The sequence below is a fragment of the Xenopus laevis genome, chromosome 8L (genome assembly GCF_017654675.1).
Source record: "Xenopus laevis strain J_2021 chromosome 8L, Xenopus_laevis_v10.1, whole genome shotgun sequence".
NCBI classification, from domain to species: Eukaryota; Metazoa; Chordata; class Amphibia; order Anura; family Pipidae; genus Xenopus; species Xenopus laevis.
The window spans coordinates 7,396,756-7,973,471 of NC_054385.1; the positions used below are offsets into that span (position 1 = coordinate 7,396,756).

The window sequence follows — 576,716 nt, forward strand, 5'->3', positions numbered from 1 at the left end:
ATGAGGCGATTTGAGCCATTCGCCTCTGGTTGCCAGTGGTGGTAAAAATGCCACTCCTGATAACTAAGATCCGAATTTCCCGTTTTCAACCCGGAAATTCGGCTCTTATAGTGCACCGCCCCCGACCCCCTCCAGTGCTGAAAAGGTGAGCGACGTGAGGAGGGGTGGGGGCAGCAAAGGAAGGCCACCTCAGGCGGCGAAGAGGCAAGGATCGCTGCTGCCCATCACCCCAAATGCAAACATGCATAAGTGGGAGCACAGGTAGTCCCCATGGCTTTCAGCCTAATTTGCATAAAGTGTTTCCCATCAAAAACAAAATGATTGTTCCTTAATACAAATTCTAAAAGTTCCAAAACAAAATCTGAATGTTGCTGTAAACATGTCCCTCTTGATTCAAGGAAGAACCTGCATGCCTCCAAACCCACTTCATGTATAAGCCCTCCACATTAAAAGAACATAAACAAAAAATGAAAGTGTTTTAAAGTAATGCAAATCTAATGTACTAACGACTACTATAGTTATTTGAACAAGCTGCTGTGTAGTCATGGGGGCAGTCATTCAAAGCTGAAAAAGGAGAAAGGCACAGAGTACACAGCAGATAACATATAAGTTCTGTAGTATACGATGGGATTCTTTAGAACTAATCTGTTATCTACTGTGTATCCTACTGTCTACACAGCAGTTTGTGTATATATGGTTGTGATTCTGATACAAACACATCAGTTTTACCAGGGCAGGGCTACAGTACATCTCCATTTCACGTTCTGCAATTTCCCAATTTTCATTCTCACAAAGTAATTCCAGTAGTGTATTTATTACTAATTGGTCATTGATAGTGCAGTCCAACTCTCTTTCCTTATCACTATCTTCCCTCGATAAAAAATATTTATGTAGAACCAATTTTTGTGTAAAAAGATGCAAATCTTTAATGGCTACAAACGTATCCAACCTGCTGGTGGGGTAATATGACAACCCTTTGGATAGCAGGGAAATATGTGAAGGGTTTAGTTCAAATTTGGACAAGTTTATAACAGCAGATTGCATTATCCTATCTATTTCCAATTAACTTGTTCAGTGGAAAAGCCCACCTGTATGTCTTTCTAAAAAGTGTGCCTTTGTTTGGGGGGTAGGGTTGCTTTTTCTGGAAAAAAATACTGGCCTTCCGATATTATTATCTTTTTTCCCTATTAATAACATTAGGACCAACCTTCATTTTTACCGGCCAGGCCAGTAAAATACTAGCCAGGTGGCAATCCTATTGGGGGGGTCACTCTCTTATGTTTGTTACCATCATTACCCTCCGTCTGACATCACTCCTTGTGAATAATCTGATTGGCTCCTTCTCCATTCCAGATCATACACTCTACCTTCCTTATAACCTTATAAATTTTTTCATCTTTCTACATTTTATCTCACTTTGTAGTTTAACCACAAACATTTCCAATCTGCATTTAATTGTTCAAAATTCCTCTTATTCTTAATCAATTCTACATTTTATTTCTGTAAATCCACTTCCATATCCAATACCTTTCATTTTTCTTTATCAGTATCAGTTATCAGACCCATCAAACTTAACGAACAATCAGTCAGAATATTCTGACATTTCTCTATAAATTCACTACTATTTAATTTTTGAACATTATTGATTGGTGTTTTAAAAATTCTCAAACCACTTGGGACCATTCTGGCTTTCCTGTAGTTTTCCAGACTAGAGATTTCCCATTTCAATTTCAACTGGGGTACCACTAGCCACCTATATTTCTTAAACTAGTTCCTTAAAAAAGAACTGTAACACCAAAAAATAAAAGTGTTTTAAAGTAATTAAAGGACCAGTAACATCAAATTTTTTTTAAAAAAAATTTGTTAGTAAACATCAAAAAATAAACACCAAGACAAATAAAATTTTAAAATTGCAAAGCCTTTATTAAGAAATAACTTACCGAAACTCCACTTCCTGTCCTCTACAGAAAAGGCGAAACGGCGACCATCCATTGTGCGGCGCTGGATTTCTCTTCCTTGGCTCTGTCTCATGCTGTATTGACAGCATGTGAAGCGGCTGCTGCATCAGGAGCGTGGTTTCCATAACCGAGGATTTCTGGCTCATCGGCGCATCTGTAGAGTGGGGAAGATGTTAAGAGAGGAGCTGGGCCACATCGTGGATGTTTGTAGTTCCAGGCTGATCGGAGTTCCCAGTCACTGTCACGTAGCCACTCTCAACATGCGCTGCTTTCCGTATCGAGCGCTTCTTACCGACCCGAATTCAATCCGCTGCTTTCTGTGCTATCTTAAACACGTGTGCTTAGCCAGCAGGGGGATAATGGGATGGAAGGAAACGCTGGGCTTCTCTCTCGTGGACCCTGACACTGAATAGGAACCCGCACTGTGTGTCCGCTTGCAGTTTAGCGCTCGATAGCACGTAGCCACTCTCAGATGTGCTGCTTTCCGTGCACACGTGTTTAAGATAGCACAGAAAGCAGCGCATTGAATTCGGGTCGGTAAGAAGCGCTCGATACGGAAAGCAGCGCATGTTGAGAGTAGCTACGTGACAGTGACTGGGAACTCCGATCAGCCTGGAACTACAAACATCCACGATGTGGCCCAGCTCCTCTCTTAACAGCTTCTCCACTCTACAGATGCGCCGATGAGCCAGCAATCCTCGGTTATGGAAACCACGCTCCCTGATGCAGCAGCCGCTTCACATGCTGTCAATACAGCATGAGACAAAGCCAAGGTGGAGAAATCCAGCGCCACACAATGGATGGTCGACGTGTCGCCTTTTCTGTAGAGGACAGGAAGTGGAGTTTCGGTAAGTTATTTCTTAATAAAGGCTTTGCAATTTTAAAATTTTATTTGTCTTGGTGTTTATTTTTTGATGTTAACTAACGAATTTTTTTTAAAAAAAATTTGATGTTACTGGTCCTTTAAGATATAATGTATTGTTGCACTGCATTAATACAACTAGTGTGTTTGCTTCAACAACTTTAATATAGTTTATATAAACGAGCTGCTGTGTAGCCATGTGGACAGCCATTCACAGCTGAAAAAGGAGAAAAGGCACAGGATACACAGCAGATAACAGATAAGCTCTGTAGTATACAACAGGATTCTTCAGAACGTATCTGTCTACTCTGTATACTGTGCTTAAATGACTGCCCCATGGCTACACAGCAGCTTGTTTATTTAAACTATAGTTGTGTTTCTAAAGCAAACATACGAGATTTATTAGTGAAGAGTAACACTACATTACATTTTCATTCCTTTAAAATGCTTTCATTTTATGGTGTTACTGGTCCTTTTAAACAGGGGCCCCTCCATGTGTTGTAGCACTTTCATTCTCTTTCTGAGATGCAGTGGCGTAACTACCGGGGGAGCAGAGGGTGCGATTGGGCTAGGGCCCGCACCCCCTCAGGGCCCCCTGGCAGCTCGCGCGCTACTTCTTAAGTAATTGTGGCCATTTCCGGGTGTACGGAGGGGGGCAGGGGGGCCCGGCTGCACGTCCCGCACCAGGGCCCGCCCCCCTCTAGTTACGTTACTGCTGAGAAGCGATAAAAGTTTCCGCTATATCAGAATCCCATTCCTCTTCTGAGATTGAGGGGCGACATGCCATCCAGCCACATCCTAATGTGCATTCGGAACACAGAGTTCCCCAGCAAAAGCAAACAGATCAGTTTCAGTATATAATATTTTCATTACTTTAAAACACTTTCATTTTTTGTTGTTACTGTTGCATTAAATTAGAAACATTTCCTTCTCTGTTGAATAAACCTAATGGCAAGACACTGTGAGTCAATATAACTCCCCTGTTCTTTGCGTTAGTACCTTGCATGAAAAAATATTTTCCTCTCCCTTTAATAAATCTAGGACAGTTGCCAGAGTGTCAGTCTCATTATAACTACTTTGCCTGGGAGTTGGCATGTCACTGCAGGTTTCAAGTTCCCCGGCGAATTCTGTATTTGTTAACAGACTCAAACCTGAACCTTCTTACCACAGTTGCTTATCTTTTCTAAAATCTGGAGGAAGTCAGAATACTAATTGTCTGACATAGTGCTAAGAGATTGTTTATGACGAGAGACAGTGGAAAGTCAAGCCAGCCATACACAAATCAATTAAACTTGCTAACTTGGTGCCTCCAGACTGAGTAATCAACTTATTGGTCCTTGTATGAGCAATTTACAGGAGAATTTATGAATTGAAATTTCAAGTGGGTTTAAAAAATCCAGGGTAATGGGAAACAAATGAAAAAGGAAGATATTTGAGATGATTGGAGAACAGGGGCTTTGAGAGCAGAAGAAAAATAGAATGTGTGTGTGTGTGTAGGGACATATTTGCCATAAAGGCACCTGAAGGGTAATGCCTACTTGCTACTAAATATGGCAGCAGAGCTGAGGGTGAGATGGGGAACCTGCCTTTGTGATGATCAGTGTAATGCCAGATCAGTATTATACTGGCATTGTAAAGGGTTAACACCGGAAACTTTTGCTTTTGGGTCCACAGAGATACCCAAAATTAGACACTTCCGCAGGGGGGTTATGCAAAGGTGTTACCCATATCTGAGACAATTTCACAGTCACACCATTTGGGCAAGGAATCTGGGCCAGCAAGTTCTTTTGATCTGTTGATGAAAGAAAGGAGCTGTGAAACTAGAACTGCGGGGGGGGGGGGGTTTGGTGCAATGTATGGATTATAGGAAAGGATCCATATCTCCTCTATCATTGGATTCACATCCTCATAACTCACATATTGGTTATGAGGAGATCACATGCTTCCTAATAATACCAAACTGGGCCAACCTATACCTACCTTGTAGCCTCCCCCAAGTGTCACGTGTGGCCAGGGTCAGACTGGGCTGGATGGACACCTGGAAAAAAACCCTATAGGCATTTTAGGCCCCACCGGCCCAGACCCCCTCCCTGCTCTCCCTCTCCTTACCTCCCTCACAGGATAGCCAAGCCAAATTGTCTACACATGAACTGATTGCCGGGAGTAGGAGGAAGAGTCAATTTGGCACAGAGTGCTGTACTGAGGTGGCTCAGCCGATGCTGACCCCCCTCGCCCAATTTTCATGCGTCATGTGGCCACATTGTTATTGCGTCATCTGCACAAGAAGAGTTGAAATTATCGAAAAATCATTATTTTGGATCTTGAAGTTACCAGGAGTGGATTTTTGTAGCCTCATGGCAGCAGCGCACCTGGTAGATGGTGGGGATTAAATGTGCCCTGTGTGTGTTAAATGAACTGATGGCGTTTTAAACATGTTTCAGTAGACTTTAGGCTCCAAAATATCCCCCGAACCCCTATTCTGGAAATCTCCAGGTCCTACATACCTGTATATTGTTAATTTATTTTATTATTTATCACCTGGTATTTATATAGCACAGACATATTCAGCAGCATATTACAGAGATGATACATTATTCCCATTAGTCCCTGACCCAGTGAGGCTTACAATCTAAGGTAATGACATAACCAGCCCAGAAGCCTCTTAACTTCTTGTGACTGAGGAGAAGTTTTGGTAAAATATGCAGTTACAATGAGGAAGTTATGCAAAGTACAATGAGGAAGAGCAAGAGGAAACCAGATAGCTCCCCAGCTGCACATCTTCTGAATTGTTTTTCACTTAAATGTATTCTTTGTGGCTTTTTGTTTCGTCATCTCTCTGGTTCAGAATTCAAACTGCTGCCTGGTTGCCAGGGACCTGATTAATTATAATAAAGAGCTGTGTAACTTTCTGATGCTGAAAATAGTAAATCCATTGAATACTGAGTATTTATCTAAATGCACCACGTTTTGAAAGGCGTCCTTTGGCATTATTACTTTAATAATAATGATGATGATAATAATGATTACTTACCTAATGATGATTATACACTGAGGCATTAAATCTGCCTACCCACCTACCATTAGATAGCATAAGTGGAAATGAGATTGAGAACCCTACTTTGAACCCAGCAGACACACACCCAAATCCACAATTCATACTTACAAAATACACACAATTTTTGCACGTAACAAACTGGTACCTGACCAGTGGGTTAGCACAAAGGTAGCAGCCTTCTTGTGTTATCTAACAAAAACTGTATGCTCTAATGCAGCATTTTTTTAGTCTTTATTCAATAGAGGCTTGTTAAAACCATGGCTATAAATCGAGGCATGCAGCGGCAGTTTTAGCTTTGCAATTCATATATGCAGGGGTGCTTCGCCAATGAGGCAAGTTGAGGCTGTCGCCTCAGGCAGCAGCACCCCACTAGGTACCAGGGGCGGCAAAAATGCTGCTCCTGGTACTTTAAGAGCGAATTTCCGGGGGAGGGGGGGCAGCAGCAACTTCTGCTGCCTCAGGTGGCGGAGGGGCCAGGATCACCCCTGCATATATGGGTTTGGAAGGAAGAGCCTAAATTGTAACTTGAACCAAAGCCCAGATCACGGACAAACGTATTTACTAGCCACGCATGTTTGGCTGTAGGAAAGGGTGATATAACTATACTGTAACTTTTATTGCTGTGCCAGAAGTATTCCTTGGCCATTCACGGGCCCATAAAAGCTGCCGACAGACCGAGTCGGCAGCTTATTGACCCGTGTGTGCCTCTGATGGGCTTCCTCCGATCGTTATCTGGAGTAGGCCAGATGTCGATTGGGCAGGGGTAAAAATCCTGTCAGATCGCGGACCACATCTGTTCGTTAATACGGTCCCACGATCCGACTGTCCATATTGGCTGCATTATGATCCAATCATTGGGATCTATGGCCCACGATCGGATCAGCCCGATATCGCCCACCTTGAAGGTGGGCATATCGGGGGGGGGACCTGCTCATTTGGCGAAATAACCAAACGAGTGGATCTCTATGTGTATGGCTACCCAGCTAGTTGCTACATGATTTAATAGTACAGGTTTAAAATCTCTGAAATCCGTCCTTTGTTCACTTTGTGTCCTGTATCGGAAACTAGGTGTCACGATCGCCGCCCGGAGCAGGTCCTGGAGCTCCGGGCGGCGCGTCCTCCTCTGCCGGCGTCGCTCCCAAAATGGCGGCACCCATGGCCGCCACGTGGGTAGCGGCGCCGGCGCAATGACGTCAGCGTGCCGACGTCGGCCCAAGGACGTCAATGACGTCACAATGGCGCCAAATTCAAAATAAAAACGCCATCTAGACGCCAGAATGGCGCCCAAGTATAGGAATACTTTCCCTAAGTGTATCCTGGGTTTCCTGTGAGCTTATTTGCTAAATCTTGTTCCTGATTGATATCCTGACCCTTTGCCTGGACTTTGCTGATTTCTGCCTGCCTGATAACTCTTGCCTGGATCCCGACTACTCTTTTGATTAACCCTTTGGACACCGCAACCTTGCTCCCTCAAGAGGGCTTCCTCCTCAATCCTGACTACCTCCCTGGAGGGACCTCCCGGCTCCCTGACTTCATACTTGGGCCATGGATCCTACTGAGGAAGCTACGCCTGATGTCGGACGAGCGCTCCGCGGACTGGCATCCCGCATGGAGGAATATGAAGCCCAGCAGTACCGCATAGGACAGGCACTCGATACCCTTCTCTCCCGAGGGCCTCCAGCGCCTCCTCCTTCCCAAGCGGCTGTAAATCCTCCCATGGCGGATGTCTCGTCTAGCACTGGTGAGCCTCGTATTCCGCCTCCTTCTCCTTCAGTGGGGACCCACAGGCCTGCAGAGGTTTCGCTACACAGTGCCAGATCCAGTTCGAGTTTCAACCCTCGCACTTCCCCAATGAACGTTCCAAGGTGGGGTATGTGATGTCTCGTTTGGTGGGCAAACCGCTTGAGTGGGCAACATCTCTTTGGGAGAAGAATTCTCCACTGACTTTTGATGCCAAGGCTTTACTTCAAGTATTTCGTACTGTGTTTGATGCCCCGGGTCGGGTCACAAATGCCCCTTCTCGTCTTCTGCAACTCCGACAGGGAAACCGCAGTGTCAGTGACTATGCTATTGACTTTAGAACTTTGATGGCTGAGACTTCCTGGAATGACGATGCCTATAAGGCCGTATTCTATCAAGGTCTGTCTATTCGCATTAAAGATGATCTTGTCTCCAGGGAGTTCCCTGATCTGCTGGAAGATCCGATTGCACTATCCATTAAGGTGGACACTCTTCTCAGAGAGCATCAAGTAGAGAGGGAGCGTTGTAAACGATTTCAACCCTTGTTGGCACCTCGCTTCCAGAGACCTCTCTTGCAAACTCCAGCTGCTCAAGCTTCTCCTTCTCCTCCGGAGGAACCGATGCAAGTTGGAAGGGCTCGTCTCTCCGAACAAGAAAGACTCCGTAGACGAATGGCTGGCTTATGTCTGTATTGTGGCGGACAGTCTCATTTTGCGAACTCTTGTCCGGTGAAGCCCACGAGTTCTGTTCCCCGAGGTATATCTAGGGTAACTCATGTAGGGGGCACTACTCCGAAGTCTCAAGAGAACACTCACAGGTTTCTCCTTCCTTTACAGATTCGCCTAGCCACTAAGACCATTGTCGGCTCAGCTTTCATTGACTCTGGAGCTGCTGGGAACTTCATGGACGCTCTTTTCGCCAAACACATGGAAGTTCCCTTATTCCCATTGTCCACTCCGCTTCGTGTCACTGCCATTGAGACAGACCCCTGGAGGCTGAATTTATCTCTAAGACGACTGGGGAATTGCCTGTGCAGGTTGGGACGCTGCATAAAGAAAGACTATTGTTCCTAATTATTTCCTGCCCATCCGTTCCTGTTGTTTTGGGTCTCCCTTGGCTGTGCCTGCATAATCCCACCATTGATTGGTCCGCAGGACAGATTTCCCGTTGGAGCCCATTTTGCCAGCAGCATTGTCTTCCTGCTGAACCCCGAGGGTGAATATCTCTATGTCTGATCTGAAGACTCTATCCTCCTTCTACAGGGAATTCTCTGATGTATTCTGTAAGAAATCCGCAGAATTCCTTCCTCCACATCGACCATACGATTGTCCTGTCGATCTCCTGCCAGGAACCATGCCCCCTAGGGGTCGCACCTATCCTCTTTCTCCGGCTGAGACTTCCGCTATGAAAGACTATATTCAGGAAAATCTCCAGCGGGGGTTTATCCACCCCTCTACTTCTCCTGCCGGGGCAGGTTTCTTCTTCGTGGAAAAGAAGGATGGAGGCCTACGTCCTTGCATTGACTACCGGGGCCTTAATAAGATCACTGTTAAAAAACGGTACCCCTTGCCTTTGATTGCTGAACTCTTTGACCAATTGAAAGGGGCTAAGATTTTCACTAAATTAGATCTCCGTGGGGCGTAAAACCTCATCCGCATCCGTGAAGGGGATGAATGGAAGACGGCATTCAACACTCGGGATGGGCACTATGAATATCTCGTGATGCCCTTTGGCCTCTGTAATGCCCCCGCTGTCTTTCAGGAGCTCGTGAATGACATTTTCCGGGATCTCTTGGGAAAGTCTGTGGTCGTGTACCTGGATGACATCCTAATCTTCTCGAAAGACCTTGAATGTCATCGCTCCCAGGTGAAAGAAGTGCTCTCTCGTTTGAGGAAGAACTCTCTCTTCGCCAAGTTGGAGAAATGTGTCTTTGAGGTGTCTAAGATTCCTTTCTTGGGTTATATCATCTCCCCAGAAGGTTTCGAGATGGATCCCGTTAAGGTGTCAGCAATCCAAGAGTGGCCCCTTCCCTTGAGCACCAAGGCTATTCAAAGGTTCATCGGATTTGCCAACTACTACCGGCAATTCATCAGGGGGTTTTCTTCCCGTATTGCACCTATCCTTACTCTCATCCGAAAAGGGGGTAATATCAGGTCCTGGCCTCCAGTTGCTATAGAAGCTTTTCAGTCCCTAAAAGACGCATTTTCTTCTGCCCCAGTCCTCCGTCATCCGCATCCTAAGTTACCCTTTTGCATTGAGGTGGATGCATCTGAAGTAGGTGCTGGGGCTATTCTATCCCAGAGACATTCTGCAGATGGGAAATTGCACCCCTGTGCCTTTTTCTCCAGAAAGTTTTCCCCTGCAGAACAGAATTACGATGTAGGGAATCGAGAACTTCTGGCAGTCAAACTTGCTCTCAAAGAGTGGCGTCACCTCCTAGAGGGTTCTTCAATCCCGGTCACGATTAACACTGATCATAAGAACTTGGAGTTCATACATTCACTCAAGAGACTGAATCCTCGTCAGGCCAGGTGGGCCCTGTTCTTCTCCCGCTTCAACTTTGTCTTGACTTTTCGCCCTGGCTCCAAGAATCGGAAAGCCGATGCTCTGTCTCGAAGTTTCACTCCGGTGGATCGTACTCCTGAAAGACAAGAGCCTATTATTCCTCCTGTCAAGATCATCGCTTCCTTGTACCCTCAATTCGCTGATCAAATTCTGGCTGGTCAATCTTCTGCTCCTCCTGATACCCCCATTGGGATGGCGTTTGTTCCCTCCTAGTTACGTCTGCCCATTCTTCAACAGACCCACTGTTCCAAGCAAGCAGGACATCCTGGTCCTGAAAAGACTCTTGAACTCCTTCGACGTTTAGTCTGGTGGCCGACTATCCGAAAAGATGTCAAAGACTTTGTTGCTGCTTGTACCGTTTGTGCTACATCCAAACCTAGCCATTCTCGCCCCAGTGGGTTATTACAACCATTGCCTATCCCATCTCGTCCATGGACTCATTTAGCAATGGACTTTATTGTTGAACTTCCCCCCTCTAGTGGTAACACTGTGATTTGGGTGGTGATTGACCGCTTTAGTAAGATGTCCCATTTCATTCCCCTGCGGAAGCTTCCCTCTGCTGTGGAGTTGTCTCAGCTCTTCATCCAGTATATTTTCCGTCTGCATGGTTTTCCTGTGGAAGTGGTCTCTGACAGAGGTTCTCAATTTACTGCTAATTTTGGCGTTCCCTGTGCAAAGATCTGGGTATTACTCTCCAGTTCTCCTCCGCTTATCATCCTAATCATCATAATGGAGCAGCTGAACGAGTAAACCAAGCTTTGGAACAGTTCTTGAGGAATCACGTCTCCCTTTGTCAAGATGACTGGTCTGATCTCCTCCCATGGGCGGAATTTGCTCATAATAATGCATGCCACACTTCCACTGGAAGGTCTCCTTTCATGACGGTGTATGGTCAGCATCCTCAAGCCTTCCCCCAAGACTTTGTGTTGTCTGACGTCCCGGCTGCTGATGACCATGCAGCCCACATGTGTGCTATTTGGGCTGCAACCAAGTCGAACTTAAAGAGCGCTCTGGTTCACAAGACGTTTGCAGATCGTAGACGTAGACCCTCTCCTCCCTACAAGGTTGGTGATAAAGTCTGGTTGTCTTCCAGGAACATTCGGTTGAAGGTGCCATCTCCTAAGTTGGGTCCAAAGTTTGTGGGTCCATTCTCCATCTCGGAGGTGATCAATCCTGTGGCTTTCAGACTTCAGCTTCCCCCTGAGATGCGAATTCCCAACATGTTTCATGTCTCTTTGCTGAAACCCGCTACCTCCAACCGCTTTTCTGTGAACCAGTCTCCCCCTCCTACTATTTCTGTGGATGGTCAACAAGAATATGAGGTGGAGAAGATCCTTGACTCCAGAGTCTCCAGGGGCTCTCTTCAGTACCTCATCAAGTGGAAGGGCTTTGGCCCTGAAGAATGCTCCTGGGAAGGACACTCTGATGTGCATGCTCCTCGTCTTGTGAGGGATTTCCACTCTAAATTTCCCCAGAAGCCAAGTCCTGGTGGTCCAGAGGCCCCCCGTGAGGGGGGGGTACTGTCACGATTGCTGCCCGAAGCAGGTCCTGGAGCTCTGGGCGGCGCGTCCTCCCCTGCCGGCGTCGCTCCCAAAATGGCGGCGCCCATGGCCACCACGTGGGTAGCGGCGCCCATGGCCACCACGTGGGTAGCGGCGCCGGCGTGATGACGTCAGCGCGCCGACGTCGGCGCAAGGACGTCAATGACGTCACAATGGCACCAAATTCAAAATAAAAACGCAATCTAGACGCCAGAATGGCGCCCAAGTATAGGAATACTTTCCCTAAGTGTATCCTGGGTTTCCTGTGAGCTTATTTGCTAAATCTTGTTCCTGATTGATATCCTGACCCTTTGCCTGGACTTTGCTGATTTCTGCCTGCCTGATAACTCTTGCCTGGATCCCGACTACTCTTTTGATTAACCCTTTGGACACCACAACCTTGCTCCCTCAAGAGGGCTTCCTCCTCGGCTCCCTGACTCTAGGTAACTAGAACAGTGACATTACTCCCTCTAGTGGCAACAGTTTACAATATTTAATAATATTCTGTATCAATTTAATTTAATGAAAACATCCCTTATATGATTGTGATGTTTCTTTGTACAGCTGACCATACACTGATTGATCTCAGTTGCTGAATCACAGATTCGGACTGAGAATTAAAATAGGCCCTGGCATTTCAGGTACACAGAGACCAAATCAGCCTACACAGAGGCCCAAACAGCCCCCCACCAGCAAACTAAATACAGACTTTCTATGAGACCTTATAGCAGCCCCTCTGGCATTTGCCAGAACCCACAGATTGCCAGTCTGGGCCTGCTGAATCAGCTCCCTCCACACCCCCCAAGATGTCAGTTTGGAGTCATTGCTGGGCTTCCTCCGATCGATATCTGGCCAGAGTCGGGCAGATGTCGATTGGGCAGGGGTAAAAATCCCGTTGGATCGCGGACCGCATCTGTTCATTAATGTGGTCCCGCAATTCGATTGCCCGTATTTGCTACATTGTGATCCAAACGTTGGGCTCTAGGGCTCACAATCGGATCAGCCCGCTATCGCCCACCTTGAAGGTAGGCATATCGGGGATGGATCCACTTGTTTGGTGAAATAGCCAAATGAGTGGATCTCTATGTGTATGGCTACGTTGCTACATGATGTTACAGTACAGGTTTATCACTTGATATCACTTATCTGCAACTGAAAAACATATTCATGTTATAAAGTCCCTGAAATCCACCCTGTGTTCTCTTTGTGTCCTGTTTCAGAAACTAGGTAACAACTAGAACAGTGACGTTACTCCCTCTAGAAGGTGGGCATATCGGGAGAGATTCGATGTTTTGGAGAAATCATCAAATGAGTGGATTTCTATGTGTATGGCTACCTGGCTAGTGGTTACATGGTGTTATAGTACAGGTTTAGCACTTGATATCAACATATTCAAGCTATAAAATCCCTAAAATCCACCATTTGTTCTCTTTGTGTCCTGTTTCGGAAACTAGGTAACAAATAGAACAGTGCTGTTACTCCCTCTATACCAGTAACGTTACTCCCTCTAGTGGCAACAGTTTACAATATTTAATAATATTCTGTATTCTTTTCATTTAATGAAAACATCCCTTATCTGATTGTGGTTTCTCTGTATAGCTGGCCATACACTGACTGATCTTAGTTGCTGAATCAGCTCCCCCACGATAACAGTTTGGAGTAATTTCTGGTTTACTTTCTCCCATTATCATGATCCCATCCTTGGCCCCCAGACCAAATTACCAGCCACGCCGATAATATGAGTACTAGAGCAAGCAGATTACTCTTATTGCTAACACCATACACAAAACTGAAGGAATTGAATAAATGTTTATATCACTCCATAGCAAATATATTTTAATCTAGAATCACTTCTTCCAGAAGAGGGCTGCCACTTCTGGAAGCAACTTACTTCCAAACATATGGCATATAGAAGTTGAAGGGGTATCTTTCAAGGTATTACATTTTTAACATTTTATTATTATTATTATTATTATTATTATTACTTTCCTCCTTGGCTTCTTTTCATCTTTGTGCTTCTGTTTTTCCCTGGTAGCTAGGGTAAATGGGACCAAGCATCCAGATAACTGCTGAAACTCAAAACTGCTGAAAAAAAGAGAAATCATTCAAAGGCCAAAAAATAATACAAAATCAAGACAAAATGTAAAAATATCATTGTCTGAATCATATTAAAGTTAGAAAGTAAACTGCAGCTTTAAATTAGATACATTTGGAGTGAGTTTTTAGTCGTTAATAGTATAAGGTTTTTGCCAAATGCAGAACAACAGAGCATTCATATGCATATGTAATTTGTTTTTATTTAGTGGTTTAAAATGAGAAAAAAATTTAAAAGCTCATTTAAATGGCTACTGACATATTTTTTAAACTGGAATGTCATTCCAATGATCCAGTTTTCTGAAGATGTCATTTTTTTTCTCAGAAACACCCAATGGCAGTAAGTATGGCTCTCTGTAACTCCAGCTGCCAGATGAGGGAGCAGTAGGAATCATGCTCTAAGGTGACACATGGATAGTGGTGGGGGGTCAAATCCTCCACTCAACACAGCTCTTGAAATCAATGTAGCCCACCTTGAGTACTTTTCTGTTACTGTTTTATTTTAGTTACTTATCTTTTTTCTTCTAGTGTCAATATGTACTTAGATGCATGTTCATTAAAGACAACAGGGTGATTTTTGTTTGTTAGGTTATTCCCTTTAGTTGCCTTTATATGATGGATGAAGATTTAGCAAACACAGAATCCAGAAAACTCTGAGCCATTGTGTAATGTGCCTTTATTGTAACCCTTCTCCGGAAACCTGGTGGTATGAGTTCCCAGTGCATTCCAATGATTTTTATCACTAAAGGCAATATGCTGTGCTCTGTTATTGTACATTTTGGTGCTGCTGAAAGCCATTTGGGGTTCTGTAATCTGGAAGGATGCAGTAAGCTATTACGGGTGCCCCAAACTGCTACGTAGAAGATTTAAGAGAATAGCACAACACCGTGTATGTTGCAGGTGGGGAGCTTACCCCTTTTATTTAAAGTGACCACCTGTGCATCAACGTTTCGGGGGGATTAACCCTCCCTTCATCAGGACGAAGGGAGGGTTAATCCCCCCGAATAGTTGATGCACAGGTGGTCACTTTAAATAAAAGGGGTAAGCTCCCCACCTGCAACATACATGGTGTTGTGCTATTCTCTTAAATCTTCTACATTGTACTGACGAGTGCCGACCGTCTAGACAGATCTGCACCACCAGGGCAGGAAGCATCGTGGAAAGGGTGAGAGGTGCGGTTCATCTACACACAGAGCCCCAAACTACTACAACACAACCAATCAGTTCCCATTTACCTAGGAGTTACCCTTTAAAGAAGCACACTGACAGTCCAGGATGGATTTATAAGGCCTCAGCTTTATTAGCACATTGATCAGTAGCACAATAACTTGTAAGTCAGATAACCAACACAAGAAAGGACTCAACAGGAGTGAACAGGCTGCCCACCATGCCTGCCACCCAGTGCAGAGGTCTTCATCAGGGGCACAAAAATAAAAAAAAAAGGCCCCTGATGAAGACCTCTGTATGTCGAAACGCGTAGGGCGACATGCTGTTGCCATGTGGGGTAACTAGCATGGAATAAACTTCGTTTTTATTTATTTACAGAGTGTGCATTCCTTATTTTTTGTTTTCATGCATGATTTTTTGGAAACTACAGATGGGTAGCCTCCTATAGGATTAGCACCTTGCATATATTTACTTTTTGTAGTTTTTGATTTTTTATTAGGGAGTGTGCGCCTTCTATTTTTGAAGTTTTGCCACCCAATGCAGCTGAACACAGAAGAACATTAAAGGCCAGGTAAGCCTCATTACAGACACCCTACCTCCCAGGACCAATACCCAATGATGTTGTAACTAAACTCCACTAAACAGGTGAACATCAGACCCCTGCAAAACCAGCAAGAGACAAGCATCAACAAGATACTAGGGAGCACTCCAATTTTAAATAACCCAACACCCATGTAAAATAAACAAGCTGGGATGCTGTTTCCATGTTGCTCAACTGAAAAGGATGTGACTTCCAGTGGACCCCTGCTATCAACCCTTTGGTTAAGGTACGCTGCTATATTTATCCATCCCTTATTGCCTTCCTAGACTGGTCAATGCTGCCTTCCCTTACGTCAGGGTAGCTCCATTTATGGTACAGATCAGTAACTATAGTGCCTTCTTCAAAGGAACATCCATAAATCTTAGGGTTTTATCCAATATTTCTGTTGTGAATTTTACTGTGAAGTGTTCTGTATTTTTTACTTAACCGTCCTGTGGAATATTGACACAACCCTTCCCAAATTACTATCATCATCCACTAAACAAATATGCAGCAGCCTATACATGCTAGAGAATTCTCTCTCTAATTTGTGCCCAAATTAGCAAATGAAGAAGCAACCTCCACCCCCATGGTGGAGTAGATTTGGCTAGTAGATTATTGACTGCACCAGGTGCAAGTGCAAGGTACTGTTTTATTGAGAGAAAAAGAAAATCATTTTAAAAAATTAAAAATCATTTGCTCAAAATTGAGTCTCTTGGAGATGGCCTTCCTGTAGTTTGGAGCTTTCTGCATAAAGGATTCTATATAAGGGGTCCCCTAACCTTACTTGCTCTTTCAGTCTTTCACACAGTTCTGTTTTGGTTTATTTTCTAGGTATAGGATCCGTTATCCGGAAACCCGTTATCCAGAAAGCTCTGAATTACAGAAAGGTTGTCTCCCATAGACTTCATTGTATCCAAATAATGCAAATTTTAAAGATTTCCTTTTTCTTTGTAATAATAAAAGAGTAACCTGTATATGATCTAAACTATGATATAATTAATCCTTATTGGAAGCAAAATCAGTCTATTGGGTGCATTTAATGTTTCAATGATTTTCTAGTAGACTTAAGGTATGAAGATCCAAATTATGGAAAGATCCATTATCCGGAAAGCCCCAGGTCCTGAGCATTCTGCTTAATAGGTCCCATACCTGTACTATATATGCCGTTTACAGGCCTGAATGAAAGGAAAAGTAGCATTTGTCCATCCCTGTGTATTACCAATCAAACATTATTATTCCTTTTAGCCTGAAGGTCAATCAGTTGAATAACTTGAAGGAAGGTATAACTCATTGCCGACATTCACATTGTATGATGAGGAAAACCAACACAAGGACAATGCAGAAGCAGAGAACTGTGCGGAAAATGAAGAGGGTTTCCCAGTTGTGCATCTTGTGTCCGTCTGAAACGATAAAATAACTTGATTATAATTACATTTTGGTCAATATAAAAACAGCACATTAATAAATACATCCTTATAATTCAAAAAAATTCCAAGTATAAAATACTCAAAAAGATGAATTTTAAATTCCTACTTTCAAGATTGTATTACAAGACATGCTAACAACAGGCAAGAAATTAAGAAACAATGTCCCCTTGTTTTGTGCTCCTTGCTGGGTAACAAACAAGCAGAACCTCACAACCCTCCTCTACATGGTACCCCATAAGAAGAAAAAAAAACAAAAAACTTTCCCACTATATTTATGCTGTTGAGTGCTAGCAGCAATGGGTCTGCCATCTCTGGGGGATGTTTTAAAGGGGAGATTCACCTTTGAGTTTACTTTTAGTAAACTCTTTTTCATCTTTCAAATGGGGGTCACTGACCCAGTTTGAAAAACAAATGCTCTGTAAAGTTACGCATTTATTGTTATTACTACTTTTTATTACTCGTTCTTTTCAGGCCTTCTCATATTCCAGTCTTATTTAAAGCAATGCATCATTGCTAGGGTAATTTGTACCTTATAGTAACCAGATTGCTGAAATAAGAAACTAGAGAGTTGCTGAATAAAAAGCTAAACAACTCAAAAACCACAAATAATAATGAAAACCAATTGCAAATTGAATATCGCTCTCTACATCATACCAAAGGCGAACAATCCCTTTAACAAAGGTTATCACAGATAAAAGGTTTCATGGTGAGCATCCAGCAATTAATCCTTATGCCCAATGATTAAAATAGCCTTAGAGTGGACAAGCCAATGTATTTTTATTACACTGCTGCCTGGAGATGCCTGTGATTGGTTGAGTACAGTGGCATTACTATATAGTGGACAGATCCTGTGGCTGTGGGGAGGCTGCTGGTGACTTGCAGCATGTGAGAAATTGCAGGTGACTCGAGATCTTACCTCCAACATGTATTACTGTATGTAGTTCAGTGCCTAATAAGTAGGTGATAAGATGCTGAAAGCAAAGCCTGAGGCAACACTACTTGGCCCAGCTCTCACTTTCCATCATATGCCTCAAACTCACTCACCAACCAACCAATCAAGAATTGGGTGCAGACATCAGTCGCATACTGAACACTAAAAACTACGCCAGACAGACCTCTATGCAACTGTGCTAGGCGCAGCATAATTGCATCAAGTACAATGACCCAATGAGATCACAATGACGTTACTAATGTTGAACCAAAAAACATTTATAAAGCGGGATTTATACTCTTTGTACCAGCTGAATACTAATCAAATATGTGCATCAACATGCATATAAATAAAATGGCAATGTTTATTAACAACCGTGCCAGTGAATCACAATATAGATTAAAAACACTTAAGAAAAAAAAAAACAGATGGTGCTGCTAAGTGAGAGAAGGGGCCCCTCCTGTACTAATTTCGATCACTCTAGAAGAATGATTTAGAAAAATACTTATGCATATCAACATATACAATAATACAATAAGAAAAGAAAACAGTTAGATCAACAGGAGTAGTTCAAATTTCAAACATGTGTATCAAAACGACTTTTGTGTCCAGTACCGACTGAATTTTAAAGGTATATTATGATGATTGGCAAGATAATTGATTGCCTTGAGTACAAGGGTCCCATGAAATTCTCTGGTTTCTTTAACTATTAGAGGTCAACTGTGCCTGGCTGAAATGAGCAGTACATGTGTGGTGACTAAGGAGTACTTGTATCACAGCACTAGATATTAGAGGTGGCTGTTGGAGATGAAAGCAAATGTTAAGAATGTTCCAAATTCCATGTATACTAACCAAGTAAATTCCTTGGATACTTACCAAGTATTCTGTCTTAGGTATTATGGAATTGCCGCCAATAATTCAATTATTTGATTTTGAGTTACTAATAGTGACTTACTAATTGTCATGTTACCGCCAGGTAGAGCCTTCTGATCAGGTGTGGCCCTGCTGCCAAAAGTGGGGGCCTGTGATGACGCCTGAGAGGTCGGGGACACTGGAAAAATTGATAAAACAAAACAAATGATAGGAAAAGTGAAAGAGCCAACAAGGTGTTGTTGTTTATTCATATCAGTGGGAGCTGCCATGAGTACTCTGAGGTGGTAACTATATCCCTACACTCTAATCAAACAGTGCCCTCCAGTGGCAAAGGTGTAAAAATGGTTAAGAGTTGCTCAGCTTTAAAGCCAATAACTTCTGAAAAAAAATCCCCATGATACTGCCCCAGCTATGCTTGTTAACCTCTGCCAAAATGTATACTGTATATACTGGAAAGTTCTATCACTTACTGGTTACAGTGAGGTTTATGCAGATACAGCGAGTGAATCCGACCTTAATAATATATATCCCAGACTCGTTCAGCTGTATGTCCCTCAGAATAGCAGACGAGTTCTCATAGACACATTTAGGACATTTCTGTAAGACGTTTCCATTGTGGAACTCAAACATCAAACTACTTTGGGATAATATAAAAAGAATTTCAGATGTTGGTACTTGTGTCCAAATCACAACGTTCTTTCCCACGGGCACAGTATGGATCAGGCAATCCGTGCATTCCAACGTATCTGTAACAAGGAAAAAAATATATCAATTTTATTCAGAATGGACAAAATACTTCAACAAGGTGTTTTTTTATATAAAACTATAGTAGTACAGGTATGGGACCTGTTATCCAGAATGCGCGGGACCTGGGGTTTTCTGGATAATGGATCTTTCAGTAATTTGGGTCTTCATGCCTTAAGTCTACTAGAAATTAATTTAAACATTAAATAAACCCAATAGGATGGTTTTGCTTCCAATAAGGATTAATTATATCTTAGTTGGGATCAAGTACAAGCGACTGTTTTATTATTACAGAGAAAAAGGAAATCATTTTTAAAAATTTGGATTATTTGGATAAAATGGAGTCTATGGGAGACAGCCATTCCGTAATTCGGAGCTTTCTGGATATCAGGTTTCCGGATAAGGGATCCTATACCTGTACTTATCAGTTATCTACTATGTATCATATGCCTGAATGGCTGCCCCCATGGCTACAGAGCAGCTTGTTTATATAAACTATAGTAGTATTTATCTGTAATCTACTGTGTATCCTGTGCTTGAATGGCTGCCCCCATGGCTACACAGCAGCTTATTTATATAAACTATAGTAGCACTTATCTGTTATCTGTGGTGTATCCTATGCCTGAATGGCTGCCCCCATGGCAGAGAGGTTTTGGCCAGAGTGCAATGGTTAAATTATGGCACTAGTGTAGAGAAAACACGCGCACACTGGAAACGTTTGACGCAATAAACATACCAGGGGTAGGACCACGGTTTAATTCGCTCCGTGTGCCAGCCTCTTGTTTCTTTAAATTATGGCACTACACATAATAATACATGTAAATAGCAACTTAACGGTATTTTTCCACCCCTGTAATATTACTACATTCCTCCCAAATAACATATTCTCATTGGTTAGAATGAAAAATATATACTCACCTGGTTGGCCACAGGCCTCCGGCAAGTTGGAAAAAACTAAAGATAATAAATGTCAAAATTAGAAGCCGAAAACAGAAATACATTAATCTAATTTCTGAACACAGTTTACCCTTGTCTGTGAAGGTTCTCTTCATTCATCCAGGCCATGGAATATCTATAGTAATACAGTGCAGCAAGTCCAGTGGATTTGACTTAATACTATAGGTACAGTTTACCCTTCTTTTAAACATTCATAACATCTGTGCTCTGTTATAAAAGTATTCTATATAGATAGAGGGAGAGAGTCGCTGGAAGTGCTAAAAAAATTTATAGTGGTCTATTATTTATAAATGTGTGCAATTACACCCAACTTTTACCATGAAACCTTTCAACCCAGCTCCTTCCTACATAATCTCCTGTGTAGCTCTGTCCTAAGAAAGTACCCCAAGACAGTTCCCATGTTGTCAAATGGAAGTAAATTAACGAAGGAGTACATTAAGGAATCAATATATTTACCTAAAATCAATGTAATGGCCATTGGTATGAAACAGGTAATTTCTTTCATTGCCATCTTCTAAGTGAACAACTATCATATCTTGGAGAGGAAAGAGATGTGATCAGTATTGGACAGGAAGGAACCTGACTAAGACGTCCCATCAGTTCACATACCTACTGCTATTGTATTTTTGAAAAATGTCTACAGCCCTGACCCACTTAGCAACACCACAGTACTCTGCCCGAATTTCCTGCTAGGGGCCTGCATCTGTCTAACTGCACAGACTGGCACCCACACCTGTGACCCACATTTCTCCTGCTCTCACACTCAACACGACACAGGCACGTTTAACTGGCTCCTGATACAACTGCCCCTTTTGTGTGAATGTGATTGGAGCCTTCGACTGTAAGCTCACTGGGCAGGGACTGATGGGAATGTGATATGGACCTTAGATTGTAAGCTCTACTGGGGCAGGGACTGATGGGAATGTGATAGGGACCTTCGATTGTAAACTCCACTGGGGCAGGGACTGATGTAACGTATAATCTCCGTACAGCATTGTGGAATATGTCAGCATTATATAAATAACAGATTTTAATTGGGTTTAGAGTATTAACTGGCAGCACAACAATCCATTCCTCACATGCAAATACCACCATAAATAAAGGATCCAAAACGATGAGCCATGCACACTCCTAACCCACCCTCTCCTAATGTGGCAAACCATCATATACTTTTGTATCCGCTCTCCACCTGCCCACCTCTGGTCTATGAAATAAAGGGAGCGGTTGGCTATGCCACAAAGGGGCAGTATAACAAAAGGGGGCAGAGCTATGGTGTGGTGGTCAATTAAGGGTGGATTATAAAGATATTGTGGAAGAGAAAGTATTTGTTTGGGGCAGATTGGGGTCTTCAGTGAACGGGCCAAGGACTCAAGTCCAACAGTTTCTCTAATTAGTGCTTGGCTTTATGTCCAAAATATTTCTTTTGTGCACACTTTTTTAAAAACTGATGTGTGCAAGCCAGAATAAAAACAAAGAGCACTTGTGTGCATATACTCCTTTTTGAGGGCAGTGCACCCACTAAATTGTGCTGCACACAAAACACCACAATTTAGCGGGTGCATTGCTAGTAAATTTGTAATACGACCTTGGCAAGTGTTTTACCAGCCTAGTCAGGTGCAGGTTTTATGCTTAAAAAAAAAAGAATAAATCCCAGAAATTTGCCTACATCATTTGATGAAAACAGGATTTTTGATACTCACCGTTAAATCTGTTTCTCTGCGGTCGATAGAGGGACACAGGGACCATGGGGTTAAGCTCCACCCTCCAGGAGGCAGGACACTTATTCAAATGAAAAAAGGGGGCGTACCAGTACTGTGGCTTAACCCCAGGCTAGAGCCAATGTAATCAGTTGGTACCAAAGAACTGCTAACAAAAACATACTTAATGCTTATAGAAAAATAGTAACTGCAGAACTGATAACTCAGGAAGACATTCCTCATAGACCAACATGGTCAAAACTCGCATAGGGCGGGAAGCCCTGTGTCCCCCTATCGACCACAGAGAAACAGATTTAACGGTGAGTATCAAAAATCCTGTTTTCTCTGTTGTCTCAAGGGGAACACAGGGACTATGGGGACTTAACAAAGCAGCCCCAGAACAGCAGGGTGGGAGCGAGAAAAAGACACGTTATTGCACCACAGAGTGCAACACCTTGCGGCCAAAAGAGGCCTCCGCAGAGGAAAACGTGTCAAGTTTGTAAAATTTTGTGAAAGTGTGAACTGAGGACCAGGTAGCCGCTCTGCAGATCTGGTCCAAGGAAGCCGATTTGCGCCATGCCCAGGTGGCTCCCACCGACCTTGTGGAATGGGCTTGGATGCCCTCTGGCGGAGATTTACCCTTGGCTAGGTAAGCCTGACGAATGGTCTCTCTTAACCATCGAGCAATGGAGGTCTTGGAGGCTGCCATGCCTCGTCAGGCCCCGGAAGGTATCAGGAAAAGATTTTGAGAGTGCGGAAAATCCTTGGATCTCTGGATATACCAACGAAGAGCCCTGACAACATCCAGGCCATGAAGTTTGCATTCTTTGTCGTTCTTGGGTTCAGGACATAGTGAAGGGAGCACAATCTCCTGATTTATGTGAAAGGATGAATCCACCTTAGGTAGAAAGGACGGTATTGTGCAAAGCACCGCTTTGTCTTTGTGGAAGATAAGAAATGCAGGATCGCAAGATAAGGCACTGATTTGTGATACTCTCCGAGCGGAGGATATTGCCGCGAGGAACACAACTTTCCAGGTAAGCCATTGTTCGGAAATCGTTCCTAGGGTCTCGAAGGGGGGATCCAAAAGAGCATCTAGAACAGTATTGAGATCCCAGCCAGGAATAGGTGGACGGAATGGAGGACTGATGTGTGCTACACCCTGCAGAAAAGTGTGGACGGAATAATCTAGAGCCAAACGAAGAGCTGACACTTGAACCTTCAAGGAGCTGAGTTTAAGACCTAACTGTAGACCCCGTTGGAGAAAGGATAGTACTCTAGGAATGTTACAGTCTGTGAAGGAAGAAGGGCTTGTAATGGTTATTGCAGTTTCATTGCAACAATTCCAATAGTTGCGCCAGACTCTGTGATATGCCTTGGATGATGTGGGTTTGCGTGATTGCAACATAGGAGCAATGATATCCTCCGCTATTCCTTGTCGTTTCCAGATGGCCGTCTCAATAGCGATCCCGTCAAAGCGAAGTGGCCCGGGTTGTGGTGTGATATGGGGCCCTGGCGGAGTAAATCGTTCCTGAGAGCTAAGCGAATGGGCGTTGCTATGGACATCTCTTGGAGATCCGAGAACCACGTTCTTCTGGGCCAAAATGGAGCTATCACGATGACTGTGATGAGGGACTGCTTGATCTTCTTCAGAACTAGTGGTAACATGGGAAGAGGTGGGAAGATGTAGGCCAGATCGAACTGCCAACATTGTGTCATGGCATCCACTCCTGCAGCGAGAGGATCCCGCGAGTGGGCAAAGAAAGTGTTCACTTTGCGGTTGTTCCTGGATGCCATCAGATCGATTTGAGGAAGCCCCCAATGATGAACGAGCTCTGTAAAGGTTTCCGGGTGAAGTTCCCATTCCCCTGGGTCCAGGAGATTGCGGCTGAGGAAGTCCGCTCTGGTGTTGTTTACTTCTGGGATGTGAATGGCTGACAGTCTTACCGCTTTGGCTCTGCCCAATTTAAAATCTGTTGAACTTCCGATTGCGCTGCTCTGCGGCGGGTTCCTCCTTGACGGTTTATATATGCAACTGTGGTGGAATTGTCGCTTTGGACTCGTATTGCTTTTGCCTGGAGATGAGTGGACCAGTGAAGGAGCGACAACTTTACTGCGCAGAGTTCCAAGATGTTTATGGGCAGTTTGGACTCCGCAGGAGACCATAGACCTTGTGCGGATAGAGAGTTGAATGTTGCGCCCCACCCCTGAAGGCTGGCGTCTGTCGTTAGAACTGTCCAATCCGGCGTCGCCCAGGATTGACCCGTGGAAAGATTGCTCGGCTTGAGCCACCACTGGAGAGACAGCTTGGTGGAGGGCAGGAGAGACATCTTCTGTAGTAAGGATCCGCCCTTCCAGGTAGTCAGAATGTTGGACTGAAGGGGGCGTAGGTGTAGTTGAGCAAAGGGTACCGCCTCAATGGTAGATACCATCGATTCTAGTAATTTCATGGCCAGATTAATCGTGGGCCTCTGAGAGTGCAGTAGAATGTTGGTCTGAGCTCATATCTTCTCCTGTTTGTCGAGTGGGAGTAGTACACGTGTTGAACTCGAGAACCAGGAAGGTCATCTGGTGACTGGGGACAAGGTTGGATTTTTTCCAGTTGATGGTCCAACCGAATTCTTGTAGAAGGACAATCGCCCGTCTGAGATCCTCCCCTCTGCTGTGCTGGCCTTGAGGAGCAGATCGTCCAGATAAGGGGTCACGAAATCCCCTGAATCCTTAGCGCTGCAGCCGCCACCGCCATGTGTTTGGTGAACACCCTGGGGGCTGATGATAGACCGAAGTGGAGCGCCACAAACTGGTAATGACGATTCTTGAAGGCGAACCTCAGAAAACGATTATGAGGAGGCCAAATTGGGACGTGAAGGTAAGCATCCTTGATGTCTAGTGACATCAGAAATTCTCCCGACTCCATTCCTCGAATGACTGATCGCAGTGTTTCCATTTTGAAGCGACAAGAAGTTCACCGGCACACAGGTTATGCAAGCAGGTTATACCTTGCTAAGTGTTTATTGCAGCATGCAACGTTTCGGGGGTTACCCCCTTTATCAAGCATCCATTTTGAAGCGAACAGATCAGATGTACTTGTTGAGGAATTTCAGGTCTAGCACAGGCCTGAAGGACCCGTCCTTCTTGGGGACTAGGAATAGGTTGGAGTAAAAGCCTGAGAAAGTCTCTGATGGGGGTACTGGTACGATCACCCCACTTTGTTCCATCTTTTTGATGCAATCTAGAAAGGCTTGGCCCTTGGTAGGACTGGTTGGAATTCTGGACATGAGGAATTTTCTGGGGGAAAAAAGAAAAATCGAGATGATAGTCCTCTGTAACGATCTCGTTGACGCAGGCATCTGAGGAGTGTCGACTCCACACCTCCCGGAATTGCAGAAGTCTGCCCCCTATGGACTGCTGCGGTTCCGGAGGGGATGGCCCTGTCAGCCTGTTACGGGCTTGTCTGAGGAAGATTTGTTCTGGAATTTGTTGTTCTTCCAAGATGGGCGTCCCTTGTCGGATGGTTTGGAGCGAAAATTGGAGCGTCGAGGCGGACTGTATCTTCTTGAAGATCGACCAGATTAGCCTCGAAAAAATTTCCTTTGACGAAAAGAAGAGGTAGATCTAGACTTAGCTTGTGGAAGGAATGTGCTCTTTCCCCCAGTGGAGACAAAAAGGAACACCAAGAGCCCCAATAGTGTAATATGTTTTTACAGGGAGTAATGGTAGAGTAAACAAGTTAATACTCACAAACCAGGGTTACCGATAGGCAACCACTGTATAGGCAGGTGGGGAGATTATCCTGACCCCACTCAGGAATAAAACGTCGCTCTCTGTAGAAAAAGAAAAAGGGGATGATACCCCTCCACTCGGGGTGGACTCGATATAGTAGTAAGACAAAACAGAGGTGCCAAAAGGATAAAAATAGCTAAAAGCACTTAAAAACCCAATGGGTAATTCAGAGGAGGTAGTAATGAACTTACCTCCTCCAAGCAGACACCAACGAAAGTGGTAATCCTATATAATAAAATCCAAGTGTCTCTGCGTCCAGTCCGTCCCTGTGTCCGTGGAAATGCGCTACTGGGCATGTGCAGCACGGACCGTCTCCTAGCAACATAGCAACAGTTCTAGCGCCGCGCAGCCAATAGGAAGCGAGCAAGTCGGTTCTAGGCTAATCCAGTGCTCAGCGCAGGCAGGAGCCGGAGGGAAATGCCTTGGGACGAAATGAGCTCTCTCGCACAGAAGGTGGCCCGGCAGAGTTTTCACAGCAGCGGAGGGGTCGGTCTGGGCCTGTCGGAGGAGAACTTGGGACAGCTGTGGAAAATGAGCCAGGTGCGGGGCGGAAGATGTGGGTCTGGGTCCTGGGAGCGACTCGGCGAGTCGGCTCGGGAGGGAAGGGCCCGCGGCCGCCCATGACTTACATGCGCATCTGTGAGACTTCGTGCTTCGGCATGGGAGTGTTCCTGCTGCGCCCCGGGGACTGTATCCCGCTGCACGACTACCATTGATGCACAGTCAGCTTAACGCGCTCTACGGCAAGTTCCACATTAACGGCTTTGATCGGCTGGAAGCGGCCGGTGCAGCAGGCAAGGGGCCCCTCAAAATTCTCACTTTCACCCCTCCGCTGCTCCCCTTCCAGTGCAGCTCTGTGCGCCTGGTAGCGATGCGCTCCGTGCGAGAGTTCGGGATAACAGCCCGTCCTGCCTGCTAGCTCCACACAGGGGGAACCTGCATCACATCAGCGCATTGGATGGGCCCGCTGCCTTCCTGGTCATCCTGGAATCCCCTACGACACCCAGCGGATGACAGGTATTGTCACTACTACAGCTCGATGATGTCTGGTGTGGGGGGAGCCGGGGGGGGGCCTGGGCACAGGTACAGATTTGGGGCCATATTTAAGGCTGACTGCTGGCACAATTACAGATTTGGGGGCATATTTATGGCTGACTGCTGGCACAGGTACAGATTTGGGGGCATATTTATGGCTGACTGCTGGCACAATTACAGATTTGGGGGCATATTTATGGCTGACTACTGGCACAATTACAGATTTGGGGGCATATTTATGGCTGACTGCTGGCACAAGTACAGATTTGGGGGCAATATTTATATAAATGAAAAGTTTCATCAATGTTTTGTAAGGTTTGTTTATTAAAAAACTGTAATGGTAAGGTGGGAAATGGTAATACAAGATGAGGGGCGCGCTAATTGAAGTCCTTGCCTAGGGTGCCAAACTACCTTGGCCCGGCCCTGCCCCCGTATATGTTCTAGCGCCCGTTAATTTAACGGGCTTAATGTCTAGTTTTCAATAATAGTTTATTCACCAAACAGTATTCACCAAACTGTTTGGTGAATAAACTATTATTGAAAATTACCACTTTCGTTGGTGTCTGCTTGGAGTTCATTACTACCTCCTCTGAATTACCCATTGGGTTTTTAAGTGCTTTTAGCTATTTTTATCCTTTTGGCGCCTCTGTTTTGTCTCTTTCCCCCAGTGGCTTGGGAAATAATTTTCTATAGTTACTCACCGAACAATCTTTGTCCCTTAAATGGTATAGAAGTTAGGGACTTCTTAGAACTGAGGTCAGCAGTCCAATTCTTTAACCAGAGAATTCGCCGAGCGGCTACAGATAGGGCTGACGTCCGTGCGTTTATCTGTGCTGTGTCTAGTGAGGTTTCAGATAGGTAGTCCGAGGCCTCAGCTATGGATTGAACAGATGAAACAAGGTCTGCTCTAGGAACACCCTCCTGGATATCTGTAAGGAGGGAGTCGGCCCATGCTTGAATTGCTCTGGCTACCCAGGCCGACGCTAGGACTGGACGAAGGGTAGAACCGGCTGATGAGTAAACAGCTTTCAGAAAACTTTCGAGGCGTCGGTCAGATGGATCTTTGAATGCAGCCGCGTCTGTTTCTGGTAGTGTAGTTGATTTTGACAAACGAGAAACAGGAGTATCAACTGTAGGGGGCATAGACCATTTGTCCACCAATTCTTTGGAAAAAGGGTAGGACTTTGAGAATTTTCGAGTGGCTTGAAATTTTCGTTCTGGAAAATTCCACTCTTCTTGTATGATAGCCAAGAGCTGATCATGAGATGGGAAAGAGACTGAGGACTTGTGTTGTCTCTTAAACAAGCTGGAGGTTTGAGCCTGTTCCTTTGACTGAGAAACTTTTAATACCTCTGTTACACCTTTGATGATATGCTCAATGTCGTGTTGGACATCGTGGCCTTTAGCCTCATCCTCAAGTTCCTCTTCATCCTCTGAAGACACCTCGGAGGGGAGGAGTTCGCCCTCTGAGTGAGAGGAATCCCCTCCCGCTGTTGAACCATCAGAGGGAGTGTGGACCCCTGTGCGTGGTCTGGAAGTCTCTGATTTCTTGCGTTTTCCGCTGGATCTTTGACCCAGTCTGGTCAAGGCTTTTCCCAAATTATCTGCAAGGGCAGGTCGATTTTGAAGGGAGGCCAGTGACTGTGACAATTGAAGAGCCCATAGAGGAGCAGGGGGTTCTGAAGAGGGCCCGGCTGTGCTGTCTTGAGGCGTGTCGTCCCCTGACGGGGGGCCAGATAGATCTGTGTGAGGGAGAGTGGAACCTCCTGAAACAGGGACAACAGAAGCTCCCTTGGAGCAAGATCTGCAAAGGGGCTCGCCCTGTCCCCCTGGAATTTTGGAGTGGCAATTCTTGCAGGTAAAATAGGTGATTTGTCCTGCTGTTGCTGGTGCTCTGCCCCCCCACCCCGCCCTGGGGAATAGTGCCCCTGACTTACCTTCTGCCATGAGCAGTGTCTGTGGGATCTGCTGAATAACTGTCTGTGCGCACTGAGGGTTATGGCACTGCTGCAAAGGGAGGTCCGCTCAAGAAAGGGCCTCTGGTAGTGGCACTGTGCTGGGTAAGTGACCGACCCCCTAAAGGAAGCTAGAGCTAGTGTGGGGATAAGGCGCGTCCTCAGGAAGGCACTTGAAGCGGTAAATGGCCGCCGCAGTGAGAATAGGCGGGAGATGCGGCGTGAGAGATGGGCTTGGAACGTAGTTCTGCCCCCTCTGCTCGTATGCGTTCCAGGAGAACCGCGCTGAGCTGCTGTCCCGCTAATGGCGCCAAGAAACGGAGTACAGAACCCCTGCATTACCCCCTGAGGCAGCGTGGGTAGTAAGGTAGGGAAGGGAGTTGCACAGACCCTGGAGAGAGAGGGGAAAGATAGAAAGGCAGGTGCCTTGACAAGGAAAAAAACTTCCCCTCTTGCAGCATAATAAATACAAGCTAGCAGCAGCAGATGTGTGAGGAGGGGGGAGAGCAACCACAGAGTGAAGTAAAAGTAACCTTTCTACTCACATTCAGCCGCACTGTAAGGCCCTCTGCTCTCCCTCAAGGATTGCAGGCATGCCTATCCGAGTCTGTATAGCCTACAGGCCAGGGAATGACTCCAGTGGGCATCCCTCGGAGGGGGTGTACTCAACATATACAGGTAGCCCTGATTGTGGTTGCACCCCTGTCTACTTGAAGCTTGAAACTTGCAGGTTGTCCATCGTCCTAGGAAGCAGGACACTTAAAAACTGATTACATTGGCTCTAGCCTGGGGTTAAGCCACAGTACTGGCACGCCCCCTTTTTTCATTTGAATAAGTGTCCTGCCTCCTGGAGGGTGGAGCTTAACCCCATAGTCCCTGTGTCCCCCTTGAGACAACAGAGAAATACCGATCTAACCCATAATCATAACCTATAACATATTTTATAAAAGAATTTGCCCAGGGATGGGTTTTTTTTTTCTCACTGGCCTGTGCATTCCTTAAGGCTGAGGTATTAACTGGGTTACATGGGTCAAGATAGTTTCACAAACTCACAAAGGATGTATCCAGTTACATTTCCAAACAGTCAGACTATGGACCTGGTGATACAAGCCTGAAGTCCAAATGAGCTAAAATGTGGGCTGTGCTGTGACAGACAACCGCATCAATCCATTGGGCAGGGTGAAACAGAGAAAACAGCAGACGAGGCAACTGAAATTTGTTATTTTAATTCATCTTCTGGCACAGGAATAATTATTATTTTGACAGCATGAAAATACAATTTCCTATAAAAATATCATCAAGAAAAGGAATTACAATTAGAAATCCTCTAAAGCAAATGCTTTGGCGTCCTACCCCAGTGCCATAGATAGCTGCAAAAGTATCAGAGTGTAAGCTCCACCAAGGAAGGAAAGTATTTCATATTATATAAAGTGTTGGAATGTGCCAGTGCCATTATAAATATAAATACATTACTAAAATTAAGACATTATATTCCTGAAAAAGGGCACATAACTTAGCAATATATTATGTTCTAAAAATAAACGTTGCACTATTTATATATCAGTTTAGGCTATAACTATCCTATAAACATTGGGGTAACAGTCACCCTGCTATATTTCAGGGGTACCCAGTACAAAAATAAGCACTCACCCCAAATCTCCACCTAACTGACCTTCAGACTGGGCCCCCTTATCTCTTAACTAGGTTACAGATATATAGAAACATTGGAGTTAACAGTCACCCTGCTATAGTTCCAGGGGTAACTAGGGCACAAATAATCACTGGCCTTCAGGCTGGGCCCCTTAGCTCATAGCAAGGTTACAGATATATAGAAACACTGGGGTAACAGTCATAGTCCCTATAAATATATAATACAGGCCTGGGACCTTTTATCCAAAAAAACAATGAACCAAAACACTACAAGTTAAAAGGATGGTCATCTATCACAGAGTAATTCACATTGAGTACCAGAGCAAGTCTCTCACAAATCTACCCACAAGCAGGCAGCAGCAATCACAACACATCAGAGATGATCTTGTACTACTGCTTGGAGAGGTTTGTGTCTAATTCACTGGGCAATTAAATAGTTAATTGCCCCGGGTCTTATATATTGTAGAAAAATAAAGTTCAATTAAATCCTATGTAAAGGAAAAAAAAAACAGTTAAATACCGATAGAACCACTTTATGACATCTGGAGAGCTGGGTTCCAGTCTAGGTATTGACTCCTGTGCCAGCTTGTGTGGCCTTCAGTTCTTAGGTTGTCATACACTGGCCAAGGGCTGAACAGACAGATACCGAAAAAATGACCATAAACAGTTGTAAATACAAAGGGGTGTTGTGGGAGCACCAGCATTGCTAAGTAAAAATATATAGAAGTATAAAGGAAGTGCTACTGGCATATCCAAATGGGTCAGTGCACATTCCCTGGGCCCCTGTCTAAGTATGCATGTGTTAACAAAGACAGGGGTTTTTAGTTACAATGTGCACTGACCCATCTGGATATGCCAGTAGCACTTCCCTTATACTTCTATATATTTTTACTTAGCAATGCGGGGGCTCCCACAACCCCCCTTTTGTATTTGCATAAACAGTTGTAGCCAAATACAATTGTTCTGCTGGGCCTGAAAAATCGGAACAGGAGGATGAAGTGCAACTGCAGTTCTCATTTCCTCATCTGCTAATGCACCATGTAGTTTAGGCAGATAATCTACCATCCAATAGGATCACAGTATTATCTGTTGAATAACGAGTCCTGAGGTGGCTCTCATGCCCATACTATTGTGCAAACTGAGCAGATCTGGGCTTGAATAGGCAGCTTTATATACTTATGTTTATACTGCACCCCAGAAATCTAGCAGGGGTCAGTGCTGGTTGCACCATTGCTCATGGTTATGACAATGTCATCTTGATTCTTGGAATGAAGCAGATCAGTGTCCTCATCTTGTTGTTTTGTTAGGTTGTTGGTGGTAGAAGAGCTTGTTCCCGTTTCTCTCTTTACCCTTCCACTGCGCTAAAAGGTTAAATACACACAGCATTAGTACTGTGAGGAAGAGGATGGGTGTTTTTACTTTACTAAACATTTTTATCTGTATATCACTTTCATTCATGAAGGCAGTTTGTCAAATTCATCTAAAAAACAACACAAAGACTCCCCTCCCATTAATTGCTTCTTTCCTGACAAAATTCAAAGTTCTGGTCGGAGCATGGATTCCTGTGAGTAGTAGGTCACTGACAGTGCCTTTAGGGTGGTGGCACATGGGGAGATTTAGATGCCAGCAATAAATCTTTGCTACTGTGGGCAACAAATCTCCCCAAAATGGGAAGAATGTGAATCCCCGGGAGGATGGCATAAGTGCCGATTTAGTTTTCTGAAGATGCCTCACAAGGAAACTTCAGGCAACTTCGGAAAGAAATATTAGGTGATTTAAAGCCTCCGTGCTCTGGCCACTGTCTTATAACAACTGCACATCATCAAGAATCATCAGACAAGACTATTTACTGTACCTCTCTATATTGCACAGAAAACTCAGAACTTCTTCTTACTGTGATCTTGTGGAACCATGATCGACTTGGTTTCCATTTCTGAAAGAGACAAAACATAATTATTATTATTATTTATCAGGCACCCAAGTTTCGACACCCTAAAGTTGCTGCTCTAGGAACAGGTCCTCAAGTATATGGTAAATACAGCCCAGTCATTGAAATGGAAGTAATACAGGTACAGGACCCGTTATCCAGAATGCTTGAGACCAGGGGTTTTCCGGATAATGAATCTTTCTGTAATTTGGTCTTCATATCTTAGGTCTACTAGAAAATCATGTAAACATTAAAAAACCCCAATAAGCTGATTTTTCTTCCAATAAGGATTAATTATATCTTAGTTGGAATCAAGGTACTGTTTTATTATTACAGAGAAAGGAAATATTTTTTTTATAATTTAGAATATTTAATTATAATGGAGTCTATGGGGTAAATTTACTAAAGGGCGAAGTGACTAACACTGGCGAAAATTCGTCAGCACAACGTCATTTCGGTACATCACTGATTTACTAACGGCCACAGGCATAACTACGCTAATGAAAGAGACTGTCGGTAGGGCAATAACAACTTTATTTTCTTTTATTAAAGGGATACTGTCATGGGAAAAAATTTTTTTTCAAAATGAATCAGTTAAAAGTGCTGCTCCAGCAGAATTCTGCACTGAAATCCATTTCTCAAAAGAGCAAATAGATTTTTTTATATTCAATTTTGAAATCTGACATGGGGCTAGACATATTGTCAATTTCCCAGCTGCCCCAAGTCATGTGACTTGTGCTCTGATAAACTTCAATCACTCTTTACTGCTGTACTGCAAGTTGGAGTGATATCAACCCCCTCCCTTTTCCCCACCCCAGCAGCCAAACAAAAGAACAATGGGAAGGTAACCAGATAACAGCTCCCTAACACAAGATAGCAGCTGCCTGGTAGATCAAAGAACAGCACTCAATAGTAAAAACCCATGTCCCACTGAGACACATTCAGTTACATTGAAAAGGAAAAACAGCAACCTGCCAGAAAGCATTTCTCTCCTAAAGTGCAGGCACAAGTCACATGACCAGGGGCAGCTGGGAAATTGACAAAATGTCTAGCCCCATGTCAGATTTCAAAATTGAATATAAAAAAATCTGTTTGCTCTTTTGAGAAATGGATTTCAGTGCAGAATTCTGCTGGAGCAGCACTATTAACTGATTCATTTTGAAAAAGAAATTTTTTCCCATGACAGTATCCCTTTAAGGTTACCTGGTCTTGTGTAGTGTAATGTATTTGCTGCAACATATACGTCCGTTCAACTTTAAATTCCCGATGTATGCAAATTAGCATACGCTAGCGCAACTTCGCTCAGCTTGCCGAATTAACACTAGCATAACTTCGCCAGTGTTTTGCGCCCTGGTCGCAACTTTGCATGTTAGTTAATTAGCGTTTTCTGAGTGAATTTCCGCCTGGCGAAGTTTTGTGCTGCCTGCAAAGCCGACGCTGATGCATTTTCGCCACTTATTAAGTTTGCCCCTATGGGAGATGGCCTTTCCATAATTCGGAGCTTTCTGGATAATGGGTTTCTGGATAATGGATCCCATACCTTTTACCACATTGGCAAGGTCTTGTACTCACCAAATGGATACATACTGCAACAGCAGCGACGACGACGACGACAGCAACAATGACACCAACAATGATAGCAGCAGAATCAGCAAACCCTTTGGAAAAAGATCAGGAATGATGAAAAAGTCTTTAACTATACAAACCAGAATGGATACTTTTTAGCAAATGCAAAATTTAAAAATATATTTGATCAACACATAGAGTGACATAAAATTGTGGGAGTAGCTACCGTGGGGATCTATAAAATGTCAAAGTGTTTCCACTTGCCACCAGGTCTAGAGTGCTACCTGTCCATTTGGGCGGTTTTTTTTCATGTGGCTTTGCTGGCATGCTTCTGCTTGGCAGATTTTTTTCTGCTGCTGGGCAGTGAGACAAAGTTTATATGAACACTGTTCTCTTCTACAAAAAGTGCAAACAGCAGCAATTTTACTTTTCTTTACTTATTTTCTCCTCCCTTGATCATACAAATGTATTTTCTGCCGTCTCCTGGTATAAAACTAAATGGTTTATTTATAAAGGTATTAGCTTTTTAGGAAACCCAATTGGCATATTTTATGCTATTATTTTTACATCACTTCAGGCCTCATCTTGGACATCAATGTAAAAGGGAAAAATTCAGACCGCAGGTAAATTTAGATGGGAGAGTAGAGGGCTGTTTTTACATAGCATTTACAATGGAAATATAAAGGATTGCATCAATGAAACACATCACCGTTTTACTTACACAGCATAATAAATAGGCCCTTTAGAGTAGCAATCCATAAGGAGTCACATGTGTCCCTATCGGTCACAGTGTGCATCTACCCCACAAAGAATCAGAGCAAAGTGAAATACTGTATCAGTTAGGGTTCATCTCATGCCCCACAGAATCTGTCAGTTAATTAGTGCAGAAGGTAAGCTGGGCTGGTGACTGGCAGATCGGATACACAGAGGAATTAGTAACCTGACAGAGTGAATGCCTGTCAAGGGACAATGGTTATCACTAAGTGAACATTTCTTCTACTCTTGTTGAAAGGCTTGCTGGACATGTATGTATTTTCACTTACTAGTTGAATTTTTAGCAGCTGTTGGATCAGGTGTAGTCCCATTGGGTGGCACCTTCGGATCAGGTGTAGTAGTCGGAAGCACTGTAAAAGGTAAAAAGGCAAAGCACATCATAAAAAAAGTAAAAAGGATGGCAACTAGAGAAAAAAAGACCAGCCTTTCTGCTTACAACCAGGGCCGGATTTACATAGAGGGCACCCCTAGGCCCACTGCCGTCCGTCGCCCCTGTCCCCTCCCCTTTATTCGTGCAAATTTTCATCATCAATGGGAAAATTTAAAAAATGATTGTATCTCCAGCGCATCCCCAGTGTTTTTGAACCAATGTGGGTGTGGTTGGGCAACATGCCGCCCCCCCTAAAATCCTGCCACCCTAGGCCCGGGCCTAGGTGGCCTTTCCACAAATCCGGGCCTGCTTACAGCTTTCTGGTTCATATCAACTTACATACAGTGCCTTGCAAAAGTACTCACCCCCTCCATTTTAACTATTTTGTTACATTCCAACCTGTAATTTAAATGTTTCTTAATCTTATTTTATGTGATGGATTTGCAAAAAATAGTCTAAGTTGGTCAAGTGAAATGAGAAAAATATATATTAAAAAAAAAAAAAAAAAAAAATTGGCATGTGCATATGTATTCACCCCCTTTGCCATGAAGCCCTAAAAAATGCTGGGGCAACAATTGCCTTCAAAAGTCACATAATTAGTGAAATTAAGTCCACCTGTGTGCAATCTAAGTGTCACCTGATCGGTCAGTATATAAACACACCTTTTATCTAATAAGAAGGCATGCTTTGAGTTTGCCAAAGGGCATGTGGGTGACTCCCCATATATATGGAGGAAGGTGATCTGGTCAGATGAGACTAAAATTTTACTTTTCGGCCACAAAGGAAAATGCTATGTCTGGCACAACCCCAACACATCCCATCACCAAAGAACACCATAGCCACAGAGAAACATGGTGGTGGCAGCATCATGCTGTGGGATGTTTTTCAGCAGCAGGGACTGGGAAACGGGTCCAAGTCGAGGAAAAGATGGATGGTGCTAAATACAGGGATATTCTTGAGCAAAAACTGTGTCAGTCTGCCTGTGATTTGAGACTGGGATGGAGGTACACCTTCCAGCAGGACAATGACCAGAAGCATACTGCTAAACTGCAACACTCGAGTGGTTTAAAGGGAAACATTTAAATGTGCCAAAACATTTCGTTTTTTTATTGTAGAATTTTGAAAGATCTCATTTCACTTACCGGTTATATTTATGCAAGTACCAGGTACAAAGCCGTCCTTAATGTAATATACCCCAGATTCATTGAGTTGAATGTTCTTAAGAATTGAAGACGAGTTCACAAAGACGCACTTAAAACAGTTTTTTGTAAGCTTTCCGTCCATAAATTCAAATAAAGGAGAATTGTCTGAGAATATATTAACTATTTCAGCTACTGGTACTTTCTTTGATAAAACAACGTCTTGGCCAACAAAGACTGAAAGATCCTTTTGCTCACTGCATTCAGAAGAAACTGTAATAATGGGAAAAATGAGTAAACCAAAGGATGCAGCATTTCGCCATATACTAGTCCATTGTAGCCATAGGTGAAAGATTATGGCACTGCAAGAGGCCACCACCAGTACTAGTGCCTTCAGGCATTTCCTATTGAAATGAATGGGAGGTGGCATGTGCCATCAGCCTTTAATCTGAAACTATATTTAATGGCCACAAATGAAATCTTAGTGTAATGGCTATCTTATGGGGTTAAATACAATAATACATGTAAACGGCTGCAGGTATTGACTCATCCACGTAATACCCCCACATGCCCGCCAAATAATATTCAAATATTCTCATTGGGTGGAATAAAATATATACTCACCATATTGAGCACGGGCTCCCAGCAAAACTAAAGGTAAAATAAAACAGACTGTTAGAATTAGAAAACAAAAAAAATAATTAACTTTAAAGTATAATGTAGACCAGGGCTGTCCAACTGGCGACCCCACCCCCACTTCTTTGGCCCCCAGATGCTGTGTCTGCTTACCATATGTAAGCTTTAAAAGGTATCACTACAGAGATAAACTGGTCCCTGCATTGTTTAAACCTCAAATTCAGACTAATCCCCTGTATTGTTCACACCTGTGATGCCCCTGCATTGTTCACACTTGTGACACCTCTATTGTTTATATCCTAAAGCCCTGTACTGTTCCACCTGAGACCCAGGCTGAAACTGCCCACATTGTTCACACCTTATTCAAAATGCTAATGGCGCACCAGCACTGTGTCACTGTATGTAGTAAATATTAGACTGAGAGCTTTACTTGTCTCCTGCTCTGTTCTGCCTTCCCTCCCTACAGGGCTGGAACTATGGACAGGCAGAGTAGACGCCCACCTAGGGCGCAATCTTGGGGCGGGGCACACTTTTTAAGGGGAATTTGCTTCTTTTTTTTTTAAACCCTGATTAACTTGGCCTTTAATAGTTTTTCAACTTTATAAACCCCCTGTTCCAGACAGAATCACTCCCAGCTCCCTTTTGGCAGCTGCTGGCACAGGTACATATTTTTGGGCAATATCTTGGCTGCTACTTGCACAGGTAAACAGATGATATGATGGATATTTGGCTGCTGCTGGCACAAGTACATATATGGAGGCAATAGTGTGTATTTTTTGGGTGATGCTGACACAGGTACAGATTGGGAGACATATAAGGGATTGGTTGCTGCTGGCTCAGGTACATGAGGCAATATGATGGCTGCTGGCACAGGTACACAGATGTTTGAGGGCAATATGATGGCTTTTTGGCTACTGCTGGAACAGATACAAATTGGGGCAATATGATGGATTCTTTTGGTTGTCGCTGGCATAGGTACAGATTGGGGGTAAAAATATGATGGATGTTTTGTCTTATGTTGGCACAGGTTGGGGCCTGGGGGCAATCTGAGGGATTGACTGCCATTGGCATAGGTACAAATGGAGGCAATATGATAGGTGCTGGCACAGGTACAAGGGGCTATATGACTGGTAAGGTGGGAAATGGTAATGCAGGACTGGGTGGGGGTCACTGATTGAAGCCTTTGCCTAGGGTGCAAAAATACCTTGTAATTTAGATCAGAAGTCAGCACTCACCCTTAGGGTATGTTAGATGAGGGTGCAAGTCTTAAGTGGCCACTTCCACCTGTTCTGTAAATGAAATTGATGAATAGACAGCATCGCACATGAGATTTATTATTAAAAGGCCTTTATTCCAAAGGGCTTAGTTCAGGACAGAAAACAGCAACCCCTGTTTGTTAGCAAAAATACCTTGGCCCGGCCTCCCTGTGTGTGCCATTCTAGGCTTGCCCAGTGCTGCTTGTGTGTGCCATTCTCTGCTTGCCCTATGCTACCTGTGGAATGTAAGCCTGTTAGGGTTTGTTAGCATTTGGAAATTGTTGTTAAGGGCCCCTAAGGTGTTTAATCATGTGTTGGGGGTTGTTGTATTATCCACAGGGGAGGATGAGGCATATGGATTTAAGGGTATGTTTTTAAAATGACTTAAATTTTTCACATATGAGTGATGAGGGATTTCACTGCAGTGAGCACCAACCATTTGTTTTTTTGGTGTGCTTTATGGTCGATATGGTCTGATGTACCCTAGCAACAAGGCAGTGGTTTTAATGAGAGACAGGTGAATAGAGGTGGTCTGAATAGTCCAGAGATTGTGAGAATCTCTGCTGTAAAAGCAAGGCAGGACAGCTGCTTACAATGGGGATTAGATAGGATCTGTGCAGCCACTGGGACAGAATGCTCTGTTATACAGATAGCTAGAATCTCAGCTGCCATAAAGCAGGACAGGACTGCAGCTTACAATGGGGATCAGATAGGATCTGTGCAGTCACTGGGACAGAATGCTCTGTTATACAGATAGCAGGACAGGACTGCTGCTTACAATGGGGATCAGATAGGATCTGTGCAGCCACTGGGACAGAATGTTCTGTTATACAGATAGCTAGAATCTCAGCTGCCATAAAGCAGGACAGGACTGCTGCTTACAATGGGGATCAGATAGGATCTGTGCAGTCACTGGGACAGAATGCTCTGTTATACAGATAGCTAGAATCTCAGCCATAAAGCAGGGCAAGGCTCCTGCTTACAATGGTCATCAGATAGGATCTGTGCAGCCACTGGGACAGAATGCTCTGTTATACAGATAGCTAGAATCTCAGCTGCCATAAAGCAGGACAGGACTGCTGCTTACAATGGGGATCAGATAGGATCTGTGCAGCCACTGGGACAGAATGTTCTGTTATACACCTGTCCCCCGCCCCCTCCCATTCCGTCTCACAATTCTAATTGACGATGTTCGCGATCGACACACTTCCGGTAACGGGGACTCACCCGTAGCAAGCGCCACAAACAGTTTGTTAAACCACACGCCGCTCCAGAGATCTGACAGTACAGACATACTGTGCCGGTTACAGTTGTGCTGAAGTGCGGAAGTTCAGAATGGGAGACTCGAGCCTAGTCCTCTACTCTCACTTGTAGGCCAATACATCTCCTTAATAATTTTACGCGGGCTTCGTTTGCAGGCTCTGATTGGCTGCCTCGTTTGCAGGCCTCTGATCGGCCTCTGCCCCACGTTTGCTACATTATTATTACTCTAACTTCCCGCTGCCTTCAGTCACAGGTCTATCGTTACGCTGCAGTGCGATGTGGTCTAGTAGTGTACCGAAATCCAGTCAGTGACTAGAAACATTTTTGAGAACGTTACACTGATACAAACTATTTTATTAGAGTACCTAAACCGAAGCAACTTGATTTACGCATACATCAACTTGTTATAGTTTAGACGAGATCATCTTCAATAATACCAGCCTATGAGCTTGTCAATAAGGAGATAATCTCCTGCTTGTGGCATTTTTGGTATCATTTAGTGTGGAAAGTTAATACAGCACGGAGCACAGGTTAGGAATCTCTTTAGGTTACACTGATATGAGCATCCCATAACTAGGCACAGCTAGGGTTTCCACCTTTTCTGATGGCAACCTTAGGCACAGCTGGAAATTCCCGGGGTCCCCCTACCCCCTGAAAACTTTCCTCTGCCTTGACTCAATTGCAGCTCCAGCAAATTCCAAATGGCTGCTGATCCAAGGTGCAATTGCACCCCCACTAGAAACACCACTGAGCATTAGGGGCCCGTTCAATAGAGAGGAGTGGGTTGACCACCTTGTTGGGTGGGTTGAAATTTGGGCAACCATTACAGGTTAGGGTTGGGAGCAAGTGAGACAGAATACAGTCCTCCACTGCTCCCAAATAATGGAAACAGAGGCACTTATAGAGGAAGCATACAGAGGGAGAACAAGCGGGCAAGGACAGGCAAAGCCAGCTGGCACCCTAGGCATCTGGTCAGCTTTGTCTCTCCCCCCTCCCCGAGCATGTGCGAAGGAGTTTGCTCACAATCGCTACCTAGGGGAGTATGAGGTCTTTGTAAAATGAAATGGTACCGGGCTAACGGTAGTTCCGGCCCAAGTGGACACTACAATGGCAACATTATGCAGGTTATCATGGTGATTAAGAATGTGTCAGAATCATGATGATATTATTGCAGAAAATCACAGTGGGTCTTCCTCACAGCTCTGCCCACCTGGCACTCCTTGGGTAATAACTGTCCCACAGCTTTTGGCTGGTGTGTGGAACACAACTGCTGCTGTTTCACTAAGGGCACTGTGTCTCTTACAACTGTCAGCTGCCATGTTAATATTGAAACAGATCATATTATGCACAGCTTCATGCACTGATCCCCAAGGGAGAAGAGGTCAGCTAATGTCCTGTTCCTAGGGCATCACCACATTCTGGGACTTGAAGTCCATTAATATATATATAATATATAATATATTATATATATAATAATTTATATATAATATATATGAATATATATATATACACACACACACACCCCCCCCACCTTTTCTTGAAAAAAATACCGGCCTTCCTATATTTCTATGCATTTCCCCTATTAATAACATAGGGATCAGCGACCTAAAGGGGCCTGCGAGTACCTATATATAAATACAGCCCTGAGTGTATATTACGAGGTACATCTGTTCTTTCAGCTCCAACAGTCTCAAACATACACCATTTGCATGAGACAAATCAGTTTATCTAGTGCTGTGCAGAAGAAACAGAGAGGAAGGAGGACATGAATTGCTGCATAGTGCAAAATCCCAATGGCACATATGTAAAAATAATAGTAAACCCAAAAGAAAAAACTGGTTCAGGAAAGCCACTTCATTTATTCAAATAGGAATTCTTATTTTCCTTAGACATTTACAGTCATCTCAGCATTTGGGCTTGGATGCTCTTATGCCTTGGGCCTTTGTCGCCTCTCCACAAATCTGGGCCTGCATCTCAGCTTGATTTCTAGCTTCAGTACACAATACAAGGCTTCGGTACAGCTTGCCATACATGCCAAGATTTGATTTGTCAATTTGCCTGATTTCAGCCATAATAGTCGACAGTATAGCCTTGCATGTTAGCTTGGCATTCCTGCTGATTTACACTTGTCCTGTCCAAACATTATTTCCTGATGAACCTTGTCAGCAGATTCCTGGTCAGAGGAATTGTAGCTTCCCTTCACTTTCTGTCAGATCTCTTCCAGTGCCCTGTTGGCCCCAAACCATGGAACAATAGCATTTGTTCATCCCTGTGTATGGCTAGTTGTGCAGCATCTGTCCGCTTGTCTTGCAGAGTGACGTTCACATTGTACAATGAGCAAAACGAGTGCAAATGCAATGAAGAAGCAGAGAACTGTGCGGAAAATAAAGAGGGTTTCCCAACTGTGCATGTTGTGTCCATCTGAAATGATAAAATAACTTAATTAGGACTGACATAAAAACAGAGAACAGCCCATCTGGAAATACAGCCTGGTAGTAGTCTCCATTCAAGGGCAGCCCCTGAAGTTTTGGTGATTATTCCCACTAGTAAGATGCTTTTAGAGTTAAAAATTTTACGAAAATGTAAAAAGCTTTGGACAACACTGTACTAAGACCGCACCTGTCTTCCCCGCATAAAAATTCTCAGAGGGTTACGGCATGCACTTCAAACATCAACAGATACCTGCCCCCCTTTCTGCCACCTGCCCAATATCTTGCATGCACCACTGGCTTCTCGCAGGTGTGGCCAGGGAAGGGGGGATTTATTTAAAGCTATAGAGGAAGCCAATCCCATGGTCTGACAGGGTCTGTTTCCTAAGATCCAAGTATAGGAGAAGGAAGAGGAACTCCAGCAGTATTACTGCAAAGAACTTTTTATTCCAGGCAGTGGTAAACACAACACATGTTTCGGGTACAATACCCTTTATCAAGTCATTCACTTGATAAAGGGTATTGTACCCGAAACATGTTGTGTTTACCACTGCCTGGAATAAAAAGTTCTTTGCAGTAATACTGCTGGAGTTCCTCTTCCTTCTCCTATACTTGGATCATTTGCAGCAGTTGCAGCACAGAGCAACTATTATGGAATTGGATGCATATCATTTGGAAAAGCTATTAGGGTCTGCTTCCTCTATAATTAAGCCACTGGGTTTGGGAATGCACCTACCTGAAGATATAGTAGTCTCAGTTATTGTCACACTAATTTGCTTTTCAGTAATGTTTTCAGCAGTCGTGAGTATAACTTGATAACTGGCAGTATCATTCAGCTGCAGATCCCAGAGAACGAGGGAACCGTTGAGCCTGAAGAACTGAACTCGGTCTTTGTACTTGGGAAATACTGTCACCTCTCCATTTTCCCATGTAGGACTTCCTTGTGGATCAGTGGTGCTGTTTGTTACTCTATAATACAGAATGGTCCAGTCGCTTGTTTCCCATTGGATAGTATAACTGGCAAACTGCTGGTTCAGCCTGTAGGAGATGGGCAGGAGCACAGACTTGCCTATGGTGCCCGTTGTACAATTCTTGTGAGTGATCAGTTCATGTCCTGCTGTGCCCCCTGTAATGACAATATCAAAGGGATACTGGTTTCAAAATAGTAATTTTCATTTATCTAATTAGTGAAGTGATGTCAGCAAACAATTATATTGTGAAAAATTACAGTCACTGTATATGGTTATAAACGTGTTCATCATCCTAGCGCCTGCCATGTGCCCTAAAATTTCACCGCCCTAGGCCCGGGCCTTGTTGCCTTGCCACAAATCCGGGCCAGGTGATCATATCATTCCTGGGGCTAACCTTCCTTTCATTTTAGAAATAGCTGCCCTAAATATAAACTAAGGGCCAGACCTAAAGTCTTACAAGAGACAAAACAGCAGTGTTGGACTGGGATGCCAGGGGCCCACCAGAAAACCTTAGTCCATGGGCCCATTCTCCAAACTATTTCTCCTCTTCCTTACATCACTCAACCTCTATTCTTCAAGTCTCTTTTTTTTCTATTCTATTATTTGTTATTTTATCTATTTAGCCCTCTGTTCCCATACAGAAGTAGGTATTGACCATGAAACAGGTAAAATGGTTAGAAGCAAGAGGGCCTACTGACATTTGGGCCCACCAGGAGTTTTCCTGGTATCCCGGTGGGCCAGTCCAACATCGCAGAGCAGCATTTATTACCCCTTATCCAAAGGCCCATTTACATTTATTAACAAAACTACTACACTGGTGAGATTTAGTTATGAGGTTGGAAAAAAATAAAACTCAGCTGATGCACAGAATAAAAAGCCACTCAATTAAACAGTTTGGTTTTCACTGTTAAGATTTTTTTTAATCCGACTTTCAGTTTTGTTGTTAAGGTCACTGACCCTGGCAACCAGAGAGGAGATTCATTCTGCAACCAAGTTTGTGAAGTTTTAGTTTTTTATCCCTTTTATTTGCTCTTCTATTAATTTTTTGGTTTGCCTCGAGTAAGTGGATGGAATTTAAAATGCTCAATTCAGAAACCACAAAGACGAGAAAAAATAAACTGTTGGTGCTAGAATACCAAGTAGAACTGCCACTTTACATGGCCAAGTTGTGTCTGTCAGATTTGCAGATAAAGAAGTGTAAATCAGAAAAGTATCCAAAGTAGGAAGAGAAGGGGAACTCAAATTAGATGCTGGTGCATCCCGCACTGCAAGAGGCATCAGATTAGATGCTGGTGCGTTCCCCACTGCATGACCTGCCAGTGGCAAATAAAGTAATCTATGAGTAAGAGAGCAAATAAATATTAAGTTTTATAATAGATAGATAGATAGATAGATAGATAGATAGATAGATAGATAGATAGACAAATAGAAAATGGACAGATAGCTAGACAGATTGACCCATAAGCTTCTAGCAGTGTCACTTCAAATTTTACCCACAAATTCTAAACATGTGGTAAAAACCTTCACAGTTCCAAAGTTCAAAAAAATTTAAAAGGGTACTCTGCTCAAAAAATTAAAGATATAATTCTACGCAACGCCCAATATTCTCTTTGGGTTTCTAATTGTATGCAGTGCTGGGCCAAGCCAGTTGCACACACTGGGCAATGAGCTGGTGGTGGAGGGAGGAGGACCCAAACTAGGGATAGGCAGAAGAGCTATAGTATGTGCCTAGTGCCCCCACTACAGCCTAGGCACATGCCATCTTTGTCTACAGCTGATTCTGCCCGGTTATGTGTAAATGTCGTTGCTATTGACAGCAGTGTCTGTCTGTTTATATGATATGCACTGCTGGTTATGACTCCTGAAGCAATGTTGCAAGCCAGAAAATAGAAACTGATCAATTGACCTAGAGGAGTCCTGACTCCTGTTACATTGTCAGGCCAGAGAACAGAAAGCGACTGCAATTGATAACAATAACATTTCCCCATAACTTTAAAATTATTGGATATTTTTAATGAAAGTATATGTGTTTAGGGTAAAACAAAGAAAATAGTAAGATATTTACCTAAAATCACAATTAAATAAGCGGTGTGTAAGATGTAGGTGCATTCTTTCTTTGCCATCTTCAAGTGAGACTAAATAATCTGACAGGAAACACTCGTGTGGTCAGTGCAGGACAGGAAGTACCGGCTGCATTTGTTCCTATAGAATAACATATGTGGGTGGCTTACAGTTATTATTATTTATGGAAAGTAACAAACTGGGATGTTTATGAAAGACAAAGGGTACTCCAGCTAAATGACAGCGTAGGACCAATTATCATTTATGATTCGATGCAGGGTCAGACTGGAGGCTTTGGGGGCCCACTGGGGCTGCAAAGCAAGGGCCCTCCTGGCAGTTTGCCTCCTGGCAAATGCAGCATGCGCATGCATGCGTGTCTTATGAGGCAGCCAGGGAAGCAGGTCTGGGCCAACCCTGATTCAATGCTGCATTAATGGGCACAGAATTGCCACTTGCATTTAAGCTTTTCCTCTAGATTTTATTGCTCTATTAGTGATTTCATTAGGTGGTGGCTGATTTATCAATGGTTGGATTTTAGAAGATTTTTGAAACCACGACTAAACTCATCTTCGAATGTAACAAAATGTATTTAAAAATCTGAATTAAAATAGTAAGAACGAGAACTACAATGTTTTCGTATTGTCACACAAACAGCGTCAATAGATATCCAAAAACCACTAAAACCACGAATCTAAGAAAGATTTTCCAGTAGTAAAAGGGATATCTGCCATTGACTTCTACATGTTTTCGACAAATTTTAGCTGGAGTATTTTTGTATTCAGAATTGTCACAGTTTTGTTGCATAATTAATCCCAGAAAGGTTGCACTTTTTTCCCCACGACTTTTTCTAATATTGATATCTTTATAAGATGTATGTGCATAGTCCCCATAGTCATGTTTAATGATATTTGCTTATTATGGAATACTTTTTTGATCTGGGTTTGGGTTTTTTGTTATTTATTCATTTTCTTGCATTTTTATGTACGTGCTTACATTGTTTCATAATGTCATTGGTTGATATAGCATCATGTTTGGTGCCAAGATGCTTTGACTCCTAATATTATAGTATTTATATTATTAACACTGTTAATTGGCACTAGATCACGAAATATGGAGAGGATGAACTCTAACCCTGCAAGTAAGGGGTGGGATTTCAACAGGATATGTTTTAAAAGGTCACTTTGTTTCCATTTTGTTACACTTGATAAAGGGCGTTTGAGGCCCGAAACATGTTGTGTGTTTGTAGCTGCCAATAACTCACATTGTTGCAGATATTCTGCCTTGGATTGCTCTCCTCACTCTTCTACTTTTGATATATGTTAAAGACTTGCGGTAAAGTCTTTGAGGAAAGAAGCACCGTTGCATTTAATACTGGGCTGTGCGCTGAAGTAATTCTTTATTTTGATGCTTTGACTCCCTCTGATATTCTGCAGGATGCTTTGGTGCCAGCCGTGTCACCCCAGAATAGCGAAATCATGAAATATGCTAGGAATTATTTTTATTTTGGATTCATGATTTTTCTGTGATTCTGCTCAACTGATTTATGAGTATATTACTTTTGTGTTTCTTGGCTTAAATAAACATTGTCATGGTATATTTCTGTAGTTTGTATCACCCACTATCTAGGAGGGCAGATAGGACCCACTAATCTTGACCAGAGTGCTTATTGATAACACACTTAATAACGATTTCAGCATCTTGTAAGCAGCCACTGTACCCACATAGGGTCCCTCATTTCCTTTCTAACACACTACTTTTCTATATATGGTTTTGCTGCTCAGCCATTGTTACCACCCTTTCCCTCTGCGTTACATGTGTTTATTCAACCACTTCCTCCACTATTTCTTATGCTTATCCCAAGCACAGGGCAAAGTCTACTCTATACCTGGCATGATCTATTGTGAATTTGGGAAGGTAATGAAATTGATTGATTCCTAGAATTAATGAATTATGATAATTTGAGCCATCTGTAGCAATCACTATAAATATGGCCTCTTCTCATTGTGACATTTATAGCGCTTATAATAGGGCTCTTAATACAGTCAGACAATTGTTGTAACCCCGCAAAAAGGAAAGATGAACATAAGAAAAAATGTTCAAATAAATATCTTTTATTTCAAGTTATATCTCACCATAGTGAGACAAGGAGCAAGAGAGCCTGGACTAGGGGTCAGCAGAAGAAGTTCCTGCCCAACTGATGATGTCAGGTCAGTATGTGTGTATGTATATATATATATATATATATATATATATATATATATATATATATATATATATATATATATATATATATATATATATATATATATATATATATAATATATATATATACTATATATATATATATATGTATATGTGTGTGTACTCTGGACCTTCAAAGCAATGACTTTGGTTTCTTCAGATGCCGCAAAGTCCTCTTCATTACTCAAATGCTTAATATATGGCATCTTAATAACTTCATAACCAAAGAACCCTGTAATTTATACCAGGATATAACTTGTATCAACTACAGGGCATTAAGGGTATCTACAGCACCCTATGTCTGTGGCCCCATCCTGTAATTACCTTGTTCATTTTACAAAATTTGGTATTTTATGAAAGTATGAACACATTTCTATGGTTTTCATGTGTTATTACAGTTTTGCTAATGAAGGTGAATTGCCCTTTAAGCTGTGAGTCTTCGTTCTTATCTTATCTAAAACTGTTACAAAAGTATCTTAAGTATGTGTTCTGGGCTCTCTGCCACGAGCTTATTAAGTTAGAAACGGTGTATCTTTTTCTGGCTGTTCAGTGCAGCAGATCAAAGAGAAACTAGGGAAATATCAGTAAAAAAAAAACATTACTGCGGGTTGAGCTGTCAAAAGCGGGACTGTCCCACTCCAAACAGGACAGTTGGAGGTATGTTAAATAGCATCTAGAAAGTCACTTGTGTCAATGAGCTTTGAGAAAACGTATTCACAAATGGGGTTTAATTTCATTTTTCTTCAGTCATTCATAAAAAAACCCTTGCGTCCAGAAACCCCAATTGCAAGCTAAGAAACTCACTTTTTCTTTTTCAGCTTCTTCTCTTGGGATAATAATCTATAAATGAAAATGTAGTTCAAGCTGAGAAACTCACTTATCTCTGTCTGCTCTTCTTCATCCTCCTCGGATTTAGGCCTATACAAAGAAAATTACAAAAAATTTAACTTTTCTGATTGAATGTTGTAAGGCAAGAAAAAATTTGCATTAATTATCTCAACTGTTAATATTTCAGTTTAATATTAATTTATCAAAAATCTTATGCCCCAACAATATACTAAAACAAAGACATATTAGCTGATATAAAAACTTACAATGGCAGTAGGTACATGCAGAAAGTTACATTTTCTTAGATTACACGTTTATTAGATTTCCAGGAAGATTTTTTGGAAGGCTGGGGTTTCTTGGCAGTTCTTCTTTGTCATCCTACTCCTTTATGTCTACAACATTTATTTCCTTAGCAGCTTTCTTCACTTTCTCTGGTTTAGTTCTGCACAGGTAAAATAAATATACAAAATGTAACTTTCTGCATGTACTTACTGCCATTGTCAATTTACAGGTGGGGTTTGGGGTAATTTCCCTATAAACATTACCCAGCTATTACAAGCTTAGAAACTTACTTCTTCTTCTTTTCCTTTTTCTCTGGCTCAGTCTCGCTCTCCTCCATCTGAGAGGTTTATGACCTGAAAAAATAAAATACACAATGAATATGAAAACTCCCAAAGATTAATGCTGTTTGAAAATCACTAAAGTGACCATTATTGCCTGGACCCAGGCAATTATTAAATAGATGCATGGTTGGGCTTTTCTTCAATTTGCATTTTAAACAAACTGGTAGCTAGGGTTTAAATTGCCCTAGCAACTGTGCATTAATTTGAATAAGAGACTACAATATGAATAGAAGAGGCCTGAATAGAAAGATGAGAAATAAATATTAGCAAATAGCAATACATTTGTAACCTTACAGAGCATTTGTTTTTTAGAAAACTGGAAAGAGTCCAAAGAAAAAGGCAAATAATGGTAAAACTATAATAAATAGGTAATGGAAACCAATTAAAAAGTTGCTTAGAATTGGCCATTCTATAACATACTAAAAGTTAAAATAAAGGTGAATCACCCATTTAAGGCATTCAGTAAAGGTGAGCTTTCCCTTTAACTATGACTCAACCTGATGCTGAACTACAACTCCCTGTATCCAGTGACAGAAATGGTGGGATCTGATTCTAATAAAACTCATATGATGGCAGCCTTGACAATGAGATTTATTAATTACTCCTACATCAAATTAACCTAGCTGCTTCAGTTACTCTTTTGGAGTTCCTTGCTCATTGTTTTGGCTTGAGCCTGTCCCTATAATCTCTTTTCCACATACAGTAGAACCCCCATTTTACGTTTTTCAGGGGACCAGAAAAAAATTATGTAAAATCCAGGAAAATGTAAAATCAGGGTAATGTATTATGCATAATATATAGGTAGGGCTACAAAATAACAACGTAAAATGAGGCGAAACTTAAAATCAGGGGATGTAAAATGTGGGTTCTACTGTATAACTGCCCACTTCTCAAGTCTGTCTGTGCCTCAGCATATTTTCCCGCTCTTTTTTGGACAAGCCAAGGCTGCATTTACAAAGCCTCCCACATTTATTGAATCAAACCTGCAATTCAAAAGACAGGGCATTTAGGCCTATAGTTATTGGGCTTTAAGAGCACTTAGCTGCAAATTCTATTGTGTCTGTTACTGGACAGTGCTGATATCACTGTGTCTGTGACCCAGAGTTACTGGGCTCTAGTTAGTGCTGGGCAATACTGTACCTTACTCAATCTCCACACAATCTGTAACCATGCGTGCATGAGGAGGGGAGTTCTGTGTTGTGTACTGGTGTACTTGTGTGTATCACTGTATGTGAGTAGACTATGGCTGCGTAGGAGTTGTACTGTGCAGTCTTGTAAATCTGAGTCTATAGGATATATAGGACTCACTCAGGTCATTCAGGGAGGAACTGAAAGTAAGTGAGGGACATAATGCTCCTAGGCCAAATCCTTCTGCCCGGCCGAACCAAATCCTAATTTGCATATGCAAATTAGGACTGGGGAGGAAAATCGCGTGACTTTTCGTCACAAAACAAGGAAGTTAAATTTTTCCCTTCCCACCCCTAATTTGCATATGCGAATTAGGGTTCGGATTCGGTTCGGTATTCGGGCGAATCTTTCACAAAGGATTCGGGGGTTCGGCCGAATCCAAAATAGTGGATTCGGAGCATCCCTAATTCACTGTGCATTTTCGCATTTCACCACCTGCCAATTTTTTTCGCAGAATTATTCAGAATTTCACAAATTTTTTGGTGAAGCAAAACTGGATAGATTCATCCATTACTAGTTACCACCTCAGCCTTTAAAACCGAACACATATGGAATACAAAGCCTGCATGGCTAATTAGCAAATAATTTAGATGCATGCTGCATGACTGCACATAAATCAGTTCAGTCTGCAGCATGCATCTAAATGAATTGCTAATTAGCCATGCAGGCTTTGTATTCCATATTATGTATGGTTTTAAAGGAGTGAGGTAGCAACCCTAGGTAGTTTAGTAAAGTCAGAGGAAAGGGCAATGGTAAATGCCAAGAATTGTCAGGAGCTTCTAAATCGCAGGTGAGAGGAGCTGCCAATGACACTGAGAACGGTTACACAGAGATGGACGAAGCCATCAATCATTTGATTCCTCATTTATATGATTGTTGTTGTTAACACATATAAAGGAGCAGCATTTTCCATTGTGCTGTACAATTGGTGTATAGATATAAATACACAACCGATACAAGATGTAAAGTGGGCTCAGGCCAAAAGAGCTTGCAATTGACATAATAGTGATATGACAAGCCATGGGAAAAAGTTGAGTTGTCTAAACTGTATGTTTGAGGGGAGTTTTCCCTCCATATCTGCCAATTTAAAAGAAAAATGGCTGCTAATATCAGGGTCTGTGAGTGGGGCACAGGCCAAATAACGTGATTTGTGGATTAGAAATGGAATGTTGTAAAATGTAAAAAAAAAAAAAATATTTACATTTGAATAAAAAATCTTTCCATTTTTTTTATACCTTTTATACCTAAAATGTGGGTCATTATCTAAGTATTATAACGCCAGCGCTGCTGAGGATGCCTGTGTGGTAGTTTAGTAAAGTCAGAGGAAAGGGCAATGGTAAATTCCTGTCACAAGCTCTGCTCTCCTCATGTCACTGTGCAGCTTTGGGCCCGCCTTCTTCTGTGATGTAGGAGTGATTAATAAATATCATTGTCAAGGATGCCCCCACTTCATTTACTCTTTTGGAGTTTTTGGCTCATTGTTTTGGCTTCAGCCTGTCCTTACTGTATAATCTCTTTTCTTTATAAACCTGCTTAGCCCCCTTCTTGATCTTTCTGTGCCTCAGCAGTTTTTCCCGCTCTTTTTTGGACCAGCTAAGGCTGCAATTAAAAGCCTCCCACATTTATTGAATCAAACCAAGTCTGTGGGTCAAAGGGCAAGGCATTTGGGCCTATAGTTATTGGGCTTTAGATACAAATTCTGTTGTTTCTGTTACTGGACAGTGCTGATATCACTGTGACCCAGAGTTACTGGGCTCTGGTTAGTGCTGGGCTGTGCTACTGTGCCTTACTCAATCTCCACACAATCTGTAACTGTGCATGCATGAGGAGGGGAGTTCTGTGTTGTGTACTGGTATACTTGTGTGTATCACTATGTGTTATATAAAGTGAGTAGACTATGGCTGCGTAGGAGTTGTGTTATGTTTTGGTAGCCGAGGATGAGCAGAGTATAACAGTACTTTATTAGCAGGTTCATGCAGCCATTACACTTCAATAGTAACCTACAGGCCATTTCTATAAACACCACAAGTTGTACTGTGCAGTCTTGTAAATCTGAGGAAGGAGAGTCTATAGGATATATAGGCCTCACGCAGTTCACTCAGGGAGGAGCTGAAAGTAAGTGAGAGACATAATGCTCCTTGGAGTTATATATGACATTGATTTAGGGACTAAACTAGCTTTTGTGTCAAGCTGAAAATGTGGGTCATTATAGAAGTATTATAAAGGCAGCGCTGCAGGTGTGGTAGTTTTAGGGTTGCCACTAGTGATGGGCAAATTTATTTGCCAGGTATGGATTCGTTGCAAATTTCCGCATTTCATCGGCGCAACAAAAAAAAATTGGGGCCGGTAAAAAATTGTTTAGATGCCCATTGACATCAATGCATTTGGACAAAAATTGTGTCAAAATTGTCGTGCATCAATATTATTTTGACATCCATTGTCATTAATTTGTTGCTGGAATTTTTCAGTGATTAGCAAATTTTTTTCAGAGTTTTGTAAATTTTTCTGCGAAACAGGGCAGATTCGCCCATCACTAGTTGCCACCTCACCCCTTTAAAACCGAACAGATATGGAATACACAACCTGCATGGCTAATTAGCAATTCATTTAGATGCATGGCTGCACATAAATCAGTTCAGTCTGCAGCATGCATCTAAATGAATTGCTAATTGGCCATGCAGGTTGTGTATTCCATATGTGTTCAGTTTTAAAGGAGTGAGATGGCAACCCTAGGTAGTTTAGTAAAGTCACAGGAAAGGGCAATGGTAAATGCCAAGAATTCTCAGGAGCTTCGTTTAGGACTGTCACCGGCGTCCAAAAAATTTTGACGCCGGCGAAATTTTGCAGAAAAGTATCGGATTTATTTGCCAGTGGTGAAACGTGGAGATTCATCGTGAATTTGCGCCTGGTGAATAAATTCGCCCATCACTACTTCTGCTTATACATCGCTGGTGAGAGGAGCTGCCAATGACACTGCCAACTGTTACACAGATTCCTGCTTTTATTTATATGATTATTGTTATTAACACATATAAAGCAGCAACATATTCCATTGTGCTGTACAATTGGTGTATACATACACAACCAATACAAGATGTAAAGCGGGCTCTGGCTAAAAGAGCTTGCAATTGACATAATGGAGATATCATAACAAGCCATGGGAAAAAGTTGTGTTATCTAAACTCTATGTTTGTGGGGAATTTTCCCCCATATCTGCCAATTTAAAAAAAAAATGCCTGCTGAAATGTTCTGTGAGTGGGTTGCATCAATATTGAATCCAAGTGCATTAGGCCATGCCTTGATTAACACTGTGTGACAGAAGTGACACCATTCCAAGAGCAGGGTAAATAGCATGTGATTTGTGGATTAGAAATGGAATTAAGAATGTTGTAAAATATAAAAAATAAACATAAAATAAAAAATATTTACATTTGAATAAAAAATATTCCCATTTTAGCCTTTTATACCTAAAATGCGGGTCATTATCTAAGTATTATAACGGCAGCGCTGCTGAAAATGCCTGTGTGGTAGTTTAGTAAAGTCAGAGGAAAGAGCAATGGTAAATTCCTGTCACAAGCTCTGCTCTCCTCATGTCACTGTGCAGCTTTGGGCCCGCCTTCTTCTGTGATGTAGGAGTGATTAATAAATATCATTGTCAAGGCTGCCCCCACTTCATTTACTCTTTGGAGTTCCTTGCTCATTGTTTTGGCTTCAGCCTGTCCTTACTGTATAATCTCTTTTCTTCATACACCTGCTTAGCCCCCTTCTCAATCTTTCTGTGCCTCAGCAGTTTTTCCCGCTCTTTTTTGGACAAGCCAAGGCTGCAATTAAAAGCCTCCCACATTTATTGAATCAAACCAAGTCTGTGGGTCAAAGGGCAGGGCATTTGGGCCTATATTTATTGGGCTTTAAGAACACTTAGCTACAAATTCAATTGTGTCTGTTACTGAGCAGTGCTGAAATCATTGTGACCCACAGTTACTGGGCTCTGGTTAGCTAATGTGCCTTGGCTCAATCTCTACAATGAGTATATGAGGAAGGAAGTTCTGTGTTGTGCACTGGTGTACTTGTGTGTATCACTATGTGAGTAGACTATGGCTGCGTAGGAGTTGTACTGTGCAGTCTTGTAAATTTGAGGAAGGAGAGTCTATGGGATATATAGGCCTCACTCAGGGGCCACAGTGTTCCATATATATATATATATATATATATATATATATATATATATATATATATAAAATAAATATATATTATAAACAGGGCTTAACTATGGGACAAACCCCGGTCAGTGACATTGATTTAGGGACTAGCTTTTGTGTCAGGCTGAAAAAGTATAAATTATTATAGGTATTACAAAGGCAGTGCTGCTGGGGATCCCTGTGTACCAGTTTAGTAAAATGAGAGGTAAGGGCAGTGGCACCCTGTGAAAAAGAACGTAAATTAGAATGTAATTTGTTCATATAGAATAAAAAAGATGGCTTCACAGAGATACTGTATAGTTTCCCATATCATGTGAAGTGTGCCTAAGATTAGATTCATGGGGGGGGGTGCATAACCAATTTGCTCCCCATTTTCTTTATCCCCATCACCATGGTGTGATCTAGCCCTGTGCCACACAGCTGAACAATGATTGGAGTTAGGGTATTTCTTGGACAGGTAGAGTTTTTTTTTGTATCCATGTCACCCCACCAAAAATGTAAATTTACCCAACAAAATCTGCCATCTCTTCCCATTTCAATTTCGATATCTGCATTTTTTCACTTCTGCAGTCATCCAACCTGCAAATAGTCCAGAATAGTCAGAAAATTGTCATCATTATATCACATAAACCACAACTCTGAACTGGCCCTATGCTGGAGCAATAAGCTTTACAATAATTCACCCAACACTGGTGCAATGAGCATTATAATTCCTCACCCTATGTTGGTGCAACCAGCATTACAATAACTTATCCGATGCTGGTGCAATCAGCATTTTAATAACTCACCTATGCTGGTGCAATCCTCATTATAATCCTCACCCTATGCTGGTGCAATCAACATTACAATAACTCACCCTAAACTGGTGCAATCATCATTATAATTCCTCACGCTATGCTGGTTCAATCAGCATTATAATTCCTCACGCTATGAGGGTGCAATCAGCATTATAATAACTCATCCTAAACTGGTGCAATCATCATTATAATTCCTCACCCTATGCTGGTGCAATCAACATTACAATAACTCACCCTAATCTGGTGCATTATATGAGCATTATAATTCCTCACCCTATGTTGGTGCAACCAGCATTACAATAACTTATCCGATGCTGGTGCAATCAGCATTTTAATAACTCACCTATGCTGGTGCAATCAGCATTACAATAACTCACCCTATCATCATCATTTATTTATATAGCGCTGTCAAGATACGCAGTGCTTATCAGCATTATAATAACACATCTATATGGGTGCAATCAGCATTACTGATTGCTGGTACAATTAATGCTACAATGCCTCATCCTATCCTGGTACAATAAGCATTACAAATGATATCATATTTTGATACAGTTTTGACTGGTTGGAGATTTCGCAATGTCCAGACTCACCATTTAATCATATGTATTCTTATAATGCAAGCAGTAGCTCCTTTCAAAACGTTAACTTCGTTATTCATTCTCAGCAGCAAGATGTAGGCCCTTAGAAGAAAAGAAAACTCAGAGGCAGGGCAGATACAACAAAATATGCACAGATTAATCATTAATCAGTAAGGTTTAGCACCTTTGCCACACCTTTCTGTAGAATCAGTTTTACCTTAAAGGGGTGGTTCGCCTTTAAGTTAACCTTTAGCATCTTTTAGAACGGCCAATTATAAGCAACTTTTCAATTGGTCTTTTATTTATTTATTTATAGTTTTTGAATTATTTGCAGATTTCAAAAGGGGTCACTCACCCCATATAAAAAAATATATATATTGTTATTGTTACTTTTTATTAATCATCTTTATATTCAGGCCCCCTCTCTCATTAAAATCAGTGGGTGGTTGCTAGGTTAATTTGGACCCTAGCAATCAGATGCTGAATAAAAAGCTACATAACTCAAAAGCCACAGCCAATAAAAAATGAAAACCAATTGCAAATTGTCTTAGAATATCACTCTCTACATCAGGGATCCCCAACCTTTTAAATCTGTGAGCAAAATTCAGAAGAAAAAGGAGTTGGGGAGCAACACAAGCATGAGAAATGTTTTCGGGTGCCAAATAAGTCCTGTGATTGACCATCTGGTAGCCCCTATGTGGATTGTCAACCTACATTAAGGCTCTGTTTGGCAGTGCACCTGGTTTTTATACAACTAAAACTTGCCTCCAAGGCTGGAAAATAATCACCTACTTTAAGGCCACTGGGAGCAACATCCAAAGGGTCGGAGAGCAACATGTTGCTCACAAGCTACTGGTTGGGGATCACTTCTCTACGTCATACTAACAGTTAATTTAAAGGTGAACAACGCCTTTAAATGCAGGGGGATGATCTAAATAGGGGGGAGGAGCTGGGAATCTGTAAGCACATGTATTGTTAAGTTCTCACACATCCACCCGAGGACTCAGGACACTGAAGCATGGCTACTCCACTCATTTGACGGACTTTGATTCAAAAGAATAAGCATCATATAAATCCCTTTAAGAGTCAGAATCAGAAACGTTACAATATAAATTCTTCTCACCATGTTGATTTACACTTTGAATAATTTCTGTTCTGGACGACTTCCTCCACTTGGAACCAGCGTATATCTGAGTACAGGTTCCGCTTAGCGATGGTATCCTTTGTCCCTTTGCCTGATTTGATAAAAAACTGTTTCGCTGCATTAATTAAGCTGTTCATCTCCTCTGCACTCCACTTCCTATTTCGGATAAAATATAAAAATAACTAAATAACTATGCTTGTAATACCCTTTCACCAATCGCACTTAAATCTGAGAAGCTGGATGGCAAAGTGTGTGGAATATGGGACATTTCTTTACCAGAAGCTATAGGCCAATGGAGAAACACTAAAAGTGCCATTAGCCTGAGAGCTCAAAATCCTGCAGCATTGTAAACAGTATTTTTCAGATAGGATCTCTGCTCACCAGATATTTAAATAGACAACCTTATCTGCTTAAATTAACCAACTTGATACTTTGTTATAAGTCTCAAGGATAAGCTGATAACACCAGGTTATATGAATTGTGAAAATTACAATGTTGCTTATTGTTGAGATAAAGTAAGTTCAGCTTAACCCAGCTGTATAATAATAAGGTTGTCTATTTAAACTTATACAATATATATAAACTAAGTAACCATTATCATTGTGACAAATATTAAGGGAAGTGTGTTTTAAATACAAGAGGTCTGATGAATCTGATACAGTCACAAACAAGATTTTTTTTTTCTTTCTTTTTAATTGAATAACACTCCTTGGGTGGCTGTAGAGTCTGAGTATTTATTTATTTTAAGAGTTAATTTTCTTTTATTAAATAAAATCTAGATGAACCTGATGAAGGAAGTGGAGCCGTGTGTCTGTCCTTTTTGTTTGTCTGAAGGATTTCCAATACGTCTACAGTCAGGTCTAGTTCTCTGCTAGTCAAGCTGGTTGGAGAATCAGCAAGATTTGTCACCTCCTCCAACCCAGGGGGATGTTTGCTTTTCTTTTTGGATGGGGTATGGGGCCTCTCCGTTAGCTCATTTGGCACAGTCCCTGTATCAACTGTCTCACTCTCCACTAGCTCAGTGTTCTGTTCTTGGCCTCTTTTTCTCTTTGTCACAGAGGCTGCCACAACTTTTCCAGTAATATGTTGGTCATTCTCATTCTCCTCTTGCATGTTTTGTTTCAATGAATCAAGTGGTGTCTCTTCCACCAAAGAATCCCCAGCCCCTTGGATTCTGTCACCATCTTTGAGCTTTTTTCTATTCTTCTTCTTCTTGAAGATTATGGAGTTTTCTGCATCATCATCTTCAGCTAAGGAGACGCCCCTTAGAAAAGTTCTACAAGTCAATAGGTTATTTTCCTCTTTAACATGACATGTCACTTTGATAAAGAAACACAAAACCTGTTATGCAAGTTCCATAATATAAAATAGTTATCAGTGCCGTTCAAAAATATATGGTCGGGGCTAAATATTTCTTTTTATAGACTTTCATTATGCACAATGACCTTGCCATCTCAAAGCAATGTTTCATAACACAGTCAGTCTGGCTTACACATAAATTATAGTGGAGGCTATTTATTCAGTAGCCCAGTTGATAATAAAATTATGGCATACAACTGAGTCTCTTGGCTGGATGGGGCTGTACCAACGGGCCTGTAGTTGGATAGTACTGGCCTAATACTTTTGGTTACAGTCCGTTTACATTCAATGGACTTTATAAAGCATTCTCTATACAACTCCATACATCTATTTAAGGATTACAAAATGCATTAGTGTTAACAGATGCTTCTCTTACCCTCATCCGGTACTTTAAAAACAATACAATGTTTTAATTGTTTTCTGTATCAGTCTGATAATGAGGTGCCCCCTACAAAAAAAATAAGACCTATGCATCAGTCTGTTAACCAGGAAATAAATATATATATATATATATATATATATATATATATATATATATATATATATATATATATATATATATATATATAGAATGGTCACTTAAAGTGGTTGTTCACCTAAACTTTAACTTTCAGAATAATGTAGAGGGTGCTATTCTGATAAAACTATCAAAATGGTCTTTAATTTTTTTCAATATTTGTGCTTTCTAAATTATTTAGCTTTTTGTTGAAGACCTAGACATTTTAATTTCTATACCTGGTTTGGAATGGGTGCAGATGCTATCCTATCACCAATAGCTATACATATGCATGCATGCTGATAAGTTACAGAACATGGCAAATATGTGAAAAACACGTGATGACAATTGCTCAGGTTGGTGTGACACGCATGGCCCATAAAGTAATCCAGGGCAGCCAAGCCAATTGATACATTTTACTTTAGGTATTAAATAAACTGTAAAGATTATAATACACAAATTCCATTACTGGTGTGGGATATTACGTACTATAGTGAAATATAGTTGCCCTCTGTTCTCTTTAAATCTGGACGTGTCAAATCTGCATCTTTAATGGCTAAGCAGAAAATGTAAATGTATACTGAATACTGCACAGTTTCTGGGCTGCACAGATACATAGCATGGCAGATGCATGCAGCTAGACCCCATAGTCCTGCTTCCAAACTACATCTCTCAGTATCCTTGGCATGGAGCTGGGCCTTGCTTGGCAGAGGCATGCAACTGAGCCTTGTGGTGCTGTTTCTATACTACAACTCCCAGTATCCTTTGCATGGCAGATGCATGCAGCTGAGCCTTGTGGTGCTGTTTCTATACTACAACTCCCAGTATCCTTTGCATGGCAGATGCATGCAGCTGAGCCTTGTGGTGCTGTTTCTATACTACAACTCCCAGTATCCTTTGCATGGCAGATGCATGCAGCTGAGCCTTGTGGTGCTGTTTCTATACTACAACTCCCAGTATCCTTTGCATAGAACAGCTGGATCATCTACAGCAGTGAGTATACAGGTGGGCAATCAGGCTGCAGGCTTTGTTACTGCCCTTGAAGCATCAAAGTAACTACCCCTTTCGACCAGCCCTCCTGGATCTATAGCATTGCTGCCACATCTTTCTATAACCCCCTCTCCGGGCTTTGGGGCAAAGAAAATGTACAATAAAATCCAGCACTCACTTCCAAGCATTTCCTGCTTCTAACCCACGTGTTAAATTCACTTGTCGGAAGTGAGCATGTGACCACGCCCACGGGTGCTATGGAAACAGAACTCTTGGGCATTTCCTTCCTCAATGAACTTTATTGGTAAGACAAAATAGTGACAGCGGCCATAGGCAGCCATTAGGAAGTGAATTAGCAATACTCGTCCTCATTTTACTTATCTCTAAACACATATGAAGGAATTATATGCTTTTTTTTATATTTGTCATGGCAGTACTTTGTGGTATTGGAGTCTGTATGTGTTATCTCATCTGTGCAAATGATTATTCGTCAGTAGATGCCTCTCCAGCACTCAGAGGGTTAATTAAACTCCTGACCACTGTTTTCTCTTTGATAAAATTATTCATCCGATCCTTGTTTTCACTGGGTTCATAGATATGTGTCATTGGCTGTTTCTATTCTCTGCACTGCTGGTTCTGACTCCTGAAACATAGGAGCAAAAGCCGTCAGGATTAGTAGACCTGCAGGGGAACTGGTGTGTGCTACATCAGTTCCCAACTCTAGAAACAAAGATCAGAAAGCAAACGCTGCTCTCAGTTGTGATGTGCTGGCGCCTGGCTGGTCTGATACCCGCAGGAACTAATGGGTTTATCTGCGGGTAGGGTTGCCACCTTTTCTGGAAAAAAATACCGGCCTTCTTATATATTTATCTTTTTCCCCATTAATAACATTGGGATCAACCATCATTTTTACCCTAACCCTAGTTGCCACCTGGCCATTATTTCACCGGCCTGGCCTGTAAAAATGATGCTTGATAGCAATGTTATTAATAGGAAAAAATGGCAAAAATATAGGAAGGCCAGTATTTTTTTGCAGAAAAGGTGGCAACCCTACCTGCAGGTCAGACGGGTTCAGGCCGACTTCAACACACAATTTGATTCTCAGTACAGACCTGCCCATTTTGTAGTATCCAGTGGTGTAACTAGATGTTACTGGGCCCCAAAGCAAACTATTTTTCAGGCCCCCAAAATGTCTAGAGGTTGACCAACTTTAATTGAAATTGTATACAAATTAGGGCGTTGTTGGGCCCCTATACCTCCTAGGTCCCCTTGCAGCCACAGGGTCTGCTTCCTCTGTAGTTACACCCCTAGTAGTATCCCTTACCTGAGCTGGAAGAGTCTCTTGGAACCTAGATAGGTCAGATCTAGTAACTGGTAGGCTGTACTCTTTAATAGGTCATTGACAAATTGATTATGGCTATTGATCCAAGTAGCCTACTGATAGTATTAGTGGGACTATAAATCCCAGGCATACTACTGCCCAGAAGTAGGGAACTAAATGAACAGACTCAGGGACTAGAAAGGTATCCCTGGGTTCCCCTTGGGATAGGGTTGCCACCTGGCCGTTATTTTACAGGCCTGTCTGGTAAAAATGTTGCATGATGCCAATGTTATTTATCGGGAAAAAACATAAAAATATAGGAAGGTTGGTATTTTTTTCCAGAAAAGGTGGCAACCCTACCTTGGGATAAGGCCTGAAAGCCAAGAGCTCCTCTTTATAAGCTGCTCTGTTCTCATTGCTTACACTGCAGGGATAAGTGCTGAACATTGTTGGTGCTGTGAGTAAATGCCTAACCACCATATTGTACTTTTTTGCATTATTCTGTTAAACTCCTTTGTGGATCTTGTTTAATAAATCTGTTCTTGTCATCCATTTACTGTGTAGTTCAACAAAACTCTTCCTCCGGTACATTTGGCAGCCCCAGTTAGTCCCATTTTACTATAGCCTTACATACTGATTAACCAGGCAGTGTCATACAATAAACAATGCAAAACCAAATATGCTAACTACCACAACAATTCACACCTCTCTATTGTCTGTTTCTCTGTGTAATGAAAATAAATGTAAGGTAAATCCTGCTTTAAACAATATATAATATAAATAAAGGCTAATAATTATAATAATACTGTAACGATAATATTATTATAGAGCATCCATGGGATGCATTATACATAGCAGCCACGTGGTGGCACTATGGTCCATCATTACTGAAAAACAAAAGAAAATGCACTGCTGTGAGCAAAATAATGTGATTTTTGTGTCCAATCTCCTCATTCAGAGCTGAACAAAAGTAAACTTGTTCCCTTCTTTTGTCTTTCAGGATATGGGAAGGATTGTCAGTCACATGGAATTCCGGCACAAACACGGTGGCAACCCTGGTTGCTAAGGAACAGGCTGGGGATCACTGCCAAGGATACTCTCAACCAGCATCTCTTTAGTAGAAGCTCTGAATTCTCCTTGTTCTGGGTCAGTTCGACCAGAATCTGTGGCTTGCTCTGTTCTGAGGATAGCAAGTAGTCACTGTAGCATGTAACTATACCTAGTTATATATTTCATATTAATCCTCATTTTCAGGACCCTCATCCCCAGAGCACCCAGAGTCAGGTCCGGACTGAGAATTAAAATAGGCCCTGGCATTTCAGGTACACAGAGGCCCAATCAGCCCACAGAGAGGCCCAAACAGACCCCACCAGCCTACTAAATACTGACTTTCTATGGCATCTTATAGCAGCCCCTCTGGCATTTGCCACAGATTGCCAGTCCGGGCCTGCCCAGAGTATTAGCACAGTGCCCACATGGACCTTCTTGGCACTGGGCCCAGCAATAATTTTGGTATCACTTTTTTGTGTATTTCTAGGTGTGACATTTAATATGGCCATGGCAGAATAAGCAGTATGGCAACGCCCACACTACACAGATATTACTAAACATTTACAAGGAATAGGAGTGAAAGTCAACTGTGAGTATACATAGGGTATGTTTTCACTTTAAACAACAGCCCCAGGGACCCAGGGGAATGATGAGTCCTTTCCATGCGGCTGAAGACTGAGCTGATACAGTCTGACAGCTAAAAGGTCATTAGATCTCCCACTCTGCATTGTCTCGCTTCTTGCCAAGTCCTATTTGTGGCCCCCACAGCTCCCAGGCCTTCTTAAATAGGCCAGCATGCCACCCTGCCTGATCTTTGTACAGGGGTGAGCAGCTATGTATTTGAATCTGGAGACATGAGTTGTACTGGGTTAGACAGTATAGTATGAGGGTATAGCTTATTGTGTGCCCAGAACATTCCTTCTCTGTATAGTTGTATTTATACATATGGGATGAGGAGGTGACATATTGATTCCCTTAGACAGTACAGTATGAGGGTATAGCTTATTGTGTGACCAGAACATTCCTTCTCTGTATATTTGTATTTATACATATGGGAGGAGGGAGGTGACATATTGATTCCCTTAGACAGTACAGTATGAGGGTATAGCTTATTGTGTGACCAGAACATTCCATCTCTGTATATTTGTATTTATACATATGGGATGAGGTGCCATATTGATTCCCTTAGACAGTACAGTATGAGGGTATAGCTTATTGTGTGCCCAGAACATTCCTTCTCTGTATATTTGTATTTATACATATGGGAGGAGGTGCCATATTGATTTCCTTAGATAGTACAGTATGAGAGTATAGCTTATTTGTACTGATATATCTATATGGGAGGGAGCCGACATATGTTTTCTCTTCGGGCATGTAGGTAAGTGAAAGCAGAAGTTTTACCAGACATTTAGGCTGCTCCGCCTCTGGAGTAGCTTGGGGTAGCCCTAAAGCGCACTAATTTAGGTCACGATTACGTTTGCACTTTCATTGTCTTATCCCCTCCCCCCTAGAGTGATTCCACCCTCACTGTGGGAATGATTGCAATTAAGGGAACTGTAATTGCAATCAATGTTATGTTTCAGCTCAGCAAAGGTATTTTTGGCTGTTGGGGAATTAAAAAAAGAGAGAAAATCCTCCACCCCCCTCAGTTCGTTCCCTCCTCCATCTCTTCTCTTTGAGGACTCTGTAGAGCAATCACAATAGCCCAGAGGAAGGAGCACAGAGAGTAACAGTTAATCTAGCCGTCGCCATGGGAACGGCTCCAGAGACTGCGCGTGGTATAGCAATGGGGCTTCCAGCTTCTGATTCAGCCAGTCCAAGGATGGGCCACGTGACTGAGCCCTCCCACGTTTGACTCTTAGCAAGATATCCCACAGGTTCTGATCCTGATGGATTTACCTTTCCAAGACCCTTTATTACTCCATTAGCCAGACAATAGGTGTCCTTTAAATTTGATTATCAGACTTCCCCTTTCATGAGAGTCACTTGTATACACTGCACAGTGCAGAGCTCATTTGTGTACAGTGTAATCATAGCATATTAACCTCTTCTTGATTACCCACTGTGTGTGCATGGATGTATATGTATTGTACCATCAGTTACATATATCCCTTTATTAAATGGTGCTTAGTGATGTCATCACTTATTATAAGGGATGCACATAATACCAGATTCAATTAAATCCAAATTGAAAAGGCAAAATTAAGTCTGAACCATAAAATCAAATGAATTTAGGTCACATGATCAAGGAAATTACAACAATTTTCCTATGCAGTTTTGCATATGCAAATTAGGATTGGGATTCGATATACTTGTGTCACAGGACTAATCAACTTGAAATGATGATGAGTATAGGATTCATTATTTGTAATATAGTTTAAAAGGGTAGTTTAAAGGGCTCCTCCACCCAACCACAGATCTGGGCCCACCGGAGCTGCCACCTCATGGGACCCCCAACCCTGTTGTGACCCTCCTTGCCCCAGTCATGAGCTCCTCCACCCAATCCCACCACGTACCTTTTTACAAAAAACACAATTTGTTCTTACGCTCAGCCGTGCAGGGGTTAATTCCTCAATGCTTCGATCCTCAGCAAAGGATTACTGCAATCCTATGTAGACTCAAAATTCTGCAGTATAGAGGAGAGCGCTCAAATAGCAGTTACTGCTAGAAAAGTATTTTATTGACTACAAATCACATGACATGTTTCCGGCTTAGCCCTTCTGAGAAAGGGCTAAGCCCGAAACATGTCATGTTATTTGTAGTCAATAAAATACTTTTCTAGCAGTAACGTACCTTTTTACCTTTGGCAGCCGCAATGAAAGGAGCAAGGGGAGTGCCCACAGTTCTCAGTGGGGGTCAGGCCTGGGTAGCGGTGGGGCCCACCAGATTTTTTCCAGTGTCCCGCCAGCCCAGTCTGACCCTGTGGCACTTGAATATACAGCCCATTAGGGCACCTGTTATATTACAATGAGTTATATCATTGAGTTACTCAAAGGAAAACTATACCCGTCAAACAATGTAGGGCTACCTATAATTTCAAACAATGTAGGTCTCTATAAAAAGATATTGCTTAAAATAGCTCATGTGTAAAACCTGCTTCATGTAAATAAACCATTTCCATAATAATATACTTTTTAGTAGTAAGTGCCATTGGGTAATCATAAATAGAACATTTCCATTTTAAAATGAGCGAATTAAGAGACAGAGTTCTGTCTTTTGCTTCCACATTTCTTCCTGTTACAGTTAGAGCTGCAGTATTTCTGGTCAGGTGATCTCTGGGGCAGCACACAGACCATCATGAAATGATGGTTCAAGGCAAGAGATGTAAAAGGGCAATATTTACTTTATATATTCCAGTTTGATAAGATTATTTAATATGCAACTTAATTTGATATAAACTGTTACTTAAATATTCATTTTGGGGGTAAAGTTTTCCTTTAATATAATTCTGCCAAAATAGCCATATATATGTGTGTATTTATATATAGATATTAAGCAGAAGCAGCAGGAAGGCCATATGCAGCTGACTATATTTAGCAGTCTGACCTAACACTACTAGTCATGTAATATTCATGGGGTTTCTCTCTATTTCCCAGACTCTCTCTGCTCATATCTCATATATAAATGATTGCACAGAGGGAGATTATTTCTCCTTACCAATTGCTGCAGTTTCCATGGATACACAGAGGGGCCTTACAATGGTTTCCCCAAATGCTATAGGTTCTTCTTGGATTTCCAAACATCTGTCAACCAAGCGTGGTCTGTTCTTGCACATCCATCCAGTTAGACCAAAGGTGCCTAATATCAGCCTTCGGGGGCCCTTGGGAGAGCATCAATAACTCACGCTTTGTGACAGGTGCTGTGCTATTGAGAGAGCTGCTTGTGGTCAGATAGGGGAGGTACCAACCATTGAACCAGCTTTTAGAAAGTCTATTTTTACAAATCCTAGGTGGCAGTTTAGGTAATGTGGCATGGGTGGACCCTGGCCCTGTTAGGCCCCACAACCATGGGCATTTTAGGGGGGTTATAAGTGGCTGATGGTGGTGCTGGGGGAGTAGTAATAGGAGTATTAACAGTGGGCTCTGGGTAAACCAATCCGACACTGGGCACAGGACCTCTGTTCTCCTGCTGAATGGGCGATGCAAGTAAATGCCACTGGTGTGCCTCCACACTGTAAGTGTATCCCCTTAATCCTCACACAAAGTATCTAATCATATAAAGCCCACCCAGCCCTCTGCTTATTCGATTAGCCATGATTGCAATAGCAAAAAAATCCGTGTGTGATTCAGCAGGCACATTCGGAACCCCCTCCTTAGGTTTCCAGCCATTACTCAGCTTAAACTGAGCTGCACGGCTAATGGCACTGAGCATCTGTCAGACTTTTCTGCACCCCCGTGGGAATTCTTATCCTGTGCTTCTCCTCTCTGTGTGGGGGGTGTAGCTATAGAGAAAGCAGATTATGTGACTGCTGGGGACCCAGAAATTATAGGCAGCCCAGGGGGCACTGGCGAAGAAGCAGTTTTTATTGTGTTTTTATTTGAAATACTTAATCCTTACGTTTAGGTGGCCATAAAATGATTTTTCTATAGGACCCGGTAACTTCTAGTTTAGAAATTGTTGCTTGGATTTGTCCATTTGTTGGGTGCTGGGTAACAAGAGAAATGGCTCACACAGCATCCTCAATCCTCAAGCAGGTAACCATACAAGGGAAGGATTCTTGGTATGGTCTATCTTGGCAGAGGTGGCCATAGAAGCTCCAACAAGTGTTCCTCCAGAAATGTCTTGCAAGGCACTGCCCCCTCCCAGAATCCTCAACCAGTTAGCCATAGAGGTAATGGGTTTTGTGTATGATCTTGGAAGAGGTAGCCATGGTGAGTAACTCTGATAAGTGTTTCACACCTAGCTTTCTCCCAGAATCTTGCACTAATAGGCCATAGAAGTAATGAATTCTGAGTATGGTCTATCTTGGAAGAGGTGGGCATAGTGAGTATCTCCAGCAAGCTCTCCACACTTAGCTTCCTCCCAAAATCTTGCACCAATGGGCCATAGGTGTAAAGGATTCTTTCTACAGTCTATCTTGGACCAGCAAGTGTGCCACATCTAGCTTCCTTCAAGAATCCTGCACCAAGGAGCTATACAAGTGGTATGGTCTATCTGTTCATAAGTAGCCATTGTAATTAACTCCAAAAAGTAGAGTATGAAGGCCAGCAGTGGGGAGCTGTGTGGATCCTTCCTTATCTATGGTGTGCCCAAGATACCCCTGATATATATACCAGTGTACCTTTTTCTGGAGGCAGCTGTACATCTATGGCTGGGGAAATTGCACCAGGCACAGTCTAGGATTAGACCTTAAGCACAATATTCAGTTTGGTACATAATGACACTGAGCCTTATTACACCTATGGGATCAAGACATTTTACAACATCAGAAACCTTTTTTCCCTGTTGAATTCTAATAAAGAGCCATATACCTCCTTGTGGGTTCTATGAATGAGCCCTGTAATACCCAGCAGGTTTGGGACTGAGCTGTATTTAACCTTGAGGGTTCCTTAGGGGGTCTGTATTATGCCTGGAACATTCTTGGGTTGAAGCCATAGTATAGGTTGATATTTTAGCAGGATGAATATTATATATATAAACACACACATTATTGATTATTAGCCAGTTACTTATACTATACACAGACGAGGTTCTTTGCTCAGTAATTGGCACTCCAGGCATATATGCAGGCTCTTTACTCTCCCCAGGGGCCCCTTGGTATTTGTACCCATGGTATTGCTTGTAAAAGGGTGGGGGAGAGTTTCTCCCTTAAACAGAGTGATTTCTGGATGGAGGAGGGAGTATATTAGGATATTGAATACTGCCAATTAAAGGAGACACTCCCTTGTGCCTGCCCTTTTTCCCCTCTTGCCTTTGCAGTGTGTGCTGAGCCATAAAATCTCATTTATATATCTGCGCCTACCTATATATCCACAACTGGACACAATGCTGCTCATGGGGCTCTGCTGCTAGGCTCATTGATTGCATTGTAAGGTGCGATTTACAGGACATGCACTGCTATGTGTCTCTGCCATTGGGTTTCTGCAGATGTTATTGGTTTCTCTCCAGCTTCCCCCCTCCTTCCTCCTGCTTCTCCCCTCCCTGCTTACATGGATTTTGTAGTTGCACAGCAATGTGCCTGCCTGTGACCTAAACACTTGGATTCTTTCCCTGTCGCTGTCCGTCACAATCCCACCAAGAGCCTGTAACTGAGACAGCAGCCCCATTTAGAACCCAGACCCCTCTGTTACTCGGCACAAATTACATGGATGATCCTTTACCCATAGATCACAGAGGTCATTTGTGAATTGGAGATGGCTGGCCAGTTGTATCTAGCCCCCCTCCCATCCTCCTTAAGGTGATACAAGGACAGCTGAGTCCATCAGCACCAGCTCTACTGGAGGCCACACAATGGAGAAGATGGCAGAGTTATCACTGAGCCCTTTAATCACTGCTTCTTTCTAATGAGTGGATTTGGTTCCTGCTGATGCTGCTGGTGCTTCTCTCTCTATAGCAGAGTCTCCTGTTGGTTCCTCCTACTCCCCCAGGTTCCATGTTCTCTTCTTTTCCGGATTTGTGGATGGTGCCTTCTGTCATGCCCGTTCCTCAGCACTGGCTGTGGATATGCATTTGAATAGCCGGCGTGCTAGTGCTTGGAATCTGCCATTGCCACCTGCTAGCGTTTGTGTGGTCCCCCAGCATTCAAAGAAATTAGCCCTTCAGCATCCAGTGTCGGAATGGAACTCAGGCCGACGGAACACCCTATGGAGTATTTGCTGCTGGGAGAAGCCTGTTAGTGAAACGTGCAGGGATTAAAGATTGAGGACGCCAGCTTCTGGCACCCACCAGTACAGGATCATTTCTCAGGGTGCAGAGAGGGATGTTGCACACAGTATAATGATGATGATTGATACTCAGGTAAGATCCATTGTATATCTACAAATACCAAAACTGGTCAGGTTTCCCTTTGTTGTAGGAATGAGCTGTATCTTTGCTTTGCAGAACTGCTTGGTGCCATATATATACTGTATATATCCTTATTCTATAGGTGTATCTCATCTGCTTATGTTTCCCGTCTGTCTTTCTGTCTTATCTATGTGTCTATCTATAAATCCCTCTGTATTTATAGATCTATCTATCATCATCTGTCCATCCATCTATCTGTCCATGTATGCATATTTCTCTCTCTCACTCTCTATATATAGAGACTGTCTATTTGTCTATCTAGCCATATCTCTGCCTATTTGTATTTATAGGGCTGTCTATTATCTGTCTCTCTATCTGCTTATGTGAGTATATAGTTCTACATGTCTATAGCTATCTATCTGTATGTCAGTCTGTGTCTGTCCCTCCATCTGTCTGTATCTTTGCATCTGTCTGATCTATCTCTCCATCTGGCTATTTGTGTCATTCTATCAGTCTTTCCAACCTCCCTCTCTGTTAACTATTTATAACTTTGCCCCACCGGCTACAGTGCATCTGTAATTCCCAGCGTTTTCCCAGCTCGCAGGAATGCTGGGAATTTTACTGCTATAACAGCTGTGGTGCAGCAGGTTTTCTGGGAGTTCCAGGGTGTTCAACCATAGGCCTAGTGCCTGTTAGTGACCCCTATACTGATTTCAATGGCGGCAACAATCTTGTCTACAGTGCTTACAATCTCTTTTTGTAATTTAAAACAGTGTTCTATATATAGAGAGCGAAAGAAAAGGTGGCAGTCTGTACCCCAGGTGCATCACAGAAATAGACTTTTTATGTTTTGGTCCCTGCTCTGATGTCATAGCGTGACTTCATTATTTCAGTGTATCCTGGCAGGCGTTAAACCTTATAAGTGACTCTGTTATGGATGATGGATGGTGCACCTGTGTTTGGAGGCAGTTACTTATGCTACGTGCTAAAAAGTAGCTTTCCTCCTGAATGCCAATAAAACTAAGTGCGTAGAACGTGTTCTTACATAATAACACACACCCCCTCCCCGTCAGTCTGTGCCAAGTCTGCCATTGATCGTCAGCTCCATTTATCCCTAAGCGCTGTAATCACAATGTACACTATATACTGGATGAACTGCTGCCTAGAAGTATTTGGCACAGTGTTACCTGTCTCAGTGGGGCAGAGCTATTTGGGAAGTGTGGGAGGGGTTTGGAGGGGCAGTATGATGCAAGGCTTATGGGAACTAAATAAAAAATATGTATAAAATCTGCACTTATGAACAATATTATATAAAACAAATAATTAATTCGTTAGGTTATGGGAACTAACCCATCCCAGTATCTCACCTATGTATTGGTTCCTTATTATGCCCACTCGCTAGAAATATTGCCCCCTATAAAACTAGACACATGTTGCATACCCATACCCAACCCAAAAGCCATGTATCCATGTATTGCACCCCATACAAGGAGCACTTGCACCTGTTAGATTTCCAGAAAAGCAGAGTTTGTAGTTGCACCTTGTTTGTACATCTTAATGATGCTCCATCTAGGGGACACCCAAATACCACATACCCCTTATGAATACATTGCATGCTGAAAGTGCAAAGAGTTGTCTCTTTTGGGTGTTCTTTACTCTCGTTTTGCAATTAGTAAATGTGTCCTATTGTAGCTGGTTTGAAAGGGGCAGGGCCATTTTTAGGCTTCTGTAACGGAAGCTTCAGGGTCAAAGGTGAGTAACAGATCCGGTTCCACCTGCTGTTGTATGTCATGGCATTTGCCTTCTGTTGGACTGTCTAAACAGTGAATCATTTATAGACACTGTAAAGGTGATCTTTAAACTGTAACTCTTCAGCAACTCCCAGCACCTGAGAGATGACCCCATATATAGTGCTTGTATTCCAAAAAAGGGTTTATCTTTATACACAGAGAGTACAGCATGGCCATTTATATAAATGAACCGGGAAGTGCTGCACTGTAACCTAGAGAAGCTTTCATAGACTGAAGCTAAGACAGCTTAGCAGAAGCAGAGCAAACAAAACTACCATATTCATAGAATCCACATCCCCTGCATGCCACATGGTAGAAGAGCATGATTTAAGAGCAAATACACATTTTAATGGAATAAAAAAGGCCAAGCGACATAATATATTTATTAAATACCATCAGAAGCAATTGCATCCTTCCCTTTTTTATCACCCCCATTTCTGAAAAGTCTACAGAAGGCATAATAGAAATTCAGATTAGATCATCGGCCTTGTGCGCCAGAGCCTACGCCGCTGTCTTTCCAGGCACGTTTCCCTTGAATGTGTCGTAACGCCTTAGTGTTTGTGCCCATTTCAGTACAGCACAAAGCTCAGTTATTCTGAGAGTGTTAGAGAGTACGGGGGAGATGAATGCCTGCAGCTGTCAGCTGGAACTGTCGTTTTGAGGGTTGCACAGCAGGTGGCGCCAAAATATTGAAAACTGAATGGAAAGGCCTAAGATAGTTCCCAGCAGCTTTCCCCCTGGCAGCTTGGACTCCCTAGAATATAAATGCACATATACATGCCTGGTGCCCATTGTAATCATACCTTAGGGGCATATGAAACAAGTGCCAACTGGCTGGTATTTTCCTACTCTGGCCTATCAAAATGATGCTTGATGCCAATGTTATTAATAGAGGAAAAGAATTACAGTGATGGGAAGGGATTCTGTATTTAATAGTATTGGGCACACATTAGTCCACTGTCTAGGCAGCAGTCCTTTCTTGCTTTGTGGCAGGCATTTCTAGTCTTTGATTTGTGCGTGAAAGCTAGAAAAGAAGAAAGCTATGTAAGGCAGAGCCAACAAAACCACTGCACTTTTGAAACAAGTAAAAAATAGGTTCCCTTTTACTAATGTCCCTTTCATAGATGTCTATAATACAAAAAAAAGGAGAGGGGTATCCAAAAAGCAAATTAACATACAAGCATGCTGCCATTTTTTTCATTGATAATGTGACCACAAGAGGGCGGTAGAGGCTTTGCAGTAGGTTTACTCTCCTGAGCAATTATGGCTGCCCCCACCAATCTGAATAAACACAAATATACTGACTTATATGTATAATAGCAGTGGCGTAACTAGATGTTACTGGGCCCAACAGCAGATTCATTTTAGGGGCCCCCAACATATTCAGAGATTGTCCTGTTTTACAAATATTTGTTAAAATTGATCATTATTTGGGCCTCGTGGGGCCCCCTATACGTCCTGGGCCCCCCTGCAGCCGCAGGGTCTGCTTCCTCTGTAGTTACGCCCCTGTATAATAGACAAATAAATTGGATAATTATTGTATTAAAAAATATATATTTTCCCTTAAAAGATAGGTATTGTCAAGCCTAAAGCAAGAATGGGACAGCAATCTATTTATAGGGGAAGGTCACATTAACTTTTAGTTAGCTATAGACAATCCCATTCTAAACAACTTTTCAGTTGGTTTTTATTATTTTCTTTCATTTTAGCCTTCCTTTTCTGGCCTATTCCAGCCTACAACTAAAAATTAAATCTGGTTTTCAGGATGAGGGAGTCACTGACCCCAGCAACCAGTAAATATATTGGCTGCAAGATCTCTGTTTATTGTCTCTTTTATTTCCCTTACCATGTCTACTAAGGCAATATATCCCTAGCAACCACTTGAATGACACCCTAAGAAATGAAAACTGTTTAAGGCAAAAAGAGATTATTTCCTATCTTGCTTTTATATTTATTTTTCTAAAAGATCTTTTGATTTCCAATACAAAAGAAGTGATATTTGATTCCCCGAAACATTTGTATGACGCACATAAACGCTGTCAGCTGCATGATTTTTATTCCCTTTTCCTGCCTGTTCGGGCAATTGAAGGGTTAATTTCTCCCAGCGTCAAGTTACAGCTCTGATGGGAAAGGTCTTGGCTCTGCAGAAAGTAGGTCACAAGTTAGAAAGGGCTTGTTGGAGCAATAGAAAGAGCTTCTTCTTCTTGTCTGCAAAATGTATTCCTTTACTCAGAGTTTTGAGACACGGACTCAATCATTAAAGAGAAATCAACTCAGCTGTGCCCTGAAACAATGTGCAATGATTAAAAAATTAGTAAAATGCATGAAAAAATTGTAATATAAACTAAATGTAGTCATAATGTCCTGTCTTGCTTTACTGCAGCTGAGATTCTAGCCATCTGAATAACAAAGCATTCTGTCCCAGTTGCTGCACAGATCCTATCTGATCCCCACTGTATGCAGCAGTCCTGTCCTGCTTTATGGCACCTGAGATTCTAGCTATCTGTATAACAGAGCATTCTGTCCCAGTGGCTGCACAGATCCTATCTGATCCCCATTGTAAGCAGCAGTCCTGCCCTGCTTTATGGCACCTGAGATTCTAGCCATCTGTATAACAGAGCATTCTGTCTCAGTGGCTGCACAGATCCTATCTGATCCCCATTGTAAGCAGCAGTCCTGTCCTGCTTTATGGCAGCTGAGATTCTAGCCATCTGTATAACAGAGCATTCTGTCTCAGTGGCTGCACAGATCCTATCTGATCCCCATTGTAAGCAGCAGTCCTGTCCTGCTTTATGGCAGCTGAGATTCTAGCTATCTGTATAACAGAGCATTCTGTCCCAGTTGCTGCACAGATCCTATCTGATCCCCACTGTATGCAGCAGTCCTGCCCTGCTTTATGGCACCTGAGATTCTAGCCATCTGTATAACAGAGCATTCTGTCTCAGTGGCTGCACAGATCCTATCTGATCCCCATTGGAAGCAGCAGTCCTGCCCTGCTTTATGGCAGCTGAGATTCTAACTATCTGTATAACAGAGCATTTATTATATAATAAATGAATTATTCTTAATTATGTGTACCCCCACCCGCCCGCCCTCTGCTCACTAGTGGGAGACAGTTTCACCCCAAACATTCATTTTTTCTTATCTCCTGTGGATAAATCAAGCTCTTCCCCTGATCTGTAGCTCAAAAAAATTGTTAAAAGAGTACAATTCATTTCACTCCTTTATCCTTGTTATATCAAAGGAACACCTCCCCTTCGAATCCCTATGGACTGGTCCTTCCTGTTATTGTGAGGCAGGAAGTGAAATGAATAAATCAGCGCCAAATATAAAAGGAGGGGGGGGGCAGAGTAGCTAAATCTCTTCATAGAGAGAATTAAAGTGCAAGCATTATATTTGTAACTGACCTTGCTTTTCTGCTTTCATATTTCACTCTTCAAAGCAAAGGGGAAACTTTCACCTTTCTGCAAGATGTTTTCACATCAGAGAGATTTAATTAACATAAGGATGCAAAGACTTGTGTGCAATGTCAGAGCTTCAACTGGAACAGGGGTTACCAATAACAGATTGAAAAGAAATTAGTTTTAGAATAGGCTAAATAAATGGGTTTTCCTTGCATACATATGGACAGACAAGACCCGTGAGTGATGTCAGCATACCTCAATCCACATGAACGATAACAGCAGTGTCACTTGAGTGTAGTTTCCTCTCCCAGTGTTATTGTTGGTGCCTAACCTTGTCCTTTTGCCTCTTCTTGTGCGTTTTGTGGTGCCTGTCGCCACAACTTTCCCGTGCAATGCGGCGGATGCAGAGTTTCCTGAGAGGTGGGAGAGTCAAGGGAGACAGTTAAGTTATTTATTGTATGTGCGTCCTGCTACATTTTTATTTTTACCAAAGGAAACTGTCAGATATCAAGTCCATAGATCAGGAAGGATCTGTCACAAACAAGGCCCAAATTTGTACAGTTCACCTAAGATGGTTTTAGTAGGGGGTGCAAATAAGGGCAACTGCACAGAGACCTGCAGAGCAACAGGGAAAGTCTGAGATAGAATGATAAGATGGAGACAGTAGGACAATATGCAGCCTGTAGGGTAAGATAGAAATAGTAGGGCAAGACAGAGATAGTAGGACAATATGGAGTCTGTAGGGCAAAACTGAGACAGCAGGACAATATGGAGACAGTGCAACAAGATGGAAACAGTAGGACAGTATGGAGACTGTAGGGTAAGTTGGTGACAATATGGAGACAGTATAGCAAGATGGAAACAGTAGGACAATATGGAGACAGTAGGGCAAGATGGTGACAATATATAGACAGTAAAGCAAGATGGAAACAGTAGGACAGTATGGAGTCTGTAGGTGTTTTCATTTCTTTAATGCACAGCAAATCATATTGATACCAAGGAAAATAAAAGGTCAGGTTATGGTTTGTCCTATAATCACTGTTGTGAGGTGTAAGCGACTGGTAACAATAAATGTGGAAAGAGTGAAGAGGTAAAAGGACAGCCAAGAATAGAACATCCCATGATGACTGAGTGTGATTACCTGGTGTAGCCAAAATATGTACAAAGCGTAAGTGGAATGTGAATGTTACAGATCAGTAATAAAGCTGAATGGGTTCTGGCCAAACCTAGTTACACAACTTCCTAACTCTGCCTCCAAGACTGATCATGTGCCTGTATGATCTCATAAGTGTGTAGGTTCTGATGTATTATATTTGACCCACCCATACACAGCCAAACCATTCATCTGCTCTATAGAGGACACGTGGTATGCAAAGAATTTCTGCCCTTGGATGCACAGCAGAAAGATCAGGTCACAGGAATGGTGACGTGAGTCTCAGGTACATTGATGATGTTCCCCACACCCTTAGTATTAGCTGAGGCTCAAGGCAGTTGTATTCTATTGTAAGTGTCTTTTTTTGTAACAATGCCAGTCATAAATAGCAATCTGAGGGAGGAAGAGACATCCAACTGCAGCCTGAGGCTTTTCCAGCCAGAGGGGCCATTACTTTTAATTGTTCTTTTAAGTGACAGTGTCCTTTATACTGTACACCTTGTACTTTGTCTGGACAGGCCTTTAAGGACTATCGGGTATCAAATGACCTAACAGAGGTCATTTTTTATATCTTTATATGGCAGAGATCCTCTGATCTCCATTGTAAGTAGCAGTCCTGCCCTGCTTTATTGCTGAGAAAATTCTATGTGATATCCATTGTAAGCAGCAGTCCTGCCCTGCCTTATGGCTGAGATTCTAGCTATCCTTATACCAGAGCATTTAACTTTTTTCTATACAGCTGCCAGGATTCTTTGCTCCCTATTTCGTAACCTCCCCTGATGTTGGAGAACTACAACTTCCACCATGACCCTTGATTTCACATTGGAGGATGGTGAGAGTTGTAGGCATCTGGTCCTATGGCTGTTAGGGGTGCTAGGAGTGGTAGGGCTGGGGCAGGTAGTTTACAGTCACAAGTCACGTTCCCTTGCTGACTAGTCAGGTGCTTGGAGTGTTTATTTGGTTGTCAGGTTAAGTGTTTCCAAGTGTGTTTCTCACTGCTCCTGGGCAAGGGCTGAGTCAGTAAGACACGTGTACGTTAAGGAATCCCAGCTATTTCCATTCTTACCAAGCTTATGCCAACTGGGAGGATTGCTAGCAATGCCGTGATATTTCCTAACGCAGCAGGAGACTGAAGTAGACAGCCAGGGTGATGGTTGGAGCCCCCTCTCCTTCTATTGGCACAGTATTTTATTGTAAGCACCACTTACAATAAAAGGACATTATAGACAAATATCACTTTTTAACCATAAAGTGGATCACCGTACCAGAGGCCTCCCCTTTAGACTAGAAGAAAAGATCTTTCATTTGAAGCAACGTAGGGGGTTCTTCACAGTCAGGACAGTGAGGTTGTGGAATGCACTGCCGGGTGATGTTGTGATGCTGATTCAGTTAATGCCTTTAAGAATGGCTTGGATGATTTTTTGGACAGACACAATATCAAAGGCTATTGTGATACTAAACTATATAGTTAGTAAAGGTATGGGTATATAGAATTTATGTAAAGTTAGGGAGGGTTGTGTGTATGGGGCTGGGTTTTCATTTGGAGGGGTTGATCTGGATGGACTTTGTCTTTTTCCAACCCAATTTAACTATGTAACTATATGTAACTATGTAACTAGGGCCTTGCCTGGAAGCGGGACATCTCAATATTGCTGCTGGGCCTCCAGGGTCCCCTACAATTGGGGTCCTCACCTGACCTCCAGACTTATTAAGCCCCAGAATTTGGCAGAGACTTCTTTTTAAAAGGGGTGAGTTGGCAAACAGGGCACCCCAGGCAGTTATTCTTGCTTGCAGTCCTCTCTAGTTATTGATCCACTCATATTGTAATCCATATACAGAACTGTTTGCATTAAGATATCAATGACTTTCGATGGCTGTGTGCAATATGAAGCTCAGGGTATTGTAGTAATGGGCACAATGTGCTTCGGGTCTAGTAACCCACAGCAACCAATTTTGTTTGCTTAGCAGTGAATATTGACTCGGATTGATTACTCAGGTTAATTAGCCTTGGCAGTACTATTACCTTAAACACTGAGACTCCTAATTCTGCATTGTACCCTACCAATGGCACATTGTGGCACGTGTGGAATACAAATGATATTGTTTTTTTTCTATCTAATAGGCCCCCCGGTACTCGAGTGACATCACTTAATATCCTAAACTGCCACCAATATAAGAACAGAAAACACAGGCATTAAATTCCAAAAATGTAATACTCTTTATATATACTGTTTTTGAGAAAACCCACTTTCCTTTTTTCCCCACCAGCCTGTTGTATGCTAAGTAAATGTTATTCAGTAGAGACTATTTTTAACCTTCCATGCGGTTTAGCAGGCTGCTCATAAAACAATGGAGAATGGTGACACCGTTAATCGGCATGTAATTGTTCTCAATGCAGGAGATTTGGGAGGGGTAAACAACAAATTGGCTCTATAGCCAATGGCAAACAATAGTGGGGGTCCCATACATATGGTCTTCGTCTTCTAGCAGTCCAACCACAAATGTAACCACTCTGCTGTAGAGACTATTCAGCTTTAACCCAGCAGAGGCAGCTCCCACTCTTATGTTTAAATGTCTTAAAGGGATCCTGTCATTGGAAAACATGTTTTTTTCAAAACGCATCAGTTAATAGTGCTACTCCATCAGAATTATGCACTGAAATCCATTTCTCAAAAGACCAAACAGATTTTTTTATATTCAATTTTGACATATGACATGGGGCTAGACATTTTGTCAATTTCCCAGCTGCCTCTGGTCATGTGACTTGTGCCTGCACTTTAGGAGAGAAATGCTTTTTGGCAGGCTGCTGTTTTTCCTTCTCACTGTAACTGAATGTGTCTCAGTGGGACATGGGTTTTTACTATTGAGTGCTGTTCTTAGATCTACCAGGCAGCTGTTATCTTGTGTTAGGGAGCTGTTATCTGATTACCTTCCCATTGTTCTTTTGTTTGGCTGCTGGGAGGGAAAGGGAGGGGATGATATCACTCTAACTTGCAGTACAGCAGTAAAGAGTGATTGAAGTTTAGCAGAGCACAAGTCACATGACTTGGGGCAGCTGGGAAATTGACAATATGTCTAGCCCCATGTCAGATTTCAAAATTGAATATAAAAAAATCTGTTTGCTCTTTTGAGAAATGGATTTCAGTGCAGAATTCTGCTGGAGCAGCACTATTAATTGATTCATTTTGAAAAAATGTTTTTTTCCAATGACAGTATCCTTTTAAGGTAATGAGTCTAGTATAGGAAAGAAGTTAATTAGTGTGGGGGAGAGCTATACATCTTTATTTCTGCAGACTAATATCCATGATTTTGATTAAAGAGGTGACTGTGCTATGTACAGTATTTAGATTATGTATTAATAATAGCCATGGGGGAAGAAAATTTCCACTGCACTTTCCACTTCCTGTCTTATGATTCAGCCGGAACTTGCACATCCAAGATTAATGGCTTCCCCCAGCTATACATATTCCCTTTGGCCATATCCCCTATATTAATCACTGAGTTATATATATCATGCCCAGATGGATTGGCATTTGGTTGTTGCTCTCCCTTTAACCCCCACATATTGGCACCTGTGGCCGTACAGTTTGTACCAACAGAGCTGCATTGCAGTCTACCCAGCAGCCAGCAGGTTAAGTGACTCAGCTGCTTCTGGGCGCAGTTGTGATTTCCATCCCTCCCCAGAACTCCCTGTATCCAGCTCTGGAAATAATCAGCATGGCCCAACTAGCAAGCTGTGACTGCAGGCATACAGCACAGATTGACTGCTCTATGTCTGCGGCATGCAGATGAGATTTGCCTTCCCCTGACGCATTTCTCCTGCTTGTTGTTGCACGTTGATAGGGTGGGAACATTCCTGTCTTGGAGGGAAGGGAGAAACAACTCTGTGATCACTGGAAAAGGAAGTGTCACCTGTTACCCCTCTCTGGTGCCTTCTTACAAGGCTTTGGGGGACTGGATAATGATGATTGTTGGGGGCTGAGAGAGCGAACCCCTCCCAGAGCCAGGATTGCTGAAGCAGAAGAAAGGAAGACTTGGAGGAGGAGGAAGAAGAAGCAGGAAAATCTGTCAAAGATGGAGTTGAAGCCGGTGTTTACGTTGCAGAAAGCCCTACTGCAGCCGGTGAAGATGTGCATGTTGGACATGCCGCTGTCTGTGCACGACCAGGAAGTGAGTAGATGGCCTCATGGCTGTGTGCATACATTAATGGGGATGGGACGGGATCCTCCCTTGTTGGGTCAGGGAACCCTGTTGCATGGCACAGCTGGCATTAGGAAAGGGAGACAAATCACAGCAGGCTCTTGCTGCTTGATTACTGCTAAATTGTGTGGTTGTTGGACATGGGCTCAGATCTTTAACTCTGTGTGTCCTGCAGTGGAGAGGTTGGGATGTAATAGTATTAAATGGTGTGGTTACCCTGGCTGGGGTAACATTTGACGTAAGAGTTTACTTGTTGCAATGTCTTTAAATAAGGGGTATCAGACAAACAATCTATATTGTTTTAGCTGCTGTTGAAGTATGACTCCAGCACCCGCTGACTACCTTCATTGATTTAAAATGTTACTCTTAACATTTAGTTTTGCTGTCTTCAACTAGACCTACCAATGCCTGCAGGCGCTACTTTCACCATTCTACCCCATTCTTCTTATTTTGCTAACACATTGCCCTACAGTAGTCATTGTGCTATTTTCTCTCCATTTTTCTTACCGTCGCTACAGTCTCAATGCTACTTTACTGTCGTTATCTTGCCCTAATGTCTTCATTTACCCATACAATCTCAATCTTTACTTACTCTCTCCTTATTCCTTCTACTCCTGTCCCTGTTTTTCTGTGTTGAGTCCTTCTTGATCTACTGTCTCCATATTGCCCTACTGTCTCCATCGTGCACTACTGTTTCATCTCAACCTATTGTTTTAATCTTGTCCTGCCATTCGATTGTGCCCCACTGTCTCCAACTTCTGTTCCATCATGACCTACTGTCTCTATCTTACTGTACTGTTTACATATTCCCCTGCTGTTTTCCTATTGTCCTACCATTCCATTGTGACCTACTGCCTCCATTTTGCTCTTCTGTTTCAATGTGGCCTATTATTTTCATTTTGTCCTACTGTTCCATCATTACCTACTGGTTCCATATTTCCCTACTGTCTACATCTTATATTAATGTTTCATCTTGCCCTGCTGTCTTCATATTGCCCTACTGTCTCCATCATGACCAACTCTGTTTAGCTTACCTATACTGGTCCATCTTATCCTACTGTACCCATCTTGTCAGACCAAACATTGAACATAAATTGTCAGGGGGCCTTGAATGCAAACATTCAAAAAAGCTGGGGGATAGGATGTGGCTGAAAGTGCTCATCATTGATCCATTGTGACCTACTGTCTCCATTTTGCTTTTTCATCATGGTCTACTATCTTTGTGTTGTCCTATTATTCCATCATGACCCACTGTCTCCAGTGTACCCTACTGTTTATATCGTATCTTAATGTTTCATCATGAACTAATGTTTCCATATTGCCCTACTGTATCCATCGTGGCCTACTATATCCATCATGACCTACTCTCTCGCTAGCTTACCTACTGTGGTCCATCTAATTCTACTGTATCCTTCTTGTCCACAAAGACAACTCTACAGACCAAATGTTAAACAAAAATTGTCCTTGAATGGAAACGTTTAGAGATGATGAGGGTTAGGAGGTGGCTGGAAGTGCTCATAATTGATCCAGAGAAAGTGAAGAGTTAACTGTGTTGTAGCTTGTGAGGAACTCAGCACCTGTTGCAGTGCCACTCTGTGTTGATTATGCAGATTAAGGATTTAAAAAAATAGGTGTTAAGAGAGGAATTCCCATCAGAAATCACAGATTAATAAAAAGACAGGATCTATTTAATCCCTGCAAAGCTTTTGTGATTGTGTTCTGCATAGAGCCTTTTTTCATATACGTGGCTAGGCAGTAGATAGACTAAGCAGGCTTGCAGAGGATTCTGGGAGCAGCAGTATAGCCTTATCTGTAGCACAATTCCCTATTCAATACTGTTTACTTGCTAAGATACCACTCTGGGAAAAGTCACCCAAATATACAGACTAATTAAATAGGAGTAGAACCCAGAACCCTAACTACTGCCCCACCATGCTGCACATTTTATTTATTCTAATTCAAATGACTTCTGTTTGCTTGGTGTGGGTTATTGCAGTGGGATATTCTTGCACCTAGGGGGGAGTAATGTTGCACCAACAGGCCACCCAGCAAAGTATATTTCTAGGTTTCACTGCCATCCCATGCTCAAAAGGTGTTAACCTAAGGCCTAGGGGTGCAGTCAGGAAAGAGGAGCAGGGACATTGTGGGACTTAACCACAGGTTTTTGGGTGTGATCAGCAATGGTTGCACCACTGTTTGCACGTATGTTTGTAAATAATCTTCACCATAACCTAAGGCTGTGTGAATTGCATTCCTGATTCTATGGCTTCTCTGCTGACTTGTGATGGTAAATTGACACCAAAGAATATCCGAATTGCGTACATTATGCGTGTCAGGTAACACCTTCCCTTGCAGGCTACATATTTCTACTCAAGTGGGTCATGCCAAAAAATATATCTGCTGATTATTCAGCTGAACACATTATAAAGGCTGGACTTTGAATTGACTTAACGTTGACCTGCTTAGAAACACTGGAAAACCCCTAATATTCCTTCCACCATCACTTCCATCCTCATAGAGCTTGTGGAATCATTTCTAGCAAATTAGGTTAAGATTCATTCAAACTTTGCTCAATATTTAGTAGGATATAGAGCTGCTGCCTATCTGTAGGTAGCCCTCTGTGGATTTTTATGGCCCCTGGGACTGCCCTTAGGCATTACAGACATGTCATAAACCGCAGGTCCTGAAGGTTTGGTTTACCGTGAGTGATAACCTACAATGCAATAGCATGGTTTTTAGCACTGTATACATTTAACTGAGAATTGGTCCTTGATGCCAAGTTATTTGGTGAGGCCAAGTCCACACACCAACCCTGCCCCCCCCACCACCGCAGCTTGTTCCTCCTGCTACTGTCCACTTGTTCACCCCCTTTTGAATTGTACCCTAACCATCAAATGCACCCAAAGCACATGCCTCTCTAACTCATATTTCCAGCTCTGAGATCATAATAAAGAATTAATTCAGAAACAGTAGGACATTATGGAAACAATATGGATAGAAGAGACAGCATAGCATTATGGAGATAATATGGGTAAAGAAGACAGTAGAGCATTAGAGAGATAGTAGTGTTAGATGAGACAGTAGGTCTTCAGGGTGGTAGTTAGGCAAAATGAAGACCAGTTGACCACAGAAGGACAAGATGGAAACAGAAGAGCAAGATGGAGACAGTAATACAAGAAGGAGACACTTGTGAAGCATAAAGATGGTAGAGTAAGGTTAGACAGTAGATGGTGGTAGTCAGGCATAATTTAGATGAGATGGTGATGGTAGGCCAAAGCGGACAGTAGTATAAGAAACAGTAGAATAAGATGGAGACAGTAGAGCAAGAAGGAGACGGTAGAGTAAGATAGAAACAGTAGAGTAAGATGATGGGTAAAAGGAAAACAGTACGATAAGACCCAGACAGCACAGAAAGAGGAACACAGTAGGATAAGAGGAAGATTGTAGGGTAAGAGGAAAATATTAAAGTAAGATGAAAACAGCAGGATAAGATGAAGATCATAGGGTAAAAGTAAGGCAGTAGGGCAACACAGGGACAGTAGAAATAGAGGAAGACAGTATGGTTAGACAGAGGCAATTCAATTCTCAGTACCCACCAAGTCCATTTTCCCACAAACCCCACTACAAGGAAAGAGAAAGATAATGTGCAATAAGGGGGACATCTGAAGTGACAATGATGAATACCAATAAACCCAACACTGGGCTGACTGCTTGAGAACTAACTGCTTTAAGACAATGCACCATCCCCACCAAGAATATTGGACACGTTTTATTCACAAGCTGTGACTGGCCAAAGCTCTTTATTGTCCCATACTCTTCCATATAAGAGTAAGAGTTTATATGTATAAAACATCTCTTCAAAGTCATTTAATCAATCTGAAAAGATCCTGAAGGATATTAAAATAAATGCATTGGTGGCCATGTCCCCATCCATATATCACTTGAAATTGCCCCGAGAGCCATTGCCCTTAGACTCAGATCTATTTTTCTTTTGCAAATACTTTTTTTGTCAAAATCTTCAGTTCTGTTGCTAAAAATAACTGCAGAAAGCCACAATCTCAGTTTCTGTGATACTCAGTGCATATTTCCCCCACAGCCACCTGAAAGGCTTCCTCTATTCACATATGTTGCGGTGTTGTTTTGGGGTCAGGGCGACTTCTGAGAAACGGATGTTATTATTATTGTACGGCCCCCTCCTGAATTTATACTGTTTGCAGTTTGTACAGCAGTGTCATTACTTGATTGTTAGTGAATTGGATCCTTTCTTTAATTACTGTCATTTAATTGTTACATACAGGTAAAACCACATTCTTAACAGCAGACTCATAACTCTAGTAGGCTGTATAATGAATGAACCACTGGGCAGGATATCTGTGGTTCCTCATTCTGTATGTGCCCCTCACCTTCCCCTCTGTCCGGTAGGGTCCATCTATGGTTCCTTATTCTGTTTATACCCCTCACCTTCCCCCTCTATCTGGTAGGATCCATCTATAGTGCCTTATTCTGTATATACCCCACACCTTTCCCTGTGTCTGGTAGGATCCATCTATGGTGTCTTATTCTGTATATACCCCTCACCTTCCGCTCTATCTGGTAGGATCTATCTATGGTTCCTTATTCTGTATATACCCCTCATCTTTCCCTCTGTCTAGTAGGATCTTGTCCTTTCTCTGGCCAGGGCACATGCCTGGTTGGTCGTTCTGTAGGCACCACTCACCTGTCTGGGCAGTTACTCATTCCATATATATATATATATATATATATATATATATATATATATATATATATATATATACACACCAGTGACTTTTCTTCCAGGAGTTTGGATAGTACTGAGTCAGTGGGCTGGCCTAGAAATAAAAAATGGTGACTTACCCTGCCTTTAGAAAGCAACATAAAAAAAGACAATAACTTAGAAGCACAATGTTTGCTGAAAGATTACATAGTCTTAGAAAACAATTGACTAATTTCCCCTTTAAAGAAGGCAGAAGTCGATATGTGTGAACGGCCCTTATCACAAGTACACCCAGTCTACTAACAATACTCAGGGTTTAAATGGAATTATTTCCACATTGGCAGCTGGAAGGTTTCCTGAGGACAGGCATTGGGGACTGCGGGCTTTGCCCGCTTTGTGTAACACAAACCGTAACATGCCATAATTCAGTCTGGACCTTTGTACAAACAGAAGTATATAATCCCACTAATCTGTCTGTAAGCAGGAAGCCCAGAGGAACACACACAGTGAATAATACAGGCATGTAAATACTGTATTCACACCTTGCAAGACACTCATCTTGCCCACTAATGGGACCACCAACAAGTTCATGCACACCTTCTTTACCTGAATTGTGCCACCCACTACAGTAGGTGACATGACTAGAGAGTGGAGCAGCATGTGTCCAGACTGAATTTTCCCTTGCGAACATTCATGATTTTACCATGGAGAAACAGGAAAAACTCCCAGGGTTAGAGATTAATAAGTGGGATACTGGTGCCTTTTTTTTTTTTTTTTTTAACTTGTTTTTATTAAAGGTTGGTCATGTACATCAATGAAAAACATTTGGACCTACCAGAGGTCCCAAATAGTAAGTAGAGCAACATAGAATAGTAAGTACATGTGTCATAAATTTAAGGAGTAGGTAAAGAGTAAAATAAAAAAAATAAAAAAAAATAAAAATTGAAGAATAAACATATAAACAGAAACTATTTGCTCTGATATAGCAAGTTACAGAGTACGGAACATTTCCATAGGTCAAGATCAATTACCAAAAGCCTGTTAGTTCGCTGAGTCCTGGGGGGCGATCCTGGAGCTGTCACATTGCCATAAAGAATATTTTGAATATATTGAAAGGTTTCTAGTAATAGTGGGTTATCTCTAAGAGTTTCCAAGTCATACCAAGTTGTATTATGAAATGTATGCGTGGTCAGATATTTAAGTGAATGTGGGAGGCTATTGATATATGTGTGCCAAACAGAGAAAAATGTATCTTCCTGCTGTTCTTTTTTGACTGTGGCTTCCAGCCAGTCCATATGGAAGATATAGTGTAATTTTTGTTTAGTGAGTAGAAGGGACAGGCTGTCTTTAGAGAGCCATTGATGCAGGATTGCCTTTCTGGATGCTGCTGCCAACCGGATCGCTAAGTGTTTCTCTTCTCTAGTTAAAACTGGTGCCAATCTTATCCTCCACTTGGAAGTGGTATAATGTTGCTTGGGCAAAAGACCAAACCATGTCCACCAGGCTCCCACTACTTCCTTGTTTAGAGATCAGCAGACCACCCAACAGCCTATTATCCATGTAGATCATCACAAATGGAAGATAACATTCTCATGTTGTGTAGACTCCGTGGTAATTACGAACATGACTCCCCGCAAATATTATACCCCTCAGGCATGAGGTAACCAGGACCCCACACATAGGCTACACAATAGCAGCAGCAGATTTTTCCCTGTAGGAACATGTGACTATTGTAGCATCAACAAGTGCCTCAGCCTAGAGATGATGTCACTGTGGGCATCTTTACCTGCCCAGTGTAATTTCAGAATAACCATTGACTAGGAAGCTTTTTAGGTAGGCAGAAAGAAGACTGGCAGCAAATAATATCAGCAGTAATGCCCCCATCTGTCTAGAACCACTTATAAAATAATATCAGCAGTAATGCCCCCATCTGTCTAGAACCACTTGGGTGAACTGTTAAGTCTCAACAGGAAATTTGCCCAGTAGGACATCAGACTTAATGGTTCAGGTAATGATGAGAGTTTTAAGCAAATAGAATATTCCCATTTGTTAGATTTTCTCACAGCAGGAGGGGCAGGCCGAGCAGATCTCATTTATTTATGCCTCTCTTTAATCTGCATATTTTAATTAATAATATTACCCTTGAGATTATTGAGATATGTGCTTACAGATACAACTCCGCAGTCTCAAATTCTCATAATAATAAATCAGATCACAAATTCTCAGCTGAGCCTTGTGGGAGGAGGGGGCATTTATCCAACATAGAGCCAATTGTTCAGGACATTCTGGGGGGTCCAAGCATGGGAAACTGCCATGGACCCCACACAGAGCACAACCCAGTGGCTGGCTGAGTTGAATCTGTAGGTACAATGAGTATGGAAAATATACTAATAGGGAGAGATGGTGCCTATAGTAGCAGTGGGATAATAGTCTCTGGGAAGGGAGCGTGCCTGTGGGATAGCAGGTATAGTAGGGAGAGCTGGTGCCTATAGTAACAGTGTGATAATGGTCTCTGGGAAGGGAGTGTGACTGTGGGATAGCAGGTATAGTAGGGAGAGATGGTGCCTATAGTAACAGTGGGATAATAGTCTCTGGGAAGGGACTGTGGCTGTGGGATAGCAGGTATAGTAGGGAGAGATGGTGCCTATAGTAACAGTGGGATAATAGTCTCTGGGAAGGGACTGTGGCTGTGGGATAGCAGGTATAGTAGGGAGAGATGGTGCCTATAGTAACAGTGGGATAATAGTCTCTGGGAAGGGACTGTGGCTGTGGGATAGCAGGTATAGTAGGGAGAGATGGTGCCTATAGTAGCAGTGGGATAATAGTCTCTGGGAAGGGAGTGTGGCTGTGGGATAGCAGGTATAGTAATGAAAGATGGTGCATATAGTAACAGTGGCATAATAGTCTCTGGGAAGGGACTGTGGCTGTGGGATAGCACTGCTATCCCACAGCCACAGTCCCTTCCCAGAGACTATTATGCCACTGTTACTATATGCACCATCTTTCATTACTATACCTGCTATCCCACAGCCACACTCCCTTCCCAGAGACTATTATCCACTGTTACTATAGGCACCATCTCTCCCTACTATACCTGCTATCATAGCAGGTATAGTAGGGAGAGATGGTGCCTATAGTAACAGTGGATAATAGTCTCTGGGAAGGGAGTGTGGCTGTGGGATAGCAGGTATAGCAGGGAGTGATGGTGCCTATAGTAACAGTGGATAATAGTCTCTGGGAAGGGAGTGTGACTGTGGGATAGCAGGTATAGTAGGGAGAGATGGTGTCTATAGTAACAGTGGATAATAGTCTCTGGGAAGGGACTGTGACTGTGGGATAGCAGGTATAGTAGGGAGAGATGGTGCCTATAGTAACAGTGGGATAATAGTCTCTGTAGAGGGAGTATGACTGTGGGATAGCAGGTATAGTAGGGAGAGATGGTGCCTATAGTAACAGTGGCATAATAGTCTCTGGGAAGGGAGTGTGACTGTGGGATAGCAGGTATAGTAGGGGCAGATGGTGTCTATAGTTACAGTGGGATAATAGTCTCTGGGAAGGGAGTGTGACTGTGGGATAGCAGGTATAGTAGGGAGAGATGGTGCCTATAGTAACAGTGGGATAATAGTCTCTGGGAAGGGAATGTGACTGTGGGATAGCAGGTATAGTAGGGAGAGATGGTGCCTATAGTAACAGTCTTTGGGAAGGGATTAATGCAGACACATAGGAAAATCAGAGAGATGAATGTTGCAGTAATCCAAGAGCATACCTCTCAACTGTCCCGCTTTTAGAGGGACAGTCTCCTGCAGTCCCTCATTTGTACTGGAAAGTCCACTTTTCTCTGCACTGAACAGCCAGAAAAAGAAACAATGTTTCTAACTTAATTGGCTTTTGCCAGAGAGCCCAGAACAGCCACAGCCACATTTCTAGATAAGCAAATAAGTAATTGTAACAATATAAGATAACAGGTCCCTTGGGAAAAGTTAGACTCACAGCTTAAAGGACAATTCATCTTTATTGATGCAAAACTGTAATAACTGAAAATAACCACAGAAATATGTTTAAACTTTCATAACCTGGCAAATTTAGTAAAATTAATATGGTAATTAGGGGGTGTGGCCACAAAAATGTGTGTGGTCAATGTTGGGAGGTATGCAAGCAGCCAGGAATGTGGGCATTATTAGGACATGACCAACACAGCTGTAACCAGGGCGAGAACTAGGGATAGGCAGAAGAGGCACGTGCCTAGGGTGCAAAGCTTGGGGGGCGCCAGGCAAGTACCTCACATGCAGCCTACCCATAGTCCGGTAATTGTTACCTCAGAGAAAAGTGGGTGCGCTTTCTGAAGTCAAAGTGCTTTGCGCACTACCGCACTCTACTGCGCGTGGTCCCTGGTTGCGCATGGTTATGCACGTGCATACTTGATGTCACACTGCTGAGGCGGGGGCCGAAATGGCCGGCCGGGTTGCCTACAGCGCCCGGCTGGCCTGGCCCTGCGCTGCAGCTGTTTAGTCTTTTTAACAAATAATTTATTATCTGGAGATCATGGCAACAGGTATGAAAATAGATGCACTGTTACCAGTGAGGGAGTTGAGCGCCTATGTCCTACACATGTAACATTTCAAGCAATCAGGGGCCCCTGTAGCTAAATTGTCTGCTGAGAGTAATTAGCAGGGGGATGACAAGTCGAGTATGTGGGCGGCAGATAGATCTGTGAGAGTAAATGGAACACCAAGCAACACAGTGTAAATAAATAGTTAAAAAATATTTTAAAAGGTAACATGACACATGCAAATATATTTACTCTGGTGTAAACTGCTTTGAGGTTGCTAAGGTGAGTAAGCTTAGCAACCATACAACTCTTGAAATTCTCAGACACCAGAGATTGAATTTCTAAAACTGCTTAAAGTACGCTTCCCCTTTAATGCCCTGTAACAAAGCCACATTGTCTATAGGAGGTGTATGAGCCCAATAAGGCAGTGTTGATAAACTGAGCTAAATAATAGGATTATGGTGCAATCATCTTCCCAGCATCGGCTGCTTACTTTACTGCTTCAGTGCCAAAAATGAATGAGTCACAAACCTCAACCCTGCCCCCCCCACACATTCCAATTTGTCTCACCCTCCTTCCCAGAGAGACACAGCAAGGACACCATTGGCCATGCCAAGATACTTCTGCTCCTCACATGACATGACAAAGCGTTGGCTGCTCATTTATCTGTCCCACTTCACTTTCTCTCAATGGAACGCCAAGTTCTGCTGCTTTTTTATTCTTTTCTAGTGAAAAATTCACAGCTCATTTTCCAGAAAGAGGCGGATAGGAAGAACATTCAGCTTAGACAAAACAGTATTATGGTTTGGCTTATCGTATGTCAGTCAATTCGAGTTCTGACTATTGAAACAATGTAGCAGAAGTCGAGTCAGTTGTCCTTGAGTTCTGCTAATCAGCTGGTTTCTGCTACAGTATTTCAGGAGTCAGAATATAAAACAGATTTTCAATGGAAGATAACTTTAAATATTAGGACGGACCTTACTCTGCAGAACTGGATTCTGGGGAAGAAGGATTGCGTCAGTGAATTTGGTTTTCCAATGAACATTCCATCACTCTGGCAGGATCATTTGACTTGTGTTTGGCCCGGGGAAGGATGGAACAGTGTGTCAGTGAGTTCAGTGAGAGGAGAATCATCTGGGGGTAGTTACATACACAGCCTTACACGGGGACTGGAGCTGAATAGCTTGTCGTCCGGTTCCGTCTGCACTGAATCCAATCATTCAGTGATTAAAGGTGGCCGTCCTTTAGACCGATTCGGCAACTTGTCTGCCCATGTGTGGGGGCTCCCGACGGGTTCTCCCGATCGATATCAGGCCAAAAATCGGGCCGATATCGATCGGTCAAGTTTGATTTATTGTACGATCCAGGACCGCGTTGGCTAGTTGATGAGGTCCTTCGACCCCTCGGAGCCCATTTGTAGCATTGTAATCCGATTGTTCGGCCCCAGGGCCGAACTTTCAGATTCATCCGATATTGCCCAGCCATTAGTGGGCATATCGGGTTAAGATCCGCTTGTTTGGCGACCTTGTCAAATGAGCGGATCTTATAGTGTATGGCCACCTTAAGACTCTGTAACCATAGGTGTTTATTGTGTGTGGAGTGCATCCATTGCATGTGTTCCATAGCAGGGTGGTGCTTGTGTTATCTGATGTGTAGGGTGGGAATATGTCCTGATCTATAACAGAGGAATGTACAACCCACAGTGTTCCAGTGGTCCAAATACACAACCCACAGTGTCCCAGTGGTACAAATACACAACCCACGGTGTCCCATTGGTACAAACACACAACCCACAGTGTTCCAGCAGTACAAATGCACAACCAACAGTGTCCCAGTGGTACAAATACACAACCCACAGTGTTCCAGCGAAACAAATGCACAACCCAAAGTGCCCCAGGAGGACAAATGTACAACACAATCCATCCTGGCAATACCAATGCACAACCAACAATGTACCAGCAGTACTAATGCACGATCCATAGTGTCCCACCAGTACAAATTCACAACCCCAATAAATATTGCCAGCCAACAATGTCCAACCATTGACAAAGGACCGGAGACTCACTAGGCCCTAGTGTTGCCACCTCACCCCTTTAAAACTGAACACATATGGAATCCACAGCCTGCATGGCTATTCATTTAGATGCATGTTGCAGACTGAACCGATTAAGGACTGAACTCCACGGCGCTCTGTTGTCTGACAAGTCGCCATGCGATGACATGCATGCAACATGGCGGATGTGCAGAAGACAATGGAAAGAACTGTGAAATTGCAGGTACAGAATACATGTATCCTACTGTAGGATGCGAATGCCGCATGCTGCGTCTTCATCCGACAGTCGGATACATGTAGTTTGTACCTTCAATTTCACTTGCAGTTCCATTCTCTTCTGCACATCCGACATGTAGCATCCGTCATCGCATGGCGATGTGTTGGAAAACAGCGTGCCGTGGAGTTCATTGCTGTCTGAGTCTCGCCATGTGCTGGGTGCATCTTGTTTCTGCACTTGTTTCAGAGCTGGGTAATATATAAAATGCACAGTGGTTGTGACATTGCTACACTGGCATTTGGGCCACACATGAGACATCTTTAATCCTTTCCTACTTCTGCCTCCCCAGTCTGTAAGAAGTGAAAATATTAGTCTAGAAATGTTCTTAATTATTGCCTCTCTCCCTAAACTCTATTGGTGAATCACGAGCGCCATAATTCCTATTTAGGTGAACACACACACCTCTGCTAACAAGTTTCCTCCTCCTGTCAGCTGACCAGCATCAAATGAACTATAAATTAAAGGCATTTAAAGGGGCTGTTCACCTTTAAATTAACTTTTAGTATGATGTAGAGAGTGATATTTGCCAATGTCTTCATTTTTTATTATTTGTGCTCTTTGAATTAAACTCTTTGTTCTGCTGCTCTTCAGTAGCTTTAAATTAACCTAGCAACCAGTCAGTGGTTTGAATGCAAAACTGGAATATGAATAGTAGACAATAACAATACCATTAAAATTGTAACCTCTCAAAACAACAGTTAAAGGGCTGCTGGGGTCAGTGACCCCCCCCCCCCTATTTGAAAGCTGGAAGGAGCTTCTATATCTGACAGCCCTTTTGCTCTAATTTCTAATGAATTGATTATTAGTTAGCAGTTTAGTCAGAAGACTAGCACTCTTGGAAATGATCCCTCATATCTGTGAGTGCATTCAGAGTGCTGCTTTTGACTAATATCTTCTAATAGGGCAGATTTTGCTCTGGGTCAGAATAGAAACCTCCTCCTTCAGCATTTCTTCAATGAAGAACTGGAGCCCTGATGTGATTACCAAGGCACTTTTTGGTTCCCAGATCTCAGACCTTTCAGTTTCCTTTCCTCTCTCGTCTGGGCTTATAGGAACTGCAAAATCACTTAAATATTTATAGCTGTCTCTTTATACAACTATACCCTGTTCCTTATTGTGTTGTCAATTATGTATTTACATATTGATACACTGATTAAGATATCTTTATAACAACCCATTGTAAGCAGCAGTCATGTCCTGCTTTATGGCAGCTGAGATTCTAGCTATCTGTATAACAGAGCATTATTTTCCAGTGGCTGCACAGATCCAATCTGATCCCCATTGGAAGCAGCAGTCCTGCCCTGCTTTATGGCAGCTGAGATTCTAGCCATTTCTATAACAGCATTCTGTTACACAGTCAATTTTATATTACAATGTTGCAGATGGGGGCTATAGAATTATATCATGTTGCTTTGCTCTGGAATGTATATTTTGTGTTGTTCCTGTTATATAAATACAAATTAGTAGAGTTTGGTGGAGCATATTGTAACAATCACACTTTATGGATCCCACGCAGTGGAGTAAATATAGGGTGGAGTTGGTCTGGTTTGCATTAAATATGCTGATTAGTAAATATTTAGGTAAATGTTGCATAGCAGCTTGATAAAGTGCAGTCTGCATCTGTATTGTATTGCAGTGTATATGTGCTGTAAATTAAACAGGACATACTCATTTGGCAAGGTTGCTACCCTCTAAATCCAGGTGGCACCGTAACCCAGAAATTAATATGTTCTGCTTTTTTTTTCCTGCAGCCGTATACTTTCTCCCTTTCCGGGAAAGCTTCCCCCCACCCCTGGGACTGAGCTCTGTGACTCCTAAGAACATACAATTGACAGATCTGTTTTTCTGCTCACTAAATTGGACATGAACTGACGTGACTCATGAAGCCCAGATAACAAAAGTCAGCACACCTCACAGTGCCGGCCACGCCAAGGATAATGGTTTCTGATACAGGAAAATGTAACGTATCCGGATGCTGTGTGTCCCTGCAAGCTGACACTCCACTCCGGCAGATGGGAAAGGCCATCATAAGAATAATCAGTACTGTAGTCGGGAAATCTCTGTTGAATATATGAGATCAGTGTTACAGGTGCTGGTGACAGATAGATGCTATTTGATCTTTCCTGTACGGGGGAAATTATGTGGAAATGCAGTTTGTTCTGACACAAAAGAGTGTTTTGACATCCACTGATGTGCAGGTGTCTGTATCAAAACAGAGCATCACTTACATGCAATATACCGGCAATGTCAGCTAACACAACTGGAATCTGATGCTACTGGGTCTCTGATCTCCAGTTTTGCATGATGATAAAAAATCTAATTCTTAGTGATTTGTAGCAGGAGCCAAATAATTAACAGACCTAGAGGATAACTGGCTACTGCTAAATAGTTTCAAGGGTCAGAACTAAAAAGAAAAAAGGCTGGAGCAGTTTCAGAAGAGTAATCACTCCATGTGCCTTATTGATGATATGTAATCGGTTGATGTAAGAATTGCTTGGACAATGCAGTCTAAATAGACCTCATTAGCTCACAATGTATTCACACTGCATTATTCCGGCTGCAGCCCAGCCTCTTCCCAGCAGTGTGGGGATGGTTGGTACAAGAAGTAGAAGAGAGTGGGTAGGCTTAGCTCATGAGCCTTCTTGTCACTGTCTGTTACCATCACGTACACCCTGATTAGCAGCTTTGCAGGGTTTATGGGTGATGTCATCCCCTACCCTGCAGCTGTCTATGGGGTGGGATGGTCCAAGCAAGTCAACTACCCTGCAGAGCAGCAGTGTGTGCATGTAAAATAACACTCCTGTAGCAGCTGGGGTTATAGCTCTGGTGCTGTGATTGTGGGATAGCAGGTATAGTAGCGAGAGATAGTGCCTATAGTTACAGTGGAGATAATAGTCTCTGGGAAGGGAGTGTGACTGTGGTATAGCAGGTATAGTAGCGAGAGATAGTGCCTATAGTAACAGTGGATAATAGTCTCTCGGAAGGGAGTGTGACTGTGGGATAGCAGGTATAGTAGGGAGAGATGGTGCCTATAGTAACAGTGGATAATAGTCTCTGGGAAGGGAGTGTGGCTGTAGGATAGCAGGTATAGTAGGGAGAGATGGTGCCTATAGTAGCACTAGGGATAATAGTCTCTGGGAGAAACTTTGGCTGTGCGATAGCAGGTATAGTAGGGAGTGATGGTGCCTATAGTAACAGTGGGATAATAGTCTCTGGGAAGGGAGTGTGACTGTGGGATAGCAGGTATAGTAGGGAGAGATGGTGTCTATAGTAACAGTGGGATAATAGTCTCTGGGAAGGGAGTGTGACTGTGGGATAGCAGGTATAGTAGGGAGAGATGGTGCCTATAGTAACAGTGGATAATAGTCTCTGGGAAGGGAGTGTGACTGTGGGATAGCAGGTATAGTAGGGAGAGATGGTGCCTATAGTAACAGTGGATAATAGTCTCTGGGAAGGGAGTGTGACTGTGGGATAGCAGGTATAGTAGAGAGAGATGGTGCCTATAGTAACAGTGGGATTATAGTCTCTGGGAAGGGACTTTGGCTGTAATATAGCAGGTATAGTAGGGAGAGATGGTGCCTAAAGTAGCAAACAGGATAATAGTCTCTGAGAACAGACTGTGAGATTCAGATAAACCTATTTGTAATATTTGCCTGAGTGTTGAAGTGGTGTTGGCATGTGTAGTTCAATAGTAACTGCAGTCCCATAGGCTGGGAAGTACTCTGATTTGTCTGTTTTTCCCAGGCCCCACTACCACTAAAGACCACCCTGGCCTTTCTAGGCCTCTCTCATTCAGTCACCATTACACAGAGCAGCTTTATCCCACACCTGTAGATGAACACGCTAGTTTGGAGGCCTCATATGCATAATAAAAGAGCACAGCTAGTGCTGTTGTCTGGGCCAAAGTCAGTCTCTGTAAGCTATGCCTATTCCAACTTTCCAGTTTAGTCTCCTTGGACAAAGCCCCAAAGACAGCAGACTGAAAATAATCTCTGGCCTAGCAGTGTTTCTAACTGCCTTTTTATTTGTAATTACATGCCTGATTGCTAACCCTGCTGGTATGAGGGACATATCCCAGTTATCTCTACCAAATGTTACATAATGCGTGAAGTTCTGAATGAGAGAAAGATGAAGAAGAAAAGGGTGCCAGAAACACACACCATGGCATGGTTGATTGTGCTAAAATATCTAATTCTGTGGAAAAAAAGTTACCTTTCTCCAAAACCTATAAATGTGAAATGTTTCCATTTAATGTGGCTTAGGGCATGTGGTTCCACCTCTCTCATTCCCTCTTCATGCACCATCTCTTTCTTTTACTATAATTTTATCTTTCATGGGTTGTGTGTATGGCCAGCTATATCTACTCCTTCTCCTCTATACCCTTATGGGTTCCTAGACCTCTTCGACCTTATCCTCTCTTCTTCACCCTTACTCACAGTTCTCTTTTGCCTGCCTATAAATCAGTAGTTAGAATTATATAGTTATGGTGGCTTCTTTAACTTCAATACAGAATAGAATAGAAAACTGGGTTACCCCCAGCTCAGAAGTGCACCACTCTGTGATGGGACTGGAGGTCAAGCTTTGGAACACTTACAGTAGTTTTGGGAATGTGGCAAACATTGGAAATCTAGGGTTCTGGTAGGGATTTAGGTTGGTTGGATTAGAGGAACCACAGAAGCGTGTGCCTACTCAATAATCTCCACAATGTACTTCATTGCATTCCATAGGATAAAGATGACCTCAGAGCTCAAGTCATAGAGGTGAATATTTTTTCTGTAATGAGCATCTAATGAATGTGCAATTACAACACCCTGATCTGCTATGAATTTCATTACGTGAGGGTTTCTTCATTACTCTCATTATAATATGCACTAGGCTGCCCTATTTATAGTGTCTCATGGCAGGAGATAGATTCCGAACAGTTCCCTGTTATTAACACAATTGTTTTAATCATAACCTTACATAATGATGGGATTTTCTTTTCTTTCTAAGGATGGGGTCAGACAGTTCTTCTATGTTGCTGCCTATAGTATGGAGCATAACCAGGTTGCCAAATGGGTCCCTCCCCTAACCCCCCACGGATTGCACAGATAGACTGAATTCTGCCTTCTCTTTGCCTTCTGCAGTCTGATCCCCATTTGGTCAAGCTGCTGGATATGGTCATACTTAGTCTAAGCCAGGCAACATGGTTGATTACATTACCTACTCTGGCCCAGTCTAATGTGGCTAAAGTAGCAAAACATTGTATTATGACATATAAAATTTGAAGGTTGTACATTTTGGCCATGAAAACAATATTAAGAACCAGGACTGGACTGGGATTTAAAAGAGGCCCTGCTCTTCCTACTACACAGAGGCCCAAACAGCCCCACCCGCCCACTTAATAGTCACTTTCTATGGCAATTTACAGCAACCCCTCTGGCATTTGCCAGAACCCACCGAATGCCAGTCTGGGCCTGTTAAGAACTGTCTATCATGTTTGTCCTCTGAAGTTGGTCCTCTCATGTCTGACTGACCCTAGAGTTATAATTGAATTTGTTATGGTGGCAACATTAAGCAACACAGAATACTATGATGATTTGACAGGAGCTCAGCACGCTGTGATTGGACAGGAAACACAACTCTGAAGCCCCAATGGGCATTTATAGCTGAAACCAGTGGTAAAGCAGAAGGGGGACAACCCTGTCCTTTGCAATCAGTGTTGCTGGACATGTGCCTGCTGCAGGGGTCAAGTCTGTATCTTTTGTCCTCCTTTTCACTCCTACACCCAGGATAGTGGTTTATCAGTTAAGGTGGCCATACACAGGCCGATAAAAGCTGCCGACAGACCAAGTCGGTAGTTTATTGGCCATGCATGGGGCCCTCTGACGGGCTTCCCTGATCGATATCTGGCTGAAAGTCTGCCAGATCTCGATCTGACAGGACTGAAAATCCCGTCGGATCCCGGGTGCAACTCCCGCGATCTGACTGCCCATTACCCTTCCATATGATCTGATTGTTTGGCCCTAGGGCCCACGATCAGATCAGCCCGATATCACCCACCTCAAGGTAGGCATATAGGGGAGAGATCCGCTTGTTTGGCGACATTGCGGCAACATTAATATAAACACTTTGTGTCCTGGCTTAGTATAACAAATGCATCTCTTTAAGAGAAGTGCCACATCTATATTCCAGGAATTCCAAGCTTTATTTACTTTACTAACCTCTAGAATGAAGTGGAACCCTTACTCATGCTGGCTATCCTCGTGAGGCAACTTCAGGCGACTTCGGAAAACAAAGAGTTCTGAGTGCCATCCTGCCATCCAAATTGCACAGATATAACTTGGGCAGGTTTGAAAATCCTGTCCTATGTGGTCCTCTCCTCACAGGTCTCCATAGGCATCGTTTAAGATTGTCATTGGCATGGGGGCCAGCTTGGGCAATACAGATACAGCTGCCATCTTGCTCTGCTATCACCATATCGCCCTACTGCTGCCATATTACCCTACTCGTACCACTGTCTTCATCTTCCTTTTCCCTAGTGTCTCTGTTTGTTCCTGCTATGACTATCTTCCTCTGCCATAGCGCCCCATTGTTTCTATCTTGCTTTAAAAAAAAAAAACATATTATTTTACCATCTCCATCTTGCCCTCCATCTTGCCACTTACCACCTCCATCTTGCCCTACTATATCTATCTTACTCTGATGAAGTTATAGTCCAAAGCCATCTACATCTTTCCCTACTACCTCCTTCTTGTCCTACTATCTTTATCTTGCTCTTCTGAAGCCATAGATCCTCTATCATCTCTTATTTCTCTAATATCTTCATCTTGCCCTACTATCTCTATCTTGCTCTACTGATGTCCAGTGATTCAATTAAAGATATGCAGGCTTAGGTGCAGTATTTGCACCCCTCCATTGTTCCCTCGCACCCTCTGGATGCATGGCTGCATGCATACTTTTAACGTCAGTCCTTCATCTGTCTTCTATCCTTGCAACACATGTCTCTGACAGGCACCATGGGGTGTGGTTCCAGGGGTAATTACACCTCCTGCACCCGCAGTAGTTATGCCGCTGCTGAAGTCTTAGTTCTCTACTATCTCCATTTGCACTACTATCTCTATCTTGCTCTGCAGATGATATAGCACCTACCATCTCCATTGCACCTAAATGAAGCGATCCATACATACCTTATTTTCTATCCCCACCTATCCCTTTCTACAGCTGTGGTTCTACAGGGCTCTATATCCCTGAGCCCTCCAGTGGTCTGGTGTCTGTATTATTAGATGGCCAATTTAGTGGTAATCAAAAAGCAGAGAATTGCTGCAGGTTTCCCTGCACAGTTGAACTTTTTCTTAAACAATGGAGTATTTTCTGCTATAGGAAAGCCGGCTGATATGCCCTATTGTTTTAAGGAAATGTTCATTTGTGAATAATTGGCTAAATTAGCACATTATTCACACCTGGGAATGAGGCGATACTAATGACTTTAACTAATCAAGGCCTTGAGCTACAGAGCTGTATCCTATAGGAAAAGGCCTTGCACATAAGCAAAGGAGAGAACAATTGATGACTGGACTAGCTGATGTCTTCATTAAATTAGAAACCTCCCTGAAACTTCAACAGCAGGACTCAACCTGAACAAGTGACATTTAGCATGAGGTTGTCTTGTATATTGGTGCTAAAAGCATGTGGTTAGTATTCTTTATTGACTTGAGCTAACTCATCTAAACAGGGGTGCGGGCCTGGTTAATGGTAAAGCAGAAGAGGTCTTGGGAGTAGACCATTACTGGGCTGTCTAACCTGCACATCATACTGAACCACAAGCCCCTGTACTGGGGTGGGGGGGTACTGAGATTTTTAGATAGAACCCCTGAATTATGTGTTTCTACAAGCGGCTTCTCCTTCATAATTACAGGCCTGGGTGCAATTATCCAAACCACCAACCTTGTTGGGCCACAGTGGCTTCCTTTATGGGCCTATGTTGAACAGGTCGGGCAGGCAGCTAAAGCAACAACACTTAAAAAGGGGCCACCGGCACACTGGTGCATATCCTCCCGGCCAAGAATGATAAAGCGGAGGCGTTTGGAATGGCTCCTGTTGAAATTTCATTCTGTTCTTTCCTTTCTGACTTCCTTCTGGCTGGTCTCTGCTGTGTAGACCTTGTGGGGCTTTTGGCTTACGGCCCACTTAAATGTGACCATGTTCCAGATGGAATATAAGCAGCACTGCAATCGGTCCTTGATTTTTGTATGTGTGTTCTTTTGCAGGGCTCAGAGTGGGTTAAAGCATGTGTCAGCATGGCCTTCTGACAATGGCTCACTGGACCTGCCCGTTCTCTCCATGTGCCAGGCTGTAGCCAACTCAAAACAGGGCGCTATTGTTTCATTGCTATCCTCCCCCCCACCCAGTGAAAGCCAGAATTTGCAACAAAACATTCCTACACAATGACAGGTTCTGTGCACAACAATCTGTAGGAACAAACTGCTGTGTGTGTGAGCGCTGTGCCTACCACAGTCCGTGCCTGCGGAAAGGGCATCACTGCACCAGCGGGAAACGCACCCCCTCCTGCAAACATGGTAGTAGAAAAATTGATTTTTGTTGGCCAGTGATTGACGGGACTATTTGTTCAGGTTCAGTGAGGACATTAATTAACCCGCCCTGCAAATGAACTACACGGGGAGGCAGCACAGTTATGTAAAAAGGTGCCCATAGTGGCTGCTGATTCTGCATTTATTAACCAAACTGGCAGCTTATCAGTCATAGGACCAACATTGTATTTCAGTCTGAACACACTGTGATGGTCTGCTCTCAATCTGTCCAGACTATGTACACAATCCACTATGACTGTCAAGGAATATGGGGGGCATAACACTAGGGGGCACAATCGCTGTAGGGGCCAATTTTGTCTGTGGACTGTTTCTCTTAAAGTGGTAATACATTGATTGCTTACATTGATGCAGTTTTCGCCAATGGATCTTTGTATGCCCCAATGGATGATGAGATCATTGACCCTAGAGGCAACACTCGGATCCGATTGATTTGCCACACAATGTGGATTTGGCCCAGATCTGCTAATTTAGTGAGGTCTCGCAGCGTATGGTCACCTTGAGTACAGACCGAGTCAGATATCTGCTCGGCTGGCTTGAAACTCCACTTGGGCAATGACCACTTTGGGCAGTATATATAGTACTCTTACCAATTATTCTGCTTGTGATCCCGTGCGGTCCAATCAATCAATCAATTAAACCTGAATTGACCCACCGTATGATTGACTTATGGAACAACCTAGTAATTCCTTAGGAAGGATCATTTCGCCCTTTCCATAGTCTACTCAACCACCCCAACACACCAAAGGGTTTCGTACCCTCTGTACAGTCCCATGTACAATCTAATGTACAGTCCAATGTACAGCCTTGTGTGCAGCCTCATGCACAGCCTTATGTACATTCTAATGTAAAGCTTCATGTACAGTCTCATGTACAGCTTCATGTATAGTCTCATGTAAAGCCTCATAACTAGGGCGGTAGGATTTTAGGGGGCGGCATGCTGCCCAACTACACCAACATTGGTTCAGAAACACTGGGGATGCACAGGTGATACAATAGTTAAATTTCCGTGTGCCAATCCCCATTGCTGGGGTCCTGATGATGAAGATTTGAGCGAATAAAAGGGAGGGGATGGGGGCGATGAACGCCTGGCCTCATGTACAGTCTTATGTACAGCCTCATGTACAGTCTTATGTACAGCCTCATGTACAGCTTCATGTACAGTCTTATGTACAGCCTCATGTACAGTCTTATGTACAACCTCATGTACAGCTTCATGTATAGTCTTATGTACAGCCTCATGTACAGCCTCATGTACAGTCTTATGTACAGTCTCATGTACAGCCTCATGCACAGTCTATTGTACAGTCTCAGTACAGCTTTATGTACAGCCTCATGTACAGCCTTATGTACAGTCTCATGTCCAGTCTCATGTCCAGTCTCATGTACAATATGGGAGCAGAGCATTACAGTACAGACTGAACAAAGAGACGAGGCTTGTGGTCAGATAGTTGGGTTTGTGAAGATTATAACATATATACACGTGTGTGATAAATGCCAAACAATCTCCTTCCTTGCTTGTGAAATAGGATACCCCAACAGACATAGCTACAGAACATAGGGTTCTCATTGTGATCTGAAAGATAAAGATGCCTCAGCCCCAAGCAATGTACGGATTGTGACAGGCAGGGTGCTAATATGCCTAGAATGCATAACATGTGCTATATAGAGCTGGGGGTGCTTGGGTGACAGAGGGCACGACATGGGCTGTGACTAGTGACACACGTAGACAGGTGCCCCGCTGAGCCACAGGCAAAGCCGTGGAATTTCCCCGGGGGTGGAATTTTGTCTTTTTTCTTTTAAGCAGTGGCGTTCATCTAATAATCACATTCCGGGAACTCTGATCGCTGACACCAGTTCAGATGAAGGGTGTGATCATAGCCACCGGGGAGAGGGGGTGCTTATTATCATTGCAGGAACAAATTAATTGTGTGGGTGTTATCTGTGACCCAGAACTCGGAATATGCAACGCTGCATGGCAAGGCCTTATGGTGCATGGATTTTTGGCAAAGGGGAAACATTAAAGGGGTTGTTCACCTTTGAGTTAACTTTTAGTATGATGTAGAGAGTGATATTCTGAGACAATTTGCAATTGTTTTTTATTTTTTATTATTTGTGCTTTTTGAGTTATTTAGCTTTTTTTTAAGCAGCTGTCTTGTTTACAACTTCAGAAATCTGGTTGCTAGGGGCCAAATTACACATATACAGTCAGTTTGGATGCACCACTGTCAGTAACATGAGACCTGTGTGTATTTAGTCTAATTACTCTGTATCTCTTGTCTTACAATCAGCTCAGCATATTTACTTACCTCTGTGTTTCAATGGGTTATCATTTCTCCAGCGAGTGGGGCGACTTACTCTTTTTAGAGACCCTATTATAGGAAGAAGATATATATATATCCTGCCTGGCCTAAATGATAATGCTTCATGAGTTTTGGAATAATTATTGAAAAAAATTAGGATAATTATTCAAAAGTTCAGGAAGGCCTAAGATGATCCGGGGCCAAATAACTGCTAGTTACCTAACTTAAAAGGGTGGTTCACCTTTAAGTTAACTTTTAGCATGTTATGGAATGGCGAATTCTTATCTACTTTTCAATTGGCCTTCATTTTTTCTTTTTTTTTTTGTAGTTTTTTAATTATTTTGACTCTTTCCAGCTTTCAAATGGGGGTCACTGGCCCCATCTAAAAAACAAATGCTCTGTAAGGCTACAAATTTTTATTTAATGCTACTTTTTATTACTCAGCTTTCTATTCAGACCTCTCCTGTTCATATTCCGGTCTCTTATTCAAATCAATGCAACCAGATTGCTGAAATTGCAAACTGGAGAGCTGCTGAATAAAAAGTTAAATAACTCAAAAACCACAAATTATGAAAAGTCAAAACCAATTGCAAATTATCTCAGAATATCACATGTTACATCATATTGAAAATCTCACTAGAGCACCTTGGGGACACAGCTAAATCCCCTAAACACCTTGTTAGAGTCCGATCCCACTCCAGTGACTCCCCAAGTGCACCCCCAGTTGTTACACCACTGCATGTAGGAAAGAGAAGTGTACTGAAAGAACAAATAGGCTAAGTAAGGGGAGAGATGAACAGATAAAAATGCAGGTAACCAGAAACAGATGAGTGTATGGCGGCTTTATCTTACACCCATCTGTAAACGGAACCCTGTGTAACCTAAGAAAGAGTGTAAGTGAGAGTGGGCGATAGCTTTCCCGTGTGCAGCTTCTCATTAAAGGTTTATTATTACAGAGTACTGGGAAACCCCATTTACTAACAATATATGTTATATGCCGATTAACCTCTCTGTATGTTTTGGCGTATGGGAGAAGGAATCTGGAGTAAAACCATGGCTGGAATCGAACCCAGGACTGTACAGCCTCAGTGCTAATCAAAGCAACGTATGGAGCTATGAATTATCTTTAAGAAAGAGAAGATTTATTTGCATGTGTGCGTTGCTTATAAGGTCTCCCTTCATATCTCCTTGAAACTAGTAAATGGAATTTATTAGAAGGATAACGAGGAAGTGAAATCGAATTTCTATCTAGAGCACAGATATCGTGCACAACTGAGATTCTATTCCCAGGGAAGGGCAATCGGGTGCTTTTTGTTGCTGACGTGGTTATTCTGGGTTGCTGCGTCGCCAGTTTTTATTCACTTACTGTAGATAATATAATTACTGGTGCAAATGAGGACAATTTATGTCAGAAGCAAGAGGGCTTATTAGCTAACGCTCTTCACAGGGTCTCAATGATGTGGCTGACGACATAAGGACCGGATAGTGTGACATTTGGTGGCACAGGACTGGACTTAATTAATACAGTTGCTGGCACAGCTGCTTCAGCGGTGTGATTGACCTAAATCTTTTGGGGCCCACAGAACAGTGGTGGAAAAATGAGAACTGAAGGAAAGTGTGTGTATCATAAGATTAGATGGTGTCTGGGGAATAGTGTGTATTATAAGGCAAGATGATGCCAAGGAGCATTATTTCAAATGACACAGGTTGAGCAACTGTGGTTACTGTTACCATATTGGGTAAAAAGTTGTCATCTCGCCTTTATGTCCTCCTACTGTCTCCATCTTGTTCTACTCTCATAATCTTACCCTTATATTTTCTATATTGCCTACTGTCTCCATTTTGCCAGTTTCCTTCTTCCTCTACTGGCTCCATATTGCCCTACTGTGTTTATCATCCCATACTGTCTCCATCTTCCACTACTGTCTTCATATTGTACACAGTCTTCAACATCCTGTACAGTCTCCATCGTCCACCACTGACTCCATTGTCCACCACTGTCTCCATCTTCCACCACTGTCCCCATATTCCCCTACTGTCTCCATCTTCCCCTACTGTCTCCTTCTTCCAGTATAGTCTTTATATTGTCCTAATGTCGCCATCATCCCACACTGACACCATCTTTCACCACATTCTCCATCTTTCACCACTGTCCCCATCTTTCACCACTGTCGCCATCTTCCCCTACTGACTCCATATTCCCTTATGGTAGAGACCTGTACGGGTCTGTTTTTTAAAACCCACACCCAACCTGTACCCACTGTCCCCGAGCCTAACCCGGCCGAAATTACCCGCCTTTGCAACCCCATGGATTTTCACCCGACCTGCTCCCTGCAGTGTTCACCGTGCTGACCAGAAGTGCCATCATGTTGACCAAGGGTACCCGACCCGAAGCAGGACTCTACCTTATGGTCTCCATCTTACTCTACTGTCTTCATCTTTCCTTCTGTATCCATCTTGTCTTACTGACCAGTCTCCATTGTCCCCTGCTGTTTCCATCTTCCTTTACAGTCTCCATCTTTTCTACTATCACCAACTTGTCCTATTATAACAACTGTACCCCAGTTTTCCAATCTACAGCTGTGGCCCTACTGGACCCCCCTAAACAGTTTTACCTATATACCAAAGTGTTTCTAAACCCAAGTTATAAAAATTATACACTATGAGCCTTATTATGGTGTAATTATTATTACCCTTATTATGTTGAAATCTTTATTTTTATGACTGGGAGCAGGCCATGTGATGCCGGGGGTGCCTGCACTTGCAAAATCTGCCTACTTGAAAAGAAAAACCACAAGCTGAGTGTTATTATTGCACATTTCCTAACAAACCATGATAACCTCTCTGCCTCCAGTAATAAAGCCTGAGTAGAACTCTATGCCCAGCACAGAGGTTAACATTGCTGCCTTACAGGCCCCAACTGGGAATATTTAGATTTTGGCAATGCCAGAGGGATTACTGTAAAATGCCATAGGCAGTCACTATTAATTGGGCTGGTGGGTTTTTTTTCTTGAACTTGAAAAGACAGGACCTATATTGAATCTCAGTCTAGTGCTACTGCCTTTTAGCACAAGGGTCCTAGATTTGATCCCAGCCAGAGCACTAGCTGTTAGGAGGTTATATGTTCTCCCCATGTCTGTGGTGGTTCCCTCTGGGTACATCAAACTCCTTTTCAAAATCATACAGGCAGGTTAATTAGCTCTCGAGATAACTGCTCCTACTGTGTGCGTGTCTGTGCTAAGGACCTTAGATTGTGAGCTCCAATGGGGCAGGGGCTGATGGGAATGATTTATAATCTCTGTGCAGTGCTGTGAAAAGTCTGATTGGCTGCTCCAATGCCAGTCATAGCCAGCCAATCATATGGATTAGTATGTGATGTGTAAGCACCTGAGCACTAACCTTTATGACTTGCCCTGTAGGAGAGTTTAATGCTAAATACTCTGTAGGTTATTTAGGGGGAATGAAAATGAATTCATCCCTTACACAGAACCAGGGAAAGATTCTCTCTAATAGGTATATATACCCAGAATTCCTAGTGGCTTAACCTCATTGTGTGACGCTGTCAGGAATTACTTGATTCATCTCCATTGTTAGATAATTATATCTGCTGTTGTTCTACCTAATGTATGTATGTATAACAGCATGCCTAACATTCCTATTGGCTTTGCTGGCTTCCAGGCATTGCACTCTCTGGATCGGGTTGTTATGTAAAAGGGAATATTCCAGGAGTTTATAGGACAGGGCAGAACATTGGCTCAAGCGCATGACATGTATCAATTGTCCCATAATGTTGTCCCTGTCATGGAATAATCTGTCAGGGCTAGGGAGGGATCACTGATTTTGTAGCAATTGGTCTTCATTATTTATTTTTTAAAGTTTTTTTAATTATTTGCCTACTTCTTTTTATAAAAAAAAAAACACACTGTAAAGCTACAAATGTATTGTTATTGCTACTTGTTATTACTTGTTATTACTCCTGTTCATATTCCAGTCTCTTATTCAAAGCAATGCATAGTTGCTGGTGTAAACTGGATACTAGCAACCAGATTGTTGAAATGGCAAACGTGTGGTTGTTCAATAAAAAGCTAAACAACTCAAAAACCTACAAATAAAACAAACAATTGCAAATTGCCTCAGAATATCACTCTCTACATATTAAAAAAGGTTAACTCAAAGGTGAACATCCCCTTTAAACTTTCTCAAAAAGTTAGGATTTAAGCACAATCCAGAGATGCCTTTTGGGAAGGTCTAGAGGCAACAGACTTAACCCCTGCCTGTAGGCCCACTGTCAGAAATCACAGGACCATGTACTAAGGTTCTCCCTACCAAGGGGTCCCAAGTTATTAACCACTGGTCACCTGGACCCCTGGGTGGAGGGCCCTGCCAAAAGTAGGATGGGGTCCAATGAAAACTATTAAAGAAAAATGCTTGATGCATAGCCATGCTCCAGATCCACTCCGGGCATCCCTATTATACTAAAACCCACCCACTCTTCTTTAAGTCCCACCCCACACAATTTTTATATTGATTACTCTTGGGGTCCCTCTTTCACAATCCTGACAATTAATAAGAGTATAAACGTGGCTGTGACTACTACATGGTATTTCCCTAGTAAGGTTAATTCATTGGTTGCCATGGAAATTATGTTTTTTACATGTGTAGGATTGTAGGTGATTTTCCCCTTTTCTACAGTGTGGGTGCAAGGTGGCCTGGGGAAATACAGCTTTTATTCTCTGCTCTCAGACATACGTAGTGCTGGAGATAAGACTGGGGGGAGCTGAGGAGTTGCTGGGGGAGGATTGATCTATGGATCTTATCTGTGCAACATGAACAATTACAGTAAGGGGTGAGCTGTGCAATCTGAGAATAGAGATTCTGACTCACTACTGCTGAAATTCCTCTGCCTCCCTTGGTGAGTCCATGGGTAATTAGCACCCCTACGCCATGTACAGTATGCACAGTCAAATAATACAACATTTCAGGGGTGATGTTTATCTTTTTTAAATTTCCTCCTTTTTTCAGTGTGGTTTCAGCCTTGCCAAGGCTCTAAAGGTGGCCATAGACGTAGAGATCCACTCACCAAATGAGTGGATCTCTGCCCGATATGCCCACATTGAAGTGGGTGATATCGGCTGATCGGATCATAATGCAGGAGAAAGGGCAGTTGGATCGCGGGACCACATACACGCAGAGATGCGGCCACGATTCAACGGGATTTTTTAACCTGCCCCATCAAGATCTGGCCGACTTTTGGACAGATATCGATTGGATGGCCCCACACACGGGCCAATAAACTGCCGACTCGGTCTGTCGGCAGCTTTTATCTACCCTTGTATGGGGGCCTTTAGGCTGCCTGGATACAACTTTCCTATAGCCCTCCTGTTGTGTTACAATCCCAGGATAAGACGACAGAAGGAGGCATGATTTAGGAATAAAGGCATGGTTGCAGTTTCCAACCAGTTGGGCTCTTATTGGGTAACTCAGTGCAGTTGTGAGTTTCCCAAGTGGCATACTGCTGGGTGTTTACCCACTATGGTGCATTATAAAGTGCAAGTGCCGCTGTTTGTTTAGTGTGAAAGTGGTCTCAGGCCGGACCCTTGTGCCCAATCACTTCCAGCTGTTCCTCCCTTTGTTGTGCATATGTGACAATAAGAAAACAATCAGGCCATGGTGGGGTTTGGCTTTAGTGTGTAAATATGGGACTGGGTTTGTTTGCTTGTGTATTCCTGAGCATGTTAACCTGGGTGCCACTGGGCGATCTGGGACTCCAGTCTGACTCACTAATAAGAGACAGGCAGCTAGGCAGGAGAGGGAGGCAGGAGCTGTGTGTGATGGCCACAAGGGTCAATTATAAATTATATATAAAATATAAATTATGTATTGCAAATCTCTGAATCGACGTGTATGCCATCCTACCGGCGATTCACATTCTTGCTGGTGGGAAGGCATTTCGGGGGAAATTAGTCACCTGTAGTAGCCAAGATTTATCACAGACGACTGATCTCCCCGTGTGCCATCACCCTAAGGGGGCCCCATCACATAGGCAGTTTCTATGTATTAAAGAGGTGGTTCACCTTAATTTAACTTTTAGTTATAGAATGGCTTATTCTAAGCAATTTTTCAATTCACCTTCATTTTTTTATTTGTTATAGTTTTTTTTAATTATTTCCCTTCTTCTGACTCTTTCCAGCTTTCAAATGACCCCATCTAAAAACAAATGCTCTGTAAGGCTACAAATGTATTGTTATTGCTACTTGTTATTACTCATCTTTCTATTCATGCCTCTCCTATTCATATCCCATTCTCATATTCAAATCATTGCATGGTTGCTAGGGGAATTTGGACGCTAGCAATCTGATGCAAACTGCTGCTGAATAAAAAGCTAAATAATTCAAAAACCACCAATAATAAATAATGAAAAACAATTGCAAATTCTTTCAGAATACCACTCTTTATATTATACCGAGTTAAGATAAAGGGGAACAACGTCTTTAAGAGGAATAATATGTAATATTCCCATTTTAATGGAAGGGGCCTAAAATGATTTTGCTGGGGCCCAGTAACTCCTATTTAGGCCACACAGTGGGGCAAATAAATAGATACACTACAGAGCAGACCCCTTGACTAAGGTTGGGAGGGGTACCAGGAACATGAGTGCCCCACACACCCTTCCTCCTGCTTACACCACTTGATGCATCAGTGCCAGGTAAGGATTTTGGGAGTAACGTTGACCACCTGCACCCGCATCCATCCCTCATTTCTGAAACTGAACCAACCAATTCATCTGAGCTGGGGGGTAGAAGGGGTTCACAAATAACACTGGTGTGATGGAGAGCCCCAAAAGTCACTGATTTCTTATAAGGCCACTTATGTAGTACCTTGTCCCAGGTGGCACTTAATGTTATGGCCCCGAGGAGACAGTAAGGCCCTGAAAGCATAATTTTTACCCGCCAGGTGGCAACCCTATCTGTGCAGGAGGGCTGCACTACCTCTGGGGGGTAACTGAGGCCAGAAAAAAACACCCATTTCATTGTTATGCCAAAGCACATGTATAATTCCGCACTCACCAATGCAATTAGCCAGTCTCTTTAATGAACCCCCACTCCATGTAATAGAGCAGACACAGACTGAGGTGCCGCACATCCCAAAAACAGGAATGATAGCAGCTCAGAATGATGAACCAGCACAAGTCAACCACATCTGCACTGGCGTCTGCTCCCTGGTTTCCTGTTTTCCCCCAAATTCCAGCGAGGAACGCCGCGGCATGACCAGATCAGCACTTCTGGGAAATATCAGGAGAGTCAGGTTAAAAGCAAAAATCATTATTGTTTCTGGCTCTGGGCTTGTGTGACTTTTGTGACTCTGCCGGCACCGCAGGAAAGTGCCGAAAACAAGATGTTTTATTTAGGAAAAAAATTGTATTTTCAAGGTTAGTTATCTGTAAACATCCCTGGCGAAAAAGAACACGCTGCACTCGAGGGGGGATTTTGTAATGTTCAGTTATTTATTTACATTTTCATGTGTTTGTGGAATGGGGCATGTTTAAAGGGAAACTAAGCCTCAGCCATAGGAATTTCTTTATAAAGCGTGGTACAGAGTCAGAATCAGTCTCTTCCCCTTGGAGCTTACAATCTAAGTTTCAATCACAGTCACACACACACACTCGGGCAATTTTATCAGGTGCCAGTTAACCTGCCTTTGTGTTTTGGGGCTGTGGAAGAAAACAGGGGTGCCCATCCTTAATAACAAGTCCTTATAACCATTTTATAGACCCCAGTACATATACAATGAAAGAGCTCACGGCTGCCGCAGCCTGCGATTTGATCTGCCAGTTCTGTGTTTGGATCAATCCCAAGAGAATCTGAGGCTATAATAAATAAATAGGAGGAAATAAAGGCAAGGAAAATAATCTCACAGCTGGCAGGAAACCTCTCTACCAACCAAACTGCCCCCCTCCCTCTCATTATTATCATTAGTATTACTTTGGGAACCCACTTACTAAGCAGGTTCTTTACAGGGAAAATATACAGTGCGGAGAAGTGACTACATGGCAGCTAAGGTTGAAAAATTACACATTTCTATCGGTTTCAGCCTTTTGCTCACATGCACCTGTGACACCACAAAGCTGGGTGATTGTTACCCCAATGTTTCTATATATCTGTAACCTTGTTATGAGCTAAGGGGGCCCAATCTGAAGGCCAGTTAGGGGGAGATTTGGGGTGAGTGTTTATTTGTACCCTGGGTACCGCTGGAACTATAGCAGGGTGACTGTTACCCCAATGTTTCTATATATCTGTAACCTTGTTATAAACTAAGGGGGCCCCAGTCTAAAGACCAGTTAGGGGGAGATTTTGGGGGTGAGTGCTTATTTGTGCCCTGGGTACCCCTGGAACTACAGCAGGGTGACTGTTACCCCAATGTTTCTATATATCTGTAACCTTGTTATCAGTTAAGGGGGCCAGTCTGAAGACCAGTTAGGGGGAGATTTGGGGTGAGTGTTTATTTGTACCCTGGGTACCCCTGAAACTATAGCAGGGTGACTGTTACCCCAATGTTTCTATATATCTGTAACCTTGTTATGAGCTAAGGGGGCCCAGTCTGAAGATCAGTTAGGGGGAGATTAGGGGTGAGTTCTTATTTGTGCCCTGGGTACCCCTGGAACTATAGCAGGGTGACTGTTACCCCAATGTTTCTATATATCTGTAACCTTGTAATGAGCTAAGTGGGCCCAGTCTGAAGGCCAGTTGGGGAGAGATTTGGGGTGAGTGTATATTTGTACCATGGGCACCTCTGAAACTATATCAGGGTGACTGTTACCCCAATGTTTCTATATATATCTGTAACCTTGTTATGAGCTAAGGGGCCCAGTCTGAAGGTCAGTTAGGGAGAGATTTGGGGTGAGTGTTTATTTGTACCCAGTGGCGGAACTACCAGGGGAGCAGGGGGTGCGAGCGAGCTAGGGCCCTCACCCCCTCAGGGCCCCCCAGCAGTCCATTCGCCGCTGAAAATGCGGCCATACGGAGAGGGCGGGGCCAGGCTGCGAGCACCAGGGCCTGCCCCCCTCTAGGATCACTACTGCTTGTACCCTGGGTACCCCTGAAACTATAGCAGGGTGACTGTTACCCCAATGTTTCTATATATCTGTAACCTTGTTATGAGCTAAGGGTGCCCAGTCTGAAGGTCAGTTAGGGGGAGATTTGGGGTGAGTACTTATTTGTGCCCTGGGTACCCCTGAAACTATAGCAGGGTGACTGTTACCCAAATGTTTCTATATATCTGTCACCTTGTTATGAGCTAAGGAGGGCCAGTCTGAAGGTCAGTTAGGGGGAGATTTGGGGTGAGTGTTTATTTGTACCCTGGGTACCCCTGGAACTATAGCAGGGTGACTGTTACCCCAATGTTTCTATATATCTGTAACCTTGTTATGAGCTAAGGGGGCCCAGCCTGAAGGTCAGTTAGGGGGAGATTTGGGGTGAGTGTTTATTTGTACCCTGGGTACCCCTGGAACTATAGCAGGGTGACACCCCAATGTTTCTATATATCTGTAACCTTGTTATGAGCTAAGGGGGCCCAGTCTGAAGGCCAGTTAGGGGGAGATTTGGGGTGAGTGTTTATTTGTACCCTGGGTACCCCTGGAACTATAGCAGGGTGACACCCCAATGTTTCTATATATCTGTAACCTTGTTATAAGGGGGCCCAGTTATAAGGGGGCCCAGTCTGAAGGTCAGTTAGGGGGAGATTTGGGGTGAGTGCTTATTTGTGCAGGGTGACTGTTACCCCATTGTTTCTCTGTAACCTTGTTGGGTTAGAAGGTTTCGCATGTAAGGCTCTGATTGATATATATAAAGCCGTTAGTGCTGCTATTGATATCACCAGTTACATGTAGTCAGTAGATATGTCATTATCATTTAGTGATGTCACATAACACATAATAAGAAAGTGGATATAAAATAAATAGTGCTTTTTTCCAGTTCCGACTGCTCTTTAAGAGTTGGAGTCACTTTCCCTTCTGCGATTTCACCTGAAATAAACAGAAAGGGAAAATGAAAAGTGAATTTATTGAATCCAATTCTGCATCCAGGCAATTCCCAGGATTATAAATAAAACCCGTCCCATTGTAGCGGTCTGATCACGTGAGATCCAGTGCTGGTTTTCGCTCTGCCTTGTTTTGGTGACATCAGGGGAAGTGGGCGGTCCCCAGGGCGCAGTGAATGGAAATGAGCGAGTCGCGGAGATCCCACAGTAGAAAGACATCGCGCAGCAGAGTAGCAGGAGATTCCCCACAGCGGAACGTTCCATTCTACTCGGCAGCTCGGGAGGCGCCCGCACGGATATAGGGGGTGAACTCCATGGATACACTGAGCTGATACCCCCCATTTCTCCCCATGATTTTCCTGATGTTGCTGGAGCCCCAACATGACAAGCCATGCACCCCGGAGAAGATGTTTGAGTGCACCGCCAGGAAGATGAGGAGCCTCTGGGATGGTGTCAGGTTGGAAGTGGCCGGGGAGAACAGCCCCGTGGTGCTCAGCAGCTTCACCCAGCTGGACCCCGACCTGCCCCCTCTAGAGGTGAGATCTTGTTGCTCCCTAATTGCCCTCCTCTGCTGCCCTTTCCTGTGATCCCTTTAACTCTATTAGTCTCTCATACATAGGATGCTGGGAGCTGTAGTCCTAGCCTCCCCTCTATTACTGTTGTATTACAGCTCCCAGCATTCTCTGAGAGCCTAATAGACCTTTCAGCAAGGGATGAGTTAAAGTGGCAGGAGCCATGTTTTGGTTGGCATTGGGATATTGATACAACGTATCCTTAGGCTATACACAGGAAGTATCTAACGTAAATATATAGCTACAGTTGGTATGTAGCAAGAGTTGGGCCAATTAGGGGGCCCTCCAGCTGTCATTAAACTGTTGCCCAGCATCGGGGATTGGTTACTGGTCTGTATGCTTGTATCATTCTTGTCTGTGTTTATATGTTTGCAAACCGCTGGCCTATTGAGTGTATCACATGAAATGCTTACAGGGATTTACAGAAGAAACTGGCATTCACTTGACAATCACTTCTTGAATGTAATCTCTATATACTCATCTAATGTACAGCGCTAGTCCTAGGCTACTGGCGTATTGAGTGTAACAAATCTAATGGCTACAGGGAACAGGCTTATTGTGATGGTGTGCCTGCACAGAACTGGCAGAAAATAAAACGATTGCAAGGAGCAGGGATGTTGACTGTTGCCATTGGAATGCCCAAGGAACTGGTCTATTGAGTGTAGCAAATGGCTGCATAACACAGACAGCTTGGTTTGCTGGCAGGATATAAAACAGATTCGTTGGCACCTGTCATATGGCTGCAGGGAAGAGATATGCTGCGTTGGCGGCAGCAGGAATGTTAATCGCCAGTGGATTATAGTCGGGTTCATACCCCTCTGTTTATTGGAGCTGGTCTTTCGTTTCTGTGGCCCCTGACTGTAAAAGAGATTAGCCGATCAAAGGCCGCAGAGAGCAGACGCTTTTGTGTGCCAAGGTATAGTATCAGCGGCGTATCCATTTCCATTATAATAACAGGGTATTTGTACCCGCTGTACCAACCTTCCGAGGTGCCAGGGGGTTGCATTTACAAATCAATGTATTAAGGGGTTTTTTATTTCCCCATGTAAACAAACACCTGCAGACACTGGTTTGGGGGTTCCCATCAGTAAATATCCATAGGTGCTCCACTGCCCGATCTCTCTGGGTTTATTTAATCTCTTATTTACATTATTGATGGCTAGGGGGACTCCTGTAATTGGCTCTGGTAGAATATTCATTAGCCAATAGGGATCAGAGTTCTCACTTTCATTTAATTATTAAGGGTTGTAATTGGCAAACGCAGGTCTTTTTTCAATCTCAGCTGCTTGGATAATGTGCCCATTCCATCAGTGGATTGCACTGGGCTATAATAGAATGGAGAAGGGGAGGGGGGTAGTCTGAAAGCCTATACATAGAATAGGATCCCTGCAATTACACAATGGTCTCTCCTAAATTACTCTCATATAATGGGTCCTGAGTTTGATTCCAGCCAGGGCATCTGAAAGTAGGTTTCTCTGGGAAGGATATATAATCTCTGTGATGCGATGGCCAATATGTCAGCGCTATATAAATAAAGGCTAATAATAGTATTGTCCCTTATGGGCACAATCGACGAGGTCAACATTATTGCTTGCCCTTAGGCTGTCATTTCCTTTGTATAAAGGCCAAGCAATACCACCATAAAGACCACAAAGTTGTATGGGTTTTTTTTTTTTTAATTTATTGTTCTGCAACCCCCGAGGGGGAGAGAATTCCACTTATTTTTGTGCTGTCAATTGGGACGATGTCATTCGGAGTGACAGGATTGTTCCGCTGACAATTGGTCTCCTACTGACCAAATAATTTCGTGGGAGTGTTGGTATTCACAAATGGTTGCTTCCGAAGCATAGAGACTCAACAATTACGCCTTATTCTTCACTGCTGATCTTGCATATATCTATGTTTTCTATACACTATAGCCATTTAGTCATATGCTGTTGTCAAAATAAAACATGTTTCCTTGTACTTAGGCAGTAGTTCCCTTTTACATCAACTTTTGGTATGATGTAGATAGTAATATTCTGAGGTGGCTTCTAATTGATGTGTTTTATTGTGGTTTTATGTAGCATTTTGTTTTTAGCAGGTATCTGGTTGCTATGGGTCCCATTTCCCCTAGCAACCAGGCTGTCACATGAATGAGAGACTGATAAGGGGAGGAATAGAAAGATAAGGAATATAAAGTATCAATAAATGTGTAGCCTCAGAGAACATTAGGTTTTTTTTGGCTGCCAGGGTCAGCGGCTCCCAACAACCAGATAAGTAAGCTCGTCTGAAGAAGAGCAAACAAAACCTTTTTCCTTTTTTAGAATCCATAAATAAATGAAATCAGAGTATCTCCGGCAACAGAAAAGAATCCAGGACTAGTTAAGTTAATTTAATTAAATTCTGGACTTCTTTCAGTCCTCGTCTTTTATCAGGGGATCTGAATTGGTGAGCTGCACAGTCAGAGTGTCCCCTTGTTTTATCTCTGTCCCTATATCAGATCTTTCCCTGAGGATTTGATTGATCTGGTCAATGGCTTTTGTCACTTTAGTTTAGAGGAATTTCTGACCTAAATCTGTACTGTGTAAATCGCCTCACAGCACTGGGGTCTGGGAGACAGGACACTATCCACACCCCAAAAACATACAAGAAGGTTAATTGGCTCCTGAAAATACTACCTAGTGTGTGTGACTAGGATAGGGATTGATGGGAATGTGATGGGGACCTTAGATTGTAAGATCATGGGCAGGGACAGATGGGAATGTGATAGGTACCTTAGATTGTAAGCTCACTGGAGTAGGGACTGATGGGAATGTGATGGGGAGTTTAGATTGTAAGCTCACTGGGATAGGGACTGATGGGAATGTGATAGGGACCATAGATTGTAATTTCACCCAGACAGGGATTGATGGGGATGTGACAGGGACCTGAGATTGTAAAATCACAGGGATAGGGACTGATAGGAATGTGATAGGAACATTAGACTGTAAGCTCCAATGGAGCAGGGACTGAAGGGAATGTGATACTGGCCTTAGATTGTAAGCTCCACTGGAACAGGGGCTGATGGAAACGATGGATAATCTCGGTGCTATATAAAAACATATAATTACCCCAAAACGTCCTGTGTGCCAATACACTCAAATGCCTGTTTACTTCCCCTTTAAGTTGATGTTTTTTGGACCTACTCAAAGTTTTTTTTTGTTGTTGTTCCATAACGAGGGAGATGGATTAATAGCTTGAACTCTGTAATTAAAAAGATAAAAGCAACTGTGCCTAGAGCATTCCCCATCCATTTATGAGTGCGCAGGCGCCTGCTATTGACTGGCATGTTGTGACCTGGGCTGATCACAGCTTATAGAGGACAGACAATCGCTCTTTCCATCTCCCTAACAGTCTGCAAATGTGGCTGGTCAGGTGTGTTGTCTTTTTCGAGCAGAGCTACTATGTCTGATGCCCATCTAAGCACTGAAAGAAGAGCGACCCCCCCAATTCTACCCAAACTCCAGGGCAAGCCGTCATGGCTCTTGTAATGTTTATACGACAGAGTTCAAAAGTAGGGGCATAGGATTTGTGTCTCTAACAACCCCCCTTCCCTTAGCCCCTCTCTCCGCCTCCCCCCCCCCCACCTACCCCAACCACAAATCACATGGCTGCGCTAATGCCTTGCAGATGCTGCCTGGCTGCTTTCATCTCCCTCTCTAAATTCCTCTGCATCCTCTGTCTTTCTGGGATACAGGGATGGAGGGGGGGAGCTTGCTCCCAGGATAATTAGGGGGGTTAGCTGTGAGGGCTAAGGCAGCAGCATCACATGCATCAGATTTAACAGTACTTGCAGCTATTTTGGGGTGTACCTACCTCTGCAACTGAAAGCCTTACTGTGCACCCATAGCTGCACCCTCCTCCCATATATCTGTGCTTGACTTTACTCTGCAAGCTACCAATTGTTTGCCCCGTCTACCCAGGTCTGGGTCCCCAATTTGTACCCCCTAAAGACCTACTGGCCGCACTGCAGTAAGCCACAAATTCGCAATAAAGTATTGCAGCCTGCACGGAGTGCAATCTGGCATTTTAGCTGTGTTTAACAGAAGGGCTAAAACACTAAAAACATTTTGGTTTTGCCAGTAGCCTCCCTTCCTTATCCGAGTTGCCATCAGGTCAGCGTCCTTAGAAAGCAGCTCGGTAGGAGAGCACTGACTGCAGGAAATGTCTCCTCGGATTTCAGCTCCAGGAACAATTTTGATAGTTGAGAGATTTTGCTGAATATGCAGATCCCCGCTTTACTATTGGCTCACAGCAAGGAAAGGAGGGACAGCACAGCACAGCCCTGGGCACAGTCAAACGAAATTCCCAGCATCCTTCACAAGTTGAAAAAGTCAGGCCGGATGCTGGTCGAATGATACCAGTACAATGTGTTTTGTATCAATCCATGTGTTTGTGTTTATATGCAGTCAGTGATGTCACCTATATAGATGATATCACAATTGAGTGTGGATACTGCAGCTCATTTTTATACAAGACCGAGAGGGGGGAATCTTGTTATGTTGTTGCACCCTTTATTCTGCAACCAGGAGATACAATATTTGCTTTCAGATAGGGCGAGACAATGCTTACTTAGTAAGCTGATCTTATTGGCCTCTCACTGAGCTCTTTGTTCTGCGGGTGATGAAAGGAAATTGGAAATTCTGATTGTTGTGTTATGTTATGATGTCAGCTCTTTCCCAGGGTGCCCTTTGCTGTATGTATCAACATAGCATGCAAGTGAATCCACATAACCCAGGATCCCTGAAACACTGCTGCCCCTGGCCACCTGTTGGGAAGCTATTCTAAAGCTCAGCAGGACACTGCTCTGAGAGCAAATGGCAGAAACACAGCACGAATTGGCATCTTTGTTATTATGGCTGGGGAGAGAAAGTATTGATGTAAAAAAAAACATGTCAATTAATAACCTAGAAAGGGAATGTTGTTTTTGTTGGCATGGGGGCTGGGAAGACTTTATAGGTAATGTTAAATAAATTGGATATGCAAAGGCTCTGTAGTGTAGCATAGCAGGGGATTCTAGGAGATGTAGTACAGCCACAGTGTGCAGGCTAACACTGACAGCTCTCTATAATGATTGAAACAGGGGCTTTCTTTAATATTTGTCTCATTTACCCTTTAGCCTGATGCTGCTGTTTCCATAGGTAGCCTGGACAGTTCAGATGATCAGTTATTGGGGGAAGTTCCCCTTTAACTATACATGTGTCAGAGTAATATCAGATGCCTGTTATGTTTAGTTCCCCTTTAATATGCATTCCGGCCCCACGGGGTATTCTGTTTCAGCGGGATACTGCTGGAGAGCCAATTCTGCTGCCTTGCAGGAGGGAAATGTTATGGAACCAGATGATGCGGCTGGAATGCGGCTTATTTTCATTGGCCGTGCTTGCGTTGCTCCAGCTGCACAGCCGTGTGTCTCTCCGGGAAGGCTCAACCCTGCTGGGAGCCTAGTCCTCACAAGAACCTGGAGGGATAGGTTTATTTTAATGAACATGGCACTGTTATTATGCAGCTTCGTTAGGAAGTGTTTGACTATTGAGCTTAGGCCTTTGATTATCTGTGCAGTGCTGACCTGTCTCACTTCTAGTACTTCCATTGTATGTGTATGTGTGTGTGTGTATATATATATATGTGTATATATACCATAAGGAGTCATGGGGTTCCCTGCTTCCCAACTTAAGGCTGCCCCCAGGGGGACTGGCTTTTTAATTCACAGCCTGTGAGGGCCCCCAAGTTAAATGGGGCCCCAATAAACAAAAAAGAAAGGAAAAAAAAAACCTAGGTGTCTTATCTTGAAATAAGAAAGGGTTGGCTATCATTGACTTGGGGCCACTAGGGGACCCCCTGGTAGGACATTGCACCATTGGACTGGGCCCTGGAGAGGATCTCCCCACCCCTGGATATAGATGGTCCTTATCTTTATCTTTTCCATGGGACAATTGCCATTCCAACTGGAGTCAAGCAAAGAAAACCAGGACCCAACCTCATTTTAATATATTTGTCCCTGCTTAGGGTAGCTTTCTTAGGGACCAACCTCATCTGCCTTTATAGAAAAAAAAACCCCTCTCCCCCCAGCTTGCCATCGGACGCTTGTGGCTAAATCCATTGGTGGAGATTAAGGGGAAGTGGGGTACCCCTCTTTTCTGTGATTGGTGCACCTGTGCCAATCAGAGAGGGGGCAGAGAGATAGAGGGCTATTGATACTGTCTGAGACAGCTGGGTCCAGTGCTAGACAATCCACTAATGTTCTTGCAGCCTTCAGCTTTTCTTTTTTTGTCTGCAATTTGATTGATTGTAGTCTGTCGGGTCCAGGATCTGTCCAACTGCGTCGGATTTGATATTGTGCCATAGGACTCCATAAGACATTGCCCATATTCCTGACTTATTTAGGTCCAGCTTGGGAGTTCAGAAAAAATTACCTGCCTACGCACATTGTAGACATGAGTCTGACTGCAGCAGGCTGGCATCATAATGGGTGCAGCTTTCACCAGAGTCTGTCGGGTCCAAGTTTTCAGCAGTGTCTAATTGGAGCTGACGTTCAGTCGCTGGCGTGTTCATTACATTTACAAAACAAGCATTCATATATCTGACTGTCTTCCATGCCAGCGTGGGATTCGGACGGAAAAGTCACCTACCTACGCACACTGCGCATCTGACTCAACCAGTGTGTAGGTGCCGACGAGTTCCGACTGCGTGTTCTAAGAACAAACTTTAAGACCTGATCAGCACATTGTTATTATCTGTAATGGGTTCATAAATATGATGTGGAACCAAACCCGGTCAAGCTTTGATAGTTTGGGCAGGGAAGTGATCATATCAAGAAATGAAACTAAGATGGGGGCTTAAAACTTCAGACAAAAATAGGTCTCTTAATGCTTGGTGCTTGCCTATAAAGGGAGTCTCTGGCTCTTTATAGTCTCTGTACTGCTGGTTCTTACTTCTGAAACAATTTTGCTTACAATTCCATTTTCTTTCATTACAGGTAGAGATGCCATTTAAGTGATATCACAGCTACTATGCTACCTCCCGTTCTGTTTAACATCTGAGTTACTCAACTCTCGCTTAAGAAACCATCAGGATAGATTATGACTGTGTGTGTCAATCTATTTGTGGCACCTCACGCTAAAATCTTAGAAACAGAAATACAGAAGTGGAGATTTTAGGTGTTTTCCGAAGAGCATCGAAACTACCACCAGCCCTTTAGTGTGTCTTTTAATGCAAAGTAATTATAGGAAATAGATTTTTATCCTTTACTACCTCGTTGTGTCTGAGTTTTTGCAAACAGACGGTGCCTATAGTAGCAGTAGTACAATAGTCTCCGGGAAGAGACTGTGGCTGTGGGATAGCGGGTATAGTAGGGAGAGATGGTGCCTATTGTAACAGTGGGATAATAGTCTCTGGGAAGGGACTGTGACTGTGGGATAGCAGGTATAGAAGGGAGAGATGGTGCCCATGTAGCGTGATAAAAGAGGCTGGAATGGGGCTGTATAATTATAGTAAATGCTTCCTGTAGTACTATATTGGGGAAAGTCCTATGTTATATAATTGATAAAGCCTACAAAGTCTGTTTTTGTCCCATCTCACCCTTAAAGGAGAACTAAGGCTTAACTAAAGAAGTAGCTAGAAATGTTGTGCATTATGTTTGGGGCTTCTGTACCAGCCCAAGGCGACCACAGCCCTTCAGCAGTAAAGATCTGTGTCTCCAAAGATGCCCCAGTAGCTCCCCATCTTCTTTTCTGCTGATTCACTGCACATGCTCTGTACTGCTGACACTTACTGAACTTAGGGGCCCACTTACAATATACAGTGCACATAGAATAGAAATGTCACAATATAAGACTGATTAGTAATGAATACAGATAATTACTACATGGCAGCACAGAAACCAGTGCAACTAGCATCAGCATTTAATAATCAGCCCTGTAGCATCAGCTTATATTGCAGACAAACCTCATTTTCTGCTGGATAACAACAGGTGCTCAGAGCCCCCTGAGCATGTGAGGGTTGCAGAGTGCAGCCACTTTCCAAGATGGTGAACCCCTGTGACAAGTTTAAAGTCCTGGATCATTGCTGCTATTGACAAGCTGAAACTTTAGGTTGGTACAATAAGTTTAGTATATAAAATATGGCATTTTTAGCCATATTAGTTTTTAGGGTTTGGTTCTCCTTTAAGATGGTTATTTAATAATGCAGAAATTAGATTAACCTGATGGATGTTCATTGCATGACTATTGCCATACAGTATATTTGTTATAGGAAAAACAGTTGATATTTACACTCGCAATCCATTTGTAGTCAGCTGTTCCCATTGTTTCCTCTTGATGTTCCATGATAAATAATAACATTTTCTCAAGTCCTACCTGCAGTGGCGCCAGCTGCAGTTCAAATGCTTAAAACAAGATGATGTTCAGTAGGTTTTTTTTCTTTTCCTTTCAGAGGCCTGGCCATAAATACTTTTTGCTGTACACAAATGTATAACTTATATTTACTACCACATTTTGGCATGCTGGAGATGTTCTTTAGATAAGGTCAACCTCATCCGTCTCGGTGTGTCAGACACTGACTTGGCTAAGGGTTGGTTGTCAAGACAAGGCCTAATGAAATATTCTGTTGGACTTGGTGTCGGTCATTAAGTGGTTGTAGTGTTATTAACAGAATGCGAGGGAAACCTACAAAGTCAAGTTTGTTTTTTAGATCTCACTGGTCCTCTATTAGAATAGTGCTTGTTTAATTTTTTCTGAATAAGGGTGAGATTGGGTTGACTCTCCAAGGGGACCTTTTAGGGAATTTAGGTGGATCTAGGAGAGCAAATCTCCCCCACAGTACCCTTGGCGGTAGCCCACTGCTCTAGGTCCCTGGTGGGGAAACAGCTTCACAGTTGGGAAGCCATTGCATTAGAACATACTAGGGATGCCCTTGGATGACCATTGATGGTCATGTAGAAGCTCAATACAGTGCTCTGGGTTCCTCTTTTGAGGCCTAGGCTTTCCAAATGTAATGTTTCTCGTGTTTCCATAGATATCATAAAAATGTTTTTTTTAAATCTGTTCTAATTTATGGAGAAATCATTAGTGGCATTTTGATGCTTCTAGTTCCTCATTGTAGCAGCTTTCAGAATATGCATGCAAAACCACTTCTGACTTTTAAATATTTTCCCTTTCATTTCCTCCTACTTTGTTTAACAAAAAAACAAAAAATAAAAACAAATGGGCAAGTGGAAGAGGGTGGGCTTCACACCTAATAATAAATCCAAGAAGCCAACAAGTATGAAGCTCTAGTAGTGCTAATAATAGGCCTGGGCATTGAGGCTGATGTTTACCAACACAAACATGAAAGCAAATGCTAGAACAGGAAAAGTCAACTTTTGCTTCCAGCATCCCCTGGGAATCAAGTTCCTGAACCCCAACAGTTGTCTTTCGCTCCAGCAAAATGTAGTCTTTCTGGCATTTTGCTACAAAACCTTCTGAGATTGCAACATCTTAATGTCCCCCTTCCTTCTGCAAAATGAGAGGAATAGCAGGCATTGCTAAGGAAACTGCATATGGTAGTATTTTCAGTATTTTGAGTGGGATGGAATTGTAGGAGGCCTTGCTACTCTCCAAGGGACTGTTAGCATTCCAGAAACTCTGTGTTGATTCCTTCTCATTCTTGTATTAGGTCACATGAAAAGGTCAATGCATTGTTCTTTGATAGACCCCCATCCTTTGTCACTGTTCTCTTTAAACTGAGTCTTGAATAACTCCGTGCAGGTCTCAGTTCCTTCTGAAATGTTCTGAGAATTTTATATTATACTGTTTTTTTTGGAGCAGAAAATTCTGGAAACCTGTATTGATAATACGTTTCTCTATTTTGTCTAGGGATGCACTGAATCCAGGATTTGGTGTGGGATTCGGCCAAGATCTGGCCTTTTTCAGCAGGATTCCGATTCAGAGAATCCAAGTGCCTGCCCGAACCAAATCCGAATCCAAAAAAAACACGTGACTTTTCACACAAACAAGCAATTTGAAAATTTCTCAACCGCGAGCTGCTTATGTGGTTCTCTTTTCTCCCTTTCCCCCTAATTTACACATGCAAATTAGGGGTTGGATTCAATATTCGGGTGAATCTTTCACGAAGGATTTGGTATTCGGCTGAATCCTAAAATCGTGGATTTGGTGCATCCCTAATAGAGTCTAGGGGACCTTTTCTGTGTGAGCAAGTGTCACTGCCTCGTTCTTGTCTGGATTTTCTTCTTGCTCACTATAAACATATATAAATATTTTTGGCATGAAGATATATATATATATATATTCTCTGTGTCGTCATTCATCATGCCCATTATGTTTAAAAACATCACCTTCGTTCTGTAGCTGGTTTTTCTGAATAATTGAATGTAAGCCTCACTCGTGCTCTTGCAGGAGCTCTTTAATCCTCAAGCTGCTCTTAAGGATGTCCGCTCCTAAGGCCCACCCACATCACTTACTATTCCTCCTGTTCCAGGATCTACAGTGGAGTGAAGTTAAAAAAATTGTTAGTTTGCAATGTAGCAAGCATTTGAGTTGGTCTTAATTCACCTGCAGTTTACTGGGTGTGGATTTTCTTCTATTATGTAATAAGTAAATAAACCTTTTATAAAATATTTGTACAGGCAAGTCCCAGACACAAATCTCTAAGTTCAACTCTGGTTTTTATATGTATAGCACATTGTGTCCTATGTATTGCCTTACTGTAATCTGTACAACCCAGGTGTCTTGTGAAGAAAGGAGAGCTTTTCTATTAAATGAATCCGAGGTTGAGCAGGTTTCTTAAACAGGAGCACTTCCTGCATGGTGTACATTCTTTTGCAGTGGTTCATGTACAGAGAAAAATAGATCTGTACCATACTATCAAAATATTGTGTCTTCTTATTTTAATCTACTTAAAAAAAATTTTTGTTTACGAAAAATTGCTGTCATTTTTCTCCTACTCCCTGTGCATGGGAAACCGATATAATCCATAAAACTTTTGTGACGTCACAATGTGGTAGTCTGTTTAAGTAGAACATGTACCCCATTGCTTCTTGTGTTATGTTATATTGGTTGAATACCACTGCTTTCTCCTTATGACCTTGTGTCATTCATCCTCCCTGTGCCTCTGACACCCATTAGACTGTAATTTTCAGCCACGCCTGAAAAATCCTGCATTTGTTGGCTCTTTTATAGCAGCTAATAATAAATATAGTGTAGGGTCTTCTTCAGAGAGCAGAAATCTGGCCTTCCAGCCACAAAAGGAACCTTCTCCTTAGTGACAAGTCACTTTCTTGATTGCTCTGGACAGGAAATCTGTACCAGTGGGAGAGAAGGTCTCCAAACAGGGAATTCAGCCAGATATCCATTGTTGCTGGTATAATCGGTCACAGGCTACTGAACCATGTAATAAAGAGCTTTTATTGCCTTAAGGTGGCCATAGACGCAAAGACCCGCTCGTTTGGCAACATCACCAAAGAGCCGCTGTTTCTCAGATATGCCACTAACGGGCATGGCTATATCGGGGGTAATCTAAACATTCGTCCCTATAGCCGAACAATCAGATTACGATGAGAGTGCAATGGGCTCCGGCAGGACAGTCGGGACAAAATCAAACCTGTCCGATGGACCGAACGACCAATCTCCGCCGGACGAAAAATATCTCTACATATGGCCCGAAAATTGTACGAACCCTCGATTCATACGATAGGATCTTTGCTTCTATGGCCACCTTTACTGGGTCGCTTTAACTGTGGGCTGCCGTTGCCAGGTGATTCTGGGAAAGGTGGTTTCTTTCACACACAGAGCTTTATCATCTATTTATTAATCCATATTTGTCAATCACATTTAAAAGGGAAATTCTGTACAAGGCCTCCATTGCTTGACTCCCTTAGTCCAAAAAATGAATTATTCTGTCCCAGGGATCTCCTTGTCAGACTGAGTTTGAATTGAGGTGTCACAGAGGTGTTTGGAAAAATAGTAAACACAGGGACACGGAAAATTGTATTATTGACTTTTTTTTCCCCTGCTGGGAACCATCTGTAAGGAACAGGTTTTGGTGGCAGGTACCTTTTTGAAGAGACAAAATAGGCCGAGCAAAACTGCTGTTGCTGTTATCGCACATGCATTCACGAGGTATGTAAATAGCCTCCACCATTTTGTTACTTAATAAAAACACCTCACTCGCAGGGTAAAACCACCAGATTTAGGCCTTACGAGCCCTAGTAGCAGGTCTTCGGGTTAAGAACTTTGCTGCCTGTCTAGTAGGCTGCAATATTTTGATTACAAACTACCCAGTTGTCAGTAAAAATTGTTTCTTCCTCTAAAGTCAATTTCCACAGATTGCCCTACTGTAAAAGAAAATGGATTACTCGCCCTTGCTGTCAGTGAAAATGTTTTCCACAGGTTCCCCTAAAGTTAGACAAAAAATGTTTCCATGGAGACCCCTAAAATTAAAAGTCATACAAAATGTGGTTTCCTCAGGTTCCCCTAAAGAAAAATGGCTGCCACAGACTCCCCCATCATCCATGAAAATGATTGCCGCCGGTTCCTGTGAAAAAAAAAACGACTTTCTGATTGAAATTTAGATTGGATCTACCTGTTGTATAGCAGCTTTGGGCATAATGCTTGTTTCTGACACTTTGGATGGGTTTGTTGGCGAGGCCGCTGCCTGTAGGGAGACCTTTTCCTGTTGCTGCAAAGGTTTGAGTTTAGTATTGTTTTATCTAGTGAATTGCAGGAGATTTTCATCTCTGGGTGTGGCACATTATGTATGGGGAACAGTGGCCACTCCAAAGGTTCTTGGCTGGCGCTAATAAATAGTTCCTAATCTATTGTTCTTAGCAGGAATGAGATATTGCGTTCACTTAGTGCTGTGAGGGTTAAGTGTAATGTAAACCCATGGACTTGTTTTCCAGCCGGCTTTGCGGCATACAAAAAAAGGATTCATTTTTTCTTTCCGACAGTGGGAACGCTCTGTATCCTGCCTTAGAACATAAGAGGTTTACTGGCTCAGCCGCCAACCCTGCACTTTTATTGTGCCTTGTCACAAGACCAGCGAGTAATGTGTGTCTCTCTCTGGAGAAATAGATAGTCGGACAGTTCTAGTCAACAATGGCAGCTAAAATATAGGTTCTGGCTACTAGTTCTTTAAAGGGGTGGTTCGCCTTAAAGTTAACTTATAGTATGTTATAGAATGGCTCATTTTAAGCAAATTTTTAATTGGTCTTATTTTTTTATAGCTTCTGAATTATTTGCTTTCTTCTTCTGACTCTAAAAAACAAATACTCTGTAAGGTTACAAATATATCATTATTGCTCCTCTTTCTATTCAGGCCTCTCATATTCATATTCCAGTCTCTTATTCAAATCAATGCATGGTTGCTAGGGGAATTTGGACCCTAGCAAACAGATTGCTGGAATTGCAAATTAAAGAGCTGCTGAATAAAAAGCTAAATAACTTAAAAAACACACATAATAAAATATAAAAAACAAATTCAAATTGTCTCAGGATATCACTCTCTACATCATACTAAAAGTTAATTCAAAGGTGAATAACCCCTTTAAGATACTTTTAGGATTGGTCAGAGGCCAAATATTGATCATTAATACAATGGATTCTGGGTACTACCCAGAATTCCACTACAAGAACAGTCTCCTGGAGCTGAGGTCTGTGTCCCAAACACACGTAACAACAACAAAAACACACCAGGTGTGGGTTTTGTTTCCTGCTGTCTCTAAGTTTCATTGTAGTGAGTGACTAATGCTTGAGGCAACGTAACCATAAAAACTTCTTCAGTGTCTGATGGGCGGATTTCATTTTGAGTCACTGGATTTTTATTTTGATATATTTTGCATTGCAGTCTGGGGTGCAATTTTTGTCACCCGAGGCATATTTTATTTTAATTCTGCAGGAATAGCCCCCTAAGTTTGCTCATAGTCTGTAAAGAAAGATACCATAAAACTATGGCAGCATAGGTATTCCCCTGTACTAAGCACAATTCAGCAGGAACAGCCCCTATGTTTGCTCATGGTCTGTACAGAGAGATCCTATAAAACTATGGCAGCATAGGTATTCCCCTGTACTAAGCACAATTCAGCAGGAACAGCCCCTATGTTTGCTCATGGTCTGTACAGAGAGATCCTATAAAACTATGGCAGCATAGGTATTCCCCTGTACTAAGCACAATTCAGCAGGAACAGTCCCCTAATTTTGCTCATAGTCTGTACAGAGAGATCCCATTAAACTATGGCAGCATAGGTATTCCCCTGTACTAAGCACAATTCAGCAGGAACAGCCCCCTAAACTTTGTAGGGAAATTTTAGGTTGCAGTGACCCGCTACAATATATGCCTTGTATTAGATTTCATTCAGTATATCTGTAATCTCAGCACCCACCTTGGCTTCCTGACACGGTATGTTTTACACCTCGGTACAGAAGCATTTTAACCGAATGGAACGCATGTCCTGACACCCATATGTTTGTAAAGGTTTTTATTGGTTTGGCCCACCCTAGGAGACCAACACTGTGATGTTTGCTGCTGGTGCTGTCACTCACTGTATGCTTTGTGAGTATGTCAAGCAGTCATATTGCAAGAGGTGCTGCAGCAGCTAGATCTTCTGGTAAGGCGCTGTAACTGTGGGAGTGTGGTCGAGTATGTGTATAATAAGGCACAGTGCTGTAATCGAGAGGTGTGTATAGTAAGGCTGCACAGTGTCGTGGAAGGGCCTGTAATTGTGTTGGTGTGTGTAGGGCGGCTGTTATATAACTATGTCTATTCCTTAAAAATCTGCCTGTCCCATTGGATCACAGAGAATGTATTTCTTGAAACAGGAATCTGCGAGCAGTCACTTGTGGGTAACCCCTTGGCTCTACACGGTATGTGCAGTGTCAGCAACAGCCCGAGACGACTACTGCAGAATTTTCTCTGCCTGGATCCTATTTACATGCACTGTTGGGCAGGCTAATAAGCCGTACCCCTGGGAAATCCCAGCACTCTCCCTAAGTGTTTTGTTTTATTTGCCCTTTAAATAGCCTCTTCGTGTTTTATCCCTGCCTGCAAACACCTTCTGGATCTGTAGCTGTTGCTTTATGTTCAAGATACGAAACAAGATTGTTAGCTCTTGTAAACAGAACCTTGGCTCCTACGGGGACCTGTTTTTATTTATCATCCGTTCTCATGGAACAAGTCTCTCTATAAATAAACGATAATAACTAGGAGCCCTCAGCGTTCGCGTCAGCGAAACCATGGCAGTGAAGGGATGTTATGTCATGAAAGTAAACCGTAGGGCAGCTCCTTGTATTGTACATCGGCAGGAGGATGCCTGCCCTGATGCAATAATCAATAGCAACCAATCAGGAATAAGCTTTTAACATTCGTACTGCTCCAGCCAGTTAAAAGCTGGTTTCTGATTGGGTGATATTTCTCCATTCATCCTGTACATAGATTGTGGTCTAATGCTGACCTTCCAGGGAGCTCGGAAGGAAAATAAATGTAAAGAAAATGCATTTTTTTTCCTCTTTCTTTTCTTATTACCATCGGTTTGGTATGCAAAACAGGATATTCCTCAGCTAGGGGACGCCAGAAACCTTTCATTTATTTTTCTTTTCCTTTTTTTTTTTTCCTCTCTTCCTCACCGACATCTGCTTTTGTGTTTTGCATTTTGGGTTCCCCCCTCCCGGTTTGACATTCAGGGAAGTCACGTGACCCTTTAGAATAAGAGAAAAGGGAAATCAGTCTTAGCTGCCCGATGCTGAGCTTCCTTGTCCTGTTACCCCACCTGACACCAGGAGCCCATAGAACCCCCAAATCTGTAGCTTTAATGGAAACATTTTTAAAGATATGTTAAATGTCGTTTTCTATTGAAAATAGTTCCAGGCTACGCTGCTGAAACAATGCAGCAGAAGCCAGAGCTGGGCCTGGAATGGCCAATCAGTGGAATTAATAGGCAAGTAAATAATATATGGCCAGAGAAATATTTTTTTTGTTTGTTGGCGCTGTCAGCATTTCATTCCCATGATTTCCTTCCTGTTTCCTGAACAATCATGGCTGAGCTGGGTTTGTGGTTTGTCCCTGATTTCCCTTCTGCCCTTAGTCACGTTCCACTGCATCTCATGAGTACAGGACAATAAATCTGCTTAGAGCAATAGAATTGTCATTGCAATAGTGAAGTGTCAGCTTGTAAAAAAGCAGAAACTGCCCTGTGTCCAATAATAATGTTTGTTCAAAAAAAGAAATCTTATAGGGGAACTAAATATAATCAGATTGAGTATTCTAACTCAACCTGTAGCCTCAGTGACTTATAGTATCCTTATCATATACAGTAGGGAGTACATTATACCTTATAATACATGAGTGATACTCAGAGTTCCCTGTATAACTCAGCCTGCAGCCTTGTGCCTTTATATGGTCACAGAACCCCTCAGTGACTTTGAATATCCTTATGATTTACAGTAGGGGTACATTATCCCTTAAAATTAGGGATGCACCGAATCCACTATTTTGGATTCGCCCAAACCCCCGAATCCTTCTTGAAAGATTTGGCCGAATACCGAACTAATCCGAATACTAATTTGCATATGCAAATATGCAAATTAGGGGTGGGAAGGGGAAACCATTTTTTACTTCCTTGTTTTGTGACCAAAAGTCATGCGATTTCCCTCCCTGTCCCTAATTATGCAAATTAGGATTCGGATTTAGTTCGGCCGGGCAGAAGGATTCAGCCGAATCCTGGATTCGGTGCATCCCTACTTTTAAAACATGAGTGATACTCTGATTTTCCTGTATAACTTATCCTGTAGCCTTGTGCTGGTCAAAGAACCCCTCTGTGACTTCTAATATCCTTATCATTTACAATAGGGGGTACATTATACATACCTCCCAACTGTCCCTTTTTCGGAGGGACAGTCCCTCTTTTGACAGCTCAACCCGCAGTCCCTCATTTGTACTGGAAAGTCCCTCTTTTCTAATGCACTGAACAGCCAGAAAAAGAAACAAAGTTTCTCACTTAATTGGCTTTAAGCAGAGAGCCCAGAACAGGTAACAGGTGCAAATAAGATACTTTGTAACAATTTTGAGACACAAAAACACAGTTTAGATAAGGAGAAATATTTTCAAACTTTCATAACCTGCCAAATTTTGTAAAACAAACATGGTAATTAGGGTGTGTGGCCACAGAAAGGGGTGTGGTCAAAAAATTGCGGCGCTACGTGCGGAAAAATTTTTTTTGTCTCTCTTTTTACTTCCAAAATGTTGGGAGGTATGCATTATATTACACACAAGACCTGTCCCCCTTTTCTGTGGCTTTTCAGAACTGTAGATGTTAATACTTGAAGTGCTAAAAAACACTGCACTTCACACTGTATGTGACTACAGAGTTAAACTACATCCTATGGTGGAGGTGGGAGATATAGTTTACGGGAAGCTTAAGGACTGATTTAATGAAGTTTTATGTTTGTGTACTTTCCTCTGAATATTTATTTTCGGCATGTTTCTGTGCTAATTATAAAATGTTGCATAAAAAGGGAAGTTTTGCAGATTTTTCTTCAATGTACAGAAGGTCTCAGAACAGGGAAGGAAGAACATGCTTATAATTTAACCCCTTTCCTGCCAGAACCGCGTGACCCAATCCCCCCCCCTTCTGCGGGGATGGTGAAACTAGCCAAGCCGGCTGCTCCCGTTGCCCTGAAACCCTTTCTGTTTGTTCTGCACCTTTTCACTAGCAACTATTGCAAAGGAACACAGTGTAAATAAATAGAAGGTGCACGGTAGGGTGACACTTGTATGTGCAGGTGCAGCGTTGCTCAGACTCCCTGTTATAGAGCTGTGACTGGCAGTGGATGCTGGGATATGTAGTTTAGACATCTCTTGGCTTTCACCAGTTCCTGAATCAACACCATTTATACTTAGAAACAGCTGAACTGGCAGCTGCTTATCTTTGAGTGAAACACAACTCCCAATCCGGAGATCTGGTTCCACTTGGTCTCCAGAGCTTCCCATTCCCAGTGCCATATGTTACTGTCCCTTTAACAGATTATCTAATTGCTCTCACTGAACAGTAAAAAGGGGTAAAGTTCATATGACAGCCTCTGTGGCTGCATGGAAAGTGTGGAATGCATTGGGTTGTATATTGTACAGAAAAAAAATAACATTTCCCTTCAATGTAGGGCCTGCAACCTGAAACAAAAGCTCCATCAGAGGTTTATTTATGTAATTAGAATTCCCTTAAAGCAGGACTGCTGCTTTCAATGGGGATCAGATAGAATCTGTGCAGCCACTGGGACAGAATGCTCTGTTATACAGATAGCTAGAATCTCAGCTGCCATAAAGCAGGGCAGGACTGTTGCTTACAGTGGGGATCAGATAGGATCTGTGCAGCCACTGGGACAGAATGTTCTGTTATACAGATAGCTAGAATCTCAGCTGCCATAAAGCAGGGCAGGACTGTTGCTTATAATGGGGATCAGATAGGATCTGTGCAGCCACTGGGACAGAAGGCTCTGTTATACAGATAGCTAGAATCTCAGCTGCCATAAAGCAGGACAGGACTGCTGCTTACAATGGGGATCAGATAAGATCTGTGCAGCCACTGGGATAGAATGCTCTGTTATACAGATAGCTAGAATCTCAGCTGCCATAAAGCAGGACAGGACTGCTGCTTACAAAGGGGATCAGATAAGATCTGTGCGGCCACTGGGACAGAATGTTCTGTTATACAGATAGCTAAAATCTCAGCTGCCATAAAGCAGGACAGGACTACTGCTTACAATGGGGATCAGATAGGATCTGTGCAGCCACTGGGAAAGAATGCTCTGTTATACAGTTAGCTAGAATCTCAGCTGCCATAAAGCAGGACAGGACTGCTGCTTACAATGGGGATCAGATGAGATCTGTGCAGCCACTGGGACAGAATGCTCTGTTATACAGATAGCTAGAATCTCAGCTGCCATTAAGCAGGGCAATACTGCTGCTTACAATTTGAATCAGATGGGATATAGCTGGAGCTTACAGATGAATCGTTTGCACTTGGTATTTATACCACTGGAAGCACAAGGCAGGTGGCTCTGGTTATCATGGCTGTAGCAAATGTCCTTTAATCCTTTAATGGGGTTTATAATGTAATCTTATTTAGTTTATTAATGAATGTGCCTTTGCTGGACCACATGGCATTTGACATCTGCAAGGGATGCCCCAGGGGGACTTTGTATGGATTAGGTTACAGTGCCAGCGGGGAATTATACTGCACAGTTCTTAGAAAGGAAGACCCTGGACTGGGATCAGAGTGCAATAATTCTGCTGAAATCCAAGTATTTTACATGGAGGTAGTAATATACAAGGTGATTGGTCTGTGCACATGTTGAGGGTACCCCATAAACAAGGACATACATATATTCCTATTGCATGACCTACCCCAGTGTTCCCGCCAGTAACCCTTTCCATTCCTATCTTTCAGAGCTCCACGCAGGAGATTGGAGAAGAGCTGGATGACGGAGTTATCTACAGTATCTCCCTGCGCAAAGTGCAGCTCCATCACACCGCCAACAAGGGGCAGCGATGGCTGGGGGTAAGCAGAGTTCCATCTCCCATGGGCTGTGCGGACGGCGGGCTTGCTGGACTCCGGGATACCACGGTGAGGAAGGCAGGGAGAGTGGGTTGCTTGGGAGGGAATGTGGGCTACATATTTTGGACACATTTTATATTAACAATTGTGCCCCTTTAAATAGTAGAGAGTTAATGCCAAGTATACAGGTCCATAAATGTTGGCATTGCCACAAAGGGGTTAACTGAGGTGGACACCTTGTGGTTTTAAAGAAGGGGGCCAAAATGTGCCACAAGGAGGGGCAAATATGTGAGCAGGGTAGCCAGCGCCTTACTGAAAGCCTTTGCCCGATGCAGGGAGTTTTAAATTCACCCCCCTTCCCTTGTGCCTCACGCCCGTCCCCGGGGAATCCGGTGCAGTTTATAGAACTGAGAAACGGAAGGGCAGATGTTACATTAAGAGCCTCTCTGAGAGGGAAGAGAAAACATTTAATAAATACCTTTCCAGCCAGGCAGAATAGATATAATAATAGGCCAGCCAACCTTTGGCCCATAGCAGCTTATGTGTTACTTACAGCATGAAATCAGGAAGGAAGGCATAGCTTTGCTATTGTAATCTGTAATATAGCCTAAACATGGCAAAGAAATTCCCGCCACTCCAGCACAGACTCACAAACCTCCACTTTTTAGATTCTGTGAACTAGCCAGCATAGTGCAAGGAAGATCCACCTTAGCTATGGAGAACTGAAGTGCCCAGCATCATGCAAGAACCTTGCCCCAGCCCAGCATAACGCAAGGAACTTTATCCGTCTTAGCAATGGTTAACTTAAGTGCCCAGCATTGGGAGAGACACTTGCTCATCTTAACTATAGTGTCCTGCAGTGCCAAGCATAGTGCAAAGAACTTGTTTCACCATAGCTATGGTGAACTGAGGTGTCCTGCACAGTGCAACACATCCACTGCTTTTATGAATTAGTGGTCATACCATAGGGAGACAATCTAACTAGAGTGAGCATAAACGGGGATGGGATACTGACACTATTTCTGCTTTTATGTTTCCTGCATAGGGAGGGAAATTTTTGTGAAGCTTTTGTGAACTCCTATTACTAGCATGCTAGGTTTTGTTGGCGATTATGGACGCCTTTAAGCGGAGCATGGCAGAGCCAGATGTGACCTGTGCTCCTCTCCCTTTCCCCACAGGTCGAGAATGATTCAGGCTTGAGCTTGTACGAGACATGCAAGGTGAGGTCCATCAAGGCTGGAACCCTTGAAAAGTTGGTGGAATATCTGGTCTCTGCTTTCAAAGGCAACGACTCCACCTACGTTACCATCTTCCTGTGCACTTATCGGGCCTTTGCCACCACCAAGCAAGTGCTGGATCTTCTCCTGAACAGGTACGTAACTTTTGAGACCACTAAACCAAACCTGAGGGGATTCCATCTGCTTCATCCTACTGAGATATCCTTTTCCAACAGATTTGGGCGCTTGCACCCACAGCTAAATGGAGAACATTCTCACAGCACGGTGGACGATCGTCTTGAGTTAAAAAAGTAGGTGATCCAACCGATATGTAGTCAGTTGTACTGTATGGTCCAATAGAAATAACATTCCAGCACCCACCCATTGTATGAACTTGCCCGACACTCGCATTTTAAAGTTCCTTTAACTTCCCAGCCAGCTGTCTCCCTAGTGTAGACACCCCTCCCCAGACTGTGCCCCGGCCATCCCTTTCTCCACTTGGCTTACGGCCAAATCTTGTCTGGCTACCTGATCCTGCCAGGTTCAGACTGAAAAATGGTTTCTACACAGTCTGGTGGGTGTCAGAGTAAGAGTGTCTTTGCTTTCGGTGAAACCAATGGTATTAAATCTCTCAAATTATGCCTTCTACTAACGACCGCAGCACAAAGCTGTGTGTGACACTAAAATTCCATTTTTTTTTCTCCCTGGCAGCACCATCTCCTCTATCCTGGGTGCCTGGTTGGATCAGTACTCTGAGGACTTCCGGCAAGCCCCGGATTACATGTGCTTGAAGCAGCTCATTACATACGTGAGGCACAATATCCCTGGCTCAGACTTGGAGAGAAGAGCTTGCAATCTCTTGACCCAGTTTAAGAGGCAGCAAATCTGTGCGTTGGAATCAGATGGTGAGTTTCAATTTAAAATGGTTTAATGTTCACTAGAAAGCTGCTATAATGGGCACCCAGTGAGCAGATGTCTAGTAGATCTGGATGGCAACCTCTGGGTGCTCCAGATATTTGAAAAAAATGAAAAAGATTGGTTCACAATGCCAAAAAATGTGCCATTATTAATCAAAAAGAAAAGTATCCAAAATAATGAGAGGAGAAAAGATACTCGCAGTTCACCCCAGTCCATGGGTGCAAAAATCCAAAACAAAAAAAAAAAGTTTTCAGTTTTCATTAGGCGGTCATCACTATGTCCTAATAAATGACTTGAATTTTTACTCATAACCTTGGTCTTTACTTTTTGGATAAAACACTCGAGTTTTTGCTGCTCCAGATATTTGGCCAACTGTTGAAACTTGTGGGGGGGGGCTGTAGAGTCATGATTCATAGACACTTTCCAGTGGGAATTTTATGCCTGGCCTTACCAAGTCTAACCAACTCAGATTTGATGTGGACAAAAGGGTTCAACGTGCCACAATTCATTTCAGAAAATGAAAAATGAGGATCTGGTAATATTGATAACATTTTTGCGTCATCTTGTTGTCCTTGTTTGGATTGTTTAAGAAAATGGATCAACCCAGAAGTAGGCCATGGTCTCCTAGTTATTATCTGAGGTACAGGTATCAAAGAACACATGGGCACTCCAAAATTCATGGTGGACCATGCCCAACCCTTCTAGGAGTATAATCTAGTCCTAGTTCTTCTTGACTGCTCTTCATCAATGAGGAATCCATCATGTTTTGTCTTGCAGTTTTGGATCACTCAAGTTGCACATTGCGTCTGGTGGAAGAGCCTTTGTTGTCGGACGGGAAACCCGACTTCTTGTCCTTCCGGCAGGATATGTTGGCTGAACAGTTTACAGTTATGGACGCTGTAAGTACTGTATGTTGAGCCTTACCTTTTGGTTCCTTTCTGTCTTGATGGAACCAAGAGTATCAGATCTCTCATACTCTGACCTTTTCCCACCATAGGAACTCTTTAAGAAGGTGGTGCCGTATCATTGCCTGGGTTGCATCTGGTCTCAAAGGGACAAGAAGGGCAAGGAACATTTGGCGCCAACCATTCGTGCCACCGTCTCCCAGTTCAACAGCGTCACTAACTGTGTCATATCTTCATGCCTGTGTGACCGTTCTCTGAAGCCTCAGCAGAGGGCCAAGGTGATAGAGCGGTGGATTGAAGTGGCAAGGGTAAGTACAACCACAATTACTTTTCAGTTCACCAATCCGCAGCTTGGTTTTCTTTTTGTGACTTATAATTCTGTTCTAATAGGAGTGTCGCATCCTAAAAAACTTCTCGTCGTTACGGGCCATCTTGTCGGCTCTGCAGTGCAATGCTGTCCACCGGCTTAAGAAGACGTGGGATGAGGTGTCCAGGTGAGCAAAAACATTAAAACAGAGGGGTAACATGCACTGCTGTGCCCAAAGTGTGGGGTTAGCTCCTGACTATTAAATGAATAATATTGGGAGAACGTCCTGTTGTGTTTGAGGATAACTGGGGTTTTTTTCGTTTCAGGGAGTGTTACCGAATATTCATGGAACTTTCGGAAATCTTTTCTGACGAGAACAATCATTCTTTAAGCCGTGAACTGTTGATTAAGGTAACTATGTAACTAATGGTGTGGTGGCCTAGAAATTCTCGACCCCCAACTGGCCCAGCCTGCTGTTCCCCCTCTATGTATAGACCCGCCCCACAGTGACATCACGAAAGGGGCAGGGGCGGGAGCAAATATAAATTTAGGGGCCGGAAGCTGCCAGTGTTAGGTCGCTAGTGGGGGAGAGCAGAAGAGCTCAACCCGGACTCGCCCCCGAAGTTGTGTGCATGAGCTGGCCTGCTTATCACTAGATTTAACCACTATAAAACAACCCTTCCCTCTCCCTTCATATATGGGGAGGAAGCAGTATCTCTTTGCACTACTGACTCTGAAGGGAAAATCCTCCCAAAACAAGAACTGTGCCAATGCTTAGTATTGGCACAGTTCTTGTTTTGAGATAATTTTCCTTTTGGAGTCAGGAACACCCACTTCTTGTTCTCATTGTTAAAGGGCTGACTATCTGATAAGAGCCAATATTTTTCCACCCAGGTCACCCACCAACGCAGTTTTATGGGTGTGAGCATACGTGTCAGGCAGGCCTTGCTCATAAGCATTTTCTCTTCACATTTGCTTATGTTATCACCCTTATCAAGAAGAGGGAACCCCTGCCATGCCACACCCAGCCAAATGCATGCAACGTGTGTCAGCAGGCACAGGATTCCTTCCTATGTTGCACATCTCGGAAACTTAAGGGATTCCCTTCTCCTTATCTCCCCCTGCCAGCCACAGACATGCACAAGCGTAGGCCCCTGATCCACTTTCAACTCCACTCCTAGTTTTGACCCCTTTACTGCAAGGGAAAGTAAAATTCTGTTTACAACCAAGTTGTCCATAAACAGACACGTGAAATTTATAGTGTCGGCTATAAATACCTATAGTGAATCAGTATGGCATCCAACCCAGCTAAACCAGTAAATGCAATCTAGTTGACTTGTTTGTATTGGTATAAAGGCAGCTATAACATCCGTTTAAATGAATCATTACTATGTCCAACATGACTAAGCCAATTCATAGACAATATTATTATAATATATTATTATTGTCTTGACTAAGCCAATTCATAGACAATATTATTATAATATATTATTATTATCTTACAATACCTTATTTGCAATGAATGCCAGAGACTTTCTCTCAAAGGATTCTGGGAGCCACTGTGTCCTGCTGTGATGCTGCTCATTAGCTTCGGGCTTAATTCCTTGCTAATAGACTAATGAATAGCAGCCCTGTATGTTTATGTCTGTGCCAGGGATGGGATTAGTCTGGAACCACAAAGCTATTGCTCAGGAATAGTTGGAATTGCACAGAGATTTGTGGTGCATTGTCAGAAGGGCAATGCACTGGACGGGTGGGGTCCCTGGTTTTATTTAATTTTTTATTGGAAGCAAATTCCATTTATGTCATAGTACAATACTTTGGGGATATAATAACTGCCAAAAATAAAAAGGTTTAAATAAATTTGTATGTTTGGGGTTCATTCAAACCTTTGTTTCATTTTCCTGCCTTTAGGAGGGGACGTCCAAATTTGCCACCCTGGATATTAACCCCAAAAGGGCGCAGAAGCGGCAGCAGCAGCAAAGAGAGATGGTACGTGCAGAGCAATGGGGGGGGGGGGGGAGTTGTTAAATGTCTTTCCAGAATGCTTGTACTTTGTTTGCCCCCTACTGGTAGTAGAGAGTATTGCTGATATATTTTTGTTTTCTATTTGCAGGGAGTGATGCAAGGCACTATTCCTTACTTGGGCACTTTCCTGACGGACCTGGTGATGTTGGACACAGCAATGAAGGACTATCTGGAGGTGTGTGTGTATATATAATATTTTATGCTCTTGAATGTGTACAAGAACTAGATTAGAGTTGTCATTTTCTTGCTAGTTTGATGCTCACACCTGTGTTTTTCCCTTTACAGAGTGGCCTCATCAACTTTGAGAAACGGCGAAAGGTGAGCCATAATCGCCATTTCCAATACCTTATGTCTGTTGTACTTATTAGTCACCTTGTTGCATTTTATCAATGGAACTGACCACAGCCTCTCTTTGCTGTTGCAGGAATTTGAGGTCATAGCCCAAATCAAGTTGCTGCAGTCGGCCTGTAACAACTATAGCTTTCTACCCGACGAGTACTTTGTGGAATGGTTCCACAGTGTGGAACGGCTCACAGAGGCAGAAAGGTGAGTTTGGAATCCCGCTTATACAGCAGAACTACAACTCCCACCAGATCCTGACATGCCATAAGCTGTTGGTTGGTATTGAGAATCATGGTGCATAATAAGGACAGGATAGATATGATTAATCTAATGCTTTGTTCTGGCTGAGCAATTATTTTGGCACTACCTATAGGCATTTGTAACATAATGGGATCCAGTTCCAAAAAGAAGGGCTAAGTGGTATAGGGATTATGCCAAACATGTCTGTGATGCAGAAGGGTCTGGGTTTGATTCCCATTGGGCTATTCCAGTACCTCGGGTATCGGAGCTGACTTGGTGGGACCGCAGGAGTAGCAGAACAAGATGGAGACAGCTCTGCAGTGTCCATTATGGCTGTGTACGGAAGTAAATGAAGATCTGTTGTTGTGTTTCAGTTATAGCCTGTCCTGTGAGATTGAGCCCCTTTCCGAATCTGCCAGCAACACTCTGAAAGCCAAGAAAAACACAGGGATTATCAAGAGATGGAGCGAGTAAGTGTTTGAATAACTTGCATTAAATTACCAGGACATCTACTGCTGCTGCTACAGACAGGTTCTAGACTGGTTCTAAAACTGGTTAAACACCAGAAGCACACTGAGGGTGCCAGGTGATCTACTCATCCTAAAACTAGGCTTACACAGGAAAATATGCTCATTTAGGGAGGTCACTAAATGACCATATCTGTGCCGATTTCATCACTCGCATTCTGGGCCAAGCTGGGCCCCAATTTGGTGTTCTGGATACTCCTAATACCAGACTATGTTTAAATAACAACCTTGGAGGGGCTTGACCTAATTTGGGGACATAAATGGACTTGTACTTAGAGGTTGTTATATAGAATTAACCCATAGCAGCCATGTTTGCTTTCCATGCTACATGTATGCAGTTTTTATTACATTGCCCTGAAGAATCCTGAAAGCTCTCCCTGACCTGTGTGCCATTTCTCTTCCAGTCGGCAACCGCCAAGCACGGAACCCTGTGCCAGTGTCAGTTCCCACTCCAAGTCTTTTGACCAGCTCAAGTGCAGCCCCCATCTGTACGGAGGGGACACCACGGACTCACTTAGCGTCACCTCAGCTGGCTCCAGCAGCTCGGACGTGGATGAGATCAACATCAGCTTCGTCCCCGAATCCCCGGACTGTCAGGAGAAGAAGGTACGGGAGGTACCATCCCAAGCACGGCCGATACAGCCAGCGGAACCCTGCGTTCCTGAGGGGGTCAGTCCCTGCTCTCTCTCTGTGCTTTGCTGTGTGGGAAGGGAAAACTAAATGCATGTGCTATATAAATCCACTAACACTGCCCATTGATACATTCAAATTGTAACCATGGTTCTCTTCTCGCTAGTTCTGGGAGTCAACCTCTCTTTCTTCGCTTGATACGTCCGGAATTGGCTCCGGTTCCAGTAGCGCTTCCTCCTCCTCTGTTTCCTCCACCCCTGTTTCCGCCTCTCGGACGCACAAGCGTTCTGTCTCGGGGATCTCCAGCTACTCATCCTTGTCCCTTCCCCTGTACAACCAGCAGATAGACGATTGCTGTATCATACGGGTCAGCTTGGACGTAGACAACGGCAATATGTACAAAAGCATTCTGGTAAGTGCACTTGGGTTCCTAGTAAAATATAATGAGCACAGTCCTTGCTGCACTGTTTACTGTCAAAGCGTAGTGCTTTTTGGTTGCTATGTGTTACAAGACTGGGGCAAACTTATCCCATGTTATCACACCTTGAGTAATCTATTGCCTTTTCTCACTCTCCCATCCCCTGCCCCTACAGGTAACAAGCCAGGACAAAACACCCGTGGTGATTCGAAAAGCCATGGCCAAACACAATATTGACGGTGAGCGTGCGGAGGACTATGAGCTGGTGCAGATCATATCTGAAGAGAGAGGTATGTGCCAGTAGAGTTTAATTGACTCCGCCAGCCAGCCAGCAGAGAGTCCATAAATTCCCTCAGCAAATACATTAACTGGAGAGACTCGTCCGAACACTTCCTAGCAGGTTTCTCGTATTCCAATAGAGAAAGGGAAAGCAAAGGGGTCAGAAGTTGATGGGTGGAGGAATGGTTGGCCAGTAATTTGTGGGAAAGGGTCAAGATGAGAATGGGATGCTGGTGGAAGGAAGTGGCCCTGGGCAAGGTTGTAACTGGCCATGAAAAGTACAGTCCAGAGGGAAATGGGTAAGTGATTATGGGACAGTGGTGCAGTCGAATAAAAGGGATAACCAGGGCGAATAAAAGTATAGGGGTGCAGGAAAGAGAATGGAGGTTAGAGGTGCAGGATATTGAATAGAATGGAAGGTATAGGAGAAGAAAAGTAGAGGTGCAGGAGAGTAAATTGAGTCTAAAGACATACAGCAGTGAGAGATACTGGGACTCCTTTATAAACATGGGGCAAATTTGCACCTGGGCAGTAACCCATAGCAACCAATCAGGGATTAGGTTTTTTTTCAGCCAGCTGCGGTTTGAGTGCTAAAAGCTATTGTCTGATTGGTTGCCATGGGTTACAGCCCAGGAGCAAATTTGCCTACTCTTTATAAATGACCCTCACTGAGATGTTAGTAAGAACTAAATTGCTTTACTCTTTTAGCACCAACTCCATCTCTCTGTATCCCCATATAGCTAAACTTTCTCCTCCCCTCCTATTGGCCGGAGGCCAGCTCTATAAACAGTGCGGTTGCATTGTATATTTTCACTGTGAATTCTGATTTTGCAGCAGCTACACACTACTTATATACAACAGAACGTGGCTCCGTTCAGTAAATATAAGGGGAAAGCATGTCCCATGTTTGTACTTGGAAGGTAGCGGGAGGTATAGTAAAGCTACCATTCCAATGACTAATGAATTCCCCCTTCTCTTCTACAGAGCTGAAGATCCCTGACAACGCCAACGTGTTTTATGCCATGAACTCAGGCGCCAACTATGACTTTGTACTGAAGAAACGCGGCTTCTCCAAAGGTGTGAAGATAAAACAGGGCTCCAGTTCTACACTACCGCGCATGAAGCAGAAGGGACTCAAGATAGCCAAAGGCATCTTCTGACACATGCAAGGTGGTCAAAAATGGCCTTGTTGTAGCCCCCCGACAGGACAATGGTGGGACCAGTGCCCCCAAAAGGACAGCACTTAGAGCTCCAGTCCAGCTGAGGACTTCTTGGTTCAGATGGGAGCGGTCATAGGGCTTAGACCAACCCTCAGCTTCCTCTTGTTGACCATGTGGAGAGAGGAAGACCGTTAACGAGTGCTGCTGGGCTTGTAAAAGTGGATGATGCGTGAACTTGCCCACCAACAGGACTCGATAAAATCCGCCTCCATGCCTTAGGTGCCTTCAAGAGAAAGGTGGGTGGGGGGGACTTAGGATTGTGAGATGTTGTCCAGCTTGTGCAGTCCTGAGGGCTTCAGTATTAACTTGAGACGTTGGCTGTAGAACGCAACACCCAAAGGATCTCTGTGCTGTGTCGGCGCCTTGTGGTGTTGCCCTTTCAATGAGGAAGACTATTATTGGGACCCGCTTTTTCCTTTATAAAAAGGGACTTCCGCTGAGGGTTTTTTCTTACCAACATAAAGCACTTTCCAAAAAAACAATGAACCTTTTAAACCCTGAAAGCCCCAGAAGGATATTTCCGGCCTCTAACGTGAACATGAAGGAAGCCATGAAAAACGAAGGCTCGTCTAGGAGGAGACTGACACCCCCCAGTTCCATCCTCTCTCTCCCCCATCATCCAGTGCAGCATTTCAAACCACACCAAAGATGAATTGCCCCCCCCCCCACACACACCCCTTCCTCTGTAAGCCTTTCTCTGCCCATTGGTCAATAGTCCTTACCAGCCGTTTGGAGAAAGGTGCAAAGTACTAAACCCCCTTAAACATGTACAGTTTTTTCTTGTAAATATTCACTTTAGTTTTGTTTTTTTGTTGTTTTTTTTCAAAACACGGGGCCAAATTTGACATTTGTAACCAATCTCCAGCAACGGCGATGGAGTGGGTCAGTACTGTGGATTAACCTTCCTTTTTCGTGTGCGTGTAAAAAATATCCCCCTCCCTTTTTTTAAAAAAAAAAAATATTTATTGGTTGTAAATAGACAGGGGACAAATGAAAAACTTTAACTCCCGTGCCATCTGTTTCACCGAATGCTTGGCGCCTTTTGGTAACTGTAAATATTATGGACTGTGTGATTAACGTTTGTACACTTAAATGCTCGATACCTTTGCAACGCCTTAGCCAATTTCATGCTAAACAGCAGTTAAGTGGTTAAGTCTTATTTTGGGTTTTTTTCTTCTTTAAACATTTTTTTCCTTTATCTACTAACTTGGCCAACAGCGATTGGTTTGGGTTTGTAGTGATGTCATCTGGGTGGTTTATAATGGCTGCCAGCGTTCTATTTGAAATGAAAGCCGAATGTCAGTGTTGGCGGCCTGACCCAAACTGCAGTGGATCTGGTATGTGGTATCCGGGCACCCAGCGCAACTGGTTCTGTTGCATTGTTCAGATCACGGTGTTCTAGGTCCTTAACACTTAGATTTGGAAACTAAATTGGGCTGTTGGAGAGCAGAGGGGGGTAAAGCTTGTTAATCAAGTGACTTACCACTAGAGGGCTTCACAGTTTAAATTGACTTCCTCAAAAGCCCTGGAACTACATGCTCATTAAGGCTGTCAGTGGCCTCTTATTCAATGTTCCTTAATTGTAATTGTGCCCAGTTTCACTGCAATTGCATCATTATAATGATTATTTTAGGGTCCTTTCATGCTGAAGGGCTTTTTGGTTGCTAGGCTCTCATTGACTGGCAACCTGCTCTCAAAGCACTTCTGCAGACATAACTGACTGTAACCTACAGCAGCCAGAGATCCAAAACTGCATATAGCCAAAGTCCATTCGAAAGGCAGCAAGCCCCACTGCTGGGTTTTGCTGCAGGCCATTGTTATTGGAGTAGTTTGCTATGGATACTGGGAGTTGTAGTTCACAGGGGTTATATGAAATGTTTGGCTCAACTGATGCAGAATGTTATAAAATGCAGCTGCTGTCCCTTTAAGCATGGTTTAAGATCTAAGCAGCTCCTAGTTAACTCTAAATTGGTGATCCAAATATTTACAGTTCCTTCCCAAGATTTACTAAGCAAAGCAGGGGATATACGTCCCTTTCTCCTTGCTAGAACGAAAATAGCATATAGCATGAAAATAAAAACCTTCAGGGCAGTGAATGGCTGGACTGCAAATCCCAGAATGCTTAGTGTGGAATTTTTCAACCTCTTGCGCCTTATTGCCTCCTGAGATGCATTGTTCATTTTTCTTACTTGGAGACTGCGCTTGCTGCATGAGCCTATCTCTAGATTGTGAACAGACATGGAGGTGAGCTTATATAGTTTACAGAGAATTAAAGGGACACTGATGCCCAATGAAAACGAAGTGATAGGACTCATGGTGTTCACTCAAATGGACATAGTTAAAATGCCAGAAATCACAATTTATAAGGCAGGTGGTTTCTTTTCTTGTAGGCTGGGGGAAGCCATTTTCACCGGCCTTACTTCCTGTTTGTATCACACACACTTGGGAAGTTTTAGGGCGCAAGTACTAATGGCTTCCTCTGTCCTCTTGCAAAACACTAGTCTAGGAATCTTTTCTAATGTATGTTCTATGAGTTGTCAGTGTCCCTTTAAGACATCAACGATTCTTTCTGCCATAGCTTGGAGTTTAACTCCGTCCTCACAAGTGCCAATCAGCCCTTCAGGGAAATGAGGTTTAAAAAAAAAAGTGTGTGCCGTGAATTCTGGGATTTGTAGTTTAGTGGGTGTTCCAGGGAGTCTTCAGAACCCAGTGGTGATGCTTTAGGACTAATACTGTGGCAGGAACTGCAGCTCTCTCTAGAGGTGACGGTTAGCTTAGTAGCTTGGTGCACCATTAATACTGTATTTTGGAATCATAACCACGTTTATAAGTAAAGTGGAGTGACTATTCCCCGTCACCACCGCTAATGACCTGTAAATGTGTTACACCCCTCACCAATGGAGCACGGATAAGTTACACAATGGTGTAAACACTAATTTGGGGTGGATTTATGTTTCTTACCGCCACCAAATCCCCCCTTTCCCCCTCTTCTTCTATTCTTCTAAAAGTGCAATCTTTTTTTGGTGTATAAATCCCTGTGTGTATGTGGGTGTGTGCGTGCCCCCTCCCCAGCGCAGATGTTTACACTTGTTTCTTACTGTCTGGTTGTACGATGTGTTATTTTGTAAACACGACTGAAAAAAACAATTGAGCAGACTGTTCTAAAGAGCTGACTGTCACTGAGAAATAATACTTGTAATATAGTCTTTGCAATAAATGCCAACTTATGTGAAGCTGCCTGAGTGTGCTGTTATTTGTATTATAGTTCAACTACATTCAAGGTGAACAAACAGGTACGTTATCCTTTATTTGTGTATCGCCAACATATTCCATAGCGCATACATGGCAATCCTTTCAGGTTGTGAAATAGATTTGGGTTACGCGTTGGCCATATTACGGTAGGTTTGGGCCCAGAATTTGACATAAGGGGATCGGAGGCTCTGCTTTACGGATTGGTAAGACATCTTGTCGTTGATTTCCAGGTACTGGCCAAGGCGAGTGGTATAAGGCAGCCAAGTGGTGGGGACTTTGGAGGGTCCTTGGCTGGGGTCACTGTAAAAGAAAAGAATATACAGATTACAGAAGGGACAAAAACTGAGCTCTCAAGCTTTGATTATTGCATTCTCACTTCTAGGAGCCTACCTGATGCATTTCATGCTACATTCATTGGTCACATTCCTCGCTGGCATCACAAATTGAAGGGGTCATTTATGAAGACCCCTGGCAGAAGTGCAAGAGCGTGCCCCTTATCGCCCAAGTGAGCAATAAGGGGCACGCTCTTGCACTTCTGCCAGGGGTCTTCGTAAATTTAAAAATTGAATGTGAGGTGTAGAGTGCACCGTTAGTGGGTGCAGACCAACTTTTCCATAGGACAGGTGGTAAGTACAGGGCTCCGTTGTAGCCTGCATCCACCCCTGCTCCCTATGTTGCACGTCTGAATGATGCACAAGTTAAGGGGTAAGGACAGGGGCTGCCTAGATGCCTCCCTCCCCTCATAAATACACCAGTTCCAAATGCAGGCCGCACTGTATTCATGAGGGTAGCTTGCTAGATAGACACGACAGCAGTCGCACGTCTAAGATAATCCCTTTAGAAACTTGGGTAACTATAGTTAAAGTACAAGCAAATGATTCATATTTTACTCCTTACCCAGTTGCAGCAAAGTTGGTCCAATAGGCAATCATGGTAGCAGAGACATCTCTGTCCTTGGGTCTGTAAGCCAATGGTGTCTGGAAGGGTTTCCCAAACACATACTGCAAGTCGTCGGCATGATCGGCTCCCACCCAGTTGGGGTAAATGGGCATACGGGTCGGCAAAGAGAAAACGTAGTTGTAAGTCCGGCCACTTCTGGGGTTAAGAAAGCACAATTGGACTCAGAGCTAAGAAATCTTAAAGGGGCAGCTGACAACCAAAAGCATTGTGTTGTTTTTTTTTTCTGCTTGCATGGAGTACTTCCTGCTAGTCATGCAACATATACATCCTTTGTAGAGTGTTGATATATCAGGAAGTCATTAATCAGTAGAACTAAACTTTAAGAATTATTTTACCAATATGGGGCCTGGCAGTATCTACCCTGGCATTAGTATCTATCTGGAAGCACTTACCGGGCATTCATGGAGTGAAGTGCCAGTGCCTCTTGGGTTGGGACCAAGAAGAGATAATCCGTCTCCAAGTCTATGACTGTTCTTTTCATATTCTCCTGCTCAGGGTTGGGACCCCAGTTAGCCGTGTAAAGGTTGTAGGCAGTTTCCAAGGCACTGGAGATTTTAGTAAGGGTCAAATCCTGCACCAGATTATAGATGTCGGCCCTAGAGATACAAATCAGCATTAGGCCCTTGAAGAATAAGTCTAGGGCCCCAACTCCTCCGGATATCAGAAAAGAACAGAAGGTGGGGATACATGCTGCTAAACAAGGGTGTATCTGGTTTATTTTCCCTTTGTGGCTGGGAGCTGCCATGTTGCTTGTCCTGGGAAATTTATAACAGGCCTGTGAGATACAGAATAGTTACACTTGGCAGGTACTTACTCAGAAATCTTCTGAAGAGGCTTATTGATAACTGGCAAATCGATGCCTGCGAACAAATGTGCGTCCATATTGTTCACGCCCGCCATATAATCCACATCAGCCGCATTGGCAAAGAGATTTCTCGGTTCATCCGGAATGAAATCGCCGTCGATGACCGGGGAGATTCCCAAGTAGTAAACTGCTGGATCTGCGGGGATAAATGGGGCATCACAAACTGATTGGAATCAATATGTATATTATCAGTGTGCTGATTTTAATTTAATTAACTGAATTAGTATTATAAAGGGATCAGGCATATGGAATGTACCACTGCACTGGTATATCCATACTTTTTCATCTCTCTGCACCCCCTGCCTTTATAATTGTCCCTGTAGTCCCATGTCTGAAATGTTCCATCTCACCCTGATCATACTTAGCTCTTGTTTTAACTCCCTGCCAAGCTCACACTTACACTCCATGACAGCCGGGTCCAGTGTGTAGGCTAAAGTGACAGCCTTAGGGTCTGAAATCCGTAAGCAGTTCGCCATAGCCGCTGTGTCGTGCACAGGACATCCAACTTTCTCAGCCACCTGAAACAGGAAAATGTTAAAGGGCTGGTTCACCTTTAAATTAACTTTTAGTATGTTACAGAACGGCTACTTCTAAGCAACTTTTCAATTGGTCTTCATTATTCATTTTAAATAGTTTTTTAATTGTTCTTCTGACTCTTTCCAGCTTTGAAATGGGGGTCACCGACCCCATCTAAAAAAAACAAATGTTCTATAAAGCTACAAATGTATCGTTTTTGCTACTTTTGATGAAATCTATCTTTTCAGGCCTCTCCAATTCATATTCCAGTCTTTTTTTCAAATCAGTGCATGGTTGCTAGGATAATTTGGACCCTAGCAACCAGATGCCTGAAATTGCAAACTGGAGAGCTGCTGAATAAAAAGCTAAATAACTCAAAAACCACAAATCATAAAAAATGGAAACTTGCGAATTGTCTCTGAATGTCATTCTAAAAGTTAATTCCAAGATGAACAACCCTTTTAATTACCATAGAGGCTACAGGCTCATTACTGGGGGCAACTTATCTTGTAAAATGTAGGATTCAGGGTAGAATTAGAATGGGTGTTAGAAAATATTTTCCAAAGCTAAGGGGCGCCATGTCCTGTTTTGGGAGAAATGCCTCCCACCAGAATCTAATAGTCGTATAACACAGAATCGTGCCCTCAAGCTGTTAGGCCAAGGACCAGGAAAGATATTATTCCCTGATACCTTGTTACTAAAAAGGGTGAATATACTAGGGAAAAATGGCATGCATCAAAACACAAGGTTAGTACAGGTTCCAGCACTGCCCCAGTGATAAATGCCCCTCTGCATGCAATGAAGGAGCCTCTAACTCTGCAGTGGGGCAGCTGCTACAAGAGATAAAGCTCATGGCATGTATTACCTTTGTAGTCCAGAAAAGTGGGTTGCTCTGAAGTGCCCAAGGGGACATGCCCACCCCACTCTGGCTGATGGCTCGTTTGATCAGTCCTTTGTTATACGGAGACAGGGTCTGCAAATTACAAATAAAAAATCAAGATGGGTCACACAAGCGAGTCTGGAAATCTAAGCCATAAAGCAGGACAGGACTGCTGTTTACAATGAGGATTGGATAGGATTTGTGCAGCTACTGGGACAGAATGTTCTGTTATACAGATAGCTAGAATCTCAGCTGCCATAAAGCAGGGCAGGACTGCTGCTTACAATGGGGATCAGATAGGATCTGTGCAGCCACTGGGACAGAATGATCTGTTATACAGATAGCTAGAATCTCAGCTGCCATAAAGCAGGACAGGGCTGCTGTTTCCAATGAGCATCAGATAGAATTTATGCAGCCACTGGGGCAGAATGCTCTGTTATACAGATAGATAGAATCTCACCCATAAATCAGGACAGGACTGCTGCTTTGTAAGCCCATTTAACTACACTTCTCTATGAAAGCTTAAAACTACAGCTAGCCTTAATCAACCCTTAATAGTTTATGAATTTAAAAGGAAGCTTGAGCTACTACTGCTAGAATCCTCTGACATAAAATGCTTGGAATTAGCGGTTAACAAGTAGCTAATGAGCTGTGACTCCTAAAGTGAATTAGGTATCATAGGCAATGCTCTGTACCTGAGCTGTGACTCCTAAAGTGAATTAGGTATCATAGGCAATGCTCTGTACCTGAAGAGAGACACTGGCGCCTCCAGCAGACTCCCCAAATATGGTGATGTTATCGGGGTTCCCACCAAACGCGGCAATGTTCCTTTTCACCCAGGCAATGGCCATGTGTTGATCCCACAGTCCATAGTTGCCTGCCCAAGATCAAAGTCATCAGTGCCACCCACATCAAAACCATATATGCCCCATACACCTTCCTTATAGAACCAATATGGGGCTGAATTGTCTTTAACCTATGGTGAACCCTTACCAGGAAGGTTGGAGTCTCCAGTACTCAGAAAGCCCAATGGTCCCAGTCTATAGTTCAAGGTGACCACAATGACATTGCCACGCAGAGCAAGCTCCTCTCCATCGTACAGATAGTTATCTAACACATTGGCCCCCTGAGATGAACCGAGCAAGAAGGCCCCGCCGTAGATCCAAACCATGACTGGTAGGTTGGTGGACACTGGATACAAAAGTCACCCCATATTAGTGTTCTTGGAGCTCATTCCAGCGTAGAAGATTGTACATCTAAAATTCTATAAGGACTGACCTGACGAGCGGGACTGAGGAACCCAGATGTTCAGGTAGAGGCAGTCTAATTCACCACGGACATCTTTTTGGGTTAAGGTGGATTGCAAGCACCGTGGCTTAAAATCTTTGGTCTTTAATGTACCTGAAACATTTAGAACATACAAATCCCTTCTGGCATCAGTTTAATGACATGCCTTCAATTATTAACCATTATTATCCAGTGGAGCTTACAATTTAAGGTCCCTATCACAGTCATACACACTAGTTGCCAAAGAACCTACCCATATATTTTTGGCACGTGGAAGGAACCCGGGGTACTTAAGGGCATTACCTGACCAGCCTGGGTGCTCTTCTGCCTTCTCAAAGGCTTTTGGTGGAGCTGCGAAGGGGATCCCCTTAAAAACATCAATGTAATCTGGGAAGAGGATCCCAATTTTCTTGCTGGTACCTTCTACAAATCCACCCTCCGTGTAAACCACTCCCAGCTGCAAAAGCAAAAGAGATGTTACCAGTAATATAAATCCAAAACCTAAGCAGGGTATGGGCTTTTCAGGAGGTTCTAATACACTGTATTGTACATTAATTGTATACTCAGAACATTCCTCCTCTGTATAAGTGTATTTATACAGAATTATGTTTTTAAATCACCGATATACAAAGACAGAATATGCTTTGTAAGCTATACCTACTCTCTATGGCACCTCCCTCCTGCTATATGTATAAATACAAATATACAGAGAAAAAATGTTCTGGGCACACAATAAGCTAAACCATCATACTGTACTGTCTAAGGGAATCAATATGACACCTCCCTCCTCCCATATGTATAAATACAAATATACAGAGAAGGAATGTTCTGGGCACACAATAAGTTAGACGCTCATACTGTACTGTCTAAGGGAATCAATATGGCACCTCCCACTCCCAGTGCAGAAAAGAGATGGAAACTCCATGCCCTCATGCTTTAGGTTTTCATATATAAATACATTATAGGAGACAAGGTCTCAATGTATTAGCATTCCAATTCTGCAACAGTCATTCAGTGTGACCTCTGGATCAGTTGAAAACATGCATTCTTAAACCAATTCCATTACTGATCTCTAGATATCTCTCATTATAGATCAGTTTGTGGGAAATAAAAAACTAAAATCCTAAAAAGCAACTTGGTTAATCCAGCGCCCTCTGAACTTACTGACGCAGCCTGGGACACTGCCACCAGACTGGCACAAACCAAGGCAAGAGAAGCCCAAAAAGCCATTCTGGTACTGTTCCTGCTCCTAGAGCTCTCCCTAGCCTTGGGAGCACAGATCGAAGTGGGTATATATACTACATATATACATGCCTACAGACAGATCCAGACCAACCCAAGCCAGAACCGCCCATTGAGGCCTTAGCTCTGTGGCAGAAGTAAACAATCACAAGTCTGGCCTTTGCACCAGGCAGGAGAGAAATTTGCAATGAGATATTCAATGGTGGGACCCATTCCATGTGCTCTTTCCCACATGCACACATCTTATCTGGCCCGTGGACTTATCATAGCTAAAATGAGCCTCTGTTTAAAGATCAGAAGCAGCTGTCAACAATGTATGGAGCCCATTTGTATATATATATATATATATATATATATATATATATATATATATATATATATATATATATGAATACAACCAAGCAACAGAATGATGGAAGGGCATCCAACAGCATGGATCTACATCTGGCCTTTTCTAGGAGTCTTGCATGACTATATAGTTTCATTCAGTGGTCCTTGTTGGATTTACTATCCTAATCTTAAATATGAGGAGTGTTCTAGTTAGCCACCCAAGGACAGATCAGCCCTTTTGTGATGTGATACAGAGTAAAATGGGTGCACCATCTTTGTAGAGGCAATATATGTTGTATGATTTTCTACTGAAAATGTGGTCTACTGACAAGTAGACTTGACTGCTACTTGTAGCTTCACACTGGACTTTAGGGACAAGCCAGTTTCAAGGGGTTAGGCTGGATAAAAAACATAATAGATTTGGAAAGGTGAAGGCTGGTTAGTGGTGCCCCTTAGTCCTTAGGTACATTAGTAGCAGATTTTATTTGTTTTTTTTTTTCTGTAGAGCAGGTTAAAGAAATATTTGTATTATTATATACAGGATTGGCTTGAATACTTTCTGAAAGCACAGGCAGCACAAAGCAAGAGGGAGGCGTTCCTTTAGAATACAGAGCACGTGAGAGAATGGTACAATTACTGCCAATGTCAGGCCACAATAAGGGACTGTGGTGGAATGATTTCCACTCTGTCTATCAATCAAAGGGGAACTGACCCAACTTTACCGTCATTGAATTTCTCCTTAAAAAGGAGAATGTAACTCAGACTTACTGGGGGTATGTTAATTTGTTAAAATACACCCAGGGGTCCAAATCACTACTTTTCTACACTAAGCCAGTGCTGCTTTTATCATTCTCCCAGGGGACCCCACATGACACCCCAAGCTGGCACATGCAACCAATAATACAGTTGGAAATTATACAGCAAATGTGACTAGAGTGGTACAGGAGATCCCTGGGAGAGTAAAAGTAGAGGGTGGCATGAGGCTCTGATGGAAATTACCCCTGTCAGTGTGTTTTTGGAGGGGAACTGGTCGGGGGGTAGACACACCACAGTGACTGAGTTTGCTTGTCCTTTACGTTCCCAATATCCATGGTCTATATATGAACCAATAAAACCAATGAAACACAGCTACTGTACGTGTATCAGTTATTATTTAATGATACTTCAACTGCCAACTGTGCTGGGAAACAACTGCCAAACCGATTCATCTCATCCTAATCATGTGCGGAGAAAGATTGAATATTCATTCAAACAAAATTGCAAATTCCTTCATTTCAGCCTGGCGGTGCATGAATAATATGCACATTTATTACCTAAAACATTCACATATTCAGCCGTGAAAGGGATTGCGGGCAAATCGTATTTAACATGAGGGCAGTTTGTAAGAGGGATCTGTCGACTGTAGCATATTCATCAGTTTTCAAAAGGAAGTAAATAGTTTCCAATAGTTGCCAATAAACCATCCATTAACCAACATGGTGCATTGGCAGATAAAACCTCTCCCGTTCCAGAACAAGCTTGAATATACAATAGGCCGGGCATGGCACGGGATCATATACCTAGTACAACAATCTTTGCTTCATACAATATGAATATTACTGCCAGCTTTAGATGGCAATTTGTTTCAATGAAAGCAGGCAGTCATCTCCTGCAACTTCTAAACGTCATAGATAAAAACACTGGATAAAAGCCACCAAAAAATATCTTTAATAAGCAGCCAATGTAACCAGTTATGCATTTGGCAAATCTATATACGTTTGCGCCCAGAATTTGACATAAGAAGAACGCAGGCTCTGCTTCATGGATTGGTAGTTTATCTTGTTGTTGATTTCCAGGTATTGCCCATTCTCAGTTGAGTAGGCGAGCCAGGGGGTAGGGACACTGGATTCGCCTGTATTGGGGTCTCTGTAAAGCAGAGATGGGGAGAACAAGGTGTTATGGTGGTGGGATAATGAAACTTCACAACTGTATTTGAAATTGTATTTGTTATTTCTAAACATTCATACCGCTTCCCATCTGTTCTGAGCACTTCCTGTTACTCCTTACCCAAAATGTACTCCTTACCCAGAATTGACTCTTTACTCGGAATTTACACTGTACACAGAATTTACTCCTTACCCAGTGGCGGCAAAGTTGGTCCAATAAGCGATCATGTACTGGGCCACATCTCTGTCTTTGGGTCTGTAAGCCAGCGGAGTGGAGAATGGTTTCCCAAACATATACTGAAGATCTTCTGCATGGTCAGCTCCCACCCAGTTGGGGTAAACGGGCATGCGGGTTGGGTGGTTAAACAAATAGCTGTAGGTCTTGGCGCCCCTGTGTGTAGCAAAAGTAGTAATGTAGGTACATAGACATTGATAAGGATGGTAAACTGCGCCCATTGGGTTGGTCACTTACTTGGAGTTCTGGAAGTGCAGGGCCAGAGCCTCTTGAGTGGCAGCCAGGAAGATATAGTCAGTTTCCACTTCAACAACCGTCCTCTTCATATCCTCTTGACTGGGACTGGCCCCCCAGCCAGCGGTGTAAAGATTGTATGCAATATCTAGTGCCGGTAACCCTTTGGATAGGGTCAAGCCCTGCACCACTTTCTGTACCTGTTCACTGTGACCCAAAAGTCCCAGTCGGTTAGAATGTCCATACATTATAATGCATTAAAGGGAAGGGAAGACATCAATGCACTTACACACTGATTTTGTGGAGAGGCTGGTTTATAGCAGGCAAATCAATGCCGGCAAATAAATGTCCATCCATGTTGTTTACTCCTGCGATGTAGTCGACCCCAGCTGCATTGGAGAAGAGGTTCCTCGGCTCGTCTGGGATGAAATCTCCGTCTATGACCGGTGAGTAGGCCAAGTAATGGACTAAAGGATCTACAAGGAGAAAAAGGACAAGGTCTTAAACTGCATCTCCAAGTTCATCTCTCTCAGAGGTCAGAGACTCAGAGCCAAGACCCCTGTAATCAAGACATCAATGAGACTTGTATTTTCCAAAATACTATAGCAATATAGAATAAAATACTACAGAGATACAATAAAACTATGGCAGCATGGGTATTTCCCTGTACTAAGCACAATTCAGCAGGAACAGTCCCCTAAGTTTGCTCATAGTCTGTCCAGAGAGATCCCATAAAGCTATGACAGCTTAGGTATTCCCTGTACTAAGCACAATTCAGCAGGAACAGCCCTTACGTTTGCTCATAGTCTGTACAGAGAGATACAATAAAACTATAGCAGCATAGATATTTCCCTGTACTAAGCACAATTCAGCAGGAACAGTCCCCTAATTTTGCTTATATTCTGTACACAGAGATCCCTTAAAACTAAGGCAGCATAGGTATTCCACTGTACTAAGCACAATTCAGCAGGAACAGTCCCCTAAGTTTGCTTATAGTTTGTACACAGAGATCCCATAAAAATATGGCAGCATAGGTATTCCTCTGTACTAAGCACAATTCAGCAGGAACAGCCCCTAAGTTTGCTTATAGTCTGTACAGAGAGATCCCATGAAACTATGGCATCATAGGTGTTCCCCTGTACTAAGCACAATTCTGCAGGAACATCAAAATTTTTCTTCCACATTATATGAACAAGCACTGTGTTATTAAATTGTACTTACATTCAAGATTGACCAGTTGCAGATGATAGGCTAAGGTGAGGGCTCCCGGGTCTGTGTTTCGCAAGCAGGTTGCCAGCTCTGCCGTATTATTCACAGGGCACCCAACCTTTGATGCCAGCTGCAACAGAGAGGGATTGGTTGTTGGGTTGACAGCTTTAAAAAAAACAGCAAATGAACTTTTTCCCAGCATGCCTAGTGCTTTTACTTGACCACAGGACAAATGTTGTACTATATATTCTGTAAAACAAACGGGATTGCAAGCTCTACAACCAGGGGAGATGAAAACATCAATTGCTTAACAATTAAAATGGAGCAATAGTTACCACTTTGGCCCACCGGAGAGGGTCCCGCTGAATGGCCCATGGGCACAGTCCTACGCCACTCTGGCTGATAGCCCGCTTAATCAGTCCCACGTTGTAAGGTGTCAAAGTCTGCAGTGTACAAAGGAAACACAACATGAGAATATATCATGACCATATATCATGGCACGGTATTCAGACATAACATATAACCTGGTTTTAAAAACTGTAGTTTCCATCAATCAATTTTTTCCTATATGAAGAAGAATAGATTATTCTTTTAGCCCCAGAATTCTTTTTATTTGATGGTTGCAGATCAGACTGGGGTGTATGTGAGGCCCACCAGGCTGGTACCCCAGGAGCCCCCACTGGGGCCCAAGCAAACCATTTCCCCACCTATGTGCCCTTTCTACTTCTTTTGCAGTGATTGGGGGAGGGTAGGTGTGTAGCGGCAGGGACCTCCGGTTTTTAGCCCAGTGTCCTGCCGGCCTAGGCCGACCCTGGATGGAGGCAAATATCTCCAGAAATGTGGAACAGAAATGGATGCTAAATTAGCCTCAGAATATATGGTATAGTAGGACTACATACATATACATATTGCATATAATTGCATATAATTTTTTTGAATTTTTGATAAATGTTTCTCTTATTTGAATGATAATTAGTGTAATCTGAACTGTGCATCTGATATTTCACTTTTGGACCCTCTCAGGCTCAGCAAACAAATGGGTTATATACCTGCAGAGAAACGCTGGCAGCTCCCGCGGACTCTCCAAATATGGTCATGTTGTTTGGGTCCCCACCAAATGCTGCAATGTTCCTCTTTACCCAGGCGATGGCCATGTGCTGATCCCACAGTCCATAGTTACCTTTTTTAAAATGAGCAATAATTAAAGTTGTGATTGCTGCAAATACATATTAAGGGTGCCTTCGGCCCACCACCAGTTCTTGAAGCTGAACAGGGCTGTAAAGGGAATAAACCTATACAAGCACGGGTACTCCCCTGTACTAAGAGCTATAACCAATGCACATAATAAATGCTGGCATTTAAACATAAATAGTACCTGGGGCATTGGAGTCGCCAGTGCTGAGAAATCCCAAAGGTCCAACTCGGTAATTGAAGGTGACTACAATGACCTTGCCCCGCATGGCAACTTCTTCACCGTCATACAGATAGTTGTCCAAAAAGTTGGCTCCTTGACCACTGCCAAGTAAAAATCCCCCTCCGAAGATCCAGATCATGACGGGGAGATTTGTGGACACTAAAAGAAAAAGAAAATACTTTCAAGAAAGGCTTGGGTGTACACTACAATGTTGATCCAGGCGGAGTCTGACCACCAAGGAGGCAGTTGGGATCAGGTTCTTTGCTGGCCCTCAGTCCAACATTAAACAATTAGACTTCTAAAGATCCCAAAATCTTAAATGTTTTTATGTTTCGGTTTGTGCGTAGTGAAAGCCCATAACAGTAAGTTAACCCCAAAATAACATTTATTTAGAATGTACATATCTAAAGTATAGCATATTACAACCACATTTTGTAGCAGAGTAAAAACTCAAAAACCCTACTGCCACACTAATTACCTGCAGAGCGGGTCTGAGGTACCCAGATGTTCAGATAGAGACAATCAACACTTCCAAAAACATTGTCTTGGGTGATGGTGGCTTGCAAACAGCGCGGCTTGTAGTCTTTTGCCTTCAGGGTACCTGAGTAAGGGAAGCAGTATGTAACACTAATGATTATTTGCATTCACTTGCTACTGGAACACCGGCTTAGTGTTCCCTGCTTGAGATAGTGTTACCCTAATATGTTAAATAATATTACCTGACCATCCCGGATGCTTCTCTGCTTTTTCAAAGGTCTTGGGTGGAGCAGCAAAAGGGATCCCTTTGAAAATATCAATGTAGTCAGGGAAGAGAGTCCCAATCTTCTTATTGGTTCCTTCAACAAATCCGCCCTCGGTGTGAACGATGCCAAGCTGCAAAAAAACAAAACAAATAATAATAAAGACATTGGGAAGTATCAAGGAGTAGATCAGTAGATTTCAGACCTATGATTGGCTGTTTGTGATGGCCTCCTCCCAATAGATATTGTCCAATGTGCCTACCCAAATGGAGGAGCCAGAACAAGGGAATCTTGAAAGAAGAAAGATAGAGCTATGAGTTCCCTCTGCCGTAGGACAGGATACCTGGAAGAGAGGGAACTCATAGCTCTATGCATTAAAAGTGGTGTCAGCAGGCCAAGGTAGTTGGTCAAGCAGCAATGCTGAAACTGGACCACCATGTAATTGGTAAATACAACTCTACTGAGCCCTTGAGTAACACAAGATCCATAGTTTGGCTGGAGGGGATGGATTCCAACCTTACCGTTTTAGCATGTGCCACTACCAGGCACATGAATGCCAGGGTGAGAGTTGCCCACAACGCCATTGCTTCTGCTTTTGGATCTCCAGTACACCAGTGCTTTTTTACCTGTATATATACATGGGACTGGTCTTTGGCAGCAATCCTATTGCTAGGGATGCATCTGTGCCAGGAACAAGATAAATATGGTCCTTAGCCCTGCCAAAGCAGTGCCAAACTAGCTGATGTGGCAGTGGGAAGCTCCACAGCTGTACTCACTTCACAGATGGACAAGTGGCCATGAAAATAATGACCATGCAGCAATGTCCTTATGTTATCTTGATCATATCAGGCAAGTAAATGAGCCTGTGTGGATCTTGCATCAAAGTCTTGTAAAGTTTTATGCCCCCCAGGTTACTTGCAGCACAAGTAGTTTCATTATTAGTACCATGGGTGTAAGTATTGTGGACTCCCTACATAGCCCAAGAGGGGTGGTTGAGCAGAGCTCAATAAATGTATTCTCTATAGAGATATAAACCTTTATTTAGGTAATGATGTGTAAGGAACAAACTGCTGGTGACTGGGGGAAATGGGATTTAAGGTAAGAAATGGATGGCTAAATTTGGCCCTGGGGTAATGTTTCTGAAGACCTCACTAAGAACAATACCAGCTTATTGGATTTTTACAGGTGGGGGTGTCAATCTGGCATCACATGAGACTTGTAGTTTGGCTTTAGAAGATAATTTTCTCTCCACTTTGCACAAGAAAGACAAGACTGATAGGGAGTCAACATGTACTTTAAACAGATGGACCCATCTCTGGGGAAAGATCTGCCCTTTAAGGGATCAAAAGTTTGGTCTTAGGACCTCTCATTTCCAAGGGAAGTGCAGGTGATATGAAGACATCAATTGAAATTGCAGGAAAGGTTCCAATATCAGCACAGAAGCGCCCGCCATGTTAAGGAATGAACAACAGGATCGAGTCATTCATTATTTTTTTTACCGTTTTCCTTCTTCTTCTGACTCATTTCAGCTTTCAAATGGGGGTCACTGACCCCATCTAAAAAAAATGCTCTGTAAGGCTACAAATGTATTGTTATTGCTACATTTTATTCCTCATCTTTCTATTCAGGCCTCTCCTATTCCTATTCCAGTCTCTTATTAAAATCAGTGCATGGTTGCTAGGGGAATTTGTACCCTAGCAACCAGATTGCTGAAATTGCAAACTGGCGAGCTGCTGAATAAAAAGCTAAATAACTCAAAAACCTCAAATAATAAAAAGTGAAAACCAATTACAAATTGTCTCAGAATATCCCTCTCTACATCATACTAACAGTTAATTTGAAGGTGAACAATCCATTTAATTGATAGAAGGCCTGCTGGGGGTATTGCTTGCATCATTCTGGGTTAACACACCTGATATTGGGAATTCTTACAGCCCCATGGGATATAATATGACATTCTAGAACACAATGTCCCTGGCTGGGCCACATGGGCATCCACAGATAGGGGCAAGGATAAAGGATATTCTCCTGCCATATGTAAATATATTGTTTTGTTCTTTTTTACATGAACACATTTCTTAAAATTACCATTAAAAACCTGAAATACATTTATAAAAGGCTTACATGTAATGGTCCGCACCCCTTCAAATAATGGACCGTCCCAATGCCTGTTCTACAGCTCAGAGCAGCAGTCTGGTTTAGTCCTGCCCCTTCTTCTATGAGAAGCTTCCTGTTCCTCACCTCTGTGAGGAATTAGTTCTGCCTCTTCCTTCTGTGAGAAGCTTCCTGTTCCTCAACTGTGTGAGGAATGAGAGAATCTTCTCCTGATGAAGCAGCTTGTTTCCCAGAGTGTAAATCTGTCAGGTGTGTTTAGCTTAGAGTGTGAGTGCCAGTGTGTACAGTATGTGTGTGTCAGTGCCAGTGTCTGTGTGTGTCTGTGTGTAAGAACGTGTGACAGACTGTGTGTGAGTTATAGAGACTATAATGAGCCTGTGTATAGCTGTGTAACTACATTCATTATTCAGTCTTATAGGTACAGGTTGTCTGTGGGTTTGGCCTACAACCATTTGTCACACAGCACATTAACCCCTACAGTTCTTTGCCCCTGCTGCTCCATGGAATCCCCCACCTATCCATGTCATACCTCCCAACATTTTGGAAATAAAAAGAGGGACAAAGAGATTCGATCGTGCTGAAATGGGCTTGACCACGCACATTTTTGTGGCCACTCCCCCTAATTACCATGTTCATTTTACAAAATTTGGCAGGTTATGAAAGTTTGAACATATTTCTGTGATTTTTATGTGTTATTACAGTTTTGCTAATGAAGGTGAATTGCCCTATAATAAGCTGCAAGTCACAGTTTCCCTAAAGCTGGCCATAGATGCAAAGATCCGATCGTACGAATCATCGTACGATCGGACTTTCCCATCTCCCGACCCGCCACTAACCATTCAGATCAAAGTCTTACCAGTCAGATTAGTTAAAGAACAGATCAGCCGATGTTCTGCCCCTGACAGCAATCGTACGATATCTATGTCCAACCAAAGCTGGTGACAGTCTCCCACTGAAAATTGTACGATCGGCAATACACGCAGAGATATTATCGGCAGCCGACAGAAATTTTCTAACCTGTCCGATCGACCAAATGACCGATCTCCGCCGGACGAAAAATGTCGGGACTCTCTACACACGTTCCGAAAATCGTACGAATCGAGGATTCGTACGATCAGATCTTTGCGTCTATGGCCAGCTTTAGAGACCTGCTAAATTGTTACAATTGTTACTCTGCTAATCTTAAATTGCTACAAATGTATCAAAGTGCACCTGCCACGTATTCTGGGCTCTCTGCCAAAAGCCAATTTCATTTCTGAAACTTTGTATCTTTTTCTGGCTGTTCAGTGCAGGGAACAAAGCAGCTTTCCCCTAGACTGAAATGGAATGTATAAAAATATATTCTATGCTAGTGACATTGTGTTGTGCACAATCCTTCCTGCTCTTGTTACTCTACTTTATGTACAGTACAACCCACATTTTTAATTTTTTCAGCGGACCAGAAAAAATGGTGTAAAGTCAGGGAAATGTGTTATGCATTATATATTGGTGGGACCACAAAAAATGGTATAACATACAGAAAAAGTTAAAATGAGGGTATGTAAAATGGAGGCATCACTGTATGTATCCAGCTGTAACTAGGACTCTAGAGGGAATAACATTCGACAAACCACTGGCTAATAATTGTGCTTAGAGAAAGTAGAAAAGACCGACAAGTGCTGTCCTGGCAAACAACGAGTTTGTGTCACTAACAGAATGGCAATGCTATACATGTGCAACACTTACTACTTTATGTATTTATAGAAAAGCTGTTGTTAGGTTTGTGTGGAAACCAAAATATGGGTATAAGTAATTTATGTAATAATGTTTCTTCCTTGCCCCCCTATGCAGGGCCATTCCAGGAATAATAATAATAATAAAAACCTTGATTAAATCTGACCAAGTGCAAGGGCAGCGAGTTTGCTGAGCCGATAGGAGCCAAGGCTAAAGCTCACAGCAGTTCAGTACACACAGGTTATCCTGTAGCTCACACACCTGTTCCAGTACATTCTGCTTCCTGGGATGCAACAGATGGGAAGGAGTTGGCTTTGGGGGGGGGGGTTGTAAACAATATCTGGGTTTATTTAAAGGGACCCTAAGGGGTTTTTCTGTAAATATAACAAATGGCCATTTTTTTATCTGCATTTATGGGGGTCAGCGCCGGATTTACATAGTAGACGCCCGTAGGCCTGCTGTAGTTCGTCACCACCGTTCCCTACCCTTTATTCATGCAAATTTCTCTTCCAGGTGTCTGTGGGACACAGGGGCCAGATGTAATCAAACCAAGTCTAGTATGACAGGGATACCATATTGAGTTTACATCCACCCCTCCTCCTCGCTTCTTCATGTCCAGGGTTCCAATCGAACCTCAGAAGTAGAGAGCCTATCTCACAGTAGTTGCCAATCTGAAAGAGAAAGTTATCACCCCTGTACCACAAAAAGAAAGATTTCGAGGGTTCTACTCAAACATTTTTATTGTACCAAAGAAAGACGGATCCTATCGACCAATATTGGACCTAAAACAGCTCAATACATTCATCAGACCCGTAAGGTTCAAAATGGAATCTCTACAATCTGTCATCACAGGGATGAAACACAACGAATTACTGGCCTCTCTAGACATTCGAGATGCATACTTACACAGCCCGATTTTTAAGGTTTGCCTTCGGCAGACAACATTTCCAGTTTGAGACCCTTCCATTTGGCCTGACATCAGCACCTTGAGTGTTTACAAAAGGTGATGACAGCAGCAGTGGCGATACTCAGAATACATGGTATATCGATCACTCCATACCTCGACGATATACTCCTAAAGGCACCATCCATACAGGAAGCCCACACCACAGTCACAGTATCCCAGACATTACTCATCTTGGACAACCTGGGTTGGCTCATCAACAAAAGGAATTCCGACCTCATTCCAAGTCCACGCCTTACCTTCCTAGGCATGATATTCGATACCACTCTCCAAAGAGTATTCCTACCTCAGGACAGGATAACCAACATCCAAAAGTTGACAAGACAACTCTTGAACGAAAAACGCATCCCAGTCCGCTTTGCCATGAAAGTACTAGGGTCCATGGTAGCATCTATGGAGGCGGTTCCCTTTGCTCAATACCACCTCAGGGAACTACAGTGGAACATCCTGTCACAATGGAACTGCACCAACCTCTCCCAGAGGATAGTACTCTCCCCACAGACAAGGGTATCCCTAACTTGGTGGTTACGCCTCTCCAATCTATCCAAGGGACGATCCCTCAAAGAACCGCAATGGCTAATTCTCACCACGGATGCCAGCCTAAAGGGCTGGGGAGCGGTATGGCAGTCCCAGACAACTCAAGGACTTTGGTCTCAAACAGAAGCTCGTCTCCACATAAATGTCCTGGAACTGAGAGCTGTGAGACTAGCCTTACTCCACTGGCATTTGCAGATGAAGGATCGAGACATAAGAGTACAATCCGACAACGCCATCACAGTAGCTTATCTCAATCATCAAGGGGGCACTCGCAGCTGCCAAGCCCTTCAGGAAGTTGGGTACATCTCCTCTTGGGTGGAGAAAATCAACACTTGCCTATCAGCAGTCTACATACCAGGTCTAGACAACTGGCAGGCAGACTTCCTCAGTCGACAGACTCTAGACCCGGGCGAGAGGTACATAAGGATGTCTTTCTAGCTATCACCTAAAAGTGGGGCATGCTGGAAATAGACCTGATGGCATCACGCTCAAACAGACAAGTTCCAAGATTCATGGCTCGTTACAGAGACCCTCTTGCTCTGACTGCCGACGTGTTCACGGCACCCTGGACGTTCTAGCTAGGGTATGTGTTCCCTCTGATTCCTCTTCTACCAATAGTAATAAGAAAAATTCAAAGAGAAAAGTGTACAGTAATTCTCATAGCACCACATTGACCACGCAGAGCGTGGTTCTCAGAGCTGATCAACCTAGCAAGAGACAACCTGTGGACCTTGCCCACACGACCGGATGTCCAATCCAGGAATGTTGAATTTGACGGCATGGATGTTGAAACCCTAGTCCTACGGAATAAGGGAAGTCCCTCAACTGCTTCAATTTCTGCAAGAGGGCCTAGACAATGGGCTCACACCAGGTTCACTAAAAGTATCCACCCTGTCCATCATTTTCCAAAGAAAACTTGCTAATCTCCCAGATATCCATACCTTCTTACAAGGAGCCATACATATTGCTCCACCATATCGAGAACCACTTCCCCCATGGGACCTCAACTTGATACTTCGAGCATTACAAGGGCCACCCTTCGAACCACTGGCATCAATACCGCTTCCGTGGCTAACTTGGAAGGTGGTTTTTCTCAAAGCTTTCTCTTCAGCACGCAGAGTATCTGAACTGGGAGCCCTCTCCTGCCAATCTCCATTCCTGGTTTTTCACTCGGACAGAGCAGTACTCCGTACAAACCTTTCCTTCATTCCAAAAGTGGTTTCCGAATTCCACATCAACCAAGACATTACCATTCACTCCTTTTGCCCACACCCACAATCATCACGGGAGAGGGCACTTCATTCCCTGGATCCAGTAAGAGCACTCAAATTCTACCTAGATCACACGGAAAGTCCTCCATCTTATTTGTGTTGCTATCTGGAGCACACAAGGGATCTCCAGCGTCAAAGACCACAATCTCTAGGTGGATTCAAGAGACCATTCGCAAAACTTATGTGGCAGAGGGAAGAACTCATTTATTGCTATTGTTGCTTTTTATTACTTCTCTTTCTATTCTGCCCCTTTCCTATTCATATTCCAGTCTCTTATTCAAAGCAATGCATGGTTACTATCAAAGTCAAAACCACAAATAATAACAAATGAAAACCAATTGCAAATTGCCTTAGAATATCACTGTCTACATCATACTATAAGTTAATTTAAAGACGAACAACCGGAGTAGCAACCTAAAATAATACAGAATTGGGGTGGACTAGTACAAGAGCTTCTGGGATGTCACAGCGAATATGTTAAGTTAATTTTAATTGGATGTCGGCTTGGAAGATGTTATTCAATGATAATGTTGGAATTGTCATATTTACATAAGGAAAGAATTTAATTATTAGGTTGTTCAATCAGTCAGTAATTCTGACATTTCTCACTGTATGTTTGGCCATTAGAGGCAGCTGACAGCACACATAGTCTGATCATTGCTACACACAAGAGGGGCTCAGCCCCTAGTGAATTTGGTATAATTAACATGATCATGTTTGCCTTCAGAGTAATCCTTCTTGTTATATAAATGCAAATGTCTTCACACCTTTCATTCCAAGCTAGAGAAGAACACGCTTGAATATTAACATTGAAAATTAGAAAGTTATGTGATTTTGGGGGGGAAAACCTGAAGCTTCTGCAGGCCACAACAGTAAAGAGATAGCTATCAACAATTATTAGACAGGGTTCGGCTGCTTGAATCCAGATGGGTTTCCAGTATCCAAAATAGCAGATGGGGTTAAGCAAGTGGGATAAAGAAGAACTTTCACAGGGTGAAACTGAGCCATGTCATAAGGTCTCTGCCAGTCAGGATATTATTATTAATATTATTTCGACCCTAGCTGTGAGGGCAGATAGTGTGTTGAGACAATATGATCTAAGGGTAAAGGTTACCGCTCTAATTCTGTATGCTGTACACCTGCCTATGTGTGCTGTACATAGGGGACACAGTTAATGTACACTCTGGGAAATCAAGACTAAAGTTGCAGGTAGATGCTTGCCAAATGACTGGTTGCAAATGAAAAAAATTATAATGCATTATTTACCCTTTTACCCAGAGCCTTCTCGATCTGTAGCAACTGAAGACACCTTCACAAATGATTTCATAGAGCTGCAGTACATCCTGGTATCAAGCAGGAGGCGCTCCAACTCTTCTAGAATACAGCTGCACTAAAACTCACCTAATGTTGGTCACAGACAAAACCCAATCCTATTTAGAAGAGGCTGCAAGGCTCAGCAACCACACAAGGGGAAAAGCACTTTATTATCTGCTAGAAAATAATTTTGGGAGGTTATGAAAGTTTGAACACATTTCTGTGTTTTTTATGTGTTATTACAGTTTTGCTAATAAAAGTGAATTGCTCTGTAAGTCACAGTTTCCCCAAGAGACCTGCTTATCTTAAATTGTTACAATTGTTTCTTAGCTTATCTTAAATTGTTACAATTGTTTCTTTTTGTTTACCTTAAATTGTTACAATTGTTTCTTCGCTTATCTTAAATTGTTACAATTGTTTCTTTGCTTGTCTTAAATTGTTACAAAAGTATCTAAGTGTACCTGCCATGTATTTTGGGCTCTCTGCCAAAAGCCAATTAAGTTAGAAACTTTGTATATTTTTCTGGCTGTTCAGTGCAGGAGGTCAAAGAGAAAGTCGGGACATTTCAGTAAGAATCCAGGACTATGGGTTGAGCTGTCAAAATTAGGACTGGCCCATGAAAAACAGTACATGGTTGGAAGGAAAAGCCTCTCAATAGGAATAAAAATGTATAATAATAATAATAATAATAATAATAAGCATCATCCTTATGGAAAGGTAAAAGGCCAATTCTACCCTGGGCTGTGTCTCGGCTATGCACATCCCCTCCACTCATACCTGCTGTCTAATTTATTGGCACCCATAGTTTTATGGTATCTATCTGTACAGACTATGAGCACACGTAGGGACTGTTCCTGCTGAATTGTACTTAGTACATGGGAATACCTATGCTGCCATAGTTTTATGGTATCTCTCTGTACAGACTATGAGCAAACTTAGGGGACTGTTCCTGCTGAATTGTGCTTAGTACAGGGGAATACCTGTGCTGCCATAGTTTTATGGGATCTCTCTGTACAGACTATGAGCAAACTTAGGGGCTGTTCCTGCTGAATTGTGCTTAGTACAGGGAATACCTATGCTGCCATAGTTTTATGGTATCTCTCTATACAGACTATGAGCAAACTTAGGGACTGTTCCTGCTGAATTGTGCTTAGTACAGGGAATACCTATGCTGCCATAGTTTTATGGGATCTCTCAGTAGAGACTATGCGCAAACGTAGGGGGCTGTTCCTGCTGAATTGTGCGTAGTACAGGGGAAAATAAATTAGAAATCATTGATAGGTTTTCACTCGTGATTTACTTAAATAGGTTATTTAAATCCATTGTAGAATGCTTCAGAATATGCTGGCTCTAAATATTTGAAAAAAAAAAGCACCATTTGTCCAGTAGATGGCGGTATAGCCCTGCGGAACAGGGTGATTATATGGCAGTGTATATAGCACAAGGCAAAGGTGAACTTTAACTTCAGTTTTTTTGCATGACAATAAAAGTGTAATTAAAGCTAGAGGAGAAAAAAAACATCTGTAGTAGGGGTCCCGTGTAATAGAACTTAGAAACATTCCAGCCATTCTCCTTGATTCTCATATTTGGTCTCAAAACCATTTGGGTTGATTTTTGAACATTGGGCGAATTGTAGCACTAACAGGAGACTAATGAGACTTGTGCATTCCAGCTCTTGTATAGAGAGCCCAGTAGAGGTTATGATTGATGCAAAATGTCAGTGTATGTGTAAGAAACCGAACATCTTCCCCCTAATGTTTAGGGACGTGGGGGTCCTAAAAAATGGGATCTGGAGCTGTGCCCATTGTTTTTACTGGTGGTGGGGGGATTATTATTGTATTGGGTCAGTATCTGGACAACTATAGTATAGGTAATGTAGTTTGGTTAAATGATTTGTGTGCAGGGCATGACAGACGGACCCAGCAACTGTTGGGTGCTCAGGATTATAGAGGTGATAGGGGGGTTCCTGACTGATATGCAGTTTCAGCAATGTTTTCACAGATCCGCTCACGCTCAATTTTCTGCAGTTGGGGAGCTTACCCCTTTTATTATATCACCAAAGTCATAACATTAAAGGAGTTGTTCACCTTTAAATTAACTTTTAATATGATGTAGAGAGTGATATTCTGAGACTATTTGCTATTATTTTTAATTTTTTATTATTTATGGTATTTGAGTTATTCAGCAGCTCTCTAGTTTGTTATTTCAGCAATCTGGCTGCTAGGGCCCATGTTACCCTAGCAACCATGTATTGATTTGAATAAGAGACTGGAATATGAATAGGAGAGGACCTGAATAGAAAGATGAGTAATACAAATTAGCAATAAAAATACATTTTTTTAGATGTGGTCAGTGACTAAAAATAAATAATGAAGACCAACTGTTTGCTTAAGTTGCTTAGAATTTGCCATTCTATAACATACTTAAACTTAAAGGTGAACCACCCCTTTAACCCATGATATGCTGTTTCAACACTGGAAAACAGTTTTTCTCAGATGACCCCATAACTTCGAATTATACCCCCCCCCATAATATTTCTTACTGTCAGGGCACACAGGCAGATTCGGGGAGATTAATCACCCAGTGACATATCTTCTCTTTTTCGGGGCGACTAATTTCCCCAAACTGCCTTCCCACCGGCTAAAATGTAAATCGACTACGGGATGGCACTCGCGCGATTCGTTTTCTGAAGTCGCCCGAAGTTGCCTGACGAGGAAACTTCGGGCACCTTCACAAAACAAAGCTGGGGAGGCAGTTCGGGGAGATTAGTCGCCGGGCAACAAATCTCCCCAAATCTGCCTGTGTGCCCTGACCCTTAAACTAATAAAAGTATCCACCATCCTTATTTCCCCTTTGTATCAGCAGATAATTTGACTGGTAACTGCAGACAGTGAGACAGGATTGGAAGCACAGTGAATTATAAAACTCCAGTCTCCTAAATTGTCTGTCTTTCTTTCTGGTCTAGATTACTGCAACGTGTCAAGTCGGTGAAAAGGAAAACGAGTTGTTTGCTGACAAACCTGAGACAGATGGATCAAACCGCTCTGCATTATCACCACTTTGCAGTGTCCTAAAAGGAGTCACCACCCTCTCCTCTCCCAGTGAATCAGCACATTCTTCCCTCTGCTTGACTAAAATATGATTAAGGAAATCAGTCAGTGTCTTCTTCCCGTGCACCCACAAACTGAAACAAGAATCGGGTAACTAAGAGCGTTTAATGGAGTTATTTCATGTATTATAGGAGACAGCAAGATGGATAAGGATGGGATCTATTATTCAGAAACCCGTTATCCAGAAAGCTCTGAATTACGGGAAGGCTGTCTCCCATAGACTCCATTTTAACCCAATAATAATATTGGGTTTATTTAATGTTTACATGATTTTCTAGTAGACCTAAGGTATGAAGATCCTAATTACAAAAAGATCAGTTGTCCAGAAAACCCCAGGTCCCGAGCATTCTGGATAACAGGTCCCATACCTGTACTTGATCCCAACTAAGATATAATTATTCCTTATTGGAGGCAAAGCCAGCCTATTTATATGATTTTCTAGTAGACTTAAGGGGTGTTTCACCTTTAAATAAACTTTAAGTATGTTACAGAATGATCAGTTCTAAGCAACTTTTCCATTTGGTTTTCATTATTTATTTTTTACAGTTTTATAATTATTTGCATTTTTCCTCTGATTCTTTCCAGCTTTCAAATGGGCGTCACTGATCCCATCTAAAAAGCAATTTCTCTGCAAGGCTACACATTTATTGATATTGCTAATTTGTATTACTCATCTTTCTAGCAAGGTCGTCTCCTATTCATATTCCAGTCTTTTATTCAAATCAATGCATTGTTGCTAGGGTAAGTTGGACCCTAGTTACTAGATTGCTTACAATGCAAATTGAAGAGCTGCTGAATAAAAAGCCAAATAACTCAAAAACCTTAAATAGTAAAAAAATGAAAACCAATTGCAAATTGTCTCAGAATATCACTCTCTACATCATACTAAAAGTTAACTCATAAGTGAACAACCCCTTTCAGGTATGAAGACAGAAGGATCTGTTTTCCGGAAAAAAACCCAGGTCCTGAGAAATCTGGATAACAGGTCTCCTACCTGTACTAAAAACATCTTGCACTCTGCAATGCTTATAACTTTGCAAAGAGTTCTCAGCAAGATTTCAAGATTAGAAAAATTAGCAGCGAGGTTTCCTTAATTCCTTATTGTCCTGTTAACCTTTAAGAAAATATTAGCTTCAAAATATTTGGCATCTGGCTTAGAGTGCAGAACTGGAGGCAGCCAGCGTTATCACAAGACTTGGCCGGGTTAGTGGACAACTTCAAGGCCCTGCGAGGGCTGTATAACCAGAAGTTTTACTGTCTTGGATTTTAATGGGATTGATCAAAGGGAACGCAATAAAAAATGCACTTTGTTCTGGACTCTAGAGCTTTCCATCTAATTGTTCTCTCCCTTAATACCATTATAATGATATACTGTGTCTGAGAGTATGAACGAGTGTTAATTTTTTTAACAAAGCACTACTTCACTCACTTGTAGAACAAATATGAAAACTCTACTGTATTGTATATACTACTGTATATAAAGGGCCAATACTAAAGATTAAGCAGATCTTGTGACCTGTGAAAACCTAAAATGATTTTGCTGTTGGGCCCACTAACTGGTAAATCATCACCAATAATGCTTCTCAATACCTTGCGGCCTTTCTCATCCGTTTAAAGATGTCTGTTGTTTGCACATGGACCATCTACGTTCACTAACCAGTCACACGGGAAAACTCTGTGTATGTCATTGACATGTGGCTGCCTGAATGAGCTTGGACTGATATTGGGGCCCGCGTCTATTATTTATAGCACTATCAGGCCTGGACTGGGAGTCAAAATAGGCCCTGCCATTCCAAGTATGCAGAGGCCCAAACAGCCCACTCTATGGTAACTTTCTATGGAACCATACAGCAGCCCCTCTGGCATTTGCCAGAACCCACAGATTGCCAGTCCTGGCCTGAGCACTATCCCCCAAAACACATTTTACATTAAAGGGGTGGTTCACCTTTACGGTAACTTTTATTATGTTATAGAATGGCCAGTTCTAAGCAACTTTACAATTGGTCTTCATTATTAATTTTTTTATAGTTATTTGCCTTTTTCTTCTGACCCTTTTGTAGCTTTCATATGCAGGATTCGGTTCGGTATTTGGCCGAATCTTTTGCGAAGGATTCGGGGGTTCGGCCGAATCCAAAATAGTAGGTTCGGTGCATCCCTAATTCTTTCCCGGTAGAGAGCTGATTATGCTACATTGCTTTTCTTTTATAGGTAGTCAGGAAAAGCAGTGCAGAGAATAAAATGGAAAGATATTGCTTTCAACAGCAATTACATTTTCAAATAGCGTTAAAATCATTGCTGTTTGTAATTCATGTAAATTTGGAAGTTGCTTCCAATTAGATTTTCTTTCATTAAGCAAAATTCTTTTTTTTTTTTTTATTATTTGGGTGGAGTTCCCCTTTAAGTTTGTCCTCCCTACCTCCCTGACAGTCAATCCAGTCAATCATAAAAAATAAATAAACCTCTCAAGCCTATTTCTGGACTCATCGTTTGCCTGTGACTCTCCTTGGCTTCAGATGAACACAAGAGATAAGTTAAAAGAAGCACAGGGTTTGACCACAGCTTGGAATCCTTCAAGCCACGTCCGGACAGGACACGGTGCAAGGAGTGATAACCCTGTTTATTTTTGCTTCACCCCCTCTTTGGTAGATGAACTAAAGGGATTTTCTATATAAGCTTTCAGAAAAAAGAAGAAGTGTAGTGACTAGTGGTGGCTCATATGCAAACGTTACTGTTTTCAACCTTACACGGTTCCATGAATATTTATGACAGCAAATGAGTGTTTCCACAAAATCTCCCTCTAACTGACCTTCAAGCTGGACTTTAGTAGTAAAGAAGGGAGAAAATAGGAAATCTAAACAAATCTCGTCAAACTAGGCCCCCACGGGGGGGGGCAGCCCCACAGTTTGCTAACCGCTGCTGTTGTACAGAGCGGAGTAAAGTGGATCATCTAGCTCAAATACTATTATTATTATTACAATTGGACATAATGGATTCTTTGCAAAGTACTGCTAGAAAATCAGTTTTAACAAAGTGCCCTACAAGGGTGGGATATTCCGTGCAGGTGCATTATGGCTTCTGTTCTTTGTGTTGTCAGACCATACCAATTTAGGTGGGCTGTGTAATAAACTGCATGAATAGTCAGATATTTCTGATGTTTAATCTGATTTTTTTTGTAAACTTTCTTTTTTGTGTGTTTGTTCTAGGCCTACAGTACTCCTAGTGTTCAAGGATTCTCCTGCTGTTGTAAGTAAGTCGTATTGTTACCTGCCTTCTCCTATGACGTCTCCTTATTAACTGCAGCCATTACTCAGAGGCTTTAGGGCTCTTACACATGGCTGTTTTTTTGGTATGGGGGGTTAGTTCTCCTTTAAAGTTATACAGTCAGTTGTACTGGCGTAATATATGATTGGTGAGTATAAGTGAAGCAGGTCAAGCATCTACAGTAGGTTGGGGCTGTAATATGCATCATGCGGCCTTCATATAGTCTTGCCGTTTTTTCCTATTAATAACATTGGCATCAAGCATCATTTTTACCGGCCAGGCCGGTAAATACCAGCCAGGTGGCAACCCCAGAGGCAGTCCCAGTCAACCCAACAAGTTGACTGGGACTGTTAATTGGCTGTCTGTATGGAAACAGACCACACTGGTTTATTTAATGGCTTTAGGTTACAGAACTATGGCAGAGTTTAAACATGCTACTACATAACCCATTTTTATTTTATTTTTATGTCAGTGCCTCCATTATTTTTGTACTTACCCATATATTAGTAAATGGCACCAAGCCTTGATTTGTGGGGTAGCTTAATCTATCTAAAAGTTGTTCTGGTTGTCATTTGCCTTGTGGTTCTTACTTTTTGTTTTGTTCCCCTTTACGGCAATCTGCTTAGTGAGATGAAACGCTGTAGAGCAATTACAAAACTGCCACCCTGCTTCTTTTTTTGTTTCAAGCTTCAGATAAACTGTGGCTTGCCCGATGTATTATGGTCCTGAATCTGCCCCTCCTCCCTTTTCAAGCTGGCTTCCCAGCCCATGACAGTTAGCAAGGCGCGTGGGGAGATAAAACTATCAAAAGTCACCCACGCCTTGATGTCTTCCCTTCTCCGCCCATCCCCAGATTTGTCTTATTCCTTCACTTAAATGTATAATTTCTTATAACACGATCCTCTCTCAGTTAATCCTGTAACATTAATGAGAAACGGGTATATGTAGCAAAATGTTTGTTTTTTAGGAAATAAGCAATACCAATCGGCACAGGTAGATAGGAATATTCTAAAGTACAATGTGTTGATATGGGGGTACTACATACCTCCCAACTGTCCCTTTTTCAGAGGGACAGTCCCTCTTTTGACAGTCCAACCTGCAGTCCCTCATTTGTACTGGAAAGTCCCTATTTTCTCTGCACTGAACAGCCAGATACATATACATATTATGGTATATGTATATGAGAAAGGTCCCCAGGTGGGACCGAAACGTCGGATATAATGCTGTGTTACCAATAAAACACCTTATTCACTTCTACGAGTGTGCTGATCCATGACTACTGCATATTATGAATATTGATTGTGCACCTCTACCTGAGATCGAGTGCGGACACCCAGAGCATTCCTATATATATATTTTATATATATATATATATATATATATATATATATATATATATATATATATATATATATATATATATACTGTTCAAGAGGGACCAGCACACCGGTTTTCTTTAAAGTCACCAAAATCTTTATTATAACATCACTGTGCAATAATATATATAAAAAGAGATGAGAGAGATTTCTAAAAGAAAAAGGCCCATAACACAAAGTTGACTGTGGGTGTTTTCTCCAACCTGTCTCCCTCTGGCAGTAACATTTAACTTTCAGTGTAATATTTGCCAAACAAACATGTATGTCTTGATTCATTTTCCTCTTCAGGGCAGAGCAATTATAAAAACAAGCCGTGACTGACAGAACAGAATTGCCCTGATGTACAAACAAACTCGACCAGGCCTCTCCTCTGAATTTAAATTTTCTCACTAAAAAAATGTCCTTGGACGAATATTCCCAACAAGAAAACTCGAATTGAATTTGACTAAACTCGATTTGAGTTTTTTCTCTGAAAAAAACTTGAATGTCAGGAAGGCTACTAACGTCCAAATTGGTCCCTGCATCTCTCCCATTGACTTTGCCTGAACTCGGCAGATTTTAGGTGGCAAATAGTGAAATTTGAGTTCTTAAAGGGCCAGAGTGTGATAAATCTAGAAATTTCGAATTAAAACTGGAATTGAGTTTGGATAATTCACAATTCGAATTTGAGAGTTTTGACCATAAAAATAATTGAAAATTCTAATTTTCAATTCGACCCTTAATAAATCTGCCTGAAGTGTTTACCTGCACCTGATACCATCTTACCTTACTGAACATGTACCATCACACAGTCACAGCCTTTTCCTGCATGATTTTATATATCACCCCATAGTTACTGTGCCCATTCCTGACACTGCCTTCCTTACTATAAACATTATGCAAGAGCTGCAATTTCTTAAAGCCGCCATACACGGGCCGATAAAAGCTGCAGACAGACCGAGTTTGCATATTCTTGACCTGTGTGTGGGGCCATCTGATGGGCTTTCCTGATCGATATCTCGATTGGGCAGGTTAAAAAATCCTGTCGGATAGCAGCCACATCTGTGCGCTTTTGCAGTCGCACGATCCAACCGCCCATATCGAATGCATTATGATCCGATCACTATCGGATCAGCCTGATATGCCCACGTCGCCAAACGAGCGGATCTCTACATCTATGGCCACCTTTACCAGAAAGGTGTTAACAGGCAGGTCCGGACTGAGAATTAAAATCAGCCCACACAGAGGCCCAAACAGATCCCACCAGCCCACTAAATAGTGTCTTTCTATGGGACCTTATAGCAGCCCCTTTGGCATTTGCCAGAACCCACAGATTGCCAGTCGGGGCCTGTTAACAGGAACATCTTTTAATGTTGGAGTAGAGTGGGGGACATAAAAATCCTTTAGAGGGCCACACCAGACCTATAGGCCTCTCATTAGATCATCCTGTAATATAAGGTGGCAATACACGCACCAATATTATTACAGGAATCTCATTTTTGTACAATATTCGGAGAGTGTAATGTGGGAGACGAGCCGACCAATATCAGCAGAGGTCTTGGATATCGGTCGGCTCATCGATAGGCCCAAGCGGGAAATTTTGATTGGCCACTTTTGAAGGCATCCGAACAATGACCACTGTTTAGTGCTGAATTGTCACATACAGGTAGAATTCTACTGTTTCTATCTGTGTATTTGACAATTCAGCTCTACACATGTGTATTGAAACGAATGATCTTTCTTGGAAAGATCTTTTACCAGGAAAGATCATAATTGTAATGTCTATGGCCACTATCTGGCAGTGAAAAGAGTAATCTGATCTGTGAAACAAATGAAAGGGATGCTGTATTGAATGAACAAAAGGCCTCTTTACTTGTTTCCAAACTATGCAAAGTAGTCTGGGGGTTTTATTAACCAGGCTTTGCTCTTGTGTAAACAAGAAATCCTCATATATGGCTCATTATATGACTCAGATAAAACATAGCATTGGCTATGCAACTTCCACTTGTGATGGAACACCTACAATTCCCTACCTAATTAGCTGTTCTCAAATATTGCTAATGTTGCTAATATACATATTAAGCCATACAGCAGCCCTGTGCACTAAGAAGACTGTATACATTAAGAAATAAGAGCAAAGGTGTATTTATAATCCATTTCCAGCAAAAAAACTAGACAGGATTTGTGCAATGGAGAACAATATTGATTTATTCATATTTTTTTAACATAGAGAGCATTAAGAAAATAATATATACAAATCAGTTTTATTATCAAATATACAAAAGCTATTTTTAAGGCACACTATGGCTCAGTAGGTGTATATGTGCTCAAACTACCAATCACATTCAGTCAGGCGATGGTTGCGTAACCCAGTTCATATTCTTCATTGTTGCTTTATTGTGTTTCTGATTGGTTGAAAAGTGTGGTGGCTTTTGTCTATAACAAAGATCCTCCAAGTCAGCTGCAGAAACTCTTGGCATGGACAGCTTTAAATCACAGGCCTTTCACAAAGCATCATATTGAGATGTATTCTTAAAAACATCTCCGGTCCACTGACATCGGTATAGGCAGAGATGTATGAAAATAAATCGTCATCATCATTTCAATCCATGCTGGTTTTCTCGGTGTCGTCGTAGATCCACTTTGCGTTGGAATCCTTTACAGCACAAGTCACAGCTGAAAGGCTTGAAGCCGGTGTGCTTGCGGCTGTGGGTGATAAGGTTGGAGCTCTGGCTGAAAGCCTTTCCACAAACTTGGCATTTGTGAGGTTTCTCACCTGAATGGGAAGAAGAAAAAAGAGTCAGACAAGATTTATTTTCAACCACCCAAAACTGCCATGGGTATAGGTAATTCCTGAAATTATTTTCTCTTCAGTATGTTGTCTCCAAAGTTGCACCTAGAGGGTAAAACTGGCTTAATTAATGCAGCCGCAGTAGGCGAAGAGATTGCTACTGCAAACTGGAGGCTTTTGGAAAAATTAACATGGCATACCAGCTTGGAGAGCTCAACGCTTGACCACTGGAGTGTGTGAAAAATGAGCTAAATTATTAGAAATATTGGAAAACATAAAATAAAGGAAGTGAAGACGGAAAAAGAAGCTAAAGCAAGGGTATGAGAAGGAGATAAGACAATTGGACCAGAAGAAGGGACTGGAACAAGAACAGAATTGGAGAGCAGAAACAGAGAGGTAGAGGAGTGCAGAAGAAGAAGGAGAGCAGAAAGGAAGTGCTTAAGAAAGATGGACTGTATATATATATATATATATATATATATATATATATGTGTGTGTATGTATGTATATATAAATAAGGGTAGAAGAGGGACATAAAGCCAGAAAAAGAAAGAAGGAGAGAACTGGAGGGAAATTAGCAAAAAAAGAAAAGTGGTTCAATTGGGAGGGAAAAGGGAGACAGTATCAAAGAAAATGCTTATGGGGTAATTACACGATAAAAGAAAGCTGGGAAAGGAGAAAGCCAAACGAGCTGGGAGAAGAAGGAAAGTGGAGGGAAGTCGGAAAACTGACTGCAGCATGAGGAGTGTGGAGCTGAAAGTCACACAGTATTTACATTGTACACACAGTGTACAGTCCACTGCTCACCTGTATGGATATAAGTATGCTTCTTCATGTCAGACTTCTGGTGGAATCTCTTCCCGCAAAACTGGCAGGGGTATGGCCGTGTGTCTGAGTGGATGAGGAGGTGGGTAGACAATGTGGAGGAACGTTTAAAAGTCTTTCCACACATTTTGCACTCAAAACTTCTCTCCTGGGAAAGCAATAGGGAGTTAACGCTATAGTTAATCTGCTCAAATTATTACAGAACCAAAAATTAAGAATAATTCAGTTCATTAGGTGTATGTTCCTCACCTGGGAGTGGACATTTAGATGCTGTTCCAAGCTGACTGCGTGCCCAAAGGATTTCCCACAGATGTTACACACAAATGGTCGCATTCCACTGTGAGATCTTCGAACATGAACCTCCAAGCCATGTGAAGTGGAGAACACCTGAAACAAACAGACGTGCATGAGATTTTCTTCCAACGATATTATCGGAAAGAATAACGAGTGTTCCAAATCCTTGTGAAGTGACCTACCAACGCACCAACTTGAATTTTAAAGGCCATATTCAAAACAAGAATCTATGCAAAGGGAGTGCAAAGCTGTAGATTAAGACGAATTGTAAACTATAACATAATAATTATGTTATAAAAGAGGTCTATAAAGATATTGGCTGTGCTGAGGGCCATTAAAATGTTTTGGTGTTTTGGAGGGATACATGTGACCCATGAGCCTCCAGTTGGACAACCCAGTACTAGAACAACTAGCTTTTCCAACACAGAAGACAACTTACTTTGCTACACTTCACACAGTGGTAGGTATCCATTTTTGGAGAGTAACTCATGCTATAATTGATAGGATGGTCTGAGTCTGAGTCCACTCTTGGGGGACAGCTATACAAGTTGATGGAGTTCTGGAGCATGGAGGGGTGTATGTGGGATGGTATCTGCTTGAAGCCATAAGTGGAGTGCAGAGCATCCCAGGAGAAGTTCTGTGTGTAGAAGGCAGACAGAGGGCTGTGGTCATAGTGTTTTAAAGGTCTCATTGAAGACAGGGCTATTCCTGGAGATGACAGTGAAAAAAATACATTGTAAAATATTGTAAAATAAAGGAAAACCAAAAGGATTTGTATATTCATGAAACATTTTGTGGTGTCCACCTTGGAATGAATTTGGGGAGATGCTTCTACTTAAGAATGGGATCTTCTCTCTTGGATCTCCTGGATCACTTCTCGCCTCCTCTGTTATGACATTTTCAGGCGTATGCTGTTTTTCGGTAAGGTCAGTGCTAAAAGCCGGGGATTCCGCTGGACATTCCGTGCAATGAGCTGAGGAAAAGAGATGGATGGAATCAAAAGTAGCAATGTTTTATTGATTCTAAGAGTTATAGATGCTACAATACACACTTTCAAATTTAATTTATTTGCTTTATCAATACTTTCTCAAAGCTGAAGAGGAAGCACTGAACCTTCTCTACGGCACATAGGGAGGATTTGTCCGCCATGTTTCTTTGGCCCATAGCCAAATGCCATAGCCCTACGATCAAGAACATATATGTTTATGTCGGTATTTTATGTACAAGCATATCTAACTTATATGTTTATGTCGGTATTTTATGTACAAGCATATCTAACTTATGATGCCCTGCAGTTAAAAAGATCAAAAACGTATGCCGTCAGAATGATTTGGGTTCAACACTAAAGGTGTTTTCTTTTTGAAGATTTGTGAGCGGCTTTGAACAAGTATACATATATATATATGTATGGCATGTTTGACACTAACCTGCCCCAGGCAGAACATTTAATGAGTCAGTTTAAATAATTCATGCACGTGTAAACATGACAGAGATCTTGTATCCCAGTAGCTTAAAACTAAAAACTGATAACCAGTGTAACTTCACATTTTTGGGCCCTCTTCGAAAAAATTTTGGGACCACGTTATTATTTCTCACACCCATAGGCAACTAGATCAGATGACTCTGCAGCAGGAAGAAGGGAGGGTGCCAGGAAAGATGCTGTTCTGGGGCCCCCTGTTCCCACAGTGGTTGAGGGTCTGTTGCTATCCCATAAAAACAATGGGAGTGTGACCATTGGGACTTGATGTCTGTGCTGCTCGTTTACTTCTGAAAGACACTGGAGGGAACAGAGAAACAAAAATGCAAAAGCTTGGTTTTTATGTGGGAGTTGGGTCTGAAAAGAGAGGATTCTATTCCTGGGAAAACAGTTATAGTGACGGATAGATTAGCCAGAGTACACAGTACATATTTGAATAAATTTGAATGTACCTCGGGGCTTGAGAAGACCTGTTGGCATGCGACAGTTCTAACAATGAGCCGCACCTTGTAGCACGGACTGACAAACTCATTCACAGCTTCACATCCTTTGATTTGTGTGAATATTACATTGTTTTAAGCATGAAATTGACTTATTAGCAAATGTAGTATGACCTTGAGAAGAATCAATGCCATTTCAGGTATGACACACATTTACTTCTCTAGAGATGACGCATAGCCCACTATAATCAAAGTTAGTGAGCAAATGTAACTATAAAAATGGCATCAGTCAGGTTGCCAACTGAGATTGAATCTTTGCCTCATTTTCGTAAATTATTTTTTACTAAATTTGTAAAATAAATCCAGGGGTACAGAAAAGAAAAAGGGGGGGTGCAGTAAAAGCAGTGCATGCCATTAATACATTGTATTAGTCTTGAACCACGAACATCAGCATAAAAATCCACAGCAAATAGTTTGAAGTACTAATCTATGTAGGCACAGCAATTCAATACAAGAGATATAAGAATGGATAATCATGTCAAAAGGGAAGGGACTAGGAATGCCTAGTCTAGGAGAGGGGTCTCTTGTAAATGTATGTTGTTATTTCAGGAGTTAAATGAGTGTGTTATGGGCTTACTAATTGTTTGTATTCAGACGAATCTTTATACAGGAACCATCGGAGCCAAGTGTCCCTATACTTTGAGTAGTGATTGCCGGAGACTGTAGAAAGTTCCTCAAACTTGGCAATTTCGTTAACTTTATCTATCCAATTTTTAGTAGTTGGAGGAGTGGAGGATTTCCACATCCTAGGGATAAGAATTTTGGCCGCATTAAGTAAATGTCTTTCCAGTACGAAGTCCGGGACCCCTTCCTTGGTTTCCTCATCCCAGAAAAGCAGCGTGCGTGCCGGAGAGGCTGGTACATCTCTGCCTAGGATCTGGGAGCAAGCATGTATGATTGCTGACCAAAAGCTTGAGAGGTCAGGGCAGCTCCAAAAAGTGTGCATTAGCGTTCCTACTTCCCTTTTGCATCTCCAGCATATATTGCTTGTAGCTGGATATATCTTGTGTAGTCGGGCTGGAGTGTAATACCATCTGCTCAAGATTTTATAATTAAGCTCCTGTATCTTGCAACATCGTGAGCTATATATCATGTTTCTAATCAGATCTTTGTATGAGTTTTCTGGTATTTCTATATCTAAGTCATGTTCCCAGGCTAGTAGAAAGGTTAATTGATCTTTCTTGTTATCACTGTCAAGCATATTGTATAGGGCAGATATAATATGTTTTGGTGGTGTTGCACTACTACAAATCCTTTCAAACGGGGTGAGAGGCCTACCCAACTTATTAGTTCCGCCTAAATACCCGTAGAAGTGTCGTATCTGGCAATATTGGTAATCCTGTAAAACTGCCGTAGGTCTAGCCTTCCGGAGAAGTGGTAAATCAGCTAATCGCCCATTGTCGAGTAGATGGAAAAACTGTAGATGTCCATCCACAAGCCACTCCTTGATCTTTGCCTCATTTTGACCCATGAATAGATGGTGGATCAAATAGGGGTGAAACAATCATTTAATTTGATCCATAAAACAAGGAAAGCCTATTTACAGTAGACCATATCCATTGCTCTGTGTGGTCCCTTAGTGATAGTATTTGGCCTCAGCCCAGTTAATATTTGACTATTGAAAATACCAAGAAGGTCATCTTTGGTTCACACACAGGCCATTTGGTTGCCATCTCAGTAAAGAAGAACCAAGTGAATAGCTAATACCAAGTCCAAATATGGACTAGAAAATTATAGATAAGGCTTGTTGTAGAGATATAATGTCTCACTTATTCCCCATACTTGGCACCAGCACCCAATCTTAGGTGCAGTTGGAGGGGGAACACGCAGTGGTTGATGTGGTATGTGAACTAAGCAGTTGGGGTCTGTATGAGAGAGCAGATGGGAGGTGACAGGCTGGACTCCAGGCCAAGTTGTATTGTCTTGGGTGCCAATGCTACTTGGAGGTGGTAATGGGTGTTTTTCAGTTTTCCAGTTGCCATCAGCCTTTCAGCAAGTAGTATAGTCTAGACTGCCCTTTGGGGGTAATAAGCAGTCACCCTGAAGTGGGTGTTATATGAATAAGCCCAGGAGTTTTAATACTATGCAATGTTTACTATTCCAGTAGATATTCTATGTGACATACTAAATACAAACCTGCTGCATAAGGTCTTTAAATAAATCCATCATTTGAATTCTTCTATTTCAACACATTTTATTGAGTTCAAAGTAGATTAACAGATAGTTTTGGTATGCACAGAGGCTCTGCAAGAGCTGAGATAATTCAAGGGATTTGGTAACCTGTTGGTGCCGCCATTAGTAAAATCACGCCACTCAAGCAAGTTATAATTTTTGTCTCCATAGGCTCTCTAGAATAAGGTTGAAAAAGGACATTTTGCAAAGCAGGATTTCCTGCCTCCACCATCAGGATTAAGCCTTGGAGAACGTGAATGATATATTTGTTCTTTTAAATTAGGGGTCATCATTGTCAGCCCTGTGGGACATTCGACAGGCTGGGATTTCTGAAAACTCCGAAAATCAGTACTCCCACTGCCTACTCGGAGGCCTGGGGCAGTTGCAGAATATTAGCATATTTTATATGCCCTCAGCTAAAATAGCAGGTGTAACTTTAGTTTACAGAGTAGTTCAGAGCAATAATGTCCTTTACACGACACACGTAACACTTGGGGGCACATTTACTTAGCTCGATTGAAGGAATAGGAATTTCTAAGTGTTTTTTTGGCTACTTCGACCATCGAATTGGCTATTTCGACCTTCGACTTCGATTCGAACTAAAAGGTGTTCGACTATTCGACCATTCGATAATCGAAGTACTGTCTCTTTTAAAAAAACTTCGACCCCCCTACTTCGCCACCTAAAACCTACCGAGCATCAATGTTAGCCTATGGGGAAGGTCCCCATAGGCTTTCTAGCAAATTTCTGATCGAAGGAATTTCGTTCGATCGATGGATTAAAATCCTTCGAATCGTTTGATTCAAAGGATTAAATCGTTCGATCGAACGAATATTCCTTCGGTCGTTTGATCGAACGAATATGTGAGCGCTGTGCTCACATTACCAGAAGGCGATTTGTTGCAGGCAGATTGTCTCACTGACTAAATGTTGAAACAAACCAGTTGAGCAATGGAACAAATGTTTTCAACAGCACTAAGATGTGCGCCCCTCCAATGACTGCGCCCTAGGCAGGTGCCTACCCTGCCTTCCCCTAGTTCCGGCCCTGCTTCATTCTCCCATCATCATTTATCCCACTTACCATGGTAGACTGTTGCCACTAGGTCGACGCCAGTGACTGGCTGCTCTTCTACATAGCGATGCTGGTTGTATGTGTGCGTTTTTTTACTTTTTACCAAAAAAGATCGCGGCATTTTCTGTAAAAATAAAAATATAGGCTTTAGTCAACAGATAACACAAAAGCTGATATTGGCTGGACTTTCTACACCATGAGGATCCCTATTATGAAGAAAGACCTTTATGGAGGACACAAGGGCTGTTTCTAGAGGCTATTCTCCTCTTGTAGCATTTCTACTGGCAGATAGATCATTGCAAGAAAGGGAGGGGTGCCTTTGTAGCCAGTAAGAAAACAAATCTACGGAATTATGAATTATTATAATATATACATATTATTATTATTATAATATTATATATTATTATGAATTATTATTGCCCAATTTTAATCCAGGGACTGGACTGATTGCCTATTTTGGGGAAGGATCTGCAAAGTTGCCAAAACACAACAAGCATTGTGCTCATTTTAATTCAATGCAAGTCTATAGGGAGACTTTTGAACTGACAAAATCCTATTTTGATTGCTAAATAATGCTGGAAAATATTTGCAAATCAGAAATTGATCAATGTTTGATTGTAACCAAAACATAAAAATATGTTGTAAATCTGTCCCTACTTGTATATGTTTTAGACCTGTTCTAGACCTATTTTTTCACAATACATATTATATAATTGGAGAGGCTTCAGATGGGTTTTTTTTGCCTTCCTTTGGATCAACTAGCAGTTAGGCGGGTCCAAAGGTTGAACTTGATGGACGTGTGTCTTTTTTCAACCTAACTTACTATGTTTCTTACTATGTTACTATAAACAACATGGGGCATTCGGTTGCATCCAAGAAATAATATGCGATTGAGGAGCCGGTAAAAAAATCTCAAAAACCAGAATAATAAAAATGAATTATAACTATAACAAACATCCTAAACAACTGTGCAAAAATAAGAAAGAATAATAAGCAGACAATATGGGGATAGTGCTTGATAAAGATTGTTTTTCATGCTGTTAGTGTAACTTTTATTGGATTTTTATTGTCAATTTATCTGTGCTTTCAAAGTGGCATACCTTCTCCATTAGATACTGTACTATCTAAAAGATAGCATGGCAGCTCCCTCCTCCCATATGTATAAATGCAAATATACAGAGAAGGAATGTTCTGGGCACACAATAAGCTATACCCTAACACTGTACTGTCTAAGGGAATCAATATGGCACCTCCCATCTACCATATGTATAAATACAAATATACAGAGAAGGAATGTTCTGGGCACACAATAAGCTATACCCTCATACTGTACTGTCTAAGGGAATCAATATGGCACCTCCCTCCTCCCATATGTATAAATACAAATATACAGAGAAGGAATGTTCTGGGCACACAATAAGCTATACCCTCATACTGTACTGTCTAAGGGAAACAATATGGCAGCTCCCACCCATATTTATAAATACAAATAGGGATCTAAATAATTATATAATTAAGATTTTATAATATAGTGGTTAGTAAAGTAAACATAATCCTGCTTTATTTTTTTGAATCTGGTGTATGATAAAATATGTGCAATAGTGCTAACTGGACACTGTAACTTATTGTTACCATCAATGAACTTTTCCTGGGGCATTCCTACAGAAATTTGCATAAACACTGCCCTTTCTCCCTATTTGCATCTGGTCTGGAGAAGTCTAGGGGCAAGGGCAGCAAACAAAGACTTGATGCTAATAAATAGGGCTGGGGAGGGGGTAAAGGTTACGTGATTTTGCATTGTTTATACACAAAAAATGTAACAAAATTTCCCTTTAAACCAGGCCTGGGGCAAACAGATTTTGGGGGTTATGTAATAAAAAGCACTAGGTTTGCCCAGGTGCAGAAACCCACAGCAATCAATCAGCAGGTAGCATTTACTGGTAACCTGTTTAAAAGCAAAAATCTTATTGGTTGTTATGGGTTACTACTCCTGGGCAAACTTAGTGACTTTTATTTTATATGGGGGTTTGTGGGTTATGGTTATTTATATAAATGTCCAAACTGTGGACTTATGTTGAACTACATTTTGACACTTGTTGAAGTGGTTGTTGGCTGTCCTACTTCAGCATTAGCTGAGAGTTTAGTGATGAGTCCCGTGCTGTCATTACTAATATACCAGCACCCGTTCTGCCCCTGTCTGATGTCACTGGTGGGAGCTGGGTGGAGCAGGTACAACATATAGGTAAAGCAATGGGAGATGGATGCAGGAAAGCAAGAGTGTTGCACCAGCTAAACCCTATTGTTACAAGTCTTGTGGACTTTTGGGCCAGCCTGCCTGACACTACTGAGGGTCCACAAGTTGGAAATTCACAGATATAAAGTGTTGCCAACTTGGTGTACAGTGCCCAACTTGCCCTATTGTCCTCTTATACTATCCTTGCTTTCCCCTTACCTACAACTGCTGCTCTTCATGTAGTGCCTAGGACAGAAGCACCTCTTATTCTCTTTACACCTCTCGTCAAAGACAAATAAGCAAAAGAATGTCCACTGAAGAGCTACCTAAATTTTGGCCCATAAATGTATTATAAGTAGTGAGCTTTTTATATTTTGCATACGTCTTTGTGACATATTGTCCAAGTGCACAATCTCGGGGTAAAGTGTCCCGTACCTGGCACAAAACCTGCTTCTAGTGGCACCTTATTTGTATCTCATTTGCATCTCTCCCTGAAGGATTGAAGCATGATCCCAGGTAAAGGGACAATCCATTATTTATCTGGACTGGCACCCTTCCAAAAAACAAATATAGGTGTTACTCTAGCAAGCGCTAAAAAATATGTTATGAAAATGTCTAATCCTGCAGATCGGAGATGGGTGATATGTGCCAAAGGAGGGACTTTTTTTGCCTGGAGTGGATATTTACTTTAGAGAAAAGGGAATATACTGTAATATGATTGTATGCTAGACGCCCCTAGAGAGGGGTGTTACTACAAACACGGTCCCCCAATATTTCCTTCATTGTTGGATATTTTTTAGGGCATGATTGTATAATTTTTCAGATGTAAAACTACAACATCCAGCACCTAACTGCCAACTGTATTCCTTATAGAAGCAAAAAGTGAGATACAATTGGGAGTTTGGGGGGCTGTTCCACTGAAAAATAAATTTCAACCCCAGTTTTAGATCCTGAGACAGAGTTAAAAAAAAAAAATGGTCAGTATACCTTTAATGCAGCTAAATCTTCTTATATTGAGGTGGAAAAGCTGCCATACTAGTTGATCTGCTTCGTTTCAATTAATTATTTCACAGTTATCATTAAAGGGCAGATTTATAAACATTTAAATATGAGCTTTTTACATCAATTCAAGATGATTGCAGCAAAAAGTGCAAAATAATCTCAAATTAAAAAAGTTTCAGTTCAGGTTAGAAGTCAATGGGAATTGTATTTCCATTTCTGAGGTTTTGAGACAAATTTGAGAGATTTGTTGAAAAGGAATGGTACAATGTGATTTTGCTGTGCTCAAGTTGTTTTTCTCACATTTTTAAAAGGTTGTTTTCATCAACAAGTGCACATTTTTGATTCAAGAAAAACGAAAACTTTGGAATTTTGGTAAAGCTGCAATAACATTGAACCGCCCAGCTTTCGGACAGGGGAGTGTTCAACGAGTTAATCCATGAATAATGTTAGCATACCTTTAGCGTAAAGGGAAAGGGGACAACATTAAAATGTATTAAGGGAATTAACACACTTCAGGAGGGAGAAAAGAAACATGAGGAGAACAATGATCTGTTGGGTGGAAAACTGACATAAAGATGTTTTCTTTGTAGGATGATACACAAAAGGAATATTCTCCCAGCAAGTATGGTATGTACTAATATGCACATGAACTGTAGATCACAGATACCACAGGTATACAGGTATTCAACCTGTTATCCAGAATGCTCGGGATCTCGGCTTTTCCGGATAACAAGTCTTTCCGTAATATAGATCTTCATACCTGAAGTCTACAAGAAAATCAAGTAATCATTAAATAAACCCAATAGGCTGGTTTTGCTTCCAATAAGGATTTATTATATCTTAGTTGGGATCAAGTACAAGCTACTGTTTTATTATTACAGGTATGAGACCTGTTATCCAGAATGCTCTGGACCTGGGGTTTTCCGGATAATGGATCTTTCTGTAATTTGGATCTTCATACCTTAAGTCTACTAGAAAATCATGTAAACATTAAATACACCCAATAGGGTGGTTTTGCTTCCAATAAGGATTAATTATATCTTAGTTGGGATCAAGTACAAACTACTGTTTTATTATTACACAGTATAAGGAAATTATTTTTAAAAATTTGCATTATTTGAGTATTATGGTGTCTATAGGAGAAGGCCTTCCGTAATTTGGAATTTTCTGGATAACTGGTATCCGGATAACGTGTACCTGTATATGGAAAGTTCCAATTATACATCTATCAATAGATAATAATAATTTACACAACTCTATTGCCTTTTAAATGTAGATATATACATAAAAGTTTTTTGCTGTCCAGTTCTGTGTTTGTTCCTTTTCCAATAACGATTGAATATAGAAATATTATTTGAATAATAATATTCCAGCAAAAAATAATGTAAGAATATTTATTTCTATGTGTCTGAATCCGGATAAAATATCCCAATGACTTAATTGATTTACAGGCAACTGTGACAGATTTAGCTTATTAAAATATTTCATTACTTTCCAAACAGAATAATTTTTCCATGTAATATGCATTAAAAAAAACAAAGCTCAAAACAAAATTTACAAATTAAATTTACGTTAAACTAAGCCAAAAATAAACTTCACCAAAACCACATCATGCAGACACATTTAAAATAATAAATTCAATTTAAAGGAAACATTTGTTAGAACACAAGAGAAAATTGTTGGAATACTTTTTCATGTTCACTATTAAACTTATAGCAGCACACACAGACTTAGAAATACTTTGGTATTAAAGGTTCATAAGGGGGATGAAAACCTAAAAATAAGATTTTGCCTAATGAAAAAAAAAACACATTTTAATCATCTTTCCAATATGCATTCATTCAGTTTTTCGTTATTTTAAAATGAATTTACAAAGTCAATTATTAAAAAGCAGTATTCTGTTCTCTGGTTGTGACAATATATCTAACGAATATATATTGGGTAGTTGCTTCGAATGACAGTTTGTTTTATTTTGTTATTCGTTTTTGGGTGTATCTCCCCTTTCATTTTCGAAACTGAGAAGTGTACACTGTGTAAAGATAAACATTACTAAATGATAAGAGATTTGAGATTTATTTTTCCTGTGTGTGATTAGGGTTAAGATAGGGATGATAGTATTTATATATATATATATATATATATATATATATATATATATATATATATATATATATATATATATATATATATATATATTACAATCAGTAGTAGTTGAGACACAGTACCTCAGTTCAGCAGAGTAGGGTAGTGAGTGCTGTCTGTCTGTCTGCTCCTTGGCTGGCAGTTGCTACACTGATGCTGAGTTCATGTGTCCTGATCTCTGTCGCTCTCCCTTTGGCCTCACGGCTTTTTTCCCCCCGCCCTGATTTTTCAATCTGATTACTTGTGTCAAAATCTGGAGAAGCTGCAGCCAATAGGGAAGCACCAGGCTCTGGCAATATTTGCTTATCAAAACCCTGGCAGGCTCCAGGCTAGAACCCAACTTATTTCTATGTATGAACCTGATAAATCTATATTCAAGTTAGTTTTTTTTTTTTTAGTTCATTTATGTGTCTCTCTGGCTTATCACTGTCCACCAAATGTCTGTTGTTATTGCCCCGAGCTGGTGGTTTTGCTGAAATTTCCTTGACAACTTTTGAGTTTGTTTTTGGTTAACTTGCTTTGAAATCTTAAATGTGTATTTCTAATTCCAAAAGAAACAAATGTGTGCCTTTGGCACTTGGACTTTTAGGAAAATGTGTATTTATACAGGTTTTTTATACAGATTTTATATTGATTCTCTTAGACAGTACAGTATGAGGGTATAGCTTATTGTGTGCTCAGAACATTCCTTCTCTGTATACTGTATTTGTATTTATACATATGGGAGGAGGTGCCATATTGATTCCCTTAGACAGTACAGTATGAGGGTATAGCTTATTGTGTGCCCAGATCATTCCTTCTCTGTATATTTGTATTTATACATATGGGAGGAGGGAGGTGCCATATTGATTCCCTTAGACAGTACAGTATGAGGGTATAGCTTATTGTGTGCCAGAACATTCCTTCTCTGTATATTTGTATTTATACATATGGGAGGAGGTGCCATATTGATTCCCTTAGACAGTACAGTATGAGGGTATAGCTTATTGTGTGCCCAGAACATTCCTTCTCTGTATATTTGTATTTATACATATCGGAGGAGGGAGGTGCCATATTGATTCCCTTAGACAGTACAGTATGAGGGTATAGCTTATTGTGTGCCCAGAACATTCCTTCTCTGTATATTTGTATTTATACATATGGGAGGAGGGAGGTGCCATATTGATTCCCTTAGACAGTACAGTATGAGGGTATAGCTTATTGTGTGCCCAGAACATTCCTTCTCTGTATATTTGTATTTATACATATGGGAGGAGGGAGGTGCCATTTTGTTTCCCTTAGACAGTACAGTATGAGCTTTTTATTCAGTAGCTCTCCAGTTTGTAATTTCAGCAATCTGGTTGCTAGGGTCCAAATTACTATAGCAACCATGCATTGCTTGGAATATGAATAGGAGAGGCCTGAATAGAAAGATGAGTAATAAAAATTAGCAATAACAATACATTTGTAGCCTTACAGAGCATTTTTTGGGGGATCAGCGACCCCCAATTCTGGAAAGAGAAGGCAAATAATTCAAAAACTAAAAAAAAAGAAACAATGAGGGTGCAAATTATCATAGCAACCCCACACTTTTTTGAAAGACTGGAATATAGGAGAAGGGCTGAATAAAAAAATGAATAATACAATTTAGCAATGTGTAGCCTTACAGAGCATTTGTTTTAAGATGGGGTCAGTGACCCAATTTGAAAGCTGGAAAGAGTCAGAAGAAGAAGGCAAATCATTCAAATAATTTAAAAAACGATAAAATGAAGACTAATGGAAAATTTGCTTAGAACTGGCCATTCTATAACATACTGAAAGTTCATTTAAAGGGGTTGTTCACCTTCCAAACACTTTTATCAGTTCAGTTCTTTTTAGATTGTTACCCAGAAATAAAAACTTGTTTCAGTTACTTTCCATTTTATATTATTTACAAGTTTTCCAAAAAGTGTAAGTTTAAAGTGTAATGTTCCTGTTTGTGGTGTTTCAGTCTGGCAGCTCAGTAATTCAGGTGCAAATACAATTTTGCAACATTTAGTCGATGCATTTCTCAGCAGCATCTCTGGAATATTACCAACTTTTATATCCAGGGCCACCATCATGCATGAAGGATGGCCTGGCAGTGCCGAACTTTTCGAAAGAGCCGGGCCCCCTTGACGCACAAGCCGTTCAGCCCTTCCGACGTCCTGAACAGCCGAACCGCAGAAGTGCTGAAAAGCCGAAGTCCAGAAGCGGCGAAAAGAACCAAAGTGGCAAAAATAGCAGAAGTCCTGAAGCGGCGAAAAGAAGTCATGAACACAAACAAAATTGAAGTCCTGAAGCGGCAAAAAGACCCAAAGTCACAAAAACAGCCAAAATTGAAGTCCTGAAGCTGCGGAAAGACCCAAAGTGACGAAAATAAACGAAATTGAAATCCTGAAGATGCGAAAACACCCGAACTGACTAAAACAATTGAAATTGAAGTCCTGAAGTGGCGAAAAGACCCGAAATCACGAAAACTGCCGAAATTCAAGACCTGAAGCAGCGAAAAGACCCAAAGTCACAAAAAACAGCCGAAATTGAAGCGGCAAAAAGACCCGAAATGATGAAAACAGCCGAAATCGAAGTCCTGAAACGGCGAAAAGACCCAAAGCCACAAAAAAAGCCGAAATTTAAGTCCTGAAGCGGCAAAAAGACTAGAAGTCACGAAAACAGCCGAAATTTAAGTCCTGAAGCAGCAAAAAGAACCAAAGTCACGATAGGAAGGCGAAGTTGAAGTCCAGAAGCCATGAGGCAAACTTGCTTACCTTTGAAGTTGTGCCAGCATTGGCTTCACCGCACTTTGCCAGGTGAAGTTTTGCCAGGGCACATCTAATTCACTAAAATCTGAAGTTGCACCTGGTCTGAGGTGGTGAAGACAAGTCTGGCACAATAGGTAACGTTCAGTAAAATCCGCAAATTAGTTAATTAGCATAGTTACGTCCCTTCGCCATAGCGCAACTTTGCTTGGCGTAAGGGTGCGAAGTAGCGCTAGAGTAGGTCCACTTCGCTAGCAAATTTACGCCAGCACACGTTAGTAAATCAGCAAAGTAATGAAATGACGTCACAATGGCGAATATTTGCTAGCGTTAGCCACATCGCCCTTTAGTAAATTTGCCCCCATTCACGAGTTTGTGAGTTTTAATCCCCTGGACACCAATGTATTATTTTAATACTCTATAGGCCCCTGCCAGCAATGTTTTTTTTAAAAATATTCTCTGGGGCCCCAATTTTTTTTAACTTGTAAGGGGGGCCCTGGCACCAATATTTTTTTAAAGCTGCTTTAGAAGGTGAGAAAGGACACTTTAATATTATTAAAATGGTCACACATAGAAAATAGAAAGTAATTGGAAAAGGTCTTTATTTCTGGTGAACTATCTGAAACCAACTGAACTGAAAAAAGTGTTGGAAGGTGAACAACCCCTTTAATGGCGGTTCTGTGGAGCCTTGGTTCCCTGGATGTTTTGGCTGGACATCACCATTAGGATTCCTAAAGGAATTACTATGGCAGCATAAGTATCTGCTGTTCAGCAGGAACAGCCCCCTAAACGTTTCTTGTATGCTTTATGTAGAGTTACCCCAAAACTGTGCCAGCATAGGTATTCCTCTAATACTCTGTGCTCAGCATAGCTGTATAGGAAATGTGGGGTGGTCCATTAAAGGAGAACTATTGCAAAAGAAAACATATATATTATTAAGAAAACATATATTAGATATAGATCTAATTTGACTCAACATGGGACTGAAGCAGTGCATGTCCTATGTCTGGGTGCCTAACTAACTGGCACCCCCAGGTAGGGGAGTTGCTTTTGGACATAGTGTATCATTACAGCAGTTCTTCTGCAACCCTGTGAATCCCTGCACTCGGGAGCTTACAATCTGCTGTGAGATATTACAGCCATAGCTAGATAAGGGCCTTTGCCGGGGTCACATTTAGATAATATTGAAGGCAGTGACTTGCACATAACCACAACACTGACTATGCTTCCAGCCACACACCCTGATTAAAGATAATCTTCACTTTATCACTCAGCTCACATAGCAGCAGCGCTGCATACAAACCCCTGTGATGGAAACAGGGCAGCTATTTTGCCCTGTAGAAGGAAGCCAAATAGAAGGACGTTGTGTTTAGTAGGGCTCTCGAGATGCTGTGTTCTAAGGTTATTGCTGGCTTAAAGGAGTGGTTCACCTTTAAGTTAGCTTTTAGTATGTTATACAACGGCTAATTCTAAGCAACCTTTCAATTAGTCTTCATTATTTATTTTTTTATAGTTTTTTAATTATTTGCCTCCTTATTGTGACTCTTTCCACCTTTCAAATGGGGGTCACTGACCCCATCTAAAATACAAATGCTCTGTAAGGCTACAAATGTATTATTACTTTTTATTACTCATCTTTCTATTCAGACCCTCTCCTATTCATATTCCAGTCTTTCATTTAAATCAATGCATGGTTGCTAGGGTTTTTTGGACCCTAGCAACCAGATTGCTGAAACTGCAAACTGGAGAGCTGCTGAATAAAAAGCTAAATTGCTCAAAAACCATAAAAATTAAAGCTGGTTGCAAATTGTTTCAGAATATCACTCTCTACATCACATTAAAAGTTAATCTAAAGACACCAAGGGTGCCTTATGACACTGAGGGTGCTGTTTCATTAGAGTCTGGATATGAGAACAGAGCAAATTAGACTGTACAATAATGTTCCGTCCTTTGGGTGCTCACACAAGCTATAACCCCAGAGCGCACAAAGATTCATATATCAAGCAGGGTGTAAAGTGTCATGTTCTTTGCACCCTGCCACATAGTTGCCACCTGATAGCTCAACTCTTTTCCCAATGCCTACCCGCACATCACTATTGCACTGGGCTCCCATTTATATAAAGTAAAGGGGTTGTTCATCTTTAAATTAACTTTTAGTATGCTGTAAAGAGTGATATTCTGAGGCAATTGCTTTTCACTTGTGGTTTTTGAGTTTTTAACTTTTTATTCAGCAGCTCTCCAGTTTGCAATTCCAGCAGTCTGGTTGCTAGGGTACAAATTACCCTAGCAGCATACACTGATTTGAATATTATGATTTTTTATTATTTATGTTTTTTTTAGTTATTTAGCTTTCTATTCAGCAAATCTCGTGTTTTCAATTTCAGCAATTCAGTCCATATTCCCCTAGCAATCATGCCCTGAGTGGAATAAGAGACTGGAATATGAATAGGAGAGGCCTAAATAGAAAGATGAGGAATAAAAAGTAGCAATAACAATACATTTCTAGCCTTACAGAATATTTTTTTTTTTTAGAATGGGTCAGTGACCACTATTTAAAAGCTAGAAAGTCAGTACAAGAAGTCAAATAACTATAAAAAAGAATAGAAGGCCTAGATAGAAAAAAATAGTAATAAAAAGTAGCAATAATAATACATTTGTAGCCTTACATTTGTTTTTTAGATGGGGTGTTTTTTTTGTAGTCTTTAGATCATTTGTTTTTTAGATGGGGGTCGGTGACCCCAATTTGAAGAATGGAAAGAATCAGAAGAAGATGGCTAATAATTCAAAATGTATAAAAAAGAAAAAATCAAGAACAATTGAAAAATTATCCATTCTATAATATACTAAAAGTTAATGTAAAGGGGAACCAACCCTTTAATATATGGACAGGTAAAAACTTTAGATGCCAACATATTGCCCTGTGTATAGGCCCATGCCAAAGCCTGCAGGCCAAAAATCCAAAAAGGACCACATCTGTGCAGTCCATTCCCAGCTGGTCAATATTTGCCCCACAAACATGTCTTCTTTGGGTTAGGGGACTGAATGAGGTGTATTTAGCTCTGGTCATAAAATACCCCAATATGTCATTGCCATAACTGACACAAAAATGAGGAGCAGAATGCAGCCCCCCAATTCCAAGCAAGGCTGATGGGATCTCTCTCCCTGCTGCGGATTGAAGCCCATCACAATCAGATATCTTTACACAGGGACGGAGCTGCTTTGCATGAAAGAAACGGTGTGCAGTGCTATTTCCCAGCTACTTTGCATAGGACTCACTACTTCTGGTTCCAGGCCTGGCTACAATAAATCTATTGTTATGGATCCTGTGCAGGAAAGTGGTTCAAAAAGAACTGGAAAACTTCCACTTTACACACATATTTACTTCTATAACTCTTTAGGAGACACAAAGAACGGTGGAAAATCACTGATTCACCTGAATTTTGATTTAACAGCAAGGGATTATATTAAATGTTATACCATGATCTGTATAGTATGGGGCGACTAACTGCCATGCCCAAGGCACAAAAGGGCTATTTTGCATATACCACCTACTACCATTCCCTAGCTTCAGGCTACAATCCTGTATAGTTTGTATCTGGTGTAGAAGTCTAGTTTCTCACTGGGTGTGACTTCACTTTCATAGTGGAAACAGTGGGGCTCATTTATAAACACTGGGCAATTTTGCACCTGGGCAGTAACCCATAGCAACTAATCAAATGCTTGCTTTCAGTATTCAACCTGCAGCTGGCTAAAAAAAAGCTAATCACTGATTGGTTGCTATGGGTTACTGCCCAGGTGCAAATTTGCCCAGTGTTTATTTGGGATGCACCGAATCCACTATTTTGGATTCGGCCAAACCCCCGAATCCTTTGTGAAAGATTCGGCCGAATACCAAACGGAATCCAAATCCTAATTTGCATATGCAAATTAAGGATGGGAAGGGGAACATTTTTTACTTTTGTTTTATGACAAAAATTCACACGATTTCCCTTTTGCCCCTAATTTGCATATGCCGTCAAATCCGAATCCTGCTGAAAAAGGCCAAACCCTGAGCCGAATCCTGGAATTAGTGCATTCCTAGTGTTTATAAATGATCCCCACATCTTCATTTTCAGCTCTATTTTAAAGGGCTGATTCACCTTTACCTTAACTTTTGGTATGTTATAGACTGGCTAATTCTAAGCAACTTTTCACCATTTATTTTTTAATAAGGCTATTGCTGGGTTAAAGGGGTGGTTCACCTTTAAGTTATCTTTTAGTATGTTATAGAATGGCCAATTCTAAGCAACTTTTCAATTGGTCTTCATTATTTATATTTTTAAAGTTTTTTAATTATTTGCCTTCTTCTTCTGACTCTTTCCAGCTTTTAAATGGTGGTCACTGACCCTATCTAAAAACAAATGCTCTCTATACAGCGGCATATGTATTGTTATTGCTGCATTTTTATTGCTTGTCTCTCTATTCAGGCCTCTCCTACTCATATTCCAGTCTCGTATTCAAATCGATGCATGGCTGCTAGGGTAATTTGGACCGTAGCAACCAGATTGCTGAAATTGCAAACTGGAGAACTGCTGAATAAAAAGCTAAATAAGTCAAAAACCACAAATGATAAAAAATGAAAACCAAATGCAAATTGTCTCAGAATATCACTCTCTGCATTATACTAAAAGTCATCTTCAAGGTGAAGATTTTAAGAGAGGAATGGGTAATTTTTTCCCTTATGCTTTGCCTGCATAGGTATTCCATCATAGGTATTCCCCTGTATTAAACACAATCCAGCAGGAACAGCCCCCTACATTTGCTCATAGTCTGTACAGAGAGATCCCATAAAACTATGGCAGCATAGGTATTCCCCTGTACTAAGCACAATTCAGCAGGAACAGCCCCCTACATTTGCTCATAGCCTGTACAGAGAAATCCCATAAAACTATGGCAGCATAGATATTCCCCTGTACTAAGCACAATTCAGCAGGAACAGCCCCCTACATTTGCTCATAGTCTGTACAGAGAGATCCCATAAAACTATGGCAGCATAGGTATTCCCCTGTACTAAGCACAATTCAGCAGGAACAGCCCCTAAGTTTGCTCATAGTCTGTACAAATAGATCCCATAAAACTATGGCAGCATAGGTATTCCTCTGTACTAAGCACAATTCAGCAGGAACAGTCCCTAAGGGGCAAATTTACTAAAGGGTTAAGTGGCTAACACTAGCAGAAATTGGCCAGCGTGACGTCATTTCGTTACTGTGCCAATTGTGCAATGTGCAACGGGTGCTGGCGTAAATTCACTAGCGAAGTGGGCCTACTCTAGCACTACTTCGCACCCTTACGCCAGATGAAGTTGTGCTATGGCGAAGGGACGTAACTACGCTAATTCACTAACTTGCGCATTTTACTGAACGTTACCTCTTGCGCCAGACTTGCCTTCGCCACCTCAGACCAGGTGAAGTGCAATAGAGTAGATTGGGCTTGCTTCAAAAAATAATTTCCGAAGTCCCAAAAAACGCTGGCGTCTTTTATTTTTTTAATGGTGATAGGCTGAAAAAGATAGTAAATTTTTTTTGGGGTAGCCTCCTTCCCCCCTACATTTCCTAACATATGGCACCTAAACTATACAGTGGGCACATGTATAGGGCAAAATAACTCTATTTTATTTTATGAAACTTTCCCAGACTTGTGTAGTGTAATGTATTTGCTGCCACATATACGTCAATTGTACTTTAACTTGGCACCGTATGCAAATTAGGCATTGCTAGCGTAACTTCGCTTTGCTTGATGAATTAACGCTAGCGCAGCTTCGTTACCTTTCGCCTCCCTGAGCGCAACTTCGGATTTTAGTGAATTAGCGGCGCCCTGGCGAAACTTCGCATGGCGAAATACGGCAAAGCCAACGCTGGCGCAACATTGAAGGTAAGTAAATTTGACTGTACAGAGAGATCCCATAAAACTATGGCAACATAGGTATTCCCCTGTACTAAGCACAATTCAGCAGGAACAGTCCCCTAAGTTTGTTCATAGTCTGTACAGAGAGATCCCATAAAACTATGGCAGCATAGGTATTCCGCTGTACTAAGCACAATTCAGCAGGAACAGCCCCCTACATTTGCTCATAGCCTGTACAGAGAAATCCCATAAAACTATGGCAGCATAGGTATTCCCTGTACTAAGCACAATTCAGCAGGAACAGTCCAGTCCCTAAGTTTGCTCATCGTCTGTACAGAGAGATCCCATAAAACTATGGCAGCATAGGTATTCCTCTGTACTAAGCACAATTCAGCAGGAACAGTCCCTAAGTTTGCTCATAGTCTGTACAGAGAGATCCCATAAAACTATGGCAACATAGGTATTCCCCTGTACTAAGCACAATTCAGCAGGAACAGTCCCTAAGTTTGCTCATAGTCTGTACAGAGAGATACCATAAAACTATGGCAGCATAGGTATTCCCCTGTTCTAAGCACAATCCAGCAGGAACAGCCCCCTAAGTTTGCTCATAGTCTGTAAAGAGATCCCATAAAACTATGGCAGCATAGGTATTCCTCTGTACCAGGGGTCCCCAACCTTTTTTTTACCCGTGAGCCACATTCAAATGTAAAAAGAGATGGAGAGCAACACAAGCATAAAATAGTCCCTTGGGGTGCCAAATAAGGGCTGTGATTGGCCATTTGGTTGCCCCTATGTGGACTGGAAGCCTACAAGAGGCTCTACTTGGTACTATACTTAATTTTTATGCAATTAAAACTTGCTTCCAAGCCTGGAATTCAAAAATAAGCATCTGCTCTGAGGACACAGAGAGCAACATTCAAGGGGTTGGAGAGCAACATGTTGCTCGCGAGCTACTGGTTGGGGATCACTGCACTAAGCACAATTCAGCAGGAACATAGCCATTCCCTGTTCTTTGCACCACATACCATCCATAAGGTGTTCCTATTTCAAAGGATTTAAATGATAAATTGTAGGGATATTAATTGTTTCAGGCCAGCACAAGGAAGGAAAAGATCGCTCTGTACCTGGCATAACGACTTTTAAACAGTTTACACTTGCATTTAGTCCAGGTGTTTGTTTTGGTAACAGTCTGCGGGCAGCTTTTGGCATTCGTGGGCACTGAGAGTTGCAAACTGTAGTGATTGCTTTTCAGCCTTGATTGCTGTATTCACAAGTCAGATTTCTCTCTGCAAATAGGCAGGGCTCAGGGAACAAGGAAGCTGCACCAGGAGAAAGAACTTTCTGCTATTTAATACAAAAATTGTGTGTTGAATTCTTTCCGATGAGCCCTTGTTTGTTTATATTGGAGATGGAATTTAGGCCAATAATTATTTTTTATTTTAAGGACTCCCTATACATAGTTCTATTGGGTTTAATGAATTTTTAAGGGGGACTGTTCCTGCTGAATTGTGCTTAGTACAGGGGAATATCTATGCTGCCATAGTGTTATGAGATCTCTCTGTACAGTCTATGAGCAAACGTAGGGGGCTGTTCCTGCTGAATTGTGCTTAGTGCAGGCGAATACTTATGTTGCCATAGTTTTATGGTAGCTCTCTGTACAGACTATGACCAAACTTAGGGGACTGTTCCTGCTGAATTGTGCTTAGTACAGGGGAATACCTATTCTGCCATAGTTTTATTGTAGCTCTCTGTACAGACTATGACCAAACTTAGGGGACTGTTCCTGCTGAATTGTGCTTAGTACAGGGGAATACCTATGCTGCCATAGTTTTATGGGATCTCTCTGTACAGACTATGAGCAAATTTAGGGGACTGTTTCTGCTGAATTGTGCTTAGTACAGAGAATACCTATGCTGCCATAGTTTTATGGGATCTCTCTGTACAGATTATGAGCAAATTTAAGGGCTGTTCCTGCTGAATTGTGCTTAGTACAGGGTAATACCTATGCCATAGTCTTCTTGAATGGAAGACTAGAGGGATCATTTAGTTATGCCCCTGATGCAGACGGGAGCAACATTATGTCAAAAAGTGCTGCTTGTCAGAGTACTTGCAGCAGGGGCATATTTACCTTGCACTGAATCAGTAAGGAGGTTATAATGAAGCCCATTATCTGTATGCTGTAGGCAGGGCCGGCCTTAGGCCAATTGGACCAATTGGGCCCAATTGGGCCCCGCACCTCTGGGGGCCCCGCACTGCCCCTTTCCTTTCTATTTTGTGCCTGTATGCCCTTATTTTCCTAAATACTTACTGTGTCAGTAGCCAGCAACACTTTGTCTAGGGGCCCCGCCAACATGGTCCCAATTGGGCCCCACATTTGATAGGACCAGCCCTGGCTGTAGGGCAAGTAGTAGAGACAGGGAGCCATACTGTGAAGTGCCCTCTGGGGGTCCCTATGAATAAACATCTGAACACTCTTTGCCACCCCTAGTAACTTGCCCCACACACTTTTAACCTTGTCTCATGGAAAAGCGGCACTGCCCCCAGGAGCCCCAACAAACTCGGCATCTGACATCCATATTTGTAAAGATGGGACTATTTTCAGCAGCTGCTTAGTGTCTGCATGTAACATAGCATCATAATGATATATCTATATAAATGACACTGTCCTGATTAAACAACTGAGCCCTATTTCCCAAGACACCGGGCACAGACTAAGAAGGGTGGTTCTTATCTCCCGTCCATGTCCCTGTGTGCTGGCCCTGCGCCTGCATAATCGTCTGTCTCACACCTGTTCTAACACTTTTGCAGGTTCCCTTATATTTGCCGTCACGCAGCGGTGCCTGTATAAACACAATGAAATCTTGAACTGTTTGAAATGGCCAGAAGTACCACGTTTTCCCAGGAAAGAAAGGGATAATGAAATAGCAACATAGTCTTGTAAATATATTTGCCCAAATACCGTATTAAAGGGGTTGTTCCCCTTTAAATTAACTTGTAGTGTGATGTAGAGAGGGATATTTTTAGACAATTTCCAATTGATTTTCTTTTTTTATTATTTGTGGTTTTCAAGTTATTCAGCTTTTTATTCAGCAGCTCTCTATTGTGTAATTTCAGGAGTCTGGTTGCTAGGGTCCAAATTACCCTAGCAACCATGCACTGACGTGAATAAGAGACTGGAACATGATTAGGAGAAGCCTAATTAGAAAGACAAGTAATAACAAGAAGCAATAACAATGTTATAGCCTTACAGATCATTTCTTTTTTAGATGGGGGTCAGTGACCCCCATTTGAAATCTGGAAAGAGTCAGAAGAAGAAGGTAAATAATTCAATAACTATACAATAAAAAAAAAATGAAGAGCAGTTGAAAAGTTGCTTAGGATTCGTAATTCTATAACATACTAAAAGTTCACTTAAATGTGAAACACCCCCCACAATTCACATGATTATGTCAGAGGGGAAGTGACAAGTCCTTTAGGGGTTCCATGTCTTCCAGAGGGGAGAGGGTGCAATATTACTAATAATACTAAGAAACAATGGGGATCAAACCTTAATATGCAAATGTGGATTTAGTGCAATCTAAAAATGACTGATTTGGTCCATCCCTAAATTGATATATTTACAGTATGTCAGAGAGACCAATAGGGAGGCCAAAACTGGATGACTTCCTAAAAATTCAGATGAGTGCTCCTCACAACATTCCTATGTACTGTATATAGCAATGCTTATGGAATATGTTTTGTATATGGCTGTGTTAAAATCTCTACAACCACTAACATATCTATGGGGTAGCAAACCATGTGACTACCATATATAGTGCAACTCCACTCCATTACATAGAAGAGATCCGGGACCTACAGATGTTGGTGGCCTGCAAGTGTGAATAGCAGTGATTGCTGGGGTGGTCCATAGTTGGGTCCTGAGTTACACCCCTGTCTACAGCCCCCCACATTAGCGGTACAAGGGGTACAAAGATTCCCCTTTATATTGTCACACAAACTAGGGATTCCATATGTAAGTGCTGTGTTCTCTTGTCAGACGAGGGGCTACACCCAATAGGTTTCCCATCCTGCACTGCAGTAAAAGGCTGCAAAACAAAGCTTTGGCAAGTAGGGATTCTGCAGTCCTTTCTAACACTGCTGGTATTTTGTATTGACTTCAGAGAGGTCTTTGTTCTCAGCAGAAAAACATGTTGCAGTGAGGGGGCTGGCCTCTGGATGGAGCTATTGTGCTGGAATGCATTACAGTGGGGAGACCTGTTTACCAGTTCCAGGCAAAGTACAGTTTGCAGCACACACACCCTCCTGATATGGTTGGCTGAGATCAGGCAGTGTATTTTGGGGATAAATAAGTGCACATATGTGTGCAGGAATAGTTTGCTTTGGGTGGGAGGGGGGACTGTATCTTGAAACAACAGCAAAGAATAAAATGTGTGGGCTCCATTGATAAATATATTGATAGTGATACATTTATTTCTATCCATTATTGATACATTTGTTTTTCTTTAATTAAAAATAGAGCCAGACCAATTTGTATTGGCCCACAATGCACAAGGACATCAGTCGCCCATCCAACCCCACTCACCAGCAGCCTACTCGCCCATCCGACCCCACTCACCAGCCACCTGCTTGCCCATCTGATTTCACTCACCAGCTGCCTGCTTGCCCTTGTGATCCCACTCACCAGCTGCCTGCTTGCCCATCTGACCCCATTTACCGGCCGCCTGCTTGCCCATCTGACCCCTTTTATCAGCCGCCTGCTTGCCCATCTGACCCCTCTCAACAGCCGCCTGTCCAACCCTATTCACCAGCCGCCTACTCAACCATCCGACCCCACTCACCGGCCACCTGCTTGCCCATCTGACCTCACTCACCGGCCACTTATCTGACCCCACTCACTGGCCACCCATCCAACCCCACCAGCCGCCTGCTGTACCAATGCCAGAATAATTTCAGGAACACAGAGTAAGCCAACTAATAGCCCCCCCAGTTCTGCTTTATGGCACCAATATAAAATCTAAAATGTGTCCCTTTTGAGTAGTCAGGGGCCAAATGCCCCTGACATCTTAATAGTTGCTTCTGTCTGCCCTTGACAGTGACATCAGACCCACTAACCTTGCCATTTTTCAGGAGTGCTATATACCCCTGGTGGAGACACAGAGGGAGGAGTTTGGGGTGACTAAACTGGCAGCCAGTGAATGGAGTACAGTGGGTGGCGAGTGAGACTGTAGTGTCACAAAGCAGCCATGATTGTTACAGCAGTAGAGGACACATTCTGTCCCCTGTTTGGTGCACTCAACAAGGCTTCAAATGCAGCCTGAGATCCACTCTGCTTCTGGCTTTGGGTGGGAAATTTCTGTTCTTCCAGTGCTGCCCTAGGCAGGGTCCAACCTGTGAGCCCCCAGATCCACTCCCAGGCTGAGACTTGTTTGTGCTGCTCCTGGCCTCCCCCAGCCCCAGTCACAGCTGCAAGAAGAATACAAAGTACTCATGATGGGGAAGAATCCCCAGACCCCCTATTCCAATAGTCTATGCTTTTTATAAGCCACTGGGGGAAACAATTATCCGCTGCACAAATAAAGTGCTACTGAAAGGAACAATGTTCAACACATAATCAGTCCCCAGTGTTTAAGAAAAAACTATACCAACACTGAAAAACCTGTCCTATAAACGTAAATGTTCTTTTTCTGGCAGGAGAATAGTGTAGGCTTAGCAGCACTTTAACTCTATGCTCCTGTCAGGCGCTTCACAGCTCTGACACTGTCATTAATCACGTGGCACGGCCTCCCTCACGCCCCTTTCTGGAGACCTTCCAGTTCTGTCAATGACGTCATCTTTCCCCATAACGAAGTCCCGGCTCCTTCAGTCACGAGTCTTACAAAAGTGTTTTTAATATCCTTCCGCCTGACTGGGGTTGGGAGAGATTACCTACAACATGGAAAGGTTATGGGACAAATAGACGTCATAGTCCAAACAACTTTACCCCAAAATCACAAAGGGTGGATTAACCAAGAGCTGTGGTAGCGCGGGCCGAGCTCGAAGCTTCCGCACTTAATTTTTAGCAGGGGCGGATGGAGAAGGGTCGTGCTGCGACGTAAGATGGCGGCGCCCTGAGGAACTGAGAGGTAAACAGGCTGTGTGCTGGGGCAGCGCTTATTCTACCAGTACAATCAGGGTGTTGTGCCTGTCAGCGAGCTGTGAGCTTGTTGGGAGACGAGAAAGCAACTGGGGGATGGGGAATTCGGCAGAAAGGTAACTGGACAGCAGGCTGCAGTGAGTAATTAGCCTGGGGATGTGGGACCTATTGGGTTATAAGTACTGCATGGAGCACGGGGCTGCCTGGAGCTCACCCCAACTTTCTGGAGCTCACCCCAACTTTCAGCTCATAGGCAAATGCGGGGAATGCTATTTTATTGGTCCAAATGAACTCATTGGTCTCACCTTTCTGAAGGGATTCTATGAAATGTGGGTTTCAGTGTTTGCACTGTTACAGCCAGGCACCCCTAAATCTTCACTCAAGGCTTTAGCTCTGCATCATTGCAGCTGAGACACGTGTATAAAGATCTAGTGAAGGAATATGGGGGTTAAATAATACCCTGTCAGCCCCTCTCGGGTATAAGTTACATTTGCTACTATGGGGGTCTCTTAGAGTCAGGTGACTAGGGGGTAAGTTACTTCTTAGCTGTCATGTCTTCAGCTGGTCTGATCACCCCCCTCTTACATGTAGGTCACCTTAAATCACAGCACCAGAGGAAAAGGTTTCAGATCGTTCACCAGTAACATACTTTTTTCCAATTACTTTCTATTTTGTATTTCTGACCATTTTCCTAATATTGAAGTGTAAAGTTTCATTTTTCGCCTTCTAAAGCAGCTCTGGGAGCCGGGAGGGGGCGCGGTCACTCACTCTTTAGGGCAGAGACTCACACATATTCAGGGAGATTAGTTGCGCGGCGACATATCTCCTCTTCTTTGGGGCGGCTAATCTTTCTGAACTGCCTTCCCATTGGCTAGAATGAAAATCGCCGGCGGGATGCCACTCTGAGTGCTTCATTTTCCGAAGTCGTCAGGGGGACTTTGAATCGCTCTTCATTCTAGCCGGCGGGAAGGCAGTTCGGGGAGATTAGTCGCCCAGAATAAGGGGAGATTTGTCGCTGGGCGACTAATCTCCCCAAATCTGACCTCTGCCCTTAACTGTTATAAATTGATACATTTACTGCCCTTAACTGTTCTAAATTGATACATTTAGTTGATACATTTCTTATCTTTCTGCCTGCTGAACAGAATCTTTGAGCTTCATGAAAGATACTGCTGAGAAATGTATCAACTAAATGTAGTAACTTGTAACAGTTCAGATGCTCCTGGATCACTGAGCTGCCAGACTGAAACACTATAATTTCAATAAGTTTTTATTGGGGTTTTTTCAAGTTAAATTACAGCTTTTGGTAAAAGCCTAATATATACTTTAAGTAAAAGTTTTTACATTAACACATAATGACATTAATAAGACTGAAACACTATTTTAAATTTAATTTTGGGAAAACCGTAAAAAATAAAAGATGAAAAGCAATTGAAAAAAAGCCTTTGTTTATGTTGAACAATCTGAAAACAACCGAACTGAAAAAGTGTTTGAAAGTTGAACAACCTTTAAGATAACTTTTAATATGATAAAGAGTGATATTCTGAGATAATTTGTAATTTTTTTTCATTTTTTGTTATTGAAGGTGTTTGTTATTTCGCTTTTTATTCAGCTGCTCTTCAACTTGCATTTTAAGCAATCTGCTAACTAGGGCCTAAATTCCCCTAGCAACCCTGCATTGATTTGAATAAGAGACTGGAATATTAATAGGAGACAGTCTGGATAGAAGGATCAGTAACAAAAGGTGGCAATAACAATACATTAGTGGCCTTACAGAGCTTTTGTTTTTTAGAAGGAGTCAGTGTTCCCCATTTGAAAGCTGCAAAGAATCAGAAGAAAAAGGCAAATAACTATAAAACTATAAGAAAGAAATAATGAAAACAAATTGAAAAATTGCTAAGAATTGGTCGCTCTATAACATAATAAAAGTTACCTTAAAGGTGAACCACCCCTTTAATAGGAAAAATGAAAAATATATAGGAAGGCCAGTGTTTTTTTCCAAAAAAGGTGGCAACCCTAGCCAATGGTTGCCTTTTATTTCTTTTCTTTTCTTTTTTTGGATTTCAGGCCATATTGGTTGTCTATAATGGCCTGCCTTTTTTACATACAACAATACAGCTCTATCCATCTGTCATCGCTCTTCATGCTGTTGAATGTTTAGCCCCCTGTTGGACTGTACGGAGGGAGGACAAATAGACTCTAGTGAGCATTTTGGTGTTGAGATCCACCTGTCCTCACTCTGTGTGTATCGAAAATCAGTATTAAGAGCAATGCCCAGCAGGACTGTCTAGATCATGCTAAATGCTAGATGAATTGCCTCACTGCTATTATAGGAAGTAATAATGCTTATTAATAATATGGGTTTATGCTATCTGCTGGTGAGCACTGTGTAAGGGTCCAAAAATGCTTACATGCTCAAAATTCCGAAACATGCGCAATAACTCACTTCAAACATTTATTTGTGCAAATTCACTAAAGACAATTAAATCAGTATAATACAATTTACAGTAATATAGGAAGTAATATGCCCCCAAGATAGCCAGCAGTTATGTAACTAGCAGGGGGCGGCTCGGGTGCGGAAATGAACAGTAACAATTTAAAGTTCTAAAATAATACAAATAAAATACAGTTTTGCCCTGCACTGGTAAAACTGTTGTTTGCTTCAGAAACGCTACTATTGTTTATATAAAAAGCTGCTCTGTAGCCATGGGGGCAGCCATTCAAAGGAGAAAAGGCTCAGTTTACGCAGCAGATAAGCTCTGTAGAGCATAATGGTATTATCTGTTATCCACTATATAACCTGTGCCATATAGTCTTTCCGCCATTTCTACACAGCAACTTGTTTATATGAACTATAGATGTGTTTCTGAAGCAAACCGATCCGTTTCAGTACATGATATTTTCATTACTTTAAAACACTTTAATTTGTTGGTGTTACTGTTCTTTTAACTTGTTTCCATTTACTCGGGTGTCTACCCCACACTAAGGGCCCTTACTCACGGGCGTTAGAAGCTGCACTCCCCTGCGTTCTGTTTTCATGCGTTCAGCCACAGGGGAGCACAGGAGTAGACGCGCTGAACTCTTTTCAAAAGCAGCTGTACTCACACAGACGCATGTAAGTGCCAAACGCAGGTAAAATGCAACATGCTGCGTTCCAACCTGCATTCGGCACTTGCTTGCGTCTGTGCGAGTACAGCTGCATTGAAAAGAATTCAGCGCGTTTACTGCTGCGCTCCCCGGCGGCCGAACGCATAAAACCAGAACGCAGGAGTGTGCAGCTTCAAACGGACATGAGTAAGGGCCCTTACGGATAAAGTAGTGTTGATATCTCTAAGCTAATTCAGCCAGTTTGTTCCATTGTCTCCTTGAAGAAAGGAACTAAGATACCAAGCTTTTTTTATGTTATGAGCCACTTCTCCACTATTTCACATGTTTCATAACAATACGGACCCCAAACATGTCGTACAAAGAGGTTGATGGGTGGGGACAGGACCGCCATCAGAAATCGCAGGGCCCCATACAACAAAATATCCTGGGCCCCATGGGCTGCGCCCACCGCAAGCCCCACCTACAGGTCCGCCCTCCCCACCCCACAGGTCCGCCCCCCACCACACAGTAACAAAAAAAATATTGGCGGCTAGGGTTCCCACATGTTAATAAAAAGATATTGGTGGTCAGGGTCCCCCATAAAAAAAAAATTGTGGCCAGCGTCCCCCATTTAAAAATATTGGTGGCTAGGACCCCACATGAGAAAAAAAAATTGGTGGCCTAAATTGGTGTCCAGGGCCCCTTAAACGTCCATGCCTTCCCAAAGTCAGCAGCCGCCCCCCTTACCCTTGGGGCCCCCTACAACTCTCCCCCCTGTCCCCCCCCTGATGGCGGCCCTGGGTGGGGATATATATATGTTTTACAGGCTTTCTCTACTAAATTGTTTAAGTGCCTTGCAATCGTTGTGCATGTCCGTTCGTCTTGCTTGCTGGAGAGCCGTGTATGCACTGAGATACTAATGATATTGGAAGTTTAGTGTTTTGCATATGATTTCTACATGAATCAAGATGGACTTATACATAAAGATCCACTTCTTTGGCCAGTATGTCGAGTGATTAGATCTCATATACAGAAGAAGGGGTGGGATGTTGTTCAGCTCCATTGGACCCTGACACCTACCCACCCCTGTGTAATCAGAACAATTGTATTATTCCAATTTGGCCCTCTTCTTTGGGTGGACAACAAAGGCACTTTACCAAGCTTTTCATATACTTGCCCACTATTCATTGATTTTGACATTCCCTTTAGAACCCTGAAATCTCCCAGCCTGGTCCACTAAAGTAGTTTATGGGTCGCAGATATCTGCTGAAAACAACGTTGCTTTTTCTCCAGTGCTAATCTTAGTCTGTGGGCTACTCACACCACTTCCAGATACAAAGCTCTGCATACCGTCAGCCTTAATGAGGCCTAAAGATCTTGGGCTGATGAGATTAGCAGCTTTATTTCTTAGCTATCACCTCACCTTTTATATTGGCAGTAATAGTTACACATTGAGAAATACTGTAGTGATAGTGGCACCTGCTCTACTTGTTAATTTGGCAAATCTGTTGTGCATGAATAATTTTAAAGGGCGATGTTTACCTTGCAGTTAGTTTTTTGTATGATCTTTTTTTTTTCTTGTTTGTAACTTGTACATAGAGACACCATAGAACTATAACAGAATAGGTATTCCCCTGTATTTAGCACAATTCAACAGGAACAGTCCCCTAAATTTGCTCATAGTCTGTACAGAGAGATACCACAAAACAATATCAGCATAGTTATTCCCTGTACTAAGCACAATTCAGCAGTAATGGTCTGTTTTCCCAGGCTCCTATCCCTGAAAAGTACTTACAGAATTGATTTCAGTATAACTGCAGTATAACCAAATGATTAAAACTGCAGCACTCAAATATCCCAAAAGATCTACGGGTGCCACTCCCTAACTTCCCAATTAACAAGTGCTGGTGAGTCTGTTTTACCATCCGTGTCTTCCCTTGTACAAAGATTAATTAATGAGTTGTGTAGCTGCTTAGGGAATACTCGCATAGTGGCTATTGGAAAGGGGACCCTTGTCTCCATCACTATTTTGATCCTTGTAAAATTCTAGGAAACCTATAGTTAGCAAAGGCAATCTGATGCAGCGCTGAGCAGTCTGTCAGATAATGCAATTTACAGTTTGTTGTCCTCTTATTTTCAGTCACAGTAACAGATCTGTTTGATTTATGTACATGTATCACTGTGTTTTGGGCAACATTTCATTACACACAGCATAGAGTAGTAAACATTTAAAGTAATTATTTCCCATAAGGCTCCTGCACTTGCATTCTGAATGCTACAGTATATATAACACTGACCTGTTATTTGTGATATTATTGTGCCCTGGGTACCCCTGGAACTATAGCAGGGTGACTGTTACCCCAATGTTTCTATATATCTGTAATCTTGTTATGAGCTAAGGGGGCTCAGCCTGAAGGTCAGTTAGGGGGAGATTTGGGGTGAGTGCTTATTTGTACCCTGGGTACCCCTGGAACTATAGCAGGGTGACTGTTACCCCAATGTTTCTATATATCTGTAATCTTGTTATGAGCTAAGGGGGCTCAGCCTGAAGGTCAGTTAGGGGGGGATTAGGGGTGAGTGCTTAATTGTGCCCTGGGTACCCCTATATACTATAGCAGAATCATTATTATACAATTCTATTACTTTATCAGTAACCTTATTATGATTTAAGGATGTATCTGGCAAAAATTGGACCTTCAAAGGGGTCTTGTAGTCTGCTACTGACACTACCAGGCCTGTAAAGGAGACTCTCTACTATGCTGGTGCTGTGCAGCATGTATGCAGTATTCTCAGAGCCAGTCTACTCTGAGAATAAGTATTGCTTTGACTGTTCAACCAGAGCCATATTTTATTTCTAGCACATTGCTCTATGTAAGCAAAAAAACAGCCGGTGCCAAAAGCACTACCTAAGTAAATAGAGTTATAGTGGAGCAAAACATTAATAAAGAGGGAGGATATACTCATAGCTCATCCAAGTCCACGGGTGCATATTCATAGAAAAAGAACAATAGTTTTGAGTCCCTCCAAAAATTAGTCAATAGGCACGCAACGAGTTAGGCCGTTGTTTACTATTTCCTAATAAACTTTTTGTATTTTTTAGTCTACTGTAAATCGGTCAGGAAATGTTTTCTACTGCTGAAAATTGAATTACTGTGCTGCCTTTTATCCTTGCATGTGGCCCTCAACTGACCCTCAACTTTTTTTTCCGCACGTAGCGCAGCAATTTTTTGACCACACCCCTTTCTGTGTCCACACCCCCTAATTACCATGTTTGGCAGGTTATGAAAGTTTGAAAATATTTCTCCTTATCTAAACTGTGTTTTTGTGTCTCAAAATTGTTACAAAGTATCTTATTTGCATCTGTTAGGTGTTCTGGGCTCTCTGCTAAAAGTCAATTAAGTGAGAAACTTTGTTTCTTTTTCTGGCTGTTCAGTGCAGAGAAAATAGGGACTTTCCAGTACAAATGAGGGACTGCGGGTTGAGCTGTCAAAAGAGGGACTGTCCCTCCGAAAAAGGGACAGTTGGGAGGTATGCATAAACCTAGGACTACTGTGTTTCACCAGAAGGGATGCAGAGACCAGATTTGAATTGCGCTTTTTTTTTTTTTTTTTTTCTCTCTCGAATATCTTGTATATTGTGAGCTGCTACAAAGTAAAATACATGTATTTAGTTTTATAATGACTTAAGCTGGCCATAGATGTAGAGATTTTTAAAAAATCTTTTCGTTATCGTGAGACTAAGATTATCTTGAAATGATCGTTTAAATGTACGATTTGTCCATCAACTAAAAATACCATTTCAAGCGATATTGTCTAGTTGAAGCCTGGAAAACCGAGGGTAGCTGCCTGCTTGGCCCTGCAAACATAGATAGATTTCACTGTGACTGATGAAAATATTTTTCTAAAATCGGTCGTTCACCAAAGAAAAATCTTTGCGTCTATGGAGACCTTTATATAGATCACTGATTTAGGTTTTAATACCTGCACTCCTGCCTTGAGTATCTTGTACATTATAGCAGTTTTAATTGGTCTATAGCATAAATATAATTTAACCCCTATTGTAAAATATGAGGATATTTCACAGAACTCCATAGTGACTTCTGATACCCTTATCATTTACAGTAGGGGGTACATTATCCCTTATAATACATGAGTGATACTCAGAGTTCCCTGTATAACTCAGCCTGCAGCCTTGTGCCTTTATATGGTCACAGAACAACCCCTCTGACTTCTAATATCCTTATCATTTACAGTAGGGGGTACATTATCCCTTATATAATATGAGTGATACTCAGAGTTCCCTGTATAACTCAGCCTGCAGCCTTGTGTCTTTATATGGTCACAGAACAACCCCTCAGTGACTTCTAATATCCTTATCATTTACAGTAGGGGGTACATTATCCCTTATAATACATGAGTGATACTCAGAGTTCCCTGTATAACTCAGCCTGCAGCCTTGGCCTTTATATGGTCACAGAACCCCTCAGTGACTTCTAATATCCTTATCATTTACAGTAAAGGGTACATTATCTCTTATAATACGAGTGATACTCCCTGTATAACTCGGCCTGCAGCCTTGTGCCTTTATATGGTCACAGAACAACCCCTCAGTGACTTCCAATATCCTTATCATTTACAGTAGGGGGTACATTATCCCTTATAATACATGAGTGATACTCAGAGTTCCCTGTATAACTCAGCCTGCAGCCTTGTGCCTTTATATGGTCACAGAACAACCCCTCAGTGACTTCTAATATCCTTATCATTTACAGTAAGGGGTACATTATCTCTTATAATACGAGTGATACTCCCTGTATAACTCGGCCTGCAGCCTTGTGCCTTTATATGGTCACAGAACAACCCCTCAGTGACTTCCAATATCCTTATCATTTACAGTAGGGGGGGTACATTATCCCTTATAATACATGAGTGATACATTATAATACATGGGTGCCAGTGTTATACAGAGAGCAGGAGTCCAATGTGCTGCATGAGTCCTGGAAAGTTCAGTCTCTCTCCCCAGCTGTCTCTTTCCATCATTAGCTGTACCAACGTGTGGTGCCCGTCACATGAGAAAGCGAGGAGCTATTAGCTTGTGTTCAACTGGCAGCGAGACTGTGATCCGATATTATGGTTGGATCCTTCACTCATTTGTGAACATTAAAGGAGAAGGAAAGGTTAAAACTAAGTAAGCTTTATCAGAAAGGTCCACCTGAATACACCAGTAAACCCTCAAAGTAATGCTGCTCTGAGTCGCTTGCAAAAGAAACACCACATTTCTTTCCTTCTATTGTGTACACAATGGCTTCTGTATCAGACTTCCTGTTTTCAGCTTAAACCTCCTTGCCCTGGGCATGAGCATGATCAGTTTGCTCCTCTACTCCCCTCCCTCCCTTCTCTGCTGTAATCTGAGCCCAGAGCTATAAGTGAGCAGGGAGAGACTCAGGCAGGAAGTGATGTCACACCAAGCTAATACTGCAGCTGCTATCCTAAACAAACAGAGAGCTTCTAGAGCTTTTTACTCAGGTATGGTAAAACATTCTACAGAATAAATATAGCATTTTAGTTTGCACTATTGTGGCTAATCTATTGGCAATGAAATGCCTCCGTAGCTTTCCTTCTCCTTTAACGTTTTAGTTGATTACTAACCAAATTGCACTTAAAGGGGTAACTACCTTTCTTAAAGGGTTCTTCACTGTCCTTGGGTGTTATGATGACATCACATGGTGGGAGCCACAGCAAAGTCTTGTGTTTGAGACAGACAGAGAGAGCTTGTGTAGTTGTAAGAAATACACTTCTATTTCTTACTGCAGCCTTACAACTGGAGGCCAGAAGCAGGTGAACACAAAGGCAGAGGTAGCACATAAATACCCCTGCCTTTTTTTATGCATAATTACTAATGAAATAAAGTAAATAAATGAGAAGTGATGATTTCTCAGCCCAGGAATCTCTTTGGCTTGGACTCGTTCATTGAATTCATGGGCAGGCGCGCTAATTAGTGTTACACCAGCAGGTTAATATATTCTGCCTCATATATCTTTAAATTTACTGTGCCGTGTAGTAGTGAAGCCCTGGGTACTTTGCTTTAATGCATGTAAGTTCAGGGATCTAAACTGTGTAACATGAGGTTTTAATCTCTTTTAATTGCATTTTATATGTGAAGTACTGGCACTGCAAAGGTCTCTGCAATTTAATGTGATTAAGTACAATGAACACTGGGTATGAACTACAAGCAACTTGGATTAACTTTGTCTGTCTTCTGTCATTCTGGACACCCCACTGTCCCATGTCTGATGGCGGCCCTGAGTACAATTAACCATAGCAAGCAATCAGTTTTTTATTGGTCAACTAACAGTTTGAAAATGAAGGTAACTAGCTCATTGGTTGCCATGGGAAACTAGTGTGTTAGGATTTTAGTCCTATTTTAGTAAATCTTAGTCCTAATTCCTTTTAAAGTGGCACAGATCCAGTCTGATAGTCGTAAGCAGCAGCCCTGCTCTGCTTTGTGGAAATTAGACTGGATCTCTGTCCCTGTGATAGAATTCTCTGTTATACAGAGAGAGAATCTCAGCCATAAAGCAGGGTAGGACTGCTGCTTAGAATGTGGATCTGTGCAGCCACTGGGACAGAATGCTCTGTTATACAGATAGCTACAGTCTCAGCTGCCATAAAGCAGGACAGGACTGCTGCTTACAATGGGATAAGATAGGATCTGTGCAGCCGCTGGAACAGAATGTTCTGTTGTACAGATAGTTACAACCTCAGCTGCCCTAAAGCAGTGCAGGACTGCAAGCGTCTGTTAGCATGTATCTTTGACATTGTGTTCCCCTTTTATTTTCCCAGGTTGGAGGAGGCACAGATGATGATCCTGCTGTGACCTTGAGCCTCCAGTCAGCAGCAGGCCCAGTGGTACGGAAGCATGGCCCAGCAAACCACTGTGTGGGAGCACCTGTATCTGCTGGAATCTTCAGACCTGCAGCAACTGGATCAGATCCATACACTCATCAGAGAACACCTTATCGCAGGTGCTTTACCGACTGGGTGCAGGTTTTTTTTTTTTTATATCATGTCTTATATTTAACTTTTAATCAATATGGGTTGTGAATATGCCAACATGCTTTTTTTATTGACATGATGTTGCCCTATTTCCCCTTTAGACTGGACACTCTGTATAATATTTCATGATTTTTTTTTTATCTGCAGATCGCTCCCCCATTCTGGTCAACAACCTGGTGGATCATTATGTGGAAACTGGCTCAGAACAAGCAATGCTCATCCTTTCGATGGTCCAGGAACCTCATGACAAGGTAGCCCTTATATCTCTGAAGCCATGACTAATATACTGTATACGGACACACATACGCTTAGGTAATTTGTCATGGTATGGCTGAGTTTGATGGCATGAAATTGGCTGTTGTTACAGCATGTGACCATAAGGGGGAAACACCTGTTGGGTTTGCTACAGGTATGGAATCCAGTACAGGTATTTGACCTGTTATATTCCAAAAGTTCCTCCAAAAATAATAATGAACCAATGAATCAAAAAATACAAAATGTTTATTATGACATATTGGACAAAGACCTATCGCGTTTCGTGCCTGTTGGGGCACTTATTGGTCTCTGTCCAATATGTCCTAATAATCATTGTATTTTTTGATTCATTGGTTCATTATTATTTTTGGAGGAACTCACACTTTTTGGAATATTACTGTGAATTTGCACCCTGAGACTGGGGTGAACTGTGAGTATGTCCTCCTGTGTTTATTGATTTTTTTGCTTTAATTTTTCCTTTATATATTTTTTTTTTTTTGGTAGTACCATTATTATTCTTTTGGTATGAGCACCATTAATTTTTTTACATATGTGACCTGTTATCCAGAATTCTAGGGACCTGGGGTTTTCCAGATAAGGGATCTTTCCATAATTTGGATCTTCATATCTTAAGCCTACTAAAAATCCCATCGGATCGCGGCCGCATCTGTTCGTTGATGCGGTCCCGAGATCCGACCACACGTTACCCATTGTTAGGATCCGATCGTTGGGCCCTAGGGCCCACTATCGGATCAGCACGATATTGCCCACCTTGTCGCCAAACGAGCGGATCTCTCCGTGTATGGCCACCTTTACTCGTTAAATATCCATTAGCTTTGTTTTTTTTAAGCTTTGCCAATTATAAACTGGTTTATAATTGATATGCAACTCATTTTAATAGCCGTTCACGAGTTTGTATTAAAGGGGGATCAAGGAGACCCAACCTAAACAGCATAGAGACCAACCTCTACGTTCCGAATTCTTGCTCTAGCTTGGCCGAGTGTCTATAGATTGTGTAATATTTACAGGGTAGGCTCCATAATGAAAGTCAAGCTGCAGTAACTGAGACATTTTATTTTCCACGTGTAACCCGATTAGCATAGTCTGCGTTCGTACACAAGAACTCGTTACCCATCTGTATGTTCTAGTTACGAAATCCTATTCTCCAAATACAGACTTCTATTTGCTTTCTAGCTGGGATTTATGTCAATTCTCACGCCCTTTCAATGTCTGTGTTGGCATGGAGGTCACGGGCGAATTAGCTTGTTACTGTTTAACCTTTGATTTTTCTGCTGCTGGCTACACAGTGTGGCAAAAGCTTAAAGGCGTGCCAACATCTTGCGCTACTCCGTTTAGAGCAATGTTTACCTGGTTTTTAATATTATATGAACTTTTACATGGGTATCTGGCTTTGTGTTTTATAATTGAGGATTCTGCAATTTCGTGATAGGACCTGTGTTTTAGCACTTGCTATGCATAAGTGGAGCAGTGTGTTTCCTCGTACTCGGGTGCTTGTTCAGTTTGGAATCTCGGCTATTTGGTTGCTAGGGTTCAGATTATCCTAGCAACCAGGCAGTGGTTTCAATAAGAGTCTGGAAGATGAATAAGAGAGGGCCTGCATTTGTAAGATAATTAATAAAAAGTAACCATAACGGTAAAATTGTGGCTACACAGAGCAATTTTTTCCCAGCTGGTGTCAGTGACCCTATCTGAATGGACTGGCAGAAAGTTGAATATGACAGACTATGCGCACCCCCACCAAATCAAATCAAACTTTATTTTCCTGGTACTTTATTGCATTGCAACACACCTCCATGTATTTTCTAAGATTAGATAGAATCTCAGCTGCCATAAAGCAGGACAGGACTGCTGCTTTCAATGGGGATCAGATAGGATCTGTGCAGCCGCTGGGACAGAATGCTCTGTTATGCAGATAGCTAGAATCTCAGCCATAAAGCAGGGTAGAACTGCTGCTTCCAATGGGGATCAGATAGGATCTGTGCAGCCACAGGGACAGAATGCTCTGTTATACAGATAGCTAGAATCTCAGGACTGCTGCTTCCAGTGGGGATCAGTTAGGATTTTATAACTATATATAACTATTTATAACTATAAGCTGTAAATATTTTTTGTGTTTTGCCTTTTAACAGCACCTTTTGGATAAGATAAATGAGTATTTGGTTAAAGCTGCTAGCCGTTTGCCAACGCTAACGCTGTTAGGCCATGTGATCCGTCGGCAGCCATCTTGGAAGCACAAACTCTCCCAGGCGCCCGTCCTTCAGTCTCTGCTCAAGTGTCTCAAGGTTGGTACAGAAGCACATCTTTGAATTTCAAAACGTACATTTATAGCATAGCATTATATGTACTGTAGATATAAAAAGAGCTACAATTTCACGATACACTCGATCAACTCCGGTTTTTAAAACATTTCACCCCCCAATGATTTCAGAGATAGGACGGCTTTGGCTGGTTACATAGATTCCGATTGAACATGACCCGACAGCCATATTGTATATGTAATTATCATTTCATGTTACAGGTAGACAATGATGTTGTCGTCCTCACCACGGGAGTCCTAGTTTTAATTACTGTGCTGCCAATGATTCCACAGTCCGGCAAACAGCATCTCTACGAGTTCTTTGACATATTTGGACGCCTGGCAATTTGGTGCTTAAAGAACCCTGGTACGGGCAACGGGCTTCATTCTTCCTCTCTTAAACCCTTTCCACCCATTTTCTATATGTTTTTCTTATGGCCCGTGCTTATCTGATGCTTATCCATGTACAGTGTGCCTTCTATCTTACACTATTCCTTTGGTGCAACCAACTTACCCATCTTATCTCAGAAATAAGACTTATTTACACCAGAAGGGAGCATACTTATGTCTGTTCCACTGGAAACCAGATAAGACCAGCCTCGGTGTACTGTAAGAGGTCTGCCGACATTTTTGTATGGCATTGTTTTATAGACGGCTGATTTTAGTTGCTGGTTGTAGTTTCACCTTTGCGTATCTACCCACTGTAGTGTAATCTAGAATATGATGCTGCTTTTCTTACACTGTTATTTGGACTTTCCTATCGGCAATATCCCTTTTCTTAGGTTGTGTAGCAGAGATGTGTCTCGTCCATCTTCACGCCAGCGTTTATGCCCTCTTCCATCGGCTTTATGGGATGTATCCGTGCAATTTTGTATCGTTCCTGCGCTCCCATTACAGTATGAAGGAAAACCTGGAGACCTTTGAGGAAATAGTCAAGGTAAAAGCAAGGCATATGTAAACCTTCAGGATTGAACCAAAGTACAGGCCAACATAAGGGGAGGGGCAGGTCTTGGTGGAAAGTGAGTGGTTTTATAGGTGTAGACAGACAGCTGAAGTCTAGGTTTATTTTAGGGATGCGCTGAATCCAGGATTCGGCCTCTTTCAGCAGGATTCATTTTCGGCCAAATCAAAGTGCCTATTCGAACCTAATGCAAATCCAAAAAAATCACGTGCCTTTCCATCATATGAACAAGGAAGTCAAATTCGGGTTCAGATTTAGTTTGGTATTCAGCCGAACCTTTCACAAAGGATTCCGTATTCATCCCAATCCAAAAATAGTGGAGTCGGTGCATCCCTAATTTTATTTTCATGGTTATCTCAAAAAGAGGTCCTTTTTTTTAGGATGCAGATTAAGATATACATTTCAGAGTGTTTCTTTTTCTTACTCTACAGCCAATGATGGAGCATGTGCGAATTCACCCAGAGCTTGTAACTGGCTCAAAAGACCATGAAGTGGACCCAAGCAGGTATCTTGGTGTTCACTATTGTGTCCGACTGTAAAGTCATTTTGTAACCAAATGCAAGTGCAAACAACTAAAAGTAATCTCTTGTAATACACATTTCTTCCCACACGCTGCTGAGGTTTCAGGTGTAGCTGTTTTGGAACTATAGCTAGCATCTCAGTAGAGCTGTTCTCAATTCTATTATGTATTCTGTTGTATACATAAACCCTTGATAAAGTGAAACGCTGTCCAACTCTCCTATAGAATAACATTCTTTTTATATATTTGGCTTCCATATACCACGATGCACAGACCAGTAAGGTCATAAGTGAATTTGTTGGATATTGTTGCATTTTTCTCTCTTTTTCTTGGTCTCAGGTGGAAGAGGTTAGAAACACATGACATTGTTGTAGAATGTGCCAAAATATCTCTGGACCCCAGTGAAGCTTCCTATGAAGAAGGATATTCCCCCCTTTCCAATCGCCTGCGACAGAGGCAACATGACGCCACGTCCAGCCCCTATACCGAAATTGGAAGTAATTATGGTAATCCTCTCTCCGTCCCTTTAATTACTACTTATTACTGGCCTACCATAAAAACATAGATATTCCCCTGTACAAATGCTAGTTCTGCAGGACCAAGCCAGTAAATTTACTTAAAGGGTTTTTATAGGGCTTGTGCTGAACATACTGTTTGCCTATTGTTTTAATTAAGGCCCAGGGAGAGAGAAGTGATGACTAGCTTAAAGAACTTTGGAATGTTATAGGACCATATTTGACAGGTCAAATTTAAGGGAGCACTTGGACATTCAATATGATATAACTGACAAAGGAGAGAGTGTCAAAACTAGAGACAGCTTAGGCAGCTATACTATGCACAGTTCCACAGAAACATTTTGGGCTACTAGTTGATTTAATGTATATATGTGTTTCTGCTATATATATATAGTATGTGTGTATTTATTTATAGCTAGATAGAAATTAGGAACATGTATTTACAATTATGGGATCTGTAATCCAGAAAGCACCAATTACTGGAAGGCCATCTCCCACAGTACTAATCCTTATTGGAGGCAAAACAATCCAATGTTGTTTTATTTAATGCTACAAATTATGGAAAGATCCCTTATCTGGAGAACCCCAGGTCCTGCGCATTCTGGATGATCAGTCCCGTACCTACATGCGTTGTATATTTTGTATATTTGTATATTTTCCCTGCTTTTATATTGTTCTCTTTGATGTTTAGGAAGCAATGCCTCCACTCCTCGAAAGTTTACACAGAGTGCGCCACTTCACACTGGAGGCATTGAGCTACTGCAGGTAATTCTCTCTCTTTCCAGGTTATCTGCCATATGTGGGGGCGTTACGCACGCACACACACAGCATATACAGTATACATATGTGGCAAACTTTGCCTTCATGGCTGGTGCCTTTCATTATCCCGTGTGCTTGTTTATTTGATTAGGATAGCATCTGGAGCCCGTCCATCGTTTGTGGAATGACCACACCACCTAACTCGCCTGCCAATGTGCTTGCAGATGCGCCTCATTCCTCCTCTCGTCCCCCTAGCAAAGTTCTCTACACACCCGGTAACTCTCAAACTGGAAATTCTTGTTCATTTGTCTGGGAAAGTGTAATGTCAACAAATATACGGAGCTGATTTTAGCCCAGTTAACATCTTAACCTAACACAGACTAAAGCTGGTCTTAGACGCAAAGGTACGAAACAAAGATTTGTTCGATTTTCAAACTGAGTGTGGAGTGTCCCAACATTTTTTTTGAACCTTGGTGATGGCCATTCAGTTGATGGGACAGGTTAAAAGATTTATGTCGGCTACCGTTAAGATCTCTGCATGTCTAACAATATCTATGATTAAGTGTTGAAGACACAAAACTAGGGATGCACCGAATCCAGGATTCGGTTCGGGATTCAGCCTTTTTCAACAGGATTCGGACAAATCCTTCTGCCCGGCCGAACTGAATCTGAATCTTAATTTGCATATGCAAATTAGGGGCGGGGAGGGAAGTCGCATGACTTTTTGTCACTAAACAAGGAAGTAAAAAGCTTTTTTTCACCTTTTCCTTTCCTGCCTCTTATTTGCATATGCAAAATAGGATTCGGTTCGGTATTCGGCCGAATCTTTCACGAAGGATTCGGCCAAATCAAAAATAATGGATTCGGTGCATCCCTACACAAAACGCGTAAGGCGTAGGACACAATAAACTTTGCTTTGCTTTGACTATTTGATGGAAGACTGCCTTCATTTGAGTGCCTGCTCCAGATTTATCCTTTTTGTATTGCCTGTCTGACAATATCCATGGGAGATTCACTACTATCTGTCAGACATAACTTTTGTGCGATTGCTGGCTGTCAATAAATGTCCAGAGAATCGTTTGATTTTTTTTCACTTTACTACTTAATAATATTATCTGAATGGTTAGTTGCAGGTTGGAAGATTGCCACGGACAATCGTTCATCCGTCTTTAGGCTGTAGTCTGCACATCCATGGCCATCTTAAGATAGGAATAAGGGAGGAAACTTACAGCCACCAGTAAAAATGTTTCTTTTAAAAGTCTTACTGTAACAATCAACGCTATATGATTGTTTTCAGTAGGGTATAATTTATTCTGGGTTTGTTGTGAAACAGCCCTGTATTTGTACTGAACAGAGACCTTTTATTCTCCATTTTGTAGGGGGAAAAGCAACACCTCTTGGAACACCAGCAACCTCCCCACCTCCAACCAGCAACTCTGAGGAATGTACACCAGTCACAGGTGCTCCGCTAACACTGACACCCCACAAGAAGGCAAGCAGAAACTGACTTATAACTGTTACTGCCCCTTCTCATTATGTCTGTGCATGTTATTGAATTATGTTACTCTTGCAGAATGAATTCTCTGATCCGGGGAGGCAGCTGCTCAGCAAGGGAGATAAGAGCACTGGTAAGATGCTCTGTTGTCATCTTTCGCGTATTACTATGCAGTGTTTACCATTTTGGGGGATTTGCAAACATCTGCAGATTAAAATTAGGACTGCTAGTACTGTTTTACACATCTGTGTAGTTTCTGTTGCTCAGGCTGTTTGCCACTAGAGGCCCCTAGTTACCTTCTGATCAGCCAGCAGTTTCACTGTATTCCATTGAGCTCCAAGAACCCTTAGGGATGTACATACACTGTGTATATTTTAAAGACCCATGCACAATTAACAGTGCAGCACATGATATTGCTCAAGAAAAGTATGATAATAGTAACCATATAAAACGTACGTTTTTTTTCGTAGAGTTGATATACCATAAGGCACATACTGTGTGAAACCTGACCTCTGTTTTTCTTGCATTAAGACGAATCACCAAAGACGCAGAAGACCGTGTATTTGAGTGAGCTTCCAGATATTATTGGTGATTTTGCGGCAGACCACAATAGCACTGAGGAAGGTTAGGTTTGGATGCTTAGTATTTTATTATATATGATAATGAAGATCCACACTGTGCTGATTAATAGGTTGATATGGAAATATATGTGCTTAGTTTTAAAGAGAACATGTGCCCAATGCTTGATTTTAGCAGTACTTTCACTGCTGCTCTCATATTGAGCCCCAGGAGATGCTTTCGGTAATAGTAACAGAACAAGATATAAGCACCTATAAAACATTCATGATATGAACATTTTAAAAACTGTTAATAAAATAAAAGATACATTTACTGCAAAAATTCTCAGAAATCCAAATTTACATTACGTTATGTGGGAAAGTATGTGTTGCCTTTACTAAATTCACAATCCATTGTTCTGGGCACTTTTGACAAATTAAGGGTCAGGGCACACTTTCAGATTCAGGGAGATTAGTCGCCCGGCGACTAATCTTCCCGAGCTACCTCCCGCCAGCTAGAATGTAAATCTCCGGCGAGATGGCACTTGGAGCAACTCACCCTAAGAATTAGATGTTTTCCCAAACTAACTTGTTAGAAATTCACCCCTCCTACAGTTGGTACTTAAACTATTGGCACACAATGTCCCATTGATGTAGCTGAGATAAACTTTCTGGCAGACTGTGGCAGGTAAAACAGCAGTAGACGCTGTGTGCCATGGGTCTGTTTTGGTTGCCCATGTGTCTTATTTTTTGTCTCCCATTTCAGAAATAAAGAAAAATGGTCACGGTAGGTTTTTGTTTTTAACACTCCACTGGAGAGAGGTAAAGTTGGATAAAAGGCTAGGGACCACAGGTTTTGCCCACATGGTGATGGATGGGGTGGGAACAACACTTGAAAATGAACATCTCCTTTTTCTGATACTTCCAAGTGCTTATTGCAATTAGATGCTAAAGGGACCTTCTAATTCATTTAATGAGAATAAAGAAATCCTTATTCCTACGTAAGACCCACATGCAGGAGCCGAGAGGCAACTTTAAAAGCTTTCCCATTTGGTTGTTTAGTAGACTTGCACATGACAGCGTCCTGGTTCGACAAGCATTACTTCTTTTAATTACAATATAGATGCTCAACAAATAATTGCAATATACCCTAGATGATATAATACAGTAATTATTATAGATTATTCTATTTTGAACTGGCATAATGTTCATTTTCGAACATAGCTGACAAAAGATTTATTCTTTTTCACCTGGTGCACACTTCTCTTCAATATGCTTTTATTCCATGTGTTTATAAAGAGGAAATGTGTCCATTAAGCAGGGTGTCAAGTTTATCATCTTGTAAACATTTTAGGTTACCAGGTGCACAGACTGTTCTTTCTTTGCATATTTGTATTCATGTCCATGAATGGGAACTACTCAGAAACAACCATGATGGCTGCATCTGCAAGATTCCGCTCCGTATGTACAAATGCAGATTTATATAATGCATAATTGCACTGCTGTGTTCTCTCTTTACAGCTGCTATATGCCAGGAGCTGTCTCAGATCACCATGCCTGACCCTGAGCCTACCGTGCTAAGAGGAGGTTTTGATTCCCCTTTCTCTCTCCGCTGTGACAGTCAGCCCGGCTCTCAGAAAAAGCTTACCTCCTATAGTGTTGGCCACATCTCTGAACATTCAGCCACCGACAAGCTCCAGTATAATGTGTCCCACGACAACTCCAAACAGGCGTTCACTCCCATTGAACCACCCAATGGCACAGACATTGCAACAGACTCAGGGAAGCCGTCATCTAACAACTCTTTGCCCAGCGCTCTGGACATCTTCACACCTCAGGTTCAAAAAAATTCATCATGTTTCAGCTTGGCTCCCTATGAGCATCTCTTTGAGCTGGCGTTGCCCAAAACCGCTAACATGTTCGTCTGCAAGAAGACAGAGGAGCTGTGCAGGAGAGGCAAGGGAAACCTTGAGGAGTTTGCCTTTTCCATTTCTCCAGCGGAGGTGCTTGACCGACTCATTCAATTGGGAGCAGATGCCCACACAAAAGAGCTAAGCAAGTAAGGAAAGTGCTTGTTACTGCTCCCACCTATGTGCCTGAAAGGGCATTATGTAATAAAAAGTTCTGTAAGTCGGCCTCCAATCAGCAGGCAGAATTTACTGGTCTCTTCTTTTAAAGCAAAAAACTTATTACTCACCAAGGCTGCTGCATTGGGGCAAACATTGTGCCTATTGTTACATATGGGGGCATGTATTTATTCTACTTCTTCAATAATCCCTACTAGGCTCTTGGGTAAAACCATAAACTGCTTTAATACTGGATGACAGCAGCGTTACCCTGTACATTACTCTATAGCAGTAACTGTGCACATACCTGGGCACAGTTACTCTATAGCAGTAACTGTGCCCAGGTATGTTCTGCTTTTCCTGGTTTTCCAGTGATGCAATGGTTTGGGATGCAGTATCCCTAACTATGCATGTGGCAGGTGCAACACAAGCCACGTAGCACCTATCAGTATGAGAATGACACTCGTACTGATCCTAAAGCCTAAACTTTTGTTAAGAATGTTTTATTATCCTCCTTCCATTCCATTGCTGTTTCTAACACTGAAATTCTTTCAGCAGGTTGTCTTTACCCAGCAAAGCCGCTGACTGGACTCACTTTGGTGGTAAGTTTTTCCATGCAAGCAACTAGAGACCTACAACCTGTTGGTCTCTTGCTGAGCTACACATCATCCTATTGCTTGTTGGTGGGATGATGCCAATTCAGTTGGAGATCCACAGGTTACAGTGCAAATCTTGAAACAAATTTATATAGTGCAGACACCTTTCAGCAGCACTTTACAGAGTTTATACAGCATTCTGGTCAGTTCCTGCCCCAGTTGAGCTTACAACTAAGGTCCCTATCACATTACCATCAGTGCCTGCCCCAGCGAGTTTACAATCTATTACATCCCCATCAGTCACTGCCCCCATGGAGCTTACAGTCTAAAGTACCTATCGCATTTACACACACTAGGGGCATGTTTAGCCATGGCCAGTAAACCTGCCTGTATGCTTTTGGAGTGTGGGAGGAAACACTCACGCAGACATGACAAGAGCATACACACCTATTTAGAGAAATAGAAAGAATATAAAACGCTGCTTAAATAGTATAAAGAAGTTCTACACCCCCTTGATAATGGCAGGATCCCCGCCAACGGATGAGATTCATGTTCTTCGCAACCAGTTGGTTCTACTTCACAACCAGCTTTTGTATGAAAGGTTCAAAAGGCAGCAGCACGCCCAGCGCAACCGCCGCCTGCTGCGAAAAGTGATCAAGGTGACTTCACTGGAGGAACAGAATGCTGCTATGGTGAGCTTGGAAGGCATTTTGGGAGAATATTTAGGTTTTGGACTGTTCACTCTTTGCTACAATGCTTTTTGCCCCGTAGAAAAACCAGTTAAAGCTGCAGGAGGTGGATATGCACTCTATCAAACAGAGCCTCTTCCAGGAACAGACACGCTACCGGCAGCTTCAGGAAGAGCGCGACTCTGTGGCCACTCAACTGCGCAGCCAGATCCGTCAGCTCCAGCACGACCGAGATCTCTTCTATAACCAGAGCCAGGAACTGCAGGTGGGTAACTGCTCCCATCTAGTCATAGCAATCAGGCTTGAATTTGGTGCAAATAGGAAATGGTATGGGATCTGCTATACACAATACCTGGGTCATGGCGTTTTCCACCACAAAGGATTTAACACCAGAATAGATTTATGCAGCTTAGTCACCATCAAATTCAAGGTACTGTAACATGTTACAGAGAAAAAGGAAATATATATATATATATATATATATATATATATATATATATATATATATATATATATATATATATATATATATATATATATATATATATATTTGTATAATTCTATTACAATGCACTATATACTATTTCGGAGATGTCCTTGCCATTATTCAGAGCTTTCTAGATATCCAGTTTCCAGATGAGAGATCCCATACCTGAGTATGTCCATATGACAGGCCAGTTCTGTTGACTGTGAGATACTTGCAATAATGTTTGCTTTCTTTGGTCGTGCTTTGCACAGGAGCAGTATCTATGCTGTTCGGTGTCGGCCAGTAAAATCTCAACTCTCTGCCTTTGTATCAGACCAAGCTGGAGGATTGCCGCACCACCATTGCAGATTTACGTCTGGAGGTGAAACAAGCCAATAATAAAGTGTGCCATACGGAGCTCCGTCTGAGCCAGGTTTCTCAAAAGGTGAGCAAACCTCATCCCCTTTTCCTTTAGCCTTACACCAATTCCATTGTCATGTTCCCATTGCTTACACTATATCTTGCCTTCAGCTCTCCAACAGTGAGTCTGTGCAGCATCAGATGGAGTTTCTGAACCGTCAGCTCCTGGTTCTGGGAGAGGTGAATGAGTTGTATGTGGAGCAGTTGCAGCAAAAGCAGACAAATAGCACAAAGGTATGGGGTGCTGGTACTTGCAGCATTAGTCCTTTTACACCCCACTGCATTTTAATAATGGTGGAAAATAATGTAATTTTATCTGGGCAGGAAGTAGAGATGTTGCAGACTTCATTTAAAAAGGACCTGGAGAAGGCCCGATTGAATGTTGTGCAGCTGTGTCAGAGGCTAGAGTGCACCCAGAAACGTATAGTGGAGCTGGAAGCTCAGCTGGCCAAGAAAGAATCCCTGTTTCAAGAACAGAAAAAATTCTTGGAGCATGTTAAAGGGAAGAGCAGGTAAGTGGTTTTCATATAACAGTTTGCAGTATGTTTCAGATCACTGTCTTTTCTGTCACTTCCATCTTGCTTTATGGCAGTTTGAAAATTAGTTTTGCAAGGTCAGACCATTTTTTCTTTATGGGAAAGGCTACTTGAAATTTACAGCACTGCTCTCTAGGGGCAATTTAGTGAAAGCAAAAAGATAGGTTAAAAGTACTTGGATTTTACAACCAGCACATTGGAATTCCTGTATAAGGAGCATCAGACTTTTTTTTTTAATTGGGTGGAGAAGAGAAACTACTGGTTGTGTACTGTGGCTAGTTTGCATACATCAAGGTACCTACATCCTGCCAGTTCTAATAGAACAGAATTATAATTCCCAGCATCCCATTTTGTAGGTTATACTTGATCAGTAGTGAGAAAAGATACAGGTCACTGATCGAGGCACATTTCACCCCTGTTATATAACTTATAACAATGTTCTGTACTCAGAGGCCAGCTGCAAGCAGCGGAGAGCCGATACCTTGCTCAGAAGAGGATAAGCCAGGTCTTTGAAGTCAAAATCCTCAGTCTGTACAACAGGTTGGAGAAGGAAGGGCTTTTGAAAAGTCAAAGTGAAGAGAAGGCGGAGACGGCAGAAGCTGCAGAAGAAAGGTAAGATGCTTGAAGAAATGCAGACTATGTTAACAAATAATATTTTTCAGTTATGGGTTGTGTAAAAAAGAAATACATTTTGAGATCCATGCACTGTTTGGTCACCTACAACCTGGACCCAATCTGACTTATCCAATCTTTGTTCTGGTCAATGGAGACCTGTCCAGCTAGGACTGCTTTAGCTCTCTAGTATGGTTCTCGTTTGACTGGATTTTCCCAACATTGACAATTCTCAGGCAGATTCATTAGGCAGGTCGCCTGGAAGCCCCATACATGGACTTAATCTATAACTGCAGTTATATCTTCAGACCAGCAGAGGGAGTATAGGAGCCTCATCAAAACAGTCCAGTTTCCTGTTGAACACTGCACAGTGCATAATTATACTTCTATACTGATCATGGTTATATATTGCATGCACCAATGTGGCTGGCCACCATGCAATATGTAGAGAGACAGTCCCCATTTGGCTGATAACCCCACACTGGGATTTTCATGGAGTTATTTGTTGGTTTTCTCTTTTGGTTAGTAACTTATTGGTGCTTTAACTTGACAAGTTAATTGGTCAAATCATCCCATGTGTGGAAGACTTAACTGTGCTGAACAGATATCAGTAGAGTTGGCCCATCATTTGTGGCTCGTACACTGGCAGCTATGCCGTAAAGATAACTGATAAATGTGTCTCCTCCTCCAGGTGTGACCTCAACATTGCAAGTGTTTACAGTCCTGATGTTGGCGTTATAGAAGAAGTCAATGGTAGTAGTGAAAATAATTTGCCTGCCAACCGCACAAGCTCGTCTAGTAGCCCGAGCAGCAGCACCCTCTCCACCCCAGAAAAAGGCACAAATTTGCAGCTCAGCCGTCGGCAGTTACTAGAGATCCCTTCCAGTGGCCACTTGACTATCGGCTCATACCCCAACGCCAAAAGTTTCCTCGGCATCCGGGCTCGCGAGCTGTTCCGCAACAAGAGCGAGAGCCACTGCGACGAGGAAAGCATCAGCAGCCTCTCGGAGATTCTGAAAACTGAACTCTGCCAGGAGCTTATCCCAGAGACGAACGTGGGCGACTCCCCCCAAAATCCAGATTGTGTGAGGGATCTTCAGATCATGGACTATGACTAATCCTCCAGCCCCGTCATGACCCTGAGTTGGGAGGCAAGCAATCAGTGTTAAAAAGTCCTTCTGGCTCCTGGCTTTAAGGTGGTCTGGACCCTGTTAATAAAACCAATCTCACTACTTCTGCAGTGCAATGGTAGCAGACTTTCCAAACTGGAAGGTAACGTCACAAATGACAATTTTCTTTTGTTACCATCATCTCAGTCTTTTTTTCCCCATTCCCTATTCATTTCCTCCCATATGCAGGTATTGATGTGAGAAACTCGACACTTTGTAGACTCTGCCTAATCAGCAGGACAGTATATGCTATTTACCCTCTCCCATTCCCTCCATAAACATGGTCATTTTTTTTGAGAGCACTTTCTGGCTTGTAACAAGTAGACCTAGTACTACATTTTCTTTTTGTTGTTTTCTCTAATCATAACCGGCTCCCTGACACATCATTTGGCTATAGATTGACCAACAGTAAAATTCCAGCTTTAAATAATTTTTTTTTAAATGACCCCTTTTAGCACTGAAATATGGCAGCTCCAGCATGTGGTTCGTTTAAAAGTGACCTTACCAATAACAATAGCAGGATGCCAAATAATAAGGGACCAAGTTAGGGGCTTTCCTTATTCAGTGAAAGACTTGCACCGGTCTCATAATAACCCTCAGCTCTGGCTGCGCCACTGCCTTCAGATCCTCGCAATTTCACAACCTGTTGGTAACGAAGGGTTTTATTATGGATCCTTCCCTCTCAGCGGAGGTTAGATATACAGGACAGGAAGGGGTTGATTTCTAATGATGACATTTTGCACTTTGAGAGAACCCATTCTTAGGAAACACTAGAGCGTATCCTGTGAACCTTTATATACCACAGTATCATGTTCATATTTATATAGAAGGCACACGCAAATGCTGGCATCATGAGCAGCCCTCGACTTGCAAGGCTTAACAACGTCAAAAAATCTGACTCCGGTAAATCTGTATAATTTATTTAGAATAGCAGGCGGTTTTTTTTCCCTTTTAGTTTGTGTATAGTCATAAAGTACCTTTTTTTTTTTTTGTAGATAACACACTTAATTTTAAAATGTTTGATGTAATGATATACATCCATGTATTACATGAGACCCGAGTTGCGTTAAGCCCCCCTGTGGACGCGTCGGGCGTGTTTGATTTAACATTAAAACTAAGACAGAATCTTTGACATACAAACGTGAGCACCAACCGCTGCTAAACGCTTGACACGCTTGTAATCGATCTCATTTACAGAATGACATTGGTTTATTTAACCTATGAAGATTGCCAAAGAGCGATTGGACACCATCCTGTTCCAATGTTGCCTTTAAAGTCGAAGACTAACAATGTTTAGTGTTTGCTCTTTCTTTATCGCGGTCATTCACATGAAGTTCTCATTTCCTTCTTTCTGACATCTACCTTTAAACTGCCCCCCAATAGTGTATGGTCGTGATCTGGGCAGCTCCCGCATTACCGTTTCTTTTGCTTCCTCCCTCCAAGCCAGCAGTTTGTGCCCCATGGTTGCCACCCCACGTTTCATGGTATGCTAGCCAGAATTTCATGATTGCTACGAGTCAGGTCACAGGATGAAAAAAAAAGTGGGATGCTAAGACTCAATGCTGTCTTCGCCAGGATGCCCAGAAATGTTTAAGACTATTAGCTTGTGTTTAACTGTGAACAAATAAAACAAACCATTGTTTTGCACTATTACCTGAGTTTTTTTGGATTTCAATTTCACAGAAGTATCGGTTTTTCGGGGCTTGGAAAGCCTGAGCTGTGGCAAAATACAATCTGACTACATAGACCCCCAGCAGCCAAAATCTATTCCTCAGTGAGACTCCAGTTTAATGTTATTGTTACTATTTTATTTCATATCTTTCTCTTTAAGCCCTTTCCTCTCGTTTGTGCAGTTTCTTATTCACATCACTGCCTGGTTGCTAGGTTAAATTGTACCCTAGCTACCGCATTCTGAAATTCCAAGCTGGAGAGCTGCTAAATAATTCTAACTGTGGATTACCCTTTTAAGAATTCCCTAATAGAATGTGGATTGATACTTATTCTACAATTAACAGAGCGGGACACACTACTTAGGGCTCTCCTGCACATTGTTTAATGAAGGAATGATGGACTTCCACTGCAAAACAGGAGTTTTCACATGTAATGGTAACCTAAAAAGACAAAGAGAGAATGATAGGATTTAAGAATAGTCGCAATCCACAGTCATTATGCCTTATAATACATGAGTGATGCTCAGAGTTCCCTGTATAATTTAGCTTGCAGCCTTGTGCCTTTATATGGTAACAGAACCCCTTAATTACTTCTGATATCCTTATCATTTACAGTAGGGGGTACATTACCCCTTATAATACATGAGTGATACTCGGAGTTCCCTGTATAACTCAGCCTGCAGCCTTGTGCCTTTATATGGTCACAGAACAACCCCTCAGTGACTTCTAATATCCTTATCATTTACAGTTGGGAGTACTTTAACCCCCCCCAAAGCAAAAAAAAAAGTCCATGCACCCGGCAAACAATTTCTTGTTTCCTTTTCTACTTCCTTTTTAAAGCCAAACCATGCCAGCTAAGATAAGTTGTATTTCAATCACATTGGCTATATTTGTTTTTTTAATACTTTTTTTTTTTTTTTCCTTTGGAAAGGTGCAGAATTTTTCCAAACCAGCGTTCAACAAATAGGCATTATTATCCAAGTATTCTTCTCCTAGACTGGTGATGTAATGATGTAAGGGTCTATTACTCTTACATCAGAACTTCATTATCTGTGTATTTCCATTGATACAGAACTATTACATGCCTTGGAAGAAGTATTCTGCATCTATACCAACAGATTTGTAACCATAAGATGTTGCTGTTTAGTTTAAAGTCTTTATTTATAAACACCCCCACTTTACAAACCAAGCAAATGCATAGGACAGTAATGTGCAAATACAGATATACAAAAAACAAAACAAGTGTTGTGCACACACAATATACTATACATTCTTGAAAAGACATTATACATTAATTTAACAGAGGGCATATACAAGGACAGTTATCATCAGGTCCCACATTTATATTTTTGATTGGGGGTTCACAAAAGCAGAAAAGAAAGTCTACAATTAGTGAGGGACCTAATAACTTGACTCCCTCCATGAGTTTAAGCTTCCTTGTCCTGTAAGGTACAAAGCTGGCATTTTAATTACACCAAATAATCACCATCTTTTAATAAATCCTACCCCATCTGTCCTAGTATAGTCCCATCAAAGCACACCAGGGTTCGGCACAGTTTCTAAGCCTAATGATGAAACAAGCCTGGTGAAATTGGGATCAGGTGCTACCAAGTGGAGGGATCATTATTCAAGAAGTGTAGAACCTTCCTGTTGGTCTCCAGGCTGGTTTCAGTGACTCCATATAGGATTTCTTTTTGGTGGCTCTAGTTTGCTGTCTGGCCACAGTCTGAACCCCGGTGGCTTCTTTATCATTGGCAGCCTTAGTTTCATTATGTTCTAAGTGTTTCTGACCACTTCCTGGGCGATGCGTTTGTGGCCCTGGCTTGTCCAGCTCTGCTGCGGCTTCCTTGAGTTTGTCTAGGACTATGGGAATCAAGCTGATGACGCCACCGTAGAAGTTTCTTGCCTCGTCACAACTGAGGTGGTTAATGACATCATGGGGGTATCTGCACAAGCAAAGGCACATGGTGAAAAGTGGGGGAGGGAGATTTACGTGAAACAGTAAACAACATAATCATGATAAATTCCAGGATGTTATTATTATTATGCATTGTGTTAATTATACCATGTTCTACAAATTCCTTGTAGATAGCGTCCTGCCTGGAATCAAACAAAGGACTGCAGTGCTAGGGGTCCTAGGTTCGATTCCGGGTTGGACACTATCTGCAACGAGTTTATACATTCTCTCCATAGCTATGGTTTTCCTCCTACACCCCTGAATTATGCTGGCCATAATAATATAGTAATATTGCCTATAGCAATACCACTGTACTGTGCTTTCTATGGAAAACAATATGGCAGCTACCACCCATACATATGAACAGAGAAGGAATATTCTATGAGCACAGTTTCATATGCAGGCTGCAATATAATTACATACTTGGCTCTCAGACCGGATAAGTCATTGGATGGGCTCAGCAGATCCACACAAGCATGCAGGAGAGCTGTTGCTGCCGCATTCTCGGGCTGCAGTTCATGCAGCTTCGTGCACATATCTACCAGATCCGAGCAGATGTCCAGGAACAACGTGAGAACGCGCCTATCGGTGCTGTTGTTGCAAGAAACGTCCAGGTATTTGCGGACCTAGTGACCCAAAATTGTACATGAGAAAAGTTTACTCCGGGCCACCAATCATTTTTGCGTAAATCTTATGATATCAGATGGTTTATAAGCTTCCTGTAATGAATAGAAAGGTGTTGAGCTTTGTTATAAATACTTTGTTATAAAGACAGCCTTATGCTTCTCAGTAGCAGCCCAGATCACACTGAGCATGTTCAGTGCCGCTGACACACAAAAGAGACCTAACAAGATCCAAGATGGGGAGCTGCTGGGGTCACCTTTGATGTCCTGGATCATTAGTGTTATAAAGCTGCTGAACTTTTGTGCTGGTACAGTAAGTTCAGTATATAAAATACAACATTTGTAGCTAGGTTTATATGCAAGCTTTAGTGCTCCTTTAAATTGTAACTTGGGATAGAATTTAAAAGATAAGGCTTGTTTCTTAAAAAAAAAAAAAAAAGATGATACAGGGAAATTCCAAATGAAATTACCTGGGCCAGAGTTCTCACAGGGTGGATCCTGTCGAGGGCGCTTTCACGGCAGCGCTCCAGAGCGGTTGTGAATGTGACTTGTTGCTGTTGGAAGAGCTTGTAGCGCTGCTGCAGGATTTTGAGAGCCTGTTTCGCCTCATTCATTCTGCTATCCATGTTTTTTTACAATCCTGGGGACAAAGGGAATAAAAAGTCAAAACACAGGCCAGGAAAAATGTATCTGCCAGATGATATAAACCTGCAATTGTTGCTAGAAAAACGTTTCTTCTGTGCATTGTAAGCAGCGGTCCTGTCCTGCTTTATGGCTGAGATTCTAGCTATCTGAATAACAGAGCATTCTGTCCCAGTGACTGCACAGATCCTATCTGATCCCCATTGTAAGCAGCAGTCCTGTCCTGCTTTATGGCAGCTGAGATTCTAGCTATCTGTATAACAGAGCATTCTGTCCCAGTGGCTGCACAGATCCTATCTAATCCCCATTGTAAGCAGAAGTCCTGCCCTGCTTTATGGCAGCTGAGATTCTAGCTATCTGTATAACAGAACATTCTGTCCCAGTGGCTGCACAGATCCTATCTGATCCCCATTGTAAGCAGCAGTCCTGTCCTGCTTTATGGCAGCTGAGATTCTAGATATCTGTATAACAGAACATTCTGTCCCAGTGGCTGCACAGATCCTATCTGATCCCCATTGTAAGCAGCAGCCCTGCCCTGCTTTATGGCTGACCCACTAAGCTCACAATTTAGTAGTTAGGCAAGAGAAGGCTGACGGAATGCCTATTGTGATCTTACCTTTTAAGCGCCCTGAGCAACGTTCCTTCTCCCCCTGCCTGTGTGTGTTTATTTGGAGTGTGAGCATGTTGGTGTCATTGCTTTGGCTGTTTCCTAGAGATGGGGACACCCCCAGCAACCCATACGCTTTGTTAGCAACCAGTTTGTGGTATGCACATGGTTCATGCTTCCACAATCCTCATTTAATGTTGTACAGCAGGGAGAGGTCAGACTGCTGTGTTATCTGTTTAACCCTTTGTCTACCAATAATGGACAGTAACAGGTCTGACATGATCTTTCGGCAGTTGTACTTCAAAATCAAATATAGGGACACACCTCTGCTCTCTACTTTCCCATTATTGCCCTACTGTTTTGGCTCTACTTCTGCCATCCTGTTATTCTGCGTGCACCATGACCTTATGCTGCTATATTGTCCTACTGTCTCCATCTTGCTCTTCTGCGTCCATCTTATCCTACTGTCTCCATCTTGATCTTCTGCTTCCATCTTGCCCTACTGTCTCCATCTTGATCTTCTGCTTCCATCTTGCCACACTGTCTTCATTATGCTCTTATGCTTCCATCTTGCCCGGCAGTCTCCATCTTGATCTTTTGCTTCCAACTTACCACACTGTCTTCATCTTGATCTTCCGCTTCCATCTTGCCACACTGTCTTCATTATGCTCTTATGCTTCCATCTTGCCCGGCTGTCTCCATCTTGATCTTTTGCTTCCATCTTGCCACACTGTCTTCATTTTGATCTTCTGCTTTCATCTTGCCATACTGTCTTCATTATGCTCTTCTGCTTCCATCTTGCCATACTGTCTTCATTGTGCTCTTATGTTTCCATCTTGCCATACTCTCTCCATCTTGATCTTCTGCTTCCATCTTGCCCTACTGTCTCCATCTTGATCTTCTGCTTTCATATTGCCCTACTGTCTTCATTATGCTTCCATCTTGCCCTATTGTCTCCATCTTGATCTTATGCTTCCATCTTGCCATACTCTTTCTGTCTTGATCTCATGCTTCCATTTTGCCATACTGTCTCTATCTTGAGCTTCTGCTTCCATCTTGCCCTACTGTCTCCATCTTGATCTTTCACTTCCATCTTACCCTACTCTCTCCATCTTGCTCTTCTGTGTCCATCTTGCCCTACTGTCTCCATATTGCTCGTCTTTTCTTCCTGCCCTATCTCCGTATTGCTCTTCTGCTTCCACCTTGCCCTGCTGTCACTATCTTGTTCTTTTCTTTCCATCTTGCCCTACGGTCTCCATTTTGCTCTTCTGCTTCTATCTTGCCTTACAGTCGCCATCTTGCCCCACTCTTAATATCATTGGTCTCCTAGGCTATGAGCTGTCAACCTGACAACTCTACCAATATTATCAACCCATCAATAATAACAGGTACAAGACTTTGAGTCTTCTTTACCAGTAATTTTGATAAGTTATTCTATTTATCACCCTTTGGGGCTCTAAGTATGTCTGTGGCCCTATCCCACCCAGGCTCATTAACATTGGTTCCCAGGTTGCCCTGCAGCCACACAGCCTTTGTTATATGAATAAATGTAATGTTCCTGCTTATGCGCCTAATGCAGAAACAGCGCCTTTGTTCTGCTACTTCTGATCCTCACAGACTTGTGTTACACCAGTATAGACACCAGGCAGTCGGCTTTGATGGGGGGAATAAGAAGAGCTGTGGGTTTTTGAACTCTTTCAAAGTCTGGATATCAAACAATTTCACAGGCTAAATGTGTCTTGCACGTGAGCAGAAGAAAAGCAGCTCTCATAGAGTCTCTTTTCTCAACGAGAGGAAGGGCTGTATCTGAAAACAAACCGGGATGGAAACACCGACTTTGTTTTGCTGCTGGACGTTGCTATTTACTGACTGTACAGAAGGTGTTGTGCAATGGGATCTCATGTGTTTATGAATGGGGCTATTGACTTTACAGTATTTACAAAGCGTAATTAACAGGAAGATGGGAGGAATTTATTGCAACTGAAACTATAGAGGGGGGAAAATATTCACTTTTAACGCTTGTGCAACAGTACATTCCTAAATTAAAGGCATAGCAACACCTGATCTAGTCATCTGCCCCCCAGCAAAGGATCAAACCACATAGGGAGGCCTGACATTCAAACAACACTGGTTTCTAGGGTAAGTGGAACCCTAGCAACCAGACAGTTTAAACCCCGAACTGAAAAACTGCAGAAAAATATATTAATTCAAAAACCACAAAAGACTACACAAAGGAAAGATTAATTTGTGCAAGAATTCCACTGCTTACAGGTATGTGATCTGTTATCTGGAAACCTGTTATCCAGAAAGCTCCAAATTACAGGAAGGCCGTATCCCATAGACTCCTCAAATAAGGCAGATTTTTTAATACTGATTTCCTTTTTCTCTGTAACAATAAAACAGTAGCTTGTACTTGGTCCCAACTAAGATATAATTAATCCTAATTGGAAGCAAAACCAGCCTATTGGGTTTATTTAATATTTAAATTATTTTTAAGTAGACTTAAGGTACGAAGATCCAAATAAAGGTATCTGGAAAAACTCCAGGTGCCAAGCATTCTGGATAACAGGTATGGGACAAACTTGATCCCATCCCTGCATATAATGAAAAGATATTAGAGGGAAACAAATAATCCACCAAACTGGAAAACAGAAAAGATAAAGCAGGTAACTCAGAGACCACAAATAAATTAACTACAGTTACACATTTGCCTACTGTCAGGAGCATGAACTTACTTGCAAGGGATCAGCCTTCGGGGGATTTTCCTGTTTTCTTTCGCTAGAAAGTTGGTATTTTCAGTTATGTGGACTGAACCATCCTTCCATTATAATAGGAGAGCAAAGTACAAGGATGATATTCAGATTAGGCAAGAGGAGGTACCTTCTGGGTCTAATTGAGTAGAATGGACCCAAACCCTGCAAACTGCACTCACAGGTTTAACCACTGACACTTACTACTGATCCTCTACCTCTGTAGGCAGCGTCAGACTGGGCCAGCAGGACACTGGGGAAAAACCTGGTGGGCCTCACCGGCCCAGACGCGCTCCACAGAGCCTGATCTTCCCCCCGCCCAATCGCGTAAAGATGATACACTGGAGAAGGGCACACAAGAGGGGGGTTTGTTGCGACTAGTGAAGGGGGCCTGTGGGGGGGTGTTGGACCCTGATGCGGCAGCCCAGTTGGGCCCTGACCCCCCAGTCCCACTCTGTCTATAGGTTCTAATCTGGGCCACTAAGATACCAGAAAAACTCTTGGTGGGCCCTCCTGCTTCTAACCATTTAGCCTATTTCATGGTCATTCCTTATTTCTGTAGGCTAAATAGATGGAAGGATAGTGTATTGCATGTAAAGAAAAAAAAGATTATGAGAATAAAGAGTTTGAGCGAGTAGAGGAGGAATAATTTTTTGGACACTGAGGTAATGGTTTAATGTTTTCTGGTAGGCCCCTGGCATCCCAGTCTGATGCTGGCTGTAACCTTTGTGCCAGTCAGGAGGACGGGTCCCCTGAAACAGTCAAGAAACACTTCACTAGCGGTGCGGTGGTATTTTTTTCGGGAAAAGGTGGCAACGCTAGGTACAGGGAGTCCTGGTGGAGCCTTGTTACCCCACCTCTGCTCCACATAGTAGAACTCCCAGAAACCCCACCCATTCAGTACTAAAACCCTAAAATAATCCACTAGGGGCAACTCAGACAGAGGAGCCAAATAAAACTAATTTCCAGAGATATTCAAATAAAACTAATTTCCAGGGATTTTCAATTTCAACCCCTTCCCTTTTCCCAGTGAAAGTATAGTTGCCAGTGCTGCCTGACTTAAAGTTAAACTGATGCCAATGGTATTAAAAGGCAAAGGAGAATAAAATATAGGCAGGCTGGTATTTTTGTTTTATTGTTTTCATAAGTGACCAACTGCATGGAAGCTGCTCCGTGATATCATGTGAAGTATATATAATATATATTTTATTATTATAGAAACCAATTATTTTCTTTTGTGACTCGTTTTATTTAATTATAAAAACTTTAATGCCAGAAATTGATGGGTCACATTCAAGGGAACATGGTACAGTTCATTATCTGCGGCGCATGCGCCGTGAGAGCGCGCTGGCAACGGTCCCGGAGTGATGACGTAGAGCGAGTCCTTAGGAACGCGGGTTGCCTAGGGGACCGCCACTCGTGGGAGGTTGCTAGGTAGTTGCTGCACTACACGGGGGCCTACAGCCTGGGAATTCCATAGAAGCAAAAGAGCGGACATGGACGCCACAAGGAAACCTCTGCGAATTCCCCCAGCTATGGCGGTGTATGCGGAGGAGCACGGGGTGTTTGATATTATTCAGGTGAGGGGGAGAGACCTGCTCATATAAAGTAAGCAGTGTAGGGACTACAGCTCATTACTCCACTGGGAATGCTGGGAGCTGTAGTTTTATTTATAGCTGGAAAACGTATTGTTATATTCTGCCTTATTTGTGTGTTAGGTATTCTCATCAAATACATGAGTGGCCTGTAGCCTGTGCCAGCTGTTGTTTGTACAATGCTGGGAGTTGTAACATTAGCTGCAGATGGTACATCCCTAATTAAAGGGGCTGTTCTCCTCCCAACACTTTTTCCAACACTGCTTTCAGACCGTTCCCCAGAAATAAAGACTTTTTCCAATTACTTTCTATTTTCTGTGTGTGACTGTTTTTCTATTATTGAAGTGTAAAGTTTTATTTTTCACCTTCTGAAGCAGCTCTGGGAGCGGGGGGTCACCGACTCTTTAAACTGTTCTAAACTGATACATTCAGTTGTTACATTTCTTATGTTTGTCCCTTCTGAGCAGAGTCCCTGGGTTTCATTAGAGGCAGCTGTTAGAACTGATAAAATGCTTGTTGATATTCCAGAGATGCTGCTGAGAAATGGATCAACTAATGGAGCAAACTGTAAGGCTGGAACTACACGATGCGTCTTCATCAGATCCGACGCGCTGAGAGGAAACGGATGTGACAACGCGGATGCGACAAAAATAAGGTAATAGAAATGTCGGACCTTGTCCCTGCGTGCATCCGACACGACTGTCATAAAAGAAGCAATGTGCAGCGTTTGCATCTGACAGTTGTGTCGGATGCATGCAGGGACAAGGTTCGACATTTCTATTACCTTATTTTTGTCGCATCCGCATTGTCACATCCGTTCCCTCTCAGCGGGTCGGATCTGATGAAGACGCATCGTGTAGTTCCAGCCTTACAGTTTAGAGTCTGCACCTGAATTACTGAGCTGCCTGACTCAAACACCAGAGACAGGAACATTAAAGGAGAAGGAAAGGTTAAAACGAAGTAAGCGTTATCAGAAAGTTCCACCTAAATACACCAGTAAGCCCTCAAAGTAATGTTGCTCTGAGTCCTCTGTCAAAAGAAACACCACATTTCTTTCCTTCTATTGTGTACTCATGCGCTTCTGTATCAGACTTCCTGTTTTCATCTTAAACCTCCAGGGCTAGGGCTTGAGCATGCTCAGTTTGATCCTCTCTCCCCCTCCCTTCTGTGCTGTAATTTGAGCCCAGAGCAATAAGTGAGCAGGGAAAGACTCGGGCAGGAAGTGATGTCACAACAAGCTAATATGGCAGCTGCTATCCTAAACAAACCGCTTTTAGTGCTTTTTTTACTCAGGTATGGTAAAACATTCTACAGAATAAATATGGTGTTATAGCTTGCACTATTGCAGCTAATCTATTGGCAATAAAATGCCTCCATAGCTTTCCTTCTCCTTTAAACTTTAAATGTTGTTTTTGGGAAAACGGTATAGAATAAAAGATGGAAAGTAATTAAAAAAGGTCTTTGTTTATGGGGAAAATCTGAAACTAAACTGACAAAAAGTGTTTGGAAGGTTAACAACCTCTTTAATGTATATAATCCCTGAGATGGGGCCCTGCATGTCTTGCATTGGCAGCTTCCTTCGCTCCAGCCCAGTGGCCCCTGCAGCTAGTGATGTAACTATAGGAACAGCAGACCCTGTGACTGATGGGGGGGGCAGGACTTTTAGGGGCCCCACTAATAAGCAGTTATTATTGCCAAACTTTTGGGCACCCTGTATTCACTTTGCTGTGGGGCCCAGTGAGTTATCATTGGCCTCATTGAGATCTCAGTGACTGATTGTTCACTTCAAAAAAACAAAAGTGTTCTTATTGGGTCTTGAAGGGAGTGTGCCGTCATAGGTGGGGTTTTGTCATTATGGGAGTGGTCAGGGTGTGTCACATGGGCCAGGGCATTTTTGATTTGGAGATGTAGATTATTATGTTAGATTATTAACACTTAGCTGCTCTTTCTTACCAGAAAATGGTGGAGAAGGTTCTAGTGGACAGACCCGAAGACCCAATCCAGTACATGATTGATCATTTATCCAACGATAATGATGATGGTAAGGTTACTCTCTAGCAAACCAGCAAAATTCACTCGTATACAACTTCATTACAAAGGATACAGTGATAAGGGTGGTCAGCAGAATTTGGCATCACAATGAGTAGTGTTGTTTTTATGAAACTGCAAACATATTACTCAGCGCTGTTCCATGAAAGGGCCTCCTTATCGCATGACAAGGTTATAGATATCGGAAAGAATTGGTATGGGATCCATTATCCAGAAGCCCGTTATCCAGAAAGCTCGGAATTATGGAAAGACCGTCTCCCATAGACTCCATTATAATCAAATGATCCAAATTTTTAAAAATAATTTATTTTTCTCTGTAATAATAAAACAGTAGCTTGAACTTGATCCCAACTAAGATATAATTAATCCTTATTGGAAGCAAAACCAGCCTATTGGGTTTATTTAATATTTTCATGATTTTCTAGTAGACTAAAGGTATGAAAATCCAAATTACAGAAAGATCTGTTATCTGGAATACCCAGGTCCCTATCTATCTATATTTCTGTCTATCTACAGGCCCTTGGACACCTAAAAAAAATATGGCCCTGGAAAATGTATGTACAATATTTGTGCGTACTGTATATCCTGATGATATTTTGCATCGGTTCCAATTAAGCATGAGACGGAAAACAGAGATCTGGGTACATTTAGAGTTTTGCTGTTCAGGAATTAAGGATATGCCAAGGGTGGAGATGTTGGGAGCTATGAATGTTTAATGCATCCCAGTCCCCATGTGAATGGCTGTCTTGCTTTAAGCCCTAGTAATGATGGCTCACTTCCTGCCCTCGCTGCTCACTTCCCATGTAGCTGGTATCTGTGGGTTAGTAAGTGGCTGGATTACATTTAACGAATTCCATACTCAGCAGCAGTTCGGATAAAAGCCTGGCAGGTGTGCCTTGTTTACTACATGCAGAATGCTGAATATATCGGCAACACCGAGTCCAGGGTTTAGGGATCTGTTGTTTAATATAGTTCAGTGGCTGCAAAAACCTTCCCAAATCTGACCCCAGTTAACCTTAAAGAAAGGTTGTCAGGGTTTCCTGAGAGTAAATAAACATATATATATTTTCAATCTCATTCATGTGACCTTCTGGCTGGAACCTCCGAAATCCTCTAAGGAGACAGCTTGGGAGCCATTGTCTTATAGCTTAAAAGGATTCTGTCATGATTTTTATATGGTGTCGTCTTTATTTCTCAATTACACAGTTTACATGGCAAATAATTCACTCTACAATATAAAATTTTATTCCTGAACCAACAAGTGTATTTTTTTTAGTTGTAATATTGGTGTGTAGGTGCATCTCAGGTCATTTTGCCTGGTCATGTGCTTTCAGAAAGAGCCAGCACTTTAGGATGGAACTGCTTTCTAGCAGGCTGTTCTTTCTCCTACTCAATGTAACTGAATGTGTCGCAGTGGGACCTGGATTTTACGATTGAGTGCTGTTCTTAGATCTACCAGGCAGCTGTTATCTTGTGTTAGGGAGCTGCTATTTGATTACATTCCCATTGTTCTGTTGTTAGGCTGCTGGAGGCGAAATTGCAGTACAAATTGCAGTACAGCAGTAAAGAGTGATTCAAGTTTATCAGAGCACAAGTCACATGACAGGGGCAGGTGGAAAAATGACAATATGTCTAGCTCCATGTCAGAAATTTAAAATTAAATATAAAAAAATCTGTTTGCTCTTTTGAGAAACGGATTTTAGAGCAGAATTCTGCTGGAGCAGCACTTTTAACTTTAACTTTTAAAATTTCCCATGACAGTATCCCTTTAAATCTTAAGGTGACCACGCAATGGCCGATACTCTTCTATATCTTATGGATTGGTCATACCATTCCATTCATTCCAGCCAACAGCTCAGATGACTGGAAGTGAAGAGGAGCTGCTACTCTTCACTATGGTCGACCCAACTATGGAGATGCCCAAATCCAGCCATGTATAAAATGCCTAATCTGATGAATAAAGCCTCAATAGAGAGCAGGCTATTCCCAGCAGAGTATGATTCTGGGGAGCATAAGCTGATATGACATCTCTGCTGATGTTTTTAGAGCACTCACTTTAGAGTTGCACTTCGGGTTACCACCTGCTCCGGTGTAGCAAGACCAGCCAAGTCGGTATTAAAAATTATCCATGTTTGTAAATGTCTAATTCCCTATCATGCTGCTCCCAATCAACCCCAATACCTGCTTTCATCTTATCTAGGAACCCCTGTAATCCATGCTCAGCCTGACCCTTTATGTCATTGACCTTGCCCTATTTTTTTCCTTACCACCCCCTTTACTTCCAACCCCATTTCCTTGCCTGGTGTGCCAAGTTTGGGGATAAATACAAACTTTTGACTACACCGTAAACATCAAGTTCCTTGAAAAAGGTCCCCAGGTGGGACCGAAACGTCGGATAAAAATGTGTTTTGCTTGAAATAAACACTATTACTTCACATTCAAAACAGTGTGTGCTGATCCATCGTGCTACACACACATATATATATATATATAGATATATATCACTGCCAGGGGTCAGACTGGTATAAAGTGGTGTTGTTTTCCTTTAAAGGCAGATAAAAAAAACACTCACGCCTATTGATTCTATTTATCGGAGTGATGTCATCAGTGATGTCATCATTCTGCACTGCAGGGCTGGCCTACAAACTTCTCTCTGCTCATGTTTGGACAGATACAGTTGTACATATCACAGCGTCCTACCATGCCCACTGTTCTTTATGACTTACACTGGGTAAGGTATGTGTCTGTCCAACACACAATGATGATGTCACAGGGTCAATACAGTTCTGTGATGTCAGGGGACATTTTATTGCAACCCCCATCCTTCTGTCTTTTTACTCATATTTAAAGGGAACCTGTTACTCTAAGAAATAATTCCAAATTTTATGTAGTTTTCGATAGGGATGCACCGAATCCACTATTTTGAATTTGGCCAAACCCCTGTATCCGTCACGAAAGATTTGTCCGAATACCGAACCGCATATGCAAATTAGGGGTGGGAAGGGGAAAACCTTTATTACTTACTTGTTTTGTGACAAAAAGTCACGCAACTTCCCTCCCAGCCCCTAATTTGCATATGCAAATTAGGATTTGGTTGGGCTGGCAGAAGGATTCGGCCACATCTGAATCCTGCTGACAAAGGCCAAATCCTGGTGAATCCCGAACCGAATCCTGGACTCAGTGCTTTCGAATTATTTGCTTTCCTCTTCTGACTCTTTCCAGCTTTTAAATGGGGGTCACTGACCCGGACAACCGAAACATTATTGCTCTTTGAGAATACAATTTTATTGTTATTTTTTTTATTACTTTTCTCATTATTCAGTCCCCCTCCTATTCCTATTCTAGTTTCTCGTTTAAACCACTGCCTGGTTGCTAGAGTAATTTGGACACTAGCAACCAGATAGCTGCTTAAATTGCAAATAGGGATGCACCGAATCCAGTATTCGGTTTGGGATTCGGCCAGGATTCTCCCTTTTTCAGCAGGATTTGAATTCAGCCGAATCCTTCTGCCCAGCTGAACGAATCCTAATTTGCATATGCAAGTTAATGGTGGGGAGGGAAATTTGTGGGACTTTTTGTCACAAAACAAGGAAGTTAAAAATGTTTTCCCCTCTCGTTTGTGTATGCAAATTAGGATTTGGTTCAGTATTCGGTACAATCTTTCATGAAGGAGTCGGGGGGTTCGGCCTAATCCAAAATAGTAGATTCGGTGCATCCCTAATTGCAAACTAGAGAGCTGCTAAATAATTAAAAAAATAAATAAATAATACAAAATGAAGACCAAATTGCAGATTGACTTGGAACAGCACTCTCTGCAACATACTAAATGGGAATTTAAAGGGGAACAACCCCCAAAAGTAGAAGGATTACTGCTACATTAAACCATTTCTGTGTCCGTCTGTCTATTTATTGCCAGACAAGGCACATTGTGAAATTGGAAAGAGTTAATCGAGGTTTCCATTCACGGTATTACAGGTATAGTACTCGTAAGTGAGATCCAGCATCTGGCGATAATTGCAAATATGTCCCTGCCCATCGCCATCCAATGAGAATGGGGGGGGGAGAAAAAAAAGCCAGATTTGGTACAAAGTGAACATTTACAGTAGCCCAAGGCGATATTAAAGAATGACTCTCGGTGTATAATAGTCTCTTTCCTATTTTATCAAACGTTTGTCCAAAAAAAAGCCTACGCATAAAAGATCCAATACCTTCAGGGTTTCCTTGTGAATATTAAATCGCTTCCCTCGTTAAAACCTCAAAAGGAGATGTGGTTGGAGAGGTTTCTTGATTTCCCTTTGAAGTGCCGCACAGAAGTTGATTAATCTTGGCAACAGAGCACTTCTTTCATGGATCCGTTCATAAATTATTTCTGTGTGCCAGTCGCCGTTTCAAGGTGCGAGGAGTTTGTAAAAAAAAAAAAAAAAGGGGGGGGTTTATGTTTTTATTAAAGAGTCCGCTATCTGTATGAGGTGTTTTATCAGTGTACTTACGTTACTGGGTAATTAATAGCTGGGGTTAGCTTTAACACAAACGCTGATCTGATTAAAGGGGAACTAAACCCTAAAAACATATCTACCAAGAACTTCAGCCCTATAACAGGCCTTTAAATTTGTCCCCAGCAGCTCCCCATCTTGCATTTTGTGTGTCAGTGGCACTGCACATGCTCAGTGGGCTGCGGTTGAGAAGCTACGTTTCTGACCCAGTGTCTGTCTGACCCTTGTTGGTTCTGTCTCTTGAAACAGTGTCGTTTACGTTTCCTTTTTGGGGAAGGTGTAATACTTTATGCTATTAAATATAATTATTTTTGTTTCCAACAGTACCTAGAGTTTTCATTTTGGGCCCTCCAGCATCAGGAAAGCACACTATGGTATGTACAGCTTTTCTTTGATATCCTAATTTTGTCAGTAGATCCCTTGTACACATTCATATGAAACTTGTATTTATTCTATATCAATTAATGTTTTTTTCCTTCTTTATGTGGAAAATATATAAGAAAATATTTAATATCTTCCTCTAATTGCCCCATTGATTCTGTGCATATTTATATAGGTATGGGACCTGTTATCCAGAATGCTCAGGACCTGGTGTTTTCTGGATAACAGATCTTTCTGTAATTTAGATCTTTATACTATAAGTCTACTTAAGTTAGAATTAATTATATCTTGGTTTGGATCAAGTACAAGCTACTGTTTTATTATTACAGAGAGAAAGGAAATCACTTTTAAAAATGTGGATTATTTGGATAAAATGGAGTCTATGAGAGATGGCCATCCCGTAATTTGGAGCTTTCTGGATAATGAGTTTCTGGATAACTGATCCCATACCTATATTCATATGTAAATGAGGGCACTGCCACTTGTCGGCCTCAACGTTGCAACATATGTTTGCTCTACTGCACCCCACAGCAAAATCATTTCAGAGACCCCTAAAGTTTGGGAATGCTCCAACAATGTAAATCTCCCACCTCAGCGTCTGGAGCAATTCACCCCTCTGTGTTTTTACAGATTATATAATAGGTCAGATAAGGAAAGATTCACTTCCTTTCTATTGGGCCCATTCAGCATAGGTCAGGTACATAAGGAGAATTCTGTAAAGGGGGGTTTAACTGAATTCAGACACAAAAGCACAAGTTCTGTAAATACCCACTTGGGTAGACTTAAAGGAAACACATATGGCTGTGATTCTTAAACTATGGAATTAGGACCCAAAACTGGGTGCCCCACTTTCCGCTGATACATTTCCTTGTACAACCAGCCAATAATAATTAAGTGGAGATAGGTCATTACTTGTATTTTTCAGCTTGGATGCCAAGTCCTATCCCACATGTAAAGCACACGGAAAGATAAAGATAGTTGGGCCGGAACCCCACTTTATGAAAATTGCCGTGACCAGGAACAGTTTATAGCAGACTGGGTAGCCAATCATTTTCCCACTATTCCATATCAGGCTTGGCACATACCCAGAACAAAAAAGTTCCAAGCCTGACCTAATGCTGAGGATTGCTGGAAAACAATGGCTGCCATCTGCCCGGCCATAAACTATCCTGTCAAATTTAACTCTCCTTGTTTTTTAATCTCGGGTTCCAGTTAAAGAAAGGTTAAGAAAGCCATAGGGGCAGCAGTGTTAGGGTCACACTGAAAGTCGGTACCAGTTTACAAAAAGGTCAGACATATGGGCAGCAGTGTGAGGGTTTGGGTCACACTGAAAGTCTAAACTCTGAAGTCAGGTTGGGTCCAGAGCTCTGTGGCCCTGGGCTGTGCACATGCAAAGTGGAGAAAAAGTTTTTATTATTTTTTACTGTACTGCACATGTGCACAGCCCAAATTAGGGATCCCTGGGACAGGTGACAATATGGCAGCATGACACTCACTAGAATAGTACCCCAGGCCAGGGATAGTGCCGGACCCCAGCCCTAGGGACTTAAGAAGCGATCATTGGAGGGTGCGTAACAAATTGTCACCCCTCACTGATTCAGCTTTTCCTTGGCTTTATACAATATTGTGACATTTCTATTCTATGTGTACTGTATATTTTGAGTGGGTCCCTAAGCTCAGTAAGTGACAGCAGCACAGAGCATGTGCAGTGAATCAGCAGAAAAGAAGATGGGGAGCTACTGTGCAACATATCTACCTAAAGCTGGCCATATACTGAAAGATCCACTTATCTAGTGAGGTTACCAGATCTTTCCCCGATATGAACACCTAGGGGCGGGTGATTTAGGGCACCAGGTAAACTGGCAGATAAACTTCTAACTCTGTTTGAAGGGGCTGAAGTATCAGCTTAAGTCTATCTATGCTCGCTGTAACTCTTTATTAATCTTTCAGCTCTCATTTAAGGGTGATTGTCGGAAAACCCTACCCCTAAAGTGCTGACTATCTGCTCAAGATAGCAAAAGCAAACAATGGAGTGTGAAGAGCGAGCTGCAGAATGATGATGTGATTATTAGAATCCAAAGGTTTATTTTATCCTCCTCCGTGTGGTGTGCAGTTGTGACATTTGTACACGGCAGCCCCTTGTAGTGTCACACAGCCCGTGAATCTGGGTGCAGGCAAACTTCCCCGCACAACAACACAGGAGCTCGGCTGTGTTTAAACATACATTTGTTCACAGATCATTTATTTAAAGCGCTAGCTGCAAGGAGGCAGTGGTTCGCTTGGCATGAAAAAAACCCAGGGCCTTTGAAACCTCGATTTCTTTTGCAAAAAGTTGGACTTTTCTTTCTCCTCTCCCCGCAGGCGAAGCTGCTATGTAAGCGTCTGAATGCCACTCACCTCACTCCAGAGAATGTCTTGTCAAGTGATGTGTCTTTGCTGGTGAAGGAAGCACAGTCGTACAGAGATAAAGGCCAGGTACTGATACTGGTACACATGCATTATTTCCACAGCCCAGAGACTGTCATTTTTATATTTGCAGGGGTCCTTGAAAGGATCACATTTCTCTAAATTTCACTAACGAGCTTACTTTTCTTAAAGGGGGTCTAACCCCCCCTCAAAAATGAAAGATCTCCTCTGAGCTCTTTTGCATTATACATTCATAATCTGTCTTTAAGTGGTTTCTGAGTTATTAGCAGTTTTAGACGGTTTTAGGCTGCTAATACCAGGTATTGGCAGTCTAAATATGCAAATACACAAAGAGCCGCTAAAAATAGAAAATTGATGTAAACCGCACAAGTGCTCAGAAAAGCATTCATGTGCACAGAGGCCCAAACAGACCCTCTCAGAACAGGCCCAATAAACAGGGGTGGTCTATGGCATCTCACTGCAGCCCCTCTGTCTTTAGACAAAAGCTATAGATTCTGAATTGTGCCAAATGAGCAGAGTTGTAGTCACTAGTTCACACACCCCCACCCAGTGAATCAAACTTATCCTACAAAATGGCAACCTCAAATGCTTTCACCTAATACAAGTATGGGATCCATTACCCAGAAAGCTCCAAATTACAGGAACGCCATCTCCCATAATAAGGAAAATTAAAAAAAAAAGAATTTTCTTTTTCTCTTTAAAAATTAAACAGTATCTTGTGCTAGGATATAATAATTATGATAATTATTAGTTCAAAAGAATACTACAGGTATGGAATCGGTTATCCGAAAACCCGTTATCCAGAAAGCTTCAAATTACGAAAAGGCCGTCTCCCATAGACTCCGTTTTATCCAAATTATCCAAATTCCTAAAGATTTTCTCTGTAATAATAAAACAGCGTGTAGAACAAGTAGCTTGTATTGATCCCAACTATGATATAATTAATCCTTATTGGAGGCAAAACCAGTCTATTTGGTTTATTTAATGTTTATATGATTTTCTAGTAGACTTAAGGTACGAAGATCCTTTATCGGGAAAGCCCCAGGTTACGAGCATTCTGGATAACAGGTCACATACCTGTATTGGGTTTATTTCATGTTTATATAATTTTTTAGTATCTTAAATTACACTTGGTCTTTAGGTAATTGCATAAATAGGTTTTCCCCAAATACGACCCTAACTGACCTTTAACATTGACCTTTAGATAATCTCCCCCTTCTTACCCTAACTGGCATTCAGGTGGCTCCAAGCCCCACCGATGCACGGCAGTTTATCAGAATATTCAAAGGCAAAGGCAAACCTTGCTCATGTGACAACGGCCTTAAATTTCAATCCAAACCTGAGATGAGCAGTTTGTTATGTGAGCGACTGAGGCCTTGCACCCTCCACCGCTTCCCTGCTCTCATCCCGGCCGACACGTCTTTGCTCCGGCACATACATCTGGAAGGGAAGGAGGGCAATTAGCAGGATTCATTGAAAAACCTCTTTGTTAAGCTGCAGGGGTCGTACAAAATCTTCAGAACAGATTAGTGGCTCTGTATGGCATCACCGCCTCGGCTATATATCTTTAGTCTGTTAATCCTGCCATGATCAGCCACGGGGATTTGCATTCGCTCTTAATGAGGGACAATGGGTTTTTGTCCTTAATATCATTTATTTAGCCCGTCTCAGTCGCTGGTCCTGCCTCCATTTCTATTCTGGAGTATCAGAATAACATTACACAAGGCCATGGACAGAGACCAGATTTATTTACTGTATAATGATATATATAAGGCTTATACTCAACAAAATAAGCTTTAATTACAAAAAAAGCCTTTAGCTGCCATTGATATTGTGAGCAGGAAAAAAGGGCAAGTTCAGCAGTATGTTGAGTTGATTCTAAGCAACGTATCAGTTGGTCTTCATTATTTATCACTTTTTTTTTTTTAATTATGAAGTCTTCATATTTTGAGTGTTACCAGTCTGGCTGGCAAACAAAAAAAAAAACTTCTCAGTGCCTGTTCCACAGATACAGTGAAACCTTGATTGCTTGAATTACAACAGAAAAAAGCCTTTAGCTGCCATTGATAGTATGAGCAGGAAAAAAGGGCACGTTCACCAGTATGTTGGGCCGATTCTAAGCAACGTGTATCACATTTTTTTCCCTTCTATTGATAAATTTTCTATTGGGCTGTTGGGTCCGCTGACCCTGGCAAACACAAAAAAAAACTTTTCAGTACCTGTCCTACATATACAGTGAAACCTCCATTTTAAGTTTCCCCGTATTTTACATTGTTTTGTGGTCCCACCAATTTATAATGTATTTCAATGGATGCATTTCCCTGATTTTAAGTTATGTTTTCCCGGAGTTTCCTCGTAAGGCAACTTCGGTTGACTTCGGAAAATGAAGCGCTCCGAGTGCCATCCCGCCGGCGATTTACATTCTAGCCGACGGGAGGCAGTTCGGGGAAATAAGTCGCACCGAAGAAGAGGAGATTTGTCCTGCACCAATCACATATTGCTTTAGGTTGTGTATGTGACTGACAGAGAGTCTTGCAAATGCCCCCCATATTAACACTGCAATGCTTAAACCTTGTTAACACACTAAATATTGTATCTCAAAGTAAAACTGACTCCTGTGCTTATATCCTTTCAATACTTGAAGAAAAGGTTTATTTAACACATTTCCCTGATTTTATATTTTCCTGGATTTTACATCATTTTTTCCTGGCCCCTGAAAAACGTAAAATGCGGGTTCTACTGTATTCTGACTCCCAGAGTGCTACCCAGACAAAACAGGTTTTGGGTGAAGTTGCCCTTTAAAATGTGTTTTTTTTTGCGTGTGTCCAGTCTGATGCTATGTGTCATATGTGTGAACCTAAGAGAATTAAATGAAATATATAGATGAATAAAGCATCTTAGTTGGCACAGAGCAAAGTAAAGTGCCATGAGAAGACCCAAACAGGGAGGCCTGGGAGCCCAGTTCTGCGGTGCTGAGACCCTGTGCAATTGCTCCTTTTCTTTCCTCTCTTCTGTTTGTTAAATTGGTGGCGCTGTGCAGGCTGGTACCCCTGGTACACGCTCGTCTGATATTTTGACATGACACATGAAAGAAGCGCAGCAGACACCCGGGCTGCCTACGAGCAGCGTGACGCACCTTTGGAAGGCGAAATGCTCAAAGCCACAAATTTGCTCTCCAGCAGCGCCAGGTTCTGACACACCACCCACAGGGACCTGATGACTGAAGACAGGACGCTTACGTTATTTTATTATTTTATTTTTTTTTTTATCCTGTCTCCTAAAGGGCGTGTGTGCGTTATTATTTTATCATTCGGTCCTATAGAAGGGAATGCATAAGCAGATGTTTGTGTGCCTGTGTCTGAACTCTGTGGGTCGGCCCCACTTCTTTGCCATTCACACTGTTGATTTTTATTTATTCTTAACAATTTGTGTTTCCTTAGGAAGTCCCAGATGAACTGTGGGCCAAGCTAATGCGAGAGCGATTGTCACAAGTGGACTGCATTAAACGAGTAAGCAGGGGGAGATAAACAAAATAAATTCATTATAGGATAAAGCACAACCAGATGGTGCTTGTTCTTGGGGGCTTTTTTGTTGTTGTTGTTGTTGTTGCTGCACATATTCGCTCTTTGTCTCTGACCTGATCTACTAAAAGAACACATCTGATTGCCATGCACTTAAATGGGGCAAATGATGTGCATAGACCATATATTTACCCAAAGTGACAAAAAATGTAGCATAGCGGCGATACTATCATGATATTATCTGTGTTTGAAAACAATGTGTAATGTTATACAATGTATAATAATGTTAATTTGTTCTCCTTCCTTTTACTCACGTTGTAGCATAACAGTCCAGCCCTGCTTTATGGCAGCTGAGATTCTAGCTATCTGCATAACAGAGAACTCTGTCCCAGTGGCTGCACAGATCCTATCTGATTCTCTATCTGTATAACAGAACATTCTGTCCCAGTGGCTGCACAGATCCTATCTGATCCCCATTGTAAGCAGCCGTCCTGTCCTGCCTTATGGCAGCTAAGATTCTAGCTATCTGTATAACAGAGCATTCTGTCCCAGTGGCTGCACAGATCCTATCTGATCCCCATTGTAAGCAGCAGTCCTGTCCTGCTTTATGGCAGCTGAGATTCTAGCTATCTGTATAACATCGCATTCTGTCAGAATAATTAAATCAAAGTTATATCACCTCGTTCCTTCAGACATAGCATATTGATATGTCCATGTTACTGGGGAAGCATACATCATTCATTCATTCATTTCATTTATTATAGAGTGAAAAACTGAATGTGAATCATGGATACTGTAAAAAAAGGGGGACAAATGATTGTCCCTGTAGTGCGAATGTGACGATTTTGCAAATGCACAGATCTTATTATTGTAAATAGTACTTACTATGTATATACATCTGCATGACAGTGACTGTATAATAGCTATGAACCACTTACACATATCTCATCTTAAAGGTCTCATTGCTTCCATATTTACATTTAGTGACCGAGTATATCAAGGCATGGCCTATATATTGAATACTTATCATGTTACTTAAGATGCCATGTTAAGATGGGGAAATATTTAACTACTCGGACTGCAGTGCTCTGGAACCCATTTTTCTGTCCTTATTACAGTTAATTAGAAGAGTGATTTAAGTAAGAGAGCTTAGCAAGGCAAAGGAAACAACATCAGCAAACTGCCATCCCTTACAGCAGTGATCCCCAACCAGTAGCTCATGAGCAACATGTTGCTCTCCAACCCCTTGGATGTTGCTCTCAGTGTCCTCAAAGCAGGTGCTTATTTTTGTATTCCAGGCTTGGAAGCAAGTTTTAATTGCATAAAAACTAAGTATAGTGCCAAGAAGAGTCTCCTGTAGGCTGCCAGTCCACATAGGAGTTACCAAATAACCAATTATAGCCTTTATTTGGCACCTTGAGGGGACTTTTCATGCTTGTGTCACTCCCAAACTCTTTTTATATTTGAATGTGGCTCACGGGTAAAAAAAAGTTGGGGGACCCCTGTCTTACAGGGTCGCTGGGCCATGTTTTAAAGGGTAAGCAAACCCACCACTACTGTATGTCTACTTTAATATATAACTTGTATCCTCAGTGATGTAAAAATAAAGTACCAGACCATTCCTTCTTCTTGGGTGACATGCAGGTCGGAGTCTGCCCCACTAGACCCGGGCACAGCCCCTAGGCAAGGGCACTTTATTTCCTTCTAGCTGGCTGTTCTAGTACAGGAATGTGTAACATGCAGATGAATGTCTATTAGGAGAATAAAGTTGCTAATGAATGCATGCATATGCTAATTGCAGAGCTCACAGGAGATCAAAGGCAGAACAAGGAGAGCTTTGTTGATTGCCTGGGGCAGGTGGCAGAGATAAAAAGCAGTCCAAGCCCACAGCACAAAATTGTGAGCGTCAGCAGAGTAGCGGAGCCTTTTAGCGCATATGCTCAGCATTATGAGCCATTAGCTATCGTGTCACCTGACAGCCATTCAGTTTTACACATTCAATATGGCCCAAAGCAGCCGCATGTACTGCTGTTATACAGAGTCAGGTTTCCATGCCACTCACATACTAAGCTCATTGGATCATGTTTTACAGGGTTTATCTGCTCTTTTAGGCTTTGCAGTGGTTTGTCTTCCTGGTGGCCATGGACAGATGTAGGGAGGGTATAAACTCAGCACAAGAGTAAAAACTCCCAACATTCCTAATTCATAGATTTCACTGACTCTACCAGTTTACCCAAAAGTGGATGGGGTGTAGGTCTTGGCTTAAATGGGCATAGCTTAGAAATGTTGTATACACATTACTAGGCAAGAGAGAGTTTGTACACCATAATAGGTTGGGATTGACCTCACATCTACAGCCCCCTGTGCTCTGTTTAACTTTCAGTCCTCAGTGAGTTAATATTCCACTGAACTCTATATTTTTTTTTCTTCTCCAAGCCCAAGCGTCGTAATCTCTTGTAATCAGCACGTTGTGATCCAGAACTAAAAAGTCCAGACAGGAAGGAATAAATGAGGAAAGGGATTCGTTGCGCTCCGCTGCCGAAACTTGTATGCTATAATCAATAATGCAGCTCCTCCCTTTGAATTTACACGGCAGAATTAAGGGGTTTTTTTTGCAATGCAAAACTCTGCACTTTAATTATTTGTAGCTACTGAGCACCCTCGCTGCTCTGCTGGGCCGAGATGTTTCAATTTATTACTTTAATAACTAGCAATCAGGGCTCTTTTTTTATATGGCTTTGCCAGAGAACGTGGCTATATATATATATATATATATACAGTGGTGTGAAAAACTATTTGCCCCCTTCCTGATTTCTTATTCTTTTGCATGTTTATCACACAAAATGTTTCTGATCATCAAACACATTTAACTATTAGTCAAAGATAACACAAGTAAACACAAAATGCAGTTTTTAAATGAGGGTTTTTATTATTTAGGGAGAAAAGAAATCCAAACCTGTGTGAAAAAGTAATTGCCCCCTGAACCTAATAACTGGTTGGGCCACCCTTAGCAGCAATAACTGCAATCAAGCGTTTGCGATAACTTGCAACGAGTCTTTTACAGCGCTCTGGAGGAATTTTGGCCCACTCATCTTTGCAGAATTGTTGTAATTCAGCTTTATTTGAGGGTTTTCTAGCATGAACCGCCTTTTTAAGGTCATGCCACAACATCTCAATAGGATTCAGGTCAGGACTTTGACTAGGCCACTCCAAAGTCTTCATTTTGTTTTTCTTCAGCCATTCGGAGGTGGATTTGCTGGTGTGTTTTGGGTCATTGTCCTGCTGCAGCACCCAAGATCGCTTCAGCTTGAGTTGACGAACAGATGGCCGGACATTCTCCTTCAGGATTTTTTGGTAGACAGTAGAATTCATGGTTCCATTTATCACAGCAAGTCTTCCAGGTCCTGAAGCAGCAAAACAACCCCAGACCATCACACTACCACCACCATATTTTACTGTTGGTATGATGTTCTTTTTCTGAAATTCTGTGTTACTTTTACGCCAGATGTAACGGCACGCGCACCTTCCAAAAAGTTCAACTTTTGTCTCGTCGGTCCACAAGGTATTTTCCCAAAAGTCTTGGCAATCATTGAGATGTTTTTTTAGCAAAATTGAGACGAGCCTTAATGTTCTTTTTGCTTAAAAGTGGTTTGCGCCTTGGAAATCTGCCATGCAGTCCGTTTTTGCCCAGTCTCTTTCTTATGGTGGAGTCGTGAACACTGACCTTAATTGAGGCAAGTGAGGCCTGCAGTTCTTTAGATGTTGTCCTGGGGTCTTTTGTGGCCTCTCGGATGAGTTGTCTCTGCGCTCTTGGAGTCATTTTGGTCGGCCGGCCACTCCTGGCAAGGTTCACCACTGTTCCATGTTTTTGCCATTTGTGGATAATGGCTCTCACTGTGGTTCGCTGGAGTCCCAAAGCTTTAGAAATGGCTTTATAACCTTTGAAATTGAACTCAGGTGTGATAAACCACAGTTAAGTTATTTTTTAATAAGGGGGGCAATCACTTTTTCACACAGGCCCATGTAGATTTGGAGTTTTTTTTCTCCCTTAATAACGTAAACCTTCATTTAAAAACTGCATTTTGTGTTCAATTATGTTATCTTTGACTCATAGTTAACAGTTTTTGATGAGCAGAAACATTTAAGTGTGACAAACATGCAAAAGAATAAGAAATCAGGAAGGGGGCAAATAGTTTTTCACACCACTGTATATATATATATATATATATATATATATATATATATATATATATATATATATATATATATATATATATATATATATTTATATTGTTACAGTTAGAGCTGCAGTATTTCACAGCACACAGACCATCACAAAATGCTGGTTCAAGGCAAAAGATGTAAAAGGGCATTATTTACTTAAATATATATACCCGTTTGGTAAGATTATTTAATATGCCACTTAATTTGATATAAACTGTTGCTTAAGTATTTATTTTGGAGGTATAGTTTTCCTTTAATGGGAGACTAACGTTTTCTTTATCAAAGTGAAAAACAAGGAAGCAGAAGTGTCTAATAAACACCAAAAGGAAAGAAAGTGCAGGGCGTGACGTCATAACACGTAATCATAGAAGGACAGGAATGAACGAGGCTTAAAATAAGTATAATAATGAAAACAAAGTAACAACGAAAACACATCACAGTGCATAATTTCCAAAGATAAAGCAGGGAACAATGTAATATATTGGTAGAGTGAGAATCAGAGGTCTGGATCTTGATGCTGTTGATGCTGTATGATTAACAGCAGCAACACGATCCAGACTTCTGAGTTATACAGGGAACTCGGAGTATCACTTGTGTATTATAAGGGATAATATACCCCCTACTGTAAATGATAAGGATATTAGAAGTCACTGAGGGGTTGTTCTGTGACCATATAAAGGCACAAGGCTGCAGGCTGAGTTATACAGGGAACTCTGAGTATCACTTATGTATTATAAGGGATAATGTACCCCCTACTGTAAATTATAAGGATATTAGAAGTCACTGAGGGGGTTCTATGACCATATAAAGGCACAAGACTGCAGGCGGAGTTATACAGGGAAATCTTGAGCATCACTTATGTATTATTGGGGATAATGTACGAGAGAATCACCAGCGGCAAACCTGCACCTAGTGCTGCCCTGAGGCAGCCTAGTGATGCTACTCCTAGGGTTGCCACCCGGACGGTATTTTACCGGCCTAGCTGGTAAAACACCTGCCAAGGCCGGGGCCGGTATTACAAATTTACCGGCAATGTAGCTGCCGGCAAATTTGTAAAACCCTTAAAAAGACCCCCTCGGCCAGCCCCCAATCCCCTGTAAACTTACCTTGTCCTTCAGTTCTTTTCCTGGCTGCGCAGTGGCCGCGCCCCTTTTCAGCATAACCTGTCCCCTTTGACGTCACACCACGCCCCCTTTTTGTACCCGCCCCCACCAGCCGGAATTTTTTTGGGGAAAAGGTGGCAACCCTAGCTACTCCCGCTTATATTTTTTGCGCCAAGGCGGGTCGAGGGGGGCCTCATTGCTAGTGCAGAGAGTGCACAATCTGCACTGGAAGAGCTGAGATTCTGATTTAAAACTGGAATTTGCTAGGGCACTGCCACCTAAGACGAGTTTCTCAACTCTCGACATAGCAGCAGCACCCTTGAGTATCACTCATGTACCCCATGCTGTAAATTATAAGGATATTAGACGTCACCTTGGAGTTCCACGACCATATAAAAGCTTCTATACAGATAATGGAAGTCCAAAGTGACTTCTAATATCCTTATATTTTGCAACAGGTGTTTCAGTGAGCTATGTCACACAGATGACATCACTAAGCAACAGTTATAACTGATGGCATAACTAAGCACTGTTTATATAGTGAATAAAGTACCCCCTCTTGTAAAATATAAGGATATTATAGTTACTGAGGAGTTTCATGACCATAGAAAAACACGAGGCCGAGGTAACTTATAATATCCTCATATTTTGCAACTAGGGGTACTTTATTTATAATAATACACAAATTTCAATGAGTCATGAGACATAAATGACATCAGACCTCACCGTTTATAACTGATGACATCAGAACTCGTTTATAAGGATATAATTTACAAGATATTCATAGCTTTTGTGTACTATAAGAATATAACTTACATGGTATCCATGGCTCTTGCTTATTTTATATTTATTTATACAGCAATCTAATATGAGACCTTAGAATCTTCTTGCAGGTTACTGGAAGCTATGAAATTGGGCCAGCTATAGTTCCATACCATATTTTATGAGCAAAGATGGTTTTTGCCACAGCCATACTCAAGTCCTCTTCTACTTTATGACTGCACCAAGCCCTGATCCCCTTTGATGATTCATGTATGGGAGGAATCCGCCAACAAAGGGGAGGGGTCAGCGCTATTACATCACCAAAGTAAAGGATCCTACTTTGAAGTTTGACCTACACCTAGGGTTGCCACCAGGCCAGTAAAAATGATGGTTGATCCCAATGTTATTTATAGGTAAAAAGATAAATATATAGGAAGGCTGGTATTTTTTACAGAAAACGTGGCAACCCTAGTCACACCTGAGGCTTATTTTCCTGGCTGAACCTGGTGTTTGGGGGTCACTTCCAAAGTTGGCCATATACTCGTCCTATATCTGGACTATATCTGTCCAACCAATAAGACTTGGTCAGTAACACCTTCATAGAAGCAGAGAGACAGTAGAAACAAACAAGATGTTTACTTCCCAGCAACCCGAAAATCTCAGCACTCCAGAGACATATAACGACATATTCACGGCCCATATCTCTTGACTTATAACAATATGGCCGGCCATGAGTTTGTTTACTTAGAATTTCATATCCAACTTTTCGCTCCAGACTCCTAACAACAAACTGCTACCCAAATAATGTTAAAAAGAGGAAAAACTGTATGGAGGAGATTTCTGTTTGTCCAATTTATGCTCTTATGCTGACAGCGGGAGCCAACTACACCCCCCTCCCTCCATTTCTCCTGTAGACTGTAAATGCTAACATATTGGAAAAATATTCAGCCCTGGCCTGGCAGCTGCATGTTTTATTTCTCCGTGCTGTGTCGTTGCATTGGCATTAATTGCTCCGTTCCTATCCGCTGACAGCAGAGAGGGCAGAAATTTCTCTCTCGTTTCCTGACACTCCCCGGTTTAAAGATGTCAAGCTCAGCCTCGGAGGAGAATGGGTTTTATTGATCAACAAGCCTGCCGAGACTTCACGCCGAGTGCTAAATCTCATCTAAATGTAGTTAGGCGTCCGGGGGGGAATAGGCTGCCAGGTATTACAGCAGAAAGTGGGGGAACTTATTGCAGACATAGTGTAAGAAGGCAGGGCTGTTTGATGACTTGTCACCCCACTGAGGCTCATAGCGAGCAGGTAATATCCCACTGAATTCTCAGCCAAGCACTCTCACCCCACACAAGACGACTTGGGGGAGAGCCTGGGGGAAAATCTCACTCTTCCAACCGCTTGTTTGCAAGCAAACTTAGATCTGTATAGCCTGGCTCCAGCAGTGAATTACAGCTATTTATTGCATTATAGCCTTTGTAAGCCTGCCACAACATGATGGATCTGGTCATCGGCTCCCAACACCGTCTATTATTGCCATAAGCGATTTATATGGTGCCTTAATCACTTGAATTGCTGCTCCGAATTGTCTGTGCAATGGGTCCCACGTCTCCACTTGGACGTGTCCAACACAACTCTGAACTTTAAGGTCCTGCCGCCTTTATTGTTGTCCACTTATTGTAGCACTGCTAAGAGGTACTTTTGTAGGAACATGGACACATAGGGGCTTTAACAACTGATGCCATAGTTTTATGGTATGTCCAGGGGCTTTTCTATTCCATTATTAGCTATATTCAACTAAATCTCCCCAACTATCTTATTGTCTTCCAGCATCTCTTCTAACTTCCATTCCTATGGGAAGAAGGTTTGGAGTCAAAGGAGTCTAAAGGTAGCCATACATGATCTGCTCGTTTGGCAGGGCAAAGGCATGGTGATATCGAGTTAATCTGATTGTTCGGCCCTAGGGCCAAATGATTGGATTACAACAAAAGAAATGGGCACCGACAGAACAAGGACCACATCAACTAGCCAATGCGGTCCTTGATCTGCAAAAAAAAAATTTTTGGCCCGATATCGATCGGGGAGACCCGTCGGAACGCCCCCCCCACATGGGCAGATAATCTGCCCATGTATGGCCACCCTTATGCGAGGCTGAAACTGCAAAACATATCGGTAGTCATTATACAGCTGCCTGTTTATATTTCTATTAGACAAAGGTAAAATTAGAATAACAATGATTATGACAGTACATCTTGCTAACGGCATCTTGAGTTTTATTGAGTTACAATAAACGTATAGCAAAGGTAACATGAAACGCCTGCCGTGTAATTGTCTAACCCTTAGCACTCGCTAGGATAGTCTGTTTGTAAGTCAGGTCTTGTCTGGCCATGCTTTCCCAACTGGTTAATGCTTGCATCTCTGTACCCCTGTGACTGTCCATATATATATAAATATATATTTATAAGCAATAGAATTTCTTTTTTATCTGTGACATCTGCTAGAATCTTGTCCCTCCTGTGATCCCATGCTCCGTGCAGCTGTTCAGACCTCCAGCTTGGAGCTGTGCTCAGGGTGTGCTGAGCAGACGGCTTTTTTGATGTGTGATAAAACAGAACCAAACCACTGGGGGTATTAAGCCGGTGCCAGCAAGACAAGGAGAGCACATCAGAATATCAATTAACCTGTTCCCAACAAAGCACACCGCTCTGTGGTGGAATAGACATTTCACTGATGTGTCAAGGCGCCAGATAATATATTCTAATTAAAGGATTGATTGATTTCCCCCCTTTATTTGCATGCTGGCGTACTTGTGGATTTCCGAGACCCTTGGAAATAGCTGAAAACAACCAAATAACGAAACAGTTTCTCACAGAGTTTAATGTACAGTATGTTTTAGGGTGCTGAGTTTCATTCCCGCAAACAAAATCCACGTAAAACTCTATCTGCTATGAGACTTTATCCTGTTGAATGGGAATTAGCTATATAGCTGAAAGAATGGTAAAAAAAAAATATGTAAGTGCCAACACTTTAGAAGACTAAAGGCATAAAGTCTAACCACCGGTCTGGCCTTCAGAGGATAACAGATTCCATAGAGTTAATATAATCAGTCAGAAGGACTATAGTTCTTGCCACTGATCAATTATTCAAAGAATGGCTGCAGTACCGACATGTTTGGCGTCTTAAAAATATGCTTTTTAGTAGGTTGATATGGAGTTTGTAATAGTTCAAAAATATCTTTTGTAGAGTTCGACATGTCATATCTTTTTATCTTGTAAATGTTTACAATTGGGTCATCAGTTCCTGTGAATCAGCCACCTTTGGGCAACATAATGGTGGCCTTAAGGTCCCATACACTCTCCGATTTTTTTACGGTTTCTCATATTTGGTTTGTAAACATGTTTGGTTTTATAAAAAAAAAAAATTTGGTTTTATGCTCTTGTCTCCTATAAGGGCAGGGGTACACGAAGATACTGGGGGAGATTAGTCACCCAGCGACAAATCGCTTCTTCTTTGGGCGACTAATCCCCCCCTGAACTGCCTCCCCGCTGGCTAGAATCTAAATCGCCAGCAGTATAGCATTCTGAGCTCTTCGTTTGCCTCACACGGAAACTTTGTAAAACAAAGTGCTCCGAGTGCCATCTACCTGCGATTTCGATTCTAGCAGTTCAAGGACATTAGTCGCCCGAAGAAGAAGCGATTTGTCGCTGGGCGACTAATCTCCCCCAGTAGCTTTGTGTGCCCCTGCCCTAATAACTTCTTCTTCTTTTCCCACCAATGACAAGACCTTCTTCTTTGGCTTTTTTTTAGGGCTGGGTTTTGGAGGGGTTCCCCAAAACACGAGACCAGGCGTTAATGCTGCAGATGGCTGGAGTATGCCCTGGCCATTTAGGTAAGCTGAGATCAGTCCAAACTGTACCAAAGTAGCAAGAGCAATCAAAAAGAAGTTTGTTTATATATCTTCTTCAAAGGAAGTGGTGCATAAGATGGCTTCTCTTATTGGTGGTAGAGTTACTATATGAAATAGAAGGACCCAAGGAAAGTCAAGTATTGTAGATGTCTAGCTCCCAATCTCATTATTGGTGGCACCAGCTCATAATTTACTGGTAGATCACAATCTATATTGGTTTTATGGGATATGAGTGGCACACTTCCCTTTCTTCCTGGGTCCATTAGTCGAACCACATACTTCTTTTGTGGATATTTGATTTGTATATAATTTTCTCCATTTTAATATGAATATTTCCTCTGGTTCTAGTTGTGCTGGATGCTCCAGATATTGTTCTGATTGAGAGAAATATGGGAAAAAGGATTGATATCACAGATGGAGGTAGGCGCTTAATTGTAGCACTAAACTGAAAGTTCCTATATTTATCTATAGACTGGTGCCTGCACTGTTGTGCTGCTTGGCACTCGGAGTAAGTAACTTACACTTGCCATTGAAACAGAAATTTCCTATGGTATTCTAATCCTGGAAAGCTATGGAGGGGTCCACAGTTGGCTACACGTGCCTAGAGATAAAATTACTAAGGAATTCATCTGTATCATGTTCATGGTTGGTGAGGGCAACTTGAGGGTCATCTGCTTCTCTTTGCTTTCTCTTTTCTCTATGCTACCATATTGTAAATATAAAGAAGCTTCACAGAGATATCAAATGGTTGAAAGCAAATTGTCCAATACCTTGTTTAATGGCTAATGAGAAAAAGTGGGTGGCATCTGCTCTGCATATTTAAAAGCATGGCTGATGAATGGATCTGTGTGGCTTTAGAGGTCTATCACACCACCTTCGACTGGCCCAGTGACCCCGCAGTGCAGAGAAACTTGGTGGAACCAGAGGGAATCTCTGAGGAGGAAACTGGACAAAGGCTCCTAGAGTTCCACAGAAATATCCCAGGCCTATTGCGGACTTACTCAAAGGTGTCCAAGAAGATAAATGTGGACCAGCCATACATGGATGTCTTCTCACAAGGTAAGGAAGGGGAATATTAACATTTAAACATTGAACAAAGGATAAAAAACACCAGCTGGGGGGAAGACAATCCCATTGCATGTGGTCATCGGATTCCTCAAAAAAAGTTGGACAGCCCTGGATTATCTTATTAGTAATGTGTAAGTAATATAAAAATGACTGCCAGCTTTGGTTAGTTTTAGGTTTTTATGGCATAGGTCAACATCCAGAGCCAGAATGGAGCCAACTGTGCTACCATGTAGACACCAGGGGGTGGCACCACCATGCTCTACTGAGAGTTGCAAAGCAGTTTAGCACCAAAGTCAATGAGGCTGTTGTTGCTCTATGTGTGCCATTGGTCAAGCCTAGCATTTGAAATTGTCCACATTGCCTTCTATGTGAACAGGGTTGGGTTGGTCTGACAAAGATCCAGAGGTGGACATAGGCCTTAGAAGTCCCCAGCCAAGGTCCATCCCCACCTCCAATCCTATCTCTCTTTTATTTCCACCATGGGCATATACAGTATCTATGGTGAAAAGATCTGTGACATTTAGCATAGGCTCTGGATATCAGCTTCGCTTCTGGGCCCTAGAAGCCCAGTCTGACAATGTTTATTAATGACTGGAAGCTTTTTTTCAGTCTCTTATCAGTCAGCTGTTGCTTTGAAAGCCAACAGACTTGTGTGTGACCCTCATAATCCCATAATGTATGGGTATCATCCCAGGTTTGATATAGGCCCAAACATCCCCCCACCAGTCCAATGAATAGTGTCTGTCTATGGCATCTTACAGCAGCCCCTCTGACATCCCATTGCCACCCTGTTACCATTACAGTCAAGATATGCCTCCTTGAACACTAGTCAGATGAAAATGACCAAAAAAGGGTTCATGCATGCACTGCTGCAGCTCTTATAGATAACAGAATATTATTCCTGTATAAGTATTCCCCACTACTAAGTTAGTTCTGCTAAAAAATAAATAAAGGGAAAGTTCACCTTTAAATAAAATGTTACCATGTTATAGATGGCCCCATTCTAAGCAACTATGTGTTTAGCTAGTTTTACTGTGTTTTAATTCTATTCCTGCCCTTTCCAACTAGGGTTGCCACCTGGTTGGTATTTTACTGGCCTAGCTGGTAAAAATTTTGGTTGATCCCAATGTTATTAATATGGAAAAATGATAAATGTATAGGAAGGCTGGTATTTTTTTCCGGAAAAGGTGGCAAACCTATTTCCAACCTGCATCTGAATATGCTATTAAAACAGTAAATAAAGAAAATAAATAAAGAATTGACTATACTGCTGTCAACATCATACTAGAGCTTAATTTTAAACGTGCACTACCCTTTTAAAGGAACAGTAGCATTTAGGTGATCCAGTTAAGCAACAGCCACGTGTCGCTATAACAAATGCAAATAGCCCGATTTTTATTCGGAAATTGACATCAGCCCCGACGATGTGCCCCATACATTTCTCAGAGGGGGGTTTGTGTTACACTTTTAATTGAATTGTTGCTGGTATCCCGACCCGCCGGCATCAGGTTGTGTATAACACAAAAGAATGGCCTTTTAGAAGTAAATTGAATCATTGTCCCTCTCCTTCCCATTGCAAATTAATTAGTTTCCAAATTGCTTAATTACATCTAAAAGTTGGTATCAGCTTTCATGAAGAATTCATGCCTCAAACAGTAAATAAAGATGTGGGCGCTTGAATATTAATTATTACTAATTAATAATGCAAAGAGATAAATTAGGGCCCTGGAAAGGGGGGAAAAAACAGAGGAATAAAATGCGCATATATAGAAGGCAAATCCTCTGTAGATTTTTCCCTACAACACGTCAGGCTTAAAAAATCCTTTTTTTATTCAAGATAATTAGTCAAAGCGCCTATCTGGGGGATTATTACTCCTAATTAACTTACAGTTATTTACTGAAAATTAGCTCCATTTGTAAGCAGCCATTTCTGCCTGTTGCCGGTCGGAGGAAATTACAGAGAACGAGGCATTAGAAGGCTAAGGGTGGATTTAATGGAATTCTCTTTCTAATGCAAGATCTATCCTTCTAAACTCCCCTCCGACACCCTAAACAGAATAACGGGATGGCAAAAATTTTTATGACTTGTGCTATTGCTGTTACCTCAATCTTTGTCTATATACTGTAACAGTAATGGCACTTATGTCCAGTAGGGGTGCTGTTGCTACTGCCATTTACAGAGCCTTCAGTCTGCTTAATATTATATCCTCTTTTCTTTTCCTTCTCAGTGCTGACATTTGTCTTGAGCAAACAAAGGTCCTTGGCACCTCACACCCCTCGAATACTGCTGTATGGACCCCCGGGCAGTGGGAGGAGCCTCCAGGCATCATTGCTTGCACAGAAGTATGGTATTATCAACAGTAAGTGGTTTGTAGTACTCTTCAGTCTTTGTATTGAGGGACAGTAAAGACAAAAAAAAAACAAGAAAAGGGAACACTAACAAGTGCCAGCAGTAGACAGAGAGGAATTGGGAAGGACAGCAAAGACAGACAGCATGGAGCAACTGGCATAGGCAGAATATAGGCAGTTGAGGAAGAACTAACTTACATTTTGTATTGTTTCTATTTTCCTTGCAATCATCTCCATTTAATATACTGTCTCTGTGTGGTTTCAGTTTGCTGTGGCCAAGTGCTGAAAGAAGCGGTCGCTGACCAGACTAAACTTGGAGAGCTCATCCAGCCTTACATTGAGAATGACCAACAAGGTGGGACGCTCCATTCCTTGATAGTCTCCGACGTGTGTGCTAACTTGTTTGCACTAGTGCCCAGAACTCGGAACTGTCTCCATATTGTAAAACACATAGCAGCCATGTTTGTACTAGAGTGGGGGTCCCCAACCGTTTTAACCAGTGAGCCACATTCAAATGTAAAAAGAATTGAGGAGCACAAGCATGAACAAATGTTCCTGGGTGGTGCAAAATAAGTGTGATTGGCCATTTGGTAGCCCCTATGTGGACTGGCAGCCTATAGGAGGCTTTGTTTGGCAGTACACCAGGTTATTATGCAACCAAATCTTGCCTGGAATTCAAAAATAAGCCCTGTTTTGAGGCCACTGAGAGCAACGTCCAAGGGGTTGGGGAGCAACATGTTGCTCCAGAGCCACTGGTTGGGTATCACTGTTCTAGAACATGCATGTTCTGCATTGTTAGTAACAGCACTTTACCTTTCATTTTTTACTCTCCAGTTTGGAATCTAAAGGGCAAGTAAATCCTGCAGAATGTATCATATTAAGTGTTATAGTTGTGGGAAGTGTCGCAGAAGCCCTATGACAGTTTAGGTAGAACTGCTTACTATCTCGGCTGTTGCCTTTTTCTCGGATACCCATATAGAGCTCATCTGTACTACGCCCTTAATGAAAAGGCAGAGCAGGGCTGTGCAGGAGGAACCCATTGGGTAAGTGGTGGTTGGCAAGCATGTAGGCTATGTGCTGCTGCCCTTTGCTATGAGACCAATAAGGCCAACTAGATGTTTTGCTACCAATACTACTTACCTATAGAAAGACTGTTTGGTTGCTAAAAACCCTCAGAAACCACATAGCATTTCAAATACCAAACTGGAGGGCAGCAGAAGAGATAATTTCACTTAGGTGCCTTAGAATATCACCGACTAAAGGTGTAGTTCAGCCACAGCCGGAAAGTCACAGATAGGATCATTATATAAAAAGTTAAGTCCAAGCTAAACTTCCCTAACTAAGTGTTGGCATACACTTACACGGTACACCGCAGCGATGTTGCCCCACTGTACACATTAGCCTGGACAGACGTTATTTTATTTTCCCGACCTGTACTTCTGCTTAATGGAGATATGGGAGTTGCTAACGGCCCATTATCTATTGGTATTAAGATTAATTTTCTCCCTTGCCAAAAACAAGGCCTGTCTGCACATTCACTCGCAGCCCCAGCAGCTCCCCGAAAACATCCTCAGCTGCCTTTTGACCTTGCAGAGATGCACCAAGAAAGACAGAATTCCCCCAGCGCCTCGGATGGAAATATTTTTTAGGGGGGGGGCAGTCAGGCAGGACGGAAGGCAAGGACGAAAGAATAGAAGAAAAGAGAGAAGAGAATTCGGGAAAGGGGGGTGGGAGAGGAGAGAGTGAGCGATTCAGCTGGGAATATTTGCACGCTGCGTTCCAGAAAAGCCTTTGCAGTTGGTGTATTACCAATAGCGGCAAACAACACTCGGCTGTGTAAATAATTTACTAGTTGATTAATAGACTCACATGGGTATAATTAGGAGAGGTAGAGACAGCAGCTTCAGTAACGGGTACAGCGCTTGGGGGAACAAGAGACTTTATTCCTTATTTTTTTCACACTTTATTTTCCCTTATTTTTTTTTTTTATTTGGAAACTTTCTAAGGAGCCAGGGCGTTTGAAGATGTGTTGGGAAGAGCTTGCTTGCTTCTTCTCGTTTGAAGTGGAAATAGGGCAGTTTGAATCTGTTGAATTTAATTTTTCACAAGCTTTCAGAGCCCTGCAGAGCAACTCCCTCTTTTTCTATTGCATGTTTTTTTTTAATGTTTTAGTCTGCATTTTTCCACTCCATCACCTTCGTTTTGGAAAACCCTTTCCTTGCCGGATGCAATTACTTTTATAGGTTTGTTGGAGGGGCTTTTATACTGTTTTTGCAAAGCAGATAGTGTATGTAATACTGAGTAAGACACGGCTACTCTCACGTCTCATGGCTACTCTTAAAGTTATTTCTCAGTACATCACATCCAAATGTTATCATGTTTCTTGCCCAGCAGAGGTCACTGTTTTATTAGAGTATGCAGATAGGTCACCTCATCTGAGCAATCATGGCTGCTCCCACTGAAATGAATAAACACAAATAGGCACCCTATACAGAATAACCTATACTTAACATTTATAGGTAGTTAACACTGGGTAAATACAGCAGTAATAAGCCAGTGGCAGCTACCTATTAATGTAGTACTGGGTTTCTGAGTTCAGTGCTGCTGCACACATCCCTGTTCTAATCTAGTCTAATATGTACTGGGTTATTGAACATTACCACACTTTTTCCACTTACAGGCGCTGGTCCTGTATTCCAGTGTATTAGTGCACAAACATAAATGCACCGAATCCACTATTTTGGTTCCGGCCGAACCACTGAATCGGCCGAATACCGATCCGAATCCTAAAGCTGGCCATAGACGCAAAGATCTGATCGTACGAATCGAGGATTCGTACGATTTTCGAACTGTGTGTGGAGAGTCCCGACATTTTTCGTCCGGCGGAGATCAGTCGTTTGGTCGATCGGACAGGTTAGAAAATTTCTGTCGGCTGCCGATAATATCTCTGCGTGTATTGCCGATCGTACGGTTTTCAGTGGGAGACTGTCACTAGCTTTGGTTGGACATAGATATCGTACGATTACTGTCAGGGGCAAAACATTGCTGATCTGTTCTTTAACTAATCTGACTGGTAAGACTTTGATCTGAATGGTTAGTGGCGGGTCGGGAGATGGGAAAGTCCGATCGTACGATGATTGCATCTATGGCCAGCTTAATTTACATATGCAAATTAGGGGTGGGAAGGGGAAAACATTTTTTACTTTCTTGTTTTGTGACAAAAAGTCACACAATTTCCCTCCCGCCCCTAATTTGCATATGCAAGGCAGAAGGATTCGGCCGAATACGAATCCTGCTGAAAAAGGCCGAATCCCGAACCAAATCCTGGATTCGGTGCATCCCTAATTAAAGGGATGGTTCACCTTTAAGTTATGTTATAGAATGGCTTATTCCAAGCAACTTTTCAATTGGTAGTCATAATTTATTTTCTATAGTTTTTGAATTATTTGCCTTCTTCTTCTGATTCGTTCCAGCTTCTGACTCGTTTACAGATTTATTGTTATTGCTACTTTTTATTACTCATTTTTCTATTCAGGCCTCTCCTATTCATATTCCAGTCTCTTATTCAAATCATTGCATGGTTGATAATAATTGGACCCTAGCAACCAGATTGCTGAAATTGCAAGCTAGAGAGCTGCTGAATAAAAAGCTAAATAACTCAAACCCCACAAATAATAAAAAATGAAAACCATTTTTTATATCACTCTCTACATCATACTAAAAGTTAACTCAAAGGCGAACAACCCCTTTACAAAATAAATAACAGTTATAAACAGTCTTGGAATATCTAGTATAGGTAAATTTAAAACAACTGGACTTGCTGAGTAATCAATGAAGACGCTTCTCAAGATTAATCAGCAAGTCCAGTTGTTTTAAATGTACCTATACTAGATATACCATGACCTGGATGAATGAAAATCTTCATAGTCAGTCTTAGAATACATTAATTTACATTCTTCTAAAGGCAGAACATTTCCATTCATCGCAATGCCCTTCAACAGAATTTCATCATTTCTCTAGTGAGCTGGTAAACATGCAATTCATGCAGTTTTCCTTTAGATGGCAGTAAACAATAAACAAACACTTGCCTGTCATGTTTATACAATCTTCCAACCTGTTTTATTGTATTAAATGAATATTATGCTGGTCAGTAAAGGGTTCTGAAACAGTAGAAGTTAGGTAGGGCTTCTCTTACTAGGTACCCCCATGTCTACATTGCTTGAAGACCATGAACTGGCCAACCTTTGTAGGCTCCAAGTTCAAAGCTTAATCTTTATCTGCCTTCCCTTCCACACACTCTTAGACACATTCAACTGGAGGCCCCAACGATTTTCTGCTCCCTGCAAAATAAACCCACAATCTCCATAGACCTCTTTGTATAACATCATTGTTGTATTATAATCAGCCCCCCAAACAAGTGAAACAGAGCATAATTAGCCCACGGCATGGAAAATCTTGGACAGTTTTAGTTCCTTAAATCTTTTCATTTATTTAAAGGCTTCTGTCAGTATCCCATTTCTTACTCCCCTCCGAGCTATACATGTTCAGCATCAGCCCTCTGGGTTTATCATTCACAGCTTGCCTTGATTTTAATTGCAAGTGCATCGTATCTACACGGGGGAGAGGCTTCCATAATCTGCACCCAGTTAGGCAGCTGTAGCCTTACTAATAACACTGCACACACACACACATAGAACACAGTGTTAGCGTACAATCCAAACCCTCCAGGATCTAAGGGAAAGTACCTTGGGGGCAGATGCTACCAGATGTGCCTTGGGGTGTCCAAGCAGGGGCAACTGCCTTGGGCAGTGAATATAGAGGGACAGCATAGATAGGAAAACTTAAAGGGGCTTTGCCAATTGCTGATCTGGTGGAAATCTTTTTTAATACACCAACGTTTATATCTAATTAAATATTGTGTAATAAAGGGCATGTGCGATAGCAAGTATAGTAGGGAGAGATGGTGCCTATAGTAACAGTGGATAATAGTCTCTGGGAAGGGAGTGTGACTGTGGGATAGCAGGTATAGTAGGGAGAGATGGTGCCTATAGTAGCACTAGGGATAATAGTCTCTGGGAAGGGAGTGTGACTGTGGGATAGCAGGTATAGTAGGGAGAGATGGTGCCTATAGTAACAGTGGATAATAGTCTCTGGGAAGGGAGTGTGACTGTGGGATAGCAGGTATAGTAGTTAGAGATGGTGCCTATAGTAACAGTGGATAATAGTCTCTGGGAAGGGAGTGTGACTGTGGGATAGCAGGTATAGTAGGGAGAGATGGTGCCTATAGTAACAGTGGATAATAGTCTCTGGAAGGGAGTGTGACTGTGGGATAGCAGGTATAGTAGGGAGAGATGGTGCCTATAGTAACAGTGGAATAATAGTCTCTGGGAAGGGATGTGTGACTGTGGGATAGCAGGTATAGTAGGGAGAGATGGTGTCTATATAACAGTGGATAATAGTCTCTGGAAGGGGAGTGTGACTGTGGGATAGCAGGTATAGTAGGGAGAGATGTGTCTATAGTAACAGTGGGGATAATAGTCTCTGGGAAATGAGTGTGACTGTGGGATAGCAGGTATAGTAGGGAGAGATGGTGCCTATAGTAACAGTGGATAATAGTCTCTGGAAGGGGAGTGTGACTGTGGGATAGCAGGTATAGTAGGGAGAGATGGTGCCTATAGTAACAGTGATAATAGTCTCTGGGAGGGAGTGTGACTGTGGGATAGCAGGTATAGTAGGGAGAGATGGTGTCTATAGTAACAGTGGGATAATAGTCTCTGGGAAGGGAGTGTGACTGTGGGATAGCAGGTATAGTAGGGAGAGATGGTGTCTATAGTAACAGTGGGATAATAGTCTCTGGGAAGGGAGTGTGACTGTGGGATAGCAGGTATAGTAGGGAGAGATGGTGCCTATAGTAACAGTGGATAATAGTCTCTGGGAAGGGAGTGTGACTGTGGGATAGCAGGTATAGTAGGGAGAGATGGTGTCTATAGTAACAGTGGATAATAGTCTCTGGGAAGGGAGTGTGACTGTGGGATAGCAGGTATAGTAGGGAGAGATGGTGTCTATAGTAACAGTGGGATAATAGTCTCTGGGAAGGGAGTGTGACTGTGGGATAGCAGGTATAGTAGGAGAGATGGTGCCTATAGTAACAGTGGGATAATAGTCTCTGGGAAGGGAGTGTGACTGTGGGATAGCAGGTATAGAAGGGAGAGATGGTGCCTATAGTAACAGTGGATAATAGTCTCTGGGAAGGGAGTGTGACTGTGGGATAGCAGGTATAGTAGGGAGAGATGGTGCCTATAGTAACAGTGGATAATAGTCTCTGGGAAGGGAGTGTGACTGTGGGATAGCAGGTATAGTAGGGAGAGATGGTGCCTATAGTAACAGTGGATAATAGTCTCTGGGAAGGGAGTGTGACTGTGGGATAGCAGGTATAGTAGGGAGAGATGGTGCCTATAGTAACAGTGGATAATAGTCTCTGGAAGGGAGTGTGACTGTGGGATAGCAGGTATAGTAGGGAGAGATGGTGCCTATAGTAACAGTGGATAATAGTCTCTGGGAAGGGAGTGGGACTGTGGGATAGCAGATATAGTAGGGAGAGATGGTGTCTATAGTAACAGTGGGATAATAGTCTCTGGGAAGGGAGTGTGACTGTGGGATAGCAGGTATAGTAGGGAGAGATGGTGTCTATAGTAACAGTGGATAATAGTCTCTGGGAAGGGAGTGTGACTGTGGGATGGGATAGCAGGTATAGTAGGGAGAGATGGTGCCTATAGTAACAGTGGATAATAGTCTCTGGGAAGGGAGTGTGACTGTGGGATAGCAGGTATAGTAGGGTTAATTGTGCCCTGGCTCCTAGGTATTTCATTGAGTGCTTATTTACTCCTGTGAGTATTGGTTTATACCAAAGCTGAGGGTCTGGGGCTGGTGCACCTGGGCCACCTGTTCTACGTGGTGAGTGATTCATACTTTGTATCCTTTCAATTTGTTTTATTACCCCTGGAATTATAACAATTGATTTCAATGAGCCAAGGGAAGAGTTGTTGGACCAAAACGTTGGTGCTAGTATACATGTAGTTGTTTCTGATTGATGTTTCCTATTTATTACCAAATACCTTCTTTTTATTTAGTGCCAGATAACTTTGTCTTGAAGATCCTTACTGATCACCTCAGTAGCCTGGAGTCTGCCAAACATGGATGGGTTCTACATGGATTCCCACAAGACACTGACCAGGCAGCTCTGCTGAAAGATGCAGGTTTCATGCCCAACAGGTGAGTTCAACACTTGAATAAATCATGAATAAATTGAGCTCTACTACAAGTAGTAGTAGTTAGCAAATATATCAGATCAAAGGGGATATTAGAAGTCACTGAGGGGTTCTGTGACCATATAAAGGCACAAGGCTGCAGGCTGAGTTATACAGGGAACTCTGAGTATGACTCGTATTATAAGGGATAATGTACTCCTGCTGTAAATTATAAGGATATAAGAAGTCACTGTGTAAATGTAAGTATGATACTGTGTACACTGAGTTATACAGGAAAGGGAATTCATTTACATTTTTACAAATAAGTGAGACCTTTCTGCTTGCTGCACTCTTTTAATGTCTTGTCTATTGAGGGACAATAGGGCAGTTCACAATAAATTAAAGACCAATATACAGAGAAGGAATATTCTATGCAGTCAGTAAGTTATACCAGGGAACTGCACTGTCTAAGTGAAACAGTATGAAAATCCATTGTGTTGTAATTTTTCACATCCTTTGTCATGCATTGTCCTGTTATCTGACTCATGAAGGACCATTCAGGATTATTAGAGCTCAGGTCATAGCCAATAGATCGAGGGGGTGGATTAAGCATGACAAAATGATATCATATGAGCAAAATAGTCCTACGCTGCTTTTTCAATTTCCATGGTTTCCTTAGACTCTAAACCTCTCGGCTGCTTCAATGCACGCACAGCCTTATGTCCCAGAGGGAAAGGGACGGATGTTCCGTGGCACTTGTGTACAACAAGAGAACAGATGTTAGAGCACGGTGCCCATCTTCCCTGAGAAAAGCCAAGGGAACAATAGCTAGCCCAGCAGCCCCTCTAGAAACCTTCCAGGTTCAGACGAACTGTAAGAAGAACCGATTAAGGAAATGATGGTTTCTGATTTTGAAGCACAATGGGGGCAGATCAAAAGGAACAGAATGAAAGCCGGGATTACATCCCGATGACTATTGTTATAGGATCTAGATTATATGGCCGCCTTTCCCTGTATGTTCCTTTTTAGCCATACAATAGAACACTAACTGAAACTCGCCAGTAGCTTTAGTCCCAATCTTAAATGCAGAAGGGCCTTTATTTATTTTGTTTTGATGCTCTAGGTTTTCTTTTTTTTTCTTTCCTCCCGATGAGGCATTAGCATCACCCACCGCTGATTCCCAAGCGGATTAAACACAATAAACAGCCTATTAATGAAACCTTGAACCAAGGAATGAGGCTGGAATCTGCTGCGAAATCCAGTGCCTGGTGAAGGTTAATAACTGCATTACTAGCGGCTCAATTCTCTGTGCTTTTGAAGAGCTTGCTGTAAGCCTTCTCTTACTCCTCGTTAATTGAGCTAATAAAACCTTGGTGACCCATCCGCAGTGGCATTATCAGAGAGTTTACTAAGACTGGACTAGAATATTTATTTTGGGATATGGATTCCACCCGTTCGGCTCTTTTCTCTCGTGCAAGGTGGGACGGGTTGTTGGTAGAGGAGAGGGGGGAAGGAGGCTAGCAGAGAAGGATAATTTATCATGGTCTAACTGCCCTTATCCTGTTACTCAACCTTGAGCATGTGACAGTTGGACAAAATCGGACCAAAATAGTATTTGCTTGTTGCACTTATGTCATAATCCTTTGCAACTCTAGAAAGATCATGGGTTCCTCAAAGTATGAACATTGAATGGGTCCCTCTACCAGAAACAGACTGAAAATTTGCTGCAAAAAAAGCACCAAGGCTTTCTCAGATTGTGTATGTTAAGTAGGTCTTTCTACCCTGAATGACATATCATGGTGTTCCCCAACCATACAAGCAGCATGTCACCAACCCCATGGATGTTGCTCTCAATGTTCTCAAATAAGGTGTTTATTTTTGAATTCCTGGAAAGTCTTAATTGCATAAAAACCAGGTATATTGCCAAACAGAGACTCTGTAGGCTGCTAGTTCATATAGGGATGGCCAAATAGCCAATCACAACCCTGATTTGGCATCCCTAGGGATATTTTTAATGCTTGTGTTGCTTCCCAACTCTTTTTACATTTGGTTGTTGCTCATGAGTAACCCTAACTTATCACATCCTTAGTATTTCAACTTCCCAAGTCAACCAGTAATCCTTTGCTGTGCTAGATGTGGCATGGCTACTTCAGACTGTGTACACAGAATTTTTTGCATCCCTGTTATACAACTTTTAAACCCATAATCATTTGTTGCTCTAGACCTGCCATAGCTTCCTAAAAGTAAGACCATTGTATGTTTGCTTCTATGTCAGAACTTCTTATATTGCTAAAGTATGACTTTATATTCATTAATTCTTTGCTGCACTAGATGTAACATGACTTTCTCAGAGATATGGACCTTCTACCACACATCGACTTTTCGTTTTCCTAGAATATTAAATTTCAGCCCCTAATCATTTGCTGCACTAGGTGTATCGTGGCTTCCTCAGACATGTGGACCTTTTCTCAAAAATAGACTTCCTTAGAATGTGTCTTTTCAGCCCCTAATCATTTGCTGCAGTAAATGTATCATGGCTTCCTCAGACAATTGTCGTTCTCCCCAAATAGACTTGTCAAATCCCAAGAGTGCACCTTTTTAGCCCATAATCCTTTGCTGCACTTGAAATGTCATGGCTTCCTAAATTTTTGTACATTTAATGGGTTATTGTGCCACAGGTAGACTTCTTCACACTTCAGGAATACAAATTTTCAACCCAGAATTTTTGTTTTGCACTGCACAGTGGCCTGACTAGTGCTAGTCCAGACCAATCGATTGACCTCCAAGCCAACAGCTGTCCCAGTAGAGAGATGACCACATCAGTGGCCTGCTTAGGTCCATGACTGACTGGACTTTCAAGGCTGCCTAGTTTGTCTAATCCCCATCAGATGTCAGTGGTTTGCCAGTTGCTTGTATTATGGGGAGAGTCTCATTCCCCATGCAGTGGAGGAGGCCAGAATTATTCTATCCTCCTCAGGGGACTGGGACCATAAAGTTATACTCCTGATATCAGCCCTTGGAATGATAGCTTCTGTAATCCCCTTTCCTTTTGCAAACCTCCACTTACACAAATAGCTCACCCAAACAGGTTGGTGACATTTTCCCTGCAAGGCCATATAAAGGTGAATTGAGTGCCTCGACAGATGTCCCTAGCTTGTAATGGGAAATCAGCACACTCATTGGAAAGGTCAGGTCACTAAATTGTGTTGATGGGGAAAACACCAGCCATATCACACCTAACGGCTGGGGCCTTTGAGAAATAAAGAGCCTAAAAACTTGGCGGAAAATGAACTTTTTTTGTATTCAAGCAGACATCTCCCCTCTGACCTCCTAGCATTTCCATCAGACGGCGAGATCTGCAGGCAATAGGAGGCTGGCTTTGAAGCCTTCGTGCTCGAAAGAGCCTGGTGAATTCCATTTGGGAAACAAATCACGGGGGTCACCTCTACCTCCCCTCGGGTTAAAACTTAGTTTATGAGAGTCTGTTACTCGGTTTGCAGGCAGTCTCGCCAGAGACCGGGAGCAATTACTTTTGAAGCAGGCCCATCTAAAATGTACACTGCCTTTTGAACCTCCAGTCTCTCTGCCCCCTACCATCAGCTGCCTATGGGGGTGGCAGTGAATGGACTTACTGTGTTTGAACAGAGATTGCCTTGTGAAAACAAGCTTAGGACCCATCACTTTCATTTGCTGACGGTACTTTCTTCCATAAATCGTATAGATTTTGGGGTGCCCCTTTAACCTCATGCTGTGGTGCTGCTGGGAAACTGATAAGATAGAGATAAACATCAGCTCAATGCAATGCTTTTCAGATAAGGGAAGAGTTAATTCTTCCATGGTACAAGATCTATCATTGTGGAAATATACACTTGTGCGCATTTAGCTTATTGTGTTCCCAGAGCATTCCTTCTCTGTATATTTATACATATGGGAAGAGGTGCCATATTGATTCCCTTAGAGCTTAGACAGTACAGTATGAGGGTATAGCTTATTGTGTTCCCAGAACATTCCTTCTCTGTATATTTGTATTTATACAATATGGGAGGGGTGCCATATTGATTCCATTAGACAGTACAGTATGAGGGTATAGCCTGTATTGTGTGCCCCAGAACATTCCTTCTCTGTATATTTGTATTTATAACATATGGAGGAAGAGGTGCCATATTGAATTCCCTTAGACAGTACAGTAATGAGGGTATGAGCTTATTGTTGTTCCCCAGAACATTCCTTCTCTGTATATTTGTATTATACATATGGGAGGGAGGCCGCCCATAATTGATTCCCCTTAGGACCAGGGATCCCCACCTTTAAACCCGGTGAGCAACATTCAGAAGTAAAAGGGTTGGGGAGCAACCACCAAGCATGAAAATGTTCCTGTGGGGTGCCAAGAAACCAGGTGCACTGCCAAACAGAGCCTTAATGTAGGTTGACAATCTACATAGGGGCTGCAATGGCCAATCACAGCACTTATATGGCACCCCAAGAACATTTTTCTTGCTTGTGTTGCTCCCCAACTCCTTTTACTTTTGAATGTTGCTCACTGGTTGAAAAGGTTGGGGATCCCTGGCTTAGACATTACAGTATGAGGGTATAGCTTATTGTGTTCCCAGAACATTCCTTCTCTGTATATTTGTATTTATACATATGAGAAAAGGTGCCATATTGATTCCCTTAGACAGTACAGTATGAGGGTATAGCTTATTGTGTGACCAAACATTCCTTCTCTGTAATTTGTATTTATACATATGGGAGGAGGTGCCATATTGATTCCCTTAGACAGGTACAGTATGAGGGTATAGCTTATTGTGTGCCCAGAACATTCCTTCTCTGTATATTTGTATTTATACATATGGGAGGAGGTGCCATATTGATTCCCTTAGACAGTACAGTATGAGGGTATAGCTTATTGTGTGCCCAGAACATTCCTTCTCTGTATATTTGTATTTATACATATGGAGGAGGGAGGTTCCATATTGATTCCCTTAGACAGTACAGTATGAGGGTATAGCTTATTGTGTGCCCAGAACATTCCTTCTCTGTGTATTTGTATTAATATATATGGGTGGGAGATGCCATATTGTTTTTCAGTACAGTATGAGGGTATTGCGGCTTCTGTGCCCAGAGCATTCATTCTGTCTGTGTATATATGGTTGTGTGTTCTTGCAGTTATTATGTTTTTAAAATGAAATAATTTTCTCCCAGAGTCCTATGTAATTTTGCCTGTAGTTGGATTTCAGTAGTCACTCTGGCCAGTGTTTATTTTACCCAAAGAGGCCGCAAGGACACATTCTGAGGTTAAGGGCTATCCTCTCTATCAGGGCTGGGCCTCCTCTAAATCAACAGTTTTGTTTTGAAGATCCATTTTCTCCACCAAAGTGGAACAGCAAGAAATATTTGCCCTTGAAATTGATATTGACAAAGTTGAATAAAAACTATTCAGTTCAGGAATATATTCCAGCCCCTAGAGAGAGACTGACACAGTACAATATGTTTGGGGGGGGGGCAGCAAGCAACCCCACCTCCGAATTATTCACATTTGGAACTCAGAGGGAGACGTGGACATGACTGAATTGCTCTCTTATGGTCTACATGCAAAAACTAAGATCCGGCAGTCGGAAATCCTTTAGGGGGGTGACCTTGGTCGTGTATAACATTACAGTGCGGGGTGTTTGCATTCCGAGGGAGTTGTTTATCCAGAATATCTAATGGCTCCTTCTTCCATTGATGATGTGGAGTGTATATCCAGTGCAACCAGCTGCCCCTAGCCATACGCAGCCCCGGGATCCGTCCCCTCGTTCCCATCAACAATAATTAGCCGTGTAAGACTAATGGAAAAAGTCATGTCTAATTACCCAGTTGAAGCCCCAATTATGCCATTAACGTTTGTGGGCTTGAAGCTAATAACGAAGGAGCCGTCTCATTTGCATAGCATTAAGTTAATTGAGTTGGAAGCTCCGGGACGGATCGTGGCACTGATAGAGGGATTCCGTTACGGAATGGATAATGATGACTGGACTCGGGAACGTTGAGCTGGCAGTTTTATTAATTAACAGCTATCTCGTTACCTGACGTGTCAGACCTTTCTATAAAAGGTTTTTTTTTTCTTCCTTTAAATGAAAACTGAGCGATCTTTGCTAATTGCGTCCTGTAATTAATTATAAAGTGGCTTCTGCTCTTCTAATCTAGATTAGCCTTCCTTCGAGATAGGGTTATAGAAGCGCGCTGTCACTCTCATTCCAACACTCGCCGTGGGTCCTTAGAGCCCTTCGTCTGTAGGGTTAGTAATTAGGGAGTTCATTAATTATCACAGTCATTTTTATCTTAGTCATAACAAAATACCAGGGTTAAGTGACATTTAAAGGGGCAGCATACCCTGAGTGCTGTATATAGGCCTGTGTTCAAAAATATCTATGGTTTTTGCCATTTGTTGCAATAAAAAAGCGCAGAACAGTGGAACTGAAATTACTTTTACACTTGATCCCACCACCTCAGTTATTCAGAGCAACTGTGACAGGAGGAGAAGACAGTCCGTTAATTACCTTTCCCACTTGATCCCCTGATATAATGAACTCTTCCTTAACAGTAAAGTGGTCATACAGACATTGGCAATGGCAGGGATTTTCAACTTATTGGGACCCTGTCCTGTTAGGGGTGGGTTTCAGTTATCCCCTTAGTAACGTAACATTTAATGGAGCTAAAGTTTGGGGGCATATATAAACAGGCTGAGTACATTGAAAGTCATTGGTGTCTGTAGAAAGGTCAGAGACACTGGAGTTACTGATGCCACTTAATAATACAGAGAACTGTTACTGAGATTTTCTAGAACTTGAGACTTGCTCTAACTACGCTGAAATTGGACCACAGTGCATTCCATTAAACTGGGAGCAGGCACAAGTCTATCAGTCTGTCTGGGGATACCCACATGTTGGTCCTGTAACTAACTAGGGAAGTTTCAAGTATATAATTTATCTTGAAGACACTCATTTGTTAGTCCATTGGTTCGTTGGAGAAGTTACCACTATGACAGGGATCCTGAAGATAACCACTATTTCGACCTTTAGCTACCTGGAGAGGTTACCACTATGACAGGGACCCTGAAGATACCCACTAGTTGGTCCCAGGGGTGTAACTACAGAGGAAGCAGACCCTGTTGCTGACGGGGGCTCAGGAGGTATAGGGGACCCCATGAGGCCCAAATAAAGAGCAATTTCAACATATATTGGGAAAACAGGACATCTGCTGGATATGTTGTAGAGACACTGTTGGTCCTATAACTAGTTGGAGAGGTTACCACTATCAAGGGGATCCTAAAGATACCCACTAGTTGGTCCTGTAGCTAGTTGGAGAGGTTACCACTATTGTGGTTGAGGTGATCAGCATGCCAGGAACAGCTTCAGTGACTGATTGTTGAGGCTGCCACCAATGTCCGTGATTCTGAAGAAAGCTGTTAGTTGATTCATTGGCTGGTTGGTGAGATTACTAGCAGGTCACTGATCCTGAAGATACCTAATAGCTGGTTCATTGGCTGGTTGGTGAGGTTTCTAGAAGGGCACTTATTCTGGAGATACCTAATAGTTGGTTCAGTGGCTAGTTGGTGAGGTTACTAGCAGTCTACTGACCCTGGAGACACCTAATAGTTGGTTCAGTGGCTGGTTGGTGAGGCTACTAGCAGGTCACTTATTATGGAGATACCCAATAGTTGGTTCAGTGGCTGGCTGCTGAGGTTGCTAGCAGGTCACTAACCCTGGAGATACCTAATATTTGGTTCAGTGGCTGGTTAGTGAGGTTACTAGCAGCCCACTAACCCTGCAGATACCTAAAAGTTGGTTCAGTGGCTGGTTGAGGATGTTACTAGCAGCCACTGACCCTGGAGATACCTAGTTGTTGTTAAAGGTTCCTGTTGTACAGTGCTAGGGTCTTGTGTTCAGTTCCCACTAGGGCACCATTGGTGTGTTGTTAGCCTATGTGAATATTCTCCTGGTGCTCCATTCTCCCACAGTCCAAAACTATCATAGTAGATTAATTATCTACTGCTTAAACTAACTAACTAATTAGATGTTGTTGATTGTAAGCTCCACTGGGCAAAGACTAAGGTTAAAGCACCAGTCTAATATGTCAGTGGTTCATAAATAAAAGATGAGGATAACTGTATATCTTCCTGTTCCATCACAGGTGGCTTATTCACTATTAGGGACCTGCCCATTAACTAATGTGTGTTGTCAAGTAGAAAAATCTCTACGAGCTGCGCGGAATGTAGCCACCCGGCCCTGGGACCCAGTCCCACCCTGCACACTGGGGAAATTAAGGAACCACAGATAAAGCTAAAGCTCTGCTGAGCAGAAAATTAAACCCAGTATTAATGAAGTCTAAGCTTAAAGCAGCAAAGAAGGAGAGCAGATGGTCTATCGATTCCTATCTGTCATATGTTTACATGTCAAACGCTCCGGTAAGTCAGTCCACTAGAAGGTGTTTGTTACTCACTTCACCCAGCTATCCTGCCGGCCCAATGGCTTTAAACAAAGATACTAAAGATGCGCTGAATTGTACAAAAGATCTGGGTGATGATCAGGCCCCCTAATTTGCATATTCACATTTTAGCAAGAACAAGGCTGCAGTTGCCCATGCAAAAAAGCTACATGGGTAGGGTCCATAGCATATTGGGTGAATCCTCAGTCAGTGCAAGGCACTGCTGCAAAATACACATTCATGTTCTTTAAGTGTTGGCACCGTATGAACTTTATTGACAAGATGTGGAATCCAAGATCTAGAACCTACGGTGTTGGCATGATGGTACCATTTGCTAACATTAATAGTTTAAATGTACTGGAAATGGGAAATCTGTGACACACATAGGGCTATGGCATTCATGGGGCGGGGGCGGTTGTCTACCACTGCCAGAAAAATCCTAATACTAGTACAGGTATGGGATCTGTTATCCGAAAAGCTCAGAATTACAGAAAAGCCATCTCCCTTAGACACCATTTTATCCAAATAAACCAAAATTTTAAAAACTATTTCCTTTTTTTCTGTAATAATAAAACAGTAGCTTGTACTTGATCCCAACTAAGATATGATTCATTCTTATTGGAAGCAAAACCAGCCTTTTGTCTTTATTCAATGTTTCCATGATTTTCTAGTAGACATAAGGTATGAAGATCTAAACTAAAGAAAGATCTGTTATTTGGAAAACCCCATGTCCCGAGCTTTCAGGATTACAGGTCCCATAACTGTAAATAAAAACACTCAATTGAACACTGATGGGTGATCAGTTTACAGGCTTGAGCATTTTGGTGGCAACTAATGTGTAGGTTAACGAATTGTTGACAGATACCCAATCCTAATGCTATTTGCACCCGTCCTGCCCCTGCTCTGACAGATTATGGAAAGTTTAAACACATTTCTGGGGGTTTTAGGGACAGGTTTTATGTGGTATTACAGTTTTGCTAATGAAGGTGAAATTGCCCTTTAAAGGAGAAGGAAAGGTTAAAACTAAGTAAGCCTTATCAGAAAGGTCCATCTAAATATACCAGTAAACCCCCAAAGTGGTGCTGCTCTGGGTCCCCTGTCAAAAGAAACACTGCATTTCTTTCCTTCTATTGTGTACTCATGGGCTTCTGTATCAGACTTCCTGCCTTCAGCTTAAACCTCATTGCCCTGGGCAAGAGCATGCTCCATTTGCTCCTCTCCCCCCACCCCTCCCTTCTCTACTGTAATCTGAACCCAGAGCAGAGAGAGACTCAGACAGGAAGTGATGTCACACCATGTTACTACTGCAGCTCCTATCCTAAACAAACAGAGAGTTTCTAGAGCTTTTTACTCAGGTATGGTAAAACGTTCTACAGAATAAATATAGCATTCTAGCTTGCACTATTGCAGCTAATCTATTGGCAATAAAATGCCTCCGTAACTTTCCTTCTCCTTTAAAGGAGAAGGAAAGGCCTATTTAATTGGGGGTGCCAACAGTTAGCCACCCCAAGTGATTATATATATACACAGAACTTACTTCACACTCGAGGCCGGTGCTCCTATCAAGAGATAACTGGGGTTCTTCCAGCGAGCACCACGGGGTATCGGCTTCCTTCTTCTTCTTTCTTCAAATTTCCCGGGGCAAACGAAATAGCAACTTCTTCGTTAAAGTTCGGCTTTTCACTCTACTGCACATGCGCACATGCGCACCTGCGTGAGGAAAGAAGAAGCTGGAAGCCAATGGCTCCATGGTGCTCGCTGGAAGAAGGGGTGTGAGGTAAGTAGATACCATCACTTGGGGTGTCTAACTTTTGGCATCCCCAAGGTAAGAGTGGATTTCCTTCTACTTTAAGCAGTTTCCCCAAGAGACCTGCTTATCTTAAATAGTTACAATTGTATCTTTGCTTTTAAATTGTTACAAATGTATCTAAGTGCACCTGCCAAGTATTCCGGGCTCTCTGCCAAAATGCCTCTTATTGAATTAAGTTTTAGAAACTTTGTATCGTTTTCTGGCTGTTCAGTGCAGGAGATTAAAGAGAAACTAGGGACATTTCAGTAAGAATCCGGTATTGCGGTCAAAATAGGGACTGCGAAAAACGGGACAGTTGGGAGGTATGCCCGGCAGGCCCGGATTTGTTGGGAGGCCACCAAGGCCGGGGCCTAGGGTGGAAGGATTTAGTGGGGGGCATGCTGCCCAATCAGACCCACATTGGTTCAGAAACACTGAGGATGCGCAGGAGATATGATAGTTTTCTAAATTTCCAGTGCACCAGTCGCCATTGCTCCAGTCCCGATGATGGAAATTTGAGAGAATAAAAGGGAGGAGACGGGCGCAGAATGACCACGGGCCTAGGGGTGTCCACTATATAATCTGGCCCTGATGCCCTGGAGCCTATAGGACCAGTGGGCAGGTTGGGGTGTTTTACCTGCTGTTTGCCATTACTCCAGTCTGCCATAGGGTCATTATCAGGGAGCAGGCCCGGACTAGCACTCTGTAGATTCTGCTAAAATCCCAGAAGGGCCACTGTAAGATTCTATAGACAGTCACTATTTATTAGTTGTTTGGGCCTCAGCGTACTTTAAATTCCAGGGCCTAGTTTGAAAGTCAGTCAGGACCTGATTGGGGCCATATACCAGTCAGGGGCCTGTGAGACACACTAAGTCCTGATTCTGTTATGAAATATAAACAAGAAAGGGCAACTTGTGAGCCAGATGAAGTGAGCTTCTTAAGCCCCCCATACATGGGCCGATAAAAGCTGCTTACAGACCGAGTCTGAGCCATCCGACAGGCTTTCCCTATCAATATCTGGCCGAAAGTCAGGCAGATCTCGATCAGGCCGGTTAAAAAATCCCTTTGGATCGTGGCTGCATCTATGCGTGTATGCATTCCCGGGATCCGACCGCCCGTATCGGATCCATTATGATCCAATCGTTGGGCCGTAGGGCCCATGATCAGATCAGCCCGATATCGCCCACTTCAATGTGGGCATATCGGGGAGAGATCGCCAAACGAGCGGATCTCTATGTCTATGGACACCTTTATTATGATCTCAGTTCCCCTTTAACGATTTAGTCTCGCAAGCTCCGTGTGAAGAAGCCATTGGCGTGCAATGAGTGTCAGCGAGATGTAAAACAAAAGACGATCGTATGCCGCTGCCTTTTAATCATGTAATTGCAGAGCGACATTTAACACGGCGGGTTTTGCGTTACCCCCACCCAGTTTGGAGAAAAGGGAGGAGGCTCTTGAAGCACCCAGCACCCCATCCCTCCTCCCTCGCCCTGTGCTGGGAGCACTTTAACTAAACTCAACTTTGGCTCGGCTTCTACATATTACAGCAGCGACACGGACGCACACAATTGAAGTCTTTGAGAGCGATGAAATATGCATGGGGTATCGGTGACAACCCCATAAAGTCAAGCAATTAGCCGCGTAATCCGAGAGGCCGGCGAGAGAGCGGATCGCAGGGAAGCCGGGGTTCTCGAATTAGTTAAATGCATTTTGTAGCTCCTCATTCCATCAAATCAACTAACACTTCCTTTAATTGGCTGCTAAATTATACAGCCGCGGCACATTATCATTTAATAACCCGTAAACATTGCGAGGGCCCCGCTCTCAAGTCTCCATCGCTCTCATTAATTCCTTAATTCCGGCTGATGGCAGGGGAGACAGGAGAGGCAGCTTGAACAGTGAGCCTCGGGCAATAAAATAAGGGAAAGAACTCCGCAAGGTGTATGGGGGGGTATTAAGGCCTTTTTTTATTTTTATTTTTTTTACCACTGCTGTCGGAAATTCAATCTGCGAGCTGTCAACAATCGCACTGTACCCCCCCTCCCCGCACAAAGGGTGACTGACAGATTCCTGCAGAGCCTTGTCAAGCTATCTTTAAACATCAAGCCAACCAGTAAACAGAGCCCGATGTATATTAAATCTCCTTCCGCGCCCTCCCCTTCTCATTTTTGATTCTGCCGCCCCCATCGCTCTCTCCCCTTCCTACACACTCTGTCTCCATGAATATTTCATGCCGCCGTCATAAATATTAATTCTAATAGCCGGGCATAGTCGTTATTATTGCTGTTATGTGACAAACAGACATTAAATATTCAGGGGCCTCTTTATATATATAAAATAAATTACATTGACGCACTTGATTGGGCATCTTTTTTTTTTTTTTTTACCACTTCCCCTTTGGAATAATTATAATTCTAGCAATTAAAAGGGCAAATGAAAAAAAAGAAAATTTTCACTGATAAAAAAAATTTCATATTTAGTCACTTTCATAAATAAAAAGTGTCATTTTTTAAATAAGTTTTTATTTAACATTTTCAATTAAACATTACATAACTGGGTTGTAAAGTAAAAAAATTAAGAAAAGGCAAGGAAAGGGGAAGAGCCCATTTGGTCTTAGTAAATCCATTCCCTAGAGGCGCTGGTAACCATTCAGGCTCTGGAGTATTATGTTTTAGCCAGTGACCCCATATCCCTTCAAATTTTCCAGGGCACCCACATCAAAAGTGTCTATATTTGATAAAAAAATACTTCCCCATTTGCTGTCATGCAAGTGGGGGAAGTATTTTACCAGGCACTACTGACTTCCTGTAGTTTTTCTACCTATGCTTTTTAAATGATTTTTCTTCCTCTTTTGCTGCTTTTCATATTTCATGAGTGGCCTCTGTGCTATAATTTTATAATTATTTCCTTTCTATTTACTTTCTCTCCTATTCATCATTCAAAGCACTGCCTGGTTGCTATGGTAAACTGGACCCTAGCAACCAGATAGCCGCTGAACAAAAAGCAAAATCATTAAAAAGCAATGGACAAGCAACCCTATCGTGGGCACACCTTTTTTGGGCATAAGTTGCATCATTGGACCAGTGAGTGGGGCATGTAACAAGTAATTAACAGGAGGTGGTCCTCATATATAGGTTAGAACTAAGTGACTGTTGTATTGGCATATGGGTTTCATTAATGTTTGGGTGCCTGTTCCATTGATATGTTGGCTGTTCTGATGGCATATAGGTGCCTATTCAATTGGTGTACAGGTGCCCATTCTGATGATGTATGGGTGTCTGTTCCATTGGTGTATGGGTGCATCATAGAATGTTGTTTTCTTCCCACTCCATACTTATTCGTCTTCGCAGCCCCAGGAGATTGCACTGCGCCCGTCTCCACCATTATTTTTTTCTTAACAGCCTTTAAACATCCTGTATTATTAAAGAGATATAAATTATTATAGGCCTGATACATTTTTAAAATGTGCAGCATCACTTGGCATCAGTTTCATTTTTCTGCTTGCCACCCTGCTGCTTTGTTAAACTTCTCCTTCACCCCAGTGGCACTCGGGAAGGGAACTGAACAGACATCCATCTCCCGGCACATTAAATCATTCTGTGACATCATATCTGGTCCTGGTTTTGCCAAGTCAGACACTGCCATTATCCTCTGGCACCTTTATATTGTGTATTTAGGGGTCTGTTCCTGCTGAATTGTGCTTAGTACAGGGAATACCTATGCTGCCATAGTTTTATGGGATCTCTCTGTACAGACTATGAGCAAACTTAGGGGACTGTTCCTGCTGAATTGTGCTTAGTACAGGGAATACCTATGCTGCCATAGTTTTATGGGATCTCTCTGTACAGACTATGATCAAACTTAGGGGGCTGTTCCTGCTAAATTGAGCTTAGTACAGGGGGATACCTATGCTGCCATAGTTTATTGTACAATTGTTTATGCAGAGTTATGAGTTATTGCCAGCGCTGCAGTGCAAAATGGTTTCAGCTTCAGCCCAGCCTGTTATTTCCATTCTATGATTCAGTGCAACAAAGACAATAACCATTTTCCTTCTTGTCTTCCCCGGCAGGGTCTTCTCTCTGGATCTCTCAGACGATGTTGTTATAGAGCGTCTGTCTTTGTGTATGACAGATCCGGTCTCTGGAGAGAGGTTGGTACTGACAGTTATTGGTTTTAGGATGATCTGGTCACATCAGCTCACGCGCAGCAACATTCGGACAGATTATAATGAGTCTGAACATAACCTGATGCTGGCGCACATTCAGCTCAGGCAAGCAGCAGCAAATTTAGGTTAATGTTTATACAACAGCTGCCTGCCACATTCTACATGCGCCCTCTAAATATAGCACATCACTATACACTGAATGATTCAGGCACAATCATTATATGCCCTTTAAGCCCTGGAGATGAAGCAGATTTGTTTTCATTTTAACAGACAGTACAGAATAAGGGTAGCACATCCCTTCACTGTATATTTCTATTTATACCTATGGGTGGGAGCTGTGATATTGATTCCCTTAGACAGTACAGTATGAGGGTATAGCTTATTGCGTGCCCAGAACATTCCTTCGCTGTATATTTGTATTTATACATATGGGAGGAGGTGCCATATTGATTCCCTTAGCCAGTATAGTATGAGGGTATAGCTTATTGCGTGCCCAGAACATTCCTTCTCTGTATATTTATATTTATACATATGGGAGGAGGGAGGTGCCATATTGATTCCCTTAGACAGTACAGTATGAGGGTATAGCTTATTGTGTGCCCAGAACATTCCTTCTCTGTATATTTGTATTTATACATATGGGAGGAGGTGCCATATTGATTCCCTTAGACAGTACAGTATGAGGGTATAGCTTATTGTGTGCCCAGAACATTCCTTCTCTGTATATTTGTATTTATACATATGGGAGGAGGTGCCATATTGATTCCCTTAGACAGTACAGTATGAGGGTATAGCTTATTGTGTGCCCAGAACATTCCTTCTCTGTATAGTTGTATTTATACATATCTGAGGATATATAGGATACATATTGATTCCTATATATTGTCCATATGTTTCCTTCTAGACAAGTGCTGAGGGGCAGTCTATGGGTTCTGGCAAATGCCAGAGTGGCTGATATAAGATGCCATAGACAGTCAGTAGATATTAGGCTTGTGGGGTTGGCTGGCTGAGTCTCAGTGTACTTGAATGCCAGGGCCTATATTGAATCCCAGCCAGACCTGCTCAGGGGGCCCAAATTAACTAGGTAGGACTGTGTGACCCAAAAATTGGTTTGAAACCAGTTTTGCAGCTTATTTAACTGGCGTACTCTTGCAAGTCAGCCCAGTTTTATAGACTATTCACTAATTGCGTTTAAAAACTGCTTGCCATTGCGTTTATAAACTGCCATTAGTGCTCTGATCAAGCCCCTGTCCCTTGCCCTGTAAATTGCTGTCAGAATGTTTTAGTTCCACCCACTGCTTGAGTCACAGACTCTGAGTCCCTTTCCCTCCTTGGCATGAGGTCCCACCATTCAGCAGACTGGGGAGGGGGGTTATTTCAGTAACAGTGGGAGGGTGAATGGTAAATATATTTATTAGAGTATCTAATTGTATATATACTACAATTACAGTGATTTCATTGTTTTTATGCCCACCCCTTCCCATTTACTCTATGCTGCAGGTACCACAGCATATACAAGCCGGCACCCAGATCGGAGGTACAAGAGCGTCTGCAGCAGAACCCAAAGTATTCTGAGGAGAAGGTTCAGGCGAGGCTAGACGCGTACCACGCTAATGCCGACGAGCTGGAGGAGTTTTATCAGGATGTCATTCACATTAATGCTGATCAAGACCCATACACGGTGTTTGAGTTCATCGAAAGCTACATTGTCAGCCCCCTGCCCAAATCTCTCCCCGAGGAGCCCACATCTCCCTAATGACTTGCAGCACATACACTATTAATATTGCCTTAACTGGCTGTATCACAGGGAGGCGAGATTGGGCCCTTCTCCTCCTGTTAGTCCCTTTGCTGTTTCACACAGACACCTGAAATTGCCCCCCACCTCCAGTTGGCTTCCTGATGTGGGATCCAGAATAAATAAACCAACATAAAATAATTTCCCAATAGTCACCCTGGCATTTGCTAAAATGAGTTCCCTTCCTGGAGCGGTTGTACTGGCAGATACAGTAGATATAATTAATGGAAGGGATGGATGCCTTTTTGCAGACGAGGAAATACAAAACGGCTCAGATTAGGACTCTCAGTACAGCGCTGCTCCAGGGACTGGTCCCATTGCAGTTAGGAAGAGTTTGTACCCATTCTGGGGCAAATAAGACACCTACAGATGGGGTTTTTATTCCTTTTTTTCTTTCAGCTAAATATAAGTTTGGAGGTGTGATGTTTTCTCACACTTAAAGGAATGGTTCACCTTTAGTATGTTATAGAATGATCAATTCTAAGCAACTTTTCAGTTGGCCTTCATGTTTTCTTTTTTTATAGCTATTTGCCTTCTTCTTCTGACTCTTTCCAGCTTTCAAATTGGGGGGGGGGGGGTCACAGACCCCATTTAAATAACAAATGCTCTGTAAGGCTACAGCTGTATTGTTATTGCTACTTTTTATTATGCCTTTTTCTATTCAGGCTTTTTCTATTCATATTCCAGTCTCTTATTCAAATCAAAGCATGGTTGCTAGGGTCATTTGGACATTAGCAACCAGACTGTTAATATTGCAAACTGAAGAGCTGCTGGATATAAAGCTAAATAACTCAAAAACCACAAATAATAAAAAATCTCTCTCTTCATCATACTAAAAGCTAATTTAAAGGTGAACAACCCCTTTAAAGGAAAACTAACCCCCCAACTATTAAATGTTCTCTGACCAGTGTCTAGCTCTCTTGCTAGATGTCTCCATTCCTAGGCTGTAAAATAATTGTCCTCGGTGCATTTAAGGGCAGAGACACACCCTCAGATTCGGGGAGATAAGTCGCCCTGTGACAAATCTCCTCTTCTTCTGGGCGACTAATCTTCCCAAACTGCCTCCAGCCGGCTAGAATTGTAATCGCCGGTGGGATGGCAATCAGTGCACTTCCTTTTCTGAAGTCACAAAATTGCCTCAAGAGGTTGCTGGGCAACTTTGAAAGATGAAGTGCTCCGAGTGCTATCCGGCTGGCGATTTAGATTCTAGTCAGCGGGAGACAGTTCGTAGAGATTACTCGCCCCGAAGAAGTGGCAATTTATTTCCGAGCGACTAAATCTCCCTGAATCTGAGCATGTATCTCTGCCCTAAAGAGAGCTGTGCGATTCTCTTGCTGCAGAGGCTGCTGTGGAAGATACATTAGATATCTTTAAGGAAGGGGTGGATGCTTTTTTAGCAGGAGAGTAATCAAAAGGTAGCTACTGTGTATTTGGACTATGCTGATGCAGAAACCAGTGTTTATCATCTCCAGAATCTGCTTGGAGCTTATGCCGGTTTATCTGAATGCAGATCAGCTGCACAGCTCCTGTTTCATGCGGCATGTGGGAGTTGTAGGAAGGCTGCAGCCTGTCAGTTGTATGTTGGTATCTGTGGTCACATGTCCCTTCCCCTGCGCTTCTGCACACTGTGCCTCATTTATTTTGCTGATTAATATTCTCATTCCGCACGTATCTCTGCTCGCTCTATTAGTTCCCCTTGAGTGGCTCGCTGGATAATGTGAGCATTGTCTCATTGACATGCATTCATTCCGGCTCTGCTTGTAGCCCAGGGTCAGGGGTCGGCTCCCCAAGGGGGTTGTAGCATGGCCCACGGAAGGAGCAGAAGCTTTAGCAGAACATGTTAATACACTTGTCTGATTCTCCCTGTGCAGCACCACTATCACTCGCCGCCAGTCTAATTATCACAAACAAATGCCACTCATTGCATCACTTTACATTGACTTAAGTCAGATAAAAAGGAGGCAGATGCGTATCCTTAAAGCCCCTGATCATGTTACCCCTTCTTGTAGGTTATTAATACAACTTTTATCTGATGAGAGTAAGTCAGTGAATAGAGGCTAGGGTGGGGGCAGGTATGCCAAATGAATATATAACATGCAGTCTCCCCTCCTAAGACTCACTATAGCATCTACAGACATCAAGGGCCCACTCTACTAGCAATTACATGCAGACATATAGGAAAAAAGCTGATGCCAATGTTCCCTTTCCTTGGCTTTATTAAGGACCCACCTTCCCTATAATTAAAGGGTTAACTTGTAAAACCTTTACCAATTCATTTAAATGCTGCATGGCTGCACATAAATCAGTTCAGTCTGCAGCATGCATCTAAATGAATTGCTAATTGGTCATGCAGGTGGTGTATTCCATATGAGTTTGTTTTTACTACACAATGCTCTTACCTCTGTTCCGACGCGAGGAAGCGCAGTCGTCACGTCGGATACGCCGAATAGAAGTCATGACTGTCGGATGAAGTCGGAACATGCAGCGTTCGCATCCGACAGTCGCGTTGTGACGGATGAAATTAGCTTCTACACGCGACATTTCTATTTCTTACATTAGATGTGGCGCATCCAACGTGATGCCTGCGCTTCCTCGCGTCTGAGTGGAGGTAAGCGCATTGTGTAGTTCTACCCTTAAAGGGATACCCTATTTGCATTAACTTTAACACTGTTGAGATAACTTTTAGTATGATATAGAGCGTAATATTTGTGGTTTTTGAGTTATTTAGCAGCTCTCCAGTTTGCAGTTTCAGCAATCTAGTTTCTAGGGGTCCAACCATGCACTGATTTTGAATTAGAAACTGGAATATAAATAGGAGAGGGGCTGAATAGAAAGATGAGTAATAAAAAGTAGCAATAACAACAAATATGTACAGAACATTGTTTTTCAGATGGGGTCACTGACCCCCCCCCCCTTTGAAAGCTGTAAGAGTCAGAAGAAAAAGGCAAATGATTAAAAAAAACTATAAATCATGAAGACCTATTTAAGTTGCTTGGAATTGGCCATTCTCTAACATTCTAAAAGTTAACTCAAAGGTGAAGCGCCCCTTTAAATGGTTGCTATTACGAATGCCCAAATATGGAAGTATTAAAGAGCAGGCCCGGACTGGCAATCTGTGGGTTCTGGCAAATGCCAGAGGGGCTGCTATAAGGTCCCATAGAAAGTCAGTATTTAGTGGGCTGGTGGGGGATGTTTGGGCCTCTGTGTACCTGAAATGCCAGGGCCTATTTTAATTCTCAGTCCAGACCTGTTAAAGAGTATTACCCCATCAGCGCCTGAGCATTCATTATAATAACCAGCAATGTAGCTTTAATAGATTCTGGGCCTCATAGCAAAATCTGTTTAAGCAGAGACCTACATTTTGTTGGTCAGCTGATATCCCAGAGCCCTCTGGGTGTTGGAACCCATGCTACTTATAATTAAAACAAAAATACATATATAACACCCCGATCCACTCTTTCCATGCCCCATTGCTTTCAAACACCTACATTCCATTCTAGACCCACAGATTGGACTGCTTCATCTGTCCCTGCCTGCTACTGCCATGGGACTCCCCTATATTTCTTTCCTGCTGGTGACCCTGCAAATATATAGTGATATATATATATATATTTCAGCTACTGCTGCCCTATGTCCAATGCTTATGGTTTCAAAGACTACAACTCCCAGCATCCTCAACCTGCCAAAAATCAAATGACTATTCCAGAACAGAGTATTTTTAAGCTAACCGTAGGCATAACAAGAATATCCATCAATATGTAAATATGTGCCATAGTGATTTCTCATCCACTGCTGTGGCTCCGTCCCTTGTAGATACCACGCTGTGGAATGTGTTGGTGCCAGAAGGTGAATGAAGCTCATATGAAATAGGCTGCTGTGTTGGGAAGCAACTGGTTGGATTCCCCGAGTCTTTCAATACAGAGATATGAGCAAGTGCACTGTTGTTGGAAGCGGCAACATGAAAGTAGGTGGGAGCGGAACGTGTGAGATGCACCACTTGCTCTGCCATCTCTTACACCCAGGCATATGCTGATCTTCTGTCAGACATCTGCATCAGCCGGCTTTTATGTGGAAATGTTCCTCGGAAGTCCTGCTGGATAACTTGATGCAGCCCCCCACCCAATTCACCCCAAGAAAGAATGGATTTCTTTTATGTGAGAGATTCTGAGTGTCTCAGTTGTTATTGTTCTGCATCTCCAGTTGGTACAGACATATCTGTGCATGGCGGCTTGTTTTCCTTTGGAGTGTTACTCTGTATATACATATCTACATAACACAAGTGCCGCTTACTTGTATGCAACAAACATGGATTAGTCATGCCTTCATCCTCAGGTTGGATAGTCTTTACTCATAATGTGCAACGGAAGTTGCCATATTTTAAACACTAAATTCTGTACCTGTGCCAAAGATATATGGAAGTTGCATCTATACAGACTATGAGCAAACTTAGGGGGCTGTTCCTGCTGAATTGTGCTTAGTACAGGAGAATACTTATGCTGTCATAGTTTTATGGGATCTCTCTGTACAGACTATGAGCAAACTTAGGGGACTGTTCCTGCTGAATTGTGCTTAGTACAGAGGAATACCTATGCTGCTATAGTTTTATGGTATCTCTCTGTACAGACTATGAGCAAACTTAGGGGACTGTTCCTGCTGAATTGTGCTTAGTACAGGGGAATGCCTATGCTGCCATAGTTTTATGATATCTCTCTCTGCGGACTATGAGCACATTTAGGGGCTGTTCCTGCTGAATTGTGCTTAGTATAGAGGAATATCTATGCTGCCATAGTTTTATGGGATCTCTCTGTACAGACTATGAGCAAATTTAGGGGCTGTTCCTGTTGAATTGTCTTTAGTACAGGGGAATACCTATGCTGCCATAGTTCTATGGTATCTCTCTGTTCAGACTATGAGCAAACTTAAGGGACTGTTCCTGCTGAATTGTGCTTAGTACAGAGGAATACCTTTGCTGCCATAGTTTTATGGGATCTCTCTGTACAGACTATGAGCAAACTTACGGGCTGTTCCTGCTGAATTGTGCTTAGTACAGGTAATACCAATGCTGCCATAGTTTTATGGGATCTCTCTGTACAGACTATGAGCAAACTTAGGGACTGTTCCTGCTGAATTTTGCTTAGTACAGGGAATACCTATGCTGTCATAGTTTTATGGGATCTCTTTGTACAGACTATGAGCAAATTTAGGGGGCTGTTCCTGCTGAATTGTGCTTAGTACAGGGGAATACCTATGCTGCCATTGTTTTATGGTATCTCTCTGTACAGACTATGAGCAAACTTAGGGGACTGTTCCTGCTGAATTGTGCTTAGTACAGGGAATACCTATGCTGATATGGTTTTATGGGATCTCTCTGTACAGACTATGAGCAAATTAAGGGGGCTGTTCCTGCTGAATTGTGCTTAGTACAGGGGAATATCTATTGGGATAACTTTATGAGTTCTCTTTGTGCAGATTGTGAGCAAATTTAGTGGATTGTTTTTATTAAATTTTATAAAAGTTGGCAACAAAAGGCAGTCCAACCATACAGGCGTATAGTCACCTTTGTGTTGTTCTGTTTGTTCAGTTTGAATGGTAAGAACAGTAGGAAGTCCAGAATGCTCAGAAACTGGGATTTTCCAGATAACAGAACTCTCCGTAATTTGGGTCTTTATATCACATTACAGAGAAAAAGGAAATCATTTTGAAAAATGTGGATTATTTTTATAAAATTGAGTCTAATGGAGAAGGCCTTTCCTTAATCCAGGAGTGTCTGGATAATGGATCCCATACCTGTACAGAGAAGCTGCTGAGAGCTATAATTATCAATCCACCAGGATAGAAGTAGCATTGGTCTGAATGGCACCTTGTGGGCCCAGATTGTCAGGCAGTATGGTAGAAACCAGCCAAATCCCATTATTGCGCCATGCACCCTGGTATGTGTATAGGATATAACATGTGTATAGTGCAAGGAATAGGCAGAACACAAGGTTTCCAAGTTTGTATATATTCTCCTTCCAAAGTGTCTACTGATATACTGGCTAGAAATCTCTTTCAGGTGAGTTATCCCAGTATAGAGACAGAGAATGAGTTGTTCAGGCCAGTATACTGGTCATTTTGGAGCCATGAGCCCAACACACCTCCCCGTAAATAAACACAAGGCTGTATTTAGATTAAGGAAACATTGGGAATTATTCTGATTGGATTATGATATCACAGTCCGATTGGATGATGATATCACAGTCCGATTGGATGATGATATCACAGTCCGATTGGATGATGATATCACAGTCCGATTGGATGATTGGTGCCACACTGTGCCAGAACTTGGAATATTTTTGTCCTGATCAACGTGCTGAATTATTTAGTACTGTGCATGGATTCCTGAGTTCAGTTTTGCTGTGCCTCATTCGTATATGTAAATACTTTCCCCTTTGCCATTATAAACAGAGCAATTTGTCCTTATCTGTCTTTGAAAACACAAACTTCTATCTTCCCCTAAGCTCCAGTCTTTGAGCAGCTCATTATCAGGAGCATGTCAGTGGACTGGTAAGTAGTTTTATCAGTTCTTCTCTGCTGCCAACGTATTTCCTTTTCTTATTTAGTGTAAGAAATAACCTAAAACATAGAGCTTTTTTTTTAATTTGAACAGGCAAAAGGGGTATGTTCAGCACAATCCTTTCAGCGAGCTCAGGGGTGTAATGCAGTGCCTTTAAAGGAGAACTAAACCCTAAAAATGATTGGATTTTCTTAAAAGGTTAACTTTGAGGTTGTCGCAATTTAGCAGGCAAACAACATCTTGCATAGAAGCTGATCTTACAGGGCTAATTAATACATTCTGATGCAGACTGCACTAATTTCAGAGCTACCATGTAATACATCTGAATTACTAATCAGCCTTGTATATTGTGTGTGTAAATACAGTATATGGTAAGTGACAGCAGCCCAGCTAAAAGGAAGAAATAAGTAACAGGAAAAGGCAACAGGAGACACTTTTGTTACTTATTCCATTTTTTTCCCCCCTCTCTCTGTTGCCCTTCTCTGTTAGATGTTACCCTTCAACCTCCTCCCTGAATAAATTCCCTGCCTCATTTCCTTTATCAACCCAAAGCAGTGACCTATCTGTGGATACGCCGGTGGGGGGTAAAATAATTTCAGGGCTGGACAGGATTACAAAACATATTTAATTTACAAAAAAGAGTTACATAGCTTGAGTCAGTGGAACAAAGTGAAAAAACTTCAATATTCCCTTTGCTCCCTAGGAATTGGGGTAACAGTAATGGAGGGGATCTCTCATTATTGCTATTAAAGTGCAACAGTTAAGGTACGTAGCCCTATGGTGTTTCAGGCACCAGATCTATACAGTCCTTCTGGCAGTTTTTACATGGACCATCCATTCTGCACTGAAGCTGCCCAGACATAGTTCTAGAAGACAGGAGAGTCACACAGAATGCATGGATAATTCAACAGCTTCTTCATCCATTCTGGATCTATACACGAGAAAGGAAATGGTCAGCGTGTTAAGATTATTATTATAGGCATGATTGCCCTTTATAATATGGGATTTTATAATGGTAATGAAAAAGTGAATCTGCTGTGGCATTACCTCCTGGTGCTGGATGTCTGGCAATACTATCGTGCAGAAAGCACCTCCGATACAGAAGGCTCTGACAGGCCTGGTACGTGAGGAAACATCTGTAGAATGAAAAAAATAAATATTAAAGGCACAGCGTGTCAACTGCAAAGCTGTGTGGAGCACGTTGATTCATAAGCACCTGCAACAATATGGCAGGCCACATGGATAAGCAACAGCCACAATTTCAAGATGAAGAGCCAGCAGCTTTAACTCTGATCAGGGGGCAGTTGAACAAGTCCAGATATAATGGATCCATATTGCATTAGAGATATTCCCTGTGTTCTTCAGCTGAGTGATAGAGGCTGGTGTAAGTGTAAATGTACCAACTAGAGCATTGTAGGGGAAATCTTCACCTGGGCAGCAACCAATCAGATGTTAGATCGCCGACTGGTTGCTATTGGGTTACTGCCCAGGTGCAAATTTGCCCAGTGTTTATAAAGGAGTCCTTCTGTGTATGCTGAAAGGGGCAGGTAGCAAAAAGAGACAAGCCCATTTCAATATAGGTCAGGGCACCTGTTCCTAGGGCGGTAGCTAAAGGTGATGAAAAAGCTGAGAGGGTATCTGCTTTTTCGGTGATTGTGCATGTAATGGACAGACTGGCTGCCTGCACTTGTGCCAACCATATGGGTGGACTGATGTCCAGTGCCTAGAGCAGCAGCAGACTTTGAAGGGGTGGTTCCCCTTTAAATTAACGAAGACCAAAATGAACTTTTAGTATGTTATGGAATGGCCAATTCTTTTTCATTTCGTCATTATTATTTATTTTTTTATAGTTTGAGTTATTTGCCATTTCCTTCTGACTCTTTCCAGCTTTCAGATGGGGGTCACTGACCCCAACTAAATACAAATACTCTGTAAGGCTACAAATGTATTGGTATTGCTACTTTTTATTACTCATCTTTCTATTCATCCAGTCCCTCTCCCAGTCATATTCCAGTCTCTTATTCAAATCAATTCATGGTTGCTAGGGAAATTTGGACTTAAGCAACCAGGTTGCTGAAATTACCAACTGGAGAGGGGCTGAATAAAAAGCAAATAATAAAAAATGAAAACCAATTGTAAACTGTCTCAGAACATTACCATCTACAACATAATACAAGTAAACTCAAAGGTGAACAACCCCTTTCATACAGCCCTGAAGTAGGTAGATTGCAAGGTGGATTTCAGCTCATTGGGATGCGGTTCCTCCGCACATATACAGCAGGGTTAAACCACTAAAGATATTCCAACTGCCTCATCGGATATCCAAATAGAGTAAACCTGCACAGATACAGAGATATTTCCTAAGCCCTAGAATGTGTATATAATACCAAGGCTTGGGGAAATATTGTCTGTTGTAACCCTCTCTTCTCACCTGGGCCATATATGTCCGTTAGGGCAGAGTGCCTGCTTTGCGTCAGTAAAAGGTAACACTTCTTTACACAGGATGCAGTGCTCGGGGAACATCTGCTTGTTCATCTTATTCTCGAGGTGTCCGATGATCACCTGTAAAGCCATAGGATTAAATTCAGTTTCCCAAGAGGTATCAAGGACCCTACTATTGTACAATACATATATTGTAGGTGTCAGCTTTTACTTCTCTTTCTATTTGGCTCCTATTTTAGGAATATTCCAGCCTCTCGTTTAAATCACTGGCTGGTTGTTAGGGTAATTTGTACCCTAGCAACCAGATGGAATTCCAAACTGAAGAGCTGCCAAACAAAAAGCTAAATGATTCAAAAACCACTGCAAATAAAAAGTGAAAACCCAATAGCAGATTGTCTTAGAATGTTAATCTCTACATCATACTAAAATTTAATTTGAAGATGTTTGACTCCTTTAAAGGGGAAGTATATCCACTCATACAACATGAGTGCAATGAATGAATAGAGCTTGTGCTGACCCTTAAAGGGGGAGTATACTCCACACCATCCAACATGAGTGCAATGAATAGGGCTTGTGCTTAACACACTTTGTGTGTACTGGTTTATTCACAAAAAAATATGTTTTTTTGTTATTTATTGAGCTGAACAGGGAAATGGAAGCTACTCCATGTTTGGTCCTTGCAAGGTAGATAACTGGGGAGAGGGGTAAAAGGAGTAATAAGGCACCTGGACTGCTCTGTCATCAGAGTCTTTAGACGTCAGATAGTCACAGATACCCCTAGTAGGAACACTAGTATTTTCAGTAATCCGCGTGTGTAGATAAACTTCCCCCAAGACTTGTTTCATGTGTTCTCGTACTAAGTGCCACTCCACAGCCCCAATCTTTTCCTGGATCTCAAGTAAGCCATCTTCTGCCGTTCCACAGTCTGCCTCTGGGTTGTCCCTGGTAACATCAGCAGGGCTGTTCTCGCCGGTTTCCTTTGTAGGACTTTCCGGCCCAGCATCTTTCTGATCATCTTTTTCATTGGTTACCGTTGCATCATCAAGCTTTGCGGCTTTCTCTTCTTTGGATGGAGGTTTCCATATTAATTCATTAGTAACCTTTTTAAGTGACTGGTACCAAACCCTAAGCAAGAACAGGCGGAACCGCCAGAAATACATGGAGCCACCTTCGATCTTTTTGTCCAACGCCTCTTGCAGAAACTGAGGGATGACTTTATCTTTCAGGATCTTCCACCGCACCAGGTCTGTTAGATCCATCTGATGGTAGAGGTTTTGGCTGGAACATTCTAAAAGCTGTGCCACGGCCTCTTCGAAACTCTTGAGAGCGACAAAATGAACAAGATAGGTCTTGGTCACCGGATGAATCCGATTGTCGATGCCTTCGGTGGTAATGCAAGCCAGATAGGCGCCGCAAGGACTGACGGTAATGGCATGAGACTTGACAGGGCCAAACATGTCCGACAACTTTATCAACTGGTGCTCGAATTTTAAAGCAACGTCTGTAAAAATAGGAATGAGCTGCTGGACTTTTCCATCAACGGAGCAAGTATAAATAGTGCCGTTCTGTTTATCCACCGACATGGATATGATTGGTAAAGAGTGAAGTCCTGTCACGTGGGAATTGTGAACGTTCAAACCGGCTTTGGATATGAGCAGCAAACACCAAAATAAATAACACCCCCGTGCAGCAACGATAAGGCTGCAGCTGCACTTCTGGTATGGGTGATAAAGCGCTATGCACTTGATGCTGTGTACAGGCAACTGGTCGGCTTCCTGCCAAAGGATCACAGGTTGTCGGAGAGTGAAGTAACCCTTGACTGCCTTTAGGTTCACTGGGAGTATTTTGATGGGGCCCAAACGGCTCCCTACGATGAGACCGCTCATTTTACGATTGCTGTGCTCATATTCCCACCATGCCAAAACACTTGGAGAAGATATCCCAGATACAATGGTGTTGCAAGAAGCAATGGATTCCTTGCCCAGAAAGGGAAGCTGGAGCTGCCACACTGCAATGTCTCCATTCTCGAAGAGTACTGCCAGCAGTACCGTGCTCTGATCTTTGCACTCATTGTTCTCCATGACCTGCTGAGTGATGCAGATCCCCGACCACTCCATTCTCACTGGTGTCTGCATGCTATGCCGTCGCTTGAACTCGGCAAAGTCATCTAAGTCTGCGTGGGGGGTCTCGTCTCCGCTTACTCTGTAGTTGGCCTCAAACAGATGCTGCCCGTACATTTCGGTTAAATCAACCAGCTGTCTCCAGTGTAGCCTGTTAACATTGGCGTGAATGGTCAGCCTGTTGTCTAAAGTGAGGGCGGCCACAAGGCATCGTCCATTGGCATCGCAGCCATAAGGAGACCAGCTGGCATATTTAAATCTTTGGAAAGAAGGTAAAAACTTCCCTTCAGGGTTAAACACTCGATCCAGCATAAATGACTGGCTGATTGTCAGCTGCTTTGACCTCGCAAACATCTCCCTGCAATCTTCAACTTCCTTCTCTTTGCCGACCTGCAATGGGGAAAAAATAAAATGACTGAAATGTTTATATAATCGTTCGCATCTCCATAAGAACATTGGGATAATCATATTTGTATTCATATTATATATAATTCATATTCGTCGGTCAGCAGTCTGACATTTTGGCGCACAAAAACCTTTGAATAGAGCTCTGAGTGGAGGAATGTCGGTGTCCCCTACCAGCCCCTAATGTAAGTAATATGGGCTTCACCAATTAGAAGCATTAATCAGACATATAGATGTGATTGGGCAGTTCTGCTGATCTTATCTGCCTATGACTTTTCAATGGTAAATGGATAAAGCACTGGTAGATACCTTTTGCTTCCAGGCAGATCTGCTTGTTTGGGCCATCTGAGACTCCATGGAGGACAAAACCAACCAACCAGCTCACCGTCCTGACACCATAGTTGGCCCATGTATGCCCCAATTGAAAGCGAATGGCACCCAGGGCCATCCAGTGGAAAACAGCAGATGCCAATACACCTGCCACTCTTACAAGGTACTTTGATGTAAGTGGCCCTGACTGATGCACAGGGGAGTGTGTCCATTAAATAACAGTTGTAATGGTGGGGTTTATATATCGGACATAATCTCACTGCTGATATACAGTTTGAGCAGTGCTACTCTAAATGTGCCTTACTTAAAGTCCAGTGCAAATAACTCCAGGACACTGATAACAAACATGTGGCCCCTGCAGATGTTGCCTAGTGACCATAGTTACCTTAAGGCTGCAGCTGGTGAGAGGGGCTGACACGCAGGTGCGGTGCAACGTGAGCTCCTGGGCGCAGCCATTGAGATCACAGAACAGTTCCAGGAGGCAGAGGCTGTTACCGGTGCACACAGACAGGCGGTGATCCTCTGACCAAGCCAAAGGCTCCACCCCTGTAACAGAGTGCAGGAGCTTCACCGCCGGTTCCCGCTTAGTCACAGTCAGCCGAAAACTGGGACTGGGCTCCTCATCCTCTGCAGCAGTTCCCTTCTCTTCTCCAGCCATCATCTTAGCGGCAACGTCATCAGCTGCGACTCGGGGACGTAGGACCCTGCACTGCTAGGCAACCGGGCTGTCCGCGGCGCGCCTGCGTGTTAACTTTAATTTACACATTTGTCCCGGTTTAGTCATAGGTATTTACATTCCTATGTTCGTGTGTATATTATTAATACTGTATTCAGTGAGATTCAGTGTAAATTGGGCAGACTCACTCTCTTGGAACACTAAAATGATCCCAATCAGGCGCTGTATAGACGGCTTACACAGGGGTCCTTCATATTGGCGCAAGGCTCACGTGTTCTCTCACAGGAGGAATAGGAGAGCTTCCAGCGTTTGGGGAAGCCCTTAGGTCAGTCATGGGGGATGAAAATTTAATTCTTAATATCACTCAGGCTCCTGTTCCCAATTCCTTCCAGAGGGGTAACAACAAGTCCCACAAACACCCAGGGAAGTGGGTGAGTACTTCGTATTACTGCTTCGTACTTGCAGCTTTGTCAGTCATTTCCAGCAGAGACATTTCCCAGAGGGACCATAATGTGCCCTACCTAGACTGTAAGCTCTGTGGCACAGGCAATGGCACAAGCATTTTGTTTGGAAGGAAACTAACTGCCTCTATAGGTGGGGCGGAGCACATGCAGAGACACAGGGAGAGGGACAGCTGCACAGACAGGGGCACAGGGAGAGGGAAAGGGGCACAGGGAGAGGGACAGGGGCACAGGGAGAGGGACAGGGGCACAGACAGGGGCAGAGGGATAGAGGCACAGGTAGGTGGAGAGGGGGACAGGGGCACGGGTAGAGGGACAGTGGCAGAGGGACAGGGGCACAGGCAGAGGGACGGGCACAGGCAGAGGGGGACAGGGAGAGGGACAGGGGCACAGGCAGGTGGGGGAGAGGGGCACAGGGAGAGGGACAGGGGCACAGGGAGAGGGACAGGGGCACAGGGAGAGGGACAGGGGCACAGGGAGAGGGACAGGGGCACAGGTAGAGGGGCAGAGGGAGAGGGGCACAGGGGCAGAGGGAGAGGGGCACAGGGGCAGAGGGATAGAGGCACAGGTAGAGGGACAGGCAAGTCTTTATCAAATGTGCAGCCCGAAGGGGACCTGGGAAAGTTATCCAGTCTATTAACCGCAAGCAAGGGGTGTCTGTCCCTTTTTGCCAACTTTGGTTTGGGGAGGGGACTGCAATAATTTTGTATCTTTCTAAGGAACTACAAAACTCTCAAAATCTCACACGTTAACGTAACATGAGCAGTAGAGGGGTGGTTGCCTTTCTGTAAATTTTTGGTATGTTTTAAAATGTCTAATTCAAAGCAACCTTTCAATTGGTCATCTTTTTTTTATAGTTTCTGCATTATTTGCCTTCTTCTGACTCTTTCCAGCTTTCAAATGGGGAAGACACCTATTTCTTTGATTCTATCCCTCTGCTCGTCAGTATAAAATAGGAAATCAAACCATTCAGCAGTGATTAAAGTGCACATTCCAGACTTTCATTTAGGGCTCTTACACGTGGCCGTTTTTGCCTGCGTTGCAATTTCTTCCGTTCAGTCGCAGGGGAGTGCAGAAGTAGACGCACTTGATTATTGTAAAGGGGGCTGTACTAAAACAGATGCATGTGTGCGCCAAACGCAGGTGAAATGCAACATGCTGCGTCCCACCTGCATTACATGCATCTGTGTGAGTACAACCCCCTTCACAATAATCGAGTGCGTCTATTCCTGCGCTCCCCTGCGGCTGAACGGAAGAAATCGAAACGCAGGGGAGCAAAGGCAAATATGGCCATGTGTAAGAACCTTTAAGGTTATTTGCATCTGTTTCAGTTTCACCAGGTAGAAATGACAAGTCTATTTATACACAGTCCCCCCTCATTTCAGAGCAGCATCATGTTTTTGACAATTAGAGTGACAGCTGTTAGTGATTACTCAGGTGTGTTGCATTGATTCATTAGATACACAGGCTTCATTGTACCATGTGCAGTCTGTACTGGACTTGTCATTGCTCTACATGAGGAGAAAAGCTGTGCCAATGAAAGTCAAGGAAACTACTGTATTATGTGGCTGAAAAACAACAAACAAACAGAGACTGAGATCAGTCAAACCTTGAACCAAAATCTGGAATATTGTTAAAGGAGTTGTTCACTTTTGAGTTAACTTGTAGTATGATGTAGAGATTGATATTCTGAGACAATTTGAAATTGTTTTTCATTTTTCATCATTTGTGGTTTTTGAGTTATTTAGCTTTTTATTCAGCAGTTCTCCAGTTTGCAATTTCAGCAATTAAGTTGCTAGGGTCCACACTCCCCTAGCAACCATGCACTGATTTGAATAAGAGACTGGAATATGAATAGCAGAGGGGATGAATAGAAAGAAGAGTAATTAAAAGTAGCAATAACAAAACATTTGTAGCCTTACATAGTGTATTTTTAGATGGGGTCAGTGACCCCTATTTGATAGCTGTTTGAGCAGGCACTGGCAATTGAATTTTAGCCATTTTTAAAAGTGGTTCACTTTTATGATTAACTTTAATATGCTATAGAATCCTATTGCTAGCAACTTTGCAATTGGTCTTAATTATTTTTTTAGATTTTTTTTTTAATTGTCTTGCAGAACTGCTAGCTCTGCAAGGCTGCAATGACATCATTATTCTTATTTGTATCACTTCCTCTACAGTCCCTCTCCTAATAATATTCCAGTCTCTAATTTAAACCGCTGCCTGGTTGCTAGGGCAAATACGACACTAGCAACCATATAGCTGCTGAGATTCCAAACTGGAGAGCCGCTGAACAGAAAGCTAAAAAAAAGATATGCATTGACGGTGTTGTAGCATTTTGATAAATGCAGAACATTTGCTGTTTGCATTCTGAGAGTTGTTATTGGATTTAAACTCCCAGATGCCCGAACAGCCGTTTTGTTCTGTGAATGGTTGGTCCCAAAAACATAAAAGTATTTATCCCCACTCCTTGTCTCATAACCTCTCCTCCTTTTAGATTGTAAGCTCTATTGAGCAGGGCCACCCTTACCTCCTGTATCAATCAGTTCTTGCATGCACATACACATTAAACCTACTTCTTTTATGCACCTCTGCAGAATACGATGGTGCTTTATAAATATGCATTTTTGCTTAATAAATGGAGGATTGAAATGTTGCTTTTGCCCTGTTTCTGTAACCTTTTTTATTATCAGGACATGCTTCTCTGTTAGTATGATGTAGAGAGTGATATTCTGAGACAATTTGCAATTGGTTTTCCTTTTTTATTATGTGTGTTTTTTTTAGTTATTTAGATTTTTATTTAGCAGCTCTCCTGTCTGCAATTTCATGTGGTTGTTAGGATACAAATTCCCCTAGCAACCATGCACAGATTTGCACAATAGACTGGAATATGAATAGGAGAGGCCTGAATAGAAAGACAAGTAATAAAAAGTAGCAATAATAATACATTTGTAACCTTACAGAGCTTTTGTATTTTAGATGGGGTCAGTGACCCCCTTTTGAAATCTGGAAAGAGCCAGAAGATGAAAGGCAATAACTCAGAAACTATAGCGAATAAATGATGAAGACCAATCGAAAAGTTGCTTAGAACATGCAAAACAAGTTAACTTAAAGATGAACCACCCTTTAATTAACCAAATACAATAACTGGGAGGTGTCCTCTATAAAAAAAAAAAAAAAATGCTAATTATTTTGTGCAAATGAACTGCATTTTCTCCCCAAGTTAGGGCTCTTACACGCGGGCGTTTTTTTCTACGCTCCCCTGCGTTGCGATTTCTTCCGTTCCGCCGCAGGGGGCCCTGGAGTAGACATTCAATTATTGTGAAGGGGACTGTACTCATACAGCCGCATATATGCGCCAAACGCAGGTGGGACACAGCATGTTGCATTTCACCTGTGTTCGGCGCTTACATGCGTCTGTGTGAGTACAGTCCCCTTCACAATAATTGACTGCATCTACTCCTGCGCTCCCCTGCGGCTGAACGGAAAAAGCGAAACTCAGGGGAGCGCAGGAAAAACCGCCCGTGTGTAAGAGCCCTAAATGGCTCGGAGATTATTATGAGCTGTTAGGAAACAAGGTTCTTTGTCTCCTCAAGGTAATGATCAAGCTGTACCTGGGTATTATTATTATTTTCATACAGCCCCCTCCAAAATGTCTGGGACAAAGACACCTATTTGTTTGATTCACCCCTCAGCTCCTCAGCGTAAAATATTAAATCAAACCATTCAGCCTGGATTAAAGCGCACATTCCAGACTTTCATTTAAAGTTCTTTGCATCAGTTTCACCAGGTAGAAATGACAAGTCTATTTATACACAGTCCCCCCTCATTTCAGAGCAGCATCATGTTTGGGACAATTAGAGTGACAGCTGTTAGTGATTACTCAGGTGTGTTGCATTGATTCATTAGATACACAGGCTTCATTGTACCATGTGCAGTCTGTACTGGACTTGTCATTGCTCTACATGAGGAGAAAAGCTGTGCCAATGAAAGTCAAGGAAACTACTGTATTATGTGGCTGAAAAACAACGAAAAAAACAGAGACTAAAACCTAGAAACCTAGAAGCAAAATCAACTGTCTGGAATATCGTTAAAGGAGTTTGTTCACCTTTGAGTTAACTGTTAGTATGACATAGAGACTGATATTCTGAGACAATTTGCAATTGATTTTCATTTTTTATTATTTGTGGTTTTTGACTTATTTAGCTTTTTATTCAGCAGCTCTCCAGTTTGCAAATTTTAGGAACTTGGTTGCTGGGTCCAAATTACATTAGCAACCATACATTGATTTGAGCGAAAGACTGAAATATAAATAGGAGAGGCCAGAGTAAAGGTTGTTCACCTTTGAATTAATTTAGTATGATTTAGATAATATTTTAGGACAATTTGCATTTGTTTTATTTTTTAGTATTTGTGGTTTTTGAGTTATTTAGCAGCTCTCCCGTTTGCAATGCCAGCAGTTCTGTTGCTAGGGTCCAAATTCCCCTAGCAACCATGCATTGATTTGTTCAAGAGACTGGAATATGAATAGGAGAGGCCTGAATAGAAAGATGAGTAAACCGCCCGTGTGTAAGAGCCCTAAATGGCTCGGAGCTGAGAGTCAAGGAAGGAGTTAACCTTTGAGGTAACTGTTAGTATGATGTAGAGAGGGATATTTTGAGGCAATTTGCAGTTGATTTTCATTTTTATTTGTGTTTTTTTAGTTATTTAGCTTTTTCTAAGCAACTTTTCAATTGGTCTTCATTATATATATTTTTTAATACTTGCCTTCTTCTTCAGACTTTTTCCAGCTTTCAAATGGGGGAAGGGGTTAAGTGACCCCACCTAAAAACAAATTCTCTTTAAATCTATAAATGTATTATTGCTACTTATTACTCATCTTTCTATTCAGGCCTCTCCTATTCATATTCCAGTCTCTTATGCAATCAATGCATGGTCGCTAGGGATTTTTGGACCCTAGCAACAGGATTGCTGACATTGCAAACTGGAGAGCTGCTGAATAAAAAGCTAAATACTCAAAAACCACAAATACTAAAAAAATAAAACCCAAATTCAAATTGTCTTAAAATATCATTCTCTGAATCATACTAAATTAATTTAAAGGTAAACAACCTTTACTCAGGCCTCTCCTATTCCTATTTCAGTCTCTCGTTCAAATCAATGTATGGTTGCTAATGTAATTTGGACCCAGCAACCAAGTTCCTAAAATTTGCAAACTGGAGAGCTGCTGAATAAAAAGTGAAATAATTCTTAATTCAAATCAATGCATAGTTGCTATGGTAATTTGGACCCTAGCAACAGAAGTGCTGACACTGCAAACTGGAGAGTTGCTGAATAAAAAGCTAAATAACTCTTAAAACCAAATGCAAATTGTCCTTAAATATCACTATCTGTATCATACTAAATTAATTTAAAGGTGAGCAACACCTTTAAGACCTATAGTTACTTGGGATGCACCGAATCCAGGATTCGGCCTTTTTCAGCAGGATTCGGCCGAATCCTTGTGCCTGGCCGAACAGAATCCGAAGCCTAATTTGCATATGTAAATTGGGGCGGGTAGGGAAATCACGTAATTTTTCGTCACAAATTATTTTTTTCCTTTCCTTCCCCATATGCAAATTAGGATTCTGATTCGGTTCGGTATTCGGCCGAATCCCAAATAGTGGATTCGGTGCATCCCTAATAGTTACACTCCTGTGCGCCACGTTCTCTTATTAACGACTTCGTATTTCTTTATACACTTTTCCGTTCCTACCAAGGGGCATTCAAGTCAACACCTTTATCTATAACTCCTAAAAAAAAAACTCTATCAAAAGGCTGGTTCACCTTTAAGTTAACTTTTAATTTGTTATAGAATGGCTAATTCTAAGCAACTATTATATTGGTCTTCATTATTTATAGTTTTTGAATGATTTACCTTTTTCTTCTGACTCTTTTCAGCTTTCAAAAGGGGGTCGCTGACCCCATCTAAAAAACAAATGCTCTGTAAAGCTACAAATGTATTGTTATTGCTACTTGTTATTACTCCTCTTTCTATTCAGGCCTCTCCTGTTCATATTCCTGTCTCAGTGCCTGGTTGCTAGGATAATTTGGACCCTAGCAACCAGATTGCTGAAATTGCAAACTGGAGAACTGCTGAATAAAAAAAAAACAGTCAAAAACCACAAATAATAAAAAATGAATACCAATCGCAAATTGTCTCAGAATATCACTCTGCATCATACTAAAATTCAATTTAAAGATTAACAATCCCTTTAACTAAGCTAAGCTTTTGTTTCCAGAATTCCTGTTGCTCACAAATTTTCTCTTTTTTACTAATTCTTTCCCTAACAGCAGCCGAAATCTAAAGCTGTAAAGAGAAAATGTCAAGAGCCCAGTGAGGAGCCCTCCCCGAAGCGCCGGCTCCCACCACCTCACCAGAAAAAGCAGCGCAATGCCGTGGATGAAAAGCCCTATAAGAAACATGAAGCCCCTTCTGAGAAGATCCTTGATGGAAAGAAGGAGGAGAATCCAAAAGGACGACCCGCCGTAAAGACCTCTTCCCTCTTCAAGAACAACCCCGAGGTTCCAGACATCGACAGGTCAGTTCTGTTCCCTTGCCAGCGTGTTACTGTGTAATTAGATATTTTATTTTTGGGTTGATATTCCCTTTAACATTACATTGTATAATGTGTATGAATATTGTATATCATGGTATATGTTATTATTGTGGTTTATTATCCTTTTGTTGTGCTGCTCCAAAGTTTTTGAATTTAAACTGCTGGTCAGTTCCTCCTTGTGATTATTTATCCTTATGTCTTCATCACACAGACCTGCAGTGAAGCAGTTAAAGGAAAAGGTGTTTTCTGCTGACTCCTTCTCTGATCTGGACCTTCACCCTCACCTGGTAAGTGAATATTTTGTAATGTCTAAGAACAGTATGGCAGCTCCCACCAATCGTTATACAGAATACAGAGAAGGAATGTTCTGATCACACAATAAGCTATACCCTTATACTGTACTGTCTAAGGGAATCAATATGGCACCTCCTCCCATATGTATAAATACAAATATACAGAGAAGGAATGTTCTGGGCACACAATAAGCTATACCCTCATACTGTACTGTCTAAGGGAAACAACATGGCATCTCCCTCCTCCCATATGTATAAATACAAATATACAGAGAAGGAATGTTCTGGGCACACAATAAGCTATACCCTCATAATGTACTGTCTAAGGGAATCAATATGGCACCTCCCTCCTCCCATATGTATAAATACAAATATACAGAGAAGGAATGTTCTGGGCACACAATAAGCTATACCCTCATACTGTACTGTCTAAGGGAATCAATATGGCACCTCCCTACTCCCATATGTATAAATACAAATATACAGCAATGGAATAAGCTTTAATGTAACTCTGTAACTCTTTCAGGTTGCAACTATAAAGACAGTTATGAATATGCCAAATATGACAAGGTACGTGGCAGCAGTAACATATGATATATGCATTTATATAAACCTATATGTAATATTCACAACATTGCATAAAAGTGGGAACTTTAAGAAACTTTCCAATACACATGTAGTGCTTCCATATTATTTAGTTAATAATTAATTAAATAGCTAATTGCTATTGGAAGCAGTATCTGGCTGTTTACATTTTGTGCACTGCAGGCTCTGACTTTTGAAACAGTGTAGCTGAAACCAGTTCCTTAACACCCCTAGAAGAGGACTGACTGCTACATTGTTTCGAAGGAATAAACATATTCTGCTTTTAATAGCAATTACGTGTATAATGTTTAGGGATGCACCGAATCTACTATTTTGGATTCGGCCGAACCCCGGAATACTTCGCAAAAGATTTGGCCGAATACGGAACCAAATCTGAATCCTAATTTGCATATGCAAATTAGGGGTGGGAAAGGGAAAACATTTTTTTACTTCCTTGACACGCGATTTCCCTCTCTGCCCCTAATTTGCATGTGCAAATTAGGATACTGATTCAGTTCGGCCGAATCCTGCTTAAAAAGGCTGAATCCTGGATTCGAAGCATCCCTAATCATTTTAAATCCAGTAAAAACGTGAAGGCAACATGTATTGGGAAATTGCTTGAAATGTTATATTTTTTTGTAGCCTTACAAAAGGAAGCCAGACCAGTTAGTATGCTATACAACAGAAGCAGTATGTTTGCTGTAGGAACATTACTATTTTCTCAGGCGCTTTTTCATTCATGTCATCCGGTCCATTGCAAAATGTAATCCACTATTATTTTTGTTTTTATTAAGTGTTCAGAAACTGACCATCCCAGCCCTCCTTGCAGGCAGAGATGTCCTGGTACGATCACAGACGGGATCTGGTAAGCTTTGTGCCGGTTCATTATATCAGTGCCATTTCTGTAATGCGCTAAAGAGCTGACCCTGGTAATGTTAAAAGCTGAATTTCTGGTTATTGATCCAGACCTTCTGCTTTATTTTTGAGAGAAGAGCCCACTTGATCTTTCTGGAGTTGAGGATTGAGCCCTTGGTTGCCTTAGGTTGCAGCAGATCCAGAAACCAGTGGACCCTCGCAACCTGATAGCTTCTCAAATTCCAAACCGGAGAGCTGCTGAATGAAACAACCGTGCCCCTTTTTGAAACAGTAGCCCCCCTTGCTCAGGTTGCCCATTCCAGCTGCATCAACTGTGCTCGCATTCCTTTTCCCCCCGGGCCTGTAGTGCAAATGCCACAAGGTTCCTCTACTTTTTACTGCACAAGATGTAATATTATTGTTGCTGTTGAATTAAAGTATGTGGAGGAGACTTTTGAAGTATTTTAGGGTATGTAAAGGCAAAAAAAAAATCGAATTTTTACTTTCTTTAATGAAAAAGAAACCTATCTCCAATAAACTGTAATAAAAAAAAATGTGTACCGTTTTTATAAGAAACCAGATATGCAGTGAAATTCTCCCTTCATTTACTGCTGTGGATACGAATTGTCAGACGGTCCCTAATTGCTGGTCAGGGAAACTTATGAACAGCAGGGGGAGCCCCAGCCTTACTTCCCAGCCATGCAGAACTCACAGCTTTGTTTGTTTCCCGGTAGAGCAGTCGGTGACTGTGTAGAGATTTGTATTGGATTTTATTTTTGCCTTTACTTCCCTTTTACTCTTTCCAACTTCAGCTGCTGGGACAGAGATCATGGAGCCAGATTTAAACAGATAAACTGGGATTCTATTTGGAGGATTATTTAGCTACAGCCACTGGTTCTGCAGAGTTGGAGAAAGTTTATAATAAACAATACAAAAACTATAAAAATTAGATTACATGACAACACAGGAGCCAGTGCAGTGTGTATATTCTGATTATTAATCAGTCTTGTTGTATCGGCTTCTGGCAGATATTATTTGACTTGTGCTGTTTTGATAATTAATGACGATCCCTAAGCAGCCCAGACCACATTGAGCATGTGCACAGTCTTGGTTTTGCAAAGATGTATAACAAAGTTACAAGATGGTGACCCCCTGTGGCCAACTTTGAAAGCATAAATCATTTGTTTTACTAGGCTTGTGGTGCAGTAAGTTTATGTTTATTATACAAAGTACAACATTTCTAGCCTTATTCTATTTTAGACTTCCCCTTTAAGGTGTCCTAATTTTTTTTTTATTTAAATTGGCCTTTTATACTTTATGGGTTCATATTTATTTTATCTAATAATCAGAACATATCAATATAGTATATTCTACCCAAGGAGCTTTATTCATCAGCAAACCAAATTCATATTTGAGGCGGCAGCCATGATTGCTCTGATGAGGTAAGTATAAATGGTATAACGCATGACCAGCATGGAATAACTATATCTAATGAATGTCTGCAATGAGGGTAGTCTTTGTTTTACATTTTTTTAATACTAATTTTAATTTGTACTTCAATGCGGTTAGTGTTTCAGCTCATGTGACCACTCTCTCCTTTCTTGCAGGGAAAACAATGGCCTATGGGGTTCCACTTGTTCAGGCGCTTCAAGGGGTGACTCCCAAGATCCAGGTATTAAATGCACTGGAATTCCTTCCATTTAAATAGTTGTATTCACTTGTTTGAATGATGTTTAATTGCATTAAATGCTTTTATTGACACCCCCGTGACTGTGTTGTTGCTTCTGATCCAAATGTCCTAGTTTTCTGGCTTTTCTGTATTATTATATGAACCTACTGATTATTATGCTTTAGTATCTAAAACTTTATTACTGTATGAACAGACGCTTGCTAACACGGATATTCTGTTTCCACCCCCAGCGCAGTGACGGCCCATATGCCCTCGTGTTAGTACCCACTAGAGAGGTAAGAAATCTTTTTCATACTGACTGCATTTAAATTTTTATTTTTTAGAATGACCATGATTGACGCCAATTATTCAGAATAGCTCTTAGGGATAATAGGTTGAAATTAAATGTTCAATGGAGCATACTGTCAAACATTACTCTTCTGGAGGAACTTTTAGATTATTATTATTATTACAGTGCTGATATAAGGTTCCTCATTAGAGCAACAAGTTCATCTGTATCTGGAGACTGCAGTGAAACACTGACCCCCACTGGCCCAATGGTCATGAACCAGTGCAGAATGACCTGACCAAACCTTAATTTACTTAGGAAAACATTTTTTTTCTTTTTGGTTTTGATTTTTTAATTAGAAGATCAGAATTACGTCCACCCACTTTTTAATTGTTCATATGATTATCAACCTCTCACTAATCTGCTTCCCCCCCCCAGCTTGCTCTGCAAAGTTTCAACACTATCCAGAAGCTGCTCAAGGTCAGTAAATTCAGGGATAGGATCCTTTCAGTTTTTAAATCGTGCTGAGGGTTAATTTGGACTTGATTCCTTTATCCGTCTTTTGCAGCCCTTCACCTGGATTGTGCCGGGAGTTCTTATGGGAGGAGAGAAGAGGAAGTCGGAAAAGGCCAGGTAACACCACCATCAGAGAAAAGGAACAAATTTGTCTGTGTAGTATCATAGATATTTTTAGCCGGTAGCAAGACAACTTTAGAGGCATGGCCTTTAAGATATAAAGGTGAAGGAATGGTAAAATTACTTGGGGGTTGCAAGTTTTTCTACCCCCACCAGTTATTCTATCAATTTACCTGCTACCCCTGAGGTGCCGAGAGCATTCCATAATTCGGAGCTTTCTGGATAGCGGGTTTCCGGATAGCGGCTCCAATACCTGTACTTGGCAAACAATACTGTCTCCAGCAGCTAGCAGGTGCCTTGCAACTTGGCGTCCCCCCAGTGATTTTACTTTTCTTTCTCTTTTAAATTTTTATTGGCGGCAGGAGTCCTTATAAAGTTTACTTTGACAGCAAACCATGTACAATATTTGCCCACTATTCCTTTGTAATTCTCAGATACTTCTTGTTCTCCACAGCTTAGAGTATTTTAATCTGTGTCCCGGTCATTAGCAAAAATAAATAAAGACCAACTGCAGCATCGCTGAGCTTAACACAAGTCATGTTTCTAGATGAATTTACCCTTTAACTGAGGTTTTCTGTCTAATGTGTCCTTGCCATATTCACCCAGATCTTATTTTGTCTTTCTCAAAAGGCTCCGTAAGGGAATCAACATTCTCATATCCACGCCGGGCAGGCTGCTTGACCACATCAAGTCCACCAAAAGCATTCACTTTACGCGGGCCCGCTGGCTGATTGTGGATGAAGCTGATAGGTAACTGGGCCGTTAGGGAGCAAGGTTATTGCTGCATTTGGGGGATGTACTGTATGTAACATTTGTTATTGCACTTAACATTAGTACCTGTCTCTCTGTTATTTCTCTGCACTTCTGCTTCTGAATCGGTTCAGCAGAAGCCTGGTAATTAATAACTGTTTTAGGAGCCAGAACCAGAGAACTGAATGGGATAAACAAATACTGCTTTCAATAGCAGTTCCATTTACACATAACTTGGAATCCATTCAAATTCTTTCACCCGTGTGTATTGGAAAGTTGATAGGATTTTAGATTTTCTTTCAGTAGGCAAATAAACTGCTTTTGGGTAGAGTTTATGGTAAAAGATATTTTAATCCATTTATCAGAAGTGGAACACTCTGTATAATTCTCTTCCATGGTACTGGGCTGATACTGTTGTGTTCCTTGCAGGATTCTGGATATGGGCTTTGAAAAGGATGTCACGGCTATATTAAATGCATTGAACAGCCAGTGCCAGCACAGACAAAATGTCTTGCTCTCTGCCACCCTCAGCCCAGGTAAGTCTTGTTTGTATTTGCCCAGTGCACTTTCAGGGGTTCTGGGAAAGTCCTGTGTATATCAAGGTGTATAGTTAGGTTTTGCCTTGACTTATTCAGTTATACGGTGGCACCTAAGGAGGTGCACATATGTAGATCCTCCTCTTCTCTGATTCAGATGTACACAGATATCATGGAGACCGGTGCCTTGCATGAAGTAGTTATTCTCTGCCCATGTCTATGTGTGTTTTCTCTGCTTCTCCAGTTGCTTCAAACATCTCTTTAAGCCTCTTATACCTCTTCTACCTTCTTACAACACTGTTTTTAAAGGGGAACAAATCCTAAATTGCTGTGGGTGATGTTACCGGTTGGCTTTGACCCTGGTATCCTCTGCAGTATAGAAAGCTGCCATGTAAGATAGTGGTATAGTGGTGGACACTCTACAGTAAAGTCCCAAGAGACAAAGCATTTGTTAAGCACTCCTTTTTTTGTACTTCAACCATAGGACAACAAAATATTGCATGTTCCAAATAATATACAGATTGGCCCCAGAAAGATTTAGATTACTGTGAACAGGATTTTCTATTGTACACTAGTAAAGATGTGCAATTGTTTTGCCTCTAGGAGTCACCAGATTGGCTGATATCAGCTTAAATGATCCTTTCAATGTGACCATTGCAGAAGATAATAGCAGGGAAGCCAAACATGGCGGGAAAGCTAAAGAGGACAAGAAAGATTCAGAATCCTCCTGCTTTGCTATGCCAGAGAAGCTCCACCAGCATGCGGTGGTGGCCCCCAGCAAGCTTAAATTGGTCACATTGGCTACCTTTATACTGGGGAAATGGAAGGTAAGAGGTAGACTGAGTGAAGGCAAGCTAGTCTCTTCAGGTATTGCGAATGCATGCCAGTGGTCCCAATCCTTGTCGTTTGAAATTATCAGATTAACAATCCCTGATCTACGGAGTTAGGGCCACTAATTTGTTATAGTTAACATCCCAACTGTCTGATCTATGGAGTTAGGGTCACTAATTTGGTATATTTTTACATCCCAACTGCCTGATCTATGGAGTTAGGCGACGAATTCGGTATAGTTTACATCCCAACTGCCTATGGAGTTGGGGGACACTAATTTGGTATAGTTTACATCCCAACTGCCTGATCTATGCAGTTAGGGCCACTAATTTGGTATAGTTTACATCCCAACTGCCTGATCTATGGCGTTAGGAAGCCAAATTTGTTATAGTTTACATCCCAACTACCTGATCTATGTAGTTAGGGTCACTAATTTGGTATATTTTTACATCTTAACTGCCTGATCTATGCAATAGGGCTACGAATTTGATATTGTTTACATCCCAACTGCCTGATCTATGCAATTAGGGCTACGAATTTGATATAGTTTACATCCCAACTGCCTGATCTATGCAGTTAGGGCCACTAATTTGGTATAGTTTACATCCCAACTGCCTGATCTATGCAGTTAGGGCCACTAATTTGGTATAGTTTACATCCCTTGTAAAGAGGGGATGAATAAAATGCATTTTAGTATTGGTATGCGCAGTGTCATAACGAGAAGTTACCAGGCCCACTCTAATCTTATTGTATACGGTATTTTTATAAACCTATATTGAAAGTAATCATCAGTCATTGCTGCACTGCCCCCCCCCCATGTATTTCCCGGGTTCCCCAGCAGCAGTTTCAGGGTCTGCTGCTTCTGTAGTGCCAAACTAGTACAGTTCAGTCTTTTTATGAAAACTCCCCAGTATGAATGCTGGATATAGGATGTAACACTCTGCTTTGTGCTTCTCTAGTGTGAGAGGAAAGCGAAGATGATTGTGTTCTTTCCGAGCTGTGAATTGGTTGAATTCTACCACACTCTGCTCAGCAAAGTCCTCACTGTTGGAGACTCTGCAATGGGTTCCGACGACTTCCTGCGCCTTCACGGAAACATGGAGCAGGAGGTGAGTCCCCAGATATATCCTATAGATCTGTGCTCTGCCAGGCGCCGTTGAGTTACACACACACATGCTGAATGCATTGCGGTATACGTTGCTTACATGTTGTCTCTGGGCACACAATAAGTTAAGGGGGCAGCAGCAGATTTTGTGGTTTGGGCCGGCTGCTAGCAAGTATCGGGCTCTTTCCTGCTCACCACCTGAGAGCTTTTGTTTGGCCTAATCCTGCCCTGACCAGCTGTTAGCCAAAACAGAAGCGCCCTTCCTAGCAGCCGCCCATAGTGTACTGGGATTGGGGACAATTAGTTCCTGATGTCCTCCCATTAGGATCATTAGTGGGAATAAACAGCAGCTCCCAGATGGTGGCACTCTGTCTCACATTTGTAGCAAAGTGATAGTATCCCACTCCCCATCCCTCTCGCCACCACATCCACAGGGCCTATAAGGGACACGGCTGTTTCTGTGCTTTGTCCCAAACAAGGGATGTAACTGGATCCCCTTAATCTTCCCAGCAGGACACGTGCAGCAGTTTGGCAGAGGGTAACCGTACAGGCTGTTGGGAGAAGGCGGAGGAGAAATATTCCTTTTAACTATTTAGTAGCCTCACCCAGGCCCACACACATGTACCTGAACAAGTTAAAATTGTTAGTTGACTGGGTATTCTGGCAGTGTTAGGGTTGCCACCTTTTCTGGAAAAAAATACCTACCTTCCAATATTGCCGGTTTTTTTTTCCTATTAATAACATTGGCATCAAGCATCATTTTTACCGGCCAGGCCTGTAAAATATCGGCCAGCTGGCAACCCTAGTTGCTGTTCATTGGTTGCTACAAATCAGCTTCTTCGTTATCCACTTACTGATGAGCCCAGTGTAAGCTGAATTTGGATTCCATAAAGTTTGTATTATTATCAATACTGCATCAGAATTCTCTGACTAAGGTGGTGTTAGAGGGTGGTATTCTGAGACAATTTGCAATTGGTTTTAATGTTTTATTATTTGTGGGTTTTGACTTATTTAGCTGCTCTCCAGTCTGCAGTTTCAACAGTTTCTGGTTGCTACGTTCCACATTACCCTAGAAACCATGCATTGATTTGAATAGGAAAAATCTTGAATAGAAAGATGAGTAATAAAATAGCAATACATGTATAGCCTTTACAGAACATTTGTCCAGTTTTCAAATGGGTCACTGACCCCACCTAAACAACAGTCAGAATAAGGCATATAATTATACTATAAAAAGTATATAATGACGACCAACTGAAACGTTGCTTCGAACCGGCCATTCTATTCTTTTGTAGATTAAGGGTAAGGGCACATGCTGCAATTTAGGGAGATAAGTTGCCCAGCGACAAATCGCTTCTTTTTTAGCCGACTAATCTCCCCGAACTGCCTTACTGTCGGCTAGAATGTAAATCACCTGCAGGATGGCAGTCGGAGTGATTCGTTTTGCAAAATCAACTTACGAGGAAACTTCGGGCGACTTTGGAAATCCAAAGCGACCCGACTGCCATCCTGCTGGCGAACATTCTAGCCTGCGGGAAAGCAGTTTGGGGAGACTAGTCACCCGAAGAAGAAGCAATTTGTCGCTGGGCGACTAATCTCCCTAAATAGCAGAGTGTGCCCTGGCCCTTAAAGGGATCACCTTAAAGTGTCTTTTGAGCCAGTGATGATGATCTGAAATCTTATGAAATTTGCCAGTTTTTGACTTTTTTTTCCCCCCCTCATCCTACAGGAAAGGACAGAGGTTTTCCAACAGTTCACCAATTGCCAGGCTGGCATTCTCCTGTGTACGGTAAGTTTATTTACATGTGCCCACAACCCACTGATGCTTCGGCTTACAATCCAACTGTATTCCTATATATATGTTTATATGCTAAATGGGACAATTTTTGGGCAGATATCTGTCAGGCAGGCCTGAGGGTCAACATCTTAAATTTGCTTGTATATGGCCATTACCTACAGCAGCCAATTGGGGACCTTTGTTTACTCTTTTAGACGGTGCATGTTCAACAGCTTAAGCTGGCCATACAAATGAAGATCCGGATCTATCCCCAATATGCCCACCTTGAGGTGGAGCGATATCGGGCTAATCCAATCATGGGCCTAGGGATCATAAGGAGGAGAAAATGGGCGGTCAGATTGAGGACCACATAGACAAACTGATGCAGTCCTCAATCCGATGGGATTTTTAAGCCCAACAGATCTTGCATCTGGATGACTTTCCGACAGATACCGATCGAGGAAGCAGGTCGGAGGGCCCCATATACTGGGCTTAATCTGTCTGCAGCTTATATTTGCCCATGTATGGGAGCTGGTTGTGGCTTAATTGTCTGGGGCATACTTCCAATGTGCTGCCTGCACCTATAGATGTGAATGAAGTCCAAGGCTAAACACACAGGTGCAAGTGAGCTCTCTACTTCTGGTATGTAAATGTATTCCTGCATCATCCCATCTGTGTTGCAAGTAAGCAATTGCGTGAAAACTTGGCCTCTGTTACAGGGCTGCCATCAGAAATCACGGGGCCCCGCCCACCCCAAACCACAGTAAAAAGGACACACAGACGTTAAATCCCCCTTCACCCCCACACACAAGTTATAAAAAGTCAATGGTGATCAGGACCCCATTAAAAGTTAAAAAAAAAAAATAAATAAATTGGTGACCAGGGTCCCACATAAAAGTTCTTAAAAAAAAAAAACAAACAAAAAACATTAGTGGTCAGGTCTCCCCTACAAGTTAAAAAAAAAAATAATGCTTTGGGTCTTTTCACAGATTTGGGCCTTTCATGGCTTCAGGTCTTTTTGCAGCTTCAGGACTTCAACTTCTGGTCTTCGCAGCTTTGGGTCTTTTAGCGACCTTGGCTTCATTCCCGACTTCCCGACTTCTGCACTTTTTGAATTAGCTGGGCCCCCCTTTAGACCCAGGTACAGATGTACCCCTTGTGCCCCCCTGATGGTGGCCCTGCCCTGTTATTACTTTTACTGACTTGATGGCAGTGACTGGGCAGGCTTTGCTGGTGTGTGTGTGCCCCTCAGTCTTGCAGTCTCAAGAGGAGACCGTGCAATTCAGTAATGGAGAATATCTGTGAATATTTGTGTTATTAAAGGAGAAGGAAAGGTTAAAACTAAGTAAGCCTTATCAGAAAGTTCCACCTAAATATACCAGTAAACCCTCAAAGTAATGCTGCTCTGAGTCCTCTGTTAAAAGAAACACCACATTTCTTTCCTTCTATTGTGTACTCATGGGCTTCTGTATCAGACTTCCTGTTTTCAGCTTAAACCTCCAGGGCTAGGGCTTGAGCATGCTCAGTTTGCTCCTCTCTTCCCCCCCCCCCCCCATCTCTGCTGTAATCTGAGCCCAGAGCTATAAGTGAGCAGGGAGAGACTCAGGCAGGAAGTGATGTCACCCAAGCTAATACTGCAGCTGCTATCCTAAACAAACGCAGAGAGCTTCTAGAGCTTTTTACTCAGGTATGGCAAAGTGTTCTACAGAATAAATACAACATTCTAGTTTGCACTAATGCAGCTAATCTTTTGGCAATAAAATGTCTCCGTAGCTTTCCTCCTCCTTTAAATGTGCACCCGTCTCCTGTTCCTTGTATGCCCTTCATCTCCCCTCCACTGGCAGGAGATGGGAAAGTTTAATATCTCTTGCCGGCGACTCTGGCATGCTTCCGCCACGGCCAGTTTGTGGCCACAATCTGACGGCAGAGAGCCCGCTGAATGCTACAGAAGGCTACACAATTACCTCTCTAATAGTGGCAGCTGTTGATCGGGGAACGTGTGACTCTTGGAGCATCCTACCAACCACCAACCTGTAAATTACAGCTATCTGGAGTAATTAGAGGCGAAAACAGCTTAGCCGACTGCAGACAGGAGGCGGAGCCCGGCTTAACTCTTTGGCTTCCAGATTGAACTAAAACTTTGGCAAAGTCATCACCTGGCTGAGCAGTAGGTGCTGTATAAGGGACACTAGTGAAATTGTTTCCAGGCCATCCATTGGCCTTCACAGCACAAAGGTGGTCGGGTACATTTGCTGGTGTTAAATATACAGACGCAGAATGCGTGAGATGACTTCCCCTTTAAAGTTACACCATACAAACCTGCATTCAGTATCACTTTAGGATCTGCTCAGTGCCAGCCCCATTTCCTCTTTGCAAATCTGATCCCTGGAACGCACAGATGGGAGCCAGCTTGCTCACGTGCCCAACTGTCAGTCGGATTAAAATGACTCATTTATTTACCCCAGAAGCTCACCAAGCATGGCATCTAGCAGGGCAAGCGGAAAGAAGAAGGAGGGGAGGCTTCAGTATGTCCATGCCAGATAGTTGAAGGCAAGTGTTCCCGCCTTTCTCAGCCTGCCAAAAGTCATTATTTTCTGAGAACGGAGACTTATCAGTGGGTATGTATCCCGTCGTCACGGCAACAGATTGGGCTGCGTAATCAAGGCAGGCTGAGCCCAACACAGGAGGCCAGGACTCTTGGCTGGTAGCACCAGAAAGTGGCAAGTCGAGTTAGTGTGGCTGAGTAAACAGCAAAACATTTTCTAAATGACCTTTTTGCTTTTCCCTCTCCCTCCTCCCCCCTGGCACCCTCTAGAATGATGAGCTCTGCCAGGGACGGGCAAGGTGGCTGTCGAAATTACTCCTGCAGCCGCTGATGATATCACGCTAGTTCATAACATGATCTTTCCGGTCTGCTTAAAGCCCTGTTTGTTTTTCTAGTTTAACCTTTCCAGCTCAAGGTGGGCATAAAATGTCTGCTATAATGCCCTTCAGATAATCTTTGTGCCAGGGCAACCCTACGCCCCGATAGCTGCTTTCAGCTCTGTTCCAAAAATGTCCTTGCAATTCTAAATTCTTCTTCTGCTCACACTTCAATTCAGATACAGTGACTGTTTACAGTGCAAGTGCAACATTAGCATCACTTGCAGTACCACTTTCTTACCTGCTGCTGGCAGCAGATTCCTCCCAGAGGCAGCAAAGGGAACAGTGCCACTCTGCCTCCGCTATAGAATGAAACTGATATGTAGAATGGAAATAAGAATTTGGCATTGTATGTACTGTTTCAGCCCTATATTGGTAAGGATCCAGGCCTTCAGTGATGGATCGTGTTAGGTCAGTGGCACTGCACATGCTCAGTGTGCTCTGGGCCGCTGTTGAGAAGCAAAGCTTATGGGTTGTGGGAAATTACCAAAACGTTTGCAGAAACTGATGTCATAGAAGCTGGGGGGAAGCAACAGAGAATTGTTACTTAATTTCCAATAGGAACAGACTCCTTCATTCATGTATTACTCTCATCAGACTCTTTCAAAATGGGGAGTAAATTATACGATTCCTGCCCCCGGTGCAGACTTTTTCTGCTTATAGGAGCACCGACCCGGGTTTTCAGATAAGTAAATACATTCACTTGGGGGTGCCTAACATTTGCACCCCAAGTGCACGAAGCCTTTCCTTCTCCTTTGATGTTCTGGCCAGCGATCTAGATTTCCCGCACATAGTATAGGCCAAAATATGCCTTCTGAGTATTCTGTATGGTATCATTCCCACTGACTATGCTTGTAACCGGCACCGGCGATGCGCTGGATGAACACAACCCTACCCAATATTCCCTCCTGGCAAAAACTAGTCCACAATGCAATAACTTCAGAGGCCAGGGGTACCCAAATTAAGTTTGAATTCATCAGGACCCCACCGCTAGATCTAGGGTTGCACTGATGATGTAATACATCAATCCATATCAAATATTGAAATATTACAATTGACTTTATAATAATTTCTTTTTGTATATGTAACAAAATAAAAAAAGTTGACCTAAAAAGAAATCATGGGGCATCCTACTTCTTTGTGGGCTTCACACCCCAGGGGGCTCAGGTTCTGGGCCTGTAGCAAGGTCTCTTGAGTGGCTGATCCTACAGCTAAATTACTATGGGGCTCTCTGATGCATTCTACATCATATCTAACCTCACCTGATCCACCCAGTCTCTGCCCCATTCTGTATCAATACACCTTCAATCACCCTATCCAGGACTGGACTGAGAATGAAAATAGGCCCTGGCATTTCAGGTACACAGAGGCCCAACCAGCTCACTAAATACTGACTTTCTCTGGCACCTTACAGCAGCCCCTCTGGCATTTTCCAGAACCCACTGATTGCCAGTCCGGGCCTGACCCTATCCCACCCATTCTTGGCTAAGCCCCACCCCAATACTGTACTCCACACATGACTTTTACGTTTTTCCTTGCCCTGATTATAATGGGCCCTCTTACTAGACTTCTACCTGTCCTGCCCTGATAGTTGCCCTGCTTAACTGAATTAAGTACTAATGAGACTTCTCTGATGATTTTGATAATATATATATATATATATATATATATATATATACATATATACACACACACACAATATGCACTGTTTATTTGGGTTCTCAGGTAAGTGACTGTGAAAAGCTCAGAGCTTGTGCTGTGAATCAGCAGAAAATAAGATGGGTGGCTACTGGGGGGTGTCTTCAGAGGTACAGATCTGCCCTGCTAAAGGGACTTAGGGGCCTTGGGCTGGTACAGAACCCCAAAACATACAGGCAAGTTAAATCTGAATCACGTATTAAAGAACTCAAATTTATATTGTCTTTTTTTCTATTCTGCTTATGCCCAGGATGTAGCAGCAAGAGGGTTGGACCTTCCTCAGGTCACATGGATAGTGCAGGTAAGATCCACCTCCAACTCGAACTATAGTAATGTCCTGCTTTATGGCAGCTGAGATTCTAGCTATCTGTATAACAGAACATTCTGTCCCAGTGGCTGCACAGATTCTATCTGATCCCCATTGTAAGCAGCAGTCCTGTCCTGCTTTATGGCAGCTGAGATTCTAGATATCTGTATAACAGAACATTCTGTCCCAGTGGCTGCACAGATCCTATCTGATCCCCATTGTAAGCAGCAGTCCTGCTCTGCTTTATGGCAGATGAGATTCTAGCTATCTGTATAACAGAACATTCTGTCCCTGTGGCTGCACAGATCCTATCTGATCCCCATTGTAAGCAGCAGTCCTGTCCTGCTTTATGGCAGCTGAGATTCTAGCTATCTGTATAACAGAGCTGTCCCAGTGGCTGCACAGATCCTATCTGATCCCAATTGTAAGCAGCAGTCCTGTCCTGCTTTATGGCAGCTGAGATTCTAGCTATCTGTATAACAGAGCATTCTGTCCCAGTGGCTGCACAGATCCTATCTAATCCCCATTGTAAGCAGCAGTCCTGTCCTGCTTTATGGCAGCTGAGATTCTAGCTATCTGTATAACAGAACATTCTGTCCCAGTGGCTGCACACATCCTATCTGATCCCCATTGTAAGCAGCAGTCCTGTCCTGCTTTATGGCAGCTGAGATTCTATCTATCTGTATAACTGATGTTGCTTAAACAGTTCCCTTCTGCATATGGTAAAATGTTCTTGAATTTTAAATGTTACCTTTAAAACGGGGCAGATGATCTCTGAAGTCTGGATGAATTGTACTTGGCAGGAGTGCAAAGCTGTGTGCATGTTGCATTGTGTATATAAACAGTTGGGAGGTATATTAGCCTAGGCTGGGCCCTAATCAAGAGCAAGGATACAGAGCTAGCCTTCCTGGTGTCACTTCCCTGTTTGGGCTCCTCGTTGGAATGGCTCAGAATAGATACAGGCAGGCTAACGAGAAGACAGGGAGCGGGGTGAAAGCGGCGGACAGACAGAATCCTGCGAGACGTGCCCCATTATCTCCATATCCAGCAGGTGTTTTGTCTTTACATGTCACACAGCAGCGCTCCCCTGACAGTCACATCTGAGCGGCGCTCCCCTCTCTAATGCTAAGGAGCTGATGGATTTCTCATGGCTGCCTGGAAAGGCCAGAATAGATTTCAGATAAGGGACTTATCATCGGGGTAATTAGGGGGTTTCTAGAATTCCTCTGTCACTCACTGTGTGCTTGTCTCTTTGTCACTGCTCCTCTCTTTTGGGTTATTGTGTTCCCAGAGCTGAGTTTTTTAGGAAAGAGTTAACGCAGGGGAATGATTGAATTTGGGCAGATTTGTAATCTATTGTGACAGATTAAAAACATGCTCCACTGAAAGATCTAACTGCCTGCAACCAAGCTACCCCACGTATGGGGATAATTCTACTGGTCTAGTAACCCTTAGCAACCAATGATCAGGTAGTAGTTACTGTTTAAAACATCTGATAGTTGCTATGGGATACTAGACCTGGTCATGGTAGGGCTACTTTATTTATTTTTTTGTCAACAAAATTTCTTTCTGTGTATATTTGTATTTCTTCATATGGGAGGAGGGAGGTGCCATATTGTTTCCCTTAGACAGTACAGTATGAGGGTATAGCTTATTGTGTGCCCAGAACATTCCTTCTCTGTATATTTGTATTTATACATATGGGAGGAGGTGCCATATTGATTCCCTTAGACAGTACAGTATGAGGGTATAGCTTATTATGTGCCCAGAACATTCCTTCTCTGTATATTTGTATTTATACATATGGGAGGAGGTGCCATATTGATTCCCTTAGACAGTACAGTATGAGGGTATAGCTTATTGTGTGCCCAGAACATTCCTTCTCTGTATATTTGTATTTATACATATGGGAGGAGGGAGGTGCCATATTGATTCTCTTAGACAATACAGTATGAGGATATAGCTTATTGTGTGCCCAGAACATTCCTTCTCTGTATATTTGTATTTATACATATGGGAGGAGGTGCCATATTGATTCCCTTAGACAGTACAGTATGAGGGTATAGCTTATTGTGTGCCCAGAACATTCCTTCTCTGTATATTTGTATTTATACATATGGGAGGAGGAGGTGCCATATTGATTCCCTTAGACAGTACAGTATGAGGGTATAGCTTATTGTGTGCCCAGAACATTCCTTCTCTGTATATTTGTATTTATACATATGGGAGGAGGAGGTGCCATATTGATTCCCTTAGACAGTACAGTATGAGGGTATAGATTGCACAAAGCCTCCCTTTTCCCAGGTTTTGCAGTCCCAGTTAATTATTATTGTTACAATTTACCCACCAGTACGGCGCTCCAGCCTCAGCTGCAGAATACATTCACCGCGTGGGTCGCACGGCAAGGCTCGGTGCTCAGGGAAGTAGCCTGCTCATTCTCATACCATCTGAAGCTGCATACCTACAGACCCTGGCAGAGCATAAGATCAGGTAAGAAAGGAAGCAGATTAACATGATTAACAGGGCAGTGTTCCCTTTTGCAGGTACAATAAGTGACTAGAAGTGTACAAAGTAAAGCTGGTGGGAGTTGTAGTTCTGCAGCATCTAGTATTGATAAAGTAGCCTTGCCCTGCTCTAACGATTGCTCAGCTGCATTGTCAACATGTATTGGGGAATTCTGGGAATTGTATCTGAACAGCATCTTGAGTGCTTCTAACAAGTCTGTCTGCATTGCACTGTCCTGTCTGAGATGTATATGTAAATACCAACTCCTTCTCTCGTCTCTGCACAGTGTCTCAGAAATGAAGATGGAGGATATTTTATCCAACCTTCTCATGGAAGATTTCCTAAAAATCAAGCGCGCAGGAGGCAAGGTGAGACTTGCTTTAAAATACTGTAAATAGTTGCTGCAGCTGAAACATACTTTTTATCCCTTCACATGTATTACAGAATTGGGCATAACTATCATTAACATGCGCTCTGGTTTATTCCTATATTGTCTGTACAGGCTAAAAGCTGTTCCTGCTGAATTTCTGCTTAGTACAGGGGAATACCTATGCTGCCATAGTTTTATGGGATCTCTCTGTACAGACTATGAGCAAACTTAGGGGACTGTTCCTGCTGAATTGTGCTTAGTACAGGGAATACCTATGCTGCCATAGTTTTATGGGATCTCTCTGTACAGACTATGAGCAAATTTAGGGGACTGTTCCTGCTGAATTATGCTTAGTACATGGGAATACCTATACTGATATAGTTTTATGGGATCTCTCTGTACAGACTATGAGCAAACTTAGGGGACTGTTCCTGCTGAATTGTGCTTAGTACAGGGAATACCTATACTGATATAGTTTTATGGGATCTCTCTGTACAGACTATGAGCAAACTTAGGGACTGTTCCTGCTGAATTGTGCTTAGTACAGGGAATACCTATGCTGCCATAGTTTTATGGGATCTCTCTGGACAGACTATGAGCAAACTTAGGGGACTGTTCCTGCTGAGTTGTGCTTAGTACAGGGAATACCTATGCTGCCATAGTTTTATGGGATCTCTCTGTTCAGACTATGAGCAAACTTAGGGGGCTGTTCCTGCTGAATTGTGCTTAGTACAGAGGAATACCTATGCTACCATAGTTTTATGGGATCTCTCTGTACAGACTATGAGCAAATTTAGGGGGCTGTTGCTGCTGAATTGTGCTTAGTATGGGGGAATATCTATGCTCAAGAAGTCATTCCTATTATAAAGGAGAGTTAATTATCTGGTCATTTGGCCACATCTCCACTGCCGAGACTCAACAAAACCTTGGATGTGCTTTGCCAGTTTGTGGCTAAAGACACGGGTGCTGCTTGGCTCTATTTTAATTACATTACCTGTAAAGTTTGGTTCATGTTTCATTTTATAATATGCATGGTTTCAGGAAGTTTTTCAGCCCCGGGAACTTATTTATGTGCCTATTTATAATCATAAGTGTAGGAGCTGCCATACTGTTCCTCATCAGAGACTGTAGCTATACAGTGGCCTCTGGTGTCCATATCATGATGGAAAATAAAATAATTAAGTTTATTTATATAGCACTTAACATCCATCAGTCCCTTCCCCAGTGGAGCTTACAGTCTAAGGTCCCTATCACAATCACACATACTAGAAGCTGTTTATTTCGGGAGCCAGTCAAGCTATGTATGTGTGTACACAAAAGCCATGAATATCCTGTAAATTATATCCTTATAAACGGTGAGTTCTGATGTCATCAGTTATAAACGGTGAGTTCTGATGTCATTTCTGTCACATGACTCACTGAAACTTGTGTATTATAATAAATAAAGTACCCCCAGTTGCAAAATATGAGGATATTAGAAGTTACCTCGGAGTTTCATGACCTGTATAAAAACACTCGGCCTTGTGTTTTTATATGGTCATGAAACTCCTCGGAAACTTATAATATCCTTATATTTTACAAGAGGGGGTACTTTATTCACTATATTATAAGTCACGGAGGAGTTCCATGACCATATAAGAGCACTAAGGCCAGAGGTCATGGAACTGCGAGGTGACCTCTAATACCCTCATATTTTGCAACAGGGGATACTTTCTTTATTATATATAATACACACATTTCAGTAAGTCATGTGACAGAAATCACTAAGCTCTGATTATAACCGATGTCGTCACTAAGCACCGTTTATAACTGATGACATCACTAGTCACTGTTTATATAGTGAACAAAATACCCCCTCTTGTAAAATATAAGGATATTATAAGTCACGAGGAGTTTCATGACCATAAAGGTCATCCGAGGTAACTTCTAATATCCTCATATTTTGCAACTGGGGGTACTTTATTTATTATAATACACAAATTTCAGTGAGTCGTGACAGAAATGACATCAGAACTCACCGTTTAGAACTGATGACATCAGAACTCACCGTTTACAGGATATTCATGGCTTTTGTGTATTATAAGGATATAACTCACTGGCTATTGATGACTCTTGTGTATTATATTATATATAGCTGTATGGTGGTGTGTGTGTATAAGGTGACTCTGAATTGGCGGGCGCCTATAACAGGCAGTGAGGAAGGAGCAGGTGGCAGAGAGGGACAGACGGAAGAGCTGGGATGGATGTTACATAAGGAGAGCTGCACGCTGAAGAAGGCTTATTCTCCCCTCCCTTTGTAATATATTGCCATATTATCACTAATCCCCTGGCAGTTGTGACATTGAGACAAGTCATCTGTCACTTAAGATTGAGCGCTCTTTAATTTTCTCCCGCAACTCGCAGCAGGGTCTTCTTCAATTTGAGATCTTTATTGGAATTGTGAAGCCTCCGTTGCCTCTCGGCGGATCTCAGATCTATTCTGAGGCCTGTTACACAGAGAGTATACAGTAACCAGGATTCAGCCTCTGTTTATTTAACGCTTTGCAGGGATTTCTTTGTACTTAACCAAGCCTTGGACGCCCGTGCTTTCCAATATTACTTTAACAACAACTCCTCTGTCTCACGCCCGCTCCCATCTCTGCTGCTTCTCATTAAATTGAAGGAGTTAAGGGGAGCCGGGGGTGGAAGGGAGAGAAGAGACGGGGGGGCGAGCGTTTCGGCAGTGTGTGGAAGGCTTGAGAATTCCAAATAGAAAGAGTTTTTTTTTATTTTTCTTAAACCCCCCCTGTTTTTTTTTTTTTCATTATCAAAGTGCTTTAGTTTTAATAAGAGCGGATTGTGTCCACCTGGGGAATGTGTAACCGCGGTAATTTTGCATTCATATTAAAAATAATAATAAAGTTTCCGAGAGCGTCGGAAAGTAAGGCTTAAAGATACAGAACCTCATTTACAAACAGCAGGCACAGGACCAGGAGCAAAAGATATGGGCGGATTTGCATCCATATACAGTAAACCCCATCTCGGTAGATATTCTGCCATGTAGCGGCACTATTGTAGCATAGTGGGAATCTATACCTGCCGTTAAAGGCGACTGAAAGGTTAAAACTCAGTAAGCCTTATTAGAAAGTTCCACCTAAATATACCAGTAAACCCTCAAAGTAATGCTGCTCCTCGGTCAAAAAAAACACCACATTTCTTTCCTTCTATTGTGAACATATGGACTTCTGTATCAGACTTCCTGTTTTCAGCTTAAACCTCCAGGGCTAGGGCTTGAGCATGCTCAGTTTGCTCCTCTCCCTTCTTTGCTGTAATCTGAGCCCAGAGCTATAATATGGCAGCTGCTATCCTAACAAACAGAGAGCTTCTAGAGCTTTTTACTCAGGTATTGTAAAACATTCTACATAATAAATATAGCATTCTGGCTTGCACTATTGCAGCTAATCTATTGGCAATAAAATGCCTCTGTAGCTTTACTTCTCCTTTAAAGGAAAACCATACCCCTCTCCCAAACAATGTAGGTCTCTATAAAATATATTGCATGAAACAGGTCACATGTAAAACTCTGCTTCATGTAAATAAACCATAGTAGTATGTGCCATTGGGTAATCATAAAAAAATAAGGGCCGCCCCCTGGGATCCTAGGATTCACGGTGTACACAAACAAACCATACATGTTAGGTCACATGAGCCAATTAACACTGTCTTTTGCTTCCACACTTCTTCCTGTTAGAGCTGCAGTATTTCTGGTCACGTGATCTGAGACAGCACACAGACCATCATGAAATGTGGGTTCAAGGCAAGAGATGTAAAAGGGCAATATTTACTTAAATATATATATATATATATATATATATATATATATATTTATCAGTTTGGTCAGATATTTAATATGTCACTTAATATGATATAATCTGTTGCTGAAGTATTCATTTTGGGGGGGTATAGTTTTCCTTTAAGCAACCTGTTCTACTTGCACTCTCCTTCCGCCAGCTCATTAGCAAAAAAAATGGAGGCTGTGTGTGAGAGTTTCCCCTGTATCGACGTGCTGACATTATAAGGGGGTGCAAGAGTTGCACTTATATCACTTGTGCCTACCAGCAGATGCACTGATATTGCTATTAATGTGAAAAAATGCTGCATTGTGGGTAAAAGATGGCAACTTCAGCCTAGTTTTGCATCTTAACACAAACCAATCGGGACGAAAACTAACCTGGTGGTCCAGTTGTTGGCGGCCGCAAGTCTTCTGCCTGAGGGGCGCGTGCAGAGAGCACTTTGTGATCTGTGTGCGCATTGACGCTGGCGTGTTTACATCGGCGCGCAAAGTTTGAACAGTATTTAAAGGGACCTTTGTCCTGTATTCCTTGCCCATTGTTAGGTTCTTTTCTTAGAGTTCCAGGGTGCTATTTCGTCTGGTCTTGTTATCTGAATCCTGTTTTGACCCCTGCCTGCCTGACTAATCTGAATTCTGTGATCCTGACCTTGGCCTGTTACCCGACTATTCTGAAATCCGTAATCCGACCCGTGCCTGACTCTTCTGATTGATCTTCTGGATTTGACCCTTGCCTGTCCAACTTTGCTTGTATTCTGCCTGCATCGACCCAGCCTGATTAGATTACTCTTTTGTCTGTGACCTTCTACCCAAAAAGACTTTAACGATCATGCCCCTCTGCCAGTCCAGAACTTTTAGCTTGGCTCCTCTCTTAATAAGACCTGGTGGCATCCGATTAGCCGAGGGCTCCTCCTGAGGTGAAAGGCGGCTGTTAAAGGCGGAAGCAAGAGCCGAGACCAGGGAGCCTAGCATTGGTTCTGGATTCTGGGTGCCAATCGTGACACCATTATGGAGGTGGGTTTCAATACCTAAGGGCAGTACAGGTATGGGATCCATTATCTGGAAAATAATTATCCAGAAATTTCTGAATTACGGAAAGGCTGCCTCCCATAGACTCCATTATAATCAAATAATCCAAAGTGATTTTTCTCTTTTTCTCTGTAATAATAAAACAGTAGCTTGTACTTGATCCCAACAAAGATATAATTAATCCTTATTGGGAGCAAATCCAGCCTATTGGGTTTAAATGATTTTCTAGTAGACTTAAGGTATGTAGATCCAAATTACAGAAATATCTATTATCTGGCAATTTCCAGGCCCCAAGCATTCTTGATAACAGGTCCCATACCTGTATACAATGCTGGACCGTGCTATTCTGAAGGTACAGACCTCTCGGTGAGTTTAGATGCCCTTTCAGTACTATTGTATATTGAATAGATAACTAAAGGGATTTCATTGGGCAGCCGCAGTGATATTGGAATTAATGGGAAGCAAATTTATTTTGCATCTTGGCACAAACCATTATGGAGATGGGTTTAAATACCCTAAGGGCAGTATACAGTGCTGGCTGATTATATTCTGATGGCATAGACCTCCAGGGGGTTTAGATTTCCTTTCAGTACTATATTGATTTGAGGAATAAAGGGATTTCATTGGGCCGCTGCATGTAACTGGTCAGTAGTCACACTGTTGTTGCCTAAACAAGGTTGGCACAGTTCTATAAATGCTCACATCCTACACATCCTATGTGGATTCTGCCACACCACAAGCCCAGTAGGGCAGGATAGGGTAGCGGCCTGTCCAAAAGCTGTTCTGCAGGGTGAGAGGGTGTAAGTGTAAAATCTAGACTCATTTATAATCTCATCATCTGAGGGACACTGCACCATTCTCTCTCCTGCCAAAGCAGCCTGCTCTCCTCCAAGCGCCAGCCTTATATATTTACTACTAGCCTGGTTATATTTATCCACTCTCCTGCTGCGTCTGTGTCAGAGTAGCTTACAAGCTTTTGCCCTCAAGCTGCCCAAGAGTTGGCTACTGGCTGTGCCCACAAATGTTATTGGGGCCAACTGCCAAGCTTCATGCACTCAGACTTTAGAGCATTACCAGCACATAATGCATGGGCTGTTATTCTTCATAGCGTGCATATTCTATTATGTGGCTCCTTGCTGACTTCTAATATCCGGACCTTATCATTTACAGTAGGGGGTACATTATCCCTTATAATACATGAGTGATACTCAGAGTTCCCTGTATAACTCAGCCTTCAGCCTTGGGCCTTTATATGGTCACAGAACCCCTCAGTGACTTCTAATATCCTTATCATTTACAGTAGGGGGGTACATTATCCCTTATAATACATGAGTTATACTCAGAGTTCCCTGTATAACTCAGCCTGCAGCCTTGTGCCTTTATATGGTCACAGAACAACCCCTCAGTGACTTCTCATATCCTTATCATTTACAGTAGGGGGTACATTATCCCTTATAATACATGAGTGATACTCAGAGATACATGTATAACTCAGCCTGCAGCCTTGTGCCTTTATATGGTCACAGAACAACCCCTCAGTGACTTCTAATATCCTTATCATTTACAGTAGTGGATACAATATCCCTTATAATACATGAGTGATAATCAGAGTTCCCTGTATAACTCAGCCTGCAGCCTTGTGTCTTTATATGGTCACAGAACAACCCCTCAGTGACTTCTAATATCCTTATCATTTACAGTAGGGGGTACATTATCCCTTATAATACATGAGTGATACTCAGAGTTCCCTGTATAACTCAGCCTGCAGCCTTGTGCCTTTATATGGTCACAGAACAACCCCTCAGTGACTTCTAATATCCTTATCATTTACAGTAGGGGTACATTATCCCTTATAATACATGAGTGATACTCAGAGTTCCCTGTATAACTCAGCCTGCAGCCTTGTGTCTTTATATGGTCACAGAACAACCCCTCAGTGACTTCTAATATCCTTATCATTTACAGTAGGGGGTATATTATCCCTTATAATACATGAGTGATACTCAGAGTTCCCTGTATAACTCAGCCTGCAACCTTGTGTCTTTATATGGTCACAGAACAACCCCTCAGTGACTTCTAATATCCTTATCATTTACAGTAGGGGGTACATTATCCCTTATAATACATGAGTGATACTCAGAGCCCCCTGTATAACTCAGCCTTCAGCCTTGTGCCTTTATATGGTCACAGAACAACCCCTCAGTGACGTCTAATATCCTTATCATTTACAGTAGGGGGTACATTATCCCTTATAATACATGAGCGATACTCAGAGTTCCCTGTATAACTCAGCCTGCAGCCTGTGCCTTTATATGGTCATAGAACCCCTCGGTGACTTCTAATATCCTTATCATTAACAACAGGGGGTAATATTGTATTAATTAGGTGGGGTGAACTGTTTTTGAAGCACCAACTGGAAGACTGATACAGCTAAATTTTCATTATTACGTTGCTGGCAGCGACAGAAGGTCCTGACCAAATATTGAAATTCAAAGTGGTTCCAAAAAATAGCACAGATGTATATATGGAGTGTTTCCGTAGAGACTTTGTGTTTGCTGGCAGATCGCTGTAGTAAGAATGATGGGAAGTGCAAGCATACGTTCATTCCACCCATCCACCTCTTCCCTGCTATCCAGGTCTTATCTCTTTCTCTCCCTCAACACTTTTATTACAATGTAATTTCTCTACTTTTACCATTAATATTGGAAGGATTACCCTTGCTGGCCCTGGAGGGGTTTGCTGTGTCATTTTACTGTTATTAAATCTATTCTAAACTGCTTTATTATTCAGTGCCTTATGCCGAGTCTTTTAATTTAATCTCGCCATGCCTCCTCCCTGATTGCACCCCCTCCTGTTATTCTCCTGCCTCCCTAGTACTCACTGCCCACTACCGATCTCTCTTTCCGTACAGAAATCAGATGTTGCCGACCCCCAGACTGTAAGGGAACGAGCTACAGTCTTGCAGACCAAGTTCGAAGACTATGTTCATGCCAGCGCAGATACGGCTCTGTGGGCAAAGAAAGGTGAGGAACCCCCCCCAAATTGAACTGATATAAAAGTAATAATAATAACACATAAAAATAAGCTATACGTCTTACTGTACTGTCTAAGGGAATCAATATGGCACCTTCTCCCATATGTATGAATACAAATATACAGAGAAGGAATGTTCTGGGCTCACAATAAGCTATACCCTCATACTGTACTGTCTAAGGGAATCAATATGGCACCTCCTCCCATATGTATAAATACAAATAAACAGAGAAGGAATGTTCTGGGTACACAAACTATATCCTCATACTGTACTGTCTAAGGGAAACAATATGGCACCTCCCTCCTCCCATATGTATAAATACAAATATGGAAAGTGGAGGAGTTTTATGTCCATATAAAGACACAAGGCTGCAGGCTGAGTTATACAGGGAGCTCTGAGTATCACTCATGTATTATAAGGGATAATGTACCCCCTACTGTAAATGATAAGGATATTAGAAGTCACTGAGGGGTTGTTCTGTGGTGACTTTTTATATTCTTATATATTAATCTGAATATCGATAATAAAGCGTGACATCACTAAGCATGCTTACAAGGACGTATTTCACAGGCTATTTATGGCTATGTATTATGCTTGAAGTATCTTCAGCTTGTTTCATTTACTACCCTGCATGGATGAGCTGTTCATTGCTAGAAGCTCCATTACCTGCTTAGTGCATTCATATAGCAGCAGGCTGGAGTGAGTCCTCGTGTAGTTAATAGACTTGGGATCATGCACCTTTCCCTGTAAGAACAATATTGAGAGAGAGGGTTTAGCACTAACGCTCCTTCACACATTCCCAGGGACCTTGCTACCAGCAGCCTCCAAAATGACACTTTTTACCTTCATTACTGTTCATAAATGCGGATATCCAAGCGCAGCATCAGGGGATTACTATTGAGCCTCAAGTAAAGCCCTGCCTGCCTGCTAGCATGAGGAGGGGAGCTGGGTTATTGCACACAGATATGGTCACACACTTGGTCTGGTGATGGCAGCACTGTTCAGTCTTCTATAAAGAGACTGAACTGTATAAGGTTATACCTAACACTGTGCCCAGAGCATTCCTTCTCTGTATATTTGTATTTATACATATGGGAGGAGGGAGGTGCCATATTGATTCCCTGAGACAGTACAGTATGAGGGTTTAGCTTATTGTGTGTCCAGAACATTCCTTCTCTCTATATTTGTATTTATACATATGGGAGGAGGGAGGTGCCATATTGATTCCCTTAGACAATACAGTATGAGGTTATACCTAACACTGTGCCCAGAGCATTCCTTCTCTGTATATTTGTAATTATACTTATGGGAGGAGGTGCCATATTGGTTCCCTTAGACAGTACAGTATGAGTGTACAGCTTATTGTGTGCCCAGAACATTCCTTCTCTGTATATTTGTATTTATACATATGGGAGGAGGGAGGTGCCATATTGATTCCCTTAGACAATACAGTATGAGGGTATACTTAACACTGTGCCCAGAGCATTCCTTCTCTGTATATTTGTATTTATACATATGGGAGGAGGGAGGTGCCATATTGATTCCCTTAGACAATACAGTATGAGGTTATACCTAACACTGTGCCCAGAGCATTCCTTCTCTGTATATTTGTATTCATACATATGGGAGGAGGAGGTGCCATATTGATTCCCTTAGACAGTACAGTATGAGGGTATAGCTTATTGTGTGCCCAGAACATTCCTTCTCTGTATATTTGTATTTATACATATGGGAGGAGGGAGGTGCCATATTGATTCCCTTAGACAGTACAGTATGAGGGTATAGCTTATTGTGTGCCCAGAACATTCCTTCTCTGTATATTTGTATTTATACATATGGGATATGTGATATTGATCCTTCAGGCAGTATGGCATGAGTGTACAGCTTAAGATTACCAGTGTAGCACTGGGGTATAGTAACATCATGTTTAGATTGCTGTTATTTAGTTTGCAGTTTAATTTATCTCATTGGGTTAGTATTACTGTTTCAATGATTCCCCCCCCCCATGTTTCATTCTCATTTCTCTTGCTTTCCAGCACTGCAGTCTTACATCCGGTCATATGCCACCTACCCGAAAAACCTTAAACACATCTTCCACATCCGCTCCCTGCACCTGGGACATGTGGCTAAGAGTTTCGGCCTGCGAGACGCCCCCCACAACCTCAGCCGACAATTATCAGGGAGCCTCAATAAGCAAAGCAAAGGCAAACAGAAGAGGTAAGATTTGGCACGTCCCTGGGGATGCAGCCTTGATGTTGATGTATATTGCACCCACTAAAATGCCGTACTCATCTGGACAATTGCTTTGTTACTGTACCGTAAGTAAAGGGCTCAATTTGCATATTGCACCAGTTGAATTACACAGAAGTGTTTGTCAGACACGTTAAATCCGTGTGGTACCCCTTTCCTCGCAGGCAGAAATTGCCCCCTATTGGCACACGATTTATTGACTGTTAGAAGTCTTTCCAGGTGCTGAGATTACCCTGAAATTCAAGGAAAGAATGCTGCATTGTGGGTACAAAGGGTACTTCATTTAGTAAGTGGCCCTGCAAGGAGTTTAGGTATATACACAATCGGTATAGTAGGGGCACCACTTGTTTTCCAATGCATTTCACGTTCCTTTGGGGCTCTTTTAAGGTTTTCTTAAAATGCATGTGGGCAGATGGGAGCTGGGCTCACACCCCCACCTTTCCCTGAATTCCCAGTGACTAGAGGGATTTAACTGGGGCTTTATTTCGGGAAGAATAGCCCGATTAGGAGATACCATGCAATGGGGCTTTGAGTCCTGCACGGCTCAGAGAGATCGGGGAGAGGTGTAACATGCGATTAGGGCGGAGGGGCACGGAATCCATCTCTCTCTCAACCCCCCTCATTCCTTTATGTACATGAGAAATAGAACAGAGAACGCTGGGATTGGGAACTCCTGGGGAGCACGAGAGTATTAAATTTGTTCCCATGTTTCACACTACAAAGGATCATTTAAAGATCATCAAAGAATCGTTAAATGGACATTCTCTCCCTTTTCTTTTTTCTTTTTTTTTTTTTTTTTTAATGCTGTATCCTGTGTTTCTGAACCCCCTTAATACAAGCAGAGAAGGAGGCTTACATGAAATAGATCCGGTGGCGTATTGGCTTTTTCTTTCATTAGTAAACTAGTTCCAAAGGATTTTATTGAATATACACTCCATTCTGCCCTCCTTCACTTCTGTGTTCTGAGTCAACTCCTACTGCCACATCACTTAGACATGGTGACAGATACATTTCCATTGTTCACACCGAGGGTTGGTGGGCACCAGAATGGCAGGTAAGCACAAAGGTGAAAACAAAAAAGCATCCAGAAGCACTGATATAAAGATCCATGGGGCATTCTTTCCCTTTATTTGCCCTATGTCTCATTTGCAATTCAGTTTACCTTCCTTGCATTGACTTTCTTTGGTGTTAAAGCTTACCTAACTGCATGGCATGTACTGCCACCTTAAAGGCGATCCATTTTTGATTCACGTCCTTGATCAGTCAAGCTCTCTGGTTGCAAAATGTAACTTACTAATGCCCCTTTTTGGCACACGTATCACTGCCCGATCAGAAACAGAGCAGCGCCCTTTTGCCATGTGTTTTCTGAGCATTTGGATAACAGATGTGGCTTCTCTTTGTCTTGTGAGACTATTACTCTGTTATTAACAGATTAGCATCACTGGGCCGCTGTCCTATAGAGACAAACCCCAAGCTCTGCGCTGTTCTACTTTACATAGACATAAAACCCGTATTATTTTGAAGATAATATTTTAAGGTATTCCTGCCCATTTCCTGCTGTCTGTTTTTAGCTCCATTTAAGTTTTTGTAAGCAGGGGAAAGGGATTGTGTCTGGAATTATGCCGACCCTGTTGCCGCACACACAATAGCCCCAGAACAGCTCCATCAGTCCCCTGCAATAAGCTTGTTTCATACCTTGTCACGCCTGAAAGGGAAACAGCTAAAACCCCAATTAAAAAGCTACTGGGTGTCATGTGGGCGGGGGAATAAGCTGAAACGTTTTGTTGGTAATGACTCTCTGATCCCTTTGAGCGTAACGGCCCGGGATATGTACGTGGAAAGGGGCAGCAGGCCAGTGAGTCTGTCTCCCCCTGAGGGAATCACAAGTTGTGCCGTTGTGTCTGGGCATGTTGTCCTGTCAGTCGGCAGATGTCCGGTTAGCTTTGCATACTCACACCGTATAATTACCAGCGAGCTTCTTGGACATGCCTCGGCCCCCTGCACCACTGGGAATATGTCGGAAGGATTGGGCCACAGGATTGGGCTGATGATGCTTGTTTGTAGGAGATTAAACAGCTACTAATATAATTAGCCAGTGATTAGAGAAAGGGCATAGGTGTCCTTCAGACCCTGCATTTAATTTTCTTATTTTTTTTCTTTGAAAAAGCATCTTGGGGAAAAAAATGTGTTGGCCCCACTGTCAAGGCCGTCATACACGGGCCGATAAAAGTCGGTCCTGCGATCCGACCGCCTGTATTAGATGCATTATGATCTGATCGTTGGGCCCTAGAGCCCACGATCGGATAAGCCTGATATCGCCCACCTGAATGTGGGCATATCGGGGAGAGATTGCCAAACAAGCCGATCTCTACATCTATGGCCACCTTTAGTTTGTGTACTGTAAGCACTGCTGTCTGAAAGGCACCTGGGATCATATGTTTTTCAAGATAGCTGCACGTGCCTGTTATAAGTGCATGGGCCTAAAGTACCAACAAGAGTTTTCAGCAGCCTGATCCACAACTCAACAAGAACCACATAATGACAGGGATGTGCAGTTCCATATTCATCAAAGCTTGAGCAATGATTCTGGGAGGAGTCCCCACTGGACCGAGCATTGTAAGGTTTTCAACTAATTATACACACTGTACCCAAAGGTAAAGCAGACCGTGGCCTTGTCTAAAGTACATCCGATTCGGCCCTGTCAGACTGATTTGGCAGATTTTCAGCGCACGGGTGGGGCCCTCCTTACCACCCACCCAAATGATAGCCTGGGTTTGATGTGGATCAAATCAGTGTGTGGATGTGGTTCTTTTCCCAACAAGTCTCCCTAGACAATCAGATCATCCGATTTTGTGCAGTGTGCTTCCAAATTGACTAAAGATCATTTGGCGACCTGATCAAACAAGCGGACGTTTAAGGTTTAGGACACATTATGTGGTTGATCCTCTTTGTTCTGTATGCAGATCGAGAAACACGGATCTGATTTTTTTGTGCAGCTCCACTGAGTGGCATGCTGTCAGCCTTTGTGCAACTACACAGAGTAGATTTTGGCTCCAAGATGCCAAACTATACATTTACACATGCACCGGTGGAGCTGCACAAAGAGGATGGGAGGGGATCTACTTGTTTCAGGCTGAGGGCCACACAGGACCGAAATCATCCCACTGAAATACACAGTCCGATTTCAGCCCAGCCTATGAGTAAGTGCCCACCCTTGGCACAAAACCGTCAGGCTTAATTATGTCCCAAATAAAGATTTTCTACTTTTTATACATCGTCTGGGCTCCTCTGTTTCAAGCAACAGTAAAGGTGGCCATACACTATAAGATCCACTTGTTTGGCAAGGTCGCCAAATGAGTGGATCTTAACCAGATATGCCCACTAACGGCTGGGCGATATCGGGTGAATCTGAACCTTCGGCCCTGGAGCAGAACGATTGGATTGCAATGCTGCGAACTTGACTGATATCTGGACGATTTTTGGCCTGATATCTATCGGGAGGACCCGTCGGGAGCCCCCACACGTCACACATATATCTGCAGCTTTAATCTGCCCGTGTATGGCCACCTTAAGTCTCTCCCAACTTCTGCTTTTTGAAACTACCATGGCCAGTAGCCTCCTTTTTCTTTCACATCCAGAACCATTGTGTCAAGTCCGACACAAACACACACTGCAGACTTTGTTGCAAAATACAAAGTCTTATGTCTCATCGCTGAAATCCACTGAGTGTGTTCGTGCCGTAGTCAAGACCTGGTTCCAGGTGTGAAAGAAATAGGCTACTGCCCATGGAAGGAGCTGTTTGTCTTTTGATCGTTTTATTACTTTCCTGCATGAAAGCTGTGAGTTCTGTCAAGTGTCAGTGTTGGTAGGTCTGGGGGCAACAAAAAGCCAACAGACAGAGTCCTTTTCTGTGGCCCCTATAATAATGTCTTTAAAGAGCCCCTGTGCAGGTTTTTGGCCAAACACCTGAGTGATGCAACAGAACAGGTTCTTTCTCAGCCACTCGATCAGCATCCTGATCTTGTAATTACTGGGAGATTAGCACCGCCTGATGAGGCCAATTCTGCCTATGCCCCCTGCCGTGTGGCCCCCAGCTACAACAACTTGTCTCTGTCTCCAGGTTACTTCTTATTAAGCACCTACTGCCTCCAATTTCACTTCTGCTCACACTGCTGGCTGCATGTTTGTATTTATATCTTCATTTTCTCCCCCCCCCAGTCAAGGCTCAGTCTTATTAAAGCCACTGGCTCATTAAATGCACAAGGATGTAGGTAATTTCATGACCGATCCTGTCCAGTTTTATCCTATTAGTCAGTTTAAGACAAATTTCTGTGTCAGTTGAACATGTACCCCCTACTGTAAATGATAAGGATATTAGATGTCATTGAGGTGTTGCTCTGTGACCATATAAAGGCACAAGGCTGCAGGCTGAGTTATACAGGGAACTCTGAGTATCACTCATGTATTATAAGGGATAATGTACCCCCTACTGTAAATGATAAGGATATTAGAAGTCACTGAGGGGTTGTTCTGTGACCATATAAAGGCACAAGGCTGCAGGCTGAGTTATACAGGGAACTCTGAGTATCACTCATGTATTATAAGGGATAATGTACCCCCTACTGTAAATGATAAGGTTATTAGAAGTCACTGAGGGGTTGTTCTGTGACCATATAAAGGCACAAGGCTGCAGGCTGAGTTATACAGGGAACTCTGAGTATTACTCATGTATTATAAGGGATAATGTACCCTCTACTGTAAATGATAAGGATATTAGAAGTCACTCAGGGGTTGTTCTGTGACCATATAAAGGCACAAGGCTACAGGCTGAGTTATACAGGGAACTCTGAGTATCACTCATGTATTATAAGGGATAATATAGCCCCTACTGTAAATGATAAGGATATTAGAAGTCACTGAGGGGTTGCTCTGTGACCATATAAAGGCACAAGGCTGCAGGCTGAGTTATACAGGGAACTCTGATTATCACTCATGTATTATAAGGGATAATATAGCTCCTACTGTAAATGATAAGGATATTAGAAGTCACTGAGGGGTTGTTCTGTGACCATATAAAGGCACAAGGCTGCAGGCTGAGTTATACAGGGAACTCTGATTATCACTCATGTATTATAAGGGATAATATAGCTCCTACTGTAAATGATAAGGATATTAGAAGTCACTGAGGGGTTGCTCTGTGACCATATAAAGGCACAAGGCTGCAGGCTGAGTTATACAGGGAACATGTATTATAACTGGTAATGTATCTCTTTTATATACAAGTTATGGAATTTCAAGGTGAGATTTAAGATGGGCGTATTTTTTTTTTTAGTTTCGTTTCATTGAGTCATGTGACACAAATTATATCATGAAGCTCCATTTATAACTGACAACGCCATTAATCACTATTTATATGGATGCCTCTCCTGTATTTTATAAAGATCTCTTGCTTGTGGAAGGGAGTGGAGTTTTTGACAGACTCATATTAACCCAGCCTTGGACTAACCCCCCCCCCTCCTGCCGCAGGAAATTAAGGCTTCCTAACGAGCAACTAATGGAAATCTGTCCAGATTTGGTTTACATATCTAGTTGTTAGTGTTACAATGCACTGTGTTTATTTAGGAACAGCTCCACGTAATGACCTGTTTAATTGTGGCCCTTGGGGACACCCAGCAGAGCAGTTTTGTACCTGACAAGGGAACTGGTGCCGGTCATTAGCGCAGGTGAATGCAGCTTAATGGCTCCACTAATTATCCCATCTGTGCTCATCCAAAAGAAACAGGGGCCCTGTGCGCAGTTGGAACAAAGCTCATACACCTGTATTGGACATGGGGGTCCTCCTGTGTTTCATAGAGCATCCCTCTTTAACTCTGGGACCCTTTAATACAAACTTCTTGTGCAGACCCCAGTGGTTCTTGGAGGCCTTTATGACCTGATATTTACAAGGAATTATTATTACTGTATTTTTCTCATCCAATGGCCCAGACTACAAGTCACCAATATTAGCGACGTCCGTAAGGTCTAGGCCAGCCTGGCCAGCAAAGCAACACTGAGAACTTCAGCATAGTCCAGTGGACACCACCAACAATAGATAACAGGGATATGACCCCTCTCACCCATTGTATAATAAAGCAAAGATGCTATTGGTCAACAGTAGACTTGTACTGCCTGTATGGCTTTAGGTTTGTGGGGGACCTCCTGGTGACCTGAGTGCCCCTTATGTTATACAGGTACGGGACCCATTATCCAGAATGCTCAGGACCTGGAGTTTTCCCGATAATGGCTCTTTCTGTAATTTGGATCTTCATACCTTAAGTCTACTGGAAAATAATGTAAACATTAAATAAACCCAATAGGGTGATTTTGCTTCCAATAAGAATTAATTATATCTTAGTTGGGATCAAGTACAAGCGACTTTTATTATTACACAGAATAAGGAAATCCATTTTTAAAATTTGGATTGTTTGGATAAAATGGAGTCTAAGGGAGACGGCCTTTCTGTAATGCAGAGCTTTTTGGATAATGGTTTTCCAGATAACGGATCCTATACCTGTATTGAGCTTAAATCTGCATTTAGGTGGAACTAAACTGTCTGCTGTTGCTATTCAGACCCTTTAGCTGTTTGATCCAACAGGCGTCCTCTTCCTCCTGGGCTCCCCATGTTTGTATTTGGAAGTGCCAGAGTATCTTCACTAAACAAAGTGTCTCTTTGATATCCCATCTGCTGTCTACAACAATGAACTTGGTACAAGGCACATTTCAATTAGGCCAATGTACGACATCCTTAATTTACTCCTTTGGGCCCTAATGTCTGTTTCATCCCATCCCTATAAATACATTTACCCCTCACTCAGTGGATCTGTTCTTCGGAGTCTGTTTTCCTTGGTTTAAAAAATAAAAATAAACTGTCAGATCTTTGATCCAGGATGTTGTATTTATAAAGGAATAAAATCACTAAGTAAATCATTCTCTGCATGAGACGAGACAACCAGCAATTTGTGTCTCTGAACACTCTGCTCTGATTAACTCTACAGAAAGGAGGGGTTTCTCCACTTAAACGAATGTCACTCTTTCATTACTGTGTGAATTTGTTATTAGTGCTGAGGAATTTTCTGTTATTAAATTTATCTAGAAAATCTCAGCCATAAAGCAGGACAGGACTGCTGCTTACAATGGGGATCAGATAGGACCTGTGCAGCCACTGGGACAGCTCTGTTATACAGATAGCTAGAATCTCAGCTGCCATAAAGCAGGACAGGACTGCTGCTTACAATGGGGATCAGATAGGATCTGTGCAGCCACTGGAACAGAATGTTCTGTTATACAGATAGCTAGAATCTCAGCTGCCATAAAGCAGGACAGGACTGCTGCTTACAATGGGGATCAGATAGGATCTGTGCAGCCACTGGGACAGAATGTTCTGTTATACAGATAGCTAGAATCTCAGCTGCCATAAAGCAGGACAGGACTGCTGCTTACAATGGGGATCAGATAGGATCTGTGCAGCCACTGGGACAGAATGCTCTGTTATACAGATAGCTAGAATCTCAGCTGCCATAAAGCAGGACAGGACTGCTGCTTACAATGGGGATCAGATAGGATCTGTGCAGCCACTGGGACAGCTCTGTTATACAGATAGCTAGAATCTCAGCTGCCATAAAGCAGGACAGGACTGCTGCTTACAATGGGGATCAGATAGGATCTGTGCAGCCACTGGGACAGAATGCTCTGTTATACAGATAGCTAGAATCTCAGCTGCCATAAAGCAGGACAGGACTGCTGCTTACAATGGGGATCAGATAGGATCTGTGCAGCCACTGGGACAGAATGCTCTGTTATACAGATAGCTAGAATCTCCACTATGTACCCTTTGGAGAACAATATGAATATGTTTTGGTCCATATTTTCTTTGGTGTATCAAGGCCCGGACCCCGGAACACACACACAAAGGCTCGTTCATGTAGAGCTCATTACGAAATGTGTAATCATGATCTTGAAACCCCATGCACTAAAAAGTTGCATCTTGCAATTCCAAAAAAAAGTCTGCCGTTGCTCTCTGTCCCATGTGATGAATTGGAAATGTGGCATTAGGTGCAGAACAGGTCAGCGAGGCGCATTAATGTAAATCTACCATAAGCAAGTGATAAGAACTGCACTGTCAAGCACCTTGCTGCCTCTGGAGCAACCAAGAGTGGATACAGTTGCACCTTGGGGTAAAGGGGCAGTAGTGGAAAGAAACATAGAACTTAGTTTGCCAACTCTACCATTGCATCTATCATTGCATATTCAAATTTGAGTTAAGTCTTGGTGAAACCAACCTGTAGTGCGCTGGAGTCTTCAAAGGGAAAGACCAACTTGTATCCAAGATCATCCAAGCAGTGACTGCTCTAAACCAGCCTGTAGCCAGCCAATCACAGCTTCACAGGGCTAGTGCATCCGGTGTCTTATGGGGGCAGTAGAATGTCTAAAGTCTGACGGTAGCAACCACACCAAGAGAATGCTCCCGGCACCAGAGCTGACCCCCAAATTATAAGTGTGAAACGTGGCTTTAAATCCGAGAGATTGTGTCATTGCAGCAGCCGAGTGTCACAGCAGATATATAAATCAGATTGTTTGGTTATTTTTACAGGGCTGACACCAACAAAAGGAGGCCCAAGCAGAGCTTCTCGGACTTGCTGCGTTCCGAATATGCCAGTGGGTTGGTTTCTAAGCCCAAGAAGGCCGTGAAACCCGGTACTGAGGAGGTGCAAACATGAAAACGCCCCATCATGGGAGGCTTGGAATAAAGAAGAATATGAGGGGTGAACAGAAATACAGAATATTCCAGGAGAAACCCATCGGCTGTGAGGGCAACTGGAACACTGGCACATAAACCACTTTATGGCCTTTTTGACTTTTGACCTCCAAGCACCCGTCCATGTAATAGAGGATACACCTGTGCATGGCTGCACAATCCTTTTTATGAGCAGGAGCTGCCTTGCTGCTTGCCTAAACGGAGACCCCCGTCTGTGTGTTGTTATAGAGTGCAGCTTAGCCTACAGTTATTTCTATGTCTGTATGGCAGCTCCCACTCCCATGTTCAAAAGCCAAATCTGTAATCGTTTTATTGATTGAATTAAAAAAATGTTTTCTCTGTCCGGCAATTGCTTATTCTATATCCTATTAAAGCTGCATTTCCATTCCCCCCTAGGTAAAGTCTTGTTTTCTCGATGTCTCGCTAGGGCCAAGCTGTGACTCTCCCCGGGTGATACCATGTTGGACTCTTCACTAGGCAGTTAATTAAAAGTGTTTGTTCAAGATCTGAACAAGAATGAGCCCACAGTGCCTCTGATCTGTGCATTGTCCGTATGGACATCCAGGCCTTGCTGAGCTGCTAATCCTTTCTTTTTCTGCCTTCCCTCCCCTGCTGGACGCCATTGTTCCACCCTGAACCCCACACTGGGACATGGACACGGGACATCAACTGGTTTTTTTTGTTCCCAACTTGAAGAACTAAAGAGGCTCATAAAGATGTCACTGGGGTCGTGGGGATCTTGATTTTCCCTTACAGCCTGTTGTTTATCAACACGAGCCATATAGCAATGCAGTTTTGCTCTGCCACCAATACGTCACTTTTTCCCACAGCCTCTGCTCCCATCTGTGAGTGACCCAATCAGCTCAGTCGCTCTCTGAGAGTTGCACAAGGTGATTAGCTGCTTGTGATTTATTTGCAAGTGACCTAGCACAAGGCAAACAATGCTTATGTTCCTCCACCTCCCTACTGATTTCCAGCCACATATAATAGGGTGATTGGACAGAACCTATGTCCAGCGTCATTGTCTGACTTTGGCAGCTTCCTTGACTTTAACAAATGCAGTTTTGGATCTGGCACAGTAAATAAAACCCTAGTAGTATCTATGGGGAACAATATGGCACCACCCTCCTCCCATATGTCTTAATACAAATATACAGAGAAGGAATGTTCTGGGCACACAATAAGCTATACCCTCGTACTGTCTAAGGGAATCAATATGGCACCTCCCTCCTCCCATATGTATAAATAAAATATACAGAGAAGGAATGTTCTGGGCACACAATAAGCTATTCCCTCATACTGTACTGTCTAAGGGAATCAATATGGCACCTCCCTCCTCCCATATGTATAAATACAAATATACAGAGAAGGAATGTTCTGGGCACACAAAAAGCTATACCCTCATACTGTACTGTCTAAGGGAAACAATATGGCACCTCCTCCCATATGTATAAATACAAATATACAGAGAAGGAATGTTCTGGGCACACAATAAGCTATACCCTCATACTGTACTGTCTAAGTAATATAGTATCTATTGAACCTTTTAGTTCTCCTTTAATGTTTTGGGTGCCCAAATTTGTTGCTCGTCTTGTCAATATCTCGTGGCAAGTCTCTGCGACATACAAGGAAGATTAAATATTAGAGTATTCCCCACTATTTTTATGATTTCCATTTTGTCTGTGCAAATGTGAACGTCCCCCTTCCCATACCCCCAGTGTGTGAGCAGCACGCCGCTCCTCTCCGTCAACTTGTCCTTTGATAGATTTTTAATATGATTTTAAAGAGAGTTTTGTTTGTGGCTCATTCTTATTCAATGAGATTAATTTAAAGCACTTATCCCTTGGGTTTAAGTCAATCCGTGTTGGATTTTCTTGCCTTCTTTTTCTCCTCCCCCCCCCCCTTTCTTTATGGCGTTGTTGTTCTCAGTGAGCTGCCATAGACACAGAGGCCTTTTCTCCACTTCATTAACCCTGATCTGGGGACAATCCCGCTGCCGACCAGATCCACAGCGAAGGATTTGCAGGGCCCCATTCACATGCAAATATATCCCCCTGTAACAAAGAGGAGCTCCTTATTGACTTAATTAGTCGCTGTGCACTTTGCAAAAGTTGTATTAGATCATTAATGAAAAGCACAAACCTGGGTTAATAGAATTGGTAAACAACCCACCCCTTGAAAAGAGAAGCCGATTTTTAAATAGGAGTAATTGGGGCTTCTTTTTTTTTTTTTCCATAGATTTTTATTGTGAATAAATATTTTTTTCACATTCCTGATATATTTTAATCTGGTCTTTTTGCTGGTGCCTGAAGACCTCCAATGGCTGCTTTCTGTATTGAGTTGGTAGATGAGTGAAGGCTGCTTTTCTCCTATCAAAGTTTCCCTCTGTGGCATCAAAGTTGTCTGGTCTGGGCCACCACTAAGGTGTAAGGCTAGTGGGCTATGGAGCACAGGGGGCCCATACTGCACAAAAATCCCCCCTTTGCACTCACTTGTATATAAAAAATGTGGGTGGGGAACAGGGCTTGTGTATGCGGCAGGCCCTTCCGAATTTTGTTTTTGCAACTGCTTGTTAGGCAATTAATGAAGACACACAGGGCTACTAGTAGCAGCTACTTGTCATGGCTACAAAATAGACACTAGTGATAATTGCCTCTGCTAAAACACACTACGGGCCTATTTATCATACAGTGTAAAAAAGTGGAGCGAAGGATTACCGGTGATGTTGCCCAGAGCAATTATTAGCAATTCGATTTCATCAGTTCGAAAAACAAAAGTAAAGATCTGATTGGTTGCTATGAGCAACATCACCGGTAACGCTTCACTCCACTTTTTACACAGCATGATAAATAGGCCTGTATTGTGTTTTAGCAGAGGCAGTTACCAGTATGTGTCTATGGCAAGGTATTTTTTGAGCATTTCGTAGCCGTAACAGGTAGCTGCTACTAGTAGCCGAACTGGGTTGGCCTACTATGATGTCAGGTTATAAGGGAAGGGCTTGGTACATCAAGTAATTCGTGGTACTCTAGAACACTCTGATGGAACGGGCCAGAATTCTGTTCTAGTCTGCCCTGCTGGCCAAGTTATAGACTACCTACTCTTTCCACAGTAAGCTCAGAGGGTTCTAGTCCCACCCACTGTTTCAGTTACAAACCCCCTAATCCTCTCCCTGTAAGCTTCCAGCTGTATTCTAGTCCCACCCAAACCCCACAACCCTCTACCTGTGAGTAGCCTCAGTGTTCTAGTTCCACACACTACTTGAGTTACAGACCCCCTCAACCCTTCCCCTGTAAGCATCCATCAGAGTGCTATAGTCACACCCAATTCTTGTGTTACAGCCCCCCTCTTATAAACTTCCATCAGAGTGTTCTACTCCAGCCCACTGCATGCATTATACTCTGATGGAAGCCTGCAAGTGGACGGTCAGGGAGTCTGTGACTCAAGTAGTGGGTTGGACTAGAACACTCTGATGGAAGCCTGCAGGGAGAGGGACTGGGAGTTTGTGTCTCAAGTAGTATGTGGGACTAGAACACTCTGGCAGCTTGAAGGGGGGAGTCTGTGATTCAAGCAGTGGCTGAGACTGAACTTTGAATTTAGAAATAAAAGATTGGATAAAATAACATTGGCCAATATACTGTCCTGAACCTAAGGGCTTTGTATTATCTGTATTACAAAAATTGTCTTGGGCTGTTTAAAAGGTTCTTACTCTCGTACTTGTGTTGGCCTGATAATCCTCAAAGATAATTGGCCCAACTCAAGAAATAAAATTACACTTGACAAACATTTTACCTCCATGCAAGGACTGGATCAATTCACCCAATCACAACGGTCCCCCCGAACTCCATCTGTAGCCCAGTGCTGTCCTTTTCCTTCCACTCAGACATTCTCATTTAATGTCATTTTGTACTGGGCACAAACACAGTGTCAGGAGCCTCTGCGGGGCTTATGTATTAGCTGAGATTATGGGGCACAGCCTTGTGCTTTAATTACTTTCTTGCAGCCCAAACCTCGTGATTTTGCCCCTTGGCCGTAGCTCAAAGGGGTTGGTCACCTTCAAGTTAACATTTAGTATGACGTAGAGAGCGATATTCTGAGACAATTTGCAATTAGTTTTTATTTTTTTTATTACTTGTGGTTTTTGAGTTATTTATGCAGCAGCTCTCCAGTTTGAGATTTCAGTAGTCTGGTTGCTAAAGTCCAAATCACGCTAGCAACACCCCCCTCCAGCTGAAAGCTGGAAAGTGTCAGATTAGAAGCCAAATAATTAAAAACTATAATAAAGATAATGAAGACCAATTGAAAAGTTGCTTACAATTGGCCATTTTGTAACATCCTAAAAGTTAACTTAAAGGATAACCACCTCTTTAAACGGGACATTTCGGTTCAAAGTTATTAGTTATTAGTTACCCATCTATTTTATTTCTCTTCTTCATTTAACAACCAATTATTTATCCCCTCTGCTAAAGGTTCTGTCTTCCTGCACGGATACCAACCATTCAGCTCTTGCACCCGACCATAGAAATCCATGGTGAGTAACACAATTTGTACCTAATTTCTCTGCCATAAATGACTTACTGATGTCTGTTGTACATTGTTAAAGTAAAGTGTTGTTCTTGTACAGTCCCATAACCAATAGAGTGTCTGCATTGTTGTCTACAACTACAAGGGCAATGGCATATGGGGAAAAACCTGAAATACAGAGCCACTGCTACAGGTATGGGACCCGTTATTCAGAAACCCGTTATTTAGTAAGCTCCGAATTACAAAAAGGCCGTCTCCCATAGACTCCATTTTATCCAAATAATTCACATTTTTAAAAATGATTTCCTTTTTCTCTGTAATAATAAAACAGAAGCTTGTACTTGATCCCAACTAAGATATAATTAATCCTTATTGGAAGCAAAACCAGCCTATTGGCTTTATTTAACGTTTACATGATTTTCTAGTGGGCTGAAGATCCAAATTACGGAAAGATCCGTTATCTGGAAAACCCCAGCATTCTGAATAGCAGGACTGTACAGGTATGGGACCTGTTATCCAGAATGCTCGGGACCTGGGGGTTTATGGATATGGGATCTTTCCTTAATTTGGATCGTCATGCCTTAAGTCTACTAGAAAATCATATAAATATTAAATAAACCCAATAGGCTGGTTTTGCGTCCAATAAGGATTAATTATATCTTAGTTGGGATCAAGTACAAGCGACTGTTTTATTATTACACAGAAAAAGGAAATCGTTTTTAAAAATTGGGATTATTTAATTATAATGGGGGACATCCTTTCGATAATTCAGGTCTTTCTGGATAATGGGTTTCTGGATAACAGATCCCATACCTGTCCTGGTATAGACTGTGCCATACATAGAGGTTTGAGGAGCACATCCAGGCCGTGACTCATTCCAGTTTGGCTTAATGCCGGGAAAGTGCAAAGTTAGTGGGCAACTTTTGTTTCCGGGCCAGCTCAGCAATCCATTTGCCTTCTGGCTCTCAGGCCTTTGTGTGAGTGACCAGAGCAGGGGACACGCTGTGCCGTCACCATGAGCCAAAGGACAGTCACAATAGGAGGGCAAAGAGGTTCCTTTAGAGAAGTCTAAATGGACATGCTGTTAAGTCTTGACATGTTCAACTCAAAGGCTGGCTTTGTGTCTGGCCCAACGGGTGTGTATTAAACAGGCAGATCTGAGGGGTCATTCAGGGCTGGCAAACAAAGGAGATGGCCCATGCCCTGTATAAGAGAGGAGAAGGGGGGTGCTTACCGGTGTGTCGTATTAGGCTCCAAAATGAAGTAGGGCTAAGCCTCGCAGTCCATCTGTTGGCTGCCTGAACTGCTCGTCGCTTGCAGTCTGTCCCGGCCACCAGCTGTCTGTCACAAAGCCAGCCACACTTTAAAGGGGGAAAGCCATCCATCCCGCAAAGCGATCATTTAAGGCTCTTAAGCAATTTTACACTTACGATTAGCATCAATAATGCGGGGTGGTTCCCGCTATCAATACAGGGAATTTAGCAGGGGGACCCTAGTAAAGGCCGAGCAGGTCACCGACAGTGTGTGACGTCCATTGTTCCTAAATGCCAGCACTTTATCAGCTAAGAACAATCCAGATTTGGGACCCCAGGAGTGACTATGAGCTGAGTAGAGTTTGCTGTAACCCTTCCCTAGTGCTCCCAGTTGAGTAGCTTGAAGTTCAGCTGTTCCCGAGTGTTGGCTTGAATTGTTGCCTTGAATTATTAGGGCATTAAACTGTCAGTGATCCTTTGCATGTATAAATATGTAAGCTGACCTATTGCTTAGCCTTTGCAGAGTAAAACAGCACTGTTGTAATGGGCTGGAAGAGTTCGTCTCCGTAACTGTCCAACCCGTTGTTTACAGTTTGTTGACCCATTGGCTGCACTCTATCATTTCCACAACAAGATGTGCTTGTTTAGGGAATTCACTTATGATTGGTCCTTTGCCCAAGCTAAAAAAAAATAGGTTACTGTTAAAATCTGGTCCCAAGGTCAATGATCAGATCATAATGGAGGCTTGTAGAGGTCCACTTAAAGAGGACTACATCAGTGTGCCAAAGTGGTCCTAGTCTCATGCTATGGTACAACCTACCAACTATAAATCACTGTCACAGGATTCGGAGTGCTGCAGCGTGTGTTTCTCTCAATAACCTGCCCAATAGATATCTGGTGGATTTCAGCCACATCTTGACTGGGCATTTGTCCAAAATAGGGCAGTTACACAGCGATACAATGGAAATAAAAGGTGGGTCAACACAGTAGCGCCATGGAGAGATGGTGGAGAAACATTGGACTAGGCTAGAGAGGGATAAACTGTAAATGTTATTTTCTATAAGAGACTGCAGGGCTTGGGCTCATGGGTCAATTCAGTGGCACCGTGGAGAGGTGGGGGTGAAGATTGGCCTCCGGAGGCATAAATAGTAAATCAATCACTGGGCAACCACACCTTTGGAAACTAGCTAATAGGACCACCATTCTAAATGCAAGAAGGTACACCTTTAATTAGATGGTACTTATTTAGTGATGTGTGGGTCAGAAAAAACCTAACTTGTACCCAAACCTTACCCACAAAACCTTAAACTGCACCCAACTCACAATATGTTGCCATTGTAACATTTTGTGTTACAACCCGTACCCGCCTCTTTTCGTTCTGTACACTACTTTTGTACTTTTGCGTTCCAAGACAGGGAATCTTTGGAAGTAGTGGAAGAATATACATCCCCAGGCTGACCCCGTACCCAAATTTCTACCCAAATTTCTACCTGACCAACCAGTGGTCAACTCACAGGTCAATGGTTTCATCAGAGAACGTTCAAGGGCTGCTCTCTCAGCAAGTAGGCAGAGCTATAGGTGTTATATTATCATATGGGCCTCTGGTTGTTATAAGAAATAGGTTCTGAGATCTGGTCTTGACTGTGGAGATCCTTGAGTCCAACCTTGGGAGACATGGGTCCTTTTGACTTCTTTGTTCTTGTGCGTTGGAGTTCAGCAGGAGATACCAGTACCTGTGCCGTGTTCCTTTATTTCTCATACACCCAGTGAGATGTGAAAGTGACACCACAAGGCAGAGCATTAGCCTCATGACAAGGATTCCACACATTTATGTGATGCCGCTTGTTTTCATGCCCTTGTACTTAACGGCCTTTCAATGCCCCACGTTCCAGTCCAAAGCATTTCCCCTTTGCTCATTAGAGGAGCTGTAGCAGTGGATTTATATAAGTGCAGGGCTTGCACTAATTCACAGGCTTCGTTCTACTTATTCAAAGTCAGTCCCCGGGGCTCCCGGCAGCATCAATTTTAAGGATCCGCTCCCAGAATCCTAATGATAAAGTCACCTCTGATTATAATCTCTTCCCCTAACTTCTCCTTTAACTGAATCTAAACCTGCAGTTTCTTAAACCCCCTCAACCTGCTATAACTCTGCCACTCTCTGCCCATATACCCAGCAGTGCCCACGTCATAGTAAATCATTCACTCAAGTCTGCCGCTTGGGATTTCATGTCTTTATTACAAGTCGCACGTGGAAAAGGTAATGGGGTCATTTTGTTTTTCTTTCTTTAAACGTCTTTTTGTGTTCTGCAGCATCAAGCAGATAGTTCCTAAAATAAAAGAAGTTTCCTCCCAAGCAAATAAATAATATATCCGTCTATTTACAGGGTTAAGTACAAAGTTTGGATGACTTCCTCGGAGCGAAGGCTTGCGTCCTGTAGTAAGAAACGTTTTTTCCCCCCGTGGTTTACTCGCACCAGATTAGTCCCATACATTTCAGAGCAAGCTGGTTTGGCACTAAAGGGTTAAAACGCATACGTTCACCCCCACAAAGCTGCCATTCATCTATGATGTAGAGTAGACAATGGTGACGTTTACATCTTTTTGTTTGTCTGGTTGCCATGGTCAGTGACCCTATCAACCGGAAGTTTATATTTTATTCTATTCAGCCTATTTCTCCTTTCAACCTTATTGCCAACTTAGCGGGAGAAGGAATCTCTCCAAACCAGCAAACAATGTTCAATATTGTGAATATTAAAAAGCAGGACAATGCCCAATCATGTCCCCAATCAGCCAGGAGCTCCACCCACTTCATGGCCGCCCCATCTAAATATGGAGATAATATCAAACTAACTTCAGGTTCCCCATTAAGGGTGCTCAGGGGATCCCTGTAACTTTAGGGACTTGGTACACAAAGTGTGGAAATAATTACAACAGTGTCAGAATTCTAGAACCTTTAACCCTCTGTGTTCCATGAAATGTACATGTGAAGCCAGCTCCCTCCGCCATTGCATATCTTTGCGCCAACGCCTCTGCTTTAAGGACTCATATACCCAAATGTATATATTATCCTTCTTTATATATTTATATGTATTTCTATTTACACCAGTGTCACTAATATTGATCATTATAACATAGAGTAAACTTGCTGGCTCAGTGGCAATCTGTATAAACAGGGAGGGATTGGCGTGGATACTGTACAAGGATAATACACACCATTGTAACGAAACCTGCCCATGCTTATTTCTCAGAAATTAAATATGTCGGAGAACAAAAACTTTCAATGGGCTAAAAATAAATAGATTAGTTGGGTCACTAAATGCACTATTTCTTTATTGAACTTAGACTTGTGTATATATCTCCTATATATTCTGTTTCTATATATCTGTAACCTTGTTCTTAGCTAAGGGGGCCCAGTCTGAAGGTCAGTTAGGGGGAGATTTGGGGTGAGTGTTTATTTGTGCCCTGGGTACCCCTGGAACTATAGCAGAGTGACTGTTACCCCAATGTTTCTATATATCTGTAACCTTGTTATAAGCTAAGGGGGCCCAGCCTGAAGGTCAGTTAGGGGGAGATTTGGGGTGAGTGCTTATTTGTACTCTGGGTACCCCTGGAACTATAGCAGGGTGACTGTTACCCCAATGTTTCTATATATCTGTAACATTGTTATGAGCTAAGGGGGCCCAGTCTGAAGGTCAGTTAGGGGGAGATTTGGGGTGAGTGTTTATTTGTACCCTGGGTACCCCTGGAACTATAGCAGAGTGACTGTTACCCCAATGTTTCTATATATCTGTAACCTTGTTATAAGCTAAGGGGGCCCAGCCTGAAGGTCAGTTAGGGGGAGATTTGGGGTGAGTGCTTATTTGTACTCTGGGTACCCCTGGAACTATAGCAGGGTGACTGTTACCCCAATGTTTCTATATATCTGTAACCTTGTTATGAGCTAAGGGGGCCCAGTCTGAAGGTCAGTTAGGGTGAGATTTGGGGTGAGTGCTTATTTGTACTCTGGGTACCCCTGGAACTATAGCAGGGTGACTGTTACTCCAATGTTTCTATATATCTGTAACCTTGTTATGACCTAAGGGGCCCAGTCTGAAGGTCAGTTAGGGGGAGATTTGGGGTGAGTGTTTATTTGTACCCTGGGTATCCCTGGAACTATAGCAGGGTGACACCCCAATGTTTCTATATATCTGTAACCTTGTTATGAGCTAAGGGGGCCCAGTCTGAAGGTCAGTTAGGGTGAGATTTGGGGTGAGTGCTTATTTGTACTCTGGGTACCCCTGGAACTATAGCAGGGTGACTGTTACTCCAATGTTTCTATATATCTGTAACCTTGTTATGACCTAAGGGGCCCAGTCTGAAGGTCAGTTAGGGGGAGATTTGGGGTGAGTGTTTATTTGTACCCTGGGTATCCCTGGAACTATAGCAGGGTGACACCCCAATGTTTCTATATATCTGTAACCTTGTTATGAGCTAAGGGGGCCCAGTCTGAAGGTCAGTTAGGGGGAGATTTGGGGTGAGTGCTTATTTGTGCCCTGGGTACCCCTGGAACTATAGCAGGGTGACACCCCAATGTTTCTATATATCTGTAACCTTGTTATGAGCTAAGGGGGCCCAGCCTGAAGGCCAGTTAGGGGGAGATTTGTGGTGAAAATGTATTTGCTGCCCTAGAAATTGTTTTATGTATATATTATATGCTTAAATAATTGCTACAATTCTTGGGTCTATAAACTGTAACCGACCTCCAATAGAGACGAATTGAAAAAGCCCAACAAATGCTACTCTGTAGCCACACATGCCATTCAAATGTCTGTTTTCTACTTCTGAGAAATAAGCAGTAGGTTGGAAACATAGGATCTTCTTCCGTTTTCTCAGGAGACGTTTCCCAATGGTCTCTATTAGAGGATAGAAGGTCACTTTAAAACCAAGTCTTTGTTGGGTTTGTCTTTCCCAACGAGCTCTTCTCTATGTACAGTCCTTCCTGGTACTGAGTTCACCTTTGTGTTGGTTGTTGTGCTCTAGTCCATCCTATTGGCACCTTCAAACGTTGTCGAGGGCACTTAAGCTTTGTTCATCGGGGTTGCGCTGCCCTGGGTAGAACCCCTGTAAGAGGGGGCAGTGCTGGTGGGGGTTCGCTTCCCCCTTGAAGTCCATGAATGAGAATCCTGGGGACCAGAGGTCTCTGCAATGCTGGGGGAGGTGCAGTGGGTCCTCGATAGAGATACAAGGCAGCTCCTGGATCCAAATTGGACATGAGGCTTTGTGGATAGAAATACGGGGAAGGAAACATCCTCTGGAGGGCGGAGTAATTCCCCGCCTCGGCCAGCAGTTCAAGTCCAACAGCCGTCTGCCTCTTCCACTTTGTCCTATAAAGAGAAGAAAAGATTGTTCATCAGCCTTTCCGCTCGCCATCTCTACTGACTCAAGCTTCCAACCAGCTATTCACTTTCATCATACTGCCACAAGCTAGAAAATGAAAGCAAAGACCTGATTGGTTGCTCTTGGCAGCTGCACATGTAAATTAGTAAATAAGTGTTCTTATTGGTTGCTCCCACCCATATGGGAGGATCTGTGTACTTGAAATTCCAGGGCCTATTTTAAATCCCAGTCTCAGGCCTGTGGGTATAGTAGATATGTATTGGTGATACCAGACTGTGGAACAGACCTGTCCAACCAGTAGCAGGACTGGAAGTAGAACTGAAGAGGTTGAGTAGCTCAGATCCACAGTAACATGATATAGACATGGTCATTTCTAATATCTGTCTATGGGGTTTATTTTTTTTATTTCTCATCGCTCCCCACTGGAAACATAGGAAAATATTGTGACTATGACAAATGCTGTTGGTGGCAAAGTGAGTGTAGCACACCTACCCCTAATAGTAGTTACCATAAGTACAACGTTTTGCATTCTTCTTTGACCACTGGGGTTTTTACAGTTCCACAGCCATACTGCACAACTGGTGTCACTGTTTGAAAGTATATATTTTGATATATCCTTTGATGTGTGTATGACTTTAATTTATTATACGTGATCTAATGCCCCCTACTGTAAATAAGGATATTAGAAGTCACCGAGGGGTTGTTCTGTGACCATATAAAGGCACAAGGCTGAGTTATACAGGGAACTCTGAGTATCACTCATGTATTATAAGGTATAATGTACCCCTACTGTAAATAAGGATATTAGAAGTCACCGAGGGGTTGTTCTGTGACCATATAAAGGCACAAGGCACAAGGCTGAGTTATACAGGGAACTCTGAGTATCACTCATGTATTATAAGGGATAATGTACCCCCTACTGTAAATGATAAGGATATTAGAAGTCACTGAGGGGTTGTTCTGTGACCATATAAAGGCACAAGGCTGCAGGCTGAGTTATACAGGGAACTCTGAGTATCACTCATGTATTATAAGGGATAATGTACCCCCTACTGTAAATGATAAGGATATTAGAAGTCACTGAGGGGTTGTTCTGTGACCAAATAAAGGCACAAGGCTGAAGGCTGAGTTCTACAGGGAACTCTGAGTATCACTCATGTATTATAAGGGATAATGTACCCCCTACTGTAAATGATAAGGATATAAGAAGTCACTGAGGGGTTGTTCTGTGACCATATAAAGGCACAAGGCTGCAGACTGAGTTATACAGGGAATACCATTGTGGATTTTGGAGTAAGGGATATATAACATGCTTTTGGAATGTAATTAGGGTTTGATGTGGGGGATTTAGGACTAATAAACCTTGACTTTTCACTTTATTTGCAAAGTCCTGTTGTGTGTGTGTGTATTTATATACTATTATGTCACTATGAGAACTTTTAGATAGCACCTGGGCATTCATCTAATACCTTTGAGTATATAATAATTTTTTTGAGCAATATTGTGGCCTGATTTCTCTCTGTATACATTCTGTTACCCAATTCTCTGTATTATAGTTAGTGTTCACGCCTTCCTTTCTTTTTCTCCCTCAATTCAGTTCTGTCCACTTTATATTGCCCTATAGTATACTCTCCCTATCCAAACTCTTTGTTCTCTTTCCCTTTATTCTCCCTCTGTGCAGCATTATAGTTTTCTATATTCTCTCTCCAGTCTGTCCTCTGTGACCCTGAATATTCACCTTTCTCCCATTATCCCTGTACACATTCTCCACATTCTCTAAATTCCAATATATATATAATTATATTGTGCATTGTATTCCCAGTTTGTCTACATGTACCCAACTTTCTCTTGTTATATTTCTTTCTTTATCTGTTCTCCCCTGTCTGTATTCTCTCTCTCTGCTTCTTATTGCAGAAGGACCTCTAACCCCAAGCAGCCCCTGTCCCTCATTACTTCTATTAGATCAGTGAGGGGAGAAAGGGAATCGTTTAAATCCCGGTATTTCCATACATTTCCATTAATAGCAGCCGCATTTGCTGTACAGATCGCCCATTACCTCGTGTGTGGGGAAATCGTGCGATTAGAAAGACTTTCCTTGGGATAATGCGGCTGAGGGGAATTATCTTCCTGAGCCACAAGATCATTATCTCCCCCCATTGACTGCCGCTTCTGATCCCATCAATAGGATTATCTCAATGTCTCTCTGGATAAAGGGATCGCACCGATGTTTTATCTGCGCTTTTTTAATGCGATGAAATCTGATTTATCAATTTACATCTACACATTTAATTCAAACTAAATTAGGATGAAACATGAATGATAAACGGGATTCATTTTAAATTAAACGTTGTAATACACGAAAAAAATCATTGATGAACTGATAAAATGCTTTTAAAATGTAGCTAACACCTCCCCTCAATGTAAAAAAAAACAACCCCAAAATCAAAATTTTAATGTCAATTTTATGCTGGAACTAAATCTTATTTAACGAATCCACAGACACATAGAAATGAGACATCCCCGAATTCGTAAGATGAATTCATTTTAAAGTGATATTTATATTATTTTCCACCTCTTACCTTGTAATATTTCACACACAAGACACCTGCTTAAATTATCCTCAAACGAATTCCGACTTTTTAATCACTTCATTATCTTACTCAAATTAAAGATAAACCTATAAAATATCTTCTGTATTCGTTTGATGATAATTAAAATTTTCGTGTCAAGAAACCGATTTAGCGAAGAGTTAAAAATGATGAAGTGGATAGAGGATTATATTTAAATAGATCAAGGTAAAAATAAAGAAGTGTAAAACACGAGTGAATGTCTAATAATATTCTCTTTTTCTAAGGCAGTCGATCCCCTTAGGATACACCTTGCTGGGGATGTCAGAATCTATTGTACCTGCTCTATAATAAATCAATTTAATTTGCTACCGAGTTTTCCAGCTCGGATCCATCTATTTATCCTAAGAAATTGTCCTATTTACGGGTCTAAATAATTCATAATTATAATAATTGTGTAATTACTGCAACGGGTTGTTAATTATTGATGCCCGAAGCCGTAATTGAAATGTATTATTAATTAGCCAATGTGTTTGACTATTGTGTTTATTTACAGTATTTCTTTTGGGTTGGGGGGTTCAGTACTTTAAATTAAATATATAAGAAACGGCAGAGAAAATGGACTTGTTTTATTGTTTTGTATTTCGTTTATAAATAATTGGATAAGGAATTCGTTTAGTAGAAAACTTTAGGCGGCTGATAGGAAGTAATAGATATTTTTCTTTTCAATTGATCAGTTATGAGTCAAGTAGAAAGTCATTTCTAATTTATTTTTCATTTTGTTTGAATTTTATTTTTGTTTGTTTTGTAGCTGCAACTACCAAATAGTAGAATGCCAGGACACCTGGTAAACGAGGTTTTCCTATTTAAATGGCAAATATATATTTTTGTATCCTGGCGATGCTACAAGAAAGGGTTAAAAGTTAAATGTGACAGTAAAGTGAGAATGATATGTTGATAGTTGTAGAGTATTTTGCCAAGCACCATTGCCCTGTACTTTAGAGAGAGGGTACATCCCCAATAATCCTACCAGTGTACTGATGGGAAAGCTTTAGTCCATTCATTTGGACATGCTTCCCAATATTCTATTGGGGGTAACATTCTGGGGGCTGAGCAGAGCTGAGTTCGATTTTTGGGTTGTTTTTAATTTAAAAAATGGAGGTTTGTAGAACTCCCCCATTTCTCCCTTTCTACCTCCATGTAATAATCTTCCCTAATTTCCACTTCTTCTTACACTACTCATTTACCCCTCAATACATAGGTCACCATTCCATTAGTCTTACTCTAACACTAACTCTGTAAGTGTCTCATCCCTCCATTCACTCTCAATCTGGTATCTTTCTACATGTTACTGATTTCTTTTGGGCATGTTACTGCCCAATATACCCCTCCATGTTACTGCCCAATATACCCCTCTATGTTACTGCCCAATATACCCCTCCATGTTACTGCCCAATATAATGTTATTGCCCAATATACTCCTCCATGTTACTGCCCAATATACCCTGTGTTCCGAGGCTGTATGGATATAGATGACCAGCTGGGGCTAAAGGAATGAAGTTGTTACCCCGAAACCATTTGGTTCATTAGTGACTAATAACAATAACTGCTTCGGAATTCTGGACCATTGGGTGCGAACTGTCTGGCTGTTCATGATTAATGGTTATTGGAGTCCTAATTCATGCTGTACTGATATCAGTCATGGGATATATATATATATATATATATGACTTCTAGTCCACTGGGCAGCTCTGGGTTTTTGGGACACTGGCATGAATTAGGTGTTTGGGTAGTTGGAGAGACTTTTACGCATCTTTGGACTTTTACGCATCTCTGGGCTCCACTGGTTTCTCTAATTTCTAAGAAATTTCGTCCTCCCTGTGCCCAGTGGGGTTAACTTTCCTTTTGTGGTTATTTGTTGTATACTATAGCCTCAGCTATGGGGGGAACATTATCTTATTGTAACTGGGAGCCCCTACAGGTTTATTAGATGCCCAGGGTGCAATATACTTAGAGGCTGTTTGGGGACCAACCTTCCTGCCTGGGGTATGCGATGCCCTGGTCTCTATCTCTCAGCTGGCAGGTCATGGGCAGTACAGACATTTTATTGTATCTCTCAGCAGTGCAGAGATTTTATAGAGAGGTCATTTACCTTCTGTTCTGGTACCAGGTCTTGACTTGGGTGTCGGTGAGGTTGAGAGAGGCTGCCAGCTCCATCCTGTCCTGCACACTCAGGTACTTCTGCCGCTCAAAGCTCCTCTCCAGCTGCGCCAACTGATGGTCTGTGAATGCGGTGCGGGCTTTCCGGGGCTTCTTCAGCCTTACTGGGGGGCTGTCCCTGGAACTGGAGATCTCCCGATCCCCCTCTTCTTTCACTGCAAACAGGAGATACACAGATCACTATCTGACACCCCAATCCCTACTTTTCTATTTATTCAAACAGTGAGGAAGATCTCTCCTGGGGCAGAAACGTTGCCTAAATGACCCCAATCACCGTTTCCTACATACCAATAAAATCGTTCTATTTCTCTTACAAATATAAATACTATTTAATTTCCATCAGAACGTAATATATTTGTTTAAAGAAATAAATCAAACATATTTTCCTAAAACAATTTCCTCCTAAATACTCATTTACTACCAATTTCTTTTGCCTAAATGTCACTACTTTCAGGTTACATCCACCCAGTGAAATGTACATGTATTATGTGTATATATAAAGAGATACGATGTGTGTGTGTTGTTGTGTGTCGGGATATAATATTTCAGATAAATGTATTAGAGTTCGTTGGGCAGCAGTTGCTGGACACAAGTAAAATTCGAGCAAAAAAAAAGTAATTTATTAAGTATTTATCTCTGTCAGAAAATGGGCAGATAAGGGTAATGTGTCCGTGCTAGTAAGACTGAATTGTGTACCCAGTAGTGCCAAAGAGCTGACACTCTAATGTCCTATTTTCACTCTATTTAGAACGAACGGTGTGTAATACAGTTCATACTGTCCCAATGGATCGTATAACTCCTTTAACAACCTGATATAGAGCCTGCCCCCTTATATCCCCTTACTGATTAGTGGAGTTATTATGTGGCATTATTTGGTGCAATTATTAGGCGGCATCTGCAGATGAATAGTGGGAAGCCGAAGAATCATAACTCAGGAAAAAAATATAATATTCCTTAGTACTGATTAGTAGGGGGCAAGTATAGAAGTGTAACAGTACATCGTGTACCCAAGAGCTCGCAATCGCTTCTATGCCTAGAATATAGCCACTGTCAGTTGTATATTTTATATATTCTAGTTCTATTTTATCTATATATTGCTCCTATCCCAAACATATTGTTATACTGTGCTCATGAATATGTGTGTGTATGTATGTATGTATATATATATATATATATATATATATATATATATATATATATATATATATATATATATATATATATATATATACATACACACACATTCATGGGTACAGTATAACAATATACAATATGTTTGAGATAGGAGCAATATATATACTGTACTAAACGACCCATGTATATAGAGAGAGAGGGAGCTGGTAGGGAGGAGCAGTGTCTGGTATGAGATGATGAGATTGGCTGCATTGTGCTGTTAGCTCACTGGCCCATTCCCTTCTATCAGGTTTTACAAGTGACAGGAGAAAAGTTGATTCCCCTCCGTAGAAAGACAATAATCCGCTTAATTGAGCCACCAGGGAGCCGAGGCTTTCATACTGAAATGCAGAACATAACCAAGCAGAGAGTGAGATTGGGGCAAAGCACTGATCACTGCCACTGCCCCCCTCTTCTGCCTTTTCCAGGGGCTTCCGAACCTAAATGCACCCCTATTTACTGAGAGACTTCAGGGAAGCCACCCAGTTTCCCGGGCCACCCAATATTCCAGGCCACCCAAGCCTGCCTGAAAAAAGAAAAAGTTACACTAATGCAGGTTTCTGGGGATCAGCCCTTATTTAATATATAATATTATATATATAATATATATATATATAATATTAAATAAATAAATAAATAAATATACATCTAATTAAATAATGTACATAGTGCGTGAGATTGTAGCCCAGAACGTGTGTGTGTGTGTGTATATATATATATATATATATATATATATATATATATATATATATATATATATATATATATATATATATATATATATATATACTTTAAAGCCTTTAGAGTGCTCCCACAACCCCCTGTTTTGATATTATATATATATATATGTGTGTGTATGTGTGTGTGTGGGGGGGTGTAAACAGACAGTACACAAGTCCCATACAAAACACATTAGCCGCTATGTACAATGAGCTGTGATTATAACGATCTCTTTATGTCTCATGTACAAACACTATGTACTGAACTGTCAGCTTCGCTTCCTATATCTCAATAAATACCCAGCACCGGCCACATTCAATTATTATTCCTTCTGACAGAACGAAATGTCTTTCATTGGAAACTTTTATTCGCGAGGATTTATTTTTTCTTGACTATTTTTTATCAATTCTATTCAGCTGCAGAATGTCATGTAATATTAATTGGGTGAATCTATTTAGTATCTCAGTCATGTAATATTCATCTTAAACATTAGGGCTGGAATATTTCTTTCACATACGTATATACTCGCAGATTATATTAATAAAATGGATATAATTATTGCCTATTCTCGCATTGCAAAAGGACTGGCTGCTCCCAGCTACATTTTAAAATAAATTCGCAGTCTGATAGATTATTAATTCGCGATTAAGTTTATAGTTTGAGCAGTTGCCATCAGCTCGGTAATTGTTTTTTTTTTTAATGTGGTATTTGGGAGTTTTTTTTGGTATTTTTATAAATAAATTGTTTATAAAATTCTGCCTCTCCTCCTTTTTTCCCAGTTTTCCCCTGAACCAACTGTATTTTTCAGAATTTAAAAATCTGTCTCTCCATCTCTCTCTCTCTCTGTCTATATGGGATGTTTGTTTTTGCTCCTGACGAAGATCCCTGTGGGGGATCGAAACGTTGAGGCTTAATAATAAAACATTTTTTGTTTTTTCACTAAAACCCTGAGAGTGCCGCAATCCTTTTTCACTGCTTATTTCCCATGCTGGCACCCAGGTATTAATTTTGTCTACGGAGTGCACCATTCCTTTGGTTATATATATATATATATATATATATATATATATATATATATATATATATATATATATATATATATATATATATATATATATAGTGTATCCATCTCATTTCTTTCTTTCTTTCTTTCTCTTTCTTTTTGTCTATATCTATCTATCTATCTATTCATCTATCTATCTCTATTTATCCATCTCATCTTTTTCTTTCTTTCTTTCTTTCTTTCTTTCTTTCTTTCTTTCTTTCTTTCTTTCTTTCTTTCTTTCTTTCTCTCTTCTCTCTTTCTCTCTTTCTTTCTTTTTCTCTCTCTATCTCTCTCTCCCTCTCTCTCTCTCTCTCTCTCTCTCTCTCTCTATATATATATATATATATATATATATATATATATATATATACAAAAACAAAAAATGCAGCTCATCCATGTGTTGCAATTAAAATCAGTCTGGTGCATGGGTGTGTGGCTTATATCATATACTGAACTAAACAAATTAACCCAGCACTATCATTATACAACTTTAAGGAACAATTGGATTAAAGAGAACTTATCTGAATTTGGCAAAAAGAGACACTTTATATATATATATATATATATATATATATATATATATATATATATATATATATATATATATATATATATATATATATATATATAATCTATCTCTATTTATCCATCTCATCTTTGTCTTTCTTTCTTTTTCTTTCTTTTTCTTTCTTTCTCTCTCTCTCTCTCTCTCTCTCTCTCTCTCTCTCTCTCTTTATATATATATATATATATATATCGCTATCTATCTATCTATCTATCTATCTATCTATCTATCTATCTATCTATCTATCTATCTATCTCTCTATCCTCTATGTGCTAGCTGCCCTGTGCTTCTCCTAATTGCATAGTAATAGTAAGATCCGACTTGTATGACTAATTTAGAAATCCTTTATGTTAATTCGCTACATATTTATTCCTAATATTTGTATCAGATAATGAGGCCTCTACGGGGGTCTCTGGGATCCCTGCTCATTATTTGTCCTGCTCTTTATTCTAGAAGGTTTCTGTATTTTAGTTTTTTTATTATTTGTTTAATTTTGAGTACATTTTGTTATTTTGTTTTATCCTATGAAATTGTATCGAGTCTCCCTATACTAAAGATCCACCTACATCTAATTTTTATATTACATTTTTTGGGAGCATATTTATAAAAATCAATTTTTTTAGTAAAATTCCTCACTAACTACCCCGCCTCTATATATATATATATATATATATATATATATATATATATATATATATATATATATATATATATATATATATATATATATATATATATATATATATATATATATATATATATATATATATATATATATATATATGAATTTGGGTTGGCAGTATACGTTTTAATTAATTCGTATTTTCATCCTTTATTTATTTATTAAGCCTCCTATAATGTAATAGGTTTGTTACTGCAGCTTGGGGGGAGCTAAACATAAACATTTGTCCTGGTTAAAATATTGTTTCCTAAAAACACGAAACAGTTTAGGAGAAAACTAATGACACTATAAAATGTTAGAATATTTACTGCGAATTTAGATGTAAAGAAGTATAAATAAAAATATTTTCAGAAATCTCAGAAAGAGCAGAGACAAGAAAGACAGATGCAAATAAAGAAATTCGTTTCTTGCCTGAGCCCTTAATGTATAGAAGGAGCATTTGGGTTACCCTGTATTAGATTATTATGTGTATTATGTGTATTATATTATTATGTGTATTATATTATTATGTGTATTATATTATTATATGTATTATACTAGTATGTGTATTATATTATTATGTGTAAGATTGTTAGGTCATTATGTGTATTATATTATTATGTGTATTATATTATTATGTGTAATAGATTATTATGTGTAATAGATTATTATGTGTTATTATTAGGTCATTATGTGTATTAGGTCATTATGTGCAGATGGAGAAGCCCCATCTTGGAACTCACCTTTACCTTTATATTCGGATTCTGAAGAGGTGGAGCTGCTGCTCTTGTCCAGTTTGTCCCTGAAGTCGTCGGTGGCTTTGCTGGCCAAGCAGTGGGCCAAGTCGTGGGCTGGTAGCCCGTTGCTGGAGTAGGGGGCACAAGTAGCTAGGGGCTTGCAGTCAGCCAGAATGTCCCTGATCAAGAAGGAAGATGTCACTGTTCTGGACTGGGAGGCAGCGGAGATCTGGACTCCAGGCTGGAGATGGGATTCCAAGGACAGGTTGACCCCTTGTCTGCCGGCGACCCCCTCTAAGCAGCCCCTGGCCGGGGAAGGAGGAGAAGAAGAGCAGACGCTGCTGACTTCAGAGCTGGGACTCAGTTCCAGGGGTGACCTGCTCTCCCCCATCAGTGTGTCCCCCTGAATCAGCCCTGGGCTCCCCGCTCTGTGAGACAGAATCGTGTCAATCCCAAATCCGTTGGCCCCTTCCATGGCAAAGCCTTGTCCGACTCTAATACAATGGCATTGATCCCCCGACCCCGAACGTGGAGGAGCTTCAGTCGCTTACAGAGATCTGGGCAACTGCCACCTGGTCCCCATCCGAGGAAATCCCCAAACTTTCCCCTGGCAGTCGCGTTTATTTGGGCTGTTTTTTCTCCTTTGCTCGTCTGACGCACGTGTAGAAATCGAATATCAGCACTTTTACAACACAGTCCTATGATGGTGAAATCGATGAGTGTTGGAGAAGTCGCGGCGATTGTTTGGCTGCAGATCAGCGACTGAGGCTCAGATCAGCCGGGCGAGGGGTCAGGCTCTGTCCCATGAGGAGAAGCGATTTCAGCACCTCGGAGAGCGACACATCCTCGGATTCCTCCAGTACTTGCGGCAGAGTCGCACCGGCCGCTAATGACTGAGGCTGCAGCACTTCTGTCTCTTCCCCCAAATGATCCAGACTCTGTTCCTTCCTTCACCCGAGAGCCCTGTCCTCTCACTCACACCCGGACTGGGGAGGAAAGATCTCAGATCTGCCGCTGACTCGTCCCCTTCCCTCTCTACAACTTCTGTCACTTTGCCTCTTAATGTGCCGACACTGACTGTCAGCTCACGCTCTGCTCCCATTGGCTGCCCGAGCCCCGATGCTTTGGCTGATGTCACCGCCACATGGAACCTGAGATCCTTTTAGTTTCATTAAAAGAGACAGTGAATTAATTACAGCAGCGCCCTGCCCCGGCTTTTATACGTCATTCCAGTTTGTTTGCGCTCCTCCTGCGCCCCAGCAGCACCCTATATCCCCCAGCAGCACCCCTGTCCCCCAGTAGCACCCCTTGTCCCCCAGCAGCACCCCTTGTCCCCCAGCAGCACCCCCTGTCCTCCCACCCCCTCTAATAAGTGTCCCCAGTAGTCAACCCACCACAATACTTCCCTTGGCCAAATTCTAGGCAATTTAATCTCACTATTTTATTAATAATATTATAGAAATATTTCTCTGCATCGATGAGCACTGTGTCTGTGTGTATATGTGTGTGTGTGTGTGTATATATATATATGTATATATGTATATGTGTGTGTGTATATGTGTGTATATATATATTTGTGTGTGTGTGTATGTGTGTGTCCATCAGCAATTTATAACTGGCTCCAGACAGACATGTAGATAAAAATTGATTATTTAAAAATAAATAATATAATATACCTCTATTTATCTATCTCTATCATCTGTCCGTCTATAACTATTTATATCTATCTGTGTGTCTATCTATTTATTTATCTGTCTATCTCTCTCTCTATCTAATATTTATCTCTGTATTTAACGAATATCTATCCATCTCTCTCTCTCTCTCTCACTCCCTCACTCTGTCTGTCTAATATTTATCTCTGTATTTAACGAATATCTATCTGTCTAATATTTATCTCTGTATTTAACGAATATCTATCTATCTGTCTGTCTGTCTCTATCTATTTATCTCTATCTATCTGTCTATCTATCTATCTATCTATCTATCTATCTATCTATCTATCTATCTATCTATCTATCTATCTATCTATCTATCTATCTATCTATCTATCATCTATCTATCTATCTATCTATCTATCTATCTATCTATCTATCTATCTATCTATCTATCTATCTATCTATCTCCTGAGTCCAAGTTAGCCTCCTGTGTATGATACCCCCAAATACTAGGGAGAGGTGTGTATGTGCGTGTCTCAGTGGCAATAATGATATTACACACAAACACAAATATTTGGTTGAAACAAGGAGTCGATACCTGGGTTATTTAGGGAATTTCCAGCAAACACAGCTAAATGAATGGCACATTTGCCTGTCCCTATAGTGACACTTGTCCTTTATTTACACACAAAGACACATAGGGGCCATTATGACCCCCAAGCGCAGTTGTGTTTTTATAAATTGCTCTCCAGTCAGTTGTGTGTAAAACCCTGTCTGTTAAATGGGTGGTTCATCTTTCAGTTAACTTTGGTATATTATAGAATGGCCAAGTCTAAGCTACTTTCCAATTGGTCTTCATTGATTTTAGTTCTTTCAGTACTTGCCTTCTTCTTATGGCTCTTTCCAGCTTTCAAAAGGGGATCACTGACCCCATCTAAAAACAAATGCTCTGTAAGACTACACATTTATGATTATTGCTACTTTTTATTCCTCATCTTTCTATTCAGGCCTCTCCTATTCATATTCCAGTCTCTTATTTACACCAATGCATGGTTGCTAGGGGAATTTGAACCCTAGCAACCAGATTGCTGAAATTACAAACTGGAGAGCTGCTGAATAAAAAGTTAAATAAGTCAAAAACCACACATAATAAAAAATGAAAACCAATTGCAAATAGTCTCAGAATATCCCTCTGTACATCATACTAACAGTTCACCAGTGCCCCCAGTCACCAGCTCCCCCAGTGTCCCGCATCAACAGCCACAGTGAACTTCAGTTTATAAGGAATGTGTCCGTTGCATTTGATCTGCCATGAATTGCGAGCACAGTTGCATTATTTTTGATTGTGGGGGAAAAACAAGTTTGCACTTTGCACTTGACTGCGCTGACCCTTATTATATGTACCAGTAATGTTGTTGAGTCAATCAGCTCTTTCCCATTTATTCTTTATTTTGATGAAATCAGTGATTGTTTTATGATCTATTGATTCCTGGCCGCACCATAAAAGGCAAACTTCACCCATCACCTGGTCTATTAAAGGGTAACTAAACCTGCACATGGCCCGGCAGAGGTGAAGGATGTCTGTCTGTCTGTCTGTGGCTATTTAAAATCCCATGTCCATTCTTCACTTTAGTGTTGCTTTCTTTAATCCCTCGCAGCTACATCACCAGAACGTGAGGCTTTTGCTTCTGTCGCCTGCTGAGAATTCTCACTCACAACTGGATCAATAAATTCTGATGTGGGAACAATGGCTACAAGTGGTGGAATGTGCTTTGTGCTGAAGAACAAGGGGTAGGAATTGGGGGGTGCCCCTGCCAGCATCTGTCGTCTGCAATGCACCAAGGTAGGTCCTACATGTCTGTGATTGATTGATCATTCATATATAATAGTCTAAACAATGCCTATAGCAATCTGTATTGACCCCTGGGGATGCTGGGAATTGTAGTTTACCACCATGCAGACATGACAGCTTTGCAATCTGGATTTGGCATGCAAGCTGCTGCCTGTCTGGAAATAGCACTCCCAGAATTTGACCCGTTTAGTTTCGCCAAAAATTCGCCCCCGGCAAAATGTCGCCGACGCCCATTAATGTCCATGGCCGTCAAATTTTTTTTTGATGCGCGTCTTTTTTTTTTTTTGACGCACGACGCCATACAAGTCTATAGGTGTCATTTTCATGGCGAAACAAGGCGGAAAAATTTGCCCATCCATAATGCCAAGTAGAATTTGCACCAAGGCCATGCACCCATCTTGCCTGCCCACCGTCTGCTGACACTCACTTACTTATGTTTCATCAGAACTGTACCCCTCCTTAGTGCATCCTAGGCACTGTACCCCTAATTCCAGCCCTTGATTTACTCATTGGCCTGCTGTCCTTCCTGACCACCCAATCACCCACCTGCTTCCCATACCACCCCCCCAATTGGATTTGTGCCTAGTTTTGGCTCCAGGGCCCCCATGTTGCTGCGGTGGGCACTAAACCTGAAATATTGAACACCCGGACATGCAATACATAATAAAACTGCCCTTATGTGTTGGGGGGGTGCTGGGTGCTGTAGTTCAACAACATCTGGGGATCCAGAAGAAGATCAATGTGAGTCAGGGGCGTAACTACAGAGGAAGCAGACCCTGCGGCTGCAGAGGGGGCCCTGGAGTCCCAAATAATCAACATATATTGGTAAAGCAGGACAATCTCTGGACATGTTAGTGGGCCCTAAAATGTATTTGCTGTGGGGCCCAGTAACATCTAGTTACACCACTGATGTGAGTACAACAAGCCCCAGTCACTCCCAGGGTTGGTGCCTGATTTCCCAAAGTGTTTGATCAATGTCATTGGCAGGATTTTCACTTATGAATAAACAATATCCAATCAGATCGCTCAGAGTAATCTGGGCCACACAAGGTACAATGGGATCACATGTTTGTAGCACGACACACTGGTTTCACTATAAATGTCTTTTCCCCCAAATGTTAGGGGCCCTAAAGGGATTTTGCTGTGGGGCCCATTATGTTTTAGCTAAAGCCCCGGCTCTTGGTTCTGATTCTTCATGGAACTGGTCGGCATTTCCCATTGGCAGTAACAGGGGTCCGCGCACTTTCCAGATTAAAGGAGAAACGGAGTCGGGGGTGGAAGTGAGAGAAATTTGTAAAGCAGCAGAAGTTTAGTCCGACCCCTCCCTCCTGTCTCCCAGCAGATTGCAAGCGGTCAGCTCAGAGTGACGGCCCCCGGCAGTTCCCAGAGGGAGAGTAGCCCTGTTTGCAAGCTGTCATATGGGTGGGGGCCAGTCCAGCCTCTCCCCCCGGTCAGCTCTCGGGTTTCCCTCCAACCCTGAGTTACTTGCCAACACCTCGGCCCCATTCATAAAGGGATCAGCTGATGAATAATTTAAGGGCAAAGCAGCAAGGTGCAAAATTGCTCTCTGCCAACTGACAAAGGAGCCGAGGGCATTTACCCACACCACCACCTTGTACGAGTGTGATAGGGACTGGAGATTGTAAGCTCTTCAGGGACAGATTCCTTTGATTTCATTTAATATTCCAACTTTATAGAGAGTTTTAACCCTGGACCATGGGGGTAGGGGTGTAAGTGTCCATGAGGTTAACCCATGACTGTCAGGCCACTTATGACTACACAGAAACCTGCAAGTTTAGCCAAAGCAGTACCCATTCTGTATGGACCCCTCGTCTGTCCTTCTGTCTGGGCAGGTTCCATCTGTGGTTCCTCATTCTGTATATACCCCTCAACTTCCCCTCTGTCTGGGCAGGTTCCATCTGTGGTGTCTTATTCTGTATATACCCCTCACCTTCCCCTCTGTCTGGTAGGATCTATCTATGGTTCCTTATTCTGTATATACCCCTCATCTTTCCCCTCTGTCTGGTAGGGTCCATCTATGGTGCCATATTCTGTATATACCCTCACCTTCCCCTCTGTCTGGGCAGGTTCCATCTATGGTGTCTTATTCTGTATATACCCCTCACCTTCCCCTCTGTCTGGTAGGGTCCATCTATGGTGCCTTATTCTGTATATACCCCTCACCTTCCCCTCTGTCTGGACAGGGTCCATCTGTGGCTCTTAATTCTGTATGTACCCCTCAGAGAGTTAGAGAGAGAAGGAGGAAGGGAAATAGAGAGAGACTGCCGATCTCTTTGATAAATGCAGTAGAATTTTAGAAGTTGCTTGTGCCCCAGTTTCCCTGGCAGGAGACCTTTGTAAATAACTCCCTGCGTGCTGCACATTTCATTTGGCAATTATTAACAAAATTAGGTTTATGAATTAATAGGAGGTATTAACCCTTTTCTCACTGCCGGGCCACAAGCTCTTTATTTAAAGACACAGTATAGAGACCAATGATGGAGGTATGTGCTGTGAAGGGGCCTGAGGAACTCAAAGCTGTGGTGCTTGCTGGTACATTGGAGAGTGACCGCTGTGTGGCAGAGTCCATATAATAATAATCACTGCTGATGGCAAAGCTTGTCATATCTCAGATGGTCAGGTGGTGGCAGTGCAATACACATGCCGGACGATGTCCTTTAGCCAGAGTTGCCACACTTGTTGCTAAGCACGCTTTCTCATTCCAGCGCCAACTGCTGAGACCATACCCAGTGCTGCCAGGCTCCGGCTCCTTGTAAGAATAATGAACATGACTGGGCAGCATGACACTAATGAGGGAATAAGAGGGCACCGATGTTGGCAACAACCCAGACTTCCATTATCCTATTAAGGTAAGTGCTGTATAATAATGGTACTGGTTCCCTGTGCGGATACTCAAGGCCACTTTAACAACAGGGAAAATAGGTATCTGCCCAGGACCTAATTATTTTGGGGCGCACTAACTGTGCAATGTTTTATTTAAAAATAAAAATCTGTCATACAGAATCAAACTACCAATCACATGCCTGATCACTGCCTGTACCTTTGAAAAGTTGAACAGCCAATTCCAGTTCAGACAAGAAACAATTTCTGTGCCATCCTGCTATGAGTTCTGGGGTATTTATACATGAAATAATCTCTGTGCCATCCTGCTATGATTTATGGTGTTTATTATACATGAAATAATTATGCCATTCTACTATGAGTTCTGGTGTTAATTATACATGAAATAATCTCTGAGCCACCCTGCTAGGAGTTCTGGAGGATTTATACATGAAATAGTCTCTGTGCCATCCACTATGTGTTTGGGTTTTTATTATACATGAAATAATCTCTATGCCATCCTGCTATGAGTTCTGGTATTTATTATACATGAAATAATCTATGAGCCATCCTGCTATGAGTTCTGGTGTTTATTATACATGAAATAACCACTGTGCCATCCTGCTATGAATTCTGGTGTTTATTGTATATGAAATAATCGCTATGCCATTCTGCTATGAGTTTTGGCATTTATTATACATGAAATAACATCTGTGCCATCCTGCTATGAGTTCTGGTTTTTATTATACACAAAATAATCTCTATGACATCCTGCTATGAGTTCTGGTGTTTACTATACATGAAATAATCTCTGTGCCATCCTTCTATGAGTTCTGGGGTATTTATGCATGAAATAATCTCTGTGCCATCCTTCTATGAGTTCTGGTGTTTATTATATTTAAAATAATCACTGTGCCATCCTGCTGAGTTCTGGTTTTTATTATACATGAAATAATCTCTGTGCCATCCTGCTATGAGTTCTGGTGTTTATTATACATGAAATAATCTCTGTGCCATCCTCCTATGAGTTCTGGTTTTTATTATACATGAAATAATCTCTGTGCCATCCTCCTATGAGTTCTGGTGTTTATTATACATGAAATAATCTCTGTGCCATCCTGCTATGAGTTCTGGTGTTTATTATACATGAAATAATCACTGTGCCATCCTCCTATGAGTTCTGGTTTTTATTATACATGAAATAATCTCTGTGCCATCCTCCTATGAGTTCTGGTGTTTATTATACATGAAATAATCTCTATGCCATTCTGCTATGAGTTTTGGTATTTATTATACATGAAATAATCTCTGTGCCATCCTGCTATGAGTTCTGGTGTTTATTATACATGAAATAATTTCGGTGCCATCCTGCTATGAGTTATGGGGTATTTATGCATGAAATAATCTCTATGCCATCCTGCGTTTTGGTATTTATTATACATGAAATAACCTCTGTGCCATCCTGCTATGAGTTCTGGTGTTTAATATACATGAAACAATCTCTATGCCATCCTGCTATGAGTTCTGGTGTTTATTATACATGAAATAATCTCTATGCCATCCTGCTATGAGTTTTGGTGTTTATTATACATGAAATAACCTCTGTGCCATCCTGCTATGAGTTCTGGTGTTTATTATACATGAAATAATCTCTATGCCATCCTGCTATGAGTTCTGGTGTTTATTATACATGAAATAATCTCTGTGCCATCCTTCTATGAGTTCTGGTGTTTATTATACATGAAATAATCTCTATGCCATCCTGCTATGAGTTCTGGTGTTTATTATACATGAAATATTTTCTATGCCATCCTGCTATGAGTTCTGGTGTTTAATATACATGAAATAATCTCTATGCCATCCTGCTATGAGTTCTGGTGTTTATTATACATGAAATAATATCTATGCCATCCTGCTATGAGTTCTGGTGTTTATTATTCATGAAATAATCTCTATGCCATCCTTCTATGAGTTCTGGTGTTTATTATACATGAAATAATTTCGGTGCCATCCTGCTATGAGTTATGGAGTGTTTATGCATAAAATAATCTCTGTGCGCTCCTTCTATGAGTTCTATGCCATCCTGCTATAAATTCTGGTGTTTATTATATTTGAAATAATCTCTGTGCCATCTTGCTATGAGTTCTGGTGTTTAATATACATGAAACAATCTCTATGCCATCCTGCTATGAGTTCTGGTGTTTATTATACATGAAATAACCTCTGTGCCATCCTGCTATGAGTTCTCGTGTTTATTATACATGAAATAATCTCTGTGCCATCCTGCTATGAGTTCTGGTGTTTAATATACATGAAACAATCTCTATGCCATCCTGCTATGAGTTTTGGTGTTTATTATACATGAAATAACCTCTGTGCCATCCTGCTATGAGTTCTGGTGTTTATTATACATGAAATAATCTCTGTGCATCCTTCTATGAGTTCTGGTGTATTACTTATACATGAAATAATCTCATGTGCCATCCTTCTATGAGTTCTGGGTGTTTATTATTCATGAATATCTCTTATGCCATCCTGCTATGAGTTTGGTGTTTATTTATACATGAAAACTTATTATACAGTGGTGTTTATTATACATGATAATCTCTTGCCATCCTGCTATGAGTTCTGGTGTTTATTATGAAAAATCTCTATGCCATCCTGCTATGGTTCTGGTGTTTATTATATGAAATCAGAAATTATACATGAAATAATCTCATACATGAAATATCTCTATGCCATCTGTTTTATATATACATGTCTCTGCTATGAGTTCTGGTGTTTATTATACATGAAATATATTCTATGCCATCCTCTGGTGTTTATTATACATGAAATAATCTCTGCACCATCCTGCTATGAGTTCCGGTGTTTACTATACATGAAATAATCTCTGCGCCATCCATCTTTGAGTTCTAATGTATATTATACATGAAATAATCTTTGTCATCCTGCTATGAGGTCTGAGGTATTTAAACATAAAATAAATTCTGTGCCATCCACCTATGAGTTCTGGGGTAATTATACATGAATTAATTTCTGTGCCATCCTGCTATGATTTCTGGGGTTACAGGAAATAATCGCTGTGCCATCCTGCTATGAGTTCTGGTGTTTATTATTTATGAAGTAATCACTGTGCCATTCTTCTTTGAGTTAAAAACTAAAACATAAAACTATGACAGCATAGGTATTCCCCTGTACTAAGCACAATTCAGCAGGAACAGTCCCCTAAATTTGCTCATAGTCTGTACAGAGAGATCCCATAAAACTATGGCAGCATAGGTATTCCCTGTACTAAGCACAATTCAGCAGGAACAGTCCCTAAGTTTGCTCATAGTCTGTAAAGAGAGATCCCATAAAACTATGGCAGCATAGGTATTCCCTGTACTAAGCACAATTCAGCAGGAACAGTCTCTAAGTTTGCTCATAGTCTGTACAGAGAGATCCCATAAAACTATGGCAGCATAGGTATTCCCTGTACTAAGCACAATTCAGCAGGAACAGTCCCCTAAGTTTGCTCATAGTCTGTACAGAGAGATCCCATAAAATTATAAACCGGGAAGTTGCTTAGAATGACATAATAGTTCATTATGCAGAACTGGCCCAGTTTGGTTTGAGAGGTTAGTAAATAAAGGCCTGATTGGGTGGTTGAGTCTTATGTTCCCAGATAACCTTTCTCATGCCGGATTGGTTCTTGTAGTCGTGTTCTGTAGGAAAAGAGCTCAAGTCATTTGGGAGAGGCTGGGTAATGCGGCTCAGTGGCGAGAAATAAATAGGCAGCAATTGCTTTCAATGGGACTCCTTATCTTTAATAAAGAGAGTCCAGCGCCGGGCGCAGCTCCTCGTCCCAGTTTTGTGGCCCTGGAGGATTGAATAAATAGAGCCCCAGGACTTGGCTATAAGACTGATTTGCCTCTTTATATAGACGTCTCCTCGGCTCCTGCTCAATGAAATCCCCCAAGCTCTGACTGCAATACGTCACAGGCGCTGCAGGGCCCTTCAGGCACCCAAAGGGCAGACAAATAACTTCATAATCCGCTGGGTTTGCAAATCACAACTCAAGAGAGGAAAGTTGGGGGCTCAGCGACTGAAACGCTCTCCGTGCGCCGCTCGTGGCAACAATAAGCCGCACCTTTGATGTCGGGAGAAAGCGTTTTTGATTTTCTAAAATTAACCGAAGTCACTTCATTCACTCTCACAGGCGCATTGTCTGCATTTAATGCAGACTTGTCATGTGTTACAAACACTTGCCCTTTAATCTGCCATCAGAACATAGTCAGCAGGGGCAGCTGATTGGGGGATACAAGAGTTTCAGTTCCAGGAGCCTAAAAAAACTGCACTACATCACAAGGGGCTCCAAATATTAACCTTGTACATTAACCAGAGTGGTTTAGTCCCGCCCACCGTTTACGTTAGACTTCCTGTTTAGCGCTCCCGCTGTAAGCTGCCATCAGAGTGGTCTAGTCCCGCCCACTGCTTGAGTTAGACTTCCTGTTAGAGGAGTACCTGGAACAGGAAGTCTAACTCAAGAAGTGGGCAGGACTAGACCACTCTGATGGAACAGGAAGTCTTACTCAAGAAGTGGGCGGGGCTAGACCACTCTGATGGCGGCTTACAGTGGGAGCTCGAAACAGGAAGTCTAAATCATGCAGTGGGTGGGACTATGTCATTTAAAGAGGACGGAGAATCTTCTAAAGGGGTTGTTCACCTTTGAGTTAACTGTTAGTATGATGTAGAGAGGGATATTCTGAGATAATTTGCAGTTGGTTTTCATTTTTTACTACTTGTGTTTTTTGAGTTATTTAGCTTTTCATTCAGCAGCTCTCTGTCTGCAGTTTTAGCAACCTGGTTGCTAGTGTCCAAATTCCCCTAGCAACCATGCATTGATTTAGATAAAAGACTGGAATATGAATAGGAGAGGCCTGAATAGAAAGACGAGTAATAAAAAGTAGCAATACAGAGCTTTACAGAGCTTTTGGTTTTAGATGGGGTGAGTGACCCCCATTTGAAAGCTGGAAAGAGTCAGAAGAATAAGTCAATAAAACTATAAAAAAATAAATAATGAAACCAATTAAAATGCTGCTTAGAATTGTCCATTCTATAAAATACTACAAATTAAGTTAAAGGTGAACCTCCCTTTTAAGGCGGGCATCTACACAGACACCTTTATCTATTGTATAACCACTGAAATGAAATAAGTCTGAGGTTTTTTTTGTGCATTGAATAATTTATTTGAAATGTTTTTATCATGAAAAGACCATCTGCAATAGATTTTAACAACATGTGCTTTATTTTTTGTCTTCCAGTGGTGGTGCTCTCTCAGCTGATGCTGTAAATGCCCAATCCCTGGAGACCTCTGAGAGCTACGCCATCAGAATTGTGGGCACTGAAGGCTTTCTGGTGCATCTCTGGGGTCTGGAATGTGTCAAGGTGAGGGCCGACCTAAAACAAGAGTGGCACTAGGTATCACTGTTTAAATAGCAAATACATTAGGCTTCTGCCATTGTGTGCCCAGAACATTCCTTCTCTGTATATTTGTATTTATACATATGGGAGGAGGAGGTGCCATATTGATTCCCTTAGACAGTACAGTATGAGGGTATAGCTTATTGTGTGCCCAGAACATTCCTTCTCTGTATATTTGTATTTATACATATGGGAGGAGGTGCCATATTGATTCCCTTAGACAGTACAGTATGAGGGTATAGCTTATTGTGTGCCCAGAACATTCCTTCTCTGTATATTTGTATTTATACATATGGGAGGAGGAGGTGCCATATTGATTCCCTTAGACAGTACAGTATGAGGGTATAGCTTATTGTGTGACCAGAACATTCCTTCTCTGTATATTTGTATTTATACATATGGGAGGAGGTGCCATATTGATTCCCTTAGACAGTACAGTATGAGGGTATAGCTTATTGTGTGCCCAGAACATTCCTTCTCTGTATATTTGTATTTATACATATGGGAGGAGGAGGTGCCATATTGATACCCTTAGACAGTACAGTATGAGGGTATAGCTAATTGTGTGCCCAGAACATTCCTTCTCTGTATATTTGTATTTATACATATGGGAGGAGGTGCCATATTGATTCCCTTAGACAGTACAGTATGAGGGTATAGCTTATTGTGTGCCCAGAACATTCCTTCTCTGTATATTTGTATTTATACATATGGGAGGAGGAGGTGCCATATTGATACCCTTAGACAGTACAGTATGAGGGTATAGCTAATTGTGTGCCCAGAACATTCCTTCTCTGTATATTTGTATTTATACATATGGGAGGAGCTGCCATATTGTTTCCCCTGGACAGAATGCCACAGCCTGGCACCTTCAAGACATATTGGTATATTCCAGGAACAACCTGATTGGTAAAATCCCACAGTGTCCCCCAGAAAGCCACACAGGGGCCCCAGCAGTAGCAGGAGGAGCCCCACAAACAGACAGACAGTGAGATGCAAATGACGGGACGGAAGCCATTACTATAAGACTTGACAGAAAATAATGAGAATCACTAAATCTTTTATGAGGTCAATACGGTGCTTGTGCCGAGCAGCTGTCAGACAAGAAAGAATTTAGCGCCGAGCTCAGAAAGTTCCATCACCTCATTAAACCCGACAGGCTCGGACCGCGCGTCTCCGCCATCAATACGCCGGGCGTTTTGTGTCAGTAATTTGCGCTGAGCAGAAGAAGGAGAAGCAGGAGAAGAAGGAGAAGCAGGAGCGGGTGGATGGGGGGAGAGAAAGACGTGGGGCCCGCGGGGCGGCAGGGGAATTGCAGCGGCGCTGGGAGAAGCTCTGCTCCTAATTGGAAGCGTTGGGCATTATCAAGCGAGGATTTTCTGCGGCTCCTGACAGCTCTCGCTGGCGAATGATTGGCCACTTGTCACTGTAAAAGGCTATTAAAAACAAACAATTTTGATTTAATTGGAGGTGTGAGCAGGGGCCCCTCCTCCTCCTTCTTCTCTCCCCACTTCTCACAACCAAAAGGGGAGACGCTCGCCCGTTATGTGTCACCTACTGACGCAGTGACAAGTCTATGGGGGGGGAGATAAGTGTTCAACCCCCCCAGCAATGGGCAACGATGGGGACAACCGAAGAGCTTGCACTCTCCTGGTGCATCTGAGGACACAGCTCACGCACACATATATATATATATATATATACCTTATCATACAGTATAGAGGCAATTAATATGGCAGCTCCCACTCATATATATATAAATACAAATAGAGAAGGAATGTTCTGGGCACTGAGAAGATCATGTAGGTTTTGGCCACCAGTATTGTGGCTTTTATTTAAAATGTAAAACATATACTCTACACTGACTCCTTGTTGTTTTTCCTATTCTTATAACTAAGCTCTGAATCTCAGCCTTTTCATGTTACTAAAGTCATTTCATGTTTCCCAAAGATTCAATGGGAATCTGATTTCCCAATATCCATTTATTCTTCATTCTCACTGGCAACTGCCATGGTCTGTCTCTATCCCTATAACCTTTCTCATATCTGCACTGCTGCTTCTGACTCTTAAGTTAGTGTATCTAGTGAAACCCAGTGAGAATGAGGAATGAATGGATATTGGGAAGTTGTATCAGGAGTCGGAGGCAGCAGTGCAGAGAAGAGAAAGGGACAGACACAATGACAGTTACACAGAACTATAAACCCAGTGAGAATGAGGAATGAATGGATATTGGGAAGTTGTATCAGGAGTCGGAGGCAGCAGTGCAGAGAAGAGAAAGGGACAGACACAATGACAGTTACACAGAACTATAAACCCAGTGAGAATGAGGAGTGAATGGATATTGGGAAGTTGTATCAGGAGTCAGAGGCAGCAGTGCAGAGAAAGGGACAGACACAATGACAGTTACACAGAACTATAAACCCAGTGAGAATGAGGAATGAATGAATATTGGGAAGTTGTATCAGGAGTCAGAGGCAGCAGTGCAGAGAAGAGAAAGGGACAGACACAATGACAGTTACACAGAACTATAAACCCAGTGAGAATGAGGAATGAATGGATATTGGGAAGTTGTATCAGGAGTCAGAGGCAGCAGTGCAGAGAAAGGGACAGACACAATGACAGTTACACAGATCTATAAACCCAGTGAGAATGAGGAATGAATGAATATTGGGAAGTTGTATCAGGAGTCAGAGGCAGCAGTGCAGAGAAAGGGACAGACACAGTGACACCTGAATGGGCAGAGCTGGGCAGTGAGTGTGGGGCTGAGTGTCCCAGGGAATAAAACTGATGCTCCAATGGGAAATGTAACAAGTCTTTGGCCCTTGTATTGGGCACATCCCATGTGATCAGATTGTGTGGGAATTGGTCAGTGTGTGGCCAGAGTTCCAGTAACAATGGACCCATTACATACACATCCCATTGCTCAGGAGACTTTCTGCATTCACATGTCCAACATATAGAGACTTAGTGTGTCATCTGATACAGCTCCCCCTGAACCCACCCGTGTGTCACTGAACTCTCCCCACTGAACTCTCCCACTAAACTCTCCCACTAAACTCTCCCCACTGAACTCTCCCACTAAACTCTCCCCACTGAACTCTCCCCACTGAAATCTCCCCACTGAAGCCTCCCACTAAACTCTCCCCACTGATCTCTCCCCACTGAACTCTCCCCACTGAACTCTCCCACTAAACTCTCCCCATTGAACTCTCCCACTGAACTCTCCCCACTGAAATCTCCCACTGAACTCTCCCCACTGTACTCTCCCCACTGAACTCTCCCCACTGTACTCTCCCCACTGAACTCTCCCCACTGTACTCTCCCCACTGAACTCTCCCACTGAACTCTCCCCACTGAAATCTCCCACTGAACTCTCCCATTGAACTCTCCCCACTGAACTCTCCCCACTGAACTCTCCCACTAAACTCTCCCCACTGAACTCTCCCCACTGAACTCTCCCATTGAACTCTCCCCACTGAACTCTCCCCACTGAACTCTCCCCACTGAAATCCCTGCCCCCCCAGTCACATGGATGAGACCCTCCAGCTCGGCCCATGGAGTCCTTGGAGTTTTATTGGTGGAGCTGGAGGATTTGGCTCATTCCCGGGGGCACATAAGATGTCTATATATCAGTATAAATAAATGGTAGTGGCCCACATAGCTGACAATCCATCCGTCTCACAAATACACACAGGGGCCCTGATACAACAGCCGCTCACTCAACGTTTACTCCTGGGACCCACAGAGGCCGGTGTTACTCCCGGGTGTCGCTGCTCAATGACCATTTTATTTCTGGGACACAGTGAGTGACACGAGTTCTGCAGCAGCAACTCACAAGAGTCAAACTCAATCCTCGTATGTAAGTAGTAAGTGAGTGTGAGTAGTAAGGTGAATGTGAGTAAAAACTCAGGGTGCTGTCAGCACAGAAGGAAAGCATTGTGGGTGCAGAGGTCAGTTTTTTCCATTTTTATCCAACTTCTGTTTCTATGTCTCGCTCTCTCTCAACCCTATCTCTCTCTCTACCTTTCTCTAACACTTCCTCTCTCTACCTCAATCTTTTAACCCCATCTCTCTTTCTCAATCTCTCTACCCCATCTCTCTCTCTCTACCCCAATCTCTCTCTCTACCCCATCTCTCTCTTTCTACCTCAATCTCTGTACCCTATCTCTCTCTCTGTCTACCCCATCTCTCTCTCTCTCTCTCTCTCTCTCTCTCTCTCTGTCTACCTCAATCTCTCTTCGCCATCTCTCTTTTTCTACCTCAATCTCTCAACCCCATCTCTCTCTCTCTACCCCATCTCTCTCTTTCTACCTCAATCTCTCTACCCCATCTCTCTCTCTCTCTACCCCATCTCTCTCTCTCTCAACCTCATCTCTCTATCTCTCTCTACCCTATCTCTCTCTTTCTACCTCAATCTCTCAACCCCATCTCTCTCTCTCTCTACCCCATCTTTCTCTCTCTACCCCATCTCTCTCTCTCTCTCTCTACCTCAATCTCTCAACCCCATCTTTCTCTACCTCAATCTCTCTACTCCATCTCTCTCTCTCTCTCTCTACATCAATCTCTCTACCCCATCTCACTCTCTCTACCCCATCTCTCTCTCTCTCTCTCCACCTCAATCTCTCAACCCCATCTCTCTCATTCTCCCTCAATCTCTCAACCCCATTTCTCTCTCTACCTCAATCTCTCTACCCCATCTCTCTCTCTCTACCTCATCTCTCTTTACCTCAATCTTTCTACCACATCTCTTTCTCTCTCTCTCTTTCTACCTCAACCTCTACCCCATCTCTCTCTCTACCTCAATCTCTCTCTACCCCATCTCTCTCTCTCTCTCTCTCTACCTCATCTCTCTCTTTCTACCTCAATCTCTCAACCCCATCTCTCTCTCTACCCCATCTTTCTCTCTCTACCCCATCTTTCTCTCTCTCTCTCTCTACCTCAATCTCTCAACCCCATCTTTCTCTACCTCTCTCCACCTCAATCTCTCTACCCCATCTCTCTCTCTCTCTCTACCCCATCTCTCTCTTTCTACCTCAATCTCTCTACCCCATCTCTCTCTACCCCATCTCTCTCTCTCTCTCTCTACCTCATCTCTCTCTTTCTACCTCAATCTCTCAACCCCATCTCTCTCTCTACCCCATCTTTCTCTCTCAACCCCATCTCTCTTTCTCTCTCTCTACCTCAATCTCTCTTTTTCTACCTCAATCTTTCTACCCCATCTCTCTCTCTACCTCAATCTCTCAACCCCATCTCTGTCTATTCCTCAATCTCTCTACCCCATCTCTCGCTCTCTCTACCTCAATTTCTCTACCCCATCTCTCTTTTTCTACCTCAATCTTTCTACCCCATCTCTCTCTCTACCTCAATCTTTTACCCCATCTCTCTCTCTACCTCAATCTCTCTACCCCATCTCTCTCTCTACCTCAATCTCTCTACCCCATCTCTCTCAACCCCATCTCTCTCTCTACCCCATCTCTCTTTCTACCTCAATCTCTCTACCCCAACACTCTCTCTCTACCTCAATCTCTCTACCCCATCTCTCTCTCTACCTCATTTCTCTTTTTCTAACTCAATCTTTCTACCCCATCTCTCTCTCTCCCTCAATCTCTCTATCCCATCTCTCTCTCTCTACCTCAATCTCTCAACCCCATCTCCCTCTCTCTCTACACCATCTCTCTTTTTCTACCTCAATCTTTCTACCCCATCTCTCTCTCTACCTTAATCTTTCTACCCCATCTCTCTCTCTACCTCAATCTCTCTACCCCATCTCTCTCTTTACCTCAATCTCTCTACACCATCTCTCTCAACCCCATCTCTCTCTCTACCCCATCTCTCTTTCTACCTCAATCTCTCTACCCCAACACTCTCTCTCTACCTCAATCTCTCTACCCCATCTCTCTCTCTCTACCTCAATCTCTCTACCCCATCTCTTTCTCGCTCTTTTTCTACCTCAACCTCTACCCCATCTCTCTCTCTACCTCAATCTCTCTACCCCATCTCTCTCTACCTCAATCTCTCAACCCCATCTCTCTCTCTACCCCATCTCTCTCTTTCTACCTCAATCTCTCTCTCTCTCTCTCTACCCAATCAATCTCTCAACCCAATCTTTCTCTACCTCAATCTCTCTACCCCATCTCTCTCTCTACCTCATCTCTCTTTTTCTAACTCAATCTTTCTACACCATCTCTCTCTCACTCAATCTCTCAATCCCATCTCTCTCTCTCTACCTCAATCTCTCAACCCCATCTCCCTCTCTCTCTACACCATCTCTCTCTTTCTACCTCAATCTCTCTACCCCAAACACTCTCTCTTTCTACCTCAATCTCTCTACCCCAAACACTCTCTCTCTACGTCAATCTCTCAACCCCATCTCTCTCTCTACCCCATCTCTCTCTTTCTACTTCAATTTCTCAACCCAATCTCTCTCTCTACCTCAATCTCTCAACCCCATCTCTCTCTCTACCTCAATCTCTCTACCCCATCTCTCTCTCTCTACCTCAATCTCTATCCAATCTCTCTCTCTCTACCCCATCTCTCTCTCTCTACCCCATCTCTCTCTTTCTACCTCAATCTCTCAACCCCATCTCTCTCTCTCTACCTCAATCTCTCAACCCCAATCTCTCTCTTTCTACCCCATCTCTCTCTCTACCCCATCTCTCTCTCTACCTCAATCTCTCAACCCCATCTCTCTCTCTACCTCAATCTCTCAACCCCATCTCTCTCTCTCTACCCCATCTCTCTCTCTCTACCTCAATCTCTCTACCCAATCTCTCTTTATCTACCTCAATCTTTCTACCCCATCTCTCTCTCTACCCCATCTCTCTCTTTCTACCTCAATCTCTCAACCCCATCTCTCTCTCTCTCTCTCTCTCTCTACCTCAATCTCTCAACCCCATATCTCTCTCTCTACCTCATCTCTCTCTACCTCAATCTCTCTACCCCATCTCTCTCTCTCTACCTCAATCTCTCTAACCCATCTCTCTCTCTACCTCACTCTCAACCCCATCTCTCTCTCCCTTTCTACCTCAATCTCTCAACCCCATCTCTCTCTTTCTACCTCAATCTCTCAACCCCATCTCTCTCTACCTCAATCTCTCTACCCCATCTCTCTCTCTCTACCTCAATCGCTCTAACCCATTCTCTCTCTACCTCAATCTCTCTACCCCCTCTCTCTCTCTACCTCAATCTCTCAACCCCATCTCTCTCTCTCTACCTCAATCTCTCAACCCCATCTCTCTCTACCTCAATCTCTCAACCCCATCTCTCTCTCTCTACCCCATCTCTCTCTACCTCATCTCTCTCTACCTCAATCTCTCTACCCCATCTCTCTCTCTCTACCTCAATCTCTCAACCCCATCTCTCTCTCTCTACCCCATCTCTCTCTCTCTCTACCTCAATCTCTCTACCCCATCCCTCTCTCTACCTCAATCGCTCTAACCCATTCTCTCTCTCTACCCCATCTCTCTCTCTCTCTACCTCAATCTCTGCTACTCCATCTCGTCTACCTCAAGCGCTAACCCCAATCTCTCTCTCTACCCCATCATGTCTCTTTCTACCCATCTCATCTCTCGCTTTCTACCTCAATCTCTCTACCCATCCTCTCTCTACCTCAATCTCTCTAACCCCCATCTCTCTTTCTGTCTCTACATCAATCTACCCCATCTTCTCTCTTTCTACCTCAAATCTCTCTACCCAATCTCTCTTTCTACCTCAACTCCTACCCATCTCTCTCTCTCTACCTCAATCCTCTCAACCCCAGCTCTCTCTACCCAATCTCTCAACCCCATCTCTCTCTACTTCAATTCCTCTCTACCCATCTTCTCTCTCATCTACATCAATCTCTCAACCCATTCTCTCATCTCTCTACCCATCTCTCTCTCTCTCTACCTCAAGCCTCGCTACCCCATCCCCTTCTCTCGTACCTCATCGCTCTAACTCATTCTCTCTCTCTACCCATCTCTCTCTCTCGTCTACCCTCATCTCGTCGTACCTCAATCTCTTAACCCCATCTCTCTCTCTACCCATCTGTCTCTTTTCTACCTAATCTCTCTACCCCATCTCTCTCTCTACCTCAACTCTATACCCCATCTCTCTTTATCTACCTCATTTGTTCTACCCATCTCTCTCTCTACCTCAATCTCTCACCCATCTCTCTCTTTCTAACCTCAAGTCTCTCAACCCATCGCTCTCTCTCTACCTCATCTCTCCTACCTCAATCTCTCTACCCATCTCCTTCCTCTACCTCAAAATCTCTCTACCCCAATCTCTCTCTTTCACCTCAAATCTCTCAACCCCATATCTCTTCTCTCTACCTTCATCTCTCTCTACCTCAATCTCTCTACCCCATCTCTCTCCTCTCGACCTCAATCTTCTCTAACCCATCTCTCTCTCTAACCTCATCTCTCCTCACCTCACTCTCAAACCCCATCTCTCTCTCCCTTTCTACTCAAGCTCTCAACCCCATCTCTCTCTTTCTACCTCAAATCTCTCAACCCCATCTCTCTCGTACCTCAAATCGCCTCTAACCCATTCTCTCTCGATACCTTCCAAATCTCTCTACCCCCTCTCTCTCTCTACCTCAATTCTCAAGCCCCATCTCTCTCTCTCTACCGGGCAATCTCCACCCATCTCTCTCTACCCAAGTCTCTCAACGCCCATCTCTCTCTCTCTACCCCATCTTCTCTCTACCTCATCTCTCTCTACCCCATCTCTCCCTTCTCTCTACCTCAATCCTCTCAACCCCATCCTCTCTCCTCTCTACCCATCATCTCTCTCTCTCTATTGCCTCAATCTCTCTACCCTTCCCTCTCTCTACCTCAAATCTCTCTAACCCATTCTCCACTCTACCCCATCTCTTCTCTCTCTCTACCTCAATCTCTCTACCATCTCTTCTAACCTCAATCTCTTAAACCCCATCTCTCTCTCTACCCCATCTGTCTCTTTCTACCTTCCATCGCAATCTCTCTCTTTCTACCTCAATCTCTCTACCCCATCTCTTCTCTTCTACCTCAATCTCGTCTACCCCATCTCTCTTTCTGTCTGCTACATCAATCTCTACCCCATCTCTCTCTTTCCGACCTCAATCTCTCTACCCAATCTCTCTTTCTACCTCAATCTCTCTACCCCATCTCTCTCTCTCTACCTCAATTCTCTCAACCACCATCTCTCTCTACCTCAATCTCTCAACCCCATTCTCTCTCTACCTCAATCTCCATCATACCTCAATTCTCTACCCCATCGTCTCTCCTCTACCTCAATCTCTCAACCCCATTCTCTCTCTCTCTACCCCATCTCTCTCTCTCTCTACCTCATCTCTCTACCATCCCTCTCTCTACCTCAATCGCTCTAACTCCATCTTCTCTCTCTACCCATCTCTCTCTCTCATCTACCTCATCTCTCTACCTCAATCTCTGTAACCCCAATCTCGCTCTCTACCCCATCTGTCTCTTCTTCTACCTCAATCCTCTACCCCATCTCTCTCCCTTCTACCTCAATCATCTATACCCCATCTCTCTATCTGTCTTACTCAATCTCTACCCCATCCTCTTCTTTCTACCGCAATCTCTCGACCCCAATCTCTCTTCTACCTCAATTATCTCTCTACCCCATCTGCTCTCGTTTCTATCTCAATTCTCTCTACCCCATCTCTCTCTCTCTACCCCATCTCTCTCTTTCTACCTCATCTCTCTCTTTACCTCAAACTCTCTTTCTTCTAACCTCAATCTCTACCCCATCTTCTCTTTCTACCTCCCAATCTCTCAACCCCATCTCTCTCTTACCTCAATCTCTCAACCCCATCTCTCTCTACCTCAATCTCTCTCTACCTCAATCTCTCTACGCCCCATCTCTCTCCATCGTACCTCAATTCTCTCAACCCCATTCTTCTCTCACCCATCTCTCTCTCTCTCTCTACCTCAATCCTCTAACCCATCCTCTCATCTACCTCAATGCGCTCTAAACTCAATTCTCTCTCTCTACCCATCTCTCCTCTCACATCATCGTTACCCTCAATCTCTTAACCCCATCTCTCTCTCTACCCCCATCTGTTTCTTTCACCTCAATCTCTCTACCCCATCTCTCTTCTCTACCCAAGTCCTCTATACCCACTCTCTTTTATCTACCTCAGATCGTTCTACCCCATCTCTCTCTTCTACCTCAATCTCTCCTACCCCATCTCTCTCTTATTTCTACCCAATCTCTCAAACCCAATCTCTCTCTCTCTCTCTCTCTACTCACTCTCAACCCCATAATCTCTCTCTCTACCTCATCTCCTCTACCTGTCAATTCTCTCGTACCCATCTCTCCTCTACCTCCAATCTCTCTTAACCATCTCGCTACCTCATCTCTCTCTCTACCTCACTCTCAAGCCCCATCCTCTCTCCCTTTCTACCTCAATCTCTCAAACCCCATCTCTCCTTTCTACCTCCAATCTCTCAACCCATCTCCTCTACCTCAATCGCTCTACCCATTCTCCTCTCTACCTCCAATCCTCTACCCCCTCCTCTCTCATCACCTCAATCTTCTCAAACCCCATTCTCTCTCTCTCTACCTCAATCTCTCAACCTCCATCTCTCTCTCTCTACCTCAATCTTCAACCCCATCTCTCTCTACCTCCAACTCTATCCGACCATCTCTCCTCTCTCTACCTCAATCTCTAACCCATCCCTCTCTCTACCTCAATCGCTCTTAACCCATTCATCTCTCTCATACCCCAATCTCCTCTCTCTCTACCTCAATCTCTCTACCCATCTTCTCACCTCAATCTAAAAATTAACCCCATCTCTCGTCTCTACCCCATCTGTCTCTTTTCTACCTCAATCTCATCTCTCTCTTTCTACCTCAATCTCTCTACCCCATCTCGTCTCCTACCTCAATCTCTCCTACCCCATCCTCGTCGTCTGTCTCTACATTCAATCTGGTACCCCGTCTCTCCTCTTTTCTACCTCAATCTCCTACCCAATCTCCTTTCTACCTCAATCTCTCTACCCCATCTCTCTCTCTCTACCTCCAAATCTCTCAACCCCATCCTCTCTCTACCTCAATCTCTCAAACCCCATCTCTCGCGACCTTCCAATCTCTCTCTACCTCAATCTCTCTACCCCATCTCTCTCTCCTCTCTACCTCAATCTCTCAACCCCCATCTCTCTCTCTCTACCCCATCTCTCTCTCTCCTACGTCAATCTCTCTACCCCACCCCTCTCTCTACCTCAATCGCTCTAACTTCATTCCTCTCTCTACCCCATCCCTTCTCTCTACCTCATCTCTCTACCTCAATCGCTTAACCCATCTCTCTAATCTACCCCAATCTGTCTCTTTCTTACCCAATTCCTCTACCCCATCTCTCTCTCTACCTCCAATCCTTATTAACCCCATCTCTCTTTATCTACCTCAATCTTTCTACACCCATCTCTCTCTCACCTCAATCTCTCTACCCCATCCTCTCTCTACTCTCAATCTCTCTACCCCATCTCTCTCAACACCCCATCTCCCTCACCACATCTCTCTTTCTACCTCAATTCTCTCACCCCAACCTCTCTCTCTACCTCAATCTCTCTACCCCATCTCATCTCTCTAACCTCATTTTCTCTTTTCTAACTCAATCTATTCTCTACCCCATCTCTCTCTCTCCTCAATCTCTCATCCCATCTCTCTCTCTCTACCTCATCTCTTCCAACCCCACTCCCTCTCCTCTCTACACCATCTCTCTTTTTCTACCTCCAACTCTTTCTTACCCCATTCTCTCTCTCTACCCTCAATCTTTCTACCCCATCTCATCTCTCTACCTCAATCTCTCTACCCCAGCTCTCTCTTTACCTCAAATCTCTTTACACTAATCTCTTCTCAACCCCATCTCTCTCTCTACCCCAGCCTCTTCGACCTCAATCTCTCACCCCAACACTCTCTTCTACCTCAATCCTCTACCATTCTTCTCTCTCTACCTCCAATCTCTTCACCCCCATCTTTTCTCCGCTCTTTTTCTACCTCAACCTCTACCCCATCTCTCTCTCTTACCTCAATCTCTCTACCCCATCTCTCTCTACCTCAATCTCTCAACCCCTTCTCTCTTCTCTACCCCATCTTCTCTCTTCATAACCTCAAATCTCTCTCTCTCTCTCTCTACCCAATCTAATCTCTCAAACCCAATCTTCTCACCTCAAGTTCCTCTCCCCCATCTCTCTCTCTAACCCTTCATCTCTCTTTCTAACTCAATCTTCTACACCATCTCTCTCTCCACTCAATCTCTCAATCCCATCTCCTCTCTCTCTACCTCAATCTCTCAACCCCCATCTCCCTCTCTCTCTACAACCATCTCTCTCTTTCTACCTCAATCTCTCACCACCAAACACTCTCTCTTTCACCTCAATCTCTCTACCCCAAACACTCTCTCTCTACTGTTCAATCTCTCAACCCCATCTCTCTCTCACCCAATCTCTCTCTTTCTACTTCAATTTCTCAACCAAATCTCTCTCTCTACTCAATCTCTCAAACCCCATCTCTCTCGTCTACCTCAATCTCTCTACCCATCCTCTCTCTCTACCTCAAGCTCCTATCCAACTCTCTCTCTCTCTACCCCCATCTCTCCTCTCAGCTTACCCATCGCTCTCTTTTTCTACCTCAATCTCTCAAAACCATCTCTCTCTCTCTACCTCAATCTCTCAAACCCCAATCTCTCTTTTTCTACCCCCATCTCTCTTCTACCCCATCTCTCTCGTCTACCCTCAATCTTCAACCCCATCTCTCTCTCTACCTCAATCTCTCAACCCCATCTCTTCTCTCTTTTTTTTTTTTTTAACCCCCCCCCCCCCCCATTCCTCTCTTTCCCCTCCCTTTTGTCTACCCCCCTCAAAAAATCCCTCTTTTCTACAAAATTCTCTTTAATCTACCCAAGTCTTTCTTACCCCATCTCTCTCTCACCCCGCTCTCTCTTTCTACCTCAATCTCTCAACCCCATCCTCTCTCTCTCCTCTCTCTCTCTCTCTACCTCAATCTCTCAACCCCATATCCTCTCTCTAAACCTCATCTCTCTTCTACCTCAATCTCTCTACCCCATTCTCTCTCTCCTCTACCTCAATCTCTCTAACCCATCTCCTTCTCTACCTCACTCTCAACCCCATCTCTCTCTCCCTTTCTACCTCAATCTCTCAACCCCATCTCTCTCTTTCTACCTCAATCTCTCAACCCCATCTCTCTCTACCTCAATCTCTCTACCCCATCTCTCTCTCTCTACCTCAATCGCTCTAACCCATTCTCTCTCTACCTCAATCTCTCTACCCCCTCTCTCTCTCTACCTCAATCTCTCAACCCCATCTCTCTCTCTCTACCTCAATCTCTCAACCCCATCTCTCTCTACCTCAATCTCTCAACCCCATCTCTCTCTCTCTACCCCATCTCTCTCTACCTCATCTCTCTCTACCTCAATCTCTTCTACACCCTCTCTCTCTCTCTACCTCAATCTCTCAACCCCATCTCTCTCTCTTCTACCCCATTCTCTCTTCTCTCTACCTCAATCTCTCTAACCCCATCCACTCTCTCTACCTCAATCGCTCTAACCCATTCTCTCTCTCTACCCCAATCGCTCTCTCTCTCTACCTCAATCTCTCTACTCCATCTCTCTACCTCAATCTCTTAACCCCATCTCTCTCTCTACCCCATCTGTCTCTTTCTACCTCAATCTCATCTCTCTCTTTCTACCTCAATCTCTCTACCCCATCTCTCTCTCTACCTCAATCTCTCTACCCCATCTCTCTTTCTGTCTCTACATCAATCTCTACCCCATCTCTCTCTTTCTACCTCAATCTCTCTACCCAATCTCTCTTTCTACCTCAATCTCTCTACCCCATCTCTCTCTCTCTACCTCAATCTCTCAACCCCATCTCTCTCTACCTCAATCTCTCAACCCCATCTCTCTCTACTTCAATCTCTCTACCCCATCTCTCTCTCTCTACCTCAATCTCTCAACCCCATCTCTCTCTCTCTACCCCATCTCTCTCTCTCTCTCTACCTCAAGCTCTCTACCCCATCCCTCTCTCTACCTCAATCGCTCTAACTCATTCTCTCTCTCTACCCCATCTCTCTCTCTCTCTACCTCATCTCTCTACCTCAATCTCTTAACCCCATCTCTCTCTCTACCCCATCTGTCTCTTTCTACCTCAATCTCTCTACCCCATCTCTCTCTCTACCTCAATCTCTATACCCCATCTCTCTTTATCTACCTCAATCTTTCTACCCCATCTCTCTCTCTACCTCAATCTCTCTACCCCATCTCTCTCTTTCTACCTCAATCTCTCAACCCCATCTCTCTCTCTCTACCTCATCTCTCTCTACCTCAATCTCTCTACCCCATCTCTCTCTCTACCTCAATCTCTCTACCCCATCTCTCTCTTTCTACCTCAATCTCTCAACCCCATATCTCTCTCTCTACCTCATCTCTCTCTACCTCAATCTCTCTACCCCATCTCTCTCTCTCTACCTCAATCTCTCTAACCCATCTCTCTCTCTACCTCATCTCTCTCTACCTCACTCTCAACCCCATCTCTCTCTCCCTTTCTACCTCAATCTCTCAACCCCATCTCTCTCTTTCTACCTCAATCTCTCAACCCCATCTCTCTCTACCTCAATCGCTCTAACCCATTCTCTCTCTACCTCAATCTCTCTACCCCCTCTCTCTCTCTACCTCAATCTCTCAACCCCATCTCTCTCTCTCTACCTCAATCTCTCAACCCCATCTCTCTCTACCTCAATCTCTCAACCCCATCTCTCTCTCTCTACCCCATCTCTCTCTACCTCATCTCTCTCTACCCCATCTCTCTCTCTCTACCTCAATCTCTCAACCCCATCTCTCTCTCTCTCTACCCCATCTCTCTCTCTCTCTACCTCAATCTCTCTACCCCATCCCTCTCTCTACCTCAATCTCTCTAACCCATTCTCTCTCTCTACCCCATCTCTCTCTCTCTCTACCTCAATCTCTCTACTCCATCTCTCTACCTCAATCTCTTAACCCCATCTCTCTCTCTACCCCATCTGTCTCTTTCTACCTCAATCTCATCTCTCTCTTTCTACCTCAATCTCTCTACCCCATCTCTCTCTCTACCTCAATCTCTCTACCCCATCTCTCTTTCTGTCTCTACATCAATCTCTACCCCATCTCTCTCTTTCTACCTCAATCTCTCTACCCAATCTCTCTTTCTACCTCAATCTCTCTACCCCATCTCTCTCTCTCTACCTCAATCTCTCAACCCCATCTCTCTCTACCTCAATCTCTCAACCCCATCTCTCTCTACCTCAATCTCTCTCTACCTCAATCTCTCTACCCCATCTCTCTCTCTCTACCTCAATCTCTCAACCCCATCTCTCTCTCTCTACCCCATCTCTCTCTCTCTCTACCTCAATCTCTCTACCCCATCCCTCTCTCTACCTCAATCGCTCTAACTCATTCTCTCTCTCTACCCCATCTCTCTCTCTCTCTACCTCATCTCTCTACCTCAATCTCTTAACCCCATCTCTCTCTCTACCCCATCTGTCTCTTTCTACCTCAATCTCTCTACCCCATCTCTCTCTCTACCTCAATCTCTATACCCCATCTCTCTTTCTGTCTCTACATCAATCTCTACCCCATCTCTCTCTTTCTACCTCAATCTCTCTACCCAATCTCTCTTTCTACCTCAATCTCTCTACCCCATCTCTCTCTTTCTATCTCAATCTCTCTACCCCATCTCTCTCTCTCTACCCCATCTCTCTCTTTCTACCTCATCTCTCTCTTTCTACCTCAACTCTCTTTCTCTACCTCAATCTCTACCCCATCTATCTCTTTCTACCTCAATCTCTCAACCCCATCTCTCTCTACCTCAATCTCTCAACCCCATCTCTCTCTACCTCAATCTCTCTCTACCTCAATCTCTCTACCCCATCTCTCTCTCTCTACCTCAATCTCTCAACCCCATCTCTCTCTCTCTACCCCATCTCTCTCTCTCTCTCTACCTCAATCTCTCTACCCCATCCCTCTCTCTACCTCAATCGCTCTAACTCATTCTCTCTCTCTACCCCATCTCTCTCTCTCTACCTCATCTCTTTACCTCAATCTCTTAACCCCATCTCTCTCTCTACCCCATCTGTTTCTTTCTACCTCAATCTCTCTACCCCATCTCTCTCTCTACCTCAATCTCTATACCCCATCTCTCTTTATCTACCTCAATCTTTCTACCCCATCTCTCTCTCTACCTCAATCTCTCTACCCCATCTCTCTCTTTCTACCTCAATCTCTCAACCCCATCTCTCTCTCTCTCTCTCTACCTCAATCTCTCAACCCCATATCTCTCTCTCTACCTCATCTCTCTCTACCTCAATCTCTCTACCCCATCTCTCTCTCTCTACCTCAATCTCTCTAACCCATCTCTCTACCTCATCTCTCTCTCTACCTCACTCTCAACCCCATCTCTCTCTCCCTTTCTACCTCAATCTCTCAACCCCATCTCTCTCTTTCTACCTCAATCTCTCAACCCCATCTCTCTCTACCTCAATCGCTCTAACCCATTCTCTCTCTACCTCAATCTCTCTACCCCCTCTCTCTCTCTACCTCAATCTCTCAACCCCATCTCTCTCTCTCTACCTCAATCTCTCAACCCCATCTCTCTCTCTCTACCTCAATCTCTCAACCCCATCTCTCTCTACCTCAATCTCTCTCTACCCCATCTCTCTCTCTCTACCTCAATCTCTCAACCCCATCCCTCTCTCTACCTCAATCGCTCTAACCCATTCTCTCTCTCTACCCCATCTCTCTCTCTCTCTACCTCAATCTCTCTACTCCATCTCTCTACCTCAATCTCTTAACCCCATCTCTCTCTCTACCCCATCTGTCTCTTTCTACCTCAATCTCATCTCTCTCTTTCTACCTCAATCTCTCTACCCCATCTCTCTCTCTACCTCAATCTCTCTACCCCATCTCTCTTTCTGTCTCTACATCAATCTGTACCCCGTCTCTCTCTTTCTACCTCAATCTCTCTACCCAATCTCTCTTTCTACCTCAATCTCTCTACCCCATCTCTCTCTCTCTACCTCAATCTCTCAACCCCATCTCTCTCTACCTCAATCTCTCAACCCCATCTCTCTCTACCTCAATCTCTCTCTACCTCAATCTCTCTACCCCATCTCTCTCTCTCTCTACCTCAATCTCTCAACCCCATCTCTCTCTCTCTACCCCATCTCTCTCTCTCTCTACCTCAATCTCTCTACCCCATCCCTCTCTCTACCTCAATCGCTCTAAACTCATTCTCTCTCTCTACCCCATCTCTCTCTCTCTCTTACCTCATCTCTCTACCTCAATCTCTTAACCCCATCTCTCTCTCTACCCCATCTGTCTCTTTCTACCTCAATCTCTCTACCCCATCTCTCTCTCTACCTCAATCTCTATACCCCATCTCTCTTTCTGTCTCTACATCAATCTCTACCCCATCTCTCTCTTTCTACCTCAATCTCTCTTTCTACCTCAATCTCTCTACCCCATCTCTCTCTTTCTATCTCAATCTCTCTACCCCATCTCTCTCTCTCTACCCCATCTCTCTCTTTCTACCTCATCTCTCTCTTTCTACCTCAACTCTCTTTCTCTACCTCAATCTCTACCCCATCTATCTCTTTCTACTTCAATCTCTCTACCCAATCTCTCTCTCTCTCTCTACCCAATCTCTCTACCCCATCTCTCTCTCTTTCTACCTCAATCTCTCTACCCCATCTCTCTCTCTCTCTCTACACAATCTCTCTCTACCATCTCTCTTTCTACCTCAATCTCTCTACCCCATCTCTCTCTTTCTACTTCAATCTCTCTACCCCATCTCTCTTTACCCGATCTCTCTCTCTACCCCATCTCTCTCTCTCTCTCTACCCCATCTCTCTCTCTACCATCTCTCTCTCTACCCCATCTATCTCTCTCTCTACCATCTCTCTCTCTACTCCATCTCTCTCTTTCTACCTCAACCTCTCTCTACCCCATCTCTCTCTTTCTACCCCATCTCTTTCTCTCTACCCAATCTCTCTACCATCTCTCTCTCTCCCTCTACTCCATTTCTCTCTTTCTACCTCAATCTCTTTACCCCATCTCTCTCTTTCTACCCCATCTCTCTCTTTCTACCTCAATCTCTCTACCCCATCTCTCTTTACCCAATCTCTCTCTCTACCCCATCTCTCTCTTTCTACCTCAATCTCTCTACCCCATCTCTCTCTACCTCAATCTCTCTACTCTATCGCATCTCTCTCTCTCTACCCCATCTCGCTCTTGTGCTCTCTCTCCCTCTCTCTATGTTTCTTTAACTTTCTCTAATTCTACCTTCTCTCTCTTTATATATCTACTATAGATATAGATTTATTAATATAGGGGACGTGTGTGTGGGAGAAGGAAAAACAAAGCACTCAATGCATATTTCAGAAAAAGTCTTTACTTACTTTACTTTACATAAAAAGCAGCACAGACATCAATATGTTTTGATCCTCTGGGGACCGTTGTCAGGATGTGAATAGACAAATCAAATATCTCACAATCCCAGTCATCACTTCCACAAGTAAAACATATGGTTTGTATCAGATTCCACTATATAAAATTACTAACATGCATTTTGCAAAAACAATAGAATATGTATTTTAGTTAAAACTCAATTCCTTCCCAGAGTTTTCCCACTGTACTATAGCCCCATCTCTCCACAACTATTACATAGTCACACTTTTATTATCTTAACTACCCACCAGATTTCACCACAGTCACACTTTCCCAGAGACTATTTATCCACTTGTACTGACACGAACACCATCTCATCCGATATTATACCTGCTAATCCACAGTGCCCACTGTTACTGATCAGGCACCAGCATGCCACAACAAGCCCCACAGTCACCAATCTCTCCCTACTGATACCTGCAATCCCAACAGTCGAGACTATCATCCCACTGTTACTAATAGACACATCTCTCCCTACTATACCTGCTACCTACCAGTCACAGTCCCCTCCCAGAACTATTATCCACTGTTACTATAGACCACCAGCTCTCACCATACTAATACCTGCTATCCACAAGTCACACTCCCTTCCATAGATCACTACATTATTCCCACTGACTAGTTACTATTCGTCACACTACTATAATACACTGTCCCACTCACCTTCAGAGAGAATTATTCCATATTACGATACCACAATCATCATACCTTATCTTCCCAGAGACTATTATCCACTTATACTATATACTGCTATCCCACAGCACACTCCTTCCACAGAACTATCACCATCACTCTACTATTGACACCTCCACACTTTACCCACCGAGACTATTATCCACTGGTACATATAGGCACCATCCTCTACCCTAATATACCTGCTATCCCACATGAGACTATTATCCCACTGTTAATATAAACCATCTCTCCATGCACACAGGTCACAGAGACATATCCCACTGTACTAAGACACATCGACTCCCTAATACCTGCTATTTCCCACAGTCACACTCCCTTTCCCAGGACTATTATCCCACTGTTACTATAGGCACACCATCTCTCCCTCACTATACCTGCTATCAAGTCACACTACCCTCCCACAGAGACGTATTATCCACTGTACTCATAGACACCATCTCTCCCTACTATACCTGCTATCCACAAGTCACACTCCCTCCCAGAGACTATTATCCATGTTACTATAGGCACCATCTCTCCCTACTATACCTGCTATCCACACCACACTCCCTTCCAGAGACTATTATCCCACTGTTACTATAGGCACCATCTCTCCCACATATACCTGCTATCCCAGCCAGCCGACACTATCCTCTCCCAAAGACTATCAATCCACTTACTAAGACACCAGTCTCTCCCTACTATACCTGCTACCCACAGTCACACTTCCCAGAGAACTATAATTCCACTGCTTACTATAGGCACCATTCACCTACTATACCGTCTATAACAGTCACACTCCTCCCAGAGACTATTATCCACTGTTACTATAGGCACCATCTTCCCTACTATACCTGCTATCCCACAGTCACACTCCCTTCCCAGAGACTATTATCCCACTGTTACTATAGGCACCATCCCTCCCTACTATACCTGCTATCCCACAGTCACACTCCCTTCCCAGAGACTATTATCCACTGTTACTATAGGCACCATCTCTCCCTACTATACCTGCTATCCCACAGTCACACTCCTTCCCAGAGACTATTATCCACTGTTACTATAGGCACCATCTCTCCCTACTATACCTGCTATCCCACAGTCACACTCCCTTCCCAGAGACTATTATCCACTGTTACTATAGACACCATCTCTCCCTACTATACCTGCTATCCCACAGTCACACTCCCTTCCCAGAGACTATTATCCACTGTTACTATAGGCACCATCTCTCCCTACTATACCTGCTATCCCACAGTCACACTTCCTTCCCAGAGACTATTATCCACTGTTACTATAGGCACCATCTCTCCCTACTATACCTGCTATCCCACAGTCACACTCCCTTCCCAGAGACTATTATCCCACTGTTACTATAGGCACCATCCCTCCCTACTATATCTGTTATTCCACAGTCACACTCCCTTCCCAGAGACTATTATCTCACTGTTACTATAGACACCATCTCTCCCTACTACATCTGCTATCCCACAGTCACACTCCCTTCCCAGAGACTATTATCCACTGTTACTAAAGACACCATCTCTCCTTACTATACCTGCTATCCCACAGTCAGACTCCCTTCCCAGAGACTATTATCCCACTGTTACTATAGACACCATCTCTCCCTACTATACCTGCTATCCCACAGTCACACTCCCTTCCCAGAGACTATTACCCAGTTACTATAGGCACCATCTCTCCCTACTATACCTGCTATCCTACAGTCACAGTCCCTTCCCAGAGACTATTATCCACTGTTACTATAGGCACCATCTCTCCCTACTATACCTGCTATCCCACAGCCACACTCCCTTCCTAGAGACTATTATCCCACTGTTACTATAGGCACCATCTCTCCCTACTATACCTGCTATCCCACAGTCACACTCCCTTCCCAGAGACTATTATCCACTGTTACTATAGACACCATCTCTCCCTACTATACCTGCTATCCCACAGTCACACTCCCTTCCCAGAGACTATTATCCACTGTTACTATAGGCACAATCTCTCCCTACTATACCTGCTATCCCACAGTCACACTCCCTTCCCAGAGACTATTATCCACTGTTACTATATGCACCATCTCTCCCTACTATACCTGCTATCCCACAGTCACACTCCCTTCCCAGAGACTATTATCCCACTGTTACTATAGGCACCATCCCTCCCTACTATACCTGCTATCCCACAGTCACACTCCCTTCCCAGAGACTATTATCCACTGTTACTATAGGCACCATCTCTCCCTACTATACCTGCTATCCCACAGTCACACTCCCTTCCCAGAGACTATTATCCACTGTTACTATAGGCACCATCTCTCCCTACTATACCTGCTATCCCACAGTCACACTCCCTTCCCAGAGGACTATTATCCACTGTTACTATAGACACCATCTCTCCCTACTATACCTGCTATCCCACAGTCACACTCCCTTCCCAGAGACTATTATCCACTGTTACTATAGGCACCATCTCTCCCTACTATACCTGCTATCCCACAGTCACACTTCCTTCCCAGAGACTATTATCCACTGTTACTATAGGCACCATCTCTCCCTACTATACCTGCTATCCCACAGTCACACTCCCTTCCCAGAGACTATTATCCCACTGTTACTATAGGCACCATCCCTCCCTACTATATCTGTTATTCCACAGTCACACTCCCTTCCCAGAGACTATTATCTCACTGTTACTATAGACACCATCTCTCCCTACTACATCTGCTATCCCACAGTCACACTCCCTTCCCAGAGACTATTATCCACTGTTACTAAAGACACCATCTCTCCTTACTATACCTGCTATCCCACAGTCAGACTCCCTTCCCAGAGACTATTATCCCACTGTTACTATAGACACCATCTCTCCCTACTATACCTGCTATCCCACAGTCACACTCCCTTCCCAGAGACTATTACCCAGTTTCTATAGGCACCATCTCTCCCTACTATACCTGCTATCCTACAGTCACAGTCCCTTCCCAGAGACTATTATCCACTGTTACTATAGGCACCATCTCTCCCTACTATACCTGCTATCCCACAGCCACACTCCCTTCCCAGAGACTATTATCCCACTGTTACTATAGACACCATCTCTCCCTACTATATCTGCTATCCCACAGTCACACTCCCTTCCCAGAGACTATTATCTCACTGTTACTATAGACACCATCTCTCCCTACTACATCTGCTATCCCACAGTCACACTCCCTTCCCAGAGACTATTATCCACTGTTACTAAAGACACCATCTCTCCTTACTATACCTGCTATCCCAGTCAGACTCCCTTCCCAGAGACTATTATCCCACTGTTACTATAGGCACCATCTCTCCCTACTATACCTGCTATCCTACAGTCACAGTCCCTTCCCAGAGACTATTATCCACTGTTACTATAGGCACCATCTCTCCCTACTATACCTGCTATCCCACAGCCACACTCCCTTCCCAGAGACTATTATCCACTGTTACTATAGACACCATCTCTCCCTACTATATCTGCTATCCCACAGTCACACTCCCTTCCCAGAGACTATTATCTCACTGTTACTATAGACACCATCTCTCCCTACTACATCTGCTATCCCACAGTCACACTCCCTTCCCAGAGACTATTATCCACTGTTACTAAAGACACCATCTCTCCTTACTATACCTGCTATCCCACAGTCAGACTCCCTTCCCAGAGACTATTATCCCACTGTTACTATAGACACCATCTCTCCCTACTATACCTGCTATCCCACAGTCACACTCCCTTCCCAGAGACTATTACCCAGTTTCTATAGGCACCATCTTTCCCTACTATACCTGCTATCCTACAGTCACAGTCCCTTCCCAGAGACTATTATCCACTGTTACTATAGGCACCATCTCTCCCTACTATACCTGCTATCCCACAGCCACACTCCCTTCCCAGAGACTATTATCCCACTGTTACTATAGACACCATCTCTCCCTACTATATCTGCTATCCCACAGTCACACTCCCTTCCCAGAGACTATTATCTCACTGTTACTATAGACACCATCTCTCCCTACTACATCTGCTATCCCACAGTCACACTCCCTTCCCAGAGACTATTATCCACTGTTACTAAAGACACCATCTCTCCTTACTATACCTGCTATCCCAGTCAGACTCCCTTCCCAGAGACTATTATCCCACTGTTACTATAGGCACCATCTCTCCCTACTATACCTGCTATCCTACAGTCACAGTCCCTTCCCAGAGACTATTATCCACTGTTACTATAGGCACCATCTCTCCCTACTATACCTGCTATCCCACAGCCACACTCCCTTCCCAGAGACTATTATCCCACTGTTACTATAGACACCATCTCTCCCTACTATATCTGCTATCCCACAGTCACACTCCCTTCCCAGAGACTATTATCTCACTGTTACTATAGACACCATCTCTCCCTACTACATCTGCTATCCCACAGTCACACTCCCTTCCCAGAGACTATTATCCACTGTTACTATAGGCACCATCTCTCCCTACTATACCTGCTATCCCACAGTCACACTCCCTTCCCAGAGACTATTATCCCACTGTTACTATAGACACCATCTCTCCCTACTATACCTGCTATACCAAGTCCCATAGATTTGCTTCAGGTATCAAGCTCGGACTGATGTGCAACAGGGATTCGAGGCCTAAGACAGTAACTCCCTTTCTGGCCCAAAGTTACAGACCGATGTGTAAACGACAGATTATAACACCATTTAAAGACAGTGCCCTACAGCAGAAATATAGATTTCCCTTCCCAATGTCATATTAGTGCTACTGAGGTTGCGGGTGCCAAGCTGTAGCCTGTGTGTATATATTTATATATATATATATAGTGAAGCAGATGGACACATTATTGTCTCAGTCTGACAGCTCTCAGTCCCTTCCCACCTCTCTATCCTTCAGTGCAGAGAAAGCCAAGTGTCTGTATCTTAGCTCTTGCCTGAAGCCAAATCTTGGTCTCCCCACTCGGGCCGACCTTTCCTCCTCAGTGGGAGACACTTGGCTTTTTCACATGTCACAGCTGCTGGTTGGTACAAAGGAGATGCCCTCGCTGTAGGGCCTGACTCAGAGCAGCAGTCAGACTGAGCGCCGCCTCATGCCCATGACGGGCAGATGTATGAGAGAGAGGTGAGTATATGTCTTGCTCTGACATCTCCCCAACTTACTCAATCTGTTCCCTGCTGGCCACCTCTGTGTTCCGAGCATCTCGTGGGCAAGTAAATGATCACTGACATATGTTAATGTACGTGGGAAACGGGCACTGAGCTTTATCAACGAGAGCGCCGCTGTCATATCCACCTTCACTTGCACCGAGTGGAGAGAAAAAACTGCCAGCTCCGTAGAAATGGGGGGAATAAAGTCACATCCCGCGGGGATAGGAAATGTGGGCGCAGGTGCGTGATCGATAGTCTCCTCTGCAGCGGATTGGCTGAAGGAGCGGCAAGGTCATTTCCCACACACAATGTCTGTAGCTATTCCCAACACTTGAAATCACAAGGAGGACAATTGGGGGAAAGAAGGAGTAACAGTCTGATGCCAACTTACCTCTGACTTTCCTCCAACTTACCTCCGACTCACCTTCGACTTACCTCCGACTTACCTCCGACTTACAGCCTCTTCTTGCTGATGTATAGTCATCATCATCCGGTGGGAATGTTAAAGGTGTTGGTCACCTACAAGTTAATTGTTAGTACGATGCAGAGAGATATCCCTCTCCGAGACAATTTGCAATTGGTTTTCATTTTTTATTATTTGTAGTTTTTGAGTAATTTCGCCTTTTATTCAGCAGATCTCCAGTTTGCAATATTAGCAATTTGGTTGCTAGGGTCCAAATTCCCCTAGCAACCATGCACTGATTTGAATAAGAGACTGGAATATGAATAGGAGAGGCCTGAATAGAAGACGAGTAATAAAAAGCAGCAATAACAACACATTTGTAGCTTTACAGAGCATTTGTTTTTTAGATGGGGTCAGTGACTCCCATTTGAAAGCTGAAAAGAGTCAGAAGAATAAGGCAAATAATTCAACAACTATAAATAAAAAAAAACTATTTAAAAGTTTCTTAGAATTGTCCAATTTATAACATACTAAAGTCAACCTAAAGGTGAACCACCCCTGTAAAGGGGCCACAACTCCCTTCAGAGTGTTTGGGGAACTGACTAAGAAGCACATGGGAGCTAATGGTCTTTCAAGCTAATATGGTTCCAAACGGAAGCACAAGTGCTGCTTGCCTTTGAGTATAATGCAAACTCCTGTCACTGCTGGTTCAGACTCTGTGCAGTTTTTAGCTTGGAAAAGCAGTGACTTGGCATTTTCCATTCCGCACTGGCGGTTTTGGCTGTTTCTCTGCTGCATTAAACCCTGTGTCCAAATGTCACCCATTATAATCCCTCATTTTTATTTTGGCAGTGTACCTTCTGGAAGCGTGGCAGGTGCCAAAGAGGAGCCGGGTATCCGGGAGGCTGATACCTGCGCAGCAGCGACGTCCGTGTGCTCTGCACTTTGCTTTATTTGATCTGCGGAAGATTCAGCTTGTGGTTATTAAATTGCACATTTCTAGGTATGGAGTCTCCCCATTGGCTCTCAAGTTGTAGTTAAACTAGAGGCTAAAAATGAATCTGCACTGTTTTATATACAGGCCGTATAACAGTTGTTAGGCATCTTTTGTGTGTCGGCGACTCTGCACATGCTCAGTGGGCTCTGGGGCTACCGCTGAGAATTTAAGTTTAGGGGTTGTGGGAAATCATCCAGCAAAACAAGTACTTGCAGTCATTTGAATTTATACAGTTGCTGCGTCATCCACGGGGGAGACAATTTCCCAAGGGTGACAAAACCAGTACAGACACCCCAAACAGAATATGCAGCTTTTCTAGTTGACTTCTGTTAAGCTTAACTTCTCCTTTACTCCAGTTGTGCTGCTGAGGGCACGTTGCATGGCACCTACAACTGTTGCAGTTATTCCCTATTGTCCAAATGTATTTCATAGATATATATATATATATATATATATATATATATATATATATATATATATATATATCCTCTCTTGTCCCCCCATTAAACTGCAGATCTTCCCCCTTACACAAGCCTCGGCTCTGTTACTTCTCGCAGTGGATTGTGCCCTTACATTCTATAGTATCACCAGCGGACGTCAGGGAGTGGTGTATAAATACGGCGCGGGGAGGAAAGAGAGAGTTAATTTGTCATTAACACTCAAACTTTGTTCATGAAGCACTTCCAGCCCGGCACACACTCACTCATGGAAACCTTTCAGCACATCAAGCTCACGTCACCCTAGTGCTCCATTCTCTCTTACTAAATCATTATACTCCTCATCTGACAGTTGCACCCCGTCTGTGTGACTCCCTAAACCTGCCACCTCCTGTTCCCTATAAATGAAAATCCCACGCAATCAGACACTTCTCTTTCCTTCAGTAACTCACATTCTCACGCTCACCTGTCACTCTGCACTGGACACCCCCCGATACGTTAGTCACCCCAGTTTCATTTCATCCACAGTAACAGAGAAAATCACTATTTCATTTTATGTCTGTATAATATAGTCCCGTCCCTACTGGACCCCCAGCATCTGTACCACTGAAACAATGTAGCAGAACCAGCAGTTAACAAGTTAACTTTCAGTATGTTATAGAATGGCCAATTCTAAGCAACTTTTCAATTGGTCTTTGTCATTTTTTCTTTTTTTTTTATAGTTTTTGAATTATTTGCCTTCTTCTGACTCTTTCCAGCTTTCAAATTGGGGTCACTGACCCCCATCTAAGCAAGACTACAATTGTATTGTTATTGATACTTTTTAGAGAAAGGGACAGACACAGAACTATAAACCCAGTGAGAATGAGGAATGAATGGATATTGGGAAGTTGTATCAGGAGTCAGAGGCAGCAGTGCAGAGAAGAGAAAGGGACAGACACAATGACAGTTACACAGAACTATAAACCCAGTGAGAATGAGGAATGAATGGATATTGGGAAGTTGTATCAGGAGTCAGAGGCAGCAGTGCAGAGAAGAGAAAGGGACAGACACAATGACAGTTACACAGAACTATAAACCCAGTGAGAATGAGGAATGAATGGATATTGGGAAGTTGTATCAGGAGTCAGAGGCAGCAGTGCAGAGAAGAGAAAGGGACAGACACAATGACAGTTACACAGAACTATAAACCCAGTGAGAATGAGGAATGAATGGATATTGGGAAGTTGTATCAGGAGTCAGAAGCAGCAGTGCAGAGAAAGGGACAGACACAATGACAGTTACACAGAACTATAAACCCAGTGAGAATGAGGAATGAATGGATATTGGGAAGTTGTATCAGGAGTCAGAGGCAGCAGTGCAGAGAATGAGGAATGAATGGATATTGGGAAGTTGCTTAGAATTAGATTTTCTTTCGTTGGGCAAAACACTGTTTTTGGGTAGATTTCCTCTTTACAAGTGAGATTCAGTTCTAAGTCTTTTTTACTTCATTTTTTTATTGTAGTTTTCCGCCAAGAATTCTATTAACACATACTCATGTGAACAAAGACCGAGTAGATAAGAAGAAAAGCAAAGAAAAAGAAACTTCAGTAATAGATAAATATTATATCCGAGTCCCCCCTGTTAATAATGAATAAAGCTCTTATAGATCTCACTTGTTTTGTGTAGATTTCCTTTTCTGCTCGGTTCCAAGTGCTGATTCTAAGTCTAAATCTGAACATACCTCCTTTATAACCTGTGAGAGGGTGGGTAACTAGTACAAGTTAACTAGCGGTGATCATGTAAAACTATTTCAAATGAAGGGCAGATAAAGGTTTAATAACAGATTCTGAGTGATTCTGCCAGGAGTAGATTCTGGGTAGTTTCTATATTTTAAGCATAGTACTTGGTACTACTCTACTACTCCGGTGAGGCTAATGTCAGACATGGTGGTTTCTGGGCCTGCGGCTAATCATAGGATGAGAATCGTCCCCTGCCTTGTGCCTGGAAACACTGCGTTGGCTTGGGTACCACCCTTCTACTCCATTATTGCAAAGTGAAGCCTACGGCCCAATAGAAGAATGGTACCGGGAACAAAGCTAAACTCTCCCCAGTGGTGCTCCAGTCAGTAGGCTTTCCTTCTCCTTTAAATGACATGCAAACCCCCTTCACGAGTGAACAGTGATCAGCCTCTTTAGACACCTGCCACTCTGGTTGTTAAAAGGTTAACAGTCAGGCTGCAGAACCCCCTTAATCACTTAGAAATCCTTCCCCTCCTCTAACCCACTCAACTCTCTCCCTCAGAAATTTGCTTTGGTTGTTGACTTTTGAGCATGCTCAGTTCTTCTCAGCTCAGATTACTAAACACACCCTCCAGTCTAACAGCCAATGAAGAGAGAGCACTGCTGGTTCCCATAGAAACTCTAGCTGTCTGATCCTATTTTTTTCTCCTAACCCCCTCTCCTGAGCTCAGATTAACCATTAGGGCAGAAACACACGGTCAGATTCGGGGGGAGATTAGTCGCCCAGCGACAAATCTCCTCTTCTTCAGGGCGATCGCTTCATTTTCCAAAGTCACCCAAAGTTGCCTTACAAGGAAACTTTGGGCGACTTCGGAAAATGAAGCGCTCAGAGTGTCATTTCCGCTGGCGATTTACATTCTACCCGGCAGGAAGGCAGTTTGGGGAGATTAGTCACCCCGAAGAAGAGATTTGTCGCTGCGCGACTAATCTCCCCGAATCTGAGCGTGTGTCTCTACCCTTACAGTGCTCAACCCCAGCAGAACATTTTATCTAAGTATGTTGTGCCTGTGTAACCTGCATTCTGCATTGCATGAACTTTACAGTACACGTGTCTCAATGTTACAGATTATGTGTCAGAGGGAAAGCTGCTATTTGTTTTAGGAAAATGTGATGGTGCTGGTAAATGGAGCAGGTATATGCAGTACAAATGATGTGGCTTGGGTGGGGAAGATATGTCCAACTTATATACGTGGTAGGAAAATGTAGGCTTTACATGTCCTTTAATGGATTGATAGTAGGGCCACACTGTGACCCCCGAATTGAGGAGGAGTTTAGAGAGGTGTTCCATTAAAACAGACAGCTGTAATAGGCGGCAGTTGCACTTTAAAGCACTCGAGTGCCTGCTGATGGATGGGCACGGCGCTTATTTAGAATGCCACTCAAATTTAATGACATGACTTTGTGAATAGGTAATCAGAGCGGAGGGAACAGATTGGGAAGTGACAGGTGTATTTATGCCAACGCGCCCCTAACACGCCATTAACAGAAGGGGCTTATACGCACGCAGCGGGGGGCTTTGTTCCCTCCTGGGGGGGTGAGATAAAGACTGAGTCAGTGGGAGTCGGGGGGATGAGCTGTGCTACTTCCAGCAATAAACATCTTCTCCCATAAGAGAGACGGATGCACAACTGTGTTTGGTGCATTTTATGCCACCGTGATGTACACACATATATAATACACACACGTATAATACACACACGTATAATACACACACATATAATACACACACATATAATACACACACATATAATACACACACACATATAATACACACACATAATACACAGATACACTCACACACGCTGCCCATAGGTGCCCAGATTTGGTCAGGCAGTTTGGTGGATTTCAGCAAAACCCTCCTGTGACCCTGTCAGACTCAAGATGATCTAAAAATGTCTTTGTTGATGCCAGCTGTTGGCAAATGGGTTCATTCCCCCTAGTGTTGTCATACTGTCCTAATTTTGCCCAATCCTCTCCATCCCTCCTGCCCAACCCTCTCCATCGCCCTTCTGCCCTACCTTCTCCATCCTGCCATAATTTTGCCTTACCCTCTCCATCCCTCCTGCCCAACCCTCTCCATCCCTCCTGCCCTACCTTCTCCATCACCCTTCTGCCCTGCCTTCCCATCCCTCCTCCATAACCCTCTCCATCACCCTTCTGCCCTACCTTCTCCATCCTGCAATCATTTTGTCCTATCCTTTCCATCTTGTTTTACCTTCCATATTTGGGGGCAGGTCAGCATAGTGTGGGGCACATACTGTATAGAAAGGCAAGCTGGAGAAAGCAGGACAATAGAACAAGATGGAGATCGAGTATATAGTGCCCCTGCGGAGTCCCATTTCCCAACCATACCATCTACACCTCTGTGCCCCCATACCGGAGCAGAAAACGTAGTAGGGCTGATTGCCTGCGACCACGTCCCTTCTGTTCCCTGAATTTTTGCATAATGAAAGGAAAACCAGTACCTGTCTGGCTGTGTATTTTCTCTGCACTGCTGGTTCTGACTCTAGAAGCCTAATTGTAGCTAAAAGTAGGAAATAACAAGCCACTGCCTGTAAATATCAAACACGGGGGCTACTTTGAGCTTTCGGATAGGAATCTCTCCCAGACACAGGCCTCCCCATTATATCACTCCCTTGTCACAATAAAACAACAAATCTGCACATTTCGCGGGGGCAGTAAGTCATTGGGTAGAACACGCACTATAAATTAGCCGCTAATTACACAAACTTGGTGTTAGTGCACTTAAACCATAAAACACTGCAGGCTCAGGCCATAAAGCCGCTTGGAAATTGGTCATTACCATATTAACGCGTCTCTCCCCGAAGCCATTATCATATAAACCAGTCATTGGCTGCCGGTAAACGCTATTTAAATATTACTTGGGATCGTTAATGGTTTTGCAATTAAAGAACACAAAAAAATTATGTTGACATTTCCTCCAAAATCGCAATTTTTTTGTAAATAAAATCCATTGTTTCACCTTTTTTTCCCCAGCCTTGATGACTGATGCCCCCACAATGTCACGGCCCTGGGAGCCCAAGAAGACTCATTTTGGGCCACTCCAACTGGTGCAGGTGATTGGGGGCACAAGCCAACGTACCCCATGTTTGTGCGCCCCTGTGTTCTGCTGCCAACCCCTCTAATAGGCGCAGGGTGAGTTCCTGCAATACTTACACCACTGCATGTTTGTATATCCACCACCTTGTATCTACATCTTACTCGCTGCTCTAGTGGTGATGGACCAGGACCTGCTACTTCTCAACCCGCACCTTAAGGGCAGAAACACATGTGGAAGGGATTAGTCGCCCGGCAACAAATTGCCTCTTCTTCGGGCGACAAATCTCCCCCAAACTGCCTTCCAGGAGGTACTTAGAGCGATTCATTTTCCAAAGTCGTCCGAAGTTGCCTCATGAGGAAACTTCGGGTGACTTCAGAAAACGAAGCCATCCCGTCAGCGATTTAGATTCTAGCCGGCGGGAAGGCAGTTCGGGGAAGATTAGTCGCCCAAAGAAGAGGCGATTTGTTGCCGGGCGACTGAATCTCCACCTGTGTCTCTGCAATGGCACACCAGGAGATAATCTCCAGCCATAAATATCAGCTTCTACGGGCGACTAATCTCCTGTAAAAGATTTCCCGTAGGCAATAATGTGAATTGCTGGTGGTAAAACCCACGTGTCGCTTCAGTCTCTTAAAAGTTTCCTCTTGAGACAAACGAGTGATATTATGAGCCAATTTGCAATTGGTTTTCATTTTTTTATTATTTGTGGTTTTTGAGTTATTTAGGTTATTCAGCAGCTCTCCAGTTTGCCGGCAATCTGGTTGCTAGGGTCCAAATTCCCCTAGTAACCATGCACGGATTTGAACAAGAGACTGGAATATGAATAGGAGAGGCCTGAATAGTAAGAGGAGTAGCGATACATTTATAGCCTTACAGAGCGTTTTTTTAGACGGGGTCAGTGACCCCCATTTGAAAGCTGGAAAGAGTCAGATGAAAAAGGCAAATAATTAAAAATAAAAAATAAATAAAGACCAATTGAAAAGTTGCTTAGCAATGGCCATACAATAACGTACTAAAAGGGCGAACCATCAACCTGCACCTGCTGCTCCCGCCTTGGCCCAAATCCACCAACTTGCAGGTAAAGCAACTGGTCCCGTGGGATTTGGATCAACCTGCTCCTCACTACTGGGCCCTCGCTTACTTACCCATCATTATGTACATGTATCACATGGTGTAACATAAAGGCAAAACACACTGGTGTAAATGATTTATTACAGGCCACTCCCACTTACCCATCATTCTCTGTCAGTGAAGTTAAAGCACACACTGGGGCTCATTTATCAACACTGAGCAAATTTGCCGGTGGGCAGTTACCCATAGTAACCAATCAGTGACCAGCTTTATAAAGCCAGATGCAGGTAGAACAATGAATGCCGCCATTTTGGTTACTGCCCATGGGCAAACGTGCCCAGTGTTGATAAATGAGCCCCACTGTGTCTCTCTTACCCTCTCCTTGGACTTGAGGATCTCCTGAGCGACTCTCTGCTGTTCCTCACACAGGCGCTGGTATCCTTGTTCCACGAGATCCCCAATGGGAGCGGACGGCCTGGAACCGAAGAAGAAGAAGAAGATTATTATTCCATGGAAACAGAGACAGTCGGCACCGGAAACAGTCATCTTGTAAGTTTTGCAGTTCTATAAAGCATTTGTAATAAATAATCACTCTGCAAATTCCTGTGCTGTCAATCATTGATTCCTCAGCCAATCAGAAAACAGCCCTGCAGGTAAATCTGTGGGATAGGGAGCACTGCTGTGACTATAGGGTGCACTTTATTTTTATTCTGACAGTTGGGCCAATGTGTCAGAAGGAAATGCAGGAGACAGAGAGCTGCTCTATTATGGGCTCTACATTGCAGGGGCCACACAACAACACATATCTATACTTTATTGCAACTCAAGCTGACCTGCACAATTCTAAACACAAAGAGGAGAAATTCTGTGTTTGGTTTCTTACTGCACATACATTTTCCCTATATATAAATATATTCTCTCGTTGCACCCCCTGTTCCCCCGGCTCATACAGAGTGGCTCCCCTCAATCCTTGGCTGTGAGAGGTGAAGGTGCAATTGTAAGCGCAGCTGTTGGATGGGGAGGCGCATGCAGATATCAGACTCGCAGCTTCATTAGCCCCTGCAGTGACTTTTATTACATAATTATTGCACTCCACATGCAGCGCAGGCAGCCTTGTCTCTGGCGCAGTTCTACTAATGATGCGACGAGGAAAGAGCAGGGTGGGGAGGTTTGGGGGATCCCTGTGTTCTCATCACTAAACTCTGCTGCTGCTACTGGAGTCTCTAAACCTCTAATGCCTTCCATCTAACAACTGCCACCTACAGCCAACTGCCTCCTGATTACTGATACACAATCTTTCTCTGTGTCCATGCAAATAGTAGGGCAGCACTGATGTTGTACTACAACTCCCAGCATCCCACTGAAAGAAAAAAAAATAACGGGTGTCCCCTAATGTGTATGAAGGTGCAAGGGACACAAGATATAAAATGCCTCTCTAATGACTCATGTATTATAAAGTATAATGTAACCCCTAGTGTAAATTATAAGGATATAATAAGTGATACTCAGAGTTCCCTGTATAACTCAGCCTGCAGCCCTGTGCCTTTATATGGTCACAGAACAGCCCCTCAGTGACTTCTAATATCCTTATCATTTACAGTAGGGGGTACATTATCCCTTATAATACATGAGTGATATTTAGAGTTCCCTGTATAACTCAGCCTGCAGCCTTGTGCCTTTATATGGTCACAGAACAACCCCTCAGTGACTTCTAATATCCTTATCATTTACAGTAGGGGGACACTTTTTCTTTAGATAGAGACCCAGTTATATCCTGTAAGCTCTACCTCCTATGCCTGACAACTTCTCCTCTAAAACCTGAGCTCTATATCTTTGCAGAAAGGGGTAAAAAACCCTCAGTAAGTAGAAAGTGGCGGCGCTTTAGATCACGTCGACATCTGAAAATCTAGACCAGAGTGTTCAGTACAGAGATATATATATATATAAATTGAGAGAGAACTGGGGAGGGATAGTATTTAATGTGCTGAAATAGACTGGTGCCTCGGTGCAGAGCCAATCAATGTATGAAAGTGTCGTGCCTTTTGCAGAATTTGAAGGTAATTACAAATACGGCAGCGACTGCGTCTGTTTACGTTTTTTTATGGTACCGTCAGATAACTGGAAGCCCCTGTTTGAGTCTATACAAATAATGGTACAATTTCCCACCCTGCCTTTACTTCCAACCCCCCAAAAAATTGTACTTAAACTCAGGCAGCTGTCAGAACTTCTCGAAGAGACGCGGCACCGATCCGAATTCCCAGAATAGCAACCGGTTGCTTCCCATTATTGTCAATGAGACTCAGGCGGCTTATGGCAGACGGAAGTGGCACTTGCTGACAGACTAGTTGGCAGTTTGGAGGGTTCATTTGTTCCAGAGACTTATAGAAACGCCATTAATTGCAGGAGGCGAAGGCAAATTTCCCAGCAATATGTGCCCCCGACCCTGGAGAGAAATGTGCCAGGAGGACACTCGTATCCGGCGAACACCAAAGTAGAAGTTACCGCATTAACATAATCTAATGTCACATGATTTAACTGGTTTGGATTCGGTTTGGTTGGGTATTTGGATTTGGCTGAATCCCAAACCGATTCTTATAACTGGTCAGTGCCCTTCACTCTGTACATGTGTGTGTGTGTGTGTATATATATATATATTAAAGGAGAAGGAAAGGCTAAAACTAAGTAAGCTTTATGAGAAAGGTCTATATAAAAACACCAGTAAAACCTCAAAGTAATGTTGCTCTGAGTCCTCTGTCAAAAGAAACCCCACATTTCTTTCCTTCTATTGTGAACTCATGGGCTTCTGTATCAGACTTCCTGTTTTCAGCTTAAACCTCCAGGGCTAGGGCTTGAGCATGCTCAGTTTGCTCCTCTCCCTGCTGTAATCTGAGCCCAGAGTGAGCAGGGAGAGACTCAGGCAGGAAGTGATGTCACACCAAGCTAATATGGCAGCTGCTATCCTAAACAAACAGAGAGGTTCTAGAGCCGTTTACTCAGATATGGTAAAACATTCTGCAGGATAAATATAGTCTTATAACTTGCACTATTGTGGCTAATCTATTGGCAATAAACTGCTTTGCTAGTTTTTCTTCCCCTTTAATCCATATAGTTACTGATTAATAATCACATCCCATTGAAATGTCAAGGAAGAAACTAGGAAAGAAATGTGACATTGTACAAATGAACATTTCATGATAATATACAGGCTAATAACCCCCAAATGTACATTATAAGGCCACAAGAAGTCACAGAGGAGTTCCATGACTATATAAATAGCATAAGGCTGCAGGCTAGCCTCCCCCAGCCTGTTGTCCAGCAACATAAATTTAGATTGTAAGCTCCAAGGTTAGTGCACTCAGCACATCCTCCTTACGAGCTACAGACTTACAAGCTATTTAGTGGGCTGGCAGGGGCCTTTGTGTACTTGAAATGCCAGGGCTTATTTTGAATTTCAACCTGGGGCCACTTGTACACTGGTAAATTTAATTGGGGTGAGTACAAACCCTGGGTACCCCTGGAACTATAGCAGGGTGACACCCCAATGTTTCTATATATCTGTAACCTTGTTATGAGCTAAGGGGGCCCAGTCTGAAGGTCAGTTAGGGGGAGATTTGGGGTGAGTGCTTATTTGTACCCTGGGTACCCCTGAAACTATAGCAGGGTGACTGTTACCCCAATGTTTCTATATATCTGTAACCTTGTTATGAGCTAAGGGGGCCCAGTCTGAAGGCCAGTTAGGGGGAGATTTGGGGTGAGTGATTATTTGTACCCTGGGTACCCCTGGAACTATAGCAGGGTGACTGTTACCCCAATGTTTCTATATATCTGTAACCTTGTTATGAGCTAAGGGGGCCCAGTCTGAAGGTCAGTTAGGGGGAGATTTGGGGTGAGTGTTTATTTATACCCTGGGTACCCCTGAAACTATAGCAGGGTGACTGTTACCCCAATGTTTCTATATATCTGTAACCTTGTTATGAGCTAAGGGGGCCCAGTCTGAAGGCCAGTTAGGGGGAGATTTGGGGTGAGTGATTATCTGTACCCTGGGTACCCCTGGAACTATAGCAGGGTGACTGTTACCCCAATGTTTCTATATATCTGTAACCTTGTTATGAGCTAAGGGGGCCCAGTCTGAAGGTCAGTTAGGGGGAGATTTGGGGTGAGTGCCTATTTGTACCCTGGGTACCCCTGGAACTATAGCAGGGTGACACCCCAATGTTTCTATATATTTGTAACCTTGTTTTGAGCTAAGGGGGCCCAGCCTGAAGGCCAGTTAGGGGGAGATTTGGGGTGAGTGCTTATTTGTGCCCTGGGTACGCCTGGAACTATAGCAGGGTGACACCCCAATGTTTCTATATATCTGTAACCTTGTTATGAGCTAAGGGGCCCAGTCTGAAGGTCAGTTAGGGGGAGATTTGGGGTGAGTGCTTATTTGTGCCCTGGGTACCCCTGGAACTATAGCAGGGTGACTGTTACCCCAATGTTTCTATATATCTGTAACCTTGTTATGAGCTAAGGGGGCCCAGCCTGAAGGCCAGTTAGGGGGAGATTTGGGGTGAGTGATTATTTGTGCCCTGGGTACCCCCGAAGACTAATTAGGATGAGCCAAATCTTTTTCGGAAGAATCCACTAACCTGCCATTCAGTGCATTTCTTGCCCTTTAAGAGAGTGAAAGCCATATTATGGGTAGCATCCAGCGGAATTGTGCTGTGAGATAAAAAAGCACCAGAGACCGACCATAAAATGGAAATTCTAATCCGGGGGAATATAAAGGGAAAAATGGCATTAAACTGACACTTTCCTTGCAAGGAGCGGCGCACGTGTGCATGAAAGCTGACACTTTGGATTTGTGTGCTACCTGCCTCCTTGCCAAATAAAGCCCCGTCGAGAATAGAAAGGGCCTCCTTTAATGGCAGGTCATCATCATACCCGCCAGCTCATTAAAACTTTCCCAGAAAAAGGGGGGAAAAAAAGAAAAAAAGCAGAAAGTTCCGGAGAGGCAGAGAGCCCATCAGAGACTTCACACGGGGATGGATACACGCGCCTTGAAAGGTGTTTGAGAAGCAAAGCCTTGGGTCTGACAAACTGGATTTTTAGTATGCCTCTCCGTTCACTGTGGGCAAAAATAATTGGTCATCAGTGACTACTAATTCGGTTCAGTAGCCAGAGGCAAATTTTTTCTTGCGAGGAAATCAATGACAGCAGTGAGGCCTATTTCAGCGTGATTCAGCTCCAGCGCAGTCCTTATTTAGCTCTTGATAAGCCTCCCCGTTCCAGACAGCTATTTTGTTAAAATAACATTCAAATATCTATATATACGGGAAGCAGAGGAGATACAGGAGTTTTTATTTCGCCTCTGGTGCAGCGAGTGACACGTGGGCTTATGAGAGTGCGGCCACCAGCAATGATCCCACTGTCTGCGCCTGAGCAAAGTCACGTAATTAGTCCAACGTACGGTTCTGCCTGGTCCAAAAGAGTCGCATTGTACCAAGTCCCCCAACATTACAGCTCCACTCTGATTACTCTTCTACTACTGACATGTGCCTCCACCTGCAACCAGAGCATTTCTTTTATATCTAAAGGGGAAGTAAAATCTGAAATCTTCTATTGAGAGATGCATTTTTATTAGGGCCACTTACTGTAAGCAATTTCCTACATATATATATATTATATATATATATATATATATATATATATATATATATATATATATATATATATATATGTACCCCTGGAACTATAGCAGGGTGACTGTTACCCCAATGTTTCTATATATCTGTAACCTTGTTATGAGCTAAGGGGGCCCAGTCTGAAGGTCAGTTAGGGGGAGATTTGGGGTGAGTGTTTATTTGTACCCTGGGTACCCCTGGAACTATAGCAGGGTGACACCCCAATGTTTCTATATATCTGTAACCTTGTTATGAGCTAAGGGGGCCCAGTCTGAAGGTCAGTTAGGGGGAGATTTGGGGTGAGTGATTATTTGTGCCCTGGGTACCCCTGGAACTATAGCAGGGTGACTGTTACCCCAATGTTTCTATATATCTGTAACCTTGTTATGAGCTAAGGGGGCCCAGCCTGAAGGTCAGTTAGGGTGAGATTTGGGGTGAGTGCTTATTTGTGCCCTGGGTACCCCTGGAACTATAGCAGGGTGACTGTTACCCCAAAGTTTCTATATATCTGTAACCTTGTTATGAGCTAAGGGGGCCCAGCCTGAAGGTCAGTTAGGGGGAGATTTGGGGTGAGTGTTTATTTGTGCCCTGGGTACCCCTGGAACTATAGCAGGGTGACAGTTACCCCAAAGTTTCTATATATCTGTAACCTTGTTATGAGCTAAGGGGGCCCAGCCTGAAGGTCAGTTAGGGGGAGATTTGGGGTGAGTGATTATTTGTACCCTGGGTACCTCTGGAACTATAGCAGGGTGTCTGTGTTAATTTGGCCCTGACCAAATGGTGGACAGAGGGTTATATTTGGGGTGGAGAGAGAGACAGAAACTGAACAGAAGAGCACGTGCTGTGACAGAATGGCTGATAATCCTACTCTGTGATGTGGCTTTTCCCCGCTCCCCTGGCTCGTGTATAAGTGGCACCTAGTTGTTATTAATGACAATGAGACACCTGCCGTGCATCGTGCCTTTCTTTAACTCAGCAGGAAAGCTGTAGGTTGATTATAGTCCAGGTAACGGCCGTCTTTATCCACCTACACAGCCCACTTGCCCCATGGCTTAATTGTTCCCTTCTGGCGGGGGCTCTGCTGGGTGAGACAAAGGCGAGTGTGGGATGTCAGGCAACTCCTGGAGTCAATTAGCAAAGGAAACCATTGGGTTTGTGTTGCTGCTTGAGCTTCTTTGCTCCCCTAATAATTGTTTGAGGTTTTGTGTATAAAAGAAACCCAATGACAGGGAAGGGAGGAGCGTTTAGCTGAGATGGCTCTGCTTCCGAATTAGTTGCGAGAGGTCATTTGCAATGTGTTCAGGTGTTCCCTGGGTTCCACATTAATTAATCTTAATAAGCCCGGTGATGTGGGAGCGGGCTGATTGGAGGAGGATATTAGAGATGTTTGCACAGTATATATATTTAACTGAGCCAAGATAAATGGTGGCCATTTTTTACAAGCCATCAAAAGATATTCACATCAAAGCTGGAGGTAACTCTTGGTTTTGGGAATAATCTGATGCTTTTAAGCTTTATTTGTTAATGTAACTGCAGCTGAAAGCCGCGTCATGCGTCGGAACTGTTACTGTAGTGGATTCCAGGGGAAGGATAAAATGCTCTGGGTAACAGGCCCGAGATTAGTTGGAGCCTTAAGGTGGCCATACACGGGCCGATAAAAGCTGCCGACATACCCGGCAGCTTATTGGCCCGTGTATGGGGCCCCCCGATGGGCTTCACCGATCGAGATCTGTCCGAAAGTCGGCCAGATCTCGATCGGATGGGACAAAAAATCCCGTCGGATCGCGGCCGCATCTATTCGTTGATGCGGTCCCGCAATCCGCCCGCCCGTTAGGCATCACCAAACGAGCGGATCTCTCCATGTATGGCCACCTTAAGATGGCATTAAGTAAAGGGTGGCAGATGGAATGCAGAGGGTTACACAGTTGCACTATAAATTGGGGTTACAGTGAAGCAGGACGATGCATTGGCCACAAATAAACACCATGGTTCATAAAGTGACCTATGACCATAGCTCTTCATAGAACATAAAGAGAATCATAATAATAAATGTGTCTCTGGGCCCATACAGAGGGAAATGACTATAAAGGTACAGTGGCCCTTTAAAAAGAAGTGCTGCAAGCAATTAGGCAGCAGGAAGATGATCGGAATGACAGCGGAACGTGTCAGGAAACTTGTCAGACGTCTCACAGACACTTCATTCCTTCCAACGCCCCCATTAGGAACCCGCTTACTGTGAGAGGCACAGGCTAAATGCATCGCTCTTCTGTGCCCAGCGTAAGCCATAGTGCAGTACAAGAAGAAAGTCCCATCCAAGGCCCTTATATTGTAAGTGAGCTGAGTGCAGAATATGGAAGTTCAGGATCTGTGGTGGAAAAGCAGATGAATTGGACAAGGTCCAGGCCATTTGGTTGCACTAAGGAAACACAGACGGTCGGTGCTTATATAGAAACAGAAATCAGGGGCCACGGTCACCTTGATCATAGGCCTAGTCCGGCTGACCTGATTGGTTGACCCCCAAGTGGCGACTGAATGACTTTAGGGGTCTGTGCAGACATAATAGGAAAAGACTGCATCCACCATCCCCTACACAGTCTTTACTCAACAGGAATTTCAAGGCAGCCCACTCAAGATCTGGCCAAGTTTTGACCTATATTGGTTAGGGACAGGGCCACCATCATATAATACCCACCCCAGGGGTCCAGGTTATTAACCCATCACCCACCTGGATGCTAGAGTCTAGAACATGGCCCAATGAACTGCACTGCTGACCATGTCCCTGATTTGCCACAGCCATGCCCAAACCCCACCCACTTCTCCATAACATGCCCTGATAATTGGATTATTTCATCTCTTAATGCCCCCCTCCCCTGCCATGAGGCCCTTTCCTTTTTGTTGTTGTTGTTGCAGCACTAATGCAGCATTTTTCCCAGAATTCTGGAGCCCAACCTGCTATGTAGCATCTACTAGAACTTGAGCCGATATGGACGCATGTTTTTTTTATAGTTGGGATGACGTTGCTTCTGTCCCACCAATGTGCTTTAATTCAGCATTAGTGTCGGATTTGCTAAATGCCCCAGAATAACACAAGGCTCCAGCATTGCACCAATTCCAGGGTTCCCCTGCTTCAATGTTGAGAGCCGGCTGAATGTACTCGCCCTATGTTGAAAGAGCCGATGATAAAGGGTATTGATGTTGGCTCCATTTTGTTTCCATTTTGGATACAGCATATAGATAGAATATTGTCACTTGCAGTACCTTTTCTCACCTGTTTTCCCAGTAGTGAAATCTTTCCCATAGACTTCTAGAGAACAGCGCCACCAGCTCTTATGTTGTTCCCCCAAATTGAATGCAGATTAAGAGCTGCTTTATTCTGAGCATTCATTTGCCCATTTAAAGGTCGAACGCTTCCTCTCTGACTGTAGCGCAGAATAACAAGCCTGTCTCGTTTATATCGGGATATTCAGTGCAACTGGGTTACCAGCCGACGTGCTGACACAGGAGGAGCCGAGGGCCCTGCCCAGGAGGCTGCCCGATCTAGAGGGATTCTTTTAATTAAACTGTTACACTAAAAGTGCAGCCAATTTGGTAACACAATGGAAGATCGGGCCGGCAGTTGAATGCGCCTGACAAATCCCATGGAGTAAGGCCGAGAAGACAACCAGTTAGTGATTAAACAGCCGCCGAGCTCATGTTCTCCGTTCTCTGTCCATGAAAGCTTCTGTAGCACGAGGTACCCCCTTATACGGATCAGGCGCAGAAGAAAAAACAAATTTGAGGTGGCTGATTGGAGCATTCCCCATGGGGGGGAACCGGAACACTGGCACACGCTCGTTAGTGTTGACCTTGGCATTGGTGCCGGTGCTGATGGATAGGGTACCCGGCCGGACTAAGCTCTAGGGACCCCTCATCCTATCCATTATTGTCCCATCAGCACCTCCCATGACCCCTCCCCAACTCGCAATGCCACCGGCATCAGGAAGAGTATAAATCTATGTCTGACGGAGGAGGAGGAGAGGGGGGAAGATAAAGGAATGAAAAATGTCCTTTTTATGACTCTTTTATAACAAAGCAGATTGGCGCAGGCAGCCCCTTCCCCGGCACCAGAGGTAGAGAAAGAGAGAAAAGAGGTTAGTTCATATGGAACTTGGGCACCACCAGACCTAACCGGTATGGCAGCTCCCTCCCATATGTATAAATACAAATATACAGAGAAGGAATGTTCTGGGCACACAATAAGCTATACCCTCATACTGTACTGTCTAAGGGAATCAATATGGCACCTCCTCCCATATGTATAAATACAAATATACAGAGAAGGAATGTTCTGGGCACACAATAAGCTATACCCTCATACTGTACTGTCTAAGGGAATCAATATGGCACCTCCCTCCTCCCATATGTATAAATACAAATATACAGAGAAGGAATGTTCTGGGCACACAATAAGTTATACCCTCATACTGTACTGTCTAAGGGAATCAATATGGCACCTCCTCCTCCCATATGTATAAATACAAATATACAGAGAAGGAATGTTCTGGGCACACAATAAGTTATACCCTCATACTGTACTGTCTAAGGGAAACAATATGGCACCTTCCTCCGTTTCTATAGATCTGTAACCTTGTTATGAGCCAAGGGGGCCCAGTCTGAAGGTCAGTTAGGGGGAGATTTGGGGTGAGTGTTTATTTGTGCCCTGGGTACCCCTGGAACTATAGCAGGGTGACTGTTACCCCAATGTTTCTATATATCTGTAACCTTGTTATGAGCTAAGGGGGCCCAGCCTGAAGTCCAGTTAGGGAGAGATTTGGGATGAGTGATTATTTGTGCCCTGGGTACCCCTGGAACTATAGCAGGGTGACTGTTACCCCAATGTTTCTATATATCTGTAACCTTGTTATGAGCTAAGGGGGCCCAGTCTGAAGGTCAGTTAGGGGGAGATTTGGGGTGAGTGCTTATTTGTGCCCTGGGTACCCCTGGAACTATAGCAGGGTGACTGTTACCCCAATGTTTCTATATATCTGTAACCTTGTTATGAGCTAAGGGGACCCAGTCTGAAGGTCAGTTAGGAGGAGATTTGGGGTGAGTCCTTATTTGTACCCTGGGTACCCCTGGAACTATAGCAGGCCAGTTAGGGGGAGATTTGAGTGCTTGTTATGAAATCTAGGAGTGCTTGAACCAAACAATACAATAACACTTTCTTTTAACGTGTTTGGTTATTGTTGGCCCATTCCGGCTGTTGCTTTAAAATCTCCTAATAGTCTTCTGTGTTGTCCCCCCCCCCCCCCAAGGCCTGACACTTTGCACTAAACTTGCTGAATCGCAGCCAGCTCGCTGCTGTAGCCATTTAACCTCCATTTAGAAAGAAATAAAGCAAAATTGATGTTGATTTGGGCCTGCTTGGGGGATACTTTTCATCCATAAAAGGCCTTTTTGCTTTCCATTTGCAGCGCGGCGCTGTCACATTGCCGAGGCGAGGGCCTGATAATGATGGAGCTTTATGGGCCGGCGTGTTTGTGGCGAAATGCAAAGTAATGTAACATTTTCATTTGCTCGCAATTATTGTTAAAGCCGGCTATGAAAACCGTCATTAAATACCATTTTAAAATCCATTCAATTTACATACGGAAACCCCATTTGTGATCAGGTGAAATACGCCCAGAGCTGCTTCCTGTCTTCTGATTGGAGACGTTTACTGCTTCTGCCCATTTCCAGTGAAATAATTCTAATTAGAAAATAGATTCGGTGATTAACCCTGCCACTTATGGAAAAGCATTGGAACAGGACCCTTTGTCTCACTTAAATTAGAGAGGCTGAGCCTGAATAAAGGGCCACAGACTGAACCCTGGGGGAGCCCCTGGTGCAAACAGGCAGAATACAGTGGGGATTCTAAGTTCAGTTTGGTTGATATTGGGGAGTACACTCTCCTACATATACCTGAAAACCCACTTTAAAGGGCAAATAGAGGAAGTGTGATTTGGAGTGTTAGGGGCCCATTCACTAAACTCGAGTGAAGGATTAGAGGAAAATAGAGGGTAAAAAATTTGATTTTCGAATGTTTTTTTTGGCTACTTCGACCATCGAATTGGCTACTTCGACCTTCGAATCGAACGATTCGAACTAAAAATCGTTTATTTCGATAATCGAAATACTGTCTCTTTAAAAATTTCTGTCTCTTTAAAAATATCTTCGACCCCCTAGTTCGCCACCTAAAACCTACCGAGGACAATCTTAGCCTATGGGGAAGGTCCCCATCGATGGATTAAAATCCTTCGATTCGAAGGATTTAATCGTTCGATCAAACGATTATTCCATCGATTGTTCGAAAGAACGAATTACGCAAAATCCTTAGACTTCGAAATCGAAGGATTTTAATTCGGCAGACGAATATCGAGGGTTAATTAACCCTCGATATTCGACCCTTGATACATCTGCCCCTAAATGTTATTTGTTTCCTAGATCATCTTGATACAGAGGTTGAATGACTGATAGACCAGTGTGTATGCGCTAAGGGGGGCCCTGCACAAAGTTTGGACCTCCAAAGAGGGGCCTGAACTGAAAAAGTCTTGACAACCACTTTGGTTAAAGAACGGGCATAACCCCATTCAGCCAAGAGCATTAGTGAGGTTGGGCACTGATGTGGATTCCAGTTCATCCCACAGTTGGGTTGAGACAAGGGCCTCTCGAAGGTTATTTACATCTCAGCAGACCCATTCTGTAGGACCTGGCTTTGTGCATGGGGACATTATTGCACTGAAACGGGACAGAGCATTCCCTAAACAAAGTAAAAAACGCGGCATTGTCAGGAATGGCACTGTATGATCTAGTGGCCCAACGGGGGAAAAATAATGGGAAGGAATTTGCTAATGCTTGTGAGGAAATACATTATTGGAGACCACTCGGTTCACTGAACAGTCCTCTGTAAAACTGGACTGGGTTTGGCAACCTTAAAGGAAAACTAAACCCTAAAAATTAATTCTGGCTAAAAATGGCATGTTTTATATAGTGAACTTATTGCACGAGGCTAAAGTTTGAGCTTGTCAATAGCAGCAATGATCCAGGACTTCAAACTTGTCACAGGGGGTCACCATCTTGGAAAGTGTCTGTGACACTCACATGCTCAGTGGGCTCTGATTGGCTGTTGAGAAGCTAAGCTTAGGGCTCGTCACTAATTATCCAGCAGAAAATGAGCTTCCCCTGTAATATAAGCTGATGCAAAGTTGCAATTGTATATCAACTTTGAAAATGCACCTATCAGCTCCACTACTATTTCCCAAACTGCCCCTTTGGGCAATTCACACCTTGCACATCTCCAATATATTCACAACATTGTATTCTGGCCGATCCAGGGCCTCAAATACCTAGTCGATTTATTAAAGAATTCACTTTAACCAACTATAAGCAACTATCCTCTACAGATACTTCCAACTCCAACATGCATTTCAGGCCCAATGTTCTACCTTTTCTCCACACTCACTAGCCTAAAGGTGGTCATAAATGCCCCGATAGTAATATACAAAACTAATTTTTGTATGATATTCAGTGCGTGTATGATGGGAGACGAGCCGACTGATATCGGCAGAAGACTTGGATATCGGTCGGCTCGTCGATTGGGCTGGTTGTAAAATTTAGATTGGGTGTCTTTGAAGGAACCCGAACATCGCCCATTGTTAGTGCTGAATTGTCAGATACAGGTAGAATTCTATTGTTTCTATATGTATATCTGACAATTCAGCTCTACACGTGTTTTTTGACACAAACTATCTTTGTTATTGTAACGTCTATGGCCACATACAGAACATACACCACCCTCCACCGAGGTCCCCAAATTGGTCTCTCAACTCTACCAATTTGTCCTCTCCAAGAAACCTAGACCCTTTGAAATGGCCAAATCCCGATGGCTTGCTGACATTCCTCAACTGACCTCAGAGGACTGGGAGGAAGCCACCACTAATTGTTACAACTACCTAATATGGACCCCTACAATACAAGATTATGCAACAACTACACATTAGGCCAAGTAAAATCTACACCCCACGGGGAAGAGACCTGACCCCTCCTGCCCCAGATGTAACAACTCCCCACTCATCTGATAGATCTTGTCCTATCATAACCAGATACTGGTCTAAGATTCTCAAGGTAATAGTTGACAACCCGGCCTTTCCCTTGGTTCTCTCCCCAACCCTCATCTGGGAATCCTGGATGGCCTCTTAAGCTGGCCATAGACGCAAAGATTTGATCATACGAATCTCCGTTTTGTGTGGTTTTCAGGGCCGTGTGTGGAGTGTCCCGACATTTTTCGTGAGATGGCGATTGGTCGTTCAGTTGATCGGACAGGTTTGAAAATCTCTGTCGCCTACCGATAATCTCTCTGCACGATATCAGTGGGAGACCACCCCTGATCACCAGTTTTGTCGGACATAACTATCGTAAGATTGCTGCCAGGGGCAGAACATCGTCTGATCTGTTATTTTACTACTTTATTTGATCTGAATGGTTAGTGGCAGGTCGGGAGATGGCACAGAAGTTCGTTCAACCGATGTGAAGGTAAATCTGCAGATTTCAAGCTTTACTTTTCTGTGCAAGGAAAGATATTGCCATGCACTGGATGGGTCTCCACCTGCCCGTTAACCCGCTGGTTAATAAAGCAATTCCTCTAATTAAACTCATATCGGAAGTAAGAGGGACATGGGTGAAATTTGATTTGGGTTCCATGGTTTGACGCGGGACTGGATTTAAAAAACTCACTCAAACGTCTCTCTGGACCAGTGATCCCCAACCAGTAGCTCACGAGCTACACGATGCTCACCAACCCCTTGGATGTTGTTCCCAGTGGCCTCAAAGCAGGTGCTTCTTTTTGAATTCCAGGCTTGGAGGCAAGTTTTGGTTTTGGTTGTATAGTTTTTGCATGCCAGTGTTGCTTCCCAACTCACTTTATTTTTTAATGTGCCTCACGGGTAAAAAAAGGTTGTGGACCCCTGCTCTAGACGTTTGGATATCTAAACTGACTCACTTGTAATATGAACGTTGCTAGACTACACTCTATAAGCAGCATTTTTTGTCTACCCAAGGCATAATTCACAGGTTTGGCATAATGGTATGTTTGTCGGATTATTAAAATTAATAAAAATGATACTAACAAATACTATAAAAAATACTTTTAGTAAGCAAAAAAAGAACACTTGTGTCTTTCAACAAAATATTGCATTTCTTGGGATAAGTTCAAAAGATAACGTCAGGTGTTTTTACGGTTCACCTGGGGAACATTTTCTATAAATGCAATAAAGTCACCTTAAATCTCACTGCTGTCTCTGTCCTGCCTCGTCACATGATCAAGAGTGGGCTCAATTCAGCAGAGAGGGAACATATACAACGTTGAGATTTTAAATGTCCCCCTTGGTTTTCTAAAAAGGAAACCCCAGCAGCACTTGCCATTTTTGGAGCCATTTGGTCTCAACTCTCACTGCGCCCCCGACACACTGTTGTGTCACGGATATATTTTTGCTCTTTAACGAGAGCGATTTGCGGGTCCTTAATGAGCCATTCGTTCAGTTCCCTATTGGGAGTAACAGTCCCAGCGCTGGGGCTCTTTGCTTAAGTGCAGGCCCATCTTCTGAGAATGGGATCACCGCTGGACGGTGCAGTTACTTTTACCCACACAAGGAATTAGAGGGATTTGGGAAACGGCAGGGGCAAAAGAAAGTTGGTCTCTTCCCTGGGGAGAAGCACTTTAACAAGTTGTATGAACCCTGATCTGTGTCGTCTCAGGCATTCAGAGGCTTTCAACAAAACCAAGGGGGCCGCTATACCTTTGGATTCGTCAAATGGGAAATATTTTTCTCTTAAAGGGGTTGTTCACCTTCGAGTTCACTTTTATAAGTGATAATCTAAGGCAACTTGCAATTGGTTTTCATTTTTTATTATTTGGGGGTTTTGACTTATTTAGCTTTTCATGCAACAGCTCCAATTCCGGTTTCCGTTTTCAGCCAATTTGCACTAAATAAGAGACTGGAATGTGACTAGGAGAGGCCGGAATAGAAAGAGGAGTGATAAAAAGTAGCAATACATATGGCACATAATTAAAAAAAACTATAAAAAATAATGACCAACTGAAATGTTGCTTAGAATTGGCAATCCTATAACATACAAAAAGTTAAGTTAAAGGTGAAACACCCCTTTAAGGAAGCTGTACATATTGTCACTCTATCATGATGGGGAAACTATAAGGCAAGGGGGTCAATCTTTAGTGCAGCTGTGCCCCAAGTTTAACATTTCTGGACAGTTTTGGTTGATCAATTATCCAAGGGGAAAAAGGCCTCACAGTTTGACACTCACTGGCCTATAGTCACGTGACTGAAACTGCAGCAGCCACTTGCCTATGGGGCTCAGTGTAGACTATAACACTGTATCTAATAACATTCTGATATGCCAGGTCCTACCTTGTGCTTATCTCAAAGGTCATGTTAGTGGGCAAGTTGAGACCCTGAGCTTTAGCGCATTCTTCAGGTAGGGGGCGCCACATCTGGTGGTGGTTGCGGTACACCTGTTGCATGTGAGCGGTGACTAGGCCGGATCTTACTGCCTCGGCTGCAGGCCGATATAATCACACTCCAGTTTCCTTGGGCGACTTTAAGCCTTAATGGCGTTCCACTGGCCCAGAGCTGCAGGAACAACAGAGAAGCAGTGGGTCCAGAGTTACATACGTTATTACACACAAGGGAGATCCCTCTTTATATGAGTTGTTAAACAAAGAGTGTATTCTACTGATACAAAGAAGGGGGGATCCCTAGTTATAGACATTGATACAGAGAAGGGGGATCCCTAGTTATAGACACTGATACAGAGAAGGGGGGATCCCTAGTTATAGACATTGATACAGAGAAGGGGGGATCCCTAGTTATAGACATTGATACAGAGAAGGGGGGATCCCTAGTTATAGACATTCATACAGAGAAGGGGGATCCCTAGTTATAGACATTGATACATAGAAGAGGGGATCCCTAGTTATAGACATTGATACAGAGAAGAGGGGATCCCTAGTTATAGACATTGATACAGAGAAAAGGGGATCCCTAGTTATAGACATTGATACAGAGAAGAGGGGATCCCTAGTTATAGACATTGATACAGAGAAGGGGGGATCCCTAGTTATAGACATTGATACAGAGAAGGGGGGATCCCTAGTTATAGACACTGATACAGAGAAAAGGGGATCCCTAGTTATAGACATTGATACAGAGAAGAGGGGATCCCTAGTTATAGACATTGATACAGAGAAGAGGGGATCCCTAGTTATAGACATTGATACAGAGAAGGGGGGATCCCTAGTTATAGACATTGATACAGAGAAGGGGGGATCCCTAGTTATAGACACTGATACAGAGAAGGGGGATCCCTAGTTATAGACATTAATACAGAGAAGAGGGGATCCCTAGTTATAGACATTGATACAGAGAAGGGTGATCCCTAGTTATAGACATTGATACAGAGAAGGGGGATCCCTAGTTATAGACATTGATACAGAGAAGGGGGGATCCTAGTGAATACGATTTGATTGGGTACTAAGGTGCCAGTAACATACCTAAGGCCACGCCTTTATCTTTAATAGAGGAGTTTACTCCATGAGTGAAATTGGGCCCTGGCAGAGGGTAAGTGGTTGGCCGAGTCTTGCCAAGTTCAGCCTGCAGAGGAAAGAATAATGATAAATAATGCAGTAAAAGGAAATTTAATAAGGAATTATTACATTGCTCTTACATATACAGTCACTGAAGCAGATCACAGGCAGTAGTTTAGCTGGAGGCCCCCAGTGATCATTTGCCTTCAAAATGCTGCAATGTAAAAGTTATGAGAAGTCCTGAGTGGAGTTTATATTACCCAGAACCCTCTGATATTACCCAGAACCCTCTGATATTACCCAGAACCCTCTGATACACATGCCCTTTTACTGTCTCCTTATCTGCCGTAGGCGATGGCTGCTGAGAGTTCTAGTTCACCCAAAGCCCAAGCAACACTGTGTAGCTACAGCCATACTAAATATGAAATATACTAAATATGAAACTTAAAAGCGTTCCCTGAGCCGGTGCCATTGTCTGACTGGCTCTAGATGAGCGGAGGAGATGCCGCTCCAGATCTGCTATTATACCTGTAAAGTGCTGCGTTTGATGCCCCTAATTAGGTAAAACTGTGGGCTTCCAGGACGAGTGTTATTTTAAATAGGCCCAATTAGTGTTCCCTGTAAGAGCCGTAGCCGTGTAATATATGCACCGACTGTCACATGCCCAGGAGAGACTCGGCAGCCTCACAGGGAATCAGCTTCTTACTTACAGATCAGGAGGTTGTTCTTTCCTTCCCATCAACTGGAACAATAAGTAGCAAAGCAGAGAGTTACTGCCAGACACTGGCTTGTTAGACTGTAAGCTTTGCAGCATACTGGTCACTGTATATAAATACAAATATACAGAGAAGGAATGTTCTGGGCACACAATAAGCTATACCCTCATACTGTACTGTCTAAGGGAATCAATATGGCACCTCCTCCTCCCATATGTATAAATACAAATATACAGAGAAGGAATGTTCTGGGCACACAATAAGCTATACCCTCATGCTGTTCTGTCTAAGGGAATCAATATGGCACCTCGTCCTCCCATATGTATAAATACAAATATACAGAGAAGGAATGTTCTGGGCACACAATAAGCTATACCCTCATACTGTACTGTCTAAGGGAATCAATATGGCACCTCCCTCCTCCCATATGTATAAATACAAATATACAGAGAAGGAATGTTCTGGGCACACAATAAGCTATACCCTCATACTGTACTGTCTAATGGAATCAATATGGCACCTCCTCCTCCAATATGTATAAATACAAATATACAGAGAAGGAATGTTCTGGGCACACAATAAGCTATACCCTCATACTGTACTGTCTAAGGGAATCAATATGGCACCTCCTCCCATATGTATAAATACAACTATACAGAGAAGGAATGTTCTGGGCACACAATAAGCTATACCCTCATACTGTACTGTCTAAGGGAATCAATATGGCTCCTCCCTCCTCCCATATGTATAAATACAAATATTCAGAGAAGGAATGTTCTGGGCACACAATAAGCTATACCCTCAAACTGTACTGGGAATCAATATGGCACCTCCCACCTAAATGCATAAATAGAAATAAGCAGAAAAGGAATGTTCTGGGCACACAATAAACAATACCTTCGCTCTTAAAGGGAGATCATTCACAGTCAACAGTTGTGTCCTGTTAAAGGACAAGATAAAATGTGCTCTTTCATGTAGCGACTCAATGAAAGTGCAGATTCTGAAACTCAATGAAAGTGCAGTAAATGCAGCACATAATAAAGAGTAAATGGGAGGCAAATTGAGTGCAAGCATGTGGGTGATCTAATGCTCCGTGGGAGCACCCAATAATCCGCTACTGATCAATGGCACATTAGCACCCAATCTCCCCGCGCTGCTGTTTGAAGACTAAAAATCTCCAAAGTAAACGAGCACGACAAGGACACAATCATTGCACTGCTTTGTGTGTGTAGTTGTGAGATGAACTGCTCTTTGTGTGTCGGGCTTGTGTTCTGTCGGTAGGATTAAAGGGCAACTCTTCCCTTTGCTGTCTTTACACTAGATCTCCATGGTGAGACCTTTAAGGGATAAGCATTGTCCCTGGACCATACGGGACGCATCATGTCTTTCTCCTTTCATGTTGAAAACGCGTGAGGCTCAGTGGCCGAATTGCTGGAGATTTTCCCCAGCTTGGGATCGGATGAATTAATAATGGCCTGGCTTGATTTAATGAGTCAACCTCTAAAGAGTTCTGTGAAGGCTTTGATGTCCCCCACCATTGGGTGAGACTCCTTTGCTAAATGAGTGTGGCTTTGCAGAAACCCTCTCTGGGATCTGTGCCATTCAACACTTACGTCAAAACGCGTCGCCCTCATTTATTATTCATCCCGGGGGGGGGGAAGAAAATGCATAAAGATCTTTCATAAAATCACTCTCCCGCCTATGATAATTTGCTGGCGCAGAACATTTATTTAAAGGGATGATAATGTTAAACTATCAAAACTGTCTGATGTTAAGTCAGTTGGAAGAATATTTGAGATAAAGTGATTTAGTTACATTTCCAAAAGTTAACTTCACTTCTATGCTTATATATTATACTTATATAACAGAGTACAGATCCTATCTGATCCCCATTGTAAGCAGCAGTCCTGTCCTGCTTTATGGCAGCTGAGATTCTAGCTATCTGTATAACAGAACATTCTGTCCCAGTGGCTGCACAGATCCTATCTGATCCCGATTGTAAGCAGCAGTCCTGTCCTGCTTTATGGCAGCTGAGATTCTAGCTATCTGTATAACAGAGCATTCTGTCCCAGTGGCTGCACAGATCCTATCTGATCCCCACTGTAAGCAGCAGTCCTGTCCTGCTTTATGGCAGCTGAGATTCTAGCTATCTGTATAACAGAGCATTCTGTCCCAGTGGCTGCACAGATCCTATCTGATCCCCATTGTAAGCAGCAGCCCTGTCCTGCTTTATGGCAGCTGAGATTCTAGCTATCTGTATAACAGAACATTCTGTCCCAGTGGCTGCACAGATCCTATCTGATCCCCATTGGAAGAAGCAGTCCTGTCCTGCTTTATGGCAGCTGAGATTCTAGCTATCTGTATAACAGAGCATTACATTATATTACATAGTAATTTCGGCAGAAAAATGACGTGTCAAGTTCAACCTTTTTTTTGCACTTAAATACCCTGTGTCATTATTGTGGGCTACAGAAGATATAATTACTTCCCCTTTAAATAGGAAGGAGGGGGTCGGCTGGCAGTTAATTTGGCTTCCACAAGCCAAGAATCTGCCATCCCTGGGTATTCGTAATTAAAGAAGATAAGAAACTATTATCCCATGTAATGGTAATAAGGCCTTAGGGGAGCGCAAGCACAAACACAAGTTGCTCTGTTATGGAAAAGTCTGTTTAGTGTCTTAATAATTTATTCATAAAAGTGCAAATATTTGAATAGCAGCATTAGAAATAGGGAGGAAAAACAGGCACAAATATATAATTAGCTACTTTTACAGAACCTTTGAGATATATATATATATATATATATATATATATATACAATGTGTTTTTTACTATAAACTTGGAGATGGGGGGGGAGTCCATTTCTTGTGCACCGTACACGGAGATAAACTGCTTCCTGACAGAAAGTAAAGTGTGCACAGAAAAACAGCTTCCCCCCAGCAGCATTTATACTGTTCTTTACCCTCCGTTGCATTAGTGTTTGGCCTGATGTTACAGTAACTTCTACAACTTTAATATTTGGGTTCTTTAAATATATACATACGCTTAATGATATCATTATAAAGCAATGTTTAATTACATAAAAAGTCACCCTAATAAGGGAGAAATTTGGCTCCTTTCATGGCTGCTGGTCTTTTAGGGGCTTCAGCTACGGCTCCTTTCATGGCTTTGGGGCTTCAGCTTCGGCTCCTTTCATGGCTTCGGGTCTTTTCGGGGCTTCAGCTTCGGCTCCTTTCATGGCTCTGGGTCTTTTCTGGGCTTCAGCTTCGGCTCCTTTCATGGCTCTGGGTCTTTTCGGGGCTTCAGCTTCGGCTCCTTTCATGGCTTCGGGTCTTTTCGGGGCTTCAGCTTCGGCTCCTTTCATGACTCTGGGTCTTTTCGGGGCTTCAGCTTCGGCTCCTTTCATGGCTGCGGGTCTTTTCGGGGCTTCGGCTCCTTTCATGGCTTCGGATCTTTACGGGCTTCAGCTTCAGCTCCTTTCATGGCTGGGGGTCTTTTCGGGGTTCCGGCTCCTTTCATGGCTTCGGGTCATTACGGGGCTTCAGCTTCGGCTCCTTTCATGGATGCCGGTCTTTTCTAGGCTTCAGCTTTGGCTCCTTTCATGGCTGCGGGTCTTTTCGGGGCTTCGGCTCCTTTCATGGCTGCGGGTCTTTTCGGGGCTTCGGCTCCTTTCATGGCTTCGGATCTTTACGGGGCATCAACTTCGGCTCCTTTCCATGGCTTCGGGTATTTTCGGGGTTTCGCCTCCTTTCATGGCTTTGGGTCTTTACGGGGCTTCAGCTTCGGCTCCTTTCATGGCTTCGGTCTTTTCGTGGCTTCGGGACTTTAACTTCAGGTCTTCCCGTTGCTTCGGTTCTTTTTGCAGCTTTGGGTCTTTTCGTGGCTTCAACTCCATTCGCGTCTTTGGGGGTTTCCTCCCACACTCTAAATACATTAGGGCAGGTTGACTGATAAAACTACCCCAAGTGTGTGTAACTGTGATTGGGACATTTGATTGTAAGCTCCATTGGGACAGAGGCTGATGGGAATGATGTATAAGCTCTGTAATGCACTGCAGTATATATTGGTGCTAAATATAACAATGATGCGCCTTTTTCCCTAGTGGATTGGGAACAGACTTCTTAGCAGAGTCATTTGCTGCTACTTTACAACAGGAAACCTGGAGCAGCTTCCTGGTGTGCACAACAGCAAAACAATAATTTTGACATCTCTCGACAACCAGCTATTTGGGTGGAATACAAGAGCAGTATGACATCTGTCTCCATAAACACACAGCTTTATTATACCTCATTAAAATGTCATCTTTGTGCTCCCCTCCCTCGTAGCTCTAATTAAAGCCAGCTTGCTTCACCTTTCTCTATACACTTATTGCAATCACCACACTCTGATGAAGGGCTAAAGCACACTGTGTATTTGGAATGCTGGTCTTTATTATTGACTGCTACCAGTTGGAAAAGTGTTGTAGAGTATTTAGTATGCTGTGGCTGACACCCAATAATCCATAATAGTGCCCTACACAAGCTGCAATCTGATCCCCATTGTAAGCAGCAGTCCTGTCCTGCTTTATGGCAGATGAGATTCTAGCTATCTGTATAACAGAGCATTCTGTCCCAGTGGCTGCACAGATCCTATCTGATCCCCATTGTAAGCAGCAGTCCTGTCCTGCTTTATGGCAGCTGAGATTCTAGCTATCTGTATAACAGAACATTCTGTCCCAGTGACTGCACAGATCCTATCTGATCCCCATTGTAAGCAGCAGTCCTGTCCTGCTTTATGGCAGCTGAGATTCTAGCTCTCTGTATAACAGAACATTCTGTCCCAGTGGCTGCACAGATCCTATCTGATCCCCATTGTAAGCAGCAGTCCTGTCCTGCTTTATGGCAGCTGAGATTCTAGCTATCTGTATAACAGAACATTCTGTCCCAGTGGCTGCACAGATCCTATCTGATCCCCATTGGAAGCAGCAGTCCTGTCCTGCTTTATGGCAGCTGAGATTCTAGCTATCTGTATAACAGAACATTCTGTCCCAGTGGCTGCACAGATCCTATCTGATCCCCATTGGAAGCAGCAGTCCTGTCCTGCTTTATGGCTGAGATTCTCATCTGTAGAGTGGGATCCCACATCACTGCAAGATTTTAAACTCATTAGGATTAATTACCAGAATATGAAAGCTTAGCAAAGCATGTAAAAGCAGATATATAATAGAAACCTTATTGAGATTATATAGGGGTGTAAATAACAAACACTTATATAGGATGATGCTGGAGGCAATTCAGTGAGTACAGGTGACTATGCTGTTCCAGATACTGAAGCCTTATGGGAATGTATTGGCTGTATGATAATGATAATAATAATAATAATAAAAGGCTGATGAAAGTAACGGGGGCCTCTGCTGCCAAGTTTGCAGATTTCCAGTGATTTGAGGGGAAGAGGCATTGTGCTGCCAGTGCCCGGCCATCTTTCCTCCCACGACAGCTTGAAATCAAGCTCTTCATTTGCATTTACATGATCCTGTCGAGGCGCACATCCGATGGGGAGATTTATTTGCCACTTAGCTTCAAGTTTGATTATTCTCAGCTAAGAACAGGAATAAGGTACAAACATGAACGAGCTGGGTAGGTAGAGGGGGCACTAGATTGTACCAAGCTCAGACGGGGGGATCTGTAGAGCTTTGTGTAGTTTGTCAGGCAGGAGACTAAAGACCTGCTTTTTGGAATCGTAGAACATGGAGCTGGGTGCTCATAATTTTAGTAGAAAAGACACAATGTCCTGATTGGAGGATCTTGCTTGCATATATTAAAGAGCCATAGTGAATGCACTCTATTTTTCAATCACAAGTATATGATCCCCCCAGATGCCCCAAGTAAGACTCGAAAGTAATAGTATGGAATAAATGAGAACAACCCCGTTAAGATGAGGTGACAGTCACATGCGCTAGGTGGCAGTCACAAGGAAACGGCTTGATTTCCATAGGAATAAATAGCTAAATATTACGCTGGCATTTAGGAAGGGAAAAACAACACAATGCTTCTTCCCTCCTCGGGTTGTATCTCATTAAATGAAAGCTCCTCGCTAAAGGCTGTTTAATTACGGCAAATGAAAACGCGGCTGGATTTGGAGAGAAAAGTTTTGCCGAGAGGTTCAGAGGCTGAAAGGGTTCCTTTAGGTTCTACAGCAAAAAGTTGTTTCACCGTCAGTCTGTTTCAACCCCGCAGCCGGTTTTGGACTGTTTGGAAACTGGAGGAGCTGGTCAGAACTGGGCAGAAATGCTAACCAGTGTGCCTCCATCAACACCACCTGCCACAGCAAAATGGTACAGGTATGGGACCTGTTATCCACAATGCTTGGGACCTGGGGTTTTCCGGATAATGGATCTTACTGTTATTTGGGTCTTCATACCTTAAAGGGATACTGTCATGGGAAAACGTGTTTTTTTCAAAAAGCATCAGTTAATAGTCCAGCAGAATTCTGCACTGAAATCCATTTTTCAAAAGATATTTCAAAAGAATATTTGTTATATTCAATTTTGAAATCTGACATGGGGCTAGACATACTGTCAGTTTCCCAGCTGCCCCAGTCATGTGACTTGTGCCAGCACTTGGAACTACTTTCTGGCAGGCTGTTATTTCTCATACTTAATGTAACTGAATGTGTCTCAGTGGGACCTGGATTTTACTGTTGAGTGTTGTTTTTAGATCTACCAGGCAGCTGTTATCTTGTGTTAGGGAGCTGTTATCTGGTTACCTTCCCATTGTTCTGTTGTTAGACTGCTGGGGGGGGGAAGGGAGAGGGTGATATCACTCCAACTTGCAGTGCAAGTCATATGACTGGGGGCAGCTGTGAAACTGACAATATGTCTAGCCCCATGTCAGATTTCCCAATTGAATATAAAAATAATCTGTTTGTTCTTCTGAAAAATGGATTTCAGTGCAGAATTCTGCTGGAGCAGCGCTATTCACTGATGTGTTTTGAAAAAAACATTTTCCCATGACAGTATCCCTTTAAGTCTACTAGAAGATCACGTAAACATTAAATAAACCCAATAGGCTGGTTATATTTCCAATAAGGATTAATTATATCTTAGTTGGGATCACTTACAAGCTACTGTTTTATTATTAGAGTAAAAAGGAAATCGTTTTCAAAAAATTTAAATTATATGGATCCAATGGAGTCTATAGGAGACAGCCTTTCCATAATGCGGAGCTTTCTGGAAAATAGGTTTCCGAATAACGGATCCCATACCTGTACTGTTTTATTATTACAGAAAAAAAAGAAATCGATTTTAAAAATATAGATTATTTGGATAAAATGGAGCCTACGGGGGACAGCATTCCCCTAATTCGGAGCTTTTCGGGTAACAGAACCTATTCCTTTACAGGAGGAGATGATCCCTTCTGTCCTAGGGTGTTTCTGAGCAGGGGATTTAAATGTATGGCACCTGTATTGCCCCTGTAGGGGAGGAGAGAAGAGGTCTCTTAGCTCAAGCTTTTCGGTTACTTTTCCCTAGAACCAGCCAGGTCCCCTTTTCCCTGTTATTCATTCCTATAGTAAAAAGAGTGCACAGTCTGGCTAGGCCCGACCACATTCTAGAAAGCTACTTTCACAACCCCAAAGTTAGGACTATGCTAAAACCCGGCAGGGGATTCAAATATTGCAGTATATTGTTACCCCCACTAGTGACACTGAACCACAGAGGGGTCCCCTAAACTGAGCCCTTGCTGATCCTCATTGGTCTAAATAGAAGAAACGCGGAGGGCGGATAATGATGGCTGATCCCCTCTAAATCTGATTCAGTAAATAATTTGGTTACTTTTCCGTACCCGTACATAAGCAAACCTAGGCTCATGAGCCCCAGCCTAATAACTTGCCAGTGATTACAACTGTACTTTTTCTATTAAGCAGGATCCAGGCTGGATAAAAACACCAAGCCCTGAGAGGTGACAACACACCTCACCTATTCCCCAAAGAAATCAACTCTAATCCCCTCTAAGAGGCTTACAATAATTTGGAGCTGCCATATTGACTTAAAAATGCATCTTATAAAAAAAGGAGATCGGCTGGCAATGCTCATTAAGAGAAAGGAACATTAAGGATAAACAAGAGATGACTGACAGACAAATAAATGAATAAAGGGTGGGAGGGGCCTGTACCAATTCTGTATTATGATGTTTTCCTATTTGTAGGTGTGTTTTGCCTTTACAGATTCAGCTATATCATGTGACACCTGCACTTACAATGATGGGTAAATGAGAAGGGCACAGAGCACCTATCAGAAGCCCAGTTTTATGTGAAAGGGGTGGGGCTGAGCACACCAGGGGCCCATGGAAATGCGCCATTATAATAAAAATCTATTATGGGATACAATGCGTTTTGGGTAAAAAGAAAAGTAACCCCATTTGTGGATTTTGCACTGCCATAGTCATAAAAGACTGACTCATTTACAGAGATCGGTGCTAAACTGCAAGCGGCAGCCAATCAGCAATGAGCTCTGAACAGTCCACTATATGTTGGACATTGTCCGAGGGTTTAAATAAAGACGGAGAGAGATCAATGGCTTTAATGCTGGACAGACAGGGACGATGGGTTTAGTCTCCGTGCCATTAACCTTCTGTCTGTCTGCACCCACTCACCATTCAGCTCACTAATGATTGACTGAACAGGCAGATAGTCTGTCACTGTCAGTTCTGGGGGCTGCTCCTGTGGTTTAACAACCTTGTTTTGTCCTGCCCTTTGACACCTCCATGCAGGAGCGACATTACCAGGGCTGGGTGTGCAGTTTGGGAACTATCCATAATGCTTGTCCCCCCATTGGAGCTGCCATAGTCCCTAGAGAGGTGACACGGTTATGTGACAAATGTCTCCTCCAGCTAAATTCATAATGGACATGTAGATTGGTCTGATTCTGTTCATGGTCTTCTGGTATCCGTAATACTAAATGGAACTGGCAGGATGGCACCCAAAATAAAGTGGTCCAATTATGAATATTAGGGTTCTACATGGCTGCATGGAGACTAGGCATGGGGTTCAGACTCCTTGTAAACACCTAGATATACAGTAGTCATCTACAGTACACTGGAAGCAGGCCTTGTGTTTGACATCACACTGCAAATATATAGAGACGCTATACCATAATACTGTCTAATAGAAACAATATGGCATCTCCTCCCATTTGTATTAATACAAATATACAGAGAAGGAATGTTCTGGGCACACAATAAGCTATACCCTCATACTGTACTGTCTAAGGGAATCAATATGGCACCTCCTCCCATATGTATAAATACAAATATACAGAGAAGGAATGTTCTGGGCACACAATAAGCTATACCCTCATACTGTACTGTCTAAGGGAAACAAGGATAATTAAATAATGCATATTTGTCAGAAGCCTCTCTTTCCCTAACCGAGGGCCCATATCACTGCCTAGAGATCACTCAGTAGTAAGTGTTCTGTGGCTGCCTTCCCTGCCATGTACTGAAGGGAGGCAAAGATAAAAATAAGCCTCCAGATATGTTTTATTTTACCTGTAGACTTAAAGACGGCACATAAAATGCTGAATATTCTGGTCCCTGTCAGCGGCTCAGCTGCTGTGATATTTCCCTTCATTACTGAGCTGCCTGGGACTCTAAACCTCTCTAATTTCCTACATCGCAGCTATTTATTTAAATGCTAACTCGCATTATGAAGTGATAATCCTCATGCACGGGAGATAATTTATGAGGCATTTAAATTAAGAGGAGCAACTAATTGGGAGCATGTGTCTTGGTAAACCCTGCAAATGCTCAGCAACTACAAATGAGCAAAGAATTGGAAGATTTTCAGGGTATTTTTTTTTTATCCTTTCCCTTTTCCCATCGCTGGGGAATCTCGGGCTCACTTCCAACTGGTACAGATATATTTCAGAACCAAACCAACTGAAAGAGGGATTTTATTTTTACACAATAAGCATAATTTTAATTTATTAACATTGACTTTTTTTGATGGCTAGAGTTTTTTCTAGGGCTCATTATTTAATTAGGGGATAAGTGCAGGGGTTATTTAAGGATTCAATATAAGATTTAGCCAAACCCTTGGAACCTATAAGACTCTGTTTATCATGAATTCGGTTTTTCCAAAGGTTTGTGTATTATTTACATGTAAATCATTTTCTAAATATAATTCATTTCAAATGTAAGGAGAACTAAAGCCTAGAAAGAATCTGGTTCTATCTTATATACTGTACAGAGGCCAGAGGTTCAGCTGCCCTGTAACAGTAATGATCCAGCCCTTTAAATCTTGGATCTTGTGTGTGTCAGCGGCACTGCACATGCTCAGTGAGCTCGGCTGAGAAGTTAAGCTTAGGAGTTGCAGGAAATTTAGGTTACATCATTCTTGTTTCCAGCAGATTGGATACAAAAGTATCTCTTTCAAGGTTATAGTTTCAAAATCTAATACTATGTAGCACTTATGTGGACACTTGTGCTTTATGGACACTGTTTCATTTATGTGAACAATCTGTCACAAAGATTTCTTGTTATATTTTGTTAAAAGAAAGTTACTTTGTGGATTAAAGACTTTCTTTATTTCCGTTGGACAATTTCCCTATGTAATGGACTCTTGCATAATACATCGATTTGTGACTGAGGGATAGCAGGTATAGTAGGGAGAGATGGTGCCTATAGTAACAGTGGGATAATAGTCTCTGGGAAGGGAGTGTGACTGTGGGATAGCAGGTATAGTAAGGAGAGATGGTGCCTATAGTAACAGTGGATAATAGTCTCTGGAAAGGGAGTGTGACTGTGGGATAGCAGGTATAGTAGGGAGAGATGGTGTCTATAGTAACAGTGGATAATAGTCTCTGGGAAGGGAGTGTGACTGTGGGATAGCAGGTATAGTAGGGAGAGATGGTGTCTATAGTAACAGTGGATAATAGTCTCTGGGAAGGGAGTGTGACTGTGGGATAGCAGGTATAGTAGGGAGAGATGGTGCCTATAGTAACAGTGGGATAATAGTCTCTGGGAAGGGAGTGTGACTGTGGGATAGCAGGTATAGTAGGGAGAGATGTGTCTATAGTAACAGTGGGATAATAGTCTCTGGGAAGGGAGTGTGACTGTGGGATAGCAGGTATAGTAAGGAGAGATGGTGCCTATAGTAACAGTGGATAATAGTCTCTGGAAAGGGAGTGTGACTGTGGGATAGCAGGTATAGTAGGGAGAGATGGTGTCTATAGTAACAGTGGATAATAGTCTCTGGGAAGGGAGTGTGACTGTGGGATAGCAGGTATAGTAGGGAGAGATGGTGCCTATAGTAACAGTGGGATAATAGTCTCTGGGAAGGGAGTGTGACTGTGGGATAGCAGGTATAGTAGGGAGAGATGGTGTCTATAGTAACAGTGGGATAATAGTCTCTGGGAAGGGAGTGTGACTGTGGGATAGCAGGTATAGTAGGGAGAGATGGTGTCTATAGTAACAGTGGATAATAGTCTCTGGGAAGGGAGTGTGACTGTGGGATAGCAGGTATAGTAGGGAGAGATGGTGTCTATAGTAACAGTGGATAATAGTCTCTGGGAAGGGAGTGTAACTGTGGGATATCAGGAATAGTAGGGTGGGATTATGTTTGTAGCCCCTGTCCCTGCCACCGCTAAAGACAGCCCATTCTGCTATTTATCATATCTCGAATAGCGCAATAAAAACCATATAATAAATATAATAATAATGCATCACCTGGATTAAGACAAAGTGTAAAACCCAGGAACACTGACAATATGTGGGCAGGATTTTACACCTCCTATAGTCCACTTGCACCCCCTCCCTGCTCGCTCCTCTACGCCACTTGTGTTGGCCTTGCAGCAGAAGAAGTGAAATATTAGAGAGTAGTTTGAGAGCTCCCAGAGGTTCCAAGTCTCAGAGCACGTGTGCCGATTTATACAAAAACAAAAAAAAAAAACCCAAGACTATCAGTAACCTGTCGCCACGGTCAGCTCTGAGCATAGAGTTTTCCTCCCTGCTGGGGCTGTTACCTGCAATAGATTTCTCCCTGCACTAAGCACCATGTAGCATGGACTAACATTATAATGATTTATAAACCCCATTTCTGCAGTGAAACTCATACATCAACACGAGGAGAGAAAGGGAGGCATAACCAGCTGGGGAAAGATACTGAAGAATAAGAGAATAAAAATAAAAGGGAAAAAAAAAAAGATTACAAATGAGCGGAATGTTACAAATAAAAAAAAAAAACATTTTAATTCATAAAGTTAATATTTTATGAGAGAGGCTCTCCCGGCCGTCGGCCATAGAGGAAAAGTTCGCAGACTGGGACGACTTTGCAGACAAAGGAAACTGCAGTGCGGTGAAATGCGTCGAGAGCAGCGCGGCCAAGATGCGGTTAAACAACACACCACAGTCTTGGATTTTAAAGGCACAGCATTAATAAACCCAGAATGATGTTGTATTGGGAAACAGTTTGGGGTAGAGTTGCCCCTTGGCTGGAATTTTACTGGTATACTTCCTTTTTGGAGGGGGTAAGAATCACAGCAGCCCTTTCTTGCTTTATGGTAACCAATTTTTTTGGGGGTTCAGTGGAATACAGTACCAAATCCAAACCCTGATCTGTTTATTTATACTTCAGAATCCTCCCAAAAATGCTGCCTGGAGATACCCTGGAAATCCCCATTGTGGCTTCTCTTCACTTAACTTTAGCCATTCATCAGATATTCTCTATGCACTAGGATTGTAGAATTCTAAAGCCTAAATGACTGCTTGACTTGTCATGCATGTGAGAGAGAATAAAATTCTGTGTATGCAGATACCCCCAAAGTCCCCCTGATTTGGAAGGATTCTGTTTTTAAGTTTAGGCTTGGTCACTAGTACCCTGGCCTTGAGGCAGAGCCACCTGCTTGGCTCTAAGAGCAGTTCTTTGTTTTTCTGTGCTCTAAAGAGATATCCTTATCCTCTCTCACTAGTAACTCCCTTCTTTTAAAGTCTATCGTCTATCCTAATCTGTTTATTTATATTTCAGAATATAAAAACTGCTGCCTGGAGATCCCCATTGCGGCTACTCTTCACTTCGTCAGACATTTTCTATGCACTAGAATTCTAAATCCATAATTACTTATAGACTTGTCATGCGAAAGAGAATATGATTCTGTGCATGCAGAATCCCCCCGGAGCTCCCCTGACTTGGACAAATTTTGTTTTCAATCTAGCCTTGGTCACTAGTACCCTGGCCTTGACGCAGAGCCACCTGCTTGGCTCTATGAGCAGTTTTTCTGTGCTGGTAACTTGCTTTTTTTACAAGTCTATAAAAACTCTGCGATTCCTTTGTTCGGGGTTCTGACACTTGTGAGTTCAGAATCCACGAAGCCCGTGTCAAATAAATGTTGTCTTTCACCCTCAAGTGGTCTCCATTAACGACCCATGCCCACACGGTCCTGTAGTATGGTCTAACTACCTGCCGTATCTGGACATGTTTAGCCAGCTTTGGGAATTTATAGCAGGCTTTGAGGACTAGAGTAATATAAACTTATCAGAGACAGACCAGGCTCCTTCTATCATTTGACCACGTCTCTCCCACCCTATTAGCTGAGAAACTCCTGCTGGTGGAGAAACTCCTGTCACCACTCAAGCTTACGGCCATTGAAGTGCATGTCATGGCTGCCACTTACTTCAATGGCAGGCAGCATGATCAGAGATGGCCACTTCTCTGCTGGCCGAGCAAAGTCTATGTTGCCATTGTCTTTAAATTGGATTATAAAACGGGATGATGATTGTGGTGGTGGAAGGGAGATCATTAAGCAAGGACAGCATCTCCGTATCAAACCATAAAACATATCCAAGCTGCCACTTGCGTTCAACCTGCTGATCCCTCCATGTTACAACCACGGCACAACAAAGGTTGAGGGTTGACAGAACGCTAACGGGAGTGCACCGTTCCCCTTTACCTCCTCTTTCATCAGCTTCACACTCGGATGAGAAATGAAGGAGGACGTTTGTGTAAACAAGGCCGGCGGAACCCGTCCAAAACAATAAAAAAAAAAATTGGAAAGCGCGAGGAGATATCTGAGATGGTACATTTAAGGTCTCATCACTTGCCGTATTAATAATGCTTTGGGTCAAGACTTGTTAGAGAAGGAGGGGGTGAAAATTATTCTTCTTTTTTATTATGATTTTTTTTCCGCCTTCAAAAGGGCCTGTGCTCAGCGTTCCAGAAATACTACTGATTCCCCAGGTGGCCTAATTTGTTATCTTCTGGGTTGTTAAATGCCAGAACAATAAAGCAAAGTCTATTGTTAGCTCTAAAGAGCCAGGTGATTTGCATCTGGTCATGGGTTACAGTTTGGCTGCTGCGTTCATTTAGGCTGAGCAAGCTGCATGATCCTTCCCAAAGATTCCCTTCCCTCCCTTGGGTAATTGGGGAGAAAAACCCTACCAAGTGTCTCACAGAAAATCATAGGTAATTCCTCCCCCCCCCCCCGAACCCATAAAACAGCTGCACTCGGCTAAATTGGTTTGCAATGTAAAAAAAAAAATTTGATAATTTATTATACCTCTTAATTCGCATAAACTTACACGTATATTATTTTATTCGCTCTTCGGCGGAGGAGATGCTGCCGGTTCCTTCTTCTATAACCTACTTATTAGCAGTGTAATTTATGAGCGTGTTCTGCTGCCTGAAGATGGGGGCTGGTGGGGGAGAGGTAGGTATATAGCAAGCCAAAAAGCAAAACTACAAGGATAATATTTCAGCTAGGCACATGCATTCATGTGAAGAGGGGTGGACAGTCCTCTGTAAATAAAAACGTTGCTTTACATGACCTGAATTGGGTGGTGAGCCCAAGCCGGGACCTCAGAGAAGGTCTGGAATAAGGAAACTTGAATTCATTGTATTTGTTAAACATATGTAGATTTTATATTGTATAGGGCAGTGGCCATTGGACATTTTTGGAGCTCCCTTAGCTCATAACACGGAACAGATAACAGATGAATAACCATTCAGCCTGCAATATCTAGTGTTCATCTTATTTGGACTTCTAACTGGGCTTTTAGGGGTATCTAGAAGAGCCATTATAACCAAATCTCAACCAAACTTTCCTTCAGGCTGAACCCCTTCCTACAACTTCTCCCCATGGATAGTCCTAGTCTGGGAAGCACTGGTATAAAATGAGCAGGTGTGTTTTGACTAGGGATGCACCAAATCGATCCTGGAGTCCACAGAAAATTCAGCCAAATCCCAACCCTTAATTGCATATTCAAACTTAAGAAAAAGTCTAAAAACAAAAAAAAAAAATAGTCCCATTCAGTTGTCTAGAGCTTTAAAGTGACTTTAAGAGCAGTTTACAAAACTGTCCAAACACAATCCTGGATTTGGTACAACCCTAGTTTTGACTAGGAGCCTAACAGACAGAATAGTGTGTAAGTATTTGGGGCCCAGGGGGAGATTTTTAAGGGGGATGTAAAGGTAAAAAAATAAAATCCCATTTTTACTTCCGTAAATGAAAAAGAAACCTATCTTCAATAGACTTTAATTAAAAAATTTCTACCATTTTTATAAGAAACCTGACTGTACGCAGTGAAATTCCCCCTTCATTTACTTGCTCTGACTGCTGTGGATAGGAAACTTCAGACGGTCCCTAACTACTCTGCAGGGAAAGGATCATACTTACAACTAGCAGGGGGAGGGACTTCCTAGTACTCAAGCATCTTTGTTTGTTTCACTGTAGAGCAGCCTGCTCATATCTGCAGCAGTCAGAGCAGCTGAACTATAAAATCCACATAAGACAGGACCCAGTGCAGTCTGCCTTTTTTAATTATTAATCAGTCTTGCTGTATCTGCATCTATGGCAGATATTATTTGACTTGTGCTGTTTTGATAATTTATGACGATCCTTAAGTATCCCAGACCACACTGAGCATGTGCACAGTCTTGGTCTTGCAAAGTTAGATGGTGACCCCCCTGTGGCCAACTTTTATTAGGCTTGTGGTGCAGTAAGTTCGTGTTTATGTTCAGTATACAAAATACAGCATTTCTAGCCTTATTCTATTTTAGACTTTAGTTTCCCTTTAAATCCTGTATGGTGAGTGGATTCTTTTTGGGGAGGCTTACGCCTTCCTAAAACGCAATTGTTTTCCACCTCGGATGGAGCTTCTAACAAGTAGGTTATACAAGAGGTTCCTTATATTTTGAGGTGTTTTGCAGACACAAAGTTATATGTTTCACGCTCATCCCTAAATGTGTCACATGGTATATAACCAGATGTCCCTCATACCTAGTGGACTTCTACTTTACCCATCAATGACCAAGACAACGGTTTTCAAAGCATTTCTCGAGGACAGAGCAACGGTATCTTCTCGGGATATTCGCAAAGGACTGATCGTGGATCAATAAGCGGGTGGGAAATTCTGACAGATTCACTTGTGTTTCTTATTGATCTGCTCTCGGATATCAAGAAAACATGCACCACCGGTGGGTCAGGAGCTTTAAAAGTTCATGAGTGACCATGGCTTTCTCTGGGGCTTTCACATATTTAATTTAACCCTAGATTTGTGTCTACTCGAATGCTATGATTTTCTAAGTCAGGGACCTAATAATATGATAATTATATATGACGGAAACTCCAGTTTAATGTTAAAGGGAAAATTTAATTGAATTTAAAGTTGATATAAAATAAACTACAATTTCAGGCTATAGAGTTACTACCTATTACCTACTAATAGGAATGAGCGAAATATTTGAGAAAAAAATGCCCATAGATTATAGTTAAAAAATTGTTTCGCCATGTGAAAAACTTCCATTCGCTTCTATGTGTTTTTTTTTTTTTTGGCTTTTTGCAAATTTCTGGCAAAGTGAAACAGGTCAGATTCTCCCATCACTACCTATTAATTTATAGATAATTATATTACAAACCTGCCAACCCTTCCAGAGTCACTTCTAGTTATACACCAGGAGGATATCAACACATTTTCAAACGAATTTTTCAGATTTTCCTCACAAAAACTCTTTTTCGGATTTTTGCCCGAAAAGCACAAAATCTTCGGATTATTGCACGAAACCCAGTGCAGATAAAGATATCTTCCGGACTTCTCCCATTGACTTATATGCAACTTCGGAAGTTCTGAGATGCGGGATTTTCCGATTCAGACTTTTTTCATCCTCGGTGTATAATAAATCCATAATAATTTGAATTTTTTTTCCCCCACTAAAAATTCGGATTTTATAGTAAAAAAAAAACTTGAATTTTTTGGGTTTTTGGCATTCGGACTTTAATAAATAACCCCCTATAAGTTGCCAAGTCACCCTTAAAGGAGAAACAAACCCTTTACCAAAAAAACCCTACCCCCACCCCACGATATCCAAGTCTTTTGCCGATATTGGTCAGCTTGTCTCCCACCATACAAGTGCCGAATGTCGTATGAAATTTAGTTTCATACGATATTATCCGTGCGTCTGTGGCCACCTTTAGAGATATTGCCACCTTTTAAAGTTTTACAGGGATGGACCTACTTTATGGCCCTTTGCCATCTCTGCTTTTCCATTAAACGTGTCCTTTTCAACCCCTTTTGTGATTTATAACACAGAATCTACAGATTCTGTCTTTTTTTAAAAAAAAACATTTGGGTTAAACTAGGGAGAGTGAAACACGTCTTGAAAATCGGCTGAAAAAAACCTCAGAAAAAAAAAATCATTCAGCAAAGTCAGCAAAGTTGCCTTTAAATCAAAGGGCGCGTCATTGTTTGTCTGAATAGAACTTCTGAAATAGAATCGTTGTGAATTCTCAACTCTTTTACCATCAAAGTCAATGGGTGGGAACCTTGCACAATGGCCACTTCTCTCACTCGAGAAAATTCATGCGACAAATGATAAATACCCAAGAACGAAATTATCAAAGAAAAGCTACTCAGCAAAACACAAAAAAAAAAACACAGATGGAGTTTAATTTGACCCAAGAACAGGATAAATGCAGTAGCGATGTTACGTATAATACCACAGAACCCATGACAAGAACAAATGTTACCATATTATTTGCCCTTAAATGTAGAACAGTGCTCGTTAGAAAATATCTCAGAAGCTACTCTATGTGTTTTTAAAAACCCCAGCCCATGATCTTACTGTGTTCTATATCCAGAGAGTAATAAAACACCGCTATTCAAGGCAAGCGGCATCCTGCAAAGATAAATATTTATGAATACCCTTAAAATGTACTGTATAAAATCCACTAAAACAAAGATTTTGCCTCCACAGTAGGGACATTCGGTTTTATGTTTCCCTACCTGGCTGTCCACCCTCATGACATCATAAACTCCGATTGGTCATTAATGACACTCTTCTGGATTATGAGAATAACCACGCAGATGAACCATACATATGGAAAAATAACAAAGAAAAAACCGTTCCTAGGATATCTGCATACGTACACTTTCCATCCATGAGCCATACCATTTTTGTTGGCTATGGGGGTGCGTTAATTACCCAACACAAATCTGAAACCTAAAGAATGATTCATTTTTATGGAACGCTCTTAATATTTTACGGCTCTGTTGGCAACTGATTGTAAATCTCGGCTTAATTGAAAGGGAAACGGATTCCATGCACGTTCACGGTGGCCAAATTAAGAACTTCTGCCTTGGAAAAATACTCGGGAATGCAAAGGAAATAAAGAATGAGAGGGGATGAAAAAAAAAAACAAGGTCACCGCACACAGATATTAATGTTCTTGACCTAATTTTGGTTTATATCTCAGCCTTGTGCAAGCAGCGATATACTAATTAGTTTTCTTCCTTTTCCATAATTTCCCATGCTGACTCTGGAACAGAAGGATGGGCGAGGAGGTAGTCATTGTTCAAAGTGACTGGACAGGGGGTTATGGAGAGACACCGCAAAAAGAGTGATACTACACTGGGTCATTCTGTTTGCCGGCAAAATGCAATATTTATTATAAGGCTGACATTCAAGAGCCAGGCAGTGACACGCTATAGTATAAATATTGCACTTTAATAGGCCACTACGACCTAAGATCTCTAAATAGCATCAAGCGTCCGCCGGTGATAGTGGCATCATCCAAACTCAACCCTCGAGGTGAAAAAGACATTAATATTGGACCCTTGGAGTCTTCAAAACCGTACGGCGAGATGAGTTTCAAATCTCTCTGATCATCCTTTTGTTGCCAGTCCCTGTGATTTGTGGAGCGGATGGCGAGGAAAGCTATTATACAATCTGCAATAAAAACAAGTCACGGCTACGAGATGGAGAAACAGAAGATCGGGGGATTTACAACAAAAACAAATAAGCGCCGGAGAAGAGAAAAAGAAATGTGTAGGTGTAATAAAATAAAAAAAAAGAATTAATTGAAAAAAGGAGATTATTCATGATCTCCAAAATAATGTTGGTTTGTGGGCTACCTCACTGTAACCCCTTGCACACAAAGTAGACATCTAATCTATAGGGGTGGTTTTGTTATTGAAACTTTGGTGGTCATTATATCAGCGAATTACCCTTAGGCTGCCCCAGAATATAAGCAGTGAATTTTCTGGAACAATGTTACCTGCCCAAGGCAAAAACTAAGCCTTAAGCTTCATTCATTTGACAAAGGGGCAAACCTATGGAGAACCTTCAAAAGAAGACCACATCAACGAGCCATTACAGTCCCCATCCAATAGGATTTCCGTTGGGTCATATTGCAAACCTATGGAGAACCGTCAGAAGAAGACCACATCAACGAGCCATTACAGTCCCCATCCAATAGGTTTTCCGTTGGGTCATATTGCAAACCTATGGAGAAATGTCAGAAGAAGACCACATCAACGAGCCATTACTGTCCCCATCCAATAGGATTTCCGTCAGGTCGTATTGCAAACCTATGGAGAACCGTCAGAAGAAGACCACATCAACGAGCCATTACAGTCCCCATCCAATAGGATTTCCGTCGGGTCATATAGCAAACCTATGGAGAACCGTCAGAAGACCACATCAACGAGCCATTACAGTCCCCATCCAATAGGATTTCCATTGGGTCATATTGCAAACCTATGGAGAACCATCAGAAGAAGACCACATCAACGAGCCATTACAGTCCCCATCCAATAGGATTTCCATTGGGTCCTATTGCAAACCAATGGAGAACCTTCAGAAGAAGACCACATCAACGAGCCATTACAGTCCCCATCCAATAGGATTTCCGTTGGGTCATATTGCAAACCTATGGAGGACCGTCAGGAGAAGACCACATCAAAGCAGCATTGCAGTCCCCATCCAATAAGATATCCAAATCTGCCCAATAGATATTGGTTGGGTAGACAGATCGGAGGGCCTTACACTGAAGTCTAAAGGTGGCCATACATGGATAGATCCGCTCGTTTGGCGATGTCGCCAAACGAGCGGATCTCCCTCCGATATGCCCACCTTGAGGTGGGCAATATCGGGCAGATCCGATCATGGGCCCTAGGGCCCAACGATCGGATCCTAGCATTCGCAAACGGGTGGTCGGATCGCGGGACCGCATCAACGAACAGATGTGCCCGCAATCCGATGGGATTTTTAATCCCATCCGATCGAGATCTGGCCGACTTTCGGCCAGATCTCGATCGGGGAAGCCCGTCGGGGGCCCCCATACACGGGCCAATAAGCTGCCGACTCGGTCTGTCGGCAGCTTTTATCGGCCCGTGTATGGTCACCTTAAGAGGCCCATTAATCAAAGTCCGAATTTATCTCCTTATTTTCTGAAAACTACTCTGACCAAATCCGCACTGTTTTTTTCCCCTTCTTTATCAGTACATTTTCACAAATTTTTCAGATTTTCCTCAGGAAAACTCAAGACTTTTTCGGATTTTTGCTTCTCCCATTGACTTATATGCAACCTCGGAAGTTCTGAGATGGCGGATTTTCAGATTCTGACTTTTTCAATCCTCGGGTATAATAAATTCATAATAATTTGAGGTTTTTTTTTTTTTTGTTTCCCACTAAAAATTCAGCTTTTATAGTAAAAAAAAAAAAACATGATTTTTTGGGGGTTTTGGCATTCGTACTTTAATAAATAACCCCCTATAAGTTGCCAACTTGATCAGGAGGGGTTCCCCTATGGCCACCTTAAGTTTCACTTATGCATGGTCAGTTCTTTACGGTCTCATGCGTCTGATAATGGATATTGCCAAGTTTATTATTGGTGTATCTGCAGCTGAAAATTTCTAACCTGCAGAATGTCGGCCAGTGCATGTTGCATCTGCAGAAGAAGACGTGAAGAGGAGCCGAATTTTGGGCTGTTGGTCCCTCGGTGGTCACACTGGATAGGCTGCTGCCAGTTCTATAGGACTTAAGGTGGCCATACATAGGCCAACTGGTGAAATCTGCCTGTTAGCTGAACTATGATAAGTATAAATCCTCAGTTAAACTTATGAAAGAGAGTCAGGGTCAGAACTAGGGGTAGAAAGAAGAGGTTTGTGCCTAGGGTGCACCAGTGGGGGGCGCCAGACATGTATCTCATATATAGGTCTAGTTTGGGCTCTTGTCGCCTCAGCGCCTGCAAGGTGTTTAACTTACCAACCCAACTGTGCGTGGACCAGGTCCGGACTGAGAATTAAAATAGGCCCTGACATTTCAGGTACACAGAGGCCCAATCAGCCCACATAGAGGCCCAAACAGCCCCTGCCAGCCCACTAAATAGTGACTTTCTATGGGACCTTATAGCAGCCCCTCTGGCATTTGCCAGAACTCACAGATTGCCAGTCCGGGCCTGGCGTGGACTTTCGTGTGCGTGGGTGGTGTCTGACCAGCTTGGCCTGACGCTTAAGGGAGCTGCCATATTGTTTTCTCTTGTCCGAGGCATTCTTCAAAGCAACATCACCATCTAGTGGTCAAGGGCTGGAGTGGATGTTGGTGCATATAAAATAAATTCCATCATGTTACGTGATTATTGAAAAATAAAAATATTAAAAAATAAAAAATTAAAATAGAAAAATTCAATCCCAACACCCGTCTGCCTTTTCTTTAACCCATTAACAGCCAAACCTTAAACCTGCAATGATTACCTTTCCTTCTAACAATTAGTTAAGCCGGACAACAGAAATACCCGAAGTGGGGAATCAAAGATTAACATTAAAAAAAAAAAGAAAAAAAAAGGACAATTCGAACCCAACGGCAACTGTTTCATTAACACCCCTCTCTCATTAGCAGTCACACGGCGAGAAAGGATTGCTTTAATTAGCGCACTTGTAAAGGTTTATCTAGTACAATGGGCCCTCCTGCTGCTGCTCTATAGATGACCGTATTGGCTTATTAATACAATGCTGAATTGTCAGACCATGCAAACAAGGCCGGTGGGGTGAGACCTCTACAGAAAGAAAAATCCACTATTCGGGTGTACTTCTCAACCCCTCTCTGCGTTTAATCACTCCATTCTCTTGTAATTGAAGCATAACATTGAGATGTGTTCGACAAGTCAGTGTCCCCCTCCCCTCGTTCCTTTATTTTCTTTTTTTCTGAACCTTCTTTTCTCTCTTTACAACACACGTTCACGGTGCGACGGAGAAGGACAAGAGGGAAAGTGACAGGGATCTGGTAGAACAGAAGGAGATCAACTTACTGGAAAAGATTAGAATTCAGAACTCTCCAAGCATGAAACAAATACTTAGCTTCTTCAATAATGCGGCTATGGGAGGCGTAAGGTTTCTGTAGGGTCTTCCAACCCGGGGGCTTCGATATAACATGCTAAATCACATAAATATTATATATTATAGGTCAGAGAACTCTGAGTAACAAACATGTATCATAAAGGATAATGTACTGAGTTATACAGGGAACTGTGAGTATCACTCATGTATTATAAGGGATAATGTAGCCCCTACTGTAAATGATAAGGATATTAGAAGTCACTGAGGGGTTGTTCTGTGACCATATAAAGACACAAGGCTGCAGGCTGAGTTATACAGGGAACTCTGAGTATCACTCATGTATTATAAGGGATAATGTACCCCCTACTGTAAATGATAAGGATATTAGAAGTCACTGAGGGGTTCTGTGACCATATAAAGGCACAAGGCTGCAGGCTGAGTTATACAGGGAACTCTGAGTATTACTCATGTATTATAAGGGATAATGTACCCCCTACTGTAAATGATAAGGATATTAGAAGTCACTGAGGGGTTGTTCTGTGACCATATAAAGACACAAGGCTGCAGGCTGAGTTATACAGGGAACTCTGAGTATCACTCATGTATTATAAGGGATAATGTACCCCCTACTGTAAATGATAAGGATATTAGAAGTCACTGAGGGGTTCTGTGACCATATAAAGGCACAAGTTTTACAGGGAACTATTAGTATAAGATTTAATATAAAGATCTTAAAAAGGTTGAAATTCCCAACTGAAATGTCAATTTTCAGTGGAGTACACATTTTTAAAAATGTTATTTTATTATATATATATATATATATAAATATAGATGTTAAATTAACGTGTCCTTGAAACAGTGTAAGGACATTAAAATGGCATTATGTCCTGTGATGACTTTGGCAAGTAATTACCAGTAGCCTTTCAGTACAGCTGCTCTGCCATTAAATGGCAATACTGTTGGCAAACGTTCATGATTGAATACACTTAAATAAACTTCCAAAAGGGAAACTGATCCCCAATAAAATTTTTGTATTTCATTTGTAAATGGCTTTTAATACGTAGCAAATAAAATGTATGGAGATGAGATGCGCATTATTTAACAGTCACATTTTTTTCCCTGCGTGTACAGAGAAAAAGTGCTGCCAAGTTTGATGGCATTTCAACGGATAATATTATTTCTAGGATTTCAGTGAATCTAGAATTTGGCCAATCAGACGCAACCGTGACAGCGTTCTAAATCAGGGCTGTTACAAGAGATTTGGGTGATACCATCATGTTAATGTCATTTGGCCCCTGAATATGTTGTGTAGTTAATAAATGGCCCTTCTATGTGTAAATGGTTGAACATAGCTGTTCAACATCAAAAACCCTCACGTTTCCATCCTCTGGGGTATAATCATGAGTAGTAAGGAGATAGTAGAACCTCCAAACACAAGTATTAAGTGATTGTGGGACAACTAGGTTGAATGGGAGACTTGTAAGTCACTTCCTTTGTCAGGTCAGGCTGTGGCTACAACTGTCAACTTTACTGGATTTTCAGTTCCACGTTTCTTGTTTCTTTGGGCCCATTACACTTTTATTGCAAATTGTTACCATTGGAATTAAAATTCTGACCATTATTCTTTTGATTCATAATTTAAGGCATCCTACGATATTCTCAATTACTAATATTCGCCTATAAAAATTCCCGTGTGCAGTATTTTCAAGATGGGGTCTCTACAAGCTGTAGATTTTTTTGTAATCCTATGCACAATGGGCATCAAAGTGCTGGGGAAATTCAAATTTTAGTAAGATTTCAATTTGTACCCAGGAACTTGTGGAAAATGTAGCAATTATTTGCAGTTTGATGGTTAGGTGTAGATATACCTCTTTACCCAGTTTAAATCATTAGATCAGTGGTGGAACTACCGGGGGAGCGATTGTACCAGGGCCCGCACCCCTGATTTGCCTGCACCCAGGCTTGAATCTGCCGAGTTACGTTACTGCATTAGAGCCTGAACCCGTATTGTTTTCTGTCGTTAATTTACTGGTCTTTATGACACATAGTTAAATAGTTAAATTGGGTTGAAAAAAAGACCAAAATACATCAAGTTCAACCCCTCCAAATAAAAACTCAGCATCCATACACTCACACTAATTAAATATATATATATATATATATATATATATATATATATATATATATATATATATATACACACACACACAATAACTATAGATCTTAGTATCACAATAGCCTTGGAAATCATCCAAGCCACTAATAGGGCAGAGACACACGCTCAGATTTGGGGAGACTAGTTGCCCAGCGACAAATCGACTATTCTTTGGGGCGACTAATCTCCCCAAACTGCCTCCCGCCGAGCTACAATGTAAATCGCCGGCGGGTGGCAATCAGGGTACTTCGTTTTCCGAAGTCGTCTGAAGTTGCGTCACAAAGAAACTTCGGAAAACAAAACGATCCGAGTGCCATCCCGGGCTGGAGGCAGTTCAGGGAGATTAGTCGATCCAAGGAAGAGGCGATTTATCACTGGGCGACTAAATCACCCCCGAATCAGAGAGTGTGTCTCTGCCCTTAAAGGAGAAGGAAACCCTGTAGAAAAAAACCCCTACCCCACAGACCCCCCTCCCCCCAGGCTAACTGCCCTCCGTGGAAATGCCCCACACTTACCCCTCGTTGCAGATACTGGCAGCAGACTTCACGGCATCCATCCTCCGGGTCCTCGGTAAGCTGACTGGGAGATTGGTATGTCGGCGCATGTGCAGTTGGAGCAATTTGGTGTTTGCGACAACTGCACATGCGCCGAAAATGACGGAGATTGCCGATCTCTTGCCACTCAGCTTACCAAAGACCCGGAAGATGGATGCCGTGAAGTCCGCTGCTAGAATCTGCGCCGTCTATAATGTCCTCTAATGTACTTGTAAAGTGTAATCATGTCCCCTCGCAAGCGCCTTTTTTCCAGAGTCTACCCTCACAATAGTCTTCCATGCCTCTAACCAGTTTGGTTGCACTAAAGGTAACCATAGATGGGCCAATAAAAGCTGCCAACAGACCAAGTCCACAGCTTATTGGCCCGTGAGTGGGGCCCTCCGACGGGTTTCCCGAACGTTATCTCGATCGGGCAGGTTAAAAAATTCCGTTGGATCGCGGGCGCATTTGTTTGGTGATGCTGTCCCATGATCCGACTGCCCCGTAGTCCTTTATTATGATCCGAACCTTGGACCCTAGGGCCCACGATCGGATCAGTTCAATATCGCCCCCTCAAGGTGGGGATATCGGGGAGAGATTCACTCGTTCGGCGACATGGCGGATCTCACCTTTAGTCTCTGCACTATAAAATCCAGGCAGCACATAAGCCTCAAAGGGCAAGACACATACAAAAATCAGAGCACTTGTAAGAGTCAAGCTGTTTATTCACCACCGATCATCAAATCCAATAACTTCTGACCAGAGTTTTTTTAAACATCCACTTTGGGGGTGGGAGGAGTAGAAACCCTAAGGCTTATTTCCTACATGGCATTTAATCCACCACTGCAACGGATGTATAAATACTAATAAAAAGTGTATCTACCCTTTAACGTATCCCCATACAACTTACTCTTGCTCCAAATTGTGAGCTGGAAAGTCAAATCAATACCCGAGTTCCTCTATCCTCCTGTTGTCCTCCCACAGCAGCCGCTGGGTCTGCCGTTTCTGTTGTTGTAGAAAACGGTGGCAAACTTTAAATGAGGTGTCAGGCTATTGCTAAACAAGAGCCTGTGAAATGCGTGGGGCTCTTTATTTGCAGCTGGCGCCATTGTCTTGACTTCAGTGCCGGCAGTAGATCTTGATAAAAAAAAAAACAATTCTCTTTTACGCCCGTTCCCCAACACCGAGAGGTAATTTGACATCCAAAAAACAAAACAGTAAACAACTCCCGTGACAAACAAATCATGGGCTGCTTTTTTTTTTTTTTCTTTTGCGGTTTGATTATTTTTTGCTATTTTCTACGCGTCTCGGGTAAAAATAAAGATTTTTTTTAATCTCCGCGCAAAGAAAAAAAAACACACACACAAGCCTGTCCCATAAATGATGACTGCTCATCGTGCTGATAAATGGCTTCATCTCGCTGCTCCGATACGTTATGAGGAATTGTCCTCAACGAATGAACATCACATTCTCACATCATTTTGTTCCTCACTCCTGACACCACGAGAGATCATTTTGGTTGTGTGTGTGGCGGGTATGTAAAACAGAGCAGATGAGAAGATGGTGACTGACAAAAAGAATGAAATAAATGCATGGGCTTTTTGTTCTCATTTCCTTTAGAAAACAGGGAAAATCTATCAGGTAAGGCTTGTGCGAGAGCTATAAATAAGCAGCCTCTCCTGCTGAAACCCTCTGAGCTGACACAATCTGGGATCTGGAGGGATTATTATAAGAAAGTGTGAACTAAAAGACTTTGGATGGCCACGACAGATACCCTAACTTGTCCAGGACCCCGAATATCAGAGGGGAGAACTTACTTTCCCTGGGGAATAATAGAAGAGTAGATATTATGGTGGTACAGGTATAGGCTCCGTTATCTGGAATTAAGCTCCGAATTAAAGAAAGGCCGTCTACCATAGACTCCATTTTATCCAAATAATCCAAATTTTAAAAAATATTTCCTTTTTCTGTGTAATAATAAAACAGTCACTTGTACTTGATCCCAACTAAGATACAATTAATCCTTATTGGAAGCAAAACCAGCCTATTGGGTTTATTTAATGTTTACATGATTTTCTAGTAGACTTAAAGTATGAAGATCCAATTTACCTAAAGATCCATTATCTGGAAAACCCCAGGTCTTGAGCATTTTGGATAACAGGTCCCATACCTGTAATAATAAAGCAGTCGCTTGTACTTCATCCCAACTAAGATATAATTAATCCTTATTGGAAGCAAAACCAGCCTATTGGGTTTATTTAATGTTTATATGATTTTCTAGTAGACTTAAGGTATGAAGATCCTAATTTCCGGAAAGATTCTTCATCCAGTAAACCGCATTCTGGATAACAGGTCGCATACCTGTAATAATTAAACAGTCGCTTGTACTTGATCCCAACTAAGATATAATTAATCCTTATTGGAAGCAAAACCAGCCTATTGGGTTTATTTAATGTTTACATGATTTTCTAGTAGACTTAAGGTATGAAGATCCAAATTCCGGAAAGATTCGTTATCCAGTAAACCCCATTCTGGATAACAGGTCGCATACCTGTAATAATAAAACAGGAGCTTGTACTTGATCCAAACTAAGATACAATTAATTCTAATTGGAAGCAAAACCAGCCTATTGGGTTTATTTAATATTAAATGATTTTCTAGTAGACAAAGTATGGAGATCCAATTTACCTAAAGATCCGTTATCTTGAGCATTCTGGATAACTGGTCCCATACCTGTAGTAATAAAACAGTAACTTGTACTTGATCCCAACTAAGATATAATTAATCCTTATTGGAAGCAAAACCAGTCTATTTGCTTTATTTAATGTTTACATGATTTTCTAGTAGATTTACCGTAAGATATTTAGATCCAAATTACTGAAAGATCAGTTATCCAGGAAAACCCAGGTCCCGAGCATTCTGGATAACAGGTCCCATACCTGTACTCACGGCCTTAACCAGCATAAAGATGAGTAGATGGTACTTTAAGTATTAAATTCCGTAGAAATGTTAATACTAAGGATGCACCAAATCCACTATTTGGGATTTGGCCGAATCCTTTGTGAATACGGAACCGAATCTGAATCCTGATTTACATTTGCAAATTACGTACAAAAAAGGAAAAAGTGGAAAAAATTCTTCTTCTTCTTGTGACGAAAAAGTCATGTGATTTCATTACCCGCCCCTAATTTACATATGCAAATTATGATTCGGATTAGATTCGGATTAGGTTCGGCTAGGCTGAAAAAGGGCCAAATCCTTAACCGAATTCTGGATTGGGTGCATCCCTAGTTAATACCCCTGAGTACTATCTGCTGTTCTATAAATTGGCTACAGAATGTGAAATCCTTGATGACTATCCACTCTTTCATATACTGGCCAGGCAATTTTAATACCATGAGTCCATTCTACTGTCTAGAGAATGGCTACAGACTCGTTATGTCCTGAGCACCATCTATTCATCTTTATGCCTTGGTGCCTAGTTACCATCTACTACAGGAATGGGACCTGTTATCCAGAATGCTCGGGACCTGGGGTTTTCCAGATAAGGGATCTTTATGTAATTTGGATCTTCATACCTCAAGTCTACTAGAAAATCGTATAAAATATTAAATAAACCAAAAAGGCTGGTTTTATTTCCAATAAGGATTAATTACATCTTAGTTTAGTACAAAGTATTGTTTTAATATTACAGAGAAAAAGGAAATCTTTTTTTAAAAGTTTGGAGGATTTGATTAAAATTGACTCTGTGGGAGATGGCCTTCCCGCAATCTGGATAACAGGTTTCCGGATAACGGATCCCCCACCTGCATTCCGTGTGGTGGTTAAAGAGGTGGTTCATCTTTAAACTAACTTTTAGTATGTTACGGAATGGCCACATCTTAGCAATTTTTCACTTGGTCTTCGTTATTTTTTTTTTATAGTTTTTGAATTATCTGCCTTTTTCATCTGACTCTTTCCAGCTTTCAAATGGGGGGTCACTGACCCCATCTAAAAAACAAATGCTCTGTAAGGCTACAAATGTATTGTTATTGCTACTTTTTATTACTCCTCTTTCTATTCAGTCCCTCTCCTGTTCATATTCCCGTCTCTTGTTCAAATCAGTGCATGGTTGCTATGGAACCTAGCAACCAGATTGCTTACCGTAATTAAAAAACTAGAGGGTTGCTGATAAAAAGGTAATAAAAAAATTAAAACCAATTGCAAATTGTCTCAGAATATCACCATCTACATCATAATAAACATTAGGTCAAAAGTGAGCAACCCCTTCAAGGTATAAAGAACCAAATGACATAAAGACCTATTATCCGGAAAAACTCAGGACCTAAGCTTGTGGATAACAGGTCCCAAATCTGTATTAAAGTCATATTCTGCTCTGTTGTGCTGTAGGATTATACCGCTGATGCCAATATAACCCTGTGCTACGTCCTATGCTGCCACCTAACAATAACAAGGGACACTGATTGGCAGTTGTGATCTGCCAGTTGTTGGGGGCTTATTTTGGGTGAATAAGCTGTGGCATAAGTATCTGCATGCAAAATGAGTATATTATATAATGAAAGCAATGGCATATGGCAATGGCATCCTTGAGTGTATTAACAGGGGGAGAAATTGTCAAATAAGGGGTAGACATTTACCCATTTATTTAGCCTTAAAATCTGACAGCTGCTGCTTGCAATTTGCAGCTGCAACTAAATCCCAGCTTCACGGCTGCACATGTCAGACAACCGTCAAAAACAAGAATTTCCCAACGCTATAAATTCAGCTCATTCCGCGCGTCTGATCGCTGCTTACTCCCCGTTCCGAGGCTGCAGAATGAACAGACGGCAGCGCGAGAGGCAAAATAAAGAAGCGGAAGGAGGAATCAATTTTGCCAACGAGGTTTGATGTGAAAGGAGTTCAATGGGGATTTTCTTTCATTCATCTAGGCTTTAAAGGCAAACACGGAAGGAAAGCATCCGAGATAACAGGGAACATGGAAGTTGAAAAGGCGCCTGCCATAAGGGTAATGTCACCGAGGCAAATGTGACAGATCCCAGGGAACGGTTCTACTTCCAGCCACAAAGAAACGAAAAAAGGAATTTACTGCAAGATATGTGTGATCAGAAGTGGGGCAACTATAGGGGTTACTGAGCCCCATAGCAATTTCATTTGAGGGCCCCCAAAACTGCTTGAAGTTTTCTATTGAAATTAATTTCTATTAATTAGGGCCCTCGGTATTCCTGGGACCCCAGCAATCCAATGGTCTGATTCTTCTGTTCTTAAAGGGATTCTGTCATGATTTTTATGATGTCGGTTTTATTTCTAAGTTACACTGTTTACACGGCAAATAATTCACTCTACAATATAAAATGTCATTCCTGAACCAGCAAGTGTATTTAGTTGTAATATTGGTGTGTAGGTGCATCTCAGGTCATTTTGCCTGGTCATGTGCTTTCAGAAAGAGCCAGCACTTTAGGATGGAACTGCTTTCTGGCAGGCTGTTGTTTCTCCTACTCAATGTAACTGAATGTGTCTCAGTGGGACCTGGATTTTACTATTGAGTGCTGTTCTTAGATCTACCAGGCAGCTGTTATCTTGTATTAGGGAGCTGCTATCTCGTTACCTTCTCATTGTTCTGTTGTTAGGCTGCTGGAGGGGAAAGGTGGGTGATACCTCTTTAACTTGCAGTACAGCAGTAAAGAGTGTGTGAAGTTTATCAGTCACATGACTGGGGCCAGCTGGGAAACGGACAATATGTCTAGCCCCATGTCGGATTTCAAAATTAAATCTAAAAAAGATCAATTTGCTCTTTTGAGAAACAGATTTCAGTGCAGATTTCTGCTGGAGCAGCACTATTAACTGATGCGTTTTGAGGGGGGAAAAAATGTTTTCCCATGACAGTATCCCTTTAAGGTCTTGTAGATGATGGGACATGCCTGGTTCCTGGAGCAAAAAAAAAAAAAAGAAAGAGCAGGTTATAATGAACAGAAGGTGGTGTTAAGGGATTTTATGTAGGTGTGGATGGTATTTCCATGTTGCAAGTTGGGAGATATGTTGACTCACCCATATTTGTCAGGACTCCACCATTAAAGGGCATAGAATCATCCCTCATAGTCCCCTGATATTGCCCAAAACAGAGCAGACGTTTGGGGCACAGGGAGAAAAAGGTCTGGGCCAGGGACGCACCATGCAAAGGCCATTATACCCCCGGGTCACTTTGTATCTGGGTTAGCATCTTTGTATGTGTGACTCTAAATAAAATACATCAGCGGTCCCATCATTCTACAGACAAGTGTAGGTGACCAGCGCTGATGCACCACATATAAACACCAGAACATACAGCTACTGATAGAATTGCCGGCTGCTTGTCTTCTCTGTGTTATCCTTCCTTGTCCTACTGAGCAGAAAAGTGTCCGGAGACTCTTCCTGTAATCTTGTTTCAATGTCTTTTTTTTTTTTGGAAGTGGCAGCACTAGGGGTCATATCCACCAAAGGGGTTTTAATGAAGGCTTGGGATGGCTGACATACACAGGCCCTGTCTCAGACGAAGACTAGTGCTTTAGTTAATAACTGTCATATGGTGGACTGTCATGTTGGGACTGATATTCAAAATAGCTGCGTCAGGTACACTGAGACCTAACCAGCCCCACATACTCCCAATATAAGGCAGCCCTTGAGTCTCAGTTCAGACCTGACATGTGTTATAAGGGCAGAGGAGTATTTACCATATAGGGATTTGAAGGCCTTTGTCTAGGTGGTCAGATTTAAGGGGGCAGCCCTCTAAATTAGAGTCCTGCAGGGGGTTGGGTACCCGCGGGTTACCCACAAAAAAATAAGGCACCATGCGGTATGAGGGGAGGCTTTTCAGATGCGGGTCAGGTCGGGTTGCGGGTCTCATCTAAATTTCTTGTCTTATGTAATATTGTCTATATTTTACTCCTTTTAAAGTTTAACAAAACTTGTCCACTTTTGATGATGTCACTGGTTCCGCGAAGGACTCTAACCTGAATAGTAGAAAAAAAAATTCTGGAGAAAAAAAATCCAGTTCCCCTGCTGCCGGATACTTTCCTATCAAATCTGGCAGCAGAGGTGGGGGGTAAGGGTCCCTCTAGCGAAGTGACATCAATTGCATACACATTGCACTGTGATGTCACATCCACTGACATCACACAAAGGGGGCGCTCACTGATTGGGTGGGGTGGGTCCCCAAGGGGGGCAGGACTGTGATATAAAGGGATGGGGCTGTGCCACAAAGGGGCGGAGTCAAAATCAGTAGGGCGGGTCAGAGGGATGCCAGGGCAGAAGCGCTAATTATTAAGAGATTTGCAGTAAGTAGATTTCCAGTAAATTTGTAATACCACCCCCCACCTTGGCTGGTATTTTTTTTAAACCTCTTATTCCCAAGGTTTAGGAAGGCCCTAAACTGATTTTGCTGTGGGGCCCCCAATGGCAACGCCATAATAAATGGGGGTAAAAATACCGCCGGGTGCATCACTTAATATCATCTGATTTCCAAGCGGAGGGAACGAGGCCAGAGGAAATTAACTGCGTTGTTGGAAAATAAATGAACTCCACTGATACAGTGTTAGCTCTGTAATCAAACAATGTGTTAGCAAGTTTTTCTTTTCTATTAAAGTTGCTGATCGAAACACATTAGTTGCTCGTCTTCTCGGAATTACATTCCCCATCTCCGAGGGTTCGGAAAGGAGGAGGGGGAAAACGGCACCTTGCGTTGAGTCGGAAGCCATTTTTAAGAAGGGGAGATTTTTTTTTTATTTCATGTGAGAGATGGGCATGAAACACAAATTGAACTTTCAAACCCCAGAAGGTTTAAGGATTCTTTTGTTCTGCTTGGAAAAATTAACCTCAATCTCGGCCCAAGGTCCCCTGATTGATTATCATAGTTATTTAAATAGTGTAATCTCATTTTCAGCATGAGGGGAACGAAGGCCGCAAAGAAAAAGCAGAAACGAGGGGAGAAAAGAAGAGAAGATGGAATAAATTACCTAACAAAGGGGATAAAGCGGCTGGCAGCTTACAAAGTCTATTTCAGATCCTTCCACATCACTGGAAAAGTTGATGAAGTTTAAATGAAGCAGAATTAGAAGCCGACGGAGTAGAAGAGAAGCCAAGGAAAGGATCGTTCATTGACTTGTGGCGATTCCTGGAGAAAGCCTAAATGGGGTAATCTTCAATCACATAGAACATCGACACTGACAAGGGCAGGTAATGAGAACGGCCGGATCAGTAGTGTTGGTTAAAGAAATTAATCCCTCTCGCTGGTCTACGAGTCGGGCTTTGATGGTCATTGTAGGGACCCCCCCCCCATCCCAGTCTAATCTAAATGCTAACTAACTGAGAGAGCGATTGGGGAGGGATTGTGCTTTTCATGGCTTGGGCAGTGTTATCTCTAAGATGAGGTAAAACAATGCTCAGAGACTTTGAGGAGATGCCTTCTTCTCATCAACCTTTCTGTAGTGTAGACCAAGGCCTCACAAAGTATGGAGTCTCTCTTATCATCTTCTAGTTGGTCCTTTCTGCGCAGAACCTAAGCCTAGCAGAGACATCCACTAGTGATGTTCTGGTTGACCTGAAACTCACGGTGACCCGTGAGTTGGATGGGTTTGGTTGAAATTTGGCCAACCATTATGGGTTAAGTGTAGATCAGACTTGGGGAAGTGCACTCCTCCATTGCTGTTGAAGATTCCCAGTCTTGGAACCATAGGCACACACAGAGAGAACGTGGATATGGGTTGGGTGCAGGTCCTACAATGGCAACATGTTGTGGATTAGGGTTGGGTGTGGGTTAATGTATTGCGGGTTGAGTTCTCCTTGACCCTCATCACTTTCCTCTGGGTACTTTTCCTCTTACATTAGAGTCATGTGCAACCCACATTCTTACCCGCTTGGATCCGCTGCCCGACCCGCAAAGTACCTTATCCACAACCCGGACCCGCAATCCGCTGACCATCAAGAATCAGGAAGTGCAGTCACTGTAAACTGGAAGTGATATCATCGGAAGTAGGCGTGATCAGAAAAAAGGAGTAAAAATCGCTATTGAGAAGACCCGCGGCCCCACACGCAAACCGCCAACCCGCGTCTATCCTTGCACCGCAGGTTTTTGCGGGCAACTCGCGGGTACCCGACCCGCTGCAGGACTCTGTCTTACATTCCAAAAACACACATGGAAAGCTACACAGTTTCACATGCCTTAGGATATTCAGTGTTGCAGGGAAATAGTTTCATCGTGCAACTAGGGTTGCCACCTGGCCGGTATTTTACCAGGCCTGGCCGGTAAAAATGATAGTTGATCCCAATGTTAGAAATAGGGAAAATGATAAATATAAAGGAAGGCCGGTATTTTTCTCCAGAAAAGGTCATAGTAGTGATGATTTATAAGGCTAAAGGGCTCCAGAGTTTGTGTGCCGGTGCCATAACATTTGGGCCAGCTTAGAGCATTGGCTGTCAGGTGTGTTTTAGGTCAAGCACCCTTAGGCGTCTAAGTCACTAACCAACCTACCAGTCTGCGTCACTGGGTGAATAACCGTATTCTTGGCTCCCAGAGAGACATATAATGATAGCTGCGCTTTTAATGGTTCTCATTGGTAAAGAAAAGCCCTAAACTAAAGGCGTACTGGTAATAAATGGTGCAGAATATCCAACAGGTCTAACAATAAAGTACAAAATGCCTTTTTTATTACAGGCCAAGGGTTCCCCTCTGCCCTGTGACTGGGTGCTGTGGATGTCTCCAGCAAAGAGAACCCGTTCTGAGCTCATCTCATGCCAACACACAGCACAAGTATGCGCCTTAGCTAATGCCTACTAGCGCCACCATGTGGCAATAACAAGAATACTCCCGTTTCTTTTAATGAGGAGCCATGTATAATTCTGAGTTTATTACACCACAGCTCAGTGAGGCAGAGAGACAAAAAAAAATAATTCTCTCCTGGGATATTGTTGGTTTTGTAAAAGCCCACTATAAATTCCACTCTTTAAAGGGCAGGTATACCCTACAAATAGAATTTATTTAATAATAGAAAGCCTGCAAGCAGCAGCCCTGCCTTGTTTTTCCCCAGCCATTTTTTCACATAACTTTGAAACTGGGGTCCCACAGTGAGAATGATAAAGTCAATATAAATCTTCTGTTTCAAGGTGAAATAAGGAAAAATGACGAAAATCCTTGTAACGCAAGACCCTACTGCCCCCTAGTGGATTGTTACTGTATTTATCAGGGATTATCAAGTGTGACATTATCCTACAGCCACTTCTGAAAGCGGAAATTCCATCCAAAATCAGGTTTTTTTTTTATTAATAAAGGAAACCCAATATATAATGTAGAAGGTAATTTCCTGTACTGTTTCATGAGCCAAAACCAGCAGTGCAAAAAGGTACGGACAGATACTTTTCAATAGCAGAAAATGCTCAAATAACTGTTTTGTAACATTATCCTACAGTCACTTCTGAAAGGGGAAACTCCATCCAAAATCTGTTTAGTGAATAATTAAGGAAACCCAATATTTAATGTAGAAGAAGTCAACTGTTGCAATGTTTCATGAGCCAAAACCAGCGGTGCAAAAAGGGACTGACAGATACTTCTCAATAGTAGAAAATGCTCAAAATACCTGTTTTGTGACATTATCCTACAGTCACTTCTGAAAGGGGAAACTCCATCCAAAATCTGTTTAGTGAATAATTAAGGAAACCCAATATTTAATGTAGAAGAAGTCAGCTGTTGCAATGTTTCATGAGTCAAAACCAGCAGTGCAGAAAGGGACTGACAGATACTTCTTAATAGTAGAAAATGCTCAAAATATCTGTTTTGTGACATTATACTAAAGTCACTTCTGAAAGGGGAAACTCCATCCAAAATCTGTTTAGTGAATAATTAAGGAAACCCAATATTTAATGTAGAAGAAGTCAACTGTTGCAATGATTCATGAGTCAAAACCAGCAGTGCAGAAAGGGGCTGACAGATCCTTCTCAATAGTAGAAAATACTCAAATACCTGTTTTGTGACATTATCCTACAGTCGCTTCTGAAAGGGGAAACTCTACATGAAATCTGTTTAGTGAATAATTAAGGAAACACAATATTTAATGTAGAAGAAGTCAACTGTTGCAATGTTTCATGAGTCAAAACCAGCAGTGCAGAAAGGGGCTGACAGATAATTCTCAACAGCAGAAAATGCTCAAAATACCTGTTTTGTGACATTATCCTACAGTCGCTTCTAAAAGGGGAAACTCCATCCAAAATCAGTTCTGTGAATAATTAAGGAAACACAATATATAATGTAATAGAAGTCAGTTGTTGCAATGTTTCCTGAGGGAATTCGCTGGCAACATTTGACGCGCATTAAAGTCAATAGGCGTCTGTTTAATTGTCGCTGGCGTCAAAAAGAACCTTTGACAGTCCCTCTTTTGACAGCTCAACCCGCAGTCCCTCATTTGTACTGGAAAGTCCCTCTTTTCTCTGCACTGAACAGCCAGAAAAAGAAACAAAGTTTCTCACTTAATTGGCTTTTAGCAGAGAGTCCAGAACAGCGAACAGGTGCAAATAAGATACTTTGTAACAATTTTCAGACACAAAAAAACAGTTTAGATAAGGAGAAATATTTTCAGACTTTCGTAACCTGACAAATTTTGTAAAATGAACATGGTAATTAGGGGGTGTAGTCACAGAAAGGGGCGTTGTCAAAAAATTTTACTGCTCTACATACGAAAAAAAATTTTGTCCTTCTTTTTACTTCCAAAATGTTGGGAGGTATGCAGCTAGTGCAATAGTGACACAAAAATCTTCAAAATACATTATGTAAAATTAAATATATTCCCAGATGTTGGGCACCACAGTGTAGAAATATAACATTATTATTGCCTTTTCCCTCAATGAGTCAGGATAGTAACATTTTCCCTTAAAATTACCTTTAGAGTGTGGTACAGCCACAAATAATAACAGATATACCCTGCCCAGACAGAGGGGAAGGTGAGTGGTAAATACAGCATGGTTGCTAGGGTAAATCAGATCCAAGCAACCAGATTTCTGAATGAGGAACCACAGACCAACCCTATCTAGACAGGTGAGTGGTACATACAGCATGGTTGCTAGGGTAAATCTAACCCTAACAACCAGATTTCTGAATGAGGAACCACAGGTGGTCTTTTTCCAGACAGAGGGGAAGGTGAGTGGTACATACAACACGGTTGCTAGGATAAATCAGACCCTATCCAGACTGATGGGAAGATCAGCGGTACATACAGCATGGTTGCTAGGGTAAATCAGATCCAAGCAACCAGATTTCTGAATGAGGAACCACAGACCGACCCTATCCAGACAGAGGAAAAGGTGAGTGGTACATACAGCATGGTTGCTAGGATAAATCAGACCCTAACAACCAGATTTCTGAATGTGGAACCACAGACAGACCCTATCTAGACAGAGGGGAAGGTGAGTGGTACATACAGCATGGTTGCTAGGGTAAATCATACCCTAGAACCAGATTTCTGAATAAGAAAACAGACTGACCCTATCCAGACAGAGGGGAAGGTGAGTGGTACATACAGCATGGTTGCTAGGATAAATCAGACCCTAACAACCAGATTTCTGAATGTGGAACCACAGATGGACCCTATCTAGACAGAGGGGAAGGTGAGTGGTACATACAGCATGGTTGCTAGGGTAAATCTAACCCTAACAACCAGATTTCTGAATGAGGAACCATAGGTGGTCTTTTTCCAGACAGAGGGGAAGGTGAGTGGTACATACAACATGGTTGCTAGGATAAATCAGACCCTAGCAACCATATTTCTGAATAAGTAAACAAATACAGACCCTATCCAGACAGATGGGAAGATGAGCGGTACATACAGCGTGGTTGCTAGGGTAAATCAGATCCAAGCAACCAGATTTCTGAATGAGGAACCACAGACCAACCCTATCTAGACAGAGGGGAAGGTGAGTGGTACATACAGCATGGTTGCTAGGGTAAATCTAACCCTAACAACCAGATTTCTGAATGAGGAACCACAGGTGGTCTTTTTCCAGACAGAGGGGAAGGTGAATGGTACATACAACACGGTTGCTAGGATAAATCAGACCCTATCCAGACTGATGGGAAGATCAGCGGTACATACAGCATGGTTGCTAGGGTAAATCAGATCCAAGCAACCAGATTTCTTAATGAGGAACCACAGACCGACCCTATCCAGACAGAGGAAAAGGTGAGTGGTACATACAGCATGGTTGCTAGGATAAATCAGACCCTAACAACCAGATTTCTGAATGTGGAACCACAGACAGACCCTATCTAGACAGAGGGGAAGGTGAGTGGTACATACAGCATGGTTGCTAGGGTAAATCATACCCTAGCAACCAGATTTCTGAATAAGAAAACAGACTGACCCTATCCAGACAGAGGGGAAGGTGAGTGGTACATACAGCATGGTTGCTAGGATAAATCAGACCCTAACAACCAGATTTCTGAATGTGGAACCACAGATGGACCCTATCTAGACAGAGGGGAAGGTGAGTGGTACATACAGCATGGTTGCTAGGGTAAATCTAACCCTAACAACCAGATTTCTGAATGAGGAACCACAGGTGGTCTTTTTCCAGACAGATGGGAAGGTGAGTGGTACATACAACATGGTTGCTAGGATAAATCAGACCCTAGCAACCATATTTCTGAATAAGTAAACAAATACAGACCCTATCCAGACAGATGGGAAGATGAGCGGTACATACAGCATGGTTGCTAGGGTAAATCAGATCCAAGCAACCAGATTTCTGAATGAGGAACCACAGACCAACCCTATCTAGACAGAGGGGAAGGTGAGTGGTACATACAGCATGGTTGCTAGGGTAAATCTAACCCTAACAACCAGATTTCTGAATGAGGAACCACAGGTGGTCTTTTTCCAGACAGAGGGGAAGGTGAGTGGTACATACAACACGGTTGCTAGGATAAATCAGACCCTATCCAGACAGATGGGAAGATGAGCGGTACATACAGCATGGTTGCTAGGGTAAATCAGATCCAAGCAACCAGATTTCTGAATGAGGAACCACAGACCAACCCTATCTAGACAGAGGGGAAGGTGAGTGGTACATACAGCATGGTTGCTAGGGTAAATCTAACCCTAACAACCAGATTTCTGAATGAGCAACCACAGGTGGTCTTTTTCCAGACAGAGGGGAAGGTGAGTGGTACATACAACACAGTTGCTAGGATAAATCAGACCCTATCCAGACTGATGGGAAGATGAGCGGTACATACAGCATGGTTGCTAGGGTAAATCAGATCCAAGCAACCAGATTTCTGAATGAGGAACCACAGACCGACCCTATCCAGACAGAGGAAAAGGTGAGTGGTACATACAGCATGGTTGCTAGGATAAATCAGACCCTAACAACCAGATTTCTGAATGTGGAACCACAGACAGACCCTATCTAGACAGAGGAGAAGGTGAGTGGTACATACAGCATGGTTGCTAGAGTAAATCATACCCTAGCAACCAGATTTCTGAATGAGGAACCACAGGTGGTCTTTTTCCAGACAGATGGGAAGGTGAGTGATACATACAACATGGTTGCTAGGGTAAATCAGACCCTAGCAACCAGATTTCTGAATAAGAAAACAGACTGACCCTATCCAGACAGAGGGGAAGGTGAGTGGTACATACAGCATGGTTGCTAGGGTAAATCAGACCCTAACAACCAGATTTCTGAATGAGGAACCACAGACAGACCCTATCCAGACAGAAGGGAAGGTGAGTGGTACATACAGCATGGTTGCTAGGGTAAATCAGACCCTAACAACCAGATTTCTGAATGAGGAACCACAGACAGACCCTATCCAGACAGAAGGGAAGGTGAGTGGTATATACAGCATGTTGCTAGGGTAAATCAGACCCTAACAACCAGATTTCTGAATGAGGAACCACAGACAGAGAGGAACGTGATTAGTACATACAGAATGGGGAGGGCACCTGCACTGGGATATTGGCAATTAAAGAAAATACCTGCCATACAGAAATCAGAATAAAGTCGTCTCTATGTTTCACTTTCCTCGGCTACTCACGCTTACACATCTTCCAGTACATGATTGGAACATTAAAACAATGTAACAATAACTCACATAAATATAAACACACAAATACACTGTTTTTCTGCACATTTCTTTTTTACACATGTTTGTTGTGTGACACCCAGTGAGAATGCCAACGTCACACAGAGCTGCACCCACAAACACAATTACACATTTACCCTTGTGACATAAGCTGAGAGCTAAATCAGCCACAAATAATTTCATCTGATTTTCATTAGACTTTAATTCATAAGCCCCTTGTAGGGATCTCATGTTCCATTTCCCCCCTTACCCAATGTTCACCAGAAATAAAAGACTTTTTTTCAATTACTTTCCATCTTTTACTGTTTTTCCTAAAATCTAAGTTTATAAAGTTCCTGTCTCTGGTGTAGAAAGTCGCTGAAAAAAAGTCTTTCTGTTGAACTGTCTGAAACCAATGGAACTGAAAAAAGGTGTTGGAAGGTGACCAAATCTTTGAAATTGAGCTTTTAATACATTGTGTATTATAAGGGATAATGTACCCCCTACTGTAAATGATAAGGATATTAGAAGTCACTGAGGGGTTGTTCTGTGACCATATAAAGGCACAAGGCTGCAGGCTGAGTTATACAGGGAGCTCTGAGTATCACTCATGTATTATAAGGGATAATGTACCCCCTACTGTAAATGATAAGGATATTAGAAGTCACTGAGAGGTTGTTCTGTGACCATATAAAGGCACAAGGCTGCAGGCTGAGTTATACAGGGAACTCTGAGTATCACTCATGTATTATAAGGGATAATGTACCCCCTACTGTAAATGATAAGGATATTAGAAGTCACTGAGGGGTTGTTCTGTGACCATATAAAGGCACAAGGCTGCAGGCTGAGTTATACAGGGAACTCTGAGTATCACTCATGTATTATAAGGGATAATGTACCCCCTACTGTAAATGATAAGGATATTAGAAGTCACTGATGGGTTGTTCTGTGACCATATAAAGGCACAAGGCTGCAGGCTGAGTTATACAGGGAACTCTTGAGTATCACTCATGTATTATAAGGGATAATGTACCCCCTACTGTAAATGATAAGGATATTAGAAGTCACTGAGGGGTTGTTCTGTGACCATATAAAGGCACAAGGCGGCAGGATGATTTATACAGGGAACTCTGAGTATCACTCATGTATTATAAGGGATAATGTACCCCCTACTGTAAATGATAAGGATATTAGAAGTCACTGAGGGGTTATATGAATATATAAAGTCCAATATCATCACCATAGGATGGCCTAGGGAAGCCGTGTTTCACCCCCTGTTTATAAAGACAAATATGTAGTACACAGCCGATATATTGTCACATCAGTCACTGGAGAAGGCGTGTCACACACAAAATAAAAAGGAATAAATATAACATAACGACACACACTCACACTAATTATATATTAAATTATTATGGATTATTTTAACAGCTTTTCCCCTGCCAAAACCACTAGAGTACAATTATACAGTATGAGGGTGTGATTGGCTGCATGTGACATGGCTGAACAGAAACCATTGCAGGCTACAGCACCTAAATGAGTTTCTGCCCATTCTGTACACTAATCAGTAAAATGAGAAGCCCAGCTGTGGTTATTGGCTCATCTCCTCTGGTCCCAGTAGCAGAACCAATCACGTCATTAGTTGCACACAGACACAGGTGATTGGCTAATTAGACTAATTGTCACACCTGAGCTGCGGAGAAACCCACTCACTGCAGGAGATTTGCTTCAACTCCTTTCACACAAGAGCTGCCTAACCACAGGGTCTCCGGGCAATGTCTAATGGGGTGCTTCACCTTTAAGTTAACTATTAGTATGTCATAGAATGGACAATTCTCAGCAACTTTTCAGTTGGTCTTCATTCTTTATTTTTTAATTGTTTGACTCTTTCCAGGTTTCAAATGGGGGTTGTGGAGGAAATTTGTATACATTTTTGCTAAAAAGGACAATTATTATTTTCTTTTAACTTCTGTAACCTACAGATAACCTTTGTAACCTCTACACTGAACTGTGCAACTCGTACATGGCTGCCGCTCTCCAGACAGCAATAAAAGCACATCACACACACAATGAATGAGCAGGAAGGGAATGTTGGAGTAGATAAACTGAGAATAGAAAGGGACCGACAAACATTTGGAAACAGCAGATCTTGCAAGTTCCATTGGGACAAACAGGGTGATTACTTGTCCTTTAAATGGTCGAGGAAGTATTGATGCTTATTACTGATGTAATGTCTGTGACCTGCTCAGTTTTCTATCTGTAATGGCATAAAAAGCTAATGTTCAGGGCAGTTATTTTTAATTGATGGACTGTCCACTTATAAGTGTAATAAACTTTTACTGATTTAATCTTCAGACTCCTGATAATTTGGAATTGCCACCAGAGGGGTCACTGACCCCATCTAACAAAACAAATGCTCTGTAAGGGCAGAAACATACGCTGCAATTTGGGGAGATTAGTCGCTAGGCAACAAATCTCCTCTTCTTCGGGCGACTAATCTCCCTGAACTGCCTGCTGCCGGCTAGAAGGTAAATCGCCAGTGGGATGGCACTCGGAGTGCTTCGTTTTCCGAAGTCGCCCGAAGTTTCCTTCGTGTGTCTCTGCCCATAGGCTACAAACTTATTGTTATTGCTACTTTTTATTAATCATCTTTCTATTCAGGCCTCTCCTATTCATATTCCAGGCTCTTGTTTAAGTTGCTAGGGTAATTTGGACACTAGCAACCAGATGGCTGAAAACTAGAGAGCTACAGAATAGAAAAAAAACAAATAATAAAAAACTAAACCAGTTGCAAATTGTCTCAGGATATCACTCTCTACGTCATACTAAAGGTTAACTCAAAGGTGAACAACCCCTTTAATTACTACTCTCAGAATTTTACAGAAAGAGGCTCAGTTTTGCACCTTTTACTACAACCCTACTTACCCATAATGCTTTGCTTGTCCATAGGTTTCTGCTGCCTTTGTACAATTGCATAGTGATTATGGGTATAGACTCATAGGGGAGACTGGAATGACTTAACCCCATTGTTGCCGTGTGGAAGAAATCCCCCCCCCCAAAAAAACCCTCATAACAAATGCAGGAACCACTGCCCTTAGTACTGACACCTCTCCCCCAGAAATATGAATCTTATGTAAATGATAAGGATATTAGAAGTCACTGAGGGATTGTTCTGTAACCATATAAAGGCACAAGGCTGCAGGCTGAGTTATACAGGGAACTCTGAGTATCACTCATGTATTATAAGGGATAATGTACCTCCTACTGTAAATGATAAGGATATTAGAAGTCACTGAGGGGTTGTTCTGTGACCATATAAAGGCACAAGGCTGCAGGCTGAGTTATACAGGGAACTCTGAGTATCACTCGTGTATTATAAGGGATAATGTACCTCCTACTGTAAATGATAAGGATATTAGAAGTCACTGAGGGGTTGTTCTGTGACCATATAAAGGCACAAGGCTGCAGGCTGAGTTATACAGGGAACTCTGAGTATCACTCATGTATTATAAGGGATAATGTACCCCCTACTGTAAATGATAAGGATATTAGAAGTCACTGAGGGGTTCTGTGACCATATAAAGACACAAGGCTGCAGGCTGAGTTATACAGGGAACTCTGAGTATCACTGGTGTATTATAAGGTATAATGTACCCCCTACTGTAAATGATAAGGATATTAGAAGTCACTGAGGGGTTATATTAATAGATAAAGTCCAATATCATGACCATAGGATGGCCCAGGGATGCCGTGTTTCACCCCCTGTTTATAAAGACAAATATTATGTAGTACACAGCCAATACATTGTGTCAGTCACTGGAGAAGAAGTGTCACACACAAAATAAAAAGGAATAAATATAACATAACGACACACTAATTATATATTAAGTTATTATATGTAAATAAGTTATTTTGGATTATTTTAACAGCTTTACCCCTGCCAAAACCACTACAGTACAATTATGAGGGTGTGATTGGCTGCATGTGACATGGCTGAACAGAAACCATTGCAGGCTACAGCACCTAAATGAGTTTCTGCCCATTCTGTACACTAATCAGTAAAATGAGAAGCCCAGCTGTGGTTATTGGCTCATCTCCTCTGGTCCCAGTAGCAGAACCAATCACGTCATTAGTTGCACACAGACACAGGTGATTGGCTAATTAGACTAATTGTCACACCTGAGCTGCGGAGAAACCCACTCACTGCAGGAGATTTGCTTCAACTCCTTTCACACAAGAGCTGCCTAACCACAGGGTCTCCGGGCAATGTCTAATGGGGTGCTTCACCTTTAAGTTAACTATTAGTATGTCATAGAATGGACAATTCTCAGCAACTTTTCAGTTGGTCTTCATTCTTTATTTTTTAATTGTTTGACTCTTTCCAGGTTTCAAATGGGGGTTGTGGAGGAAATTTGTATACATTTTTGCTAAAAAGGACAATTATTATTTTCTTTTAACTTCTGTAACCTACAGATAACCTTTGTAACCTCTACACTGAACTGTGCAACTCGTACATGGCTGCCGCTCTCCAGACAGCAATAAAAGCACATCACACACACAATGAATGAGCAGGAAGGGAATGTTGGAGTAGATAAACTGAGAATAGAAAGGGACCGACAAACATTTGGAAACAGCAGATCTTGCAAGTTCCATTGGGACAAACAGGGTGATTACTTGTCCTTTAAATGGTCGAGGAAGTATTGATGCTTATTACTGATGTAATGTCTGTGACCTGCTCAGTTTTCTATCTGTAATGGCATAAAAAGCTAATGTTCAGGGCAGTTATTTTTAATTGATGGACTGTCCACTTATAAGTGTAATAAACTTTTACTGATTTAATCTTCAGACTCCTGATAATTTGGAATTGCCACCAGAGGGGTCACTGACCCCATCTAACAAAACAAATGCTCTGTAAGGGCAGAAACATACGCTGCAATTTGGGGAGATTAGTCGCTAGGCAACAAATCTCCTCTTCTTCGGGCGACTAATCTCCCTGAACTGCCTGCTGCCGGCTAGAAGGTAAATCGCCAGTGGGATGGCACTCGGAGTGCTTCGTTTTCCGAAGTCGCCCGAAGTTTCCTTCGTGTGTCTCTGCCCATAGGCTACAAACTTATTGTTATTGCTACTTTTTATTAATCATCTTTCTATTCAGGCCTCTCCTATTCATATTCCAGGCTCTTGTTTAAGTTGCTAGGGTAATTTGGACACTAGCAACCAGATGGCTGAAAACTAGAGAGCTACAGAATAGAAAAAAAACAAATAATAAAAAACTAAACCAGTTGCAAATTGTCTCAGGATATCACTCTCTACGTCATACTAAAGGTTAACTCAAAGGTGAACAACCCCTTTAATTACTACTCTCAGAATTTTACAGAAAGAGGCTCAGTTTTGCACCTTTTACTACAACCCTACTTACCCATAATGCTTTGCTTGTCCATAGGTTTCTGCTGCCTTTGTACAATTGCATAGTGATTATGGGTATAGACTCATAGGGGAGACTGGAATGACTTAACCCCATTGTTGCCGTGTGGAAGAAATCCCCCCCCCAAAAAAACCCTCATAACAAATGCAGGAACCACTGCCCTTAGTACTGACACCTCTCCCCCAGAAATATGAATCTTATGTAAATGATAAGGATATTAGAAGTCACTGAGGGATTGTTCTGTAACCATATAAAGGCACAAGGCTGCAGGCTGAGTTATACAGGGAACTCTGAGTATCACTCATGTATTATAAGGGATAATGTACCTCCTACTGTAAATGATAAGGATATTAGAAGTCACTGAGGGGTTGTTCTGTGACCATATAAAGGCACAAGGCTGCAGGCTGAGTTATACAGGGAACTCTGAGTATCACTCGTGTATTATAAGGGATAATGTACCTCCTACTGTAAATGATAAGGATATTAGAAGTCACTGAGGGGTTGTTCTGTGACCATATAAAGGCACAAGGCTGCAGGCTGAGTTATACAGGGAACTCTGAGTATCACTCATGTATTATAAGGGATAATGTACCCCCTACTGTAAATGATAAGGATATTAGAAGTCACTGAGGGGTTCTGTGACCATATAAAGACACAAGGCTGCAGGCTGAGTTATACAGGGAACTCTGAGTATCACTGGTGTATTATAAGGTATAATGTACCCCCTACTGTAAATGATAAGGATATTAGAAGTCACTGAGGGGTTATATTAATAGATAAAGTCCAATATCATGACCATAGGATGGCCCAGGGATGCCGTGTTTCACCCCCTGTTTATAAAGACAAATATTATGTAGTACACAGCCAATACATTGTGTCAGTCACTGGAGAAGAAGTGTCACACACAAATAAAAAGGAATAAATATAACATAACGACACACTAATTATATATTAAGTTATTATATGTAAATAAGTTATTTTGGATTATTTTAACAGCTTTACCCCTGCCAAAACCACTACAGTACAATTATGAGGGTGTGATTGGCTGCATGTGACATGGCTGAACAGAAACCATTGCAGGCTACAGCACCTAAATGAGTTTCTGCCCATTCTGTACACTAATCAGTAAAATGAGAAGCCCAGCTGTGGTTATTGGCTCATCTCCTCTGGTCCCAGTAGCAGAACCAATCACGTCATTAGTTGCACACAGACACAGGTGATTGGCTAATTAGACTAATTGTCACACCTGAGCTGCGGAGAAACCCACTCACTGCAGGAGATTTGCTTCAACTCCTTTCACACAAGAGCTGCCTAACCACAGGGTCTCCGGGCAATGTCTAATGGGGTGCTTCACCTTTAAGTTACCTATTAGTATGTCATAGAATGGACAATTCTAAGCAACTTTTTAGTTGGTCTTAATTCTTTATTTTTAATACTTATTTTTAATTATTAGCCTTTTTCTTCTGACTTTATAGACCTCACTGATCTTAAAAAACAAAAGCTCTGTAAGGCTATAAATATTGTTATTGCTGCTTTGTATTGCTTCTCTTTCTATTCAGGCCTCTCCTATTCATATTCCAGTCTCTTATTTAAGTTGCTAGGGTAATTTGGACCCTAGCAACCAGATGGCTGAAAACTGGAGAGCTGCAGAATAGAAAAACTAAACTAAAAAAAACACAAATAATGAAAAATTGCAAATTGTCTCAGAATATCACTCTCTACATTATACTCAAAGTTAATTTAAAGGTGAACCTCCCCTTTAATTACAGAAAGAGGCTCATTTTTGCACCTTTTACTACAAACCTACCTACCCATAATGCTTTGCTTGTCCAGTGGCTTCTGCTGCCTTTGTACATTTGCATAGTGATTATGGGTATAGACCCATAGGGGAGACTGGAATGACTTAACCCCAGTGTTGTATTAGGGCTCTTACACACGGCCGTATTTGCCTGCGCTCCCCTGCGTTGCGCTTTCTTCCGTTCAGCCGCAGGGGAGCGCAGGAATAGACGCACTTAATTATTGTGAAGGGGGCTGTACTCACACAGACGCATGTAAGCGACGAACGCAGGTTGGGACACAGCATGTTGCATTTCACCTGTGTCCGGCGCATACATGCGTCTGTGTGAGTACAGTCCCCTTCACAATAATTAAGTGCGTCTACTCCTGCGCTCCCCTGAGGCTGAATGGAAGAAAGCGCAACGCAGACGAGTGCAGGAAAAACCGCCCGTGTGTAAGAGCCCTTAAAGCAATTAAGGGCCCTTACTCACGGGCGTTTGAAGCTGCGTTCTGGTTTTATGCGTTCAGCCGCAGGGGAGCGCAGGAGTAGACTCACTGAATACTTTTCAATGCAGCTGTACTCACACAGATGCATGTAAGCGATGAACGCAGGTAAAATGCAACATGCTGTGTCCCACCTGCGTTTGGCACTTACATGCGTCTGTGTGAGTACAGCCCCCTTGACAATAATTGACTGCGTCTACTCCTGCGCTCCCCTGCGACTGAACGCATAAAACCGCCCGTGAGTAAGGGCCCTCAGTTTTCTAATATATATATATCAACTCAGTTTTTTTAATTACACCTTCTAGATTATTTATATTAACCTCGTGTTGCCATGTGGAAGAAACCCCCCCGCAAAGAAAAAAGCCACCCTCATAACAAATGCAGGTACAATTGGCTGTGCGTAAGGGCCCTTAGTACTGCCACCTCACCCCCAGACTGATATCTAAATCCTATGCAGATAATGAGCAGAAAAGTGACATGCAGGCTGCAGACTGGAATGATTTCTGAGCAGCCCTGAATGGTATTTAGCAATGCATAATGTGGCTTTCTGAGGTGGCAACTCTAATTCTGCCCCTGGTGTGCTGCATTCTCTGCCCCTACTGAATTGTACATAACAGACAAAGCTGGGAATAGTTTTAGCAAATATACCCAGTGTTGGGTTTACTTACCCTTTGTATGAGCGTGTTCTCTAGCATGGAGTCTTTCACCAACCACAGTTCTCATTCTCCATTGCTGACTTTCCTTCCCCAGGCTTCCCCCTGCTTCTGGTTTACTCCATGTACCCCGACAATCTGTTTCCCCCTCAGGTGAGACTGAGGCACCTTTTCTGCCTGTAACACAAAACTGTCTGTGGAACAAACCACTTGTATTCTCAAACTTGTGACACAAATGCTATTTGCTTTTGTTTATACCAGTGCTCAGTTGTAAGTCAAATATATATATGTTTATACAGTACCGGCAGTATGATTATATACTTTAGAAAGCCTCACACAAAACTGCCCCCCTGTCAAAAGTAATGGAATGCGCCGGTGCCTTGGAAACGGGACAGTAAAAAGAAACGCACACGATTGGCTAGTTTCACACCGCTCCATCCAATAGCAAGGTAGCTTTTTCTAAAGCGCACACTGCAATGGGTATTCGACTGCTTGGTCTCTGCAGGTTCTCTTCTTCTAGTAAATTATCTTGTTTTTATTAATAAATGGGGGTTTGAAAGTTAAAATTGAAATCGTTCGCTGGTTTCCATAGCAACAGTGGGCAGTACGGCTGACTTTTTCGCGCACACTTCCGCTCCGGCGCTTTAAACACGTGGGTGCCATGCCGGAAGTCCGTGTAAGTGTATTTAGGCTTCTCTATGTTGCTTTTGGCGATAGTGAGATAAGGAGCGGTTTGAATTTAGGTGAGGGAATGATCTCATTGATTCCTGATGCCCTTAAATCGAGCGACTTGGTTTTCAATTTCTACTATTTATGATATATGACTTATTTAGCTTTTTATTCAGCTGCTCTCCAGTTTGCAGTTTCAGAAATCTGGTTGCTATGGTCTAGATACCCCTAGCAACCATGCACTGATTTGAATACGAGACTGGAATATGAATAGGAGAGGCCTGAATAGAAAGAGGAGCAATAAAAAGCAATAGCAATAACAACACATTTGTAGCCTTACAGACCATTTGTTTTTTTAGATGGGGTCAGTGACCCCCATTTGAAAGCTGGAAAGAGTCAGAAGAGGAAGGCAAATAATGTAAAACCTATAGAAAATAAATAATGAAGACCAATGCTTAGAATTGGCCATTCTATAAGGTAAACTAAAAGTTAACTTAAAGGTGAACCACCCCTTAAATAAAAACAGCAGATCTGTACCCTCTTGTTTGGGTTGTACAGTTGATTCTGCAAACAAAACTTGCAGCCATGTCAACTTATTGGTAAACTCATTCCTGGTCACTCACTTCCCGTAATTTACACCCAAATTCATATTAAAAGGGGTGGTTCACCTTTAAGATAACTTTTAGTAGGGTATAGAATGGCCAATTCTAAGCAACTTTTCAATTGGTCTTCATTATTTATTTTCTACAGTTTTCTGAATTATTTGTCTTCCTCTTCTGACTTTTTCCAGCTTCCAATGGGGGTCACTGATGCCATCTAAAAATAAACATTCTGTAAGGCTACACATTTAGGGGCAGATTTATCAAGGGTCGTTTTCTTTAAACTCCCATCAACTCGAAATTCAGATAAAAAAGCCTAACGAATAGGCTGTATTAGATTGAATTTGTATTAAAAAAAAAATAAATAAACTTTTTCAAAGTCCACCAAATGACTCCAAATAGGTTCTAGGGGGTCCCCGATAGGCTAAAACAGCAATTCGGCAATATTTAGATGGCGAATACTCATTTTTATGAAAGTTTTAATAAGACCGTACATGATACATTTCGATATTCGAATTTTCTAATTTTTTTCAAATTCGAAACAAATTTGGACTATTCCCTAGTCAAAGTATACTAAAAATAGCTCGGAATTCGAATTTAAAAACCGATTTTTCGACCCTTGATAAATCTGCCCCTTATTGTTACTTTTTATTCCTCATCTTTCTTTTCAGGCCTCTCCTATTCATGTTCCAGTCTCTTATTCCATACCTCCCAACATTTTGGAATTAAAAAGAGGGACAAAAAAAGTTGCTGCCCGTAATGCAGCAAAATTTTTTTTGACCACGCTCTTTTTTGTGGCCACCCCCCCCTAACTACCATGTTTATTTTACAACATTTGGCAGATTATGAAAGTTTGAACATATTTAAAGCACTGCGTATCTTGTCGGCGTTATATAAATAAATGATATTTCTGTGTTTAGTTATTACAGTTTTGCTAATGAAGGTGAATTGCCCTTTAAAGGAGAACTAAACCCTAAAAATCAATGTGACTAAAAATGGCATGTTTTATATAGTGAACTTATTGCACGAGGCTAAAGTTTCAGCTTGTCAATAGCAGCAATGATCCAGGACTTCAAACTTGTCACAGGGGGTCACCATCTTGGAAAGTGTCTTGCTCAGTGGGCTCTGATTGGCTGTTGAGAAGCTAAGCTTAGGGGTCATCACTAATTATCCAGCAGAAAATGAGCTTCCCTGGCTGTTATATAAGCTGATGCTACAGGTTTGCTGATTATTAAATTCTGATTCTAATTGCACTGGTTTCTGTGCTGCCATGTAGTAATTATGTGTATTAATTACTAATCAGCCTTATATTGTGACATTTCTATTCTATGTGTACTGTATATTGTGAGTGGGTCCCTAAGCTCAGTAAGTGACAGCAGCACAGAGCATGTGCAGTGAATCAGCAGAAAAGAAGATGGGGAGCTACTGGGGCATCTTTGGAGACACAGATCTTTACCGCTAAAGGGCTGTGATTGCCTTGGGCTGGTACAGAAACCAAAACATCATGTACAACATTTCTACCTACTTCTTCAGCTAAGTTTAAGTTCTCCTTTAAGCTGTGAGTCTAAGTTCTCCCGGCGGGATGGCACTAGGAGCGATTCATTTTCAGAAGTCGCCCGAAGTGAGGCAATTTCGGACGACTTCGGAAATCGAATAGTTCCGAGTGCTATCCTGCCACTGATTTACATTTTAGCCGGCTGGGAGGCAGTTTGGGGAGATTAGTCGTCCGAAGAAGAGGAGATTTGTCGCCGTGCGACTTATCTCCCCGAATCTGCCTGTGTGTCCTGACCCTTAAGGTACCAAGTGAGCACCCTGCTGCTCACTATTAAAAGGGTTGTTCACCTTGAAATTAACTTTTTTTTATGCTGTAGAGAATGATATTCTGAGACAATTTGCAATTGGTTATCATTTTTTATTATTTGTGGTTTTTGACTATTTAGCTTTTTATTCCGCAGCTCTCCAGTTATCTGCTTTTACAATCTGGTTGCTAGGGTCCAGTTTACCCCAGCAACCACGCATTTATTTAAATAGGAAAGGCCTGAATAGAAAGAGGAGTAATACAAAGTAGCAACAACAATACATTTGTAGCCTTACAGAGCATTTGTTTTTAGATGGGGTCAGTGACCCACACTGAAAGCCGGAAAGAGTCAGAAGAAGAAGGCAAATAATTAAAAAACTATAAAAAATAAATAATGAAGACCAATTGAAAAGTTGCTAAGCATTGGCTATTCTATACCATACTAAAAGTTATCTTAAAGCTTTTTATTCCGTAACTCTCCAGTTGGCAATTTAAACCATCCAGCTGCTAGGGTCCAACATACCCTAGCAACCATGCATTCATTTGAATAAAAGACTAAATAGAAGGAGGAGTAATAAAAAGCAGCAATAAATGTGTGGCCTTACAGAATATTTGGTTTTATATGGGGTCGCTGACCCCCATTTAAAAGCTGGAATGCAAATAATTCAAAAACTATAAATAATAACCATTGGAAAAGTTATTAAAATAATTAGCCACTCTAGAAAGTTATCTTAAAAGGGAACCACCCTTTTAATCTAACAGCAGCGGCAGCCTTCTTGTTTCCCACTATCATCTACCAGAATATTTCATTTATAGAAAAGGCAACATCAGTCGGTGTGAATGAAAGGGGCTGTGCAAATGTCCCATCGTCTCTCTTCGCGAGATCCCAGCCAAGATTTTTTTGATCACCCGGTAAAGAACAAGTTAAATGCGTAGTAGGGTGGGAGAGAAAGCAGGAAGGCAGATCTAAGTCATTATGGGTCTGTTCAACTGGACCCCCACAGAACTCTATAGTTGTGTAAGAGAGCAGCCATTATGTATAGGTATTCAGATGTTACTTGCCACTGCATGCTATTAATGATACACAAGGAAGTGGCTTACATTCGGGCATCCATGAGCTGCCCACACACACATCACTTACATGGAAGGCACAGTTTTTTGACGGGAGTAGAAAAGCCTTTGCCAACATGCAGTTTGTTGGGGTTTTTTTCCTTATGAAGAGACCAACAGCGGGAATGGAGCATAGAGGAATTGAACAGGTTGATCGATGCCATAAAACATTTCGTTGTCAAACCAGACAAAGGGCCCCTGGATACCATCGCTAAATGCGACCTATACACAGGAATTCCTTGGGTCCGAGTAGAGAAAAAAGTGGAGACAAGAAATTGGTCACAAAGTAAAATAAAGTGTTTTTTTTGTAACTTTCTGATTGTGGTTGTTAAAGTGGAAATTAACATAGGCCATGAGCATTTTAGACGTAAAGTTAGACATTTCTTATTCCCAGGTCTGAAATCCTGCTGCTGAAGATGAATGATGTTGTAAACAGCTTTTAGATGCATCATGCACAGGCTACACGATAATGGACCAGCAGAAAGCGGGCAGATACAATGGGAAGAGCTGGTGGAGAATCTTGGGTAAGTGTGAAGGTTTGCACAGGTATTACAGGTAAGTGAACAAGAAACACAAAAAATATAAAGCTGGCCATACACCTTGGGGCCGATTCACTAACTTCGAGTGAAGGATTCGAAGGTAAAAAACTTCGAATTTCGAAGTTTTTTTTGGGCTACTTCGACCATCGAATGGGCTACTTCGACCTTCGACTACGACTTCGAATCGAAGGATTCGAACTAAAAATCGTTTGACTATTCGACCGTTCGATAGTCGAAGTACTGTCTCTTTAAAAAAAACTTTGACCCCCTAGTTCGCCATCTAAAAGCTACCGCAGTCGTTCGATTCAAAGGATTTAATCATTCGATCGAAGGAATAATCCTTCGATCGTACGATCGCACTATTTGCGCTAAATCCTTCGACTTCGATATTCGGATTTCAATTCCCAGTCGAATATCGAAGGTTAATTAACCCTCGATATTCGACCCTTAGTGAATCAGCCCCCTAGTGTATTAGCTATCCATGTGCTGGGCCAAATTAGACAGATCCAAACATTTGCCTGAAGGGCAATGAATGGTTTACACTGTGGAGCTACACGGTCCTCCTCCACTAGCCTTTGCAGACCTACCCAAGATATCAGAGGTTGGTCGGGCAGGCCATTGTTAGGACCCACATACATGGGCCAATAAGGTGTCAGATTGGTCAGAAGGGACTGATTTTATCAGCTCATGTATGGCCACTTTAAAGCAGTTTAGGGAATCAGTAAAAAACATCATGTTCCTGGGTGGCATGCATGTTAAGCTGTCCATATACCAGACAAACAGTTCTTGTAGAAGTGTGGCTTTTGGCTGTATTTTGATTGTATCAAATCCAACCTGGAAGTCTGTTTTTATGCTGTGGGCAGGCCCAATGAAGGTAGTTGGGCCAGAGATTTTCTCAATATGTTTGCAGGCTCTTGGAGTGAAACTAGAGCTGACAAAGGCTAGGTGGCTCAGCGTGGAGATCCATATTCAAACTGTGCAGGGGGTTTCCTGTTTTTCTACTATTAATTTCAGAGATGCAGATGTTTCTGTTACTATGCCTTCCATAGTTGTACGTGTTGTAAAGCAGGAGCTAAACTAACATGCCTTATTTTTGTGCACTGCAAGGAACATGGGCATCAGTGTAGCAGTACCATCAGGGGGTGGAGATTGTTGTGGCGCTGCCTTGTCCTGCTACATTCATGTTCAGAAATGCTTTCTTTTGTTAAAAAGCCATAGTCCTGATGTACACGCAGGCTAACCAGCATTTCTCTTTCTCAGGAACATCCCACCATTGTTGCTTCAGAACGTAACCACGTCCCTGACTATCACAGTCTGACTCATCAAGGTCTGTTTGACTTTTATCCTTACTGCCATTTCTTTTTCTTGTTCACTCAGGAGGTAGCTGGTACAACTATACCTGGGTCCAACCTCCAGGGGATACGTGATGCAATCTTTAGGATGTACTTGGGCCCAACCTTCAGGTGATACGCAATGTCATCTTTAGGATCTACTTGGGCCCAACCTCCAGGAGATACGCGAGGCAATCTTTAGGCTCTACCTTGTCCCAACCTCCAGTTGATACGCAATGCAATCTTTAGGATATACCTGGGCCCAACTTTCAGGTGATACGAGATGCAATCTGTAGGATATACCTGGGCCCAACCTCCAGTTGATACGCGATGCATTCTTTAGGATATACCTGGGCCCAACTTTCAGGTGATACGAGATGCAATCTGTAGGATATCCCTGGGCCCAACTTTCAGGTAATACGAGATGCAATCTGTAGGATATACCTGGGCCCAACTTTCAGGTGATACGAGATGCAATCTGTAGGATATACCTGGGCCCAACCTCCAGTTGATACGCAATGTAATCTTTAGGATCTACCTGGGCCCAACCTCCAGGGGATACGCAATGCAATCTTTAGTATGTACCAGGGCCCAACCTGCAGGTGATACGTGATGCAGTCTTTAGGATATACCTGGGCCCAACCTCCAGGGGATACCTGGTGCAATCTTTAGGATCTACCTGGGCCCAATCTACAAGGGATACGCAATGCAATCTTTAGGATATACCTGGGCCCAACCTCCAGGTAATATGCAATGCAATCTTTAGGATATACCTGGGCCCAACCGCGGGGGGATACCTGATGCAATCTTTAGGACAGCAAGTGTGCGCATGTACGGATACTGGGTGCAAAGTTTGTGGGTCAGCAGATAAGCTGCTTTCCTTATCGGCACTCCTGAGATGAAAGGGGTCATTGACCCCTGAGCAGAAGTACAAAATCACTAAGGTGCACAAGAGCATGCTCCCTACTGCTGCTTGATCTTTCTTCACTATTGGTCCTGACTGTTGAGACAATGTAATAAAAACAGGAGTCTTCCAGCCAAGACAGGACTGTACTGGCTTCTGCTACATTATTAGAAAAGTCAAAACCACCAATGCTGAGAACAGCAAAGATACTTAATGCAGGGATATTCAGAAGCTACTGGAGCTCTTAACCGAGGGAGGGAGGTAAATATGGCTCCGCCCTCCCAAAGCAAAGCTCATAGCAGTGTCCATAGTTATCAAGTGGCAGGCATGCTTGTTTAAGAACCACTCATTTCACAGTGGTACCATTTTTACGGGTACTGAGTTCTTGTGTTTTTGTTTTCTTCCAGAAATTTTGCATCATCTGTACACAGAAACCATTTCGCAGGACTTGAGGTCCTGCATGTTACGCCAGGAGGACGATATTCAGCCTGTAAGAAGATTTTCCTTTTGGCACTGTGTCTGCCACAATTTACAATTATTATTATATAAAGCAGTATTATTGTGAAAAGTTTAGTCATGTATTTGCTCCAGAGGTTCAAGAACACTGAGGGATGAAATATTGCACTTACCTGCTTTGCCTGGGGCAATGGCTTCTGCAGTTTGTATCTGGCGCAAGGTGCAGATCTCAGCTTTGTACTTAACACCTGCCATAGGCAGTGGGCCAGTACAAGGCTCATTAGCACCTAAATGATTTTATTTTCGGCACACCACTTACTTGTTTTCAAAGGGTGCATTCCATCCTAGGCCGCTTCCAAGCCCAACAAGACGATTTAAACATTTATTACAGCTGAAATGTGGCACAAGCTTTCGGGGACAACCCCTTCCTCAGGTGCCAAACACAAGTCTTAGCACCCTGCTCTGTGAACATCACTGTACTCCAGAATGACGCGCTAAGACTTGTGTTTACTTTGTCTGTACTTTGCACCCTGCTCCGTGAACATCAGTTTACTCCAGAATAACTTTACAGAAAACATGTCTCTTTCTGCGTGTTTTTTGCACTTGCACCTTGCCATGCACAAGGGTGTTTTTAATAATTGGGTACAAGTGCTTAAAGGGGAAGGAAACCTAGTCGGCGCAAACCCCCCACCCCCCTCCCGTTTGTTGCCCACCCTCCCTCCTCCCCCCTGGCCTACCCGTCCCGCTGGGCAAATGCCCCTAACTTGTTACTTACCCTTCTGCGCAGGTCCAGTCCAGGGAGTTCACAGACGACATCTTCTTCCACACGATCTTCTTCCTGCTGTGAACGGCGTTTTGGCGCATACGCAGTAGATCGTACCGGCGAAATGATCCTACTGCGCATGCGCCGTTCAAAGCAGGAAGAAGATCGCGTGGAAGAAGATGTCGTCTGTGAACTCCCTGGACTGGACCTGCGCAGAAGGGTAAGTAACAAGTTAGGGGCATTTGCCCAGCGGGACGGGTAGGCCAGGGGGAAGGGTGGGCAACAAACGGGAGGGGGGGTGGGGGGTTTGCTTCCCCTTTAACAGGACACAATAGCGGAGCTGAGATTAAAGTTTGTCCATTGAACCATTGGCAAGGCTGTATCTTCAGCCCGTGCCAAACCTGGCAGCCAACCCCTTCTTTGGCAATTGGCACATGCACAGTATATTTTCTGCATATAAACCAATTGGCTATGAGGGATTGGAATTTTTTATGTTAGAGGATTTTTTTATTATTTAAAGATAGTCATTATACAATCAATAGTGTCAGTAGCATATCATAAGAAGTGAACATAGTCTGAAGTCAATGAAGGGGTCAAGTTTCAGACCTTTTTCAAGACCACATCATAGCACTGAATCCAGGATTCGGCCTTTTTCAGCAGGATTCGGCCAAAACCACATCCTAATTTGCATATGCAAATTAGGGTCGGGAAAGGCAATCAAGCGACTTTTCATCATAAAACAAGGAAGTAAAATAATGTTTTTCCACGTTTTCCTTTCCCGATTATGGTTGGCATCTTTTTTTAAAAATAAATTTACCGGCCAGTGGTGGGGGGAGGGAACTAAAGGGGCCGGCGGTGATGCAAAAAGGGCGGATCCGCGGGTGGGGTCATGCCCGCAAAAGGGGCGGGCCATATTGAGCGAGGGCCAGATGATGAAGAAAAGGTAAGTTTCCACCGGAGGTCAAGGGCTTTTGTTAAGGGTATTACAAGTTACCAGCAGCTACATTGCCGGTAAGTTTGCAATACCGGCCCCGGCAGGTGTTTTACCGGCTGGATGGAAACCCTATTCCCAACCCTAATTTGCATAGGCAAATTAGGATCCGGTTCGGTATTCGGCCAAAGCTTTCATGAAGGATTCAGGCAATTCCCAAATAGTGGATTTGGTGCATCCCTAATATATATTTTTTTTAAATGTACCCATGGGCCACCCCCCCCTAAAGCTGACACACTAAGCAGGGGCCTTCAGGTGCCTCTTTATAAATATGGCCCTGACCATTGTTCACAATTTCTATGGGAGGATGCAGGTCTCACGTGGTTCAGGCAGCTGCAGAATGATATACACCCTAGACAGGTCGGACGAGATGTTCTCTCATTTTCGCCCATGTTTTACAGGTGGTTGAAAAAAAAGAGATTCTTATATGATCAATGAAATATTCTGTGAATATATCAGCAAAGAATATGAAGACGAGCTGTATGTGGCACAAAAGAAGAAACGAGAACTAAAGCAAAAATTTAATTTTTCAAAAAAAAGAAGAAGGAGGCGGCTCCTGAGTGCCTCTGACTGGGGCCGAATCTCCGCATTCAAACCCTGCGTTAGTTCCCTTGATTCTGTGCTTGTGTTTTACAGGGATGTAATACAGAAGCAGTGCCAAGTTTGCAGCACGGGTCTGCTTTATTTTCTGAGACCAGCATTGCCTGTCCGGCCGACAACATTTTATTTTATCTACACTGACTGGACACATTTTAGGAGGCAAATAAATCATACACGTTATACATTTCCTACTGGATCCTCACCATTCACCCCTACAAATATACTTCTCCCTTAAAGGGAAAATTAACCACCCCCCTTATTTCACATGAGTTTAGTTATGTAGGAAAGGTGTTCTTGCTAGGAACATGGGTTTAAAAGAGAAGGAAAGCTACTGAGGCATTTTATTGCCAATAGATTAGCTGCAATAGTGCAAGCTGGAATGCTATATTTATTCTGTAGAATGCTTTACCATATCTGAGTAAAAAGCTCTAGAAGCTCTCTGTTTATTTAGGATGACAGCTGCCATATTAGCTTGGTGAGTCTCTCCCTGCTCACTCATAGCTCTGGGCTCAGATTACAGCAGGGAGGGTGAGAGGAGCAAACTGAGCATGCTCAAGCCCTAGCCCTGGAGGTTTAAGCTGAAAACAGGAAGTCAGATACAGAAGCCCATGAGTACACAATAGAAGGAAAGAAATGTGGTGTTTCTTTTGACAGAGGACTCAGAGCAGCATTACTTTGAGGGTTTACTTGTATATTTAGGTTGACCTTTCCTTCTCTAAGATCCCTTCAAAATAATATTATTACATATGCATTGCTCACTAAAGAACAATGGCAACTGCCCTGAATCCATAAAATGTAAACAAGTTATTACTTATCTCTGAAGTCTAGGGATGTAGCGAACGTCGGAAAAAAAGTTCGCGAACATATTCGCGAACTTGCGCAAAAATGCGAGCGGTTCGCGAACGGTTCGCGAACCCCATAGACTTCAATGGGAAGGCGAACTTTAACATCTAGAAAAGACATTTCTGGCCAGAAAAATGATTTTAAAGTTGTTTAAAGGGTGCAACGACCTGGACAGTGGCATGCCAGAGGGGGATCAAGGGCAAAAATGTATCTGAAAAATCTGCCTGTGTGTGCTTGGAAGAGATAGTGTAGGGGGAGAGCTGTTAGTGATTTCAGGGACAGATGATAGTAAGTTTGCTGGCTAGTAATCTGCTTGATACTGCTCTGTATTGGAGGGACAGAAGTCTGCAGGGATTTGAGGGACATTTTAGCTTAGGTAGCTTTGCTGGCTAGTAATCTACTGTTCTCTTTAAACAACTGCCATACGTTGACCTTGTAGGCATTGTTTGCCCAGTTTTTTTGGACGCAGCCACTGAAGCACAGTTGCCAGAAAAAATATGCCATATAAATGCTGAAAATAGTCATTTTTCGCCATACGTTGACCTTGTAGACATTGTTTGCCCAGTTTTTTTGGACGCAGCCACTGAAGCACAGTTGCCAGAAAAAATATGCCATATAAATGCTGAAAATAGTAATTTTTCGCCATACGTTGACCTTGTAGACATTGTTTGCCCAGTTTTTTTGGTTGCAGCCACTGAAGCACAGTTGCCAGAAAAAATATGCCACATAAATGCTGAAAATAGTCATTTTTTGCCATATACGTTGAGTCAACGTATGGCAAAAAATGACTATTTTCAGCATTTATATGGCATATTTTTTCTGGCCTCTGTGCTTCAGTGGCTGTGGCCAAAAAACTGGGCAAACAATGCCTACAAGGTCAACGTCGTTGACCTTGTAGGCATTGTTTGCCCAGTTTTTTTTGGCCACAGCCACTGAAGCACAGAGGCCAGAAAAAATATGCCATATAAATGCTGAAAATAGTCATTTTTTTTGGTCGCAGCCACTGAAGCACAGTTGCCAGAAAAATTATGCCATATAAATGCTGAAAATATAAATTTTTTTGGTTGCAGCCACTGAAGCACAGAGGCCAGAAAAATTATGCCATATAAATGCAGAAAATATGCATTTTTTTGGTCGCAGCCACTGAAGCACAGTTGACAGAAAAATTATGCCATATAAATGCTGAAAATATAAATTTTTTTGGTTGCAGCCACTGAAGCACAGAGGCCAGAAAAATTATGCCATATAAATGCAGAAAATATGCATTTTTTTGGTCGCAGCCACTGAAGCACAGTTGCCAGAAAAATTATGCCATATAAATGCTGAAAATAGTAATTTTTTGGTTGCAGCCACTGAAGCACAGAGGCCAGAAAAATTATGCCATATAAATGCAGAAAATATGCATTTTTTTGGTCGCAGCCACTGAAGCACAGTTGACAGAAAAATTATGCCATATAAATGCTGAAAATATAAATTTTTTTGGTTGCAGCCACTGAAGCACAGAGGCCAGAAAAATTATGTCATATAAATGCAGAAAATAGGCATTTTTTTGGTCGCAGCCACTGAAGCACAGAGGCCAGAAAAAATTAAACCAGTAGGGTTTGCACCCTAGTTTGTAACGGTGGCGGAGGGAGGAGGAGGACGCTAAAGGACAGCTGTGTGTGTGAGTCATGAGGCTTGAAGAGAAGGACAGCTGCATAGAAGTCAGAACAAGTCTTCCGGCGTGCAGTAACCCTCCGAGATCCACCCCTCATTCATTTTAATAAAGGTCAGGTAATCGACACTTTTGTGACCTAGGCGAGTTCTCTTCTCAGTTACAATCCCTCCTGCTGCACTGAAGGTCCTTTCTGAGAGCACACTTGAGGCTGGGCAAGACAAGAGGTTCATGGCAAATTGTGACAGCTCTGGCCACAGATCAAGCCTGCGCACCCAGTAGTCCAGGGGTTCATCGCTCCTCAGAGTGTCGATATCTGCAGTTAATGCCAGGTAGTCCGCTACCTGCCGGTCGAGGCGTTCTTTGAGGGTGGATCCAGAAGGGTTGTGGCGCTGCCTTGGACAGAAAAACATTTGCATGTCTGACGTTACAGACTGGCCAAAGGGCTTTGTCCTTGCAGGTGTGCTCGTGGCAGGATTACTGGCACCTCTGCCCCTGGAATGTTGATGAGTTCCTGAAGTGACATCACCCTTAAAAGCATTGTACAACATGTTTTGCAGGCTGGTTTGTAAATGCCGCATCTTTTCGGACTTGTGGTATGTTGGTAACATTTCTGACACTTTATGCTTGTACCGAGGGTCTAGTAGCGTTGCGACCCAGTACAGGTCCTTCTCCTTAAGCCTCTTGATACGGGGGTCCTTCAACAGGCATGACAGCATGAAAGACCCCATTCTCACAAGGTTGGATGCAGAGCTATCCATCTCCGCTTCCTCATTATCAAGGACTGCATCATCCACGGTCTCCTCCCCCCAGCCACGTACAAGACCAGGGGTCCCAAAAGGTCACCACTAGCCCCCTGGGAAGCCTGCTCCTGTTGGTCCTCCTCCTCCTCCTCCACAAAGCCACCTTCCTCCTCTGACTCCACTTCTGGCACCTCTCCCTGCGTTGCAGCAGGTGCCTGGGTTCGTTCTGGTGATTCCGACCAGAAATCGTGCGCTTCCAGCTCCTCGTCACGCTGGTCTACAGCCTCATCTGTCACTCGTCGCACGGCACGCTCCAGGAAGAAAGCGAAGGGTATTAGGTCGCTGATGGTGCCTTCGTTGCGACTGACCATATTTGTCACCTCTTCAAAAGGTCGCATGAGCCTGCAGGCATCGCGCATAAGCACCCAGTAACGGGGGAAAAAAATCCCCAGCTGTGCAGATCCAGTCCTACCACCCAGTTCAAAAAGGTACTCGTTGACGGCCCTTTGTTGTTGCAGCAGACGTTCCAACATAAGGAGCGTTGAATTCCAGCGAGTCAGAAATCAAACGCCTGACTGGCATGTTGTAGCGCTGCTGAATGTCAGCAAGGCGTGCCATGGCTGTGTAGGAACGTCTGAAATGGGCCGACACCTTTCTGGACTGGGTGAGAACGTCCTGGAATCCTGGGTACTTGGAGACAAAACGTTGGACTATTAAATTTAACACATGTGCCATGCAGGGCACATGTGTTAAATTGCCTAGTCTCAACGCTGCCAACAGATTGCTTCCATTGTCACACACCACTTTTCCGATCTGCAGTTGGTGTGGGGTCAGCCACCGATCGGCCTGTGACTGCAGAGATGACAGGAGTACAGATCCGGTATGGTTTTTGCTTTCCAGGCACGTCATCCCCAAGACAGCGTGACAACGGCGTACCTGGCACGTCGAATAGCCTAGGGGGAGCTGGGGGTGCACAGGTGTGGAGGAGGAGAAGGAGGACCCAGCAGCAGAGTAAGAAGAAGAAGAAGACGAGGTAGAGAGCGATGGAGGAGTAGAGGTGGTGGCAGAACCGCGTGCAATCCGTGGCGGTGACACCAACTCCACTGTTGTTGTTGAGCTACCCATTCCCTGCTTCCCAGCCATTACCAAGTTCACCCAGTGGGCAGTGTAGGTGACATACCTGCCCTGACCATGCTTGGAGGACCATGCGTCAGTAGTCATATGGACCTTTGGCCCAACACTAAGTGACAGAGATGCGGTAACTTGGCTCTGCACATGTTGGTACAGGTGTGGTATTCCCTTTTTAGAAAAAAAATTGCGGCTGGGTACCTTCCACTGCGGTGTCCCAATTGCTACAAATTTGCGGAAGGCCTCAGAGTCCACCAGCTGGTATGGTAAAAGCTGGCGGGCTAAGAGTGCAGACAAGCCAGCTGTCAGACGCCGGGCAAGGGGGTGACAGTCAGACATTGGCTTCTTACGCTCAAACATGGCCTTCACAGAAACTTGGCTGGTGGCAGATGACTGGGAATGGGAACAGGTGGTCAAGGTGGAAGGCGGAGTGGAGGGTGGTTCAGACGGGTCAAGGAGAGCAGAGGTAGAGCAGTAAGATGCTGGACCAGAAGGAGTGTGGCTTTTAGTTTGCCTGTTGCCTTTGAGGTGTTGCTCCCAAAGTGCTTTGTGCTTGCCGCTCATGTGCCTTCGCATAGAAGTTGTACCTATGTGGCTGTTGGGCTTACCAAGGCTCAGTTTCTGACTGCACTCATTGCAAATTACAATGCTTTTGTCAGAGGCACACACATTAAAAAATCCCACACTGCTGACTTTTTGGAAGTGTGCGATCTGGCGGTAACAGTAGAAGTTGGCGGAGTTGGCGGTATTGGCGGCAATGGCGGGTGCGTTGGCCGGCTGAACACAGGTGCCGATACATGTTGTTGCCCTACTGATCCCTGCGGGCTGTCCTCCCTGCTTCTTCTAAGTCTTATTCTCCTACTGCCTCTCTGACTCTCCGTCTCTCCATCTGAACTACCCTCCTCTTGCTCTCTTCTACTAGGCACCCACAAAACATCAATCTCCTCATCATCATTCTCCTCAGATGCATCAATTTCTTCTGACACATCACAGAAGGAAGCAGCAGCGGGGACCTCCTCCTCATCACTCATTATGTCCATCTCTATCGTGTTCTCTGCCAGAATTAAATCTGGTGTAAGGTCCTCATCTCCTTCATCTTCTTCTGGCAATAATGGTTGCGCATTACTCAGTTCAAGAAACTCATGGGAAAATAACTCCTCTGACCCCAGTGAAGAAGGGGCACCGGTGGTGGAGGAAGTGTTACGTGGGGTGGCCATAGCAGTGGAGGATGAGGAGGATGTTGTGGTAAAGTTAGAAACGGTAGAGGATGGGGTGTGCTGTGTAAGCCAGTCAACTACCTCTTCAGCATTTTGGGAGTTCAGGGTCATTGGCTTTTTAAAACTGGGCAATTTGCTAGGGCCACAGGATTGCATAGCAGCAAGGCCCCTAGCACGGCCTCTGCGTGGCGGCCTGCCTTTGCCTGGCATTATTTTTAAAAAAAACAACAACAACAACAAAAACTCAGTTGGTTTTTCTGGAAACGATAATACACACAGCTAGATGGCGGGTTGAAGAAAACACTGTGCAAATAATGCCTACAAGGTCAACGTATACACTACTACAGCGGTGGATACGGATTACGTAAAATATATGAATGCTGCTTGAAAAAAAGTAACTCAAGTGGTTTTTCTAGAGACGATAATATTATCAATATTTAGACAAAATGTGAACAAGCTCACACAGCTCGATGGCGGGTTGAAGAAAACAGTGTGCAAATAATGCCTACAAGGTCAACGTATACACTACTACAGCGGTGGATACGGATTACGTAAAATATATGAATGCTGCTTGAAAAAAAGTAACTCAAGTGGTTTTTCTAGAGACGATAATATTATCAATATTTAGACAAAATGTGAACAAGCTCACACAGCTCGATGGCGGGTTGAAGAAAACAGTGTGCAAATAATGCCTACAAGGTCAACGTATACACTACTACAGCGGTGGATACGGATTACGTAAAATATATGAATGCTGCTTGAAAAAAAGTAACTCAAGTGGTTTTTCTAGAGACGATAATATTATCAATATTTAGACAAAATGTGAACAAGCTCACACAGCTCGATGGCGGGTTGAAGAAAACACTGTGCAAATAATGCCTACAAGGTCAACGTATACACTACTACAGCGGTGGATACGGATTACGTAAAATATATGAATGCTGCTTGAAAAAAAGTAACTCAAGTGGTTTTTCTAGAGACGATAATATTATCAATATTTAGACAAAATGTGAACAAGCTCACACAGCTCGATGGCGGGTTGAAGAAAACACTGTGCAAATAATGCCTACAAGGTCAACGTATACACTACTACAGCGGTGGATACGGATTACGTAAAATATATGAATGCTGCTTGAAAAAAAGTAACTCAAGTGGTTTTTCTAGAGACGATAATATTATCAATATTTAGACAAAATGTGAACAAGCTCACACAGCTCGATGGCGGGTTGAAGAAAACACTGTGCAAATAATGCCTACAAGGTCAACGTATACACTACTACAGCGGTGGATACGGATTACGTAAAATATATGAATGCTGCTTGAAAAAAAGTAACTCAAGTGGTTTTTCTAGAGACGATAATATTATCAATATTTAGACAAAATGTGAACAAGGTCACACAGCTCGATGGCGGGTTGAAGAAAACAGTGTGCAAATAATGCCTACAAGGTCAACGTATACACTACTACAGCGGTGGATACGGATTACGTAAAATATATTATGGCTGCTTGAAAAAAGTGACTCCGGTGTTTTTTCTGGAGACGGTAATATTATGGATATTTAGACAGAATGTGAACAAGGTCACACAGCTCGATGGCGGGTTGAAGAAAACAGTGTGCAAATAATGCCTACAAGGCCAACGTATACACTACTACAGCGGTGGATACGGATTACGTAAAATATATGAATGCTGCTTGAAAAAAGTGACTCCGGTGTTTTTTCTGGAGACGGTAATATTATGGATATTTAGACAGAATGTGAACAAGGTCACACAGCTCGATGGCGGGTTGAAGAAAACAGTGTGCAAATAATGCCTACAAGGCCAACGTATACACTACTACAGCGGTGGATACGGATTACGTAAAATATATGAATGCTGCTTGAAAAAAGTGACTCCGGTGTTTTTTCTGGAGACGGTAATATTATGGATATTTAGACAGAATGTGAACAAGGTCACACAGCTCGATGGCGGGTTGAAGAAAACAGTGTGCAAATAATGCCTACAAGGCCAACGTATACACTACTACAGCGGTGGATACGGATTACGTAAAATATATTATGGCTGCTTGAAAAAAGTGACTCCGGTGTTTTTTCTGGAGACGGTAATATTATGGATATTTAGACAGAATGTGAACAAGGTCACACAGCTCGATGGCGGGTTGAAGAAAACAGTGTGCAAATAATGCCTACAAGGCCAACGTATACACTACTACAGCGGTGGATACGGATTACGTAAAATATATGAATGCTGCTTGAAAAAAGTGACTCCGGTGTTTTTTCTGGAGACGGTAATATTATGGATATTTAGACAGAATGGGAACAAGGTCACACAGCTCGATGGCGGGTTGAAGAAAACAGTGTGCAAATAATGCCTACAAGGCCAACGTATACACTACTACAGCGGTGGATACGGATTACGTAAAATATATTATGGCTGCTTGAAAAAAGTGACTCCGGTGTTTTTTCTGGAGACGGTAATATTATGGATATTTAGACAGAATGTGAACAAGGTCACACAGCTCGATGGCGGGTTGAAGAAAACAGTGTGCAAATAATGCCTACAAGGCCAACGTATACACTACTACAGCGGTGGATACGGATTACGTAAAATATATTATGGCTGCTTGAAAAAAGTGACTCCGGTGTTTTTTCTGGAGACGGTAATATTATGGATATTTAGACAGAATGTGAACAAGGTCACACAGCTCGATGGCGGGTTGAAGAAAACAGTGTGCAAATAATGCCTACAGGGCAAATAATGCCTAAAAGGTCAACTTATACACTACTACAGCGGTAGTAAAATAAAAAAAAGTAAAATAAAAAAAAAATGAATATTAAAAAAAAAAATTAAAGTTGGTGCTGCTGAACTACTAGGAGCAGCAGATTAGCACACCAGTCCCACTCCCCAACACTGCTAGACTAATAGCACTGGGCTCTTATAGTAGTAGTAGTAGTAGTAGTAGTAAAACAACAAAAAAATAAATAAAAGCAGTCCTTACAAGGACTACTGTTATTGCAGCAGTCAGCAGATGAGATCAGAAGCAGGACAGCTGCCCACTGCAGCTACATACAGAGCACTGCAGTAGAAGGTAGATTACTAGCCAGCAAAGCTACCTAAGCTTAAATGTCCCTCAAACCCCTGCAGACTTCTGTCCCTCCAATAACAGAGCAGTATCAAAACGATTACTAGCCAGCAAACTTTCAACTGTCCCTGAAATCACTAACAGGCAGCAGCTCTCTCCCTACACTATCTCTTCAGCACACACAGGCAGAGTGAAAAAACGCTGCAGGGCTTCGGTTTTATAGGGAAGGGGAGTGGTCCAGGGGAGAGCTTCCTGATTGGCTGCCATGTACCTGCTGGTCTGGGGTGAGAGGGCAAAAAAAAGCGCCAACAATGGCGAACCCAAAATGGCGAACGTCGCGCGACGTTCGCGAACTTCCGGCGAGCGCGAACACCCGATGTTCGCGCGAACAAGTTCGCCGGCGAACAGTTCGCGACATCTCTACTGAAGTCCTCTCCAGTAGTTCCATGGCCACCAGGTACCCACCGGAAGGTACACACTTAAGACCTTGAAAGGGGTGTCTCCTATGAAGGGCAAGAAGAAATTGGGGTCCTCTGTCCCCCAACAAGACATGAGAGAAAACATAAATCACAACTTCTTGTGGTTGCAAAATAATATTCATGGTTTCTTAAAGAAGAACGAATCGTACCAAAACAATATATATAAATATTTGTTGTTAAAAAATTGGGAACAATTTTGGTTGTCTATTGTAGAAGTAACGTCTCTGCTTTGTGATAGCAGGACGCCTTCCCCAACATAACAGCAGGGGGTGCTGATTACTCAAATTCATTATATTACACAAAATAATTTAAGCAACAGCACTCAGTTGTCTTGGGGTATTTCGTTGTCCTTTAACGCATGATCTTCCATTCTTGCATAGGAGCAAAGGAAATTGTTTTATCTGATTGGTGCCTCTGAGTTGAGGTCACATGGAAAAAAATCACCATTTTTTCCCCCCAAATAAAGCAAAGTTGTTTTTTTTTTACACATGTTCATAAAATTGTTGTTAAATGCTAATGCTAAGGAAGCTAATGAATGTATATCTTGTTACACTGTGTTGGTAGGAAAATTATTTTATTTTAAATGTGTTTAAATACATTTGCTTGCTTTTGAAATCTCTTTCTCTGTTTCTCGTTCTCTGAGTACGGTTTCTGTTCTGGACAATAAGCTCTCCATTACAGTGAAAAAGAAACTCATGAGGCCATTTAATTTCACTCTGTAATGTATCCATATTTATATAATACACATGTGACTTCTTCTGGGTACAACTACAGTGTTTATAGCCCCTCATCCCCTACCAGTACAATATGTTGACTAATTATTATTCAGTGTCCTTATTTATGACTATCAATTATCATCCAATTCATGTATATTATTTGTGTTCATATCAGATGCATATTGGGTCTGCATGGTCTTTGGTGATAACACCATCTAGACAGCACATGTTGAGATGTTATACATGGAGTATTATACTGTACATGGAATTGGCACTCTATTTATCCTGCTGTGTGTTCTGGGGTATTATACATGGAATTGGTACTGTATTTATCCTGCCGTGTGTTCTGGGGTATTATACATGGAATTGCCACTGTATTTTTCCTGCCCTGTGTGTTCTGGGGTATTATACATGGAATTGGCCCTGTATTTATCTGCTGTGTGTTCTGGGGTATTATACATGGAATTGGTACTGTATTTATCCTGCTGTGTGTTCTGGGGTATTATATATGGAATTAGCACTGTATTTATCCTGCTGTGTGTTCTGGGGTATTATACATGGAATTGCCACTGTATTTATCCTGCTGTGTGTTCTGGGGTATTATACATGAAATTGCCACTGTTTTTATACTGCTGTGTGTTCTGGGGTATTATACATGGAATTAGCACTGTATTTATCCTGTCCTGTGTGTTCTGGGGTATTATACATGGAATTGGTACTGTATTTATCTGCTGTGGGTTCTGGGGTATTATACATGAAATTGCCACTGTATTTATCCTGCTGTGTGTTCTGGGGTATTATACATGGAATTGGCCCTGTATTTATCCTGCTGTGTGTTCTGGGGTATTATACATGGAATTGGCTCTGTATTTATCCTGCTGTGTGTTCTGGGGTATTATACATGGAATTGGCACTGTATTTATCTGCTGTGTGTTCTGGGGTATTATACATGAAATTGGCTCTGTATTTATCCTGCTGTGTGTTCTGGGGTATTATACATGGAATTGCCACTGTATTTTTCCTGCCCTGTGTGTTCTGGGGTATTATACATGGAATTGGCCCTGTATTTATCTGCTGTGTGTTCTGGGGTATTATACATGGAATTGGTACTGTATTTATCCTGCTGTGTGTTCTGGGGTATTATATATGGAATTAGCACTGTATTTATCTGCTGTGTGTTCTGGGGTATTATACATGGAATTGCCACTGTATTTATCCTGCTGTGTGTTCTGGGGTATTATACATGAAATTGCCACTGTTTTTATACTGCTGTGTGTTCTGGGGTATTATACATGGAATTAGCACTGTATTTATCCTGTCCTGTGTGTTCTGGGGTATTATACATGGAATTGGTACTGTATTTATCTGCTGTTGGTTCTGGGGTATTATACATGAAATTGCCACTGTATTTATCCTGCTGTGTGTTCTGGGGTATTATACATGGAATTGGCCCTGTATTTATCCTGCTGTGTGTTCTGGGGTATTATACATGGAATTGGCTCTGTATTTATCCTGCTGTGTGTTCTGGGGTATTATACATGGAATTGGCACTGTATTTATCTGCTGTGTGTTCTGGGGTATTATACATGGAATTGGCACTGTATTTATCCTGTTGTGTGTTCTGGGGTATTATACATGGAATTGGCACTGTATTTATCCTGTTGTGTGTTCTGGGGTATTATACATGGAATTGGCACTGTATTTATCCTGCCGTGTGTTCTGGGGTATTATACATGGATTGGCCCTGTATTTATCCTGCCTTGTGTTCTGGGGTATTATACATGGAATTGGCCCTGTATTTATCCTGTTGTGTGTTCTGGGGTATTATACATGGAATTGGCCCTGTATTTATCCTGTGTGTTCTGGGGTATTATACATGGAATTGGTACTGTATTTATCCTGTTGTGTGTTCTGGGGTATTATACATGAAATTAGCACTGTATTTATCCTGCTGTGTGTTCTGGGGTATTATACATGAAATTGGCTCTGTATTTATCCTACCCTGTGTGTTCTGGGGTATTATACATGGAATTGGCACTGTATTTATCCTGCTGTGTGTTCTGGGGTATTATACATGGAATTGGCCCTGTATTTATCCTGCTGTGTGTTCTGGGGTATTATACATGGAATTGGCACTGTATTTATCCTGCCGTGTGTTCTGGGGTATTATACATGGATTGGCCCTGTATTTATCCTGCTGTGTGTTCTGGGGTATTATACATGGAATTGGCCCTGTATTTATCCTGCTGTGTGTTCTGGGGTATTATACATGGAATTGGCCCTGTATTTATCCTGCCGTGTGTTCTGGGGTATTATACATGGAATTGGCCCTGTATTTATCCTGTTGTGTGTTCTGGGGTATTATACATGGAATTGGCACTGTATTTATCCTGCTGTGTGTTCCTGGGTATTATACATGGAATTGGCCCTGTATTTATCCTGCTGTGTGTTCTGGGGTATTATACATGGAATTGGCCCTGTATTTATCCTGTGTGTTCTGGGGTATTATACATGGAATTGGCCCTGTTTTTGCTTGTGTTCTGGGGTATTATACATGGAATTGGCTCTGTATTTATCCTGCTGTGTGTTCTGGGGTATTATACATGGAATTGGCTCTGTATTTATCCTGCTGTGTGTTCTGGGGTATTATACATGGAATTGGCTCTGTATTTATCCTGCTGTGTGTTCTGGGGTATTATATATGGAATTGCCACTGTATTTATCCTGCTGTGTGTTCTGGGGTATTATACATGGAATTGGCCCTGTATTTATCCTGCTGTGTGTTCTGGGGTATTATACATGGAATTGGCACTGTATTTATCCTGCCGTGTGTTCTGGGGTATTATACATGGATTGGCCCTGTATTTATCCTGCATTGTGTTCTGGGGTATTATACATGGAATTGGCCCTGTATTTATCCTGTGTGTTCTGGGGTATTATACATGGAATTGGCCCTGTTTTTGCTTGTGTTCTGGGGTATTATATATGGAATTGCCACTGTATTTATCCTGCTGTGTGTTCTGGGGTATTATATATGGAATTGCCACTGTATTTATCCTGCTGTGTGTTCTGGGGTATTATATATGGAATTGCCACTGTATTTATCCTGCTGTCTGTTCTGGGGTATTATACATGGAATTGGTACTGTATTTATCCTGTTGTGTGTTCTGGGGTATTATCAGGGCTGGAAATAGGGGTAGGCAGAATAGACACCTGCCTAGGGTGCAATGATGGGGGGGGAGGGCACTGGGCAGGTACCTTTTAAACAGTTGTCTGCCTACACCTAGTCCAGGCACTCTTGGTCCTGATTCCACTCATTTGCTACCCCCAGGCCCAGATTTGTGGCTAAGCCACAAAGGCAAAATATTAGGGATGGCATGCCACCCAGCCTCTTGCTGATGAGCACTGGTGCTCCTCAGAATACTTGATCCGAGGCCGGACAGAGACCAGCAGCAGCAGTCCGGTGGGTAGGGGGGAGCTCGAGATCCGACAAGCCAAAGCGATCTGACTGACACATGTGCCAGTCTTTTAGGGAAAAAGATCCTGCTGCAAAGTGCACAGGGGGGATCTGAGTGGCAGCTCCGGCAACAAGCAGCCGCCCCGCACACACACACATACAGCAGCGGACTAAGGCTGTATCCCGCACAAGAGCATTGAATGGAGCGGAGAGCAGCGCCAGGGCTGGCCTATAATATGTACTGAGATCTCAAGGACAGAATCCTCCATGTGGGAAAACAGGGTCCCCTCTAGAACTCCTACATCCAACATTGGGGTACATGCTCCTGACGGTAGGGAAAGCGGGGGGCTGTGTGTATGCTCACGGGGGGTGGACGTCGGACCGAACGGCCTTGGGGAGTCTGCCATTGAAATCTGGCCCTGGCTACCCCTGTGTGCACATTGTCGTAGTGCAGGAGCGCAAACATGGGCTGTGAGGTGGCCACTTGCCTTGGACTGGCTCTGGGTATTATACATGGAACTGGCACTGTATTTGTCATCACTTCTCTCCTTCACTGCACTACAGTCACACACTTTATTCTTTATTTCAATGTATTTGTCTGTGAAGCAAATAATAGCAGATATGAATTAGTAGAAGAATTCCCATGCCAGTGAATAATCACCTCGTGACTAGAACAATCGTCCAACTCACACGAATGTCTCTCAGTGTTGCCAGTGCAGCTTTGTGAGGGGATCTGTGAGGTAAAACAACAAAAGTAGCTTTTAGACCAACTAGAACAATGTTCCCACTACAGTGAAATCAAGCAGTGACAGGAAACGATTGCCTTTTCGAATAAATACAACACTCGCACAGCACAAAATACACACACAGCGCCCCTGACGGTGAGAATGAGAGAGTCGGACTGATCCAAGAGTGTAAGGGGGGAGCGTCACGTGGGCGGAAAGAACGTGACGTGAGTAAACACTGCGTCCTGGAACGTCATTTCCACGAGGGCGGGGCTTGCAGGGGCAAAGAGGAGCGAGGGAAACAGCCGAATAAAGAAGTTGGGCGAATCCCCGGTCTGAGTGAGCGCACTAGGCCGCAAGGGAAGCTGAGACTGGGAAAGTGGCGGCGAATGGAATGGCGGGAGGAGGCTGACAGGGAGCATAAGGCGGACACGGGCTCGGGGCAAGGTAAGAGGGAGGCGGGGCATGAGCTCCTGACAGAAGGCGCCAATGAGTTTGGACGAGTCTCTGCCACGCATTGTGGCCCCGTGTGCTGTACTGCGCCTGTGTAACTTGGTCTGTCTCTAATGATTCATGTGGGGATCCAGGAGGGGGTTAATGCCTGCTCTTTTGCTTCTGTCTCTTTTAAGTTTGCTGCTTCTAGTGAGTGGTAGCCACGGGCCTGATGTTAGTGAGTGGTAGCCACGAGACTGGTGTTAGTGAGTGGTAGTCTGGAGCCAGGTGTTAGTGAGTGGTAGCCACGGGCCTGGTGTTAGTGAGTGGTAGCTACAAGCCAGGTGTTAGTGAGTGGTAGCCACAAGCCTGGTGTTAGTAAGTGGTAGCCACGGGCCTGGTGTTAGTGAGTTGTAGCCACGGGCCTGGTGTTAGTGAGTGGTAGCCACGAGCCAGGTGTTAGTGAGTGGTAGCCATGAATGAGCCTGGTGTTAGTGAGTGCTAGCCATGAGCCAGGTGTTAGTGAGTGCTAGCCACGAGCCAGGTGTTAGTGAGTGGTAGCCACGAGCCTGGTGTTTGAGTGCTAGCCACGGGCCTGGTGTTTGTGAGTGGTAGCCACGGGCCTGGTGTTTGTGAGTGGTAGCCACGGGCCTGGTGTTTGTGAGTGGTAGCCACGGGCCCGGTGTTTGTGAGTGGTAGCCACGGGCCCGGTGTTTGTGAGTGGTAGCCACGGGCCCGGTGTTTGTGAGTGGTAGCCACGGGCCCGGTGTTTGTGAGTGGTAGCCACGGGCCTGGTGTCAGTGAGTGGTAGCCACGGGCCCGGTGTTTGTGAGTGGTAGCCACGGGCCTGGTGTCAGTGAGTGGTAGCCACGGGCCCAGTGTTTGTGAGTGGTAGGCTGGAGCCTGGTGCAAGCGAGGGGTAGGCAGGTCCTGATTTGTGGAAAGGCCCGGGCCTAGGGCAGCAGGTATAGAAAATTTGGGGATGTGCAGAATATAAAATAGTTTTTAAATTTCCTGTGCACCAATTTGCGAGATTAAAAGGGAGTGGACAGGGGCGACGAACATCATCGGGCCTGGGAGCACCCGCTATGTAAATCTGTCCCTGGTGGTAGGCTGGAGCTGGGTGCTAGTGAGGGGGGAGGCTGGAGCTGGCTACTAATAAGAGGAAGGCTTGAGCCAGGTGTTAGTGAGGGGGAATGCTGGAGCCGGGTGCTAGTGAGGGGTAGGCTGGAGCTGCAGTCTGCAAAAACATTTAAACGTTTGTAAGTACTCACCTAAACCCTTTAAGACATTACGGTCTGAAGCTGGTTAAATTATATGTAAACCGAGAAGGTGGAAAGAAAAAGAGCTCACCCCTAGAGTGTGAGTTCACGTAAAGGTGCAAAATTGAGGGTTCAAATTACTGCACTATATTTGGCATTTATCTTTGTTGTCTATCCCAAAGCTATCTGAGCGCTGGTCCATATTTATAGCTTATGAAGGCTGGAGCCGGGTGCAATTCTAGAGATGCCAAAATGAGGGAGTAAGTACCTGTAATCACATTTCCAGGAGTTAGGTGCTGCCATGTTAATGAAAGCAATTAGAAAATGTCAAAGGTAGATGAGAGCTAGATGCTGCAATGGGGTGAAGCACAACTGGGTGCTATCAAGGGGAGAATAGATGGGTGTTCTATGCTGCAAACTAGAGAGGCACTTGCTGGGTTCTGCCAAGCAGCAGGGCAGTGTCTGTGATGACAAAGTGACGGAAGACTCGAAGCTATGCCAAAGGTAGACATGCTTTAGGGAAGAAGCCAGGTGCTGCCAAGGCAGAAGGGGCAGAGTGTAAGTGATGTAAAAAAAGAAGCAGGAGGTGGGTGTTAGCAAGGTAAAGGTGAAAGAATGGGTAGTGTCAAAGGGAAGACGGAGAAATTTGTCACAGATTCTGTGACTTCATAACAGAATATACGGAGGGTGCACTAAAGAAAGAAGAAAATGCACTGGATACAAGGCACAAAGATCAGGGAATATTGGCAGTGATAACTTGTCACATGTCGGAATTATACCGGATTATAGGGAACATTCCTAAAAGAGTCGCTCTCCTAATGATGGAGTAAGTAGGTTATGCAAGAAGTGATGCAATGGGACGGAGTACCAAAGATGCAGGAATAGTAGTACAGTAAAGAAGAGTTGCAAAAATGGATATACTGGACATAAGAAATTGGGTACAAGAGTAGAAGTGAAGCTGCCCAGGAACTGGATACTGGGGAGGTGCAACAGAACAGTTAAAATGTTGATTTCTGGACCAGAATATATAAAAGCTTGAACTTGGAGCCACATTGTTTGGGAGAACAACTGTATAGTATGACTTCTCTTGTTTAACCTTTTATGCGACACCTGCTGTAGAATCAAGTGTGAGCACTAGTTTGAGTCTAAATTTACAAATTAATGCGGAACTGCGAGTTGATCCAGCCTGGGTGCAGTCAAACAGCCCTTGGTTTAATACTTTGAGCCAAATGAATGTGATCCACGGATCCAATGTTTTGGTCATGTGGTGTGGCCTTCCCTGGGGACAAAGTGGAGCATTTACATTAGGTGCCATCACGTTCCAAACATTGCGCCCGGATTCCTGCTTATTATGACAACCTGTGGCACCTCTCTTCACGGTGAAAGTAGACAACAGGATGCAGGGGTGTTGCAACACAGGAAATGTGAACTCGCTAAAAGGCAGAAAACATTGCATCAAGCATTTTGTTCCTACGGCAAATAAGAAGTGAGTGTTTCTGTATGCAAAACATCCAGATTTAGTTGTTGCTACAAATATGCAGATGGAAACACCATCAATAGTATTAGTATAGACTTTAGCAATGCCAAGTGAAGCAGTCCACCAAATGTTTCTACAACAAGGCTATGCCACCATATAAGTAAATTCTGGAGAAGGTCACAAAGCCTTTTCTGTGGCTCCTGGACGCCATAGACATGGACTATTAGAAACCGTAGTGAATTTTGCCAGGAATATTTGGCCTGCCAAAATGACTGCAAAGGTGCAGAGGCAACTTATCCATGAATCAAAGAACATCCAAAAGGAACATTTTATGAGCTGCAGGCGACCCTGGGCAAAATTGGAATCCACTAGCTCAGCACTGTCCCAACTTCTGTGGTACAAAGGGCCGGAATTTTTCTGGCCTACATGGTGGAGGGCTGATAATGGAAGCCGGTGTTAACCACTCCTTGTTTTTAAACCACACCCATGTTACAACAAGACCATGTCCACATTAATTGTGGTAGCACACCGAAAAAAACAAATGGTTGGTGCTCCCTGCAGGGATATCAGTTATTACTCATGTGAAAAAAGTTGTCCTATTAGGACATTCCCTTAAAGGGGAAATCCGTCTTCCAAACCAACATTTTATAAAGATGCCCATATAACACAGACACCCATAATATACCCATCACAGTTACTTGTTACTTGAAAAAGTATGAATAAATGCCATTTTCTATGCTAAAATCCAGCATTTTAACAAAGCATCATTTGAAATCCTAGGAAAGGAAGAAGAGCATAAACACTGATGTTACAAATTGTAACAACTAATCCACAGCTTACAGACAGCATGCAGGAACTACATAACCCACAATGCACCGCACTGTGATTTTCCTTTCCTTCTTGAAATCACGTGTGCAGGGAATTGTTGGGTTTGGAGGATGGACAGATGGCTGTTGATACAAAGTAACAGTAGTCAGACAGCTCAGCAAAGTAGTCAGAAAGACCAGGAGAGCAGGGGGCTAAGCTTAGGGAACTGTTCCAAATCATTAAAAATCATTAACACTCTACATGTTTTTTTAATTGCAAAGTTGCTTGAAATTGGATTTACTTTACAAAAAGTTTTGTTTGTGTGTTATGTTACATGTGCCTCCTCCTTCACAGCACCCCCCAGCACATGATTAAACATCTTAGGGCAGGCAGTGTGGGGCACACAGGTAACATAGGGCAGGCCAATTATGAAACACACAGGGAGCATAGGGCAGGCAGAGTATGGCACACACAGGGAGCATAGGGCAGACTGAGTATGACACACAGGGAGCATAGGGCAGGCAGAGTATGACACACACAGGGAACGTATGGCAGGCAGAGTATGACACACACAGGAAGCATATGGCAGGCAGAGTATGACACACACGGGGAGCATAGGGCATGCAGAGTATGAAACACACAGAGCATAGGGCAGGCAAAGTATGGCACACACAAGGAGCATTTGGCAGGCAGAGTATGAAACACACAGGGAGCATAGGGCAGGCAGAGTATGAAACACAGGGAGCATAGGGCAGGCAGAGTATGAAACACACAGGGAGCATAGGGCAGGGGCTATGAAACACACAGGGAGCATAGGGCAGGCAGGGTATGAAACACACAGGGGGCATAGAGCATGCAGAGTATGAAACACACAGGGAGCATAGGGCAGGCAGAGTATGGCACACACAGAGAGCATAGGGCAGGCAGAGTATGGCACACACAGGGAGCGTAGGGCATGCAGAGTATGAAACACAGGGAGTGTAGGGCAGGCAGAGTATGAAACACACAGGGAGCATAGGGCAGGCAGAGTAAGGCACACACAGAGAGCATAGGGCAGGCAGATTATGGCACACGCAGGGAGCATAGGACATGCAGAGTATGAAATACACAGGGAGCAAAGGGCATGCGGTGTATGGCACACACAGGGAGCATAGGACAGGCTGAGTATGAAATACACAGGGAGCAAGGGCATGCGGTGTATGGCACACACAGGGAGCATAGGGCGCATGTGCCCCGCAGGCCGCCAGTTGGACAGCATTGCACTGCTTAACTCATTTTCACAAAACGACTGGTTGAACCCCCAGGTCTTTTGTGATAATGTTCTGTGGGTAGACAATTATTGAAACAACATTTTGTCTGTCTCAAAGCAAGTACAGCACTCTACAGTAAGAATATCATGCCAACAGTCAAACATGGTGGTACTAATCTGATAGTGCAAGGATAACTGAAAGAACCATGAGTTCTGCACTGCCCCAGAAAATGCCTAAGGAGAATGTGTGGTCATATAGCTGTGAACCAAGCTGGAGAGCGATTTGGTTATCGAGACAACCGTAATCCAAAAGACACAAGCAAGTCAACATCCAAATGGCTGATGTGAAACAAATAAATGTTTTGGGCTGGCCTTGACTTGAACCCAACCGAGGCGCTGTGCCAGGAACTGAAACAAGGATTTTATTTACCTAACTTCGGAGAAGAAAAGTGGGTTTGACATTCCTCCGTAGCAGTGTGAGCATTATGATACCAACTCATAGAAATTGTGATTATTGCTGCTAAAGGTGGTGCACTCCGGTTTCTCAGGTTCCCTTTTGTCTAATATTACAGAATCATTCGGTGTGACATGCAAGGAGCGTTCATGAAGGGGGCAAATATTTTTTTCACACCACTGTACAGATTAAGTGCCTTCTGCTTCAGTTAACAGATATTCTCATGGGTTTGCTGGGCTTTACTGGATCATTTTGTGCATCATTATTACTTAGATCAGTAGTTAATACGTTTTTCTCCCCCAGGAGGCCTAGATGTCTTCTGGGTATAAAATCTGCAACACAAGAGTCGGTTCAGAATAACATGATTCACTTTAATTACTTCTGCCTATTGTAGTGGGAACAACTTTAACCATTTTGGAGGCAATGCTGGAGGCCTACTCTGGGATAGATTTCTGGCGCCTCAGGGTTTTTATGTCATTATTGGTTTTCAGCTAATTCTTCAGTTCCCTCAAACTATTTAAAAACATACAGACGTGTCGATTGGCTTCCTTAACGTGATGCGGAGATTGTGAGCTCCACTTGGGCGCGATTGCTGTGAATTATGGACCGATAAATATGCCTGAGATTTCAATGTTGCTTGTATTTTTGCTGCCTTTATTTCTACTGGTAGATGGCTTTAGTATTTTTAGCCTTTTCTCTGTCCTGCATGCTAACAGGAGAATGAGCACTTGTCGCTGGTGCACGCCTGGTGGTGCCCTCACCACTGAACTTCTCAAGAAGTATGCCACAAAGGAGCTGCCCAATGAGGATATTGTTGGGGCCAATGAGGACCTCTGCTACTGCATGCAGTGTGTGGGGGAGTACCATCGTGTCCGAGATGAGGTCCCACTCCTTCACAAGGTAAAATGTACATGTATTAAACTATTTATTTTATTTCTTATGGGCCCTTGCCTTGGATATGTCTGTGAACTTTTCATAAATGATTGTAATCCATGGAGCCATATTGAGAGAAATTAGAAAAACACGTATTGAGCTTTTCCTGCACATATACATATGATAGCTGACTTATTGACATGCAAGTTAACCCTGAAAGAGAGACCTGTGTGCCATGGATCTTTATTCCTGCTTGATTGCTTCGGGCATGAACTGATGACACTGCCAGAGGAACAGCAACCTGGGGCCGATGATCATCTAATGTAGTTGTTTCTGTCTTCGTCCCGTATACAATTTTTTTGTTCCTCAGGCCCTTTGGCAGATGGAAACGGCACGCCTCATTATACAGCTGGAAAAGTCGATGCAAGAGGAGATAGAAGAAGACGATGAGCTCTTTTTAGTGGAAGAAGATGGAGAGAAGCAGCTTTTTGGGTACACAGGCCCTAATTTTGAAAGCAACCTACGGGTGCCGCTTTTGGAAATCCTCAAGTACCCCTACTTGCTTCTGAATAAACATGTCAGTGAGTACGGTCTGCTTATTTGAAATATTAATGTTACACTGTGGACTCCATGAGGCCTCGTTCTAAAGGATTGGCAGAACTGGTTCAGTTTAGATTCTTTAAAACAGTGCAAGAGTAAAGCCATTATGGATTGGTTTAAAGCTGACGCTGCTGATGCCCAGGAGCACCGGATCTGTTACGAGAACTTTACTGATTTGCTGATGTGATCAGTTTGCAGGGCTGAGGCCCTGGTTAAAAGCTGTAGTCCCAGGGATAATGTCTAGTCTTGCGCTTAATTGTTGGTCCCATATTGAGCTAGAAATAGTTTTTAAAGGGATCCTGTCATCGGAAAACATGTTTTTTTCAAAACACATCAGTTAATAGTGCTACTCCAGCAGAATTCTGCACTGAAATCCATTTCTCAAAAAAGCAAACAGATTTTTTTATATTCAATTTTGAAATCTGACATGGGGCTAGACATTTTTTCAATTTCCCAGCTGCCCCATGTCATGTGACTTGTGCCTGCACTTTAGGAGAGAAATGCTTTCTGGCAGGCTGCTGTTTTTTCTTCTCAATGTAACTGAATGTGTCTCAGTGGGACATGGGTTTTTACTATAGAGTGTTGTTCTTAGATCTACCAGGCAGCTGTTATCTTGTGTTAGGGAGCTGTTATCTGGTTACCTTCCCATTGTTCTTTTGTTTGGCTGCTGGGGGGGGGGAAGGGAGGGGGTGATATCACTCCAACTTGCAGTACAGCAGTAAAGAGTGATTGAAGTTTATCAGAGCACAAGTCACATGACTTGGGGCAGCTGGGAAATTGCCAATATGTCTAGCCCCATGTCAGATTTCAAAATTGAATATAAAAAAATTTGTTTGCTCTTTTGAGAAATGGATTTCAGTGCAGAATTCTGCTGGAGCAGCACTATTAACTGATTCATTTTGAAAAAAACATTTTTTCCCATGACAGTATCCCTTTAAAGATTTAATTCATATAGGAAGAGTCGGTGGAGCTGTATGAGTTTGTTTTAGTGAACGATGAGAGGCTAAAGTTGTGCAGAATGAGTTTCAAGGGCAGTAGCAAGATGTAGTGCCTTATTTGGTTTCTATCCGTTAGGCTGACCATGCAAAAGGCAAGATTAAAGATAATTAAACCTACTGTATGGGAGCATTGATAAAGCATAGTCAGCCAGGCATATTTTGGAACTGGAGAAAGGCAAGTGTGTTATAAAGTCACACGGAGGAGAAGAGGATATCAATAGAGACTTATAATTAGAGCAACAGGAGATAGTATGGGGAGCAGATGGTAGTAGACATAAGCCAGATCAGGGAGATCTATTTACAATAAATCTAGAGCCGGGCAGTTAGAGTGGATTAAGCTTGTAGGCCCACTACTGGGAACGGTGGAGACTAGAGGCATCCACATCACCCTGCTTAAAAACCTTTTGAAATGTTTGACATGGTATAAAATGAATCTGTGAAGACAAAACACTAGTTTCAAGAAACACAAGAAATTGGTGGAGCAAAACAATCCCAATCCATATATACTGTAGACTATTCCTCCTGTCCAATATGCAGGCAATAAGCATACTTTTTTACAAGTTACTTTCTAATAGGATTTTTCTTTTTCCCCTCTCCTTAAGCTGAGCTCTGCACTGAAGCTTTGTGTAAGATGGAACACGCTAACAACCCCTTTCAAGTGTACGAAAAGCTTCCTGGTGTTTACCTGCTGCTGGTGCATCCCAACGAGGCTGTGAGTTGCATCTCCTGAAATACATAGATGTGGTTACAACGCAAAACCTGTGCACCGTCCTTTCGCTTTTCTCTTGTCTGCCAGATAAACAAATTTTAGAGAAAGTCCTCAGGGAGATAAAAAATACAAAAAGGCAAACAATAGTGAAGCATGTAGGCGCCGAACACAGGAAAAATGCAGCATGTTGCAACTCAACCTACGTTCGGTGCCTACATGCGCCTGTGTGAATACAGCCCCATTGAAAAAAACTGAATGCGTGTTCGGCTGAACGCATAAAACCGGAACGCAGGGGAGCGCAGCTTCAAACGCTCGTCTGTAAGAGCCCTAAGTCACATAACATTAAGGGTTCAGCTTAATAATTCAGGACACCTGTGCATAAGTTAGAGTAATTTTCCTTTGCTTGATTAATTAAACTAATTTTGGATTTCACCGAAACGGACTGTTTTAGAAATAATCTCAAATGGGTTTGTCTCAATCAAGTTTAATGGAAGAGATTTATACTTCAAAGAGATTTCAAGAAACCAAAAATGTAATATCCGAATCCCAAAATTAAAATATCCAATTCCTATTAAATCTTATCCTGAGATCTGAGCTGGTGAGATTAAAACATTCAATCAACTTGAATTCCTCAGATCATATATGTCACAAATAAACATTTCGGGATTGAAAAAATGTTAACTGCTCACCAATCGGCAAATGATTTATAAATCAAGGGGAAACTTCATTTGTCTTATTAAACGCAAAATCACTTGACAACAACCTTTAATAAATGTGCCCAATAGGGTTCAGCCGAATTCTGGATTCGGTACATCCTTAAAACTCACCTTTTATGGTTTCTGCTGGGACGCTGTATGGAAAGAAATTCCCTAATACTAACCACAGTTCTTTTGATAAAATATATGTATATTGGTCCTAAATCTGGAATTTTACTGATGTAGACTTTGTCTAACAGGTCCGTCGTTGGGCTATTATGACTGCTAGGACGCAAGGCAAAGTTGACCGCGATGACTATTATGACCTGAAGGAGGTTTTCACGTGCCTGTTTAAGGTCATCGAACTCGGCCTCTTTGAGAATCCAGATATCTATGGAAATTCGGAAGTCGAAGAAGGAAAGTTAATCCTTTTACCCTCGCACTTGTATGACATCTCCAACTATAAAAATTACTGGCTGGGTAAGGAGTCCATTTTTGTTGTCCCCTTCCTGTTCTCCTGCTGCTTTCCCTGTAGAGTTTGTTATAATGAACCTTGGCCTCTGTGCTTTCCCTGTTAGGTATCTGCATGTTACTGACTGTCCTTGAAGAACAGGCTATGGATTCCTTGCTCCTGTCTCATGACAAACAGAACGATTTCATGCAATCCATACTTCACGTCATGGAGAAGAATACTGAAGGTAACCGCATGCATATCCATTTCGGATAAATCACACTTCAGCTAAAGAGCTGTTTGTGTAAAGGAGAAACTAAACTAAGTCAGCAGCCTGAGGCTATGGGTTGGGGACTTGCACACCAGTATGGTACAAGTGGACCAGCACTCCAAACGTTTTTATGGAAACATCACTAGTGTATCCAATGTTTGGGCCAAGATTGGGGCCTTTATCTAGGATGAAATGCAAGTGATAAAGTGGTCATATAAGTACAAAATAACTTTCAAAAAAGGCGCCAAAATGACGTAATTAACAACCCATTGATGCAATTGGTGCAGATTTTATACAATATATAAGTGTATACATGTTGAAATTCCACCACTAGGTGTCCCTAGTGTAACATTGTGATATATCAGTGTCCATAGTCATCACTTTGTGATATTTTCGTGTCCATAGTCCTAATAGTGGAGATAATTTTGTTTTAAAAAAATTGTTTTAGGCATTGCTTACTTTGTCTCGAAACGGCAGATACATAATATCATCACATAAAATAGAAAAAGGGGTGTATTCCAGTATTACAATACAAACAATGTTTCTATATACAACTAAACAAGTTCTACATTTTGTTACTTTGTTCATTTTTTCTTTATTAATTTACTGCCAATTTCAACATGGTATACACTTAATTATTTATTGTATAAAATCTGCATCAATGAGTTGTTAATGACGTCATTTTGTTGGCGCCTTTTTTGAAAGTTTTTTTTTGTATTTATATGACCACTTTATCACTTGCACTTGATAAAGACCCCGATGTGGGAGCCGAAACGTTGGATACACGAGTGATGTTTCAATAAAATCGCTTGATTAAGAAAACGTTTTTCATTAAGAAAACATTAGGAGTGCTGGTCCACTTTGAAGGCTCCACCTTTGATTGTTGGAGTAGGAGTGCGCAGGCTTAATAAATAGTAACAATCTGAGATAATCCACAGATTGCCAGCCTGCAGTTTGCCATTATTTGGAGTAAGAATTGGGTAACGATTGGTTGTGCAAATCCTCTTTAAAAACTTTATTCCTGATCTTTTAAATTCTAACATGGACTTCGAACAGTAACTTATTTTAGGGTTAATGTTGGGTATCCCAATTCTTTTTTTACCAGGTATGCAGAAAGCCAATATGAAAATAATGTCATGAATTTATTATAAATCATCTTTTATTTATAAACTGGCAGAAGTTTTATGCAAAGCTTTGCAAATTGCTCAAGGTAACCTTTCCGCATACGTATTTTATTCAGGGATGCCAAGTGTTGATGTGGCATTAAAACTGGAACAGTCAGTCACAAAGGACACTTAAAGGGGAACTATACCCCATAACTATATAGCGCCTGCTGCAAAGGTAGACTAAACTCTTAGTGCTGAGGGAAAACTACGCCTGGAACCTTTTTCCTTTATAGACTATTGCAGATGCTTATTTAATCTGATGTAACCTTGGTTCTGTAATTTGCTTTAACTTTCCAGATGAAAACGCTAATCCATTCTGGCCTGCCCTGCACTGTTTCATGATCATCCTCGATCGTCTGGGATCCAAAGTGTGGGGGCAGCTGATTGATCCCATCCAGGCCTTCCAAACCATCATTTCAAGCCCCAGTTACACCAGTGAGATTGAAACTATTCGGAACAGCTACAGCAGGTTTGTTCCCAGCCACACTCTCATGACTTGGGTTTTGTAGCAATTGTCCAAAAATAAGAAAGAAAAGAAACAGATATATGGCCTGACATAATCTCAAACCATTGGGGTCTCTGTAGGAACTTTGGCTGACCGTTTGGACAAACCATTTTACAGTGCCCCCAACTGTGATAGTATTTTGGCTTGAGCATAGAAATCCATGAACTACAATGATTTGTGATGTGGATACTGACATAGCAGCTCTGCATTATGCTACATTTATATGTGCATATGTATAAAATTCCAACCATAACCTGTAACCCTCTTCATTTTTTGAAATCCGAAAGACGCTGAGACGAGCTGGGTGCCCCTGTAAAATATCATCAACCCCTATGTTCTTGTGCGCAGCTTTTTTTGTATTAAGATTCTGTTGCTAAAAGCAACAAATAGATTTAGGGTTAATTTTAAGATATCCCTTTAAAGGAGAACTAAAGCTTGACTAAAGAAGTAGCTAGAAATGTTGTACATTATGTTTTGGGTTTCTGTACCAGCCCAAGGCGACCACAGCCCTTTAGCAGTAAAGATCTGTGTCTCCAAAGATGCCCCAGTAGCTCCCCATCTTCTTTTCTGCTGATTCACTGCACATGCTCTGTGCTGCTGTCACTTACTGAGCTAAGGGAGCCACTCACAATATACAGTACACATAGAATAGAAATGTCACAATATAAGGCTGATTAGTAATTAATACAGATAATTACTACATGGCAGCACAGAAACCAGTGCAATTAGCATTAGAATTTAATAATCAGCAAACCTGTAGCATCAGCTTATATTACAGCCAGGGAAGCTCATTTTCTGCTGGATAATTAGTGACGAGCCCTAAGCTTCGCTTCTCAACAGCCAATCAGAGCCCACTGAGCATGTGAGTGTCACAGACACTTTCCAAGATGGTGACCCCCTGTGACAAGTTTGAAGTCCTGGATCATTGCTGCTATTGACAAGCTGAAACTTTAGCCTCGTGCAAAAAGTTCACTATATAAAATATGCCGTTTTTAGCCACATTCATTTTTAGGGTTTACTTGTCCTTTAAACTGCCTGCACATGGCTTGATAGATTTCGCTACAGGCTGGCAGTAGATCCAATACACAAGTGTGACGATGATGTCAGCCCCATGTTCCCTTTATCTCTCCAGCAGTGCCTCACACACATTCCAGTGATCATTGTATTAGCTTGAATACACTGCCATATTGTAACAAACGTTAACTGGAATGCTGTACATTCTGTTTTCCAAAAGACCGACCAAAATGGAACCGCATAATGATGACAATGACCTGGACATTTCGTGCAGCCAGATGGTATACAGTTTCAAAACTGAAAAACCAAATAAGGTATGAAGCATGCAGCTATCATTACACAGAGCTGTGATTCTGTATTGTCAGGAAAATGAGATGCAATAAACTGTCCTTTCCTTTGCTCCATTACACTTTGTGCTGTGAAACAGACCACAGGCCGCTCATTGTGCTTCACTTCCAACTCATTGCTGCTGACTCAGATACAGAGGAACTTAAGGCACACGTCTGCTGGAATTGTTAGGTGTCTTTCTGTATAGGCTAGGTGAATAAATGTAGTTACAATAGCTCTGTGTACAATGTATTGCTTGGCTGTTCCTGCTGAATTGTGCTTAGTACAGAGGAATACCTATGCTGCCATAGTTTTATGGGATCTCTCTGTACAGACTATGAGCAAACTTAGGGACTGTTCCTGCTGAATTGTGCTTAGTACAGGGAATACCTATGCTGCCATAGTTTTATGGGATCTCTCTGTACAGACTATGAGCAAACTTAGGGACTGTTCCTGCTGAATTGTGCTTAGTACAGGGGAATACCTATGCTGCCATAGTTTTATAGTATCTCTCTGTACAGACTATGAGCAAACTTAGGGGACGGTTCCTGCTGAATTGTGCTTAGTACAGGGGAATACCTATTCTGCCATAGTTTTATGGGATCTCTCTGTACAGACTATGAGCAAACTTAGGGGACTGTTCCTGCTGAATTGTACTTAGTATAGAGGAATACCTATGCTGCCATAGTTTTATGGGATCTCTCTGTACAGACTATGAGCAAACTTAGGGACTATTCCTGCTGAATTGTGCTTACTACAGGGGAAAACCTATGCTGCCATAGTTTTATGGGATCTCTCTGTACAGACTACGAGCAAACTTAGGGGACTGTTCCTGCTGAATTGTGCTTAGTACAGGGGATTACCTATGCTGCCATAGTTTTATGGGATTTCTCTGTACAGACTATGAGCAAACTTAGGGACTGTTCCTGCTGAATTGTACTTAGTACAGAGGAATACCTATGCTGCCATAGTTTTATAGTATCTCTGTAAAGACTATGAGCAAACTTAGGGGAAAGTTCCTGCTGAATTGTGCTTAGTACAGTGGACTACCTATGCTGCCATAGTTTTATGGGATCTCTCTGTACAGACTATGAACAAACCTAGGGGGCTGTTCCTGCTGAATTGTGTTTAGTACAGGGGAATACTAGTACTTATAATTATGTTACAGCCATGAGTCTCATTAATGCCATGTGATCACTAAGCCACACCCAATACTAGTTGTAGATAACTAATTATAACACTACAAAATGTAAATGAAAGGCAACAAGTCTCTAGTTAGATCTTCATATATAATAATGTTGGAAAGTTTAGGGTAAATTACCAGTACTATATAAATGATGCAGGACAATGGCAAGTAAGAGGGAATTAATTCTGCCACTAAATGAATACAAAGGTAACATGGAGTGTGGTGGCACATTGTCCCCCAACGACTTATCTGAATTACAAGTCCCAAAATCCTAGGAGGATGCCGCAACAGCTGTGTGCTGTCAGTTTCCGATACATAAATACTAGTGAGGCAAAGATGGAGCATATTTATGTGACAGTCAACAGCCTTCTCAGTAAATGTGGATATTGTCCTGTGACTGATATAGTGCTGACCTATTTGTCCTGCAGGGAGTGAGACATCATTTAATTTATGCAGTAGAGCGACTGGATGTTCTTCTGTATTCAGTCTGGAAGGTGGCAATCAATGACTGGAGTGAGCGTGAGAATATAAGCTGTACATTTTCTAGTTTAAAAAACCTTTAATTCGGCAACGGCATAACGGCCAGACAACGCATTCTGGGATCCATTTGTTTAGCAATGCAATTAAGTGATGACTTGCTGTCCTGCAATACCTGAGTGGCAAGGAACCAGGTATTGAAAGGCTCTGAGAAGAACCACAAACTTCCAGAGTGTTTATTCAGCTATTATTTGATTGGCCCATAGAGACTGAAGTGCAGACCCACAAAGGAGGCAGGCTGTTCTCTTCAGCAGGCAGAAAATACAGCTGGATTTGCCATTTCTCTACAAGTACAAGCAGTGCCAGCCCTGCGCTTGCCAACAAAACATATAAAATATGCTAAAGTCATGTAAGGTTAATATGTTGAGGGTAATTCTTTAACCTTTTAAATGTTCTCTTGTTGTGCAGGACACTGGATGGAAGAAGGCTATAAGTCCCGATTACTGTCCCAACATGTATGAAGAAATGCAGAGCCTTGCAAATGTCCTGCAGTCCGAAATAGGCCAAGATATGCGAGTCCACGACAGCACCTTTTTGTGGTTTCTTCCCTACGTTCAGTCTGTGATGGACCTCAAGGATCTGGGGGTGCCGTATATCATCGAGGTCATCCATCATCTTTATTTTGAAATCAAGGATGTCCTTAATCAGCGAGTCCAGCAATGCGACAAAGTTACAGAGCTGTTCGTTCTAGTTTTGGTATCTATCATTGAGCTGCACAGAAATAAAAAGTGCCTTTATTTACTTTGGGTCAGCTGTCATAAATGGGTCGAAGCCTTGGTGAGATGCTCTCTGCTTCCTGTCAAAGACGTTCAAGCCAAAAGCAATTCAAAAATGGCCTATGGGATCACCTGCTCCCCGACACAATCTTCCTCATCTGTTCAGCACTCTTGTCTGCAGTTGATACGAAGCATCTTGCGGGAAGGCTGCCAGCTTGGGCAGCAAACGACTTGCATGCAATACCTGGACAAACTGAATCTCGTTCTTAGGGGAAATATGTCACGAACCCTTGAACTCAACAGCAACGAGGTTCGCGATTTGCAAGCGTGTTTGCGGCAAATTGTAAAAATCATTAAAGACAAGGCTTCTGCTGCTCCGAGTTCTACTTTGGAGCAGAACACAAATAGGATTGAATTTGTCCCTTTCATTAAAAGTGAAAGTGTTGATGATGATGAGTACTGGGACAGAGCATGCAGTTCTTTAGAGAAACCATCTCCTGCAACGAGTCCTACCGAGGGCTTCGATGGAGCATGTTGGCTTACTGTTAAAAGGGAACCAGAGGAAGATAAGTGTTCAGAGTCGGAGTTAAATTACTGCAAGCCTACCAGTAGCACTGTAGCTGTGGGAATTAAAAAGGAATCTATAATACAGTCCGAACCCGCACCCCCTGCCCTAACTGGGGAGCAGCAGAACCGAAAACCCAAACAGAATCTGAGTGAACTGAAATCAAAGTTGTCCAAAGTACTACAGAAATCTTCATTCAAAAGGCAAAATTCACTTCCGGAAAACATAAACCAAAAGGACGAGGTCGAGAAGCAGGTTCCCCTCGAATCCAGCGAAAAATGTATACCGTCTACTAAACCGGTTAAGTCAGAGCCTCATGACTCTTTGTTTAAACCACCCTCTTGCAATAGTAGTTATAGTTGCAGTAGTAGCAACATTGCAGTGACTAAACAGCTCCAACGTCTTTCCTTAGAAAACCGGGATCCAGAGGTCAAAACGGTTTCAGTGAAAACGGAAGCTCCGCTAGAGGACAGACAAGCACCCCTAGAAAACCAAATATCAGTAGTAAACAGCTGTGAAAAACGTAGCTCAGAACCTGCATCGGAGCACTGTGAAACATCTAGTCCAGATGACGACGATAACCTTCCTCTATTTGTGCTCCGTAAAAAGCTTTTACAGAAAAACAAGACACAACTCACAGATTCGCAAGTGGATCGAGACCTTGATGCCTTATCCATGGCAGCGCAGGCAAAGTCTATGAACTTTCATCTTGACTCCAGCCAAGATAGTGTCATTTCACAAGACCAATGTCAGATTCAGAGGAAAGTTAAGGGGACTGCCAGATCTCCACATATTGATAGCTCATCGTCTGATACAGATATATCCTCCGATCATATCATTACTATCTCTGATTCAGAAGATGAAGAAAGTCCAAACATCGCTACCATTAAGTCTGAGAAGACAAGTCCCAGAGGCCTTTGTCCTTCAACCTCGACTTCGGAATTTTCAAAGCAAATAGCCGAGGCCCGGATAAAATCTGAACCACCACCATCTCTAACATGTGATGACTATGATTCCCAGCTCTTTGAGTTTGAAACTGAGGATGAGGTTTATTCTGTTTGGCAAGACCCCTATGACGACCAGAAAAAGCCAGTAGTAGCTTCATCACACAGTGAAACTTCTGCCGAACTGCCAATTTCTGATCCCGCTGATACTGATATGAATAATGAATTCAATGAATGGGGTTATGACACTGATTACATTTCAGATGATGTTCTAGAAAAAGCAGCTGAGGCTGCAGAGGAAATGTTGACTGATTCCAAACAGGGAAATGGTCTTCAAAAAAAAAATGAAAGCGTGGGTTCAGAAGGAAATCTTTCTGTCAAGTGTGTCCATTCCAGCTCATTTTACAGAAAAGATACCCCAGTGACTACAGCTAAACACGGGGAGAAAACCAATATATATAGCCCAAAGGAGGCATCTCCATTACCTTCCAAAGTCGTACATGGCAAAAAAACAGAAGCTGTTGTTGCCCAAAAAGTGAAATCCAAATCTAAAGAACTGAAAAGAACTAAAAGCCCCTTGAAGTCAGGGGGGAAAAATGTAAGACGTGAAAGTCTCATCAGAACGTCACCTGCTGTAATACCCCCGAAGAAAATTCGCACTGGTCCAGATCCATCTTCCACAGTGGAAAAACTTGGCTTCAAAAAAGCACCACGCAAAGCTTTCGACTTGTCTCAGCGTTCACTGGATAGTCTAGCAGAGCTTCGGAACCATGGCAAAATGGCAGGGGTTGTGGAGCCAAAGAGGACAAAAACCAAGCTTATTTCCCCTCAATCATTGATGGTTAAATGTAACAAACAAATGTTGGCTTGTCAAGATCGGCAGTTTTACCTTCAGTCCAGACCAAAAATCGATGGAAAAAGAAAGCAGGCTGAAGCCTCTGAGGGCCGCAGTCGAAAACCTGAGAATTCGTCACACAAAGTCGACAAAAATGGGAATTCGGGACATTTCCAGGCCACCAGTAGCCATGCTGAGGTTGGCTCAAGCACACCCAGAGATGATCGGAAGCTAAGCAATAACAAAGAGTGTTTGGAAATGAGCAGAACCTCTGCAAATATGTCTACCGCTCAAAATGTGGAGGTGCCTCTGAGCTCTAAAGTGGAGAATTCTAGCAGCCATTTATTGGAGCAATCAGTGTTTTCTTTGTCCGGTGATAATGCCCCCACAGATGACAAAGAGTCCAATTATGATGAAGATGATAATGATTTGTTCTTAACGCAGATGGATCCAGTTGACATGGAGATATGTTCACAAGTAGAATATGACATTGCTATTGGTGACCTTGAAAAGGGTGACACACCACAAATTTCCAATTTTTCGGGATCAGATGCTGAAATGGCCAAATTTGCTACAGGCATTGGTACTGAGCTGCCCAAAATGGATGATGGGTTGCCCATGTGCAAATACAGAGATTGCCCAGAAATGGTGAAGGATGCTGGAGATCACTGTCCTAAACACACACCCCCCGAGAAAGTTGATGACCATCTGTTTGCCAAACCAGGCTTGCCTCCGTCTCTTCAAAAACTTTCTAAACCTTCTACTACTAAAGTGTTTGTTTTAAGCAACACTTCTAGGACTGCCAGTCTCACAAAAGACATTGAAAACCTCAGACAGCCACAAAATGCTACCAAGGCTCCTATACCAAAACTGCCCAAGCCACTGACTGCACAAAACAGGGCCTTGGATGCAAATAGTGTTTTAAAGCCTCTGAATAATCAAAGTAATATGCCTTCCAAGCCAAGTTACACAGCAGTACCGGAGGCCGGAAAGTCAAGTCCATACACTTCCCAGAAACCTCTCCAACAGCGTGACCAAGGTTGGCTCATGAGAGAGCTTCTCCGGTGGACGTTTGAAATGTTCGACAATGTATCTCAGTTTGGACCCCCCAGTAACCTCAGCCAGCTACCTCTTGTGAAAGTTCCCCTCAAGTTTTCAAGTTATGAAGAATATTTCAACGTTTATTTCCCCTTAATGCTGCTTAATACTTTCGAATCGGTAAGTGCTGATATATCCGTATGTTTTTGACATTGTTCCGCTTGGGAAAAATATATGTGGTTGCTTTATTGATTTGTACTTTGGTTTGATCTCTTTTGCTGAGAATGAGCCATAATGGTTTCTTCTGTTTATCTCTACCTTTGCCCAGCTGGCCCAGGATTGGTCTGTGAAACAACAAGCCATTAATACTCATATGTGCAAGCTACACCTGCAGACCTTCTGCCCTGACGCTCAGGTGAATCGGGGAGAGTTTCTGGGTAAGCTGCGTTTTACGGTTCTACTCTTTGATATTATTGTGACCGTAATATATGTAAGAGGGGCATGGGATTTAAATGTACCTATAGAAGGGGAGCTCACAAGTCCGTTTTTGACTTCTACATGATTCCGCTCTACGGAGATATATGGAAAATAAGCAGTATGACTGCTCCACAACGCTATAGGCACAAAATAGTATTATACTGTCTCTAGAGGAATTAATAAGGCAGCTTCTATCCATATTCACTATATACATTGATTTATATAGAGAAGGACTATTCTGTGCATAGCTAACTTAAATGTATATACATTATACTTATCCAGGAGCATTGAGCTAAACTGGTTTTCTGACACAGTACATTGAGACCAACGGTAGAGGCTAGTCCCTCAGGGAAGCAACATGGCACCTCCCATACATACAAGTGCTGATATCTGGGCTTTGTATACAAGAACAGGATCTGAGAATCTGCCAGTGCATTTGTTTTTAGTTGTTAGCCTTTAAATGAATCATGTGCTTTGGCAGCATGGTTCCGCGATACCGACCTGTGCGTGCAGCGGCACCCGAAAGAAGATGATTTGGTGTTTCTCTGCTTGCCTGAGTCGGGGGAGGAAGCTCAATCCCATGGTGCAATGGTCTATCACACGGGTTACGTATCTCGCTTCAATCGCTCACAGAAAACTGTGAACCGTAAGTACACACCTCACCTACCTATGTAGAGAAGTCCCGTCAATCCATCTCATTGCTCATCAGCTTGTTGGTCTGGCTGTCTCACCACCCTGTTTCATCCCATTTAGAGGAGAAGGAGCAGTACACATTGTGTGACCTGTGTATCCAAACTAAGGGAAATCTGTCTGCCTTCCGGAACCAGCAAGTGCGGTGCTTCGTGATTGGCAGCTTGATCACCACTCAGAGGCAGTTCAGGGCACTTCTTCAGCTGCAGAGAAATCCGCTGTTTAGGCCGATCATAATGCCCAATCCTACAGACTTCTTTCCTAGAGATAATGTAGCAAGCGAGACCAGCTCAGTAAGTTTTGCTTCCGACCACAGGACACAGGAATGTTACATGATCCCAGGTCTGGCCAATAGAGGGTGCTGTGGTCCATATATATTGATTCACTCCAAAAAATATATCTCTCCACTAATAGTCCAAAGTCTTATTTTAGTCCAAACATACAGGGGGGGGAATATTTGCCGTATATGTATGTGTATATGTTTTATTCAATAACATTTCCATATGACCACTATATCCTTCATATCCTTTGATTTGGAACATACCCAAACACTTGACAGTGCTTCAGGCTTCTCATCCTGAATTCACTGTTCTTGTATGGCAGAGAAGATGTTACGCAGCATCTGTGTTGGCAACAATTACTACTCTGATCAGATATGGATCGGAGAGGCCATTACTTGGTCCCATACAAGGACCAATAAGCTGCCAACTTGGTCAGAAGTGGCTGTGGCTGTATCCATTGTCTGCATGTGTATGGCCAGCTTTATCATAACATTGTCCAACCAGAGCAATTGTAGTTGGGAGTAAGCACAAATATGTAGGCACCCTGTGCAGAATAACGTGGTTCTATTATATAGACATTTTGAATTCTATTTCCCCCGAGTAACATTGTCCTCTGCTTCTTTAGTTCCCTAGTTTAAAGGAATATAACAGTGATCAGAAGTACGCAATAGAGCGAGCCTATGTTATGGTGAAGCAACAACCGCGGCTGCCACGGATCTGTTTGATCCACGGGCCACCAGGAACTGGCAAATCCAAGACCATTGTGGGGCTCCTGTACAGAATCCTCATGGAGGTAAATCACATTGTTTTCCTTTAAAGGGATGACCTTGCTCTACTTGTCTAAACCGGCGCTGTCCAACTATTTGGCCAGTAATTCTTGGGGCCACATCCAACTCTTGGTTCTCAAGAGGTCTAACCTCTGGTCCGTGTCCCCCTTGGTTCATAACAAGGTTACATATAGGACACCTAGGCTGCAGGTGTATCAACGAGAGCAAATGCCCAGTCTCCCCAAATCCCTCTTGGGAATCCTTGCCTTTATTGTCCATTACACTTTGAAATTAACTTTTCTGCTGATGAGTAATTTCACTGACCAGCCATTGTCTCGCCCTCCCACAGAAGGACAGCAGCAGCACCGTCCCGGTGCAGAACCTCAACGCCAAAAACAAGCGCAACAGAGTCCTCGTCTGCGCTCCTTCTAACGCCGCTCTCGATGACCTTATGAAAAAGATCATTCTGGAATTCAAGGAAAAATGCTACAATAAGAATAATCCTTTAGGTAACGGAATCTTTGTGGGGAGTCATCTTCCTGCCAAAGTGTATGATCATTGTGACTTCCAACCAAGTGATTTTCTACCTCTCATTTCACCTGATGGAAGCCGATGAAAAGTGCCATATTGGATATAGCAGTGATAAACCGAGCTCGGCGTCAAAGCACCCGTTGAGTGTCTGTCACTGCCGTGTGCTTTCCATTCTTAAAAGACTGCAGTCATTTTTAGGCTGGCTGTTGTAGGATCATTACTCCCATTATCATACTTCTGATAGGAAGAGAGCATGATTGTATTGCTGTTCTCCTCCAGTTTTGGATGCTCTTTATGATGCCCGATTAAACTAATGACTCAGATTTATTGATCACATTGCAGTTACAAGGAGAGCAAAATTAGGAGAGCAGGGTACATGGCAAACAATATGAAGCAGCCAATCACAGCAGTGTATGATTGTTAAAGCAAGTCACTCATTTCCTTTACAGGGAACTGTGGAGACATAAATCTAGTGCGCCTGGGAGCAGAGAAAACTATTTCTAACGATGTGGTCAAGTTTAGCCTGGACTGCCAAGTGAATCACCGGATCAGTAAGTACAGTAGCAATGTGGAACTGAGAACAGACCGTGCTTCTTATGGTTATGGGTTAGTGCTAGACACTGAACTCTGCCAAGTAGCCCTTTACATGTGAAAATACAAGTCGATTCCCTGAAGTGAAAGGGTGAGGCTGTTTTATGCAGTGTCAAACTGGGGCCCACAAGGGCAGCTGTCCCCAACCTTTTTTGCCCCAGGGAATAGTGTAAAGCGTGCCGCGTCGAATTCGGTGGTCCAGTACTAGTATGTCCGCAGCATGGTGGTTGGGGACCTTTGATTAAGAGTACACAAAGGCCCAAACAGCCCAATAAATGGGGAGGTCTATGTCAGTCTGTAGCAGCCTCCCCAGCGGGAAAATGCCAGAATATTACACTACCTGTTACATTACAAGCAGTGCCTGTTGGACAGAGGCTCATGCCCAATGTGCTGTGAGCCTAAGGGTAACAATATGGCAATATTACCAATGTACCACAAACTCACCCTCTTTGCCACAGACACACACAGCCTATGGAAATACAGGCAGGATTCTCACACACACTATAAACATCCCCAACAGAGACAATATGAGGCATGAAGAAACAGCATGAAGAAAGACAGGCGCCTGGTAGGGATGGGCACTGAGGGATTGGGTCTACTCGGCTTTTCCTTGATAGCTCTGGGCCCGCAGGTTTCTCCCCTGGCAGGAAGTTCCTGCTTTTTCATGTAGGTGCCCATGTTCAGAGACAAGGTAGACATTCTTCCCTCCAGCAGCGACATTGGTAGACTCTGCAGCCTCCAGTCAGTGCTGTTCGGCAGCTTTTTGGTGCTTGCATCGACCTACGTCGACCTTGCTGTTGCGATCACAAGCTTCATAACTATTTGGGTGCGCCGTGTCAAATTCGGACTGGGCGGCCCAGTTCAAGTATGTCCGCGGCCCTGTAGTTGAGTACCCCTGCACTAGAGAACTCAAGGGCCCATGAAATACTTCCATAAGGTACACACCTAAGCTCTCAGTTTGCAAAGTATTTTAACCTGTCCTTCAGATACTGTTTTCTGGTGCCCCATGAAGAGATGCAGAGGCATGTATTATCATGTGCCGCTCTGTTCACCCCTAAGCTGATAACCAGTCTGGTGGAAAAGATACGACAGTGTGGGTTAGTCTAATGGCCGTATGTCTGTGTGTTTAGCCCGAGCTCAGCAGGACCAGGGGCTGCACAAGCAGAAAGAAATGCTAGACAAAAAGCTGGATGAGCTGAGCCGTCGGAGAGCTCTGGAAAAGTGCAACAAAAACACTGTAAGTATCCATTAAATTGTTTCCCAGTGAATGCCATTTTGACAGAAGATTTCCATCTTATTCCCACATTGCCGTAAGTGGAAGATACTGGGCCCTACAGCAAAAGATCCTCTATATCTTGTGAGCCACCCCAGGGTCTACTTCCTTTATAGTTAAGGTGGCCAGAGATGCACCCAAAATATTGTACAAAACGGTTATTTTATTATATTCAGTCCCTGTATGGGAGATGATGAGATGACTGATATCAGCAGTAGACTTGCATATCAGTTGGCTCGTCGATCGGGCTGGCTGGAAAACTTTTGATTGAACATCAGCTGCTGTTACTGCAGAATTTTCAGATACAGGTACACATCTATTGTTTTCTACCTGTATATATGACGATTCAGCTCTTTTGTATTGAAAACGAACCAGTGGTGGCAGGAAAGATCGTAATTGTTACATCTATGGCCACCTTTACTCCCCTGGCCCTGCCCTTTTATGTTTGGTTACTACATCTTGAATCAAATTACTCTCATGTAGTACACGATTTGCATGGTTTCACCACTTTTGCTCCTCTTCTTTATACAACAAACGTGTTGCTAATGGTTTCCACGCTTTTTATGGTTCTGATGGGTTTGTGTTCTGTAAGCAGTGTGCGCCACTGGATGAGGAAATCGCCCGACTCTCGAAAGAAAGGCAGCTTCTCGCAAACTCTCTGAAAGAAGTGAGTAGCTTTTAACACATAGATTTATCCTTCATACGTTATGAGGTCAGCCATTGCATTGTGTCATTTCCTATCGACTCACTGTTGCCTGGTATCTCCTTCCCTCCTCGTTTGACATCGTCTATGCTTGTGCGTCCTGGTGATGTCATTTTGCTTTGATATTTTTAGCACTTGTGTCCTAAAGAACTATCCCTCCTCGTTATGAAGGATAAAGGCAGGCAGGTTATATTGGGTTTATTTTGTTGACCTGATTGTGATTGGGCTCCTTCCTGTGTAAAGGTGCGGAGGCGCCCTCAGGAACTACAGAGAACTATCATCTTAGAGTCTCACATCATCTGCTGCACCCTGAGCACCAGCGGGGGCATCCTTCTTGAATCAGCCTTCAGGCAGCTGGGACAAGAACCCTTTAGTTGCGTCATCGTAGATGAGGTGAGTGGCCAGGAAAGCCTTAATACCCAAGCACAGTCAGTGATACTTAACGTTCTACTAGTGGGAGAAGTTAGAAGAACATCATTGGCCTTTCAACCTGGTAATGTCCAACTGAGTGGGAGTGTTAGGAACTGGGTCTCACTACATTGGATAGTTATGTGTGTTCTTTTTTATCTCATACTCTCAGCCAATGTACAGGAAAGCAGCAAAATAAGTATCCCGTTCTGATGTACAGAAAATCCGTGTATTGCATATTAATATACAGAACTCGCATTATCAGTTCTACTGTACAATAAAATGGTGGGGTTTTGTGCACAATGGTCCATAAAGCAGGCATTTGCTTTCTCTTTTCATAGGCCAGCCAGTCATGTGAAGTAGAGACCCTCATTCCTCTTCTCCATCGATGCTCTAAACTGGTCCTGGTTGGAGATCCGGAGCAGCTCCCACCCACAGTGATCTCTATGGTACAACTGGGCTATTGCAGTGTTCTTTCCGTCTCCTTGTATACAATCTAGGAATACGTAGCAGTCTGGCCTGTGTATCAGTGCAGTGCCAGCATTATGTCTGGTTTTACCAATGCAAACCTAAGTGTAATTCATCACTGCTGCGCTTTACTGGTCTCAGGCCGGAAATGTAACCCGTTATTTCTCAGGCCAAACAAGCTTTAACTCTTTGCTCTCCCACAGAAAGCAGAGGATCTTGGCTATGGACAATCCCTTATGTCCCGCATGTGCCGTTTTCTGGAATCTACAGGTACAAAGTCTCCAGTGCTGCAGCTGACCATGCAGTATCGCATGCACCCCGACATCTGCCTCTTCCCATCTCATTACTTCTACAAGCGCATGTTAAAAACAGACCGGTAAGTTGGGCAATAAATCTTTGCGTTTACACTTGTGAGAGCCTAGGTGCATTGTGGGAGGAATCTTAATGTCTGGCTTTTGGTCCTGCAGGGCGACTGAGGAAGTCCGGTGCTCCTCTGATTGGCCTTTCCAGCCGTACATGGTGTTTGACGTTGCTGATGGATATGAAAGGAAAGAGCGAGAGTACGTATCACCCTAGGAACTGCTCATATGCTTATGTTTTCTTTGTCTATAGCTGCTTCTTCTATATACAGCTCTACCAAGGCCCCATCTGGTCTCCTTGTACTAAGGCGTGTTGCTTTTCTCTGCTTCCGTAGATCATTTTGCAACCCTCAGGAAATCAAAGTGGCTGTGGCACTTATCAAGCTTATTAAAAGCAGGAAAAAAGACTTTTGTTTCCGCAACATCGGGGTGATCACCCCGTACCGGGCTCAGAAGATGAGGATCATTGAGGAACTCAAGAGGGCTTTTGCCAATGACATCAAGTGAGCAGAATAACAATTTAACTCTTTAAGCATTTTCTAAAGTAGAGCTGTCCAGCTGGAGACTTTTTTTTTGTTCTAGCCAGGTCACTGAATGAGAAGTTTATTGGATAATACCAACACTTATGCTGTGAGCTAAATCTGACCGTGTTATGAAAAATTAAAGGGCAACGAGTGAATTCCTTGATATCTTCTTGCCATTGACAAATCTTCCACTTGGTGGCAGCGATAGACTACAATGAAATGTTTAACATTAAAGGGAAAGGTTTCCTGAGAAACCGCTTTTTCTGAAAATCTCATTCCTACATAAGTTACTGGAGCAATGCTGAGAATTTGCACTATGCTTCTTGGCATTCGGGGTATTTAACAGGCACTGTGGCCAGAAACGTGCCTTAATGGGATACAGACAGAAAATACTTTTTATTTTGTGTTTCCTTTAAAAGCCATGAGAAGGTTTAAATAAAAGTGAAACCAGTCAACCCTTGCAACCTCTTCTTTTTAAGGCCAGGGGAAGTAGACACTGTGGACGGTTTTCAGGGTCGCCAGAAAGACTGCATCATTGTGACATGTGTCCGTGCCAACTCTACCCAAGGCAGCATCGGGTGAGTAACCTTGACCATTTCTTGTATGTATATATATATATATATATGTAGATATATATATATATATATATATATATATATATATATATATATATATATATATATATATATATATATATATATATATATATATATATATATATATATATATATATATATAATATTCCTTGTACATGTCTTTGTAAATATAACTGTTTCCCATACAATTTTCCTTTTAGGTTCTTGGCCAGTCGACAGCGATTGAATGTAACGATCACAAGAGCCAAATTTAGCCTTTTTATCTTAGGAAGCCTCCGAACCTTAATGGTAAGTGGGGGGGGTTTTTAAGAACCTGTGAGTTCTACTGATAAGGGACACGGTTATAGCCAGAACAGTGGCACTTTACGGCTCATTAAAGGAGAAGTAAAGCCTAACTAAAGAAGTAGGTAGAAATGTTGCACATTATGTTTTGTGCTTCTGTACCAGCCCAAGGCAACCACAGCCCTTTAGCAGTAAAGATCTGTGTCTCCAAAGATGCCCCAGTAGCTCCCCATCTTCTTTTCTGCTGATTCACTGCTCATGCTCTGTGCTGCTGTCACCTACTGAGCTTAGGGACCCACTCACAATATACAGTACACATAGAATAAAAATATCACAATATAAGGCTGATTAGTAATTAATACAGATAATGACTACATGGCAGCACAGAAACCAGAGCAATTAGCATCAGAATTTAATAATCAGCAAACCTGTAGCATCAGCTTATTTTACAGGGGAAGCTCATTTTCTGCTGGATAATTAGTGACGAGCCCTAAGCTTAGCTTCTCAACAGCTGCTCAGAGCCCACTGAGCATGTGAGTGTCACAGACACCAAGATGAGTGTCACAGACTCCAAGATGGTGACCCCCTGTGACAAGTTTGCATTCATTGCAGGAAGCGAAAAGAGCCACATCTTGTACCAGTCCAGTAAATAGTTTTTCTATGCAGTCTAATGGAGGCAAATAAACCATGACAATGCCCTGTAAAAGCTGTTATTCTTGTCTTATTGACACAGGAGAACAAAGACTGGAATCACCTGATCCAGGATGCACAGAGAAGGGGCGCTCTGATTAAAACCAAAGAGGAACACTACCAGAGGGATGTCAACCGGATCCTTAAGCTTAAACCTGTGGTGCAGAGAGCTCCATTGAATCCGAGCAGCCGACCAGAGGAGAAACATAAGGACAATGCTGCCACATCTCCCCGTATAGAGACTCCTGTGGAGATCACCCAGCCCCCAAGAAAACCTCTCTGTCCCCCTTCACGACCTGTGATCCACCCAGCTGTAGACTGTAGAAGGGATTCTTTTAAAACCCGCAATGCCCCCAGTGGGTCAACTGTCGGTACCCTACCCCATGCTCAAAGGTCTAAGCTTCAAGACCCTAGGCTGGCACGACCCCCACCCACATCGAACTCTGCCCAAAATAGCACCCACAGCTCCCGTCCCTCTTCCTCAGTAGCAGGCAGCTCACACCCGGCACGTAGAGACTCACGCACTGTAAGCGATGGCAGCAGGAGCAGTAACAGCTGGAACAGAGACTGGGACCGGGGTCGTAAAAGGACTTCTGAACTAGAACAGGATCCCAAGAAAAGAAAGCTGTCTCGTTAGAACCGTTTTTAGGTTCCCTTTTTTAGTAGACAGCACATTTCAGTTGTGGTAAACTACAGTGTTTATAGCAGCAGGTTTTTTGTGTCAAACCACTGGGTCTGCAGGAACCCCTGACTTCAGCCAATGGGATTGTTGTACAATAAATGTAACAAAAATGTAAACTAGGTGTGTAAATAATATAAATTGGAATCTTACCGAAGCACTTTTTAAAAAATCTATAAATATGGTGTGCACAACGGTTGTGCCTCTTTAAATGGTGTAAACCATGGCCAGTGGGTTAGCTTACCCTTTTTTTTTGTTAAACCTTGAGATCACTACTGTTCTTAACTGCGATATGGAACTTATTTTTAAAGGGAAAATATCACTAGAATGCAAATGTTTTCTACTCAAGGGCATTTACTTGTATAGCGCCGTAAATCATTCTCTCCAGGAAACAACACCTGATTTTAGTGATACACCAAGTCATGAAGAATACATATCAGTCTTCCAAGAGTTATTTTATTGCCTAAACTTTGAGGCATGTTGCGTTCAATGGCTTCCATGGCTGTTCTGATAAACAACCATATGTGCTATACTTTACTCAGGTTTAGGCAGCAATACACTGGCTGACAGAGGGTGATATCTAACTGGTCGACCCCCTTCCAGAATGAATGGATACAGTGTGAGCAGGCCACCTTTCTGGATGACCAAAACAGCTGCAGCTCCTCTTCATTTTTTCAAATGCCAATGCATCATGCAGTGGCCAACAATGGTGCATCAGAAGATTCGATTTTTCTACCACTAACTGGGTACCAGTTGGGATCGTTGAGCCACAATATCGATTGGTGCATCAGAGATTAGATTTTTCTACCAATAACTGGGGATCGCTGGGCCACAATATAGATTGGTGCATCAGAAGAAGATTAGATTTTTCTACCAATAACTGGGTATCGGCTGGGAGCGTTGGGCCAAAATATAGATTGGTGCATCAGAAGATTACATTTTTCTACCAATAACTTATCGGCTGGGAGCGTTGGGCCACAATACAGATTGGTGCATCAGAAGATTCGATTTTTCTACCAATAACTGGATAACGTTTAGCATCGTTGGGCCACGATACACAATGGTGCCTCAGAAGATTCGATTTTTCTACCATTAACTGGGTATCGGCTGGGAGCGTTGGGCCACAATACAGATTGGTGCATCAGAAGATTCGATTTTTCTACCAATAACTGGGTATCGGTTGGGATCATCGGGCCACAACACACGAACGTGTATACTGGGCTGACAGTACCGACCAATGTCAGTACATATATGGCCATATTTACTCTACTTTTGAGAACTTATCCTTCAACGTCTAAATTGCAGCTCTATGATACAAACAAAGTCCGACAAAAATTGTATATTTCTAAATCGAGAAATAAACCGCGTTTGTTTCTTGACAAAACCGATTTCTTACTTGTAAAGTAGTCTGTGCCAATTCTTTACTTTGGGTTGGGCTCCTCATTGTTAAACCTTTGTGTATTTGCAATAACTATAGAGTCGGACAGCTGTTCTGGCGTACTTTGGATGGAAATATATTTTTCTGGAGTAGTTGGGAAGCATTACATTCATTCTCAATGCAAAGAATGTACAAACCCTAATTGTAGCAAATATGAGAGCGCCTTAGAAATAAAGGCTGCTTTTACAGTGTGCAAGGATGAGTACTGGGGTTCTGTTACTTAAGATATGTGAAACTATTGTGGTTTTGGTTTCCGGCACTAGTGCTTGTTTTCTTTTTTCCATCTGCTTTGTTAATTAATCCTGCTTTAGTTCTCTCCAGTTTGCATTGGTTTAGCGATTTCCACCTGACTTTTTCCAAGTAATGGCCCTTTTAGCTGAAAGTGACATGTTTGTAGTACAAACATTATTTCATAGCAATAGGGATCAGTTAAAATACCTTGGATGGTCTTTTTTGCAGGGTGACATAGATTCCCTGTTGTCTACAGCAGCTAAATGTTTATGGCATTACCATTCCAGCTGTTAGCCAGAAAACCACCAATCATGTTGCTCATATTGCTATGATTGGGGCTTCCCATAACACTGTTATATTGGTTAATTGCTGCTGGTCCGCTTACAGGACACTTGGGGTTGCGCCAAGCTTCAGTCCTGTCCTTGTACCTGATTAAGTTGTTGATTTTAAAGGAAGATGTGGTCTGTTTTGTTCTGTAGCTATGAACTCTTGGCATTTAAACTTTGTGGTTGCTAATGTCCTTAGCAAGTAGGCACTTGTTTTGTTAGACTAACTGTAATGTCTGCATCATACCAAAAGTTTGTTGGCCATGAATTTCCCTGAATAGAAAAGAACTTAAAATAATATGGCTCATGGAACACTTGATGCATTATTAACAAGTGGTGGCCATGCTTCCTTTTATTGTATTTTATTGGAAACATCTGCCGACATGGGGATCTTGTCCACAAAACCGTTTTGTAACCTACCTGTACCACCAGCGTCCGGCTGATTTCCTTTATTGTCTCATTTTGTCATACAGTCTGTATGGCTTTGACCAGATCCATGATCTCCTCATCGTTGGTTGACTGAATTGGCCAATTAAAGATAATGGGTTTTGATTGGCCGAATTTGAAAATCGTGTGCGCTCATGCAGCTGCATTGATTGTTCAACTGCATAGTTGTCCCCTATATGTGTGACTGCAGTTGTTACGCTCTGGATTGGGTTTAAGGCTCACCTGTCACATGAACGTATCGAAAGCGATAGGAAACCTTCTTGAAATTGAATGAAACTGCAGTACCTACCAGTCTTGTAGTTGGTTGCTATTTTTCAACATTTCGTCTTCATAATGAAAAGCGCCATTTATCAAGCCAGAATTCTCTACTGGATAATGGGAATATTGCTAAAAGACAGAACAAAATGGCGGGTACGTCTCCTGGGAATAGAAGCAAGACTAACAAGTGATGTTTTATAGCTTATATACTGTAGGCTACTGGCTTAGTTTGTGTCTTGTTGGTAGTTGTATAGTCTAACAGCTTTACTATTTATTTAAATACAAAAACAAATTAAAACGAATACCTTCCACTGACCTGACAGTTATTCTTATCTGGTACTTAACTGGTGTTTTCTGTTATTGCAGGCACCTTTGGTCTGCTGCACGCCTATTCAGTCTTGGTATTAGCAGCGGATGCACATCCTATAGAAGATGCAAGTACAAGTCACAAAGGATCTTGGAAATCATAGCCTAGTGTAGAATATTTTCAGAGAATATTTGTTCAGAGAACTTTTTGCATTGGGGGGTCGGTAAAGTGGTCTGTGTTATGTGTTGTCAATTACAAGAAATGTCAGAGGACTAATGAGGTCAGGTACTGAGGATATACAGAGATAATCGATCGCTACACTCCTTAGGAAAGAAAAACAGACTGAGTACTGTAGTCATATCTAGATTGGTGCTGGATCATAGCTTGAACCTCAAAATCTTTATTAAACTCCAATACTTACAAGATCTGGGCTATAATTTCAGTATAGAGGCAATGCCGGATTGCTGTACCCATTTAATGTGCTCCCCACGTTATGTCCTCTCTTAATGTGCTGCCTAAGGGAAACAATATGGCCTCCATTTATTGTAGATTAAAGATGGTATGAATGAGAAGAAGCAGACAAATATTTAGTGTTAATACACAATTGCTTTACTTTGGATATTTTCCACACGTCTGTAAGATAAAGCCTTCTCTCTTTCTCATTTATAGAACATCGAAACAAAAATAGTTCTCTACAAAAAAAAAAAAAATCTCAATATACAATATATTTATAGCTTTATTCATTTTGCACTTTACCTTTCTGTTATATCCATATATTTATGTTTTGAGATTTGTGTCGATAAAGGAGTGAGGCAGTCCCACATGATAATTTTGTTTTGTCACAAGTGTATATGTTACACAAGGCATCTTCCCGCTGTCGATACAAAAAACTGTCAGCTACAGCCATTGGCGTTTGTTAGCAATTGTCAGTTTAAGGGCAGTGTCAAATGGGGAAACTTCAGTGCCCATAATTTGGGGTAGCACTGAAGTCCTAGGTTCATTTCTAGCCAGGGCATCTGGAAGGAATTTTATGCCTCTGGATACTCTGTTTCTGTTAACTACCAACTGGTGTCTGATAAAACTGACCGTTGCGTATGTAAATGCAATTGAAAGCTCTGCTGGGGCAGGGACTGATGTATAACCCCTGTAAAGTTGCCACTATATAAATAAAAAATTTTTAGTAGCTCAGGAGTTGGAGAAAAAAATAACTGCTGTGGCAGTTGCTAAAAAGCCTTCATGCAAACCCTTATATTCCAAGCAACAAGTATTTGCATGAGAACTGGAACGGGCACATTTTTGCACCACCCCTGAGGTACTAAAAAGTGTGGCCACAAAAGTCCTGAAATCACGCCATGTGCAATTGCCCTAAAACTCTCCCGTGAATCTTTCCCATGTAATATTTGCAGACCATTACTTTGAACTGATGAAATAAACCTGTAGTAGCATTCAAACTGCCTTGGCCGACCATATTCTTTTGACAGCAAAACAATTAATCGCATCGTCACACTAAAATGATTCGTTGCGTTTGTATTCCTGTGTTTCAAAAGTCTTCGGAATGGGTCAATCAGAAGTCATTGGTCCTTCGTATTTTGGTACCAAGAAAAATGAGGGGTGACGGAAAACTGAAACTGTCGATTTTTAAGGGACTTGAAAAGCGGGACTGCATATTCCAAAACAGCTCTTAAATAAGAGCTGGAATTGTGTCACTTTGAACAGGCGGCCAATTTTCTTTGCACGAGGAAACCGCAAACAGTCAGAGCCAAAAATGAGATTCATACGCCTTCTGTCGTTATGTGGTCGGAATTCTGCAGTGGAAATCTTTGTCTCTTATACATCTATCTATTTGAAAGTCCTTAGGGGTTTTTTATGTTCTTTTGGCACGGGGTCCAGTTTCAATAAGGTGAGGTTAAGTGTCCTCTTTTAAAATATATTCATGGCCCCTTGTTTCCTGAAATGATAAAATGTCAACATTCTCTATGTTCGTTAGTGATAATACCCCCCCCCCCCAGCCAGGTGTCTACTATAGGAAGCGATTAAAGTGACAACCACCTTTCTAAATTCAGAACTGATCAGGCTGGTGAACATGTCTATTGCCATCTGGCAAGAGCCCAAAAGAGTGGTTAGAGATTTCCCCAAGCCAGTCCAGTCCCAGAATAGATGGCCATTTTCATGAGGAGGACGAATCGTTCACCGTAGACCACTTTGATTGCATCTTCTGCACATGGTCTTCAAAGACATCATTGGGCTTATTAAAGCTTTTAAGATGTCTCACGTGAAAAGGCAATAAGGCACTGCAGAAGCTGAGTTACTACCAAACACCACCCCTTGTATTGTTCTCCATAACAGGGGCTTGCCTGACATGTTGACACACCTCCTGCAGTGTTCTCAGCCAACCACATTTTGAGGGATTTAAATGTCCACCACCCTTAGCATCAGAGTGAAAACGAGGAGAAAAAAAGAGCTGGCCAAAGCACCAGAAGCGGAGTCACAGTTCCTGTGGCTGGAATCACATTTGACATCCTGGCACAAGGCTCCTTTAAAGCCAACTGGACATATACATTTCTGTCCTTGGTGGCAGGTACCGCTGTTCTGGCAAATCAGGAGTTCCTCGTCGCAAACGTTGGCTACAAAACATATGAAGACAAGTTAAAAACTACCATTTAAGAGAAGCGCGTGGAAAACAAAGATTGAATTTTATGAATTAAGTTTAGTCAAGGGAAAAGGAAAGTTGCTTTCAGAACTATAGATACACTATATAGCCAAAAGTAAGTAAAACGTTAGGGCATTTGTCCGGGGTAACACTTAGGCTGGAGGGAGGGAGGACTATGTAGGGTGGGGGGGAGTAGGGTTTTTTTAACGTTAGGGTTGAATTCTCCTTTAAGGCTACAGAGTACAACATTCTTAACAGTTCCATGCTTCCTTTGGAGAAATCCTTTCTTTGCTTCAGCACAATAAAGCCCAATACAGAATTGGTTTGATGAGATGGAAGCAAAATAATTTTTTATGACATAGGGCATCAAACCAACTGAACTAATGATAAACTGAAACGCCAACTGCAAGACTGGCCTGATAACCAGCATCAGTACCAAATCTCACTAATGCTATTATGGTTCAGTGGAATGAGTCTTTATATTAATAGCCTGACTTAATGCTCTCAAGATCCAGTAAATTCTATTTAAATAACAGAGCTGAAACAAACAAAATCAGCTTGGTTTGTAGACACAATTGCCTTAAAAAAACAAAAAAAAATGTGTTGGCTTTCCCAAATAAGCCTCCTGCTCTTAACATTGCTTTTCTAATGGAATGGCAGAAAAAAATCTATAAAAGCGAGCAGATTAAAATTAACAGGCGACATTATTATACCCTCGCTTACTATAGATCTTCCATCAATACATGGATTAATCTGTGCTCAGCTGCTGGTTACTGAAATCGGTCATATTATGGTCTGCAATGCATCTTGTGCAAAAACGGTTTGTTTTGGTTCAATGAGAGGGTCGTATCAATCTCTCTGAGAGCTAATTTTGCACCACTTAGGGTTCATGTTGATTGTGATGGGGGAAAGTCGTGTATCGTGTATCTTCTGAATGTCATAGGTTAAGTTGACCACGTCATTCAGGTCCATGAGCCCTGAGGGAGATGTGTGCATTGTCAGATTGTCTTCCTTGCACTCATTCCATAAAGATGTCTGTTGTTTTCCACTTATACAAACATTTATGGGCTGGAAAAAAGACTAGAAAAGTCATCGACTTGTCTAACTTCACATTCTGTTGTCGGTCATTTCAATTCCTCACGTCTCATTTGCTAGACAGGCCTGGTGCTTGTTACCTGATTATGGGGGGGTATATTATTTCAGCAGTACTTACGTTGGCACCCTTGCCTCCAGTGGTATCCCGGCAGGCAGTCGTCACACTTAGGGCCGATAGATCCTGTCCTGCACTCACAGTAGCCGGTTTCATTGCAACGGTCGTGCAGAGAGCCCAGCTGGTTACAGTTACATTCTGCAAGGTAAGGTCATCACATTGTTAAGCACTTGCCCTTGAAACCCTTAAATAATACAAAGCCAAAGAATCTGTTGTTAAAAATATTTGAGGGATTCTGTTGTTTTTCTGCTAGCTTAGAGGATTCAACACTAATTAGGATACTTTATTTTCCTCTCAGCATATTCCGAGCACGAGGATGGATTTCCCGATTCAAACGCCCACCCAAACAGCATATTTTTGTATCTCCTACAAGAGATGGACCTCATTCACTAACAGTAGGCAAAATGCAAAACTTGGTGCAATTTGCCTTTTGTTTTTGTCAGCCATGTTGCATAGCTGTCCTCCTGAATTCCTGATGCTTTGCGTGTGCCACAAAATTTGGTTCCATCTGCTAGATACGAACTCTACTTCAATACTGGAGCAAAAATAAGTATCCTGCTGTCAAGGTGGGCATCAAGGTGTGGATTTGTGAGGATAAGTTATACCATCTTATTTTTACGTGTGTTAGAATGAGGTTAATTAAGTGTAAGCATATTTATAGTTTGAATTATGCTTAATAGAATAATGATGGGCCTAGTTGTTTACATCATAAGGATTGTAAAATTGGGTTTTGGAGCAGAGCTGTTTGAAGTGTAATGTACTTGCTGAGATATTATCATCTTTATTGTCATCACATATGTCTCAAGTCCCCCAAAATGTTCCAGACAAGATTATCATCTGAGACCAGACATCCTTGAGGATTCGCCACAGAACATGGACTAAAGTAAACAAGGACCTTTAACCTCTGATTGGTCAGATTTCCTCAGTAGATAACGAGACTGGTTGCCTGACAGATGGGGTACTCTTTGCATAGATTAGTGGACACTAACGGCTTATTAGTCTTGAGGAAATCTTCTACTTTTTGGACACGGTTGCATCCATTTTTTTTTTCCGTTTGTTGCACCAAAAGACTCCTTGATAAATGAGGCTCCTGACATTTTGCATACAGCCCTGTGAGAATTACAACCTCCTCTGTCATATAAGCCTGCTGCTGAGAATAAGAAGCCAGCTGCATAATGTATTGCTGCTCTGTCCTCCTCATCCCCAGTTTTCCTGGCTGAGACTGTAGCAGTACAAATGAGCAAACGGACCATTATGATCAAATTAACAAAGGGTGAGATGTGACCCATTACTCAGCAGAGAATGGCAACACCGCCGCCTGCTCAATAGCAGGAGCCTAATGTGTTTATGAGTGTCCTCCTCTAGTAGTGAATGAATTATCCCTTGTTCTCTGACATCCAGGAGACTAATTGTAACTGAAGGTACAAGTCACACAGAGAAGGACAGGACATTATAACTCTTCTCGTCAAGTAGGAGGCAAAAGTCCCTAATCAGTAATATTCAGTGATTCATATTAAATGAATTAAAACAAAAACTGTTTGGGAAAGGCAGGGCACCTCATTTATTCAAGATGGTCATGCATGGGTCAGTAAAAGTTGCCAACTTGGTTTCCAAGACCAAGTCATTGGCTCATGTATGAGGCCCTGCCTGCCTAAAAATCAATCTATTGGACTGGTTGGAAAATCCATTGGACAAGGACCTCATCAGCCCATTGTCACCCCTAGGATGTGTAACTTACCTATGCAGACATTCTCGTCGTCTAGCTCAGCCGACACATTTCGATAGTACCCTAGTCGACAGTGCTGGCAATGCTGACCACGGGTGTTGTGTTTGCAGCTGACGCAAGTCACCACATTCAGGAAGTCGATGTAACTGCAGCGGTTGGAGTGCCCATAACACTCACAATCTGAGGAGTTGGGGGAAAGCCTGTTAGATGTTGTGAGACATTGGCTCCGCTTTCCCTTGCCCTGGATTGTGGTCAGGTATGTAAATTTCCTATACTATGTGACTGGGGTTCAAGCATCTGAATATCCTATAATTCTGGTGGTCAGGCATCTAAATATATAAAACATCAAAGTTGGCAGTCAGGAACTGAAGTATCATGTACATTATGTCTGGCCCAGGCATCTAAATATCATATACATTATAATTGGGGTAAGGCTATGAGATGTGGTCATTCTCCAGCTCCTTCTCTCTTGGCCCTGGTTCATGGCCGGGCATATAATTATAATGGATATTATAGATGAGGGCAGGCATTGAAATAGGCTGGGGGATAGGCATCTATATATATTGTGCATTATGGTTGGGGGTCAGGTATCAAGATATATCATACATTATAGCTGGGGTCAAACATCAAAATATCCAGTAAAATGTGGCTTTCCATGTTTTACTTAATTTGAAAGACTAGCTGATAATAGACATTTGGGAAGATAACCGAATCTCCAGTATAATAAGTGACAAAACAAGCACATTGTTGGGGAGTGGTGGGAACAAGCAATGAGATAAAAGACATGCAGATGTGAGCTGTATAATGAAATGAGATGGAATAAGAGCAGAGTAGAAAAAAAAAGTCAAGTCTCCTTTGGAACTTCACTCACCCTAATGACTCTTGTACTTATACCACTCCGTGCTTTGCTTTTCTCGCATGAAACCATCACTGTTAAATAAACCAATTGCTAAGCGATAGGCTGGGAGAGAAGAGGCCAGTTTTTGGAAGACTTATTTACAAATAATTAGTGCAAAAATAGTAACAGAAGTCAATCTAGCAACTTGTATCCATTAAAGCAATGACCTTATTTTTTTTTTTTTTTTGGATGATTTCAAACCTTTGTATCATCAGATTTCCAGACTAAATTCAAATTTAGGCTGCCAAGAGAAACTTTTTAAAGCTGCAAGGACTTTATGCTTCTCGCTTACCTTTTACACTGTTGCCAAGGGTTTCACTGACTTTGACAGCAGAGTCTTCCAGGGGACTGGAGCTCTTTGGTGGAGCTTTGGTAAAAGATAAGAAGTTTTCTGGTCGGAATTATCAACTGTGCAAGTATTAAACTCAACAAGGTACTAGGGCCAACAGGAGTTGCAATATCTACTAAACTTTAAGAAGATTCTATCCAGAGAATTTCCTTGACATAATCAGAAAATAATTCCTTGGGAGTTTATTTTTTTTACATTGTTTCCATAATTGGGGAAGCAATAATCATCTGCTCATCACTTCCTGAGTGTGTATGGTCTAGAAAGGAACCAGGAAGTGCTAGACAAAAGTCTAAAGCAACTTTACATTTTTCATTTGGTTCTGCTAAAGTATTTATAGTTCTAAACTATATCTACTGCAATCACCAGTATAAAGAACGACGAGGGTGAACTACATTCAGTTTTGCACCCATTGAGATATGTATTAACTATATATGGGATTTGGACAGTCCTGTCCACCACACCTGAAAGATACAATTCTATACATGGCCACCCGATATCTACACCTTGAGACCACTTGCCCTTTACAGACCAAACCCTAAAGGCTACAAGGTACCTGTCTTGGAGTGCTTCTTGCCAGAGGTCGGTGGGAGAGGCAATTCTTTGCTTAGAGGAGGGGCAACTGGATGTAAAACAAGACATTAATTAAAAACCTCTATACTCAACCAGACAGCCCAGTCTTCTATAAACACACCTCTATAGCGTTGTTCTAGATACACAGAACACATAGAACATGTCTAAATTTTCCCCACATAGAATAGCAACATGAAGTGCAAAACTCTTGGAATGCTACTATCTACACCACAAGTGCAGAGCAATGAGGCTACTCTACAGACCATTCCCTTGTAGCTACAAAGTACCTGTCTTTGTCTGCTTCTTGCTTAAAGCTGGAGTGACGGTCAATGGCTTATTTACAGAATATGTAGCTAGAACAAAAAGAAAAATGTGATGCAGAGACATGAAGTCTCCAAACAGACTGCCTGCCATCAATAGCCACCTTGCCTCAGATGTTATAGTGGTACCATTCAGTAGGGAAATTAAACTTTATACATTTTTAAAATTACAGGGCTGTCAAAGTTTTTGACCCATCTAAGCCATTACAGTTAAATCACTGTGTCCAGGGAAATTCTGTATAAATGAGGCAAGCGCTCCCAACATACATGCTGGGGTCATCCCAACTAACCCGACCTTCCCATCGTAAGTGTAGAATGCTTTGCAGCTCTTGCCTCCTCTCTACACAATATCCTTGCATAATGCAACACAATAACAAACATGTATGGCATGAAATAAAGGCCATTTAGTTAGGGTACTTTATTGGTATTGGAAATTGCGTCTTTTATTTATGAAGGTGGAAGCATTCTGACTACGGCTACAAAGTACCTGTCATGGTTTGTTTCTTGCCTGAAGCTGGTGTCACAGTCAGTTCTCTGTGTACAGGAGGTGCAGCTATAACAAAGAGAGGGATATAATGCAGAGACATGAAGCTTCCATAGGGCACACTGCCTGTCATCAGAGGCTTCAATGCACCATTCAGAGGAGCGGCCTATAAATCCTATTACACAGGGTATATTTATACATGCTAGCCTTCCGCCTTAGTTTTCTGACCTATATATGAAACAGAACACGGAGGTGTATAAATCACATTAATACGAAGCTGCTTTGCAGACACTATTTTTTTTCATTGTTGTGTTGTTGTAATGCTAATTACCTGCAACCTGGTTTTCCCTAACAGAAGTGTATCATTTATCATGCAAAGGCAGACTTATAAATGTAAAGTGATGATTAGATACTGAGAAAGCCAACTTCTTGGCTGAATGTGCCGTGATATTATCTTGGTATAAACAAGGCACCACCATCTCTCAGCTGATATTAACTAGACAGTATCTGGTGTTGGACTGGGCTGCCACCACAAAACCTTACACCATAGCCCCAACCTCCAAACTATTTACTCTTTGATTATATCCTGGTGGATCAGTCCAACACTGTCGAGGGTTATTTATCAAAGGTAGAATTTTAGGGCAAATACACAGGCTCAGATTTGGAGAGATTTAGTCGCTCGGCAATGAATCGCCTCTTCTTCGGGCCAACTAATCTCCCCGAACTGACTCCCGCTGGCTAGAATCTAAATCGCCGGCAGGAAGGCTCTCGGAGTGCTTTGTTTTCCTATGTCGCCCAAAGTTTCTAAGTGAGGAGACTTCAGGCGACTTTGGAAAACAAAGTGCACCAAGTGCCATCCCACCGGCGATCCCAGCCGGGGGAGGCAGTTCGGGGAGATTAGTCACCCCGAAGAAGAGATTTGTTGCTGGGCGACTAATCTCCCCGAATCTGAGCGTGTGTCTCTGCCGTTAGAGTTTTGTGAGGTTTTATACCTAGAATGAACTCACAAGCTCGAATGTTTTCTAATTTAAGAAAAAACTTGAAATTAATTAATCAAGTTTTCCACGCAAAGCAACTCAAATTGCTCGAATTTATCACGTTTTCAAGCAAAAAAAAACGTGAACATCATGAAGGCTATTAACATCTTGAAATGGTTTTAGGGACCTCTGCCATTTTACATGACCTTGACAGGTTTTGGCTGGAGTATTTTCAGATTCGAGCTATTTGAACTTCGGGGTATAATAAATCTCAAATAATTTGAAGACCCGAAAAAATTTAGTTTTTTTTTTTTTAATCTGAAAATTTGAGTTGTGGACCCCAAAAAACTTGAATTTCTTAGGAAAACACAACTTGACCGTTGATAATTGAACCCCTGTATGTATCCCTCCCTTTGGCCTCTAATAGGCACATTTGTGGTTATTTAATCTAACGGTTCAGCTACATAAACGCAGATCAGTGGCCCCACAATGCCTAGAGCAACCCTGCAAACTGACTGAATTGTGTGGATGCAAAATCCATATATGTGTGCAACAAGCACACAGATTAAAGGGACCCCTGCTACATGCTCACCCCAGGTTTTCAGCATTTGACAGTGATATTTATGATGGGTTATGTGTCAGAGTAAAGTGGCATATAATAGGGTTTCACACAAATGTAGCTGTCCCCAAGTCATGGTATTTATGGGTAGGCAATGACCTTGTATCAATCTAGATAGCTTGCACAGTAAAGTTACTGGCACTGTTGTGGTATTCTTCATTGGGGACAATTTATTTCCAGCCAGACATTCAGGGGCATTCTTAGCAAAGAAGCTGATTACTGGTAGACTGGCCAGCCAGTAAAGTGTTAATAGCCATGTTCGTGCACAATATGAAAGGTAGTTTAATATCCCCTTGGAGTGAGGGGTACACTAGGGTAGAAGGTCAGGTGACAGCCAGGGGTTATTTCTGTATTTATGAAGATACATTTTTACTCTGTTCCATCATTGCTGCTGACACCAGTGCTTTGTTGGCTTGATACTAATTCCATTACTGACTCACTCGGAGATGTGGGCAGTCAGCGTCTGTGACATTGTGCACACAGAGCAGAGGGTAATATTCACTGGGCAATCCCAAAGGCAATCCAATATCAGTTTACTATTAGTTCCATTCCACACCAGCCCCCACCCTTTAAAAAAAATAACTGTCAATGCCCTTATACTACAGAAAGATGATACCTGGACGCTGACATAATATTAAAGGAGAACTAAACCAGGCATTTGATGCAGAAATCTACATAACTGCAGTGTTTACAACTTATCTTTCAGCCCACTGTAAGATGCCATTAGTGTTCTTTGCTGACCCCCTATCAGATTTAAGAAGCCTTTAGAGTCCAGTCAGCCAGTTCATGCGTTGTAGTCTAGAGCGCTGCTGTAGGCATCAATACCTGCCCCCTATCAGCTTCCATCACAACATGTTTTGGATCACAAGGATCCTTTATCAAGACTTGTGACCCGAAACATGTTGTGATTCAATAAATAATTATTTGCAGCAGAGACTGCGTTTTATGTGCTCCATCCATTCCTATGTTTGCTGCAATTGTCTGTGGGTCTTCTGGTGTGGCCTGACTGGAGAGTGAGCACGATACACAGGTGAAGGTGACTGAATGAATCTTCTGAAAGATACTGCTTGATATAGAGACCCCCTGCCCCTCTAAGCTGCAATCAGAAAGTCCTAGTCCCACCCACTGCTTGAGATACAGATTCCCTGCTCCTCTAAGCTGCCATCGGAGTATTTTAGTCCAGCCCACTGCTTGATAAAGATTTAGATTAGAGGTTTGGAACCCAGTGGGCCCTTTCCCACCACCTATAAATTGCTATCACAGCGCTCTAGTGCACCCCCAACTTCTAACTGCACTGAATCTGTACTAATCAAACCCACATTGGATGAGAGTGTAAATGACCAAACTCATTGAGATCAGCATTATGTGTCTGCCCAACGTTTGGCATTCTTAGCCATCTGTGTCAGTTCAATTGAGCACAATTGTCAGTGTAACCACCCCCTGCTAGGCAATGGAACAGATCTGTAATTTATTTAATCTCATTTGCTATACAAGCCACTGTTTTGCTTGCATATGTGCCCACGGCCCAGAATCATACATTCTACTGACAGCCCATAGCTTAAGAGGCTTCTTTCTGTAGTGCTTTAACACTGTATAAGGCCTCAGGGATGATTTGACTTTAATATGGAAAGGCCTTTTGTTCATTCCAAGCTTCTACAGATGGATAGTTACAAGTCAGTGTCGACTAGTGTGAGCCCGGAGGGTGCTAAATGCCATTGGACAGGTGGCTGTAGCTCAGGGCAAAATTGCAAGGGCCATGTTTCCAAGGTAACAGCCCCCAACTCCTGTCTGCTGGAAACATTTGATCAGCGGTGATGAGAGAGAATAGGAGATGGGTAGAAAGTGCTTTGTCTGTGGATCTAGACTGCCAGAAAGAGACACAAAGGACTGACAAGGAAAACTTTTGTGAGGAGGCAAAGGAAGAATCCGAGGACAGGGTTACAGCACTGCCAAAGGATAATTCTGTGCAATTATTTTTTATGGACCTCATTCATATGTATATCTCTTTAAATAATAAAAATACATCTCTGTATATTTATATATGTGAATTACTTATGCCTGCCTCCATGATAGCTGGAGGCACCAACACCACTCTCACAGATCCAGTACAAGCTTGACCTAATCATACGCACGTCATAGTAATTCCCTACGGCGTCTTTTTTTTGTTATGCCACCAAACGTACCTTGGATTTTTTCCGGCAACTTGGGCTTTTGATCCAGCATTGGAGGGGTCAGTGATATCTGGATAACTTTAAATAGACATGGTTGAGTGAGTGAGACACACTAGAAGCAGACAGAGATTGGTCATCGTTGCTTGTTCAGACTATAGCAGTAAGCACAGCGAGATAAAAGTTGAACCAACTATTTTGGATTGCCCATGAAACCTTGTGTTTTAGCTCCACCACTAACTGAGTGTCTAAAGCAGGTTGCATTCATCCCAGATTCGACATGTGCTGCTAATCTACAAGCCCCAGCATTCTCTGCTAGCCAATGACATACCCCACATACATAGAATATATCTATCAGGCTTGGTCAAGCTGCCTTGGATAAAGTATCTTTAATTATAGAGATATCAGAAGGCTAGTGCCAGCTGTCAAAGCTCAACCAAGTCCTTGGGTAGGGAGAAATTTAAGATGAAGAGTGGATTAAAAGGGAGCTCGACAGCTGTAGTTATGATTCCCCCACCCATATAGAGTGGTATATGGTTTCACTTAATCCTGCTCGCTGTGATAAAGAAGGCAATTATGTCTTCATATTGCTTGGCCTTCTTCCCAAGGATGCATAAGGGGAGATTTATACATCTGACTCTCCATGCCGAGCATCATCGTGGGAATCCCTGGCTACTGCCTTCTCCGCCTGATAAATCTGTTTATGATATAAGAGTATACTGAGATTCCTGGCCTACACAATGCAATAAAAGCAAAGCTAGGATTAGCACTGCTGATGCCTCTAACAGACAAAGTAGGCAGAACTACGTAGGCCTGGTTAGGGTACGGATTCAGACCTACCTTCTGTGTGAGCATTGAAGTGCTCAGAGTGAGGAGAGACTGCCTGTAAAGGGGCCACAACAGAGAAGCTGCTTTGATGGGGCTGCAAGTCTAACAGGATAACCGGGTAAGTTGTGAGAGATGTGGTTTAGTAAAGATGTTGCATTTACTTTCCCTTTAAAATAAACCCAATTCAAGGCAGCTTAGGTTAATAGGAACAAACAAGTATTTTTGTTGGCAGATTCCATTTAGGCAGTGCGGTGCATGATGCCTCAGTAGTCAAAGATGGAAAGTCAACATAGATTAATGGAATCGATAGCATTGTCTGCTGCTAAATTGCTGTCTTCCAGCCTTCGAGCTCTCAAACCATCAAGTGTGGAGCAAACTCCAGAGAGCTGCGTTTCACAGTTCAAGATCAACACATCACTATGGTGTCTAAATGTATTCTTCCCGGTCAGTGAGATTTCTTTTTCTGTTTCTATCTCATAATAGTAAACAGTTAAAAGGTGCCAGGCCTTTATAAATAGAATATACAATGTCTAACCATTCTATATACCATGCCAACAATAAGCTATTGTAGGGAAAATAAGCCACAGAAGTGTGTCAGAAGCTTCTACTTATAATGGGCCTTTGTTGAAGAATATACTGTCCCCCTAGACTAGAGTAAGATGTTTTTACCTGGCAGTCTACTAAATGCTTAGTGTGATTAACCTCAAGTTTTCCTTGAAAGGGACAATATATGTTAATGGATATAATCAATGAATTATTATGACAACATTAGAAAGAATCTAATTAAGGCACTAGGGGGTATATTTATCAAAGAGTGAAGTTAATAGTGAAGTTCCGCCACTACAGTGAAATTCCGCCACTTCCCATTCATTTCTATGGGGTTTTTAAAGGCGTATTTATCAAAGGGTGAAATTTCACTTTCACCCATTGATAAATACGCCTTTCAAAATCCCATAGAAATGAATGGAGAGCTGCGGAATTTCACTCTAGTGCCGGAACTTCATTCTTTGATAAATGTACCCCTAGGTTAGAAAGGCTGCTGTCACCTCTACTATTATTACTATAACTGATAAAGGAGTCTATGAGGAGGCCACTAGATGATCTATATTCTAAGAGTACCTCTTTTATTTTCTGTGTACTCCGGGACAACAGGCAGTTCTGTAGTTTCAATTATGGGATCCACTGCTAACGACAAGGCAATTAAATGAAACAGGTATTAAAGGAAGAAACAATGGCAGCAACACAAAGGGCATTTACAGAAATTAGGAGAGGTATCCTCAAACCAAGAACGAACTGTATCAAAGAAGGGTTTCCATAAATGTTACTTTACTAATGTAGTTCACCCTAAACAGCACAGAGACCAAATGTTGTATCTTCAACTTTATGTTAGCAGGCCCGGACTGGCAATCTTTGGATTCTGGCAAAGGCCAGAGGTGCTGCTGTAAGATGCCATAGTCTGTTACTATTTAGTGGGCTGGTGGGGGCTGTTTGGGCCTCCTGTGTACTTGCATTGCCAGGGCCTATTCTGAATTTCATTCCAGGACTCTACAATAAATGCTCCACTAGATAATGAATTGGGTTTTCTTACACTGTCTCGACAAGCAGTTGGACTTTTCTAGGCAGCCATTGGATGTCCATCCTTTGGTCAGGATCACCTTAACCAGGTTACAGAGCAAATGGCACTCTCCCCATTTCTTAACCTAACAGGTATCCATGCTTACCCCTCCCCCTACCATTGCCCCAAGACCCCCAGGGGGCTAACCCCAAAGTTTGGGAACCACTGCTCTAGCAAAATATATGTTTATACTACTTTAAGTGCATCTTCAACGCTATTTGAAGGTTCAGCATAGCTGTAAACATGGTCTGTATGGGACAAAACACTTGTTACCGTCACAATTCTTGTACCTCTATGTGTACCCTTGTAGTTATTATTTCCTAAACACATGAGAAACCTAGTGCCACAAGCTCCACCCACTTACATATTGTTCAATTTAAACATGTCACATGATATAACAGAAAATCCGAAGCACTTTCTGGATTGAGGAATAACTTATTTCATGCACAAGAGCCTTGAATAATGCGTCAAATATATTCTTGAACAGATCATAGGGATGTCATCGGTGCTTACCGATGTCCCTCATGTCACATGACTTGTATATTGTCATGCTCCCCCTTAATATGAGGATATTAAAAGTCATTCCAGTCATCCATGACCAGAAAGAAATAATTGGCTTCTAATATCCTTATACACAATTAGGGCTAAATATTTCCTTATTGTTCTTTTTTGTCAGTCCATTCTTACCAGTGGTCACATAAAGATTAGCCCTTTTGATTCCAGAAAGACCAATAATGCGCTCCAAGGGGATGAAGATAAGACTAAGATAAGACTATAATAACTCCATGTAAATAATAAGGAGGCAGTAATTATTTATAAGCATCTAAAATGCACTATAGGTCTACTAGGTCTAGCTAGTGAACTACCTATGTATTAATGACTGTGGGAAGGGGCTGCTAGGATTATAAACATTGGTGACCAACCTTTCAAAAAGGTGGAAACAAGTGTCTCAGGGAAGGTGACTGAATCAGATGTTGGCACTGGCCTGGGCGTGCTGGCTGGGGTCTCTGCTCTTGGTTTCTCAGATACTAATGAGACACAAGACAGGACAAAGTGTGCAGGTCCATATGGTAGCAAGTTGTAATTTAGCATGAGTGCCACTGACATATCTATAATAGAAATATTTGTGTTATTCAACTAAGCAGCTTTCATTGTTCCATACAACAGATTAGGACTCTGCCGCCAATCAGCCGGTAGCTTTAAGCTGTCTACTGCAGTTAGATTAGAAAAAACAAACATCTGACTGGTTGCTGGACTTCCATAGTCTAGTAACCCATAGCAACCAACCAGCAGTTAGCTTTTTAACTATCTACTGCCGTTAAAAAAAGAAATAGATAATATAGAACTGTATCTATCAAAGGCACATGCATGTTGATGGTTCTGTAGGATAACCCAAAAGTTGCATTACAACCACTGAAATAAAGATGATTGGATCCCTGCTTGAAGATTCATGGGTTTGACATCCTCAGTGTGCTTTGAAATCAAACTGCAGTAGACATAAACTCGAGTAGGCTAGAGTAGAGTAGGCTAGATCTCAGACCCTTAAGGGCAACTTGCAAGCCTAAGCAAAGCACCCAATGGTGAGAGGAACCACTAACGCTGATGGCAACACAAAGCAACTTAGAGCTATTAAAAAAGAATAGCAAAGTGAAAGTAAAGGCACACAGCATGGGTAAAGGATGGAGCAATGTGGTGGAATGGCAGTGGAGAGGAGGACAACACACAAGGAAATCAAAGCATCTACTCACTGCCAAAGGCGGAACCAGCCGCTGCACCTGTAAGGGAAACATAAGTCATTAGCAGGGGTTCATCTCTGACTAGTTGGGTTCTCTAGCAGAACAGAGGGGGCAACTGGGAAAAGACATTTCAGGCAACAAGCTATTAAAAGCCCAAGGGTCCTTTGACTATAACTGTGACGGACTGGAGAGAAGAGGAAGGAAACCAGGTTGCAAAAACACTGAGTAGGACAACAAGCAGTTCAGAAATACAAGTATCGATTAGCCTCTATTGTATCTCCACTAGAGGTCTAAGTATGAAGGCAGAGCTGTGTAGCACATTCATACATTTGCATAAGTGTATTTATATATATATATATATATTTGGCCTTCTTTTTTTAAAAGTCCTGTATTAGTCTAAATACCAGCACACAGAGTATCTCAAACTCAGCTCCCATGACAGACAGGCAGTTGAGCTGACAGTCATTACGGCCACTGATTTGGAAGAAATTTTTGCTAACAAAAGAGAGCATTTCTTTTTATGGATGGGAAGCCTTAGAGTTAATGTTCGGTTGCTGAAGGGCAGAGGAAACAGAGTGCAGAGCGAAAGGAAAAATAGAGAGAACAAGGATCTCAGTTTAAGCTCTGAATGTCTTTGTCGGGCCCTTTGAAGGGATACAGGCTGCTGGCTCAATCTGACAAGCCTTTTCTCTTTGAAAATCTTCTCTTCCCGGTGACACTCTAGTCACAAGTCCTCTGAACGATCCTGCTCTCCCTTTGATCAATTTAAAAGTGCAGATGTTTAAAGAGAGGAAGGAAGGGGGAAAAAAAGGAACACCGATTGATTTGGAAAGCGATGACAGCATGTGAGTTGGAAAATCAATCTCTGGATGAGCGCCTTTGGAATGTTTAAAGTGGCAATGCGTGGGTGCCTGCTGGCTAGCCAAACTGGGCCAAATATGCATCGCACGCAGTATAGGGAAATATGGAGTAAAATCTTCCCTAGGGAAATATGGAGTAAAATCTTCCCTATTACTGGTTGTTTTTATTTTTTATAGATGAGATAGCAGCACAAGACTTTCACACATTTCACAGCAACAATTATTTGTTATAATATTGGGGTAACAGTCACCCTGCTCTAGTTCCAAAGATACTCAATAACAAATAAGCACTCACCCAAATCTCACACTAGCTGGCCTTTAGGCTGGGTCTCCTTAGCTCATAACAAGGTTACAGATATATAGAAACATTGGGGTAACAGTCACCCTGCTATAGTTCCAGAGGTACCCAGGGCACAAATAAGCAATCACCCCAAATCTCCCCCTAACTGGCCTTCAGACTGGGCCCCCTTAGCTCATAACAAGGTTACAGATATATAGAAACATTGGGGTAACAGTTACCCTGCTATAATTCCAGGGGTACCCAGGGTACAAATAAGCACTCACCCCAAATATCTCCCTAACTGGCCTTCAGACTGGCCCCCCTTAGCTCATAACAAGGTTACAGATATATAGAAACATTGGGGTAACAGTCACCCTGCTATAGTTCCAGGGGTACCCAGGGCACAAATAAGCACTCACCCCAAATCTTCCCACAACTGACCTTCAGACTGGGCCCCCTTAGCTCATAACAAGGTTACAGATATATAGAAACATTGGGGTAACAGTCACCCTGCTATAGTCCCAGGGGTACCCAGGACAGAAAATCATTTCCTCTAGTTTAGTTCACCCACTCCAAACTCTTGCAGCATTATACTCTATTTACAAAAGGCCAGCATCCAAGTGTCAAGATCATTGAGAGGTGTATGTAGAAACTGCTTTCTATCTATAGGGCACAGACACTCCAGTTTAGCTTTCGCCACTGTAACAGCCTTGTACCCAGGTTTATACAACAATTGTGGCTTCACCAATGTTCTTAGCTACCTACATGCATTTGGTGATCCGTTGGGTGTTGGGGAGTAAGAACCAGAACGCCAAGACTTGCTGCGGAAGCTCTTCTTACATCTCCCACAGTCCTGTCCTGTAGTATTGTGTTCACACTCACACTGCAAGGCTCCATCCCGGAAGTTACACGCGTTTGCATGTAGATTGCATTTACACCTGCAAAAGAAGAGGGACAAAGCATGAGAAAGGCCAAGAACATCAGATAAACAGCACAATGTCAATGGAAGCATCTGATTTTCGGAAGCTGAAGAAGGCAAGACACAGAAATGATACATTTACATAGAAGTACATCTGCATGTTAGAATATTCTAAGGCTGACAGCACAGAGATTTAATTTATCTAATGAGTGTTAGGTACGTGTCTAACTCTTGGCCCTCAGGCTTATACCAAGTACAATGCCACACACTATCAGCCAGTCAACTGAGAGTTTTTCTTTATATTAAGCACCAAGTTTCATATTCATGGGCTGACCTCCGAAAAAGTGAGTGCCCCAGTACATGGCTGATTAAATCCCTGTGCCATTAGTTTCCATGGAGTCTCTCTAAAGTCAGCGGAGTAAATAGATGTTACTGGGCCCCATAGCAAGTTCAGTTTAGGGCCCCAAACCATTGGTAAGTTGGCCTGTTCTACAAAGACTTAAATTTCTAATATTGAAATTGTTTATTAATTAGGGTCTTACTGGGCCCCCTACAGTCCTGCCACCCTCCCCTACAACTGCAGGGTCTGCTTCCTCTGTAGTTACGCCCCTTTCTAAAGCCCAGTTTTCCTACACTGGATCTCTACAATTCTTTGCTGATTAATCCTTCATGCTATTGCTAAAAACATGTTTCTTTATAGACCTGTTTCTGACGTTTGCTAGGATTGCCAATTGCCTGCCTAGTTTTCCGAACTCTGAAACCTGGACAAGACTCTTCCCTGATTGACGCACAATGTGGCCAATCACACCACCCCTGATGCCTCTTATAGAAATGTAAGTAGTCATTTGCACCTTTTCCATCCTCTAAATAAGACTGTGTATTTTAATGTATTAAACCTAAAGGTTTGCTGGATTTACGGTTTTGTGTAAATGTGAAGCAGGGTCTTGTCTGGCTGTTTATATTGTGCACTGCTGGGCCTGACTCCTAAAAGATAAGGCAGAAGGAGCCAGCTGATTAAGAGCCCTGGAGGAGAACTGGTTCTGCTTCATTGTTTCAAGACTCAGAAGAAGAGAACAAAAAAAGATAAACTGCTTTCCATAGCAATTACACATACGAATAACTTTATTTTTTCTTTCAGATTTCGGTTGAGATCCAGAAGTCGCACCTCATGGCATCGACTGAATGGGTACAACTGAGACAGGTTAAAGAGCCCTACTCTGGCCTTGTCCGTGTGCCATTGAGCAAGCTCTGCATTCCTGTCCGGAGTACTTGCACAGGCAAGCGCTGAAGAGATGAATTATTTAGTGCCCACGGCCTGCCGAGTCGCTCACCTGCTACTTTAATCAGAAGAAAAGGTTATTGTTGGGGGGAAAAAAAATAAAAAAATAAAGTTGAGTCGAATGGGGGATTAAAGATACTCTGTATTCTCCAGCCGCACTCGACTCGGTGCTTTATCTGCATATATGAATAGAAAACAAGGTCACTGCATTCTGCGGTACGGCTTTATTAATGGCTCAGTAATGTATAAAAGTAAGTTGCTTCAATGTAACAGGCTGCGATGTCCCAGACCCATCTGCACCCCCTCAGGTCTGTACATGGCCACCACCATAGCATTGCCATAATAGGCCATTTTTTCCACACCTTCCCTACTGCACCCTTTAGTGCTCTTGCACTTGCTTCCCCCCAGGGTTGTAAATGAACTAAGTATGGACTGAAGCCTCCTTCTCAGGATTCAGCCAGATCCCAGAATCCAAATCCGAACCCTTCTTCTGCACCAGAAAAGCTGGAGCACAGGAGGAGATACCTGACAATTTATTAAAGTTATATAGGGTTCCGATTTGGTTTGGCCTCAGTGAGGCAACTTTGGGTGACTATTGAAAAGTGCATTAGCGCAGGCGACTTTTCATTGTAGCCTATGGGAAAACACGCTGAGGCAGTTCGGGGAGATAGTCAATCAGAAGACGAGGCGATTAGAAAATCACCTCCGAATCTCCTCGTGTGGACTAACCCTAAGGAGGGAGAGGAGAAAGGCAAGGAGTTATTATGGAGCGTTAATTGGATCTGGACAATAAACCTTTAATAAATATTTTTTACAACTGAACCCAAAAGTTGTGAAGGCTAGTGGAGATTTCCAGCCAAGTAAAACACACGGCAGTAATCTGAATGCTGGTTAAGTCTATATTTAAATGGTATTAGCACGGGCAGGCACTGTTCTCCCCAGGCGCCCCCTTCTTGTCACATACGGAGGCTTACTCTGGTAAGAGCTGGCCGGTAATTACTCAGGAACTGATTCTCTTCCGTCGAATCAAATTGTGTTTAAGTGACTCCATCGGAATATCAGCCCCACGCCTGATTAACTTCAATTAGACCCTATTAGGCTGTCGGTGACAGAGCGAAGCAGGAAGGAGAGGAACATTCATGATTGTGGCAAATGGAGCAGGGAGACAGATGACTCCGCAGGGACGGCGAGGGGCGGGCGAGGGGGGCTCATTATCCACCTGAAGAGATTATTGATTTTAATGTAATGTTACATGTAGACAAATGAATTCCAGCAGCTCGTGTCCCCTAGTGATTGAAATGGGTGCGCTAACAATATGCCAGCTCCTCATTGTCATTATAAAAGAAGCCATTAAAGAACCATCTTTCATATATTCTGCATCTGTTTAATATATAAACTCAGACATGGCACCAGTCCTGCAAGTGATTTGGCAATAACCCGGAAGTGACATCACTCCAGGAGCAGCAGACCAACCGCTCAAAACTAGATATTTTCTTATATCATATATACCTGCCCAGTTGTCCATGCAAGGTGCCAGCATAGTTAGAAATTAGTGGTTTCCACCAAAATCTGATCTGACACAGGCCAATGCCCAGGGCCGGACTGGCAATCTGTGGGTTCTGGCAAATACCAGAGGGGCTGCTATAAGGTGCCATAGAAAGTCAGTATTTAGTAGGCTGGTGGAGGCTGTTTGGGCCTCTGCGTGGGCTGATTGGGCCTCTGTGTACCTGAAATACCAGGGCCTATTTTAATTCTCAGTCCGGACCTGCCTATGCCCCAGTGCAACTACAGTTTTTCATGGTAAATGCAATGGATCCAAATAGCAGCTGTTTTTCATGTTTACCCCCTGTACTACAATGTAATTAGTGGAAAATGGGTCCATGAACATTAAAAAACCTATGTTGGATACCCCAAGAGTACCAGTACCCTTCTGCTTTCCTATTAAACAGATTATATGGCACTCCAAAAGCAATGCTGGTTTTTCCAGTCTTTTTATTGTATATAAATACCCATTGGCATCTGTATCCGAGCTGAATTCTTTTTATGGAACCCAGAGAAATACAACTGCAAGACGTATTTCATGAGCACAATTGCACCTGGGTGCCATTCATCAATATCAACACTCCTGGCTCCCTCAGCTAGACTGTTGTAGTAGTGACTTGTAGTTTGGCAACAGTAGCAATTCATGAATGCCTAACAAGTACAGGGTAGCCCCAAATAACCCCTTCTGTTCCTTCCTTACCTTATTTCTTTAGCCGTACACATGACTTATTAGATTTGGCTCTTGAGTTGAGAATCTTTGGAATCGGTGGTGTAACTAGATATTTCTGGGCCCAACAGCAAAATGTCTAGAGGTTGACCCTACCGATATTTATTGGAATTGTATATGTTTAGGGCCCTATACCTCCCATGCTCCGCTGCAGCTTTCTCTGTATTGGAATAGAGGGGAACAACTGCACCAGGGCCCACCCAAACATGGGTCATGCTGGGTGGTCCTGGGCATGTAAGTGCACGTGACCAAATTCCACTACCAAATAGTTATTTTTTACATTATAACTCCCAGATCCCATAAAGATTTAGAGCTCAACACTTTTATCTGCATAACTCTGTTTAAGGGTAACTCCCTGCCCTTCCCGAATCAACTCATATCTTCATCTTCCCCCCACCCTTTCATCTCCCTTTCGGTGCAGTTTTATCCCAGGCATATTCTGCGTCTGTCTCTAGTTACTCTTGGGATCAATACTTACAGGACACATATCGACCAGTAAGAAAGATGTTAACAATAACCAGCCGGCTCTCAGTGAAAGACTAGAGCTGTGGCTCAATGTGACTGGCCAATCACAGGAAGCTTTTCTAAGGAGCTGAACACTGATTTGTCTTTTCCCCCAATGGGGGGGAAATCACCTTGAAGGAATAAAGGATGGGGGGTATGTAATATTACCGCAAAGCTATACGTAATCTGACTATTAATGGCTGGCGATGATTATGCATTGTGTATATCCGGATGGGATATTAACATTGAGAGCCTCATATTTCTTTGGAGGTCAGTAAAGTGCTGGGGAATAGAATGTTGCTATATCTAGGGGTGTTTTGCCTTCACTCATTCAGTTATACCATATGACATATACAAAAGGAATTGTGGGTAAGTGGGAGGGACCTGTAACAAGTAGTAGACCAGGAAGCTTCTGGGTATTTGGAAATTCTTCCAACTTGGAATGCATCTACTTCTAAATGTATATTACAATTTAAACATGAAAATTCACAAATAAAAATGTTAAACCATGGTGTGCCCCCCACACCTCTCCTATAATAAGCTAAACCTGATGTCAGTAGTCCTTTGGTTGATATCTAAATGCTCTGTCCCCGGGGCGTTCTCATGTGTTAGCCGGCTCAGCTTTGTGCTATGCCTCGACCCACCATTGATCTCGTAGCTAACAATAACCCTACTCTAATTTAGCTGCGTGTGGAGTTTTTTTTGTATTTGCTATGAATTTTTCTGGCTTGTGGGTGGGGTTAGGTGTGAATTAAAATAAAAGCAACAGCTCTGCTCCCAGTAGAGGTGGTTCAAAACAAAGTGGTTGCACTTGAATCCAAAATTTGTAGATAGGTAGGAAGAGTGAAATATAGCAGGTATAATAGGAAAAGACTGAGACAGTAGGGCAAGATGACAGCAGTACAGCAAGACGGATGCAGGAGGGAAAGGAGGAGACAGTAGGACAAGATGCAGACAGTAAGGCAAGATGACGTAGGAAAAGTGGTGAAAGTAGGACACATTGGTGATGGCAGGGCAAGATGGAGACAGTAGGGAAAGATGGAGACAGTAGGGAAAGATGGAGACAGTAGGACAAGTTGGTGATGGCAGGACAAGATGGTGACAGTAAAGCAAGTTGGTGATGGCAGGGCAAGATGGAGACGGTAGGAAGAGTGGAGATAGTAGGCAGGTCTGGACTATCATTTCAGGTACACAGAGGCCCAAACAGCCCACACAGAAGCCCAAACAGACCAACAAATAGTGTCTGAGTATGGCAACTTAAAGCAGCCCATCTAGCATTTTCCAGAACCCACAGATTGCCAGTCCGGGCCTGATAGTAGGACAAGTTGGTGATGGCAGGGCATGATGAAGACACTAGGAAAAGTGGTAATTCAACTTTGGCTCCCGCACACCCTTTGCTAATTAATGAAATGATACCTGGTGCACAAGGGTAGAGGATCGGCCGCCTCACAAACAATCCAGCAAAAAGAATCCCAAGGCACACAGGATAAATGCAAGCAAGCTGCTTTGCGTGTTTATTGCGAAGTGCAACGTTTCGGGGTCACGCTTGAGAAAGGGGTGTGACCCCAAAACGTTGTGCTTCGCAATAAACACGCAGAGCAGCTTGCTTGCATTTATCCTGTGTGCCTTCGGATTCTTTTTGCTGGATTGTTTGTGAGGTGGCCGATCCTCTACCTTTGTGCACCTTGGGATTCTTTTTACTAGGAAAAGTGGTGACAGTAGGAATAGTTGGTGATGGCAGGGCAAGATGAAGACGGTAGGAAGAGTGGAGAAAGTAGGACAAGTTGTTGATGGCAGGGCAAGATGGAGACAGTAGAGCAAGTTGGTGATAGCAGGGCAAGATGAAGATGGTAGGAAGAGTGGTGACAGTAGGAATAGTTGGTGATGGCAGGGCAAGATGAAGACAGTAGAGCAAGTTGGTGATGGCAGGGCAAGATGAAGACAGTAGAGCAAGTTGGTGATGGCAGGGCAAGATGAAGACAGTATAAAAAGTGGTGACAGCAGGACAAGTTGATGATGGCAGGGCAAGATGGAGACAGTCAAGCAAGTTGGTGATGGCAGGGCAAGATGGAGGCAGGACATACTGCAGATGGTAGGAAAAGTTGTAGACAGGTAGGACAAAATATAGAGTGCAGGGCAAGATGTAGACAGTAGAGCAATATGGAAATAATAGTACTAGCTGGAGATAGTGGAAGGTAGTGATACATAAAGATGGTAGAGCAAGATGACTTAAGTCACATTTTATATCAATGTTATCCAACCTGCAGTTCTTCATCTATTGTTGAAGTAAAATTTATTAGCGAAGACCGCTAAGAACTAAGGTGGGGCAAATAGTACGCCAGCAGCTGCACGTTGGCGGTTTGGAGCTCTTTAATTTACACTAGCTCTTTGCAATATGTACCTACCCATACAGCAGTTATTCCCCATTTCAATACCAGCTTTGGGTGCACAATAACATGTCAGTGTCAGATTGAGGTGTCTAAATTTTTTTCCTTGCAGTGGGCAGATTATTTGACATATCTGAGGGGTAGATTCTGATAATACAATGATGTCATACATGTAAATCAATGGAACTCTTCAGCAGGCTTGGAAATATATTAAATCCCTTGGAGGACCACATGCAGCTTCATGGTCTCCAACTGGACTCCCTGCTTTAAGCTGTCCATAGACGCAAAGATCTGATCGTACGAATCAAGGATTCATACGATTGTCGGACCGCGTGTGGAGAGTCCTGACATTTTTCGCAGGCGGAGATCAGTCGTTTGGTCGATCGGACAGGTTAAAAGATTTCTGTCGGCTGCCGATAATATCTCTGCGTGTATTGCCGATCGTACGATTTTCAGAGGGAGACTGTCACTAGCTTTGGTCGGACATAGATATCGTACGATTGCTGTCAGGGGCAGAACATCGGCTGATCGGTTCTTTTGTACTTTATTTGATCGGAATGTCTTAATATTTTGCTAGCTCTGAAATGCATATTTTTTAATGATGATATTCTATTTTTTGTACTGCAGCTCAGCACTGCTTAGAAGACATGATCACTACCTTTATTTTTATCCTACCACAGTGGCCTCGGCCAGGGTGAAGGGCCTGAGTGTCTCTGCAGAAATTCCCAGTAGGACTGGGCTATGCAGAGCTTTCAGATCACTGGCAGATGGGATCCTAAGTGCATATGTTCTAACAGGACATCTTGCTCTGCAGTTTTCTTACTTACCTGGCCATATCCTTTAAAAATTAAAAATGGTGGCATGGCACTACTGAAATATGCCCAGTAATAAGCAGACCCACACTAATAATAACCAGGCCTTATGGGAACGCAAATGCTATTTGTATGCCCTGTCTTTAAGTAGGCTTAAGATTTTAGGAAAAAAGCAACAGCGAGAAAAGCAATTTATATGGACAGACCCTTGTATCAGGGACTGCAAAGAGCTCTGCAGTGCAGGCGGCCAAGGGGTTAATTTTATATGCAAAGTCTTTTCAACTGCAAAGGTTCTCTGCATTCTGTTTATCCTCCCCCTTGCATTTTCCCTTTTGCGCTGGAAAAATCTCGCAAATAAACTATAGATCTGGATGTAAAAGAACAAAACTCATATTAAGATTTATTACTGTCCAATTGGTTTTAACAAATGTAGTCTTTTTTGTAACTTTGACCAAATAGTTGGGCGGGGGGGGGGAGGTTCAAGGTAATGGATGTGGAGACCCAGTCAGAAAACCAGTTATGGTGAGATTTAAAGGAAGGACTTATTTATGCCCTTGGTATCCCTGGAACTATAGCAGGGTGACTGTTACCCCAATGTTTCTATATATCTGTAACCTTGTTATGAGCTAAGGGGGCCCAGTCTGAAGGCCAGTTAGGGGGAGATTTGGGGTGAGTGATTATTTGTACCCTGGGTACCCCTGGAACTATAGCAGGGTGACTGTTACCCCAATGTTTCTATATATCTGTAACCTTGTTATGAGCTAAGGCGGCCCAGTCTGAAGGTCAGTTAGGGGGAGATTTGGGGTGAGTGTTTATTTGTGCCCTGGGTACCCCTCGAACTATAGCAGGGTGACTGTTACCCCAATGTTTCTATATATCTGTAACCTTGTTATGAGCTAAGGGGGTCCAGTCTGAAGGCCAGTTAGGGGGACATTTGGGGTGAGTGTTTATTTGTGCTCTGGGTACCCCTGGAACTATATCAGGGTGACTGTTACCCCAATGTTTCTATATATCTGTAACCTTGTTATGAGCTAAGGGGGCCCAGCCTGAAGGCCAGTTAGGGGGATATTTGGCGTGAGTGCTTATTTGTACCCCGTGGAACACCTAGAACTATAGTAGGGTGACTGTTACCCCAATGTTTCAAATATCTATGATCTATAATGAGCATCTACATCTTGAGACTCCTGCATGGAATGTGTCCACAGGCTGAAATGTCAATGGAATACTGACTGAAGCCCCTAAGGTTTGTTTATCAAGTTTTAAACACTCATACTACAACAGTGCTACTGTTTATCACAGATTCTCTTACCTAGCAACCACTTCAAAGTTGGAGATGGCATAAAAATACTTGTACAAGTTTTCCCGTTGCACATAGGTTCCCCCAAGAGCTGGGCGTAGAAGACGGAGCCGTAGGTCAGTAAGGGTGAAGAAGTCCTTTAACCCCTTAGCACTTTCCATGCGCATGTACAAGTTCTCCATCTTTCTAAGGTCTGGCCCAGCGAAGATGGCAAAACGATCTCTAACCTCAAAGCGAACATTCTTCTCTTTCTTGGAACCCGCCCAGCGGGAGTATTCTTCAGTGCACACCACCCGGTTGGCATTAGAAGCCGTCAGGTCCCTGACTTTCCTAGATGGCATGCCAAATGCTTCCATGCAGTCATCTGCATAATACTGATATGGGTGCCAAGTCCTCCCGTAGTCTAGTGATTTCTCCAACATCATAGCCGTAGGGCGTCCATATTCAAAAGTCACCACAATGTCATTAGTTAGCTCGATGCTCTTGTTCCATGACAATGTGATATTAGCTACTAGTGGCTCAGGATACCGCCTCCATGTGACACTTTGCCAGTATGTTGCCAGACCTTCTTCTTCCTTATCAAACATCAGGCTTGGAGGGTGTGCCAGGTCTGGATTGGAAGCATCACATTCATCGCTACAGAGGTATGGGTTTTCCTGAGAAGAAGATTACAAAATTAATTGGTTACTTCCTATAATGTGTATCAAATATCATTTGAGAAACCAAACTAAGAGGCTCTAGCCCTGTTTCCCCAGCTTAAGTGGTGTCCAGCCTACTCTACTCTACTGTGGTTGGTCTACAACTCACAGTTGAAGGAGGTCACAGGGATATGGGACTTGTACTTCAGCAACAGTTTGAGGCTTGCAGGCTGGTCACTCTGATTTACATTATTTATATGTCTTTCTCTCAGGTGTATATGCCCCTAGTTAGCCTTTAGTTGGTGGCCCCTAGTTGGTACTGTCTTCCCTTTGCCTTCCATGCCAGTATCCCTTTAGCTACAGTTTCATGTTTGGAGGGTGTGCCAGGTCTCGATTGGAAGCATCACATTCATCACTACAGAGGTATGGGTTTTCCTGAGAGGAAGATGACAAAATTAATTGGTTACTTAATTTAATGTGTATTTAATATCATTTAATATCATTTTATAAACTAAACTAAGAGGAACTAGCCCTGTTTCTCCAGCTTAAGTGGTGTCAGTCTACTCTACTGTAGTCGGTCTACAACTCACAGTTGAAGGAGGTCACAGGGATATGGGACTTGTTCTTCAGCAACAGTTTGAGGCTTATAGGTTGGTCACTCTAATTTACATAATCTTTCACCCCTACATTGCCAAGTAACCCCTATTATCTAACTACAGCCCTTCCACAATTGTTCCAGAATTGGGGCTCTTCACTGTTTTCTTCTACTTCTGTGTAGTAACATTGTGATATCTTGTCCTTGTCCAAAGTATATAATTAGATGTTTAATGTTTAATCTGTTTACGAACACCTATAGACAACATATACACATAAAGCTATAAACATGACACAACACCTATAGACAACTCTGCACTTAGAATTCTTTCTTAGTACAAATAAATTGTTGTGTCTTAATAGCATACACCATTAAAGCATGTATTTATGTATGGGTAGTAGATAAATTATACCCTGCACATAATTTACTTACTGATGAAGTTCTCAGTCACCTATGGATTTATCATCCAAGGAACAAAGTTACTTTACCCTATTTAACTGCCTCTCCTCTATTGATTGCTTTCAACATATGTTTAGGTGGACAAATGGAAAATTCAAGGGTTTCCCATTTCTATACAGAGCATAAATCAAAACGTAGGTACTATGGCCATTAATGTTGCAACAGAATCATTTTTAACCAGCAATTGCAACTGAATTGAAAACTGGACACTTGCTGCCTCATATTTTGTATATATCGACTCCAAGGTAGAGAGGAGTGAGATGAATGCTGAACGGGTTTTGCAGCAATGCCATTTGCCAAGGATTTTAGCACAGTGTAGTTAGATTTCACTGCTTGCTCCATCTAGTGGCAGAATATATATATTCATTTAAGTTATTAAACTAAAATCAGTGAAAAAAAGTAAATGGGTTCCCTTTTGTTAATTATCTGCCTATAAATCATTCAGTGGCCACAAACAAACTTCCCTGTATAGCCAGATTTGCTTCTGGATAGTGCTTCCCCATCTGAACAAAGTTGTGTGTGTGTGTGTACTGAATATTAGTTCAATGAAAGATGAATATTTATAAAAGGTTCACAGCTGCAAACCAGGTGTACAAATAGGGCAGCAAATTTATCAAAAAGAAAATTCCAGTGCTTCAAGTGGATTATGGGTCTACAGCTCTGAGCTATATTTAACTGCAACATTCAGCCAAAGATGCATCAAATAAGGTTCATATTACATCTATACATAGAATTTGCATAAAAAGTGTGCCAGGGTAATTGTTCATTACCTATATCAGTAAATATCAAAACAAAGGATTGCCTGGTCTATAGAGATCAGGTGCTAATGCACAGGTGCAGGTCCTGGCAAAATGATACTCCCATTTTGTTGAAGGTTAAATATAAAACTCAGTGTACAGCATGAAACATTAGGAATTGCAAGAAGGGCAACATTTGGGGCATGTTTGCATGGTACTTAAGAGAGAAAGATGCCCAACTTGCCAATGTATCACAAAGATCAATACTGGCATGGACAACTAGGAGAAGACACTACCAACTAGTGGACATCCAAGGTAAAGAAACTGCCAACAAAAGGCAAACTTGGGCTTTTACATCTAAGGGAATGACACACCAAAGACGCCCAACTCGCTAGTGTATCAGCAACAGGGAGACTCAGGGGCGTAACAGGGGGGCCCAGGAGGTATAGGGGCCCCATGAGGCCCTAATTAATGAGCAATTTCAAAATATATTGTTAAAAAAGGGCAACTTGTGGTTATGTTGGGGGCCATAAAATGAATTTGCTATGGGGCCCAGTAACATCTAGTTACGCCACTGGGGAGACTGGCATGGAAATCAAAGGGTAAACAGTACCAACTGGGCTTGGACTTCCTAGGCAAATAAATTATCAACTAAAGCTAATTAGGGGCATATACATCTGAGAGAAAGACATGCCAAAGATTCCCAACATGAAACTGTAGCTAAAGGGATACTGGTATGGAAGTCAAAGGGAAGACAGTACCAACTAGAGGCTAACTAGGGGCATATACAAATGAGAGAAAGACATGCCAAAGATGCCCAACTTGCCAATGTATGACAAGCATCAGTAGCTGGCATGGAAGTCAAAAGGAAGACAGTACGAATTAGGAGTATGGATATCTAGGAGTAAGATACAACTAGGGGCATGGATTTCCCTAGAGAAAGAAATTGCCAACTATGGGCATGGACTTCCAAGGAAAAGACACTACCAACTAGGGACATGGAATTCCTTAGAGAAAGAATGGGCTTCCAAGGAAAAGATATTACCAACTAAAGGCCAACTAGAGGCATTTACAGCTAAGGGGAATACATGCCAAAGATGCCCAATTTGCCAATGTATCACAAGGAACAGTGGCTAAAGGGATACTGGCATGGAAGTCAAATGGGAGACAATACCAACTGGAAGCATGGATATTTAGGGCTAAAACTATGGGCATGAGGTTCCAAAAAAAAGAATAACCAAATATGGGTGTGGATGTAATAGAAAAACCATTATCACCTAAAGAAAATGCACTGCTGGCTAGAGTCATGGACATCTTATGGAAAGCTGTTAGCAACTAGGGGCATGGCAAAATATTACCAATTAGGGTCTTGGATATCTAAGGCAAAGACATTTCAAACTAGGGACCTGAACATCTGGGAGAAAACAGTATGTACAACAGTCATGGAAGCCTAAAGGAAGGACATTGACAACTGGGGCAACTGCCAATAAATCTAGACACTATGAAGAGATCAGAAGAAAGCCTGATAAATCTCTTGTTGACTGACCTTCTCAACTACATAATAACTGTGTCCAATGGGGGGTCCAATGGTCTATAATAGTCCATAGTCTATAATGTGGCTCATGGATGATATAGGATTCCCATTCATGCCATGGAGAACCTGATCAGCTAACATATAGGAGGGAGCCTTCATGTACATATAAAAACTGGCCGTACAAACACATTTAATCAGCGTTCTGGTCAGTGTAGTGTTAAATAGCCATCTGTAGGAGCCCCAAAGCTGCACACTAAGCAGAAAAGAAGCAGAGAATAGAGAAAAAAGGGGAAAAATGCCTTCAATGCAAAGAAGCTATTTCCTGCCTACTTGTAAGAAAACTCTGAACGAAGATAAATTATTCACGTGGCGGAAATGGGGCCCTTGTTTCGAAGAGTTTCTAAATCTGGCTCCTCTTAATGCTCTCACTCTTTCTCTCTTTGTGGCTTTATTGATTTATCTTCTCTCTGGAATCCTGCTCGCTTTCTTCCCCCTAAACTAGAGGTTACCGGACTGCAAGGTCATTAAAAAAAGCCTAGCGTCACTGCGCCTATTTAATTACCAGCCAGTAGTCCTATAGAACCAGCATACTCTGCAGCGCTGTTTTAGGAAATATAGTTGTATACCCTCCAGCTGCTCTTGAACTACAACTACCAGAAGTCCATGAGAACCCAAGAGTTCTAGCTCAAGGACCCTGGGCTAGAACTGTATACAAATATACAGAGAAGGAATGTTCTGGGCACACAATAAGCTATACCCTCATACTGTACTGTCTAAGGGAACAATATGGCACCTCCTCCTCCCATATGTATAAATACAAGTATACAGAGAAGGAATGTTCTGGGCACACAATAAGCTATACCCTCATACTGTACTGTCTAAGGGAATCAATATGGCACCTCCTCCCATATGTATAAATACAAGTATACAGAGAAGGAATGTTCTGGGCACACAATAAGCTATACCCTCATACTGTACTGTCTAAGGGAATCAATATGGCACCTCCTCCCATATGTATAAATACAAATATACAGAGAAGGAATGTTCTGGGCACACAATAAGCTATACCCTCATACTGTACTGTCTAAGGGAACAATATGGCACCTCCTCCTCCCATATGTATAAATACAAGTATACAGAGAAGGAATGTTCTGGGCACACAATAAGCTATACCCTCATACTGTACTGTCTAAGGGAATCAATATGGCACCTCCCTCATCCCATATGTATAAATACAAATATACAGAGAAGGAATGTTCTGGGCACACAATAAGCTATACCCTCATACTGTACTATCTAAGGGAATCAATATGGCACCTCCTCCTCCCATATGTATAAATACAAATATACAGAGAAGGAATGTTCTGGGCACACAATAAGTTATACCCTCATACTGTACTGTCTAAGGGAATCAATATGGCACCTCCCTCCTCCTATATGTATAAATACAAATATACAGAGAAGGAATGTTCTGGGCACACAATAAGTTATACCCTCATACTGTACTGTCTAAGGGAATCAATATGGCACCTCCCTCCTCCCATATGTATAAATACAAATATACAGAGAAGGAATGTTCTGGGCACACAATAAGCTATACCCTCATACTGTACTATCTAAGGGAATTAATATGGCACCTCCTCCTCCCATATGTATAAATACAAATATACAGAGAAGGAATGTTCTGGGCACACAATAAGCTATACCCTCATACTGTACTGTCTAAGGGAATCAATATGGCACCTCCCTCCTCCCATATGTATAAATACAAATATACAGAGAAGGAATGTTCTGGGCACACAATAACTTATACCCTCACACTGTACTGTCTAAGGGAAGCAATATGGCAGCTCCCAGTCATATGTATAAATACAAATATACAGATAAAGAATGTATTATGCTACTCTCATCTAACCTATAGCATGCCATTTCCTTCAATCTACTAGACTCCTTCTCTGTAAAGGATAGTTTTTATCTCATCTGTGCTGACTGCCTTGCTCGGTACCATTTATTTTTTTCTCTCTCTATCTTTAACACTGGATCTTCTTTCCAAAACTCACCATATCCTACCCCCTTCCCCATGTCTTGTATCTCCATTCCTATTCTTTCTCTTGTTCAGTGTCCCCCATTTCCTTTCAGTCCCCATGTACAACCTTTTCTTCCATCCACTTATTCTTTCTCTCCCTTTATGTCTATCCTTTTGAACTGTGTATCCTTTCTTTCCATCTTCCCATTTTTCCCCTATATTAGGTTCCTGGGTGGCCCATGGGGTTGACTGAGTGGGAAGGAGTGTGGCCTGTAAGTCTCTAGTTACACTAGTATCCATTTCCTATGTCTATGATCTTATTTCTCCTGATTCTCTAATACATTGTTTTCTTTCTAGATATTTTGTACATAGGTGTAATATGTCTATTATTTCCTTTTCGTTCCTTCAATAAGTCTTGTATGCTTTGTCTCCTTTCCCTATGTCCTGCATTTCTCTTTCACTGTTTCCTCAAGTGCTGTACTGTATATGCCTTCCCTACCCCATGTATCTCCCATCTGCATATCATTACTTTGCCTTACCTGTATTCCACATATTCTCTATTAGGGACAGGGTCGGACTGGGGGGCCCGGGGCCCACCGGGACTGCTGTCCAGGGGCCCCCGCCCCCCTACTAAAACCCGTCGGCCCAGCCGTTCAGCGCGCATGCGCAACAACGGCGTTTGACGCGCATGCGCAACAACGGCGTTTGACGCGCATGCGCAACAACGGCGTTTGACGCGCATGCGCGACAACGGCGTTTGACGCGCATGCGCGACAACGGCGTTTGGCGCGCATGCGCAACAACGGCGTTTGGCGCGCATGCGCAATAACTCAGTTCGGCGCGCATGCGCAACAACGCCACTCGGCGCTGCGCATCGCCGAAAAAAAAATAAAAAATTTCCAAAAAAAGGTACTGGCCCGGCGGGGGCCCACGAGGGTCGGGGCCCACCGGGTTTTTTCCCGGTATCCCGCTGGGCCAGTCCGACACTGATTAGGGATGCACCGAATCCACTATTTTGGATTCGGCCGAACCCCGAATCCTTTGTCAAAGATTCGGCCGAATACCAAACCGAATCCTAATTAACATATACAAATTAGGGATGGGAAGGGCAAAACATTTTAACTTGCTTGTTTTGTGACAAAAAGTCACGCAATTTCCCTCCCCGTCCCTAATTTGCATTTGCAAATTAGGATTCGGATTCGGTTCGGCTGGGCAGAAGGATTCAGCAGAATCCGAATGCTGCTGAAAAAGGCTGAATCTTGGCCGAATCCCGAACCGAATCCTGGATTCGGTGCATCTCCTGCTTCTCCTTAACTTCCTGATCTACCCCTTGTACTGTATTTTCCCTTCCCATTTACCCCCTGTGTTGTATCTCCCCTCCCCATCTACTCGCTGTATTGTATCTCCTCTCCCCATGTACCCCCTGTACTGTATCTTCCCTTTCTATATACCCACTGTACTGTATCTGCCTTTCCATCTACCCCCTGTAATGTATCTGCCCTTTCCATCTACCCCCTGTACTGTATCTTCTCTTTCCATCTACCCCCTGTAGTGTTTCTTCTCTTTCCACCTACCCCCTGTACTGTATCTGCCCTTTCCATCTACCCCCTGTACTGTATCTGCCCTTTCCATCTACCCCCTGTACTGTATCTGCCCTTTCCATCTACCCCCTGTACTGTATCTTCTCTTTCCATCTACCCCCTGTACTGTATCTTCTCTTTCCATCTACCTCCTGTACTGTTTCTCCCCTTTCCATCTACCCCCTGTACTGTATCTTCTCTTTCCATCTACCCCCTGTACTGTTTCTCCCCTTTCCATCTACCTCCTGAACTGTATCTTCTCTTTCCATCTACCCCCTGAACTGTATCTCCCCTTTCCATCTACCTCCTGGGCTGTATTCCCCTCCCCATCATGAATTTATACAATTCCAACCTATTCATATTCATAGGAGCTTACAATCTAACACCTCCCAGTCTACCCCCTGTACTGTATCTCCCTTCACCTCAGCCCCTGTCCACCTAATGTTGTCTTCATTTTCCTTTCCCCCCTTCAGCACCTGTATGCTCCATCTCCTCCCTGTCACCTCCTGCTGTTCAATTTAGAATCAAAAACCTGGCATTACAGGAAGAATCTGACTTTGAGTTGACATTTTTACAGCAGCATTCTAATGGTGTGTTGCTGTTCGTAGCCAAATGGCCAATCAGCTGGAAGATTTCCTGAGAATATCACCTTTTTTTTTTCTTACAGAATGAAGGGAATATAACTTTCTAGTAAAAAAAAAATAGCTAATTATTTTTGGCCTTTGCGTCCATCACTACAGTTTTCCCTTCAGTGTCACCCATACATCTGATAAAATCCTGTTTAACTTTTCTGTGCCTGGATTGTTTTACCTAGAAGATTATTTCTCCTTTCTTCCCGTCAGATCAGTCTACCATAGGAAGAATTTGGGTCTCACCTCCCCATTCCCTCGCCCCCGCATGCAGAATGTTCCACAGAGAGGGGTGCATGGGGACAACCCCCGCTGCTGAATTAAAGACAACAGTGCTCTTTAATAAGGCCGCAGGGGGATTTGTGATCCTCTTACATGGCTATTATAATTTTATCGCTAATCCTGCAGCTGAGGACTCAGCTCCAGAACAAGACTCAAGGACCATTGAGAGCAGACAGACAACATACCTTCCAACATTCTGGAAATAGAAATAGGGACAAAAAGATTTACTGCTCAGAGTGCGGGTAATGTGGCCCAAGAAAAAAGTGTGTTGGTGTTTGTGCCAACGTTTGTGCCGGTGCTCACACAGGTGTTTGCGTGGGGGGCCCTGGAAGTGTGGAACCCGGTGCTCCAGTCTGACCCTGGGACCTAGGAAATAGATTTTGCATTCCATTATCTATATATTGTACACAGTAAGCTTATAAGAAGTTCCATATTTTATACAAAGGCATCGGAGGGACGGTGTTTAGGAGAGCTATTTGGTTGTCCTTTGAATTAAATATCAAATAAACAGTTCTTCCAGACCAGAGGTGGGATTGCCCTTTCCATCCAATTGGTGCATGCACATAGATTGTTTTTCACTGTGCCAATCAGGTAGGGCATGGGGGGGGGTGTCTAGACAGAATCAAAGTTGTTGGGCCACACATGAGTTTATTAGGGCCCACAGAACCTTGAGGTTGATTATCAAGCTAAAACACATGCACATACTTCCTAATTGGGTCTAATTATGTGAGAGGGTCCAGACAGAGCCCAAAAGATACAGGGCTTGCCCAGCCATAGGCAGAATATTGACCAGACTGGGGGCGTGTCCAGGTATAACTGGATGGGAGGATCAAAGGGCGTGGCCTAAAGCTTTCTGATTTCAGAGTTGCTAGCAGTGTTTGCTGCTATACCCTTAATCCATCCAGCCCATAGGCTAGTGTTGGCTGCAGCTGAAGGACTGTGATTTTGAAGGAGATGTAACCAAAAAAATGTTTGGACAGAGGACTGATGAGCGACTTCCAACAACCATGCACTACTGTGCCCTGTGAGTGTGTTCAAACTCTACTTGACTTTTGCTATCCTGGGTTAGGAAAGGGGCCTATGCTCATGAGATTCCCCTCAATCAGCACTGAGGAAAATACTATATGAACAAATCTCTGCTTTCTGTTAGCTTTATTTGTCCTTTAACTCCAGGAACTACAAGAACTCTGTCTCTTCTTTTTAAAAAAAAATGTTTCTCACAAGAATTCAGCTTTTTTTTAAATGTTGGATGAGGTTTCTTGCCGTCATTTTGCGGCTGCTGGTTAAAGCCAACATAATGAGCCAGGAGATCATTAGCAATTCTTTCCCATATCCCCACAGATGGGGCTTATAGAAATGCACTGTTGGCTGCTTTCACATGGAACCTGTCAATACAAGGATATGCTGATGCCGCTCTCAGTTTAACTCTTCAACCCCAGAATTCTTCAGGACCCCCCCATATAATTAAAGAGGTGGTTCACCCTTAAGTTTACTTTTAATATGTTATTGAATGGCTAATTCAAAGAAACTTTTCAATTGGCCTTCATTTTTCCTTTTTTTTATTTTTTTTTATAGTTTTTGAATCATTTGCCTTCTCCTTCCTACTCTCTCTATCTTTCAAATGTGGGTCACTGACCCCCATCTAATAACAAATGCTCTGTAAGGCTACACATTTATTGTTATTTTTATGACTCATCTTTCTATTCAGGAGTCTACCAATGTCTCTCATTCATATCAAAGCATGGTTGCTAGGGTAATTTGTAGGGATGCACCAAATTCACTATTTTGGATTTGGCCGAACCCCCTAATCCATTGCGAAAGATTCGGCCGAATAACAAACCGAATCCTCATTTACATATACAAATTAGGGGTGGGACAGGGAAAACATTTTTTACCTCCTTGTTTTTTGACAAAAAGTCACATGATTTCCCTCCCCAACCCCTAATTTGCATATGCAAATTAAGGTTCAACAGGGCAGAAGGATTCAGCCGAATCCTGCTGAAAAAGGCGGAATCCTGGCTGAATCCCGAACCCAATCTTGGATTCGGTGCATCCCTCGTAATTTGGACCAGATTGCTGAAACTGTAAACTGGAGAGCTGCTTAATAAAAAGCTAAATAGCTCAAAAACCACAAATAATAAAAAATGAAAACTAATTGGAAGTTGTCTCAGAATATCCCTCTCTAGATCATACTAACAGTTAATCTAGAGGTGAATAACACCTTTAATTAATCAGGTTCCACCCTGGGACCAATGCAACAAACCCTGTGTAAGTGCAACTGGTTCTCAGATATTGCCTTGGAGCAGGAGGGCCCAATTTTACTGCAGAACTAAATGTTGCTCTTTGGGCCCCCTAATTAACCTCTTAAATCTCCTGGGCCCCCAGCTAATCCCCACCAATGATATCCCTCTTTAAACACACCACAATGCATCATTGGGCAGGAAAATAAAAAGCCTTGTGTATGACAGCATGCTGCTTTGCAGGAAAGGCTTTATTTGCCCTTGCTTGGTGAATGGCAGAACTGGGCAAGGCAGGAGTTAAAGCTTTTCATGCCAGGGATAAGCGGATAATCCCTGTGTGTTTGGGCTGAGCACTAAATGAGTCTGCAGGTCAAAGCTCCCCCCCACCATCCTTCCCTGCCAGCTGTAATCCTAACATCAAATGACGCTTCTGATGCCCTGCAGTGGCCCGTGCCCATCTGCTGGGATGCCCACCAGGGGGAAAATTAAAAAGAGGTGGTTTGTTAAAAGTGAGAAGCTGTACAGAAAAATATTTTCCATAAATGACTTCTACAGGGTGGGGAGATAATCACTCTACATACAGACCGGCCTAATATAGGGCCCACTATGAGACTGACATTTAAGATGCACTGGCTAATAAAAGCTGCTGACAGACAGTCTGCAGCTTATTGGCCCGTGTGGGCTTCCCATGGTCGATATCTGGCCGAAAGTCGGACAGATCTCAATCGGGCAGGTTAAAAAATCCCATTGGAACGCTGCCGCATCTGTGCGTTTATGTGATCCGACCGCCCATATCGGATCCATTATGATCCAATCGTTGGGCCCATGATGGATCAGCCCAATATCGATCACAATTCAATGTGGGCATATCAGGAAGAGATCTGCTCGTTTGGCCAAACAAGCAGATCTCTACGTCTATGGCCACCTTTACAGGCGCTCCTGCTATTTGTCAGAGGAGTCCTATATGTATAAATACAAATATACAGAGAAGGAATGTTCTGGGCACACAATAAGCTATACCCTCATACTGTACTGTCTAAGGGAAACAATATGTCACCTCCTCCTCCCATATGTATAAATACAAATATACAGAGAAGGAATGTTCTGGGCACACAATAAGCTATACCCTCATACTGTACTGTCTAAGGGAATCAATATGGCACCTCCTCCCATATGTATAAATACAAATATATAGAGAAGGAATGTTCTGGGCACACAATAAGCTATACCCTCATACTGTACTGTCTAAGGGAATCAATATGGCACCTCCTCCTCCCATATGTATAAATACAAATATATAGAGAAGGAATGTTCTGGGCACACAATAAGCTATACCCTCATACTGTACTGTCTAAGGGAAACAATATGGCACCTCCTCCTCCCATATGTATAAATACAAGTATACAGAGAAGGAATGTTCTGGGCACACAATAAGCTATACCCTCATACTGTACTGTCTAAGGGAAACAATATGGCACCTCCTCCTCCCATATGTATAAATTCAAATATACAGAGAAGGAATGTTCTGGGCACACAATAAGCTATACCCTCATACTGTACTGTCTAAGGAAATCAATATGGCACCTCCCTCCTCCCATATGTATAAATACAAGTAAACAGAGAAGGAATGTTCTGGGCACACAATAAGCTATACCCTTATACTGTACTGTCTAAGGGAATCAATATGGCACCTCCTCCTCCCATATGTATAAATTCAAATATACAGAGAAGGAATGTTCTGGGCACACAATAAGCTATACCCTCATACTGTACTGTCTAAGGAAATCAATATGGCACCTCCCTCCTCCCATATGTATAAATACAAGTAAACAGAGAAGGAATGTTCTGGGCACACAATAAGCTTTACCCTCATACTGTACTGTTTAAGGGAATCAACATGGCACCTCCTCCCATATGTATAAATACAAATATACAGAGAAGGAATGTTCTGGGCACACAATAAGCTATACCCTCATACTGTACTGTCTAAGCCTAAGGGAATCAATATTGCACCTCCCTCCTCCCATATGTATAAATACAAATATACAGAGAAGGAATGTTCTGGGCACACAATAAGCTATACCCTCACACTGTACTGTCTAAGGGAATCAATATGGCACCTCCCTCCTCCCATATGTATAAATACAAAATACAGAGAAGGAATGTTCTGGGCACACAATAAATTGTACCCTCATGCTGTACTGGTGATTTACAGGGAGAAGGGAGGATAAAGACAAATCCCTGTCTACCCATGCTTCCCTTTTGAGTTTGAGCTGGAATATTATCAGAATACCTGTCAAACCCAAACAGCACATTACAATACTCTGACTCTATTACGTGCATAACTTATCTCTGTATGACAGCACATAGGTCACACGCGTGTCCTTCCAGAAAGCTGATGATAATGAAAGTTGCTGTTCAGTAGTATATTTGCTGCAGAGTGCACATATCCCGTGCTGAATAATACATATTGCATAGCAAAGGAATGCATGAATAACTCATTCCTATCCATTGTGGATTTTAGGAGACATGCATGGTAAAATACAAGCGCGTTTCAGATCGAATAACCTGTGAATCCCATCTACAACTCCCGGTGCTGACTGCAAGATTCAGAGAGTTTAGGATCATGGAGAGGTTGCTACCAAACACTTTTAATAGCTGACACATCCACAAGCTGGGTGGCTTAATAGTTTATTATGATACATTCTGGATGGGTGCATTAATTCCATTTTAGACTGCAACGTGTATCTTAGTTAACGGCTAATTAGCCATACAGGCCATATCAGAAAGGTCTATATAAATATACCAGTAAACCCTCAAAGTAATGTAGAGTCCTCTGTCAAAAGAAACACCACATTTCTTTCCTTCTATTGTGTACTCATGGGCTTCTGTATCAGACTTCCTGTTTTCAGCTTAAACCTCCAGGGCTAGGGCTTGAGCATGCTCAGTTTGCTCCTCTCCCTGATGTAATCTGAGCCCAGAGCTATGAGTGAGCAGGGAGAGACTCAGGCAGGAAGTGATGTCACACCAAGCTAATATGGCAGCTGCTATCCTAAAGAAACGGCTTCTAGAGCTGCATTCTGCAGAATAAATATAGTCTTATAGCTTGCACTATTGTGGCTTATCTATTGGCCAATAAACTGCTTCGGTAGCTTTCCTTCTCCTTTAAGGGAGAGGTACATTTCATGTGCTGACAAGCTGGATCTCAACTTCTAAGTGCATTATCGATTGGAGAAAAAAAAATATGCCTACAAAGTAGGAAAACTGTTGTGTGATGTTTAAAAGCTAGCGCAGGGCGAGGGCTGGATGCTCAGAGACTTCTAAGAGAGGACCTTGCATCTCCCACATCAATATTTTATCATGGAGGAAAGAAAAAAGCTTGGCTCATTTGAATGCCGGATTATTGAAGGGGGGGGGATATTGAATAATAGGGAGTGTTTACCTAAGATTTTTATAAAACAGAAAAATGCACAGGTGATCCCTTCACTCTATACTCACACTTGTGTGGGTAACTACTAGTCAAAGTTCTATACAGTGGACTATCTTCTATACAGCAGACCCTGTGATCATGGGGAGAACTGGGTGAGAGGGGACCTAGACCCAATAAGCCACACATTTCACCTGTTACATCCTCCCTTCTGCCTGTACTTGTGCCATCTCCCCCCCTGCAGTCTTTACCCTCCCTCCTACCTGCACCCAGGGCCACCATCAGGGGGGCACAGCGGGAACATTAGTAACAGGCCTAAAGGGGGGACTGGCTATGCTGCCCTTTTAGAATTCGACAGGCCGCCCTTGAGTCCCAAGCATCCGAAGTCCCGAATAGCCGAAGCCGCGAATGGAGCCAAAGCCCCGAAAAGCCCCGAATCCACAAAAAGATTCACAATAAATATTCTATGGGGCCCCTGGCGTCAATGTTTTTTTTTATTAATATAAAGGGGGGACCCTGGCCACCAATGTTTTTTTGAAAACTTTAATGGGGGGCCCTGGCACCAATGGCTTTTTATAACGTGGGTGGGGGTACTGTTTGTTTTAGGCCCTTTTTATGGCCCTTTTTATTGTGGGTTGGGGTGGGGTTAGTTTCAGCCCTGCTCACTCCTGATTACACCTCCCTTCAGCCAGCCTGTATCAGTGCAGAGCAAGTAAAGGGGGGAGATGCAGGGTCAGCATGGGTTACAACATACCACCCAACTGTCCCGTTTTTAGAGGGACAGTCCCTCTTTTGACAGCTCGTCCCGTGTTTGTACTGGAAAGTCCCGTTTTTCTCTTCACTGAACCGGCAGAAAAAAGATACAATGTTTCTAACTTAATTGGCTTTTGGCAGAGAGCCCAGAACAGCCACAGCTTCAGATGAGATACTTTTGTAATAATTTCGAGATAAGCAAATAAGTAATTGTCACAATATAAGATAACAGGTCCCTTGGGAGAAGTTAGACTCACAGCTTAAAGGGTAATTCACCTTCCTTAGCAAAACTGTAATAAATGAAAAAAACACAAATATGTTCAAACTTTCATGACCTGCCAAATTTTGTAAAATGAACATGGTAATTATGGGGTGTGGCGTGGCCACAAACATGGGCGTGGTCAAAAAAATGTCTAACTTTTTTTGTCCCTCTTTTTATTTCCAAAATGTTGGGAGGTATGGTTACAAAACAAGTCTCTGGTGCAGTAAAAGCTCAGAAGCTACACTTCGTGCAGCAATATATGTAGCTTGTGTGGTAGTCTGGTGTATTTCAGTGGCTTATCATCCCATTTTACATCTAATTTACTAGCGCTGTATTATTCTCTGCCAGATTAGGTTCCCATTTCATATATTTATTTGCTTTAAAAGTTCAGTGTTGTTTGTTATGCCCTAGCTTAGCTTCCTTATCTCCCCAACTGTTATTGCTAAATCAGTCAAAGATCTCTCTTCAGTGCAGTCAAGACTATAGGGGGAATTTACAATGCCCCAAGCAGTGTACAGAGTGCAAAAAAAAAAGACCACAATTTACCATTTTTTGCACTGTGCCCACTGCACTTTTTATAGAGTGTGACCTGCATTAGGCTCCGTTGAATTCAATAGAGGGTGGAGGGCAGCACACAGGTAGGGTTGCCACCTTTTCCGGAAAAAAATACCGGCCTTCCTATAGATTTATCTTTTTTTCCCCTATTAATAACATTGGGATCAACCATCATTTTTACAGGCCAGGCTAGTAAAATACTGGCCAGGTGGCAACCCTACACACAGTCACGTCATTCTGAGAAGGTAGGAGCAGCAAGATTTTTTTTTTTGGTGCTTGGTGCAGAAAACCAAACCCTTAGTGCTCTTGCACCCCCCCCCCCGGCCTTTATCGTGACCCCTTTAAGCCTTTATTGTGAGCAGACCTGGACTGGGAGTCAATGCCCTGGCATTCCAAGTACACAAAACAGACCCCTCCGGCCCACTAAATAGTGACCACTTATGTTCTCTTACAGCAGCCCCTCTGGCATTTGCCAGAATCCACAGGCAGCAAAAATATCCCTTTGATTTGCTAAATAAAATATATTTCCATTAGTCATTAATACTTAAAAGTCTGATACCACATACATTAATTTATCCTCAAACCAGGTTGATGTTGTTCACCAGAAAGCTGTGTTTTGCCTAAAATCATTCATATCTACATCATAAAGTATCCACCATCTACTCCCTCCATGTGGCCTTGCTTCCTGTTTGTGTTCCTCTTTCAGTATTAATGAAAAGTAGTTTAATTGAAATAAATTCTGATTTAAGCACTTGAGGGTATCTATTTTATGGGTGCCTCCACCCCAGGAATTTAATGGGCAGACTTTCTTCACAGGGGTGCCCAGCATTGTGTACGTGCCTGGAGGCACCTGAACAATTCCAAAGCCGGACAAGCTGTATAATGTGACTCTGACTCGGCAGAACAAAAAACTTCACCATGTGGATGCCAGTAAAGCTTTGCAGGGAACAAAGATAAGGAGGATTACAGCTGGTTCAGCACTTACAGGGTTAAGACTTATATAGCAAGCCAGGCTTCAGAACTTTTTCAGGTGCTTCCAGGTGTTCCAGACTTATCTATATGTCATACATATGTATAATATAAATACATCCATATTCTAAATAATAAGTTTTATCACATTTAATCACATATAGATATTGATGCAGCATCACAGACTACAAAAGATAGACGCCCTTTAACATGAGCAGTCTTCAATATTTATCTTCTACAGTTTCTCTAGACAAATATGACCTGTCTTTATGAAACGCTCTTTATCTTATCTACTTACAAACAACCAAACAGATGCAAAGTACTGAGCTAATGGTAGTACCTGATTAAAAATAAAAGCAGCTGTGGTGTCAAAGAGCTTGCAGTTTAATTTAATCAGAATAATTTAATGTGCCTTGTAGGTCACCGAGTCCAGGTGACAATTGCCTGCTGTGATTATTATTCTGGCCTTCTAACCACATACAGTTCAAGGATTGAAGGACTGAATCTATGTATGCTTGGTTATATGTGTATACACTGTAGTGTGTCTCTTTATTAAGACCTCATTATTTGCATATATTGTTATTCAAAGTACCTGTAGCAGTGAATAAAACAACACTGAGATCTTATATCATTTAAATACAAGCAAAGTGAATAGGCAAGCAGAGAGGAAGGCTTGAAGAATAGTGGTTGAAAGGCCAGCATTGGGAAAGGCTCACAGGATAGTAGGTAAAAAAGACAAGGGAATTAGGGTACTAGGAATGGGCTGACAGGATAGTAGGTTCATAGACAGGGGAACAGCAGTGGGAAAGGCTGGCAGGATAGTAGGTACATTGATAGGGGAATAAGTACTAGGAAGGGACAGGCAGGATAGTTGGTACATTGAAAGGAAGATAAACAGTGGTATTGGCTGGCAGGACTGTAGGTACATAGACAGGGGAATAAGTAGTGGGAAAGGCTGGCAGGATAGTTGGTACATTGAAAGGAAGATAAACAGTGGTATTGGCTGGCAGGACTGTAGGTACATAGACAGGGGAATAAGTAGTGGGAAAGGCTGGCAGGATAGTTGGTACATAGACAGGGGAATAAGTACTAGGAAGGGACTGGCAGGATAGTTGGTGCTTAGATAAGGAAATAATAATAGGAAGGGACTGGTAGGATAATTGGTACATAGGGGAATAAGCAATAGGAAGGGACTGGCAGGATAGTAGGTACATTGAAAGGAAGATCAACAGTGGGAATGGCTGTCAGGATTGTAGGTACATAGACAGGGGAATAAGTAGTGGAAAAGGCTAGCAGGCTAGTAGGTACATAGACAGGGAAATAAGTACTAGGAAGGGACTTGCAGGATAGTTGGTACATAGATAAGGGAAAAAGCAATAGGAAGGGGCTGGCAGGATAGTTGGTACATTGAAAGGAAGATCAACAGTGGGAATGGCTGGCAGGATTGTAGGTACATAGACAGGGGAATAAGTAGAGGGAAAGACTGGCAGGATAGTAGGTACATTTACAGTGGTATCAGCAGTGGAAAAGGCTGGCAAGATAGAAGAAACATAGACAGGGGAATTACGCAGTGTGAAAGGCTGGCAGGATAATGGGCACATAGACAGGGAGATCGGCAGAGGGAGAGGCTGTGAGGATAGTACGTGCAACTTCCACTATGCTTAACCTTGACACAAACATCATTTCACTGGAACTTACGTGTGTGCAGAACCGCTCAGGGGGATCTCCACAAGTTATTCCAGGGGGGTCTACTTTAACCATTGTGTACTCTCTCATTATCATGGGCTTTGGTTGACAAGCATAAAACTCCCATGACGGACCCTCGTCTGATGTCACCCAGGATTTGCAGATGTCATACTGTCCCAATGCCAGAGGGAGGCAGTGTAGGAGAATAGCAGCCACATGCAACATGGTAGCGGGTCCCAATACCAAGTTCCTCCAGAAGAGGAGAAGGCTATGTGCCCTGGAGGGGTAGCTTCAGGGGGCTTAGGTCCTAATGCCAGGATCAGCATGGAAAGGCCTCATCTACAAGTATAGGAACAATTTAGGTTGTCCTTTGTGAAAGAAGAGAAAAACATTTGGCAGGTAAGATTATTTCTTGGACAGTCTATGCCTGCACAGGGCACTCCTAGAATATTTCCAAATGTTCTTGTTCCCTTTCGTTGTACATTGAATCATTTACTACTGGCTGATCCCAAGGAGGCTGAAGCAGTTAGAAAGGCAACTGGAAAGTCTAGTCATGTTGAACACACGTCTTTGAGTTGTCCCCTGAAAATCATATAAAGTGAGAGCAATCTAGTCCCTGTTTTGTTCGATTTCCAGAAGTATCAGAGAGGATGGTTAAACTTGAGATATTCCTTATGTCTTGAGGATTAGCCAGGTCCTTATCGGATTTTACTTGTGTGTTGGCATCGGTAAGCACTGAACAGAGGCACTTACAATACCTGCAAACAATAAAAGAATAAAAAATATGCATTAAATAAAAACACGTTCTTGAAACTGGATTGTCTCCTAGTAAATGTGCCAAACTGATCCACACAACAGATGCTTTGTCTTTTAGTTCCATATATATACACTGTATATTTTCCCTGCCTAAAGTCAATATAACTCAGAATAATTTTCATGCAAATTATTACAGTTTAAAAACATGTCACTGTTGAGATGCCTGTGATAATAATTATGGAAATATAAGAATGATTATAGGAGGACAAAGAAAAGCAGTGACTGATTAGATAAGAGGGGTTCAAACACGTCCAGTATGTGGTAAGACTCTCCTAATTATATTTACCCCCAGATCAAATATGAATGAATTTCAGGCCAATGCCACAGCTTTGAGGGCTTCCTAGTGAAACTCTGGATTAGACACCCAGACAGATGGGCAGACAGGCTGGCAAACAGACAGATGATGAGATAGATATTAGAGACAGACAAAGAGCAATGGACAGACAGACTGATACATAGGGATTTAGAGATATAAGTGTTTATATTATATATGTTAATATAAGGGGTGTATATATATATATATATATAATGTGTGTGTTATCCGGAAACCCGTTATCCAGAAAGCTCTGAACTACGAAGAGGCCGTCTCCCATAGACTCCAAAATAATTCCAAACTATCCACATTTTTAGAAATGATTTCCTTTATCTCTGTAATAATAAAACGGTACCTTTTACTTGATCCCAACTAAGATATAATTAATCCTTATCGGAGGCAAAACTAGCCTATTGGGGTTATTTAATGTTTACATGATTTTCTAGTAGACTAAAGTCATGAAGATCCAAATTACGAGAAGATCTGTTATCTGGAAAACCCCATGTCGAGAGCATTCTGGATATGTCCCATACTTATGTATATGTGTGTGTGTGTTAGGGATGCACCAAATCCAGGATTCGGTTCGGGGGTTTAGCCTTTTTCAGCAGCATTTGGATCAGGCCGAATCTGAATTTGCAAATGTAAATTAGGGGTGGTAGGGAAATCACGTGACTTTTCATCACAAAATAATTTTTCTACTTTTTCCTTTCCTGACCCTAATTTGCATATGCAAATTAGGATTCTGAGTTGGTTCGGTATTCAGATGAATCTTTCACCAAGGATTCGGGGATTCGGTGCATATATATATATATGTGTGGTTAAATCAGAGGTGCAAGTCCTTGCGCTCCAAAATGAAGAGGGGCAGAGCCCAGCAAGTTTCAATGCACAGGATAGACCAAAATAGATATTAGACCATCTAATAAAAATATATCACAGAGCCAGTATACGGATCTATAGACTCATACCAGATATAAGGAGGCTTTTTTTTATAGTCGATTCACAGATATAATATATACAGACCTCATGATTTAATCGTAGTGAAGGACTGAAAAGCAAGCCAATTGCAAATCAGTGTAACCTTATTTACATTCCCTCTACTTGCCAACACATCAAAGGAATAAAACCTGTTTAAAAATTGAATATAGCAATAGAAGACAAGGTAAGTACATTAATTAGGGCATGCAGTTGTAGTGTGCTACTGACAAAGCAGAAAGAAAAGAAACATGTTTGCTCTTTGGGGGGGGGTAGATAATGGAATGTGGAGCCCTCTACATTGTTTAAAAGACTTCAATGGCAGTGTATTTGATGTAAAGTTGTAGGAACTGGAGAACCATCCAATACATAAATACTTCATGCAGACAGCGGCCTGTTTGGGATCCGACCCAAAGCTCTCTATGGTTTCAATGGACCAACTAGTATTGCTCTGTGCGCAGGAAGCTCATAAGGCTCCGACTCATTTTTGGCAATGAAACTGACTAAAGGAACATTTACCTTTTCCAGACCTCTGTAATATATCCTCATGGGAGTTACTGCACTTGCTGTAAAACATATTGCTGCTTTTATGTTAATGGAGGTTATGAGAGGGAATACATTATAAAGGGACATTATATTGAGCAATTATAGATTTAGAAAACTAGACATGCATTGCGTGCCTTTTAATCCTGTGTATATTACAGAGCTTAAGGCTGAAAGAAGATTTGGTCAAAATGCAAGCAATTATTTTTAGCATTTTACATTTTCTTCTAGCAGAGAGCGCTGTTTCAGGTTGTGGCTGAGATTACATTTTCAAGACAAAGATTGGTGATGTATAGGCGATAACATAACCCCTACTGTAAATAAGGATATTAGAAGTCACTGTGACCATATAAAGGCACAAGGCTGCAGGCTGAGTATCACTCATGTATTATAAGGGATAATGTACCCCCTACTGTAAATGATAAGGATATTAGAAGTCACTGAGGGGTTGTTCTGTGACCATATAAAGACACAAGGCTGCAGGCTGAGTTATACAGGGAACTCTGATTATCACTCATGTATTATAAGGGATAATGTACCCCCTACTGTAAATAAGGATATTAGAAGTCACTGAGGGGTTGTTCTGTGACCATATAAAGACACAAGGCTGCAGGCTGAGTTATACAGGGAACTCTGAGTATCACCCATGTATTCTAAGATATATTGTACACCCTACTGTATATTATAAGGATAAAGGCAGAAGGCTGTAAGCTTTAGCACAGGTCATGTGACTCGGTGGTTATTTCTATAACATTGTAGTATTTTTTAAAAATTATTAGCAGTTGGGAGACCGATACTTACATGCACTATTCTTTTCAATAACATGTTAAACATAGTAAACCATGTTGTTAAAAAGAAAAGATACATTATCATCACCATCATCGACAAAGTGATGCAGAGGAAGGCAAACAGCTGTCAGTACAGGCTCAAAGTGGTCTTATGTTGTGAGTATGTTCTATAACCCTGCTGCAAAGGTGGGTTAAAAAATAGGACCCTTTACTAGGCCTAGATTTCGGGCTTGGGCTCCCCAAGGCCGTTGGGTAATAGTGCCTGGCGGTCTCACGAGTAAACCCCCTTCCTTTGAGCGCACGCATGCGCCAGAACGCTGGGGATTCTGCCAGAATACATCCCTAGTGCTCCTTATGTTGTGGCCTAAGATTTCGCTGCCCTAGGCCTGGGCCTTTGTGGCCTCACAATAAATCTGGGCCTGGTATTTACCATTCTATTGTCAGTATTGTGTCTCTCCCCACAGACATATATTTACAGCTGGCTTTAGAGGTTCTAGTTCTAGGTTTTAGTAAAAAATCCAAATTTTTAGTGGAAATAAAACCACAAATTTTTTGGGATTCATTATACCCCGAGGATGGAAAAAGTCAGAATCCGAAAATCCGGCATCTGAGACCTGCCAAAGTTGCATATAAATCAATGGGAGACGTCCCAAAGATATCTTGATCTGTGCCGGGTTTTGCGCAATTATTTTGTGTTTTTTCAGCAGGGATGCACCGAATCCAGGATTCGGTTTGGCCTTTTTCAGCAGGATTCGGATTCGGCCGAATCCTTCTGCCTGGCCGAACTGAATCTGAATCCTAATTTGCATATGCAAATTAGGGGCAGGGAGGGAAATCGTGTTTTTGTCACAAAACAAGGAAGTAAAAAATGTTTTCCCTTTCCTAACATATGCAAATTAGGACTCGGTTCGGTATTTGGCCCAATCTTTCACGAAGGATTCGGGGGTTCAGCCAAATCCCAAATCATGGATTCAGGCAAAAAGTTTTAGGGTTGAAAATCCAAAATATTCATACAATTTTCAAAATTTTTTCGGGGTTTTCGGGAAATTGTATTAATAAATATGGAGAAAAAACCCATAAGGATTTGGTCGGAGTTGTTTTCAGAAAATATTGAGATACAGTACATTT

General features: G+C 42.5%; 14 protein-coding genes and 1 long non-coding RNA gene across 55 annotated transcripts; 6 read left to right on the forward strand and 9 right to left on the reverse strand.

The window, feature by feature from the left end:
- Positions 1-31,495: 31,495 nt before the first annotated feature.
- Positions 31,496-39,928, reverse strand: LOC121396871. 2 transcript variants are annotated; one of them, XM_041572408.1, is made up of 7 exons: positions 39,513-39,926; positions 37,018-37,044; positions 36,397-36,666; positions 35,154-35,234; positions 34,117-34,202; positions 32,473-32,550; positions 31,496-31,978 (listed from the first exon to the last, which is right to left on the reverse strand). In XM_041572408.1, the coding sequence occupies exons 1-7, from the start codon at positions 39,577-39,579 to the stop codon at positions 31,820-31,822; spliced, it is 768 nt and encodes a 255-aa protein (XP_041428342.1). In that variant the 5' UTR covers positions 39,580-39,926; the 3' UTR covers positions 31,496-31,819. The 2 variants fall into 2 exon arrangements, with proteins under 2 accessions (XP_041428342.1, XP_041428343.1); XM_041572409.1 differs by lacking the exon at positions 32,473-32,550 and having other exon boundaries at positions 39,513-39,928.
- Positions 39,929-41,387: 1,459 nt separating this feature from the next.
- Positions 41,388-59,714, reverse strand: LOC108698218. 7 transcript variants are annotated; one of them, XR_005963231.1, is made up of 10 exons: positions 59,634-59,714; positions 58,346-58,417; positions 57,396-57,886; positions 56,590-56,766; positions 55,479-55,568; positions 54,596-54,667; positions 48,651-48,713; positions 48,128-48,168; positions 42,714-43,103; positions 41,388-41,969 (listed from the first exon to the last, which is right to left on the reverse strand). XR_005963231.1 is itself a non-coding variant. In XM_041572411.1 (9 exons), the coding sequence occupies exons 6-9, from the start codon at positions 48,695-48,697 to the stop codon at positions 41,812-41,814; spliced, it is 636 nt and encodes a 211-aa protein (XP_041428345.1). In that variant the 5' UTR covers positions 48,698-48,713; positions 54,596-54,667; positions 55,479-55,568; positions 56,590-57,874; positions 58,346-58,417; positions 59,634-59,714; the 3' UTR covers positions 41,388-41,811. The 7 variants fall into 7 exon arrangements, 5 of the variants coding, with proteins under 5 accessions (XP_041428345.1, XP_041428346.1, XP_041428344.1 ...); XR_005963230.1 differs by having other exon boundaries at positions 48,055-48,168; positions 56,590-57,886; XM_041572411.1 differs by having other exon boundaries at positions 56,590-57,874.
- An 8,078-nt stretch (positions 59,715-67,792) lies between these two features.
- Positions 67,793-144,252, forward strand: ralgds.L (ral guanine nucleotide dissociation stimulator L homeolog). 4 transcript variants are annotated; one of them, XM_041572418.1, is made up of 18 exons: positions 67,793-68,783; positions 131,881-132,057; positions 133,167-133,360; positions 133,442-133,516; positions 133,917-134,110; positions 134,901-135,022; positions 135,121-135,336; positions 135,419-135,522; positions 135,662-135,746; positions 137,250-137,327; positions 137,452-137,538; positions 137,649-137,681; positions 137,788-137,909; positions 138,320-138,415; positions 138,877-139,141; positions 139,269-139,514; positions 139,696-139,810; positions 140,784-144,252. In XM_041572418.1, the coding sequence occupies exons 1-18, from the start codon at positions 68,763-68,765 to the stop codon at positions 140,957-140,959; spliced, it is 2,406 nt and encodes an 801-aa protein (XP_041428352.1). In that variant the 5' UTR covers positions 67,793-68,762; the 3' UTR covers positions 140,960-144,252. The 4 variants fall into 4 exon arrangements, with proteins under 4 accessions (XP_041428352.1, XP_041428351.1, XP_041428350.1 ...); XM_041572417.1 differs by lacking the exon at positions 67,793-68,783 and adding an exon at positions 78,838-79,288; XM_041572416.1 differs by lacking the exon at positions 67,793-68,783 and adding an exon at positions 112,001-112,394 and having other exon boundaries at positions 138,877-139,078.
- Positions 144,253-144,304: 52 nt separating this feature from the next.
- On the reverse strand, positions 144,305-150,047 carry cel.2.L (carboxyl ester lipase L homeolog). The gene is given in 11 exon segments (NM_001086315.2): positions 144,305-144,571; positions 145,169-145,366; positions 145,624-145,827; positions 146,046-146,232; positions 146,497-146,614; positions 147,478-147,585; positions 148,239-148,369; positions 148,486-148,683; positions 148,771-148,893; positions 149,083-149,236; positions 149,944-150,047. Coding segments are annotated over 11 exon segments (1,662 nt in total). The 5' UTR covers positions 150,010-150,047; the 3' UTR covers positions 144,305-144,396.
- A 1,990-nt stretch (positions 150,048-152,037) lies between these two features.
- On the reverse strand, positions 152,038-156,702 carry cel.1.L (carboxyl ester lipase, gene 1 L homeolog). The gene is given in 11 exon segments (NM_001093667.1): positions 152,038-152,256; positions 152,470-152,667; positions 152,749-152,952; positions 153,035-153,221; positions 153,967-154,084; positions 154,290-154,397; positions 155,004-155,134; positions 155,330-155,527; positions 155,847-155,969; positions 156,088-156,241; positions 156,630-156,702. Coding segments are annotated over 11 exon segments (1,659 nt in total). The 5' UTR covers positions 156,693-156,702; the 3' UTR covers positions 152,038-152,081.
- Positions 156,703-173,936: 17,234 nt separating this feature from the next.
- On the reverse strand, positions 173,937-186,400 carry gfi1b.L (growth factor independent 1B transcription repressor L homeolog). The gene is given in 7 exon segments (NM_001093531.1): positions 173,937-174,524; positions 175,347-175,512; positions 175,614-175,751; positions 176,098-176,366; positions 176,464-176,631; positions 180,888-181,002; positions 186,339-186,400. Coding segments are annotated over 6 exon segments (1,032 nt in total). The 5' UTR covers positions 181,000-181,002; positions 186,339-186,400; the 3' UTR covers positions 173,937-174,345.
- Positions 186,401-200,795: 14,395 nt separating this feature from the next.
- tsc1.L (TSC complex subunit 1 L homeolog) lies at positions 200,796-226,752 on the forward strand. 5 transcript variants are annotated; one of them, XM_018229538.2, is made up of 23 exons: positions 200,796-201,016; positions 210,957-211,138; positions 211,317-211,420; positions 213,575-213,727; positions 213,964-214,108; positions 214,524-214,678; positions 215,134-215,207; positions 215,562-215,728; positions 216,429-216,502; positions 216,648-216,771; positions 217,876-217,988; positions 218,070-218,124; positions 218,523-218,615; positions 219,315-219,335; positions 220,070-220,607; positions 221,170-221,216; positions 221,736-221,902; positions 221,982-222,164; positions 222,700-222,810; positions 222,897-223,019; positions 223,110-223,297; positions 223,772-223,933; positions 224,625-226,752. In XM_018229538.2, the coding sequence occupies exons 2-23, from the start codon at positions 211,033-211,035 to the stop codon at positions 225,049-225,051; spliced, it is 3,330 nt and encodes a 1,109-aa protein (XP_018085027.1). In that variant the 5' UTR covers positions 200,796-201,016; positions 210,957-211,032; the 3' UTR covers positions 225,052-226,752. The 5 variants fall into 5 exon arrangements, with proteins under 5 accessions (XP_018085027.1, XP_041428353.1, XP_041428354.1 ...); XM_041572419.1 differs by having other exon boundaries at positions 221,173-221,216; XM_018229537.2 differs by having other exon boundaries at positions 201,011-201,143.
- Positions 226,753-227,132: 380 nt separating this feature from the next.
- On the reverse strand, positions 227,133-233,434 carry spaca9.L (sperm acrosome associated 9 L homeolog). 3 transcript variants are annotated; one of them, XM_041572005.1, is made up of 5 exons: positions 233,337-233,434; positions 229,823-229,992; positions 229,153-229,355; positions 228,564-228,718; positions 227,133-227,213 (listed from the first exon to the last, which is right to left on the reverse strand). In XM_041572005.1, exons 2-5 carry the CDS (start codon positions 229,976-229,978, stop codon positions 227,197-227,199), a joined length of 531 nt encoding a protein of 176 aa, XP_041427939.1. In that variant the 5' UTR covers positions 229,979-229,992; positions 233,337-233,434; the 3' UTR covers positions 227,133-227,196.
- Positions 233,435-234,717: 1,283 nt separating this feature from the next.
- ak8.L (adenylate kinase 8 L homeolog) lies at positions 234,718-284,828 on the forward strand. 3 transcript variants are annotated; one of them, NM_001095393.1, is given in 13 exon segments: positions 234,744-234,931; positions 236,903-236,987; positions 241,813-241,862; positions 244,231-244,344; positions 247,737-247,805; positions 257,709-257,790; positions 258,157-258,228; positions 258,667-258,867; positions 261,105-261,236; positions 261,491-261,580; positions 268,356-268,497; positions 282,797-282,877; positions 284,393-284,828. In NM_001095393.1, coding segments are annotated over 13 exon segments (1,458 nt in total). In that variant the 5' UTR covers positions 234,744-234,847; the 3' UTR covers positions 284,649-284,828.
- A 7,023-nt stretch (positions 284,829-291,851) lies between these two features.
- gtf3c4.L (general transcription factor IIIC subunit 4 L homeolog) lies at positions 291,852-297,234 on the reverse strand. The gene is made up of 5 exons (XM_018229543.2): positions 296,923-297,234; positions 294,408-296,192; positions 293,672-293,802; positions 292,288-292,376; positions 291,852-292,171 (listed from the first exon to the last, which is right to left on the reverse strand). The coding sequence occupies exons 1-5, from the start codon at positions 297,196-297,198 to the stop codon at positions 292,107-292,109; spliced, it is 2,346 nt and encodes a 781-aa protein (XP_018085032.1). The 5' UTR covers positions 297,199-297,234; the 3' UTR covers positions 291,852-292,106.
- A 223-nt stretch (positions 297,235-297,457) lies between these two features.
- Positions 297,458-405,655, forward strand: ddx31.L (DEAD-box helicase 31 L homeolog). 7 transcript variants are annotated; one of them, XM_041572099.1, is made up of 26 exons: positions 297,458-297,644; positions 304,008-304,255; positions 304,485-304,560; positions 305,093-305,136; positions 305,946-306,016; positions 307,614-307,678; positions 307,927-307,971; positions 308,403-308,444; positions 308,533-308,597; positions 309,231-309,350; positions 309,780-309,886; positions 310,490-310,713; positions 311,677-311,826; positions 313,552-313,611; positions 318,470-318,520; positions 320,877-321,016; positions 321,318-321,399; positions 329,171-329,282; positions 331,330-331,510; positions 344,804-344,865; positions 364,489-364,673; positions 367,409-367,552; positions 372,830-372,953; positions 398,590-398,740; positions 403,950-404,108; positions 405,514-405,654. In XM_041572099.1, exons 1-21 carry the CDS (start codon positions 297,546-297,548, stop codon positions 364,530-364,532), a joined length of 2,088 nt encoding a protein of 695 aa, XP_041428033.1. In that variant the 5' UTR covers positions 297,458-297,545; the 3' UTR covers positions 364,533-364,673; positions 367,409-367,552; positions 372,830-372,953; positions 398,590-398,740; positions 403,950-404,108; positions 405,514-405,654.
- On the reverse strand, positions 350,681-362,340 carry barhl1.L (BarH like homeobox 1 L homeolog). Of its 2 annotated transcripts, none has more exons than XM_018229544.2 (3): positions 361,182-362,340; positions 356,207-356,429; positions 350,681-351,474 (listed from the first exon to the last, which is right to left on the reverse strand). In XM_018229544.2, the coding sequence occupies exons 1-3, from the start codon at positions 361,648-361,650 to the stop codon at positions 351,180-351,182; spliced, it is 987 nt and encodes a 328-aa protein (XP_018085033.1). In that variant the 5' UTR covers positions 361,651-362,340; the 3' UTR covers positions 350,681-351,179. The 2 variants fall into 2 exon arrangements, with proteins under 2 accessions (XP_018085033.1, XP_018085034.1); XM_018229545.2 differs by having other exon boundaries at positions 361,188-362,339.
- Positions 405,656-472,367: 66,712 nt separating the features above from the next.
- LOC108698223 lies at positions 472,368-481,961 on the forward strand. Its single transcript, XR_001932595.2, has 5 exons — positions 472,368-472,463; positions 476,358-476,487; positions 477,763-477,829; positions 479,145-479,227; positions 481,349-481,961. It is a non-coding gene; the product is annotated as an uncharacterized LOC108698223 (long non-coding RNA).
- A 13,772-nt stretch (positions 481,962-495,733) lies between these two features.
- On the forward strand, positions 495,734-524,139 carry setx.L (senataxin L homeolog). 5 transcript variants are annotated; one of them, XM_018229547.2, is made up of 25 exons: positions 495,734-495,817; positions 501,988-502,171; positions 502,515-502,725; positions 504,345-504,454; positions 505,407-505,626; positions 505,725-505,844; positions 507,332-507,503; positions 508,774-508,867; positions 511,012-514,881; positions 515,030-515,138; positions 515,660-515,824; positions 515,932-516,161; positions 516,775-516,942; positions 517,266-517,425; positions 517,897-517,998; positions 519,169-519,275; positions 519,904-519,978; positions 520,258-520,407; positions 520,764-520,871; positions 521,094-521,266; positions 521,358-521,450; positions 521,585-521,752; positions 522,253-522,351; positions 522,570-522,657; positions 523,385-524,139. In XM_018229547.2, exons 2-25 carry the CDS (start codon positions 501,992-501,994, stop codon positions 523,976-523,978), a joined length of 7,566 nt encoding a protein of 2,521 aa, XP_018085036.1. In that variant the 5' UTR covers positions 495,734-495,817; positions 501,988-501,991; the 3' UTR covers positions 523,979-524,139. The 5 variants fall into 5 exon arrangements, with proteins under 5 accessions (XP_018085036.1, XP_041428355.1, XP_018085037.1 ...); XM_018229548.2 differs by lacking the exon at positions 495,734-495,817 and adding an exon at positions 495,837-496,037 and having other exon boundaries at positions 501,961-502,171; XM_018229546.2 differs by lacking the exon at positions 495,734-495,817 and adding an exon at positions 495,837-496,037.
- Positions 524,140-527,613: 3,474 nt separating this feature from the next.
- On the reverse strand, positions 527,614-572,381 carry ntng2.L (netrin G2 L homeolog). Of its 12 annotated transcripts, none has more exons than XM_041572424.1 (15): positions 572,169-572,381; positions 553,797-554,440; positions 545,083-545,255; positions 543,190-543,216; positions 542,365-542,469; positions 540,946-541,011; positions 539,839-539,928; positions 539,014-539,079; positions 535,238-535,303; positions 534,718-534,783; positions 534,414-534,479; positions 533,804-533,878; positions 532,626-532,793; positions 530,891-531,025; positions 527,614-529,651 (listed from the first exon to the last, which is right to left on the reverse strand). In XM_041572424.1, the coding sequence occupies exons 1-15, from the start codon at positions 572,379-572,381 to the stop codon at positions 529,437-529,439; spliced, it is 2,175 nt and encodes a 724-aa protein (XP_041428358.1). In that variant the 3' UTR covers positions 527,614-529,436. The 12 variants fall into 12 exon arrangements, with proteins under 12 accessions (XP_041428358.1, XP_041428357.1, XP_041428356.1 ...); XM_041572423.1 differs by having other exon boundaries at positions 540,946-541,008; positions 542,365-542,550; XM_041572422.1 differs by having other exon boundaries at positions 542,365-542,550.
- Positions 572,382-576,716: the final 4,335 nt, after the last annotated feature.

What these genes read in the sequence shown, in the direction of transcription:
- barhl1.L (XM_018229544.2), bottom strand. Translation starts at nt 361,650, where the DNA reads ATGGAAGGGGCCAACGGATTTGGGATTGACACGATTCTGTCTCACAGA. An exon ending in ATCCGAATATAAAGGTAAAG is followed by an intron (nt 356,430 to 361,181) that starts GTGAGTTCCAAG and finishes TCCTGTTTGCAG; the next exon opens with TGAAAGAAGAGGGGGATCGG. An exon ending in ACCTGGTACCAGAACAGAAG is followed by an intron (nt 351,475 to 356,206) that starts GTAAATGACCTC and finishes TTCTCTTTATAG; the next exon opens with GACAAAGTGGAAGAGGCAGA.
- setx.L (XM_018229547.2), top strand. Translation starts at nt 501,992, where the DNA reads ATGAGCACTTGTCGCTGGTGCACGCCTGGTGGTGCCCTCACCACTGAA. An exon ending in ATTCGGAACAGCTACAGCAG is followed by an intron (nt 507,504 to 508,773) that starts GTTTGTTCCCAG and finishes GTTTTCCAAAAG; the next exon opens with ACCGACCAAAATGGAACCGC. An exon ending in TCGCAAACTCTCTGAAAGAA is followed by an intron (nt 519,979 to 520,257) that starts GTGAGTAGCTTT and finishes TCCTGTGTAAAG; the next exon opens with GTGCGGAGGCGCCCTCAGGA.
- tsc1.L (XM_018229538.2), top strand. Translation starts at nt 211,033, where the DNA reads ATGGCCCAGCAAACCACTGTGTGGGAGCACCTGTATCTGCTGGAATCT. An exon ending in CTCTGCTCAAGTGTCTCAAG is followed by an intron (nt 213,728 to 213,963) that starts GTTGGTACAGAA and finishes TTCATGTTACAG; the next exon opens with GTAGACAATGATGTTGTCGT. An exon ending in CAAAGTTCTCTACACACCCG is followed by an intron (nt 216,772 to 217,875) that starts GTAACTCTCAAA and finishes TCCATTTTGTAG; the next exon opens with GGGGAAAAGCAACACCTCTT.
- ralgds.L (XM_041572415.1), top strand. Translation starts at nt 112,209, where the DNA reads ATGATTTTCCTGATGTTGCTGGAGCCCCAACATGACAAGCCATGCACC. An exon ending in GATCGTCTTGAGTTAAAAAA is followed by an intron (nt 133,517 to 133,916) that starts GTAGGTGATCCA and finishes TCTCCCTGGCAG; the next exon opens with CACCATCTCCTCTATCCTGG. An exon ending in AACCCTGCGTTCCTGAGGGG is followed by an intron (nt 139,142 to 139,268) that starts GTCAGTCCCTGC and finishes TCTTCTCGCTAG; the next exon opens with TTCTGGGAGTCAACCTCTCT.
- gtf3c4.L (XM_018229543.2), bottom strand. Translation starts at nt 297,198, where the DNA reads ATGATGGCTGGAGAAGAGAAGGGAACTGCTGCAGAGGATGAGGAGCCC. An exon ending in AACGGACATATATGGCCCAG is followed by an intron (nt 292,377 to 293,671) that starts GTGAGAAGAGAG and finishes TTCATTCTACAG; the next exon opens with ATGTTTCCTCACGTACCAGG. An exon ending in CAGACATCCAGCACCAGGAG is followed by an intron (nt 292,172 to 292,287) that starts GTAATGCCACAG and finishes TCTCGTGTATAG; the next exon opens with ATCCAGAATGGATGAAGAAG.
- LOC121396871 (XM_041572408.1), bottom strand. Translation starts at nt 39,579, where the DNA reads ATGTCTGTACTGTCAGATCTCTGGAGCGGCGTGTGGTTTAACAAACTG. An exon ending in GTTTGTGGCGCTTGCTACGG is followed by an intron (nt 37,045 to 39,512) that starts GTGAGTCCCCGT and finishes TTTTACCTTTAG; the next exon opens with TTTTGCTGGGAGCCCGTGCT. An exon ending in GGGAGCCCGTGCTCAATATG is followed by an intron (nt 36,667 to 37,017) that starts GTGAGTATATAT and finishes CCATTATTACAG; the next exon opens with TTTCTTCTGAATGCAGTGAG.
- LOC108698218 (XM_041572411.1), bottom strand. Translation starts at nt 48,697, where the DNA reads ATGGAGGAGAGCGAGACTGAGCCAGAGAAAAAGGAAAAGAAGAAGAA. An exon ending in AGAAGAGCAGACAGAGATAA is followed by an intron (nt 43,104 to 48,127) that starts GTGAGTTTCTCA and finishes TTGTCATTACAG; the next exon opens with GGGGCACAGCAGGACATGAA. An exon ending in TGAGACTACTATATCTTCAG is followed by an intron (nt 41,970 to 42,713) that starts GTAGGTGCATTC and finishes TTATCATTTCAG; the next exon opens with ATGGACACAACATGCACAGT.
- ntng2.L (XM_041572422.1), bottom strand. Translation starts at nt 572,381, where the DNA reads ATGTTGCATGTGGCTGCTATTCTCCTACACTGCCTCCCTCTGGCATTG. An exon ending in CAAGAAACAAACCATGACAG is followed by an intron (nt 534,784 to 535,237) that starts GTACTTTGTAGC and finishes TTTTTGTTCTAG; the next exon opens with CTACATATTCTGTAAATAAG. An exon ending in CGACGAGAATGTCTGCATAG is followed by an intron (nt 531,026 to 532,625) that starts GTAAGTTACACA and finishes CTTACCTTGCAG; the next exon opens with AATGTAACTGTAACCAGCTG.
- spaca9.L (XM_041572004.1), bottom strand. Translation starts at nt 229,978, where the DNA reads ATGGATAGCAGAATGAATGAGGCGAAACAGGCTCTCAAAATCCTGCAG. An exon ending in CTGTGAGAACTCTGGCCCAG is followed by an intron (nt 229,356 to 229,822) that starts GTAATTTCATTT and finishes TTGGGTCACTAG; the next exon opens with GTCCGCAAATACCTGGACGT. An exon ending in TTATCCGGTCTGAGAGCCAA is followed by an intron (nt 228,719 to 229,152) that starts GTATGTAATTAT and finishes TTGCTTGTGCAG; the next exon opens with ATACCCCCATGATGTCATTA.
- ak8.L (XM_041572120.1), top strand. Translation starts at nt 234,848, where the DNA reads ATGGACGCCACAAGGAAACCTCTGCGAATTCCCCCAGCTATGGCGGTG. An exon ending in ATCCAACGATAATGATGATG is followed by an intron (nt 236,988 to 241,812) that starts GTAAGGTTACTC and finishes TGTTTCCAACAG; the next exon opens with TACCTAGAGTTTTCATTTTG. An exon ending in GAAGTATGGTATTATCAACA is followed by an intron (nt 261,237 to 261,490) that starts GTAAGTGGTTTG and finishes GTGTGGTTTCAG; the next exon opens with TTTGCTGTGGCCAAGTGCTG.
- ddx31.L (XM_041572098.1), top strand. Translation starts at nt 297,546, where the DNA reads ATGGGGGATGAAAATTTAATTCTTAATATCACTCAGGCTCCTGTTCCC. An exon ending in ACAAACACCCAGGGAAGTGG is followed by an intron (nt 297,645 to 304,007) that starts GTGAGTACTTCG and finishes TTTCCCTAACAG; the next exon opens with CAGCCGAAATCTAAAGCTGT. An exon ending in GGCTCTGTGGGCAAAGAAAG is followed by an intron (nt 329,283 to 331,329) that starts GTGAGGAACCCC and finishes CTTGCTTTCCAG; the next exon opens with CACTGCAGTCTTACATCCGG.